Source organism: Hemiscyllium ocellatum, chromosome 19, assembly GCF_020745735.1.
Source record: "Hemiscyllium ocellatum isolate sHemOce1 chromosome 19, sHemOce1.pat.X.cur, whole genome shotgun sequence".
Classification (NCBI taxonomy): domain Eukaryota; kingdom Metazoa; phylum Chordata; class Chondrichthyes; order Orectolobiformes; family Hemiscylliidae; genus Hemiscyllium; species Hemiscyllium ocellatum.
Window position 1 is genome coordinate 59,494,867 of NC_083419.1, and position 576,716 is coordinate 60,071,582.

Here is a 576,716-nt window from a genome sequence, read left to right on the forward strand (position 1 = left end):
TCCCTACTCTATTATCCTCCATTTACCCTGTCTAATGCACCTAACCTATGCACCCCTGAACACAATGGGCAATTTAGCACGACTAATTCATCTAACCTGCACATCTTTGGATTGTGGGTGGAAACTGGAGCACCCAGAGGAAACTCACACAGATACAGGGAGAATGAGCAAACTCCACTCAGACAGTTGTCCGAGGCTGGAATCAAACCCAGATCCCTGGCACGGTGAGGCAACATTGGTAACCATTGAGTCATCGATAATTAATTCTTAGCTGACTTGGACCTGTGTAGTAAATGCCACCCAATTGCGCAATCTTGTCTAAAATTAAATCATTTGTTCCAAGCAGTATATATGTGGCTGACTAGGGTCAGTATTGATGGTAGGCTACCTAGCCCTTTGAATTTGTTCTGCCAGTTCTGGTTCTGATCCAGTTAGTGATGAGCAGCTGGAGTAATGTCAACCACTGTACAGTTGTAAGTATAAAATGTAGTCATCGGTTGTTGGAGCACGCTTAAAGCAATAGAAAATGACTTGCTCATTAGCAGCCTAATTCAAATTCTCAAGTTATTTTTGCCCTTTCAGCAATTTGTTCGACATTTGTCCTAATTCAGTCTCCCTCATCTGTGATTATACCATCTAATTTAAGATAGAGTAAAGCCAATTTAGCTGCTATGTGATAGCTCTGTGCATAGAACCAGAACTGACTTCTGGCGAAATGATTGACTGCCAGTAAAGCAATGTCTTGGCCTCTCCTCTGTCTTGAATTGTCTAATCCCCCTTATTCACCTCCCCATGGAGATTAACTAAATTAGGATAACACAAAATAGCACACATTGTGCAGTCTGTTGGAAGAAGAATGCAGTGAATTATATGGTTTTGTTTGTTTTGTAATCTATTTTAATTTTAAATCCTTGATTAGAATTTTCTTAGACACTGATTATAAAAGAGGTTGCTTTTAGTGCTATCTGAATATTTAAAATCCATTCTGATAATTTAGGTGATGCTGGCAAGGCTGACATTTATCACCCACTCTTTGCCTCCTCAAAAGGAAACTATGTATTTTTGATGCATTTCTTGCAGCTTGTTCAGTAGCTTTAGTGTTAATAGCTAACCAGTTGGCATTTTCATCTAACAGATTTTTTCATCTAACAGACAACAGTTCTCCAGTTGGTCATGGGCTGAACACAATTGGAACATGTAGAATGCAGGCTGGAATTATACAATAAACTGACAGATTTGAAGTCACACTTAACAATTTGCAAGTGAACAATTGAAAGAGGAATAACAGTTGTGCAGCATGATTCTGAATTATTCCCCCTCCCTAATGAAAATCAGGGGATAAGAAAACCAAGATCTACACAAGTTGAGAGTGTAGTGCTGGAAAAGTATAGCAGGTCAGGTAGCATCTGAGGAGCAGGAGAATCAACGTTTCGGGCATATGCACGAAACGTCAATTCTCCTGCTCTTTGGAGGCTATCTGACCTGCTGTGCTTTTTCAGCATTACACTCTTGACTCTAATCTCCAGCATCTGCAGTCCTCACTTTCTCCAAGATCTACGCAAGTGTGTTTGTAGCCACCTTCAATGCCAGACCGTTTCAAAAACTGTCTTGGAGAGCATAGTTATCCCAGACTAAAATAAAGTGAATACCATTTTATAAAAAACCATTTTATAAAAGCCAGAGACGCATTCCCTGAATTAGGAGATCTCTTTTCAGGATTTCCACAATTTCCTTTGTCTGAATTTGGAGCTAGTATTTCAATAGGAATACACCAGTATCTGGATGGTCTAATTGAAAGCAACTTTTTTCAAGTAGTAGAAAATGCAAAACTCCAGGTGCTGGAGATCTGAAACAAAAACAGAACTTGTTGAAAAAACTCAACAAGTCTGGCAGTAGCTGTGACGAGAAAACAGAGCTAATATTTAGAGTCCAGTAATGTAGAAGGGTTTAGGATTCCAGCTGATGTTACTCTTGGACAAGTCAGATCCCAGACTGTTTCTTTTGCCTCTTGGTTTGAGCAAGGTGGTGTTTCACTAACATAGAGGCAATACCACAGATTTGGAGGAAAAAAAATAAAGAAAAATCTTCATCTACCTATTGCACCGTCAGCTACCTTCCCCCAGCCCCACCTCACTCCATCCCATTTAATCTCTCTACGTCCCTTGACTCACAAGTCTCGTTCCTGATGAAGGGCTTATGCCTGGAACATCAATTCTCCTACTCCTCGGATGCTGCCTGATCTGCTGTGCTTTTCCAGCACCACACTCTCGACTAACTTTATATCATACAAGTTTAAAGATTTCAAATCGCACTGCAAAATCCAATCCAATGAATCCCAAAAATGTTCCTTTTCACATACACAAACCAGTGGTCATGTTATATTCTCCCTACCATTCTACTGATGTCAATCTGTGAATGGAAACGAAGAAATTCAGCTGTAGTTATTGGGTGGAGCAGATGCTAATTCCCTAGAGTCCTAATAATAATTGTGGCTGACTAGAGCTGTTTGTAATTATTGCCATTATTGCCATTGAGCAATAAACCTTAGTGAGGGCATCGCTGATTGTCTCAGCATACGTTATCCAGCCTCAACTGCCCTTGAGAAGGTGCTAGTGAGCTGTTGTCTTGAATCACTGAGGATCGCTCATGGTAAAAGATGAAATAAATGATGGCAGGGAGTGAAAGTGATGGCTTCAGTCTGATTGATAGTCAAAGTAAATGATTTGTTCAAAATTTGACTTTGTACTTGCAATCTGGCATTACAGCAATAATTGTACATTTGGTACCGCATTTGAGCTGGGAATCCTATATGCATGAGGGAGTTGATCAAATTGCATCCTCAAACTTCAAATTGTGGTCTTCATAATAGGAGCAGTTAATATTGAGTCCAGATAAAGTTCTTTGTAACAATGGTAACAATAAGTTGCCAACATAAGTGGTGAGAACACTTTTATCACTTGCTAAAATATCACAGGCAATGTACAACCCAATCAATGTATTGAATGGTTCCTAGCCTGCCAATGGTTGTCTGCCTGTCCATCCATCTGTCCAGTCTTTTTTTTGTGTGTATTGTGGGATGGAGTGAAGGGGATGCTGCTTAGATGGATGAAAAAACCTTGCGGCGAGGCGGGGAGTAAATGAGAAAAGATAAGGTTAATTTTGTCCACATTAATGTGGCTACATGAGACTTGTTCTTGTTCGAACCATTTCTCATCAACATGTCATAACTCTTGGGGCTTGAATTGATTTGAATTAACCAGTGTGTCAATGCTCCACAGAGTATTGGTATTTAATGATGTAAATGAACACTGTAATTCAACATGTCCCATCAAGTACTCCACTAATAACAATGGAGCTGTATCTCATTGATATGAAAGTCAACATAATGTAGAATCAACTATGAGCCAAATGGATTAGACAAGGAGGTGGAATTTAATAAGTGGCACATTGTTTCAGATGGCAGAACAGGGATGGGTAGTATTTCCACTTTGTTAGATTCAGGACTTGGCACTGATTCAATCCATCTTAAAGTTTAAAGAGTGAGCAGAGGGTATGAGAAATATATGCAGTAGTGTGTAGGAGGGGGCAGTTTTCTGGTTTAGGATACCGGTCTTCAGATCACGGTTCGGTAGAATTTCCTGAGTTCTTCTGTGTATCCCATCTCACCCCTCCTTTCAAACTCACTCCTCTTCCTTATTGATCTTAATTGTTCTGGGACATCCTCTCACGATCAAGCCCATAACACATCACTTGGGAGATGTGTAAAAGGATTCAACTGGATCCATAATTCAGCTATACACCCTTGTAGATATTTCTCTCAGCAATCAGGAGATGCTCATCCTAAGCAATAGCAAGAAAAGGCCCCTGGGTTGACCAAGGTAGACTGGATGGAGAGCTCTGAGAATGTTAATAATCATGAGGTCGACCTAAGATGCCAGGAAAAGATGAATGACCTCCTTTGAAGGACCAGAGTAAGTGGCATCAATGCATGAGATTGTCTCATGTGGGCACTAGGGCTTGTACTTGAGTGTTCAGCTGAATATGTTTTCACTACTTTTCCATGAGTGCATGATATTCCATCCTTTGAGACTGGATTTGTCAGATACCTAAGTACAGCTGCATGCCTCATGGTTGGCTGTCATTTGGATGTGAGGACTGTTAGACATTGTGTGAGACTGCTGTGTTTTGTGACCAATCTTTATGTAATATTCATGTTGCTACCTTTGGATGGCGAGGAATTTGATTCTTTAAGCTCCTCTCAACTGATCACAGTTGGTTTTCTTTTTCTGGCTATCACACTTCAATTAAAATTTAGTTAAGTCACCCAAAGTGAAGGAGCCAATTCTAAACTTGATTTGTTACAACTGGGGTTGGAGAACTGATCTGGTAATTTAAGCCCCACAACCTCATGAGTCACACAATTCATTTCATGTAAATATTTTGATTTACTTATCAAAATGACCAATATCTGCTCTCCAGAACAAGAGACTTCACCAGTATCTTTAGCTAGCTCCAGAATAGTTTGTTCAGCTTTAAAATAAACATAGTTTTTAAGAACAAGTGGCAAAACTGATTAACATCTATGTGCTTATCCACAATTAGAGCCAAAATCCCTTTTTGATCCTGAAATACAATAGCACCTTTACGTAGATGATTTTAAAGGGGCAAAAGGAAAACACCCTTATTAGTCAATGACCTGACTTCTTTGAGTCCACTGGGCTTCTTGTTAACAATCAAACTGCTAACAAGTGTTAACTAATGGAAGATCTTCGAGAAAAGCTTCAGTTCGGATGAAAACTAAGCTGACTTTAAATCTTTAAATAGTGGTCACCCTATCTTGACTACTTTCTAAATCTCAAGAAACCTGAGATGTGGGCAGTTTCAGGTCCTTGAGTATTTCAACCATGAGAAGGATAGACAGGCTTGCAGCTTTCATTATACTTAGGGGTTTTCTTCCTTCTGATTCACTGGTTTTGTTTTTGAAAGAGGAGCTGAAAATGTGTTGCTGGAAAAGCGCAGCAGGTCAGGCGGCATCCAAGGAGCAGGAGATTTGACGTTTCGGGCATAAGCCCTTCATCAGGGCCTGATGAAAGGCTTATGCCCAAAACGTTGAATCTCCCCTGTTCCTTGGATGCTGCCTGACCTGCTGTGCTTTTCCAGCAACACATTTTCAGCTCTGATCTCCAGCATCTGCAGTCCTCACTTTCTCCTTTTTGAAAGAGGAACCAAGTTCACTGTCAACAGAGTCCTACAGTCTCTTCCAAATCTCTTTTCTAGCAGTCAAGTATAATAAATCGCATTGCTTATCCTCCTAAAATCGCTGGCTCAAAGTAACTTGAGTTTTTATAATCAACAGATTAAAGTGTAGGCCTAATGAAACTGTGCTCCCTTCTCCCTTCATTTTAGCTGTTCGGTGCAGAAAGTGTCTTAAGTATTCCAATGCCTTCCATTTAATGGCCCAACTGAATAGGAGGGTGGGTGGGTAAAAAAATAAATGTAGTTACTGACAAATCCTGGGAAAAAGAACAATAAAACATGAACCACACAGGTATTTAGTTTGAAAAGTGAGATGAGGGTGCCTACTATAATCAAAATCATACAAGTAAATATGGTTTAAAACCCTTTTTAGAATCCTAGAGCTGAATGAAACCTGAGTCCTGTTGTTTCCTCAGCAGCAGTGGCATTTATAGAATCCTGAGTTCTCAAAGAATAGTTGTTTTCTCAAGTTGCTTTCTCACAAGGCACTTATTCCAAGTGACAATGAGATACAGGGAGAGAGAGAGCAACCCTTGCAGATTCTGTTGTTAAGACTCCATTTTTCCTTCTCCCTCTGTTCTTCCAAGCTGGCTGCTGAATTATAGCTAATCTGTATATTCCCAAGTCCAGCTCCATTTTCCTTTTCCAAGCCAAATGCTCTGCTTTTCATCTTCAATGTGAATGTATTGTGCAAAAGTGAATGAAACAACAGGAGATGTCAATGTCAAGAAATTCATTTTGTTGTCTGGTTTCACTGTTTGGATGATATTATAACTTTTTTTGTGCAGTATAAGCCCTTTGGCCCTGGATTTTGTGCCAACCTGTGGTGGAACCAATCTGAAGCCCATTTAACACGTATTCCATTTTCATCCATATGTTTACCCAATAACCATTTAAATGCCCTTAAAGTTGGCAAGTGTATTACTGTTACAGGCAGTGCATTCCAAACCCCTATTACCCTTTGAGTAAAGAAACCTTCCTCTGACATCTGTCCTATATCTATGACTCCTCAATTTAAAGCTATGTTCCCTCATGCTAGCCATCACCCTCTGAGGAGAAAGGGTGAACAGGGAGAACCTATCTAACCCTCTGACTATCTTGTGTGTCTCAATTAAGTCATCTCTAAACCTTCTCTCTCATGAAAACAGCCTCAAGCCCCTCAGCCTTTCCTCATTAGACCTTCCCTCCATACCAGGCAACATTCGAGTAAATCTCATCTGAACCCTTTTCAAAGCTTCCACATCCTTCCTATAATGTGGTGACCAGAACTGTACGCAATACTCCAAGTACGGCCGCACCAGAATTTTGTACAGCTGCAGCATGACCTCATGGCTCCAAAACTCAATTCCTCAACCAATAAAAGCTAACACACCTTATGTCTTCTTAACAACCCTATCAACCTGGGTGGCAACTTTCAAGGATCTATGTATATGCACACTGGAACCTTTCTGCTCATCTACACTACTAAGAATCTTATCATTAGCCCAGTACTCCGCATTCCTGTTGCTCTTTCCAAAGTGAATCACCTCATTTTTTCACATTAAATTCCATTTGCCACCTCACTGTCTAGTTCTGCAGCTTATCTATGTCCCTCTGTAACCTACAACATCATTGAGCAGCATCCACCAATCTTAGTGTCATTCGCATATTTACTAACCCATCCTTCTTTGCCATCATATAGGTCATTTATAAGAATGACAAACAGCAGTGGACCCAGAACAGATCCTTGCGGTACACCCCTGGAGCTGAACTCCAGGATGAACACTTCCCAGCAACCACCACCCTGTCTTCTTTCCACTAGCCAACTTCTGAGCCACTACCCTCATCCACCTGTTTGGTCACCATCTCAAAGAACTCAGTAAGGTTTGTGAGGCAAAACCTACCCTTCACAAAACCATGTTGACTAGCCCTAATCAACTTATTCCTCTCTAGATGATTATAAATCCTATCTCTTATAACCTTTTTCAAAACTTTACACACAACTGAACAATGGGACAACATTTGCTATCCTCCAGTTTTCTGGCACTATTTCTGTAGACAATGACAAGATAAAGATCAAAGCCAAAGGCTCTGCAATCTCCTCCCTGGCTTCCCAGAAAATCATAAGATAAATCCCATTTGGCCCAGGGGACTTAGCTATTTCCACACTTTCCAGATTGCTAGCACCACCTCCTTGCAAAATCAATCCTGTCTAGTTTAGTAGTCTGTATCTCAGTATTCTCCTCAACAACATTGTCTTTTTCAGTGTGAGTACTGGCAAAATGATGGAATTGTATAATAATGATTTTCAAATGTGTATGCACATTTTAGATATTTGCCAGTTTGAGACAGAAGAACTTGCAAGCTCTGTGGAATCTCCATTTGTAAGTCGAATCAAGAAGATAGAGATTTTGTCCAATAGAGCCAATTGATCTTCCTTACTAGAAGTCATATACTTATATTATTGGAGCAGCTTCTGTGATCTCAGCAATGGAATGAAGTACATAAGTTCGGGTTAGTTCTCTCAGGTAACAGTCTTCAATCCTGAGTGTGTGGGACAGATGTTAACTCTCCAGCTATTCTAGATGGCAGGGAACACAGAGTTAGCTATTTGGGGATAGAGGCTGGTTAAAAACTCCCTTGGCAGACAAATCTTATCCCGATTTGAGGGTTAAATGGTCATGTTTGCTCTTGAGTCTTGGGGGCATTTTGTACGTAAAATGGATTGTCTTTGGTCTCTTTTGGCATGTCTCTCAATGGTCCTTTCATCCATTAGAAGCTGATGTACTTTCATGTCCTCTTGCTGAGGCTTATCCCATTGTGTATTGCTCATGCAAGGGCATTGCATGGCCATTACGTAAAGCACACAGTAAACCACGAATATGCATAAATTCCCATAAGATGTATATTGATCGCTCTTTTAGACTTGTCAGTCATACAGCACAGAAACAAACCCTTCAGTCCAAACAATCCATGATGAACATAATCCCAAACCAGTCCAACTGGCCTGCTCCAGAGAAGCATATTTTCAACACACCTATAATTTGTTTGGCAGCATCCAAGGAACAGGAGATTCGACGTTTCAGGCATAAGCCCTTCTTCAGGAATCCTTCTTCTGACGTATGCCTGAAACGTCGAATCTCCTGTTCCTTGGATGCTGCCTGACCTGCTGCGCTTTTCCAGCAACACATTTTCAGCTCTAATCTCCAGCATCTGCAGACCTCACTTTCTCCTCTATAATTTGTTTGGATCTGGTGGAAGTGTGGTCTTCTGAAGATGTCTCACTGGTGTCAGAACCAGGTTCAGAGGGATTATCTCCTGTCAGTCAGGTCCCATTGGTCAACTTGGACAGGGGCCTTGCAAAACTCAGGAAATCGCAACTTTTGAAAAATGCTCAAGTCATAATGTGACACTTGAGCTTTCTGGAAAATGAAGACTGATTACAGGCTTAAGGGTTCAAGCCTAATCCAGGGACTGGAGCAGCACGTAATCCAGCAAAATTTTCCAATATTGGAAACAACAAGCCTGTCCATTGTCTCAGGTGAACATCAGATCACGTGGCACATTTAACAGCAGGGGAGATGTTATGGTGTCCTGGATAATTGTCCATGAACCAACAAGACTAAAATCTGGTCATTGATCTAATCGCAAATTGGGATATCTTACAAATTCACTCATGCTTTTAGCATCACTACAACAATGGCTCCGTTCTCAAAAGTTGTTGCATAAGACATTTGAGCACATATCCTGGGTTTTTGAAAAGTGCTTTATAATTGTAATTCTTTGCTCATATCCGATGTTGCTTTATAGCTGAAAGCATTTCCCCGTGCTGTTGAAAGTAATTGGGAGTCGGTGGGATGGTGAACAAATAAAGAACACTCAGCCACCATAGCAGGAAAAGGGAAAGCCAATCAATCACCTTTCCTTCATGTTCCACAATTCAGAAGGCTTCAAAGTGAAGGTCTTTGCCAAGATTATGAAATTGAATATTTAGTGTTTGCTTTTTAGGGGAATTCCGAAAGGTTATCGCCTGGCACTTATCTGATAAGTGCTGCTTGCTTAAGCTCACACATATTTGAAAGATTGGGACTAGTATCAGTTTGACATTTCTGTCAGGACTGGGATTTTAACACCACATGAATCTGACAAATGCCACTGCTGTCATCTGCTCGGTTTTAATTATACCTGATCGAGTCTCCCAACAGCTGCAAGCAGGCAACTTAATTAGCTGGTGTTAAGGCTGATACCTAAAACCTTCGTCAAGCTGCATAATCCCTAAAAGCTTGATAGCATTTAATTGACATTTCCACCCGGACTATAGACCAGTAATGAGAATTAACTGATGAATTTCTGGGGATCTACATGTCGGGTCAACATTTATCTGCCATGTCTCACAGAGGCATTTAGACACTAAAGCTCTTTATTTGAAGGGGGGAGAAACACTTCCCTAAATGAAAGATGAACAGCAGCAATGTGGATATTTAGAAGTTATTTCTGAATGAAATGCGAATGTGAATCACAAATCATAGTGTAGTCAGAATTGATGTAAATATCATTATCTGTAAAGTTTTAATATCACATCAGATTGCCTACTCTATACTTCTGCTCGGCAAATTGCCCAATTACTCAAGACTAGTCATGATTCCAAATGAAACTGCTGCTAGATTATATATCAGCAAGCCTTACAAAGGTTTATCTACAAGCTGTTAACAGTATTTTCAGCTCTGAAGTATTCACGACAGTTCAATAGTGTGCTTCCAATGTCAATTATCTTCCCTCTAAGAAATCACTGATTCCTTGCTCGAGCTTGCACAAGTGGCCGTTCTTCATGTCTGACTACCTTCAAGCTATCCCAGATAACAGGTTTGACAAGATCTGACACTGCCTTCATCTGAGAGGCACTTCTGTTGTGTCCAGACCAAGCCCATGTTCTTTCCTAATCAAAGGCATCAACTATCCATTGACACACCACACCAAGACATACAATGTGATGGCATATGATGCTCATCTACTTATTGAAAACCAAAGTTTTCTTGAAATGACATATTTCACTGTCAACATAAGTAAAATTTTGTTTTCTGCATGAAATTAAGTCCATCTGTTTTAATGAATTAGTACATAAACTGCTGATTGGATTACATGTGGAATCTCATTAGTCTATATTCGACTCATGCATAGGAAGGAGTCAGCTGGTAACCTTTCGAATAGTGTATGCATTCTGATTTATCAAACTGCCTTTGGAGCTCGGTCTTCAATTTCTCTTCTCACCATCTGACTCAACTTGTGCATTTCACCTCTGCTTTCTGCCCCCACCACTGCAAATATCACACCCCCACCACTGCAAACATCACACCCCCACCACTCCAAACATCACACCCCCACCACTGCAAACATCACGCCCCCACCACTGCAAACATCACGCCCCCACGACTGCAAACATCACGCCCCACGACTGCAAACATCACGTCCCATTCAGAAAGCAATTCTTGAAAAGATAAATGACAAGCTCTCTTTAATTTTAAATTGCCAAGTTCGTATTAACTTCATATGGATCAAGTAACAGATTATGATATTATGAATTAATCATTATGTAATCAAATTAGGAATATATGAAGTGCAAAACTAAGTCTCCTTGCTTAATCTGAGAATGTGCAAGGCTGAGTTTTGTCCATTGAAAGCTTCAATTTCAAAATTTTGAACTTTATGATGTTTGTCAATGGTTAACAATCAGAAATGGTGTATCAATTTAAATGGCTATCTTGATTTGTCTCTTCAAATCTCCCAGATTCTAAGACTTAAAATGTAGCTTTTATTGACGGAAAAGGTAATCTAAAAGACAGTGTAAGAATACATCAATGCTTTGATCAATACGGCATGATATTTAATGCAATTTCCATATTGAAGAATAAATAGAGCTCTTATACAATGTGCCAATGTTAAATTTCTGACAAGACAAGATCCAGTTGTTTGACATAATTGACAAGCTTTTCTCTCATTTCAATTTTCAATGTAAGAGCTAACTTTTCACTTCATCTATTATCAAATGGCAATTTGGGCAGCTTGGGATTTTGACAGCTTCTGATTCACTTAGAACTCGTGTGTTAAACTTTTTAGTAAATTGATTGTGATAATGAAGCAGTCTAATTCTTTTATTAACATGTAGTTAAAGACAGTAAGAGTTTATCAGATTGCAATCCTCTGAAGAAGTTTTAAAGGCATTTTTATACTGACTGACTGTCACTGGCAGCAGATACATGATAGTCACAAACAGCAAGGAATTCCCCTTTTCCATACCTGCAAGCTGTATTCCAGATTCCCAAGTTTAGCTTCAGTGCAAAGAGCCTTCAGATGCATTAGTCTTTGCACTGATGTATTAGTCTTGCATAGCATAAAGTAGATATGAAGAACTGAAAAGACTCTTGAGGCAAAACTGCCTCTATCATCTTGGACTTGAAATGGGTCTGCATTTACATTGAAATTTGTAGTATCAATGCAGTTAGTGTTAATGCACATAGGAGTAAACCGCATACCATAATTCTAGGAATGTTGATTCGAGTTGATAGTAAGGTGGTACCTCTCTGGTTCTGTTTGTCTTCCAGTAGCGCAGAAAACTTGAAGAAAAGGGACAGTGATATTTAAACATTGTTGGCTTCCATTTGAAGGATCCTTTCCTAGAAACTAAACACCAAAGTATAAATGTCTTTGCAGTTGCATTTGGTTTGAACTGACACGTTTGTCTGAGCTAGGTTGAAATGTCTATTTTTGAGTATACTGACTATGACTGTATTCACTGTCACATTTTGCAATTCTAGAGTCACAGTATTAGTATCATTGAACTGTAATAAAATTTTCACTGATTTTAATGGTCATTGTTTGAAGTAGTCATTCAGAAAGCTCTTGTCCTCTTAAAATTGATAGTTCTAATATATTTGCTCATGCCACAGCTAGATTCTACCCTTGCCCCCTCCCCCATCTCATAACATTCTCTGGAGTCATAAATCATTTTGAAGGTAAGGAATTAACAAGCATTTCCTGTGCAATACTCAGACAATGCTTTCCACAGTATCCACTTCTTAAAAAAAAATGAATTACCAGTCTGATGCCACTGATACAAATTCTTTATTTGCATTTATGTATGGTTGAGATGAGAACTAAATATTGTTGGATGAACCCAACAAAACTCTTGTTTGCTGCAGCCTAATCTGAGAATTGAACCTGGGGTTTTAAGATAACTTTGGTCAGCATTGAGCATGTTTTCAAACCTTTATTATATCTATGGATCTGATAAAACTTTTACTTTGTTCTTTTTTCCTTTGCTCCCTGCGGTGACTGTAATCTAGGATGCACAGCAAGTCCTTGACCTCATCCTTCATGTGTGCCTAGATATCGAACATCAATAGGCTACAATTCTACAGTGAAGGTTGGTCAAGTACAATCCTAGTCTCATTTTAGACGAAATATAATTTCAAAGCAAGAATTGTTGGCAGATGGCAAGTTTGAGCTTTTTGTGTAAGGGCAATTTGTGTCTCCTATCTGCTCATCCTCTCATACTTTTTCAATGGAAAACTAATTTATATCTCATGTGGGTTTAATGATGTTCAATGCACCAATTTAGTTATTTACATTAAGCAGAATGGGCCATAGGCTTACCTCAAATCATTTTCAAACATAGAAATTAAATTTTTTTGGAAAATAAGAACTGGCAATACTGCGATAAAACCTTCTGGATCAGTCTTTCATGTGGCACCTTGTCAAATGCCTTCTGGAATGCTAGACACAACAATTCAAAGGATCTCCATTGTCTACCTTGCTGGTGAGATCCTCAGTCCAGCAAGTTTATCAAACATGATTCGCCTTTTGTGAAACCGTGCTGACACTGGTGAATGGAGACAGAACACTGGCTTAGTGTCTCTGCCATTTGAGTCTCCCATTATTACCTCACCATTTGTCCTCTAAAGTGCCAAAATTTACTTTGACTATTCTCTTCCTAATTGAGCCAGGTTGGGTAACTCTATCCGAAAGCCTGCATATTGATTCTGTTCTTCTTATGGAGGTCCCCAAAATTAGCCAAATGAATGCCACAGGACTTTAACTCGTGAAATGCTCTCAACTCAAACCAGCGTTTAGAAAAACCCATGTTGTGTGCTCCTAAGACAGCTGCTCAAACTGTGTATTCGCAGAAATGCAATTTGCTTGGATCCATGTCTAAATTCTGAGCCAGCATGCCACCAAAGATGCTAAAAAGGTTGCTTGAATTGCAGATCATTGCCTGCACTCTTCTGCTCCTGACAGCAACTGCTTGAAATTAGATTTACATAGTTTGTCTCAGAGTGCACTCAGTCCGAGCACTTGACCTTAGGATGGGTTGTTTGCTACCATCTGAGTTCAGAATAATAGTTTGTTTTCTTTCTCTACTTCAAGGATTTGTTATACACAATGGCCTCATTCCAATGGTGAAGAAGATGCATATGTGAGTCTGATTGGTGATTAAAACCCACTGCACCGATTAACAAAAAAGCATGTTGCCTCTGGAAAATTCAATGCTAAAAATGTAGTAGAGCCACTATTGATTGCAGACAGTAGTCTTTAAAATAATAGTTCTCCTGAGGCCAGTTAAGCTGTTCAATATCAACAGGAAGATATTTGGTGATGCGAGCAGGAAAAAGATTTTACAATAATGTTTACTCTGCAGTCTGTTTCTTCAAATATAAGCAATAATTTATTTTTTTCATCTTCACAATAACCACATTTACCTGACTACAGCATCGATTCCGCTAGAGTACGAGTCACTCATCCACCTACACTTTACTTGGACAATACACTTTTTTTAATTTACAGTCTCATTGTACAATACATGGCTGAACAAATGTGAAAGTTAAAAGCTTGGATGTTAATAGTTTATGCTCCACTTGGCAGCAGAGAAAGTAAAGTTATGCAAAATGCTAGCACCGCAATGCATGTGGACAAGTATGCAAAGCTATTGGAATTTGGCATTATAATTATAGTTTTAATAACACAAACATACATTACAAAAGAAACCTGGATAATGATTAATGGACTTGTAAGAAAGTCAGACTCTTAACTTACATGGGCATAATATCATGTGAAATATGGCTCTTTGTTTTACAAATAACAGGACTGAAGATCATGGGGAAGATGACAGGAAGTTGCAACCTACAGACAAAGGTACCACAAATCGTAATACATTTTGTAAAAGTGATCGGTAACTGCTCGTAAAAACCGTAATCAGATTAGAAGCAGTTCTTAGATAGGAAAAAAGTGACATGCCACATTTAACGAGGCAATTGTATTCTACCACAAATCGGTAGTGTCCTTTATTATTTTGTTTTAAAAAAAGTCCCTTTCACACAGTAGTAACTGACAGGAAGGAATTGTAGATTCTTGTGCCATCTGGGGACTTGGCACCATGTGTCATGAGTTCTTGGATTGTCATCCAGTTGTCAAAGATTTTCTTGTTGCGCTTCCTCATCATTTTTCTGTGGCTCAGTTCGATAATGTTGACCTCCTTTTTGCCCTCACCGCCGCTCTGGGGGTTTTCCCTGAGGCACTCCAGACGGCTGCGCATCATGAACTCTCTGCGCCGCCGTTGTTCCTTGGCCCGCACGACATGTTGCTTGCGCTCCTCCTTGCTCCAGTAGCGGCCTGTCTTCATCTCACTCACGGCGTCGTCATCTGTGGTCATGCCACAGCGCTCCTCCTTGATCTTCATGGCACGCTCCTTGAGCAGGCGGTCACGCACTGGGCGCTTGGTGATGTAGCGAGTACCATCACTGCGGATCTTGACCTTCCACTCGGCCTTGGAGTCCGCTGTGGCCTTATGGGCATCCTTGCACATGCTCACCAGACTCAGCTGGCTGTTGGCATACTCGACCGCTGACTTTTGCTGGATGAGCTGCATGTAGCTTTGGTAGTGCCGCGCATGCGCAGGGATGTTGACATGTCGGTAGGGCGAGCTATGATAGGCTGACAGGTAGGGCACGTGCTCACCACCCTCGCCAGATTTGCTCCCCTCTGTCACATGTTCCGTGTCGTCACCAGGCACGGCTGTTTCCGGTGTCTCTGAGGAGCTGCTGACGGTGGGGCTGGCCTCCGCACTGATGCGCCTGGGTGACGGCGATGACGGTGAGGCCACAGCAGCAGCCTGGACAGCTTCGATGGAGCTCCTCAGGTTCTTTTTGTTGGTGATGCTGACAATTCGCTGCAGTGAGCCGTCAGGCGAGCGGTCCACAGTCAGGGGGGTGCTGCGGCAGCTCTCAGCTGTGTTGTAGGCACTGGAGCTGTCCTTGTCTGACTTCTCTGGGTGCTCCATGATGTCGGCCAGTTTCTTCCCCCTGGGCGAGTCGATGCTGGTGTTGTAGTTCCCGAATCCACTGCCGTGGATCGACCACACGTCGCCGTATTCCTCCCTCACCGTCTGCAGCTGGTGGGCCTGCATGATGTTCTGGCACTCCAACTCGATGTTCCTTAGCTCCTCGTTGAGCATCTCCAGCTCCCGGTCCACCACCTCTTGCTGCCTCCTGCCACACTGGATTGTGCTGGTGGAGTAGTAGAGATCAAACTGGCTTCGATTGCTCATCTTGCACTTGAGCTCCAGGAGCTCCTTGAACCGCTCGCATTCTTCATCCTGGGTGCCCACAAAGTCAGAGTCATTATATTCCCCCGAGATGAAGCTCTCGTTGCACTGGATCTCACTGCTGCCCAGGGTATCCTGGCTGTAGCCCAGGTCCCCCTGACTTTGCAGCGAGGTGCTGTTCTGCTCCTCTCCAAGGATCTCCTGTTCCGAACTCTCATCATTCCTCACACTGTCGTCTGTGCGGCCGAGCCCGCTGTCCTTCTCGTGGTTATTCGAAGAGGTAGTTGCAGTATCTGTCGTCCCACCATCTTCTTCATGTTTTTTCTGTATTGATTGAAAATAAGTTAGTTCAGATGCAGAATGGCCTGATAATCAGGTTGTATAACATTTTAAATCAAAATCATACTCTCAAAATCCCAAACAAATTAGCATACTGTGAGATCAACAGTGTAGAACAATGGTTGTCAACTATTTACAATCTATATCAATGAATTTGATGCAGGGATAGAGACCACTCTAGGGAGATTTACATCTGTCACTAAAATAGATGGGAAATTAAAATGTGACCGGAAAGTTTAGGTGATTGAGTCAAATTTGGCAGATGAAGCTGAAGTGGGTAAGTGTGAGATTATCCATTTAGGTTGTAAGAATACAAAGGCACTGTATTATCTTAATGCACAGAAATTTCAGGGTGTTTTGGATGAGAAGGATCTGGGTATCTTGTGCATGAATCACAAACTAGTGAGCAGGCAATAAAGACAAATTCAAGTTTGGCATTTATTGCTCATGGAAATAGAGAACAGTCACTGTAACTGTATAAGACACTGGTCACACTCATCCTGGAATATTGTGTACACTTTTGGTCCATTTACTTGAGGAGGAATGTATAATGTTGGGGGTAGTTCAGAGGAGGCTGACTAGATTGGTCTCATGAGGAGGGGTTTGTCTTGTGAAGAGATTCCGTAGTTTAGGCCTATACTCTCTCGAGTTTAGAAGAATGACATCAAATGGAGGTTTTCCAAAAATGTATGCTAAAGGATATGTGTAAAGTAAACCGAAGCTATTCCCTTGGGGCAAAGATGAGTTTTAGGATAAGGAGCAGCAAATTTAAAACAGATAAGGAGAAATCACTTCTCTCAAAGGATCCAAAAATCTGTGAAATTCACTAATCAGAATTAATGGATGCTGGGTCATTGAGAAAAATGAGGAAAGAGACACACAGATTGTTAATTAACAATGAGTTGAAGGATTATGGAGAGTGGGCAAAAAAAGTGGGGTCGAGTCTGAGAAGAGATCAGCCATGATTGTATCAAATGGTAGAAGCAGGTTTGAGTGGCTGGAATGCCTACTCCAGCTCCAAGTTCTTATTAGTTCTTATTGAAAACTACAATTGTTAGAAGGCTTAGCATGGTTAATGCAGGCAGGGCGGCCCCTTGTGGGTGAGTTTATGAGCAGAGGGAATAATATCAGAGCAAAGAGTCACCCATTTAAAACAAAAGAGGAATTCTTTGCCTCAAGAGAGTGCAGAATTCTTCACTGCAGAGGGCTTTCAATGCTGAATCATTTCTTTGTTTGAAAGTTGAGTGACAGATTCTTACTCGGGAAGAAATCAAGTGTTATGGGGATGAAGCAGGAAAGAGAAGTCGAAGTTCGTCAGATGTGCCAAGATCTTATTGAGTAGCAATGAAGACTTGATGGGCAAAATGCCTACTTTTGCTCCAAAGCCTGTTCAAGTGCTTGCTAAATGTAGCAGATGTTGATAACTTGGGAGCATTACGCATCTGCCTTGTACACCATATTTCCTTGAAGCAGCAACCTCAAGAGTATTTGCATTAATACAGTAGTTCATCACACATCAAAGAACCCTAATGCCATTCAAAGTTAATGCTGAACCTGTCCATTCCTCTGTCTGATCATAAATCCTTTCAATGGTTGGACGTCTGTCCCCTGGTAACAGAATCTTCTGCAACTGCAAACATTTCATCAGAAAAATTTTCATGTTCTCAATTACATTTGTGGCCTGAGAATGGTATGCATCTTTATCTACTAGCTGTGACAGCCAAAGTTTTTGGATAAATTTTAACAATGAGGAAGACTTGAATAGGGTAAAGGTGGACAAGTGAAAGAGGCATCTATTTGGGAGATGGAATTTTTCCAATGGAAGTAAGAAGGATGCAGAATAAATGAAAGAAACAAGTAAACCTTTCAAGGAAACAGTAAACTTTTAAAAAAGGAGCAGCAGAGAGAAATCTTATATCTGGATCAGTGGTGCTGGAAGAGCACAGCAGTTCAGGCAGCATCCGAGGAGCAGCGAAATCGATGTTTCGGGCAAAAGCCCTTCATCAGGCTTTATTCCTGATGAAGGGCTTTTGCCCGAAACATCAATTTTACTGCTCCTTGGATGCTGCCTGAACTGCTGTGCTCTTCCAGCACCACTAATCCAGAATCTGGTTTCCAGCATCTGCAGTCATTTTTTTTACCTGGAGAGAAAGCTTGTGCTGTCTGTACATAAGTCTTAACAGCAAACTGAAGAATAGGTAAGACCGTAATGTAATCTCAGGATAATTGATTTCATCAATGCAAAAATGAAGCAACAATGAATCATTAATGTCATTCAGTTATTCCAGGCCTATTCTGAGAAGATATTAATGTAGGTGCAGGGATTTACTGGAAAGGTACTTGTACTTGTGATGAGGGGCTTCAGTTAAGTGAAGACAGCAGGAAAGTTGGCAACAGAAACAGAAATTGCTGGAAAGACTGAGCAGGTCTGGCAGCATCTGTGGAGAGAAAGCAGAGTTAATGGTTTGGGTCCACTGACCCTTCATCAGAACAAAATGTTGGAATTGGAATGGTTTTCCTTAAATCAGGGAAGGTTAGTGGGAAATTTACTGAAGACAAAACAGCTGTGGAATGATCAAATGATGATCATATGATTCTCAGAGAAGTGAATTGGTTTTAGCTGACTGAAGAGCTTTACTAATGCTCAGGTCAAATAGGGATCACTGCCAGATAGAAAAATCCAGTGCCAGTTAGAAGTGAGACCATTGAGATGTATGGAATATGAGAACAATTGTGGACATCAGATTACTGGCTTCCTGGTTTATTCTCAATATGGTCTCAATTTAGATTCTTTACACAGTGGGTTGAGTGTTCATGGAATGCCCTGCCAGTAGCAGTGGTGAACTCTCCTTCTTTATGGTCATTTAAGCGGGCATTGGATAGGCATTTGGAAGTTATTGGGCTAGTGTAGGTTAGGTAGGATTTGGTCGGCGCAACATCGAGGGCCGAAGGGCCTGTACTGCGCTGTATCTTTCTATGTTCTATGTTCTATGGTCGAGTTTGGCACCAATCCGAACAACATAATGACAAGCAATGGATGAATTAATTCCATTTGATAGTCCAGTGTATGGCAACTATTAGCTAATGGTAGTGGGTAATCTGCTATCTACAGGACTATTCCTTGCTTGAGCACCCTTGTCTATTAGAGGTTGAAAAGCTTAAATCAAAGTCTTGCTGCTGATATGTTAGGAAATTGGAGGAAGGTCTTAACAAATTAAGTGTGGCAGTCTCAAGCTGGATATTAAGAACTGGACTCCTGACATTCACCTCTAACACAGACACAAATTCAGAGTCCAAAAGGGGCTGGGCAGTAAATACAATGCCACATTGAAGCGTGGATGACTCCCGAGTTATGGATGGAAGAATACAGAATGGGGTGACTCTAGTTAGTATGGGTAAAGGGTGGGAGCATTGAGACTGTATTTGTTCCTTTCCCAGAATGGACAATAGGCTGAAAGGTTTGTATCTGTACTGTAACTCTTCCATGATTCCACAAATCAGTGCAGAAACAAAATACATTCCAGGTGAGGTAAACAAATTTGACAACGAACGAAAAAGGTTAGAGAATTCTCAATGAAAAAGCACAAGTATGGCAGGACTGTGTTGATTGATTTTCTTTATTTCTAACAGCTTTGTGTCAATAAGCTGCTTTTTAATAAAGTGGTTCTGAAGGGCAAAATATGCGAATGTCACTTAGTGCAGTGCAAATATTTTCCATTAGCAAGTATCAGATGAGAATCTGTTAAGCTGTCATGAATTTTACCTGCTCAAGTGTGGTAGCTGTGAACTGCATTGCCTGATTGTGTTGCTGTTCCAACATATCCATATGAAGCTCGTCAAGAAATTCATTCCGGTCATCATCAAGCCATCCTTCATCCAACTGGCAGAAACGGGAAAGAAACAGGGTGTTACAAAAAAGGGCATGAGGGCACGCTCCAGTCACATAATACTGACTCTCTACCATGAAACAATCTTACATTGCTGTCCCGTGCACTGTAACAAGTGCCATAAATGCATTGCATGATGAAACCTGCAGATTCAACTGTTCCTCTGGTGTATTCGAGCTGCCACCAAAATCATTGACAACCCCCCCCCCACACTTTCTAAACCTCGAGATTTGCACTTATATCGCTTTCCGTAACTCTAGACATTGCACAAGCAATGTGCAGATATTGCAAAATGAAAGGATGCACTAAGTGTAGTTTAACATTCTAGCTCATCATTGCAAATCCCAATGGAATCCGACATTATACTTCATTCTAAGTACCAATTCAGGTGAATAATGGACTCATTTAGGACCATGGGATTCTCATATTTAAAAAGAAATCCTGCAAAGGATACAGGTGGAGACATAAAATACACCAAGAATCATAGAATCCCTACAGTGTGGAAACAGACCCTTCGGCCTAACAAATCCATAGCGCCCTCCAAAGAGTAACCCACTCAGATCCATTCACCTATCCTATTATCCTATATTTACCCCTGACTAATGCACCTAATCTGTACATCACGCAAAACTATGGGCAATTTGGCATGGTTAACCCACCTAACCCTGCACATCTTTGGATTGTGGGAGGAAACCAGAGCACCTGGCGGAAACTCACGCAGACATAGAAAGAATGTGAATACTCCACACAGACAGTCGGAATTGAACCCGGGTCCCTGGCACTGTGAAGCAGCAGTGCTGGCCACTGAGCCACCGAACTTTCACTCAAAATCTCACTGAAGCCAACGATGATGTATTCTCTCACTTTCATTCTGACATAACAATATAATTTGGCAGCTGCGTCAGAAATTCAGATGACCTAATGGAGACCTCTTTCGATACTTCCAAATTCGAGATTATATACAGAAGAAGACTACGTTATTAGATAGTCTTTATAAATCAGATAGAGAATGTAATGTCCTACGACCAGTGGGGGTATCCTCCGTCAGCACTATTTATCATTTACAACATGAAGAAGTATCGGGAGATATGGACAATCTGCTTAAAACATGGGATCAGGATTTGGGACTAGAAATATCTATAGAAATGTGGAATGATATTTGGGAAAATGCTAGAAGAATTACTATCTGTAACAGAACCCAGGCTATCCAGCTGAAGATACTTCATAGGGCCCATATAGCACCGGCTCGATTGGCAAAATTTAAGGCAGGAGCATCTCCAATGTGTCCCAAATGCAAAATAGAGTTGGGCACTCTTGTACATTGTCTATGGACTTATCATAAGATCCGTAGATATTGGACTAAAGTAGCAAGTACCTTGACAGAAATTTTAGGAACGGAAATTAGAGTGGACTCTATATCTCTCCTTTTGGGCTTTTCGAACTTTCCCTCCCTGGATGTGCATGGGAAGAGACTATTTTCTATTCTCTCTTTTTGTGCAAGGAAAAATATTTTGGTGAACTGGGTGGCTGAGTGCCCCCCTGGACTTTCAAATTGACACAGATTAATTATGGAATGTATTCCCCTTTACTTCCTTACAAATATGGTGCACTGAAAGACTGAATTATTTTATAAAATATGGCAGCCCTTCTTGAATTACATAAATGCAGATATTTCGGCCATCCTAACAAGGGCTTTTATTTAATGGAGATTACAAACCTGGCTGCTCTGGGGTCCCTTAGGAGAGGAATCCCGAACGAATACGGGTTTTATTACATTTGATGTTAATACATTCCGAGCATGTAAGAGACTTAAGTATACACTCTGGTTAGTTGTAGGTTAGATTAGTAGAAAGTTGAGTTTTGTTTTTTTTCTATTTCGGTATTTTTTTCTTTTGTTAAATTTTGACTATTGTATATTTGATTTAATTGTATATCAATGTTTGTATTTGAGAGTTTTGTTTATTTTTGTAAACTTGTAAAAATGTTAAATTTCTAATAAAAATATCTTAAAAAAAAGAAAAAAAAACAATATAATTTGGCAATCGCTGCAAATGTCACTGCTGGTCTTGATGGTGATCCTACCACGTTTCAAACTACTCGCAGACTCATCACATTGACGAAAATTTGACAGACGCCTATCCTTGACCACATGCAGGAGTCGTCAACACGACTCTTCTAGTGTCACCTTGATTCCAACTGTCCACATTGGTTGTTCTCTCTTGCTGTCCATAGCCAATCTAATAAAAACCTGGGTTCATGCATTAGTACCACTTCAATCTCTGCGGTACACTGTCCGATTGTAATCCAAGTGGACATGTAAAAATGTAGTGCTGAATGTTAACGCCTCCACAATGCCTAACCCGCAGCCGATACTCGGCTGAAAAACACGTCATCAAGCCCAGTTAACTGAAGTCTCCTTTCTGATAACTCATGGCGTCACAATGACCTGCTATGTTCACTTCAATGTCAAATGTGAAAGATGTCTCTTGTCGGGAAACTCTCCACGACCATTCCAACATGTGAAAAACTCCATCCACACAGCAAACTAATTTGTTCTCAATGCGATACTTGCCTGAATCTCTGGTCTGGCAACCAGCAACAGAATGTTCCTGCTTTCCTCGCTGGACAGTAAGGCCACGGCCTCCTCCCGATCTTGAACATCCTTCCCATTTATCTGCGAGAAACAAACAAATCATCAAGACTAAAAGGCAGCTGTTGCTCTCACACTGTTGACGGTTGACATTGGACAATGCAAATGACAACTCATCTCGATTAAGAATTCACATAGCTTTCCACTTTGTGACCAAAGTAACTGACACCAATCGATTAGGAACTCTCTGCACAGCATTGCTATCAAAAGACAAAGGAATCCTGACGTCAAAAGAAGCCTTAATGTTCATCAATGCCTAACATGTGCTCCATCGACTGACAGATACCCACCAACTCCAATCACTGACACATGACATGTGCCGTTCACCTCCCTTCCCATTAGAGGTAATGGATGCGTACGTCGCAGATTACACTGCTGCAATTGGCACCAGCCAACCCCAACTTGGACGGGGAAGGAGGCTGTGAAGAAACGTAATGCTGCCTGGTCTCATGACAGCAGCTGCATCGCTAACAGACCCACGACTACTTCACACTGTTGACACCGAACCACAACGTACTTGTTTGGGTTAAAACACAAACGTTGTTTGGACAAAGGCTCACTCACAATGCACCTTATCATTACGCAGGAAGAAACAACTTGTTAAATAAAATTTGAAACACTAGAACTTTTTCAAAACAGTTCCCAAAATGTAATTCACGCAAAAACTGAGGAGGTTAGCTTGTTAATACTTACATATCAGTACTTCCAAATATCAGTAGCGACAAAAGTGGTGAAGCTTCTTCAATGTACCAGACCCACCAGAACAGTGGACTGTCTTCCTATGCTCCTGCTTACCAAAACAAGATATGTCCCCATATACTCCTGCAATTTCATTAACAGCAGGTCAAAGTATTATCAAATTTAGCCCAGATTCAATTAGAAAGCTTGCCCCGCATTAAGGCAGCCCTTGAATCTCCAATACACCTGACTGGATGTCATACAGTTGTCACTGATTTAATGCCTTTATGCTCTGCTGAATTCACTCAAATGACTGCCCGACATGTAGGAGTGCCTTAAAACCAGTCACTCCCACATTACCAGCAAGACATGACTGCTTCTACTCGGTGTACGCAAAGTGGTCTTGACAGGAAACCTAACCTCTTTATTTCTCGCCTGAATTGATATTGTGCACATATATACCCTTTAACTTTTCCAAATTGTAAACAAACAAAAATAATCCTTCACTAACACTACAATTGTATACTTTTGTTCACAGTTTGCGCTACTCTCCCCAATAAACCCACTCCACCCACCCCCCACCCCCAAACCCCTGGTATCTTCCCCTGCAACCTAATAGATGCAAAACCTGCAGGCATACCACCTGCATCACCTCTATCCAGAGCCCCAAACAGTCCTTCCAGGTGAGACAGAGGTACACCTGCCTCTCCTCCCACCTAATTTACTGTATCCGGTGCTCCCACTGAGGTCTTCTCTACATCAGGGAGACCAAATGTAAACTCAGAGCACATTTCCTGAAGCATTTCAGCCAGGCCTGCAGGGGCCAACCTGATCTCCCAGTCACTGCCCATTTTAATTCCTCTTCCCATTCCCTCTCTGACAAGACCATCCGCGGCCTCCTCCATTGCCGCAGTGAATCAGACCACAAATTGGAGTAACAACACTTCATCTTCCACCTGGACAGCCTACAGACTGAAGGAGTCAACATTGAGATCTCCAATTTCAAGTAACTTCCCTTCCCATCCCCTGATTCTCTTTCCAGCCCCTCTTCTTCCTTCCATTCCTCTGATGGATCCTTCCTTCCAGCTACCAAGCTGATTCATTCCTCCCATCGACCAACCAGATGGAACCCTCTGCCTGTGTTCACCTATCCCTACTTCACTACCCCTCTGCCCCAATCCCCCCCCCCCCCACCACCACCTCTCCCTCGGCTTAATCTGCAGCTCCCCTTATATCCACCCCCAGTCCTGAAGAAGGGCTATACTGGAAACATTGACTTCTCCACCTCCAGATGCTGCCTGGCTTGCTGTGTTCTTCCAGCCCCCTGCTTGTCTACTTTGGATTCCACCATCTGTAGATTCTTTGTCTCTGAGTTATGAAATGAAGACAATATTTGCATCACCCCAGATCGAGTACACAAACAACATAAACCAAAAGCTACGATGACACCAACTCTCCTGTAACGTTGAAGCTCAAGTGTGTCTACAACTGCACCAACATGTTGTTTGAAAAACTGATCTACCTGCCAAATGCAATTCTCCTATTCCATCTAATCGTAAATAAATCACGCAATGAGCCAAGAAACTGACTATATACTTTCAGTTCAGGCTGAAATACAACTGTGAGCTGTATTCCCGATAACATTGAGAACTTTCAAAATCAATCTCAAATTTTACCACCCTTCGCAGTCATGTGACTCAAACAAACACACAAAGATTTCCACCAAATCCATAAAAAAATCACTTTCTCCGTTTTAAAACACGATTGCGACTAATTTCGCAGTTCCAAAGAGTCTGTCCGCAATCGTCACTTCAAATATTGCACAATCACTTCACTTGATACAAATTATACACTTCTGCTGATATAGTCACCATTACTGAACCAATTGGGAGGAAGGCTCTCAAATAAAATATCACACCCAATGGCAGGAAGAGACATTAGGCCAACTGCCGACCTCATTACAGAGATGCACATATTAACAATCTTTTTTTTAAAATGACATACATTTACAAATGGAATTTCACAGATTGAGGCCTCGATGAGCAGATGAAGAATGGACCACGTATTGCTCTCTGATGTCATGCAAGAATGAACAGAGGTTTGATTTTAAGAAATGTTGCAGATCTGAGTATTTTGGCTGAACATTTTACACATTGTGATACAAGATGTTATCGCCTTGAATTTGCCCATATCTCTCTTTGTATCACTGACATTCCCACCAGCACTACTATTCCATCCCCAAACACCAGACAGACATTGTTGGTGACTTTTTAACTACTCATTTTTTCCAATAAATGAGGAGCTTCAATGTCTAGACTCAAATGATCTGCATTATTGAGAAATCAACACACATTTCCCGAGTAAAATTGGAGAACATTACTGACAATAAACAACTCGTCGCTTTCAGTTTCACTTCTACATCCAGGCCTTTTGCCTTTGCAGTTGTAGTGATAATTTTTCAACTCCACTGTATATATGTGGGAAAGCATTTCCCTATTCCTGAAAGTCCAAAACCTAATTTGAAGTTTGCTCCACTCCACTCTGAATTCCCCCACCATGGGAAAACACACCTCTCTGCATCCACTGTTGGACTATAACCTGGTGTTGTGTGATTTTTAACTATGTCAGGTGTAGACAGGATAGATTGAGTGAATCCTCAGAAGAGTATTAAGGCAGTAGGAGTATACTTAAGAAAGAAATCAGGAGGGGAAAAAGGGGACATGAGATAGCTTTGGCAAATAGAATTAAGAAGAATCCAAAGGGGTTTTACAAATATATTAAGGAGAAAAGGGTAACTAGGAAGAGAATAGGGCCCTCAAAGATCAGCAAGGTGGCCTTCGTGTGGAGCCGCAGGAGATGGGTCAGATACTAAATGAGCATTTGGCATCAGTACTTACTATGGAAAGGGACATGGCAGATATAGAATGTAGGGAATTGGATGGTGACATCTTGAAAAATATCCATGTTGCAGAGGAGGAAGTGCTGGATGTCTTGAAATGCATAATAATGGATATGTCCAGAAGACCTGAACAGGTGTACCCTAGAACTCTGTGGGAATCTAGAGAAGTGATTGCTCGGTCTATTACTGAGATATGTGTATCATCAAGAGTCACAAGTGAGATGCCGGAAGACTGGAGGTTGGCTAATGTAGTGCCACTGTTTAAGAAGAATGGTAAGAACAAGCCAGGGAACTATAGACCAGTGAGCCTGACATTGTTGGTGAACAAGTGTTTGGAGGGAATCCTGAAGGACAGGATGTAAATGTATTTGGAAAGGCAAGGACTGATTAGGAATAGTCAACATGGCTTTATGCAATGGGAAATCATGTCTCACAAACTTGGTTGAGTTTTTTGAAGAAGTAACAAAGAGGATTGACGAGGGCAGAGCGGTAGATGTGATCTATATGGACTTTAGTAAGGCATTCGACAAAGTTCCCCATGGGAGGCTGATGAGCAAGGTTAGATCTCATGGAATACAGGAAGAACTCATCATTTGGTTACAGGACTGGCTCAAAGGTAGAAGACAGAGAATGGTGGTGGAGGGTTGTTTTTCAGACTGGAGGCCTGTGACCAGCGGAGTGCCACAAGGATCGGTGCTGTGTCTACTACTTTTCATCATTTATATAATTTAGTATATAATTTAGATAAATGTGAGGTTCTGCATTTTGGGAAAGCAAATCTCAGCAGGACTTATACATTTAATGATAAGGTTCTCAGGAGTGTTGCTGAACAAAAAGACCTTGGAGTGCAAGTTCATAACTCTTTGAAAGTGGAGTCACAGGTCGAAAGGATAGTGAAAAGGGTATTTGGTATGCTTTCCTTTATTGGTCAGAGTATACAGTACAGGAGTTGGGAGGTCATGTTGTGGCTATACAGGACATTGGTTAGGCCACTGTTGGAAAATTGCGTGCAATTCTGGTCTCCTTCCTATCAGAAAGATGTTGTGAAACTTGAAAGGGTTCAGAAAAGATTTACAAGGATGTTGCCAGGGTTAGAGGAGTTGAGATATAGGGGGAGGTTGAATAGGCTAGGGCTGTTTTTCCTGGAGTGTCAGAGGCTGAGCGCTGACTTTATAGAGGTTTATAAAATCATGAGAGGCACGGATTGGATAAATAGACAAAGTCTTTTCCTTGGGGTCAGGAGGTCCAGAACTAGAGGGCGTAGGTTTCGAGTGAGAGGGGAAAGATATAAATGAGACCTAAGAGGCAACTGTTTCACACAGAGGGTGGTATGTGTATGGAATGAGCTGCCAGAGGAAGTGGTGGAGGCTGGTACAATTGCAACATTTAAAAGGCATCTGGATGGTATATGAACGGGAAGGGTTTGAAGGGATATGGGCCTGGTGCTGGCAGGTGGGACTGGATTGAGTTGGGATATCTGGTCGGCATGGACAAGTTGGACGGAAGGGTCTGTTTCCATGCTGTACATCTCTATGACTCTAATAGAAACTCCTGGCAAGCCAAAGGAACGTCTCAATGAATTCTATGGATTGCATGTTTTGAATGTATTTTGTAACTTTATTTCTTACTGTTTGCAAAAATACAGTTCTGTTTCATAAAATGGAATTAAACTTGTAACAGGCAAAGCCATGAGTTGATAGTTAATTGCTCTTTACATGTAATTAAAATGTACTTATTTCTGATAACCACCCTCATCCCCAGCTTCAGAGGTGTGGAATTATGTGAGCAATTTCTGTAGACGTGATTCCATCACACAGGTGATTCAGGAATGCTATGGGTTTAGATCACGTTCTTACTTTTTGCTGTGATCCCAAAGTAGCAGGACGCGATGATCACTTCACTTTCCCAACTATGTTGTGACATCCCTAACGACAATACTCACAATGCCTTTGTTGAACAAAAATCTCTCATCCCCTGTGTCACATCAGTATAAGTGCTCAGCATCTTCAAAGATCTTTGCATCCTTTGCTGATGCCTAGCCAGCACAGATGTTGGTATAACCTCTTAGCAACAGTACACTTACACCATGATAGAGAACACTCAGGAGGCCAAATATTTTCTTGACACTTTCATCAACTGCTTCTACCTACTTTACATACTGCTCTGCATAAGATCCAGATTCTCCTTAACGTCACTCCACTTTGTAAACCCAACTATCGTTATACAGTACTTCAAAATACAGTGACAACTTTCTTCTACCACATGCCACTTCGTCAGCCTTGTGCTATGCTTCTCAATTCTGCAACTGTTCTCCTCGTTCCTTGTTACATTTTCATATTTTGTTACCACCAGGTTCAATGGCATAGGATACACTGTGCTCTGGTCCTGACATGGTATTCATCAGCAGTAGACAGTGGGGATAAAGTACCTCATTCCAAGTACACCTTGTCAAGTTCTGAAACCAGTTGCATGCATAAAATTGACCAAATGGCCAGGACACATTAGGAAATGCACATTTTCAGGTTTGAAAGGATAGATATACATAACTGGCAATCTTACAAATGTTGTGAGTAAAATGGTTCATAAAAGAATGAACACCCAATGATTCCCACTCCAATAAAGCAGCTATTACGTGACAACTGTTTCTAGTTATTTTGAACATTTCATTTTGGTACAGGTTCATGTTATTTAGGAGGATCCAATCTGATGGTTGCTATAGTGATTACAGCCTGAGCTACTCGCCTCGACATTGTAAAGCACCAGCTGTGGGATTGTATTTAATGCACAAAACTAGGAGACATCCCGATGGAATTAAAGCGACCCTGGACTTATCGCTCACGTGCAGCATTGCATTCAGTTGTATATGTCAGGGATGACCCTCAAAGGCAGTCACTTGCTCGCTGATCTCTCTCTTTTAGGGTCACTCACGTTATGGTCAGCCTTTCTTCCTCAGTCTCACCCACAGGGGCTGTGCGATTTCCCTCACACCAACGTTTCCACCTAGACTTACTTGAACGATCCGATCGCCCTCTCTTATACGCCCATCTTTCGCCGCGATGCTGTTTGGGTCGACCTGGAGAAATCAAAGAAATGATTAAGGTTAAGCGAATGAGCAGAGAATTTAACAAAGGATTAAAAGCAGCCATCTAAAGCAAGCAATCGAAGATGAATGCAGTTAGATTAAATTCCCTACAGTATGCAAACAGGCCCTTCGGCCCAACAAGTCCACACCAACCCTCTGAAGAGTAACCCACCCAAATCCACTCCCCTACCCTGTATTTACTCCTGGATAATGCACCTAACACTATGGGCAATTTCGCATGGCCAATTCATCTGACCTGATTGTGGGAGGAAACCGGAGCACCCCAAGGAAACCCACACAGACACGGGGAGAATGTGCAATTCCACACAGACAGTCGCCCAGGGTGGGAATCAAACCCGGGTCCCTGGCACTGTGAGGCAGCAGGGCTAACCACTGAGCCACCGTGCCACCCAGTTATTGATTCTGATTTGACGGCAGAATAAGTTCAGGGGACCAAACGATTAATTTGTGTGCTGACAATCAACAAATTTATACGTTTCATGGCCATTTCTGCAAAACTCAAGTTTGATCTAGTATCTCTCAGTTGCAATCTGTTCCCTCAGAAACTATACTTTAAATGCATGTACCCCAAATTCGAATCCATGTTTCCTAAATCAGGAAAGAAACATCCAAAGCACTTGGACATGCCAATAGAATAGGGACTCTAATTTGAGTGATGCAAAGACTGACTTAAAGGAAGGTTGGATATAAAGCACAAGTCAATGGTGTTGGAAAATACAGCAAGACATTCCAGACCATGAGGGAAACAATAAATGCACAGTGATAACAGAGGGCAAGAAGCTCTCAGCCAGTCACATTGCATAGCGATTACTAGATACTGATTTCGGGTACACACGATTACAATATAGTTTCTGAGGGGACTGTGATTGCAACTGAGAGATACTAGATCGAACTTGAATTTTGCAGAAATGGTACTGAAATGTATTGCGCAGTTCCTCGACCAATAAAGGCAAACATGTCAAATGCCTTCTTCATTACCCTATCTTTTTTTTGATTGTCAGTACACAAATTCATCGTTTGATGCTTCTTCTCAAATTGGCATTAAGACCCAAAAGCCAGAAACATTTTTCACATAATGGGACCCATATCAAAAGGATCAAGATCAGCAAGTGGATTTATCAAGATCCATTCGAGAAGGGAGGGAGTGTGGTCCGGGAGTACACTTCAATGGAATTTTCCACTGTTCCCAGAATAAACCAAGTGAGAAACTCTGATGTTTGCCTTGACACAGCTGAAGAGGTCTCGTTGCTGGTAGGTCTCAGAGCAGGATGCTTAATAGCCCGGTACCATGTGGCTGACCAAATTGCGTAATAGTCTGAGATGTAAAACGGAGGAGAGGATTTGAGACAAAAGAGGAAAATGGCAGAGACTTTTGACAAGGTACAAAGATTCGTTGTGGAGCATGCCAGAACACAGATCATAGAACTGTGCAGCACAGAAATGGGCCCTTCCATCAACGTTGTTGTGCTGAACATGATGCCAAATTAGACTAATCCCTTCTGCCTGCCCTTCATTCATATCCTTTCATTCCTTGTATATACATGCATTTATCCAGAAGTCCCTTAAACGTCCGTATTGTATCTGCCTTCACCACCACTCCTGGCAGAGCATTCCAGATTTGCCCCTCACATCTCCCCTTGAACTTACCCCCTTGCATCTTAAATGCATAACTGTTAGTTTTAGACATTTCAACTCTTGGAAACAGATTCCGACTGTCAACCCAATCTATGCATCTCATCATTTTAGAGACTCCTATCAAGTCTCCCCATAGCCTCTGCTGCTCCAGAGTAAACGACCTGAATTTTTCTAGCGTTTCCTTTAATCCAAGCAGCATCCTGATAAACTTCTTCTGAGCCCTGTTCAAACCCTCCATGCCTGGCCTGTAATGTGGCACCCAGAACTGAACATAAAGCTGTAAGTATGGCCTGACCAAAGCTTTACAAAGCTGCAACATTACTCTTATGCTCAGTTCCTCGATCAATATAGGCAAGCATGCTGAATGCCTTCTTCATCACCCTATCTTTTTCTGTGGCTACTTTCAGGGAGTTATGGATTTAGACCCCAAAATCCTTCAGTATATTCATGTTTATCAGGGTCCTGCCATTAACTGTATACTTTTCCTTAACATTTCATCTCCCAATGTGCAGCACGTCACACTTAGCTGGATTAAACTGTATCTGTCACTTCTCTTCTGGTGTCTACAACTGATCTATACCCTGCTGTATCCTTTGGCAATCTTGTACACAATCCATAACTCCATCGATCTTTGTCTCATCTGCAAACTTACTGACCCAACTGTGTATGTGTGCATCCAAGTCATTTATATACAGCAATATTGCAAACAGCAGACATTCTAATACAGACCCCTGGGACACCGCTAGTCACAGACCTCTGACCAGACTTACCTACATTAGTGCTCTTCAAGAGATCGAACACCACTTCTTTCTTAATCTCAAAGTACCCTAGCGCATTACTGTGTTTCACACTAATCTCACTATCCTGGGTGAACACTGATACAATGTAACTTATTTAGGATTCCACTCATATCCTCTCCTTTATCTTTGAGTGGAGTGTCCTACCTTCTCCCTAATTATCTTCTTGTTTTTGATGTATGTATAGAATGCCTTGGGATTCTCTTTAAACCTACAAGCCAAGGTCAATTCATGGGTCCTTCTTGCTCTCCTAAATCCCTGCTTGAGCTCTTTGCTGCTTTCTTTATATTCCTCACAGGCTCTGATTTATGTTTGCTTCTTTTTTCCTTTTGACTAAATTTTCAATCTCCCTTGTTGTCCAAGGATGCTTCGCCTTGCTATCCTTGGCCTTCTTCCTCACTGGAATGTGCTGGCCCTGAACTCTGTTCAGAATTTTAAATGATTCCCAAGTGTCAAATGTGGACTTCTCTGATAATAGCTCCTCTCAATTAACTCTTCCTACCTCTTACCTAATACTGATGTAATTTACTCTCCCGCAAGGTCCTGAGGTACCCTTATTCGTAGCCATCTTAAAAATTAAGGCATTGTGATCACTGTTTCCAAAATGCTCTCCCAATGAAAGGTCAGTCACCCGGTGAGGCTCATTATCCAATACAAGGTCTCGTAGAGTACGGTTACCAATAATTCAATAGAATTTGGGCCCATTTAAAATAATATTTTCTTACATCTGGTGATTGTTTTGTGTGCATGGTTTTGGGTATGGGCTGGACTTCGTCATGACTCATGTCCAAACCTAGCAAAATCTCAACAGTCATCAGTACCCTTCATCACCATGTCTTGACCGAGTGTCATTTTGACTAACTTTTCTTGGACAATTATTTTGATTGCAAACGTTGTGTACACATTGAGTTTGTACACAGGGAAACCTTGCTTCACAATCTACAGCAAGTGTCACTTACTGCTGCAATGTTCAGCTCCAGATGATCCACTGGAAACTGCTATCCAAAAGACACTAATAGCAAAGTTCATATTTTCCAGTCCGATAAATGATCGATGGCCTGACCTCGGTCTTAACTGAAAATGTGTTGCTGGTCAAAGCACAGCAGGCCAGGCAGCATCTCAGGAATAGACTGTTAAAGATAGGCAGAGAATGGACAAGACTCCGAACGTATAATTGTAACTCCTAACTAAATTATCAGGATGTAATGTTGATCTCCGGGATAGAGATCGATGACATGTCTGTTCTCCAAAAGGCCTGAACCTTAAATCGCAACATTTCCACTTCATGCGCTATTTACTTAGTCTTCTGTTTACGCTGATCAGGGACAGAAAGTTATTCAGTTCTTCCACTACTGTTCCATGCAAAATGTAACCGGGCAAAAATTCAACACGGTTCAGCAGAGAACTATACGTTTTATATGCCTTTGTTCTTTGTCAATTGCACTCAGTAGAAGCAGCTGATAAGGAATTATAAGAAAGGGTCCGAGCATTTACATGATTGGATGAAGCTGTGGCAATCATAGTTGCTCCCGTCTGACACTAGTTCTGGTTAGTGTGCGTTGCACAGTTTGGTATCCTCAATCAAAAGTCACCATGGTGCAGAGTTGAGTGATAAGCCTGCCACTCCTATCTATCACCCTTGGCACTACCTTCGCCTATTTGTTTCTCTCGCTCGACTTTGGATTCCTATTCCAACAAATTAGGTCTCCAAAATGTTCCTCTTTTGTTTCTCAGTTGTGATGGGCTTTTTACGTATTGTTGCCAAACGGTTTCAGCAATTTTGTGATGTAATGATTGCGATGTTGAATCAGTTTCGCTACATTCTAGATCTTCAGGACGTCATTAACTGTGTGTCTAATCTGGTTAGAGGCAGTTGGCTTTGAGCTGGCACACACTCGGTGAAATAAATCCTGTTTCGTAATTTTGACAATGAGAACCACTTGAAGTGTGGCTTAATGGCTCCTTGATCACTTCAAAAAATAAAAGATCAAGAATATGATTCTGCTATGTTTTGCCTCTGCATGTCTCAGTGTTTCATGAGACACTGCCTGTGGCTTAGTTTGGTCTATGTTTTAGAATAATCCACCTCCCAGACTAGAAATTCTCAGTTAAAAATCACACAACATCATGTTATAGTATAACAGGTTTATTTGGAAGCACTGGCTGGCAGAGTGGCGCTCCAAAATAAACCCATTGGACTATAACCTGGAGTTGTATGATTTTAAATTTTGTCCAACCCCGCCCCTCCACATCATAGGAATTCTCAGGTAATTTTCAACAAGACGCAGTGATCGGTGATCTGGCGATACATCACTATGCAAAGTCATGACTTGTCAGGAACACCGCTCCTTCTGCCAGGAAAAACCTTTTGGACTGTACCCCAGGGTGGGCCCAGGGCAGGGCGACTTCCCTTCCGTACTTGTCTGTGCCTCCGCCTGAAGCGCCCTTCCCTTACATCCGTCAAGGTAGACCCCATCTTGCTGGTTACCAGTTCCCTGCTTTTAGCTCTCTCTCTCTTTCTCACATTCCCCTTCTAGCGAGCGGGGAGGGGGAGGGGCCCTTTCATTTCTTTTGGCTTTTCCCCAAAGGAACCAAATACAAGATTTGAAAATCACTTGCTGACCCAGTGACCATTAAGGTTTGGAATGCACTGCCCAGAACTGTTGGGCAGTCAAGTTCAATCGAAGTGCTCAAAAGGACATTTGATAGAAACAACATAGTAGGTAATGGGCAAACTGGGAATATGGTCAGAATGCAGAGCCAACGGAGCAAATGGCTTTCTATTGTGTTACAGGTATGGTAATTCTGTGCTATGGTGACTTCGATGATCCTTTGCTTTTGGAATGGATGAACTGACACAATTAGCTCCCATTGAAAAATGAATGCGTTTGCCAAACAGGTCGATCCAATGTTGCCCCTAAATTTTATAGAGTCATAATAACTTTGTCCATCAGCAGCAATACACTGTTCCTTCAGTTAACCAAAGAGTTAACAGCACAGCACTACACCGACTTGAGAAGTGCAAACATTACCTTGTGGAAATGACTGTTCAGTACCAGACATTTGCCAGGGATAGCTCTCCAATTGTATTCAAGTGTCCTACACCTTTTGTACCCCTTTATACCCAAGCCTCCTACATTAATTCCATTTTAGATGCCTTAGTCGCTACCCAAAATCATACAAATCTTGGCACAGATGTTTGACTGTAGGCAATTACAGATGCATAGCAACAAGCCCAACTGAATAGTTTTGATTTCAACTGTCCAGTGCTGCTGACACTCCTCCATCAGAGCTGAAGGAACGAGTTGTTGAAACTTCCAGTGCAGCAAGCATAATTTCAACTACACATCTCAACAGTTTCCTGACAACTGAGAAATCGAACAGGTAACCCTTCCTAAAATGTGTCTGCATTGAAAATGGCAGAGAGCGCATCGCAGAGAGAGAGAGAACGGCCCACCTCAAAGTATACACTGCAATTATCTGATGAACTTGGCAATGAACCTCTAGCTGCGCTGACAATAACATTTCCTTGATGAATGCAATGCCTTCACTCTTTCCCACACCCCTGTAAGCAATCTTTCAATTAAGAAGCCAGAGTCCTGACTGATGAAAGCATTGGTGTAAAGAAACGGCATGTGTAGAAAGTACATGTGATTTCTGTCATTTAATTTCCCTTCGCTCTGACAATGTTCAGTAATTAAGATCTACCATTAAAACATTTGCTTAAAATAAACAGGCTGTAATAATCATATTATCCGGGCGATGCGATTTACCACAGCAATTACAAGTGACAACGCTTGGCACACTGCCAAGCCTCGACAGTCAATTTCATGACAGGCTGGCGCTTCCTTCCAAAGGAGCTTACCTCGCTCACGTAGATCCCACTGTCGTCTTCATCGTCATCAGTTCGGTAGCAGACAGTAAGGCCTAGCTTCTCCTGGCTGCTTATGCGGCACAGCTCAACCTCCTGAAAGAACACACACATTACTGGCCGTTAGTTACCTGTTCTGTTTCTCTCACCCTTACTGCCTTACACTATGCCTTGAGCCATTTGGCCTGTTTCCAAAAACACCAAGAATTTCACTCTCCTGAGACACTTGCCTCCCATTCAGCTGGCCTGACCAGTGTGTAAACACGTCATGTGTGCTGGTCATTGCAAAATATTTTCCCACAAAATCCTGTCTTGTGTAAAGGACGCTTGCAATGACTGGAGCTAACCAATTCCCGTCATGTACTTTTGAGACAGTGATTAACAAAATATGTGTTCAGTTCCAAGGGGAAGTCCTGATTTAGCACACAACTGTTTCTGGAAACAGTGACAGCAATGTCTTCAAACTGGAAAAGTTTAATTCAGAGGTCTAGTCATTATAGAAGGCGACTTGAGACAAAGGCAGGTTTGTCCTCCCCACGTCAGTTAGCTCGAAAGCAAAAGAGGAGATCCACAATGGACAGTAAAAACTAAATTACACCACTGAATACGAAGATGCCAGACAGGGAGGAAACAGCACCTTACATGGCTTAAGCTGAAGGACAGCAAGAGGGGAGTGGAGACACAATGTCCACATCTACAAGGTACGGGAGCATGTTCATACCAAAGACCAGCATCTTCAAGACAATGACCACCAGGAACTCCTCTGTGATATTTCCAGGAGTGCCGAATGCAAATAGAGCCTATCACTGGGACATGATAGGAAGTAGTCAACCATCAGTTTCGGGGACATCCAGACTGCAATGCAGCTAGGTTCTCCAGCTCAGGAAACAAACTGGGACAAAGGAGATAAACAAATGCTGCTTGTAGATCTTCTCTCACATTGTTTCCTGGCAGGCATGGAGCTGCATTTCTTTTGCCATGACAGTGAGCATTGGCACACTGACTCATCAATAAAACCGCAGCGTCTGAACCCAACGCTGCCTTTACCCTGAGGAGGGATCACTGCCAATTAAGTGCAGGAAACCTGATTAATTTCATCTCCCTTTCCCAGTACAACTTCATCACTACCTCTATTATAGGCCAGGCCCAAAAATACATTCTGGAGAAACTATGAGCGGATGATCCCAACACTGTCCAGTACGATTATTTCTGCAATGTTCAGCTCTGTATGACAACATTTCACATTGTTAAAAAGTGGAGGCGTGGGGGCTGAGTAAAGAGTCAAGAAAGCTGAATTGAAGAGCTGACGAGAAGGAGAAAAATCAGTGGCAGTTATAAAGAAAGGAATAAAAGAGAACAAAATAAGCTGGAGATGAAACACAGAAATAGATACATCGACATTCTCTATTACTCAATCCAGCTTGGTTAGAGAGCCTACTACATGGTACTGTGACCTTTGAAACTGGATATTGTTTTTTTAAACAACCAGAAAATCTCTTTTTCCACATCTGTGATGTGCACAACCATTGTGCAATAGCTAAACTGTAGTGAGTTACTATTCCTCACTTTTCAGCAAAGGAATTCGACCAAGTGAATGACTACATTTCCACAAACTCTCAATCCTTTTGCTGGATATATAATACAAACACAAGACCTACAGTCTTCAACGACGCAGTCAGCAACGGAAACCTCAAGCGATCGGCAGAGACCATGAGATGGTAGTTGAGCTGAGCCCAAGGCAACAAACGTGTGCGAGATAACTTATAGTTCCTGTCAGCAGACACACTATTATTGTCCAGGTATTTGCCAATCTATACAATACCACAGTGAGTTTCTGTTTAATGGAGACTTTATGAGTAGTGGCATATGCAATCCTTTTTGGTCTGCACTGTCTCAATTCAAAATTCTTTTATTTATATTAGCAACGGCAATCTATCAGAGAATTAAAGAAAGTAAGCTTCATCGCAGGGAAAGTTTGGCTAAATTATTTTGGACATTCATATCTTAGCCAGCCTGCCACCTTGTGACTAGTCACACACAGGTTCCATTTACACAAATTTGACCATGAGGAGAGCTGGATGGAAAGATGTAATTTGGTTTCTTGAGCCTGCAGCGCCATTTGACTAAATCAAGACTGAACTGAAGTTCAACTCCATGTAACTTTTATTAACTATGTTTATGACGTCGGCTGTTTTTGCAATAGCATTTGTTTTCCAGAAGATTAAACAGTGTGCCAGGGCAGTCTAGTTCGAGACAAAACAAAGTGCAGATGCTGGAATCCAAGGTAGACAAGCAGGAGACTGTAAGAACACAGCAACCCAGTCATCATCAGGAGGTGAAGTCAACCTGAGTCCTAAAGAAGGGTCACAACGGAAACGTTGACTTCTCCACCTCCTGATGCTGGCTGGCTTGCTGTGTTCTTCCAGTCTCCTGCTTGTCTACCACGGTAGGCTAGTTGACCACAAGACTATCACAGCCAAGCTGCATCCTACCCTTGGCTGACAGAACCCCACAAAAATTGTCTTTCAAAGCAGGAATGACAAGTTGTGCATTTGCCTCCAAAGCCCAAGATGCATTGGATGCAAAGTGTTTAATGTTGCCTTTCACCGCAAGCTTCGTGTTTCAGTTGTCGCTTCCAGATCATTTAATGTGGAGTACTTCACATAAACTATTGTCGTTTTATACAGTGACTCAGGAATTGAAAAGAAAACCAAACAGAAAAGATGTAATTTATGCACAGAATCATAGAACCACAACAGCACAGGAGGCCATTTCGCAAATTGTGTCTGCCCTGCCTCTTTATGGGTGACTCAGTAAACCCGACCCTGCTTCCACCTTTCCCACAGAGCCCTTCAAATGTCCTCTCTTCAGGCATTTATGAATTTTTCTTTTGAAAGCCATGATTGATTCTGCCTCCACCACATTGTCTGAATATGAATTTCAGATCTTAACCCCACATCTTTTTTTAAAAATTTAAAAAAAAAATAGAATCTCTCCTTGTCCTGAGAAGGTCATCACCCCTACACTTCCTCCACAGGCAGAGATGTTGGACTTTGGCTCTTAAATCAAGTGCACTTTCTATTGCAAAGTGTGATGCTTAGCCAGAGTCCTAGCTCCCAGTCTGTACTGAAGTAGTTCACCTTAGCCTAAATGAAAATGGAGCTTTGAGTGGGGGAAAGGAGGAGTGGGTGAATCAGCATGTAGGACAGTGGCATCTGAGACAATATTACAACTGCTCTCAGAGTTCTTCCTCTGTGGGGAAGTGATGATGCCTACTTGTTAATTCAGTGACCTCTGCTGGACAGACATGCTTGAAGACAGTGAAAGAACATTCCAGATACGCTTTCTGTTACATGCTGCGATCAATATTTCATCTCCTTGTGCAATCATGGTGAATCATACCAAAAAGTGTTATGGACCAGACCCTTCAATATATTTGAAAAAGATAGCCTAGCCCCTTTTGTCTTCTTATATAAAGGTTGACATGAAGTGGCGCTTTCCAGATGTGATATGATTGGCCAAACAGCTCAACGTTAAGAAAAACACAATTTGTTTGAACATTGTAGGCAAACTATAAACAGAAGAAAGAGACATTTAGAATAACTTAACTTGAAAATTTAACCAATAAACAGATATACTAACTATTACTTATCAACTATGCCAATACCTTAATCCAATCTTTTAAACATACCCCTTGACAAAAAAGTAAATTGAGACACAGGTTTAGAGAATAAGACCATACGCCATAGGAGTGGAAGGCCATTCGGCCCATTGAGTCCACTCCGCCATTCAATCATGGCTGATGGGCATTTCAACCCCACTTACCCGCATTCTCCCCGTAGCCCTTCATTCCTTGTGAAATTAAGAATTTATCAATCTCTGCCTTGAAGACATGGCTGTGTCCACGGGTCCTAGTCTCCTCGCCTAACGAAACAATTTCGTAGCATCCACCCTTTCCAAGCCACGTATAACCTTGTAAGTTTCTATTAAATCCCCTTAATTTTCTAAACTCCAATGAATACAATCCCAGGATCCTCAGCCGTTCCTCGTATGTTAGACCTACCATTCCAGGGATCATCCGTGTGAATCTCCGCTGGACACGCTCCAGTGCCAGTATGTCCTTCCTGAGGTGTGGGGACCAAAACTGGACACAGTACTCCAAATGGGGCCTAACCAGAGCTTTATAAAGTCTCAGTAGCACAACGGTGCTTTTACATTCCAACCCTCGAGATAAATGACAACATTGCATTCACTTTCTTAATCACGGATTCAACCTGCATGTTTACCTTTAGAGAATCCTCAACGAGCACTTCCAGATCCCTTTATACTTTGGCTTTACGAATTTTCTCACTGTTTAGAAAGTAGTCTACGCTTTTATTCTTTTTTCCAAAGTGCAAGACCTCGCATTTGCTCACATCGAATTCCATCAGCCATTTCCTGAACCACTCTCCCAAACTGTCTAGATCCATCTGCAGCCACCCCACTTCCTCAGTACTACCTGCCTGTCCACCTAACTTCGTATCTTCGGCAAACTTGCCCCCCGTCCCTTCATCCAGATCATTAATATATAATGTGAACAGCTGCAGTCCCAACACTGAACCCTGTGGGACACCGCTCGTCACCGGCTGCCATTCCGAAAAAGAACCTTTTATCCCAACTCTCTGCCTTCTGTTAGACAGCCAATCCTCAATCCATACCAGTAGCTCACCTCAAACACCCATGGGCCCTCACCTTGCTCAGCAGCCTCCCTTATCAAAGGTCTTTTGGAAGTCTAGATAGATCACATCCACTGGGTTTCTCTGGTCGAATCTACTTGTCACCTCTTCAAAGAATTCCAACAGGTTTGTCAGACACGATCTCCCCTTACTAAATCCATGTTGACTTGTTCTAATAAGATTGGAGGGATATGGGCCTGATGCTGGCAGATGGAACTAGATTGGGTTCGGATAACTGATCGGCATGGACAAGATGGACCGAAGAGTCTGTTTCCATGCTCTACATCTCTATGACTCTATGACATTCCCACATGCAGGGGGAATTGAAGAGTGTAGTGCTGGAAAAGCACAGCTGGTCAGGCAGCATCTGAGGAGCAGGAGAGTCAACGTTTCGGGCATAAGCTCTTCATCAGGAATGAGGCTTATGGGCCAAGGGGTCTAAGAGATAAATGGGAGGGGGTTAGGATTGGGGCTGGGGCTGGGGGATGGAGGAATGTAGCTTGGAATGCGATAGGTAGATGAAGGTGGGAGTGATGGTGATAGGTCAGAATGGAAGGTGGAGAAATAGGTGGGAAGGAAGATAGACAGGTACACCGTTCAAGAGAGCGGTGCTGAGTTGGGAGGTTGGGACTGGGATAAGGTGGTAGGAGGGGAAATCCGGAAACTGGTAAAATGCATATTGATCCTGTGTGGTTGAAGTGTTCCCAGATGGAAGATGAGGCATTCTTTCTTCAGGCATGCAGTTCTCCAATCCGGGAGGGAAAAATTAGCAAGAGAAAATCCAGAGAGTGTAGCATCCACTGAAGCTCCGACTGTTGAGACCCCAACAGCTTCTGATGCTACTTGAAAAAAACACCCAGAAATCTGGATCTGAGAGAGTTGGCCACACCCATTCAGGCTATTTAAAAAAAGGCCTCACAAGTTAGGCGGCACGGTGGCATAGTGGTTAGCACTGCTGCCTCACAGCGCCAGGGACCTGGGTTCAATTCCCACCTCAGGCGACTGACTGTGTGGAGTTTGCACGTTCTCCCCGTGTCTGCGTGGGTTTCCTCCGGGTGCTCCGGTTTCCTCCCACAGTCACAAAGATGTGCAGGCCAGGTGAATTGGCTATGCTAAATTGCCTGTAGTGTTAGGTAAGGGGTATATGTAGGGGTATGGGTGGGTTGCGCTTCGGCGGGTCGGTGTGGACTTGTTGGGCCGAAGGGCCTGTTTCCACACTGTAAGTAATCTAATCTAAAAAAAAGTTGTTTACACAAGTGGCCTGCAATCGCCAGTGTGGTGCCTCTGCCTCACAATCTCTCTTAAATATAAAGGACAAAATAACCTTTTAAACGGACAGTATCATCACAATAGGCACCAAACTCCTTTCCTATCCAAATAGCCCTATCTGCAGATTTTAGGCTCAGTTATGTATTTGCTGTGTTTGAACATGGGCATTAACTGAGCATATGATCAGATTCAGACATGATGCTGCTTTGGGTGGATTGTCTAAAGATACAAAATCAGAAATTGCTGGAAAAACTAATTGGATCTGGCAGCATTTGGGGAGAGAAAGCACAGTTTGCATTTAAGTTCAGTGACTCTTCTTCAGATTTCTGATTGTGTGTCTGACTTCCACGATCCCACACTTCTTAGCCTAAAGATACATACTGCCAACTCACCCAAGAGAACAGCTAACAAGTCTGCATTTATAAAGCCTCGTTAATGTCCTCGAAGATCTTAAGTATTTTACAGACAACTGACTACTTTATAACTTTCATTACTCGTGCAAAGTAGGTTAATAACAATGCCTTCTTGTGGAGATGTCACGTTTCTGTGGAACTACTGTATACGGACTTTGCATACATCTTTAGGACTGAAGGAATTGGGAAAGATTTGCAATGATTTAAATATTTGTTTTGCGAACTAGTTTCCAAAGCTATGTGACCATTTTTTCCAGTGTTTTGAGGGTGCTTCTTTTTAGGTAAATCTCTTCGAAATACATTTTTAGTTTGAATCAATCGAAGAAAGTGTGTCTAACCTGCCAGCCATAACTGTATTACAGTCTCCACACATTCTCTGCCTGTTGATGGTTGTTCAAGGAGATGATGATTCTAGGCAGTTCTTTTCATCATACAAGCTGCCCCACATCACAGTACTCTGGTCCTTCAGCCAATGATGGATGTGTCTAGAATTGTAATTAAAGTTGGGCTTTCCCTTCCTTATTAGACGGTGTGAAACGACAGAAACTTATCTGGAAATCACCAAGTCATTACAATCCCGACTCTGTCCATGGAGCGAGAAAACAAATTTGAATATAAATCAGCTGTAAGCAGAGGTATCCATTTAATTTGACATGTTGAAGATTGTGTTGACATGCAGAAAAGCAAACAAAGAATGAATGCGCAGCATTGCTGAATTGATCCAGCCAAGGACAGACAGACAAGGTAGAAGGGAAAGCTCCTCTTCACAATGTCATGGTGCATGATGCAGGGAACATCATTCCCTGTAATTAGTAGAGGGCAAATGGAAGCAAATAGATGGGCTAAGGACAAAGAACAGAGACTTAAAGGAAATGAAATAAATGAAAGAGGGAGAGTAGTAGGGATGGAAATTAAATACAAGGCAAGGACAAACAGCACAGGAGATGGGAAGGGGAATTAATTAAGAAAGACAAAATTAAAAAATGAGAAATGTAAAGGGAGTAATGAAGTGAAAAGAGAGAGAAATGAGATAGAAGAAAAAGGGAACAGGGAGAGAAAAGATAAACAGAAGCAGTATAAAGTGATGAAAGAGAAAGGAGATGAGAAAGGAAGAATAAAAGAGATAAGATAAGAAAGGAAAAAGAGAAAATGACTACACGTTGACCAACATCTTGAAACAATACAATACATCACGCTGTCAGTAAGGCACAGAGTCTGAGGAGTAATGGAATGCTGTTGTAATCTCAAACAGGCCCCCCGAGTTTTAATTTTCTCAAGGCACTAAGCAAAAGTGAAACACAAAAGAAATCCTGAGGGCCCTTCCGACAATCTCATTCCATCCTCATTCCCTGGTACAGAGCTGAAACATGCTGGGCATTTCTGACTCTTAAATCTTTCCTTAACAAGTGCTGAAAAGAAATAAATTTGAAGCGCCCTGACATATTTGTTCTTGCGTCTTGCCTGTCACTTGCATCTTTTTTTTCCCCTTCTCCACCATATCATGCTGGTGATACATTTTGTGAAGGCTGTGGTTGGGGGGAGGGGGGTGGGGAAGGGTCTAGAGTGCTGAGAAACACAGACTTAAATTGGAAAATTCATTACCAGTGACAACTATGGATGACAACCATCACAGGTGCATTGAATGTCAGCATTTTGCACAGAGCCATTGTAAACACAGGCATCATTTACAGAGCACCAACATTCCAGCTCACAATGCAGGCCCTATTTTAGCTGCTTTGCACCAGAGGAGTGTTTTTCAGCTCAGCTTTGCAGAGACAGTAAATTTATGTTTTTTGTTTTAATTTTCTCCTTTTATTTGTGCCAAATATATCACTGACTATTAATTTGTCTGCTTCCTCTAATCTCCACATAGCACCGGGGTACCCTGATAATGATCTGACGCTATTCATTAGAAAGCTGGTTTAGCTTCATGTGTAATCAAACACCAAGGCCTGAAGACTAAATGAAAACAATTTATTTAAAAATCCCATTTCTGCTTTTACTTCAAGGAATTCAGAACAGACCATTTGTCACTGATGAAACATTTCAGATTCATTCTAAAAAAATGTCAATATGTGCCGTTGCTCTGGGGAAGAAACAGGAACTTGCAGTACATTAGGTAATCCCTCTCCCATCACACCTTCCCAAGTACATTTCACTTCAGTCTTTGCTTTTCTAATGTATTAATCTCTGTCGCCCAAAACTGCAGCCACTCTCTTACACACTTCTCTTCTTTCTTCGCTATGCCAAAACCATGTCTCTTAATCATGCTCCAAACTCCTTTGCTTCTTTCCTTGCTCAGTCTCCAAACTTTCAAAATCCAAACTGGATGGCACCTGTCTACTACTTCCTAATTTACCTGTGTTCTTCTCGGTGCTGGTGGGGTGTGACATTATGAAGGCATTATATCTAAGCCCCTTGGTGAAAAGGTAAGACCAAACCTTTCCCTCATTCATAGACTGTCGTTAACAAAATGCACAATGTCTTTATACTTCACTTACAAATTGGTCGATGACCACAAGCTGTTCAGCTCCTAAAGCTCTCAGAACCCTAACATTGCACAACTGCAGTTTATTCACTTTTAAATGATAATGATCTGAGTGACCGTGGCTGAAGTTTTACAGAAAAATGTACCACAAAACTGTAAATGTCACTGATTATTTTCCTTAAACCCTCACCCCATCCTTTTCAGGAACATTGCAGCTACCTGTAAGCTATAAAATGGTGGAACCAAATGGTGTGATATGAGTCGGTCAATACCTTTCTACAATCCTTCTTCCCATCTTTCCCAAAGATGGCAACTTAATGCAGTGCTGCAGACTTCAGGAGAATGGCACAGTCAGGGTACATTGCTGCAGACTGCATGAGAACAAATCAGCCTCTATATGTGCTATAGACACCAGAACACTCAGCCAGGGTACAATGCTACAGACACCAGAAGAATACGGTGATACCCCACACAACAAGAGGATCGCTTTGTATCTTAGCCCAAGCTTTTGCAGTGAGCATTGCTGAACTAATACCCATCATAGCAATGTATCTACACAAACGTTACAAAGTAACTGGATGGTGATTAGGAACACAGACCTTGTTGATATTTGGTTTCTTATCAGACACCCCCACTGTAATCCTGGGTGACAGCAAGCTGACTCAGCACATCAGTGACTGAACCTGGGAATGTAAGCGAGGAAGCCACATTGCATGACATCCAATCACACCACTGTGAAACAACAATTATGGTCTTCATTCACATTTACTGGAAAAATAATGGGGGATATTTTTAAAAGGTAAGGAACTTTTTATTGAGATAATCTGCCACCTTTATAACGAAAAACAAATCGTTGTTGAGAACATCTTTCAATATCCTCCCCTTGACTCGTCCAACCCATGCACCACTGAGGAATGTCAGGAACAAGAAGGCTTCTTGAAAGCAATGCAGTCTAATGTCCAGCGTTTTAAAAAGTTCTAAACCGTTTTGGATTCAGTTAGTTTCTTCTTGATTATTTTTGACCAAAAATAATTCCTCTAAAATGATAAAACCCGCAAGTAAATAACCTTCATGTGTACTCAACAATAAACTTTCAAAAAGGAACTGAATGTACGTTTAAAAAATGATAAATGTCAGGACTGTGGAACAAGAATGGGGAATGGGATTAATTCAGTAGCTCTTCCTAAAATCGAACAAGTGCAATGCCTTCCTTCTGTGATACATGTTGTTTTAAACTACATCTTTAATTTTACGTCACCTATCATTTTGTTTCAGTCAGTCCTAACCTGCTTGGTAGCACTTGCAACCTGATATTTGGTTTGAGCCTGATAATTCAACTAGTGCTCATACCATAAAGATTTCATACAAGGAGGGAGGAGCAGAAATATTTGATGTCTGGAAGCAGTTTGGAGTGGCCTTTTATGTTAGTAAGTATTTATCATTCCTTGTAAAAAGGAGTACCTTGTAAAAAGGAGTACCTTGTGCTATCATCATGGCTCATCAATATATTGCAAGGTTGGAAAGTATAATAGCCCTTATCTGGGGCCTGCACTACAAAGTAAACAGTCATACTTGATTCAGCTAGCGACTGTCTTGTTCTTCTTCAATATTTACTGGATTCTGACAAGTCAAGTCGTTATACTAAACAAATCACTTCTGCTCCAGCTCATGCTGCTGTGTGGTTCACAATTGTTATTACAAAGAACTAGATGGATGGAGAAGAGCTATACAATACAAAGCAAGATTTACTGGTGGCGACTAGAGTTTCCCATCTCACTGCTTTTGGTTAAAAACAAACAGTAAGCAGGTCTCTCTCTCACCCTCAATGCAGTGGGTATATCTGCTAGAAACGCTGTGAAGTAGATTCAGTGCTTATCTCATCAGGAACGTTACTTGGTCTTGAAAGGTTGGAGGTGGAAGCATGTGAATTGACAGGCAGAACATGCATCAACTGCTTCTTCCAAAGAGCTCAGATGGTGACAGAACCTCAGCCTACACACTGCTAACTGGCCAAAAAAATCAAAGCTTCTTAAAGAATTACAACTTTTTCGCCACTAGCAGATCACCTCTTCTAAAGTCTCTAAAACAAACGAGCTCTATTCTTAAATCTCAAGAATGCAAATGGATTTAAGTTTTGACACTAGACACCCGTTAACCTTTAATAAGGCTGTGAAAGAAACAGCACCTTCAGCAGGTTAAAAAAAGGGGAAAATGAAATCTATATGGTTTCCCCTGGAGCATTGGTTGCTGAGGTGTGACCTTGTAGAAGTTTATAAAATTATGAGGGGCACAAATAGGGTAAATAGACAAGGCTTTTTTCCCTGGGGCAGGGGAGTCCAGAACTAGAGGGCATAAGGTTTAGGGCGAGAAGGGAAAGATTTAAATGGACCTAAGTGGCAACTTCTTCACGCAGACAGTGGTGCATGAATGGAATGAGCTGCTAGAGGAAGAGACTAGTACAATTACAATATTTAAAAGGCATCTGGATGGGTACATGAATAGGAAAGGTTTAGAGGGATATGGGCTAAGTGCTGGCTATTGGGACAAGATTGGTTTCGGATATCTGGTTGAGATGGACGAATTGGACTGAAGGGTCTGTTTCTGTGCTGTACATCTTTACGACTCGATGGCTGAATGTACAAATGTTAGGTTAGAGAACAAAAACTGATGTTAAACATTTTTAAACATCTCAGTACAATTTAAAAACTTCAACTCCAAACTCCCCCAATCTGATCACCACCCCAATTGGCTATTGTAATCGATATAAGAATGGTTGGCCTTCAAAACTATTGACTAAAATGATGACAAATGTTCAACACCAAATGTTGAAATTTGGAAATTAAATTCAGTTGGATAGAATGGGACAGAAGTGACAACTGTTCTCAGGATCTCCGTACAGAATGATAACTCTTAAAAGGAAATTTGTACTTCCAGTTAATAGCTGAGCAAATATCACATTAAACTTTTACGCTTTAAGACATTTAATGGAACAACAGTCTACAAACATTTGACAAAGCATTATTATGTGGACAGATTCCAGCCTCGGGTGACAATCTCTGTGGAGTTTGCTCATTCCCCTAGTGTCTGCGTGGGTTTTCTCTGGGTGCTCCAGTTTCCTCCCACAGTCCAAAGATGTGCAGGTTAGGTGAATTGGCCATGCTAAATTGCCCATAGTGTTCAGGGACGTGTAGGCTAAGTGCATTAGTTAGGATAAACGTAAAGAATTAGGATAAGGGAATACGTCTAGGTGGGATACTCTTCAGAGGGTCAGTGTGGATTTGTTGGACCAAATGCTGTTTCCACACTATAGAGATTCTATGAAATATCCCAGCGAGCTTAACTCCCTTTCATCATGAAACTAAAGAAACAGTTCAAAGCATTCTCAGCACTTTTCTGGAAAGTTCTCACTCTTCCCTGTTAAAGCACAAACTGCTGCCCTTGTCTCAGAGTGTAAATATTTTGTACCTTCTTCCCAGTAAAACAATGAGTCTTTGTTTGATTTCAAACAATGAAACCACCCAGGCTGCTATCACGCCAACTTCAAAACGCCACTCCTTACCTCCCTTTGGTTTACTGCAAATTGAAAGACACAGTGCCAAACGTTCAGAGTTTACGAACCTCTTCGTTGGAACACTAGTCAGCCATCTATTTGAAATATATGCCCAGGTGGGTCACACAAAGAAAAACTGCTCTTTCTAATTTATCACACAGCACCCTGTCATCATCCCTGCAAAATGTTCAATGCAGATATTACATTTCTTGAACAGTCATGTGTGACTGCACTCTCACAAAACATGTTGAAGTGCCACGGTAGGCTTTTCCATCTTCCACAACTGCACAGCTATCCATCTTGCTCACCTTTCTGCCTGTTGGGAATACTGCTTTTCTGCATGCTCAACATCTTTGAGATTGAGGGCAAAAGATGAGCAGATGAATTAACAGTTGGCAATGGAATGCACCCTATTTTGGCAAGCATTTCTGGCAAACAAATTTGCTTACTGACAATCATTAATTATATGAATGCCCCAGAAATAATGTCAATGCAGTATTTTCAGCCCCATGAAAGATGACTGACATTAGTAAAAGTTGAACCTCTGTAAATGAACTGGAGATAAGTCTGTCTTTATTTACCAAAAAAATACAATTTCCAAGTTGTCACATTGAAAAAGGACAACAATAAATCTGCTCACTTGTAATTTGTTGTGAGAACACAATAATTTCATTTCCTTTTTCTGTCGGTTTAAGGCCGCTTTTGTTGTGCGATCAACTATTGTATAATGTTTTATTCCCTTATTTGAAGAGCTACTGTCTGAAAAACGACATTTTTCTATTTAAGTCTCATGTCAAACACTCTTTATTCTAGTCAGGAGGTTTTGCCTTGGGCTGCAAAATCACAGCCGATATTAAATTAATGACTGTGATGGTGTGATTAGTGGAGATTACAAGCTATTGAATAGAAGTCAAAGCGACATTCAGTTCTCCTTTAATACCCGGGCTTTTCATTATTAGGAACTAATAAGATGACTGGCTTGTCATGTGAAAGTCTACTTTAACATACGATCTGATAACTTGTTTCAAATTTCAAAATTTCTCACAGCTTGTATTAAAAATATCCCCTAGCAAACACAGGTGGCAGGAAAGCTTGTCAAATTGCACTTTGCTACTCTCACAGGCTGGTATTGACACAACTACAAGAATTAAAACTAGTGGGTTTTGCAAGTTGGCGTTTTCTTGTAATTTCTTTTCTGCGTGTAGAGTGGAATTTATAGAGGCAGTCCAAACAATCACAAACACCTTATGGAATTTGGCTCATTTCATAATGATTTACATTTTCCCGATAAAGCATCCCATTTGGCTCAGAGAGCAAGACTGCAGAAAGATGTCGAAAACACTGTTTGAGCCTCATTAAAAGTAGTTAAAAAGCACTTAGAGACGGAGCCAACAATCCTGTCAGTTTTGTTTCTCTATCCAAACGGATTGCTGCCTTACCTCATACTCCAGCTCGTCGGCTCGATCCCCATCATGTGCCAAGTTGGGAAGGTAATCGCTGGCTTCATAGTAATCATGGGCCATGGGATGGAGAGAGTGACAGCTGTGAGGGAAGATACAAAAACTCAAATGAGAGCCTGAAGTGGCTAAAATCACCTTCTTCCTAAAATCATTCTACTCCTGACAGACAGTGTGCAGAGTTCTGCTCCCTTCTGAAACTTACACTAAAGGAATCATGGAACACAAAAGACACCCACTTGGCCCATCGTACCTGTGTTGGCTTTTCAAAAAGAGCAATCAATAAGTCCCACTTTCCCAATTCTTTCCTTTATGGTCCTGCATAATATTCTTGCTCAGGAATGATACATTGAAAAATAGAAACTGAAGTGCAGTCATCAGAACAAGTGTCAGCTAATATCATACCTCTATATCTCATAGCACTGGAGTGTGGTGTGCCAAAATAATTCCAATCACATCCTCGCATGACTGCTACCAAGAATAAAAGACTTGCACCTTTTACATCCCAAAAGAGTTTCGCAACCCATCAAGTGGTTTGGAAGAGAAGTTGCTCCTGTGATGCACAGAAACAGTGCTGGCCATCTGTGCACAGCAAGATCCCACAAACAGAAATCAAACAGATGACCAAATAATCTTTCTTTTCTTTTTGACGGTTTTCCCAGACAATTAACTGTTTGTCACGATGCTGCGAGGATTTCTCTTTGTACAATACTAAGCGTTTTGGCATCCATCTGACAGGTCCTTGACTCCAAGTCTCACCAATAATTGGCTCTGCTAATAGGGTAACACTCCTTCAGGACTGAACTGAAGTATCAATAATGTGTTCAAGTTCCTAAGTGGAGATTGAAACCTTGACTTTCTGACTCGAGGGGTGAAGAATGGTATTTGCCAGGACTCCTTTTAGAACTGTGACACCAGAAGCATTGCCACTTTCACAAAATGACAGGATGTGACATTCCTGCAGCATGTGCGGGTGGAACAACTTTTACCCCAAGCTTGGAAACATGGGCAGAGAAGGAATGGATTAATTCGGCTAGATCTCCGACCACTCCGGTGCAGCAAATGTAATTTTTACATTAATTTTTTTACAGAACCATTCATCACTGTTAATGTTGAAAAATTGAATTTATGTACAAAATCCTCTTGCAAAAATAAGATTGCAAATGCTTTGCATTTAAATAAACAGCTTACATTTTCAAGAGTGTACAGGATTATTTCCACTCAAACATATTAGAGCAATTTAAATCGACAACAGCACCTTCTGCAATAGTTTGAAGTGCATGAATGGCTGACCCATCTGCGTTTACAACTCAGCCGTCAATTGTGTCTCCAGTTCATTCATTACAAATCCAATGACGTGGAAAAGGGGAAGCAAGAAATGGACAATTTAAAAAAAATACACTGCTACATAAAAGCAGTCCCAGTAATCTCCATCTCAGGGACTGGGTGCTCAACTTTTGTTCAGGTCCTCCTCTCCCTCAGTACCATTTTTCCTGATCCTTTCCCCAATTTGATTCTATAGTCTCTCCATTACAGAGCCTCAATCGCATAAACTGCATTCACCTAGCTGGAGGAATTACTGTGATTCCATATCAGGATTATTTTTCCTGGTATATTGGAGAGGGGGATTGTCAAGCTATTTGGCGTTTTATCCTCCCTCCCCATTATATCCTTTTTGGCTTCCGACACACAAACAGAAGCAAAATATCACAATTGTTAGAAATCACGCATATGATGGAAACACTCAGCAGGTCAGACACAGCATCTATTAAAGGGACGCAGGGTTCAATTTGGGGCAATACCTAACCCCCGATAATGGGGTCTATTTGGGATGGGTGAGTCAAAAGGTCCCAAATCCTCGACCAGTCCGTATGGACAGAGGTTAAGGTGGCAAGAACAGCGGGCATTCAACCAGCTCACAAGACTCGTGCCATTAATCAGCAGCTTTTAACAGAGGCTGGCCCTTCACTTTTATGGAGCTTTTATTCGTAACTCATGCTGGTTCAGTTTCAAGCGCCACAGAAACCAGGCAGGCAAAAGGATAGTGAGTGAAGCTGTCCATGGGCTGACTCTCTCCCAAAAGTTTTCAATGTCGTCTCCCATAAGTGGACTCTCTCTTCCCTGTGAGCTCCCACTACTTCCCTGTCCTTATCAGTTGGGAAACCGGTAGAAAAGGAAAATGGAGACCCACTCTTTTGGACTGGTCATCCCTAATTCCATCCCTCAGTTTGTGCTTGTTGGTTTAAGTCAGACCATTCAATAACGTGAGTCCCTTCTCGTGTTATTGAGGTTTCTAAACTCCCTCTTCTTGTGGTGCCAGGCTTTCGACTGCAGCTCAACCTGAGCCAAGAAGATGGGGAGCAAGGAGTGTTCACTTTCAAACCATGAGGAACTACTGCTGCAATGTTAGCTTGAATGTTAACTCAGGAATATCATTATGCAAATCAGTGCCAACACTTCAGAGATGCCACTGAACAATTGTCCCTACTCATTAACTAAGGGAAGGACATACTGAGGGACAGCACACACATATTTGGACGGTGGTGGGGGATGACAGGACCTGCCCAATTCTATTAGTGTGAGAGGCAAATTTCTTCTGAGCTCTGGCCTCAGATACATGAAGGTGATGAGCAGTTCGTTGAGCTCTGATGCTTGGCTTGTTCATCCAAGAGGACACAGATGGAGAAATTGGGATGAGGATAAAGCCACAGAGAAACATATTTTATTTGGACGGGAAGGAAAAAGTTGTAAATTGGAGAGCACGCATTCTGGGCACAGTGAGTGTCTGGTTATGGGATGTTTGCAAGGCCAGGAGAACACATATAAAACAACTTTTAGTGGCCCTGGTGTGAGTTTACTCCACTTGGTGGGGGTTAAACAATTCAAGAATTCTCAACAGGGAGAATGCATATTTCCAACCCTGTTTCAGATATAAACAATATACAATAAACAACCAATACAACTTTGAAAACCGCTCCTAAAAATTGCTTAGCTTAGGGCTAAACAGTCTGAAGACCATGTAGGAATGCGGTTCAAATATGGTAACAGCAGATCCTCTAACTGAAACGCAGGGATGAAGCACTGTCGGGTTTAAAGGAATTTTGGTTCTGGAGGCAAAATCAGGTGCCAAAATATGACCGGCATCGGCAAAGAGACAAGGATGAAGTGTTGACTTTCTGCTTAAAGGCATGATAATGGTAATTTGGGAGTCCAGAAGTTCAGTAAGGAGAAAAACACTGTGGAAGATTTTTCACTTTAGCACATCAGGACAATTGGCAACAATACTAATGTCAAGAGAAAACACCATTAACACATGTAAAGGTAATGTGCAGATTGCTAGAGAGGTTGCTATGGAGAATACACCAATTAGATGATAACTGATCCTTAACTTCAATCCTTTGTTCATTGTTTAGTCTGATTGATCAAGGCAGTGCACTGAGAAATGAAACAGAGATTGGCTGTCACATATTTTGTTGGGTTGAACAGGGACAGTATTTGTAAAATCAATTCTGGCTGCAAAGAATCATAAGAGTTATAGAGATGTACAGCATGGAAACAGACCCTTCGGTCCAACCCATCCATGCCAATCAGATAGCCCAACTCAATCTAGTCCCACCTGCCCGCACCCAGCCCATATCCCTCCAAACTCTTCCTATTCATATACCCATCCAAATGCCACTTAAATGTTGCAATTGTACCAGCCTCCACCACTTCCTTTGGCAGCTCATTCGATACACGTACCACCCTCTGCATGAAAAAGTTGCCCTGTGGGTCTCTTTTATATCCTTCCCCTCTCACCATAAACCTATGCCCTCCAGTTCTGGACTTCCCCACCCCAGGGAAAAGACTTTGTCTATTTATCCTATCCATGCCCCTCATAATGTTGTAAACCTCTATAAGGTCACCCTCAGCCTCTGACGCTCCAGGGAAAACTGCCCCAGCCTGTTCAACCTTTCCCTGTAGCTCAAATCCTCCAACCCTGGCAACATCCTTGCAAATCTTTTCTGAACCCTTTCAAGTTTCACAACATCTTTCCGATAGGAAGGAAGCAGAATTGCATGCAATATTTCAACAGTGGCCTAACCAATGTCCTTTACAGTCTCAACATGACCTCCCAACTCATGTACTCAGTACTCTGACCAATAAAGAAAAGCATACCAAATGCCTTCTTCACTATCCTATCTACCTGCGACTCCACTTTCAAGCAACTATGAACCTGCACTCCAAGGCCTCTTTGTTCAGCAACACTCCCGAGGACCTTACCATTAAGTGTATAAGTCCTGCTAAGATTTGCTTTCCCAAAATACAGCACCTCACATTTATCTGAATTAAACTCCATCTGCCACTTCTCAGCCCATTGGCCCATCTGATCCAGATCCTGTTGTAATCTGAGGTAACCCTCTTCGCTGTCCACTACACCTCCAATTTTGGTGTCATCTGCAAACTTACTAACTGTACCTCTTATGCTCACATCTAAATCATTTATGTAAATGACAAAAAGTAGTGGACCCAGCATTGATCCTTGTGGCATTCCACTGGTCACAGGCCTCCAGTCTGAAAAACAACTCTCCACCACCACCCTCTGTCTTCTACCTTTGAGCTAGTTCTGTATCCAAAAGCGAGTACTCTGTGAGATCTAACCTTGCTAATCAGTCTCCCATGGGGAACCTTGTTGAATGCCTTACTAAATTCCACATAGATCACATCTACCGTTCTGTCCTCATCAATCCTCTTTGTTACTTCCTCAAAAAACTCAATCAATCAAAGAACAAGACCCTGTGTATTAAAATATTTAGGGATGCCTGGCATTTCCAGTGTACCACATTTGCACATTCGTATAGATACATCTATTAATACATAGGGTCCTGTTCTTTGCAGACAGAAAGACCATTTGCAAGCAGTCCATCTGGTTCAGCTGAAGAAAACAGGTGACAGTCATCTCTGGTTCATCTCGCAGGTGAACACCTTTACCAGGGTCAACCTTTCTTGTTTAAAATTTAAATGAAGATTGGCAGTTGAGTGCCTGTTGCAATGTGGTGATGCCGCAAATGGAATCTACTTGCTAACCAATCAGCACTCTCCTCTTGTACAGTGTTAACATGGTTTCTTCATTGGCATACTTACAAATTGTCCTGTTCAGTGTGAGCTGAGAAGCTCCAACAAAAGTCTATTTCTGTGGTGAATATAACATCGAAAAGAAAAAAGTTGCTTTCTAAATGGTGGTACTAAAATAGAATCTGTTGCATATAATTCAGATGCAGTTACAAATTAATTATATTGGAAACAAATTATAAATATCTTTAATCAACTTGTTCAGATATGTTAGGGCACATCTGTGGAGCATTGGGACTTGAACAGAAAACTCCTGGCTCAGATGGAGACACTTTACCATTAGGTTACAATAGACCATGTGAAACCATGTTCACAAAGTTAAATATACAGAGTTACCCAAACTTCTTAAGACATTTGATAAGGTGCAACAAATAAGTAATGAAAATGAAGGCACATATTAATAGGATGCTCAGAAATGACCCGGTGATAGAAAGCAAACAGCGTGAGTAAACTGGTGCTTTTCACATCAGTACAAACTGAGTGGTGACACTGCCCACAGATCCATACTAGGGCATCCCTGGCTTCCTTTCTTCTTATAATAAAGGATATTGTAGAATCCCTACAATGTGGGAAGAGGCCATTTGGCCCAACAAGTCCACACTGACCCTCCAAAGAGTAGCCAACCTATTCCCCTACCCTGTCACTCTACATTTACCCCTTAGTAATGCACCTAACCCACTCTATGGGCAATTCAGCATGATGAATTAATCTAATCTGCACATATTTGGTTTGTGAGAGGAAACCTGGGAAGAATGTGCAAACTCCACACAGACAGTTGCTCAAGCTGGAATCGAACCTAAGTCCCTGACGCTGTGAGGCAGTTTTGTTAACCCTGAGTCATGTGCTGCCCCTGAACAGACAGCTACGTCCAAGATTGAAGTTTGCTAATGACATTAAATTAGAGGGCATGACTGACTGAGAGGGGCAGGGATTGCAAGAAGAGGCGGACAAGTAAAAGGTGGACTGGACAGGTAACAGCAACAAATGGATGAGTGCTTGAAGAAAAAGAGAATTACATGGCAGAGTGAGGGGGTGGTGGTGAAGACTGAGAAGTAAAATACTACAAATGGAATGAGTATTCCTTGAAATTCCAAGCATTTAACTGATTGAAATTAGAGAGCTGAAAAGCAGATAATATTTAAGACCATAAGACACAGGAGCAGAAATTAGGCCATTCAGCCCATCCACTCTGCTCTGCCATTTAATCATGACTGATAAGTTTCTCAAAACCCAATTCTCCCGCTTTCTCCCCATAATCCTTGATCCCCATCTATTTCCGTTTTAAATACACTCAAGGATGGACCTCCACAATATCCTGTGGCAGTGAATTCCATAGATTCACCACACTCTGGCTGAAGAAGTTTCTCCTCATCTCTATTCTTTACTACCTTTACTCTAAGGCTGTGATCTCCAGCCCTAGTCTCTCCTACCGATAGAAACATCTCCCAACATCCACTCTGCCAGGCAATTCAGTATTCTGTAAGCTTCAATTTGACACCCCCCAATCCTTCTAAACGCCATCGATTAGACCCAGAGTCCTCAAAGTTTCCTCATGTCTTAAGGAACTTACAAACAATACTGAAAATTGGTCTGACCAGAGCCTTATAGAACTTCAGTAGTACGTTCCTACATTTACATTCATGTTCTCTCAAAATAAACACCATCATTGCATTTGCCTTCCTAACTACTGACTCAGCCTACAAATTTACCTTGAGAGAATCCTGGATTAGAACTCCCAAGTCTCTTGACACTTCAGACTTCTGAATTTTCTCCCCATTTAGAAAATAGTCCATACTTTTATTCTTCTTATCAAAGTGCAAGATCTCTCACATTCTCAAGTTGTATTCCATTTGCCACTTCTTTGGCCACTCTCCTAACTTATCCAAATCCTTCTGCAGCCTCCTCACCTCTTCAATGCTACCTGCTCCCCTACTGATCTTTGTATTGTCTGCAAACTTAGCCAGAATGCCCTCAGTTCCTTCTCCTAGATTGTTAATGTACAAAGTGAAAAGCTGCGGTCCCAACACTAACCCTTGTGGAACACCACTTGTCACCAGCTGCCATCCTGAGAAAAAGCCTTTTACCCCTACTCTCTGCTTTCTTCAGACAGCCAAGCTTCTATCCATGCTAGCACCTTGCCTTTAACACTATGGGCCCTTAGCAGGCTTCTGTGAGGCACCTTGTTAAAGGCCTTCTTGAAGTCCAGGTAGATTACATCCATTGTCTCTCCTTGGTCAAACCTACTTGTTACTATCTCCAAGAATTCCAGCAGATTTGTCAGGCATGACCTCCCCTAGATGAAACCATGTTGACTTTGCTCTATTTTATCGTATGCTTCCAAGTATTCAGAAATCTCATCCTTCACAATTTTACCCATAACCGAGGTTAGTCTAATTGGCCTATAACTTTCCGCCTTTTGCCTTACTCCCTTTTTAAACAGTGGCATCACATTAATGACTTAAAGAAATAATAGGTCCAAGGAAGGGCAAAATGGACCATGTCTTCAGGGACAACGGGATTAAAAACAACCGAAATTATACTTGTATCTCAATTAGCTAGGTTCAATGTCAGATGTGTGTTTGGGTACTCTGTTAAAAGATGCCATTGAAAAGGTGATTTGGCAATGGTGACTAAGTATCAGAGATCATAATTATAATGAAATGGGTGACAAGTCAAACCATGGCAAAAGACAAGTTTAAAGTTAATCCAATTGAGCTTTTGAAAGTCTGAAGGTTCGTGACAAGGGACATAGTGAAAGCCTCAGGACATGTAGGTTAGGTGCTTCAGCCATGGAAAATGCAGGGTTACAAGAATAAGGTCAAGGGATGAGTCTGCATGGGATTTCTTCAGAGGGTTGGTGTGGACTTGTTGGACAAAATGCCTTGGTTCCACACTGTGAGGATTCTATATAAAAAAATTGATAATTGCTGATGAGTCAGTAATAGGAGGGACAGATTGAAAATTATCAGAGGACATAGGGGGTGTTGAAAGTAAAGGTTTTCACACAAATGAACATGGAACAGTTTACAACAACGAACTATTGGAGCACAAACTAAGTTTAACGTAACTGACAGAATAACAGGTCTGGATACCCAAATGAAAAATACATCTGAACAATGGGCAGGAAATGGAATTAGAGTGGGCAGCTCCAGTAGGGAGTCCAGCATTGGCAATGGGTGAATGGTTGCCTTCAATGATGTAATTGTCAGACCACATAAGACCAAACAGAACTTTCATCCTTGAAATACTAGTTAAAGTAAACAAATACAATGATTGCAACAATCAAGAGAGTGAGAAAGGTTGTGTTCTACCTGTCTGATAATAGATACGGGCAGATGTCAGGTACTGGAGGCGAAGACGACCTCAACTTGGAGAGAGCCATGATGTGCTCAAAAGTAATTTCTGTCTGTGTGCCAGCATCCACAAGTGGAACTTCCTGGGAACTGCCATGATTCTTTGTGACGGGGGCCCGACGCAGAACCTGTACGACAATTGGGTCCTTGGCATTTCGGAAAGCTTCCACAGCCTCCTCGTGTGTGGCTTTTGAGAGATCCTTCCCATTGACCTGCAAAAGCAGAATGCACCGTGAGATCATCCTCTCCAGGAACATGTGAGGTGCTCACGCACTGCTGTAGACTATGACAAGTTCTTTCACTTTGTTCAGAACAGAATGAGTGCACAAAGCCTACAATATAAATGGGAAGTCTATTCAGAACTTCGGTACTGAGACAATGGGATGGAATGGGTAGGGGTGGGAGGGAAGTGGGGGGGGGGGGGGGAAGAGGCAGAGAGAGAGAGAGAGAGGAGGGGGGGAGAAGTGGGGGAGGGGGTGAGAGAGAGTGAGAATGACAGGGTGAGAGGGAAAGGGGACGGAGAAAAGGTATTTTACCACCCAATGAGAGATAGGAAAGTGCGTTTAAAAAAATCTCCATTTACCACACCCATGATAGTCTCCTCCAACTATTTTTATGGCAACAAGTTGCAGCGCTGACTACATTTAAGTTTTGAAATATACCATGCTCACTCCATAATGTCAGATTCTGATTTTGACAGGTGTCATCTGGGAGAAGAGTTTGGGCAACTTAGCAGCAAAAGGGAGGAGGGAGTTGGCAGCTCAACAAGTCTCTTTGACAACCTTTCTTGTGAGCTCAGAGAAGCAACTTCCATATCTCAATCAAAAGCCATTGCTTTAAAAAGGTTTACATGTGGAAGAGAGAGACTAGCACTTTGAAAAGCTAGACTGAGTAACAGCTTAGACAAATTCACTTAAGTAGTATGCAATATGGCTGTAGTAATGCCATATATTGCAAACATTGGGAATCTTGATCTTTAAATGGGTGAGCTAAAATGTATTGTTTGAATGTTAAGATCAAAGCAGCAAGATAATTACAGGATAGCAAGTAGGTGGCAGCAGGTTTGTTACACATGTTTAATCTCATTACATTTCTCTGCCACAGAATATGCTTACAGTTTTGTTTCTCTCTTCTTTCAAACATGTTGAACTAGACTTCTATTCTGTGCCCTCATTGATTGGCCATTCTCTGAGGTTAAATCTACAGCTAGTGTTGATTAGCTATTTAAATCATAGTCCTCCACATTGTTACCCCTCCAAAACTTTCTTCAGCCCGACAATCCACAGAGAACTCTGCACTCTGTCAACTCTCATCGTCTACGCATCCTCCCAAATCTTTCGGTATTAGAAGAGGGATTGAATTCAAGGGTCGTGAGGTGATGTTGCAGCTGTACAGGACCTTGGTAAGGCCACATTTGGAGTGCTGTGTGCAGTTCTGGTCGCCTCACTTTAGGAAAGATGTGGAATCTTTGGAGAGGGTGCAGAGGAGATTTACCAGGATGTTGCCTGGAATGGAGAATAGGTCTTATGAGGATAGGTTGAGAGTGCTAGGCTTTTTCTCATTGGAACACTGAAGGATGAGGAGTGACTTGATAGAGGTTTATAAGATGATCAGGGGAATAGATAGAGTAGACAGTCAGAGACTTTTCCCCGGGTACAACAGAGTGTTACAAGGGGACATAAATTTAAGGTGAAGGGTGGAAGGTTTGGGGGGATGTCAGGGGTAGGTTCTTTACCCAGAGAGTGGTGGGGGCATGGAATGCGCTGCCTATGGGAGTGACAGAGTCAGAATCATTGGTGACCTTTAAGCGGCAATTGGATAGGTACATGAATAGGTGCTTAAGCTAGGACAAATGTTCGGCACAACATCGTGGGCCGAAGGGACTGTTCTGTGCTGTATTGTTCTATGATGTGGCTAGCTACCTTGACCCAAATTTACTCCACTGACCATTTCACCTGTCTTTAAAGTTGAACATTTGTACTGTGCATTTATGTCAAATTTTATCTGATGATGCTCTGGTGAAATATCTTGGGATACTTCTCTACTTGAATGGCACTATATAAATGCAAGTTGCTTTTGCTTTAGTAGAAAGCGTCCTTGTCAGATCCAATCCTATCTTGATCCATCAGCCATGAGTCAGAAAGAAACAATGGATGACAAACAAACTTAGGATTGATGACAGGGTTCCACCTTTATTGGCCAGGCATCCCAATAATACCTTGGGTAAGCGAACTCAACAGAAAATGTGGATGCAACCTGGGGCTTTGCAAGTATTCATGGACTCAAGCCAGTCTCGTCAGAGCACCTCACTACCAGCCCATTGCAGGATTTTGAAGTTGCGCCTTTAAACACAATTCGTGCTGAGATTCTGCTTATCTGAGCAGTGCTGTGGCTTGTATTCCAGGAACTAAATGACAGTGAATTACACTTCACTATGGCAATAAGAAAAAATACTGCTACACTTACGTTCTTATGTCAAGATATCCCACTGTGATTTGCAGGTAACGAGGTGCTTTTTTGAAGTACTCATTATGGTAATTATGCAGCAAGATCCTACAAACAGTACTGGGAGAATCACAATATTGTTTTTCAAGGTGTCATTTCAGGGATAAGGGTTGGTCAGGAAGAACTCTTCTGAATAGGACAGAGATCTTTCATATCCATACGAGGAAGAAAAGGCCTCTTGGTTTAATGTCTCATCTGAAAATCAGCATTTTGTATTTCACTCATTCATTCATGGGATGAGGGCATCGTTGGCTAGGCCAGCATTTACTGCTCATCCCCAATTACCCAGATCAACTACTTTGCTGTGGGTCTGGAGTCACATGTAGTCAAGACCAGGTAAGGATGGCAGACTTGTTCCCTGAAGGACATGAGAGTAATGAGTGGGTTTCTCTGACAATGTACAATGGATTCGAGGTCATCATTACACTCTAAACGTCGGATATTTTATTCAATTCAAATTCCACCATCTGCTGTTGTCCGGGTCCCGAGAACATCACCTCAGTCTTTGGATTAACAGTCCAGTGATAACACCTGCAACAGTGCTAGACTCCCTCAGTCCAAGTAAACTGAAGTACCATCTTGGATTGTGTAATCATTTTATGGAGAGGGGAATGGAAACATAAACAACTTCTGACTGTGGTGAGAGCTCCTGACGAACCTCTGAACATGGTTGCTGCAAACGCTGCCATTCTTACAATCATATCAAACGGTCAAGCGGCTGACAAGAAAACTCCCGCAAGAAACAGGAACCACACTCTATTAGACCGATAGCAGGATGTTAGGATAATTGTAGTGTGCCAGATGGGTTGATGAATCTACACACATGCCATGAATAATAAAACCTATAGGTTTACAGATGTACACCGTATTACTTCCATCCTTGATGTATCTTCTATGTAATGGCTCTTTCTCCTTTTTGATTTCCTGGTAAATATGTGCCAGATGTTGGGAACTGAGCTCCCATCTGAAGTGTAACTAGCTGAAACGTATTTTTGGAATTGAGCCACATCAGTATTAAATACAAATGAGGAAGATATTGCCATTCCCCATTCACTGGGTGATTTGCGCAGAGAATTTGTAGCTGGGAAAATAGACCATCTGAGGGAGGACATTAACCGTTTGGAAGCTGCGTGGGCAAATTGCAATTTGGAAGTAATAGACTGCAAACTGGCTGCTTTCCACCACAATCAGCATTATAGGCTGAGTCTTGTGTCTTGTCAAAACAATTTTATTATGCATGCCAAGATACAAAGCAGACAACTATTATATAGAAGAAGCACAAAAGCTCATTGTATCAAGCACAGAGTGAATAACACAAAGTGCTGATTATGTGATTGTAAAATAGGTTATTTTCCCTTGGGCTTTACTTTCCCTGACTATAAGAAACAGATTCACCAATGGGTCTGCATGAGGCACTGAACATATCCCAGAGCTTTCCACTACGACAGTTATGCATGGCAGAGATTTCACAAATTAGAGTCATACAGCACTGAAACAAACCCTTTGGTCCAACTTGTCAGCACCAACCTCACATCACAATCTGACCTAACCCATTTGCCAGCATTTAGCCCATATCTCCCTAAACCCTTTCCTGTCATGCAACCACCTTTTAAATGCTGTAATTGTACCCAACTCCACCACTTCCCCTAGCAACTCAATACACACACCACCCTCTGTGTGAAAACGTTACCCCCTCAGGCCCATTTTAAGTCTTCCTGTCCCATCTTTGGATTTCCCCATCCTAGGAAAAAGGTATTGGCTGTTAACCCCATCTATGCTCCTCATGATTTTATACACCTCTGTAAGATCACTCCTCTGCCTCCGGTGCTCCAGGGAAAATACTCCCAGCCTATTCAGCCTCTCCCTATAGCTCAAACCCTCCAATCCCAGCAACATTCTTGTAAATCTTTATTGCTTCCTCTCAAGTTTAACAATATCCTTGCTACAGACGGGTGCCGAGAATTGTATGCAGTTTTCTAAATGTGACCTCACCAATATCCACTACACCGGCAACAACGTCCAAACTCAATGTTCTGACTAATGAAGACAAGCACGCCAAATGCCTTCTTCACTACTCTGTCTCCCAGCGAGTCCATTTTTTCGGAACTAGGCTACTGCACCCCGAGGTCTCTATATTTGGCAACACTCCACAAGGCTGTACCATTTACTGTATAAGTCCTGGCTTGGTTGGATTCAGTAAAATGTAACACCTCACATTTTACTAAATTAAACTCCATCTGCCATTCCTCGGCCCTTTGGCCCATTTGATTAAGGTCCAGTTGTATTCTGAGGTGAACTTCTTCACTGTCCACAACAGCACCTATTTTGGTGCCATCTGCAAGCTTACTAACCATGCCTCCTATATTCATATCCAAATAATTTATATTAATGGCAAAGACAGTGGATCCAGCACTGATCCTTGAGGCATACCACTGATCATAGGCTGTCAGTCTCAAAAGGAACCCTCTGCCACCAGCCTCTATCTCCTGCCACTTCCAAGTCAATTTTGTATCTGATTGACAAGCCCTCCCACAATCTCATGTAATCTAACCTTAAGAACCAGTCCACTGAGTGGAACCTTGTTGAACACTTTACTGAAGTCCATATAGATAACATCTACCACGCTGCCTTCATCAATCTTTTTAGTAACATGCCTGCATTTTTTTGAAGAGGTGACAGAGACATAATTTCCCACACACAAAGTCTTGTTGACTATCTCTAATCAGATGGTGTCTTTCCAAATACATGTATATTCTGCACCTCAGAATCCCTTCCAATTACTTACCCATTGCTGATGTAAGGCTCATTCATTATAGTTTCTTGGCTTTTCCTTACAGCCTTTTTAAAATAATGGCACAGAATTAGCCGTCTTCCATTGTTCCAGTATCTCCCATGGCTGTTGATGATGTAAGTATCTCAGCAATGGGCCCAACGATCTTTTCCCTAGCTTCCCACAAAGTTCTGGGAAAGCACCTGACCAGCCACCACCACCTCTTTAGTAATATAACCTCCTTTCATGACATTTCCATTTATTTCCCCAAGTTCCCTAGCCTCTATGTCCTTCTCCACAGTAAATACAGATGCAAAATTTTCATTTATATCTCATCCATCTCCTGTGCTTCCACAAACTGGCAACCACTTGATCTTTAAGAAGCCTTATTTTCTCCTTAGTTATTCTTTTGCCCTTAATGTATTTATAAAATCTAATTGGAATCACCTGAATTCTATTTGCCAAAGCTATCCCATGTCCCCTTTTTGCCCACCTGATTTCCCTCCTACTGCCTTTATACTCTTCTAGGGATTCACTCAATCTCAGCTGACATATGCCTTCTTCTTTTTCTTGATCAGAGCCTCAATTTCTCTGGTGATCCAGCATTCCCTACCTCTGCCAGGCTTGGCCTTTGCATTTACAGGAATATATTGTCTCTGAACTTCCGTTATTCCAACTGTCCCTTAACCTACAAATAACCTCCCCCAATCAACGTTGGAAAGTTCCCTGTCTGACATTGTCAAATTGGCCTGACTCCAATTTAGAATTTTAACTTTTTTGATCAATTCTATCCTTTTCATCACTGTTTTATGATTTATGATCACTTGCCCCAAAGTGCTCCCCCTACTGACACCTGTCATTTGCCTTGCTTTATTGCCCAACAGAAGGTTAAGTATTGCTCAATTTCTTGTGGATACATCCACATCTTGAATTGGAAAGTTTTCTTGTACAGACTTCGCAATGTACATTACAATGCTTTTGATTCAGTTCCTTCAAATAGCAAGTTCTGCAGCTGGCCTGAAATCAGATTACATTGGACCTGGTATTGAGCATGATAGCGTCATTTAGATGTATCTATACAGATACACGAATGGCAGGGTGCAGAGGGATGCAGACCCTTAGAAAATACGCAACAGGTTTAGATAGAGGATCTGGAGGGCTGGAGAGCCTGTTCCTGTTCTGTAATTTTCTTTGTTCTTTGAGCAACAAGACACAATTAATTGATAATCTGTTCGTGAAGGGATGTGTAAATATCAGTAGTCATACCATAACTGATTTTTATATTAAGTCTAAGAGAGAGGGCTGTGGTTCTATGGCTCTTCTTTAAAGTTGAAATAAGGGGAAACAAGGGGAATGAAGAGAGCCTAAAAGCAGACCTGGCTGAAGTGAACATGCAAATTATGTTAAAGGAGCGGTTAATAGAGAAAGAATGGCAGACAGTTAAGGGGATATTTCAGAATTTACAGAATAGGCTTTCCAACAATTAAGAAAACTTTCTAAGGATGGACCCAGATGCAGGTACAGGAAAGAATTAGGAAGGACCACATGGAGTACGTTGCACAATAACGGTCATCTTACTTATGGAAGGATATAAATACACTGGACGTTTTTCAGAGAAGGTTTAATAGTCTAATACATAGAATGGTGAAATTATAAGGACAGGTGACACTTTCAACTGGTGGAATTTGTAAGATTAAGAGGTAGATCTCTTGTGGTGCATTGACAGTCTCCCTACCTCTGAGCCAGGAGACCGAAATTCAAGCCCACCTGCTTCAGATGTGTGTAATAACATCTTTAAACAGGTTGATTAGAAAATATGAGGTGGGCAAGAGGTGACTTGATTATAACATAAGATCTTAAGGGGTCTTCTCTTGGTAGATGTGAAGAGGATATTTCCTCTTTTAGGAGAATCTTGGACTAGGGGTTACTTTTTTGAGATTGGGGGTGCCTAATGAAAGCAGATGAGGTGATTTTTTTTCTGAGCATCATGAGTCTTGGCAAACTTCTTTCTCAAAAGATTGTGGAAGCAGAGACCTTGAATATTTTAAAGCAAGTGATAGAAGATGAGAGGACAGGCAGGCATGAGGATTTGAGTCCCAATCAGATCAACCATAAATCTTGTGAAATGATGGAGTAGGCTCAATGGGCTGAATGAACTACTCCTACTCCTAGTCTTCTCAAGATTTGTAGCTCAGGTTGAGGTTCTGGATGTAGATTTGCTCATTGAGCTGGAACGTTCATTTTCAGACGTTTTGTCACCATACAAGGTAACATCTTCAGTGAGCTTCCAGATGAAGCACTGCTGAGATTCCTGCTTTCTATTTATATGTCTGAATATTTATTTGACTCAAAGAAAACCAAACGTATAAATAGAAAGCAGGAATCAGCAGCAGTGTTTCATTCAGACGCTCACTGAAGATGTTACCTAGTATGGTGACGAAATGTCTGAAAATGAACTTTCCAGTTCAGCGAGCAAACCTACATCCAGATGCTAATTCATATGTTTGTATGCCCCACCATCAATGAAGAACCTTCAAAAAGACAAAAATCAGCAAAGTTTAGCAGAATAAAGTAAACACTAACTTGAAGAATAGTCGTACAATCTATTTGAGCTCATTGTAGATCACAGCTGAACACGTTCAAACAGCCAGATTGATCCAGGTGACTGGATTGATACAGCAGATATGTTGCCAGGTGCCAGAAGTTAACATAATCAAGAGCCCAATTTCAATGTCAGATCCTTTTGTCCTTCATAGGAGAATTATTAGTTCACGTGACAAAGATAATGTAAAGGAAGATGGAAACTTCCAATGCAATGAGGATTTGAACACATCTAGTTCACTAGGATGACATTATCTTCCCCCCCCTCCGCCACAAGTAAGATGAAGTTAAAACTTGACATACTTCAATACAGGTGTACCAGCAGGTTGAGAGTAAAGATTTGCTTGGAAAAAAAAGATGAGCCACATGTTGTTCCATGGGAGAGAGATTAACACCCACAGATCGCAGACATGGGCAAATAAAATAATTTACCTGGTCTGAGAAGTCAAGATACTGCCAAGAAGAAAACATCAAGGTACCAGAGCAACCAGCTTCCACAATGGACATTCAGGAGATTAGAATTTCCACCCCCAACACTTTGGGGTAACAATACAATTAGGAGGAAAGAGTTCCACTGCAGAGGAGATGTTGGAGATTTAAGGATAATGTATTGAACAAACTATTGAGCTTAGCAGAAATGAAAATGAAAGACCCTCCTCTGTAGGACTGATTTACAGGCAACTGAATCAAAAGCAATAATCCTCCAGCAAAAGATCAATCTTCCAAATCTGAAGAAAATTAGTCCTGGAAGAATTGTGAAACCTGAATTTGTGAAGCCTGAGACTTCTGGAGTAGTGATCAATGTAAAAGTTGTTACATTGTTGTTATGTAGTCTAATATATAAATGTTGACAATGCTGGAAAATAAAAATTGGCGGGAAATGTCATACAAATTAATCAACATGAAAGGATTAATATTGGAGACTACAATCAGCTCCATCCATCATAGAGCGTTATGTAGGGAAAAGAAGCGTCTAGCTTGAGATCCCAATGAGGTTCACAGATGACAGCCCTGGTGCCTGATAGCATTAGTGATCATGTGTTACTGGAAAAGGGCTTATGCCCGAAACGTCGATTCTCCTGCTCTTTGGATGCTGCCTGACCTGCTGCGCTTTTCCAGCAACACATTTTCAGCTCTGATCTCCAGCTTCTGCAGTCCTCACTTTCTCCTCCAGCATTAGTGATCATGCCTAACTAGCCAATGTAAAGAGTACTGTCTGCTCTTGTCCAACAAATTGCATCTTCTCATCAAGACTTCTTCTTACTAAGACTCGCCAATGCTTCAACATCCACCTCTCCACACCAGCTCTTAAAGGGAGTAGAGTTACTGGTTAGTGCACTACTTTTAACTATTTCTTGATAAACAGTTGGTTCTGCAGCACGAATGATATGGTCTTTTTTAAAACTGACACTCCACTGCTTTATGGTCACTTTCAGAAAAAGATTTCTGGAATGGGAGAACAAAGGTGTCAGTATCTCCAATAAATTTCACAGCAGAATATCTTGTAGAAAGTAGTAAATTATGTTCTAGTAGAGAATAAAAGCATGATGTAAAATAATCTAAATATTCAAGATACATCCATGTTGATATCATAGTGGGCATGAATTACCATACATTGGACAAAAACATGTCCAGGAAAGAACTACAACACTTTTCTTTGTAAGCTTTTTGTTGGTGTTTTCTATTTTCCTTCAAAGTGTGATATTTTAAAATATTTCACCCGCCACTGGCCCAGATTCTAATTGATTCTATTCTGCTCTTCATATTTGTTTGACTCACTTGGTTACAGTCTTGCTTTGGATTTGGAGAGTTTGAGGTTGAAATCTCTCTGAAACATGAACATGTAATCGATGTTGATAGGTTTCTGCAATATTGAGGTGGTGTTGTACGTGACATGTTCTGGATGGGGTTTTAAAGTACTTGCTCAAATACTTTAAGATCCCAAAGCAATATTGAAGTGAGGACAGGGGGTTCACCCAGATCTTGGTCAAAATGTAATCTTTTAATTGATGCCAGTAAATGAGTTCTTCATCTTACTTACACAATTGTTGCATTTTGTGTTGAAAAGGCTATAGTTGTAAATTTCAGAAACTGAACTGTGAAAGGCACAGTATAAATCCAAATGACATATTGTTAATCTTTGATGAGATTTTACACCTTAGGGAATCACACTGTATTTTTCATGAAATTATTCCTGAACTTTGCTTTGAAACAATAGATTCTGATCATTTGTTTTCAAAACTCTTTGATGAAACAAGTTTGTCTTTCTCTATTCTCTCAGGATATGAACATTTCTGGCAAGGTTGCTGTCACTGCCAATATTACCTGACCCAAATGCCTGAAGTAGATGATAATGGGTCATTTCTTTGAACCATATCACCTTCTTTAATGATGGTTCTCCCATTATAATAGCAGGGAGGGACTATGACAATAATATGGGGTTTGAGCCACACTGCACAAAACGATTCGCACAATTTTGTATCTTTGGAAAAATCACTAGGAAATTATTGACACAACTGACTGCCAAGTGAGCCATATAAATATTACAGATTATCTAGTGTCGAAGGCCCAGGAACGACAAGCCTACAATTGGATTTCCTCATTTTGTCCCGACCTGTTAGACCAACAGTGGCATGATGGAAAAGTGTTACACTGAGCCACACAGAACAGAAAGATCCTTTGCTACTCAGCATGCATTGATTTAAATTTGGTTTACTACCCCTTGGATGGAAAAACAAAAATCAACACTGGGCCCAAGTTTTATTCCTGCTTGGTCACTTCCACTGTATTACATCAGATTACTGCAGCACAGAAACTGACCTCAGGCCTGCTGGTCTACATCAATGGTTATGCTCCACATTACTAGATTACATTAGATTACTTACAGTGTGGAAACAGGCCCTTCAGCCCATTAAGTCCACACCAACCCTCTGAAGAGCAACCCACCCAGACCCATTCCCCTACATTTACCACTTCACCTGACACTACGAGCAATTTAGCACGGCCAGTTCACCTAACCTGCACATTTTTGGATTGTGGGAGGAAACCGGAGCACTCGGAAAAAACCCATGCAGACACGGGCCGTGAGACTGAGAATATTCTCTGAGTTAAGACATCATGGGAAGTTTTCCAAGTCAGAACTTGGTGAAATGGCAGGGCTTGTGACAGACTGGGAATCCAATTGTTACTGGCTTTTTAACAGAACCACTGTTACCAACGTCTCACTTTTCGTTTTCCTGACCGATCAGAAAGGGAGGGGACATTGCACGACACACTGACTCATTCAAAACGAAAGATTTCTAACAACAGGGATTCATCATCATCAAAACTTCTCAGACCTGAGGGTGCAGGAAATTCAGGAAATCGGGTGGAAGGCTAAGAGATTGCAGTGAGCTGATCTTGTCCAAGGTAAGGAAGAACATGATGAGCAGATCTGGATGAGAAAGGTCAAAGAATACAGGAGGAGTATCGTTCCTCCCAACAGCACAGAGAGTGCATGAGGAGAATGCAGGACCTCAGGAGTTTAAGAATGGGAAGTGATATCAGGTGCTGAGACACAGAACTCCTCGGAGCAGCAGTAATCAGCCATCTTCTCACATCGTCTTCTGAACAACTAACAGTGACACTCATTCTTAAGTCTGTGCCCATTAAAGACACATCCCAAAAAACCCTCCAAAAAAAAAGATGATGCACTTCCCACCTTTCCTCATGAGTCACTTTCGTAGCTCATAAGTCTCCACATCAAGATGCTTCAAATACAACATATCACTTGGGAGAGTAGCAAATGCAAAAGGTAATTTGCACACAGCAAGATCCCACAATCAGCAAGGCAGCCAACCAGATTTTCGGATCAATGCTGGCAAGGAGGAGTAGAAGGATCCTTTATCAAATTGGAATGTGGGATCTCCACCGTCCACTTCAAAATTTCTGTAATCAGAATTTGTGACTGACTTTGTGACCTGGCCAAAGGCTGCCGCTTGTTACAAGTGCTGAATTCCCTCATTTCTCACCCCTCAGTCCAGTACCAAAATGCTTCCTGAGATTAGGCACACAAGTCCCAATCTTCTTACTCAAAAGTCAAATTCACCACCGATGGTGAAAAGTCGGATCCTCTCATTACCTGGGCTTGATTCCACACTGAGCAGTTCCTGCACTAATGGATACACTGCACAAATTCGTAAAAGCTCAATTTAATTCTTCCTCTGCGTCTCATGTTCTGGCAGTTTTATCACTGATGCTCCCTCACTCATTAGCATTTTCGGGTTTACCACATCTTGGTTAATAACCTTTGTAATTTGCTGCATTCATTTCTCCCACAGTAAATTACCTGACAATAAGGAATAGAACAAGTCGGCCCCCAAGGCAGCAATCAACAGAATGGCAATAGCTGTTGCAATTCTTATGCGTTCAAAGTCTTTAGTGATTTCAAAAAGCACTGCCCTATCAAATTTGTGTGCTAATGTTAATATTGTTCATCTCTTTCAAAAACATACATTAAATAAAAAGCAAAATATAACTTGTGCTCCATTTCATTTCCTCACGGCTTCCTCTTGTGAAATGAACCTTCACTCCATACATCCTCGAAATCTCTTCCTTGACTCATCCTCCTTGTTGCAGCTTTCACACCTTCAAAAGCTCTCAAACCCACCTCGATCTCCTATTGACCTCCCCTAAATGCCACTATTTTCAATACTCACCCTCATTATCTCTGATCCTTAAATATCTCAGCATGCTGCACTGCATCAAAACCACAACAAGACAAGCCATATTGAAAGTTAGGTCATGCTCTCTTTCTCACTGGTTCCCCACACACTTTAACTTATTTGCACTCGCATATCCATGGTACTCATCCTTAACATAATGTTCAGTTTTAATGGTGGAGGTGTGCTTGTTATAGGACATGATGGATAAGACAAACCCTTATGCCAGCGACAAGATCATCCCTTTCTTCCATAAACATTACACATCAGCATTCTTGAAGTTGGATACCCACACCTTTCTTTTTTTTTGCCCTCCTTCTAATGTTTCTATGCCCTTCTTATAATGTGGAGACCAAAACTACTCAATTGTCCAAGTATTGTCTGATCATGATACTAAACAAGTTCAACCAGACCCTTTTGGATTCCAATTACATAATTCTGGACACTATGTTCTTGACAACCTGCTTTGTTATTTGAAATGATTTGTTAATCTGTACACTACACCACTTTACAGTTCTGCAAAAGATCTCTGAGTGGAGATGAAGCAAACGATTGGGAAGCACTTTCTGAATGGGTGGAAGAATCAGATTCAACACTGCCTTTCAGAAGGAATTGTATAAATACGGTTATAAAAAAAGCAGGGCTGAGAGGATACTTTTCACAGTTGCCAGCTGTGTTTCTCAAGGTTGGGAAACTTTGCAACTTCAGGGATGCAACTTCTTGTGAGCCATGCAGAACACAAGTGCTCTACCCAGCCATTGGCCCTCATCCCTTAGGCCATCTATTCATGGTCTTTCACTCAATCCTGCTGGGCTCCATGATATTCAAAATCTCGCTCTAACTCTAGTTCCTTCTCTTACTGTCAGGTTTCCCTTTCCCACCTCAGCACATAACTGCAACCTGCAACAAGCACCAATTTCAGGCTCCATACCATTAGCTGGCTGCTGCTCCTGTAGATCTAAAAGTGGAAGAGCACAATTAAGACACCCTACCATTAAACCTGGCAGGATGCCCATGCCGCCAGCCTTCACTCCTTGGGAATTAAGTGTGTGAGCTAAGTAGCAGCAGACCACAGGCACATTTCATGCAAGGAGGATGAAAAATTCTCTGATTCAGCTCAACTTGCCGATTTAAGCCCAAACTCATTCTAACCTTTTTCTGACGATGAATAGGTCTTTGTCTTTTACAGATGCAATAGAAGACAATAAAAAATAATTTTATTGCACTACTGATAAAGACAGTTCAACTCTTGTTGAAACAATACACTAAAAGGATATTAAGAAGCAGCGTTTGTTTTAATTTCTCAACCAAATTTTGTCAAATGGTACAAGGGTTTCCATTACAGCTAACAAGGCTGTTCAATATATATTAATCCGTCCCTGCGTAGTGCTTGCAGCACCAGTGTTGAAACAACTGAAATGCTGAGCTTATTTGCTCTGCACACAGAAACAGAAATAAAATTGGTTAGTATTATACTCTTTGAAGACATTCCACAGCACATCAAGGTTCTGCTTTTCACTTTAGGCTTGTCTGATCTGTTTCTTTTTACTGATAAAATGTTAAAATGATCGACATTGCATGGATAAAAAGATGGTTTTAAAATACCTGGCATGAGAAACTATCAGAACAGAATCTATGGAATGAGGATTACAGCAACATGGGGTGCATGCACTACAAATGTCAACCCAGAAAATTGCAATTACTTCAAACAAAGTGATGGTGACTGCTCAAAACAGCCCTGTATCTAGTCAATGATCAGAATGACAGATTTTGGGTTTTATAACAGGGCTGTTTCACGATTTCTAACCTGTGATTCAGCTTCTGAGATACAGATGCTTTTTGTTAAACAAACGAAATACCATGGCTTCAACTATCACATTTGACAGCAAACAAAACAGAGTGCAAAGGGACATCCACAAATAGTGCAGTCATTCTGAAACGTCTTTCTGACTTTGGCCACATTTTGAAGCTTGTCATGCTCCCTTGGTGTGTAGGGAGGGGAGGAGAAGTTCTCCTGTGAGAGCAGGATAGATTAGATTATTTTACCTACAGTGTGGAAACAGGCCCTTCGGCCCAACAAGTCCACATCGACCCACCGAAGCGCAACCCACCCATACCCCTACACTTACCCCTTCGCCTAACACTACGGGCAATTTAGCATGGCCAATTCATCTAACCTGCACATCTTTGAACTGTGGGAGGAAACCGGAGCACCCGGAGGAAATCCACGCAGACACAGGGAGAATGTGCAAACTCCACACAGTCAGTCGCCTGAGGCAGGAATTGAACCCAGGTCTCTGGCGCTGTGAGGCAGCAGTGCTAACCACTGTGCCACCGTGCCGCTCATGGCTGGTGGGGGATGAGCCATGGCTGTTTCAGAACTCGTGACTTTTCACTTGGGGTTCTCAGTTCTCATCTGCTAGACAGAGGTGAAACAAAAGTAGCACAAGTTTGACAAAATTAGATTCTAAGAAGGGAGGTGAACACTTAAGAGACACAACAAAAAGACACACAACCCCAGCAAATTACAATGGATGTACTCAGTGCTAATCAACGGCATTTCTGAATTTACCTAGTAACAAAGAGAAGGAGGAGGTCTACTGTTTAAAGAATGATTACCACAACGAACAAGGTCACAACTTTTGACAATGCTAACAGCAAGCAATTAACTTAACAGAAGCTTTTACACTGTATTTATCATATCTCAGTGGAGCATCATGCTGTAAATCAAGCTGCTCTATTCCTGGAGTGGTCACAAATATTTTAGCTTTTATAAAACTTCACAAAATTCCACAACTTACCTTTTGATCCACAATGACAGAAAGCATGGCTCAGGTTTCTGTCTTGAACAGGAATTAATATGTATTTGTAATAAATGGACTCTAGCTGCAGGTAGACAATTATGTACTGTTGGCATATAACCCTACTAGTTAAAGCTCTAACCTCCTTCTAAATGGCCACCTATATACACATACAGACATAAAAACAAAACATGGATGTTATGGATGGAGAGAAAGACTAGGAAGGCAGTTCAATTGTCTATGTTCATTGACATAATTCTTTTGGCTTGTCATGTACTCAATTTTCCTTCTCCAATTACTTTCACTTGCTTGCAGGAGTAACTGGTTCATTCTTCTAAAGTCTCTGATTGGCTAAAGGTCACAGCTTACAACAATGGATCAGGGAAAATACAGTGGCGTGCTTCAGGTTTGAGGGTTTTTAAATAAACTTTACAGGGAAGCAGCTGTCCTTTCCTTTTGAATGTCTGACTGGTTCCCATCTAGCTGAACAGGTTGGTGGTGTAATATTTTGGTCAGAAGCAATCACATTGTTGTTGGCAGGTAGAAGTACTTACCATTGACAAGTGGTCACCATTCACCAGACCAATCAGCTACTTCTCACTAGCTGAATCTCTCTCTCTCTCTCTCTCTCGCACGCGCACACACACACACCTTAACTCATCTGTTCCCCCCCCCGCTTGAACAGTTGTATAAGCATTTATAATGACTGTCAGTCTTTTAAACAGTGCATTAATCGTTTTCACAATTCTTGATTTTTAAAAACAATCTTTCTACCCATTTCAAATCACAAGCAAACTACAGAAAAATCAAAAATATCTTTACATGTTAAACTTTGACTGGACTGTTGCAAAGAGCAGGATGATTCCCTTTAGTCACATTTAATCATTCTATTGTCAGTCTACAACCTGGCACAAACACAAGCCAAGGTGCAGAGCTTGTGTCTTTGATCAGAAACTCTGTGCAACCAACCATGTGGGGTATTCCAGGGTGATTGAGAGTGGGACCAGAAGCAGAAGTTTGTATTTTGACCAAGTGCAGAGAGAACTCAGTCAATGTGAAAAGCTGGTTGGCTAATGCGCCATTTTCACAATTCCCAACTGATCTTTATTGTTCCTTTCAATCTTCTGATAGCTTACAATCTTCTTGCCACTGAAATCTGAATTACTTTGGAGAGCAAGTATTTGTTTCCATTCTCAATGAAGTCATGACATTTTTGAATAATTAACAGTCCAGGAGTTTGATTTCAACACATTTCTGAAATGCCTTGACACAAGCTGGATCTCTCATAACAAAGTTAAAAAATCTCTATTTTCTCTTCATCACTATTCCAGTTTTTCAGAGAAACACTTTGTTTTGGTTATTTTCTGGTGTGGAATTTCTTAGCTTTTCATGTACTCTCTGCCTCAGGCTCCATATGGACCTGCTGACTATTTAACGTCAGATCCCACTAATTATTAGGTTGATTGTAAAAGTATTACACTGGATGAAAAGGAAAAAGTTGAATGAACAGTATCTTTCATCCATTCATGGTACTTGACAGCAAACAGACAAAATGTGACACTCAAGGAGATGTTGTGGTTCTGCTCGCCGAGCTGGAAGTTTTTGCTGCAAACGTTTCGTTCCCTGGCTAGGGAACATCAACTGATGATGTTCCCTAGCCAGGGAACGAAACGTTTGCAGCAAAAACTTCCAGCTCGGCGAGCAGAACCACAACAACGGATACCCGAGCTACAAATCTTCAATCAGATAACTGATGATGTTCCCTAGCCAGGGAACGAAACGTTTGCAGCAAAAACTTCCAGCTCGGCGAGCAGAACCACAACAACGGATACCCGAGCTACAAATCTTCAATCAGATTTTAAACTCAAGGAGATATTAAGAGATGGAACCAACTGCGTGGTTAAAGAATGATATTTTAAGGAGAGACTTACAAGAGGAGAGTGTGGAAGGGTAGTGGGTTTTAGGAAGGACTCAGACAACTGAAGGCATGGCCAACAACAGAGGGACAAAAGACAACAGGGGTCCACAAGTATGGGGGGAAAGCAGAGTTTTCAAATGATTTCATCTGGAGATGTTTATAAGGGAACTGCGAGACCATGAACACATTTTAAACTGGAGATTCTTTTTAGAGCAGGAGCCCAGTTTGATATGTGAACATAGCGTCACAGTGAGTGGGACTTAAAACATATGATAGGTGGATGATGGAAATTTGGCTCACAGAGTTGGAGGTAACAATAACAGGAAGAAGGGTAAAAGCACAATTTCTGGGTGCACTTTTATTTTAATAGCGTGACCTTTTTCTTAAAAAAAAATCCAAACTTTAAATTGCTCGGTGATTGAGCATTTAGAGGCACAATTTCAAAATCCTTTTCATGCAGCACCGCAAACAATTTCAGAATGCTCAAAATCAACCTGAGCACCCAGGTAACTTCGGGCAATATCAGGTAGGGCTGTTCAATTGGGAAAGAAGAGGAAGGTGCAATATTCATAAAAGATGCAAATGCAACACCAGAAAAAGTGGTTTTCTGTGACAATGAAGGAGAACAGAATGAGTACGAACTACAGCGGTCATAAAGATCTAATAAGAACTGCTACTGTGTTCACTTTAATAACGTTGGGATAGGCATAACAATTGATTACACAAAAGCACAAAATGAAAACGAAATGGTTATAATGGGGGATTTTATCTGATTCTTTCATAGGATGTGGGAGTCACTGGTTAGGGCATCATTTATTGCCCATCTCTCATTACCTTGAAAAAGGTGCTGATGAGCTGCCTTCTTGAACTATTGCAATCCTTGGAGTTCAGAGACACTCAGTGTTGTTGGAAAGGATTTTGAATGGGTCACTGAAGGAACAGTAATATAGTTGAGAGTTGGGATGGCATGTGATTTGAAGGGAAACTGGTAGGTGATGGTACTCCCATGCAGATACTGGCCTTGGTGGTAATGATCATGTGCTTGGAAAGTGCTTCCTAAGGAGCCTTAGTGAATTGTTGCAGTGCCTCTTGTAGATGGTACAGGCTACCACTCTGTATTGTGTGGAGTTTCTAGAGTGTAGTTGAAACTGTATTTATCCAGGCGTGTAAAGTGTTCCATTGCATTCCTGATATGTGCCTTATAGATGGTGCTGTAACATGCGATCTTTACACAGGCACAGCAGATCACCTCAACTGGTAAAGGCAATGATTTTTGACAGCAGGTTCATGAAAGTTTGCAAAAGGAACAAGGTACAATCCTAAACTCAGGGTAACAATCCAGAATGATTTAAGAATCTTATAAAGGAGCAAATTATGATCATAAAACAACTGAGGTAGATATCGGGGATGAGAAAGGACATCACAACATGAGGATCTGAATTTGAAATTCTAAACAAGTTGGCTAGAGACAACTGGACTACCCAATTAACTTAGTGAGAAATATTTACAAAAAATAAAATCTCTACTTGTGCAGTTAAAAATGCAATGGCCAACAAATGAGATCAGATAAAGTAACATAGTCTTGTTGCTATCATTTTGGTGGTTATGGCTGATATCTGGGACTGAGTTTCTCCCATTGCGCCAGTGGTATCATTGATTAAATTTTTAAGGGCAGCCGCCAGTTTCTGTATTTCCACCCCTGCCCTTGTAGTGCTGTAGTTTGGAAGTAGTGTCCACAGCAGATGATCTCCTTCGGGGACCCCTCTGGTCTTACGATTCAGCCTAATCAAACTCCCTGATGCTTCAGCCCAATACCGGTATTGTGCAATTCCAGTTCCCCAAATTAATATCAGCGCCCAATAGAACATCAACATTTTCTCAACATTGTTAAAAAGCAGATACAAAATCAAGAGCTTTTTTTGTTTTATGCACATTGCAATTCATGCAGAATAAAAGCTTCACTTTCATTTCTCCCTTTACCAATGCTGAAGTGCTGCACTACCAAGCAATTGTGGATTGTAATCCCGTTCACAGCAGAACCATACCAAGGGTACAGCCAAAAATGACACCAAGTGGACTATCAAGTATTAAATGGCTCTTCTGAAGAGCAATCCAACTAATCCAACCTTCTGTCCTTCACAACAATATTCTTCCTTCAAGAATTTAATCGATTTACCTTCTGAAATCTGCAACTGAATCTCTTTCCCCACTCTGCCAGGCAGTGCAATCTAAATCCCAGCCACTCAATACGTAAAAACATTTTCCTGAGGTGACTCTGGATCTTGGCCAATCATCCTTATTTTGCATTCTCCAGTTATCCCATTTAGCTGTTAGAAACCATCTCTCTTCACTATCATTGCTCCATCCGAATTCTTCCTGATTTTACACAGCAAGTTGTTAAACCTTCCCTGCTCTCAGCAGAACCCCCCCAAATTCTCCCTTTAACGCAAAGGACAGTCATCACTCAGACCAGGAAACATGCTGGCAACATCTCCTGTACACCCAATGGAACCTTGATATCCTCCCTGAAGCTCTCTGCACTAAGTCACCCATACTGATCACTAGTGATTTTTCACACTGGTTCAGCATAATTTAATGACTTTTGTGCTCTGTTCCTCAATTTGCACAATTTCAGGATTCAGCATGCCTAATTAATTGCGTGATTAATTTATTCTGTCAACTTCAAAGGTTTGTACACAAATTCCAGAGCTTGAGTTGCACCTCCTTCAGAATTATTCTCTTTATCCTCATTCTTCTTAGTAACATATCACCTCATTTCCTTATATGGAATGTCAACTGTGACATTACTGCCCAATGCCCAGTCATTCCTTGTTCTCTTGAAGCCTATTATTGCCTTTCCTACAATTTACCACAATTCCAAAGTTTGTACCCTCTCTAAGTTTCAAAACTTATGCCCTGTGAAACCAAACAAGGGAAGTATGTCAAAAATAGCAGCATACTGGATACCGAACCCAGGGGGAAATGCAATGTATACTTCCCTCCAGTCAGAAAATCTGACATTTTCCTCAACCAGGCTAACCTTTTTCAAAATCCCCAAGCTAATTCTTTGTCCAAGCTACAACTGCCCTTTTATTTCATAGGCTTCCATTTTGCTTGCAAATCTAGAAGCAGTAATCCCAAAATGTCCCATTCCAATACCAATATATTCAAATTTTATTCCATTCACGCAACATCCCAATTTAACTCTAGGTTTTAATGCTATACCAGATCTAGCTTTTACTTCATTCAAAGTGATTATATTTCAGTGAAAACGGGTGATGAATTGGCATAGATTACTTCTGATTTGCAACAAGATTCCAGATATTATGAGATGGGAGCAACTTCTATTGTTGCAATGAATGGGGCATTGCTACAAACCTGGCTAATTCTTAACCGTGCTCTGCTTCATCCCTCTCACACCAGCAGCTCAATACCACAAACCGCAGTTTTGATGCCTGAAACGCCTGTGTTCAATTTGCAAGGTCAATTTCAAAATCTGACCTGATGATCTCCACCTCAACAAAGAATATATAGTCTAAATCACTGTTGACAATCAAATAAATTCTTTGAATTGACTCTGACATTTGTTGGTCTTTGCTAGTGACATGGAACTGCAGATTAGAGATCAAACAGCCAGGGGAATTAGGCACTCTTCCAAATCTCAAGTGTGCCAACTGGTACTGTGACTTTAACTGCTCATTTGCCAGTTATGATGTCTGTGCTGCTCTCTGCATTCTTTTAGGGGCTGACGAGAGTTACAACAGTTTCTCAGCTTCCTCAATTCTTTTATTTCTATTGCAATATTCAACACTGAAGGCAGTGTGCTGAAGTTACACTTTACTCTGTCAAACTCCCGACAGACCTTCACTTTTTGAAAAAAAAGGTTAACTTTTCTACAGCTTCTTGAGCGGCTATAGGTGTCTCTAACATGAGGTCATGAGCCTATGTAATCTTCTGTTTCAGAACTATTCAGTGAGGCTTTTGCGATAGTGTCTCTAACTTTTGTTTCTAACTTCTAGCAAATGGGAAAATGCACACTCTATTCAGAGTCTTTGTGAAGTTGTCTGAACACAGCTAGCAATGAGTGAAACATCCACAAGATATCAGATTTTTGACCATCATTCAGTGACTTCTAGTGCATGGTAGATATTGCTGGAGGATCAGACTGGATTACGTTGTGTTCAGTGAGCACACTGCCTAATGTCCACCCACTATCACCTTAACAGCATCCTTCACTCAAGGTACCAAAGTTCTCATCGGTCTCAGATAGGAGGCCATATATGTGTGCCACTTTTAGAATCCCCAGATCCTGATAATTAGACAATCAACCTCGCATTGAGTCTTTTCCATAACAGAGCTCCAAACTATTAGCTTATCTTCTTAGTACTTTGTACCAACTTTTCCTGATTTTCATGAAATGCCTGGGTCTTTCAGACATTTTCTAATCAACCTATTTGTAGCTGCTATTACATGCTTTAGGGTGCCGGCAGAACTTGAACCTGGACTTCCTGAATCAGAGCTTGGGACACTGTCACTGTGCTACAAGAGCTCTAAAACCCACTGCTCCTGGTATTCACAGTCAGTCTCCTATTCAAGCACTAACCATGCCCGAGTCCACATAGCTTTAAAATCAGATCTTTTCCAACTGGTAATGGCAGGCTATCTCTTTGGAGAACTCAGTCACAGAGTCATACAGCACAGAAACAGATCCTTTGGTCCAATTCATCCATGCTGACCAGGTTTCCCAAACAAAACTAGTCCCATTTGCCTGCATTTAGCTCATATAAACCTTTCCGATTCATGTACCTGCCCAAATGTCTTTTAAATGTTGTAACTGTATTGTTATCTAACACTTCCTCTGGCAGTTTTATCCACATATGAACAATTCTGTGTGAAACAGTTGCCCCTGAGGTCCCTTTTAAATATTTCTCCTCTCAATTTAAAAATATGCCCTCTAGTTTTGAAGTCCCCGACCCTAGGGAAAACATCTTTGCTATTCACCTTAACTATGTCCCTCATTCTAGAAAGGTCACACCTCAATCTTCCATGCACCAGTGAAAAAAAAATACAGCCTATCCAACCTCTCCTTTTAACTCAAACCCTTCAGTCTCAGCAACATCCAGGTAAATCTCTTCTGAATCCTTTCCAATTCAACACAATGCTTCCTACAGCAGAGCAACCAGAACTGTACAGAATACTCCAGAAGCAGCCTCACCAATGTTCTGCACAATGTCAGCATGACATCCTAACTCCTATGCTCAATGGTGTGAGCAGTGAGGGCAAGTGTGCTGAACTCCTTAACCACCCTGTTTACCTGTGACACAACTTTCAAATAACTATGTACCTGAAACCCTTGAGTCTCTGGACTCCCCAATACTCATGTATATATTGGCATGTGAGTTTCGCCGTCAGAAAGTGAACACTACATTGACAAACCTATTCAGAAGCCAGCGAAAGCAGCCTTTGTGTCAGGCAGCATGTTGACAGTATAACTGGTTCTGCAGTTCTGCGTCTGTTCACACATGGCACCGATAATAAAAACTAGGCTGTGTGGTAACATTGTGCTCCCAGACAAATTCCCTTTCATTTTTGTGCTGGCTGGGCAATCAGTTAAACACTGGAACCCTGACCTTGGGCAACCCCTGAAAGCCACAGCATGAGCTGCAATCTCAGGATACCTCAAGGTAAAGACTGGTGAAACAAATGGGATTCAATAACAATTCCTTAATTTAGAAAAAAAATTGGAACAATAACCATGAAATAATAATCTCAGGGGAAATTTAAAAATGGGCCTGCCAGGAAATGGAATGGGGGTCCAACGAAAGGGCGCTGAGGTGAAGCACTAAGTACAAGAGGTCAACAAAGGGTTTCAACATGGAATGACACATTCTATCAGTCAATGTTAACCTCGGACACCTTTCAGATTAAATTCTACGAGCCCCCAGTTTATGAAGTTTAAAAAAATGGCATTTCACACCATAAATAGCCACTTCTATGAATCATTGGCAGAGGGTTGGGGGTGGGGATGGATATAAAATAATTTCACATAAAGGAGCCAATTTTAAATAGATCCAATAACTCTTAAAACACTACAGCCATCTGTCATCATGCCATTGACGCCATCCAGAATTAACCTCTGCCTTGCCAAGCAAGGCCAAATAAAGTACACCTGCGCTTACCACTCACTGTAAGTGAGAAAGATTCTGTTACTGGATGTATGATTTAAATCATGTTGTTTTTGGCAGCAGGAGACAATTTGAGCTCAATGTCATGTTTCACACATTGCCCCAGATCAGTGCAGTAGTGCATGCACAATATCAAGTTGTTATGGATTCAGAGGATCACAGGCAGTGGAACAGAACATCAGAAATCAATGTGATACTGAGAGAAAAAACAGATCTCTTCAGGTCACAGTGATGACACACACACATGCACATGCACGCGCCTGTCAGATCCACATGGTAGTGCCTAATGCAACAAGCAACTTAAGATCAATGAAATGACAGCAAGCGCCACAATCTAAACAAGGTGTTTATGTCCAGCACATTAACTTTGCTTATCACTAGAAAAGATGAAACAGGCAGAACATAAAATGATCTCTACTATTGTCACTCAGAAGAAAACTTCTTCCAGAGATTTTTACCAACTCAACTTTGGTCTCCATACAGTGAGCTGAAATTGTCCACTGCTCCAAGCGCTATCAATGAGTTTTGAAAAAGCATCACACTTGCCTACACTTGTGTTAAGAGGGTAAAGGGGGAACGACACATGGAGAGACTAAAGAGGAGGAGCAAGGTCAGCCTGGAAACACACATAGTAGGTGCCATTCTATTCTCACAAATTCATTCAGTCATGTTACCTTTATATCTGTGCAGGTGCATAGGATATTTTGGACTACCAAGATGCTGACTTACAATAATTCATTAATATTCTAAATAATGATTAGCCTTCATCAAGTCGGAAGACCATAAGATAGAGGAGAAATAAGCCATTCTGCCCATCAGGTCTGCTCTGCCATTCAACGAGATCATGAGATCCGAGAATCCTCAACTCTGCTTCCTGCCTTTTCTTGATAACCCTGGATCAGTTACAGAGTCATAGAGATGTACAGCAGGGAAAGAGACCCTTCGGTCCAACCTGTCCATGCTGACCAGATATTACAACCCAATCTAGTCCCACCTGCCAGCACCTAATCCATATCCCTCCAGACCTTCCTATTCATATACCCATCCAGATGCCTTTTAAATGTTGCAATTGTACCAGTCTCCTCCACTTCCTCTGGCAGCTCATTCCCTACACGTAGCACCCTCTGCGTGAAAAGGTTGCCCCTTAGATCTCTTTTATATCATTTCCCTCTCACCCTAAACCTATGCCCTCTAGTTCTGGACTCCCCCATACCAGGGAAAATACTTTGTTTATTTATCCTATCCATGCCCCTCATGATTTTATAAACCGTATAACCTCAGCCTCCGACACTCCAGGGAAAACAATTCAGCATCTCCCTATAGCTCAAATCCGCCAAACCTGGCAACATCCTTGTAAATTTTTTTTTAACCCTTTGCTGATTAAAAAAATGTCTCAGCACAAGGACTCCTAAATCCTTTTGCTGTAGTCTTCTACAGCCTTTCTCTATTTAAATAATATTCAGCTACTTTATGATGTGCCTGCCAAAGCTCACAACCTTTCATTCCATCTTGTATTCCATCTTCCAAGTTGTTCCCAACTCACTAAGCTGTCTACATTCCTCTGCAGATTTTGAGCCATCCTCACCACTTGTCTTCCCATCTGTTTTTGTATCATCCATAAACTTGGCAATAGTCCACTCATTTTCCTCATTCAAGTTATTAATATATATTACAAATTGTGGTGCCAGCACTAATCCACTATTTACAGGTGCCATCTTGAAAATGTCTCCCTTACGCCAACTTCTCAGACTTTGGTGTTGGTGGTACCATATTAGCATGGATAGAGGATTTACTAATTAACAAAAGACATTTACCTTATTAAGCAGTCTATAGTGTGGTTCCTTATCAAATGCTTTCTGGAAATCCAAATATATTACATTCACTGGCTCTCCTCTATTTATCACGCTCCCTCCTCAAAGAATACTCACTGATTTGTCAGGCATATTTACCTTTCATAAAGTCAAACTGACTATGATTATATTATGTATAAAATGCTCTCTCTAACATCTTTCTCATAAACAAAAACATTTTCCAAATAACAGACATTAAGGTAACAGGCCTACACTCACCTGTTTTGTTATTAATCATCTTTCATTTTCGAATAAAGTTGCTACACTGGCAATTCTCCAATTCTCTGACATTTTCTGGAATCTAAGCATTCTTTAAAGATTACTATCAATGCACTCACCATCACTTGCTACTTCTTTTAATATCCTAAGATGTATCTAATTATCCTCTGGCAGCTCATTCCATACATAGACGGCTGCATGAAAAAAATAGCCCCTTAGGTCTGTTTTATATCTTTCCCCTCTCACCCTAAACCTATGCCCTCTAGTTCTGGACTCCCCAACCCCAAGGAAAAGACTTTGTCTATTTATCCTACCCATGCCCCTCATAATTTTGTAAACCTCTATAAGATCATCCCTCAGCCTCCGACGCTCCAGGAAAAACAGCCCCAGCCTGTTCAGCCTCTTCCTGTAGCTCAAATTTTCCAACCCTGGCAACATCCTTGTAAATCTTTTCTGAACCCTTTCAAGTTTCACAACATCTTTGCAGAATTACATTTTATTTTGCTCAAAACTGCATGAATCCGTGTAAAACTGCAGAGGATTTGTCAATCTTACATAGCATTGGGACACAGACTTCACACCTATAGTTTAAAGACCTGAGATTTTATTTTTTTTAAATTCACTCTCGGGATGTGGGCCCCTCAAATTTCCCAAATGGCAGTCAAAAGTTCATCACATTGCTGTAAATCTGGATTCACACGTAGGCCAAACCAGATAAGCAGGCTAAGATTTCCTTCCCTAAAGGACATTAGTGAACAGTTAGTTGGGTGTCATCAACTATTTTCTTAAATGTCAGCATTGTCCCTCAACCAGCTTTACTGCTAATCTCTTTTCCTTGTCCACTCCAGCTCACTCTACCTTCATTCTTTTGCTGTTACCCCTACGTAAGTTTCTGATCCAAAACTCCATCTCTCAAAATGAATGCTACATTCCACCTTGTTATGGTTACTGTTCCCTAGGGGACCTTTTACTTTGAGATAAAGTCACTCAAGATTAACAAATTGCCTTATTTACATGTCCTTGTTATCGAATTTATTCTCTTTCCTTGATTGTAGCTCATACTGAATCTATCAGCAGGAAGCATGGGAAAGCACCAGCCTGTGACTAAAGAAGCAGCTTTTCACCATCACCTTCCATTCTACCTTTAGGGACATTTCTCTGATCGGTCACTTCTGTGAGTGAGGTTTCATGCATGTTTTTGGTGTGGATTTTCCTATAGTCCAATGCATTTTCAGTGCTCATTTAATCTTAAGAAACCAGGTGCTTAGAATTAAAATAAAACCAAATGTTGCAGGTCTGGCAGCATCTATGCAGAGAGAGAGAGAGAGAGGGAGAGGGAGAGAGAGAGAGAGAGTTAATGTTCAGAGTCTGAAATGAATTCTGTTTTCATTTCAGCATTCTTGCATCTGCAGTATTTTATATTTATTTTTGTATTTAGTTTGCTTCATTGCATAGCTTTGTTAAGTTGTAGCAACACTTTTAGTGATGGATGTACCTCTAGTCAAAGATGCTTTTGTTCATCGACATTATTTTGGCCTGCTTATTATTACTGTACTTTCCAAGTAATAACTTCATGTTGTTCCTAACTAAATTTACGATGTCTTCTGCTTTATTTATTCATTCTACAAACTAAAGGTCCTCCTGTAATTTATTTCAGAATTCTGCAGAATTGACTATCCACCCAATTTGGTGTCACCACAAATTTCGATATGATATTTTTGATTCCCAAGTCATTTTTTATTTAGTGATCTTGAGGTGGGGGTATGAACTGCGTTGAATCGCTGCAGTCCACTGTGGTACAGACACACCCAAAGGCCTGTTTGGAAATGATTTCCAGGAGTTTAACCCCACAACAGTGGAGGAATGGCAATATGGTCTCAAGTCACTAAGATGTGTGGATTGGAGAGGATCTTCAAAATTGTGAACACAGGTCAGCTCAGCACTGATCTTCACGGAATACCACTTCTCACCTTTTGCCATTCTGAAAAATAAAAAAATCCTTCATTCCCACTCTTCATGCTTTCTCTTGAAGCCAAACAGCAATTAATTCTGTCTCTTGTCCCTTGACTCTGGATTTCTGTGTGCTAATCATCAAACTTTTACAGAGCACTACTGCCCTGTTTGAGATTCCTTTGATAACCAAAATTCCCAAAAAAAAATCACATGTAGGCCATTTATTGCCTGTGTTCACAAGTTCTCACATGTGTTATATCTGCCTGTATTCCTGATGAAGGGCTTATGCCCGAAACGTCGAATTTCCTGTTCCTTGGATGCTGCCTGACCTGCTGCGCTTTTCCAGCAACACATTTTCAGCTCACAAAGTAACGGCACTTCTACAGCAATTGTTGGCTAACACACCATTTGGAACATCTTGAGAATGGTCTCAGGCCCAAGATAAAGATAAATTCTTTTTTGAACTGATGCACAAGTCTGACTGTTGTCACTAGATTTTGTCCATGTTTTCTAGCAATGAGAAAATAACAGCCTTAGTCAACAGTGTTAATCCAACAGGTTAAAAGTTTCTGGCACTCATTCCTGAGAATTCTTCACCATCAGTAAAGTGAGGAACTGATGCAGAAAAGAAACTCAGCAACTGTTTTTTTTTTGAAGATTTTCATTCATAGTAACAATACTATGTAAATCCTCCAGGTATCAATACTACTCTCTCTATATAAAATACAAAAATAAAACTACCAAATTTCAGCAAACTGTCCATGGTTCCCATTTCTGATGGTATTCCAACTTTCCCAAATGGAGGTTACATCGAGGGCAAGTGAGACCAGCTTCCAGTTGGTCTTAGCAGTCTGTTCATCCAATTGCTCGTGTCCCAGAGGTCAATTTCTGTTTGTGGAACATCACCTCAGCAGCAAATCAGTGGTATGTAATGAAATCGAAGAGATTGTTGCAAATTATCAGGCTTTATGTCCTGTTTTCTCTTTTAATGTTGTCCAGGTATATATCCCCAACTTGAGATATGCAATGGTAGACAACATTGAGCTGAACAATTAAGTGAATGACATGAGTTTGCAAGGCTGCTATCAAAGATCTTCAGACTGTTAACCTATATTCAACACTCTCTACATTCCTGGCAGTGAATCCCTACCAACAAGGTCAAAGAGTCATATAGCATCCATGGTCAATATTTCATGGAAGAAGTGAAGATAGGATGGCAAGACTTGATGAGTACAGGAGCTGTATTCCACCAGGTAGGATGCGGACTGGTCAACTCTTGGATAGATGGCTGCATCAAGGAAGTGGGAGAGCTCAGGACAGAGCCAAGAGAAATTCTGGAAAGAAGGTGAAAGGCCTGAAAACATGGGGAAGACAAAGATCAACAATGATACAAAGCTGATAGATACCATAATGTGCCCACAGACCTCCAGATAAGAATGGATATTTGATGTGTCAGTAAGTTACAGATGTGGAAGGTGAATGTAGAGACAAAATTGATGGTATAGAGTAATATATAAATTTACACAAGACTCAGTGAATATTATTGTGCCTCGATGCAAGCGTTAGGGATATTATTGCACACCGGAGGCCAATTCTGTGACCCAAGGGCAAATATTTTATCATCAACAACCAGAAAACAGAGATAAACAAACTGCTGGCTCAAAGCGCAGAATTCCAATGAACCGATTCAGCTTTCAGTCAGTCTCCTAAAACAGAATTTCTAATGCAAGGCGCATCATTTAAATGTATAATCCCGATTTCAAAACATTTCCTAATTATTACCAGTTTCAAAGCTCACTGCGCTGAGCACTGCCAATTCAGCCCAAGGGCAGTAGGCCGTGTCCCAGATCCTAATCCTTTGCACATTGGTGCTTTCACATAAAATAAAATTCTAACCCTTGTATGTTTCACAGTAAGAGTCAGAGTTGCTTCTATTTAAATTCACTGACAGGATGACTGATTTGCTGAGGATAAAATGGGCTGTTGGTCAGGGTGGGGATGAGGCTGTGGGGGAAGGGGGAAAATGAGAATACTTTTCATCCGGTGTAGAGATGCGTGGCTTCTGAATGGCAGTGCGTGTAATATGGTTTCAATCCCCATGATGAAGCTGACTCTGTAACCGACCAGCAACAAAGTTTATACTGAAACAGCTCTGTGAGTGGAAGCAAAGACTATATTACACGGATGACTACTGCTAAATGTCCTATTTATAATCCTCATGCTACATTCTGCAAAAATATGTTGATGGACGGATTTTTTTTGTTGTTATTTGCTGGACTCTAAGACTGTGCACAGAAAGGCCTGAGGAACTCACATCAGAACTTTGAAAGCTTTCATGTTTCTTTTAAAAATCCATTTTCACAGTTCCACAACCACAACAATATTACAATTCCTGGACAAGTATATCATTTCTCCCCCCACAAACTGTTAATCATAATTCAACTCTTTTGCAACAGACACTTGTTAGTACTTGAACGTGGATTATCTTCAACCTTCCCCAGAATTCTACTAACGGAAATCTTTTTTGTCAAGTACCATAACATTCTCTCTGAAAGCCACATTCTGTTTTTTTTCCTTATTGTTTAAAGCAGTGAATAATGCAAGTAGCCGTCGTTCATCTACAGTGGTCCTAATAAGCAAATATTCAAGTGTAATCGATTATATGATACTGTTCTTAATATGAGTCCAAGCAGTCCACGTACAAAAGAGAAAGATGGGTTAATGAGAAATTTTCAACAATTGTTTGTACACAGCATCTTCATCTGAAGTCCAAAGGTGCTTCTAACAGGAATATAATTGAATTATTGTTGAAACCAAGCCAAGGGAGAAAAAAATCGCCATAGTTAACAATGACCAAAGGTTGGTAGAAGATAAATTTCTAAAGGACTTTCAAGGAAGATGGATAGATAGAGATAGTGAGGGGGAAGATTAATGATGCTTTAGGGATGTGGCCCTAAATAGCTGAAGGCATAATCCCCAATGACGGAGGAAGTGAAGCAAGGTGGAGAGTGGGAGGTGGGGAAGTTGTATTGGGATGCATTACAGACCAGGGCTAGAGAAATTGAGAATTCTCAGAGTAGGAGAGATGGTAATCAAGATTATTGATGCAGGATAGTGGGCGGGTCAGTGAAGATGTGAAAAGGATGAGAATTTTGAAATTCAAGAGTTTGGGGAATCAGGAAAAATCATTTCACTGAGGAAGTGCAGGAATGTTGAGTGAATGGAACTTGTGCAAGTCTTGTTATGAGAAGAGGTTGATGGGCACAAACACGATTTTGAACAGCGTGTGGGTTACAAAGGGAGTACACTTGGGCCATATGTCAAGTGGTGGAAATAGACAGTCTTTACAAAGGACAGCAGCATCAGAATTGAGAATTCGAGTCGCACTTAAAAATGAATGTCTCTTTCTGATTTGCCTTTCAGTTTTGCCAAAATTAAAGCTGTTGAAAGTACTTGCGTTTTTTTCCCCCAGAACGAACACACCAAAGCAGATCATTCAAAATACCTGTCACATTTCCCATATTAAAAATGACTTCACTTCCAAAGAACTTAATTTGTTTTCTGAACTATTCGGAATGCCCAGACATCAAGGAGGGCATTACTTTGCACAGAACTGCAGCAAGATAATCAGTCACACTACTTCAAGTAATTGCATGCAAAACATTTTGGAATAGCACTATATAAATGAAAACACTACTTCATACTCTCTTTCATTTGCTTCCTCAAAAAAGCTTCCAGAATTAAATTATAGCTTGGACATCTGGTGTAATTAAGAACTACTTCTGTGCTGATAAAGATAATTTATTTCACATTAGAAAAATAACCAGAAAAATATGACAGCCAAGCATCAGACAGATTTGCTTGAAGTCTTCAATTAGAAACATTTTTTCCGAGCCTACTTAATTGCTAAAACTTAATTAGATGCAACATGAAAATCAATGAAACACTCAAGAGCTTTGTTTATTTTAAGTGCATATCCTGGTAACGGTAGAGCTTTTGAGGCTGTTTAATTGACATTACAAAATTTGCTCAGCTACATATATGGTCAGTAGTGGAAGAGCTTAACATGTTTAATGGGAATTTTATCCAGACAGTTTTCTGGGTGACAGTAAAAATAACATGACATTGAAAACAATCTCCACCAGTTGTCGCTTCATCTGGAATGTTTCGGCCCACAGTCCCCCAACTTGAGAGGAGGCCAGTTCACAGAAAAGACAGGTTTCATATTTATACAGTGGGATGACATGAAGTCATGGAAGACAAAAGTGCTCTACCATCAATGGAGTTACTTGTAAGGTCAGAAACATAGCAACCAATTTGCACACAGCACAGTTTAAGGAATGGAGGAGGTTTTAATAACTTGAAACTGCAAAGAAAGTAATCAGAATGTTTTCATGTTCCACATATTGATCTCGTTAGTGACAAACCCCAGGTCCTGATATTAACCTTCTCTTTGGAGCAGATGAACGTGTTGACTGCCGGAAGATTGCAGTTTTTCAGCGTAAGCCCTTCTTCCATTGGGTCAGTGCAGCCTATTAATCTTAATTTCAGGTCTGTATGGAACATCCCTTGAGAAAATGAGACTGGGCACGAAGTCTGCTATGTCTCAAAAAATGGATACCTATTACTATCCACTGTCAGCCTTGACCATGGTTCGTCCAGGTACATGACCCACTTTGTTCTAGGCATCTCTGATGCTCCCTGAAATCACACTTTCGTTATGGTTCTGCATGAATAAGTGGTCACTCCAATAAGCGAGAGTACGACTGAGCAATGAGACAATATCAGGTGCAAAGGAAGGAACTTTACTGCTAAGATATGGTTTAGTTTTTTCGAAAACATCAAAATTCTCAACTTTGTTACTTTCCCCATGAAGTAATAAATGCTCCAAGAGTCGCAGAAGCAATGTAAACAGTGCTCCAGTTAGCAGACAGTCCCAAATGCTTGCCACTTGCAGTTGATGTTCTTACTGCAAACACTCTCAGTGTGGTCAAATGTTGTTTGCCAACATCTGTCAGTTGTACAACAGTAGGATAAAGAGTATTGGAAATAAAGGTCACAGAAATAAACAAACAGAGTGCTGTTAGTCTTGAGGATAGGTGGACAGTTGGCAAGTGCAACAGTGAATACGTGGAACATGAAAACATTCTGATTATTTTCTTTGCAGTGTCAAAACATCCTCCATTCCTTAAACTGTCGATCCTGGCAGTGAGTGGTGTTAACCATTTGACAATTGGGGCATGATGCTGCATTTGCCCCCATGGCTAGCCATTACCCGTACTTTTAAACTCTGACTAGCTGTGGTTGGATAACAAGCAGGGGCTGGAGTCTGGAATAATCTTCCCTTCCTTATTTCGGGTGTTCTGGGTTTAGATGCAGCATCCTATCTGATCTGACAGTAAATCTAGGGTAACAGCAGCTTTCATACACAGCAACTGAACTGGCAACTCATGGGGAAAGCTGACTGTGTAGGCCAGGGGAGACATAATGCCCATGTTAGGTGGGTGCACTCATCAGCAATTTAAATAGTTTTGCAAAATAGTTGCCCTTTCTTCTTTCATGACTGCGGTAAGAATTTATTGCTCATTCCCTTTGAACCAAGTGTTTTGCTTAGGTCATGTCAGAGGGCAGTTCAGAGCCAAACACATTGATGCAGGTTAGGAGTCACGTGGCTGGACTATGTAAGGCTGACAGATTCAAACACAGAGAATGCTGGATAAACTGCACAGGTTTGGGCAGCATCTGTGAAGACAGAAACAGGGTTAACATTTCAAGTCTGGTATGAGTGGATGAAGCTGAGGTGACTTCCTGCCTCAAAGAGAAATAGTGAATCAGACTTATTAAAAAAAAATCAACAATCAATAATAGCTTCACGGTCACCATTACTGAAACTAGCTTTAGATTCCAGATTTATATTCAGAAGTAAATTGAATTTAAATTCCACCAGCTGTTGTGGATGGTTTTTGGACCTGTAAAAGGCAGAATTGTTGCTTGTACTCTGCCTGAGGGGACAGCTCAATGAGTTAAATGATTGATTGCTGTGCTTCACGTGGAAGTCTGGGTGTCCACCCCCACCCTAGATTGAGATGAAGAGCTAAATGGCTTGCATTCTCATAAACTGGAGTGCTGTTGGGAAAATCTGACAAGCTGGGCTGCTGCCACACTATGTTAAGCCACACAAATAGACAACCATGCTCAAACGTACTGCATTAAGACCCTGAAGGAGTGAGGGTGTGTTTGGCATCGTGGATAGAACATACATCAATTTAAAAAAAGACTTCCAAACATTTTGTGATGCTGCATTCCCAAACATAGACTTCCATTTCCTTTGGTTGGCTCACACTGAACAAAGCATCAAAGTCTCTACAAATTCATCTGGTTGGAATATCTTTACTATTGCAGAGAAAGCCAACAGTGCAATGCTGAAAACAAAACTCTCTTGCAGGAATGTATAGAACTAGAGTAAATGTTGACAGGATATTTCCCCTTCTGGAAGAGTCTAAGACCAGGGCTCATAATCTCAGAATGAAGAGATGCCAATTTAAGACGGAGATGTGAACAGCCTAATCCTAAACCTATTTCTTATGAACTCAGTCTAAAGTGTACTTCAAACTCTGAACCTGCATTTCTGTCTCTCTTTGTTCTTGATTGACCTGTAAATGCAATATACAACAAGGCAGATGCAGCTGGGATGGTCCGCTGAACTCACCCCAGGCTCTATGTTTCTATCTCAATAGGAATCTAGTGTCTCCTCATCTCTTCCAATTTCCCATCCAAAAACAGCATCCAACTTCTTTGCTAAAGTTCCTTTCCTGCCTTGGCCACCCTGCAAATGGGCCATGGGCAATCAGACACTTCAAAGGGTTAAACACTGTTGGAATAGTGAAAGAAAAACTTTACAATCAAACAAATTTTGCTCAAGAGTACAGTAACTTATTTACAAGTGGGTTTTACATTAGTTGCCAAGGCTCTAAAATTGAAATAAGGATGATGGCAGGCCTCATGAATCTATTAAGCCAGAAGACAAAATCCCCTGTGAGACTGAGATTCTTAAGTGGCTTCACTTTAAGTATTTTACACTAAGTCAATGTGAATTCAATCTCATGTTGGGTATTCCTTCCTCAAAGGGAAGAATCAATCCAGAGCAAACATCACTCTACATAGGCATTTCAATATCTCTAAATCTCCTCTTACTTTTTAGTATCGTATTCACACATAAAAAGTTACATTCATTGTGATAGATGAATATGTCTTGTTGTTGATGTCTCCCCAAGTCCAGCACAATAGTGTAAATGTCGAGTTGTGGGTCGCTACATTGATTCATGAGGTCTTGAAGTTCAAAAAGGCGAGCGACAACGAACAATAGTCTGTCGAGCAGCAACATACAATTCGCAACAAAGAACTGCTTAACTTCATACTGATAACCTCCCTTATTCTTCCTGTCCTCTTCTGACTGTACATTTAATCTCATTTTGCAAGGCGACAATATTTAGCCTTGCTTGTATTGAATGTTGCTTCCTTGCTGATGAATGAAAATGGCATGAGCAGGAATTCAGAGGCTGGCTGTTTCCTGGCAGCAATTCTTTGCATGTTTTCTTACTGGGATCTGCTTTACACGCATTGGTGATTGAGCCTGTCTATTTTTGGATGCTGTCCATGGCAGAAAGCAAAAGCACAACTTTCAAAAGAAAGTAACTATTTGATAAGAGTTCCTGAATTCTTGTCATTTGTTTTTCATCTTCTGTGAAATCCAAAACAAGGACAGGAGAAAATGAACACACTGGGAGCTGTGGTAGCCGTGACTTAATATTTCCATATAGCCAAATGAAAGTGGATTTTAAACAGATAATTTTAAATGATCAGAGGATGAATGATGTTCAACTCTATGTCAGGACTACTCATGACTGAGGTGTGTTGATCACTCTGGCTTGCTGGTGTCTGGACACAGTCACAGTAGTTCACCAGCTGCAGGATGAGAATTTGGAGGAAGCAAATGTGCATTTCCACAGCATGTAGTCGAAAAAAAGATGTGCCAAAACCACCTCCTGATGCCATGTTGCAGTGGAAGTTATACTGTGGTCAAAGGGTTCAAATAGCAGAAGCCAACCAATTTAAAACCCAGGGGGAAACATTAAGAGGGAACTAATTAGTGCAGAAAAACTGTCTTAACACATAACTAAGTTGAAGAGGCAAATCTATCTCCTCTGAAAGGAAAGACTGGAATGATTGTTGAGCTGATGGCTCGATGGGATTGATTTCATACTGACAAGCTTTCCCTGAGCGAAGAGCCTGTGAAAATGATGACTTTACACTGACCTTTCTTCCTGCAGGCTTGCATGGAACGTGCACAGCAGGTACCACTGAATGCAACATTCATCAGGCATTAGATTTTATTGGGTAGGCTATGAGTGATGTGATTGATAAATATTAGAACCATGACCATACCGATTGGCTCGTAGATCCAAGAGAACCTCAAGACAATATTTATAACTAAGCCTTGCTTATTCCAAATGTTATTTATTTTACATTTCCAAATGTTAAATCATTCCCATCTTCTGCTGAACAGTGTTATTTCAGCCTCTCTCGTCCATCATCACTCCCAATTACTCAATGACAGGGAAGAGTAAAATCAGAAAATTATGCCACAAGTGTTGGAAAGTCTGTTAGATGGTGAAAAATGTAATAGGACTGTGTCGTGGTTGTACTCCTACTGTTGGATTGGGAGGCCCAAGTTCAGTCCCACCTGTTCCAGCTATGTATAATAACATCTCTGAACAGGTTGATGAGAAAAGTAGGTATAAGATCTGATTGTACATTAATCACAGGTTGAAGAGGTGCCATCTGAGGCTGGGGAGGTATTTTGCCATGTTATAGGTTGACCAGATTGCCAGGAGCTGATGGCACCAATCTAAACCAAGGAGGGAAACTTTTTTCATTTCATCACATCATGGGGCCTGGGCAGAGGGAACTGAGGAAAGGGGACAGTTTTCAGACATCGCCATACCACTGTGCCACTGACTGCTTGAGACTGGAGCAATTGAAGACAGTGACTAATGTTGAACATAAACTAACTGCGAGAGAAAATATTGGTCTCGTTGGGGGGGGGGGGAGAAGAGTCTTCAGCGGCTATGAACCATACCCACTGGACAAGTTCAGAGGATCAAGTACCAATCGGCTAGTTCAATACTTTACTGTAGGCTGTCCGTGTTATCCAGAGCCCTGCCACTCAACACCTAGTGAATCGCAGAACTTTGCTGAAGGCTATACAGCCCATAGGAGCTGCACTGGTGAAAAGGTGAGTGCTTTTGTTTTTGGTTGGGTGGGGGGCTGCCAGCATGAGGAAGGGATGGAGGTATGTTCAGAGGGTGGGGAAGCAAAGGCAGTTGGGGTGGGCTTTCTGCTCCTTACCCGTGGCCTCAAACTACTCTCAGTGTGACAACTCGGCATGTAGGCCGCACTGGTTTCTCTGTTGGGAAGCTGGCATTTTTCATACCTATTAGGAAAGCAGGTAATGGGCAGATGATAGGGCTCTGATGAAGCCCCTTAAACAAACATCAACTGATTACTTGAGGGTCTGAATTAGAGTTAGGTCAGGAAATTTACCCAGGGATTTCCTGCCCAGCATTTGAGTGCAGGGCAAGCAGCAAAGGGGAAGAATATTACGTCAGTGCCAGTCTGCTCAGTTATTTGCCTATTCCATTGGGAAGGACAATATCAGCCCACAAGTCTTAGTTAAAACTCAAATATACAGACATTTTAAAACTGGGCATTGGTCTTCTTTATTTGCTGAGCAAGGAATAATTATCTCCAGTACAGATCCTGGTAGATCACATTGAGAAGAATCCAGACTCATTGCTCTTCTTCACCTGACCCTGTAGTTCTTAAGTGAGGTGCCCTCAGGACATAGGTAGGTGCTGCAATTTGGAATGCAAATTTGGGCCCTATTATGTAACAGAGGCCAGAGTGTGTTTTCACCTAGGTCTGAATGGGGAAGCTAGCAGGACTTAACCATCAGTTGACTTAAAAACGCAGAAGCAACAAAATGAACAGCATTTAATTAAGGGGCCAGGACGAGCAGGAGCACAATAATTTGGGGTCTCCCTTGTCCTGGATTCCCCGTCTTCTTCCGACACCCCTTTGCCACCCATGTGCTGATGGCAAGCCTTCATTTGATGCCAGTAAGTAAGCCTGTCTATCTTCAGCTGGCCACAGCTAACTTGCTATCTCAATTTCAGCTTCATAACCACTTCCCTGATTCCTTGACTGCCACAGAGAGATCAACACTTTACCAATCTTATCATGTGTGTGTTCAGTGATGGAGCATTCACAACTCTAAGGTATGCCAAAGGTTCACAATCTTTTGAATGAAGAAATTTGTCCTCATCTCAGTGTGAAATGATTAGACCCTTATTCTGAGGCTATGCCTCAGCATTGATGATTTCCCAGCCAGTGGAAACAAGCTCTCACTGTCAACCTCACCTGTTGCTCAGTGGAGACAAGATAGGAAATCAGTTCTGACTGTGAGAAATGATGCAGCAGCCTGGGGCAGCACGGTGGCTCAGCGTTAGCAATGTTGCCTCAGAGCACCAGGGACCAAGGTTCTATTCCAGTCTCAGGCTATGTGAAGTTTGTGTATTCTCCCCATGTCTTTGTGGATTTCCTCCAGGTGCTCCAGTTTCCTCCCACAGTCCAAAGATGTGCAGGTTAGGTGGACTGGCCATTGGAAATGCTGAGTTACAGGATAGGGGGTTGGGTCTGGGTGGAATGCTGTTCGGAGGGTTCGGGTGAACTCAACAAGCCAAATGGCCTGCTTCCACACTGTGGGGATTCTAGGACTCGGCAGGGTATGTTATCTACTCCACTTTCTACATTCTCATACATATTTCTTATTTTCTCTCTACTCTTCCAAGATGCTGGCTGCATCACTGACAGTTATATCCATCCATCTTTTTAGAATTGCACTGTGAGATCACCTCTCATTCTTCTAAACTCTGGAACGCAGAGGCCTAATTTATTTAGCCCTCATCCCAAAGACCCGTAATGCAATAAATCCTCTTTTGGACATGGAGATCAAAATCGCAAACAATACCATTTGATTTAAAACTTTAAAATTCACCCTTATAAAATCATAAATAACTGGCACTTCAGCTAGCATTTTGAATTGCAATGTAATGACTGTTGGCAGATTGAAGACAACAGACAATTTGATAAAAGAGCAAAACTATTATCTAAAGATGCTGTGATTGCAACACAACATTGAAGGTTACTCATACTTTTATTAATAAAGGTCAGACAAAACATTCTCCCTTTGGCAGGGACACAGCCTATAGATAAGCTGGAAACTGTTACTCTTCGATTGTGACAGCACTTCAATATGAAAAAGATCTATACTGTGACCACTGGCCCATCTTTTAGTCACTCAGAGGGTATTAAGTGTTTCATACTGAAGACTCATTGAAGGCAACGTGATGCCATGGAATTGGTCATCCAAGAGATCTGTACCATATGAGGCTTGTTTAGGAGACAAAATAGAGCTTTATCAGATGCTTTATTCTGCCACCATTATATATATATATATATATATTATACACACACACAGTAACAATGAAGTTAAAAACCAAACAACACCAGTTTATAGTCCAACATGTTTATATGGAAATCCTGGCTTTCAGAGCTCTGCTCCTTCATCAGGTAACTATCTAGTACTTCCAAATAAACCTGTTGGACTATAACGTAATGTTGTGTGATTTTTAACTTTGTCTTCCCAGTCCAACACCGGCACTTCCACATTATGACATTAAGAATGACCTTGTATATACAATTTGCCTACTCCTTATACATAGTCTCAATTTTAAACATTTAAGTGTAATTTATCAGCAACTACAACATGACATTTAATAACTGAGGCAGTGGCCTGAATATTCCACACAACCATCAACAGATTGCCAATTTGAATTTTCGTGACATGACCCTGCTTGAGTTGGGAAAGGACAAGATCCATTGTCCCTTTTCCAGCATTAGCTGCTGTACAGCGAGTTTCAAGGTCCAGCTCGAATGTTAGTGAATGGATGGGCGGATAAGTATACTGGAGCTGAGGTGGACAAGGTGCAAAAATGGGTGAGCATGACGTGGGCAAGTGGATGATCTTCAAACCCAATGCTCAGTTATTTCATTTGACAAGCATTATAAATCATTGACCAAAATATATTTGGCCAGGTCAGGTTGAACAGGTAGTCAGATCAGGAATGTGTAATAGCAATCATAGCATCCCAATAGTGTGGAAGCAGGCCATTCAGCCCATTGAGTCCACACCAAATCTCAGAAGAGCAACACACTCAGACTCAACCTCTACTTCCTATCCCCATAACCCTGCATTTCACATGGCTAATCCACCTAACCTAAGACATTCCAATACACAACAAAATTTCGCATGGCCAATACAGCTAACCTGCACATTTTGGGCTGTGGTAAGAATCCGGAGCAACCCCTCTTTCCAGCTTTCTCCTCATAACCTTTGATCCACTTGGCAATTAAGAACTTATCTGTTTTAAAATGTACTCAATGACCTGGCCTCCTCCTGTGACAATTAGTTCCACAGATTCACCACGCTCTGGTTGAAGAAGTTTCTCCTTATCTGCATTCTAATGGGTCTTCCCTTTACTCAAAGGCTGTGCATCTCTCCTGCCAATGGAAACATCTTCCTAATGTCCACTCTATCCAAGCTGTTCAATATTCTGTAAGTTTCAGTTAGATCCCCCGTCATTTTTCCAAACTCCACCAAGTATAGTCCCAGAGACTACAAATATTCCTCATACGTTAAGCCTGTAGGTCCCATTCTACCAAGTTTGTGGGGGGCCTGAGCCAGAATCAGTACCCAGGTCTTTGATTTCTGTCCCTGCCCTTAGTCCCAACATACATGCCTGTAGTTTCTGACAATTTACAGACGAGTAGATTTGGCCCACAGCATTACATTTGGCATTAACTTGTAATCACCAGTATGAAATACAGTGTTTATGTTTCAATGAAATTCTTTTTGGTACTTTGTCCAATCCCTTTATAATTAAACTTCTGCAATGTGCACGTAAGAGAAAGAACTTTATTTAGCCCCTCTCACAACTATAGGATGTCAATGTTTTATAACTAATTAATTGCAACAGTTAAAATCTCAGAAACATGGCAGTCAATTTGTGCATAGGTTGGGTAATTTATTGAATGAGGCCTGCATGATAATCCAGAGAATATAACTCCTTGACAATTATATCTGAGTTAACAAAGAATGAAAACTGGGAACAAAAAACAGAGCATTCGGAGAGTCTAATTGGCTCTCTACAGTATTTTAGGGATGGAAATTTACCATCCTCACCTAGTCTGACCTACATGTGACTACCGTCCTCAAGCAATTTGATTAACTCTGAACAGGCAGTAGTCTTCAAGATAATTAGTGACTGGTGATTAACATTGCTTTTTCCAGCTACACCAACAGTTAGAAAATGAAATGAAAATAAACAATGAAAACAAAATTGGCACTCTTCTATTTCAACAATCTGTACTCTCCCCATCTCTGATTCAAGAACACAACTTGACATTATGACTGTTCAGAGCTGAAAATGTGTTGCTAGAAAAGCACAGCAGGTCAGGCAGCATCCAAAGAGCATGAGCCCTTCTTCAGGAATGGCTCCTGCTCGTTGGATGCTGCCTGAGCTGCTGCGCTTTTCCAGCAACACATTTTCAGCTCTGATCTCCATCATCTGCAGTCCTCACTTTCTCCCCATTATGACTGTTCATATAATATATAAAAAATAACAAGGTACTTAGTCACACAACGTGCCGACCAGACATCCCAACATGATATGTCTCATTTACCAGCATTTGGTTCATACTCCTCTAAACCCCTCCTACTCATGTGCCCATCCAGATGCCTTTTAAACGTTGTAATTGCACCAACCTCCACCACTTCCTCTGGCAGCTCATTCTATAGATGCACCACCCTTAAGAACAATTTAGGATTGTTGTCAATATCCACCGCTTTGCTTCCTGGCCCAAAGCAGAGTACGATCTGGGATAATGCCATATGCGAATAGGCCACTCAGGCCAGACCCCCCACTCCTTGAGATCATGGCCAATCTACAAGTGAGACCCATGTGAGGGACATGGGTCTTTGCCCCATATTTACCTTTGTTCACTTGCAATGAGATCCTCCTTCACATATGCATGATGTCATCACAATCCACATGCAATTTTAACATGAGGCCTGAGTGAAGAAACTCAACCAAGGTAAAAGTTAAGCACGCCCACCAGAAGTTGAAAAGTTTAAATGCTTTCCTTATGTGGCCAGGATCAAGAGGAGCATTTATTCAAGCCCTATTGTAAGCCTACGTTTCCTTGGGCCCATTCGCAAATCAGAATCCTCAGAAACACACAAGGGTTCATGCAGTTTTCTGCAATTCAGTTTGGGTTAGAAATAGATCTGCAGACCACTAACATGATAGAGGCTGTTATAACCAGCGAGGAGGGGGACTTTTAAACCCCTTGGACCAGATGCAACAAATTAAGTTTTTCTTAGCCTCTATTTGCACTTAATTTACATTGTCACTAGATCAGAATGAAGGAGCCAACTGAAGGTTTCCTCAAATTGGAAAAAAAAGGAGGAATTCTATTGCCTACTAACCAAGAAAAAAAAGAGAAATGTACCATCAACCCAGCTATAATGCTCAGAAAGTAAAGAGTGGCTGGTCAGAAAACCAATATCAAGATTGGTAATTTAAGAAGTTCTTGAAGTCCTCAACTCGTTATACGTGAACCTGAGACCACCGTTGTTTAGTCAATGTCTTGCTCCCCAAGTAACTGAGACAATCTAGAAACCTTCAGCTCTCAGTGAATGGATGCTTCTCTGACTTGTCTTCTCACCTGTGCTGGTTGAGATGTTCAGAAGGAAACAGAGAGAGAACCTTCCAGTACGTGCCATTACCGATCCATTTTCTTTCTCTCATACTCTGCTAATCTGGCAAGCATCTACTGAAATATGGTTCATTTGTATATTCCCACATCCAGCTCCATTATCTTTCCAAGCTTGATACCACAGGCAAATATTTTATGAACAGTTTGTACAATTTTTCATACAAGTGTAAACTAAAAGAGGTCACAGGGGTTTCTTGATGCCCGATGGTTCTAGTGTCTTTATATAAAATGGTAAGTTCAGGTCAAACAATTTTGTTTTTTCCCCCAGACTGAGACAAGTTCAGAAAATAAATCTGCAGTCAGGTGTTTGCTGCAGTAATCTATGTTCTTGTTTCTATTGCTTTTATAACCAACAGTCCACATAGTTCTCAGGTATTAAAACAAGTGATGGAAGTTAAAAATTGATTATCTATATTTTACCACTATTGTGACAACTTAGATTAGATTCCCTACAGTGAGGAAACAGGCCCTTTCGCCCAACAAGTCCACATTGACCCTCCAAAGAGTAACCCACCTTGTCCTATTTCTCTCTGACTAATGCACCTAACACTACGTTGGCAATTTCTCATGGCCAATTCACCTGACCTGCAGGTCTTTGGATTGTGGGAGGAAACCGGAGCACCCGGAGGAAACCCATGCAGACGCAGGGAGAATGTGCAAACTCCACACAGATAGTCACCCAAGGCTGGAATTGCACCTGGGACCTTGGTGCTATGAGGCAGCAGTGCTGACCACTGAGCCACCATGCCACCCTGCTAACCACTGAGCTAGCATGTGAAATCAATCCAGATCTGATTACTTCAGCGAGTGAGATTCGAACTCACCTCACTCACCTTACAGAGATTGCCTAGAATTCAAATTGGAACCTTTGTCCCTTTCATTTTTCATTTTGTTGCAGCTTATCTCTGCTTTGCCAGCTCTCCTGTCCTGAAATTACTCGCACCCCAGCGATTGGCAGGCATTTAATAATGTGCCCAATTTCTGCCCCTTCCTTTAACAGTCATTGTAAATATGTCAGATAATATTGCTAAGTATTCCTTATCTTTTTCATGTGCCAGCCATCTGTGTTTGGGCACCAGTCTGCAAGTCTCTATTTGAAAATTAAATACAGCACATATGGGGCTCCTCCTGTTGCCAGCCTCACTCTGACTGCAAAACCCAACCTGCAAGTAACTCTGGGTAAGGAGAAATCCTCAGGAGTGCAGGAATTTTTCTTCCTGGTACAAAATAGAATGTAGGAATTAATTACACGAGTAGGTGCTGTGCTAGAACTGGAACTGGAAGCAGAGGTCAAGGATGGGATAAGATTGACAGTCACTTTGACTAAATGGAGTGGTCAAGTCAGCAATTTCGAGGGAAACAAAAGACCAAGAGGGAAGGTACTGTGTTGCAGAGGGAGGAAGGCGTTCTCATGCTTTGGAGGGCATTAAACACATGGCTTGGCTGGTGGTGAGAAGGCTCTACCTGTGAGATCATTTATGCACGCCCGGACTCTCAGCCGCACCGCACGCTGCCCTCGAAGCGGCTGCGGGGGGGGGAACGAGACTGTCACACACCTCCTTCTGGAATGTGCCTATGCAGAGGAAGTCTGGAGAGGATGCAGTGGTATTTGTCGAGGTTCGTCCCGAGCAGCGCCGTGACGCGGGATTCCGTGCTCTACAGCCTGTTCCCTGGGACGCACACCGAGACAAACATCAACTGTGCCTGAAGGATCATCAACTCGGTGAAGGACGCTCTCTGGGCGGTCCGAAACCTGTTGATCTTCCAGCTGAAGGAGTTGACCCCGACTGAGTGTTGCAGACTGGCACATTCCAAGGTCCAGGACTACGTGTTGAGGGACGTGCTGAAGCTTGGGGCAGCTGCCGCCAAGGCGTGGTGGGGAAAGACCACCGTTTAACATCTGCCTGTCTAAAGAAGAACACGGGGCCCATGCAGTCATTTGGGCTCTGCTGACACCTCAGCTCAATATATGGGCATATGAGCGAGAAATGCACAGACCTGTATGTAATAATGATAATTCTGAGCTGTGTATGTAAATGTGGAAATATGCATGGCATTACCTAATGTACAGTCCATCAAATTATTTTATGAATATTTAACGAATAAAGTATATTTTTGAAATTAAAAAAAATGCTTTGGAGGGCATTAAAAGGGAAGTAATGTGGAATGCTCACATGAATTAGGAGTAGAGAGATGGTAGAGGGAAGTGCTACTTGAACTGGTAGAAGGGTATGGGGGTTTTGATAAAAATACCATTGAGAGTCAACAATATTGAAGGAGGAGAGCAAGAAACTTCTCTGTAATAGTGATGAGCAGCAGGGCAGATAGAAGTTGAGCCTGAACCAGTGACAGATGGTTAGGGGCTGACTGCTTGGAGAAAACATGGGGAGTTTGTTTTCTGTAAGAAAATAAAACTCAAATTTCCTTTTGTTTTTTTTCCCTTCTATCAACCACCCCTAGATATTCTCTCCATTGTTTAAGGTAGTTAATCAGTGCATATTGTCAATATAAAAATTTTGCATCCAGTCCAATGTGGAGAAAGCTGACACTTATACCTGATGGATAGTGGCCCTGACTGACCTTGTATTCAGTAGAACTAGCTTTAATTTGCTATTTTACATTTAGAAAGAACTTGAATTTTTATAATAACTTTCAAACCATACGGTTAACCAAATCATTTTGCTGTGAATTTGAAGTGTAGTCACTCCTTGCTGGAAATTTTCATGAAATACTCACAAATGCTAGTGAAGGGAGGTCTGTAGTAGGATAAATAATGATCAGGGTATCAGGGATAACTCACGTGCTCTTCTGTGAACAGTACCCTAGATTGTTTATCAAAGAGCTGTACAAACCAACAGGGCCTTACTTTAAGATGTTATGGAAAAGACAACACCTCCAACAAGATTCCCTCTGTACCACACGAGCACAAAGTCTAGAATATCAAACTGGATTGAGTGCCAAAATCCTGCAGTGGGACTTGAACCTGTCTGTTTCTGACAAAGAGATTTTATTCCTGATGAAGGGCTTTTGTCCGAAACGTCGATTTCGCTGCACTTTGGATGCTGCCTGAACTGCTATGCTCTTCCAGCACCACTAATCCAGAATCCTGTTTCTGACAAAGAGCTACTACTGACCCAATGCTGGCACTAATTTTGGCTATCCAAAAGATCTTGACTGACAAATGGAGTTGAATTTGCATGTATAACTGATATGGAAAATAAGCAGCACTCTTGAAACAAATTTGGCTGGTGGCTAGGCTTATGAAATGATTTGGGTTTTCTCTGTTGCCTCTGAGTCAAATCGACATCGTAGTGGTGTAGAACTATTCTATGCTTTTTCATTTCAAAAAGGAGGCTCCGTGAAGGAACAAACAGTTTGACCCACATTAATTTGGATGAGTAAAATTGCTAGGCTCCCCTTACAATAACTCGTAGAATGGTCAGTGTTACTAGGCTTTAAAAAGTAAGCATTGTCCCAGAACAGAAATGGATGGTCTTTGGATGCCACTGAGCTATCTTACTGGGTCAGAGTACATGGTGCGTTCTGTTCCACCCAATATTATGCATGCCTGATGTAGCTTTTTATCATGATTGGCAAACAGCTTGCCTAAATTTTGAAAATTAACAATTAGACCAGGAATTGATAACAAAAGAAAGCGAGTTGCTTTATACAACACCTCATCAAATATTGGACATAGCAAAGTGATGAGAGAACTATCAGCTCCAAACCTATGATAATAAAACTCTAAGTCAAGTTATAGCACAAAAGAAAACTGAAAATGTACAATAAAGGGTTTGCACTGAACTGAGATGTATGGCATTTTCATCTTCAACATATCGCATATGGGGGGGGGGGGGGGGGGGGGGGAGAGAGAGAGAGGAGGAGAGACTATCATTACATCACTGATTCCGTACTCAGGGAACAAAAACATGAGCCTGCACAAGTCCTCATTTCTTATTGCATTCTTGGGTTAAGAAATTAACTTGAGGGAAATAAAATCAGGGTCAGTCTCCCTCCTTCCTCCAACAGCACCACCCCCACTTCCCCACCTCCAGCTGAACATTACAGCAGTTATTAATTTGCTTTGAGATGTACAGAGTTCATGAAGGCTGCTACACAAGCCCAATTCTCATTTTCTTCATACTTGCACTGATCATAACTGGGTCCCTTGGCATTCCTCAGCCTCAAATGGCAGCTGACTGAAGGAATGAATCCTGGAGCAATTCATGGATCTTTCACTTCCATCAATAGCAGAAACTCACTGGGCACTGAGAAAAGATCTTGACAGAATGCTTGTAAATGAAGCTGTTACGTTCGAGTGGTCAACCTGAAGGCCAAGACTATCTGGCAGTTTGGGAGGGTGCAGCATCAGTTTATAATGGTCTAATATTTCTCAATGTAACGGAATGTCTTCTTTACTCTCACGTGTAACATATGCGCTTCTGCAGTTCTGTAGGTGACTCTAAATCATTGCTTTCCTCCATGTGGATATTGCAATGACTTAATGAGGTGTGACTGTCCACAAAACTAATGATCCTACTCCTTGCAACCAAAGTATTTCATTGGATGTACATAGGGACAAATAATGACTTCCCTCAGTCGAAGATTCAGTTCATGAGCCTTTAATGTAACTATTAACATGCACATGCACCTTTTGCAAAACTGGTGTCAACAATAATTTCTGCATTGGGAGGCACAGATGATTAAAAAGTGAGTTTTTGTTCAGCAGTTAACATGAGAGTCCAGTGTGAAAACAGTTATGATAAAAATAACAGTCCTTTCCTCCCCATAGCAGACTTGGAACATGTGCACCTTGCCATATATTAAAGACTCAGGCATGCAGCTGATGTGTAATATTCCTACACAGGACAAAATCAGATCCAAGACACATTATTGCAATACATTTCTATAATGTTTGCGGATTAATTGAAGAAAAAAAATCAGAAAACAATTCTCAACCATATATTGAGTAAATCTCATCAACTAAAATTTAATACAGTTACAGCTTTGCACATTGCTAAATTATTTTTTGAGCGATCCAGTCTTCAAAATATCGTTGATTGCTGGATTCAACAAATAGAATCACCTTTCAAGTAACACAATGTCAGAAAGAATGGTATGGTTCTCTGACCTAGTCCTCTCCCATTGTAGCCTTACATTTTTAATGCAACTGACTGACTTTGGGAGTTCCCCTGCTTCCGCTATTTATTGACAGCAAATGATCTGGTATTCAGACCCTCACTTGCATGAATACCCATGTTTTCTACATCATATCGTACACCAACATCTGTTGGTTTCCCCTGTCCCAAAGAACCGATTACAATTCTTGTCCTCGGGTTTTGTTATGACGATGATTTCCATCTGACACTATACCTTTTGACATGTACCAAAACTGATCAGCATTTTGTTTTCCATGCCCATCCTTTACTGTGGAAAGCTACCCTTACGTAAACTGATACACCTTATTAATTTGCTCCTTCAGGATCTCTGTTTTGTGGCTTTGTCACATGCCACAAAAATGCACAAGACAAACTGCCTTGGCTGCATTCTTGTACTTTCCTCCCTTCCAAACTAAGCTGCTTCTTTCCTGACACTTTGCCACTCTCCCTTGCCCAGCTTCTATCCATCCTAATTTAAACTGCTCTGAGATCTCTCTTGGGAGAAAGGGAGTATAGAAATAGTTCTTGAATTACTGATCACAGAGAGATGGTTTACTGTGCTTACTGTAGAGAAAAGCATGAAGACTTGGGAAATGGGGCAAGTTAGTGGTGATATCTTGGGGACAATCCATATCACAGTAGAGGAGATATTGGATGCAGTAGAATGTACAAAGGTGGATAAGTCTCCTGGTCCTGATCAGATATATCCAGGAACACTGCAAGAGGCTCGAGAAGAAATTGTGGAGCCCCTGGCTGATATGTTTGTGTCAAGGAAGACTGCAGGGTAGTGAATGCTGTGCCCTTATTCAAGAAGGGATGCAAAGAGAAACCTAGGAACTATAGACCAATAAGCCTAACATCTGTGGGAGATAAATTACTTGAGAAGATTCTGAGAGATAAGAAATACATGCATTTGGAAAGACAGGGTTTGATTAGGAATAATCAGCATGGCTTTGTGCGTGTGAGATCATGCCTCACAAATTTGTTACAGTTCATTGGTGAAGTGGCCAGGAAGGTTGATGAGGGCAGGATAGAAGACAGGGTATATATTTGAATTGCAGTAAGACCTTTGATAAGGTTCCACATGGTAGGCTGCTCTGAAAGGTTAGATCGAGGGGGAGCTGGCAATTTCGATACACAGTTGGCTTGATGGTAGGAAGCAGAGGGTAATAGTGGAAGGTTGCTTGTCAGGCTGGAGGCCTGTGACTAGTGGAGTGCCTCAGGGGTCGGTTCTGGGCCCGTTGCTGTTTGTTATCTATATCAACGATTTAGGGCAGTGACTCAGTGGTCAGCAATGCAGTCTCACAGCGCCATGGATCCTGGTTTGTTTTCAGCCTCAATGTCTGTGTGGAGTTTGCACATTCTCCCAGTGTCTGCGTGGATTTCCTCCGGGTGCTCTGCTTTCCTCCCACAATCCAAAGGTGTGTAGGCTAGGTGCATTAGTCAGGGGTAAATGTAGAGTAATAGGGTCAGGAAATGGGTCTGGGTGGGTTACTCTTCGGAGGGTTGGCATGGACTTGTTGGACCAAATGTCCTGTTTCCACACTTTAGGGATTCTATGATGATAATGAGATGAGAATGTACAAAGTACGATTAGTGAGTTGTAGATGACACTAAAATAGGAGGTATCGTGGATAGTGAGGAAGGTTATCAGAAATTGCAGCAGGACCTTGATCAGCTGAGGAAGTGGGCCTGGAAACGGCAAATGAAATTTAATATAGATAAGTGCGAGTGTTGCATTTTGAAAAGTCAAAACAAGGTAAAAATCACACAACAACAGGTTATTAGTCCAACAGGTTTAATTGGAAGCACTAGTTTTTGGAGCGCTGCTCCTTCAGCAGAGCAGCGCTCCGAAAGCGAGTGCTTCCAATTAAACCTGTCGGACTATAACCTGGTGTTGTGTGATTTTTAACTTTGTCCACCCCAGTCCAACACCGGCATCTCCAAATCAAAGAGCGTCATGGTGAATGGTAAGGCCTTAAGGAGTGTAGTGGAACACAGAGACCTTGGGGTTTAGGTGCACAGTTCTCTGAAAGTGGAGTCACAAGTAGCTAGGCAGTGAAGAAGGCTTTTGGCACACTGGCCTTCAACAGTCAGGGCACTGAGTACAATAGTTAGGAAGTTATGTTGAAATTGTATAGGATGTTGGTGAGGCCGCAATACTTGGAAGTATTGTTTTGGTCACCTTGCAACAGGAAGGATATTATTAAACTGGAAAGAGTGCATAAGAAATTTACAGGGAATTTTGCCAGGATTCAATGGCCTGAGTTACAGGGAAAGGTTAGGCAAACTAGGACTTTTTTCTTCGGAGCGTAGGAGACTGAGAAAGGGATCTTATAGAAATGTATAAGATCATGAGAGGCATGGATAGGGTGAATGCGCTCAGTCTTTTTCCCAGGGTTGGGGAATCAAGGACTAGAGGGCATCAGTTTAAGGTTAGAGGGGAACCTGAGGGGCAACGTTTTTACACGAGGGTGGTACGCATATGGAATGAACTGCCAGTGGAAGTGATTGAGGCAGGTACATTAACAACATTTAAAAGGCATTTGGGCAAATACATGGATAAAAAAGGTTTAGAAGGATATGGGCCAAGTGTAGGGAAATGGGGTTAACGGTGATGGACATTTTGGTTGGCATGGACCAGTTTGGGCCAACGGGCCTGTGTCCGTACTGTAGGCCTCTATGACTCTATTTACCCTGAGCCATTTCTTATAAAATACTGTCCTGTGTGTTAAGAGCCTCAGGTAACTATTGGTCCCATTACTGGATCCAAAGAATGTCCTCTGAAACTAACATACGTTGAACCGACGGCTGAATAATTTGCAGATTCTTTCAAAACAGTTACTTTAGTTATACAGGCTGTTCGGCTATATCGCGCGTTTCATTAACATGAAATTGCTATAACCAATTGACGAATTGGGAGACACTGTTTCTATAGCACAAACTTTTGAAGAGTGCATTAGTTATAACGCGATTCCGGCCCTATAAGTTTAAATAGTGCTGCTATTATGCGATTTTCTTATATTGCACAATTGCATGAGAACAGAACTACCACGTTATAGTGGAACTGACTGTGCAACATATGCAATAGTAAAGGTCCTTCACAAGAGCACAACCAAACAAAAATTGACACAACAGCAAATAGGACATAGCAACATCAGGACAGGCAATCAAAGATTTGGGCAAAGACATGGGTTTGAAGGGTGTCAAAGGAGGAGCTTTTGTTGGGGAGTCACAGATATTCAGAACTGAGGCAGCTCGAGAAAGAGCTGCCCATGTTGGAGGCTGAAAGACTGAGCAAAAAGCCAGAGTCAGAGGGACACTGAGATCTCCATGTCGTATAGGAGCAGGTGACATCCATGAATGACGTAGACATGAGGAGGAGAATTTTAAAACCAAGTTGTTGTGTGGGACTGAGGACCAATATAGCTCAGTGAGCAAAGGGCTGATGAGTAAATGAGAAGTTTTCCATGGCAACAAGTTAGTTTGGAGTCAGTGTCCATGGGCCTATTCTGTCCTTCACACTGATGAAAGCAATCTGATTCGAATGGCAGAATCACTAAGCTGGAAAGAACACTTGTTATTCTGCAGTATGGATCTCAGATGTAATGTAGGTGCTCTGTCATTGAGTTACTGAAATCTTATTTGGCAGAGGGAGAATTAGGCTGGAATGCTCCATTTGCTGAAATCCCAATGACAATAAAGTGCTGTGGCAATCAGCAGTGCAGATACAGTTCGAAATACAAGAACAACGAGAATAAACAGCTACTTACTCTGAGAGACCACTGACACTACCAGTACCGTCAAGCAACTGAGTAAAAGTTCTTACCTGAAAGGGAAAATAAAACTCATGAATATGAGCTTGTTCAACAAAAGTAACTTAAAACATCAGCAAAGTGAAAGCAAGAGCTGTCAGAAGAGAGATTGCATGTTGTAAAAAGGCTTTTAACCTCAAGGTACAAACCACTGCTGAGTTATCTACGTTTAAGCCAAAAACATTCATAATGTGTCATCTTCAGGCAGTCAACATCAAAATTATACTTACACAGGATTGGCATGTGAACAAACTTTAAGTCCTTTCTTACCCAAACAATAACCATATGCAGAGTGGAAGTACATTTAGATTGTTTTCACTGCTTACATTGCTAACCCTCCGGCATTGAAGAAGCTTTCCACTAAAACCAGTCTATGTCTTTTCATAGCTACACCTGAGGTCAGTCACCTGCTGGATGACAGTGAATTTGCCAATTGGTTTTAAACAGATAAGTCCTACTATATGAAACAAAACTCTGAAAATGGAGCTGATTTAGCAGCTGCTGTCAACAATCATTATACTCCACAGTAAAAGTGAAACTGGTTAAATTTTGGATTACAGCAAATCCTACAAGCTCAAATGAAGAAAGCTAATGCGCTATGATCAGATTATCTCTGAACCTGTGTTACAGTCCTTCAGAGATGAGAGGGGACAGGGATAAGTGCGTGATACACAACAGGAAAGATCCAACAACTGTTTGATATTAACTTTACAGCAGGTAGGTTGTTCCCATTACATTGGGAAATGGAGCACCTAATTGGTTCACAGCAAGGTTACACAACAACGTGATAGTTTGACTTAGTGATGGTGGTTGGTAGTAAACATTAACCAGGATGCTGGGGGATGTTACGTACCAGACTAGATCCCCTCAAAATATTTGATGAAGGTAGCCCAGACCCTAGCCTTTTTTTATTTTAAAGGCAAACATAAAGTGCTGTGTTCCAGATGCAATTCGACCAGTCAAATTACTTAATGTTAAGCAAAACATAACTTATTGAAATGCTATTGTTAAAATACAACCAAAGAAAAAAAGAACTTAGAATATCTTAACTCTACTGGAAAACTTAACATTAATTGTTCCAGTACAGTAATATCCCACAAACAAACTTCATGGCAAAAAGGCAAAGTCGGGAATCAGATTTTTCTCTCACACAATACAGCAGCAGAGAGAGAGAAAGAAAACATATCAAGCAAAAACAGTGAGGAGCAGCCAGGAGACATTTTCTGCAGTTTCCAACCCTTTTAAGATTCTAGTAGCAACTGCTGCTGAATCTCAAAGCTTAAAAAAGATAAAAACACAGAAATCCTGGTCTTAGAGAGCTGGCCGCACCCATCCAGGCTGCTTCTATTGTTCCAACTTTAAACAAAACCCCAAGGCCTCCCAAGCTATTTACTTTATGGGCCTTCACTAGCCAGCTCATCACAACTGCCTTAAGGCCTCTCTTCTAAAAACAAACCAGGACAAACTACACCTCTTAAAGCCACTGCATCGTCACAAGGGATCTTCACTCCTGTTCTTCAATAGTGTGACATGTTATTTTCTTTCCAACCAAGAGTATGCACAGATGTGGTATTACTGTGACTTATCAGGAAGCCAGCATTTCTGACTGTGCAGCACTCCCTCAGTACTGTACCTTAGTATGAATCTAGATTTTTTTATTCAAGAACCACAAGAAAGTCTCTATTCTAACCATCTAACCATTTTCCTCTGTAGAAGCAAAATATAAATTACAGACACCTCTTGAAGCCAACAAAGGTCTTCTAATCTTCTCTATTTACGTCTGAAATAGAGAGAAATATTAAAATAGTTGCTAAATAAAGGGAACCATCACAGTGTGGAACTAAAATGCAAAAATCTTACATTCTTAACCATGCCAGAGGATTCAAAACATCAAAATCAAAGAGGCTATAGGCTAATTCAGCTCCTACATAGCCAGCAATTCATTATTTACACATCTGACAGACCATTTTTTCCCACTCTGGAGGTCATCATATTTCACCAGGCTGCTTCATATTTTTCATCAATTATTTCTAATATCTCCTCTTCAGCTTATCAATCTTCAACAAATAGCGAAACTGAGCCAAGAAAGATTGGATAAAAAAGAAAGGCTATTTTTCCCCTCTCATGTCAGTCAATCTATCACAACACAAATCTTCCTCCCATCTGTAAGATTCCAGATTACTGACCCAGTGACATATTGTGGAATGAAAACGGATATAATCCGCTGCACTTTGAGTGGACATCAAACAACGCACACACCATGAACAGTTTTAACAGTGTTATTACTGAATGCACATGGGCATGATCCAATTCTCTGCATCTCTCAAAGTCAGATGCATGCTTGCATCAGCTACAGCAAGATCCCAAATTCTTCCTCAGCAAAGTTTTTCTTATGTCCTATTCTAGCTATCAGGAAACCAGAAGTATCTGGATTTCATAAAGGCTTTCGTCACCTAGGACATCTTCAAGTGCTTCATGGAAGATAAATTACTTTTTGAACTGAAGTCACTGTGATTGGAAGCCCAGCAGCCATTACTAATTTGTGGATAGTATCTGGTCTTTACTGCACTGTGCACACGACCAATCTGTTTTTAGCAATGTTAGCAGGGAGATAAATATTTGCCTGTCACCAGGGAATTTCTGCTGCTCTTCTTTGAAAGTGGCACAGAGCCTTTTATATGAGAAGGCAAATGATGCAGTTATGAGTAAAGAAAATTTGACATTACAGAGCATTGAACTTCCGACTGTCTGTTCATTCGACACCCCTAACCAGTGCTCTGGTTATTTTTAAATACAAATACACAGTGCCAATTGTGACGCAGTGGTGTCACTCTTTGCCCACTGCTGCCAGACTTCAGTTGTGTCAGGGTTATTGAATATAACATTAGTTTCCCAAGAGCAAGGAGTAAGCAAGTGTTTAATATAGCTGGAGCAAGAGAGGATGGCAAGTTTGTATTGCTCAGGGAATGGTGCATTGCCCTTGGTTACAGTATTAAAGTAGCAGGATTGCAAAAGCACCTGGTCACTGCCTACGAGTGACTCCCTTCCTTCATTCAATGTCGTAAATTTTGTTCAGCTTGCACCTAGTTGCTGCCCAGTATGGATTATACCACCTCAATGTCAACAGTTACTTCTTAGTAACCTATTAGTTACTTTACTAATATGCTGCTCTAGTGTGCACAGCATTTTATCATTACACAAAAGCAAACAGGAGAAACCTACTTAGAGCCTCAAACCAGACTTGTGCCCTTCAGTGGGATGATGGCTAATCTATAACCCAAGTCCATATAGACCCCTCTTTACTTCATATCATTTAATAATTTGGTGAACAGTGCTCCACTGATATCAGATTTAAAATGAACCTAACATTCACTGTCATTTGCAGAAGAGAATTCAAAACTTCAACTGCTCTTTAAAGAACATATAGGACCGTTGACTAAGAGCCGGATAACTTTTTAAGTCAGCAGACCCAAATGGACTCACTACCCTCTTTCAAGTGCAGGAAATGCATGTTTGAAGTTTCTGGCACTAATTTTAAGACCACCCTCCCAGGTACAAAAGACCCAACTAGTGGAAACAGTGACCAAGATTTAATGCTCTCTGCATTATGTGTGGGGGAACAGGCATTTTCAGCATTGACTGAGCCCTGCCTGTACCAGCAAGACAGCCCACCGGATCAAGTACAAAACAGACCTTCCTGAGCTGTCCAGCAGGCACTTAGCCTATCAGCCTTACTACTGCAAATACCACTCCACCAGGAACTGGAGTGTGTAACCGAGGCCAATATTGTACAGCCACAATGAATTGCATCAACAGGAAAGTGAGTACGTTCTTTTGAAATATCACACTAATGCATGATGTTATACGCCCTATACATTACTTATCAGTTGTATGTACCAAAGATAGCTGACATGTGTTTGGGGTGGGATGCTGCCACCAAACCTTTTTACTCCTCTTTGTAACAGCTTTAGTGGTTGAGACAGTCTGTGAAGGGGAGCCTAACAAAACAATTACAAAGTCAACAAATAATTACAGAAGAATATAGAATCTAAGACTCTATCAAATTGGCAGAGGGAGCGAAAAAACACTAATCAAGTCTTAACAAGGAGGCGGCACCTGGCTCAACACAATGCAGTTTATTGCATGTGAGCAACAGAGACCATTTACATTGTCCAGTTGGTCTTTTTAATTATGTCCATCAGAAGCCAGAGATGACATGCCTATTTCCATCAGGAAATCCTGCTCAACTCCCTCCTCTTCATATAAAGACTGTGACACATTATCGGATTGGGTGGAGCTTCAACTCTTTCAGACTATTACCTTATCCAATATTAGGTAGCCCAGGACTTACTTTGTGGATGTGGGACCAACTGCACAGTTGCATGCAGGGGAAGCGTAGCCACAGAATTTAAAACAATTTCCTGCACAGAAATGGACTGTTAGGTCAAAGTGGGCACTTGTGTTCCACTTGAACCTCTTCCCATCAAGTCTTTCTTCTTTCCTTGTGTTATTCATGTCAATCACTCATACGTGGTGAGAAGTTGCACTCTCAACTCTCTCGGGATAAGGACGCTTTCCCTTTGTTATGATTTGGAGATGCCGGTGTTGGACTGGGGTGTACAAAGTTAAAAATCACACAACATCACATTATAGTCCAACAGGTTTAATTGGAAGCACACTAGCTTTCGGATTGGACTATAACCTGGTGTTACGTGATTTTTAACTTTCCCTTTGTTGTTTATTTCATAATACAAATGACCGATGTAAATAAATAAAACAAATAAAAATCAGCAAGAAAAGATGCTGACAGGGTTAAAAAAAACCTGAAGTGCAGTGTAAATCCCACATAACAGCTTTACGAACAGACTCGCATTGTACCATCTAACAAAGACAACATTACCTTTAATCTTACTGAGGGCCTGCTGCACTAATGACCATAATGAAACATTCTTGGTACGAAAGCCTATTCATTTATTTTCATTCCTGGTGAGTGTCTTCCGAGACTAGCCCTGCAATCATGGCTATTTACTATTTAAGTTCCAGCCAAATTTATGGCCTCAGTGAAAAATTGATGTGACCCTAGAAGCAGAACCCTATTGTCTGTCACACCCTAACTGACTCATTACATGTACATCAATCTTTAATCAGCAATTAAACAATCAGTTATATGTAAAAGATAGCTGCAAATACTGCACTTGAATGCAGCCCAGGCAATATATCTTGATAAAGAGAAAAAGGGATCAATTAGATGTGCATGTATCCTACAGCCTGGTTCAGCTAAAGGTTACGAAAGGAAATAAATAAAAAGTTTGAAATGAGTTCAGATGATGCTTGTGAGAGTGTTTTTCTTTTCCACCTGGTGTGAAGGTTAATGCGATGGGAAAGCTGCAAAATGGACGGCAGGCATACAAGCTTCAGCTGATGAAGCAGGCATCCAGAGTGAGTGTAACATGCTGCAAAGCTGCTTTTTCTCCAATTAGAGCCTTCTGCCACCAGCCCCCTACAGGTACTTTAATTGGCGAGTGGAGCAGGCAGGCAGGCACCAGCTCTGCAATCATTAACAGGTAGTTTGCTGTCATTTAAGGTGTTTCGTCTCGTCGATTATCTCTGAGCCAGTCCTATCATGCACGAAGTATCGGCTCTTTCCCGAAGGCAAAAGGGTGCCCGTAGGGGATTCACTGGATTAGGGATGCCAGAAAGGAGGATGACAGGATTTCACTTTAGTCCCATGTACATGCAAGGAAAAGAGAGAAAGAAAGAGAAAAAGTTAAGAAAAGAAATAATTTTATTAACATAGCATCTTCCAAACCATTAGATTACCCAAAGTGTTTTAAAGCCAGTGGATGACTGAAAGCGTCAACGATGGATGTTATGTCATAAAGTTGCAGCAATCGGCTGAAGATACAGGTCTCTCTGTCATTATAGTCAGGTTTGGAGAGACTGAATCAGTTGTCAGGATAAGAAGCTGGTCTTTCGATTCAGAATCAGTGCTATACAAGTGCTTTCTGTGAAAGCTGTAGAAATATCAGCCAATACATTAACAGATGACAGGACCTCAAATCCAAAATATACACACGAAAACATTCACTAGAAAAAAGTTCTAAGAAGACATTGCAGCCAATCTGGCTGGTCCAAAAAGATGGATAACTTTGAAATACATATTCCCTCAAACATCAAAACAATCCCACATTAAACTTGTTGACAATCTGCCTCTTGTCCTGGTCTACGTGGTTTTCCAATTATCCTACCCAATTACCTTCATTGCAATTTTACTGTAATCTGTGGGTCATTTGACTCCAGCTCAGTTCAAGTGTGAAAGGTGCATGAATACTCTTTAAGAGACTTAGAATAAGCTGTTCAAATGTAAAGGGGATTGATTCAGAAGAAAACCACCAACAGAAACTTATTTCCTTTGTGATAATTCTTGAACAAACACATTGTTTTTCTTGAACAAACAAATCATTTCTTTAGGAGGAGCTAAACCAAATTCTTCAACTTTAAACTATGTGGAGCACAATGACTAAGCAATCATCATCATAATATTTCCAAATAATACAGGCACTGGCTGCACAGAGACAGGAAAGATGATGTAAATTACACCAAGAAAAACTGTGACTAACTATCTGAAGTGCATTACAGTTCATCGAACACTGGCCTTGTTGGCTCATGTCCTGAGTTCACCAAATTGTCAGATTAATGCAGACAGTTTGCTCCATAGGCAGTTCTAATAAGCTTTGATTGCTGATGTGTTTGTAACATTAGAGCCTGACCAAATGGTCACAACAATTGACTGGCAGGTGGACGCTTGTGTTCTTTGAGACAACCCGTACTCTATAATGAGATTAGGAAATACTGATGAGCCTGCAGCGTCTGCTCACATGACAACTTGCTGTTATCACAATGCAGGTAATAATCTTAGGCAGCTCGTCAGACCATTGCTGCCACTCCATAATAATAAGAGTAAAATAAAACTGCAACACTTGATTCATGGCACACATTACAGAAGAGGAGGCTTCAACAGCACACTAAAAACTTGTTCATAAAACCAGTGACAACAAAGGCATTTACACATAAAATTAACTTTAAACACATGTACACCTTTCCCAGGCTGTGTCCCCTATCTGCATTATAGTACAAATTAACACTGTGGAACATACTGATGATCATCATCTGTACACCAGTATCACAGTTAATACATTACCAGCTTGCCAGCCAGGTGCAACAATGGTCTTAAAATTCTTATGTGCGGAACACTAAAGCTGCAATGGGAAGTCATTATAAATGTAGCTGTTTGACACTTGGTTAATGAGAACTCCAGAGCTCCGACTCAGTAAACGGTTCTCTGCAGGGAACCTTAAGAAAAAAGGGATGGAACATGGAAGATTATAATGACAATACTGTTACCATAGCAACAATGACTGTGCAACGCAAACTGTGATCAAACAAGTTGAGTATTAGTCTAAATTCAATTAAGGCAAGGGATAAATGGTCTTCCGGGCCAGTTTCTAATCATCATGGTAGACCCTTCACCAAGATTGTTCCTCAATTAGAGACCTCAGGTGGGTACAGTACCATTCGCCATCAGAGACTCCCTGGTGGCACTGCTGACTACAGAAGAGTTGGTACCCTCTGACTGGTCAGCAGCTCTCAACAGGCAGGATGTCCACTCCTCAATCCTGTGATGTGGTGCAAAATGTAGTAAATGTACCCACAGAAGTGCGATGCAGGGTCTTGCTGGCAGATGAGAACCTTATACAAGATTCTGCTTAATGACTTTGGTCTCGTCTCTCCTCATGCTTCCCTGCCAACACCAATATCTCCACATACATTCGGGACACCACCCACATCCTCCATCTCCTTCAAGAGTTCCATTTCTCTGGCGCCCAATGCCTCATCTTCACCATCCAGTCCCTATACACCTCCATCCGCCATGACTAGGGCCTCCAAGCCCTCCGTTTCATCCTCTCCTGACATCCCCACCAGTACCCTTCCACTGACACTGTAATTCATTTGGCTGAACTGGTCCTCACTCTCAACAACTTCCCTTCGAATCCTCCCAATTCCTTCAGACGAAAGGGGGAGCCATGGACACCTGCATGGGCTCCAGCTATGCTGGTCTCTTTGTCAGCTACATGGAACAATCTATCTCCCACAGTTACATTGGCATCACTCCCCACCTTTTCCTCTACCACACTGATGACTGCATTGGTGGCACCTCGGGCTCCCACAAGGAGGTTGAACAGTTCATCAACTTAACCAACATACTCCACCCTGACTTTAAATTCATCTGGACCATCTCTGACACCTCTCCCCTCTTCCTGGAACTCTCCATCTTCATCAACCGTGACTGACTCAACACTGACATTTTCTACAAAGCCACAGACTCTCACAGCTACCTGGATTACACCTCCTCCCATTCTGCCACCTGCTAAAATGTTATCCCGCACTCCCAATTCCTTCACCTCTGCCGTATCTGCTCCCAGGAGACCAGTTTCACCACAGAACACACCAGATGGCTTCCTTCTCTAAAGACCGCAGATTCCCCTCCCACATAGATGATGATGCCCTCCAGCGCATCTTATCCACTTCCCGCACCTCTGCCCTCGAACCCACCCCTCCAATTGCAACAAGGACAGAACGCCCCCCACACACACACCCCCCGTCCTCACCTTCCACCCCACCAACCTCCACATAAATTATGTCATCCTCCGCTATTTCTATCACCTACAAATGGACCCCACCTCTAGAGATATATTTCCCTCCCCACCCCTATCCACTTTCTGGAAAGATCGTTCCCTCCGCGACTACCTCATCAGGTCCATGACCCCAAATACCCACCCTCCCTTCCTGGCACCTTGCCCTTTCATTGTAGGAATTGCAAAACCTGTACCCACATTTCTGCCCCTCACCTCCATCCAAGGGCCCCAAAGGAGTCTTCCACATCCATTAAAGTTTCACCTGCACTTCCATGCGTCATTTATTGTATCCATTGCTTCCGATGCAGTCTCCTCTACATTGGGGACACAGGATACCTACTCGCAAAGCACTTCAGAGAACATCTCTGGGACATCCGCACCAACCAACCCCACCACCCCGTGGCCGAACACTTCAACTTCCCCTCCCACTCTGCCAAGGATATGCAGGTCCTGGGCTTCCTTCATTGCCACTCCCTTACCACACAATGCCTGGAGGAAGAACGCCTCATTTTCCGCCTGGGGACCCTCCAACACCAGGCATCAATATGGATTTCATCAGTTTCCTCATTTCCCCTCCCCTACCTTACCTCGGTTCCAACCTTCCAGCTCAGCATCGTCCTCATGACCTGTCTCATCTGTCCATCTTCCTTCCCACCTATCTGCACCACCCTCCTGTGACCTTTATCTTCACCTTCATCCATCTATTGCACTCTCAGCTACCTTACCCGCCCTCCCCAGCCCCACCCCTCTCCCATTTATCTCTCCACCCCCTAGGCTCCCAGCCTCATTCCTGATGAAGAGCCTTTGCCCAAAATGTTGATTTTCTCGCTCCTCAGATGCTGCCAGATCTGCTATGCATTTCCAGCACCACACTTGTAACACCAGTATCCACCCTGTCAACCAAAGGATGACCATGTCCCTGCTCAAGATGGTTACAAATGGACAGCTGATTGCGCAGAAGAGGTGAAAAATGTTTTCAGTTGAATTAACGAGAAAAACGGTACAGAATCTCAAGTAAACACTGTGAGCATTACGTGTTCAACTTTGGAATTATCTCCATCCTTGGACAGGGTGAAAATAGTCTGAAATTAATTTTTTCTTGAAACTCATCTGGACACAGGGGGATCAAAATTGAAAGACTTTTAATCTCATATCTCAGTCCTACATAAGCAATTATAATCATAACATTACAATACCTTGCAGTATAGGAGCAGTGTTCCAAAAACCTAGACTGATTCACCCAAAGACTAAAACTGACAGGCAATTCGTCACTTTTGTCAGAAAAGATTGATTCACGCCTACCTTGAAGAGCATGCCATCCCTCCAGATCTCATTGGACCTGGAACGCAAAATATCAACGATGAAACTTTAGATGGAAGTACTAATCCTCAGCCATTTTGCAGGAAAAAGGTGTTTGGTGTCAGGATGTGAATTCAAATCCTATTTCAGACACTCAAACACAGCTATCAGGTGACACTCCAGAGCAGCACTGAGGAAGTGTTAAAAGTGCAAGCTTTTAGGTGTGACATTCACCTTCTCAAGTGGGCATGGCAGATCACATCAGATTATTTGAAGAAGACGGGATTCATCCCCAGTGGGCCATTTATCCCATAACCACCAACAGTACAAAAACAGAGTTTGTGAGATGTTGCCACATTTCCAACATGTCAATAGTTTAGATTAGATTAGATTAGATTACTTACAGTGTGGAAACAGGCCCTTCGGCCCAACAAGTCCATACCGACCCGCCGAAGCGCAAACCACCCATACCCCTACATATACCCCTTACCTAACACTACGGGCAATTTAGCATGGCCAATTCACCTGACCTGCACATGTTTGGACTGTGGGAGGAAACCGGAGCACCCGGAGGAAACCCACGCAGACACGGGAAAAACGTGCAAACTCCACACAGTCAGTCGCCTGAGGCGGGAATTGAACCCAGGTCCCTGGCGCTGTGAGGCAGCAGTGCTAACCACTGTGCCACTGTGCCACCCTAAGTGACTATACTTCAACAGTACTTAACTGGCTGTAAGGTGCTTTGGAAAATCCTGCAAAAAAAAGTGACGTATGATTTTCCATTGAGAACAGGTACCAATTCTATACGTAACAATTGGACTACATAATTAATTCATCCATGAGAGAGAATATTTAAATATTTCACTTATGAAACTCTCCTGTTCTTGTGCTTGATCCGATCAGTTCCTCTCAGAATCGATTCTTGGATTTCCCATTACAGTGGTAGAAGTCTACCTCTTTTTGAAGATGAAACAAACTAAATTTACACTAACTTGTGTAATGTACACACCCATGCACAGATATCCCAGTCTTAACAATATGATGTATAAAATATGAACTCTGCATCTCAACGACATAAGTTCTGTATAACTGGCATTATCTCAAACATGTCTCTCAAATCCTCTCAAACTGTTGCTGTGAACTGAACTGTGGACCACAGAGATGCATTTTGCCAAATTAACTGCAAAACTTTTGATCAAAGTCTGACAAACAATGAAAAGAAGTAAGTGTCATTATAATAGACAACCACACAACGCACTTCAATGACTGACGCTAATTAGAATTAGAATTCTGACAAAATTAGAATTCCTAGAATGTGGAAGTAGGTCCTTCGGCAACAAGTCCATACCAACCCTCCAAAGAGCAACCCACCCAAATCCATTCCTCATTACACTACACTTACCCCCCAACTAATGCACCTAAGCTGCACATCCTTGAACATTATGGGCCATTTAGCATGGCCAATTCACTTAATCTGCACATCTTTGAACTGTGGGAGGAAACCAGAGCACCATGCAGACACGGGGAGAACGTGTAAGCTCCACATAGACAGTCGCTCGAGGTTGGGATTGAACCTGGAACCCTTGTGCTGTGAGGTAGCAGTGTTAATCACTGACCAACTGTGCCACCCTGTGTGAAAAAGTTGCCCTTTAGGTCTCTTTTGTATCTTTCCCCTCTCACCCTAATCTTATGCCCTCTAGGTCTGGACTCCCCCACCCCAGGGAAAAGACTTTGTCTATTTATTCTATCCATGCCCCTCATGATTTGATACACCTCTGCAAGGTCACCCCTCAGCTTCCGACGCTCCAGGGACAACAGCCCTAGCTTAATCAACCTGTCCCTACAGTTTAAATTCTCCAACCCTGGCAACATCCTTGTATATCTTTTCTGAACCCTTTCAAGTTTCACGATATCTTTCCGATAGGAAGGAGACCAGAATTGCACGCAATATTCCAACAGTGGCCTAACCAATTTCCTGTACAGCCATAACATGACCTCCCAACTCCTGTACTCAATACTCTGACCAATAAAGGAAAGCATACCAAATGCCTTCTTCACTATCCTATCTACCTGCGACTCCACTTTCAAGGAGTTATGAACTTGCACTCCAAGGTCTCATTGTTCAGCAACACTCCCTAGGACCTTACCATTAAGTGTACAAGTCCTGCTAATATTTGCTTTCCCAAAATGCAGAACCTCACATTTATCTAAATTAAACTCCATCTGCCACTTCTCAGCCCGTTGGCCCATCTGATCAAGATCCTGTTGTAATCTGAGGTAACCTTCTTCGCTGTTCACGACATCTCCAATTTTGGTGTCATCTGCAAACTTACTAACGATACTTTTAATGCTCACATCCAAATCATTTATATAAATGCTGAAAAGTAGTGGACACAGCACTGATCTTTTTGGCATCCACGGGTCACAGGCCTCCAATCTGAAAAACAACCCCCCACCACCATCCTCTGTCTTCTACCTTTGAGCAGTTCTGTATCCAAATGGCGAGTTCTCCCTGTATTCCATGAGATCTAACCTTGCTCACCAGTCTCCCATTGGGAACCTTGTTGAATGCCTTACTGAAGTCCATATAGATCAGCCATGATCATATTGAATGGTGGTGCAGGCTCGAAGGGCAGAATGGCCTACTCCTGCACCTATCGTCTATTGCCTACCACTCTGCCCTCATCAATCCTCTTTGTTACTTCTTCAAAACACTCAATCAAGTTTATGAGACATGATTTCCCATGCATAGAGCCATGCTGACTATCCCTAATCAGTCCCTGCCTTTCCAAATATATGTATATCCTGTCCCTCAGGATTCCCTGCAACAATTTGCCCACCACCGACATCAGGCTGGCTGGTCTGTAGTTTCTTGTTCTTACCAGCCTTCTTAAAAAATGGCACCACGTTAGCCAACCTCCAGTCTTCTGGCACCTCACTTGTGACTATCAATGATACAACTATCTCAGCAAGAGGCCCAGCAATCACTTTCCTAGATTCCCACAGAGTTCTAGGGTACACCTGATCAGATCCTCTGGATATATCCACTATTTCAAAACATCCAGCACTTCCTCCTCTGCAATATGGACATTTTGCAAGATGTCACCATCTATTTCCCTACATTCTAGATCTTCCATGTCCTTTTCCACAGGAAATACTGATGCAAAATACTTGTTTATTATCTGCTCCATTTCCTGTGGCTCCACACAAAGACCGCCTTGCTGATTTTTGAGTGGCCCTATTCTCTCCCCAGTTACCCTTTTCACCTTAATATATTTGTAAAAACCCTTTAGATTCTCCTTAATCTTATTTGCCAAAGCGCTCTCATGTCCCCTTTTTGCCCTCCTGATTTCCCTCTTAAGTATGCTCCTACTGCCTTTATACTCTTCTAAGGATTCACTTGTTCGATCCTCTACACCTGACATATGCTTCCTTCTTTTCCTTAACCAAACCCTCAATTTCTGTCATCTAGCATTCCCTATACTTACCAGACTTTCCTTTCACCCTAACAGGAATATACTTTCTCTGGACTCTCATTACCTCATTTCTGAAGGCTTCCCATTTTCCAACCGTTTCTTTACCTGTGAACATGTGCGCCCAATCAGCTTTTGAAAGTTCCGACCTAATACCGTCAAAATTGGCCTTCCTTCAAGTTAGAACTTCAACTCAGATCTGGTCTATCCTTTTCCATCACTATTTTGAACTAGTAGAATTAGGGTCTCTGGCCCCAAAGTGCTCCCCCACTGACAGCTCAGTCACATGCCCTGCCTTATTTCCCAAGAGTAGGTCAAGTTTTGCACCTTCTCGAGTAGGTATATCCACATACTGAATCAGGCAATTTTCTTGTTGTTAACTTCAATCCAAATTGCTCCAGAGATCTCTTTTATATTACTGAACTTTCCTGGCCATTCATTCCTACGTAAGCATTAATAACCACAACTTTTCCTTGCAGTATAGAAGGAATGATCCAAGAGACTAGACTGATTCACCCAGAGACTAAAAATGACAATCAAATTGTCAGTTTTGTCAGAAAAGATTGATTCACTCCTGTCTTTGAGACAGCTGGAGAGAAGGAGGGCAATCCTTCATCCTTAAGACTCCAGTACAACGGTGACATGGTTATTCCTCAATATCAAAGTGATCCTACACACATTATGCCAAATTGTTTATGTATTTCACCTTCTTAGGTCAACTAAAAATGATTGTGTCTTGCCAATGATGCACGCAACCAATCAGTGAATTCAAAGATGCGTAGAGGTCATGCTTGGTTACTATTATGAGCATTCAGGATCACAGTTGCATTATTGCAGTGATCCCCATGGTTCTTCCTCCTCTCAGTTCCCACCAAACACAAAGATACCAACTGATTGGAGATATTAAAGTGATTTCAAACTATCAATTCTGTTGGATTCAGATCCTTTATAGAGCCATATAGATTGAAAAGATTGTTTATCCTGTTCATACCAAATTAAATAGAAGACATGAAGACCTGGATTAAGCAAGGATGCAATAATAAGAAAGCTATTTCTCTTGGCAATCCTCGGCAAGGACAGATCCAGCTTCATGGTGGTGCATTTCACACTCTAATATCCTTTCAACGTGTAGTGTCCTGGCTCATATCAACTCAGACATTGTTCCAGAGTGCACTCATCAACTGTATTCCACAAAAGAAGTCAACTCTTTTTACAGAGAAAAACAAAGGACATTTTTTTAAAAACGAAAAAGCTTGTAAACAGCACATATTCCCTATCATTTTTCCGATGGATTCTTAAGGTTTGGACCCAGGACTAGCCAGACTTCTTTGCGAACTGCCTAACACAGATTCTGTAGAAGTCTGTTTATCTCAGTACATTGTTTGAGATGTTTCAGCTAAATGCAATACCAAACAAAGCATTCTGGTTACTGCTTATCTCACTACCAGTAAAAGGTCTCTTGTCAGCTCTCAAGGGCAGGCGAACATTTCCAAAATAGGTGTGCAGTTAAGACCGCAGGGAGAAGGGCTTTCTTGTGGTGAAATGCAAATGTCTGCATTTATCGAGCCAGCATTGTTGGTGAATTCATTGTGTTCCTTATCATCTGTTTCCAAAAACCCACTGCCTCTGTGGCAAGCTCAGGAGGTGTGTCGATAGCAGCATTAGACACTGTCAAATGTGTCCTTATCAGCCAGAGCAGAGTGCACTGGGAATGACCTATGGAGTGATGTGCATCCTCCACTGTCATCCAAGCTTATTGTACACACTCGGCTTTGTTCCAATTCATGGTCAGTCCCTGGCAGCAAATGCCCTTAGCTGGTGGGTATTTTCCCACGGACAGATTGGGAGTTGCAGCTGATGAGGCATGGTGTTCTCGTGGGCTTTACAACCTTTCCATTCCATCGTTCCACAGCCTGTCACAAACCATTCCATATCAGGAAGCCTCAAAATGTCAACACTGATATTAAAAGCCGACATCTAAATGAGCTAGGATGACTAATGATGGGAAACAAGAGAGCCGGATGATGGAAAGAAGAGTAAAACAGAATTTAAAGTTGCAGGGGAGACCTCACTGCTGTCTGAATGCCAGTCAGTGATGACTGTGTGGCTATGCAGATCAGCACTAATTAAATTAATCAAAGAGCACATTTCCTTTAATTCCTCCTCTCGCATCAAAGGTCATATTAATTAGAGGGTAGTTAAAATCTACCCTATCCCAGGAAAACAAAGGACTCATTACCACAGTTAATTGGGAAGGAATAGTGTGAACTGCTCTTATGTGCAAGCTACAGAGCTCTCCTGTACAAGGTGAAAAGGTTATTCATTCATTCTGCAGGCTGGAGCTGTCGATGGGTCTAGGTTGATGTCATTAGATGCTACAAAGTGGCTTTGTTGTTTTCTTTGCGTCTGCAATCCACTGATTTAGAACATACCTGCACTTTGAAAGAATAGCTGGCTGAATCAGTTCCAGCAGCGGAAAATTACAGAGGGAAAAAAGGTAATAACTGCAGCCAGACACAGCAAAAATGGAAATTGTACTGTGGTACACACAGGTGATTTTAGGCAGCCCGGAATGTGACAGGGGCAGAAATTCATTGACGTACTCATGAAACATGCCACGAGGTTGTTTCACTAAAATTGAGAAGCCAGTTTAATCTATTTGAAAATGTTATTGTTGCTGTCTCCTGGTGAAATTTTGAAGAATGCATTGTGAGAATTGTCATGAATGACCAAACAACTTCCAATTCCACTCACAGCTCACACACAAAGGACACCCCGTCAATAGCAGCACAACTTTTATGCGCCCCCTCTCTCTTTACACCCGCACTGTCTTACATTCTCTTCATTTCACTTTCTGCAAACAGCTCTGTTGAAGTGAAATTGCGGTAGGTGGCTCAAACTACTGACAGTGCCCCTCCAGCTAAAAGACATGCACAGCATTATACTTTACACCAGACATTTTTGACTCAATAGCTGAAATTAATTTGAAGTTTAAATTGAAATTAGCAAAAACTGTTGAGGAGGATAGATGGTGGCATGGTTAGTGGAAAAATTGAGGAAAGCTTTCTGAGAAAAAAAATCAACTACACTGAAAGGCGCAGTGATTAGTGACCTTTGAATGTTAATCACTTTGATGTGGATGCAAAAACCCTTTTGAAGCTGAATTTATCACTCCACTAAGATGTAATGAAGTGGAACTAAGATCACGATCACTCTCTCTCTCACACACACACACACACACACACCTGATCTAGAAGATAGACGTTAGCTGATTGTGAAAATTGCACTCAAGCAGTTGTGAAAAAAAAGGATTGCTTTCCCCAGACAGTCTTTAATTGGTCATGGAGCTTTCTTCAAATAATGTCAACTTAACGAGCTGTCTGCTTTCTCCAGAGAAAGACTGAAGTTCACTGATAGCATTCACAGCTAAATGAAGTTCAAATGCAGTTTTGTAGTTTCACTCTGCTATCTGGTAGTAACCAATGCCATTAATTCAACAGCAGAGTTTTAAAGTCAGCTAGGCGAGGCTGTCCAGTTCATGCATTGGTCATTTGCTGCATTTCATCCACTGAGCTCTCACCAGCTTGGGGGAGGCAAATGGCTCAACACTACACAGCCTCCCTCAGTGCACAAAATTTAAAATCACACAACACCAGGTTATAGTCCAACAGGTTTATTTGGAAGTACCTGTACGAGCTTTTAGAGTGCTGCTCCTTCATCAGGTAACTTTGAAAGCTAGTACTTCCAAATAAACCTGTTGGACTATTACCTGGTATTATGTGATTTTTAACTTTGCCCAATCTAGTTTGATACCAGCAGCTCCTTCAGTGGGGTTCAGCATGACCTTTAATGAACTTGCAACTCTGGACCTATTCCAGTTTCACATAATCTCCTACCTACAGCCACCCTTTCTCCATCATCCTGTCCCTGGCCACTCAACATATCTATCTTCATTTTTTGTGCTTCCATTGACGAAGCAAAAGAGACAGACAGCAAGTTGGCAGGAACATAACAGGTTTTGAAAATGTGTTGCTGGTTAAAGCACCGCAGGTCAGGCAGCATCCAAGGAAGGAAATTCGACGTTTCGGGCCAGAGCCTTTCATCAGGAATGAGGGTCATTCCTGATGAAGGGCTCTGGCCCGAAACGTCGAATTTCCTGGTCCTTGGATGCTGCATGACTTGCTGTGCTTTAACCAGCAACACATTTTCAGCTCTGATCTCCAGCATCTGCAGACCTCACTTTTTACTACTACATAACAGGTTTTGTCAAACAACCTGTTCTCCCACCTCCACTTTTCACACATCAAGTTCAAATTGGGAAAGTAACACTTTACAAACAAATCCCCTCAGGTTTTGATAACTGAATTGTTTGTAGAAGTATGGAGAAGATTAACATTTTACTTCTCAGAGATCCAGGGGCAATCTGGGACTACACAGAATAAACAAACATAAAGTAGCATCACAGTACAAGGTCCCATGCAGGCCAAGAGCCTCTGAGCATTACTCTGACCTATTTGAATTGCTCTTGCATGCAGATCCCCAAGCAATCAGTGGGTGCAAATGATCATAATGGTTTCCTGGCTGGTGACTCAACCTTCAATCAATGGAAGAATCACAAACCAAGTGGATACCATTATGTAGCAGTTATGTTTCTAGATTCAGAAAAAAAGTAAAAGCACTACAATGTTTAAAATGTGATCAAAATCTGCATATAAAGCAGCTTATAGACTGTTATAAAATTCAAGAGATTCACAAATATATTTTAGAGAAGGAATTGAGGGTATAGAATTTTGACTGAATAGTTTGACAATTATTTCAATGTGCACCATAGATCCACACTGACTTACTGACAGACAAAATCAGAACTGGAATAATGGAATTCATAAAGAGAGATGTATACCTCTCACCCACCACATTACACACACAAGAAAGTGTCTCACTCTCACCCATCCCCAATTAGTGCATCAACAGTTAAATTCATGGCAAATTTTACAATCACATTTCTCTCAGTTACTGAACACAAATTCATTGTCTTTTAGGGAGATGTATCAAGTTGGGTGAAAAATAGCCATTGTGGCTGCGTCAGATTTTTGTTTTTCGTGACTGGGAAGAAATCTATTAGCAGGAGCTTGGTGAGCATGACTTTTTCTTAAACCTTCATTCTTTCAGTAATTGAGAAACAAAACAATTAATCAAAGCAGAAAACAAATTGCAAGATGTTCAGTGCAACCATAAAGCTGCTATTCTGCACATGCAGTCATTTAGAAGTACAGGTCACACAACATGGGCTAAGATTGCTTGTTTCCTCAAGTACACTGGGAATTTTAAAACCAATGTGTTTTGACATTTGCCCTGTGGTAGACATGCCTAGTTCATGAAAGAAATACAGACCTAACAAAAACAGCATCCTTAGGGCACACTTCACAAACTCCCACCCTCTAGACCAGTAAGTATCAACAGTGACCATTGATAGAAAGCATGAGAATGCTGTATGTGGACAGAACTGTTTAAATAAATGACAGGCCCTTACATTTAACAGAGAAATTGAACTGTGGCTATGAATGGCATAATAACATTTCTGCTATCATTTCCATTTACCTTCACAACATTATGTCAAACATACCACAGCAGGATAAAAACGATCCAATAAATGAAGGCAGATAAAGAAAAAAACGAATGTGGATAAATATCGCTTGGCTATCCATTGTGGCCCAGGAAGAAAATACAATTTGTACTGTGTAACCTAATATTTCTTTGGTGTGAGCTGGTGCCTTTGGTTAAAATAACAGTCTTGCTTTCAAGACTAGTCTTACTGATGTATGCATTGCCAGGGTTTAGCTTTGAACAGACTTAAGACAAAGGAAGACAGATGAAATATTGAGAGGTCTGGGTCCCTTCTCTAAAGAAAGATACACTCGCATAGGAGTGAGAAGGCTCACTAGGCTGCTACCAGATGCAGAGGGTCTGTCTTATAGAGAAGTTGAGTAGGTTGGCTCTGGACCCATTGGAATTTAAAAGAATGAGAGGCTTAAGCAGAAGAGTACTCTTAAAGTGTTCATAAGCAATGTGGTACAGATAAATTAGTCAATCAAATTGGCATATATGAAAGAGTGCCCTCCTACTGTATGATTGTTATCACTTGGAAAAATGTGTCAAACAATGTCTGATTAAATAACACCTTTTAACTGGAACCATTTCACATCATTTGCACCAAGAAATGCCCATTTCTTATTGGCCTGTCAATGAGCTCTGAGAATTTTGATCATCGTAATGGAATAACCAAAGGTCAGTGGTTCCATAAAGTATAGTCTGAGCTCCCTGCAACAGCATCAACACAGGAAATTTACAAAATGTGTTCAAACATTTTTTAGAATGAATTCCTTTGTTACTACGTAGACTGTATTCTGACACTACTATCTGTTTAAGGGGACAGAGTCATCATATTGGCAAAGGGCCATTATTGCCATAAATTAACTGCCAAATTGTACAGACATAGAATCATACAGCATGGAAACAGATCTTTCAGTCCAACCAGTCCATGCTGACCATAATCCCAAACTAAACTAGTTCCACCTGTCTGCCCTTGGCCCACATCCCTCCAAATATTTCTTATTCATGTACTTATCCAAATGACTTTTAAACCTAACAGTACCACATCCACCATTTTCTGTGGAAGTTCATTCCACACACAAACATGTAAAAAAAAATTCCCTTTTTAAAAATTTTTTCTCCTCTCACCTTAACAATATGCCCCCAGTCTTGAAAGCCCCCCACCCTAGGGAAAAGACACCTGCAATTCACCTCATCTAGATCCCTCATGATTTTATAAACTTCAAACCCCTCAAACTCCTACGGTCCAGTGTAAAAAGTCCCAGTCTACTTCTCCAAGAATTGCCTGGTCTGTATCTCAGCAGATTTGGTGAACAGATTTTTAATCTTAGCATTGTTCAAGTAAAGTAAATGTGTGTATTGCTGGAGGTTTTCAATGATTGATAACCAGGGCTTCAGTAATACATACTTTGCTGTGCAGTCATAGTAAAACCATCTGCTGGACACTAACCACACTGTCAGTTGTGTTAATCTGCCTTTTACAATCTTAACTAAAATCAATTGCTCAGATTTTGATCTTGGTTCAGTGCAGGATGGATCAATCAATGGAATTCGCCACAACATAATCCCAGATGCACAGTTTCGCATTTACCAATCATAGAATCCCTACAGTATGGAAATAGGGCCTCTGGCCCAACAAGTCCACACCAACCCTCCAAACAGTATCCCACCCAAACCAATTCCACATTATTCTACATTTACTTCCTGACTAATGCACCTGACCAACACATCCCTGAACACTATGGGCAATTCAGCATGGCCAATTCACCTAACCTGCACATCTTTCGACTGTTGGAGGAAATCAGAGCACCCAGAGGGTGCCCACGCAGACACAGGGAGAATATGCAAACTCCACACAGTCACACAAACCTGGAATTGAACCCTGGTCCCCGGTGCTATGAGGCGGCAGTGCTAACCACTGAGCTACTGTGTTCAGCATTCAGGCTTGGCATTCTAGGACTCCAGGGGTGCACTACAAATCTTACAATTCTATCTCTAGTTCACAATTGCAAGACTTTCATTTACACCATTCAGTCAATTACTTTTCATTTAATACATGTACACAGGCAAAAGACAACACTTCCCCGAATTTGTTCACAATCCTGACACAGGTTCAATTATTAGAACTTTAATTCTTTCACCATTGGCAGGATATACTACCTCAATTTCTGCCCAGGCTGACCCTAACAGGGACCTAGTTTCTTTCCCTCCAGCATTTATTAAAGGCGTGACTACTTTGATTAGGACAAAGCATCAAATACTTCTGAGAGTATCTGGCCAGCATTTTCCAATTTTCCCTTGTTGAAGAGATTCCCTGAGGCATATATCAACCTGAATCTTTTCAAAAAAGGCACACAGTTCCATCTTTATTTAGGCTGTGTTTGGAGCAAATGATGAGAGAGAAAAAGAAAAGCCAGCAACTTTCTAGGACCTACAGAAATGAGCGAATACTGGGAATAACTTAGGGAAAATGGCAGCTACACACAGAAAACCAATCTGGATATTAAAAGAACACATGGATTAAATGCCACTTGCTCGGATTGCAGTCTTCCATAATTTTCCGTTTTTAGTTTGGGTTTCTGCCAGTTTTTCTTCTGTCCAAATCCACGTCCAAGCGGCTGTGCAGTGTGCCAACTTAGCCAACAGCAAACCCTTATCAGCCTTCCTTTGAGGGGGTGGGAAAGAGGGGTCAGCATTCTCCATTAAGTGTTGTATAGAGATAGCTCTTTGGGCTGTGAAATAGGACATTTAGACTATTAACACAATCTGTGGTCCATACATTAGCTGAAATCCCATTCAGAACTACATTCATCATGAATGCCACCGTCTAATTGACATATTGAAAAGGAGAAAACAAATCTTGGTCCTAACAAAGATTGATGGAACAATAATTAAAAGATAATGTTTCACAAATAAAGCAAATGACAGGGTTAAATCTGAAAGCAATTTAAAAATCAAAATATATGTGCATATTCTTCAAGTTCTTAGCTCCAATATAATCATTCAAAAATAAAATTTGGGGATTTTGGACTTCTGAACTAAGAACAAGATTCTGCAAATACTGGCAGCATGGGTGGAGAAAGGAACAGAGGTAACAGAATTTCATGTCAATAATCTTCCATCAGAGCTCATTGACATTCTGATTAAAAAAAGATCATTGACCTGAAACATTAGCTTGGTTTCGGTTTCCAGCTGCATAGTCTGAAATTACAGTCGGGCATATTTCATCCCAGATTCTTTTGAAACACAGCCAAAATTTAGGAACAATTTACTGACTTCTAATTTAAGCTTCATTTCCAAAGTACACTTTCACAGCATTTTGCCAAAATACATTATGTGATCAAAATTGACATTATATAAAATATACACTATCTCCCAAAACCACATTTGCGATAATAATTAATATTTGCAAGATTCTCCAGGAGGCAAACTATCAGATGGGTTTTGTTAAGTTTCCAGTCCTTTGACATATTATGGCTAAAAGGTATTAGATGGTGGCCTTTTCCCATAGTGCCTTAGTGATGGCTGCCCTGAGTTTCGGTGTGTCCTTTAGCAATCCTGCACTTTGCAACATGCTAGTCTGCAACACTGGCACTGGAAGGACACCAATCCAAGCTAAGCAATGAGTTTTTTATTGACAGCCTTCCAGTTGCAGTTGAAGTTTACTTCTGTGCACCCCTGGAAACAGCTTGAAACCCACAGTCCTCTGTCACAGAACTGCTCGGGATGAACAGCAACAAAAACTATTTCTCATTGCAAGCTTTCTTTGGAAACCTTTAACCCAGGAAGAGGTGAATAGTTTCAGCTGTACCATAATCCCCTCAAGGGTAACAAGCACATGGGGTGAGGCAACACAGGAATGATCTAATGGGAGAGCCCCTTTGAGCACCAACCAGGCCACATCTTGGTGCTTGCTCAAACTTACCTCTAAATTGCCAGCAATGGTAAATGCATGGATTTCCTTAAGGCTGAGACCTTAGAAAGGGACAGCTTCAGGTTAATTGCTGAACATCACATGATATTATCCAGAACAATGCCTCAAGAGACTTAAATGGGCAGTGAGAATACTCTGATGATTAAATGATTAAAAATAGATGTGAATGTGGAACAAATAAAAGCCAGCTGATCAGGCTGATGATGGAAGAATCTTGCTATCCCATTGCTACAACTAATTTGGCTGTTTTTGGTGAATAATCACAGATTTTAAGGCAGTTTATTCCCTTGGAGTGAGTGAAGACGTGAGCATTTAGCTGGCTCAATATCAAATTGAAAGAAAAAAGACTGAAATTACTTTCCTTGAAATCGTGAAGAAGCACTGGCAGAGACTGGATGAGATGCCTAAACAGTCAGAGGAGGAAAAACAGATATAAGGGTATCAAGAAGCTGGTGGCATGTGAAGAATAAAGACGTGAAAGTGAAATACACACACACACACACGCAATCTTTGACCACTCTCACTGGTGATTTCAGATAGTTTAACTGCACAGAACATGGTGTGAATTAATACTTTTGAGACAGTTAGTTGATGTTTCACAGACCAATCACAGACTTGGAATTTTATAAACTAAATGCTAAATTATTCACAGGCCAATTATTGTGAATGTAACTTTTTATAGACCAATCAGTGCTGATTTTACATTTAAGAGACATAAATCCAATATTTTATAGAGTTAGTTTTAATCTTTCACAGACCAATCATTGTAAGTTTAATCTTTTATGGACCAGTCTGCACATTAAACTCTTTTCAGGCAGACCAGAGTCCTGTAAATCTTAAAAGTTATTTCGATTCTAAAGCGAACTCGCAGCATCATCATCTATTCCCAGCTGTTTGAAACGTGAAGCACCTCATTCAAACAAAATAGAATCAGATAGTTAGATGGATGGGTACAGTCAGTGTGTGTAGTCCAAAGTAACAAAACATTCCCCGTGACACAGATGGAAAATAGACAAGTCATGCAACTGCCACACAATTTTGCAGCCAAGTATAGGCTGTTCAGCAGGTCATTCAATCAGTTTGTCTGCTGTGTCCCTGTTTATTTTATACTTTTTTTCTGTTGTTTAGCTTTGCTGGATTTACATGGTTTGTTTCTCATATAAATAGCAGCATTTTTATTACAGAATTGCATCAGTTACCTCAGACAAACTATCATGTTCTCAAGATCATGGATGGATAAGGGAGGTCACATCACTGCATGATACATGTAGTTCATAAATCATGGCAGCAGCTGGGGAGAATGGAGAGTGCGAGAGAAAAAGGCATGATTAGCCTTTTCATTTATTGATTGGGAGCCGGCAAAATTTTGATTGGCAGGTCAGTTTAAAAGACTCAGCTCAGTGTTTCTGCACAATAGCCACTTTGGTTATTCAAAGCAGACAAGGAGATATTTCTCACTGGTGACAGTGAGTTCTGGAGCTATTTTAAGAAGCAAAAGAAATCTCCTCACCTGTATATTCTATATGTTCTAAGCTCATGCACCTAATCCATTGAACCTCAAGCAGACAAAACAAAAATTTGTGCACTACCACATCTCTACACCCTTGAGCGTTTGCCTCAAACAAGGTGCTTTACATGATGTGACAAGGTTTATGTTAATCGCCTGTAACACAAGACAACAGTAAGTGTGTAGATGACTGCATACCCAAGAAGTTAATTTAAACGTTCCCCAACTGGAAACCATGGATGAACCGGGAAATCCACTCCTGACTGAACTCCAAGTCTGAGGCGTTCAAGTTGGGTGACACTGGCCTGTAAAGGAAATCCTTCGTAATGCCATCAGGGATGCCAAGAATAATAATAAACTAAGCTCAAGACCCAGACTAACCATTTGTGGCAAGGCTCACACGACATAACAGACCACAAAGCAAAAGAGAATTGCATGGAACAGTACATCCCGACCCAATGAGTTCAATACCTTCTGTGCTCACTTTGAACAGAAGGTTGGTAAAACAATATCACCTGACTCATCAGCTTCAGTCATTGCTGCATGCGTTATGTCAGTTAAGGGTGAATCCACGCAAAGTAACTGGCCCAGATGGAGTCTCGGGTTGCGCACTCAGATCCTGTGCGGACCAGCTGGTGGGAGTATTTGCAGACATCTTCAACCTCTCCTTATGACAAACTGAAGTCTCCATCTGTTTCAAGATGGCCAGCGTCATCCCAGTTCCAAAGGAAAATCATGCAGCGTGCCTCAATGACGAGCATCAGTGGCTATGACATCCATAATTATGAAATTCTTCGAGAAGTTGGCCATGGCTCACATCAACTCCAGCCTCCTTTATCTTTATCCTTTGCAATTCATTGGTGTGACTGGTCCACAGCAGACGCCATCTCCCTGGCCCTACGCTCAGCCCTGGACACCTATGGGGCAGAAGCGGGTACTGCAGATGCTGGAGATTGGAATCAAGATTAGAGTGGTGCTGGAAAAGCCTAGCAGGTCAGGCAGCATCCGAGGAGCAGGAAAATTGAGGTATCCAGGATTTCGCTTGAAACGTATGTCAGGCTCCTATTTACTGACTACAGACCCCCCCCCCCACCATAATTCAAAAGAAACTTATCTCCAAGCTCTGGGATCAAAGTCTCTGCTCCCTTCCTGACCAACAGATAGATAAGGAAAGGCGACAACACCTCCTCCATGATAATCCTCAACCATGATTCCCCGTAAGTCAGTATACTTAGCCCCCAACTATACACCTCATACATATGATTTGGAGACACTGGTGTTGGACTGGGTTGTACAAAGTTAAAAATCACACAACACAGGTTATAGTCCAATAGGTTTATTTGGAAGCACTAGCTTTCGGAGCGCTGCTTCTTCATCCACCTGAAGAAGCGTGATTCATGCTCTGAAAACTAGTGTTTCCGAATACACCTGTTGGACTATAACCTGGTGTTGTGAGATTTTTAACCTTACATATACATGATGGTGTGGCCTAATTCCACACCAACTTCATTTACAAGTTTGCTGACGACACCACTGTTGAAGTTTGGATCTCAAACAACAACAAAACGGAGTACGGAAGGAGATAGGGTGGTTAGCAGAATGGTGTAAAGACAACAATCTCTCCATTAAATGTCAACGAAACAAAGGAGCTGGTCAGTGACTTCACGAAGCGGAGTTGAGGGCACACCTGTCTGCATCATTAGTAGATAGTCAAGAGCTTCAAATTCCTTGGAAGGATGCTCACCATCAATCTGTCCTAGTTCACCCACATCAGCGCAATGGTCAAGAAAGCACAACAATGTTTATACTTCCTCAGGAGGTTAAGGAAATTCAACATGTCCATAAAGACTCTTTTTTTTAGATGCACCATAGAAAGCACCCTGTCTGGATGCATCACAGTGTGGTATGGAAACTACTCTTCCCAAAACCAAACGAAAGCACAGAGTTGTGAACAATCCAGTCCATCACTCAAACCAGCCTCCTATCCACTGACTGCATTTACACTTCCCGCTGCCTCAGGAAAGCAACCAACATAATCAAAGACCGTGCCCACCCGTTTTTACTCTCTCCTACATTTTTCCATCAGGCAGAGGATATAAAGGTTTGTATAATGTACAAACAGATTCAAGAACAGCTTCTTCCCCTATGTTATTAGACTTTTGAATGGACTCTTTAATATTAATGTTGATCACTCTCTGCACATTCTCAGCAGCTGTAACACAGTATCTTGCACTCTGCTCTATTACCCAAATGCACTTGAATCTGTTTGTAAAGCATGTAAGATAATACTTTTCACTGTACATCAGTACATATGACAGTAATAACTCAAATCAAATCAAACGGGGCATGGCTGTCATAATGTTGAAGAACTGATGATTATTATGTACAGATATTACATCGCTCTGGTACAAGCTTCCAGTGGAGTGCCATGCTTCAAGTGATCTCAGATAAGATGAAGTACGAGATCTTTGTGCTCTCAGTTCACACGTTATGATACAGCAATGATATCATGTGTAGGTTTCTTGAAAGCATACTGTGTGTGAAACATAACATGACATATAGGTAGTAGATTCTGGATCAGTGGTGCTGGAAGAGCACAGCAGTTCAGGCAGCATCCAACGAGCAGCGAAATCGACGTTTCGGGCAAAAGCCCTTCATCAGGAATAAAGGTAGTAGGTCATATGTAAAGTGTAAATGAACATTCCCACCAATTTGCACTGATCTCAAGCAGTTGGCATGAACTGATCTGAATTTTCTGATACAGTTTATATCACATGCCAATGTTACAAAGAACTACCCCTTCTAAACGAGAAGACCATCTAAATTTTAACAAGACAAAAGCAAGAAATAAAACAGTCACACTCAATTCATGAGTTGGATTCCAAAGAGTGACGTGCTGCAAATGGAGCTTTCACCACAGGCTTAAAAGCAAAGTCTTTAAATATACATCCTTTAGCATATTCTCTGCATAATTGCTGAAGAAGACTATTCATCACTGATGATTCTTAGTTGCCCTCAAGATGGTCATAGAGTCACACAGTCAGAGATGTACAGCATGGAACCAGAACCTTCGGTCCAACTTGTTCATGCCAACCAGATATCCCAACTCAATCTAGTCCCATCTGCCAGTACCTGGCCCACATCCAAACCCTTGCTATTCACATACCCATCCAGATGCCTTTTAAATGTTGCAATTGTACTAGCCTCCACCACTTCATCTGGCAGCCCATTCCATACACGTACCACCCTCTACGTGAAACAGTTGCCCCTTAGGTCTCTTTTATATCTTTCCCCTCTTACCCTAAACCTATGCCTTCTAGTTCTGGACCTCCCCCCACCCCGGGGGAAAAGACATTGTCTATTTACCTTATCCATGCCCCTCATGACTTTATAAACCCCTATAAGGTCACCCCTCAGCCTCCGACGCTCCAGGGAAAACAGCCCTGGCTTATTCAACCTCTCCCTTTAGCTGAAATCCTCCAACCCTGGCAACATCCTTGTAAATCCTTTCTGAACCCTTTCAAGTTTCACAACATCTTTCCGATAGGAAGGAGACCAAAATTGCACGCGGTATTCCAACAGTGGCCTAATCAATGTCTCGTACAGCCACAACATGACCTGCCAACTCCTGTACTCAATTCTCTGACCAATAAAGGAAAGCATACAAATGCCTTCTTCACTATCCTATCTATCTGCGACTCCACTTTTAAGGAGCTATGAACCTGCACTCAAGGTCTCTGTTTAGCAACACTCCCTCGGACCTTACCATTAGGTGTATAAGTCCTGCTAAGATTTGCTTTCCTAAAATGTAGCAACTCGCATTTATCGGAATTAAACTCCATCTGCCACTTCTCAGCCCATTGGCCCATCTGATCGAGATCCTGTTGTAATCTGAGGTAATCCTCTTTGCTGTCTACTATGCCTCTAATTTTTGCGTCATCTGCAAACTTACTAACTGTACTTCTTTTGCTCACATCCAAATCATTTAGAGAAATGATGAAAAGTAGTGGATCCAAAACCGATCCTTGTGGACTCCACTGGTCACAGGCCTCCAGTCTGAAAAACATCCCTCCACCACCACCACTACTGTCTGTCTTCTACCTTTGAGCCAGTTCTGTATCTAAATGGCTAGTTCTCCCTGTATTCCATGAGATCTAATCTTGCTAACCAGTCTCCCATTTGAAACCTCGTCGAATGCCTTACAGAGGTCCATATAGATCACATCTACCGCTCTGCCCTCATCAATCCTCTTTATATTTCTTCAAAATACTTCCTCAGTAAGCTTCATTTAAGGCAGGTTGTCTGATCATTATCACCTTTATAATGTCTAAGGTCATGAAAGATGCAATACTAATGCATGTCTTATCATACTTAAAGTTGGTAAACTAATTTGCCAGGGATCAGCCACTAGAATGCAATCTTAAGCGGGAGAAAGCCTCCGGTACTCTGAGGACTAGGACAGAGAAATGGTACTTGAGTGAAAATCTTTCCAATATTCAAGGGATAAGACAGGCCAAACATGGATACATAAACGCACACAATGGAATAAATAAGATTGGCGAATTGGGCAATATGACAAAGTCAGTAACATTTCAGTACAAAATCGGTTAAAAAAAAGCAGGAAAGCAGTAGTAATTGTCATGCTTAATTTTCACACTGTACAGAAGCATTCAGTGGTATTCTCTAGGATCTGATATCAGAATTATTGCTTTTGTTTGATTTGTATCCTAAACAACATAAACTTGGGGATACAGGACTTAATGTCAAGGACTGCATGTAACATTTCCAAGTGTAAACAATGTACAGACTTCAGAAAGACAACAATACTAAGGAAATGTACAACCATCTGGCAGATGAAATTTAAAGCAGCAAAGTGTGACATTTTGGTTGGTGGAATGCAGAGAGGCAATACAAAAATCAACAGGATAAACCTAATGGGGCTGCAGGAACAAAGTCAGCCAAGAGTACCTACAAATCACTGAAAGTGGCAGGCGAATTTGAGGAAACTTTAAAACAGCATTTTGGACGACTGACTTCATTAACAGAGGTGTATTTTTCCAAAAGAAAGTTAAGTTCAGTTTGTATAAAAAAAAACACTGGTTAGGTTTTAGTTGGAACATTGTTTATTTTTGTGAACTACCTTTTTAAAAGAATACCAGTCAGGCTTGCAGTGTGGCTCTTTTGCATGTGCTGGTAGCTGCAATATTAATACACAGGGCTCTGCTCTTTGTGGGCAGAAAGGATACATACATGTCCTGTGCATGTTTCAACTCAAATAAGTGATAGCCATGGGCTGGCTCATTTTTCAGGAGAATGCATTCACCATAGTCAAGCTGCCTGGTTTAAATATCTGAACAGAGTTTGGCAGTTAAGGATCAGACATCATCAAACTAGAGCATTCTCCAAGGAAATGCCTCCAACAATCAGGGTTCACTTGACAACCAATCAATACTCTCAAAATATAGATAATATTTTCCATTTGATATTTCATGAATTATTCTGATGAGAAAGAACTAGACAAAATGAGCCTTTTCCCAAGGATACAAAAGTTAAGCAATTTGGTTGGAGGAGTGGGTGGAAATGGAATTTGGCAGATTCTGACAAAGAATTCCTTTCAGGAAGTTAAAATGTTCCATATCTGTACAGAATGAAAATCTACCCTCCAAATCATATTTCAATCCATCCAACCTCAGGTGATTTAAAAACTCCACAAGGTAGCTAGTCACAGGATCACATTTACAAATTCCTTTATGATGAGATTTTTACTGCAACCCAAAGAGACACTGGACACTTTGAGGCAGTCAACCACCCCTCGGATATCATTTTTTAGTAGATTATAGAACAGAGCATTTGGACAATACTACATATAGTCATTGCTTATTCTGCCCGTGCAGCTCTTTCAGAGAACCATCCAGTAGTCCCACATGCCTACTTTTTATGCAATAGCCCTACAAATATTACCTGTTGATGTGTTTTGAATTCCTTTTTTGAAAGGTGCAATCTAATTTGTCTCCATTATGCTTATGAGAACATAATGGAATGAAAACTCATTGGCCCATTTGCCAAATAACTTAAATCCATGTCCTCTATAAAATATCATCCATCGCTTTGAATGTCTCTATTCAATCTGCCTTGATCCTTCTGTGTCCCAAAGATAAAAATTTCAATGTCTCTCCACACAAGGTCTCACCATTGGTACCATTTTAGCCATTGAACACCATCATCACTTAAATATCATTCCTGAAGTGCTTTGTCTTGGGTAAAATGCTCCAACTGAAGCTGAACTGATTTAGAAAGGTTTAGAATAGCTTCCTTGCTTCAATGTGAATGACAGTGCTTGCAGCTCACTCAAAGAGCGTGTCAACTTGACGATGGCGCTGCGCTGCAGAAAGAGGAAAATCAAAACTAATTTGCCTCACAAACCCTGCTTCAGTTCCTTCTTCTAACAGAAGCAATGCATTTGCCTGTTTGCAAACACAAGTGTCAATCAGACTGACATCTGGACCCATAACATCAGGCTCAAACAGCCATTCATTCATTCATCTACATCATAGGCACACAATCTCAGAGGTTTGAATGATTGACAGTTTGTCTTTTACTGACAATTCTCCAGGTCTTAATCAGAGTTTCTCTCATATAATTAATAACAGAAAACACATTTTGACAGAGGGGAACCTGCACAATTGACTTCAACCCTGATGACAGTGTTTGAAAGATCTGAAATAAAACCTTGCAGCAGCTAACTCCATGAATGCCAAAGTTTATTTTTCCCCAGTTAGTGAGCAGTATTGTAGGATTACAGGCAATAAAAAGGGGAATTGTGGTGAAGAAATAGTGAAAAGGAGATGAGTTATCAGGACATGACCACACAAAGAAATTTCTTTTAACAAGTGGCACACATCAGTATGGATTTTTTTTTAAAAAGGGAATCATTTGTGATTTGATGGATATGTTTGCGTTCTCCAACTGCCAAGGAGGCAACTTCCAGAAGTCCGCATCTTCATTCCTTCTTTGCACAAACCCCATCTGCCCACAGCCTCTACCCTTTTTCAAGCTCCTCTAACTTATTTTCCAGTGCATCAATTGCACAGAATTCCATCCTACTTGTCAAAACCATTGAAGACCTTTTCTCCCCATCTTAACTGAAAAATGCTCTCCATTCATGCAGAGGGTTGTGCATGTATGGAATGAGCTGCCCGAGGAAGTAGCGGAGGCTTGAATAGCTCCAACATTTAAAAGGCATCTGGATGGGTGTTATGAATAGGAAGGTTTTAGAGGGATATGAGCCAGGTGCTGGCAAATGGGACCAGATTATTTTCGGATATCTGGTCGACATGGACAAGTTGGACCAAAGAGTCTGTTTCCATGCTGTATATCTCTATGACTCTATGAACCCCTGGTCTCAATGACTGCATTGATTCTTCAGTCCAGGATCACTGTACTTCCACATCTACGATCAACCTTTCAGCCAAAGTGTTCACAGAGCCTTGCTGCTTCTTTATTACCACCAATCCCCATCTTTCATGAGGCCAGAATTGATGGGATGTTGAATTATAAAACGATTGCATGGCTGAAGCAGGCTACATAGTTAGTTTGGGGCAACGACATGGTGCAATTACAACTCAAGGATGAGACTATCAGATTTGAGGTTGTATTTGACCTAGATTCAACATAGCACACCAGTAAAAAGGTGAGAGATGTTTTGAAAGTTAGGATATGGATAGAAGGTTTTCAAGAAGAAGACAGCTATAATTCTTAGGGCTAAAGGGATCAAATAAAATGGAGGGAAAGCAGAAACAAATAGGACACTGAGTTGGGTGACCTGCCCTGATTAGACTGAATGGCTGAACAGGTTCCAAGGGCTGAATGGTCTATTTTTGTTCCTCATTTCTCTGTTTAGCAGTTTTTCAGATAAACAGTTAAAAATCACACAACACCAGGTTACAGTCAAACAGGTTTAATTGGAAGTACACTAGCTTTCGGAGCGACACTCCTTCATCAGGTGATGAAGGAACGGTGCTCCGAAAGGTAGTGTGCTTCCAATTAAACCTGTTGGACTGTAACCTGGTGTTGTGTGATTTTTAACTGTGTACACCCCAGTCCAACAACGGCATCTCCAAATCATTTGAGATAAACTGAGGCTTATGGAGAGTATAACACTTTGAATATTTTTTATAAATAAAAACACAACCACAAAGTGTTTGCAACAGGTTCAGCCAAGCTTTGAACGTGGGCAAGGGGCCTGCTGTGCAACTTATGCAACCACAATAACTTCACACATCTTTAATGGACATTCTTGAAATCACAATGCCTGGTTCATTCTTCAGAGTCAGAAGGTTGTGGGCTCAAGTCCTATTCTCCAGAGATATGAACACCCCAATGCAGTACTGAAGAAGTGCACTCTTTAGATGAGTGGTCTGCCCTTCCAAATAGTAGAAAGGATTCCTTGGTAATATTAAGAGAGATCCTTCCCGGTGTCTGGGACAATTTTTATTTACAACACCACAAATATCACAAAAAAATCTGCTTTAATTAAAACATTTTTCTTTCTGAAATATGGCCCTACACAAATACACTGCCAGTGTGTATTACTGAATTACAACAATGTACAACTGCACTTCAAATGTACTGAGTTGGCTATGGAAAGTTGTGTGGCAATGAAAAGTGTTATATAAATGCTATCTTTCTTTCTCTTTTGCTGTTTAAGATTGGGCTAAATTTGGCAGGCTCAGCCACATTTCAGCAGGCAAAACAAGAAAAAAAAGGGCCAAATCAAACAGGTGTCATTTTCACCTCACTGACAAGGTAAATACTGGCACAAGCATATCTTTACCAAGGAGATAGAGTGTGGACTGGAAGAAACAAGGCGAGAGAGAGGCAAAGGGGTCACATTCAAAAATAAGACATTCAACAGAAAAGATCAATGACTTAAATCCATAGTCCCAGTCTCACAAAGAATCAATGCCTCTAGTAAAGTGAAAGAAAAAATGTTGCAGAAAGTTAACAGGCTAAAGAAAAAGACGACTTTAACAGGATGAGTTGCAAACACTTGCAGTTTGAATAGACACGTTAATCACTGTGACTGAATGGGAGACATGCAGTACCCTCTTCTGCTTCCTCCAGTTTTCCAATCAATGGCCATGTGGAGGACAGAAACAGGAAAATACCCAAACAGAAAGGGAGTTGGCTACTTTTAAATCTAGATCTTTGAGACAGTTGTTTGCCTGAATATACTGACAGGGGAAAACAAACACTGAAGTGCAGACTCGTTTAATAAGTTCCAATTTTTCCCTTACATGAATTTCCAAGGTCAGGTGAAGTGGCCATGCTAAAGTGTCCACAGTGTTAGGTGCACTAGTCAGAGGGAAATGGGTCTGCATGTGTTACACTTTAGAGGGTCGGTGTGAACTTGTTGGGCCAAATGGCCCGTTTCCACACTGTAGGGAATCCTTTGGTATCACTTGGTATGGTTCAACTTGCCTCGAGTGCAGAGTGGTCCCCACCCAACCCAACCCCTGGCTGCTCACAAATGCCATGATGGAAGCTGGTATCAGACCACTGGATTCAACATATGATTATGGCAGGCTGACCAGCTAACATGCAATGAAGGCTGGCATTCAGGGCAGCTTACGGGTCACTTTGTCCACAAGCTGCAGATAGACTCTCAAAGGCGTTAGGGAAGGAATTCCAGGATTTTGACTCAGTGATGTAAAGGAACAGCAATATATTTCCAAGTCGGGGGGGGGTGTGAGTGGATTGGAGGAGAACTTGCAGAAGGGGTATTCCTATATATCTGGTGCCCTTGTCCTTCCAGATGGAAGTGGTTAAGAGTTTGGAAGGTAAAGCATAAGGAAGTTTGTGAATTTCTGCGGTGCATCTTGTAGATTTTTAAAATTCATTTGTGGAACTTGGGTGTCGCTGGCTGGCCAGCATTGATAGCCCATCCCTATTTGCCCTTGAGAAGGTGGTGGTGAGTTGCCTTCTTGAATTGCTGCAGTCCACTGGCTAGCAATTGATACAACTGAGTCGCCTGATAGGCCATTTCTGAGGGCAGTTGAGTGTCAACCACTTTGCTGTGGCGCTGGAGTCACATGTAGGCCAGACCAGGTAAGGATGGCAGATTTCCTTCCCTAAAGGACATTAATGAACCAGGCGGGTTTTTCCAACAATTGACAATATTTCATGGTTATCTATCGGCTCTTAATTCCAGATTTTTTAAAAACTGAATTCAAATTCCATCATTTGCCGTGGTGGGATTCGAACCCAGGTCCCAGAATATTATTCTGGATTTCTGGATTAATAGTTGAACGATAATACCACGATGGTATGCACTGCTGTTACTCAGTGTCGTTGGTGGAAGGAATGGATGCTTATAGATGTGGTGCCAATCAAGTGGGTTGCTTTGTCCTGGATGATGTCAAGCTTCTTCAGTGTTATTGGAACTGCATTTATCCAGGCAAGTGGAAAGTATTCCGTCACAGTCCAGATTTGTCTTGTAAATGGTGGACAGGCTTTGGGGAGTCAGATGGTGAGTTACTCAGCACAGTACTGTACCTCCTTGCCTCTGACCTGTCCCTGTAACCACTATGTTTATGTGGTGAGTCCAGTTGGGTTTCTGGTCAATGGTAACCCCAGGAATGTTGAAAGTAGGGGGGTTTCGTTGATGGTAACATTACTGAATGTCAAGGAGACAATGGTTAGATCGGAGATAAGCATTTGTATGCTGAAAATGTTACTTGCCACTTGCTAGCACGAACCTGGATTTTACCCAGATCTTGTTGCATTTTGAACATGGACTACTTCAGTATTGGATAAGTCATAAATGATGTTGAACATTGTGTGATCATTGGGATATATCTCCACTTCTGACCTTATGATAGAGGGATTGATTGATGAAGCAGCTGAAGGTGGTTAGCAAGGACAATACCCTGAAGAACTCCTGCAGAGTTGTCCTCGACCGGAGATGATTGACCTCCATCAACCACCATCTTTCTATGAGCCAAGTAGGACTCCAATCAGTAGAGACTTTGCTCCCTGATACTCCCTGATTCTAGTTTTAAGAGGGCTCCTTGATGCTACACTCGGTCAAATGTGGCCTTGATGTCAAGATCTGTCACTTTCACCTTCCCTCTGGAATACAGCTCTTTTGTCAATGTTTGAACCAAGGCTTTAGTGAGGTCAGGAGTTTAGTGGCCGTGGCAGAACCCAAACTGGGTTAAATTACTGTGTTGCCTCAATATCACATCTGGCTCTTTCTTACACTATTTGAGAGCCCAGGAGAGAAAGTTGATAGAGAGGGAGGTGGCAGTCAAATTGCAGTGTGGATTACAGAGAGAGTAGTCTCAGCAGCTACCATAACCATCGTAAGGATTTCACCTCTTCCATGTGACATTGGTGCCTGATGACTGCCAGGAACATTCAATTCAAAAACATGAGACTGGAGCCATTAACTCTTACTTCTCTCTGCTTGGATGCTGTCTGGCCGCCTAAATGGCTCCAGAATTTTGTTTTAAAATCAATATTTTGGCTTGGACCCTTCCGCTTTGTGCTATCATCGAGTGGTTGTACCTCACTGGGTGGAATAAACAACATATGCATCGCGCAGGCTATACAAACATCAGGCGCAAGAAAAGCTTTCTCCTTAGCAACGCAAGAAGAAGACCTGAGAAAATCAGCACGCCTCGTTAATTTGTACTTCAGACGTTTTTCCTGCAATAATTCCTTTGCAATAGCTTCTCTTACACAGATTAATCTCCTCCCGAGTCCTTTTATGGTGATTAAAGAGAGAGTTTCCTTGCATTAAAAAAAACATTAATACACAGAATCATTGTTTATAAAACGTCTAAATGAGGTTCTGCTCACTACACGTTCACGACAAGGGGAGAGGCAAGTCCCAGACAGCAGTCAGGAACTGGGCAATACAAATACCAGCTGTCAGCTGCCCTTTCGAACTGCTGCACGCTAACATACAGACAACTTCACACCTTGGACAACATCGAAAGCCTGCTTCCTGCACCAGCTCACACGAAACAAAACCTATTTTCTTCAGTGTAGCATAGAAACTGTCATTAGCTGGCGCGCCTCAAGTAAAATGCAACAGGAATTTACAAATGTTACTATTTGCACAGAATCCATTGGAATAATATACCGCCGGTTCAATACAATCCTGTGCTTTTGGTAAAGAGTCTCACTCCAAGTATCGCCCCCTTTGGAATTATACACGATATTCAGTGGGGTTCCATAGAAAGTGATGAATGAAACTTAAAGACGTCCATTCTATACTTTATGCGTTTGCATTGAGACTAATTTCACTCAAAAAAAACACACCAGTCTCTTTTTAAACCTCACTGTCAGTTTACATCTTTAGATCCAAGTGTGTCGACGATCGAAGGCATTACCACTGGGAAGAAGCCCAGGGTGTAAAGAAGGGATCTCAGCCTCTATTGCCACATGGAATGGATACGCGTTTACTCCTCAATATTTGCCTTTTGGGCCATTTTCTCCACCCCTTCCAAAAAAAGGAAACTTCAGCAACTTTTCAGGACTGATACAGTGACCAGTATTTGTGGGGAGGCAGTCACGCTCCCTATGGGTTAGGTTTCAACACAATATTTTACCTGAAGGAATGTATAACCCCAGGTAGCGGAAAGAGACGGGGTTTCGTGTCACGGGTGAGGGGGTTGGGGCGCTGTGGTAGTGCCCTTATCTCTGGGACTGGGGTCCGGGTTCAACTTCTCCAGACAGGGTCTGGCTGAGAGCAACCTGTTCATCAGTCGCTGGATTCAGGAAAGTTTCTGAAACCAAGTTCCTTTTCTGGACCCCCTCAGCAGCTCAGGCCCCTTCACTGAGCGCCGTTCACTCCAACAACAACAAATTGTATTCCTTATAGAGCGCCTGGAGTTCAAAATGTACACGGGCGCGACAGAATGTGCAGACTGAATTTTCCCTTTACATCTCTCGCACTTATTCATATATCAGGATGTATGAATTTTTCAAAAGATGCCTTTAAATGACCATCGCCTGCTTCATATTGATTCTGAAGTTTAAACAAAACGGTTCAGAGTTGGTCTGGTGTTAACACAGAGGTTTCAAGACAGACAACTTTATGACATCCCCACGCTTTACTCTAACCCACTTTCTCTCCCCCTCTCCATCAACATGTCTTTCTCTCATTATTACAACATCCAAAGAGCAGGAGAATCGACGTTTCGGGCATGAGCCCTTCTTCAGGAATCATCAGAAACGTCGAATCTCCTGCTCTTTGGATGCTGCCTGACCTACTGCGCTTTTTCAGCAACACATTTTCTGCTCTGATCTCCATCACCTGCAGTCCTCACTTTCTCCTCTTCTTATTATACAACTGGTACTGGGCACAGACACTCTTGGGCTTATGCCCGAAACGTCGAAATTCCTGTTCCTTGGATGCTGCCTGACCGGCTGCGCTTTTCTAGCAACACATTTTCAGCACAATCTTAGAAAGGGACATCGAGCAAGTTCCACATTCTCACACTTTCTCATCAACTGATGGGAAGTTCGGAAGCTCTCATCTTTCTGTTCTAGGCTTTCCTTCACAGGGCTACGTTTTCTCGCTAACTACTCCTGTGAATCCCCTTTCACTGTTTTCAACTTTCTCCCTCTCCACAACGTTAAGACCCAGGTAGTCATTCACCTGTCATAATTCCAGAGTGCCCAACTATACAGAATTAAGAAAAAAAAAGCGTCGATTCAAACTTGCCCGAAGCAGAGCTCGGAGAGCTGTGGGAGTGTCAACAAAAAAAACAGCGCTCGATCCGAACTCTGCAAGAATTCCTCCGTCAGTCAGAGATGGATTTGAAAACAAGCTGCACGAGAGTGAGAGCGTTCCTCTTCCACAGTGAGTCGATTCTGGGTGATAGAATTAGATGCACCGAATCCACATGTTTCAAAAGTCGAAGTAAGTGTTCAAAAGGAGGAACCGAGCATCTCAGGGAGACCCGCTGCCTGAGTTCAGCCTGAGCTCCACAGGGCTGCGAACTCACCTGAGAAACTTCATACAGGAGTCTGTAGTGTTCGTCTCTCTTCTGCAAAGTGCACAAACTGCAGCCCATTCTGAGTCAGCGGCCACCACGTTGCCCAAAGCTGAGGGAGGGGAGAGGGGAAACTCTAGACCCTGTCTGTTGTCTCATCAGTCAGAAGAAACAGGCATTTGGATGGGGAGTGTGTGTGTGTTTGTCTGTGTGTGGGAAGAGGTTGGGAGAGGAGAGGGGGAAGGAATGAGCATGAAGGATTCGTCCTCGTTTCCTTCTCAGTATCTCTCTCAACAGTTTTTGATTCAGTTCAAAGCAACACACACACTCCCCCTGCCTCTGCCTCGGTGCACATGACTACACAGATTCCAGCTCATGCATATGGATGAGGGCTTCATTGATTATTTATAACACGTCCTGATCGTGGGGAAAGAGAACCTTTCAGCTCAATGACAGATGAAGATTCGCTAATTGGGAAGCAAATATATTGGTGTACAAATTCAAATCGCAGCATCCACACCGCCTCCCCACAAGCATCATTTTTGGTCGCTGCAACTGTATTATGAAATGCTGCTCAAACAAAAAAAAATCGTGAAACTGAGCAAGGCACGTTTTCAAAAGTGAGCCAAGTCTATTCTAAGAATTTACACACGTTAAAATGCATGCAAAGTCCCACATGTCACAACCCGCGGGTTAAGTCAGTTTTGGGAATTCCTGCCAGGAATTGGGTCACAGTAAAAGCTGTAAACGTCTTACTTTTTTTAAAAAGCATGTCTACAAAAATTCACTGGCTGTGAGCATCAAAAAGCCTAGCGAAAAAGGGATGGGTAAATTGTGCGAGCACCGTTTTTCTCTCCTGGTGTCTATGCAAAGGTTTTTTTTTAATGTTAAAAGTGACTCCGTGATGTTTTCTTAATTGCCCTTAATCACGTCCAAATTGGTTTCACGTCTAGTGACACCTACCCACCGCAAAATACCAAAAGAGGCAAGTACATCCAGGATCATCTGTTGCCCTCACCCTGAGATATAATTATCCCGTTTCCTGGGTCTCCCCTTCATCTCCCTGAACTGTCTTGAAGCGAGCCGAAAGATGATTTACGTGGAAACATAATCATTTGACATGTCCTGTGACGAGCCGAGCTTTGCCGGCTCTCTGCCAATGACACTGTCCCCAGTGAAGTTTTACAAATTGCAGATGATACGGATTAAAGTTGATCCACTTGGCAGCCTCTGTCAGTGTGCCATTTACACTCCAGGCCAACTCCACAGTGTTGTTCAGACTGTGAATATAAGCTGCCTCTCTTCTGCAAGGTTGTGGCCAGTGTTCCTGGCTGTCATAGCTTTCTGTGAGCTCAGCCAGTACAAAGCATAAAGCACCTTCCTCACTGAAGTGAGGGTGGGCAAATCATGGTAAAAGGGGAGCAGGATAAGCACAAAGTGTGTCGGGGGGCGGTGGGATTCAATGAAGGGCCAACTGCAGCATTACACGCATTGGAGAATTGCAGGGTGAAGTGCACAGTAACATTGGAAGGGGAGACCAAGTGGGAATGTCACATGTGGATTGGGCAGAAAGGAAGAATATGGCCAGTGAAACAGGAATGAGTGCCCACTGGAGGCCAAGGAAGAATCGAGTATTGTGCCACTGGGAGAAGTTGTCCCACTTGGAAGTGGGGGGGCCTGTGACAGGGTGGTCCCTGGAAGAGAAAGTGAAGCAACTGATTGAAAAGGGACAGTTCAGTTAGAATGCAGTTTGAGTGAACATTAGGTATATCTCCTGCTTCAGGGACACTGCTTGACGTCTACATCACACCTGCTACTTTTTGAGTTGTCAGGTCTCTGGGAAATAAGCCATTTTTTAAAAAAATGAATCGAATAGTCTGTTGTTGATTTTTGTTGGATGACAAGAACAAATGCTCTGACTAATGTGACCATGATAAAACGATAATACATCTGTACAAGTCTTCCACCTATATACCGTAGATAAGACACCAAGATATCCTGATGTCTTTTACAACAAATTAAGTACTTTTGAAGGAAATAATTATTTTAATGTTGGAAAGAGGACACTTAACTCATGGGAGAAAGTGAGGACTGCAGAAGCTGGAGAGTCAGAGTCAAAAAATGTGGTGCTGGAAAAACACAGCTGGTCAGGCAGCATCCGAGAAGAAGGAGAATCGATGTTTCAAGCATTAGGTCTTCTCATGTACATTAAGGTTCACAATAAGCAATGTGGGAATCACCAGGAAATCTGTAACAGGATAAATTTTGACAAGAACACCCTGCTTCTCTTTTACATACATCTGACAGGGAACTCAGGGTTTCAGGTACATCATTGCATGAAAATCAGCACCTCAGTGTGCAGCACTCCCTCAGATTTCATTTACTCGTGGGATGTGGGTGTTGCTAACTGGTCAGCGTTTATTGCCCATGTCTGGTTGCCCTTGAGAAGGTGGTGGTGAGCTGCCTTCTTCAACGTCTGCAGTCCACATGCCGTAGATTGACCAACAATGTCTTTAGGGAGGAAATTCCAGGATTTTGACATTGGAGGAATAACAAGCGAGAGTGATAAATGGCTCTAAGGGGAACTTGCAATCAGTTGGAATAGCAGCATAAATCTTGTGCCCACAGTGGGATTTGAACCCACAAGATTTCGGTTTGTAGCATTTTGGTAATTATATTTAAAGAACAAATAGCACACAAATATTTTAAATCCAAATAGTGGATGACAAATTACTTGTTTCCCAACTTTTTGTACTTTGTAACCTTGGTTACATTGGAGTTGATGGTATGGATCTAGTGGAATTATACATCATATATGAAAGTGCTTCAATCAGTCAAGACAATAATGTGTGCAAGCCAATCTAAAAGTTGGTAATTTGGTAACTTTTAACAAGTACTTCAAACTACTGATAACGTTCCACAATCTTTCCTCTTAATTCAGATAACAATGGGTGCAGGAAGCTTTATACATGTAGTAATTTGCAGTGACAGGAAGTCAATTAGCTTCAAACTGTAGATTTTGAAGTCAATTGTAGATATGGAAAGTCCCCAGCACCTGCAGACATTTACACAGCAGATGTCAATTCACTTAACCACCACATAAGAAGCTGCTTTTATTTTCCTCCTTTTTCCTTAGGCTGCTTGCCTCTTCACCCCATTTCAATTTCACTTTGTACTTGATACTTTCTTTGGCTGTTATGTGATTTTGGAAGGCTGTCTCCTAGCAATGGAGATGGTTCATTAAAAAGTGACTGAAAACACTGCTCCCAGGTTCTGAAACTGCGAAATGAGAGAGTTGAATGTGAGTGGCACCTTTTCTGACAGATCAAATGTATAATTGCCCCCCTGTGCCATCAGGGGACTGCATCATGGAAGGACCTATTGGAGCCCTCTGTCCCATTTAATATTGTTGGCAGGTGTTCTCTAAGCCATATGGCCCAGGATGCCCCAAGTTTATTTCATGGTGTATGGGAAGACACCTGTGGAAGTAACTGAAACAAACATTTGTGCTCCCAAGTTGGACCCTTTGATGGAGTGGGCAGATGGGATCAAGCAGTATCCCACTCGAAATTACTCTCCAGCCACTCGTGTGGAGAATCCATGGCCAGATCTACGGATTTTGGGACTCCACATGAAAACTGCAGGCCTGGACATTATCACAGGATCACAACACTCCCTGGATGGTGTGGAACTTTCAGACAGTTACCAAGGAAGAAGGAACTGAGGATCTATTAAAGTGAGCTTGTTTGGAGCAGGAGTTAATCTGTACTGGAATATAGGCATTACCTTAGTCTGATCTAGCTACCCTCAATCTCATTCTTTTATTATCCATACCTGCTTAACATCTGCCAGGCACTAGGTAAGCAGCTGCTGTCATCTGGAGATGCCCGATGCCAACCTCACCTTTAGTCCAATTAGGGAAGTTGGATTGTAAACTAATATCTCCAGAGCACTTGGTCACGACACAGGCTCGTGACCTGGAAGTTATCCCAGTGTCAGGTTCCTGAACCTACTTAGTAAATCTGGCCCTGGCCAGCCAGATGTTGGCTGGGGATAGGAATGGCCTCATTTCTCCTTATCCCATGGTTTAATAGAGAGTATTCATATGCTTCACAAACAGGGGAGGTAACTGAAAAACACTTGGAACTGTTATAACTGAGTATAGATTTGGCATCTGAGGAAAATACAGAGAATTCTAACTTCTCCCTGCAGTTTGATTTTTACAGACAGTATTTCTGGAGATGTGTTTCCTTCTAAATAAAGCAAAAATCCCCAAATTCCACCTATGGGATCACACTTTGTGATTTACAAACACAACTACTCGTTTCTTTTTTTAGTCTCTCCGTACAATTTGCTATGATTGCTGCTGCACTCCTTCTCTGTCCAGCACTCTACTTCTCCAAAACGGAGACTGAATAGAATTAGATGGTCTGCCTAATGAAATTCAATGGTGCTCTATTTCAGATAGAAGATAACCAGTGTTCTCCTCGCCCTCTTCCCTTGGGGTTCAGTGAGTTTATCGCATGGGTAATTGACCATTCAAAGTTGAAAGACCCCAAGCCTGACCTTTTCTGAGTTATACAATCCCAGTCAACAGTGGGGGAGGGAGAGATCTTCAATGTACCCGAGTTTGAGAAAGGGGAGAAAAAACTGTTATATGGAATTCTTACTTGTGATTGCTACACAGCCTTTGCTCAGTTTCACCTCAGAGTCACAAGGTTAACAATGTCAAATCCTATTTCAGAGACCTGAATGTATGATCTCAGTTGACAGTGCACTGCAGTATTGAGAGAATGCTGCATGGTCAGAACTGCCATTTTTCAATATGTGAGGTTAAATTGAGACCCCCATCTCTCTTCAAAATTTGAAGAGAATGAGTCTGCTTGAAAATGATGAGGGGAGTTATCCGTGGTAGCATGGGCAATATTTATCCCTCAAATCATATCAAAAAAACGGGTAGTCATGTATTGCATTGTTGTTTGGTGTGGAAATTTCATAATCACAGAAGCCTTCTAGTGCAGAAAGAGAGTATTCAACTCATCATTCTACACAAACCCTTCAAATGAGCATCATTACTTAATGCCATTGTTTCTTCTCCAATTTCTTGCACATTATTTTTATATAATGCCCTCCTGATTGCCTCAAATGATCCTGCCTCCACACTACTCTTACAAGTAGAGCATTCTATATCCTAACTACTCAAAATGAAAACATTTTTTCCCTCACATCACCCTTGCTTCCTTTGAAAATTGCTTCAAATCTGTGCCCTCTTGTTCTTGTTCCTTTTACAAATGGGAAACAGCTTCTCCCTAACTACTCTATCCAGCACCCCCTCCCCTCTTTCATGATTCTGAAAACAACTATTAGATTGCCTCTTGGTCTTCTCTTCAAGGTAGGCAGTCCTAACTTCTTCTATCTATTCTAATAACTGAAATATCTCATCCCTGGGATTGGTTTCTTTCCAACAGTGACACTGTTTCTAAAGTACTTATGTGGCTGTAAGAAGATTTTTGGGATATCCTTAGATTCTCTTCCATTTATGTATTGCCACCTGAGGTTTAATCCAACAGTTAGTGAAGATGTAACATTGATACTAATAGGTCATCAGCTTCATTGCACGCTGTGGGTTGCTGTTGCAAAACGGCTGAACCGAATTTACTTGTCATCAAAGTACAGCAGCTTAGTTGAACATCCTGTCCCCAGCTGTAGAACATGCTATAGATGTTGTATGCTTGTCAGCTTTCATCTTGTTCAATGATACCACAATAACGTAAGTGACAGAAAATACTGAAATAGTGCATGTTAATTCTGATTCCAATCATTTCATGAAAGCTCATCACAAACAGGACTGACAGTTTTCGCCATCACTTCAGGTTGAGTCCATTCATGTCTAAAATGTGCAATCTATCACCGTTGGTGGCTAATTTCTACAAATGTCATACTTTATGAGATCTGCTCTGGTAAGTTTAAGGTTGGCATTCAAATAATTCTTCCTCAGTGACTGGGTATCACCAAGTGTGCAAACTTGCAAGATGAAGGTTCAATTATCAGCCCTCCATTGCCACAAGTATCCTTTTCTACCTGGACAGATGAGAGTGCATTGCACCAGGAAGAAAATGGAAATGTTTAGCTAAAATATGCTCTGAGGTAAGTTACCACATCAGAGCAGGAACAACACGGACTGTCCCATCAGAGAAACTGGCATTCATTAACAGTGAAGAATTTGAATCTCTTCTGTACTTTTCATGAGATTGTGTGTCACTGATGTTGGGGGTGTCAGGAGGAGGATCACTGAGAAATCCATGAGATCTGCCTTGACTTTTGTTGCTCTAACTTAGTACAGCCAAGTTTATTGCTTGTTCAAAATTTTGAAAACTTGCAGCTTTATTTATGTACCTGAGATTTCCCACTGCGCAAACATTAAAAAAGAATAGTCGCTATCTTAACTTTGGTGGTCTGGTCCAGGATAATATCAATTGTTAAGAGTGCTTATTTGAAATTTGACAAATTATTGCATTTGTCCTGATGAACACAAGACAAAAAGATTTGGCAACTTGTCAGTTTTTACTCCAAAAATGTTCAAGCTCTGTACTAGGGATAAACTGATTCAGCGAGTAGGAATACATTCCACAATCAACTTCTAGATTTCAAAATATAGTTGGTTCTGCTATAACGTATGTTTCTTCAACGTGAAGAATTTAAACCATTATTTGTAGAAAATGAACTTTCCTTACGCGTATTGGTTATAATGCGATTCTGGCCCCATTAGTTTAAATAGCGTAGCTATTGCACGATTTTCTTATAACTCAAGATCACATGAGAACAGAACTATCGCGTTATATCAGAACCGACTGTATGTATATTTGCAACAATTCATCTTGAAAGGGACAGGGCAATTGCAGTACCAATGCCCTGTAAAAAAAAACATGATTTCTGACTCACTTTGAGGAACATTGGTAGACAAGGTGTGAAAACAGGTTCCAACGAGACGCCTCAATGTCTGTATAATGGCACTACGTGTAGTAGCGAGGGTTACTATGCCCCAACCAAGTTTTGGTTTAGAACTGGGCATTTCAGCTTACAAATTACAACGTCTGTCCTTTGAATATCACTGTTGTGCAAACTTGCTAACGGTAGCTGGCAGTGGTAGGTTATGGTACCACATCCCACTTCAGAGAGTGGAGCATTTATAATAGGCTGCCACTCCACTTCAATGCTGAGGGGAATGCTGCACTGCAGAGATGCTATCTTTTTAATACCGTGCAAAACCAAGCCTCATCTCTTTGAGGTGAGCTTGGATTATCTCAAAAAGCAAAATTCTGAGGAATAGGGATATTCTTCCCAGTGTTCCTGGTCTCTCTCAAATACCACTGTTTGATGTTGCGTGAAGTGATAGCCTAGTGGTATTATCACTGGATTATTAATTCAGAGACCCAGTTAATGTTTGAAACTAGAATTAGGGGAATAGCCTCAAAATAAGAGTGAGAGGATTTAGGAGTTGATGAGCCACCTCTTCACCCAAAGCTATGGTGCAATAGCTGCGCCATTCTCTGCCCAGTAAAGCAGCTGAGGCTACCTCATTGAATGCTTTTAAGGCAAAGGTTGATAATTTTTTCAACAGTAATTCAGAGTTATGGTGAACGTTCAGGTAAGTGGAGCTGAGTCCACAAAAACATCAGCCATGATCTAACTGAATGGTCCAGCAGGGTCCGGAGGCCAGATGGCCTTCTCCTGCTCCAATTTCTTATTTTGCAAGAAGGTGAAAAGTAATTTGGCAGTGACTATACTTCATAAGTATATAATTGGTTGTGGTACACTTTGGAAAGTCCTTAAGCCATGAACACTGCTAGATATATGCAAGTCTTTCTCTCAAGTGACAGACTCTGCATTTATAAATCAGCAGAACTTGCCTCTCTTCTCACTGGAAACTGTGTTTCTGCACAACGAGATGTCAGCATTGAGTCACTTGGATTTTCCTGCTGGTGAAAGGGATTCTGAAGTCAAGCCACTGGCCTCCTGCTATGTTATCAAGCAAATGATAATGTCAAACACTGCTGCACCTGCTTTCAAACAGACTGTCAGGTTTAAAAAAAAACTATCATGTGCCCTGACTGGCCCTGTCTTTGGTTACCTTACCTTCTGTGCAGTATTAAAAATCGTGTTATTGGATCTGACTCTTCCTCACGACAGGCTGCTATCACATTGCTGAGCCAGCTGTCTGAGGGACACACAGGTCTGGATGCTGGTGACCCCACCCATTGTTCTGGGAAAGACCAAGTCCCAACACACTGCACTGTCAGGGAGAGAGGAGTCAGCACCAGCTGTTACATCATTGTACAGGTACTTTAAAGATTACAACACAATACTGCACTGGGTTGGCACTGAGAATTCTGGACTCTAAACGCTGTCTCATAACAATACTCACACAGGCCTATTGCAAACCACAGGAGACAGCAATTCGATTCTGAGGTCTAAATGAAATTAATCTTATGTCACCAATGAAACTGTCATTAACTAGACTTTTGATTGAAATGAACGATGATATTGTTCAGATGAACTGCGAGAAACAGCCATGTGGGTTCAACTCTATTTCATTACTCCCTGCTCCATTGATTCTTATTGGGTTCTGATTTTCAAGATCTCAAAATGAAAATCAGGCAGAACTGGTGAACCTGTTTCTCAGAGAATTGCATATTGGTCTCCTCTCCATTTCTTTCTGCACTAGTCCTGTTTTCTTTCACATTGATAGCTGGGATGACTTCCTTCCCAGGTACTAAGATTCCACTCTGTGGCTGGAAGGCATGGCTAGTCAATTCTGGCTTTTCAGGCCGATCATATTCAGAGTCAAGCTTCTTATACCTTTCCCCTTTACTGCCCTATCCTCCCCAGCCATCAGCCATTTACTCATTTGCTCATTTGCTTAGGTGATATACACATGGTCGTGCCAACGCAGAAGTGTCAACAAAGGAAATGAAACAGAGGAACATTACTCTGACAGGAAGGTCGAAGTCTGTTAATCCAATGATAACCAAATTGGTGAGGTGATTCCAGTTTCAACTAGTAGCATTGGCACAGCACTGAATTTTGTGACACAACATTATTTTTGTTCTTTCAGAGCTGACAAGATTTGAAGGACAAAATGGCCTCCTTTTAAGCTGGATCATTCTAGTCTACGATTCCATCACTGTCACAACATATTGCTGCATTATAGCCACTGATGCCAATCACTGAATTTGGTTTTGATTAGCCAATTATCTGATGCTCGCTGTAGTTGCATGAATCCTAATGAAGCTACAATCTCACTTTTCCTAATGGGCTACTTTAATCCAGAAAGATTGAGTCTAGGTTCTTGATAGAGCCAAGACTAAGAATGCTTCGAGTGAGTAAAGGATATCTGCAGTTTAAATAGCTAAAACAATATAACCTGCCAGCTAGGTAGTTATTCTACTGCCAATTCATTCCATTCAGGCAGAATTTTAGCATCAATTCCCACCCTCCTCTTCCCCATTCCATGGCTGAGTCCAACTGGCCAATGTTGCCTCGGTTTACTGTTCAGGTTGATGATACCTGTGCTCTCTTGCTCCCATTGTCAGAGCAGCTGGGAGTCGTCTCCATGTCAAATACAACTGAGCCAGGATTCCTGCATTCAGTGACCCTGATTGGTTGCATCAGCCTAGTTATTGTGATGATCTTCACAGTAACAGCAGCCATACTTGCCAGGATTATGAATTAGAAAATGAAGGTTATAATGAATGGCAATTTGGGTGAAATGTCAGAGCTAATGGTACTGGTGGAAGCCAGTCCCTTTCATAAGATGCCAGAGGATACATGGACTTTGTTCTTGATTCACTGACACCTACAGTTATAAGGAGAAAGTGAGGACTGCAGATGCTGGAGACCAGAGTTGAGAAGTGTGGCACTGGAAAAACACAGCAGACCAGGCAGCATCCGAGGAGCAGGATATTCAGCAATTCCCCATCAGGCGAGGAAAAGGGCAGCTTTGGTAATTAGCTATTTTAATCCACAGTTGTATCGCCTAAGAGGGATAAAGGTGTCAGTTTGGACAGGCCTGTTTCCACAATGTAGGGAAACATAAAAATAATAAATAATAAAGAAATAGAAGATGGCTACAGAACCAAGCACCACTGGGAAATGCAAATCAAACAAAGAAAAAATTTAAAAATGGAAAAATTAGAAATAAAAACAGAAAATACTCGGGGAGATGGAAGAGGCCAGTTAGAGAAGAGGAAAAATAAAGCTGAATATTTGGCTCTTAGATGTTCTCACTCCCATAAGGTGCTTATCCCTAAATGCTCTTATATTTCAGCTTCTAATGGGCTTTTCCATGCATTTTCTGCTTCACTGCAAACCTAATTCAATGAGAGACTTGCAGGACGTGCAACTTCCAATCCAGTTCTAGCCTGACGCAAAGCAGAGACTTTTCTTGTAAACTCAAGGCAGACCACCAACATATGCAATAGATCAAGACTTCCCCACACAAACTAATTCAATAGGCATATGCCAAAAATGGAAACATCAACTGCTTTGTAACATATTCAGTTTATCACACAGGAAAATTTGTTGCTTACTCTGGTAAGAAAACAAAGTCAATCTTTATTACTGTGATATCGCTATGACATTTTTTAATTTCCTTGGTTCTACCTTTGACAGAATTTGTCAACAAAATATAGTCATAAATATACCTTGCAACATAGTAATATTAGGAATAGCAGTGAACCATTCAGCCCCACAAGACTGCTCTGCCCTTCAATTAGACGATGGCAGAAACATACCAAACTCAATTTTTATGCCAATGTTTCATTTTCCTTAGAAATCCTATTGTGTGGAAGCAGACCATTCAGCCCATCAAGTTCACACCAGCCTTCTGAACAGAATCACATCCAGGCCCACCCCACCACCCAATCCCTACAACCCTGCATTTCCCATGGTTAATTCACCGAGCTTGCACATCCCTGAAAACCAGAGGCAATTTAGGACTGCCAATCCACCTAACCCACACATCTTTGGACTCTCGGAGAACACCCATGCAGACACGGGGAGAATGTGCAAAGTCAACCAAGGCTGAAATCGAACCTGGCTCCCTGGTTCTGTGAGGCAGCAGTGCCTTGATGTCTTATCAGCAAAAAGAAAAATCAATCTCAGTCTTGGATGTTCCAAACTGCACGCCTTGTCAGTGCTAGTCTGGTGGAACATTCTGGGACTGCAGCCTTATCAGTGCTAGTCTGGTGGAACATTCTGGGACCATGAGTGAGATGTAACTATGACTAACCGTGATCCTAATTAAATACCAGTATAGATTTAACAGATCCGTTTATGTTCAGGTTGAGAGGTGACTTAATAGAGACATACAAGATGATCAGAGGGTTAGATAGGATGGACAGTTAGAGCCTTTTTCCTTGGAGGGTGATGGCTAGCACGAGGGGACGTAGCTGTAAATTGAGGGGTGATAGATATTGGACAGATGTCAGAGGTAGGTTCTTCACTCAGACAGTAGTAGGGGGGTGGAATGCCCTGCCTGCAACAGTACTAGAGCCGCCAACTTTAAGGGCATTTAAATAATCATTGGATAAACATAAACATGATAATTGAATAGTGTAGGTTAGATGGGCTTCAGTTTGGTTTAACGGGTCAGCACAACATCGAGGGCTAAAGGACCTATACTGCGCTGTAATGTTCTATATTGTGAAGAAATTTAACCCAAAAGGTTTTAAGTTGTATTATCTTATCATGTTATAAGTTGGGACACCTGGACATATAGAAGACACTTCTAGAGAATGAGGGACATCATGTTCAGATTTCATGAACCTGTAGATGCTTGGCAGCTTTTAAACCACGGGATGAACTTTCTCTGACCTCGGCATCCTTTCGGATGGAGATACTCAATGTCAGAAATCAGAGCCACATTCTGTGGTTAACACGAGGTTTGGAGCTGAAAATTGTTAACTTGATTGATTGGCACCACATCCAGAAACATCCTCTCCCTCCGCCACCGATGCTCAGAAGCAAGTGTGTACAATCTTGTAGAAATTCACCATGTTCCACAGACAGCATTTTCCATAAACACGCCCACTTCCATCTAGAAGGACTAGGGCATAGATACATGGGGACACCACCACCTGCAGGTTCCCCTCCAAGCCATTCACCATTCTAATGTGGACATACATAGCCATTCCTTTAGTTTCGCTGGGTTTAAATTATGGAATTCCCTCCCTAATGGCATTGGTGACCAACCTGTAGTAAGTGGACTGCAGTGGTTCAAGAAGGCAGCTCACCACGAACTTCTCAAGGGTAACTAGGGAAGCGTCAATAGAATGATGGTACAATCAGCGACGCCAACAACTCACAAATGAATAATAAACAAACAAATGACTTCTGTACTCAAATTCTGAAATCTTGAGCATTTTACTCATTCTACCATTCGCACTGGCTGTTGCACATTTACCCACACAGGCCATAGCCTCTGGAATTCCTTCACTATATCTTTCACATTTCTTTGCTCCTTTAAAGCATTTCTTAAAACCTGTCTCTTCAACAAATGTTTAGTCACTAGACTGAACGTCTGCTTCTGTGGCTTAATGTTGAATTTTATTTGTGAAACACCTTAAAACAGTCTACTATGTTGTATGGACAGTCTATTATGTTGAATGCACAGTCTATTATTTTGAATGTGCAATATAATTGCAGGTTATTATTAAAAGGTTTGACAAATTAAATCAAATTTGAGTTTAGGTCATGACCATACCCTTATGGGAAATGCACACGACCAAAAAGGAGTTACACTATCTTGTTCATGCCCCAAATAGAGGTCATTGTGTAGAATATAGGTGCAGAATCCTCCATGCATCCATTACGGAAAAATGAATGGAAGACAATCTGGGAACATAGGCCATTCAGTCCCTGATCTATCCTGTGGCTGACTTATTCAGCTTATTCCACCTTAAAAGGTGACCTCACATTGCTTGTAATTGTTGCAAAACCAAATTAATGAGAATTACCTTCTTGTTGTGGTTCTACATTGAACATCCTCCACAATACTGCCAAAAATATTGCTCCACGTGTTCAACATCATTTGTTTGATATCTGCCATAAATTGGTCATTCACCAGATTCCTACCATGTTATCTTTCAAGAGAAGCCAATAAACAGACTCAGAGACAAGAAAACTGTAGATGCTGTAATCCAAAGTAGACAAACAGGAGGCTGGAAGCCAGGCAACATCAGGAGGTGGAAAAGTCAACGTTTTCCCTCTCGAAATCCTTCATCAGGATTAGAGAAGGAAAGGCAGCTCAGAAATAAATAGAGGGATGGGGGTGTGGTGGAGACGAGGTAGGTAGGATTGCGATAGATGGATGCAGGTCGGGAATTATTGTGATAGGTCAGAGGGAAGGATGGAGTGGGTAGATGGGAAGGAAGATGGACAGGTAAGGTCAGATCAAGGAGTGGGGGGGAAGGAGAGTAAGGGCTGGACATGGAATGAGGTTGGGTGTGGGGGAATAGTGAAGCTAGTGAGGCAGGAGATGGATTTGGAAAGAAGAGGCTGGAAAGGTTATTTGAAATTAACTCAATATTAAGCCCTCCAGGCTGTAGGCTGCTCAGCCAGAAGATGAGGTATTGTTCCTCCAATTTGCGGTCTGATTCACGACGGCAATGGAGGAGGCTGAAGATGGATATGTCATAGGGGGAGTCAGAGGGGGAATTGAAGGGGGTGGTGACTGGGAGATCAGGCTAACCGTTCAAGGCCTGGTGACAATGCTCGGTGAAACAGTCATCCTATACTTGCTCACACTGATGTAGAGAGGACCAGATTGGGATCACCAGATGCAGTAGACTTGGTTGGAGGAGATGTAGGTGACTGTCTGTCTCACCTGGAAGGACTGTTTGATGTCCGGAATGGAGGTGAGGGAGATGATGTACGGTCAGGTGTTGCATCGTTTTTGGTTACACGGGAAGGTGCCGGGGTGGATTGGAGGGGTTGGTGGGGAGTGTGGTGTGAACCAAGGAGTAGCAAAGGGAACGGTTCTTGCGGAAGGCACAACCTACCATGGCCCACGAAACCACCATCTCCCACATCATCCATGACCTCATCGCCTTTGGTGATCTTCCCCCTTCCACTGCCTTCACCCCTTACAGTTCCCTAGCCCCACACTCCCCGATTCTACCTGCTACATAAGATCCACAAGTTCAACTACTCTGGCCAACCCATAGTCTCTACATGCTCCTGCCCCACTGAACTCACTTAATTCTACCTTGACTCCATCCTCTCTCCTTTAGTCCAGGTGTTTCCCACCTACATCCGGGACACAAACAATGTACTTCATCTCCTCGGAAACTTCCAGTTCCCTGACCTTCAGCGCTTCATCTTCATTATGGACTTGCAGTTCTTATACACATCCAAACTCCACAGTGACAGCCTCCAGGCCCTCAGCTTTTCCCTCTCCAACAAATCCATCCAGTCCCACATCCCCACCAATACCTCCTCCACCTTGCCGAATTACTCCTCACCCTCAATAACTTGTCCTTCAATTCTTCCCACTTTTTCCAAAGTTAGGGGTTAGGTATGGGCACTTGCATGTGCCCTAGCTACAACTTTCTCTTTGTTGGTCATGTCAAACAGTCCCTCTTCAGTACATACACTGGTACTGTGCCCCACCTCTTCTGCTGTTACATCGATGACTGCATCGGTGCTGCATCCTGCACCCAGGCTGAACTGAACCAGTTCATGACTTTGCTAACAATTTGCACCCTGTCTTTAAATTCACTTGGTCCACCTCAGACACATCTCTCCCCTTTCCACCTCCGGTGACAGTTTATGGACTGATAGTTACGATAATCCACAGACTTCCATAGCCATCTGGTCTACACCTCCTCCCATCCTCTCTCCTGCAAAATCTCCATCTGATTTTTTCAATTCCTCTGTCTCTGTTGCATATGTTTTTACGAGGAGATGTTTCACTCCCTCGCATGCAAGATGCCCTCCCATTTACAACTTTCTTCCGCTGCAATACCACTCTGACCATCCTGACAACCCTCCACTACTCTAAACGTCCCCTCACCAAACATAAGATAGGGTCCCCCTTGTCCTCACTTTTCACCCCACTAGTCTCCGCATCCAAATGTATCATCCTCAAACACCTATGCCAACATCCAATTAGGGCCTACCACCCAGAACATCTTTTCCCTCCTCACCCCTCTTTGTCTTCTACAAAAACCGTTCATTTTGCCACTCCTTGGTTTGTGCCACACACCCCCCAACCCCTCCAGCACCTTCCCATGTAACAAAAAAATATGCAACACCAGCCTGTGCAACACCTCCCTTACCTCCACCCAGGGTACCAGTGTCCTTCCAGGTGAGAAAGAGGATCACCTGCATCTCCTCCAACCTTCTGGTGCTCCCAATTTGGTCTTCTCAATGTTGGTGAGACCAAACGTAGGCTAGGTGACCATTTCACCGAGCTTTTTTGCTGAGCCCTAAATGGCCAGCCTGATCTCCCAGACTCTGCCCATTTTAATTCACTCTCTCACTCCCCCTCCGACATGTCCAACCTCAGTCTCTTCCACAGCTGCAGTGAACCAGATCGTAAATGGGAGGAACAACACCTTATCATCCCCGGGCAGCCTATAGGCCAGAGGACTTAACAGTGAGTTCTCCAATTTCAAATAACCTTTCCACCTATCTCCCAGCTCCCTGTCCATCCCACCTCACTGTCTCCCTAACCCCCTCATCCCATGTCCAACCCTGACTCTCCTTCCCACATCCTTGACCTGATCTTATCTGTCCATCTTCCTTTCCAGCTATCCGCTCCACCCTTCCCACTGACCTATCACAATAATCACTGACGTGCATCCACCTATCGTACTATCGTGCTATCGTACCTACCTTTCCCCAGCCCACCCTTCCCTCTATTTATTTCTGAGCTCCTTTGCCCGTCCCCAATCCTGATGAAAGGTCTCGTTCCGAAACGTTGCCTTCTCCACCTCCTGATGCTGCCTGACTTGCTGTGTTCTCCCAGCCTCCTGTTTGTCTACAATTTGAGCCTTTTTATTGTAATATGGACAGACATCAAGAGTAACTTAATTGGAAAGAGTTACTGAAAGTTTGAACACTACTCCAAAATGGACAGAAGAGAAAATGTTAGGTTAAGTCAGGAAAACAACACACAATATTGGGATTTTACAAGATTGTTTTCTCTTTTGTATTCAGGGTTCATTTAAATTGGAGCACCTCACTTGAATCCACTTTCCAATCTCCAAATTCTAAGTGAAATCAATTCAACTGCTGCAATCCATTTTTGGTTTTGTTTTGGTCTCATAGATTTTAGTCAGAGTCACAGAGGCCTACAACATGGCCCAACCCGACCATGCCGACTAAAATGTTCATCGACACGAACCCCATTTTGCCTATATCCTTCTAACATTTCCTATCCATGTATTTGTCCAAATGCCTTTTAAATGTTGTTGATGAACCCTCTACTAACCACTTCTACAAGGATCTCATTTCACATGAGTACCACCTGTGTAAGGATCCTTTTTATTCTTCCCCCTTTAACTACACTGGTGCCCTCTAGTCCTCAATTCCCCAACCCTGGAAATACGACTGAGTGCAGTCACCCTATCCATACCTATCATGATCTTATTCACTTCTATAAGACCCTGCCCTCAGTCTCCTACGCTCTAATGAGAAAAGTCCTAGCTTGTCCAACCTCTCCTTATATCTAAGAGCATTGACACCTGGCAAAATCCTTGTAAATTTCTTCTGCACTCTTTCCAGTTTAATAACATCCTTCCTATAGCAAGGTGACCAAAACTGAACACAATATTCCAATTGCAGACTCACCAGTGTCCGATACAACTGCAACATAGCTTTACAACTTCTATACTTCCATCAGTGTGCCAAAAGCCTTCGTCACTGCCCTGTCTACCTGTGACTCCACTTTCAGAGAAGTGTATATGAACTCCCAGGTTTCTCTGTTCCACTACACTCCCTAAGGCCCTATCATTTTCCATGAAACTCCTACCTTGATTTACTTTCCAAAATGCAAGACCTCACACATACCTATATAAAACTACATTCGCCATTTCTTGGCCCACCAGCTGATCAAAGTTCTGCTCCAAGTTCTGATAACCTTTCTCACTTTCCATGATACCACATTTTAGTGTAAGCTGTAAATTTACTAATCATGCTTTGTACACTCTTATCCAAATATTTGATCTAGATGACAAACAGCAATGGGTCCTGCATCGACCTCTGAGGCTCTCCACTAGTCACAGGCCTCCAGTCCGACAAGCATCCTTCCACTACTACCCTTTGCTTCCTACAATGAAGCCAACTGTGTATTCAATTTGCCAGTTCCGCCGGATCCCATGTGATCTAACCTTCCAGAGCAGCCTACAATGTGGAACCTTACCAAAAGGCCTTACGAAATCCATACAGATTGCATCTATTGACTGCCCTCGTCAACCTTCCTGGTCATTTCATCAAAGAACTCGAACAAATTTGTGAGGTATGATCTCCCACAAACAAAGCCATGCTGACCATTCCTAATTCTGTCTTTTCATCTCCTATTACATACTTTTTCTTTTTCCTTCCTTCCCTACACTACTGCATATGGCAGTAGTGCTTGTATTCCCAGCACCAATTTGTATGTGCAAGACACAGTGAAAACACCAAGTGTAAAGAACTTTCTTGATATTCCACCACCAGGAAAAACAGCAATTTTTGTTTAATTTGTTTTGCTTCAATTGCAGGAATTATGTTGGAAATATTCCAATAACAATCAATAATGCTTCAACTTGGAACGAGAAGTTTAATTATTTGTATTTGTAATTAGATAGAGGATGGCTGGAGGAACAACTTTCGGTGCCCAAGGTCTGGTATTAAAATGCAGCAGCTTTGAAGGATGCTCATCAGATATCATCCCACAGAATGCCGTCATCTCATTCCAATATCTACTTGTTTCTTACAGGAGTCTTGTTCTGGTCTCTGCCAATCTCCCTTGGCAACATGTTCAGGCTAATGAATGTCCATAATGAGCAAAATAAGGATGCAATTGCAGACCAAGGATATCCCCAACATATATTGTTTACTTAATTATTTCATATTTCTACACGAGCTAAAGCAAGCCTTAAAGTCTTATGAATTATCAGGCTAACCCAGACATATTTAAATTCTTCTCTACCTTGAACCTTACCAATTATTTTCCTGTTTTAAGTTTTACAGCTACACTGTGTTGAAATACGTTCATCTTATGTTTCAATGAAACAGCCCAGTGTCTATGCAAAATCTGTATGTGTGGACATGGTGTGCTTGAAGAATTCCCATGCAGAGGATCCGTTGCACCATGACGAGTTATGATCGCTTTCTGCCCGAATGCAAGTGTGTTACTGATGTGCTATTAGTCGTATCATATTGCATTTATTTCAGGACCAGTCATTTTTCATGTTTTAAACATATCTTGGAATGAGCTTGGTGTGTGATTCTCCACTCCTCTTCTTGATGTTTATAATCTTATTGTCTTAAATGGACACATTGCCATTGGGACAACATACACACTTTGAAAGTTGCTTCGGTCTGTTCACAAATACTAATTTTCACATGAATTTATCACCTACAGTTTGGACATTAAAGAGATATCTGCGGAAATCTGCGGGAGACAGATTTTGCAAATCTGCATGTGATCATATAGTTGGAATCACAGGCGTTCAAGAAGAGGCTCAATTCTTGGAAAAGGTTATTTTATAGTTCAATTCAGATGTACCGTATCGCTGGGAGAAAATGGTGAAGGATAGGGTCAATGAACAGGTCACAATTACTCCTAGCGCAAAGACCAGTTTTCAACCTTCCGCACCTCTCCAAGCACGACCTTTGACTTACTGCAGTCCCCTCTTGTTCCAGCCATCTCTCTCCCACTCAGACAAAATCCGACCCAATTGTTACTGGAATTACCATGGGAGTAATCTTTCTCCAACAAAAAGTACTTAAAACAAAATGTGTAAAGCTTGTCAACTTTTCTCAGTGTAGCATCCTGTCCATACAATACTGCGTAGCTACACAATAGACAACATCCAAACATTTGATCAGGCCTTCACTATCTAAAGATATATCCCAAACAGGTATTGGGAAGGGAAGGGAAGTGAAGGAGAGAGAGCGAGAATGAGAGCAAGAGAGATTGATAGAGAGCAGAGGAAGAAAGGGACGCAGCCATGGGGAGAGAGGTTGTTGTTGGAAAAACAGAGAGAGGGTGGGGGAGTGGTGGGAGAGACATGGTGTGAGCAGGAAGAGATTTGAGGGAAGGGGATGGAAGAGACATGGGTGGAGAGAATGGAGTGAGGGGGGACGGAGAGAGCAGAAGAGAAAGAAAGGCGGAAAACAGGAAAGAGGGAGAGTGAAAAAAGAGGCGGGGAGACAGAAAAAAAGAAAAGAAAGAAGGGGGGCACAAGACACGGGTGAGAGAGACGGGGCAGAGTGTCGGAGGGGAGAGTGAGAGTGAAAGAGAGAGTGTGAGAGAATAAGAGTGAGAGAGAGAGAGAGAGAGAGAGAAGGCAAAGTAAAAAGCTTGGAAAAAGAGGCAGTGAAATATGGAAAAGCGATCTATGTAGGCTGTTCCAGAAAATAGGACTGAAAATGTTGCCAAAAATAAAGGTGCAAAAGAGATGTAGGAATGATGGGGAGGCTGAATAGCTCTCAGAGGAACCGAAAGTTCAAGTGAGTCATAGAGTCTCACAGTTTTTTATGTGCATGGTAGATCAAGGGTGTGAAGGATTGAGACACATTTTAAATTAGTGAAGATAGAGGTGATGCACTGTAATTTGGGGATGGTTGCTTTTTTTGAAATGAGTATTACATGCTGTCATGACAAAACACCCTACATTTTCTAAGTAGAGCTGATGATGCTTATCTTTTGTTTTGTCATAAGTACAATACAGCAAAAGGTAGATCCTTACCAAATGGTAAAACATCCTTTTTTTTCCTTTTTCTTACAAATGTAAAAAAGATACTATGTAACAACATATCCATTTTTAAATGTATATCAAATCCCATTCTTCCTTGGATAACAGGGTTAAATCACCCTTATATTCACAAATAAATTCCTCATATAAACTGAAAATACCAAACTGATTTTAATGTTGAATGCTTTGCACGTTAGCATGATAATTATGCAGGGTAATTTTCAGGCTCAGGAGAACTGCATTAATCCACACAGTATACAACACAGCATTCAAAAGATTAAGACAACCATCTTAAAAACAAAGGCAGCAACTCTTCTATCATTCAATTATTAATTGGGTCTCACAGATATCACTGTTCAAATGGGAGTCTCACTGATTTGCATTCGGAGGACTCTTGTCATTCTATCAGATTCTACTCCAAAACCTAACTGTTGAATGCATTTTGTTTTCATGTACTTGTGATGAAAGACAGCTGCTGACCTGAAATAATAAGTGAATCATTTTAATGAAGTGATCTACCTCCCACTATCTGGGACAAATCTGTCAATTTTCAGAATTGTCAAAATGAATGAAATTGTGAACAGTACCTGACATGTGCAGTCTACTTTTTTTTTGCATGGTAAATCAGCATGTCACTAAATTGATAGACATATTGGGACTAGACACTGCCGTTGCCATGGTACGCAACTTCTCAAATGTGGCTCCTTACAAAACCCACGTTTTAAAAACATTTCAGCTCATTCCCAACACATTGAAATTTCAGGTGTATCAGGATGCTGGATATAATGGACCTACATCCAAGATCCCCTGACAGACATTTGTTCCTCAACTTAATTAGTCGTTAGTGGCGGTGATGCCATTCGACAGCAACCTGTCATTCAGCAGTCAGCCCAGGATTGCCGAGATTGTATGCAACATTCCTGGGCTGGCAATTTAGCAACTTTTGAGTTTCAACAAGAAAGCACATGCTTGACTCAAAGGGCATCTCTTAACTTTGCAACTCCATGATACAATTTTAGATGACTTGGACTCAAACCCTGCTGCTAATAATCAATGAAAAATGACTTCGGCAACTGGGCCGATGAGTTATGCTCCCACCCACGAACAAAGCAGTTTTCACAAGGTCAAAGACATCAGGCCTGTGTACCATTGAAATAATTATATCCATGTAGAATTAGGATTCATTTCAATTTATATTGGAATACACAGCAACCAAAACATATAAATGCTGTGCCAATTTCCAAATAAGATTCCATTGTTAATATGTGCTCATCTACAAATAAAAGGATGCCAGTCCCACAGAATGGAATGCGTGTTTCCCTTTAAACATGAGTTGGGGTGTTGTGGGAGTGTCCCTTCAGACTGATGCAATTGTCATAGAACCAATATTGGCCTGAGATGGAGGCCAGTGGAATCACAACCTCCTCAAGAACAGCCAGGAACTCTATCCGCACTACTGATGAGAAATAGTCGCACCTTCAACAGGAACCAAACATCCATTGGCAACAACTAGAACTACCAACATCTGTGAGACCAACAGCATAATCTCACATAGCAACGGTCAGTGTGGTCAATCTAGATATTTTAAAATCAATATTATTACACATCTCTGAGCAGATGGGACTTGAACCTGGGCCTCCTGGCTCAGAGGTAGGAACACTACCACTGCATCATAAGAGCTTTCAAGTGTGCTCAATCTAAACCATCCTGTTAACTGTGCATTTCATTAACAGGTCCAGGTTTAAATTGCCTCGGTTAAAGCCCTTTGAAAGCAGCAAATTTAAAATGTTATAGTAGATTCATGATGATGAACATGTTGGAATTTCTGGCTTTATTAAAGAAAACAAACCTTGATAGCCAAGTCCCTGACAAGAAAGTCTTTGCACTCCACAACATGGCTTGGCTAAACAGATCATATTGACTGAAATATCCAGTGTATGTCTGCTATTGTTGTAGTGTTGTACAGTTAACTTCAGCACAAGCCGATTGTGTCTCTGCCTGTTGCACTGGTCAATTCACTAGGCAGCACTTTCATCCATGTGAGAGGTTGAGATTGAATTGTAGAACTGCTGAGTGGTACATTGGCAGAGGTGTTGGCCTCTGACCTTTCTGGTGTCCAGAAACCGTTTACTGAACGTGTGACTATTCTGCACATTGGCACAGGACTGAAGAAGACCGGCATGCCCCAGCTGCTTGGCCTCAGACTCCAAAATGTCTGTTGCCAAGGCCCCTCTTCGTTAACTTGAAAGCGCTGATACAGTCATCCCCTACTGGTTCCCTTGCCCCTTCATTCCATACATTTGGAATCATTCAGCCCATCATGGATGTGCTGGCTTATTAAATGAGCATCGTTACCTTTGTGTAATGTAATTAAACCAAAAATATTTTCTAATTTTCCCATCTATCTTTCAGACTGCACTTTGGCTGTAGAATCTATGTCTGTTAAACAGTTGTCACTTTCTGCTGATCTCAATGAAAGTGTTCCAAGAAGGTTTCTGTTCCTTATTCAAACTGTGAACATTTCCAATTTCTTCAGCATCTCCGGATAACTCAGGCACCTCATTCCAGCTGGAAATTTAATTGGTCTATGCTGCCTCTTCTCCAGTACCTAGCTGTTATTCACATATTAGTTATTTTAATCAATATGCTCTGGCATCTTATGAAATGCATCACGGACAGGTGGGACTTGTACCCAACCTTCTTAATCCAGAGAGAGGGGCACTACTGCTGTGCGACAAAGAGTCCTCATTCACATAATGTGGGATTCTGGTTGCTGTGTTAAGTGGGATTGGAACTCAATTGCTTCCTAAACACTCTTATTCTCACTGTCTGGTGTTAATTGTAAAGTGGATAGTCATTGAAAATTCACTTGTGCTGCTATAATTAGGAACAGAGTGAAGATGTGGTTGTTGGGTTTGATGCTACATGCTTGCAATGTGTAATACTGTAAAATAAGTTATAAAACTGTGAAAAGATGGTTCTGGCTCTATCCTTTACCACCTGGCTACGGAGAGCAAAACCTTCACCTTGTACTGATGAGATGAGAGACTTGATCAGAACTGTTGGCAAGAATCAGTCAATCCCAAATGAACTGCTTAGGTCACTTGCGTCATTCAGAAATGGGAATTCAGATCACCTTAACTTCCAGTCACTGGCTCCTCCCTAACTTGTATTAATGCTTGGGGAAGGAGGTAGATTACAACTTTGGGACCTTTTGATGTCCCCGAATTAGTTAGACAAAATCAAAATCAATATATGTTCAGCATTCTATTTTCTGTTATTGATAAAGTGCAGTCATCAAAATCCAAAGCACACTGTAGCACATGACAGGTAGGTGTTGTTGAAATTATTCAGCTACCCAAAGAAATGAAATTGGAGCTTGGAAAGTGTGATGTGAAATGTGCAACTTAAGGGAGGTGAGCAAGTGAGTCATAGAAACCCTACAGTGTGGAAGAAAGCCATTTGGCCAATTGACTCTATTCCAACCCTCCAAAACACATCCTACTCATACCTACCCTATCCCTGTAACCCTGCATTTTCCCATGCCTAATCCACCTAGCCTGCTCATCCCTGAATGCTTTGGGTGAATTAGCATGGTCAATCTACCTAATCTGCACATCTTTGGACTGTGGGAGGAAACCGGATCACCCAGAGGAAGCCCACGCATTCATGGGGAGAATGTCTGTGTGGAATTTATACAGTTGTCTGAGACTGGAATCGAATCCGGGTCCCTGGGTCTGTGAGGCAGCAGTGTTAACCATTGAGTTACTGTGCATGGTGAGAGTTAAAATTCAGAACAAATAGATTGACAGCATTAACACACATTAAGCAAAGCAAGCAAAAATACTTTCTTCAATAATGATTCCATCTCATCTCCAACTGCCACCATTTCCAGTCTTACTCAAGAGTACCAAGTTTTATACTTGCAAGCAACTGTGGAGAAAATGTCACTCCTCACCTTGTCTTTAATAATTTGAGACATATTGCAACAGCAGGCAGTTAATTGACATGGTATGTTGAAAACAAAATTACCTCATTTATTTGAACATTGTCAATAAGTAAATTCCATCAATATTGATTTAAGGTGAGTTTGATCAACAATCTTTCTGATTAAGATCACACCTAGATGCTGAAAATAGCTGCTTTAAACATTAATCACCACTTAAGGAAGCAAAGTGAAAAACACTTCCAAAAGCTCATTTGCAATAATGCAGGGTTTTACTTTCCCTTCCCCCTTAGCACTTGAGGTTCCAGAAGCCAGCTATTCAGTCCGCACTGCAGAAATCAATCAGTTCCGTCTCCTGTCAGATTGTTGCCTGTCATGAATTGCACAGCTAACACAAAGTGGAAGATAAACTGTGAACAGCACAGTAGAAGCTCACCAAAAAACAGCTTTAGAAATCTCTTCTATGTTATAACGTTTCTTTTTTTTTGTATCCCTCCTCTGTCTGTTAGCTGAGAGTCAAGGTTTCCTCCCACAGTCCAAAAACATGCAGGTCAGGTGAATTGGCCATGCTAACTTGCCCAAAGTGTCAGGTGCATTAGTCAGCGGGAAATGGGTCTGGGTGAGTTACTCTTCGGAGGTCGGTATGGACTTGTTGGACCGAAGGGACTGTTTCCACACTGTAGGGAATGTAATCTAATCAAAAATGAATTGTCTCACAGACAATTCTCCATTTCAGGGAATACTGTTAACTCTGATTTCTCTCTGCACACGATGCCAGAACTGCTCAGCTTTTTCAGCAACTTCTATTTTTCATATAAATTCTACAGCGTGGAAACAGATCACTAGGCCCAATAAGTCCACACAACCCTCCGAAGAGAAACCCACCCTGACCATAAAGTCAAGTATTAGAAATGTGAAGTACAGAACCTAAGCTGATACAATGCAGCACTGTACTATGCTGTAAGAGATGGTCTTACATGTTAAACAAAGGCCCTGTCTACCCAATCTGATGATTGTTATACTTTCCAATGTACTACTTAAAGAGCAGGCAACTGCCCCCTGTATCCTAGCCAATATCAATTCATCACATATTATAGTCAATCAATATAGTTTGTGGAATCTTGCTCCGTAAAATTGGCTACCACATTTCCTACAGTGTTGTGAATGCATCAACAAATTTTAAAAGGCTGTAAAACATTTGGGACATCTTGAGTTTGTCAAAGGTGCTATATAAATGTAAGACTTAACACAAGGTCAGAGTCGCTGATCTTCTGAAGTTGCAGTCATCAGTGGTCTTGTTAATGGCAGTGGTTTATCAATCTGAGGGCTCATACACATTATCGATTTTTGTGCTCAGTGTGCTGAGGCAGCAGTAGGTGAGCCAATAGACCTCTCAGCTTTGTGATGGTGGGAGAGAACCAAGTTTAAGCCAGGATTGACATGAATGGCAATTTATTAATGTTTGATGAAATGAGACTGGGCTCCACCGTGACACCACCTCCCTTTACTAATTACAGTCACTACCATGAAGAATGCGCAAAGTCCCCAGTGAAATTAAAAGCTCAAGTGTTGGTACTTTCAGGACAGGAGAGGAGAAAAGGAACAGTGGGCAAAACAAGCCAAACCAAAAAGTGACAAATGGTACGGACGATGAAATGAAACATGGCACTTAACAATCATGTAACAAAATTATTGAGGGAAATATAAATAATATTTGTTAAGACACTGCTAACTAATGTTGGTGAGACCAGAAATTGTGTATAAGGAAGGAAGGAGCTCCTTGCGTTAGCGTGAACTATTGAAACAATGTTACTCACTTGAGAATGAGCGTTCAGGCCATGATCCTGAAGAACTTCAGTTTGACCTCAGGTTTAAGGGCAACAAAGGTCAAATAGCCATCTCATTTCATTTGCTAATCTTCCCTATTCTTGCAATACTCACAATTAAACACACAAGGAAAACGTCAGTTTCCCATTCAGGGAAAAAAATAAAGATCCAGTTTACATCAGAAGCAATGAGCGGTAACAGAATCTTGATTTAATGTGTCATTTCATTTAATGTTCAAGGAGACATCTGCCGTGAATGGAGGTTATACAAACAGCATTGGATAGTGACTGCGAAGCAGGAAGAGAAGATGCACATCAGGCAAAGGATGGAAACCTGGAAATACAAACTAAATTAACTGCACTCCATCAGTGCAGCAAGTCCTTGTTCCTGACATTTCCATATATGACAAACACTTTTTGCTTTTTGTACCAAGCAGAAAGAATGAAGGGGCACTGCAATACATCAAAACCTCATTCAGTAGTGCAACCTTGTAACATCATATAACCGAGGATTCGTTTTTATGGAAACAAGGCATAATTCTTTGGAACACCAATGTGCCCTAATTTGCTCAGGTCTGCCATGACACAAAGTACAGAAGTACAAAAGCCAGTGTACTCAGTCATGGCAGCAGTTTCCCTGACTTCTCTACAAGTTGTCTCCAAGGAAATATATTGATTTCCTAATTATTACGAACACAAAATTATTTAATGACAAATGATAGAGTGGTAGATTCTTCAAGTATTTTCCCAAATGGGCTCACTAGCCCCTCTGTAGTTGCCATAGCAATTTGACAGATCCCACGACAAAGAACTCTTTCCAATGGTTCGCACACGATAAAAGAACACTTCCTTGTCAGTAGTAAATTTAACGTAAGGGTTAATTCTATGAGACAGGAAGCAGAATGTCCCTAATTCAAATTGTTTGACGCTAAATTCACTTAGGAAGCCTCACAGCAGTCAAAGAACAGGGTCATAACCAGAGTCTCCATTTTGTAATTAAAAAGCAAATGTGTTTCTGCTCTTCTCTGGACACTGTACTGTTAAGTGAGGCTGTGTTAAGCTACAGTAGATACATTAATAGACTCAACATTACACTGCCCATTGGGAATGAGAGGCTCTGCATCACAACACACAACTGATTAAATGACCAAGGACAATGTGTGCAGCTTTCAGTCCAAACAGTACATAGCTCAAAGGTTACAGCAGCAGCACACACTCACCAGAACCATCAACACACTCTGGACTTCATAACGTGTCAGCCATAACTCAAGTCTCCCACCACCCCACCTCAGATTCAATTAATTCTGCCTACAGAGGGCAAAACCCAAGCTGAGGCTCAACCGCAGCAGTGAGGGAGTGCAGCATGGCTGGAGGTGATATTGTCCCGTGAAGATATTCAACTAACACACTGTTAACCCTTTCAGCTGTGAGATCTACATTCATACTACAAATAAAAGTAAAGGTATTTTCCTGGAGTCTTGGCCAAAAATCAAACTTCATCAGTATCTTCAGAACAGACTGTGATCTTTCGCTCATTTCTGCTGGTGGAAGCTTGCTGCACGCAAATGGGTTAGCAATTCCTACATACTACATTTCTAAAATACTTAATTGGCTGTAATGTGATGTAAAACATCATGCATTCATGAAAGATGCTCTACAGAATTGTATATTTTTAATTTTTCTTCCCATATTGGCAAATTAGCTCTAATAACAAGCCTTCACTCTCTGTAAACTCTATAGTTATTTTTTAAACAAAAGCTAACTCCATTTCTCCCCATTATTTCAGGAAGGTCTCCGCCCACCCTGTTTGTGACATTGCTCTCAGAATGGCAGGCACCAACACACTGAGACTGAACCTGCCTCTATTTGACAGAAAATCTCGGCACAAAGCGAATGCTCAGGCTGTTCCAAAACATGTGCACTGAAAGAAAGACTATAATATTAAATTTGCATGAATATCTTGCCAAAACTAAGGTCCTAATCTGCAAATGTCAAAACAAAACGTGAATGGCACACAAAAGTCAATTTAATCAACTGTGCCACTCTTCAGGAACTGAAGTGTGACACTGTTTACAAAGTCATCTGGGATCATGTGCCCTGGTTGAACAATAGACTAATTTTTCAACTACACAACATGCATGATTTCGACTTCCAATCGGCATCACTATAGATTAATATCAGCCACATCAAATTCTTTAGTAACAGATTCAACTATCAAACCTTTTCACACAAATTTTAAAAAGCCCATTATAAAGCAAGTTGCCAATCCTTGCAATAGAACAGTGCTAAATCAGTTTGTGAAAGGGTTAAACATGTAAACCGATGAGGCAAAAGTGAGGATTGCAGATGCTGGGAACCAGAGTTTAGATCAGAGTGGCGCTGGAAAAGCATAGCAGGTCAAGCAGCATCCGAGGAGCAGGAAAATCGACGTTTCGGGCAAAAGGCCTGATGATTCCTGATTAAGGGCTTTTGCCCGAAACGTCGATTTTCCTGCTCCTCGGATGCTGCTTGACCTGCTGTGCTTTTCCAGCACCACTCTAACGTAAACCGATTCGGCAAGTTTGATTGATTGCCTCCTTTTATTAAAAAAAACTTTCTAAAAATGATGAATGTATGTTTCTTGTATCTATTGTTTGTTCTGCATCTGTTGCAGGGAGGTCAGTATTATAACTAATTGTTATATTAAGTGAGAAACACACAGGTTAGACTGTGCAGTAGGGACTTTAACAACGGACATTAGCCTCCGCATTCAAGACAGAAAAGTAGACCAATGGCTACCTGTGTTTGTGTTCAGGTGATGTTGAGCAGATTAGGTCATTGACCTAAAGCCCAGAGAAGTACGTTAGTGGCTTTTAACTGAAGTTAGGCATACTTGCTCATTGCTTAACCAGATGTTTATGCACGTATGTTAAGAACAGAAGCCCTTTCTCAGTATAATTGAAGATGAGAAACGTAGAACTGACAGAAAAATCAAAACTACAACAAATAAGGGATTAGAATTCCTGCTTGGCAAAATAGCAATGTTAACTTGTGCTGGAGGTGTTCTGGGATCTTCTCCCACTCCCTGAATAGAGCTTTGCTGTATGCACATCTTTACATATGTACAGGTCATTCTGCTATAACGCGCGTTTCGTTAACACAAATTCATTATAACGCAATTGATGAATTTTTTAAATTTTTTAGATTAGACTTTAGATTAGACTTACAGTGTGGAAACAGGCCCTTCGGCCCAACAAGTCCACACCGACCCGCCGAAGCGCAACCCACCCATACCTTTACATTTATCCCTTACCTAACACTACGGGCAATTTAGCTTGGCCAATTCACCTGACCCGCACATCTTTGGACTGTGGGAGGAAACCGGAGCACCCGGAGGAAACCCACGCAGACACGGGGAGAACGTGCAAACTCCACACAGTCAGTCGCCTGAGTCGGGAATTGAACCCGGGTCTACAGGCGCTGTGAGGCAGCAGTGCTAACCACTGTGCCACCGTGCCGCCCACTAATTGTGGATGCTGTTTCTATACAGTGAAAGTTTAAAGCGTTATTGGTTAAAACTGGAGTCCAGCCCCAATTTGTTTAAATGGTGCTGCTATTACACGATTTTCTCATAACGCAAGATTGTACAAGAATGGAACTACCGCATTATAGCAGAACTGACTGTATTAACAATTAATGTATTCATTTTTAAATGGTTTAACACTTGCAAGCAAAGGAACACTGCATTAAGTATTGGCACAGAAACTTTCCCAATTGAAGTGCCATCTGTAACAAAATGAAACAAGATTGATTTCTCCCCCAGGGACGTTAAAAGGACAATAAGCTCCTCATTTTCAACACTTTTGCAAAGGTTTTCCCTGTCCTTCCTTCCTTATGACATCTACTCTAGTTGGACTGGACAGCTTTTTCCATTCTTTTCACATCTCACCCAAGTGCTGACTAATGAAACCAATGAAAAATCTGAGGAGGAGGATTGGGAGTCAAGCTCTACTTTTGGATTATGTACTTATTGTGTGTCTAACTGAATTGTGAGCAAAAGCAAGAACCCTGACAGAATAAAGTCCCAGGTGGACAAAGAAAATGACACTGCTTCTAACCCACTTGGTTTACTATCAAACCAAAAATTAACTTTTGTCCAGAAGAAACAATGACATGTTTTTTTTCTCTCTCCACAGATGCTGCTGGACCTACTGAGTTTCTCCAGCACTTTTTTTTGTTAGATTTCCAGCATCCACAGTTCTTTGTTTTATATTGCTACAATTAACTTGATCATTTAGCTGTTCCGTTAGCTTTGATAATCATTATTACACATAAAATTGAACTAAGTGTGAGTTTGGTGCAGGTGAGGTGGGGGAATTATTAATTAGAGAGAGGTAAATGACTGAGCATGAAATTAGAAGAAGGAGTTTCTTTTCTCTGGAATATTTAATGGGTAATGTACTCAGGGTAAATAAAAAATGAAAGCAAACTAATGAGTAATACAAAAATAGACTGTGAAAACTTCTTTACATATGTGATAAGCAAAGGATTAGAAAAAGCAAACAGAGACAAAGGAATTTTTATTGCGTATAAGGAATGGCAAAGAAATTAAATAAATACTTTGTATCTGTTTTTATGGAAGAAAATCTTAAAATAATTTACAGATGAATGAGAACTAACGATCTAGCAAAAAAATAGTGTCAGCAAAATTAATACAATTGAGTAGTCCTACTAAGGATTTCAAACTAAGGAATACAGTTACAGAATAAGAGAGCACTCATTCACAGAGATGCAAAAGAATGTATTCTTCCAGCGGGTAGTGAATATCTGGAATTCTCCAATCCAGAGAGCTGTGGAGGCTAACCGCTGAAAGTATTTAAAGAGGATGTAGATAGATTTTTTTTGAAATCTCGGAGTTGATGGCTATGCTGTGTTGGCATGAAAAAGGATTTGAGCCCTGTGGAAAATCAGCCATAATGGCGGAGCACGCTTGAGGGGTTGAAGAACCTACTCCAGTTCCTATTTCTTGGGTCTGAATGACATATAAAATGCGCTTGCTCAGGAGTCACGGAAAGTGCGCGCACAACTAGATAGGCAAATTGGTCGATACTGAAAGAGAATTTGAGTACAGGTGTAAGTAAGCCTTGTAATTATGTAAACCTTTGGCAAGATCGCACCAAGAGTATTGTGGACAGCTCGTTTCTTTACCCTTGGAAGGATATATTTTCCAAAGGAGGGGGGCTGAAGGTTTATCAGACTGATATTGTGCTATCCTACTGGATCAGTATTCTCTAGCATTTACAAGAATGAGGATTGACTTCATAGGGGTACACAAAATATCGACAATGTTGATCGGGATAGATGCAGGAAGGTGGTTTCCCCTAGCTGGAACCTAGCACCTGGAATCAAGAGATCAGCATAAAGCCATTTAGGATTGAGACAAGGGGAAATTTCTTCACTCAAAGGGCAGGGAATATTTGGAACTCTCCTTCAGAAGGTTGTGAAGGTGCAGTCTTTGCATATGTTCAAGATGGATGGATAATATCGAAACTTTGAAGATATGAAGGAATATAGAGGCAGTGTGAAAAAATAGCAGAGGTAGAAGATTAGCTAAATCTAGTTTAACAGGGCAGCAGGCTCAGATGTCAAAAAGGTCTACTCTTGTGCTTGTTTCCTATGTTCCAATGTTCAATACTTCGGCTGAAACAGCAAATGATATTGGTGGGAAGTTGCTGTTAACTGTATATTAAAATGGGCTTTTGAATAGAATGGGTCAGTTTAAAAGCTGATATAGATTTAAAAGAACTCACAGAGATATATCTTTACTGATGACGGGCTACAGTCATCACTCTTGTAACTAAGGCAACCATTCAAAGTTTGTGAGAAGATTTGTAGCTCGGGTGCTCGTTGTTGTGGTTCTGTTCGCCGAGCTGGGAGTTTTTGTTGCAAACGTTTCGTCCCCTTTCTAGGTGACAACCTCAGTGCTTGGGAGCCTCCTGTGAAGCGCTTCTGTGCTGATTCCTCCGGCATTTATACTGGTTTGAATCTGCCGCTTCCGGTTGTCAGTTGCTGTCTGCTGCAGGGTCTAGGTTGATGTGTCTGTTGATAGAATTTGTGGATGAGTGCCATTACACTCATCCACAAATTCTATCAACAGACACATCGACCTAGAACCTATATACCGGCCACTGCAGCGGACAGCAACTGACAACCGGAAGCGACAGATTCAAACCACTATAAATGCCGGAGGAATCAGCACAGAAGCGCTTCACAGGAGGCTCCCAAGCACTGAGGATGTCACCTAGAAAGGGGACGAAACGTTTGCAACAAAAACTCCCAGCTATGCGAACAGAACCACAACAATAAGGCAACCATCTCAGCCATGGTAGGGAGATGTAAACATAGGAATGATAATAAGCCATTCAGCCCATTGAGCCTGCCCCACCATTCTAGATTATGGCCACTATTTCTACAATGCCACCTTCCCAGAAACCTGTCGATTTTGATAATAAACCTGTTCAACGATTGAGCTTCCACAGATAAATTTCCAGAGAAAGTGAGGACTGCAGATGCTGGAGACCTGCTGCGCTTTTCCAGCAACACATTTTTCAGTAAATTTCCAGAGACTCAGTAACCTCTGAACTGGATCTGCTGAAGATAGCTAAGTAGACAAAGAACAGTGTCGGAATGTGGCGTTACTTTTATAAGAACTGCTAAGAATTGCAAATGGGGAAGTAACATTGCAATGTAAAGACAAATGGATGAGCATATCTGCACTGCACAGATGGCCCTAGTTGTGCTGGTTGCAATGTGACCCTGACTACTGTGCCATTGGGCATCCACACTTATTGGACACAAGCCTTCACTGTGAGCCTAATTATCCGTGATTATCAAGATAAACTGTGTGCCAAATGTATATTCTGAAAGTGGTTCCACACACGGAGACATCAATGCTCAGATTATCTGTACCTTGTGTTTTTCTTTAAAACAGCTATGTAAGGGAATTCATGACAAAATATTTCACAATAGTTCTACTATCCAAATGCTTTTGCAATTATACAGCTTATAACACATTCAGGTCTAAACTACACAAGCAAACCACTGATCTTAATAAGCTGAGTCTCCATTCCAGCTGTGCTGTGCACTTGATTGATCCTTACACTCAAATTACACCATTAAAAAAAATCCCAATTATATTTTAATGAGGATGCGCACAATCACTTGTATATTTGTGAACAGGAGGAAGTGAGAGTAGGAGCATGTAAAGGTTAAGTGTCATTCCTCCTGGCATTCTCCGAACTTAAATAAAATAAATACAGGCATTATCTAGACTCTAATCCCCATGGTGACTGAAGTCCATACGGTAAAACAAAATGAAAATTTTAAAGGAAAGTAACAGCTTTGTCAGCAGATTAAAGCCTCTCTGATTCCGTCGCATTGTCCTACAGAATTGATTGCTTCCAGAGCTCAGAATGGAAGAAGCTGCAGAACAGAATTATGTGGTTGTGTACCATAGCTGGATTTGTCCCATATTTATTATGCCTAAAATAACAATAGATTTCATTTGTACAGCACCTTTAATGTGCAAAACAATCTCAATGGAGTCCTGTCTTGTGGGCTCACAAACATCTGTGGATCTGAATACTGATAGCATATGGACCTAAAATCGGTTAAGCTCATTACAAAAAGGTCCAAATAACCCATTTAACTGTCTGAACATGGTTGCAGTATTATCTCCCTATCCTTAAGCCTCTCACATAAAAATTAACCAGAATAAGACAAGGTTGGCAGTGTTCTGCTTTAATTCTCCTTGGTAAGATGCTCTCAGACTGATTTGTCGTGTTCTAACAGTAATGTAGCACATGTACAGTTGGATGAGGTGAAATAATCACCATGTTTCCCCCTTTTCTTCTCCTGAAGGCACTGACTCCCTGCTGGAAGTGTTTCCATTGTTTACGCAATGTACCATGGGGTCATTACAGCCTGGCCTTGCACTTCCAGCAGAGAATGCTAGACAGCAACCAGTAAACCTACCATGACTTGCGTCTTCCAAGCCCATTATGTGCAGAGATCACAAAAAGCTAGCATCTAAGTTCAGCAGGCAACAAGGAAGGCAAAAAGAATTATTTCAAAGGCAATGGAGTATAAAATTAGGGAAGTCTTGCTAAACCAATACATTACTTAGATCACACTCAGAATATTGTAAACAATTTTGGTCCCCTTGACTAGGGAGATTAGATTAGATTACTTACAGTGTGGAAACAGGCCCTTCGGCCCAACAAGTCCACACCGACCCGCCGAAGCGCAACCCACCCATACCCCTAAATTTACCCCTAACCTAACACTACGGGCAATTTAGCATGGCCAATTCACCTGACCCGCACATCTTTGGACTGTGGGAGGAAACCGGAGCACCCGGAGGAAACCCACGCAGACACGGGGAGAACGTGCAAACTCCACACAGTCAGTCGCCTGAGTCGGGAATTGAACCCGGGTTTCAGGCGCTGTGAGACAGCAGTGCTAACCACTGTGCCACCGTGTACTGGATTTGGAGCCAGTTCAGAAAAGGTTCATTAGGATGATTCTGGGTATGGAGGGATATCTGCCTCTCATTCAAAATCACTAAAAAGAGATGATCAAGTCATGATCAAATTGATATTTGTTGGGGTTTCTCATAAGCAACATAGCTGTGTTTTTTCAAAATTGATGGACACAGTAATTCACTGGCTATGTTAAATGTTAAATGCATTTCGAAATGCAAGTTTTTAAAAAGCAGGGTCATCTCAGTGCCAATGACATTGGGACCTACATGCAAGTTTGGTGAGATGCAGGAATCTATGTCAAGAAACAGAGACAGAAGCAGACTCAAGTTAGATGTATTCAAGGAAATGCCAGAAAAAAAACAAGGGTGTAAGGAGTGAATGCACTACTGAGGTCAAACAGCCTATTCTGGTTTCTGTGCTGTATATTCTAATGGACCATAACAGCAGAACACCGTTTTACAATTCACAATGACTTAGATGAGGGGAGCAAAGGCACCGATAGCTGAATTCACAGACAACACAAAGGTAGGTGTGAAAGTCTTTTATAAGACGACAGAAAGAATTTGCAAATGGATACAGACAACGTAATTGGGCAAAAATCTGGCAAATAGAATATAATGTTGGAAAACGTGAAGTTGCTCATTTTGGCAGGAAGAATTAAAAGGAGAGTATCAAATAAACAGAGACAAGTGCTGTCTTCCAAGTTGCAGAGGGATTTAGGTATTCTGGTGTATGAGCTACAAAAGGTTAGTACTGTGTACAGTAACAGCAAGTCATCATGGAGGTTAGTGGGATGCTTTCCTTTATTATGAGTGGAATCGAGAGGAAATGTTAGGATGTTATGCTTCAGTTAAACAGGGCATTGAGTACAACATATTTCAAATTCCATGTGCAGTTTTGGCCTCTTTATTTTATCAAGTGTGCAAATATACTTGGGGTGGGTTTATGAGATTGATACCTGGAACATGAGAGTTGATTCAAGAGGCTAAGTTATAGAGGCTGAACTTTCTAACCACTGGAGTTTAGAAAAGCTAGAGGTGACTTTAGTTTAAAAGTATAAGATCCTGCATGGCCTTGACAAGGTGGATGTGGAAAGGATGCTTTGTTTTGAGAGTCAATCCAGAAAAAGGGTGCGCAGCTTCAAAATTAGGGGTCACCCTTCAGGACAGAGATGAGAAAAACATTTCTTTCCTCTGAAGATTTTGGAACTTAGGAGTGAAGGCAGGATCATTGAATGTTTTGAAGATAGAGGTGAATGGATTCTCATTTGGCAGAGGAATTAAGGGGATAGCAGAGACAGAAGGGAAAGTGGAATTAGAAACAAACAGATTAGCTGCGATCTAATTGAATCGTGGAGCACAATCATTAGTCCAAAGTTCCACTTTTGTTTCTATTTTACAAATCACATTTGCAAACTTAGGCTGGTTTAAAGGATCCATCTGTCATATAATGCTTTGAAGGGGTTAATAGCAGTGATGTGTTGGCTCCACCCATTCTATTGGTGTCACACAGTGTGTGTGGAGACAAAGGAATTCTGCTTTAGCTTTTACAAGGAGATGCATCTGCACCAACTCCCTAAAGCCCAAGTAATAATGCCTGACAAAATGTAGTTGTATCTATTGCTATTATGTAATGAACCTCCTTGTTATCTTAGAACAATACCTCTTCCATAGGTACTCCATAGCAATTTATCCTCTACCAGTAAAAAGACCCAAGACAAAGGATGATTAGTAGTAGTAAGTGTCCTCAAGTTACTCTTATATATTATCACCTAATGTTGAAGATGGAATAGCACAAGGTAAGAGGAGCAGTCATCTGGAAAGAGCTCATCACCATTGAATGTTGCATGATTAGTCAGCCAACATGGGGAACGGACATCAGACTATGGCCCAGCAAGGGTCAGAGGACTAACAGAATGGCTACTGTTCTTGCTGAGATTGAACTGCAAAAAAACTCTGGCTCGCAATTTCATATCGGTCAGACAGTCTGACGACGGCACAGGGACAGCAATTCATTAAGAAAAGCTCCAGCTCTATAATGACGATGGCTGACCTCTACTACGAGACACCAGGTCTCTCAGGCCATGGGCTATTGTTCTCCAAACTGACAGGCCGTGCGGGGCTCCACTCGGGTGCTGTTCCCTCATGAAAAAGCAGTAAATCACCGCCATGTGGGATTCAGCTATTGCTGTAAAACTGCTTCTTTCAATGAAAAAGTCATTAGCTGAAGTTCAAAAAGCAAGTACAGCACATAGCAGAATTTTAACCTGGGTAGTTAGATTTAATTTGGCACTGCCTGCTTGGCTTTGATTAAAATCACTGTCGGCAAGAATAACAGTGAGAGCTAGATTCATCAGCTTTCAAACACTGTTCAGACCGCACATTTAACCATAACCATGGCGTGAATAACTACATTAAACTGCTTGTGGTAAGAAGGGGAACGGTTCCCCTTTTTACCACAAGCAAGGCTATTTAGTCAAGGGGGTGAAGACTAAGTTAACTAAGTTTGCTTGCAAGCAAGGAAATAAAATTTTGTTGATCAAATGGTTTCTGCTTGCATCACAGTGAACATCCATTCGATTACCTCTTGTAAATCAAGGAGCCTTCTTGATTATCTACTCTACATGCACTTTTTTTTGCGACAGAACATAAAAATCCCTCTCATCCTCAGAATTCAGTGGTCCCTCTCAATTCCAGTCATACTCTGGTGACTGGGCATTATGATTCATGGTCATGAACAATATCGAAGTCACCTTTGAGGCTGTCATGTCTGCCTTTAAAAACAGACCCATACCTCCATCGAAAACTTGTCATTGCTTAAATTTTCACCAATATTTTTGTTGTCCTCATTTAATCCAACCTCCTGCGCTTTGGCTTGAGGAACCCAGCTTAAATTAACCCCAACTCATTCAGAACTTTTGAGTTTTCAATCCTGTTGATTCCCAAACCCCCAGTTTGACTGTTATTTCAATTACTGCTGGCTGCCAGTGAGCTGATTGCAAAATCAAAATTGTAATCTTCAATTTCCCCTAAAGTCTTGCTCCTGGCTGCCATCTTGCACGTGTTCCCGAATAATCATCACCCACTCCTCCAGTGCTGGCAAATTCTGAAGTGCACACCGCTTTCTTCTGTCTTCTTGTGCAAGAGACTACTATTTTGCCAATGCATCTTAACCTTTAGCTGGTCCTTGAAACCTAATCTTTTGAATTGTGCCTCTGCTCATCTCTCCTGGTCAAAGACAAATCACAGTTGGAAAATTGTTGGATTTACTCTGCAGACATCATTTGTTACAACTTTATAAACCTCAGACTAAGGGAACTTGTGTTTCAGAAACTACTTTCATATCTTGGAGAATCCCTCCTTATGATTTAATTTAGTGGAATCACTTAAGTCTTCAGATTTAAAAATTCATGTGTTGAAGTCCAACTAGAGAGATTTGAGTGTATTATCAAAAGGAAGATTAAGTGCAGTCCTGTGTGAAGGCAACACTGTCAAAGGTGCAACCTTTTTGGATGAGATATTAAACCAAGACTGGGCTGCACAGTCACAAAGGGTACCGTGCCTGAGCTAGACAAGAGCAGTAGTGTTCTCCCCGATGTTCTGTCATTTTTCATCCTTTAACACATCACCAAAACAAAACAGATTATTGGTTTGTTGCTCGAGATGGCGCTTCCTACACCACCACAGTGAATACACTTCATTGGCTGTAAAGCACTTTGGGATATGCTGAAATTGTGAAGGCCACCTTAAAATCACTCACTTCTTCTTTGTTGGTGAACTGTAGGGTTGTATCCTGGCTGTGTGTCTTTAAGTGGCAGGAGAGAGTTCTATTGCTGTGGAAAAGTTGGAAGTGGAGAGAAATGATTCCAAAATTCTTGGGCAGGTGATTTGGCTCAGGGAAGGAGGAAATACACGTTATTGTTTCTGGGACAGTGCTGAAACTCAACCTGCACATCAACCTACACATCGTGCAGTATTCTCTTGACATTTCGTACATGCTCCTTTACATAAGTACTCAGCATTTGTCAACTCAGCAGTGGTGCCACCCTGGGAATAGGGAGAGAATTTCAATTGCGCCCACACCTCCACACTCACTTCCCTCCAAGACCCCAAGGGATCCTTCCATATCCGCCACAAGTTCACCTGTACCTCCACACACATCATCTATTGCATCCGCTGCACCCGATGTGGCCTCCTCTATATTGATGAGACAGGCCGCTTACTTGCGGAACGCTTCAGAGAACACCTCCGGGCCGCCCGGACCAACCAACCCAATCACCCCGTGGCTCAACACTTTAACTCTCCCTCCCACTCCACCGAGGACATGCAGGTCCTTGGACTCCTCCACCGGCAGAACATAACAACACGACGGCTGGAGGAGGAGCGCCTCATCTTCTGCCTGGGAACCCTCCAATCACAAGGTATGAATTCAGATTTCTCCAGTTTCCTCATTTCCCCTCCCCCCACCTTGTCTCAGTCAGTTCCCTCAACTCAGCACCGCCCTCCTAACCTGCAATCCTCTTCCTGACCTCTCCGCCCCTACCCCACTCCGGCCTATCACCCTCACCTTGACCTCCTTCCACCTATCCCACCTCCATCGTCCCTCCTCCCTACCTTTTATCTTAGCCTGCTTGGCTACTCTCTCTCATTCCTGATGAAGGGCTTATGCTCGAAACGTCGAATTCTCTATTCCTGAGATGCTGCCTGGCCTGCTGTGCTTTGACCAGCAACACATTTGCAGCTGCGATCTCCAGCATCTGCAGACCTCATTTTTTACTCAGAGAATTTCAATGTTTGCATGACTGAAATCAAACAGTTCCCCTGTGGGCTTCCAAAACTTGTGCTCCCAGCACAGATCATACAACTGCATTATTCTGAGACTGGACATGACACAAAACAGAATTCTAGGGTATTCCCTAGCATTGCAAAGTCCCTGCAACCAATAAGTGACCTGCTGTCTAATTCTGCAAAGATATCAATGTGAGAACTTCAATGGGATTTCAATGTCTCAATCTATGGATGTGAGAATATGTTATACCCTCATAATGCTTGCACCTCCTCTGGGCAGGGAATGGGTTGATAGAGAGAACCCCAGATGGCTCCAGGTTTTGTCATCTCTCTGTGTCCTTAGCCACTTCCCTGCCACACCAAACAGGCATTGTGCCATACATAAACCTCTGCAACAGTCTGGGTCCAAACATCAAAATATGCATCTTAAGCTGAGCTGACTGAGAACAAGCTCAGTTTACACTGGAAAGTTTCCATATACAACTCAGATCCAGTTTTAATCTCTGGTGTGTGCACTACCTCTGGGTTTAGCTCTTGACAGGCCGGGAGTATCAGGTTTAAATCTAACACTTGCTCTGGTGCCCAAGGCAAGGCAGGAGAGAGATTACTGTAATCTAATTCAAAGCTGGCTGCTTTGGAGTTTGAGCTGAGGAAAAGCATTGACATTTGGGCACATCCACTTTAGTCTGACCAGGGATGCTTCACTTAAGAAGTGACAGCTGTCTACCCAACAGATATAAAGTGGCAGCTGTGGTGTAAATGGGACTTGATATGTCATACTTAGGACTAAGTGATTCTTCTAAAGTGAACTGTTGTGTCGAGCTGACCAGAACAGATCAGGCCCTTTGCAAAGTGAACAGCAGCTCCTCAATTCTGACCACTGTCTGCTTTTGATGGTATCTATCATTTAGCCATTTGGATGCAATCCTGTATACACATAGTGGTGTGCACACATCATGTTCGTGTGTACATATATACGCTGGTATATAGAAGTGTGCACATGCATGTAAACGCAGACACCAGAAAGGAGGTATGTGCAGATTATACATATGCATAGATGCTTGAAAAATCCACGCACTAGACCATATAAGCACATAAATGCTCATGCGTGTGCAGACACTGGCATGTGTGCACATCTTTACCTCTGCATTCTAGTGTACAGGTGCATGCATGTGTATCCCAGGGTTTTGGTGTGCTCCAGTGTGTGCGTGTGCATGCACTCGGGTGTGTTTATATATTTGGTCTATGTCTGCGCATGTGCATGTGTGGTGAAGTGGTACTGTCACTGGACTGGAAATCCAGAACAGCAGGCTGACATTGAGGGTACAGTTTTGAATACCATCACGGCAGTTGGTGAAATTTGAGTCTTATAAAATACCTGAAATAAAGAAATCACCAAACAGTGGCCATGTAATCTCCGAATTCTCACAAAAAGATTTGTGCATGTGTGCATGCACATGTATGCTGTATAAGTGTCTGGTGTGCGTTTCTGTGTATGTATTTCTCAATGGCTGCCCAATCACAGCAGCGTAAAAGATTTGTTGTGTTATGTGCCTGCGTTGAGTGGTCAGTGAAGTATATGCAGGCCAACGGCCTATTAACTCTCACTGCCGCACTCAGTAATGCAGGGCACTGGGGCGCAGTTCAGAAGGATGCCCGATAGTCAAACAATTGGAACCAGCAGGGATTTGAGTGCTTTGAGAGCAGATAGATAGGGACAACAAATACTCCTGCATATGGACAACCCATATGCAGCAACCAGAGTTAAAAATCCAGATTATAGGCATACCCTTTCTCTTAATCACTGCGGAACACAATGTATTAACAGCCACTGCGAAAACTGATGTTAGAATATTACTGCTGATCACTTTAACATGTTATGTTAGTAAAATACCACTGTAGTTTGCACTGATCAATTGGATTGTCTTTTATTTTCTGACAGTCTTTTATTTTCTGACAAAGAAAATATTTCACTCTATTTCGTGAAACAAAAAGCAATTGTCTTTCTCCCTAGAACTGTTTGCCTCAGTGATGGAATAATCCGTTAGAACTGCTTGCATTATTAATGGGCATGTTGAGTAGCTAGTTGCGGTACTGAATTGTCTACAGTGTCACTGCTTCAGTCCCTGGTCTGTGCTGAATTAGTTACAATTCAACTAGTGCTTCTTGCTTACAAAGGTGAAGGAAGTATAAAGTGTGACAACATTTTCATTGCTATTTACATCTGATCACTCTGTAGAGGACAGTACTCTTAAATATTGGACCGTACTAGACTCAGCTTTAATACTTTCCAAGGGGTGATGTACTTAATATTAGGGGCATGTTTGAAGAGGTAACTGAGGGCGGGCAGTGGAAATGGGCCCTGGCAAAAATCAGCATGATAAAAGATAGGGATAGGGGAATGTGTCTGGGTGGGATACTCTTCAAAGGGTTGGTGTGGGCTTGTTGGCCTGTTTCCACACTGTAGGGAATCTAATTCTTAAAAAAAAGGGAGAAAATTGTTGGAGGGAGAAAAATGGAAACAAGCTTCCAAAACAATTTCAGTTATTTCAAACAAATACTATATAATCATCATCCGTGCCTCTAGATTTCAGTTTTCCAACACATCATTGGCTGACTCCTCCACCCTACTTCAGTATAATTGAAATCATCCAAGACTATGCTGCCTGTATCTTAACTTGCACAATCCCCACTCCCTATCAATCCTGTGCTCAATAGCCCACAATGACACACTGTCAAGCATTTTCTTGATCTTACAATTCTCAGTCTTGTTTGCAAGTCCCACCATGGCCTTGTCCCGACCCTGTCTCCGCAAGCTACTAGAGTATCCCTGATCTCAAAATATCTGTACCCCTCCAATTCTGGCCTCTTGTACTCTCATGATTTTGATCTCTCTTATATCTTCAGTTGACAAGGCCCTAAACTCTGGCATTCTCTACCCACACTTCTCTGGTCCACTTTCTTCCTTTCAAACATTCCTTCAAACCTCTGCATCTGACCAACTACAGGTTACCTGACCTAATATCCTCTTGTGTGGTCTGTTGCCATGCTTTGTTTTACCATGCTCTTGTTAAGTGCCTGGGGGTGGGTATTATTATCTTAAAGGTGCTATGTAAACATATATTGCCGCTTGCTTATGCAGAGGCTATTAACATCCGTAACAAGTTGTAATGGCTTGTACCAGAGCAGACAACAGCTAAGTTTATAATGGCTGCCGAGGACATGTGTAAGTTTGTCATTGGCAATGAATAATCAAAACTCCAAACACGTGAAAAATACACAGTTTCACTTATATGCCAAGATATTCAATGATAAAAAACATCCAACAATACTTTTTGCTTTCATTCTTATACATTCAGCAAATGTGCAGTGTGCTCTTTATAAACTCAATGGTGAGAAGGAGGAATGTTGCAGTCAGAACAAAAGACATTTCTGCATGTGTCACAAGTGGGACCAGTAGCTAGGTACTTGAAATAATTTGATAACTTATAACTTCGATTATGGTTTCCAGTACCAGTACTACAAGTAAAATTAGTGTCCTTACTTGGAGTGCAATCTACACTGGCTTTGACGTTTTGTGTGTATATGTGTCAACGGGGGAATGTGAAACATATGTAAATGTGAAAATGTGTGAATGTGAGACTGCACATGTTGACAAGACCTTGACAATGCAATGATCTCTTTCTACATAGTAACAGGCTTCAATAGGTTTCAATAAACGCAAAATACTGCAGATGCTCGGGTTCACAAACACAAACAGAAAGTGCTGGAGAAACTTGTGTTGAGGAACAGAATTAACGCTACATTTCAACAAGTTTGTGAGGTGCATCACTGTGCAGTTTTTACCTGGCCTAATACTTAATTGTTAAAAATGATCTGCTCCCATACAAATCAACATTTTGGCCAATCGTATTCAATAGAGCCACAAGGCATAGGGATATAGATCAGTCATTTTCATGAGCTACCTATTTTCTCCACTCACACGCTGGCTGAGAAACACTAAAGGAATCCTCCACTGTTGCTGCTGCAAGACATACCTTTATGTAGGCCAGTAAAGAACAAAGGAAGATAATTTTTCTCCTCAGCTTTTGAGTTCATCTCATCTATTCAAGCTCACAACTTCTAAGATCTGCCTGCAGCAGACACAAAGTATATATGAGCACAAGGTGACCTTGCTCATTAAATGGAGAGACAATTTTAGTTACAAACTTGGCTTTAGGATCGAGCTAATAGTTTCTTGAGGTATGCATAGTTTTGGAAACGAGTCTGAATTAAATCAAAGATACCTCATCCACATGTGGTTGTTAATGCAAGGCCATGTCCAGTTGGGCAAATAGAGAAAATCTCAGCCCAACCCAATGATGTTAAATGAGTCAATATTCACTGTCAACCAAACAGCCACCCAAGAGCCAGCAGTGGGACCTGTTTGTTTACTTCCTGTCTCTGGAGTCATGAAGTGGTGATGAGGCAAGACCTAATGCTCTGCTCGAGAGAGTCTCACAGTTATACTAACCTGCTTTCTTGATAATAACCACTAGAATCTCACACTCACTCCCAGATGGCTGGAAAATGGCTCCAGGTGGAAATTTACAAAACAAAGTTGTACCTTGCATTTTGGAATGGCTCAGCATAGTAGAAAACCAGATATCTAGATTTGCTATTGACAAGAAGTTTAATGACAATATAAGCAATGTAGATGAGAACTCAAAATTGCAAAGAAACATCATTACATTAAGTGAGTAGAAAAACTGTGAAAGGTAGATTACAACTGAGTTAACAGCGAGATTCTTCATTTTTTTTAGATTACCTACAGTGTGCAAACAGGCCCTTCGGCCCAACAAGTCCACACCGCCCCACCAAAGTGCAACCCACCCATACCCCTACATTTACCCCATATCTAATATGGCCAATTCACCTGACCCGCACATCTTTGGACTGTGGGAGGAAACCGGAGCACCCGGAGGAAACGGAGACACGGGGAGAACATGCAAACTCCACACAGTCTGTCGCCTGAGGCGGGAATTGAACCCGGGTCTCTGGCGCTGTGAGGCAGCAATGCTAACCACTGTGCCACCGTGCCGCCCACAGGAATTGAAAAAGGGTAGATTCAATCATCTTTAAGCAGTATTATTGGAAATTGCTTTGGGGATGAGATGGACTATGTGAATTAACTGTCAGAAGGGGAACATTTAGGGCACAGTGATCATAGTATCATAAGGTTCAGGTTAGTTCTGAAATAAGACAAAGAACATTTCACATTGAGAATAATTAACTGGAGGAAACCCAACTTCAATAAGATGGCAATTGATCTGGCTGGGTAAATTGGAGACCAAGCTGTGCAGGGAGAACATTAACTCAAAAGTGGGCTGCCTTTAAGGAAGATAAGATTCAAGTGCAATCACTGCACATTCCCATGCAGGGGAAATGGAGGGCAAATAAACCCAGAACTTCCTGGATGATGAAACAGACTAAAATGAAGGTGATGATGATAAAGTGGGTTTATGACAGATGGCAGGTTGAAAATTCCATTGAGAACCAGCTGGATAAAGAAGGCTGAGAGAAAATTAAAATAAAGCAAATAAGAAAGCAAAGGGAAGTCACCAGGAGAGATAGGCAGCTAATATAAAAGAGAATTGAAAATTCTTCAATAGGCATATAAACAATAGGAGTGTGGAAGCCCTATAAACAGTTCGAGTGGGGCTGATTAGGGACCAAAAACAGCGATTTATGCAAGGAAATAGGACACATAGCTAAAGTATTAAAATAATTATTTGCTTCTTTCTTGACTATAAAGCGAAGCTATTAGTACTTAAAAGTGGTAAGGCATCAAGACTGAATGAGATACATCCAAGATTAGAAAAAGAAGTATGATAAAAATTGCAAAGGTATGGGCCATAACTTTTGTTCTTCTTTAGCTTGTGGTGGTGCCAAATGATTGTAGAGTGAAGCATTTGCAATGCTCTAAAAAACAAAGGTGGAAAGATAAGCCCAGACACTGCATTAGAGTCAGTTTCACTTTAGTTGTAGGGAAGCTTTCAAAACAATAATTTTAATAGTCACTTGGGCAAATACAGGTTAATGAAGGAATGTGAGTCTGGATTTGTTACGGGAATTGCTACAAATTTTTGATGTGGTTGCATTTGGAAAGGGTATTGCTGTTAATATGGTGTGCAGGAATTACAGAAGACATTTGATACAAAGCTGCACAAAAGACTTGAGAACAAAATTATAGTTTATGGAATAAAAAGGCCATTAACAACATTAATATAGATTTAACTGAGTGACAAATTGCAAAGAGTTATCACAAAGAGTTTTTTTGAATGCACGTTTAAGGAATTCTGAAAGGCTTGGTATGAGGAACACTGCTCTTCCTGATAAGAAAATAATGACTTAGTGTGCAGGGCAAAACTTAGATGTATGTAGGCTTTGAGGTATGTAGGGAAGAGGTATTGGAAATTCTGGAAAGGGTGAAAATAGATAAGTCCCCTGGGCCTGATGGCATTTATCCTAGGATTCTCTGGGAAGCAAGGGAGGAGATTGCAGAGCCATTGGCTTTGATTTTTATGTCCTCGTTGTCTACAGGAATAGTGCCAGAAGACTGGAGGATAGCAAATGTGGTTCCCTTGTTCAAGAAGGGGAGTAGGGATAACTATAGGCCGGTGAGTCTCACTTCTGTTGTGGGCAAAGTCTTAGAGAGAATTGTAAATGATAGGATTTATGAACATCTGGATAGGAATAACGTGATCAAGGATAGTCAGCATGGTTTTGTGAAGGGCAGGTTGTGCCTCACAAACCTTATTGAATTCTTTGAGAAGGTGACTAAGGAGGTGGATGAGGGTAAAGCGATAGATGTGGTGTGTATGGATTTTAGTAAGGCGTTTGATAAGGTTCCCCATGGTAGGCTACTGCAAAAAATACGTGGATTAGGAATTGGCTGGCTGGAAGAAGACAGAGGGTAGTAGTTGATGGTAAAGATTCATCCTGGAGTGCAGTTACTAGCGGTGCTCCGCAAGGATCTATTTTGGGACCATTGCTGTTTGTCATTTTTATAAATGACCTGGAGGAGGGGCTTGAAGGCTGGGTGAGCAAGTTTGCGGATGGTACGAAAGTCGGTGGAGTTGTTGACGGTGAGGAAGGATGTGGCAGGTTACAGCGGGATATAGATAAGCTGCAGAGCTGGGCAGAAAAGTGGCAAATGGAGTTCAATGTAGCTAAGTGTGAAGTGATTCACTTTGGTAAGAGTAACAAGAAGATGGAGTACTGGGCTAATGGTCGGATACTTGGTAGTGTGGATGAGCAGATGGATCTTGGTGTCCATGTACACAGATCTCTGAAAGTTGCCACCCAGGTAAATAGTGCTGTGAGGAAGGCATATGACGTACTGGCTTTTACTGGTAGATGAATTGAGTTCCAGAGTCCTGAGGTCATGTTGCAGTTGTATAAGACTCTGGTGCGGCCGCATCTGGAGTATTGTGTACAGTTTTGGTTGCCATACTATAGTAAGGATGTGGAGGCACTGGAACGGGTGCAGAGGGGGTTTACCAGGATGTTGCCTGGTATGGTAGGAAGATTGTATGAGGAAAGGCTGAGGCACTTGGGGCTGTTTTCATTGAAGAAAAGAAGGTTTGGGGTGACTTGATAGAGGTGTACAAGATGATTAGGGGTTTAGATAGGGTTGACAATGAGAACCTTTTTCCACATATGGAGTCAGCTATTACGATGGGGCATAGCTTTAAATTAAGGGGAGGTAGGTATAGGACAGATGTTAGGGGTAGATTCTTTACTCAGCGAGTCGTGAGTCCATGGAATGCCCTGCCAGTAGCAGTGGTGGACTCTCCCTCTTTATGGGCACTTAAATGGGCATTGAATAGGCATATGGAGGATAGTGGGCTAGTATAGGTTAGGTGGGCTTGGGGTCGGCGCAACATCGAGGGCCAAAGGGCCTGTACTGCACTGTATTTTTCTATGTTCTATGTTCAATGTCATGTGAACTATGAGGAAGACAGTGCAGAATTTCGAAAGAACATAGGCAACGCACCTGGGGTACTGTGTACAATTTCCCATGAGGAGGGATATAGTTGCACTGTTCAGAGGAGGTTCAAAGCATTGATTTGAGAGATGAGGAGTTGGTCTTATCAGGAGAAATTGAGCAGTTTAGATCTCGTCTCTCTGGAGTTTAGAAGAATAACAGGAGGTCTAATCAAGGTACTGACAAAGTAGTAGCAGAAAGGATGTTTCCTCATGTGGGGCAATCCAGAACAAGAGATTAGAGCTTTAAGATAAAGGGTAGTAAATTTAAAACAGAGGCATAGAGAAATTACTTCTCTCAAGCATGGTGAATCTGGAACTCACAACTCCCCTGGGACATTGAGTAAAGTTGAGGAGTTAGACAGATTTTTAGTAATAGGTTCAAGGGTTGTGGATTATGGGCAGGAAGGTAGAATTGGGCCCGAGGTGAGATCAGCCATGATCGTATCAAGTGGGAGAACTGGCTTGAGGGGGCTGAATAGTAGATGGGCTCTTGCTCCTAGTTCTTTTGTAAGTAGTTTGAACAATCAAGGAGCAGGTGAAATTCAATTGACAGCAGAGTGAAGATTCATTTTGGTGGGTGAACATGGAGAGTCAATAAAAAAAAGTACATTTCTGAAGAGGGTACAGAAACAGAGAGACCTGGGTGTGTATGTGTGTAAACTGAAATTTAAAAGACAAGTTGAGGTAGTAGTTAATAAAGCATTAAGTATCCTTTACGAAAAAATGGCATAGAGTACAAACTCACACTAAATCTACTAAGCACACTAATTCAGATTAAACTGGAGTACTGCATCTACTTCTGGACACCACTTTAGGAAGGACGTGAGTGTGTACAGAAAGGATTCTCAAGAATGGTCTAGACTTGAGAAACCTGAGATATGTAGTCAGAGAAGTTTCACCCTTGGATGACTGACTGTGTGGAGTTTGCATGTTCTTCTTGAGTCTGCACAGGTTTCCTATGGGTGCTCCAATTTCCTCCCGTAGTCCAAAGATACACAGATTAGGTGGATTGTCCATAGTGTCCAGGAATGAGTAGGTTAGGTGGATTATCAATGGGAAATCCAGGGTTACAAGGATAGGGTAGAGGAGTGTGTCTGGGTGGGATACTCTTTGGAGGGTTGGTATGGACTTCATTGGCCAACTGGTCTGCTTTCTCACTGTAGGAATTCTATGATTCTAAGTTGGCACTATTTTTCTTTGATAAGCGAAGGCTGAAAGGAGATTTGATAGAGGAGTTCAAAATCATGAATGGTGTGGAGAGAGCGGAGAAGAAAAATGCTGTGGAGGAGAGACAAAGGACCAGAAGGCACAGAATTACAATAATTCACAGCAGCATTATGGTACAGGGAGGAGGCCTTTCAGCTCATACTTGCACGGATTCTCCAATTGAGTATTATGACTCAGTGCCCATCTCCAGCCTTTTCCCTATACTCCTCTCATGAATTAATCGTTGTCCTCATCAATGCTTCAAGTGAGCCTGCCTCCACCATATTTCCTGCTCTGCATTCCAGACCCAAATCATTCAACGCAAGATTTAAAAAAACTTGTTTGCATCTTGCATTTGCTTCTTTTACAAATCCCTACCTTGATCCTTTTATGAGCAGCAACAGTCTCTCTCTATCTGGTCTATCCAGCAACCTTCTAATGATTTTGAAACCTTGATTATATCTCCTCTGAAACCTCTTCTCTTCAAGGACAAGTGTCCAGAACTCTCCAACCTAGCCTCATAACTAAGTAATAAGTGAAAGTAGCAGCAACGATGACCTAGTGGTATTATTGTTAGACTGTTAATCCAGAGATCCAGACGATGTTCTGGGGACCTGGATTCGAAGGAGAAAGTGAGGATTGCAGATGCTGGAGATCAGAGCTGAAAATGTGTTGCTGGAAAAGCGCAGCAGGTCAGGCAGCATCCAAGGAGCAAGAGAATCGACATTTCGGGCATGAGCCCTTCTTCAGGAATTCCTGAAGAAGGGCTCATGCCTGAAACATCGATTCTCCTGCTCCTTGGATGCTGCCTGACCTGCTGCACTTTTCCAGCAACACATTTTCGAACCTGGATTCGAAGCCCACCACGGCAGATGGTAGAACTTGAATTCAATTTTAAAAATCTGGAATTATGAGTCTAATGATGACCATGAATCCATTGTCGATGGTCAGAAAAAACCATCTGGTTCACTCATGTCCTTGAGGGAAGGGAACTGCCACCCTTACCTGGTCTAGCATACATGTGACTCCAGATTCACAGCAATTGGGTTGACTCTTACCTAACCTCTGGGCAATTAGAGGTGGGAAATAAATGCTGCCTAGCCAGCGATGCCCTCACCCATGAATGAATAATTTTTATAAAAAGGCAGCATGAGGAAATGTTTTTTCACAGAGCAAGTGGTTATGCTCAGGAATGCTCTGTCTGAGACTGTGGGGGAGGCAGGTTCATTTGAAGCTTTCGGGAATGAACCGGATTCTCGGAAAAGGAAAAATGCACAGGGCTACTGGAAAAAGGGCTGAAGAATAGCAATAAATTAATAATACCTTCTAAGTAATGGGCTGTGACCAGCTAAGATCATTACAGAGTCAATGGAGTTTGGGATCCTCACATACATAGGATATACAGCACAGAAACAGGCCATTTGATCAAAGCAGTCTATGTCAGAGCTTATTCTCCACTTGGGTCTTCTCAAAGATTTCTCAACAAAACGAGGGAATTCTTCACCTGGCATTCTAGAAATGTGGACCTCTTTACCACATAAAACAGTGGATGTTCCCCAATTAACAATTTTTAATCTGATATTGACACATTTCTGTGGACAACAGTTTACAGGGATATGGTATCAAGGCTGACGAATGTAGTTAAGATGCAGATCAACCATGATCTTGCTGAATCGTAAAAGAGGTTCACAGGGCTGAATGGTTTATTCCTGTCCCTTTGTTCCTATCTATACTATCTTTCACAGCCACAGGATGTTCCAAAGTGCTTTATTGTGAAGTGCAGAAACTGCTGCAATGTAGGAAATGTGGCAGACAACCTGCGCACCCGCAATCAACAATGCAATAACAAGCAGAAACTGTGTTCTGGTTGAGCGCTAAGTTCTGTGCACTGCGCCAACAGATCTCCCTGTTGTCCTTTGAATAGGGCTGCGGGATCTATTCCTTGTTCGTTTGCATATCTTCACTCTGACTTGCTTTAAACGTTAACACCTCTGACAATACACCACTACTTCAATGCTGCACTGGGGTTGTCACCCTACATCTAGGGTGTAGGGATCAAACCAGCAACAGACTATCTCAAGGTGACAGTGCTAGCACTGGGCCATTGCCAACAACAAACAGGCAGAGGAATAAGAACTCTCAGGGAATCTTTATACTGTACTTCAAAGCCATTGTCTAAATGAAAGATGGGTGGGTATTAAGATTAATCTAACCAGATGCTACTGTTCTCAACTGACTCCAGCTCTTTTGAAGTCAGCTTCAATTTAATTACAAACAATTTACCAACCACATTAAATACCTGCAGGCAGTAGGGAAGGTGACAGGCAGGATTGTGGGGGTAGGGCTTGTGTGTGGCTGATAAACACAAATCACTCTATTGACCAATATTGCAAGGTAGGTACAATTGCTCACTTGGGGTTTCCCAGAATGGCTGGGTGAGTTTTAGGAACAGAAGGAGAAAGCAAAGCACATCAAAGTGCAATTGCAGATAATTTGCAAATTCCAATACTAGTTGATGCATGTCACAAGAGGAAGCAATTCGAGCAAAGAAATTTCATTTTTATCCATTGAACTGCAGATAATAGGTTTAATACCCAAATCAATGGGGGAAGAATGGGAAAGGAACATTAAAACTGGGTAGGAGAAAGTGAGGTTTGCAGATGCTGGAGATCAGAGCTGAAAATGTGTTGCTGGAAAAGCGCAGCAGGTCAGGCAGCATCCAAGGAACAGGAGTTTCGACATTTCGGACATAAGCCTGAAGAAGGGCTTATGCCCGAAACGTCGAATCTCCTGTTCCTTGGATGCTGCCTGACCTGCTGCGATTAAAACTGGGTAGGCAAACGTAACTACAGCATCGTCAATTTATTTAATCTAATTAGAGGGGCTGCAATTACTCACAAATATCTCAGCGTCTCTGGCAAAGACCGCCAACGGTATCTTCATGTTAGTGCTTTAGAGAGAAGATGTAGGAAGACACAGAATCTATTCAAACCGTGAGACACAGACTGAGAAGGAGACATGTTAGAACTGTCAAGTAAAAAAAGCTGTAGTCCCAGAGGACCATAAGGCAGCTCTCTCATTAAAAAGAGAGAGACGACTGGTGGTGGTTCAATCGGAGAGTCATCATGCTACAAGCAAGGGTGATATTGAGAAGATGGTAGCCTCAGCTGGGATGGACATCAAACCTTGCTGTTGGTATCACCCTGCATCACAATCACTGTGAAGTATCAATTGCAAAGTTATGATGAGGGACACCACTTTTTTGGCTGTGATTCAGAGGTTTCTTGGGCAACATCTCCATTTAAATGATAGTCACAGCTTCTGAGCTGAGAGTTAAACACGTAATCTAAATGACACTTGACTGCACTTCAGAAGGGGTGCTGCACTGTCAAAAGGACCAACTTTCAGAGGATTAATTAAACTTAAATGCAATTACTCATTCAGGTGGATATTCTGGTCACTGCATTATGGAAGGACGTGGAAGCATTGCAAAGGGTATTCAGGAGATTTATGAGGATGTTGCCTGGTATGGAGGGAAGGTCTTATGAGGAAAGGCTGAGGGACTTGAGGCTGTTTTTGTTACAGAAAAGAAGGTTGAGGGGTGACTTAATTGAGACATACAAGATAATCAGAGGGTTATCTGGGTTGACAGTGAGAGCCTTTTTCCTCAGATGGTGATGGCTAGCACAAGGGAATACAGCTATAAATTAAGGGTGTCCAGGATAAGCCATGGAAAATAGAGTTAGAGGAATACGGTAGGTGTGATGCTCTTCAGAGGGTCACTGTGAACTCGATGAGATCAGTGGTCTGCTTCCACACTGTAGGGATTCTATAATTCTAAAAATGTTTTCAAACTACAGTTCATCGTCACTGTGTGACAGGAGAAAAACTGTGTTTTCTTTACGTTGTTTCCACAAAAGTCAATCACAGAATATTAATAAAGTAACAGCACCACATTGCCTAACATGTCCCACATTCAAAGCCTAGTCTGTGATTCGTCAGCATTTATCAAGTCAGTGATGAACAGTGCAGTCAACACCCTGAGGAACCTTCAGTCAAAATTTCGATCAAGTAACTCCTGATATTTAGTCAGTATGCAAAGAACTGCAGATGCTGGAGATTGGAAACAAACAGAAACAAAAATTGCTGGAGAAACTCAACAGGCCTGGCAGCATATCTGGAGAGAAAAATAGACTTAACGTTTCAAGTCAAATGATCCTTTGTCAGAAGTATGATATTCCCTTATGGTCCTCATACTCTATGTTAGACGGCAGTCAAAATCGCCAGGCGAGAAGATTGATCCAGGCTGGCTCTTGATACATTTGCAACTAAACTTGTGTTAGATTGTGTGCACAAATATTAAAACACATGCTAAGAAATATCAGCGAATCAATAGTAATTGGTCACCATTTTATGTTGCCCACATACAGTTAACCTGCTGGAGTAAGGCCTCAGATTCCAGTGAATTCACTTTGAATTTTAATACCTCTTTCCATACATATTGACCCAGAAAATTGGAAGGTCTTAAATTCATGCTGCGACGACATGAGGAGTAAAATACCTTTTGGAAAAATAACAATGAAACTTAATGCCTGTGTATCACTGGAGTCTTGAATTGAAATAAGTTGCATGTCTTTTCATTTAGTGCCTGATTTTTTTAAAACCTAAAAGCATAAAACATGTAGGTTCCCCTTGACTGTTATCTATTCTGTGGGTCTGTGTGGACTGGAATTTTCTCATAATCCTGAATGATATGGATTCATCTCACTGCTCATATACAGCGTTGAGATTAAATGAATCTGCAGCATTGACTTCTTGACGAAAGATTTAAAATGTAATAATAAAAAAAAAGGCTCACTGTGTCTCAAATACTATCCTCTGGTGTCAAACTCCACCTGGTCCGCTCGATAAATGTATAATATCTTTGTTGAGCTTTTGCCACAGCTTTAATTGGCGGGAATATATGTTTCCAAGCCAATTGTAAGGATACAATTCACTAGTTGTTTTCTTTTTCACGGAAGGCACATCATGACTGCATGTCTCTAGAAAAGGCCTATTTGTCACTTGTGAATTAGTTTTTTGAGACAAAATATCCCTTTCAGATAGGAGAGCAACTATTTGAAAGAAATCAAGAATTTACATTGATATACATCCTTCTCAAGCCTTGGCATTCTAAAACTTCAGAGCCAACAGGATAATTTAGTTAAAGATCACACAACACCAGGTTATAGTCCAACAGGTTTAAATGGAAGCACACTAGCTTTCGGAGCGACGCTCCTTCATCTGACTGTCACCTGATGAAGGAGCGTCGCTCCGAAAGCTAGTGTGCTTCCAATTAAACCTGTTGGATTATAACTTGGTGTTGTGTGATTTTTAACTTCGTACACCCCAGTCCAACACCGGCATCTCCAAATCTAGATAGTTTAGAGTTAGGACACTTATTGTCATGGAGGCAAACAACTACAAATTTGTACAGATAGTGCTGCAGGCAGCGTTCAAGTAAATGATCAGTGGGATTTGTTGATAGATAAGAGTGGTGGGCCTGTGGAATTCATTGCCACGGAGTGCAGTGGAGGCCGGGACACTAAATATCTTCAAGGCCGAGATTGATAGATTCTTGTTGTCTCGAGGAATTAAGGACTATGGGGAGAACGCTGGTAAGTGGAGTTGAAATGCCCATCAGCCATGATTGAATGGCGGAGTGGATTCAATGGACCGAATGGCCTTACTTCCACTCCTATGTCTTATGGTCTTAAGCAGTGGCTTAACCTGGTATAGGTAAAGCTACCATAGTCTTACCAGACCATATAGGTTGCTGAATTATTACAGAGAGACTGGTGGTTGTTTAACTCAAGGGTCAGCAGGTTTCAGACAAGACAAGAATTTGAGAAGGAGAATCCTTCATGGTAATCTCAGCCAGTGCAGGATTTAAACCCATGCTGTTGGCACACCTCTGCATCACAAACTATCCATCCAGTGAACATAGCGAACCAACCCATGACTCCATTTTATTCAAATAGTCTCACAGGATCTTTTAGAGTTATAGAGTCATACAGAACAGAATCAGACCCTTCGGCCCCACTCTTCCAAGTGAATCAGATATCCTAAGCTAATGTACTCCCATTTGCCAGCATTTGGCCTATGTCCCTCTAAATCCTCCTGGTTCATAGACCCATTCAGATGCTTTTTAAATGTCATAATTATACCCACCTCCACCACTTCTTCAGACAGCTCATCTCCCTCTGCGCGAAAAAGTTACCCCTCTGGTCTTGTATTAAATCGTTCCCCTTTCACCTTAAACCTGTCCTCTCCAGTTTTGGACTCCCCTACCCAGGGGAAAAGATTTTGGATATTCAGCCTATCCTTGCCCCTCACGATTTTATAAGGTCACCCCTCAGCCTCCAAAACTCCAGGGAAAAAAATCCCCAGCCTATTCAGCCTCTCCCTATAACTCAAACCCTCCAGTCTCGGTAACACCCTTATAAATCTTTTCTGCAACCTCTCAAGTTTAGCAACATCCTTCTTGTAGAAAGGTGAATAGAATTGTACACAGTATTCCAAAAACTAGCCTCACCAATATCCTGTACAGCTGCAACAGGACATTCCAACTCCAGTGTTCAGTGTTCTGTCCAATGAAAGCAAGCGTGGCAAATGCCTTCTTCACCACCCCATCTACCTGCAATTTCAAGGAATTATGGACTTGCACCCCTAAGTCTCTTTGCTTGGCAACACTTCCCAATGCCTTACCATTAAGGAGATAAGTCCTGCCTTGGTTTGCCTGACCAAAATGCAACACTTCACATTGATCTAAATTATATTTTATATACCACTCCTCAGCCCATTGGACCATCTGATCAAGGTCGTGTTATACTCAGATAACCTTCTTCACTGTCCCCTACACCACCAATTTTGGTGTTACACAAAAATTTATAGACCATACCTCTTATTTCATATCCAAAAAATTTATAGAAATGATTAAACTCAGCGAACCCAGCACCAATACCTGCAGCACAGCACTGGTCACAGGCCTTCAGTTTGAAATGCAGCCCTCCGACACCACTCTCTGTCTCCTACCTTCAAGCCAATTTTGCATCTAATTGACAAGCTTCCCCAGATCACCTTACTAACCAGTCTACCTTGCGGGACCTTGTCAACACTTTGCTGAAATCCATGTAGACAAGATCTACTGCTCTGCCTTCATCAATCTTCTTTGTCACCTCTTCAAAAACTGAATCAAGTTAGTTACGAGATACGATTCCTCATGCACAAAGCAATGTTGACTATCACTAATCAGATGCTCCCTTTCCAAATGCATGTATGTTGCTCAGAATCCCATCCAACAATTTGCTCACAACTGATGTAAGGCTCAACAGCCTATAGTTCCCTGCCTTTCCGCATAGACTTTCTCTTTGAACATAGAACATTGCAGCACAGTGCATGCTCTTCAGCCCTTGATGTTGCACCGACGTGAAACCAATCTGAAGCCCATCTAACGTATATTCCATTTTCATCCATATGTTTATCCAATGACCATTTAAATGCCCTTAAAGTTGGTGAGGCTACTACTGTTCCAGGCAGGGCGTTCCACGCCCCTACTACTCTGTAAGTAAAGAAACTACCTCTGACATCTGACACTACGGGTCATTTAGCATGGTTAATCCACCTAACCTACACATGGAAATGTAGATCACACTGGGACACGGAGAGAATATGAAAGCTCCACAAAAGCTGCCGAGGGTGACATTGATCCTGGGTCCCTAACATTCAGAGACTAGTGCTGACCACTGAGTCATCATGCTGCCCTCACAGTTGCATCACAGTAAACTACTATAAGCCACTTGTTCAAAATTATCTGCAAACCGATAGCTTTTATTCTCCAACAAGATATTAGAAGATCTGCATAAGAATAAAGAGTGTTGCTAAACAAAGAGATCTTGGAGTGCAGGTTCATAGTTCCTTGAAAGTAGAGCTGCAGGTAGATAGGGCAGTGAAGGCGGCATTTGGTATGCTTTCCTTTATTGGTCAGCATTTTGAGTATAGTAGTTGGGAGGTTGCGGCTATACAGGACATTTGTTAGGCTACTTTTGGAATATTGCATGCAATTCTGATCTCCTTCCTATCCAAAGGAGTTGTGAAACTTGAAAGGGTTCAGAAAAGATTTACAAGGGTGTTGTCAGGTTTGGAGGATTTGAGCTATATGGAGAGGCTGAATAGGCTGGGGCTGTTTTCCCTGGAGCGTCAGAGGCTGAGAGGTAACCTTATGTAGACTTATAAGATCATGAGGGCATGGATACGATAAATAGATAAAGTCTTTTCCCTGTGGTCGGGGAGTCCAGAAACAGAGGGCATAGGTTTAGGGTGAGAGGGGAAAGATATAAAAGGGACCTAAGGGACAACTTTTTCACACAAAAAGTTGTACGTGTATGGAATGAGATGCCAGACGAAGTAGTGGAGGCTGGTATAAATGCAGTATTTAAAAGGCATCTGGATGGGTATATGGGAAGGATTTAGAAGGATATAGGCCAAGTGCTGGCAAATGGGATTAGATTATGTTAGGATACCTGGTTGGTGTGGACGAATTCGACTGAAGGGGCTATAGCCGTACTGAACATGCCTATAGAACCCACTTAACCATTGTCATTTGTCCTAAAGTGGGATTTTCTTTCTTCATGAGACAATTATGGTTTTGGGGGAAGGAGGGGTGGGGTGGGGTGGGGGGGGGCAGGTTTGTGGGAATTGTTCTTCTTGATTTGTGTAGAGAACTCTTGTGACTTGTTGAATTGTAACTGTGCCATGTCCTTGGCCTGTCATTACGTCTGTGACCGAGGCAGACTGATGGCTGCAATATCTCACCTGCTAACCAGCCCAGAGTCAGGGTGGCAGGCAGCGGCAATCCCATAGCCACTCCAACTTCAAGTGCCAGTTCGCAGATGGACCATGCTGGGTAATGGGGTCCTGGAGAGAAGAGGGGACCCAAGACAGGGGCAGTCACTGCAATGGACAGAGGGTATTTTGTTTGGGGAGGGGGGGGTGAAATGGGAAGGTGTGATGCAAGATAAAAGAATGAAAGTGGAATAAAAATTGACAGTTGTGGGGTCGGGAAGGAGCGCCCAGACTGGGAAAAAGGTATAACAGTGATGCGACACCGGCGCGCGCGCACACACACACACACACACACACACACACACACACACACCAACCCAACTCTAAGCAAACAACCCTAGCCTATGTAACCTATTGTCAAAATTTGAGTTGGCATTATTCTGATAAATCTTGACCATCATCCCTGATCTTAAAGCAACAAGTTTAAGATTTTCTAATTACTTGTGTTTGTACAGTAGAACAGAGTTAGGTAAAATTCTTTGAGAAAAAAACAGACTGCATTTCAATTTTAGCAACCATTTAGGATTCCAGTAACTTTTCTCACTCAAAACTGCTGGGATTAATTAATGCCCAATATAAAGCAATCTTGCGATTGTGAAAAACTAGACAAGTTAGGTTACAATCTTGTGAAATGAAGTAGCAAGAAATTAATCAGCAGCCATCAGAGAGCAACAGCCGGCAATTAGTTCAAACCAATCTCACCCTCTCTAACTGAGAAAGTTGAGTTGCTGCTTATTGCAAAGTGGCAGCAGTGAAATAATCTGTTCCTTACTCTGTGGCGTACTGCGATCAGCTGTTAAACTTAGATCGTCCAGTGCCACTTCACTGTAGCCACCACCCGCAGCTCATACCCCACCATCTTAACTCTGACTCACTCTCTTTGACTCTTCTCTCTTTCTTTCTGTATCCTGTTTACATCTGCTTTTCACCAACATATCTCCCTGTGGCTCGACTCCTCTGTTCCTTATCAAAGAGTCATACAGCATGGAAATAGGCTCTTCAGTCCAACTCGTCCATGTGCACCAGGTTTCCCCAAAACTAGTTCCATTTGCCTATGTTTGGCATATAACTCTCTAAACTTTCCCTATTCGTGCACCTGTCCAAATAGGTCTTTTAAATGTTATAACTATCCCTGCCTCCACCATTTCCTTTGGCAGTTCATCCCACATACAAACCACCCTCTGTGTGAAAGAGTTTCCTCTCAGGTCCCTTTCAAACTTTTCTCCTCTCACTTTTATCCTATGCCCTTGAGTTTTGGACTCCCCTACCCTGAGGAAAAGACCTTTGCTATTCACCTTACCTTTGCCCCTTATGATTATGTAGACCTATAGAACATCACCCTCAATCTCCTCCACTTCTGATCCATTGCTGTGGGTCTAGGGTCACATCTAGACCAGACAGCAGTTTTCTTCCTTAGTTAGCGAATAAGATGGGTAATTTTTATCTGTGACAATGGTCCCATTATTAAACTTAATTCCAGATTTTTATTCAATTCAAATTCTACCATCTGCCATGGTGGAGTTCAAATGTGGGTCCTCAGAATATTACCTGGGTGTCTGGATTAATAACACGAATAAGCCATTGCCTCCTCCTCTGATTAGGTGAGGTTTTATTCAGCTTTTTAATCGAACCTGAAAACAGGAATTGTAGATGAACTTCAAGACAAATTTACAGAAAAAATACACAGTAATCCAGCTCCTTTACCTAATGCCTAATGTATTTACTGATGGAATGCATGTTTGCGGTGGGGGAGTGAAAAACCCCACATTGGAGAGTCAATATTAATGTCAAGTGCTGCAAGGTGAGCTTTGATAGATAGATAGAGTAAAAGGTTTAGTTATTATGTCCCAACCATGTGACTCTGCTCAAAGTATACTGAAGGAACACAGCCAGCCGGAGACCCCAGCCTCCAAACCCCAACTTGTCACCTCCGCCAATGTTTCACAGCCATTTGTTGCAGTGCCTCGCATTAATATCCATGATTAACCCTTCTAAAATAGATGGAATTCAATTTCCTCAATTCTTCCACCTCACATCTTATACTTACTGTCAGTACAATTACAGTGGTTAAGTGTCCTTTACAAACTAGTTACTTGCTTACAAGAGAAAACAGAAGTTCTGCCAAACCACCCTGCTTGTTGAACAGAGAGCTGGTATATAGACCTGCAGCCATCTGAGAGGTATCGACATGGTCAAAGGAATGCACACAATTCAGTCAAGGTCGTGTGATATTGCTCAACGACCTGGACAGCATTTGGAATCTGAGGAGAGACAGCATGTTGCAGTAAGATCCCTCGGCAATGTATTTCAAATCCCAGTAAACTTTATAGTGTCTGCGATTTTCTTCACCATGCTCTGTTTGCATGCATCCATACTATATTTATATTAAAAGGCAAATAAACTGCAGCTTACACAGCCTTTAAATGGATGAATACATGTGTTCAAACATCAACTGGTCATTGCATTCTTTGACATGTTTTGCTTCCTGTTTTAGAGACATTAACTGCAGCAGATTAAGTAAACTAAAGACTCCTAATAAATGAACAATACGATGCTATTTCAGGAAGAAACTAACATTACATATTTCCAATATTTTATTAACTGTAATTACATTTTTTTTCATAGTTCACTTGCAAGCAATAATAAAAATTAAACGTACTAACTGAAATTATGTGGCATATTTTAGTCAAAAGAGAATGATGAGATAAGATGTATCCTGCTGTTCAGACAAGTTAGCCACTAATGGAGCTCCCCAAAAGTAGGAATCGCTGCAAGGTTTCAGCCAAATTAATCACTGGAAGACAGACATGATGCTGGACTAGCTGTGAAGCTCTGAGATGGGAAAAGGGGAATGACTGGTTCTTCCAGCTCCCACCTACTGTTTATTGGTCCTTCCTCAAGAACCATCCTCAAGAAATGAGACAAGATTGACTGCAGCAATTACACAGGGGTATTCCTGCTGTTCATCACAGTGAAGATCATTGCAAGTGCCCTCCTCAAATGTCTCCCCAAGTGGCTGCTCTCAGAGTGGATTCGGCCCATCAACTGGACATGATCCTCACAGCAAGACAAACCCAAGTGCAGGGAGCAACAGTAAGCTATGTGCACAACCATCTTTGGTCCCATAAAGGTTTCTGACCCTCAATTATCCTCCTCCAATGAGGTTGCTTCAAATTACTATCCTCCACCTTCTGCGACATGATGACATGCAAACCAATGATTCCAAGACACACCCAATGTGCCATTGGACAATAGGGATCAAATCTTAAAACTTGGGAGCCTCCTTTCAGCGAAAACAGACTCTGACAATCAAACTGAACATGGCCCCCATTGTGCCTGTGCAGCCTTCAGCCATCTGATGAACAAGAGTATTTCATGACAAAGACCTCAAACTCGATACCCATCTCATGATGTACTGGGCAGCAGTGTTAGTAGCCTCCTGTGTGCCCCAATGATACAGCAGGTAATCTCAAACTGCTTAAGAAATATCATCGATGATGCCTTCTGCAAATCCTCTGGCAGAATAGGTACTACAATATCAGTATCCTCTCTCAGGCAAACATCCCCAGCATCAAGGAGCTGGTGACGATCAGTCAGTTGAGTTGGATGGACCACATCATCCAAGTGCCTGACATAAGACTCCTAAAACAAACTCTCTTGTTTGAGCTTCATCACAGCAAACAGTTATCAGATGCAAAGGAAATACTTCAGGTTGTTATCAAAGCCTTCCTGAGAAAATGCAACATCCTCACTGGAAATCTCTTGCCCAAAACCACCCAAATTGGAGAAGCAGCATCCACAAAGGTACCAGCTATTTTCAGTGTCTCTCACAGGCCCAGGGGAGGCCAAGGGCGAACAGAGAGGAAGCATACACAAACCCAAACATCCCACCCATTCTACACATTCACCCTCAACTGCCCATGTTCCAATATCCCCTGCCCCACCGGTGGATCCAGCATTGCATTATTTAATCATCTCAGAACCCACAACACCAGAGTGGGAGGAGGTCATTCTCAGTCTATAGAGTCTGCATAAGAAGGAGAAGCAGCTGTTGACAGTGCATGATGATGCTGGATAAAAAGCCAAAGTTAAAACTTGCATTTTTATAGCACTTTTGAGAAGTTCTAGGAATTCTATAGTGCTACTTAGCCAAACTTTGAAGTGTAGGTGTTGTTTTAATGTAAAAACACAGGCAGTCCGTTGATCTGCATCAAGCTTCCATAAACAATATAATAATGAACAGCTCATGTGCTTTCAATACTGATGCTATCTAGGGGCTTAACATAGTTAGGAATCTTTCACAGGGTCATGGCACCTTTTCTTCCAACTGGTAAGCAGGCAGGACATTGGTTAAAAGTCTCAACCACATGAGGACAGGATTCAGCTCTGATGTGTCTTGAGATGCTGGTGCTCATGAAAGACACTATATAAAATGCAAGCCTAACTGACCCTTTGTCAAAGCTTTAACAAAGGGTCAGTTAGACTCGAAACGTCAGCTCTTTTCTCTCCTTACAGATGCTGCCAGACCTGCTGAGATTTTTCAGCATTTTCTCTTTTGGTTTCAGATTCCAGCATCCGCAGTAATTTGCTTTTATTTTTGTCAGATGACTCTGCAGTTTAGCATCTTAGAAATTTTTTATTACGGTAAAGCCACTACAAAACTGTTGAGCTACTTAAACTTTATATAAGAAAAAGTGATTCTCAGATTCCAAACTGATTGCATCCATTCAGTGAAAGATTACTCAAATATATGACAATGTTGGATTTTTCCCAAAGTTCAATTTCGAGCAAACTCTTAACAAGATTATTCTGACAACAATTAAGAGACATTAATAATGATCGATTTGAACATTTCCACAGCCACCTAGGAAACTCTGAATTGCTTGCATACAAATTTCCCACTGACGCACAGCTTTAGAATATAATTAATGGGGTCAAAAAAAGCAAGGAAAAATGAGCAATGCATCTTAAATATCATTGCTTATACTCTCAAAAAAATACTCCTGTATTTTCACTGATTCACCGCACTGATTCCTTCCTGTTCTGAAGTGGAAATCATTTGTTTACCATTCAGTTCATTCTTGTTGCAATTTATTAACTCTGCTGGTCCCTTCTAATCCAGCTGACAATCACCAGGGTCTTATAAAATAGGATCAATTAAGCAGAAAAGTAACATTACATTAAACAGTGATAAAATCGTGGAAATCTGATGTAAGAATGATTTTGCTTATTACAGGCACAAAATATAATTTGTTCACTGCCCAGCTTAGATTTGATTACTTCCAAAATGCACAAAAATCAGTCTCCTGTGTCCACCCAGTGCTTAATATTTATATTCTGTCATATATTACTGCTGATAATGTGATGTCTGTGAATAGATTGGAATTTTGTAGCTTTCTTTATCAAGATGAATTGATCTGTCGATAGCAAATGGCTCACAGGCATTAATACGCTCCTTCTGTATAGGAGTGCAGAATTTTCTTTGAGTCTTCAATTGAAATAAAAGTTGTGCTCACTGATAGTAACAGAAGGCTGCAGGGTGGCTATTCCAGTTGCCCATTAGCAGGCTCTTAAAAGCTTGCTTTACTTCCAGAAATTAGTCAGCATGCTACAATGGCCGCATGGATCATAAACTTTCAGTCAATACAAGTCAGGAGACTTGCAGCCTAAAGGGGGAGAGAAAAAAAATACCTTACTGCCATCTCTCAGTTGTCCAATGACAGTATCTGATAACCTAGGGAGCAGCTGTTTGAAGCAGAACTTTATCTTGGCCTCTTTCCATCTACAGTCGCACAGTGTCCCATAGTAGCAATTTGCTCATTGGCCTATTACTTTCAATAGCTATTCCAGTAATTGGCTATTTCACACTTGTAAGGGTTGAACTGGCAGAGAGCAAAGGCCATGCAACCAGCCTGTCAGAGCCCGACAATCCGGTCGTTCATCAAATTATCAACTTTCAGCGAGACCGAGTGAATCCCGAGCATGGCTCGTTTGTCAAATTTTATTACATTTCTTGTGTGCTTTATCAAAACTCATCCAAAAAAGCAGCAACAACAACAAAAAGAGCATCCCGAGGAACACCTCAGAATTTTGCATGTAACATCCAATCGGCCTGGCACGGGAGATACATCTGATCTCAGGATCTCTGGGTTTCTTTTTAAGCTGTTGTTAAAATTATGCAGACACCAACTGTCATTCAGTCATCTTTGCCAACAATACCCAGCCCTCCACTTAGAACGGTGTCCCATGGAATGGAACTAATCATGTTTTTTTCAAGACAAACAGGTAGTTGTTATACGCTTCCTTTGATAATTATTAAAAAGATGTTCTTTTTGTTTCTGACATGCTTGTGGACTACCAAGCCAATACAAATCAACTACTGATTGTGTACCTTATGGCATTTTTAATGCTCAAGATGTTGCCTTCAAGACTGATGTGTCTATGTAACACTGAACCAGGGTTTGCAAATTTCTCAAACAGAATCTTTGTTTTGATTCTGACTCAATTTTTATTAAAAAAAAACACAACTTCAAACCAAGTTTGACAGAGATTTAACTGCCCCTTGTTTGTAGAATGAAGTGCTTTTGACTGCCAAGTGAAGGTGGCAGTATAACTTAAGTCTAAATTAAAGCCAAGCAGTGGGAGGTGAGTTGGATTGTCCAATCAGTTCCAATACCTTTGGCAATTTGTAATGCTGGTTCTTTAAATGACGTAAGGAAATGGACAGTCCTGCTTTTGCAGTATCAGGGCTTTATGCATGTGATGAAGTCAACATCCAAAGAATAATGGACAAGATAAGAGGTCTGGCCTGCAAAGAAACTTGGTTGTCGCTGGGGAAGCTTTGCTTCACTGTGCTATCTGGATGTTTTATTCTGGAGGCCATCACACCAAGAAACAAAAAGACTTCCCATTTCAGTTATCCAATGTGTGCACTGAATGCTCATGGATCAAGTCAAACTTGGTTAAGGTTAGTGTATCAGGCTCGAACCATTAAGCGTGTTTGTCACTCCAGCGCCTTCTGTTTTTATTACAGATCTTCAGCAGCCACAGTAGTCTGCTTTTATTTGAGGGTTAAGGTCAAGTCCTAATAAAATTGAGCCACACCCCTACTTTCAAAGTAGCTACACCACAACAATTAGGCACCAATGTGACATACTTCTCGTGCAATGATGTCTGTAGTGTTGGACACAAGAGTGAGGTGCAGGTTTGCGTTGGTTTCACGAGCTCAAAAACATCCGGCCATCGAACATTTTAAGGTCAACATTCACTTGATTTGAGGTAGCTCAATCTCTCTTCTTCAGTCTGCAGATTCAGCCTATAAGTGGACTAACTCTCAAGCCAGAAGGTGCATGCTGATGGACTTTTGGACAGGCTAGGAGAGTGTCCAATGAAATACAATGTGAGGAAATATGAGATTATGTACTTTGGTAGGTAGGAAGAATAGAGGCATAGACTATTTTCTAAATGGGAAAGGCTTCGGAAATCTGAAGCACAAACAGGCCTAGTCCAGGACTCCTTTAAGGTTAGCATGCAGGTTCAGTTGGCAGTTGGGAAGATAAATGCAATGTTTGCTTTCATTTTAAGAGGGCTGGAATACAACAGCAGAGGAGTACTCCTGAGGCTGCTTAAGGCTCTGATTAGACCTCATATGGAATATTGTGAACAGTTTTGAGCCCAGTATCTAAGGATGGAAGTGCTGGCATTGAAGGGGCTGAGAGGTGGTTTGCGAGAATAATGCTGGGGATGAAGGGCTTGTCATATGAACAGCAGTTGAGGACTCTGGGCCTGTATTTGATAGAGTTTAGAAGGATGATGGGGGAGGGATCTGATTGAAATTTACAGAATACTGAGAGGCCTGGATAGAGTGGACGTGGAGAAGATGTTTGCATTAGTGGTAGTGACTAGGACCAGAGGCATAGCTTCAGAGTGAAGTGAATACTCTTTCCAAATGAAATGAGGAGGAATTTCTTCAGCTAGAGGGTGGTTCATCTGTGGAACTCATTCCTGCAGCAAGACTGTGGAGACCAAGTCGCTCAGTATCTTTAAGTCTGAGAAAGATAGGTTATTGTTTAGTAAGGTGGTCAAGGGATAAGGGAGAACACATGAGAATGAGAAACACATGAGCCATGATTGAATGACAGAGCAAACTTGATGGGCTGAATGGGTTAAATCTGCTCCTATATCTACATCAAATTCTGAGTTGCAAGCTGGAGTAGGCCATTCAGCCCATTGTGCCTGCTCTGCCATTCGCTAAGATCATGACCGATTTGATTTCAAGCTCATCTCCATATTCCAACCTCTAATCCCTTTGCTTACCAAGAATCTATCTATTTATGTCCTCTGCCCGCATTCTGCCTCTATCACCTCTTGAGGAAAATTATTCTGAAAATTCTCAACCCCCAAAAAAAATAAATTCCTTATTTGTGTCTTAAATGAATGGCCCCTAATGTTTCTACAGTGAACTCTTGTTCTGAATTCCTGGAGTCCAAGGAAACATCCTTTCCATATCTATCTTGTCAAATCCCCTCAGGATCTTGCATGAATTAAGCCATCTCTCAATGACTCTAAACTGTAGTGTCCATCAGCTTTTCCTTATCAGGCGATCTGCCTATTCCAGATATTAGTCTATTAAACTTTCTCTTGACAGCATGTAATGCATTTGGAAATATCTTGGCTCCACCTCTTCATCCTTGGGTCAGTCTGAATACAATTTGGGAATTAGTGCCACGTTAAATATAGATTTATGCTTCAGCCCACTGTTCATAAGACATAGGAACAGAATTAGGCCAATTGGCCCATCAAGTTTGCTTTGCCATTTGATAATGGCTGAGATGCTCCTCACCCCCATTATCCTGCCTTCTCTCCATATCCCTTCAACCCGTTGCCAATTAAAAATCTTTCTAACTCCTTCTTAAATGTACTCACTGTTCTAACATCCACCACACTTTGGGGAATTTAATTCCACAGATTCATAATCCTTTGGGAGAAGTAATTTCTCCTCAACTCTTATTTAAATTTACTACCCCTTATCCTAAGATTATGACCTCTCATCCTAGAATGCACCACAAGAGGAAGCATCCGCTCCATGGGATTTTTTATCCACACGTTTTTCTCATCTTGAATACCTCAATTTGATCTCCTCTCATTCTTCTAAATTCAAGAGTATAGGCTTAAACTGTTCAATCTCTCTTCATATGACAAACCCCTCATCACTGGGATAAATCTTGTAAACCTCCTCTGAATAGCCTCCAATGCCACTACATCTTTCCTCAAATAAGGAGATCAAAACTGTGCACAATACTCCAAGTGCGTTCTCACCAATACCTTATATAGTTGGAAGAGTACTTTCTTAATTTTGCATTCTATTCCTTTAGCTATGAAAGCCAACATTCCATTTGCTTTCATTATTACCTGCTGTACCTGCATGCTAGCTTTCTGTGACACATGAACAAATACACCCAGATCCCTCTGCACCAGAGCACTCTGAAGTCTCACCTTCCCATTTTTTTGACCCAAATGCATGAACCGTATTTATCCACGTTAATCTCCATCTGCTACATTTGGCCCACTCTCCTAACCTATCTACATCCATTTGTAATGTTCTTATTTCCTCATTGCAATTTAATGCTTCGACTATTTTAGTGTTGTCCACAAATTTGGCTATTGAACCTTCTATCCCTGTATCCAAGCCGTTAATATAGATTGTAAATAGCTGGAGTCCAAGGACCAAACCCTGTGGCACCTCACTAGTCTCATCTTGCCATCCAGAAAAAAAACATTTCTCCCGATTCAGAATGTTAAAATAGCATGGGATATAAGATCCCATAAGTTGGAGACACTGTAGTTCTCTCAGCCGAAATCATTTTTTAGATCTGGTCGCTTTACTGTTCAGGAAAAGTCAATGTACCACTTTGCCATTTCACTGAGAAATATCTTAAAATACACCACTGACTTTAAATTAATGTGCATTGACTGCGCCGATTTAGATCACAACAGGAGCTATGTTGCAAGGTCTCACTGATAAGAGCAGCAGTTCCTGTGTTTGAAGGCACCGATGAAGAAAGAAATATTGGTTGAGCTGGCAAGAGAACACCTGGCTATTTGTTTGTATGTACCAAGGGATCCTGAGTAACTATTAGAGACAGTAGGAAACAGCCAGAGAACCTTCCATCCTAAGGAGGTGATACATACATTTCACATGCAGCCTTTGCTAATCATGAGCAGACAGGACTTGGATTATCTTCAATCTCTTCTTGTGCCTCATGTGGTTTTTGTCAGAACATTAAGTTGTAGGTTTTTAAACCATCTATTTTGTGCTTCATTTCAAAGCCATTTTGGCTCCAGTGTGAGCAGCAACAGCTGGGTGCAGCTTGGTTTGGGAAATTGTGCCCTTGAAGAAAAGCTCAAGGTGGAGGCTTCTATTTGAAGTTCCTGCCAAAAAAAAGGCAATTTTGTCCGCATTCTCCTATCGTCACCGATGAGGCCAAAATTCACTTGTTTCTTCCTGTTGGCCTATTTGGCTTCGTTGACAAGTTAAGCAGTGTGGTAATTTATCATTTGGTAACTGGCCTCAGGGCATGGGAGCACCGTGCCAGTTGTTTTGCCTCGAAAAAGTAGAGAACTAGTCTACCCTCGAATGTTGTGGGCGGGGGGATGTCTGCCAAGGTACAGTCCCAGGGGAACAACATCCAAGAGGATACACAAAACAATCAAACAACAATGACTCTTCACGAAACTGTCCCACTTGTGAGAAACTCAAGAGAAATTCATTCACTGGTTGAATAAATTAAGTGCCACTGGAACATATCAAATTGTAATACATCACTGAGTAATCTGTCAAGCCCAAAGCATTAAAGCCCTGTCTGCTGCCTTCATCCATTATTTATAGACTGCCCTCATTGGCAATAGATTGTAATTAAGTTGGAGTGAGTGAGTAAATTGACAAACCTCAGTCGCTCTTGCTATTACACGCTTGGCCATATTTACCAACTTAAACGTGACACCTCTTTCAAAGCAGTAACCATTGCCTAAGACACCACAGGCATGAAACAACATTTTCCATTTTCTTCCTGACATAACTGGACAGAAATAATTTGCAGGAGGGGGCTACAGTCCCTGGGCAGAGTCACATCCAATAGATTAATAAGCAACTGGACTAATGGACCCAACATAACATATCTATTCTGAAGCTGTCGGAAGAGTGTGAAGGGCAATCAGAAGGTTTGACTTTAGTATTGCATGCATTAATGATCCAGCAAGCCGTGGTTCAGCTGCTGCCAGAAAGAAACCAATCTCTTTCCATTAATGCTTTATGACTATTGCTTTACACAGCTTTTTGAATGGGACTCTTTTCAGAAAGAAATAAGAGACAGAGAATAGGAGCCATTAAGCTTGAAGTTCCATTTACTCAAAAAAAAATATCAACAGGGCTCTATTAACAAGGTGAAACATACCACATTGCAATGAAATATTCAAAATAATACCGTGAATGAAAACTTAATTGTAATTATGGAGTATAAACTAGAATAAAACATAATTGTACATTAATGTAAGCTTAATTCGAAGTATAGTTAAGGAAGTACCAGCTCTTGATCTGTGCAGTAAGTGGTACTTGAGTATAATGAGATGACCTTTATTCAGGATTATAACTGGGATTTTTCTGGCTTGCTTCCTGAGGCAAATAGACTGCCCGTTTGGCACTCTGTAATGTCGAGGCAGGCTGTGCTTATGCAATAAAGCTGTTGATTAAAGAGTTCAGCCAGTGGTCTCCTCAGCCGAGAGTGTCTGTGTGAACAAAGGCTATGTCACTTAAGTGCTTTGTGAGCAGAAGGACGTGGATGGTGGAACAGAACAAGCAAACATCAAACAGCTGCATTTATATAGCACCTCTCAATCTCAGAATACCCCCAAAAAACTTAAAACTGATGAATTCCTTTATAAGTGCAGTCACTATTGTACAGTTATTGACTTTTAATACAGAAGGATTTGAGTATTGGTGTGTGGTGAGACCACACCTTCCCATGATGAGACCACACATGGAATACTGCACATAGCTTTGGTTTCCTTGCTTACGGAAAGGTACACTTGCCATAAAGGTAGTGCATCAAACATTCATCAACTTAGCTGACCTACAAAGAACGATTAAATAGACCGAGCCTATATTCTCTGGAGTGAATGACAGATCTCATTCAAATGCAAAATGTTTACAGGGCTTATCAAGAAATATGTTTCCCCTATCTAGGAGGGTGTGGAATCAAGGAACATGATCTCAAAATACGGGGCAGGTTATTTAGCACTGAGATCAGAAGGAATTTTTTTACTCATAGGATGGTGATTCTTTGGAATTTCCTGTCGAAAGGGTTATGGAGGCTCATTCATTGAGAATGTTCAAGACTGAGATCAGTAGGTTTCTACACATCAAAAACATAAACAGAAACGGAGGTTAACGAAAGAAAATGATGGTGAAGCATAAGATCAGTCATGATGTCACTCAAAGGGTTGAATAGCCCATTCTTACTTCCTTTTCTATTCTGAAATACAGCAGCCACAGAACAGGCCTAGACATAGCACTGAGATAATAACCAGCTGAACCTTTTTTGCTAAAATGATTTGTTTAAGGGTCAATGTTGACCAGGAATCTGAAAGAATTTCCTTGTTCTTCTTTGAAACATTTTGATGCAATATTACAACTGAGGGGGCAGCGAGGGCCTCACTTTACTTCTTCATCTGAAGGTGCTACCTTTAATATTGCAGTACCCACTTAATAGTGTTGGCTTAGTATAGTGTTGGTTCAACCTTACGGTCAGGTCTGAAGTGAGTCATGAATCCACAATGTTGTGACTCAGAGGGAGAGTGTTATCACTGAGCCACATTCAACACAAGAAAGTGGTCATCCTCTTACAGTTAGTGACAGATCACAATCTCCTGCAGTGAAATCATGGTCACAGTCTTTTAAGGACATTTCCAGTGATCTCTGGAATTTCTCTTGATGCAACAAGGCACAAGGAGAAAAAGACTATCCAAACATTTGCAACAGTGAAGCTATTTGCATGTTGGCATTCCCCTTGTAAGTTTGCTGCAAGATCACTGGAGCCGCCAGGGAATTAGGGCAACAGATCTGCCCAGTCGCACACTGCATTTAGTGGGGAAACTGGGAGGATCCCCAAGCAATTTCAGAGCCATAATGTCAACAAATTAAATACAGGGTTCACATCAGCACTGTGGAATGATCAAATGTGCTTTATTTTCGGTAAGAAAGAGAACTGTTGACATTTCCCACCGTACATTTTGACCAGCTCTGAAGTAGCAACAGGACATATTAAAACAGAGAAAAGGAAATCAACGTAAATGGTGGGAACAATGAAAGACCAGCTGAAAGGCAAGTGAAGAATATTCATGCCACTTGGGGATTATCTGCAGCTAACAGTACAGACATAGCTTGCCTCGGAACTATGTTATTTTTTGACATGAGACACAAGGTTTGCCAAATTTAAAAAAAAACTATGATTGATCCAATGGCAACAGTGCTGGTCATCAATACTGGTAATAGTACAGGCTGCTCTGAACAGTTGTCACCGTCACTCCCACCCCAAGGAAATCTGAAACTCTTCAAATATTCTGCTCTTTTTCCACGTGTTTCAATTGGACCCCAGGACAGCTTCCCAATTTACAATCGTCCCAGAGAGGATAGCTCATTCAGTTCAGTTTGCACAGGAGGAGGGGTGAATTAGTTCCGCTTGGTTATTTGGCCACTCCTTGGTTAGCTTGAAAAGATAATCACCCCTGCATTTTCTTTTGGTTACATTTCCCTCTCTATTTAAATTTTGCCTGATACTCGACAGGTAGGACATTCCATGTGTCTCACACAGGACTTTGTTAGATAGTCACTGAATTTATATTTGCAGTTATTCCTTGGGTGGAGCAGACCTCTTTGGAGTTAAAAGTTAACAAAATGTTAATTTCAGGTTTCTGATCCGTCATCATGACACGTGCCAGAAATAAATGTTAGGAATCCAGAAAAGACTTCCAACATTGATGTACAAATATAAAAATTTGGGAAATGATTCATTGGTTGAAAAGTTCTCAGAAAAAGACCCACAGACACAGTAAGTACAGAAAATTTAAGTTAGACATCACAGTCAAACTTATCAGATATGCAGGAGAATACCTGAATTTGTGGTTTATTGGTTTGAAATATCAGCTATCATTTATGCACACTGTCATGCCAAATAACCAATACAAAAGATCCAATCCCTCGGCATTTATAGCGACGCACAATAATGTCTAAATTGATCGGGCCAAAATGAAGGAAGATTCTATCAAACTGGCCCTCTATTTCCAGTCAAGCTTGTCATACTGTTCATGTATGCTCACGAGAAGTGGCATAATTTAAACAAACAAAAATGTTATCTGCAAACAAGAGGAATACATTCAAGTTTTGCACCTTACTTGAATTTCCAGTATCTTCGGCAGCCAATAGTTCACTGTTATGGTTTCCATGGCAACCATCATAGTCAGTTAGATTTGATCAGCCAACACTTTAATCCTGTTGTATAAATTGTTGAGATGATTTGAATTTTGGAATTCTTGCATTTTTTTTGGATGAAAGCAAGATAAGACTTCACCTGTTCTTCTTTTGAGCAATTATATCCTTTAGGTGGGATTAAAGGCAAAAATGGAGTAGAATCGTCATATGACTTACAAAGACATAACAATCTAAATCTTTTACTTTACAAATAACTTATAAATTCTTTCTGCAAATGGTTTAAAAAGGATTACTTCTCCAGAGGTCTCTTCCAACCCAAGAGGAGAAATTCAAGTGATGTAGCTTTCCTGCGGACATTATGCTTTCCTTGAACCAAATCTTGACATCACACAGTTCATCCTCTGCTGATATTGTTAATTGCACATAGCAGAGTAATCTTTTTGAACTAAGTACTTCTTCTTTCACATCTCTCCATTCATATAATCCCACAATTTCATCTTGCAGAGACAGCAGTTTGAAGAATCTGGGAGGTAGCTCCAAATCCAATCCCCAAACACAGTGCATGAAATAAAGTTATAGAGTTATATAGCATATAAACAGACCCATTGGTTCCACAAGTCCATGCTGACAATAATCCCAAACTAAAAACTAAAAGTCCCACCTGCTTGTGCTGAGCCCATATCCCTCCACACCTTTCTTATTCAAGTATTTATCGAACTGTCTTTTAAATGTTGTAACTGTTCCCACATCTACACTTGATCTGGCAGTTCATTACACACGCAAACTACACTTTGCATAAAAAAAGCCCCTCGCATCTTTGTTAAATCTTTCTCCTCTCACCTTAGAAATATGACCCCTTTGTCTTGAAATGTCCAACCCTGGGGAAAAGATACCTGCCATTTACCTTATATATACCTATCATGACTGTATTAATTCCTATAAGGTCAGCTATCTGTAAGAATAATAGGGTGGTTATAGTAAGGGATTTTAACTTTCCAAACATACACTGGGACTGCCATAGTGTTTAAGCTTTAGATGGAGAGGAATTTCTAAAGTGTGTACAAGACAATTTTTTGATTCAGTATGTAGATGTACCTACTAGAGAAGGTGCAAAACTTGACCTACTCTTGGGAAGTAAGGCAGGGCGGGTGACTGAGGTGTTAGTGGGGGAGCACTTTGGAGCAAGCGACCATAATTCTATTAGATTTAAAATAATGATGGAAAAGGATAGACCAGATCTAAAAGTTGAATTTCTAAATTGGAGAAAGGCCAGTGTTGATGGTATTAGGCAAGAATTTTCGAAAGCTGATTGGGGGGGCAGATGTTGGCAGGTAAAGGGACGGCCAGAAAATGGGAAGTCTCCAGAAATGAGATAACTAAAATCCAGAGAAGGTATATTCCTGTTAGGGTGAAAGGAAAGGCTGATAGGAATAGGGAATGCTGGATGACTAAAGAAATTGAGGGTTTGGTTAAGAAAAAGAAGGAAGCATATGTCAGGTATAGACAGGATAGATCGAGTGAATCCTTAGAAGAATATAAAAGCAGTACAGTACATTTAAGAGGGAAATCAGGAGGGCAAAAAGGGGACATGAGATAGCTTTGGCAAATAGAATTAAGGAGAATCCAAAGAGTTTTTCAAATACATTAAGGACAAAAGAGTAACTAGGGAGAGAATAGGGCCCCTCAAACATCAGAGTTGAAAAATGTTGAATAAGCTCTTCTTTCCTGAAGAAGGGATTATGCCCGAAACGTCGATTCTCCTGTTCCTCGGATGCTGCCTGGCCCGCTGTGTTTTTCCAGCACCACATTTTTCAACTCTGGTCGCCAGCATCTGCAGCCCTCACTTTTCCCCCTCAAAGATCAGCAAGGCTGCCTTTGTGTGGAGCTGGAGAAAATGGGGGAGATACTAAATGAGTATTTTGCATCAGTATTTAATGTGGAAAAGGATATGGAAGATATAGACTGTAGGGAAATAGATAGCGACGTCTTGCAAAATGCCCACATTACAGAGGAGGAAGTGCTGGATATCTTGGAACGGGTAAAGGTGGATAAATCCCCAGGACTGAATCAGGTGTACCCTAGAATTCTGTGGGAAGCTACAGAAGTAATTGCTGGGCCTCTTGCTGAGACGATCATCGATAGTCACAGCTGAGGTCCCAAACGACTGCAGGTTGGCTAACGTGGTGCCACTGATTAAAAAAAGGTGGTAAGGGCAAGCCAGGGAACTATAAACCAGTGAGCCTGACATTGGTGGTGGGCAAGTTGTTGGAGGGAATCCTGAGGAACAGGATTTACATATATTTGGAAAGCTGAAAATGTGTTGCTGGTCAAAGCACAGCAGGCCAGGCAGCATCTCAGGAATAGGGAATTTGACGTTTCGAGCATAAGCCCTTCATCAGGAATCAAAATCATTCCTGATGAAGGGCTTATGCTCGAAACGTCGAATTCCCTATTCCTGAGATGCTGCCTGGCCTGCTGTGCTTTGACCAGCAACACATTTTCAGCTGTGATCTCCAGCATCTGCAGACCTCATTTTTTACTCATGTATTTGGAAAGGCAAGGACTGATTAGGGATAGTCAACATGGCTTTGTGTGTGGGAAATCATGTCTCACAAACTTGATTGAGTTTTTTGAGGAAGTAACAAAGAGGATTGATGAGGGCAGAGCTGTAGATGCGATCTATATGGACTTCAGTAAGGTGTTCGACAAGGTTCCCCATGGGAGACTCATTAGTAAGTTTAGATATCACGGAATACCGGGAGAACTAGCCATTTGGATACAGAAGTGGCTCAAAGGTAGAAGACAGAGTGGTGGTGGTGGAGGGTTATTTTTCAGACTGGAGGCCTGTGACCAGTGGAGTGCCACAAGGATCGGTGCAAGGACCTCTTACTTTTTGTCATTTACATAAATGATTTGGATGTGAGCATAAGAGGTACAGTTAGTGAGTCTGCAGATGACACCAAAATTGGAGGTGTAGCGGACAGCGAAGAGGATTACCTCAGATTACAACAGGATCTTGAACAGATGGGCCAATGGGCTGAGAAATGGCAGATGGAGTTTAATTCAGATAAATGCGTGGTGCTGCATTTTGGGAAAGCAAATCTTAACAGGACTTATACACTTAATGTTAAGGCCGAGTGAGTGTTGCTGAACAAAGCGACCTTGGTTAAAAGCTCCTTGAAAGTGGAGTCGCAGATAGATAGGATAGTGAAGAAGGCGTTTGGTATGCTTTCCTTTCCTGGTCAGAGTATTGAGTACAGGAGTTGGGGCGTCATGTTGCGGCTGTACAGGACACTGTTGGAATATTGCGTGCAATTCTGGTCTTCTTCCTATTGGAAAGATGTTGTGCAACTTGAAAGGGGTCAGAAACGATTTACAAGGATGTTGCCAGGGTTGGAGGATTTGAGGTCTAGGGAGAAGCTGAACAGGCTGGGGCTGTTTTCCTTGAAGTATCAGAGGCTGAGGTTTATAAAATTATGAGGGGCAGGGATAAGGTAAATAGGCAAAGTCTTTTCTCTGGGGTTGTGAAGTTCAGAACTAGAGGGCATAGGTTTAGGGTAAGAGGGGAAATATATAAAAGAGACCTAAGAGGCAACTTTTTCACACAGAGGGTGGTACGTGTATGGAATGAGCTGCCAGAGGAAGTGGTGGAGGCTGGTACAATTGCAACATTTAAGAGGCATTTGGATGGATATATGAATAGGCAGGGTTTGGAGGCATATGGGCCGGGTGCTGGCAGGTGGGACTAGATTGGATTGGGATACCTGGTCGGCATGGACGGGTGGGACCAAAAGGTCTGTTTACATGCTGTACATCTCTAAGGTCACCCCACAACTTGCTAATGATAGACTAGCACCTTATTACTATTGAGCCAGGTCAAATGTGTCAATTGTGAAGTTGGCTTCATTACTTTACACCTCTGAGAACATGAATGATGATGTCAGTTCTCACTCACTTTGAAAACACTGCAGCATTTCTAAAGTAAAGATGTAGGATTTGCATAACATTGTTAAGGATTGAGAAGCAATCTGGACTACTGTTGCTGAAAGGTGCTGCTGAAGGATGTTCCAGGTTCAATTCTGTCAAATTTTCTGGATTCTTATCTGGCTATTAACCTCTTTCAGGAGATCATATGGTCAGAGGTGGATATTGCAATCCATTTTTTACATTATACAAGTCATTTAAGCAGTCACAATTATGTGGGTCATAGTCTTTGCATGTCTGTTAGTCTGTATTATTCCATATCTTCACATCTGGAACTTTCTCAGATGACTCCATTATGTTTAAATCATTAAATTCAATTTACTGCTGACATAAAAGAAGCCCCAAACCCACTTCAAGTATCATGTTATAGAGGGCTCTAGCTGGTAGTTTTATTTTAAATCCCTTTTTGGTGCCCATTTTAACTAAAATACAATTTTGCAGGCACAGATTTGGAGTTTATTGTCATCTTCGGATTTTTTTATTGCAGTGTGCTGAGCAGGCCTGTAAGTTTTATCAGTTAAAACCCCAAACCAGAAGCCCCTGATTATCTATATGAAAGGATAATAATTTAAGTAGTCTCACAGGCACTCCAAGAACCTTTTCAAAATCTTAAGTGGATGTCAACTACCCATCTTCTGGGTTTTATTTTCAAGAGTTTCAACATTCAAAAGCCTGTTTTATGATCAAATTATTTGCCAAATGTGTCAGCTGTCTGTGATCCTTTCACAATTAGAGGATTAAGCCAGAGATATAATGCCGACTGTAGCTGCAGCCAGGCTCACAGCTGGTAGTAGGGCCAACAAATGGCTTCATCTATCTTATGTCACGCCGTGTAGCTGGTGCAATGAGAATCGGGTCTCAGTACAATTAAAATCTACATCATTTGTGATCAAGGTGATGAAAGGTTCTGACGCTCTCACTGTGCTGGTCTCACTTACTTTTTAATGCAACAAGAAAAACATGCCATCCTTTTAACCTCAACATGCTGCTAATGTACTTTCTAAAAACTACCATATACATTAAAGGCTGTAAATCAAAGGCAACAACTCAATAAAGACTATATTCTTCCCTTCATCTGATGCATTTTCCACATGAGCACAGTTTTAAGTGTTCTGAATTTGTCTCAGGTATAAACTATTTTTGATCTTTTTCAAACAGTCTTATCTAACTAATATTAAAAATCATACAACACCAGGTTATAGTCCAACAGGTTTATTTGGAAGTACTAGCTTTCAGAGCACTCAAAAAGCATACAATTTGCAGGCAGTCAATCAATCTATGTAACATTTTATGAATTCCTACTTTGGAAATAGAACCAGTCTGACTCATGATTGGGGTACAGACTCCAACCTCGTACCTTTAATGCACTGTAAAACCTAAAGTTATCTCAAGAATGTGACTTAAAAGTAGTTCTGGATACATATTAATGAATCAAAACCTGCAACCCATTCTAAAAGATGAAAGACTTAACTGCAATCTAGGTTTGTTCAATATATCATTTCAGTTACACTGTAATCTTTTGCTATAAATCCTGTGTCTTATGGGCCTGCTCCACAGCTACTCGATGAAGGAGCAGCACTCAGAAAGCTAGTACTTCCAAATAAACGTGTTGGACTACAACCTGGTGTTGTGAGATTTTTAAACTTTGTCCACCCCAGTTCAACACCAGCACCTCCACATCATAGCTAACTAATCTTAGCAATCAGAGCAGGAAATCGACTTTTTGCCCAAGTTGTAAAGGATAGAAAACAATTTGTATTTTTAAACAGTTTCATTAATCTGAATTCATACCAACATCTCTGTGTTGTTGCTACCAAACGTTCCCTAAGTGATCCTGGTTCCTAAGGGCATGTAATGACTTATCTTCAGTTTTACATCCCATTCTCAGTTTGAATTCTCTTTACTCCAAGGACAAAGTCATATTGTCCATCTGATTTAGAAGGTGGGATTGTACATTTAAAATCTGTTGATACCTCCATAAATTATGGAGTTCATGAGCCAAGTGGATGCTATCCAACATGTTACTTGATACATGCCTGAAGTGCAGTGATCCACAAGGTTACAGACCATGAGTTGGAGAGTGGGATTAGGCTTGGTAGCTCCGTTATAATCAGTTTAGACAAAATGGCCTCAATGGCCTCCCATTGCATCATACATATTCCATTCTGCTATAACACCATGAGCTATGTGTATATAAACCTCATTGAAAGCACTCCCATTCCATGAAAGATTGAGCCAAGAAAAGATCAGCTTGGGATATTCTCGGCAAAACTGTTTCATTGCAGTGTTTTGGTCTGAGATTGATTTCCTTCAAAATTATGTTAACTGGGAATAAAATAGACATCCTTTCAGCAACATGCACTACTTTGCTCTTTCTCAATGTGACCCAGTTACTCACCAGCCAGAAATCTATAATGCTCACACCACAAATCAACAGTGTCTTAAAAATGGCCATTAAGTATTCCATTTTTAGAACTAACATAAGATCAAGTTTTTGTTTTCTTTCAAAACAAGTCAAAATGTTTTAGCTCTAAAATCAGTAACATCAATCAAACTGCTGCACTTGTACACCTTTCTCCTTAGTTAATCCCTTGAGTTGAAGAATGTCTTGCTTCCACTTTAGTTTGATGGTCTCTCACATGGCTGATAAGTCAAATAAACAATCAGCAGACTCTGCTACACATGGGTTAGGATGATGCTTGTGCACAACCCTCAATGCCTCAACTTTACTTCTGCACACTCGGTGAAGACGCTCCATGTGTTTAGTGCCTCGATTGTGATCAGTCACCAACTATAAACTCCCAGAGTTCAGCAGTGATGTTCAGTTTCTTCAGGGATGTTTTGAGTTTATCCCTCAAAAGGGGGTCCTTCTAAGAACCACCTGGTATGAATGATTTTCAGTCCCTCGAGGAATCTGCCAACAGACTAAGTCCTGCCCAGTGGAGCTGACTTTAAGTAACTAGTGAGGACTAGGATCTCAAGTGTGAGGCCACGCTCATGGTTTACTGTGCTGCAATGTACCTTGTGCTCTCGTATAATCAGGAGATCGGGATAACCTACAGTGGGTGCCTCAAAAATCCAAAGTAGTAGCATCAGTGGCACCTTCTCAAGATCCACCAAATCCATTGAAAGCAAGTTAGTTTAATAGCAGCATTCTCTCCCAAACCAACATACATATTTATGGTAATGATACTGACAGCCTCATTAATTCCACTCCTTTTTCCGACCTAAACTTTGATAACTAATGGCAATTGGTTCATCCCGTAACAGCCACATTGATACATTTCATGATGTCTCTCAACAGGAAGAACAACAAGACAGTAGATAGCATAAAAACCAGCCAAGCCACTCCATGAGTCAGATGATCCAACACAGCCCTGTTGTAGAAAGGCCCAGAAAGATACTGGGATTGGGTTGGAGAGTCTCAGATGACCTGCCAGCAATAATGCTTTCACCCAATCTGAACACGGTCGAAAGCATAACAAAGAGTGAGGGAACTCCCTGTGCCATGCATGCCTAAACTTCCATTTATCACAGTCAGCTGGCAAGAATAGGAATTGGGATCTGCCAACTAGCAACGATGCCACTGAACTAACAAAGTTCATAAGCATCAATGCTGGGATGGTTTTCATAAGTAAATATACCCGCCCCATCCTCCCTATTTTCTGAAAGCTTCTCCAATTCTACAGGCCTCCAGCACAATGGTGCTTTTCTAATTCTACAGGCCTCCAGCACAATGGTGCTTTTCTAATTCTACAGGCCTCCAGCACAATGGCGCTTCTCTAATTCTACAGGCCTCCAGCACAATGGCGCTTCTCTAATTCTACAGGCCTCCAGCACAATGGTGCTTCTCTAATTCGGCCTCCTCTGTATTAGGATGTTAAGCTCATCATATTTGGCAGCCTTGCTTTCAGTTGCTTACGCCTAATACCTGAAATTTTTCCATGTATCTCTCCATGTCATTCCCTCTCATGCCTTGAAGTTTGCCTCTTAGAGGAAACTTTTGGTTACCCTTCCTAATACCTCATGTGGGTTGGACCAACTGCTGCTTTTGTTTTATCTAATCATCCTTGAGAAGCACTTAGAATGTTTTACTGTCAAAAGGTGCTGTAGAAATATAACACAATATTGCTACTGTGTACTTAGATACCCTTAATATAATGCCCATGAAACGTATCGTTTCAAGAAGTGACCACATTCCTACAAAATTAACCTGATGCTCGCAAAGTAAAAGAGTATTCACGAGTTAACATTAAAAATTCCTAATGACGCCGTCCTCCCATTTCAAACAGATTAACTTTATAGATATAGATTCTGCAGCATGTCTTACTTGCATGCAGGTGACTTCTACTTGCAAAGATTTCCATGGGTACAACAGGTTGTCAATCATCATCAAGGTTATAAAGATATGTTTTTCTTTCAAGCGCAATCCAAACCAAAGGACTTGAGCCATGGTCATAGTTTGTGGTATGTCCTTGTCTTTTCTCACACTAATTTTAAGTTTGAAATGGGAGCTGTTAGACAAGTACTTTTCAAGTTCCTCCCATTTTACCGAAGATGGGGAAACTTGGCCCTACAAGAGCCTTAATTAACAGGTACCAGTGTTGTTAGGGATCCATGTCAGAATTTAATGAGCAGAAAATACGGCCTGATTGTATAAATTTTGTATTAATATATAATTGTATTAATTTTCAATGTTTTGTGCCACCACTTATGTTGAAGCATCAGTTTGTGTAAAATTAATTGGCTTCGGCTGCCCTCAAATAAGCCTCTCCACAAGTTTTATTTAGTTTAGAACATGCTAAAACTTGGCAGTTAAATGGAAGCCATCCAAGAACACAAATTATATGAGAGGGATTTTAATTACAGCTAAGCATCTGCTTGAATGAGAAAATTGCAGGATATTAAGGAGTGCAATATCCCCTAACCTCCTTTCCCCCCACTCCCCCCCATCATTTGTGGAAAGAGATTTAAACTCAATTTGTCAGACCGAAATTAAATATGAATTAGGTCAATCCCAATTACAACACAATAAAGTCACACCCAGTAGAGAGCCAAAGGACTGCTGAAAGCCATCAGTATAGTTCCCGACTGAGAAAACATCATAAACTTTACTTGTACTGTGCACAATCTTCAAAACCCAGATGAATGCAATTATTACTCCCATCTAGCAGAACTGGGATCGTTAGTTAAAATAATTGCCACTGCTAAATATCTTCAGGCTATTTTCATTTGCATTGGCAGCACACACTTGCAACTTATTTGCATTTCCTTTTCTTTTTGGGTTAATCCTTCAGGATGCACAATATATTAAAAAAATGCTGTCAATATTAAAAGACAATATAATTGCTACTGTAAGCTGAACTCAGCCGAACGTGTAAAATCATCCTTGATATGGCGAAATCACTGGTTCTTCAGGTGGGGGGAGAGGATAGAAATCTGCTGCAATAACCAAGGTCTTCAGAAATCCATCTGTCTCACAGTTATTATGGGCCCAACAGGCATGAATTCAGCATTAGGAATGTTTGTCTTCAGGCTTAAGTTTCTTTTGTTTTACAGTAGTGCCTCGACATACAAACGACCCCGCTCACAAACAAATCGGTTTACGAACAGGAGTGTACCTAAAATTTTGCTTCAACATACGTACAAAATTCAAGGTACGATTGAAGGTATGAACGCAAAATGCCCGTGTGTGACCACGTGGTTTCATTGTTCTGCTTTGCTACATGCTTGTTTAACGCAAAAGCTCTCGGGGCCCCGCGTGATCTCATTCAGTTCATCTTTGGCGTGTGTGCGCTGTGAACATCGCTCGTTGCTACATCCAAGCATTCTTACGCTATTCAAACAATGGGAAAAACTGATTCAGTTCGCGAACTTTTCGGTTCACGAACTGGGTCCCGGAACGGATTAAGTTTGTAAGTCGAGGGGCTACTGTATTTATTTATAGAAGGAAGGGTGAGAAAAGAAACCTACTTGAGGAAATCAATACAAAATAATACGTGTTGACTGCGAGAAGGAGAAATAGGGTTGGGTTGACCATTGAAATAAATATAGTCACTTCTCGCCACATCAGCAATCAAGTGCTACACAAGAGGGTACTTTCCCAACTTGCCAACAATTAATTTCCTTAAGTGATCAATTATTGGTCACTTAAGGGCCTCAACTCACCACCTCTTCTGCAGGTGGGAGAAGGGGATAATTGCCTGTTCATAAAACTATATGACCTGCCCAACCAAACTGAGGCAATGGAAGATACTGACAGTGGGCAAGTACATGACCTTCGAAAGCCGTTCCTGTGTCCTTGCCTTTGATTGCTTCCTGATCCCTCTCCTTCCACAAGCCTCAGCCTGCATGGGGAGAGGAAAAACCTAGCTGCTTGTGGCTATATCCCTCAAGCAGTGTGCCTTCTCTGGTGGACTTGAGGATCCAGAGACCAACAACTTCTGAATGGCCAGCAGGTTCCAGCAGCCCAGGTAGCCAGTGCTAAGGTCTGCGAGGCATTCACCCTTATCATCTTGGCAATGCTTAATTAATTCATTGATAGACGATCAGGTGAGTGATCTCGCTGGTGAGGGTGGCACATTAGTTGCCACCTGAAACACTCGCCCCACACTTAGACAAAAGTATAGGGACACATTGCACCCAATATTCTTGACATTCTTCGAGATGTGCCAAAGTATGTTCTTGGCATTCACAGCTTTTCACTTCTTTTTTGAAAATCTTCTCATATGCCCTGATCAATCTTCTCTCTAAATGGTCTATGATTCCATTGTGTTTGGCCACCCAGCATCCACCGGGCCCTTACCCAACTAGCCAGTTGTTGAGCTAATTCTGAGAATGTCAGAAAGCTCTCAATGACAGATATCACAATCTGTCTCTGGTTTTCAGTAAGGATGATAATACACAATTAACCCATGACACTTCACAATGTAGGAATACTGTGCACTAGCTTAAATGCTAGGGGTTTGCTGATCAATACTAAGCTCAATGCTAAGCAGCTGCATGCCACAGAACGCATCTATGTTCACAATAAGGCGAGACATTTGCAAGATTCCCTAGTGTGCTGACAGCCAGTGAACACCCTTTAGAGGCAATATGAATTTTGGCTGCAGCAGGCAGTGTAATCATTTTAGAAAATGCCTTTGAACAGATCAGGGAAGAGATATCTCCATCCAGCGAGGAAGGAGAGGTGAGGTGCTACTCCCCCTAAGTGCCAGGAGGTCCCTTGGACAGACAATGAAAAGACAGGCTAGGTAAATCGCCATTAGGATCAATGAAACAACCTAGCCCCAAGGACCTGGTTACTGGGCCAGCAAAGTATTTGACCATGGTCAAGGTGACTATGCCCCATTTTGTTAGAAGTAAACCACAAGCTTCACAAACAGTTCCATTCACCAGCTCTTGGTTTGTTGGTTAAAAAAAAGTCTCTTTCAAGCATCACTCATGCCTGAAATGAAAAGCTTCACTTCACCCTCCCATACTGAGCACTTGGCTGGCAACCCCTCATTTATGGTGCTGGAGTCCCTTGCCAAAGTGAAAAACAAAATAATGATAATAGGGTAGTGCAGAGCCATGAGACACAGGTATATAAAAAAAACTGAAGGGATGTGTGAAAGGAACTGAAAGCTCTTTCTTTAATCAAGGGCTCTGTTCTGTGAAAGAGATCCCTCAGTTTCTGACTGACATCAGTGTTACTTGGTGCTCGCACCAGCTCCAAATCTGGTGCTGTAAATCAAGGAACAATCAGTGTCGCAGGATTGAAGAGATAATGGTCTCAGACTTGACCTCAAATTCTATGAGTATGTACAAAAGCTGTGTGTGATAAACCCACAGGCAGTGATAATTTCTGATTCAGTGCCTTTTCTCTCCACACCCTTCATCTGAATTGCATCAGGGTACGAGTAAATGATGCACCTTTCACCTCTATTATTTACTCCAGCTATTAGAGATTCCAGTGTCAACTATTAAACAACTGGTCTCAAATCAATTTAGTCACTTTCAAGGGGGATGTGGGCAAAACAGCGTGCGCTTAAATTTCCAGCTGTCAATTAATTCCATACATTCTGACTCATCAAACATTCACCACCATTCCCAGGATATCTATTGTATTGAGAACTGTGAATGAAGCCTTCTTGAAATTATGATCAAAAACTACTTATGTGCTGCTGCTAAAGTGCACTGAAGGTTGGAAGCCAATTTTTTCCACATTCTGGTTTAGTATGGTTGAAGTTTGGATCTGTGGATACATGAGTGAAAAACGCCCAGCAGAGTTACAATGGCCAAAAAAACAAAAAAACTTTTCAGCAGGAATTTCTGAATGCCAGTCATGCTCGCTGCGATGACGGCAGTAGGATCTTCAGAATGTGAGAGAACTCAATACAGCTTTGGCCATCATGCACAGCAGTATCTGCTTTCAAGTGATTTCATGGTGGATTTCAGCACCACGACACATTGGGATAAATTGTCAGCAGTTTGCTTCCAAAATGTAGTTGCATGTCTCATGTGCAGAATTATTGACAACTTGAGCTCAGGGACCAATTTGGTCACTTACGTGGTTGCAACGTGATACAGATTTCTATACACAGATCTTCATCCCTGTTCAAAGCAAGGGATGAAAGGACAATCTCGGGGTGAGGTGAAGTTGGAGACTTGTGAAGAGCACAGACAAGATGGGTTGAATGGTGTATTTCTGTTATTTCCAGGTAATTCTACACACTTTTATTATCTCATTTAAGAGGTCATACTCAATGTACTCCAATCAGCTCATTTCTGTTAAACAGATCCAAGCCAGATGGCAAAATTGGAAACAAGGTACATTTTCCTGGGTTGTCGGTCTACCCACAGGATCTTGGCCTCCTTATTATGACTCCCAGCAGTCCCCTTTTCACACTCTTTTGTGCAGTAACCTGACTCAAAAACAGTTTGTGAATCAATATTTATTAACCTTAGGTGTATAATTGTCACGACATTAACAATTTCTCTCATGCTGACATTTCTGTCTCTCGAAAAACAAGCAGTAGTTGGGTTATTTCCAAGGTTTGACAGACATGTGGTTGAATTCCTCAAATCCAATGATGGGCTATGGTTACACGACAGTGAAACAGTGCCTGTGGACCTGTTCCCCAGCAGGCATATGTGCCTTTAAGAAAGGGGTTTGGTAGAAAAAGATGGAAACAATAGAAAGTGGCTTTGAGTCACTCCTTAAATTGGAACTTGTTTTTCCCTGAAGTTTTTGCTGCAGTACATTAATTCCTCCTGTCACAGCCCACCAATTTAAGCATCTACATTGGTGCACTATGGTAGCATGTACTATAGAAACTCACCAAGATTTCTTCACGACGGCTTCCTGAACCATCCAGAAAGTCAAGATCAACAAATGTAACCATTCCTTCATTACCAGCGGATCAAAGCACCAGCCAACTACAGTTAAGGAATACACCTGTGCTGTGAAGAACAGGAAAATGTTTCTGGTATACCCAAACTCCAGATTGACGCTCTGCCCTCTATATCCCTAGAGACAAGAAACTTAGAGTCGATGAATAAAAGCTAGAATTGAAAGTTAGTCTCAGTGACCGCAAAACTATCAGTGATCTGCAAGTCTCATCTGGTTCATTAATGCTCTCTACGGAAAGAAATCTGCTATTTTGATCTGGTCTGGTCTATATGAAACGCCAAGCTACAACAATGTGGTTGATTCTTAAATGTCCTTTGAAACAGTTATGCTGGAGGATCAGTTCAAAAACAATTAGGATGGGCAGTGACACCCATATCCCATCAAAGAGCAAAGAAGAGATGCAATAATTGATCAGCAATGAGAACAAAGCAGTGTTAGAGACAGCTGTGTCACATTAAAGCTGACAGTAGTTTAATATTATTGGACCCTGTTCTATCACTTTATGTTATCATGAAGCAATTTCTTAGCTCAGGAACACAGAGAAGATTTCTCTTTGTCTCATGCAACACAACATGCTGTCACATTTATTGATGTAGCTGCTTGCTGGCCTTCTGAGATGATCATCGAAAAACGAACCAAGATTCAGACTATCCTCAATCACTACAGTCTCAGAACAGTATGTTGTCCTATCAATCACCTCTTCATTATAAATCATTTCCCTGTAGGGATATTGCATTCTCCAAATGGATCAGGCAAATCAGGAATTTGAGGTTGGAAGTGGAAAGTGGCATTATCAACTGGAACTAGATTCTACTTTGATATTAAAATGGTATAACCTTCAACGTTAACTCGGTTTCTTCCACAGATGCTGCCAGACCTGCTGAGCTTTTCCAGCAACTTCTGTTTTTGGTATTAATCAGATGAAGGAATCCTGTGGCAAAAACTTACAGTCTCTGTAGAAATCTCATGAACAGGAGCTCAGGTTACAAAAATGGCATCTTCTAAGCAAAACAACGTACCATCATAATCAAACTCTAAATATCTGTCAGCTCGCAAAACAAGGGTGCTAGACACACAAGTTTTAGGTAACTGCATTTTATTCTAAGAGAATATGTCAAACATAGATATTATTTAAAATATAACTTTGACCTCTCTGAGCAGTTGTGCACCAGTCAGAATCTAAACATCATAAATCAAATCTAGGAGAAAGTAAAGACTTAATGAAAGCTTAATAAGGTATGCATCTCTTCACAATACCCCAGCTGTTTTTATGCTTTTCACTGATCAGGGCTGCTATTTCTAAACATGTGAATAATGGACCAGCCATTGTGCCTATCCTAGTTTGTCACACTGCATTATATTCTTGCATCTTTGGAAGGACACAGCAAGAAGCTCCAATTTCATTTTCCCGAGCCTCATAAAGGTGCGGGATAGCGGCATAGGAGAGCACATCATGCTCACAAGAGGAACAACAGTGCAGCAAAGGACTGTGCTTTCACTGAGCCCCTCCTGACAACACCAAGCACTCCCACGTTAAAGGGGTGGCACAGGTCAGTGCAAGGCTGGGCATCCCCTGCAATGCTCTGAAATAGAGCATGACCCCAACCTCCAAAAAAAACAGCCCCCCTGCTGCGCCAGTGTGACATTCCCATTCTCCATGGTCTCTCTTCTGTGACCAAATCAATGGTACATTTGCAGAGCCTCTACAATGCCTTGAATGTATTGAAATATTTGTATTACTTATTCAGCAAAGGCATCATACCAGGACCTGAAAGCTCTTAAAAATATAGGAGCACTAATTTTGCTTTCAACTGATTTGCTTTTGCTCTGTTTTGCTTAAATGAACTCTATTATTACCATTTGATCACAAATTTTTGGTGATTAAGGAAGCTATCTTATTCCATCCCATTCTAGTATTCCTTCAGTGATAGGTACGTTCTCTGCATTCGCCACTTTAAAATTTAATAGATATCCCCAACTCACAGGGGTATCTTCTCTTTTAACCTGGTCAAGTACACACGCTCTGATTAGAGTGTCCCTGAATTTCTTAAACTAGTGTCAGTTGTCCTGAAAGCTTGCAGTGTTGTAAGGTGTGTTTCCCTTTATTTTTCTCTTTACGCCTCAAACTGCTACATCAATCATGGGTTCAGTTTCATAGGGTCCAGGCTGCTCTCTGCTACCTCAGCCATGACACTGCTCTTGAAATTGAACTTTGACCTGTGAGCAGTCACATGCTATTCAACAACTGGATCTGGGTTTGTTTGCACTTTAACCGATGGCCGCACACAGTGATACACACATATTTTCCAAAAGATGTCACCAGTTTGGCCAGCTGGAGGCAATGGAGACCTCAGCTGAGCTTCCCTTCTCTAATCCAGGGACAGTGAGGCCAGTTGTAAATCTTTAGTCACTTACAGCTCAGATTACCATCTTAGATCAAATTTCAATTTTGTTTTTAAGAAGCTCCCATGAAGCACTTTGAATGTTTCCTACATTAAAGGCACTGCATAAAGGCAAGTTATGTAACACTTCTGGTGCTACCCCATCCAAGATCAATTTAGCAGCACATACTAAGCATTGAGATTGTGGTTGATAAGAATCATGGTGGCACAGTGGTTAGCACTGCTGCCTCACAGCGCCAGAGACCCGGGTTCAGTTCCCACCTCAGGTGATTGACTATGTGGAGTTTGCACATTCTCCGTGTCTGCGTAGGTTTCCTCCTGGTGCTCCGGTTTCCTCCCACAGTCCAAAAATGTGCAGGTTAGGTCAATTGGCTGTGCTAAGTTGCCCGTAGTGTTAGGTGAAGGGGTAAATGTAGGGGAATGGGTCTGGGTGGGCTGCGCTTTGGCGGGTCGGTGTAGGCTTGTTGGGCTGAAGGGCCTGTTTCCGCACTGTAAGTAATCTAATCTAATTAGTATGAAACGTTCATCCTTTACTTAGCTAAAGTTTCCCAAATCAAAACTACAACACTACACGGGTCTTTCTCAAAACAGGGAGAGAAACATCTGAGCATGGTAACTCCATCTATCCCAAATTACCCACAAGGACTGAGTCCAGGTGTGCCAGGTGATAAAGCAGGAGTCTGGCACATCTCTAATGGTGTACTCTGTGAAAATGGATGGTACATTTGCCTCAGGTATGACTTGCATGATGTGTCAAAAAGTGTGGTGCTGGAAAAGCACAGCCAGTCAGGCAGCATCCAAGGAGCAAGAGAGTCAATGTTTCAAGCTCTTCATCAGGAATGGGAGGGGTGTGGCCCAAGACAGCTCAGAGATAAACCAGAGATGGGTGGGGCTGGGAGGAAGGTAGCCTGGAATGTGATAGGTAGTTGAAGATGGGAGTGAAAATGATAGATCAGAGAGGAGGGTAAAGCGGATAGGTGGGAAGGAAGATGGACAGGTAGGACAGTTCAAGAGGACAGTGCTGAGTTGGAGAGTTGGATCTGGGATAAGGTGGGGGGAGGGGAAATGAGGAAACTCGTAAATTCAACATTGATCCGTGAGGTTGGAGGGTCCCAAGGCAGAAGAGGCCCAGGACTTGCATGTCCTTGGCAGAGTGGGAGGGGGAGTTAAAGTGTTGGCCACATGGTGGTGGGGTTACATAGTGCATTTGTGTTGAGATGTTCTCTGAAACATTCTGCAAGTTGGCGACGTGTTTCCCCAATGCAGAGGAGACCACATCGAGAGCAACAGACACAGTAGATGTCATGTGTGGAAGTACAGGCAAATCTCTGCTGGATGTGAAAGGATCATTTGGGACCTTGGATGGAGGTGTGGAGCAGGTTTTGCATCTCTTGTGGCAAGGGAGGGTGCCAGGAGTGGAGGGTGGATTGGTGGGAGGCATGGACCTAATAAGGGAGATGGGAGGAAATGGTCTCTCTTGAATGCAGAGGGGAGGGAAATATACCTCTGGAGGTGCAGTCTATTTGTAGGTGGTGGAAATGGTGGAAGATGATGCATTGTCTCCGGAGGTTGGTGGGTGAAAGGTGAGGACCGGGGTAGTTCTATCCCTGTTGAGGCTGATGGGGTGGGGTTCTAGGGCAGGATCACCGCCTCCGTGATCGCCGCTAGAAACACTGCCGCCGAAATCACTGCAAAGACTACTTGGCACATAACTTCTGCCACTGTAGTTGTCCCCACCTCATCCACTTCCGCCCCAACCAACATCACTCTCTGGAACACCACTGATGAACATGTAGCTGCTGCCGAAGACATCGCGAACATCACTTCCACCCCCTGCAGATGCCACCAAATGCATCCCATGGTGTGTGTCACTTCCATTGGTAACATCACCCACGATACGATGACCACATCCACTCTGCAGACATTCTCCGCCCCCATTCCCAGCTCCAGCTATACACCAGGTCCTAGCTCCCAACCCTGCCATGTTTTTACAATCTCCCCAGATGTCTCCCTCACTGAGGATGAATGATCAGTCCTCAGCAAAGGCCTCATCTTCATCCCACTAAGCTCCCGAATAAACAAATACAACTTTTCCTTTGCTGTGTTTTCTTTCCATCAGGACTCCTACCCACCCTCCGAGGACCCCTTCTCCTGCCTCAAACCTACTCCATCCACTTGGACACCCCGTGCTGGTCTGTTATCTGCTCTCGATCACTTCATCTCCAACTGTTGCTGTGACATTGACCGTCTCAAGCTGTCCACCCCTCTCACCCTTGCAACACACAGCCCTCCACTCCAACCCCAACCTCACCACCAAACCAGTTGTCGGGGGGGGGGTGCAGTGGTAGTCTGGCACACTGACCTCCACGCCACTGAATCCGGATCACGGACAGTTCCTCCTACTGCCCACTCGATCACAACCTCACCTCCCATCACCAAACTATCATCTCCCTAACCATCCACAACCTCATCACCTCAGGGGATCTCCCATCCACAGTCTCCAACCTCAGAGTTCAGGAATCCCACACCGCCCGGTTCTACCTCCTACCCAAAATTCACAAACTAACTGTCCCAGTCAACTCATCATCTCCGCTTGCTCCTGCCCCATCGAACTTACCTCTGAAAACCTTGATGCCATCCTGTCCTCCATGGTCCAGGATCTCCCTACATACATTCGAGACACCATCCATACCCTCCACCTTCTCCATGACTTTCGGTTACCCGGCCCCCAATGCCTCATCTTCACCATGGACATCCAGTCCCTATTCACATCCATACGCCATTACGAAGGCCTCCAAGCCCTCCATTTCTTCCTTTCCTGCCGACCCAATCAGTACCCTTCAATCGACACACTCATTCAATTGACTGAACTGGTCCTCACCCTCAATAATTTCTCCTTCAAATCCTCCCACTTCCTCCAGACCAAAAGGGGTAGCCATGGGTACCTGCAATGGGCCCCAGCTCTGCCTACCTCTTCGTCGAGTTTGTGGAATAGTCCATCTTCCACAGCTACACCGGCACAATTCCCCACATTTCCCTCTGCTATATCGATGACTGTATTGGTGCCACTTCGTGCTCCCATGAGAAGGTTAAACAGTTCATCAACTTCATGAACATCTTCTATCCTGACCTCAAGTTCATCTGGACCATCTCAGACACGTCCCTCCCCTTCCTGGACCTCTCCATCTCCATTTCCAGCGACTCAACTCAAATCAGAAATCTATTTTAAACCCCCTGACTCCCACAGCTACCTGGACTACGCCTTCTCCCACACCCCCCTCCTGTAAAATCGCTATCGCTTACTTCCAATTCTTCCGCATTTGCTCCCAGGAGGACCAATTCCACCACAGAACATCACAGATGGCCTCCTTCTTCAAGAATCATAATATCCCACTCCCTACCCCAACGTGGTCAACGATGCTCTCCAGCACAACTTCTCCACTACCTGCACCTCCGCTTTTGAACTCTACCCCTCCATTGTAACAAGGACAGAACCACCCTGGTCGTCCCCTTCCACCCCACCAACTTCCAGACACATTGCATCATCCACTGCCATTTCTGCCACCTACAAACAGACCCAACCACGAGGGATATATTTCCCTCCCCAACCCTAGCTGCATTCTGCGACTCCCTTGTTAGGTGCATGCCCCCCACCAATCCACCCTCCATTCTCGGCACCTTCTCTTGCTACCGCAAGTGATGTAAAACCTGCGCCCACACTTCCACCCCCTCACCTCTGTCCAAGGACCCAAAGGATGTTCCCACATCCAGAGATTTTCCTGCACCTCGATGTGGTCTCCTCTACATTGGGGAGGCAGGACGCCAGCTTGCAGAACGTTTCAGAGAACATCTCTGGGACATATGCACTAAACAACCTCACCGCCCTGTGGCCGAACCCTTCAAGGACTCTGCCAAGGACATGCAAGTCTTTAGCCTCCTTCACCACCAAATTCTAACCACCTGACGCCTGGAGGAAGAATGTCTCATCTTCTGCCTTGGGACACTTAACCACATGGGATCAATGTCAATGACTTGACCAGGTGATACGTAAATAGTATTCGCCTCCTTATCGCTGACGGATGGCAGAAATGCTCTGTATTTCTGAGTGAGAAATGCTTACTTCAAACTGAGGGGATATCGCGGGATTGGTCTTTGGGAGCAAAGCTGTTGGCAACCCAGGGAGGTCCAAAGCAATAATGTCGACATGCTCCACTGAACCACAGTCTCCTTGGTAAATAAGTTATTACTTTAATGTTGCCAGGGTTGGACAATTTGAGCGATCAGGAGAGGTTGAATAGGCTAGGGAGTGTCGGAGGCTGAGGGGTGACCTTATAGAGGTTTATAAAAAAATCATGAGGGGCATGGATAGGATAAATAGACAAAGTTTTTTCTCTGGGGTGGGGGAGTCCAGAACTAGCGGGCATAGGTTTAGGGTGAGAAGGGAAAGATATAAAGGAGACCGTCGGGCAACTTTTTCACACAGAGGGTGGTATGTGTATGGAATGAGCTACCAGAGGAAGTGGTGGAGGCTGGTACAATTGTAACATTTAAAAGGCATCTGGATGGATATATGAATAGGAAGGGTTTGGAGGAATATGGGCCGGGTGCTGGCAGGTGGGACTAGATTGAGTTGGGATATTAGATTAGATTACTTACAGTGTGGAAACAGGCCCTTCGGCCCAACAAGTCCACACCGACCCGCCAAAGTGCAACCCACCCATACCCCTACATTTACCCCTTATCTAACACTACGGGCAATTTAGCATGGCCAATTCACCTGACCCGCATATCTTTGGACTGTGGGAGGAAACTGGAGCACCCGGAGGAAACCCACGCAGGCACAGGGAGAACGTGCAAACTCCACACAGTCAGTCGCCTGAGAATCTGATCAGCATGAACAAGTTGGACCGGAGGGTCTGTTTCCGTGCTGTACTCCTCTATGACTCTATAAATACGAATGTTAGCAGCAGGGATAGAGTCAGCAAAGCTATAAACTGCTTTGTATAAATGCACAGAGAGAAATGAAAATGTACCAGTAAATACTTTGATCTTTGTTGAATTGAGTGGGGCTTCCACTCTCATTCTGGTGAAAAGAATACTGACAAAGCCAAGCCCTGACTCCAGACAAAACGTCTGAGTAAACAGCGTTACTTTATTAAAGAACTAGCAATTATGAATAATAGTGCCTGACAATTGCACTCTCCTCTTTACATTACAGAAGCAGGGAGTATTGTGTCAACATTGAGACAACCATATGCACTGCAACTACTCACGACAACAGATTTGTCAAAACATAACTGCATCAGCTTGGGAGACACAAACTGAAATGCAACAGGGCACCTCAAATGACAGGTGACGGTGTAACATTAGGCACCCCACATTATCAGGCCTTTCATCATTCACAGTTAGGACAGCATTTTTCTCCCCCTCTTTCTTGCCAATAGAATGTCAAGCACTCTGCTGTTTCATACCCCCATGCTATTCTGACATGTGACAGCTTAGAATGAATCAGCGCAGACTCTAGCCTTGGAGTTTGTGGTGGGTGTATGGTCGGACGAGGTTGGAGTGGGGTAGAGTTGAGGTTGGCATGGAGTGGGGTGCTGTTGGAGGAGAGACAGGGGGTTGGCAGGAGGTACAAGTACAAAAGTCGAGCTCACTCTCCATCTTGTGAGACATCCAGAACGGGATACAGTTGTTCGGCACATCAGTGATGAGCTGATATCTGCAACCTCCTCAACCCTGCTGAGACACAGGGCAAGGGTTCTCACTGCAGCCTCAATTGAGATTAGCCAACAGGGCACAAACGAGGAGGTATCAGGCCAAGCGGCTCCTGACCTGCACATACTCAGATATAGGCAAGTTACACAGGGGTCACTGCTCGGGCTGCCAGCTCAATTTCAAAGAAGGAGCCCTCATCTCCTGTCATTCCGAATCAGACATATGGCTTCCTCTTCACGAGACTTTTTATTACAATTCATCCCCCAAAACCAGTAGCAGTAGCAAGAGGTAGGTGGGCCAAATGGCCTATTTCTGTGCCATACTTTACGTAATACAAAGCAATTCTTTGGGGGCTCTGGTGGCACAGTGACAGTGCATCTACCTCAGAGCCAGGAGGCCTGGGTTCAAGTCCCACCTGCTCCAGAAGAGAGTAATAAAAAGTGACAGGTTGATTTGAAACATCAACAAAATACTCTTCAATATGTAGCAATAAGCAACAAATCACTCTAATGCAGGCAGAAGGGAATGCCGCAACATGATTGAAATTTGTACAGGACTTCATTTACAATTTTTAAAAGCCTATCCTTTTGTGGAATGGAGCAACTGCAGACTATAGAAGGACTGTAATGTTTATTTTTTAAACTAAATTTCTTTATTTTCCGAATTTATACAATGCAGAAATTTAATGTAGAATTTTTAGCTTTTTTCTTTATTTCTCTACTTTTGTACATAATTTATTTTAGTCCCTAAGATTTGTAACTAGGTTCTTTGTACCTAAGATGGCACTATGTGCAACACTGTGCACGTTTCATTATATTCCTGTACTTTTGTCCTTAAGTACTTGTGGTAATAAACATAATTTTAATTTTGGGAGAACTTGTTCAAGGGTACATTTTGTGATGATCACTCCACATATCAGGAATGCACATTGAAAATTTCCCTGCCTTGGAAATTTGATGGATGGGAAATCTTGTCGGATTGTGTGTAGACCTCCTGCACCGAAGTTCCCATTTTGGGATCCCAGATCCGTGGCTCCCGGCCAACTGTGTGTCGTCTGTAGCTCACAAGCCACAGTATAAAATGATTTCCCTACAGATTGCATTTTCTGATAGCAAAGGGGCAAGTATAATTGGGAAGATAAATGAAGTCAGAAGAAGTGCCCACCGAGAAAATTAGCTTGGTGGGGTGTGGGAGGAGGCAGTGAGGTGGAGGGGGGAGGTTGGATGATGAAAAGACTGTTTGTCACGGTAAAGCTGGATGTTCAATAGAAAATGGCTGCTGCCCAGGTGATAAATGGTTAGGCCCTTTGATTGGAGCTTCTGCCCAACCCCTTCCCTTAACAACCTTCATTCCTCTCCAAATCAACTTCAAATGAAGGTTATTAGTTATATTAACCAGCCGAGGTAGCACACAGTTTCACACAGGGGTCAAGAGGGTGTTGGGTAAGAGAGGTGGGACAAGAATTTGTCAAGACTAATTTGTCTAATGTGGGGTAACAAAGGGAGTGGGCTTGTGCTGTGAATTAATCAATCACAGACTAACTGTCCTGATGTCTGAGATGAGCACAGATCTGATACAGCCCTTTAGTCCGCACAGCCAGCTTATCTTCCACAAGTAGGAAAAGCTTCCATCTCTCTACCATATTATACCAGTTATACTGAGATATCTTAAAGAACTCAGCCAATGTGGTCAGAAGGAGCTTTCGTAGAGCCTTGTAACATAAATACAAGGATCAGCTGTCACAGTTTATTCAAACAATATCATCCATGAAGAATTTATATCTGTTATATAGGCAATGCCTTCATTTTTATGTCACATATTGACAATTTAATTTGCAGTAACACAAAATCATTGCTGCCTTACACAGAGATTATAAGCAGCTCTCCATATTTAATATCGAGAAGCAAAAACACATTGCAAGATTGTTGCAAATAAAAATAAAATTTCAATGATTCTATTGCTTCCAATATCTGCTTAGTGAACCTGTACTGCTTGCATAAAGGAGGAATATTTCTGTTAAATTATTTAATCTCGCTTGGTAAGTCTACATAAAGTGTGAAATGTCAGAACTGTGCAGATCCGTCCAACTTTGAAAAACAAACATGCAGGAATACTCATATGCACAATTTAGACACTTCATTTTAGATTTTAGTATTTAACTCAAGTGGTCAACATTAATGTATTTGTTAAGCTTTGTTTTGAACAGACCCTTCTGGCTGGACTAGTCATGGCTAATATCAGTTGCAATGATAATGACTGAACGTAACATGCATAATTTTTTGGAAAAACACTCACCCAGGCTCAAACCTGCACGCAGAAGCTGGTCATGAAAATCACAAACGTACACAACTACCATTTCGTATAGCTCAATACCAAGCCTAACCTGGTCTAGCACCTTTTTCCAAATGGACCACTGAGTGAAAGCTTCAATTCTAAATCAGTACGAAGACCTACACATAACTTAAGCTGAAACCTCATTGTAGTACTGAAGCAGTGCTGCACTGTCAAAGATGCCATCTTGCAGATCAGACATTAAATCAAGGCCCTAGTTGCCCTATTGGGTGAAGATAAACTTCCCACACCAAAAGAAGATATTAGGTAGATAAATTTATATTTAACAATGCTTGGAGGATTAAACTTTGAAATCTTGTGGGAATTGGATTTGTTTTGAGATTTATGGAAATACCTGGATAGCTTCTTTAAAATGTGACAAATAAAAGTTAATTGTGGACATTGGAGACTTTCTTTAAACATGGTTTCCTGTAAAACACATGACTGGTGATAACTGCATGTTTTGCTTTCGAACCCTGCTGTTTTGAAAAGTGACCAAAGTTGGAGGGAAACCAGCTCAGGACAAGCTGCACTGAAGGGAAACCTGCTCTGAAGAATCCAAATTAGAGGAAAGCTTGCTAAGTACAAGCTGTCCAGCTGATCTTTATAAGTTTTCAAAGAAAGACACTCTTGTTGAGCTCACGTTTAACCTATATTATCTTTGAAAGAATGACTGAAAAGCATCTCAAGATCGTATATCCTGAATGAGCTGTGTCTACATGACTTCAGAGCCAACAAGGTGGGATAAGTGACTTGATCATTCACTCTAACCAGAACATGACAGTAACAGAAAGCTGACCACTCTACCATTTATCAGTTGGCCTTCAATTTTGACAATTGAAAATTGAAATTATTTTTCCCCAGTAATATAATTTCTGCAGAAAATACTTTTTTTTCTGTTTCCATGAAGAGGGAGAGACAATTTGTTTTTCAGCAATATTTAGTCTTAAGCTTATTTTTACGATAATGATTTTATCTTTATTGAATAAGTTTTGTTTTGATGATAAATCCATAATTGCACTTGTACAGGAATCTGACTGATTAAATCTTGTTGTGTAAAACTTGACACGGACAAGGTATTTATCTGGTCATTTTGATAACTGGAAAAGGTACTTATATTTTACATTGACACGTGTGGAGTCCTGGGATTTGAGCAAGTTATCTTAACTTGATCTTACTGTATGCAAAGAAGGGAAGAGAATCCTAGCTAATAATCCTTGCACAACCAACATTACTAAATAGATGACCTAAACAATTGTTGTCAATGACTATTTCAAAGATATTTTATTAGCTGTAAAATGCATTGAGGCACCCTAAAATTGGGAAGGGTGATATACAAATCAATGCTATGTATTTCCTTAATAGAGCAGAACCTATTTGATCTGAATGGTTTGGCATTATCTACTTCCACCACATAAGTTATCAACAAATCTTTGTCCTTTCCTTGTTAAATTGTGTCTTATATTTCAGATAAAATTGAGTCGAAGGCAGTTTTTTTGAGCTGTCCTTTAGACAGCTAACTCATATTTCTTTGCAACAGTCTACTTATAGCAGTGTAGAATTTGAATAGCTGACCCATAAAATGCAAAAGCTTCAGCCTTTTCAGTTTGTTCTCAAAAGGTATGTGTATTGGAGCAGACAGATCAGGTACTAGGATTAGCCTCAATTCTCTTGCTAGAGATAAGCAAACCACAATCTACACCTGATTGCTACCTGACCGTGATGTGTGTTGTGGTTGAATAGCCTGCAGGCACTCACTACCAAGACTCAAACACAAGCTTTACTATTTTGAACGATTGGAGGTGCCAGTGTTAGACTGGGTGGACAAAGTTAAAAATCACACACCAGGTTTATAGTCCAACAGGTTTATTTGGAAGCCAGTACTTTCAAATAAACCCGTTCGACTTTAACTTGGTGTTGTGGGATTTTAATTTGAATGAGGAATTGGATTGCACTATTCTGGATAAACTGGACTGCAGCCTTGGTCAGGACTTTCAGCAGAGGAAAATGCAGATTAACAAAGAAAAAATGTATTAAAGCTTCTGAAGAGATGACAACTGATTTCTCAATTTTTTCACTCTTCTTTGACCAAATAGATTTAAAGTGCCATGACCTTCACAGAGTCAGGAAAGTGATGTTGAAGTAGAATTATCAGTAAATACACTCAACAAGGCTCATCGGAGTTTCACTCAGAACACAAATAATTACTTATTTTAACACTATTCTCAGTTTTGATTCCCTTTCTAATACATTGCCAGCAATGTGCCATTCATATATTGGTACACAAGTATTATGGATTTATGCTGATATTTGAGATGCTATTCTTTCTGCCACTAATATTGACACAGGGTCCAGACTTTCACTCAACAGATCTTTGCATGTTGAAAAGGTCAGGTTTCTTGACTTTCAACAACTCAGCTTTGATGAGATCTTTGGTGCCAAAGTCCTTTTAAATTATATCCTCAGCAATGTGCTTCTCTCCACAGAACAGAGATGGCAGACAGAAGCATTAGCTGCAGCTCAGATGGAAGTGTTCTTTTACCTCTGTGTCAGAACTTGATGGGCTCAAACCTCACTCCAAAAAAAAGTGCATAATTCAGGCTGGCACTGCGCACAGTATGAGGAAAATGGGCACAGTCAAAGGTACAATCATTCGGGTAAGAATAACAGACAGAACCTCTGTTGTAATTGTTTAACTAATGCACTATTTATTTAAGATGAACAAATTCTGCCACTGCCCTGAGTTATATTCCTCAACTCACTCCACCCAAACAAAGTGTGAGATCATCTATTTCCATGTGGTTTGTGGGATCTTGCTGGGTACTTCTTGGCTAGAAAATAAGCCACAACCATTCTCTGGCTTATTTCTCAGGGCAATACCTTTATCAATCATAGACAACTTGCCTTATTTAAGATTTAAATAAGTCTGGGTAGTTAATGGTCAGTCATCATTAACTGGTGAATTCTTTGTGGTGATGACTCTATCAAACAGTATGCACCTCCTATACTGTATTGCTTCTAATGCTCTTTTTTTCCATGTGAAATCTTTTTTCTATGTGAAATCTGCCTGAGGTTTCAGAAGTTTAAAATCACACAACTCCAGGTTATAGTCCAGCAGGTTTATTTGGAAGTATAAGCTTTCTGAGCGCTGCTCCTTCGTCAGGTAGCAGTGGAACAAAATCATAGAACACAGAATTTATAGCAAAAGATCATAGTGTCATACAACTGATGCGATATATTGAACAAACTTAGATTGCTGTTAAGTTTTTCATCTTTTAGAAAGGGTTGCAGGTTTCGATTCATTAATATGTCAATCCCAGATCTTCTTTCAAGTCACATTCCCAAGGTAACTTAGGGTTTTATGAAAAAAAAGTGACATCTCAGTTCAGACAATGCATTAAAGATGTGAGGTTAGAGTCTGTATTTATTCCAATTTTGAGTCAGACTAGTTTTATTTCCACTACTTTTATTATATAGTAGGAATTTATAAAATGTCACATAGATTAAAAAAAATCAACTGCCCACAGATTGTTCACAAAGCGCACAAACTAGAATGTATCTGCAAATACAATTCTGAAAAGGCAAATTCACCCCCTAGACTTACATATGTGCGTGTGGGAGAATGGGAGACAGTGAGAGTTTGCGTGTTAGAGAGAGGGAGAAAGTGTGATTGTGTGCGCGCATGCATGTGAGAGTGTACGTGGGCGTGCTTGGTAGTATGTGTGCATGAGTGCGATGGAGTATATGCGTATAGCTGTGTGTGGGGAGTGTGAGTGTGCATGAGAGAGGGTCTGTTTAAGTAAGGAAGAGTGTTTGTGTGTGTGCGTGTCCGTATGAACAAGGGTCTGCATAAGTGTGAGTGTGTAAGTGTGTCTGTGAGAGAGTGTATAGTGTGGTGGGGTCACCTGTAGTGTGACTTGAACCCAAGATCCTGGTTGAGGCCATCCTCATGGGTACCGAACTTGGCCATCAGCCTCTGTTAGTCACTCTGCGTTGTTGCGTATACCCAAGTCCACCTTTGAGGACAGTCATCCAAAGATCCGAGGCCGAATGTCCCTGACCATTTTCAGAAGTGTTCAATGTCTGGGCCTCATCAGTCACGCTTTCTTCATTCAATCGTTAGGTGTCTTAAAGCTAGGAATCACCTACTAATTAGTTCCTGTTCCAGTTGCATTGTGTTCCAGTCATTGTCAGCTTTTTGAGCACTCCCGCTGCTTAGGAGTGGCCTTTGCACTTTGGCTTTTTAAAAAGATAAATATTCAGGGAAGGCTGAAAATTAATATAAAAACTTTGTTCCATTGTGTGCACATGTCAGTGGGACAGAGCTGCCACCCTGTAACGAGAGTAAGATCACTGGGCTTATCTTTAAAAGTTTTATTTTGTTCCCAAACAATGTGTAGATGCATGTAGACAGTAACAGAGGTTCTGAGAGTTATCAGCATGCTGCACAGCTGAATACTATTCATTAAGCATAGAGTGAGGGATTGGTTGAGTGGCAGATTTTGCCAGCTAGATTGGTGATAAGGAACAGGCTTGTGGGCGAAACATCCTCCTCTCGAGCGATGTGTATTGTTCCATCCTTCAGCTGTGGCAGCAGGAGAGAAGGCTGATTTACTGATAACCAGTCCAACTGAGCAGTGTTTCTAAACAAGCAGATATCTGACCCGAGCCACTATCAGTTCATCAGTATTTAGTCGGATGCAAATCAATGGGCCTCTGTCATTTTTACAACTATTGAATAATTGGCACTAACACTACAGCCGCTGCTGCAAATATTCAATGTTCAATATGGGGTTTTACAAGGCTTAATTAAAAGCAATAAAAAAAAAATCACTGCAATAAGATTACAGTATTAAAACCTTGGCATTATAATTCAGGGATGAAAGGAGTTATGTGCTGTAATCATATTAAACCACATAAAATCAAACTCTCGTCTCCATTGAAGTCGTTTTAAAAAATAATAATGAGACGGGGAGAAACCCACAAAACAAACACAGTTGCTGGAGTTCTTATTTTAACTCATTAGCAGCTCCAAGTCAAGGCATAATTTGGACAGCTGGCAGAGAGCCAATTAGGAATCCAATTGTCAGCAACGAGAAAGGGACAGGTACAGATCATGACTTTGGGTTCCAATCTTCAACACCGAGCGAAGGCAATTAAAGCAGCACAGTTTCAAATTTAAATGTCAGCAACTTAGATATTCTTGAGGCAAGGCCAATGGCGACACTGTTTCTCCACACAGAGTTGGAAGTCTGCCTTCAAGCTCTGTAAAACTGACACGTCTGCACTTACCCCACAGTTTGCAACACCACTACCACATGATTGCACAGAACACACACTTCCCGGGCTTGGCTTCACAGGGAAAGAACACAAGAAGAATAAGAGATAGGAGCAGGGTTGACCATCCAGCTGGGTTTACACCCCAGTCAGACAGACAATCTCTCACACTCGCACGCATATATACACGCACGCATATATACACGCACGCGCAAAGCAACAAGACTTGTTGCTTTGGTCTGCAAACTAAAACTCAAAAAAATGTTCATATCACCAAATTGGTCCAAGCACCACCTATTAAACTCAAACATGAAGCCATAAAGGGGGCTTCACATAGTCTATGGATGGAGAGTGGACTGTCCAGTAAAAAAGTCCAATGGAGACAGATATATCATCTCTGACTACTGACGCTTCTTGTAATTGCACTTAATTAGTAATTGTTAACCATTCAATAAGAACTGCTATCAGGCACTACATGATATCCTGTTGTGTAATGCTGCTTGTAACTTCTTTCCTGTGCTCACAATGTAACACACTTCAAGCCAACGAATTCATGTTGAATTCCAGCTACTAATCTTTGTGCACTGGTCGCTGCAAGTAGTAATATCTAAGTGAGCATTAACACTGACAGAACAACATCCAACACAAGCAATGACATTTTCCCATCCTTCTCTCAAGGTTACACAACACTCACATGGACAGGAACAGGCATGCCTACATTTTCTGAGCCTGACAGAACAGATGTACTTTGCACATTGCGACACAACCTACAGCCTCCAGTACCACAGCGAATAATAAGGATCACAGCAGGTGTCTGCAATGCCCCTTTCTCAACTGCCAAGTTCACCCTCACAGGTCAGTGAGCTCCCCACAACAGCCATACTTGCTATCAAGCAGCTATTGTTGTCATATCTGTGAATCCCAGTCTTCAAAGACAGTTCCACAGCAGTCCAGCAATTCGTAGTGCAGCAGATTACTTGAAAAGCTGCCACACCATGCGAAATGAGCTTTCTGTTCTGTCTCAGGATGACAGTATCCTTTCTATCCATTCCCACCTCATGACTGCCTTTTTGGTTGCATCTGAGCTATGACCCAGAACCTGCCGTCCATGCCAAGATGTTGCATTCCAAAGTCAGACCTTTACTACCTGGAGCTTATCCAGGATGTTGTGCAAAACCATCTGCAGTCTCCCCGAGTAAGAGTCAGTAGTCGTCCATAGGCATGCTGCAGCCACTGAAATAGCACGGCATAGCAGCAGCAGAGCAGGTAAAGACATCTGCAAGGTATCACGATGAGGAGTGTTCAGGAGGCCGGGGAGAAGTGTTTGTTTTTGGCACAAAGATGCTGTGGCAAAGTTTTTGTCAGTGGTTTTCATTACAGGATTGTGGCCAAGGGGAAGCCGTGATGGCTATGGAGCCCAGTTTTGGGGTCAACGAATTAAATTGCTCTTGTTGCAGTTGAAAACAAAGGTGAGAAAGAAGCTGCAGGTGTGGAAGAGTACAGTTCCAGCTCAGTACTGTTAATTAGTGAAGAGACTGCGATGCAAATAAGGATCCAGCTGGCAACTTGTATAACGCCTCAAACACTGGCAAGCAGGCCAGGGGGAGATTTCAGATGTGTATTAACACAATCCGAAGAACGTGACAGTAAGTTGTGACATTTTCAACATCAACTAAGTAGTAACAACTTAGCTTTCAAAGCAACACGGATTTTGGAAACTATATCCAATTAACTTGCAAAACTGAAAATTAACTGAGATTTCTTTCTAGCTCACCAAACCAAAAAAATGTTAGAAAGCATCATCAATTGCACACTGAATTCTTATAATGGGCTCAAAACCCATTTAGAGAGCATGCAGGGAAGACATTCATAGTATGATCTTTCTACTTTGAAAAACAATGTAACAGAATAGATTATTTAACCCCTGAGACTCTCCACACTTTGATTAAGTTAAAAATCACACAATACCAGGTTATAGTCCAACAGGTTTATTTGGAAGCACTACTCCTTCATCAGGTAGATGTGGAACAGGATCAGAAGACACATAATTTACAGCAAAAGATTATAGTGTCATGCAAGTGAAATGATATATTGAACAAACCTAGATTGCTGTTAAGTCTTTCATCTTTTAGAATGAGTTGCAGGTTTTGGTTCATTAATATGTAAATATATTATTTCACTGGACTGTTGGAATTACTGGCTTTCAGATGAGAAATTAAACCAAGATTTCTGGGTCTGTAGATTGTGAAGGAACAAAGATGGCCTTTAATAGAGTGATATGTACTTCTTGTCAGATGTGGGAGTTTAAAGAGAGTTTAAGAGTTACTGCGGATTATATCTGCCATAAATGCTGTTGGCTGCAAATCTTATCAGATTGAATGGATCGGTTGGAGAGATAGTTAGAAGCAATGAAGAATTTGCAACAGCAACAGTATGTGATGGATGGCAGTTATAGGAAGGGGGGAAAGTCTCAGATACAGTCACATAGATGGGTTAACTCCAGGAAGGGTAAGAGAGCTAGGCTGCTAGTGCAGGAGTCTTTTGTGGATATACCCATTTCAAACAGGTATGCTGTTTTGGAAAACATAGGGGGTGATGGATTCTCTGGGGAACAAGCACGAACATCCAAGTTTCTGGTATTGAGACTGGCTCTAATGCAACGAAGGGTATGTCAGGTTCCAAGAGATCAATTGTGTTAGGGGATTCTCTCGTCCGAGGTATAGACTGATGTTTCTGTGGCCTGCAGCAAAAAAGCAGAATGGTGTGTTACTTCCCTGGTGCCAGAATCAAGGATGTCTCAGAGAGGGTGCAGAATGTTCTTGTGAGGGAATGGGGCCAGCAAGAAGTCATTGTCCATATTGGAACCAACGACAGAGGAAGGGAAAAGGTTGAGATTCTGAAGGGAGATTACAGGGAGTTAGGCAGAAATTTAAAACAGCGGTCCTCGAGAGTAGTAATATTTGGATAACTCCCGGTACTCCGAGCTAGTGAGGATAGGAATGAGAGGATAGAGCAGATGAATGCATGAATGAGGAGCTGGTGTATGGGAGAAGGATTCACATTTTTGGATCATTGGAGTCTCTTTTGGGGTAGAAGTGGCCTGTACAAGAAGGACGGATTGCACCTAAATTGGAAGGAGACTAATATACTGGCAGGGAAATTTGCTAGAGCTGCTCGGGAGGATTTAAAATAGTAAGGTGGTGGTGGTGGTGGTGGCGGGAGGAGGCAGATGAACGCAGGGCAAGGTTAGGAACATGGGAGTGGGATATCATAGCAATTCCAGAAATATGGCTCAGGGATGGGCAGGACTGGCAGCTTAATGTTCCAGGATACAAATGCTACAGGAAGGATAGAAAGGGAGGCAAGGGAGGCAATGGGGGGAGGGGGGTTGTGGCATTTTTGATAAGGGACAGCTGAGTTGAGGGACGATATTCCTGGAAATACATCCAGGGAAGTTATTTGGGTGGAACTGAGAAATAAGAAAGGGATGATCACCTTATTGGGATTGTATTATAGACCCCCCGAATAGTCAGAGGGAAATTGAGAAACAAACTTGTAAAGAGATCTTAGCTATCTGTAAGAATAATAGGGTGGTTACCGTTGGGGATTTTAACTTTCCAAACATCAACTGGGACTGCCATAGTGTTAAGGGTTTAGATGGACAGGAATTTGTTAAGTGTGTACAAGAAAATTTTCTGATTCAATATGTGGATGTACCGACTAGAGAAGGTGCAAAACTTGATCTACTCTTGGGAAATAAGGCAGGGCAGGTGACTGAGGTGTCACTTTGGGGCCAGCGATCATAATTATATTAGATTTAAAATAATGATGGAAAAGAATAGACCAGACCTAAAAGTTGAAGTTCTAAATTGGAGGAAGGCGAATTTTGACGGTATGAGGCAAGAACTTTCGAAAGCTGACTGGGGGCAGATGTTCGCAGGTAAAGGAATGGCTGGAAAATGGGAAGCCTTCAGAAATGAGATGACGAGAATCCAAAGAAAGTAAATTCCTGTCAGGGTGAAAGGAAAGGCTGGTAGGTATAGGGAATGCTGGGTGACTAAAGAAATTGAGGGTTTGGTTAAGAAAAAGAAGGAAGCATATGTCAGGTATAGACAGGATAGATCGAGTGAATCCTTAGAAGAGTATAAAGAAAGTAGGAGTATACTTAAGAGGGAAATCAGGAGGGCAAAAAGGGGACATGAGATAGCTTTGGCAAATAGAATTAAGGAGAATCCAAAGAGCTTTTACAAATACATTAAGGACAAAAGGGTAACTAGGAAGAGAATAGGGCCCCTCAAAGGAGAGCAAGGCGGCCTTTGTGTGGAGCCACAGAAAATGGGGGATATACTAAATTAGTATTTTGCATCAGTATTTACTGTGGAAAAGGATATGGAAGATATAGACTGTAGGGAAATAGATGGTGACATCTTGCAAAATGTCCAGATTACAGAGGAGGAAGTGCTGGATGTCTTGAAACACATAAGGGTGGATAAATCCCCTGGACCCGATCAGGTATACCCTAGAACTCTGTGGGAAGCTAGAGAAGTGATTGCTGGGCCTCTTGCCGAGATATTTGTATCATCGATAGTCACAGGTGAGGTGCCGGAAGACTGGAGGTTGGCTAACGTGGTGCCACTGTTTAAGAAGAGTGGTAAGAACAAGCCAAGGAACTATAGACCAGTGAGCCTGACATCGGTGGTGGGCAAGTTGTTGGAGGGAATCCTAAGGAACAGGATGTACATGTATTTGGAAAGGCAAGGACTGATTAGGGATAATCAACATGGCTTTGTCCGTGGGAAATCATGTCTCACAAACTTGATTGAGTTTTTTGAGGAAGTAACAAAGAGGATTGATGAGGGCAGAGCCGTAGATGCGATCTATATGAACTTCAGTAAGGCATTCGACAAGGTTCCCCATGGGAGACTGATTAGCAAGGTTAGATCTCACAGAATACAGGGAGAACTAGCCATTTGGAACAGAACTGGCTCAAAGGTAGAAAACAGAGGGTGGGTGGTGGAGGGTCATTTTTCAGACTGGAGGCCTGTGACCAGTGGAGTGCCACAAGGATCAGTGCTGGGTCCTCTACTTTTTGTGATTTACATAAATGATTTGGATGCGAGCATAAGAGGTACAGTGACTAAGTTTGCAGGTAACACCAAAATTGGAGGTGTAGTGGACAGCGAAGAGGGTTACCTCCGATTACAACAGGATCTTGACCAGATGGGCCAATGGGCTGAGAAGTGGCAGATGGAGTTTAATTCAGATCAATATGAAGTGCTACATTTTGGGAAAGCAAATTTTAACAGGACTTATATACTTAATGGTAAGGTCGTAGGGAGTGTTGCTGAACAAAGAGACCTTGGAGTACAGATTCATAGCTCCTTGAAACTGGAGTCGCAGGTAGATAGGATATTGAAGGCGGCATTTGGTATGCTTTCGTTTATTGGTCAGAGTATTGAGAACAGGAGTTGGGAGGTCATGTTGCGGCTGTACAGGATATTGGTTGAGCCACTATTGGAATACTGCATGCAATTCTGGTCTCCTTCCTATCGGAAAGATGTTGTGAAACTTGAAAGGGTTCAGAAAAGATTTACAAGGATGTTGCCAGGGTTGGAGGATTTGAGCTATAAGGAGAGGATGAAAAGGCTGGGGCTGTTTTCCCTGGAGTGTCGGAGGCTGAGGGGTTACCTTATAGAAGTTTACAAAATTATGAGGGGCATGGATAGGGTAAACAGACAAAGTCTTTTCCCTGGGGTTGGGGAGTCCAGAAGTAGAAGGTATAGGTTTAAGGTGAGAGAGGAAAGATATAAAAGAGACCTAAGGTGCAACTTGTTCACGCAGAGGGTAGTACGTGTATGGAATGAGCTGCCAGAAGAAGTGGTGGAGGCTGGTACAATTGCAACATTTAAGAGGCATTTGGATGGGTATATGAATAGGAAGGGTTTGGAGGGATATGGGCCGGGTGCTGACAGGTGGGACTAGGTTGGGTTGGAATATCTGGTCGGCATGGATGGGTTGGACTGAAGGGTCTGTTTCCATGCTGTACATCTCTATGACTCTGCCTGCTCAAGTGGATGCAAAAGATCTCATGGCTGTATTTTGAAGAACAACAAGTGAGTTATTTCTAGTATCCTTCTTCTGATCATTATCTCATTGCTGTTAGTTGGAGCTTGCTGAGTAGCAATTGGCTGTCACGTTTCCCACGTTATGACAGTGACTATACTTCAATAAGTACTTTATTGGGTGTAAAGGGCTTGGAGTTATCTTGTAGCCATGAAAAGTATTGCAATATATATTGTATACCTGTCTTTTGAAAGCTACAATTATCCCTTCATCCTTAACATCTTATACAATCCTCCATGTGAAAATATGATTCCTGACTTTTCCTCCTAGACACTAGTCTCTGTAAAGTTCTTTCTTTCTTGATTTCACCACAGAGAAAATAGTTCCCTGCAACCACCCTCTCAAATCTGTTTCACATTTAAACTACCTTTTCGGTAACCTCCATCTTCTATCTGAAGAAATGCAGGTCAGGTTCAACTGATCTACAGCAAATAAATGGCGGATGGTAACAAAACTCAAGTTGACATGCTCTTTTTGTTACTGCCGAAAATGGGGAGCAGGCATAAACAGTAAAGAAACAATAAAAGAATAGGGACAACATACATTTGATCTATCAACTTTTCAGCAACACAAATTGGCTGATTGCCCTCATTCTTAAAAAAAAGTATTGGAAGAGGCACGTGACACATATTACATTGCTCACTACACCCTTGGTGTACAGTGATATCAATCAGGCCACTAAGTAGTAATTGCAGAAATCTTAGCAACTGTTAGATATACTTGGAAAATAGTTCAGGTTTTCTCAATGATTGAGGGCACAGTTAGTGTATGTCCCATGCTGAACGAGTGTGGAACATTGGCTGATCCCCACCACAACTATGTTGGTCTCAGTATTCTGTGGAAGAGTTCTTGATCCTTGTCAAAGTAAGGGTCTTAAAGAGGTTCAGAGTGTGTTATGGGAGAAATAAATGTGCCTTTAGAGAGCGCCCTTTTCATGGCTTCAGGATGCCCCCAAGTTGTTTACAACCAACAACATGCAGATCTTCTCATTTATGTTCAAAAGACAGCCGCCAATTTATACAAGAAAAATCCAACAAATAGAATGGCGCTTTCATTAAAAAAGCAATTGAGGCATAAATGCTGTTCCGGATACCCAGGAGAAGGTGGCAGACAGGCCTTAGTTTATTAACTAATCCAAGAGACACACGTTCAACAGTCAGTTCAGAGCTGCACTAGATTTTAAGGGATAGAATTCTAGATACTTGTGGGCGGCACGGTGGCACAGTGGTTAGCACTGCTGCCTCACAGCGCCTGAGACCCGGGTTCAATTCCCAACTCAGACAACTGACTGTGTGGAGTTTGCACGTTCTCCCCGTGTCTGCGTAGGTTTCCTCCGGGTGCTCCGGTTTCCTCCCACAGTCCAAAGATGTGCGGGTCAGGTGAATTGGCCATGCTAAATTACCCGTAGCATTAGATAATGGGTTAAATGTAGGGGTATGGGTGGGTTGCGCTTCGGCGGGTCGGTGTGGACTTGTTGGGCCAAAGGTCCTGTTTCCACACTGTAAGTAATCTAATCTAATCTAATACTTGTGGCTTAGGGAACTGAAGGCAAATCTGTCAATGATGGGGTTAAACACGTTTGCGTTTCAATCTGAGGAGCACTCACAATCTAGTTGTTTCTGCTTCAACCCTTCCACCTATGGGTGCTGCAAGGGTTAAATTGGCTGGATGGTTTGATTGGCTTACTCCTGTAATTATGCCCAGATCAAAATGACTTCAATTTTCTTACATGAAATTAGCTTAGAGTATCTGTTTTTAACAATTAATTGTACTGTAAGATTGGCCTTAAGCATTCTTCAATGCAAAAGTTAAAAATCACACAACACCAGGTTATAATCCAACAGGTTTAATTGGAAGCACACTAGCTTTTGAAGTGATGCTCCTTCATCAGGTGATTGCGTCGCTCCGAAAGCTACTGTGCTTCCAATTAAACCTGTTGGACTATAACCTGGTGTTGTGTGATTTTTAACTTTGTACACCCCAGTCCAACACTGGCATCTCCAAATCATCAATGCAAAAGGAGTGCAAGGTGGGAATCTATAACAGATCAAGCACAGCACGGCGACTCAACACTCGAATGAGAGTGCTCCCCCTCACAATGAGAATCAACACGTCACTGTTAAAGTCTGCTGTGAACCAGGGAGCTATTAGCGGCAGCATTAGAGCTGATTGCTGAGTTATCAGTGAGCTCATAATTGCCCAACATATTATATTTCAAATGGACTTCTTCACACCAGCACAATTAAGGTCCTGCTGGAATTTCACAACGCAACTCCCTGCTGCAAAAAACACCAACTCCCCAACTATTGAGTATTTCTAAACATGCAGCAGCTTTATTGTGTCTGCAGCTCTATTGTGTCTGCAGCTCCAGTTAAGTGGAGTAAAATACTTGGAATTTGCAGAGAAGCAAATTTTCCCCACTTGTGAAAAACATATTGTATTTTACCCTCTTCTCCATTCCCTTAGTTGTGACCTTTGTCTGGCATTATGTTATACAGCAATCTTTTCCAATCCCTGAAGACTTGTAAATCACTAATTTAGTGGCCAATCTGCTTGCTGTAGCACATGTTTTCCCAATGGATTTACATTCAAAACATTTTTTTCCTTCCTTTCTCATAGAATGGACCAATGATTGCACTTTCAGACCCCAGTCAGAAGGTTGAGCACTTAGGCCCTGCTCAAGGAATTGAGCTACCTAGGAAAATATCACTGAAAGTGCCTGAAGAGAAGTAAGTCTGTCTATTCAAAAAATAATATTGAATGAAGAGTAGAGTCCTCTTGCATTTAGGGTCAATGTTCCTTCTTCAACCAATAACACTAATTGATGCTCATGGGATCTTGGTCACAAAATGACAGCTGCATATGCCTATGTAACAGTTAATGCCAAAGCCTTAATTACATAACAAGCATTTTTGAAAGCCTTAAGATTTATGGAAATGGGTTATGCAAGTTAAATTTCTTTTCATTTTCTATTGAAGGTGTTGACTCAGTGATGGACTATTATTCAACAGGTACCATAGAGGTTCTCCATTATTGTGCCCTCCAGCCTCAATTGCAACAGTGGTGACATTCAACAGTACCTCACTGCCTGGGAGGTACATTGAGATTTCCCAATATTCTGAGACCACAAATGCAAATCCATTCTTTCTTTAGTCATAACCGTTCTCCATGTCCAAGCTCTCTGAAGGATGTCAAGCTGCTGTTCATTTGCCACAATTATTAGCAGGGACAACAGACATAGAAGCAGAAGATACAGAAGCTTGAACACATGTACCAACAGATTCAAGAACAGCTTCTTCCATGCTGTTATGAGACTTGTAAATTGACCTCTCCAACTTCAAATAATGTTGATCTTGCTTATGCACCTCCTGTGCACTGTGACCTTGTATATCTCACTCTGTCTAAGCACGCTATGATCTGTATGCCCTTGTTTGCTGTGATATGCTTGTACTGCTCGCAAAACAAAACTTTTCACTGTACTTAGGTACACGCAACTACAATAAATCAAATCAATGAGAAACCTTGCATGTCTGAAAACTCAATTGGTTAGGAAACAGTTATGTTTTACTTCCATGATGCATAAATGATGCAAGACAGGGAGTCATATTCAACCTTAGGAAATAATCCATTTGAAGACATGCAAGTGGGGTTTTAGCATTAAGCTCACAACAAGTCCAGTGATAAGAAGTAGAACAGCAGCCACTGGGGATTTATGAACATAATTAGATTAAGATAATGTCCAACTGTAACCCAAATCTGGTTATATTCACACTTCACCCAATCCAGTTCACTGTTTGCATTCTAACTTGCAGATGATGATTGACATCAAATGGTTGTTCAAAGTTATAAGGACGGAGGGATTGCTAAGAGCAAGTAATCTTCCGTTAACGAGGCCATAAGCAATACATTTATCATGCAGGAGAACTGATGCTGATAGGTGTAAAAACTGGTGACCCAGCCAAACAGCTGACTTCACTTCCCACAGAAGTCAACAGGTTGTAAATCGGGCCATGAGCAGCAGCCATCAGTGTTCTACTCAACGAGTGAGGTTAATATTACCAAAGGCAATTTTGTCCAAGCCTCTGTTATGAAAAAAAACACAGCAAAACTGGATCAGCAGAATTGAAAAAATGTGTTGCTGGAAAAGCGCAGTTAATGCCAAAGCCTTAATTACATAACAAGCATTTTAGGATATATGGAAATCGGTTAGCAAGTTAAATTTCTTTCCATTTTCAGGCTGCATCCAAAGAGCAGAAGAATCGACATTTTGGGCATGAGCCCTTCTTCAGCAGAATTGTCAAGTCTAACATGATAACTAGCATCACACAGGAAAGCAAATGGCTCCTCATGATCAGTTTGACATTTCTTTGTCCCATTCAACATATACACATAAGCTGCTGTTTGCTTCAAAATGAAGCAAATTTGTTGTGTGTGCCCTAGTTTCATTTCTATTTCTTCATTCTGAAGTTAACTTGCTTTGTCTCTCACTTTTTAATGGGTTGCCTCAGCTTGTAGGTTAACACTGACCAGTTCTTAAATATATCAAGAACTCAGCACCACCTTCCTCACCTGCAATCTTCTTTCTGACCTCTCTGCCCTCACCCCCATTCCGACCTATCACCCTCACCTTAACCTCCTTCCACCTATCGCATTTCCGACACCCCTCCTCCCTACCTTTTAACTTAGCCAGCTTGGCACACTTTCCTCATTCCTGAAGAAGGGCTCATGCCTGAAACGTCGATTCTCCTGCTCCTTGGATGCTGCCTGACCTGCTGTGCTTTTCCAGCAACACATTTTCAGCTCAGTTATAGATTTACAGACCAGGTAGCACTTGTCACCTGTTGGTTAAACACGTTGCAGAGACTAAATGTAGGTTAGAATAATCCCATCAAAAGACAATGCAGTGATCACACAAACTTTCCATTTATTCCAATCAGATGCTGGTGATGAAAGTTCAAGACTGTTCTTAACGTGAATTTTCACAGTTTCAAGCATATAGTACAGACGAGGCCCTTCAGCCCATTAAATCTGTACAGCCAAAAATACACTACCACCTAAACTATTCCCACTTTCCAGCACTTGGTCCACAGGCTTGAATGTTATGACACTTCAAGTTCTCACCAAATATTCTGTTAAAGGTTATTAGGTTTCCCACCTCAACTAGCTTCCCAGACAATGTGTTCCGGACCTCCACTATTCTCCAGGTGAAAAAAGCTTTTCCTCAATCCTCTCCGAACCTCCTGCCTTTCACTTTATCATTATACCCTTCTGTTGTGGTACCTTCTCAATGATGTGTGTATTCAGCAAAATACGAGGGAATACTCTGCTTTATCAGAAACTCAAATCTTTATATGAAAACACAAATGCAAATGGGTCACATAGGCAGGACTTTTAAGCAGTGAGGCTAAGTCAAGATGACCCACAAATGCAGTCACAAATGTATTCAAGACAGCATGATGAGTCTTTCACAGAACAGAATGCTTACAGTGTGGAAAGAGGCCATTTGGCCCATTGAGTCCACACCAATCTTCCAAAGAGCATCCCACACAGACCCAGTGCTCCTACCCTATTTTCATAACCCCACATTTCCCATGATTAATCCACCGAGCCAGCTCACCCTGGACACTATAGGCCAGTCACCATGGCCAATTCACCCAACCTGCACATCGTTGAATTGTAGTGAGAAAACCAGAGCATCTGGCGGAAACTCACACAAACAGAGGGAGAATGTGCAAACTCCACACAGACAATCGCCCAAGATTGGAATCAAATCTAGATCCCTGGCACTGAGGCAGCAGTGCTAACCACTGAGCCACTATGCCACACGTAACTTTTTTTTAAGAGGAAAGTGCAATCGTGCTATGTTTGAGAGTTGCTGGAATTCATCCTGATCTATAAAGTTTGCAAATCTGCTCACTGTCATTCTAATTTGGTGCATCATCATATGCCTGAAACCACCAAGGAAGTTAGTACTCTTGGTGTTGGGGAGGGAGTGACATATTAAAAAGTGATTGAAGATTGGCTGGTTAGCTAGCAGACCACAGTATGCTCAGATGAGAAGTCACTGGATTCAAAATGTTAACTCTGTTCTTCTCTCCACAGATGTTGCCAGATCTACTGAGCTTCTCCAGAATTTCCTGTTTTCCCTTCAGACCTTTAGTTCAATGTTTTATTTTCATGCATAGACAGACTTTTACCTGATTGGTAGGATGTGATAAATAAGGATCTTCAAGGGTCTGTAAGAGGCAGTATGATTGTCGAAGACCATTCACGTGTAAATAAAGGGTGGCTTGATGATGGGATACTGACCTCTGTTGAACTATTTCAAGTGGAGTGGAGGCGTATTGGCTTGCATTTAAGATGACAAAATAAATGGGAAAAAAATATATTTTGACAAGCCAATAATGTGGATGCAAGCTGAAATTGATTGTTTGAGTGAGTGAGCAAAATCTGGTAGTGCATAATGTGGGAAAATGTGAAGTTGTTCACTTTGACAGGAAGAATTTATATAAAAGCAATATTATTTAAAAGGAGAATGACTGCAAAATTCTGAGGTGTAGAGGATCGAAATGTTCCAGTGAATGAATCACAAAAGATTCACATGCAGGTATTGCAAGTCATTAAGATGATGAATGGAATGTTCTGCTTTATTATAAGTGGAATGGAACTGAAAAGAAACCATGTTATGCTTCTGTTGTACAGCGCATCTCAATACAATTTCTGTCTCACTGTTTAAAGAAGAATGTAAAAACACTGGAGATGGTTCGGGGAGCTTTTTACCAGATTGATATCTGGATTGAGTGGGTTGTCTTAGAAGAGTGAGCGGTAACTTGACTCAAGTGCATAATATCCCTCAACAGGAAATACAAGATGGAAGATTAGAACTCAGGAACATTATATAAAAGAGTTAGTGATCATTCTGTTGGACAGAGATGAGGAGAACCATTTTTTTTTTACCTTGCAGAGGGTTCAGAAGCTTTGGAACACTGCTTCAGAAAACAGTGAAGGTGGGGGTAATTGAAGTTTTTTTATGAGAATGTCATGAAATTCTTCAGTGGACAAGTGTCATAAAATTTGAACTAGATAATGTTGTGATGACGGCCCAGTATAATAGCAGCAGTGGGGAGGAGTAAGTGCCGCTTGCTGGGTCCACCATTGCAATTGCTGGATAGAGTAGTGTGAATGGCAAACTAAACTGATTCTGCTTTACTGATGCATCTGATGTCAAAGACTGATGTTCAAAGATATAATGGCACTTTGTTCCACTGTGCCCACAGGCTGTGAAGTATTTGCCCTGACCAGAAAATATTATTCCAACACCATTGCAGATTAATTGCATATTCAGCCATGTATAAGATCAGCCTGTCTCTCTGCCTCTTCACTGACTTATCAAGAATTACAAGGGTTTAATTTACCACCTGGTTGCTTTTAGCAGATTTTCTCACTTCATGGGTTTTCTTCTTCAATATTTCACCCAGATATTAAAATACCTGTCAGCAAAATGGTAATATGCCTTTTCTCCTTTGAAATAGGTCAGAAATCACACAACACCAGATTATAGTCCTACTGTTTATTTGAAATCACAAGCTTTCAGAGCACTGCTCCTTCTTCACCTGACAAAGAGCAGCACGCCGAAAGCTTGACTTCAAATAGACCGATTGGACTATAAGCTGATACCATGTGACTTCTGACCTTGTCTGCCCCCATTCAAGACTGGCACCTCCACATCCTTTGAAATAAGTGAACATTATCAAATGCAGTACAGTGTGGTCAAACAGCTCCAGCATCTCACTCACTTGCCACATATACATTTAAAAAACCCATATGATTTTCAATTAGCTATCTGCTCTGCTATCTGCATTGGAAAGCCCAATGCAGGCCAGCCCTCTCCTCATGGAGCAGATTGGCTTTTGAAAGCCTCAAGTCACATGCAGCCCTGCAGGAGAACTCATGTAATTGTTGATGAACAAGCAGATTCAGTTGCGGGAATTCCAGATGGAATTTGCTGTTGTCTTGAGAGAACTTTACTGCATTAGCCAAACCCTGGTACTTGTACATACAGAAACAATGCAACAGGTTCAAGTATTAACTTTCACTATTGATTCTGTAAATCAAGAGCGCAATTGTTTTCCACATGCACTTAGATTCTAATGTTTATAGCATCTGCAATTAAGCATCACAATAACAGGGATACTGCAGTAATTAATCGTCATGACACATCGGACATACCCAGGGCAACAAATGTAACAGAAACCTATGCCATGTGGTAAAATGCTTCATGAACACAAAATTCAATTCTACCAAACAGACAGAACTGATGTGAATAATCCTTGGCATAGGTCAGCCTTCATAGCTGGGGTCATCCCAAATGAAATGCCTCCCAAAGAACCAATACTACAAATATGTCACCATAAGCTCTTGAAACTTATCCCTGTGGTTTGAGAGGCACTGGCAAGACTGTATTCATTTCCTAACTGCCTATCCTTCATTGGTGCTACGGGTAAGCCCAATCATTTGGGACTGGATCACATGTGGAACAGATTGGATTAGGATGAAGTTCCACATTCTGAAATCAATTTCCTTGTCTGAAGCACATGTTGAACTTCATTCTTAACACATGGGGACACTGGCAGGACAATATATTCTACTTGTTTCTCAGTACCTGGGGCAGTTCAAAGTTTCTTCTCTTTTTAGAATAACTCTTAGATATGAGGGCTGTTGGCCAGGCTGACTAATAGACAGCACAGAGCTTAATTCTTGAACAGCTGGCATGTTGAAAGCAGTTCAATAATACCATTAGGAAGAGGGCAGTTGAAGATTTATAAAAGGTTATCGTCATTTATTTCCTGGTGCTCACAAATAATTACAGAGTCATAGAACTGTATAACATGGAAATAGACCTTTCGGTCCAGCTCATCCATGCCAACCAAGTTTCCCAAACTAAGTCCCATTTGCCTGCATTTGGCCAATAGCCCTCTAAACCTTTAGCCCTCTAAACCTTTCCTACTCATGTATCTGTCCAAATGCCTTTTAAATCTTGTAACTGTACCTGCACCTATCATTCCACATGCATCCCACCTTGTGTGGAAAAAGTTGCCGATCAGGTCCCTTTCTCCTCTCACCTTAAACCCATGCCCTCTAATTTTGAACTCCTCTATTGAGGGAAAAGACTTTTACTATTCATCTTTTCTATGCCTTTCATGATTTTATAAACCTCTATAAAGGTCATCTCTGAACCTCCTACACGCCACTGAAAAAAGTCCCAACTAAATCAACGTCTCCTTGTACATCAAACCATCCAGTCCAGGCCTCTTATCACTAGACAACCTAGTGGTTTTGCTCAACCACAATTGGCAGAGAAGATCCAGTTGATCCTAACCCAGCAGAAGATAATGGTGACAAATCTACCTTAAAGTGACTAGAAGTCTTGCTAGATTAACCACATGACACCATCAGGGTGTCAATTCATGAAAGATTTGAATTCAGTTGCATCATTGCAGCACAAGAGGTAATTAATCAGATGGAAGGATGGTTGTAACATCTGTGGTGGGAAAGTCCATGTTTGATCTTCCCACATTCCACCATTAACATCTATTGAACGGCCTAATCATGCTGCTTCGAGTTCCAACTCGAGTGTATCGAATTTGGTTGCCAAACTTGGTGGTAATTGAACACAGAAGGCCCACAATGCCAATCCAGTACCATCATCAATAGCATGTTGTATCCAAAAGTTGACTACACTCAAATTAGCTGGTTTGAAACAGCATCGCAGTTAGACATAAATGCTTCAAGAATTAATTTTGGAGTCAGAGGGTTAGGACCAAACTATGTTTTCTTCCAGTGCCAGAAAGCAAAGTTTCCACCTAAATCTGAAGTGTTAATATATATCAGAGCACAATGCCAGTAACAGTATGGGTCCTGAGGGTATTTTGACAAGATTCATAGAGTGCAGAATAGGCCCTTCAGCCCATCAAGTCTGCACCGAGGTGAAAAGGATTAGTTGGTCCTTGGAGATGCCAAAGTGGGGTTGCTGAGCATATAAGTGTTTTGTTGCTTGGCATACACCATTTCCTCAAGATATCATGGTTATTTCTTTCTGGATAAATAAGTAATCAGATGTACACTTGATAGTTTGATGTCTGGTTTTCATGTGATGCGTCTTGTGATGGCCCTATACACTGTCAAGGAGCCAAATTTCCCTCTGCACAAAATCATCAATTTCTCTCAAGAACCCACAGAACATAAATTTCTGAGTGATCAATTTCACTGCTAAGTCGATAAAAGTATTCTTTTCTCTATTCTTGTTACAAAACTGGAATGCCACTCACTAAACTTTCTTCATTTGCTGACTCAGGGATCCAACTGTCAACAAGGAAAAGTCCAGTTCTTGACAAAAAAGAACTGGTCTGAGAAACTATCAGACCAGTTAGTCAAACTCACTAGCACCTCTGCAGAAAAATCATAAACTTGGCATTTGCTGTTGTTTTTAAATTAGAAATACCATTCAGAGGAAATTGTTAACACCTTTATAATGTCATGTGAGTAGAGGGACTACTGTTGATATTGAAGATACTGCAAAGATGATTCAATCATTTCAATTTGCTCCAAGTTGCTTAGTGGACAAGTGACCCTCTCCCATAATATCTTACTTAAGGATAACGTGCAATTAGGATAATTAGAAAATATCATTTTGATCATACAGCTCATTCCGCTATAACACACATTTCGTTAATGCGAATTTGCTATAACATGATTGACGAATTGAGGACACTGTTTCTAAAGCACGAACTTTTACAGCATGTACTGGTTATAACATAATTCCAGCTTCAACAGTTTAAATGGTGCAGCTATTCCGCGATTTTCTTATAACATGGAGTTGCACGAGAACAGAACTATCGCATTCGAGCAGAGATGATTGTAATTAGCAGAGGGGAACACTTGGAATGAGAACCTAGCCATCATCATTCTAGGAATGCTCTACCTGCTTAAGCATATTGTGTGAATAGTTGATAAAGATTCTTATTCACCAATACAAGGACTCCCTAGTCTCTTTATCTACAACCTCAGGAGGAGCTTAGTAGAAAGCAGAGAAGCAAGCTTTTTGTCTGACAGTGTAATTTCATATTGCACTCCCTGGCAACCACTTGTTACACATGAATAAATGCAACATTGTTCAAGAGCAGTCTAACTTGTAACAGGGAAATAAAAATTCAGAAAAGCTTTACTGTGGGAAATGAGGCTTTCATCTCGGATTAGCAGTAAACCATTGGCAGTAGGCCTTTCAGCCCCTTGAGCCTATTCCACCATTTGTGGTTGATCTGTACCTAGCATTGATCACCTGTAAGGCAGAGTTAGAGTGTAATTCTCAATCTACCTCACCCGTAACAGTCTGAAGCTCAGCTTTATCCTGGTGTCAGGTAAGGTACCTGTGAAGCCGCATAGTTCACATCGTACTTTACTGTCTCATCCACCGGCTGGGGAGAAAAACAAACAAGAGAACATGACCCAATCTCTTCCAAATGTCAATCTTCAACTGCCCTTTGCTTTTTTTGAGTAATTGTTCCAAATGTTTGCCTTAACAGTGAGGGACAGCATAGGAAACCCACTACTACCATGTGTCGTGCCTCACCTGTCTTTCGAATGTCTAGACAACTGAAGGTAGCAAGTATTAACAAAACAATAAGCTCAAATGGTTTCTTGAATGTTATTTCTCTGTGTAACTAGTTCATGGACCCAATACAATTCCAATGCAGCAATTTTGATGAGCAACAGTAGAAAACTATTCCTAATACCTTTCACTGCTGTTCATTTTGATTTCTCAAAGTAATAAGAGTATGAGAGACTACATTTTAAAAGGTGGGAAAGAGAATTAGGGTTGAGCAGCAGAGGGAGAAGAGACAGAGAGCACAGTACGGGAGTGGCAAGGGAAGGAGAGGTGAGAAAGAGAGGGATGAGAGAGAAAGAGAGAAATAAACAGAAGGGGAGAGTGGGAAAGAGAAGGGGAGGGATGATGGGGAAGGTGTTATGAACCAGAACAGATCCCTCAAAGGATTTTAAGAAAGTAACCTTTTTCTTATTTTAAAGGCAAATGTTAAGTGCCTTGGCCAGGTAAAATGCAACTGGTCAAACTACTCAACATTAAGCAAAGCACAATTTATTCAAACACTGTAGCTAAAATACAACTAAAGAAAGAGGAATTTAGAATAAATTAACTCTACTGGAAAACTTAACAGAACAACAGATACAATAACTATTACTAGTTAACTGTCCCAATATAGTAACATCCCAGAAACACATACCATGGCAAAAAGGCAAATTCAGAAAATAGATTTGTCTCACAGGTAACCCAGCAGCAGAGAGAAAGCCCAGCTTCTAGCTGTAACCAAGAGACAGAAAAGATAGCTTCTACTTCCTCAAAATTCCAACAGCTTCTGCTGAATCTAAAAGCCAGAAACCCTGATCTGTAACAGCTGTCCACACCCATTCAGACTGCTTCTACCCCTCAAACTTAAAAGAAAACCCAAAAGCCTCACAAGCTGTTTATTTTACTGGCTTTCCAATTAGACAGCTCTGTATCTCTGTCTTAAAACCTCTCTCTAAGGAAAAGCAAGGACAAAGTAACCTCTTAAAGTCACAGCATCATCGCAAGGGAGACAGTGTGTGTGCACATGCAGTGAGAGAGCAAGTTGAGAGAGAGGAAGAGAGAACGAGAGACAGAGTGAGATAAACAAATCTCAAAGCAAATTGCACCATTTATGTGAAAAAATGAAACAGAGTCATTTCAGACATCACAGGTGTTGGTCACCCCTGCCCTTCTATAATTTGTACAAGGTAAGGGTTCCATGATCAAGGTTAGGAACCATCACCAATGCTGTAACCAGCAAATTTCCAATGCTATTGGTGACACAGGTGGAACTGAAGGTCATGGCTGCTTCCAGACAGAGGATCCATCGGGAAGAGGATCCTTACAAATGAAGATCACTCAGATTGACCTTGTGAATTCTTTTCCTCAGTCATATTGCTGATATAAATCAAAAGTGGATGGTACTGCAAGCAGCTGGAGAGGAAAGCGCAAGGTTGTGAGGTGTAGAAAAATGAACAGGGAGATCATGACCACATCAGGAACAAGAGGCAGGTCAGAAAGGTGGCCCTTGATGCTATCAGAGGAATGAAGCACGGAAAAAAGGACTGATGAATCGTGGACATCCCTGACCAGAAGAGAGGAGAGGGAAGGGGTATCAAATAAATTAATATGAATGAGAAAGTGAAATGGAAAATCTGGACAATTAGTTTAAGTTGAGAGAGTCAGGCGTAGGATGCAGATTCAATCATGAAAATCTAGCTTGGATATTAGTTTAAGTTTCTATGTCACATTCGGAGTGATCAACGTATTGAATGGACTCCCAGACAATACACCACATGCAAAAACCATGGAATAATTTCAGAATATTTCTGCTGGTATGATAGGTCTCAGGGATATTGCTGAAAGGACAAACAAAAAAGGGCAAATGGCTGTCCTCATCTGTAATTAGCTTATCATTTTGTGTCATCTCCTGGCATTGTCTGCCCAGCTGTTCGTACAGGTATAATCTTGTCTCACTTTGGTTCTCACGTGACCTCAATAAAGTGCTATGCCAGTAACTTCCAGCCTAATAACCACCACAAAAATCATCTTGTGTAGGATTTTCAACATCAAAATGTACCCAAATGCTCTTTGCAGACACACATTCAGACAGAAGCTGACAGGGAATTGAAGGCAAATGTTAAGTGCCTTATTCCAGGTGCAATGTAACTGGTCAAACTACTTAACATTAAGCAAAGCAAAGACTGGTGTGCACTTCAATACTTGGACAGATATATTTTGCCAATTTTCTTGGTTCTGCCAAAACTGCCAGAAACGTTTTGACTCCTGAAGGGTCATGCTATCATGCTAAAATATATACATCCTCCATGAAGCCCAGTGATGCTAAGGTTGATCAGAGCACTCCAACTCCTATGATAACTCGGATCAAAATTGAGTCTTTTGTAACTGCATAGTTCAGGACTGAACTAGGAACTGCATTCGCATTTCTTGTTACTTTACTAAGAAGCTCAAGAGTGGAAGTCTTGGCTCTCACAAACTGCCTAAGTCTCTGTGAATTCCCAGTACTTCCCCCAACAAGAAATGACACTGAGCCAGACTAATAGTCATTATCTCTGCAAAATAAGTTATAGGTTATCTTGAGAGTTTATTCTGGCTTCCCTCTTGACTCACTCTTGCTCAAACAAGGTTAGATCTTTTAGTAAAGTCCTGTTCAGCTGAGTCTAATTATTTGCTGACTTGGCTGGTTAAAGGTTCCTATTTGACATCACTGCTTATGCAGCCACTGCTAAAATCTGTACATAGAAGTATCTGTATGAGAGATCTTAACTGGACTGAAAGAGCAACATACACACTTAAACCTCTTTATTTGAATTACTCAACTCATCTCCCTGTTTAGACAGGGATATAGATGCATTGACATTGCTAATCTCCCTATCTGCACAGGGATACACACATTCTTTCTTTACTAATCCTGCTTTCAAAATACGTACTTTGAAATGACAGTGTAATTTCACGGAGTTAAATTTGGATCACCTGAATCTCCCCTTCTGATGCAGCTTGTCAGTCATTCCTCTTGGCATAATGGGAAATCTAACATTGAAGGATACTCACGAAAAGCCAAAGTTTCAGACTGGTGACTCCAGGACAGCTGAACCAGTGCACATTGCACATATAACCAGAGCAGAGGTTGGGCGAACTCCAGTGTGAAATCACAAGCCATCAGTTGACATGGAGATCTCTCAAACCCTGTGAGCATGGCTAAACCTGCTATCGACTGGAGATTCAGTGATGCAGATACAGCAAGTGGAAAACTGTTGCCGAAAGTGGACATTGGAAAGGAAACTCTACTATCAAGTTTGTTAACCGTTCTGAAGCACAGATTCACAAACTGGCATTCTCTCCAGCACGTAAGTGAATGAGAGCTACTGACTATTCCAACTAAGAATCTGTGCTAATACGGTTCAAGGCAGTTCAAGAGGAGAACCTTTGACTTATCACAATTTTTCAGTCTCGATAGCAGAAAACACACATACTGACATGAAATTGGGATTGTCAGTGCCTTTTTCTTGGATGCTAATCAACTTTTAAATGCTACAAAGGTCATGGAATGATGGTATTGTTGCTGGACGGCTAATGCACAGACCAGGTTTGGCAGATGCTCAAGTCTGAAAGCAATAAATATTTGGAAATGAAGAGTTAACAGTGACCATGACGTCATTGTCATTTGTTATCAAAACCCATCTGGTTCACTAATTTCCTTTTGGAAAGTAAACAGTTATCTGAGTGAAATCAGCCTATTCCTGACCAATGCAATGTGATTGACTCTCAACTGCCCTTTGAAATAGCCTGGTAATATGCTGAGTTGTATCAATTGTTAGAACACCTCAAGGTAAGAATTAAACCAGTGGACTACCTAGCATTAACCAAGGTAAACATAACGTTACCAACCCAGCAAAGTCCTCCTTTCTCAAAATTGGGAGAGCTTTCTCACAGACTGGTCAAGCAACAGTCTTACACAGTCAAATTCACAGAATGACACCTCACAAATCACATCCAAGATACTACATTCACTATCACTATCTGGCAATGTCCTGTTCCACTGGCAGGACAAATCCAGCAGAAGGGGCAGCACAACAGTATACGGTCAGGAAGGAATTGTCCTGTGAGTTTACAACATTTACTCCAGACCCCATGAAGTCTCAAGGTCTCAAAAACAGGCAAGGAAATCTCCAGCTGATTAGCACGCATAGTCCTGTCTTTGCTCCCATCCCACTCGTCAGCTGACAATTCTGTATTCCTTGATGTTGAAGATCAGTTGGAGGAAGCACTGAGGGTGGAAAGGCTGTAGAATCGACACCGAATGGAAGACTTCAATGTCTACCAACAAGTGTATCTCGGCAGCAGCACTGGTGACAGAACTGGCCAAGTCCTAAAGGACACTGCTGCTAGACTCAAGTCTGTGACAAGTGGTGAAGGAACCAACAAGAGTGAAAAACAAACTGACCTCATCCTGCCTGCCGCAAATGCATCTGTCCTTGACAGTATTGTTAAAGGTGACGACTGCAGCTGCACTGTCCTTGTGGAGGCCATGTCCTGTCCTCGTGTGGAAGAATAAGCTCCATTATACGATGAAGCACTATCACCATGCTAAATGTGATCCACTTAGAGTAGTTTAATAACTCAAAGCTGGGCATCCATGAAGCACTGTGGACCATTAGCAGCAACAAACCCACACTCCAACAAGCTATAACAACATGGCAGAGCCATCAATGACACCATGGACCTGTCAGAGAATGAGGCTGCCACAAGTATCTACTCTATGATCTCCCTTTCTTTACCCTGCCTGTCAGTCACTCATTCTATTCTTGCTTGCAAAATGAGGTATCAATCTGGTGAAGCTATCAAACAGGACTACTTGCAAGCCAAACAGCATTAGCAGCAAGTGACAGATGGAGCCAAGTGATTCCACAACCAACAGTTCTCCCATATCTCCCATGAATGGTGATGGGTAATTAAACAACTCATTAGAGGAGGCAGTTCCACAAGTATTGCCACCCTCAATATATGGCAACACAGGACATCAGTTCAAAAGATAAGGCTAGAGCATTTATAGCAATCCTTAGCCAGAAGTGTCAAGTGGATGATCCATCTCAGCCTCCTCCAGCAGTCCGCAGCACTACCAATGCCAGTCTTCAGCCAATTTGACTCTCTCTCTGTGATATCAAGCATTGTTTGGAGGCACTGGACACTGTAAAAGCGATGGTCTGTGACAACATTCCGACATTAGAACTGAAGATTTGTGTTCCAGAACTTGCTGCTCCTCTAGCCAAGCTGTTCTATCTACCCAACAATATAGAGAATTGCCCAGATATATCCTGTGCACAAAAGCAGGGCAGATCTACCAGAGCCATTTACTATCCCATTAGTCTACTATAAATTAGCAGTCAAGTGATGGAAGGTGCCATCAACAGTGCTATCAAGCAACACTTGCTCAGCAATAGCCTGCTCACTGATGCCAAGTTTGGGCTCTGCTGAAGCAGACTCACTTTATTGTGGCGTTTGCTACTAACATTGGCCCCCTCTGATGCATTCAGCGCAAAATCAAATCAAATCAATTAGCTAATTATCATACAAATCAACAGGCAGCAGAGAGTTGGCGTACCATCTACATCGCAATCAATGGGTATGGAACAATCACACGTCGTGGTTGTGTGTCAGGCTAACTAACTTAGTCCCCATTGACTTTACTTATCTCCTTGTTCGCAGAAATGTACACAAATTGACTTATGCATCTTCCTATTTACACAGGAATATGCAGCATTGGAATTACTCATCGCCCTATTTACACAGTGACAGACACACATTGACTTTATTCATCTCCTTGTTTACATGGCTGTAATTAGATTTATTCTTAATTATTACACACTGACTAAACAGAGTGAATTGAAGATCAGATATTACCAATCTTTGTTTCAAATTCGATCTAAACCTATTTGACTCCAAAGGTGCCCTTAACTACAAGTGACGCTGTTTGACCTAGTTTCTCACAAGGGCAGCACTTTGGCTTAGTGGCTAGCACTGCTGCCTCACAACACCAGGGACACAGGTTTGATTCCACAATCGGGCAATTATCTGTGTGAACCTTGCATATTCTCCCTGTGACTGTGTGGGTTTCCTCCAGTTTCCTCCCACAGTCCAAAGGTGTGCCAGTAGGTGGACTAGCCATGCTAAACTGCCCAGAGTGTCCACGAATGTGTAGAATGTGGGAAATGTATTAATTACAACACATTTTTGCCAGAAGGGGCACGTATGAACTTGAGCAATAAGAACATCAGATGAGGAGTAGGCCATCCTGCCCCATTTAATTAATCATGGCTGATCAAAGACACCAATGCCTTTTATTTATCCTAACCCCATACCCCTGCACTCTACTGGCAATCAGGCCTCTGCGGGAAAGAATTCCAAAGATCCGCAACCCTCAGAGTAAAATTAAGTGGTATTCTTCTTATTTATAATTGTGCTGCCTTACCTTCGACTCCAAATCTCAGGAAAACATCCTACCCACATCCACCCTGTCTATCCCTTCAAGTGTAGGGTTCAATGAGATCATACCACATTGTTTGAAACTCTAGTGAAACAGGTGCAGTCTGTCCAAAGTTGCACAGAGGTTAGCCGCACCATCCTGGGAACAAGCCTGGTGAATCTTTGTTGCATTCTCTTTGTGGCAACATTTTCACTGTGATAAGGAAACCAAAACTGCACACAGTACTCCAGATGCTGTCTGAACAAGCTCCACAATCTCCAATACAATTGAAGTAAGATTTCACAACTCCTGTTCTCAAATCCTTTTGCATGAAAAAGTAACATTCCATCAGCCTTCCCAATAGCTCGCCACACCTGCATGACAGCCTTCAATAATTTATGGACAAGAAGATGAAGGTCTGTTTGTACATCAACACTTTCCAACTTCTTACCATTTAAGAAATACTCTGAACATCTATTTCTCCTACCAAAAGGTGAAGAATTTCATGCTTTTCCACATTATATTCCATCTGCCCATTCATGCAGCCTAACCAAATCCTTCTGAAGCTGCTTTACACCTTCCTCCAAAACATATGCACTTAGCTTTGTATCATCTGCAATTTTGGAAATTTTATACTTGCACCCCACCTCCAAATCATTGATAGATGTTGCGAAGGGCTGGTGCACAGGCACTGCTCCTTGCAGTGTCTCGCTTGTTACAATCTGCAAATCAGAAAAAGACACACTTACTCCTACACCATAAAGGTTACATTAGCTCAAAAGTAGTTAACTACATTAACTCTAGGTGAGAGACTATTTCTCAAATCTCCAAACAGATAATAACTAGCTCTATGCTGCATGGCTGTAGAACTGACGAACAACAAAAATGACCAACATGCAAATGACATGCTCCTCCCGTTAACCTTTGGAGTTAACCTTTTTAGGTTTAATACGTCTCCATAAAATGTATAATGGAAAACAATAGGGGTGGCACAGTGGCTCAGTGGTTAGCACTGCTGCCTCACAGCACTAGGGACCGGGTTCGTTTCCAGCCTTGGGTGATTGTGTGGAGTTTGCATATTCTCCCAGAGTCTGCATAGGTTTCTGCAGGGTGCTCGGTTTCCTCTCGCAATCCAAAAATGTGTAGGTTAGGTGAATTGGCCATGCTAAATTGCCCATAGTGTTCAGGGATATGGTCGGTTAGGTGCATTACACAGGGGTAAATATAGAATAATAGGGTAGGGAAAGGGGTTCGGGTCAGATACTCTTTGGAGGGTCAGTGTGGACTTGTTGGGCCAAATGGCCTGTTTATCACACTGTAGGGATTCTATGATTCAATGAATTGAGGTGCTAAAAATAATAGTCTTTTGATTTTGTACAGAAACCTTGCGAGTCATAAGGAGTGGTGAAGCAAGTGCTGCCGGGAAAGGTGAGTTTTCCTGCATTAAAAGGGACTTACCTCGGGAGTCAGGCCTTCATTTGCTGAGAGGTGCGAGGGAGGAGCAAAGGACTTCTGGGAAGTCATATTTGTGTGGTTGTGTTACCCGAAACACTACTCGGGTAGTGTCTCCCACCCATCCTCCTCCTCTAACCAAAAAGAAAGTTGTGTGTGTCAGATTGGTAAGGTAAACAGTTTATTTTTTATTCCTTATTTTTTTAACAATCTCTTTGGGAATTTAGAATCATAGGAATGGCAGTGAGGGCAGTTGAATGTTCCTCCTGCAGAATGTGGAAGGTAAGGGTCACCACTAGTGTCCCTGCTGACTTAATCTGCGGGAAGTGCACCCAACTCCAGCTCCTCGAAAACCGCGTTAGGGAACTGGAGCTGGAGGAACTTCAGATCATTCGGGAGGCAGAGGGGGTAATTGAGAGGAATTACAGGGAGGTAGTCACTCCTCAGGTACAAGAAAAAGGCAGATGGGTTACAGCCAGGGGACGGAAAGGGAACTGGCAGGCAGTGCAGGGATCCCCTGTGGTCATTCCCCTCAACAATAATTATACCGTATTGGATACTGTTGGGAGGGATGACTTACCAGGGGAAAGCAGTGGGGCACAATGCTCTGGTACACAGTCTGTCTCTACTGCTCAGAAGGAATGGGGAAGAGGAGCAGAGCAGTAGTCATTGGGGATTCCATAGTTAGGGGGACAGATAGGAGGTTCTGTGGGGACGAGAGAGACTCACGGTTGGTGTGTTGCCTCCCAGATGCCAGGCTCGTGATGTCTCTGATCATGTTTTTGGGATCCTTAAGGGGGAGGGGGAGCAGCCCCAAGTCGTGGTTCATATAGGCACCAGCGACATAGGTAGGAAGAGAGATAGGGATTTAAGGCAGAAATTCAGGGGGCTAGGATGGAAGCTTAGAGTTAGGACGAACAGAGTTGTTGTCTCTGGTTTGTTGCCCGTGCCACGTGCTAGTGAGGTGAGGAATAAGGAGAGAGAGGAGTTGAACACATGGCTATAGGGATGGTGCAGGAGGGAGGATTTTGGATTCTTGGATAATTGGGGCTCTTTCTGGGGTAGGTGGGACCTCTAAAAGCAGGATAGTTTTCATCTGAACCAGAGGGGTACCAATATCCTGGGAGGGAAATTCACTAAGGCTATTGGGGTGGGTTTAAACTCATCCAGCAGGGGGCTGGGAACCAAAATTGTAGTTCGAGTATAGAAAAGGTTGAGAGTAGAGAGGTCCAAAATCAAGTTTCAGGGATGCAAGATGGCACTGGCAAGCAAGAAGTTGGTTTGAAGTGTGTCAACCTCAATGCCAGGAGCATCCGGAATAAAGTGGATGAACTTACAGCATGGGTTGGTACCTGGGACTTCGATGTTGTGGCCATTTTGGAGACATGGATAGAGCAGGTTGTGGCAGGTTCCAGCATTTAGATATTTCAGTAAGAACAGAGAAGATTGTAAAAGAGGGGGAGGTGTGGCATTGTAGGTCAAGGACAGTATTGCAGTTGCAGAAAGGATGTTAGGGGACTTGTCAACTGAGGTAGTATGGGCTGAGGTTAGAAACAGGAAAGGAGAGGTCACCCTGTTGGGAGTTTTCTATAGTTCTCCGAATAGTTCCAGAGATGTAGAGGAAAGGATAGCAAAGATGATTCTTGATAGGAGTGAGAGAGACAGAGTAGTTGTTATGGGGGACTTCAACTTTCCAAATATTGACTGGGAACACTATAGTACAATTACTATAGATGGGTCAATTTCTGTCCAGTGTGTGCAGGAGGGATTCCTGACACAGTATGTAGACAGGCCAACCAGGGATGAAACCACATTAGATTTGGTACTGTGTAACGAGCCTGGCCAGGTGTTAGACTTGGAAGTAGGTGAGCACTTTGGTGATAGCGATCACAATTCTGTTATGTTTACTTTAGTGATAGAAAGGGATAGGTGTATACCACTGGCCAAAAATTACAGCTGGGGGAAAGGCAATTACGATGCGGTTAGGCAAGATGTAGAAAGCATAGGATGGGGAAGGAAACTGCAGGTGATGGGCACATTAGAAATGTGGAGTTATTCAAGGAAAAGCTCCTGAGTGTCCTAGATAAGTATGTACCTGTCAGGTAGGGAGGAAGCTGTAGAGCACGGAAGCCATGGTTTACGAAGGAAGTGGAATCTCTGGTCAAGCGGAAGAAGGCGGTTTATGTTAGGATGAGAAGTGAAGGCTCGGTTAGGGTGCTTGAGTGTTACAAGGTAGCCAGGAAAGACCTAAAGAGAGAGCTCAGAAGAGCCAGGAAAAGCCAGGAGGAGACATGAGAAGTTGTTGGCGAATAGGATCAGGGTAAACCCAAAGGCTTTCTATAGGTATTTAAGGAATAAAAGAATGATGAGAGTAAGATTAGGGCCAATCAAGGATAGTAGTGGGAAGTTGAGTGTGGAGTCAGAGTAGATATGGGAAGCACTAAATGAATATTTTTCGACAGTATTCACTCTAGAAAACGACAATGCTTTCCAGGAGAATAGTGAAATACATGCTACTAGACTTGGTGGGATTGAGGTTCACAAGGAAGAGTTATTAGAAATCCTGCAGAGTGTGAAAATAGATAAGTCCCGTGGGCCGGATAGGATTTATCCTAGGATCCTCTGAGAAGCCAGGGAGGAGAATGCCGAGTCTTTGGCATTGATCTTTAAATCGTCATTGTCTACAGGAATAGTGCCAGAAGACTGGGGGATAGCAAATGTGGTTCCTCTGTTCAAGAAAGGGAGTAGAGACAACCCAGGCAATTATAAACCAGTGAGCCTTACTTCAGTTGTTGGTAAAGTGTTGGAAAAGGTTATGAGAGATAGGATTTATAATCATCTAGAAAAGAATAATTTGATTAGGGACAGTCAGCACGGTTTTGTGAAGGGTAGGTTGTGCCTCACAGACCTTATTGAGTTCTTTGGAAAGGTGATCAAACAGGTAGATGAGAGTAAACCGGTTGATGTGGTGTATATGGATTTCAGCAAAGCATTCGATAAGGTTCCCCACAGTAGGCTATTGTACAAAATGCAGAGGAATGGGATTGTGGGAGATACAGCAGTTTGGATCAGTAATTGGCTTGCTGAAAGAAAACAGAGGGTGGTGGTTGATGGGAAATGTTCATCCTGGAGTCCAGTTACTAGTGGTGTACCGCAAGGGTCAGTGTTGGGTCCACTGCTGTTTGTCATTTTTATAAATGACCTGGATGAGGGCATGGAAGGGTGGGTTAGTAAATTCGCAGATGATACTAAGATCGGTGGAGTTATGGATAGTGACGAAGGATGTTGTAGGTTACAGAGAGACATAGATAAACTGTAGAGCTGGGCTGAGAGGTGGCAAATGGAGTTTAATGCGGACAAGTGTGAGGTGATTCACTTTGGCCGGATTAACCAGAATGCAAAGTATTGGGTTAATGGTAAGATTCCTGGTAGTGTAGATACGCAGAGAGATCTTGGTGTCCAGCTACACAGATCCTTGAAAGTTGCCACCCAGGCTGACAGGATTGTTAAGAAGGCCTACAGTGTTATAGCTTTTATTAATAGAGGGATCGAGTTCCAGAACCATGAAGTTATGCTACAGCTGTACAAAACTCTGGTGCGGCTGCACTTGGAGTATTGGGTACAGTTCTGGTCACCACATCATAAGAAGGATGTGGAAGCTTTAGAAATTTACTAGGATGTTGCCTGGTATGGAGGGAAGGTCTTACGAGGAAAGGCTGAGGGACTTCAGGCTGTTTTCATTGGAGAGAAGAAGGTTGATAGGAGACATAATAGAGACATATAAGATAATCAGAAGGTTAGACAGGGTGGACAGGGAGACCCTTTTTCCAAGTATGGTGATGGCGAGCATGAGGGGGCATAGCTTTAAATTGAGGGGTGATAGATGTAGGACAGATGTCAGAGGTAGTTTCTTTACTCAGAGAGTAGTAAGGGTATGGAATGCTTTGCCTGTAATGGTAGTAGATTTGCCAACTTTAAGTGCATTTAAGTCGTTATCGGACAAATATATGGACGTACATGGAAATAGTGTAGGTTAGATGGGCTTCAGATTGGTATGACTAGTCAGCGCAACATCGAGGGCCGAAGGGCCTGTACTGTGCTGTAATGTTCTATGTACTAAAGAGAATCTCACTAAAGCAGTTTGTAACCACATCTTTCATCTTCCTGGCACTTTCAATAATTTCTGCACAGATATGCTAATTCCCTCTGCTCCCTCAGTAGCCTAGACATTGAGAGTAATCCAGAGCTTACAATCATTGAGGTCATGTTTAGCAGTCTCCTACCTAGCTCCTAAAATCTTTCCAGCAGGACCTCATGCTTCTTCCGACTTATGCCACCCTCAGCGATGTGGATCTTTATTCTGGTTGTTCATCCTGTGTTGTTTCTAGTGACATTCTCAACTCTGGTACCAGGGAGGCAACATACCAACCTGGAACCAGGGCAAAGAATCATCTGTCTGCTCACAATCTACAGAATGCCCATTATTCTTCCTGCCTTTGTACAGTTGAGCCACCCACAAGGCTGTGGATTTGGCGCCAGCACAACTCCCAGGAGGAACTATCACCCTCACCAATATTGAGTGCTGAATCCTGTTTGAAGAGCAAGTTGGACTCAATAGATCCCTGTACTGTTGCCTCATCCTCCCACACACTCATAAGCTGCAGCATGACCCATCCAGAAAGATGCTGGCACAAAGCGCAAAGTTTACCAACGCATCACTGTCCCACTTAAAGTTCAAAACCTGGATCTTTTGTTCCTCCAGCCGATGACACTTGCTGCATATGAAGCTGCTCCAGACAAGTATCCTGGAATTTCTATGTGAAACTTAAACTGGCATTCTGCAGCAAATAGAGAATGCCAGTTCTCCATTTATCGCTTTTAAAATTATTAACCCCTTCAATAAGTTAAAACTTTTAAAATAAAATGTCCCATTCAACAATAAGTTACTCATCTGAGGCTGGTGATTTCAACTGTTTTTATTATCACTTGTCTGAAGACTTGTGCTCTTCAACTCTGGGCTCTTTGACTCAATCAGTTTATTTTCAGTTCTTAACCTACCTTCGAAATGTGAACCTGCAAACTCAGCTTCCCTGGGTCAGAATTGTACCCCATGGCTTTAGTCCTGTACTGAGGGAATACTCTATGAATGCTCAGAGCGGATGTTAAACCTGACCTCCGTCTGCCCTTCAGGTGGGTAGTAGATCCTGTGGCTCTACTTTAAGAAAAATATAGTGTTAATGCTATTAATTAAATGCTTAATTGTATTCAGGCAGTGGGCATTCACTGGAGATTCACTAGTGCTCCTGCGATAGGAGACTTTGAAATTGTGGCTGTTCAGTTCAGAGCGGCGAGTGTGTTACTCTATAAATACAAGATAATAGGAGGTACATAAGGTTTAAGCTACAGTTCTCTATGTTGTAATCTAAGATAGAACAAAGGGGAGTGCTTGCCAGTTTTTATTACTGAACAAACACCACTGAAACATGTTTCTTGACTACTTGTTTCATTGCTGGTACAAGAGTAATGACACTTTTAAAATGTTTCATTAGCTCAGAAGGGCTTAAGGACTTGAGGGCACTTTATAAATCCAAGCTTTTCCTTTAAAACAGTATTTTTGAGCCTGTTTTGAGCTATTTCCATTGCTGGGAAAGATCCATATCAGTAAATCATTACATGTAGTTGTCAGAATAACACTATCCCCTCTTGACTGTCACTTTAGTTATTCTTATACTACCTTGAGGTTGTGTTGACACATTTGACACTAAAAATAATTATTTATTATTGAAGACAATAGGCCCATCTCGCTATAATCCATAGTCAACCCTTCTGCATGTCATCCACTGAAGGATATGCAATTCAGGAAAGAATTCAGCATTAATTCACACTTGATGAGGGCGTCATAACCTACAATCCCCAATCTCACTCATGGTGATCTGAAGGCATCATTACAGCTTTGGAGGAATTGAGCACGACACCATTTTGTGGCAATTACAGAGTGCCCACCACATTATATGTCCCTATGCCCGGCATTACTTATTCATTGTTGATGAATGTTTGGTAAATGCAATGGAAGAAACAAGTTTCTGCAATTTAATGCACATTGTCTAAATGAAGCAGTGCCCTGATATAAATGAAGGGACAGATCGAGGGGGTTCAGCACTGACTCCAGACACAACAATCAGTTGTGTACTGCATTGTTGGCGATGCTGTCATCTCGAGGAGTGGCCAAAGTCATGCTCCAGCATCCAAAGTTCCCTAATCGCTATTGTGGGAGGAATAGGGGAGTTCACTCCCGACGTCTTGGAAAATAATTACTGCTCACTAAATGATTATCTGGTTCTTACCTAATCACCATTAGCGGGAGATTGCTATGCACAGATTGGTTGCCAAGTTTCCGTCATGAGAACGACGACCTCACCGTGAAATGCAAGACTTTATTTCAAACATGGTCTCCCAAACCAGCTTTGAAGTTTTGCTGTCTTAGTACTGACGTTTGTCTGCGAAGTGGTGGCTTTTTAAAATTTTGTTTTGCGAAGATCGTTTTCAGACCAGTGACTGACCAGAAATATCGAACAACCACCACCACCACCACCCAGACTCTGTAGTTTGGGTGGTGTTTGTGCCATGATGGGTGCACCTGTTGGTGTGGAAGATAGCGGCGATTGGCGGTTGGCCGGGCTCGCGCTGCAGCGTGGCCACACACAGGTCCCGCAGCGACACGCGCTTCCCGCTCAAACTGCCAACGGTCAAACTCTGCCCCGCACCTGGGATAAACACTATCTACTGTCAGGCCCGACTATTTCATATTAACTCGGAACGCTTTGACGAGTTTACTGGAATGGGGCAAGTCGGGGCCGTTTTGCTTTGCCCCGATTGCTAGCTTCGTTCCTGTAGCGAAATGTCGTTCATGGTCTTACATATGTGCTGGTGAAGTTCCGGTCTGGCAGCACTGGTGGAGGGAGAAACGGTTAACGTTTTGAGTCTACTGACTCTTCAAAAGCCCGTGAGTAGAATCTCGCTCATTTTAATTCAGCTTTTATTCCCCAACAGAAAATGTGTCCTCCTGCCACTGTTTAGAATAGAATCTGTACAGTGTGGAAACAGGCCATTTGGCCCAACAAGTCCACAACGACCCTCCGAAGAGTTAACCACCCAGACCCATTCCTCTACCCTATTACTCTACATTTACCCCTGACTAACGCACCTAACATACACATCCCTGAACACTATGGGCAATTTAGCCAATTCACCTAACCTGCACATCTTTGGACAGTGGGAGGAAAGCGGAGCACCTGGCAGAAACCCCACAGACACAGGGAGAACGTGCAAACTTCACACAGTGACTGAGTGGTTAGCACTGCTGCCTCACAACGCCAGGACCCAGGTTCAATTCCAGCTTCGGGCGACTGTATGGAATTTGCACATTCTCCCAGTGTCTGCGAGAGTTTCCTTTGGTGCTCTGGTTTCCTACCACAATCCAAACATGTGCAGGTCAGGGGTAAATGGGTGGACTTGTTGGCCGAAGGGCCTGTTTCCATACTGTAGGGAATCTAAACTGATCCACACAATCGCCTAAGGCTGAAAACAAACTGTGCCAGTCTCTGTTGCTTCCCCACCCTTCCTCTGTGACTTCTGTATTGCCGTTATGATGAATATTTTACATACATGTGCAGGGGTTTATTAACATAATGCTGGAAATGCTTAGCAAATTTGCAATCGTGTAGTGGAGAGAGAAATAGTTAACCGATGATCTTTGATGGTAACATCAATATTGTCTTTTGTCCTGCCTAGGGAGCTAGAAAACTTCTTTTGGGGATAAGGGTTGGAATTTGCTGGCACAGTAGCACTGTTACCGCGTTCAGTTCTGCTCTCCTTGCTATAAGAAGGAAGTTGTGAAGCTTGAAAGGGTTCAGAAAAGATGTACAAGTATGTTGCCAGGGCTGGAGGTTTTGAGCTACAAAGAGAGGCTGAATAGGCTGGGGCTACTTTCCCTGGAGTGTCAGAGAATGAGTGTGACCTTATAGGTTTATAGAATGAGGGGCATAGACAGAGTGAATAGCCAAGATCTTTTCCCCAGGGTAGGGGAGTGCAAAACTAGAATGCATAGGCTTAAGGTGAGAGTGGAAAGATTTAAAAAAGGATCTAAGGGGCAACTTTTTCATACAGAGAGTGGTGCATGTGTGGGATGAGCTGCCAGAGGAAGTGGTGGAGGCTGGTACAATGACATTATATAAAAGGCAACTGGATGGGTATATGATTTGAAAGAGTTGAGGGGGATATGGTCTAAACACTGACAAATGGAACTAGATTAATTTAGGATGTCTTTTGACATGGATGAGTTGCACCGAAGGGTCTGTTTGCATGCTGTACTGCTCTATGACTCTAATTAAACACTCAAAAATGACACATTCAGTATTGAACTGATTCATCCATAATTTATTAGCTTACAAAATGAAACTGTTAATAAGGCGTTCGGCTGCTGTTATCTCACAGACATGACGTTTCTTTACATGGGTCCAACTTGCTCAGAACTCAAGACACTGCAGTCAGCTGATATCCTTATGCTTGTCTTCAGCTGACAGAACCCCTATGTTAGCAAGTCTGACTCTGTGGGGTTTCCAACAACTGTAAGCCTGGATGTACCAGATCAGAGATACAACATGTATCTGAAGTCTGTGTCAGCCCTCAAACTGGCAGTGCTGTGAAGTATTTACTGGCGCCGTCTGTTACATAGCTTCAATAGCTTTTCATTCAACATTCAAAGCAACAACCAAGGGAGCAATCACCAGTAGTAAATCTTCTCCCAAAGCACTGATCAGACCATTTAGCATATTTAGCCCCTTAAAATGCATCTAACTAGTTTGATTTTTGCGAGGCAAGCACTATCAAACCTCAGAGGTATAAAAGTGCCTTTGTACCTGAATAAAGACTGAAATGGATTCTTAATAACCAATTCTGCTCCATGTATTAATGCACACAGTGATTAAGAATTTCAAACTTATAGTCACAATATCTCACTGGCTTACTGAACTGGATATAAACAATCAAGTTCGCACACACTCAGATCTCTTGTGGAGGAATTTATCAATTCCTTCTTTACATTGAAGTGATTGTTTGAGGACTTGAATTCAGAGATTTGGAGTGCTGTAGTTGAATTAAAATGGCTTTGATTCCCAAGTGAACTTCTTTCAGCTAAGAGTGAACTGGGAATTTCCATTGCAGCAGGTTTTGCTTCACCATATTGCCCAAGAACACTGTTTCAACTGACTGACAAGGGACATACAATTAACAACCTTTTTAAGAGTGCACCCGAGATAATTGGGAGGGAGTATAACATTGGTTACAAGAACAATATCTGAACTTTTTGCATTGTGAAGAGAGATGATACAAATGAGGCCTGTCTTCTCTGGAATTTACAAGGTGAAGGGGTGATTTGATTGAAGTCTTCATGGTAATAACAGGAAAAGGTTAGATAAAAGTAAACTATTTCCACTGGTTGGGTTTTGAGAACCAGGGAACATAGTCTAAAAATTATGGCCAGATCATTCAGCAGATACGTTAAGAAGCACTTTACACACAGTGTTGTGGAGGTTTGAAACTCTTCTCCACCAATAGCAACTGATACTGGATCAGTTGTTAATTTTAAATCGGCGACAGATTAATTTTTGTCAAGCAGAAGTATTGGACTTAAATCACAGATCAGCCATGATCTCACTGAATGGTGGAACAGGCTCGAGGGGACTGAACCTGCTCCTATGTGGACATTGTTGGCCCCTTGCCTACAGAAGACCATAAAATCTAAATACAGAGTGCAGCAGAGGTTCACCAGGATGGAAGGAGTATCTGATGAGAAATTCAGGGAACTGGACTAAAATATATTAGGTCATCACATTGAAATGTGGAAATCTCAAAGCATGGTGAGGGGAGAGATTTGAAGAAGTGGAACAAAAAAATTGGGCACTGAGGCAAGCAAAAGCCACAACTGCAATTCATTTGTAATAACAGCCCCTCACGCCATTGAGAGGCCCTGTTTTCTAGTTCTCCTCCTTCACACAATTCAAAATTTGATCCAGAATCCACAGCCATTTGACGGGTTACAGAATTATTTTATTCCCTGCCCCTTTCCAGATCTTATGTTCTGATCTTCCTATTTCTCTCAAACAGCTTTTCATTCTGAAAACGCTGATTACAGAACATTGCCACAATCTCGGATTATAATACCTTTGTGTTAAGTCAGAGGAAGGTAGGCACAATCTTTCTCATTTATTACGATGATTTTGTACTTTTGAAGCTCTGTAAATATTTCTTTATTTTTCTAATTCATTTTTCCCCTAAGAATTTGTACTCAAGAATCTGTACCGAGGTTTGTTTGCAATCAAGTTGGTGCCCCAAAAGACAACTTGTAAACTTTTCACTACTTATGTGAGTATCTGTGACAATAAGGCCAATGCAATTCAATGAGGCTGACTGCCAGATATATGTCAGGCTACCATAACGATACCAATAACATCAATCTCCAGACAATGTTGACCATGAGGATATTAAATGAAGCAGGTGCCATAAACATTAAAGCTCACATAAAGAAATGAGCCTGAGCTCTCAATCCTGCTCTCTATCCCATACTCCTGCGACAGTGGATAGGTAGATATGGGCATCTGCTTAGCTAACTGGCTGAAAAGTCCATTAACAGCTCAATGCTGATTAGAGGAAAGTGGCCAAAAGCTAAAACCAAGTCAGAAATATAAAGAAACATCAATAGTTGAGAAACATGGGTACCTTCCTTCAGATAACATAAAATTCTCCGAGATAACAATGGCAGACAGCACGTTTAGCATCCTGACTTAAGCCTGTAGCCGATAAGCAATATATTGACCTTTCACCAAAGTAATGCCAGAAGCAGAAAGTACATCACTGTATTTGATATGAAAGCTTTGTTTGCTCAGACAGCTACTGTCTGTAGAAATCAGTTGTGACTGTCAGCCTTGGGCCTGTGAGGATTTCTATAGTATTTACACTAGTTGGAGACACTCTATGCCGTCCGTTTGAAGAACTGTAGGGAACTTGAAGAACATAAATCACCAGATAATTCAATTTTTGATAGTTTCAATTTACAAATACCTCACATCCTTATGGTGACAGTATCTCATTTTGTTCTCTCTGCAGCAATAAAAAAAAGCGATGATACTGCCACTTGAAAATCAAAGTTTGCATAAAATGTACTTGAACAGGATGACTACAAATCCCGCTCTTGACTCATACAGAGCACCATGTACTTGGAGGATATATGAAGCAGTCAGTCAATACATACTGCAATTACCATGCACGGACATGCATTAGATCATCTGTGGCACTGTAATTATTGCTGTGATATCAGTTTTCAAAGTTCAGATATGGGTCATGACTAAGGTTTAAACAATATATAGATTAGTCACTAATCAATTAACAGCTATATGGTCAATAACTGACCTCTTCACTGCATCATCCTTCACAAGTGATCCTACCAAGCGGCATTGTTACTGGTAACACAAAATGCTTATATTACAGTTTGACTGCCGACAGATCTTTAGAAACATGGTGAAATTGGGTCAGACAAACAGTATTTGGGGGTGGAAAAATAATAGCTTACTGTCCTCCTACCTCAAGCTCAGAACTTAAACCCAACTCATACTGGTGACACTCAACTCTTAAGCAGCTGACTCTTATCACTAGTGCCTTCTTCCAAGGCAAACGAGTGAGATTCAGGAGGGTAGAAAGGTGAGCAATATGCTGTACTCAGCAACCAAAACGGGGATAAAGGAAGCTCATATGCACACGGTTGACCATGTTTACAAATCGAAATCCATGCACAAACAAGAGCAACTAGTGATGGTGGAAAATGCTGACCGTGGCATCTTCCTTGGATGAGGTCAGTCAGAGATAAGAGCGAAAGATTGCTGACAAGTCAGCTTAACAGCATGCTTTTTATAGACGACCATTCTGTCCGCTCCATCACGTACCGTCCTGTCCAAGGATGAGAGGATGAAGCCAGAATTGACCTGCCACCCACTGACAAACCAGAGCTGACCAATTTAAATCAAAGTGTTTTGACAAGAATTATGTCTTCAAGGCACAATGATGAGTGGGAGGTGAGAATTAAACCAAGGCTTGTTACATCAGATGGCTGACAGATCCAGAGATAATACCCTTGGAGGATTTCTTCTTATAGATCATTTCTAACAGGCCTGTGTTTGAAAGACTTGCATTATTCTCAGATAAACAACTTGTTAAGTTGCCTTACTGGAATTTATTTGCCTGTTTCCTCTGAGAAACTGGGATCATTGGTGATGGTGAGTCAGAGAACTGAGGGCAAGCTGTTTGTATGGACTTGTTCTCCCTTTCCACAATTATATTTCCTGCTGGGAGTATAGCATGCTGGAATCAGTCTATAATAATTCCATTAATATGGACTCAGTTTGCTAATTTAGTTATGGCTGTAAGCTGGAGGATCAGTTTTGGCAAAGGGGACCAAGAGCCTCACCATACTCCATGTGGGCAAGTCCGCTCTGGCAGTCAACGTCCAAACCACAGATGGAGGCAGAAAAATGAGGTTTTCGTAAAGGGAACAATCATAGATTATAAAGCAATGACGTTTTACCGTGGATAAGGGTGACAGCCCCGATCGACAGCTGCACAAGTATCATGATGTATGACATGTCGAGGACAAGACAGTTGGTAGTTTGAAAGTGCAGTTGAGTGATAAATGCAGGATGAAGGGCAGAGCAGGGAGGACAGAGGCCAAAAGGTCAGATGCATCACTTGACAACTGCTGCAACTGAGAACACGTTTTAGGAAAAAGCACATATGCTTCCACACCATGAAGCACAGAACCAAGCACTACTATTACCGCTCATAGATTTGACAATCTGCTAACTCAGCACTGAACACAGACACTAAACTTCCTCGAAAACAATGCATGCTCTTCACTTTACAAATCTGTAAACATTCCAGTCAAACAGCACATGCAGCCTGATCAAAATGCACAACAAACAACCAGGTTTAAAAACCCAGCTCAAGAACCAATGGAGTGCTGGGATTTCTTGTCATTGGTAAGCTCCATGTGCAGGACAAGCAGGTCAGTGAACTGGTCTAGGGTGCGATAGTCTTCCATCCAATCTTGCTCAATGAGTTGCACTGTCACGTCCAAGTCTGGAGATCATGGGTTCAGATCCCAATCCAAAGTAATCCAGAGTGAAACTCGAGTGTGATCCTGAAGGACTGATTTGGAAATGCCGGTGTTGGACTGGGGTGTACAAAGTTAAAAATCACACAACACCAGGTTATGGTCCAACAGGTTTAATTGGAAGCACTAGCTTTCGGAGCGCCGTTCCTTCATCGGGTGGTTGTGGAGGACACAATTGTAAGACACAGAATTTACAGCAAAAGTTTACAGTGTTATGTAACTGAAATTATACATTGAAAAATACCTTGATTGTCTGTTGTTTCTTTCATCTGTTCGAATATCATGATAGTTTCACTTCTTTCATGTGTAAATCACAAAACTTGTTTTTTAAAAGTTGCATTCTCAGGTTAACTATAACAATTGGTGTTAGCTAGACAATATGTTGAAGGTGGCTAACAGTTAACCTGAGAATGCAACTTTTAAAAAAAAGTTTTGTGATTTACACATGAAAGAAGTGAAACTATCATGGTATTTGAACAGATGAAGGACTCCACAAACAATCAAGGTATTTTTCAATGTATAATTCCAGTTACATCACACTGTAAACTTTTTGCTGTAAATTCTGTGTCTTACAATTGTGTCCTCCACAACTACCTGACGAAGGAGCAGTGCTCCGAAAGCTAGTGCTTCCAATTAAGCCTGTTGGACTCTAATCTGGCGTTGTGTGACTTTTAATCCTGAAAAAGTGTTGCACTGTTACTGGTGCTGTCTTACTTAGAATCATAGAATCTCTATAGTATGGAAACAGGACATTTGGCTCATCAATCCACCCCCAACCCTTTGAAAAGCTTCCAAACCAGAAACACACTCCTTTCCTATCCCCGTAACCTTGCAATCCTTGTGGCTAACCTATTGAGCCTGCGCATCCTTGGACACTATGAGCAATATAGCATGAGCAGTCCACCTATTGTGCACAGCTTTGGACTGTGAGGAAACCAGAGCACCCAGAGAAAGCCCACACAGACACGGGGAGAAAGTACAAATTTCTCACAGACAGTTTCCTGAGGTTGGAATCAAGCCCAGTGCTAACTACTGAGCCACTGTGCTGTTGTCTTCCAGATGAAATGTTAAACGGTGTAATCCTAATGCTGTTTCTGGGAGCTTGCTGTGCATAAACCGGCACTGCGTTTCTGACATTGTAACAGCGACAGCACTTGAAAAGTGGCTTTGCAATGACCTGAATTCATGGAAGGCAGCCCCTTCTCAAGGGCAAATTAGAAGGAATAGGAGCAGCAGTAAGCCATTTGGCCCAACAAGCCTGCTCTGCATTTGGTGAGAGTCAGGAGTGTTGACCTTGCCAACAATACTCACATCCCGCAAATGGATATCAAAAATATACAAGCAGTTTATTTCTTTGCACAGTTAATCTGTCAGCAGCACAACATTACAACAGCTTGCCCATCCTGCAGCTGCTTCTCAACCTTCAGTCATCATAGAAGTAATCATACCTGGACATATTAGAAAAAGCTTTCAAAAGGTTTCTCATTTTAAGCTTCGAAGGCCAGGGAAAAGTGGACGAGTTGCTGTAAATAACCAAGTCATGGTGCCAGGGACATGAGTTAATCAATGTCAGCAGTGAAATTCTCTTGGTTCTGAACTGGTGAACATATAAAGACTTTTATTTTTCCCTATTACTGTGCTTTACTATATGACGTTCTGCCTATCCAATTCATTTTGTACCCATTTGATCAAATGGTTTTGAAGTAGAATGGGCACTACGGTCTTTGGTCTCTTTTTACACATCACAGGGACCTCTTCCAGCTGGCTAAAATCTTCCTGACCTCTGTGACAAAACTGACCCTCCTTTCTTGTGAGAGTCTCCCAATCCCCAAAATACCATCTGTTCACTTTCCATCACAGATCTGCCTTCATCTGCCAACCGTGATCTCTTAATTTGTTTCTAAGCTCATCATCAGGCCTGTTGAATGTTCTCTGCTTGCTTTTTCGAATTCTTTCTATTCTTTGATTTTGTTTACAATTGCAATTTTGTACCTTGCTATTCTAATAAAAAGTGTGTGTGTGTCACACTCACTGTAAACACGTGTACACACACACACAACAAAATTAAAGATGTGAACTTCGTTAACATACTCAATATACTCATGTTCTCATTTGGTGACGGCACTTATGTCGGACAGTGAGTAAAAACACACATAGTTATATAATCATAACTGTAATTCATTAGCAGTTGCTTTTTTTAACCTTGATTTTACATCTGGGATTTTCCTTACCTTTCTGTTCTGCCTTTTCCATCAATTCTCCCCCAGCTGTTTGTAATATATTCATTCTACTTCCATTTTTAACCCCTCCTCCCCGCCCCCCCCACCCCCCAATTCCAGGAAGAATCCTGCATGCATATTATCAAAGGTGAGGGCAATGGCAAAATGGGAGGTGATGGGGGAGTGGAACGTATAAGTGGCTTCACAGTCCTGTCCTTATCTGGAATCCACTTATCTAAGCGAGAGATTGGGTCAGTTTAGCCTTCCCTCACCACAGAGGGCAACACCATTGCTTTGGCCAAGATCAGCCAAGTGATGGAGTACATTTCAAATAACACCTTAACACCCAGGTACGGGGAGAAAGGGATAGGATGGATCTTGAAGTCATTAATGATTGAATGCATTGTCAATCAGACAGACAGCCAACAAAATATATACGGCTGAGAAAACAAATTCGACTGACCCTACTTTGGTGGGTTGTAACAAAGTATGGACAGATGAAGTGCAATGTCCAATATAAGCGCAAATCCCTTAGTGCCCACTGTTGCAGTGAGACATGTCAACAAACTAACAGTAAAGAGCAAGGAACATAAATAGATTTTGCTGAAAAATCTCAGCAGGTCTAGCAGAGAAATCAATAATGAGTAAGGATTGGCTTTGCAAACTGTGGTTGGAGTGTGTTTTCCAAAGGTGACTAAGAAGCTTAATCAGCAATTGCGGAGATACAATATTTCTTAAGAGTTACAAAGACGATCAGTACAGAAGCATTTGGTAGGATCAGGCCTCATAAAACCGTATATTGTAAGACTCGTTTAATTCCACATGTTCTCAAACTCTAAGACGAAGAGCAGCTGAAGAAGCCACAGAGAAACTCAACAAAATTAATCATAGTGATTGGGTAACCCCAATTATTTAGATATAAGTTGGAAAAAATCATAACTATGTGGCTACTACAAAGTTACAGTCAACCCAGCTGGGGATGATGAGTAGTATCCTTCACTGAGCTTCCAAGAAATCTATGTGGTGTTACCAGAAGCCAAGATTTTCACAACAATGGGCTTTACCTTACACTTAGGCAATAATTGCCAAGTCAATTGTATCTCAATATAAACACAAGAGGTTTAACCCTTCACAAAGCTGACCTAAACATTCTTTAAAAACCTTCTATGTTTGAATGGTTTAGATTCAAGGAATGCCCATTGCTTGTACAATCAGGATATGTTGATCATGATCAATAGAGGAAGAGAATCTTCTAGTGTTGGTTGAAGTGATAAAGCTTAATAGTCACCATGTGAAGTTGAAAATGAACCAAACGTGTAATCTAAGGCCTGAAAGTCAATGGGAAGGGGCTATTACAACTGAACAACTATAGTTAACGACCCAAAAACAAAAGATGCATCTGAGCCCAGATGCTTTCCAGGCATGGGTCAATATAATCAATATCCTGTCTGAGCTTTCACAGTGTTAGCTCCGCCACGTGTTGTTGAAGAAAGGTATGAGTAGGAATTATGTAGAGCACAATGATGCTGATGATACATGGAAGAGAAGCTTGACCAGTAGTGCACAACACAAATCTTAATCTGAAGCTAGCATGTGATGCCTCAAAACATATTGTTGAAGTAGTGATTAGACATGTCACTGATAACAGTCAAGAGAAGCCATAACACTTGTGTCATACACATTCACTTAACTTTGTGCAGGTAAAAAGGCAAACACTTGGAATAATCTTCAGAATGAATGAAAAAGTGTCACCAGCTCTTTTTGTGTAACAAATCCTTGCTCATGCCAGGTCATTAACTCCCTAGAAGTTAATTTACGACAAGCTCTGCAATACCACTGACATCAACATCAAGGGTGCAGTAGTGGCTGTATTTCTCTCATAGTAAAAGTAAAAATTTGCCATTGTCTGACTGGACCACACTGGAGCTTTCTCATTGGAGAGGGGAGGAATTGAAGAGGAAAGGCCTTCATGGTAACCTCAGCCAGTGCAGGAATTGAACCCACGCAGTTACTGTTATTCTACATTGTAAACTAGCCATCCAGCCAACTCAGCTAACTGAAAGTATACTGCAGCAATAACATTGTAAGCTTCAATTTGAAAGAGAACAAAATCACTGGGTCACTGACGCATTTGCTGCATGAGGACTCAGACACAGACTGTGGTGGTGCAGTCTTCACTGCAAATCAAATCACAACGAAACCCAAAGGTTCAGTCAAAAAGCATATGTGGACTGACATTGAATAGGTAGACTGAATTGACCAGTGTGTCAATGAGGGAGTGAAACCATTCACAATGAACTGCCATGCCATCTGGACTGCGTCAAGGGAGGTCACAAAGTGGTGGCACTGAATTCTTTGAGAGAGATGATTCTTGAAAACTCCATCCTGATTCAATCTGTATGTTCAGTTTGTCATGTACTGCGAGAGAGTGCATTAGTTGACCCAGTCTAGACGGTGATCTATCAAAACTATAGAAATAAGTCACACAAAAAAAACCCTTTACAGGTATGGACTAACCACTTGGCAAAAGCAAAGAGATCATTTGGCTTCAATGAAAGAGAAAATAATCTGTCCTTGGTACTCATTGATAGGCACTCAAAGTGGATTAAAGGAAAATCCAAGCATCAAAACAATTGACACATAATGGTCTACTTTTGCAGCCAGTTTTTACCTGAAATGCCCGTCTCAAAACTGGCCCTCAATTTGCTACAACTCCGTTCCAATTTGTTAGGAAGTAATGAAAATGGTCTCAATCCTCCTGACTTTCCGGCATCAAATGGAGTGGCCAAAAGTTCTCTTAGGGTTAAGTAAAACTCCAAAGCCGTGTTTCAGACAGATAGTAGAAACTATATGAAACAGTGGTGGGCTAATTTCCTATTCAAGTATAGAAATGCTCATACTTCATGACACTGCATAAACCTACAGAGTTTTGATAAGGAGAGAGTTGATTTGTTTTAAAAAGGGTCACATGTGAATCAGGATTTACAATCATAGAGTCATACAGCACAATTCAGATCTTTCAGTCCAACCAGTCCATGCCTGCCATATCCCAGCAAACATTTCTTATTCATGTACTTGTCCAAATGTTAGCATGTTTTTAAATGTTGTAACTGGTCCCGCATCCACCACTTCCTCAGGACGTTCATTCCACACACGAGTCACGCTGTATTAAAAAAAGTGCCCCCATGTCCTTTTTAAACCTTTCTCCTGTCACTTTACAAAATGCACTCTACTCTTGAAATCCCCAACCTAATGGAAAAACCTACAATGCACCTAATCCATGCCCCTCATGCTTTAATATACTTGTATAAGGTCAACCTTCAATCTCCTACCCTCTGGGAGAAAAAAATCCCAACCTATCCAGCATCTCCTCATAACTCAAATCCACCAGTTCCAGCAACATCCTGGTAAATTTCTCTGAACCCTTTCCTAGAACAGTTTATCAAAATATAGTATTATACAAACAAACATGAGGGAACACAGCTTTAGACAAGTTGCTGCTCCAATCTCCCCTCATAAGTCACACAAGTGAGAAGTGGGAATAGCACCCTAAATGTGTAGAACAAAAAATTACTTGGCTGAAAGCTGTGCAACGTTCATGTCCATCACTGATCTTGGAAGGAATTAATCCAAAAATGAGTATAATCCACTTGATCACAAACTCAAGCCAGAGTTCAAACCAGTTTAGAGTTCAAACCAGTTTAGATTTCAATGTCTGATGAACCAAGTACTGAGAACACTGGCCTGAGACTAAACAGAACAAAATATGACTCCACACGAAAATCTGTTGGGGGCTCAGAAGGCCTAGTAAACGAATAATTAAACTTGATTTGCAGGCACAGTTCAAACAAAAAATGCCACTTGCAGTCATTTTAAATCAACCTGTTTTAGACATGCAGTGATACACCTCAGGGGCAGGAGGACCTGAACCTGGATTTTCTACCTCACCTCTAAAGTACCTCTACAAGACCCCTGCTATACACCACTTGCCAAGTACGCATGTTCATAGAGATTTTCCTTTACTTGCACTTCATATTGAAATTGCATAAATAATAAAAATAGAAACAAGGTTATTGAAGACAAACAAAAATACTTACAAAAGGAAGAAGCAGTGTAATGTGTTCAGATACTAAATGTTCATGTGCTACGGCATAATATCATCTGTGGATTGGCCATAATTAATGTTGGGTTTCTTTCTTAAAAGAACCTTATATGTAACTATCCTCAGCTAATAATTCAAAGAAATGGGTTCAGAGTTTCAAATCAGTTTGAAGTGAAAGTTTCCATCGTGAAAGTGACCATTACACTGAAGGGTTATCCGTCTTGAGGGTGACCAGAAAAAGATTCACTCCACACTGATGTGATATTTAGGAAGGACACAGTCCTGTGACTACACACACAAAATTGGGCTCTGCTGCCTAATTCACAGGGGACTGACCCAGGATCATCATAAAGGATTTACTGAACTAACCCTCAGATCCGTGTCCGACATGCTGAGCAATGCCCAGTCCCTAAGCTCCACTTAGTTCAAAAGCAAAACTGCACATCATTTGGAACGAAGTGATAAATCATTTTCTGGATAATGTGACACTTGAACATTTAACTCAGGTTGCAACTGCTTAAAAAAAGGACAGAAAGCTAGATTAATGTTAAGTTTTGAATAGCTTTTTCCTGAACATCTCGTTACACTGCAGAAGTCGATCATTTTTAGTGTCTTCGACTTAGCACCAGAAATGACACTTTCCTGTCACTACTTCAATTTCATTTCTACTGACAGAGCATTTACAAGGGAATAACATTTGTATAAAAACGTAATAAGTCGTGACAACATTTCTATAACATTGGCTACATGCATGAAAATCACAAGCGTTATGCAAATAGTCTCTAGTTATCTGCACATAAAACCCTAATCCCATTAGTTTAAAATCCAGACACATTAATTCACATTCAATAGACCCACCATTTTTGGAAAAAAGTTTAATTTTGCCTCAGGGAACTTTTTAAGTTTGCATCTCTTTTATCTTATTTCTTCCTTGCATCTTTCTCAGCTGACTCACAACCAGGGTCAAAGCAAGATAGATATACCTCCTCCAGCTCTGTCCTTGGAACACTCAGCAGCAGGTAAGCAGGAAGTTCTGATCAGGATACTTTTGGTTTTGAAACCTTGAATGAGCCAGAGTTGGTTTATAATGCACTCAGCTGTGAACTGCACTGTCTTACAAGATGGCAGAAACAAATTTAATACTGTTAAAAAAAGGGTAATGAATGTATACTTCAAAAGGAATAATTTGCGAGGCGGTGGGGCTGTTAGATTTGTTGAATTGCTCTGATTAAAGCCAGCATGGAGACAAAGGAGCACAGTAAAGTCCAAAATGCCGTTATACTGTGGAGGAGAATGTAATGGTTAGGAGAGGATGAGGCTGGGAAGCAGTGTTTTGTGTGAGGAAATTTGGAACGGATGCCAAGAACTTCTTCATACAAAGACTTAATATGGGGAATGGTCTTCTGGTTAGAGTCACAAAGGCAGTAATTTCTCTCCAGTTTAGAAATGTTTATATGTTGCATTTGGGGCAACTGTTGGATCTCTGCCTGAATTGGGATGGGTTAATCAGTTTCCACATTGATGCATACATTGTGAGAGGGGTTTGTGCTGAAACTCAGTGGTGCTTCTAGCTGTTCCTATCATAACTTAGGATAGGAGGGGTTTGTCACCATACTCCGAAACAAAGCCAGAAGCTGATACCATACAGTCCTTAGGGCATTGGCACATCCATCCTATCCCAGCACCCTGTACAGCAATCCAGCCAGTTCCATTCCTCTTTTCCCCTTCCAAACCCCCCCCCCCCCCTCCCATGTACAGCCAGGACTGTGCTGAGGAATACACAAAGCTTGGGGCAGCTGCAGCCAAGGTGCAGTGGGGAATGTCCACTGTCTGAGTTCTTCCTGCTGAAGTTAAATGAGGGCCGTGAAGTTATCAGACCCACCTAGTGCCTCAATGCATATAAATATATCAGTGTGTGTGTAAGAGATGCCTTTGGTTTGTTGTTGGGATGTAGTCAAACTCAAATGTTTGTTTATTTTCTTGATATGCTATTGTACAGAATCAAATTGCATTTGCGACAATGTACATATACAAAAACATTTTCATAATAAAGTATATTTTTGAAATAAGAGAAATTCCATCCCTCATGTACATATTATATCAACAGGTGGGGATTAAATAAAGAACGAACAATGCTAAGGTTCCGACCTTCTTGCAGAGTTTCCTTCCAGAGCACCAGGTGTAACCATCATCAGGAGGTCAGACTCAGATTCCCCACATTCTGAGTTCCCATGCTTCATATCTCCCTGTTCAAAATTGATGGACTAGATCAAAAAAATGCACCTCCTAAGGAACTGTCAACTATAAAGCCCAGTAATCTTACGAACTATGACTACTTTTGAACATTTGAGGCAAAAATACAATTTGGGATGAAGAAGGGGATGGAACGTGGGAAGGAGGGAAGAGCAGTGGCTACAATATGTGGATGTAAGTTTGCTCGCTGAGCTGGAAGGTTTGTTTTCAGATGTTTCATCACCATGCTAGGTAACATCTTCAGTGAGCCTCCGAATGAAGCACTGGTGGTGTAGCCCATTTTCTATTTATATGTTTGAGTTTCCCAGGGTTGATGATGCCATTTCCTGTGGTGACATCATTTTTAAGGTGATGTAATTTCCAGTTCTTTTTCTCAGGGGGTGGTAAATGGGATCCAAGTCAATCTGTTTGTTGATACAGTTCTGGTTGGATAAAGTTCGATAAGGTGCCATACAAAGGATTATTGCTTACAGAAGAGGTCACGATGTTGAGGGTCTTATATGAACATGGATAGACGATGTTGAGGGTCTTATATGAACATGGATAGAGGATTGGGAAACCAAAAACAAAACAGGATGAATGAATTACTTTAAAGTTGACAAACTCTAACTAAAGAAATTCCAGGGATTAGTACTGGGTCCTCAACTATTTGCAATCTATACTAATTATTTGCTGCCGGGACTGACTGGGAACCAAATTTGCAGCTGATACAAAGATACATAGAAAAGTCAGTTTTGAGAAGGGACTGCAAAGGATAGCAATATGTTTGCTGACTCAATTAATCTTTGGAAGATGGAGAATACATGGGAAATTGTGACAAGGATTGTCCACTTTGGCAGGAAGAACTGAAAAGGGGAACGTTATTTAAATGGACAGAGGATGCAGAATGAAGCAATATAGAGTGAACAGAATGTCCTTGTACATGAATAACAAAAAGCTAACATACAGGTACAGCAAGTGATTAGGAAGGCAAAATAGAATGTTAACCTTAATTGCAAGAGGGATAGAACAAAAAAAAGCAAAGTCTGTCACAACTGTACAGGGCATTAGTAAGGTCTCTTCTCGTGCACTGTGTGCAGTTTTGGTCTCTTTATTTAAGGATATACCCACAATACAAGCAGGTCAAAGAACATTTACAAGTCAGAGTACTGATTCCATAGATGAAGGGACTGTCTTATGAGAGAAAGTTGAACAGGATTGAACTTATATTCAGAGTTCATCAAAGCGAGAGATAAAGCACAAAAGGTTTGAGGGGAGCTTGACAAGGGAGATGAAGAAATCAAGGTTAATTTCTTGAGAGACTCTGTAATTTGAGGCAGTGTTTAAACGTAAAAAGGTCTCCCAGTTAAGACTAAGATCACAAAGAATGTATTCCCTGTAACTAGTGCTTTGAATTCTCTTCACAGATCAATAGACTGAATGGCCTACTTTCCTTTCTTTTGATCTTATGAGGGGTTTGGTACCTTGGGTGTGAATATTTCAGCTGGCTGCACTTACTGTCACATCTGCAGTCCCTTCCAATTCTACAATCACTGAGCTTACTGCACTCTCCAACTGGTCTCTTCTATATTCTCAGTTTTCTTAAACCTGCCATGATTTCATCCCTGTAGACCTCAAGTTTCTGAATACTCTCCTAAAACCATCTTGTCTTTGTGTCCTTCTTTCTTTCTTTAAGATGCTACTTAAAAATAGCTACCTCTGACTATGTCTTTAATATCCTATTCCAATCTCTCTTAAGTCTTAGTGCTCAATTTTCGCTGATCATGTTCCTATGACTCTTCAAAAGATTCTGTGTTGATGCAAATGGCTGTTTATGATCCATTAAACTCATAACAATTACACTGAGTTTTGCGAGGGGGGGTGTCAAGAATTGCAAAAATTCAATTTATATCAAAGAAAGTAAAAACCATTTTGCACAAATGTCAGATACTGAAAACCAAAGTTAAGAAAAATTCCTGTTTGCACATTAGTGTTCAGAGAAATTGGGGAAAGCATTGTCCATGGGATTGTTCTGTGAACAGGATGCATCAATTTAAACATGAGCATGACTTCGCAAAGTGAAAATAACTTAATGGAGGCCTCCCTCCATGTTACTGTGTAGTCAGCGATCAGAAAAGACTCTCAATGTGGAAAAGCACATCACCACATACTGAATAAACCAAACAAGTCATACATGGTCGTATTTACAAAACTCCTCACTAGGTGGTTTTTTTATGTCTCCACCCAATAAATGTTGCCTCCAACACGGACAGTGACATGGGAGGAACAACCTGAACCAAACAAAATTTGCAGGATTACTACTTGAAACATTGTTATTCATTTGTAGACCACTTGCTCAGATTGCTCACTGCTGAATAATAAAGAGTGAATAGAGGAAGAAATACCAAAGAAAACTTGATAAGGCAGGTGAAATATCCCAAGATTATTTAGGCTAACGAAACACTGAAAAATGAAAGGTGGAACATTTTGTTTGATATTGTATCATCAGTAGATGTAAAAAAAATTCTTCTCTAATTCACTCAAGGTAAGCTCGTTTTCAGCTTCTTCATTTTGAGCGAGATGCTACATTGTTCATTGACATGTGATACAGAGTCATGCACAGAAACAGTGTTGCAAATGATTGAGAGGCTTAGTAAGAATGGTTCCAATTCTCCCTGATCAACTGCTTGGATTAAGAAATAGAACAGATTCTTTCAAATGGTGCCGGGGATATTGGACTCCAAATAGGTGGAGAAACTGGAGTTGTACTCCCAGAGAAGTTTAAGGGGAGATTTAACAGAAAGGCAGCTGCACATTGCACCAAATATGATGAACATATGTTCAGCTGCAGGTCACCACTATTGAAGTAGTTTTATTTAGGGAGGGCAGCAGAGAGGCAGTATAGCGAAATACTTGGATCTCACTGTATGCCATATTGTCTAAGCAAGTGAACAAACGTTCATAATATCTGAAATTTAACAGATTGGCTTCTAAGTATGTAACACAAATAAAACATGCAGAATTAATGATGATGTCAGAATGATGTGCATGTAAAACATTTTTTCCTCAACTCTAATATGTTTTAACAAAAATATCGTTTATCACTCGAAACAATGGAAAGAACCACTTTATTCTTCCTTCCAACTTACTCTCAATTAACCTGTCGGGCATATTTCTGTTTCTATCTGGATATCTCTTTCCATTTCCATTACTGTACTCTCAACATCACTGACTGTGTCAAATCTGAACTTTGACTTTGGCTACAAATTCAATTTAATGGAACTGTGACAATGATTGATTTGACTGACTCAAAGACCTTGACTCTCATGACTCGTCTGGCAGACTCTATAATAACAACAAACTTTTGTTTCTTTGGCAACTTGCACTTTCTTTCTGCTAACTCCTTCGGTTGTTCGGAGAATTTGAATTGTAGGTCTCTCCTTTGCTCTCCAAGATTTCTTCCTTTAAACAAACATTCAACCGACTCACCAATCCTCAATGGAAATGCAAATACACTTCATCTCTTTGCAACATCTCTCAACACATAGTTCTCTTCATCATGACCTTCTGACTAACTTTTAGTTTCATGGTTCATATGTCCACACTAATCCTCATTTTGTCTTGGCTTTACTCTTACATTGCAATTGACATCAGGCCAGAAGAATGTCAGAACCCTAACTCATAAGGTTAGTGATTTCTTTACCTTGTGTCAAAGAGAATCATGGTTTGTATAATCAAGTTGTCACAAAGAAAATACTTGTCCAAAAGCAAAAATCAGCTGGAAAGTTGGATGGAGAAATGGCAAATGGAGTTTAATCCAGACGAGTGCAAGGTTATGCATTTTAAGAGGTCAAATGCAAGAGGAAAGTATACTGTAAAATGTTTGGAGCATTGAAATGCAGAGACATATTGGGGTCCAAGTCCAGAGCTCTCTACAATTGGCAACACAAGTGGATAAGGAAAAAGAGGCTTATGGCATGGTCGAGGTACTGAGTCCAAGAGTTAGCAAGTCATGCTGCAACTGAATAAGACTTTGGTCAGGCCACATTTGGAGTATTGTGCACAGTTCTGGTAGTTGCACTACAGGAAGGATGTGGAGGCTTTGAAGAGGGTGCAGAAGAGATTTACCAGAATATCACCTGGACGGAGTGTAGCAGCCAAAACGAGACATTGGATAATTCTGGATAATCTTCACTAGAGTGTTGGGAGGTTGAAGGGCGACCCGATAAAAATGTATAAAATTATGAGAGGCATGGACAGGGTAGATAATCGGAGTCTCCTCCCAGGATGGAAATGCCAAATACAAGGGGGCATAGGTTTAAGGTGAGAGGGGGAAAGTTTTGTTTTACTCAGAGGGTAGTGGGTACCTATAACATGCTGCTGGGGAGATGGTAGGAGCAGATAGGATAGCAAAGTTTAAGAGGTATTTAGAAATGTACATGAACAGGCAAAGGATAGATGGACATGGACCATGTCCAGGCAAATGGGATTAGATTAGAATTGCATTATGGTAGGCACAGGCATGGTGGTAGGCTGAAGGGCTCGTTCCTGTGCTGTACTGTTGTATGCACTAAAAGATCGGTTCACAATCTGTACAATTCTTTCTGCACCACCATTTGATACTGAACAATGTCATGGTGTTAGAGTATTACTCAGAAATCTATCAACTCTTGGACACTGACCATAGATGATTATCTGGCACCAACACCCAGAGAACCCAACTCCTCAAAACCTGCATAGGTTTGGCACTTGCAAAATTGGGCTCAGACTCAACACATATCCACTTGCTTTAGCTATTGGCCAAAATAAAGGGTTCTTTCCTTTCTCCTTTAAAGGGATCAACAGATATTATTGCTGTGGTTTTTTTTTTCTGTGTTTGGAAATGAAATCAAAGAAACCATGGTTGGATCATTTCTCATTCTGGAAAAAAAACTTCACAATATTAAATCAACACTTCAACATCTTCAACTCTCTTTGGATACCAAAAATAGTTTCTTGTTACTGCTTTAACATACTATCCCTGTGTGCTCTTGATGAAGTTCTTCCTACAATCCCTCTCCAAATCTTGGTGAAATAAAGACTATTCAACCTCAGAGGTGACAGCTTTGATCTATATCCAGTTCATTTGTGTGTGTGAAATACTCCTGGAATTTCTCATCATCACACACTTTACGTCACCCATTCATAACTGAGCACCCGGCCCCATAATTGTGTGAATTGTCCCCTGATTTCTTTAGCAGACACTGAAATGTCATTCGCGTATGCAGTCATTCACGGGTAGCTCAATAGTTAGAAATGAATTAGTCTTCATGGGAAATCTTGAAAGAAGATCTGCATTTGTATGATCTGCTGACTAATGACATTTAATCTCATACTGATGGAACATCAAAATCAACATCCCATCTCTGATGCTGCTGCTAGGAATACCATTTCCTTCTTGGAGCCGACCTTGGTTAAAAGACTTAGTGATCAGTTACCTAAGGGAACTTCCGACCATCTATGTACTGAACTCAGTAACACAATACACGATTGGTAGTGCCTCTTTCTCAACCTGCTAATGATTTTGCATCGACAGTGCATTAAGATGCTAAGCTACAGGCTTCTTTGCACCACTTCTATTCATTAGTATCACAATACACCTAACCCCTGTGACAAGGAGTCTTTCATAAAGATAATTTTTCTCTGAGATCATAGTGGGTCAAAACAGCATCACGACCTGTTCAGGAACAAATTACTGCAGATGCTGGAATCTGTAGTGAAAACAACAAATGACAGAGTTCACAGTGGGTCAGACAGCATCCATGGAGAGGGAGCAAGCTAACATTTCGAGTCTAGATGACTGTTCATCAGAGCTGGAAACATGGCTGTGAAAGCGAGATTTGGCAAAAACCTTGTCAAGCACCAGTGGTGAAATGGAGATTAACGAAGATGTACATGGTGAAAGAATCAACTGGAATTCCTGTTGTGGGGAAGAGCAAAACTTCTTCAGGGTCGGTGTTCCTCAAAGAGACGTGACAGTCGATTAAACAAAATGTAGGAATAAGTTATTGCAGATGCTGGAAACTGTACTGAAAACAACAAATACTAGAGATCACAGCAGGTCAGACAGCATCCATGTAGAGAGAAAGCCAATGTTTTGAGTCTAGATGACTCTTCATCAGAACTAGCTCTTCATCATGTATTAGCTAAGTTGGAGATGAAATTCAAGTAAGAGAACTTTCATAGGAATTGTTGTATATGTTCTTCCTTATTCTTTGGCCTCTGCTTTCAAAGTTCTCTCAACATTCTCCTGCATGGGTGAATAACATCACCATCTATGTGATGACTCAGGTGTAATGCACGTGACCAACAAAGTGACTTGTGCATTTTATCTTTGATCTCTTCCTTTTGACATCATCTAAAACTCCCCTCAATCTTTCTAATTAGCAGTAAAATAAGAGCTTGAATGTCATCTAAGCAGCAAACATCGTTCATCCCTGAGGCACTCTCGCTCTTGTCAGTCAACTCTAAATGCGAATACCAAACCTTGCTTATTGAATGCTATTACATTGGCTACGTGAGAGAATAAATCTGCACTTGTAGGCAGTGTCTAAGTAGTTCGACTTTGGTCTTTTGAGGCCTGATTTTATCATTTGATCCTCCTTGCTCAAAGAAGTTCTCTTAGCATTTGCTCAATGTCAGACATACCCCTTATTAATCCTTGTTGTAAATAATGCAACCTAGTTTAACTGCATCCTCTAAAGTCAATCCCATCTCCTCAGGGAGACTTCCAACTGTCCTGGGTCGACTAGTAGCTAGTCATAGCATTAGGGTGGTTGGGATAATCTATTCTAATATGATCTAACATTGTAATACTGATAGTGGAAATAACTACGCAGCTTCACACTGTTATTATATACAGGAATGTGATCCAAAACTTTCTTGTCCTGTCTGTTCAAGACAGCAGACGCTTTTGCAACTATATCAAGAATGAAAAATGTCATCAGTTCAAAGTTTGTGAGAAGATTTGTAGCTCGGGTGCTCATTCACAGGAGGCTTCCAAGCATTGAGGATATCACCTAGACAGGGGATGAAATGTCTGCAACACAAATTCCCAGCTCAGCGAACAGAGCCACAACAATGTCATCAGTCTCTGAATTTCATTTTTACTGTTGGCAATGGAATCAAGCCGTAAGCACCTTTACTCTCAACTTCAATGTACCATTTTCCTTGCTCTCTGACTGTGGAAAATTGGCTTCCTGCTCAATATCAAAGGTTCTCTTTCCTACATCTATCATACAGGAGTTTGAGGATTTCCAGACTCCTAAACGAGTTTGACATCTACTGCAACATCATTGATGTGACTGTGATCTGGACCTTTGACACGAATTGCAGCATTGCTGGTCTGCATTCCTCCTTCATGACATCTAGCTACTGCTGCAAGATATTTCTGCAGCTGGTACTTCATTCTATTATGAGATGTTGCCAATAATCCTTCTTGTAATTCTAGTCAATGGGACTTAGTAATATTAGTGGTGAAGGATTAACTGCAGCAAAAGAGGCATGACCTTAAGCAACAAGCAGGCATACAAGATAACAGGTTACATTTGCTCAGACTATGGAATACACTCTATCGTAGATTCTGATATTGTTGGGATTACGTAAATATGTTTATCGACTGTGGAAAGCTGGAAGATATTGAATGATTTGGGCATGTTCTGGCTTGAACAGGATTTTATTTTAAAATAGAGTGAGAAAGAAATTAGGGCTTCTTGAAAATGAGGTCAACAATATAATGTGGGCTGTGGTCTACCTGCTAATTGCAGAGAATGATGTAACTTTGGAAAAACAGCCATGCAAAGCTCTTTGGGAGATAAGAAATTGAGCTTATTGCTCTTAATTGCTAGAAAACCTGGCATTGAAGAGACAAAGGGACCTACATGTTAACAGTTATCTAGCAATTACTTCTGATATTTATGTTCTATAAAACCTACAAAGTTAGAAGGAAGAATGGCCCCAAAGCTTGTACTAAAGCTGCAAGTCTCTCTCTGTCTCTCCCTGCCTTGGTTGAAGTAATTGGAAACTTGATAATGTTTCCAAGTCCCAGTATTGTGACTATCTGTAAACGCCGGGAAGCTGAACCATGACCACTTTCTAAACTCTTCGAAACGCTTGGATTTCCATCCAATCCAAAGCTTGCTTGGAAAATCTTTCATCTATGTTTGGCTGTCAATAAATTCAATTGAGTCAACACGAAATCAGTAGACTATGACAATTCATCAAATTCCATCTTTTTTTCAGATCATTGACCAATAATAACAATAATTGAGTGTTTGTCAGTTCCAAAACATTAACTGCACTAAGTCTTTGCTATCTTTTGCATTGTAAGGGTATGCATGTGTTGGAATTTAAAGGACATTGTTTGAAATTTGGATTATAGGTCAGAAGTTAACCGTTTTGTCACTTGCTTTTAGAAAAGAGTTTTGTTTTGCAATAAATGGATTATTTTGGAACTAAATTCCCCTGGCCTCTGGAACTGCTTGGACGCCATTAGCCATGCAGCTGGTGCAGCTGCCAGCCCCAAGCTAATTCAAGAAACCTTGAGAAAGTCTACTTCATTCGGAATACCCTTACACAAGTGAAATAATTGTACATTACAGTGATGGAAACAAATATTTATACTAATGATGCAATGTGTGATAGACCTTGATTATCACTGCATTCCTCCTATCAATATCAAAACCATATCCAGGCTAATTGAAGTTCACGGCATTAGCATGACAGGTAAGAACATAAGACTGAAACAAGTACAACAGAAAACTAGAAATGACAAACTCCTCCCAGAGACCAACACATACATGACATATGAGTGCAGGTTCATAGCTCCTTGAAAGTAGAGTCAGAGGTAGATAGGATAGTGAAGAAAGCTTTTGGTATGCTTTCCTTTATTGGTCAGAATATTGAGTAGAGGACTTGGGGGGGTCATGTTGTGGTTGTACAGGACATTGGTTAGGCCACTGTTGGAATATTGCGTACAATTCTTGTCTCCTTCCTATCGGAAAGATGTTGTGAAACTTGAAAGGGTTCAGAAAAGATTTACAAGGATGTTGCCAGCGTTGGAGGATTTGAGCTATAGGGAGAGGCTGAACAGGCTGGGGCTGTTTTCCCTGGAGCGTCGGAGGCTGAGGGTGACCTTATAGAGGTTCACAAAATTATGAGGGGCATGAATAGGATAAATAGACAAAGTCTTTTCCCTGGGGTGGGGGAGTCCAGAATTAGAGGGCATAGGTTTAGGGTGAGAGGCGAAAGAAATAAATGAGACCTAAGAGGCAACTTTTCACACAGAGGGTGGTACATGGATGGAATCAGCTGCAAGAGGAAGTGGTGGAGGCTGGTACAATTGCAACATTTAAGAGGCATTTAGATGGGTATATGAATAGGAAGGGTTTGGAGGGATATGGGCCAGGTGTTGGCTGGTGGGTTCTAGATTGGGCTGGGATATCTGGTCAGCATGGACAGGTTGGACCAAAGGGTCTGTTTCCATGCTGTAGATCTCTATGACACTATATGACCGACCTCCCAACACTTTGACTGGGAATGGGAGCATTTATATAGTTGGTGGCTTCCATGACAATGGTAGTGTCTAAATTTCAACTCTGCCATTGTGAGCTGTACATGGTGAAATAGGGCTGAGTCATCATGGCTTCATCGAGGGAAAGTTATGCCTGACAAATCCATTGGAATAGTGTGAGGAGTTAACAAGCTAGCTAGACAAAGATAGCCAGTCGAAGTGATCAGTTTTGAGTATAGTAAGCAGTTTGGGACCCCTAAGGAAGGCTGTGCTGATCTTGGAGGGCGTTCAGTGGAGGTTTACCACAATGATTTTTGGGATGAAGAGTCTGTCACACGAGGAGCGGTTGAGAACTCTGTGTCTGTACTCTACGGGGTTTAGAAGGATCTCATTTAAACTTACAGATTACACAGTGGCCTGGAGCAAGTCAATGTGGAGAAGATGTTTCCCTAATAGGGGAGACTAGAACTCAAAGGATCACATTTCTGACTATAATAACAGTGTGTAGCAGCATAGTTATTTCTACCAACAGTATTGCAATGCTGGGTCATATTAGAATAGATTGTCCTGAAGAAATAATAATAACTAATAATAACAACAACAACATAACTTAATAACATTCTTAATATTTTTTAAACAAGACCTTTTTCAAAATCAAAGAGTTTCAATCCTTTCCAATATTTTAATTTCTCAAATGAAAAGTAAAAGAAAATTCTATCCCATACTTGTCACCACCTTTTTGATGTGGACCGCACAAAGCCAAGCCAACACAGGTAGATAGCTCTCATTCAACCAACTTTACTTAGATCTCCACAGCAGAGAGGGAGCAGCAGAGGTAGTCCAACAAAATGCTCAGATCTTACAATGTGCTACAGGTATTGAAAATCATGAAGGGTTTTAGTAGAGCAAATTAGGAGGAACAGTTTTTAGTGACAGAAGGGCTGACTCCCAGAGGACACAAATATAAGGTAATTAGCTAGAAAGCCCAAGGGAGAAATGAGGAGTTTTTAAAATTATGGAGAGAATTTCAAAGGTCTGGAGCGCACTCCAAAAAGACTAGGAGAAACAGATATTGCAGTAACTTTGAAAGGGGATTGGATCCTTATTTGAAGGGGACATATATTTTGGGTAGAATTGAACTACCTGGATAAAGCTTTATCTCAAAGCCAGTGCAGGCACAAGGGATCAAAAGGCCTCATGCTGCTCTGTATCAATTTACGAAGGCAAGAAAGGAAATAAAGTATTTACATTTGTATAATTCTTTTTGAGACATCAGCTAATGATTGAAGGGTGGACCCTTTTGTTTGCCTGACTTTAGAGAAAGGATGGTGGCATTGGTTGTTGGTGTCATGTGAGGTAAGGGGAGAGCTTCTTAAAATTGCTACACTCTAAAAATAGCTCTCAAGTCTGGCCAAGAAAGCACTACTACTTGTCAAAAACAGATCAAACACTAAGCATTCCCAGGCTGTATGCTGGTGAAATTGGTGAATTTTACACCGTTCCTTCTTAAAATGAAGAAAAACATATTCAGCTTGAGGCTGAAGTGTTAAGTGCCAGACAATGTGTCATTTAAGGTGTTTGGAGGTCTGACGTATTGCCAGAATGTGAGCTGCGCATCACAAACCCTGTAATGGAGATAGCAAAGGGAGAAATATGGATTCTGTGTGTTAAAGGTCTACAATAGACTGTATGAGGGCTAAAAACAAAAAGAGGTTTATTATCTACTTATATTGTCCTTACAGCTTCTTTAGAGCAATTTGGAACTAAGAATTCAGAGACGTAACCACTAGAAACCGAAACAGACTGGACACTGAAACAGAAAGCAAACGCGGTTACTGCCATCTCCTGGTGACAGATGATACAAAAACATCCACACAATCACGGTCTCCACGTCAACTCAAGGTGAACAGTCCTAAAATAAACAGCCAACAGAACTTGTTGATTCTGGCAAATCAGTTTTCAGCAGATGAGGGTTATTTCTGGATCGAAATTCAAGAACTTGTATCTTTCCTCCAAGCAGTGTTCACTTGTGAGAGCTGCCTAGCTGAGAGAATTATTTTCTGCCTTTAAGTGATACTAAAAGCTAAGCGATCGGATGTTTCTGTCAGGAGAGATAAAGAGCTTTTTACTCAGCTCATTACTGGCTTGTAGGGGCTTCATAACTCTTGAACAGAAACATACAAGCACGGCTGCACTTGCAATTAGAATTAAGTTTACCAACCCCAGGCATTTCAAAATATGAAAATAGGGTGACGAGATATCTGAGAATTATTACCACTGGTTATCTGACTAGCAGACTGCCTTCATACATCACCCCGGAAATCCCAAATTACTGGAAGTACTTTGGACATTATCCAGGATCTTATGGCATCAGCCGACTCAAGACCTCAGGAGAAAAAAAGTAGTCAGGAGACACCAACAAACTACTATGATTTATTACACAGCAGAAGTAATGCATTCTGCTTTACAAGTCTCCTGGCAGTCAAGGGGAGCAACTGCATCTATTAGCAACATGCTGCCCCATGTAAATCTCTATTATTCATAAGGCGACCATTTGACCACTGCAGTGTTAATAAATTATGAAAACTGCATATTCCATTCTCATTTAAAACATGCAACTCGACATGCGGTCATACATCATGGGTGTGCACAGCAATTACGGGACAAGGAATTGTGTCACTTCCACAGAAAGCCATTTGTTTGGATATGACACCGATGCTTCTGATTAACAAAACAAAATGGACCAAGTGATAGCAAGGCATCAAAATAAAAAAAAACACATTGCTTTCTGATATCCTACTTTGCTAAATTGCAGGAACATAAGAAGAGAAGCCTCCTGGTCTCCTTTATAACCAAAATGTGAGATTCAGATCCAATAAACACAATGACTGATCACTCATTTCATATCATAGAGTCAGAGTTTTTACAGCGTGGAAAGAGACTCTTTGGCCCATCATTTCATGCTTGTCATCAAACATATATCTATTCTAAATTGCCTTTAACTGACATTCGGACAGCAGCTTTTTGAAATTACATCCTGACAACCCATCTCTGTGACCAAGCTTGTACCTAAGTGACTTAGAAGGCTCAGTGTCTGCCTTTGTTTTGTAATGCTCCTGTGAAACCAGGTGTGATACTCTATATGATTCATGATGCAATAAAAACATAGGTTTTTGTTGTTGTATGCAACTTTGCAACATTTGGCCCGTTGCTTTGGATGTTGTGGCATTCAAGCGTTCACTGAAATGTCTTGAGGGTTCCTTTGTTTACCATCCTTTTGGAAATTAAGTTGCACATACCTACAGAAAAGTTTGTCCCTATCTACCTTGTCTTCATGTACCTCAGTCAAGACCCCCTTCAGCCTTCTCTGCTCCAAGGAAAAAAAACTTAGATTAACTTGTTTCTCCCCATAGCTGAATCATTCTAACCCAGACACCCTCTTGAGAGCAATCACAACATTCCTATAGAACTTGCACACTGTGGAGCTTCTAATTCTGCTCTGCTTTTGTAATCATTCTAAACAATCAATCAAATATGCACAGAGCTACTAGATTTCACAAGAAAATGTCAAATATTATTTTGCTTTAACTGTCTTATTTTAAGGAAAAGCACCAGCTCAAGGTTCAAACACAAAACTTCAGTTGTTCATTGGCACTTAATGAATATGGCACTTAGCCATAGAGTCATACAGCAGGGAAACAGACCCTCCAGTCCATCCAGTTCATGTCGACCATAATCTCAAATTAAATTCATCCCACCTGCCTGTGCTTGGTTCATCTGTCTCCAGACATCTCTTATTCATGTACTTATCCAAATGTCTTTTAAGTGTTGTAACTGTACCCGTATCCACCAATTCCTGTAGTTTATTCCACATACAAACCACTCTCTGTATAAAAACATTGCCCCTCATGTCTTTTTTAAAATCTTTTTCCTCACACCTTAAACCTACGCCCTCTAGTGTTGAATTCCCCTACCCTGGGGAAAATACCTTGACTATTCACCTTATCTATGCCCCTCATGATTTCATAAAACTCTATAAGGTCACCACTCAACCTCCTATGCTCCAGTGAAAAAAAGTGCCAGCCTATTCAGCCTCTCCTTATGACTCAAACTTCTGCATCTAACAACAAAAAGTTATGTTTATCTAGCACCTATAGTAAAATAAAACATTGCAAGGCATTTCACAGAAGCATTACAAAACAAAGGCAGACACCGAGCATTATAGGTCACTTGGATAAAAACTTGGTTACAGAGTTGGATTCTCAGGATGTCACTTCAAGAAGAATAGCAAGCTGATTTCCGATTGTCAGTTAAAGGCCGTTTAGTTTAGGACTTGGAGGAGAATGAGGGAGAGCAGAGAGACTGGTGGTCCCTCCCTTGCAATAGCCTTTGCAATACACAAAGCACAAAAAGCTCCCAAAATATTTTTCTAGGCTGAAGTATGAAATTTGAATGATGTTAGGTTTGCTCTCTTTTATAAATGCAATAACTCATTTTATAAACCAGCAATGTTAAGTTTGGAACCAAATAAATCACGTATTTAAATTAGGAGTTTTTTTAGTTAGATTAGTTTTTACTGTGTTACTGTAGGGGTTTACTTGAAGTTACTACAGACTCTTGCTAGTGGTCTCAATACAATGCTGAAGCAACTTTAAAGTGCTAGGTCCTGAATCAAGGAGCTTCTGCCATCTGCTGGTAAAACTGGAGCATCAAACTGAATTCAGCCTTCTTCAAATAGCCTTTTCCTGATAACATGTTGCCAGTAATGGGTGGATCATTCAAAGTCATTCCTTTCTTTCATGTGCTTTCTTGATTTTTAATTAAAAGTGAAGTCAAAATAAACTAGCTGTGTGACTAGACAGACATATGTACGTTGGATCCTTCCACTCAAAGATCCACTGGTGTGGTCTACCAGTTTCCAATGAATACCATGATGCTGACTGAAAGTTTCTTTCACACCAGGGAATGGAATTTCACAGTATTCATTTGCAAACATGGATGTGGAAGTGGCAATATTGCTCACTGAAGTCAACTCACAACGGACAGTGCCAACATGACCTTGCACCTGATGTTAATGCAATTCACGATTCATTAAATCCAGTAATTTATTGTAGCATCTAGCACACCGGACTTAATTGTAGATCGATTGATTTTGCTCCATTTGCTTGCACTTAACTGATTCATTGATTTTGTACTGTTGTTTTAATGTAGCTGATTTACTCAAAAAGGAGAATAGACTCACTTTAGGTAGTTCAGCTCTTCAGCAAGATGGGAGTCAATTGTCGCGACTGTATCTTTTCAAAACCAATTATCTTCCTGACTTAATTGTGCTGTTATTAGACACAGGTTTCCAGTGCCTGACCCTACAAGTCATTAGAAGCAGGACTGTGAACCAGAAATTACTTAGGAAAGAAGGTTGGCTTTGACCACAACAGCTGGCCAGAGTAACTTGACTGTCCACAATGGGAGCTTGGCTTCACCAAGGTCTTGACACAGAGGGAGTGGAAAAGGCTGAAGATAAAAGTAAAGCTCAAGAAGGCAGACACCACCTCATCTATCATGCACTGACCAACACACTACAGGTCTTGGAATTTTATGTTAAAATGCAGTTTCTGCCTTATACTGTTAATGGTTCACAAAGGAGAATCTGTCCATCATTTCCAGGGGTTCATGAGGGAGGTGAGTACACAAATGATAGGGAGCTGTTGCAGATGGGTGCTGGTCTGGAGCAGTGTGCAGTGCAATGTGGGCTGGCTGACTGTCAGTGAGGTGCACTGAGAACAGCACAGAGTTTGTCAGGTCGACCTACAATTACTAAAGGCCAGTGATGGAGAGTAGCTGGGCTCAGGCTGCTCAAGAAAGAGAGGAAAATTTTGTTTGAAAAATTACTTGCAAGTGTATTAAATAGTGTTATCAATAGACAATAACAGTCATGGATGGCTGGGGTGTATCACATGATTATTAAGCCATCCAAAAAAACGATGCCTTATACACTGCTTTCTGAGCCAATCCTCCAGGGAAGGATTCTTGCTGCCCATACCCAGACTCATTCATATGTGACACACCAACTTAGCTGTCTCTTAACTGCCCTCCAAAGGTTAAGCCTGTTACCAGGAATAAAGAAACTATTTTTGCAAGGGGTATACATGCCAACTTTTTACTTAACGTCTGCACTCTAAGAACTTTTCTTTTAAATGTTCAAGTGAAAGCAACCAGACTGTCAGCTGTTTGATCGTAGAATACATTATTATCCAACCCCATATTGCTGTTGGTCACTTCTTTACAGCTGAGACTTGTATGTCAAATATTACAAAAATTAATGTTTAGACACAGCACCTAGTCATTGAGTCATACAGCATGGAAACAGCCCTTTTGGCCCATGTTGACCAGGTTTCCCAAACTGAACTAGTCTCATTTGCCTCCACTTGGCACATATGGCTCTAAACCTTTCCTATTTATGTACCTGTGCATACGTCTTTCAAATCTTGTATTTGTACCTGTCTCTACCATTTCCTCTGGCAGGTCATTCCATAAACACACCACCCACTGCATGAAAAAGTTGTCACTTGGGTCCCTTTTAAATCTTTACTCTCACCTGTGGGTGGCACATTGGCTCAGTGGTTAGCACAGCACCGGGAATGCAGGTTTGATTCCACCCATGGATGACTGTGTGGTGTTTACACATTCTCCCTGTGTCTGCGTGGGTTTTCTTCGGGTGTTCCAGTTTCCTCCCACAGTCCAAAGATGTGCAGGTTTGGTGGATTGGCCATGCTAAATTGCTCAAGGATGTGCAGACTAGGTGGGTTAGCCATGGAAAATGCCGGGTGAGAGAGATTGGATTGGGGGATGGTGCTGGATGGGGTGCCCTTCTGAGGGTCAGTGTGGACTCGATAGGCCAAATGCCCTGCTTCCACAAATTTTAATTGGTGAAAGGTTATGGGGGTAAGGCAGGAAAATGGGAGTGATTAACATATCAGCCATAATCAAGTGGTGAAGCAGACTCAATGGGTCGAATGGCCTAATTCTGCTCCTATATCTTATGAATTTGATTTAATATTGGCACATGTACTGTGATGCAGTGAAAAGTATTGTTCTGCTAACCAGACAAATCATACCACACATACATACATCAGAATAATAGGACAGAATGCAGAATATAATGTTACAGCTACAGGGAAGGTGCTGAGAAAGTTCAACCGTAATATATAGTATGTCTGTTCACAGGTCTGATAACAGCAAGAAAGAAGCTGTTCTTAAATATGTTAGTATTTGTTTTCAAAGTTTTGTATCTACTGCCCAATGGAAGAGGGTGGAAGAGAGTATAATCAGGCTGGGAGGGGTCTTTGAGAGGTTGGCTGCTTTCCTGCGACAGCAGGAATTGGAGACAATGAATAGAAGGTTGGTTTTCATGAAGGACTGGGCTACATTCACAACTCTAATTTCTTGCAGTCTTGGGCAGAGCAGTTACCATGTCAAACTGTGATACATCTGCTTTCTACAGTGCATCAATAAAAATTGATAAGGGTCATTATGGACAGCCAAATTTCCTTAGCCTTCTGTGGAAGTAGAAGCATTAGGTCTTGACTGTAACATAAATGTGGATGGACGAGGACGGATTGTTAGTGATATTTACTCCGAGGAACTTGAAGCTCTTGACCACCTCCACCTCCACCTCAGCACCATCGAAACAGATAGGAGCATGCCCTCCACTCTAAAGTCAATGACCAGCTCCTTAATTTTGCTTACATTGAGGAAGAGCTTGTTGTGTTTACACTAAGCTTTTTGCAAGGTTTGTGAAGGTTTGTAGCTCAGGTTGAGGTTTAGGGTGTAGGTTTGCTCGCTGAGCTATAGATTTTTACATTCAGACGTTTCATTACTGGCTAGGTAACATCATCAGTGGTGACCTCCAAGTGAAGCGAAGCTGTTGTCTCCTGCTTTCTATTTATATGTTTGTCCTGGATAGGGTTCCTGGGGTTTGTGGTGATGTCATTTCCTGTTCATTTTCTGAGGGGTTGATAGATGGTATCTAGATCTATGTGTTTCTTTATGGCGTTGTGGTTGGAGTGCCAGGCCTCTAGGAATTCTCTGGCATGTCTTTGCTTAGCCTGTCCCAGGATAGATGTGTTGTTCCCAGTCGAAATGGTGGTTTTTTTCATCCGTGTGTAGGGCTACGAAGGAGAGAGGGTCGTGTCTCTTTGAGGCTACCTGGTGTTCGTGTATCCTGGTGGCTAACTATCTTCCTGTTTGTCCTCTGTGACATTTTTCCCGATTTGATAGGATTTGAATCCAATGTGAAATACAACAGCTTCCTTTCTCTCCTGCTATCACCACCCATCAGGCAAGACATGTTTGTGGAGCTGAGGCTCTTTTTTATTTGGGCAGCATTACGTGGAGAAGGAATGAAATTAATCCCACCATATACACATGCCATGATTTTCCTCAATGAGATAGGTAATCTGGAATCCCAAATCAGAATGCAGTAGCTTGATGTGTGTTTGGGAAGGCTGCGTAAGTTTTCCTGTTTGATGTGTGCAGGGTAGATTGCCATCTGCACCTGCTTGCTGAAAGCTGGACAGATTTGTGTACAGAACGTGCTTGGTTTCCATCCTGTATAACATCCTTACCTCAACATGAGGGCAGGGATTGATCCCGACATGCTTGAAGCACAACATCCAAGAAAGTTCTTCAAACTAACATGTTAAACACAGACGAGGGCTCGCAGTTAATTGGAAAGCTGCATAAATGTAGCAATATGTATAATCAGTGGTTCAGCTCTGGAACTATACACATATACATACATAGAGCTGTGCTCTGAATGGATTCCCCATCTGGTGACATCTTCTAAAAAGATATTGCCATTCTAGGCCTGTAGCTAGATCCGAAGTACTATGCATACTACTCACTGATCCAGTCTCCACCTGACACTTTCCTATTCCTTCTCAGCTTCCTGTTAAACCTTCCACATGAACAAAAGCTTTCTCAAACTCATGGTCAGATGATGACTGGTGCCCCACCCCATTTCAACATTGTGTTTGTCGAGTTCTGTGAGTTCATGCATTCTTGCATACAGTTTATTAGCTGTATTCTGGGATTTTATTTTTCCAAAATGCTGGTTTTCTGGATCCGGAAGTCTGAAGGATCACAGTGTCTATACTGACTCTTTGGAAAACCAGTCCAATCTGGTCTTTCCCTGCAGCTCTATACTTTATTATTCCCCTCCGAAAACTTTTCAGGTCCACTAAAAGAAATGCAGAGATATTCCTCAAGTCTGGATTATGCTCCTTCCTCCAAGCATCGGGTGCGGAGATCTTCATCCACTTTTTGATGACCTCTATTCAGAAGAACTCCTGGCCACTGGCTAGCCTGCCACATTCTAACTCCTTTTACTTCAATTCTCTGCTACCCATGTCCTTATTGACAGCGAGTTCTGTTCACCCATCATTTCCCTTCTCGTTGACCTCATGACCAAGCCAAATCTTTATTTGAAAAGTCTCTGATGTGTTTTCAAGCTCATTTATGGTCTCATCATACCCTGTTTCTGTGATCTCGTAGTCTCTCAGCCCTTTGAAAAATCTGTGTTCCTCCAGTACTAGTTTCTTGAGCATCATCAATTATAACTGTTCCACGGACCATCAATTCTCTTGCTCTGGGATTGCCTCCCTAAATCCTTCCATCTCTTTCCTCTTTTCTTATGTTTCTCTGTGCTTACCTCTTTGGCAATTGTTCATCCACTGTCCCCAGTACAGCTTTATGCAGCTTGGTTTTAAAAGTTTTGCTTTATAAAACAAGTGTGAACTGTGGATCTGAAGGAGGGTCACTGGACTCCATCATAGAGTCATAGATTTGTACAGCATAGAAACAAGTCCTTCGCTCCAATTCACCCACGCCCATCAGATATCCTAAATTAATCTAGTCCCGTTTGCCAGCATTTGACCCATATCCCTCTGAACCCCTCCTATTCATATACACATCTAGATAGCTTTTGAATGTTGTAATTGTACCAGCCTCCAACTCTTCCTGTGGTTGCTCATTCCACCACCCTCCGCATGCCCCTCAGGTTCCTTATATACCTTTCCCCTCTCACATTAAGCTATGCTCTGTAGTTTTAGACTTTTCTACTCTGGAAAAAGAGCTTGGCTATTCACCCTTTGCATGCACTTCTTGATTGTATAAACCTCTATAAGGTCACCTCGCAGTCTCCGATGCTCTAGGGAAAATAGCCCTAGACTATTCAGCCTCTTCCTGTAGCTCAAGCCCTCCAATCCTGGCAACATCCTTGTCAATCTTTTCTGAACCCTTTCAAGTTTAACAACATCTTTCCTGTAGTGAACACAGTGCTCCAGTAGTGGCCTAACCTTGAAACATTAACTCTGTTTCTCTCTCTCCAATGTGCTGCCAGAACTGCTGAGTATCTGTTTTTGTTTGTGAAATACTTGGGTTGCTTTCTTATGTTCAAGTTGCTACACAAACACAAGTTGTTGCTGGTGTTGTATGGGACAAACTTTACGGACATGAAAACCAGAGTGGAACCAACAATTTTTTTTGCGGCCAATGTAATATATATTTGTGCCAAGGCACTAATTCCCAAAGTGAAACTTTATCTTCTGGCAGAAGTTTGTATCTAGTGTGGATATTTGATTCATTGCTGCTATCAGTCACCCCATATGGACAAAGGACGACCAGTTAAAGCTGATAAATGTTTCGTCTCCAGTATTGGTGACAACAGAAGGGTAGATTTTCTGATAGGGAGATTAGCAGGCACACTACCTTTTTATCAACTGCTATGTAAAGAAAACGCAAAACAATTTGTTTATAAATGTTGACAATAAAAAATCGAGACCAATCACCAATCCAGTTAAAATTCCAGAGATCAAGACGTCAACAGGGACCAATCGTTTCAAAGCAGATGAACTGGGATTAGAAGAGAGAAATTTAAGTTAATATTTCAAATGGAGTCCCTTTCTTCAAATTGAAATTGGATGACAGACAAGACTCATGGTAAATATTTGGGCTTCGAAATTCCAGAGTGCTTTATTCATCTCTTCCCACAACTTTGTCAGGTCCGTTAAAGGAACAGATTTGTCTTGTGCTGCCAAGAAGTGGCAGGCTGCTGTTCAAATGTGAGCACCTTACAGTTCTTGCCAGTTGGAGTCTCCACCTAAATAGCAGGAAGATGATTCAGGGTCAAGGGCCAAATAGCAGTGCTCTCTAGCATTAAAATAGGCAGAGGTCATTTTGTTTAAGGTGACCTCAAAGAGACTTGGAATGGTCAATAAATGCCAGCCTGACCTGTTAAGGACTATTACCATTTAAAAAGAAGTCCGGATACCTCATTTTAACCACTGGAATAATGTTATATTATCTAGACATTTCTAAAAGAAGAACAAAAGAAAATCGCCACTATTAACTTGATAATATGGATTTTAATGATGTACATTACCCAATCTGGTTCATTTCCCAGGTCCTCCAAGAATTTTCTTCATTAATCTGCAAGTTATTTCCTTCTATAGGGTCATCTATAAGGATGCCACAACCCTCTTGAGAATTCACTTTAACCCTGCTATTCTCAGAAGTACCCTCCCAAGAGATGCCTCAATCTCTTGTTCTGGTTACTTTTCTAACACTTCAAAACATGTCTGCTGATTGCTTTCTTCTGCAACTAGACAGTATGCAGTTTCTCGAACAATCTTCAAAGGTGGTAATGTTCCAACTTCTGGTCAAACTTGAGATTAAGCCTCACCCACTCTCCATGCAATCAATAATGAAGATAATGTTTTACTCTGTTTACAATGCAGGTCTGTCTAATCGTCATTCATTTTGGCTATTATTTCTGTGAACAGAAAACCACGTGGTCCAAACTGCAACTTAAAATCTCTCACAGCAAACAAAGGGCTTCCCACCAATCTCCACTATGGCATAGCCTACACTTGGCTTGGTTTTTAAGTGAATTATCCATCAGTTACAATTTCTCTAACGCCGTAAGCCCACTTTGCTGTTTTACAGCTGACTCAAATAGGCAATCAAATGGGTAACTTTATGAACTGCAGTTTCTTTAGTTGTTCTGGCAATAACTAAAAAGGTACCTTACCTGCACAACAGAACTAAACATTACTTCTAACAGTAACATGAACGAGATATTCACAATACAATGACATCATATCCTGACAATGAATCACAAGTTTGCACAATAGCTAAAAATATACACTTCCTTCGACAATTAGACCAGGAAAATGTAGATTTCCTTACATATTGTCTAAATATGACCCCAAAGATGTTTGACCTAGTGTCAGAACTTAGCTTTGTCAGATTTGTCTGTCAGACATGTCCAGTCTAGTAACACATTTCACTCACCAATGTAGCATGTCCTCCAACCAAACTTGCACAATATCATGAATGTTATCACATTCTAGCATCTCTGAACTGTCTGGGACAAGCTGTGGTCAAGTTTTTCTTTCCCCCCAAGGATGTTCCATGTCTGCAGCTGTGTGCAGCTAGAGAAGGGAAGAAATCTTTCTGGGTGATGAGAATCTTAGATTTTGGTCTGCTCAGGCCGATAAACAAACCCTGTCACTGCGGACCAGACATCAAGGGTAGAATCTTTCCTGAGTCTTTCTTTAAATATTTAAAACCAAATGTTGCAAAATCCAGTTATCCTTTTCTCGTTCATTTCAAGATGACGACGAAACAATGATCATAAAGTGTCATTCAGGGAGGGCTGACTGTTTCAGAAGCAGGGGGAGGCCTGGCATTAATGAGTTATTGCACATTTCACAGCATACACATCCAATAACAAAGAGAAAGAAAATAAACTTGGGCATTCATACAGCACCTTTCATAACAACAGGAAATCTCAATGTGCTTTACAATCAATTAAATGCTTTGGAGGATTGTCACTACTTTACTAAGAAACACAGCAGCCAATCAGCAGGTACCAAGCTCTCACACCCAGCATTGACAACTGGCTGGGAGGGTGAGCTGTGAGGAGGACACAGAAATGCTTCAGTCTGATTTGGAAAGTTGAGTGAGTGATCAAATACATGGCAGATGAAGAATAATGTGGATAAATGTGAGGTTATTCATTTTGTTAGCAAAAATAGGGAGGCAGACTGTTACAATGGAAGATTTGAGTTATAAACAGAGGCTGCAAAGGCCGAGACATTTTTCACTAGAGCGTAGGAGGTTGACAGGCGACCTACAGAATTTTATAAAATCATGTGAGGTCTACCTAAGGTGAATGGTATGTTTTTTTTCTAGGGTGGGGGGTGTCAAGACTGGGGGAGCATGTTTTTAAGGGGAGAGGAGAGATTTAAAACAACACATGAGAGGCAATTATTTTTTACACATAAGGGTCTTCTCGCATGTGGAATGAACTTCCTGAGGAAGTGGTGGATGTGGGCACAATTACAACATTTAAAAGACATTTGGATAAATAGATGAATAGGAAAGATTTGGAGGGATATGGAGCAGGACCAGGCAGATGGGACTAATTTAGGTTAGGATTATGTTTGGTATTGACTGGTTGGGCCAAAAGGTCAGTTTCTATGCTGTGTGACTCTGTGACTGTGATAGATGGGAAAGGCAGAGGGATAACAAGATCTGGACGTCCAGGTACACCAGTTGCTGAACACAATCATGCAGATACAACAGGCGGTGAAGCAAATGTGTATGTTGGCCTTCATAGCGAGCTGGTTCAAGTACAGCATTGGGGATGTCTTCCTGGAATTGTGCAGGAGAAAGTGAGGACTTTAGATGCTGGAGTTCAGAGTTGAAAAGTGTGGTGCTGGAAAAGCACAGCGGGTCAGGCAGCATCCAAGGAGCAGGAGAGTCAACTTTTTGGGCATATGCCCTTCAACATTCATAACTAAGGGCATATGCCGTAACATTGACTCTCCTGCTCCTCAGATGCTGACTGACTTGCTGTGTTTTTCTAGTGCCATACTTTTTGATGACTACAATTGTAGTGCCTCGATGTGAACACATTCGGAGTATAGTGTGCAGTTGTTGGTCTCCTTATCTGAGGAAAGATTTTCTGTCTACGGATGGAGTGCAATGAAGGTTGGCCAGCTTGATTCAATGGATGGCAGGGCTGATGTAAGAAGAAAGACTGAATCAATTAGGCTACATTCACGGGCATTTAGAAGAATGAAGGGGAATCTCTTAGAAACTTTAAAGAAATTTGTACAGGAGGTGGGGGGGGCATTGGGATACTCTTCAAAGAGTTGGAGCAGACTTGATAGGCCAAATTTCCTCTTTCTGCACTATGATAAGATGTGAACAGACCGACCTGATCCCAGATTGTGATCATGGAGACAGAAGGAGTTGGGAAATGGGGAATGGAGTTTGTGGCAGGGACCAAAAGTTATGGCTTCACTCTTCCCAATAACCAATGGATGGAAATTTCTATTCATTGCTCATTGAATGTAAGGTAAAGAGTCTGATAATTTTGCAACAGAAAGAGACTGGGAGTTGAGGAAGGGTCAGATGTCATTAGGGTTTTTACAAATGCAGTGCAGCCTAGAGGTAGCATGTAGGTGAAAAACAGGACAGGGTGACAGCAGGGATAGATCCTTGGGAGACAGCAGATGTGATAGTGTGGAATTAGGAAGAGAAGCCATTGCAAGTGATTCTTTGGTTATGATTAGCGAGATCAAAATGAAAGCAGCAATTCAGTAAATAAATAAATCTAAGGCTTTGATTTGACGGATAACTGTTGGCCAGAATGCCAGAGAACGATCCCAATTGCTTTCAAACAGTTCCATGAGATTATATCTGCTTACTCAACGGGCAAATGCAGCATAAAACTTTCATCTGAAAGATGATCTGTCAGACAGTGCAACATCCCTGCAACACTGCAGAGGAAGCCTCCCCAAAACTGTGTCATCAAATCCCCAGAGTGGACTTGAACCTGTAGTCTTCTGACATGAAGCAAGAGTTTTATGCACTGAACCAAATGATGACCTCCTCCTGTGCTACCATTGTTCAACTTCCACAGACAATTATTAAACAAGGATGGGTGGTGATAGAACGTGAAGGCTAGAGAATTACTACAGCTCACAAAAGACATAGGTCAGGGATCAGTGCGCAAGCAGGGAGCCAGAGGGACCAAAGGTTGTGCTAAGTTTTATGGGGGTGTGGGGACTGAGGTAGACAGATGACTGGTTTATCTTCAAACTTGGGTCTATAAGATCGCCGGTTCATCACAGAATATCCAGAGTTCAAGAACAAGACAAAAGGCTTTTTGTGAAGATGATGCCAGAATTCAACAATTTTGAGGGCCAGAGTTCAGAGGGATTCCTGACCCGGCGTCTACATTCCACAAGACAGCCAAACAGCAAAAAGGAGCAAGAGTACTGAAGCGTAAATGAAGTCTCCTCTGCTTCCTTTGAAGTCGTACACCCAGGAACCTCCCTGTCCCTGCGACACAAACTGATAGTTTTTAAAGAAAAAAGCACTTTGAAGTCTCTCAAGTTGAAAATGCGAATCGCTTTATTAACTTTTATGAATTTCAGTCATGACCAGGATTATTGATGTTAATTTCAATGGCGTGCTACTGAGGTGATTTCCTTGCTTGATCTTGCAGTTGTCACTATGGAAACAAAGCCAGGACCTGTACCCAGCGAAAACAAATTAACTTGCAATTTTCAATGTGCACTTTTACTATTTCTTCCCCTCTGATCACCTCCTCCTCTTCCTCCTTATCAAATGCAACAACCCCTGGAGGCCTGTGACTAAATGTACAATGGATCCAGTCAGTCTTGAGCCCCACAGGCAAGTGTACTTGTAATTATGCCAATAGGTACCAGGCAAAGAGTCAACATTGCATTGGGCAATGGAAACATGCTGGTAAAGTAATGACTGACACCGCCTGTAAAGGAGGCTTTCAGCGTCACTTTGCTGAGAAGGGCCTCATTAATCTTACAGTGAGCCAGTTGACAGCTGAGTGACAGGGACAAATTTTCTGCTGAAAGATGTTGTGCACGAACAGAAACCTGGCTCAGGGCCATGGAGTCACAACTGGCCAGCCAAGCCCACGACGCATTAAAAAGCATTTCATCAGTCGAGCTGTGGCACTCACATGAGTGAGCAGGAGACTTTTGCTGGAGGGCCAATGTGGAGATCAGCCCGCACAACAGAGGCAATGGTGCTGAGGTTTTCCTCTGCTAAAGATTAGGAACAGGGGTTTGGGTTTCTGCTGTGCGTTCTTTTTAAATAAGCATGGCTTTAAAATATTCCTTACCCACCGTATTTATTAGTTAATGAGGATGCCTGTGATGCCATGTTCATGTTATTGCAAGCAAATTATTCTGTTTCATCATCAAGTCGACAATAAATTGCGCATATTTTCTTTTTGCATGGTGCAGCACTCAATACCAAAGGAGCTCCCACTGACAAATGCAAGACGTATACAGAGGAACTTCAATTATACATGCAGTATTCCAATAGTGACCTAACCAATGCCCTGAACAGCCACAATGTGACCTCCCAACTCATATATTCAGTGTACTGACCAATAAAGACAAGCATTCCAAATGCCTTCTTCACTATCCTATCTACCTGTGACTCCACTTTCAAGGAACTATGAACCTGCATGCCAATGTCTCTTTGTTCAGTAACACTCCCCAGGACCTTACCATTGAATGGTTAAATCCTGCCTTTTCAAAATGCAGCACATCACATTTATCTAAATTGAACTCCATCTGCCACTCCTCAGCCCATTGGCCCAACTGATCAAGATCTCCCTGTCCTCTGAGCTAGCCTTCTTCGCTGTCCATACATCTCCAATTTTGGTGTAATCTCCAAACTTGCTTTCCATACCTCCTATGTTCACATCCAAATTATTTATACAAGCAACGAAAAACAGTGAATCCACCAATCCTTGTGGCATACTATTGGTCACAGGCCTCCAATCTGAAAATCAACCTTCCACCACCACCCTCTGTCTTCTACCTTCATGCCAGTTCTATATCCAAATAAGTAGTTCTCCTTGTATTCCACATGATTTAACCTCACTAACCAATCTACCAGGAGAAAGTGAGGACTGCAGATGCTGGAGATCAGAGCTGAAAATGTGTTGCTGGAAAAGCGCAGCAGGTCAGGCAGCATCCAAGGAGCAGGAGAATCAATGTTTCGAGCATGAGCCCTTCTTCAGCAACACATTTTCAGCAGTAACCAATCTACCATCAGTAACCGAGTTGAAGACCTCACTGAGGTCCATACAGATCATGTCCACCGCGATGCCCTCATCAATCCTCTTCATTACTTCTTCAATAAAAACTCAATCAAGTTAGTGAAACATGATTTCCAATGTACTAAGCCATGTTGACTATCCTTAATCAGTTCTTGCTTTTCTAAATACATGTAAATCCTGTCCTCTCAGGATTCCCTCCAACAATTTGCCCACCAACGATGTTAAACTCACTGGTCTATATTTCCCTGGCTTTTCAATAGACAATAGGCCATTCTGCCCTTCGAGTCTGCACCACTATTCAATATGATCATGGCTAATCATTCTTAATCAGTATCCTGTTCCTGCCTTATCTCCATAACCCTTGATTCCACTATCCTTGAGAGCTCTATCCAACTCTTTCTTAAATGAATCCAGAGACTGTGCCTTCACTGCCCTCTGGGGCAGAGCATTCCACACAGCCACCACTCTCTGGGTGAAGAACTTTCTCCTCATCTCTGTCTTCAATGGTCTACCCCATATTTTTAAGCAGTGTTCTCTGGTTCAGCACTCACCCATCAGTGGAAACATGTTTCCTGCCTCCTGTTTTCTTACCAATGGCACTTCAACCCTAAAATCCAACAGCAGGGTACAGTACGAATGAGAAAACCTCCAACTTCTGCTTCTCTTGAAGAGTTTGAACCTGCCATGAGTTTTAGAAAGCTGTAAACTGCAGCAGTGACCATGCTTGCAGCCTATCAATTCTTGCTGTCACTAAAACATTTTGTTAGACAAGTGTGGAATCTCGTTTACACATGCAGATAAATATCTAAAGAGTGTCCAGAAACGTTGGTCATAAACACTGAACAAAATGTTACATCGTAAGTTCAGAACGAGCCGACTGACATGGTCTTTACAGAGTTCCGATTGATCCTTCTTCTCCTCCCTCTCCCTCCTCATGTTATGACCTTTATCCTTGACAGAACAAAGTTTCTGCTCAGAATCCTACCAACAAAGAACATCCCAGTCATACCTGACATCCACACCCTCATCTATATAAGTACATTTGCTGGTCGCTGGTTAACGTTAACGATCAACACTTCTTAACCTGGGATGCTCTTTTTCCTACCCTGCCATCAGTATACTCTCAGAACCGGGGAATGCAAATAAGGTTCAAACCTCATCACGATTCCTCACTGGACAAGCTTCCCTGCAAGTTTAGGTAGTGGGGGGAGCTGTGGCTTCATGAGAAACTTGTGAACACATTAATCTCCATCAGAATGTGAGTAAAGTTTTTTTTAATCAGAAGCCTAGATCTAGTTGACAGATTTTTCTCTAACAAGTTAAAAATGTTTGATTTTTAAACAGAGAAAAAACTGGAAAGACTGCTCCCTTTCTGCTTATTTGGGTCAAATTTAATTGACACAAAAAACACTTCTGCCTGCAGGCTATGTCTGCCCTCTCCTGGCACTTTGAAGCCATCACAATGAAGCTGCAGCTGGAGGACATATGTGCACACAAACAAACTGCATCAAGAATGTAATTAATACAACTTGAATTCCTGTAATACACAAACAGAAACAAATCGGTGGTACATCTCACGTCTGATCTTTTGGAAAGTTAAAAAGCGAACAACAGCAAATCACACAGGACAGAACCACACAAACCAGCAAGTCTCTGAACGCCTCTCAATCTGTGTGAAAGTTTCCCATCTCAGTCATGGTTCTAAGACACAAGACATCTAGTGGGTGGCATGGTGGCACAGTGGTTAGCACTACTGCCTCATAGAGCTAGGAACCAGGTTCGATTCCAGCCTTGAGAGAGTGTCTGTGTGGAGTCTGCCTGTTCTCCTTGTATCTGCATGGATTTCCTCTAGGTGCTCCAATTATTTCCCCCCACAGTTCAAGGATGTAGAAGCAAGGTGAATTGGCCATGCTAAATTGCCCCATAGTATTCAGGGATGTGCAGGCTAGGTGGATTAGCCATGGGAAATGCAGGGTTACGGGGATGGGGTGAGTCTGGGTGTGATGCTGTGTGGGCCGAGTGGCCTGCTTCCATGAATTCTATGATCTACAATTTTGTTCATTTCTGTTGAAACACACCAGTCCTGGCATTAGGTGAGGGTGTGGGAAGTCTGGATGCCATTCACAGTCAATTTCCCCACTGAGATCCACTGCCTGGATTCACATGCCCAGACGTTTTGATAGCTTGAGACACAGCAAAGCCCTGGCATCTGAGCCTACTGGAAGTTAACCACTCTTCACAAGATGAATGGAATAAAGTGGAGGAAAATAAACTATTTTGGTCTTGCAGTCCTGAAGCTGTGCAATGATCAGATAACTTGAGACTGATGGTATTTTGTTTAAAAAAAACCTGACAAGAGAGAGATCACCATCAGTCATTTGTAAGCCATGTTAGACAGTATAATTCAATCTTGCATAGCAGTTTACAAACTCAAGTTCTCCTTTGCTGTACTATGGATACTTTTATCAATATCAGGGGCCAATGTTTGTCAATCATGGAATGAGGTGTGTTTAAAACAAATCTTTGCCTTCCACTACTTATTAAGAATGAGACTTATCCCCTGAAAGGAAGCATCTTCATAGAATACCAAATTGCATTTCTGTAGCACATTTTTAGATTACACAGTTGTGTTATCAAATAAACCTTGATGATGTATCCTATAAAGGAGCTATTAAGACGGTGTCAGAGATTCAGGCCTTGGCACAGCCAATAATGGAGGTGAAAAAAATCGAGGATGTGAAAAGACCAGAATTGCTGAATTCTCCCAGGGATGTCAATGGTTAGACAGATTGGGAGGGTCAGACAGCAATGTGGGCGGTGGGGGTAAGGCTGAATTATACTTGTCCATGTTCCATTGTCTGCTCTCAAGACCCTACAATTGGCCTCAGTTCCCTGTGTTAAGGGCTGTACATTTAGGTAGAGCTTCCAACAAAGTCTTTATCGAATGAGTCACACACATTGGAAGTAACAGTTTAAATGGCTGGCAACAATACAAATTGGCTTCACAGTGATGCCCTGGTTAATGAAGAGCCTGGCATAGGAGAGTTACCTGGCAAATAGCCTCAATAAGAAGTTGAAATTGTCTATGAAATCAGAAAATCTCCACAACATTAAATGTAAAAGGAAAAGTTTTCTTGTGCTGGTGTTATTGCAGAGGAAGGTAGAGAGTAAAACATGAGATTATGCATGGTGAGACATTTTAGACATGAGGGTTATTGAAAGCGGTGCTGCATATATAAAAGACATGACTCAGCCTGTCGTGCTTGAGCCAATTCTCCAAATGAGCATCCCTTGTCACTGCCCCAGACATATCTAGTTTTCTATTTTAAATTCAAATTCCTTGATCAAAACTATTCTGGGTTCTGCCTTGATCAGCTGGTCATTCCACGTCCAAATCAATCTCTGTATAAAAACGAATTGCAAACTCTCTTTCTTGCTTTTAGCTGTCCGAAGTCAAGTCAAACATTGAGTTTTCAAATGTGAAAGCTTCCCTGATTGTGGTTTCAGTTCAGGTCAATGTTCACATTCCCTGTGAATATCCCTTGTGTCAGCCCTTCAGGAAAAACTGGCTTCATGCAATTCCCTGGGTCATGGACTGCTGTGTCCAGGAAGCCTCCCCCAGGGCATTTAGTGACAATAACCACAGAGTCTCAATCGTTTATAATGCAGCCTGAACACTTTGCAGCTGAGTTCCTCTATCCCTCTGGGGTAAGATGCTTCTCAGTTGACAGTGTCCCTTGAGGGGACATAATCCCAAAATTCATTCAGCCACCTGGATGGTGCACTGCTCAGGTTACAAAGAAATACATGACCAAGTGCACAAAGTCATTTCCCAGAGTTCATTTTTAAAATATTTTCATACATAAATATAGCTGCACATTCGCTTATATATAATATACAGGTTACACACATCAAAAAGGAGAGGCCAAAAACTGGGATAAAGGAGAAGTAGCTATTCAGCTTTAGAAGGTCCAACATAGTGCTTCAAGAATGTGTAATTCATCATCGCCCAACCTTTTCGCACCAGGGGCCACACACAATTTTATTCTTACTCAAGATCTACGAAATGTTTGGAAAAGTAAGATTTGGTATGCTATTAAACATGAATTTCACAATAAAAATTGAGGTAAGAAGAATGAACAAAAAAAATCAAAGCAGATAAGTTGATAATTTGTTAAAAAGAGTACTAAAGATGACAATTAAAAAACGTGCCAAGCAGCTTTTCACTTAAGAGGCAGAGCTATAGTGAGGCATTTGAAGCCCCAAGTTCTGATCACAAAATCATGGAATCCCTACAGTGTGGAAACAGACCATTCAGCCCACATCAACCTTCTGAACAGCATCCCATCTAGACCCATGCCCCCCCAAACCTGGAACATTGCATTTCCCATGGCCAATCCTCCAAACCTGCACATCTTTGGACAGTGGGAGGAAACCTGTGCAGACACAGGGAGAATGTGCAAATTCCACATAGACAGTCACCTGAAGCTAGAATTGAACCTAGATTCCTTATGCTGTGAGGCGGCAGTGCTAACCACTGAGCCACTGTGCCCACATCCATAGCAGATGAAAAATGACCATGGCCAAATTAAGCAGTAAAGGTTATTGATTAATTTGATTTGATTTTCACATGTCCTCAAGTGCAAAAGTTTATAATGTCACCTGTAACTGTTCTTTGCATCCACCTCTGCACTTGGCTTTGGCGGAATTCAAGAATACGGAATGGAAACAGGTTGCTTTTCAGTTTGAGATTTCCAGCCAGGTGTGTGAATGGGTTTGTAGAGAGTGGCAGAATGCCTGTGTTCAGTTTACTCCTAGTTTTGAGAGTTCAGAAACACTCCCTCACACTATCACTTCTCACTTACAACCCCTGAGAACTCCACTCTATCATCTTGACTGCACTCCTTTTGGTGCCAGTAAGTGCCTGGGAGGGCGGGAGTCTTGTCTTCCCCTTTTTCACTCACCCAGCAGCATAGGGTCTCTCCCCAGCACCTTCCCAGAAAGAATGTGGCCTCTCCCCTTCCCCCATAGATGACTCACTGCTCCTCTGGTGTCAGGACTCAGGCTGAACTAAGACATTCACTTTTTCCAATTAGAGTGTTTCTCTCTCAACTTGCTGCTGATAGGTTCATGTTGAGTGATCAACAGCAAATGTGGGATAGAAACGGCCTGTGATTGGATAAGCAGCTCCTCACAGATCTCTCTCTTCTACTTGTCTATATCGGTTCTTTGGGCTGTCTGTCGAAGCTGGGACTAAATCAATTTTTAAGTGATGTTTAATTAAAATCAATTTTAATTTTTATGGTACTAAAGTATACTTTCTACAATCCTTCTCCAATGCCCAGAGAATTCCAAGCTGCAACCCTTCATATTCTGTGTTGTTACACAAGTCACCAATAGCATAATCTCCTGACTTCGAAAATGATCCACAAAAGGGCCAAAAAGGCCTTGACTGCAACTTTCTCTTCTACAGAGAGGGCTGAGTTTGAGAGGAGAAAGTCACTCATTCCTAGAGGCTCTTCATTTCCATGAGTGACCCTCAATTACCATCATTCAAAGCAATGGGAGGACACTTGAACGAAGAAATGAGCACTCATACTTTTGGATCACAGTGCAAGGTCAGAAAAGAAGGTAAATTCTTGATTGCACAATGTGTTGAGTACACATCATGACATCATGATTTGCATGACTGCTTAGATCCCTAACATTAGGCAACACAGCCTTTTATTACCAAATAAGTATATGGTTGCATGCAGCACTGACCATATTAGTAACAGCACACGTTGCTCCATGCTCACAGTGACAGGAAGCATCACAGCTTGCTTCCATTAGTTAACAATTTAAGGTTGAAAGCAGGAATATCTAATGTACTACAGAAAAGAAGTTCAGAGAAAACATATTCTGAATTTACTTGCAAGGAGCAGGGATAACAGTCTCTCACAGCAATTGGCTCAATTTTCAAATGTGCACACACTTAACTCCTCCTAATAGTGACAACTCTTGTTGCAATCCACTTCCTTGAGTTGCTGCCAATCTTCCATTGCCCCTTCGCCCTGACATAACTGCTAGCCTGTGCGCGAAAACCGAGATAAAAAAAGATCATTTCCATCCTGTCCTCAATAGGCATGCATCCCAGCAGAGCTGAATGGATAGCAATCAGCAGATACCCGAAAGGCCATAGCCCTCCCTCACTCAACATTGAAGCCAGAGGCAATATTCCAACTGATCAGATCAAAGCATTCAGTGAATTCTGTATTTCTCTACTGGGAGGTCCAATGGAATTTGTCTAAAATTGTTGGTTGGGCAAGGAAGCCTGAACACCATCTTGATTCTTATTTACAATCTCCAAGAGCTGTCTCCATTTATCCCACTTCTTATCTCCCCAACAACTGTTAGCCCTGTAAAGCCCATATCCATCCAAGACTAAATATTAATATCCAATCTCAAGGAAACTTATCCAATATCTCTTTCAGATATGGTACAAGAAACCGTTCAATGAATTCCTTTGCCTTTTAACCTCAATTTGTGCCACCTCTCTTTTTCCATTGTCAATTTCTTTTTTTTTAAAAGAATACCACTTGATTGGTTTTATAGCACAGGAACATTCTGAGTTAGTGAAAGATGCAATATAACGAAGGCCAAGACTACAATCACTTCTCCCCTGTACACTGCTCTTTTCTTTCTACTTTGCCATAATAGCAGTACTCTGTGTTCTTCATCTGCATTCTTGCTAAATTGAATTTGTTCCCAGGACACTCCAAACGACAGAACTCTTTGCCTTCCTTGGTCAGTCTGTCTTCCTGCAAGTTGCAGACTTTGAAACTCCAAATTTGAACATTGTCAGAACAAGAAAATGTAATTTACCTGATAATCTTAGATGTTCCGCAACATCACCATGCTCCAAGTTTAAACTCCAACTTAATATTTCACTTGAAAAAGAAAATGGCTCAAAGATAATCTAATTTTGCGTTTTTCCAAATTGATCAGTCTTTCAAGTACCAGTGAAATTTTCAAGAACTTTTGGGGTCACGTCCTCTACGGAAGCAATCGACATCATGGAGCTCCAATTAAGTTCCAACAGCTGGGCACCCTCTTTATAGAAGCCCTGCATATATTGACCCCACCTCCATCTTCCATTTCTCACTGAGGGGCTAAAACACCTTCCAAGTTGCAAAATGTGATTGGAGTGGGAGCAAGTTTGGAGAGCACTATGTTAGAATTTGAAACATGCTCTCTGAGAAAGCTTCAAATGTTGGGTTCAAAGAGGATTGGATAAATATTTAGAAGGGGAAGCAATTGCAAGGACATGGGCAAACAGCAGGCAACTGAATTGCTCTTCTGAAGACCAAACACGGATTTGAAGGGCCAAGTGACCTATTTCTGTGTAGTATCATTTAATGTTTATATGACATGTTGATGGGCCTTCCGGCTTTTATTTTCTCCTAACATTTTCTGATTTTTTCAACCAGACAGCCAAATTTAAATCTCAGAACTTCTGCTGACAATTGTAAGCCATGTGAACATTTGTCCAATAGTTTTTAATTGAAAATGTTTGTTCAATTATTGACTAACCACTGATATCCACTCTCCTCTGGCACTCACTGAGCATTTGAATGATTTAAAAGTTACAAACATAGTTCATTGCTAGCTCTTCAACATATCTTAAACAGAATGATTTAGCATGTGTTCTGCCATGTCCTTAACAGCCATGTCACTGAATGGGAATAATGACCTAACAATCTTGATAGGGGTCATCTGGCTAGACTGACAACAGCAGGAGACTGACAGCATAATGTGTCCAAAGGCAGGATGGCCACTGAGCTTAGCTTGAGTTTGCGCAATGATTCAGTGTCCACACAGCCATCATGTTAAATTACCCAGAGGTCTGAGGGCTTCATACTAATTGTCTATTTGGCAAATTGATTTGAATGTCGTAAATTGTCCCGAGTTTTTAAAAAAATGTAAATGTAGTGCTGCTGGCAAGGCCAGCAATTACAGTCCACTGCTATCTCGCCCAAGTGACTTCTTTAGCCATTTCAGGAGGGTTACGATCAATCACAAAATAGAACGCTGAGATCAGGATGGGTGAGGACAGCTCGTATTTGTGTCGTGGCCATTGCAGAGACTTGGTTGAGAGAGGGACAGGACTGGCCGTTCAATGTTCCAGGGTTTTGTTGTTTTAGACAAGATATAGAGGAAGGTAAAAGAAGTGGAGGAGTTGCATAACTAACCAGGGAGAATATTACATCTGCACTCTGAGAGGACATACTAGAGGGCTCATCCACTGAGGCAATATGGGTAGAGCTCAAAAATAAGATGGGTGCAGTCACTCTGATGCGATTATACTTAGGCCCCCTAACAGCCATCAAAAGATTGAGGAGCAAATATGTAGGCAGACTATGGAAAGATGCAATAAAAACAGAGTTGTCACAATGGGTGACTTTAACTTCCACATTATTGACTGGGACTCCATAATAGCAAGAGACTTAGGTGGGGCAGAATTTATTAGTTGCCAACTAATGTAGATGGTCCAACTACAGGAGGGTTCATACTGGGCCCTGTATGTGCTAAAAAGCCTGGCCTTTCAGTAGGAAAGCATTCTGGAAACAGTGATCACAACTCAAGTCTTAAGATAGCTACGAACAAGGATAAGTCAGGACCTTGTGGTAAGGTACTGAACTGAGGGGGGGAGGGGGGGGTTGCAAAGTATATCAGTATTAGGAAGGAACTAGTATTAGGAAGTATTAATTGGGAGGAGCTGTTATCAGGCAAGTCTATTTTGACATGTGAGGATCGTTTAATGACCTAGTTAGAGTTCAGGACCATCATGTTCCAGTAAGGAGGAAGGACAAGGATGATAAGGTCAGGAACCCTTGGATAATGAGGGAGATTGTGAATTTAGTCAAAAGGAGAAAAGCAGCATATGTAAGGTTTAGGAAGCTAAAAGCTGACAGGGCCGGTAAGGAATAAAAAGAAAGTACGCAAGTAGAGAATTAGAAGAACAAGAAGGGCCCATGAAATGACCTTGGCAAGTTGGGTTATAGAAAATCCCAACATACATTAAATATAAGCGGACAGCTAGGGAGAAGATAGGGCCACTCAAGGATAAAGGACGGAACCTTTGCTTGAAGGCAGAGGATGTGGGTAAGATCCTAAATGAGTACTTTGTATTGGTATTCACGCAGGAGAAGGATATGGGGGATAGTGAGATTTTGTGTGGAGCAAGCTAATATGCCAGGGCATTTTGAGATCAAGAAAGAAGTGGTGTTGGATCTCTTGAAAAGCATTCAGGTGTATAGGTCCCTAGGGCCTGTAGTACTTACCCCAGGTTACCGACAGATGTGAGAGAAGAGATTGCTGGGGTCTTGATTGAGATCTTTGTATCCTCCCCAGCCACTGGAGACATCCCAGAGGACCGGCGAGTAGCTAATGTTGAATGGAAATCCAGGAAACTATAGAGTATTGAGTTTTGCATCAGTGGTTGGGAAGGTATCGGAGAGAATTTTTAGAGATGGGATTTATGCACATTTGGAAAAACATGGCCTAATTAGGGACAGTGAGCATGGCATTGTGCAGGGGAGGTCACATCTTACTATGTTGATTGAATTTTTCAAGGTGGTGACAAAGGTGATCAATGAGGGTAGAGCAGTGGATGTTGTTTACATAGGTTTTAGTAAGGTTTTCAAAACGTTCCCTCATGGTGGGCTCATCCAGAAGATTAAGATGCATGGGATCCTGGCTGCTTGAATTCAGAACTGACTTGCCCACAGAAGATAGGGAGTATTCGTGGAAGGGTGGAGATCCGGGACTGGTGGTGTTCCACAGGGATCTATACTGGGACCTCTGTTGTTTCCGATAAATATTAATGACCTAGATGAAAACGTAGATGGGTGGGTTAGTAAGTTTGTAGACAATACGAAGATTTGTGGAGTTGTGGATAGTGTACAAGATTGTCAAAGGATACAGCGGGATATAGATCACTTGCAGATAGTGGCGGACAAATGGTAGATGGAGCTTCATCTGGGTAGGTGTGAGATCCTGCACTTTGGGGGATCAAATGTTAAGGAAAAGTACACAGTTAATGGCAGGACCCTGAATAGCGTTGATGTACAGGGGGATCTTGTGGTTTAAGTCCACAGCTCCCTAAAATGGCCAGACAAGTAGATAGGGTGGTAAAGAAGGTATATGGCATGCTTGCCTTTATATGGTAAATTAGGACAAAGTCAATATGATTTTATCAAGGAGAGCTCTTGCCTGACAAACCTGCTAGAATTCTTTGAGGAATAAACGAGCAGATTAGACCAAGGAGAGCCAATGGATGTTATCTACCTGGACTTCAAGAATGCAGTTAACAAGGTGCCGCTCAGGAGGCGACTGAGTAAGATAAGGGCCCATGGGGTCAGGGGCAAGGTGCTAACATGGATAGAAGCTTGGCTGTCTGGCAGAAAGTAGAGAGTGGGGATAAAAAGGTCCTTCTCAATATGGCAATCATTAACAACTGGTATTCCACAAGGATCAGTGTTGGGACCACAGCTTTTCGCTTTATTCATTAACGATCTAGATGAAGGAACGGAGAGCATTCTGGCTAATAATTGCAGACGATACAAAGATAGATAGAAGGAAAGGTAGCATTGAGGAGGCAGGGTTGCTGCAGAAGGATTTGGAAAGGTTAGGAGAGTGGGCAAAGAAGTGGCAGATAGAGTACAATGTGGGAAATTGCGAGGTCATGCGCTTTGGTAGAAAAACAGAAGACTAATTTCTAATTGGGAGGAAATTCAGAAGTCTAAAGTGCAAAGTGACTTGGGAGTTCTAGTCCAGGATTCTCTCAAGGTAAACTTGCAGGTTAAGTCAGTAGTTAGGAAGGCAAATGCAATGATGGCATTTATTTCAAGAGGACTTGAATATAAAAGCAGGGAGATACTTCTGAGGCTCTAGAAGGCTGTGGTCAGACCATATTTGAAGTACTGTGCACAGTTTGAGCCCTATATCTCAGGAAGGATGTACTGGCCCTGGAGCATGGTCAGAGGAGGTTCACGAGAATAGTCCCAGGAATGAACAGCTTAACATATGAGGACGCTGGGTCTATACTCGATGGAGTTTAGACGGATGAGGAGGAGGGGTGGGGGGGAATCTAATTGAAACTTACAGAATACTGAATGGCTTGGACAGAATAGATATTGGGAAGATGTTTCCATTGGTAGGAGAGACTAGGACCTGAGATCACAGCCTTAGAACGGAGATAAAGAGAAACGTCTTCAGCCACAGAGTGGTGAATCTGTGGAATTCATTGTCACGGAAGGCTGTGGAGGCCAAGTCATTGAGTTATTTAAGACGGAGATGTATAGGTTCTTGAGTGTCAATGGGATCAAGGGTTACAGGTAGAAAGCAGGAGAATGGGGATGAGAAACTTATCAGCCATGATTGAATGGTGGTGCAGATTCGCTGGGCTGAATGGCCTAATTTCAGCTCCTATGTCTTATGGTCTTATATGATAAGGGTATCTAAGAGACGTTTAGATAAGCATATGAATTTGTAAGGAAGACAGCGATATGGATCATCGAGTCAGAGAGGGGACCATGGGCAGGAAAAAGGGATAAGTTTCATTTGGCTTCATGTTCAGCACAACATCTTGGGCCGAAGGGCCCGTTCCTGTGCTGTGTTCTACTTTCTTTCCTCCAGGAAATCAGTGAGAGACTATGTTCTCATGAAGTGCACTCTTTGTCATGGTGGAAGATATCAGAAGGTGGGTATCTGTCAATCCTTAACATTTATGCCCTTTCCTACTTGTTACCCAAAATGGCTCAGGCATGGTAGAGAATGTTCCGGCTTATTGGATCATGTCTGGTCCAGGTCAGTGACATCAGTTTCTCTAAATACATTTTGTCTTTTTTGCTTTTCGTTTTCACTGGAGCAGTGTCAGCAGGGCGGTGATTGCAGCATCAGTGGTATGGATCAGGACTGCTGATGGCAGTAGACACAGGACCTGGGTTCCTGGCAGGGGGTGGGCCCAGAGCTGGAATTCCTGACGATGGGCGTGCCCAGAGTGGGGACCACTGGTGGCAGAGGTGACCAGACCGGGGACCCCTGGCAGAGGGGGTGCCTAGAGTAGGAACTCTTGGCAGCGATGGTGTCCAGAGCAGGGACCCCTGGCAGCAGTGGTGCCCGGAGCCTGGGCCCATAATGACAACAGTGCCAGGAGCAGGGATTCCATTCCTATGCCATTCCTCATCTTTTCCCGCTTTAAATGCAACCATCCTATTCTCTCCTGCTTCTCTATATGAATGTGAAATCCATCATTTCCCACCATTCCCTAAACAAAGATATTTCTAGTTGTGTTGATTACTGACTGTTTTGTGTTCATGAACCCAGCACCAGACTGCCACAAACCAGGCATCTTGCCACCACCCCTTCCAATACAAGTGAAAACCTCCATTCTGAAGTCTCACTGATTAGATATTTTCACTAAAATCAAAGGACAGTGTTGCTGGTGAGGCCATCATTTGCAAATGACATTGTCCTGCAAAGATTGTCACAAAGGCCCAATATCTAGAAGTAGAATACGTGAGAGGGGATATTGGGAATGGTTCTCTTTAGCAATGTGAAAGGCTAACAAAATTTAATTTATTAAGAACCAGAGCAAGCGCAAACTATCAAGCACATTTGGCACCCAGGTTACAATGCCCACCTTCAAGGCTATTGTCAGAATAGACTGTTCACCACTGTGTTTACGCAAAAACACAACCCTAGTGAGACTTTTGAGTGTTCAGAGTGCCCAATCAATCCGTTTGCAACAGATTTCAAACAACCTCCTACATTGGAGGACCACCGTTTCCTTTAATTCTCAGGAAAATCTGTGACAATAGTGAGGTAAAGACACCAAAGGTGAGCTTCAAAAGAATGTAGAGTAGAGAGAGATTAGCTGTTATTTTTCATTTCTACTATATACAATTGATACAGTAAAAAAAAGAGTCAGCATTCCTTCAGGACCAAGGTGCTACATGGACAGCACAAACTACACGATCATACACAGGGCGGCATAAAGTGCATAAGAAGTGCAAAACACGCAGTGTAATAAAGGAACGATGATTAATTGACATTGTTCTACCAGCAATTCAGAGTCATGCAAAGAATTTCAGATGGGAAAGAGTCCAATCATACTGTGTTAAGGAGCCTGATGGCCTGGGGGAAGAAACTGTTGCACAGGCTGGCCAAATTCTCTGGTATTTTCGGCAAGATGGCCGGAGGGAGAAGAGTTTTAGTGAGGGACATGTGGGGTCTTCCACAATGCTCTTAGCCTTTCAGAATCAGCGTGTGGTGTAAATGTCTGTGATGGAGGGAAAGGAAACCCCGATGATCTTCTCAGCTATCCTCACTATCCGTTGTAGGGTTTTACGATCCTGATCCAAAAGACTGATGCTCAGGGGCCCTGGAATGCAAGAGGGTTGTCCACTGCCTAAAGCAATGGTATAGAATACAAGTCCAGCAAATAATCCAAGCATATCAAAAGGTTAGAATACAGAACAATTTCAAGTAACAGATGAGAAGGCCAAGGTGCAATAGAGAATCATCACTCTGTAATTTTATATGGACAATTTCAAAATCCCACATAGCCTACAAGCATTTTGAACAGCAGTTGTTTCTGCAGGAGGGCCTAACCTCATGTCTAAAGTCAATTTACAGAATATTTACATCATTCAGTGTGAGTTCTGATGCCAGATCCAACTGTAGCTCATCACTATACATCAAAACAAGCTCTAGAATTGTCAGCAGGGATAGGAGGGGTTAAGATTATATTTAAGTTGGAGCAGGGCCCAAATCTGAATGTGGTTTTAATTTTGTTCCTTCTCACTGTATTTTCTTTTATTAAAACTGGCCAGTACTGTTTGGTCTAACTTCACATTTATCATTAAAAATTACAAAAATTAAGCAACAGAGATTTATTTTTAGGTTAATCCCCTTCATCCATGATTTGATATACCTTGGTAGTTAATACAATATAAAACAAAGAAAAGCCCACTGTTGGGACAGATAGTTGGCATAAAATCATTGATATAGCAATATACCAAGGCCTACAGTCACCATTTGCCTTGCTGTCAATTCCCAAACTCAGTAAAGCAATCAGTAGAAAGCTGAAATGCAAACTATCAGTCCTGCTGTAGGGAAGGGTGATTGAAAACAGTTAGCTCTGCTATGTCTGCTGGTACTCAAGACATAGAGCTGCATTTGGAAAGGAGCTGATTGCCTGCCTATCATCAGGCACTGAGGGATGCAAGTGTCAGCTTAGTTGTGCAGTGGCACTCTTAACTCAGTTAGCAGGTTCGAGGCCAACATTGGAGACTCCACCATTCAACATGAGTAACTGGTCTACACCAACAGTACTGAAATGGGCAGTGGCAAATCAGAAGCCCAATTTACAATTCACCCAACATACTTTCCTTCTTGGCATAAATTTCTTTCACGTCCATCATCTAGATTGATGCTTGATGGAATATTGAGGGAGAGCTGCATTATCAGAGGGGCCAGCTTGTGAATGGGATGTCACATCTGTCCATTCAGGAGGCTATAAAAGATCCTCTGGCAACACTTAAATAGGTCAAAGTTTCTCCCTCACCCTATATCCACAAATATCAGTCAACTGGAAAAGCACCTTGCCACAGACTGTAGGAGCTTGCTCCAGAGAAATGGATGTGCTTACAACAAGTGACTGCATTACCTAACTCCAGAGGAACATCAATTATCCGAATATCGATTATCTGAATTTCGGCTTATCCAAAGAAGATTTCAAAGTCCAGCAAAAACATTACATCAAAGAAGAAAGTGTATTCAATTTACCTGTACTGAAGAACATGTGAAAACACTCGCAAAAACAAAGAAACGCAAGCAGCTCAATCACCAGTGACTGGATATTTTTTAGGTAAGGGTTAGTTACACAGCCCTTTGCAAAAGTTAAGTGTTTTACAGTATTCCTATCACTTTACCAGGCTGTTCATGGGAAAAAAATGACCAAGAATGTAAACACACATGCAAGGCAGTGCTTCTGTCTTTATACCACGAAACTGAGTTCCCAGAAACCGACAACTGCTCTTGCAATCGTTGAAGCTGTTCAGGACCTTGTTTAATGCTGGGATTTCATATACAGTAATGATGTGATGGTAAGGGTTAAGTCCTTCTCGTATAACCTGTAATTTTTAGAATGCAATGACTAGTTCATTTAAATAGCAGACTCATTAAAATTATAGATTTAAACAAATTCTCCAGTGGAGTACAGCATTAGATCAGTATGGCTTCCCTTGTTTAAGGTAAAATCGATTACCCGAATAATCAATTATCTGAATGAAAAAGTGCCCACCCATCTTGTTCGGATAATAGAGGTTCCTCTGTAATCAATTGGTTGTAAAGGAATTTGGCACATTGACGTTTGTTGGTGGGTATGAAAAGCTGTATGAACCCCAGGGTAGTCGGGGGGACAAACTGAAGATGCTTGGAGAATAAGAACTCATGCTAATATCAGGTTGATACCCAGTAAAGTGCAAGATAGTAACCTAGCAATGACTTATCTGAGAGGATCTAGGTTAACATTCCAACGAAGGAATGTTGCACTGTCAAAGGTGTCATCGGTTCGGTGAGATGTTAAACCTTAGCCTCACCTGTCCTCTCTCAGTGTTTCTTAAAAAGTATTCTAATGGCATTCTTTCAAAGAACTGGAGAATTTTCCCTCAGATTCCAGCTGATAATCATTCCTGAAGCAACACAATTTAAATCAGCTTGACGGAAGAGTACATGATCCTGAACAAACTTGACAAGGTTAATATGGAAAGGATGTTTCCTCTTGTTGGTTCGTTCTGAACCAGGGAGAGGAAAACACTTTAAAAATTAAGCATCATCCTTTTGTGGCACAAAGGAGGAGAACATGCTTTCTCCCAGAGAGTTGTTTGACTTTGGAACTCCATGCCTCAGAAGGCAGGGACATTAAAAAAATTTTGAAGGCAGAGGTAGATTACTCTCTTGCTTCTCAACAATCTAAGGTTTTTATTCGGCGGTGGGAAGTAGGGATGTAGAATCCAAAATGCAAACAGATCATATTGAAGGGTGAAGCAGACTCGAAGGGCTGAATGGTCTACTCCTGTATCATAGCATTTCTTTCTGAGATGTTGGTATGCACAGGCTGGCTGCTGAGTTTCCGACATTGTAACCACTTCAGCACTTCAAAATGCTTCATTGGATGCAAAGCTTTTCAGAATGTCCTGTGGTCACGAAAGGACTAAATGCATGCCAAGTTCTTTCAGCTTTTAAACATGAAAAATTCCAATCGCGCTGACTTCAGAGATACATAGAAATCATTAAGCGAGAACATTTGAAAATTATTCATATTAAGAAGATCTGGTAGAGTCATAACCTGTCATTATTTAAACATGAAAGCTACCTTACTGTGTTAAACAATCTTTGTGAGATATACATGATTCTTTCAATTATTTGACAATGACAGAAGCCATGATTTCTTTTTGTGCATGTGTGTAATTCTGCTTCATAAAATCTTGATATAGTCTGTCCCTTAGGGAAGGCACTTGGGAAAATCGTTAACTGCCAACATTGTACACCTCTGTTAGTTCCAGCACTAAGTCCACTCTGGATCTGCAATGTGCTGGTCACTTCAAATCAGTGTCTCCTAATGTCTCAGTGAAAGTGGAGCTGTGCTGAAAGTGATTTGAAACAAATGTGTGGAAGCAGCTGTATCGTTGCAGTTGCATTCAACATATGTTTCATATCAATTTGTAACCCTGACATCCCAGCATCACTTCCTGTCCTGTTTATCTGCTGGATATGTTAACTCCAAGTGCAGAGCTGGAAGGCTGCACAATGGGACTTGGTTCAAGTGCTTCATTTTCACATTTTCCATCAAGCACTGTTGTAAGCCAAGTGCGTATTTAATAGTGCCAGCTCAGTCTATAGAGTCACAGAGATGTACAGCATGGAAACAGACCCTTTGGTCCAACTCGTCCATGCCGACCAGATATCTCAACTAAATCTAGTCCCACCTGCGAGCACCTGGCCCATATCCCTCCAAACCCTTCCATATACCCATCCAAATGCCTTTTAAATGTTGCAATTCTACCAGTCTCCACCACTTCCTCTGGCAGCTCATTCCATGCATGCACCTCTATGTGAAAAAGTTGCCCCTTAGGTCTCTTTTATATCTTTCCCCTCTCACCTTTAGCCTATGTCCTCTAGTTTCAGACTTCCCCACCCCAGGGAAAAGACGTTGTCTATTTATCCTATCCATGCCCCTCATGATTTTGTAAATCTCTATAAGGTCATCCCTCAGCCTCTGACACTGCAGGGAAAACAGCTCCAGCCTGTTCAGCCTCTCCCTGTAGCTCAAATCTTCCAACCCTGGCAATATCCTTGTAAATCTTTTCTGAACCCTTTCAAGTTTCACAACTCACAAAACACCGGCTAGTTTGTGACATGGTAAGAAAAAGCCTCAAATATCTAAGAAACCTTGACAAAATCAAATTTTTCAAATCACGAGAGGACAGAGGTCTTGATCATGTACAGTACTTCCATGAACTTCAGGGAAGAATTTGCATCTCATCACCCCTGGCATGTTTTTTGGGGAATAAACTCCATTGTTGGGGTGGGCTAGACAAATTAAGGATCACAATCTCTAACATGAAGGGAAAGTACTGTGGATGCTGGAAATCTACAAGAAGAACAAGAAAGGCTGGAGAAACTCAGCAGGTCTGGCAACATCTGTGGAGAAAGAAACTGAGTTAGATGTTTCAAATCCAATATGACTCTTCTTCAGAAGACAGAGTTAAAACATAGAGTCATAGAATCCCTACAGTGCGGAAACAGGCCCTTCGGCCCAAAAAGACACACCAACTCTCTGGAGAGTATCCCACCCAAATCTGTTCCTCCATTACTCTACATTTACCCCTGATTAATGCACCTAATCTACACATCGCTGAACACAATGGGACAATTTAGCATGGCCAGTTTGCCTAACCTGCACATCTTTGGATTGGGGGAGGAAAGCGGAGCACCCGGAGAAAACCCACGCGGACACGGGGAGAATGTGCAAACTCCACACAGACAGTTGCTTGAGGCTGGAATCTACATTAACTCAGTTTCTCTCCGTACAGATGCTGCCAGGTGAGTGGACTTTCTCCAGCATTATTGTGTGTTTGTGTTTATGATCTCTCATGTCCAATTGTCCCAAAATTCCACTTTCTGGTCACCCTGTTATCAGAAGAATATTATTAAGCTAGGGAGGGTTCAGAAGAAATTTATCAGGATGTTGGCAGGTATGGAAGGCTTGAGTTATAAAGAAAGGCTGGATAAGTTGGGACTGTTCTCCACTGGAGCATTAGGAGGTTGAGATGTGACTTTATTGAGGTTTATAAAATCATGATGGGTGTAGATAGGGTTAATGGTGGGTGTCTTCCCTAGGGTGGGGGATTTCCAGACGAGGAGGCATATTTTTTGAGGTGAGAGGAGAGAGATTTTAAAAAGACATGAGGGACAATTTTTTTTTAAACAGAGTAGAGTTTGCGTGTGGAATTAACTTACTGATGAATTGATGGATGTGGGCACAGTTGCAACGTTTAAAAGAAACTTAGGTAAGTACATGAATAGAAAAAGTTTGGAGAGATATGGGCCTGGAGCAGGCAAGTGGAATTAATTTAGTTTGAGATAATGCTCGGCATGGACTGGTTGGTCCGAAGGGTCTGTTTCCATGCTGTATGACTCTATGGTTGCTAAATTAGAAGTTCAAAAAGGGCCCACCCAAAGTAGGCAGTGGATGCCTTCCTTATACGTATGAGGTTCCTCACTGCTGTCTCAAGCTCAGTTTGTACCCCATTCACTGTGTTCCTAGATTGCATGTGGCTACGGCTGTGGACACTGAAGTAAAGTCTACTTTAGAACAGTTTTGTGCATCAGGGAGCCTGGGTTACACAGGAATGTTGCAGGCCAGGATTAGGGTCAGTTAAGGTTCCCTTTGCCTGCTGTTTGACAGGAAGAAATGTAAAGAAAAATACAACCACTGCAGTAACATGGTGATCTTGGGTAGGGATCCTGTTGGGAAGTGGTGAAACCCAATCATGAAAACTGGGAGTAGAATCGATAGGAAACCTGTCACAGAGACATCACGACTAACAGATTTGAACAGCTGATGTGAAAATGATTCAGAAGCAAAATCACCAGTTGTGTTTTTTTTTGAACACCAAAGTAATATGACACTAGTTGCAAGACCAACTACCCACTGAGGTAAATGAACTTTTGGAACAGCTTTTCTCAAATTTGAGCTGTGCCCAAAAATCCCCCACAGGAGTTGGCTTCAACATTTATTACCTGAATCACTTCATCAGAAATCGGTACCATAAAATCTCATATTATTGCTTTGATAGAAAAGGTGATGTGAGCTTGGCTTCTCAGCTCCCGTCATGAAACCCTTGATCTCTGCCGGAGGAACAGAAATAACCAATCCTCCAACTCCTCGTAGACGTGAGGGGAATTGGCGAGAGAAAGAGATTGAGTGGTGTTGGGAGCACAAGCCAATGGATGCAGTTGGTGGGGTGAAGCTGAGAAGGAAGCTGTTGCTAATGACTCCTTTATCATGTCACCAGAGACCTGTTCTGTACATTGAAACCATGAGCCTACTGATGAGTGCTGAGAAAATGTAAGTTGGAAATCAGCCTATTGGAAGGCAGTGAGATGGAGAAAGGGTGACATTGACTTGGTCAATTTAAGTGCCCATCCATCCAGTTTTCACCAGTTAAAGGGATAACATCTACAAGGATAGTTAATGCTAACATGAGTGTGGGAGAGAAATACAGATAATATTCATCTCAATATAAGACAAACTTCCATAATATCGAACTACTGTAGAAAAATAGGACAGATCAGAATCGCCTGGGACTGGTCACTTCCTAAAAAGCTGCAAGCCATCTTTGCAAGATCCATTCTGATCTCCTTCCTATTGGAAAGATGTTGTGAAACGTGAAAGGGTTCAGAAAAGATTTACAAGGATGTTGCCAGGGTTATAGGATTTGAGCTATAAGGAGAGGCTGAATAGGCTAGGGCTGTTTTCCTTGGAGTGTCAGAGGCTGAGGGATGACCTTATAGAGGTTTATAAAATCATAAGGGGCATAGATAGGATAAATAGACAAAGTCTTTTCCCTGGGGTGGGGGAGTCCAGAACAAGAGGGCATAGGTTTAGGGTGAGAGGAGCAAGATATAAGAGAGACCTAAGGGGCAACCTTTTCACGCAGAGGTCTATGGAATGAGCTGCCAGAGGAAGTTGTGAAGGCTAGTACAATTGTAACATTTAAAAGGCATCTGGATGGGTATTTGAATAGGAAGGGTTTGGAGGGATATTGTCCAGGTGCTGGCAGGTGGGATTAGATTGGGTTGGGATATCAGGTCGGCATGGACAGGTTGGATCTAAGGGTCTGTATCTGTGCTGTACATCTCCATGACTATATGATTCTATGTGCTCAACTTCCAACTGCTAGTGTGTTGGTTGATTATTCCATGCCTCATCCTACCAAGCTGTAAATTAGCTGTCAAAGAACCTGAACGTAAAAAAAACCCCAAGCCATAACCTTCTCGTAATGTCTATTCAACAGATTGATCCCTACTACTTGTAGTCCAAGTTTGCAGAAAGACGATTAAGCTTCAAATTGCTACTCATATAATATTTAGTCACTATGTGGAACAGCAGACTTAAATCAGCAGTTATATTTACTGCCTGGGGAGAATGGCCTCAATGTACAAATATGGGTGAAATGTTAATTTCGATTTGCTGATTATTTTCAGTCCCTAATGCTCTGCATAGAAAATCCTATGGATATCTTCCATGGTAAGAATATATTAACCCAGAAAAATAACAATGTGACACAATGATACTACAAAATATACAGAGAGTGGTTCATGTGTGGAATTAACTTCCTGACATCTGAATAAGTACATGAATAGGAAAGGTTTGGAGGGATATGGGCCAGGAGCAGGTCGGTGGGACTAGTTTAGTTTGGGATTATGTTCGGCATGGACTGGTTGGACCGAAGTCTCTGTTTCCGTGCTATATGACTCTATGATAATGTCAGAGAAATTCTTCACCTGCGATTTGTCAAAGTGGAACGACTGATGAACGTATGAACGTTCTGGTATGAACGTGCTTCCAGCAAGGGGATTTACCTGATGTGGTAATGCTTACGTTACCTCTCATTGTACGAGAAACTGGACTTGACATCATGGTATTAAAGAATCCAGTAAACATTTATTACAGCTAACTGTAATGTGCAAATATTACATTCCTTGGACACACAAATGTCTGAGCTAATATTATGCTATTTGACGACAATAGTGTGTCATGCTTCGGAATGTCTGCGATAAGGTGGAGTATAAGATCTTTCAACCCTTAAATCATGTACAACGATGAGATTATGAGGAGGTTGGTTAAAGGTAGACAGCAAACTGACCATGAGACATATCACAGGTCCAGTGGATTTATGAAACGGCAAGGGCCAGTGGAAGATAGGGAGAGATTATACATTTATTAACAACCTTTCACAACCTTTCAGTTCTGAAGTGCACTCACTGTTGCCATTTGGAAAAATGCAGCAGCCATGCTGTGCACAGTGCAATCCCACAAAAGGCATTGAAATGCATGACAAGTCAATCGGTTTTTGTGATGTTGGTTGAGGGATCAATACTAAATAGGAATCCAGGTGAAATGTCCTGCACTTCCTCAAATAATACCATGGGTGTTTTTAGGCCCAGGAGACAGGACAGCTGAAGCCTTAACTTCAAGTGTCAAGAATGCCATCAGTAGAGGTATTCCTTACACCTGGCTCATTGCTTAGCTTTGTTTGACATTGTAATGTCTAAGTTTATTTACATTCACCCCGACTCCATCCGTTCCAATAAAAAAATAAATATTACAAGTTACAAACCCACACCCCATAACCATTCAGTCAACACAGAAACACGACTGCTTGTGTCTCGATCATTATTCACATTAATTGCACATTTTCTCAACCTGGTGTCGAGATGCCATGCAGAACATTACAAAATAGCTTGCACACCCTCTAGCGTATGCCAAGGTTTGGTTGCTGTCACATTCCGAAGAAATGTTTACACATAATTAGAATCTCAATTACCAGGTTGAAGTATCTGCTAAATTGCTCTATTACAAGACCTGATGAGCAGATAATTATTATTTATCTGAGAAAAGAATCCAACTTACTGTGTGCACTTGTTTTTCTAACCTCAAAGACAATTTACAAATTCTTACAGCTGATAGCATTGTACTCTGCCCATCCATTCGATTAACATAGAAAGGTTTTGTTTTGAAAAGCAATGCCACATTGAAGTAACAGCTCAAAGATTTTTCTGTCCTCAGACTGATTCTACAGGACAATGCAAAACTGATAACAGATAAAGAAGTGGAGGTCTACAGCTCAACAACAGGCCCTTCAACCCATCAAGTCTGTGTTGGTCAAGAACGAGTACCTTAGTATTCTAATATATGCCTTGGCGTGGTTAGTGCCCATCTAAATACTCCTGTAATATTACGAAGGTTTCTGTCTCTAACATCCTTCCAGGTAATACATTCCATAGTCCCAGCACTCTCTGGATAAAACATGGTTTCCTCTCATCCCATCTGTACTTCCTGCCATTACCTTAAATCTATGCTCTCCCCCACCCCGGTCATTCATCCGTCCAGCAAAGAGGAACAAGTTTCTTCCAGCGTACTATATCTGTTCCTCTCAATTTCATGCCTCACAAGCATGTTCCACCTCAGTCTCTTGTGCTCCAAGGAAAAGAACCATGGTCTGTCCAATTCTTCTTCAAAACTAAACACCTCAAGTCCAGGAAACATTTTAGTAAATCTCCTCTACACGATGGTTTGGGGGATTTCAGGGTGACTGACTATATTGAGGTGAGACATGCATTTGGAGACGCAACAACTGATTAGGGATAGTCATCATTGTATTGTGTGAGGGAAATGGTGTCTCACAAACTTGATCGAGTTTTTTGAGGAAGTGACCAGAAAGATTGATGAGGGCAGAGGAGGAGATGTTGTTTGCATGGACTTCAGTAAAGCCTTTTACATGGTTACCAATCAGGCTATCATGCAGAAAGTTAGGTCACATGGGATTCACAGTAAGCTTAACAATTGAATTCAAAATTAGCCTGACAATAGGAGACAGAGGGTAGGGGGGTGTGGTTTCAGCATGGAGGCCTGTGACCATAAGACATAGGAGTGTAAGTAAGGCCATTCGGCCCATCGAGTCCACTCCGCCATTCAATCATGGCTGATGGGCATTTCAACTCCACTTACTAGCGTTCTCCCCGTAGCCCTTAATTCCTCGAGACAACAAGAATCTATCAATCTCTGCCTCATAGACATCTAGCGTCCCCGCCTCCACTGCACTCAGTGGCAATGAATTCCACAAGCCCACCACCTTCTGGCTGAAGAAATGTCTCCGCATTTCTGTTCTGAATTGACCCCCTCTAATTCTAAGGCTGTGTCCACGGGTCCTAGTCTCTTTGCCTAACGGAAACAATTTCCTAGCGTCCACCCTTTCCAAGCCATGTATTATCTTGTACGTCTCGATTAAGTCTCCCCTTAATCTTCTAAACTCCAATGTATACAATCCCAGGATCCTCAGCCGTTCCTCATATGTTAGACTTACCATTCCAGGGATCATCGGTGTGAATCTCCGCTGGACACGTTCCAGTGCCAGTATGTCCTTCCTGAGGTGTGGGGACCAAAACTGGACACAGTACTCCAAATGGGGCCTAACCAGAGCTTTATAAAGTCTCAGTAGCACATCTCTGCTTTTATATTCCAACCCTCTTGAGATAAGTGACAACATTGCATTCACTTTCTTAATCACGGACCAGTGGCATTCCGCACAGATTGGTACTGGGTCCACTTTTGTTTGTCATTTATATAAACAAATTGGATAATAATATAGAAGGCATGCTTAATAGGGTTTGTTCACGACACAAAATTGGTAGTATAGTGGACAGTGAAGGCTATCTAAAATTACGAAGAGATTTTGATAATGTGGTCAATGGGCTAAAGAGCAGAATATGGAGTATAATTTGGATAAATGTGTGGTATTGCATTTTGGGAAAACAAACAAGGGCAGGACCTATACTAGATAAAAACAATGACTGCAGATGCTTGGATTAGAGTGGTTTCTGGAAAAGCACAGCAGTTCAGGCAGCATTCGGGGAGCAGGAAAATTGATGTTTTGGGCAAAAGCCCTTTATCAGGAAACGCTTTTACCCGAAACGCCGATTTTCCTGCTCCTCGGATGCTGCCTGAACTGCTGTGCTTTTCCAGCACCACTCTAATCCAGGATCTATACTATTAATGGTAGGGCTCTGGGTGGTATTGTAGAACACAGACCCCTACCAGTTCCAATACATAATTCTTTGAAATGTGCATCATAGGTAGACAGGGTGGTTAAGAACCTCGGATTCTGCCTGAACTGCTGTGCTTTTCCAGCACGACTGTAATCTAGACTCTGGTTTCCAGCATCTGCAGACATTGTTTTTACCTGGGTGGTTAAGAAGCCTTTTAGCATGCTTGCCTTTATTGCTCTGACCTTTGAGTATAGGAGTTGAGTTGAGTTTGTCAAGGATGTGGCCACTTCAAGAGCACTGTGTACAGTTCCGGTCGCCGGAATACAGGCAGGATATTATTAAACTGGAGAGAGTTCAGAAAGAATTTACCAGGACGTTGCCAGAAATGGAGGGTTTGAGTTATAATAGGCTGGACAGGCTGAGACTTTTTTCACTGGAGAGTAGGAGGTTGAGGAGTGACCTTATGAAGATTTATAAAATCATGAGGGGGCAAGGATCTTTTCCCTAGGATGGGGGTGTTCAAAACTAGGAGGGTATTTTTTAAGGTGAAAGGAGGAAGTTTTTTAAAAAGGGGCTACTCTTTTTTACACAAAGTGCGGTTCGTCTGTGGAATCAACTTCCAGAGGAATTGGTAGATGTAGGTACAGTTACAACATTTAAAAGACATTTTTTATAATAGAAAAGGTTTGCAGGGATATGGGCCAAACACAGGCAGGTGGGATTATTTTAGTTTGAGATTATATTCAGCATGGACTGGTTGAACTGGAGGCTTTGTTTCCATGCTGTATGAATTGAAGACTTATGTCAAAGTTGAAGTTTTTGTCTTTTTCAGAAAGCAAACCTGGAAACCACAATGCACAATTTTACCAGCAGCCTCATTGTATGTGATTAGGAGACATGGTAAAAGGTGGAAGCCATTATCATAGTACACGGTTTAAAAACAGCAGAACCTCTTGCCTATGTGCTATCTTCATTCCTCCCCTCAACCACAGCTGTTTGTTATCTCAACGCAACAGAATAGCATGCCAAGATATTTGCGGATAGGATACATTCCACACAACAGTTGTGAACTGGACAAGCAGCTGATGATCATCTCTCTTGGGCTCTTGTGACAGGTAGCCACAAGTCAGCAGCACTCTTCTCTCAGAGTTACTGCAAGGACAGATTGTTATTCCAGTTAGTTTTGATGATCAAATGTCTAATATAAAATGCAGCATTATCACGACCATATTTTCAAAAGAAACTATAGGACTTGAAAACCAAGTTGTGTAATGTAATAGTGAGTGCTATGTGCAAGTAATTAAGAAAGCCACTGGAATATCAGACTTTATTAATAAAATGATTGAATATTTAAGTGGACATGCATAGCATTAATGAAATCACATCTGGAATATCTTATATTGTTTTGGTCCCCATATTAAGGGAATGATGTAAATGCATTGGAGCCAGTGTATAGGAGGTTTCTGAGATTAATATTAAGAATGAACAGGTTCTCTTATGAGGAAAGGCTGAACAGGCTAGGCTCACTTTCATTGGAGTGAAGAGTGAGCAACAACTTGATCGAATTGTTTAAGATCCTGAATGATTTTGACTCAGTATTTTGAAGTCAATTAATTGCTGTAACATGAGCATAGGACACAGCAGCAGAACTAGGCCATTATACCCATTGAGTCTGTTCTGTCATTTCTGAGATCACAGTTGATCCGACACTGTTCAGTGTTCCAGCTGTGGTCTGACAAGTACCTTGCTGAGTTTGAACAATATCACCTTCTTTTTATTCTCCATTCCCTTTGAAGTAAAAAGTTAAAAATCACAAAACACCAGGTTATAGTCCAACAGGTTTAATTGGAAGCACACTAGCTTTCATAGCGACGCTTCTTCATCAGGTGATAGTGGAGGGCTCAATCGTGTGTTCCTCACTCAATTTAGGTACTTGTTTTTCTTGATTCATGAATGAGTCTCCCAAACCCTTCTGTGCTGCAATGTTATGCAGTCTTCTGCCATTTAAACATTCAACTCTCTAACCTTCTTGCAAAGTGCATAACTCACATTTTCTGACATTATATTCCATCTGCTATTTTTTTTGCCCACTTGCTTAACCAGCCTACAACATGTGCAGATTCTTTGTGCATTCTGAGCTGTCTGAACATATTCATGGCAGTCATAAGATTTTGTTTAAATTCAAACTTCCAGCAGTCAAAATGCTGGCACAACTCACGTCCTGTGAAAACTGCCACATGGTTACCTCAGATCAGCAAGACTCATGACGGAATTACAGGTCTGCTGTAATGCTTGTACTGAATCTGTGCTTTTAGACAAGGTACCTCTGAAACAGTTGAAACAACTACACTTGTACCATTTTTACAATGTGATAAAAGCAGCCCAAAGTGCATCCTAAGACAACAAAACTGACAACAACCTACAGAGAAGCTACAAAGACAGGTGACCCAAGTTTGCCTCAGGAGGGAGATTATAAGGAGTTCCTTAAAGGTGGAGGGAGGCAAGGAGTTTCAGAGGGAATCCCAGAGGTCAAGACCCAGACAGCTGAAGGCATGGCCAGCAATACTGCTGTGAAGAAAATGGCAGATGCACAAGTCTAGAATTGAAGGAATGCAAAGTTTTCCATTAATAGAGCTAAATATGACATCAAACTGAGCAGAGGTGAAGCCTAATATCTGCTTCAAGCTTTCTATTACATTGCAATGCATCAGCAGGTTACAGAAAGTTTCAGTGTTCATTATGAAGCCTACAGCTTCCATTTATTTTATTTTGTTGAGACTTTTCTTTCCCTTGAACTGCTCTGCCGACATAAGATATGCTAATTTTTTAAAAATACCTAGGCACTAAGATTAGTTCAAAGAAAGAATGTGCCTGGGATGTGGAAGCGCCAGTGTTGGACTGGGGTGGACAAAGTCAAAAGTCACACAACACCAGGTTATAGTCCAACAGGCTTCAAATAAACCTGTTGGACTATAACCCTGTCATGTCATTTTTGTCCCTGGCCTTTTAAACAGAATTTGAACTGGCTACTCCTTTAATTGCCTTTGCTTCCCCCAAGCACCACCTTGGCTAGTTAGAGAATTGCTTCTCCCCTTAGAAAGTCACACATTTAACAGGTTCAAGTATGGCTCAGTAGGTAGCACTCTGGCCTCTCAGTCAGAAGGTTGTGGGATTAAGTCCCAGGTGATCTTAGAGTCAGATAAAAGGTCAACATCAAGGGCCTGTACTGTGCTGTATTGTTCTATGTGAGAGAGTTGATTGCAAAAAAATGAAGCAACGCTCCCAGAAAAATTCTGAAAGCATACCGCACTACCTTCTTGGGAATCAGAAACACCCCATGTCCCATGGTACTTTTTCAAGTCCCGACAACATGATTAGATTAGATTACTTGCAGTGTGGAAACAGGATCTTCGGCCCAACAAGTCTACACCGACCCACCGAAGCACAATCCACCCAGACCGATTCCCCTACACCTAACACTACGGACAATTTAGCATGGCCAACTCACCAAACCCGCACATTGTTGGACTGTGGGAGGAAACCGGAGCACCCGGAGGAAACCCATGCGGACACGGGGAGAATGTACAAACTCCACACAGTCAGTCGCCTGAGGCGGGAATTGAATCCAGGCCTCTGGCAGTGTGAGGCAGCAGTGCTAACTGTGCCACCGTTTCTCTAAAACAAATGATTTGATCAATGCTACACTTTTGGGATTTCTACGCATCAGTTAACTCCTTTGCTCCTGGTATTGCAACAGTGACTAAATGAAAAAAGTGCCCCAGCGGTTCAAAGATCCTGAGGTCTTAGAATGCCTTACATCAAAGTCCACCTTTCTTTATTTTCTGATGCACATGGTGCACAGAATAAAAGGAGCACATGAGAGAATCTCACAGTATCAATACTTGCCTGCACCAGAGGGTCAGCCTTGGCCAGTCATTGTGCATTATCACTGGTGATTGGTGCAGCGCCAGATGTCACCCTCCGTGGTTGCCTGTTTGGGAGCAGTCTCATATGGTGTCAGTGGGGACCTGCTCACAGAGAAAATGGATAGATTTCAAAGAGCTGTGGCTTTGAAGAAATTTTGGCTCCTTTATCAGTGGCCAGCCGTCTTTCGTAACTGTCCAACTACATCTGGGACAGTTTCCCTAAGATCGTTGGACATTTGCAGCTGTCAGACATCCAACAGCAACAGAGAACTTCCTCCTCAACTCGTCAGCATGTTTAAGACGAAATTTCCTTCTAATTCAGTACAAAATAAACACTTGCTAAGCTCATTGGGCTAATACTTTCCGTCTTCCAGTAATAGCTTCCATTATATGGCTTATGTCCTTCTTTCACATATGCAGGCTTCTTCCAACGAGAGAAAATGCATTAAGTTCCAACAGATAAGAATCTAATATTCATCTCACACAATTACATTTTAGCATTTCAGAGCAAACTCAAAATTCAATACACTCCTTCTGAGAATCTCTAAATCTGAATGCATCCCATTTAAGATTGACCTACTCTAACAAAATGACCCTTGGGACAGTCTGATACAGGATTAGAAGAAATACCGGGTCAAAGCACCAGGATGAATACAATCGATATGAAGAAAAACGTATAGCTGCCTTTTTCGCACACTTCCAAACATTTGCCAAAATAATGATAGCTTCAAGGTTTGGTTTCACTAAGAGGACAGCTACTGCTGACTGAATGGACAATTATTGAAAAGGTCTAATTGACGACGAGACCTGACAGATACTCACTGCACACGCAGCACTTGTGTCAGAACCTGCTTCCCATGGATTCGTCCTCTCTGTCGCCAACAAAAGTACACAATACAAAGCCAACCTAAGTATTTGTTCACTGCAGATCCATCAACTGAAGCAAATGGAAGGATGATGAGGATGAAGCTAGTTTTAAAAAGAAACAGTAGGATCTGTTGTGGTGATCTAATTCACTTATGCAATTTGCTCTTCTTTATGATTTTTGTTGGATATTCCAAATTGCACCCCATGTCCCAATGGTCTTTCTTCCATTCATGTCCTGGAGACAATTAGACAAGCCACCAAGAATCTTCTGGTATCAAACCCAAACTGGCCATTTTCTATACACTACTGAGCTATTGGTTGGCTTAGTAGCAACCCTCTCCTAACAATATTAGATTTTCTACAGGTTCTCCATTTCCTCCCACTGTCCAAACATGTGCAGGTTGGGTAGATTGGCCATGTTGAATTGTCCCATAGTATTCAGGGATGTGTAGGCTAGGTGGATTAGCCTGGTAAATGTGGGCTTACGGGGATATGATAGAGGGCTGGGTCTGGGTCTGGTTGGGATTCCTTCAGAGAGTTGATGCTGACTCGATAGGCCGTATGGCCTCTTTTTGCATTGTAGGGATTCTATGATTCTATTGCATTGTCACACAGTCTTCAGTAAATATTCACCACAACTTCAAGCTGGGATTACTGGCCTTACAAGGAACGAGCAGTCTTATTGTTCTCGTTTTCTTCAGCTTGCCTGATGAAAGCCGAATTGCAGTACATTGCACACCAGGCTTGATAGTACCAGTTCCTCCTCAGTCAGAAAGTTCTGGGTTCAAGTCTCACTGCAGCAATTATGCACATGGTTTACATTGGTACTGCAGTACTGAGGGAGTGTTGCATTGTTGATGCTGTCAGTTTTAGCTAAACTTAAATTAAATCTGCTCTCTCCAGAGGGTGTATAAGGTCTATTAAAATTGAAAATTATTACTTGATCTTTCATCCTTTTCCAGGGGAACGGGGCCCACGGGCAGCATTGGCTGAAATCAGCAAAGCCAGCTCATGTCATCAGAGGACCTGTGACTTAGGTCTTATAGAGTCATAGATTTATACTGCACGGAAACCTTCAGCCCAACTTGTCCATGTCAATCAGATATCCTAAACTGACCTAGTCCCATTTGCCAGTATTTGGCCCATATCTCTCTAAACTCTTCCTATTCATATACCCAACCAGACATCTTTTAAATGTTGTAATTGTACCAGCCTCCACCACTTCCTCTGGCAGCTCATTCCATGCATGCACCTCTGTCTGCGTGAAAACGTTACCCCGCTGACTCTCTGAAATCTTACCCACTTAACTTAAACCTATGCCCTCTAGTTTTGGACTCTCCCACCCCAGGGAAAAAAGGCCTTGGCTCTTACCCCTACATGCGCCCCTCATGATTTAATAAACTTCTATAATGTCATCCCTCAGCCTCCAACACTCCAGGGAGAAAAGCCCCAGCCAATTCAGCCTCTCCCCAAAGCTCAATGTATGAGAGTCAATACCACACTGGGCAGTGACTTCACCCACTATGTCACCAAAGAAACAGGATAATATTGGAAACGGAAATCTGTTGCAATTTTAGGTTTAGTTACCACTAAAATGCCAACCAACAAAGAAAACTTGGTTTCACGAGCCCAAGTGGAATGAAAAATGTAGCAACAGCAATTTTTTTGTGCTTAAAAAGTGGAATCTAGACCAATTGCAACACTGATCAATCTGAGGCTCAAATCGTCCATCCTCTTGGGAATGTATTAATTTATCACATGAAAACTGAATCATCAACATCTTTACAGCCATACAGAGTCATACAGCATTGAAACAGACCCTTCAGTCCAATTTGTCCACGCTGACCAGTTTCCCAAACTAAACTAGCCTCATTTACTTGAATTTGGCAAATAAATGCCTCTAAACCCTTCCTTTGCATATCCTTGTCCAAATTTTTTTTTAAATGTTGCAACTCTACTTTTTGTTTCAGTATTATTTTGATGCACAACATTCAAGGTGTAGATATCTGTCTGCAGAATAGTCACTGCACTTCAACCAATTACCGAAGCTATGTTACTTAAGTTCCTTTGAAATTTTGCCAAATTACAAATTGTTATTACACATTAACGATCTGTGGTGAGAATAAGGCAGAATTGGAGAAAGCCTTCAAAGCTTCAAAACAAACCAACACCCCCTTGATGACAAGCAACGTTGCAAAATGTTAAGTGGCTTATGATCCAGGTTTCTTAAAGCGTGAGTTTCTCAATGCTATAAGCACTGAGCTCAGGAATCGGTCATAATGTACTATTAGCGGGCATATAAATGAGATGTGGTTGTAAATATAAAAATGACATTTAGAATCATAGAATCCCTACAGTGTGGAAGCAGGCCATTTGGCCCATTGAGTCATACAGGCCCTGCAAACAGCATCCTACCCAGACCAATCCCCGACCCTATTCCTGTAACCCTGCATTTCCCATGACTATACCACCTAGCCTGCACATCCCTGGACACAACGGGCAACTTAGCATGGCCCAATCCACCTAACCTCACTGCTTTGGACTGTGCTATGAAACCAGAGGAAAACCACACAGACAGAGAGAGAATGTAGAAACTCCACACAGACAGTTGCCTGGGGATGGAATTGAACCTGGTGCTATGATGAAGCAGTGCGAGCCTCTTTGGGGGCTTAATGTGAGGATGAATTATATCTAGTTCATAACAATATCGATATCCAACATCAGCACATTCATTACCTGAACATTCTAAGTCCTATTTAGTTTAACGTTAGCATATGGTGCATTCAGTTAAACTTCAGTATTTCACACACAAGTACATTTTTAATAAAAGGCAGTCTGTTGGCAGATTAATACCACAACTTCTGTGTAGAATAGATGGACTGTTCAATATGGAAAGGAGTGCTTGTGTGAAGAAGATTACGGTAAAAGAGCAATGGTAAGGAAATACGAGTTTAATTTTAGATCAAAGAATGACAGCTGTGCACTAAGATGGCGGCTTGTTTTCGTCTTGCCCACACTGCACTCCGTAAGCTTCGTCTCTCCTCTACTTGTTGGGATTCTCTCAAAATCTCAGTCATACTTCATTCAAAAGCACACAAATGTAAAGCAACCAATCCCCATAACCTGGGTCTAGCTTTTCACAACGTTATGTCTGATTTGATACCTACTTTGCAGATAGTTTTCTGCTTTTTGTATAAAGGAGTCACATTTACCATCTTCCAGTCCTATGGGACTTTCCCAGAATTAAGGGAAAATTGAAATGTACTAACGATTTTACCCAAAGATGAAGCCCATCAGGACCCCGGCAGTTTGCAGCCTGCAGCTCCAGCAATTTACTCAGTGCCAATTCTCTGGTGATTGTAATTTTCCTGAGTTACTCCCTACTCTTCATGTCTTGATTTTTTTACTGTCTCTACAATTTTACTGGTACCCTCTAATAATGGAGACCACTGCAAAATACCTGTTCAATTCACCCACCACCCCATTATCTTCCATTATTAATTCTCCAAAATCACTTTCTTTATGATTAACACTCACAGCATTATCTTTTGTAAAGATTATTTAGAGAAACTCACTTTTTTTTCACATATCTGGTTAAGTTTCTCTCGTACTCCAATTTTTCCCTTGTTTCCTTACAAAAATCATTCTTTGCTTGCTTTTTTAAACATTCTTACATGCCACTAGTCTTTGGACACTTATATACTTTATGTTTTAGTTTGATATTCTCTTGAACCATTCTACATAATCAAAGATGGTAGGTCCAACCCTCAGAATTTTTTTTTACTCATTGGAATATCTTCTCCTTCGAACATTTTCTTCAACTGTCCCCTAAATTTACTCCTCTCCAGAATTACTTCCTTCCTCCAGAACACACATCCTTTTTCTAAAATTCAACAACAGTGCTTTTTAAAAAAAAGCTTCACAACAGATCTCACATGTCAGAAGCCCAAACATCAGTCAGAGATGTTAGCACAAATTCTAAGAATTGACTCTTCAGTGCATATTGATGAGCTGCTACAATATTAAAGATATCAGAAGTCAAACATGATGTCAGATAGAGAATTGATCTGCTTCCTTAGGTAGTCTATACTATACCATGAAGCTGCTGAGAACCAAACAGAAGACTGATCCTCAAATTCTGATCAATATTTATGACGCACAACAGGTAATCTGGTCTTTATTAGCTTGCTGGTAGCGGGTCCCAATTGTCTTACTTTTACTCTTACTGAAGCAAAATGCTACAGGTCCTAGAAGTTAGAAATTAAAACAGAAAATGCTGCAATACTCAAGAGGTTTAAGTATTGATCTGAAACACTAACTGGGTCTTCCTCTCTCAACTGGTGCTGACTGAACTGTTGTGTATTTTCTGTGTTTTTTCTTTAGCTCTCTAAAGGGCCTCATGAACTGTTGAGCACTGTAGGATGTCATGAAAAATGCTGTATTAATGCAAGTTCTGCCCCTCTATCTTTCTCTCTAATTTGGTGCTATCCTCTCTTCCTGTCAATGACAAGACATTCCGTGTGCATCCCTTGTCATCATTTTGCAAGGAATTACGTGTTGTCACTCTGATGGCCCTTCATCTAGTTCCAGGTCAGAGAACCCCCTTTAGCAAACAAAAATATAAAAATGACAATTTTGAAGATCTCTTCACCTGTAGGGCATTCCACTCCTTAATATGTGGTCTGCCATGGTTCAGGCACTGACACACTCACCTCCACTTTACAAAGTTTTTGGTTCACGTCTCACTCCGAAGCTTTGATCCAAGACTCAAAGCAGCCCCCCTAGTGTAGCACCGAAAGAGAAGTCTCACCTCAGCTGGTTGGAGAAGATGTCACAGCACTTTTTAGAATTAGAATCCCTACAGTGTGGAAACAGGCCCTACTGCCCATCAAGTCCATACTGATCTCCGAAGAGTAATCCACCCAGACCCATTCCCCAAACCTATTACTCTACATTTACCCTTGACTAATGCACCTAACCTACACACCCCTGAACATAATGGGCATCTTAGCATGGCCAATTCACGTAACCTGCACATCTTTGGGTTGTGGAAGAGAACTAGCACCCAGAGGAAACCCACACAGACATGGGGAAAATATGCAAACTCCACACAATCGCCTGAGACTGGAATTGAACCCAGGTCCCTGGCGCTGTGTGGCAGCAGTGCTAATCACTGAGCCACTGTGCTGCTATTCTGAAGACATTATCCCCAGTGATCTGCCCTGGCCAATGAGCTATGTTACGAGGAAAAACAGATTATCTGGGCATTATCACAGTGCCTTTTATGTGTGAGCTGCCATACTGCCCATTAACACCTCGACACCAAAATACACAAAGCCTTGTTTTAACCAGCACCTTAATAACTTACACTCTTGATAAACTTGTAAAAAATACATAGCACAAAAGGATATTATTAAATTGGAGAGGTTGAAAAAGGATTTACCAGAGTATTGCCGGAAATGGAGGGTTTGCGATATAAAAATAGACTGGAAAGATTGTGAATTTTTCACTGGAGCATAGGACGTTGCGCTTACTGAGCTTTATAAAATCATGACAGGAAATAGATGAGGTGAATGACAAAAATTGTTTCCCTATGGTGGGGGAGTTCAAAACCAGGGGGCATATTTTTAAGGTGAGAGGTGAAAGATTCAAAAAGGACATGAGGGGAACCTTTTGTTTTACAAAGGGAGTGGTTTATGCATGGGATGAGCTTCCAGAGAAAGTGGTGAATGCTGGTACAGTTACAACGTTTAAAAGACATTTGGATAAGTTCATGAATACGAAAGTGTTTAGAGGGATATGGGCCAAGCGCAGGCAGGTGGGTTTAGTTTAGTTTGGGAACATAGTCAACGTGGACTAGTTGGACAAAGGTTCTGTTTCTGTGCTATATGACTCTAAGACTCTACTGCGATGTGTGAGTATTTATCCTGGAAACTAAGTATAATAGTGATGTGTGTACAACCTTGCATTACATTTATATTACTTACTGTGTATTTTTACATTGCTTTTTTGAAGGATCTTGTGTCTCAAAGCTTCACTTGGTCAGGCTTTACTGTTATAATGCATATCTCTTGATTGTCTGGAATATTTGCTCAACTGGCACACTCCTGGTCCCATAGGTGCCTCTTCAATAAAACAAAATTGCTGTACTTACTTGAATGTAAAGTTTTTCATTTTCATTCACAAGATTTTGGGCATCACTGGTTAAGCCAGCATTAATTTCCCATTCATACTTGCCCACAGGGCAGTTAAGAGTCGGCTTCATTATTTTGGTCGGGAGGTACATGTCGGCCAGACCATCTAAGGATGGCAGTTTCTCCCCTAGAGATTATTAGTGAACCAGGTGAAGTTGTCTAAACATTAGCCATGGTTTCATTCCAGATTTTGATGCTTGGTTTCAAAATTCCACTGTCTGTCATGGCAGGATTTGAACCCAGATTTCCAGAACATGACCTACACCCCTGGATTAATTGTCCAGTAGCAATACCACTAAGCAATCACTCCCCTTGTGTGCTTTGAGATTTCAATTAAACCCAAGAAGCACTTGACAAATGCAAGCCTCAGTATTATTCTGAACACGTTTCTCATGATTTTGGAACTCCATCTAAGCATGTTGTGTTGGCAAACGCATTTCATTGGCACTGCCCTGATGAGCATGAGCTGCCTCAAGATCTCAGACCCCTTCCTCATATCCTCAGCATTGTCTCACGAGCTGTAGAATCACGAATAAATATTGTCCCTTTGATTACTAGTATTGAAGAGTCTTGACTCCATGTTATCATGTCTACAAGGAAAACAACATAATTTCTTCAATGAAGCATTCTCCTATTCTGGGCAGAGATCGGCTAACTCGGCTGGGTTGCAACACAGAGTGAGACCAACAACTGCGGGTTCAATTCCTGCATTGGCTAATGTTACCATGAAGGACGCTCCTTCTAAACCCTACTGTTGCCAGAAGCATGGTGACCCTCAGGTTAAGCTACCATCAATTGGCTCTCTCTAATGAGAGAGCAGCCCCTATGGCAACTGTACCTCTTACTTTACAAAGCCTTCAGCATCATGTCAGCCTTGGCTTATTCAAAAATATCTCAGAATCAAAAGGTTAAAGGTTTAAGTCTCACTCGAAAGCACATCATGTAAACTCACATTCACTGCAGTGCTGAAGAAGTGTTGTACTGTCAAACATTTGGAATATGCCCTCTCAGCGTGAAGTGAAAGATGCCAATATTCCAAAGAACAGGCTACACCCCAGGTGCCTAGCAGATATTTAGTCCTCAACGAAACATGACAGAGAGATTATTTGATCATTATCACAGTGCTGAGCTTGCTGTCATGTTTCCAACATGAAACCAAAAATTACACTTCAGAGATATTCCATTCAGACGTCCTGTGAAATCTACAGGAAATGGCCATTCAACCCATCATGTCTGCACTAGCTCAGAGAATGTGCAATGCACCTATCTGTCATTCTCTAGCCTTCTCCACAGTATCCTGCATATAATTTATCTTCAGACAATGACTATTAAGAGCACATAGCAAAATGCATTTTAATTCAAATGTATCAAGATACTACTGGGGATGAGTAGAGAGATGGTCAAGATGAAAGCAGAGAAGACTGAATTCCAATCCACTTTGTCTCAAATATATTGCTCAGAAAAACATACTAGCGACAATGCACTCCTCCGAAATGGATTCGATCCTTCCTTTCTGAATTTGTAGATCTCTCCATAGCAGTCGGATAAAAATAAAACTGATCATAACAGAAAAGCAACTTAACAGTGAGCGCCCATCAATTAACAGAGTTGGGTGAGGGGAATAAATCAATTTTGTAAAGCAAACATACACTCTGATTTCTGAATGACAACTGCCTGTGACTCCAGAAACATTCAGACTAATAGGAAGCAAAAATTAATCACTACCGCAACTGAACAATTCAGCATCAAATGTCTGCCAGTTACAAAGAACCATATTTCAATTATGTTTGTCTAACCTGCTGTCCTCACTCAGAATAGGCCCCAGAGTTCAATGTATAAAGTAGTCTGAACTTTAAAGTTGATCTGCAACTAGTGACAAGCTTGCATCATCTTCTCTCCCTGCATATCCACTCCAATTACATTCATATTTACTGACTCTGCCAGCCACTGAGATTTCATATTGCTGTCTTTGATGAAAGCAGCAGCCTGGCTCCATCTGTTATGGGGTTAAGTGACCTTCTGTTATTTCAGTAGATTCAATGATCTAGAAAATCTAACCTCCCCCAGCTATGCTTTTTGGATCATAATCCGGGCACACCCAATGCAAGTAATAAGCCAACTCATTTTAGAGCAAACGCAGTTGAAAGTTGTCATTTTTCTGAGCTTCATTGACATTAACTGAGCAAGCTCACCTTAAGCCGATACTTCCGACCAGAGAATTGATCATTCTATTTCAGAGCTCCCTTTGGTTGCCAACTTGAATAGGAACATAGGAATGCACAAATTGTGGTAGGACATTCAGCCCAGCCCATGCCTGCCCCACCTTCAATCTGATCATGGCAGATCATGCTTGACAACAGTACAGTTTATCTTTGATAGATTTATGGGACAACATTTCCTCACTTAAAACTGATTATATAAAGTTCAGCACTAAATCAATGATATTAGATATTAAAGGCATAAGGGATATGGGGGACAGTGAAGGAAAATACCCCTGAAGTAGAATATTAGTCATAATCTAATTAAATGATGGAACAGGCTTGATGGTTCAAATGGCTAAATCCTGCTCATATTTTGTGCAGTGTTATATTCCTAGGATACCCTTTGACTCCAACAAAATGGTGTGGAAATTTCTCACGATCTTCACGAGCAACCTCATGATGATTTCCTTCCCACCTGGAGGAAACCTAGGGCTAACTTTCTCCTTTCATTGCTGCACAACGTAAAACAAAATAGCCAGGAATTCCCCAAGTGATGTGCAATTAAGTGAGTCTTGGAGAATACCTTTCGTCTATTCGATGCTGACGAAAGAAAAGTCTCAACTTTTCATCCACGGTCCCCAAACACAAAGGCCCAGTGAGTGAGTCAACCACAGTCTGCCAAACTGCTGAATGGGTCTGGGCCTGGGCAAAGTAGTCAACATCAAAGTGTCTTTGTGGTTCCCTTCCTCTGCCCAGAGATACATCTCTACTGCCCAGCAGTGATTTGATATGAAAAGCTGATTTAGGGGATGTCCAGTTCAAATGCAGTAGTTTCTAACGAGGCATCCAGCTGTAAATGAGTGCCTTTTTATTTTGATGTCAGCTAGTCAGATAAATTGAATGAAGGAACACAAAAAAAGCATCAGGAAAACCTCAAAGCATTTCCCATGCAATGAGATAATTGATTATGGAGTCTGTCTTTGAGATGACGTTCAGTAGGACATAGTTAAGAACACTCCAATATTCCTCAGCATGCAACCTCATCTTTTACAATCCAAACAAGCCACTGAAATAAGCCAATGGGGCCTTACCACCTAAAAACCACATAATTATCGTGAAACCTGCAATTTGTATTGTACTGGTGGCTTAGTTTCCACAGGGCACTATGTCAAATTGCAGACCCAGGTTTCAACGGAGTTGGGTAGGGGAGAGCTCACAGTGGGAGTGGGGTGAGGATGATTAAGGTTTCTCTCTAATTGTCAGGCTCAGTAAACACAGACATCTCCTTATCAGTGTAATCAAACTAAGTAGCAAGAAAGCCTTTTGTAGTTTTGTAGATGCCTGTTTTCTTCAGGAAAATACACGTCCAGCATTACATCTTTTTTGAATTACCCAGAACTATGATGCACATTAGTTCCCTGGTTCATTCTCCATGGTTACACCTTGACTTAATCAGAGGAGATTTTCCTACCAATTACCATTCTTCTTTCATACAGGATAAATTCTTGCTCCCTTTGAAATGTGGCACTCTTGCATCTCTCCTGATGAGTATTACATGAAGAGTTTTGACTGCATGACTTTTGTTCCCTTCCAAAAATAATTAAGTTCTGTAATACCAAGCGACTATCATAATGTAAATCTGTTTGAGAATATGATTGACACAGGCAGCGTTGCATTTTCTTACCCATCTCTAGTACTGAGGTCATTAGAAAGCAACAACAATGTGGGACTGGAATTGCCTACAAGTTAGACTGAATAAGGCCAGCAGATCCCATTCCAAGATTATTAATGAGCTTGTTTGGTTTTACAACAGCTCAGGGTTTTCATACTGTGATGAAAGGTGTGTGATATATATAACAATTCAGAGTTTTGATTTCAAAGTAGGATATGGGTGATGGATTTTATGAAAAAATTGTTTCACTCAAAAATACATAGATCCTTCAGAAACACTGACATAATCCAGAATGCTTCTAAAAGCAGGTGAATGCAAACCCTTGGAGTGTTACTGGAAAATTGTTACTACTGTGCTTGATTATGAGAGGTGGAGTAAATGTGGAAGGTTTGTACCTTTGTATCTAAGGGGGCGCTGTAAAATAGCAACTGTAAATTTTTCACTGAATTCATTTGTGTACTTGTAACAATAAAGCTAATTCAATTCAGTTCATTCAGGCTACTTAATTGCTTTCAATTCAGAATAACCAAGGATTGATTTTAGTTTAGAAAACCCAGGGATTAAAGGCTTGTGGAGCAGACTTGACAAAGGTTAAAGCCAATGTATCATTTCATCTCCTCAAAAAGGGCTTTTCAGTGTTGTTCAGTGAATAAATTACCACATAAGTAGTCCAGTGTATGCAACTTCCAGACCAGTGGGGTTCGGTTAGAAATCACTAGATTATCAGAAGCTGAGAAAGTCTAGCCACTTAGCTTTGTGGGTACTCATGCAAGAAGACCATACAATTCATGGGAAAGAAATTAGTATGAATTAGTAGAACTTAAAAAATTTAATGAGGCGTTGCAATTTCTCTGGACTTGAATTACTGTAATGTGATGATATTGGGAAATAAGTTGAAACTTTTGTTTTGCTGTGTAAAGACTTCTCTAAACTATCTTCTACATCTAGCTAGCCTGATGTTTGCCTCATAATCACACTCTATTTGATTTTAAAGAGACTTGACAGCCTTGTGTGACTATTTCTCAGTGATTGATCACTACCTTACCTAAAATAAAACTTAAGCTATCATTTAGCAAGTCAGGTTTCATATGGGATTCGCAACAGCCCAGAAGCACAATCAGCTGGGATCAGAATAATATGCAGTTTTTTAAATTATCAAATCAGTTTTACAACATTCTGCAGTGGCGTATGAACTTCCAAGCTGTCTAACACTATCAGATTACTGTACCCTAAGGCTACACATGATGTAGGTCAACTGAACAAGTGTCTTTTAGCTGTTGCTAGTAGGGTAAGAATGTGAATTTCATAAGCATTTATGGACAGGTCGGTTTTTCAAAATCATTCAGCCACAAGTTTAATGAAAAGGAATTGGGAGAAGCTTGAAAGTGGTATCATAGGTAGACAGGATGGTGAAGGCAAGCATAGCCTTCATCAGTCATAGCATTGAGTATGGGAGTGGGGCATCATGTTATCGCCATACAAAACATTGGTAAGGCCACATTTGCAGTACTGTGTACAATTCTGGTCACCCTGCTATAGGAAGGATGTTATTAAACTGGAAAGGATGCAAAAAAGATTTACAAGGATGTTGACTGTGACTGAAGGCTTTAAGTAACTTAAGGGGAGGCTGGATAATTTGGCACTTTTTCCCTTGGAGTGTGGGAGGCTGATGGAGGTTTATAAAATCATGAGGAGCATGAACTAGGTGAATAGCCAAGGTCTTTTCCTCAGGGTAGGGGAGTCCTAGACTAGAGGGCACAGGTTGAGATGAGAGGGGAAAGATTTAAAAGGGACCAAAGTGGCAATTGTTTCTCGCAGTGTGAGATGCATATATGGAACAAGCTTCCATAGGAAGTTGTAGAGGCAGGTATAATTACAGCTGTGAAAAGACATTTGACAGGTACAATAATATAGGAAAGGTTTAGAGGGATGTGGGCAAAATGCAGGCAAAAGGGTCTAATTAAGTTTAGGAAAGCTGGTTTGCCTGGATGCATTGGGCCGAAGGGCCTGTTTCTGTGCTGTATGACTCTATAATTCTGTAACCCAGAGGTACACCTTAGTGTCACTGGTGTCATTGTGCTACATTGCCATGATATAATGTATACAGCTCAACATGCATTCAAACTGCCTAAGAGTAATGACAACACTAACATATATCCTTTGCCAACATTTGATTTTAATAGTAGAAAAGTGTAGATTCTAAAATTTCTAGTTTACTAAGCAGCCACCAGATACATGGATTAAGGTCAATCTCCCACCTACACCCTTGTGACTTAAAGCTGCTAGCTCACCTCAAAAAGCGTCTCCCCCACCCACCTCTGCCAGTGCTCCATTCACAGCCTCTGTCATTGACCCTGCCTCAGGCTATGCAATGCTCATGATTCACACCTGCATTGCTCTCTTCATTTCACAGAGCTTCACTGTTTAGTAAACTTCCAAACTGCAACTGAGGCGTTTGACCCAGAGAGCATCACATCCCCACTTTCTCACGAACCCTTTACCTTCAAGTTTGAAATAAAAACAATTGCCTTTGTGTCAGAGACCACTGACCTCGTACTGCCATCCATTTTGATCACCGTCAGCACAGCGACAAAGGAGCTGGGATCAGAACTAAACAGTTCCTCAGCAGTCACTGTGATTCATCATGACCAATTAGATGGATGTATACTTCAGTCTGGTGACATAGTGCCAGGGCTCACGCTACCCCTCAGCAACAAATTACATTGATGAAGCATTTTCCTCACAGCAGGATATCCTGGGGGGTGCAATACATGCCCCTTCACTTCCTCCCTGCTCACTATCCAAGGGCCTGAACAGTCTTTCCAAGTGAAGCAGCGTTTCACCTTACCATCTCCAGTCTTGCATATTGTATTCGCTGCACCCAATGTGGCCTACTCTACATTGGAGAAACCAGATGCATACTGGGTGACCACTTTACAGAACACCTCAGGCCCATTTGCAAGCATGACCCCAATTTTCCCTTAGACGGTCATTTTAACAGGGCCCTGCCCACATGTCCGCTGTCTGTCCTTGACATGCTGCAGTGTTTCAGTAATTCACAGCGCTAACTGGAAGGGCAACATCCCATCTTCCTTCCCACCTATCCACTTCACCTTTCCCACTGAGCTGAGCTATCCCAATAACCCCCTACCTGCGTCCACCTATCACTATCCCACCTGCCTTTCCCCAGCCCGCTCCCAACCCCCCATATTTATTTCTGAGCTTCATTTCTCCTCGCCAGTCCTGATGAAGGGTCTTGACCCAAAACATCAACTTTGCCACCTCATGATGCTGCCTGACTTGCTGCGTTCTTCCAGCCTTCTCTTGTCTACTTTGGGTTGCAGCATCTGCAGGTTTTTTTGTTTCTAACTGTCTTCAAACATCAATCACCTGATGAAGGAGCGTCGCTCCGAAAGCTAGTGTGCTTCCAATTAAACTTGTTGGACTATAACCTGGTGTTGTGTGATTTCTAACTTTGTACACCCCAGTCCAACACCGGCATCTCCAAATCATGTCTTCAAACTAGGCAGTTTACAACCTTCTGGGCTCAACATTGAGTTCAATACCTTCAAACTGTGAACCCATTCCTTCCCTTAATTTCAGCTTTGGTTGTTACATTCTCTGTCACACTCTCTACCCTCCCCCATTCAAAAAGGATCGTCTGTTCTGTCCAGTCTGGCTGTTAAGACACACTATTGTTCTGCCATCCTCACATTCTGATGACTTAATCTGATCTAGAGTAGTTTTTTTTCACTATTTCAATTCTATAACAACACTTAACATATCTGTACCTAGTTACCCTGTATCTATATGGGTGTGTGGGTGTGTGTGTGTGTGTGCATGTGTGCGCGTGGTGTCGACAATACAAACTTCTCAGTGCACTCATTCTATAGCTATAATGTTCTTTCTCTGCCAGCACTCAAACCTCTCCCCCGACTATTGGACAAATGTTGCCCCCTCCGCACTTTACGTCAGCTCTGATGAAGAGTCATCTAGACTTGCTCTCTCTCCATGGATGGTGCCTGACCTGCTGTGATCACCAGCATTGGTTGTTTTCAGTACAGATTCCAGCATCTGCAGTAATGTGCTCCTACCCGGAGGCTTTTCAGCGGATCAACTTTACACCAAGCTGCAGCTTAAGTTATTAGGACAAGCGAGCTAAGATTTGATCAAACCTTTGGATTTCAATTGAGTATTTCAGAGGAAAGATGAGCAGGAGAGGAATGTAGAGGATGATTAAGAGAAGAGAATTGAAGTTCTCAAAGGCAGTAGGAAAACAGGCACAAACTCGTGGGACTAGAGAGAATGACCAATTCAAAGAATCAAGTATCTCAGTTCTAAAGAGGGTCACTAGACTCGAAGTGTTAACTGTGTTTCTCTCTGCAGCCAGACCTCCTCGGCTTCTCCTGAAATTTCTGTTTTTTCTTTCAAGTTTAATTGCTCGTCGGTGTTAAAAGATTCACGAATCCAAAATACCAACATTCTCACATTGCGCACCAAAGCTAAAAGTTTACTCTGGGTTCTAATTATTCTAAAAGGAGGGATTTAAACTGCTCTCTACCCCACTGTTCAATTTCACAGCCCCAACAAAGATAAGATCAGAAACTTCTAGGACCTCCTCGAGCCAGGCTCAAGGTCACTGCACCAAAAATTGACAGATGGGCACAAACAGCCAAATGACTGACTTGCAAATTGTGCTGAGGGTGGCAGTAAAATTAGTTGACACCTGAGACTGGATAGTAGAATAGGTTTGTCAGCTGAGAGCAAATGCAAGACACAATTTCATTTGTGTTGAGAGATTTCCTGCACAATGTTTCCCACTTTCATGTTATCATAAACCTTTGTATTAGGTAACAGACATATCGACACAAAGACAACAGACATGAGTTTATGTCGTACTTTTCACATCCACCAGACATCTTAAAGTGCTTTGCAGGTTAGGAAGCACTTTTGAAGTGTAGTCAATGTTGTACTTTGGAGAAAAATCATAATCTATTTATGAACAGCAAGCTCTCACAAACAAGGATTGATATCGACAAAATAATTTTGTTATGGTGATGGTGGGCTAATTGTTGGCGTTTGAAACAGTGTTATCTCTCCTTCTCCGCTCTTAAATTGCACCAGAGAGCCAAGGGGGCTGCGTGTTAAATTCTTATACAAAAGGAGCACTCGGGAGAAAGTGAGGACTGCAGATGCTGGAGATCAGAGTCAAGAGTGTGATGCTGGAAAAGCACAGCAGGTCAGGCAGCATCCGACGAGCAGAAGAATCGACGTTCCGGGCAAAAGCCCTTCATCAGGAATGAAGGAACATTCAATCTACTGAAGGGTCAGTCTCGACTGACAGTCATGTAGATGTCCTAGGGCAGCACTGCAACACGAATAAATTTGGCATTTGGCAGAATAAAAACTGGGGTTTAAAAAAGCTAACATTCGTGCCACACAAATGCCAGGCAACGACCATCTCTGATAGTGTATGCAATCTAGAAGATTCACTGCAGATTTTCACCGAAGATCCTCAGATAGCATCTTCCAAACCCATAACTACTTCCAACTAGAAGGACAAGGTGGCAGCAGACATATGGGAACACCACCACCTGCAAGCTCCCCTCGAAGTCCTTCATCATTCCTGTTTCTTCACTGTTGCTGGGTCAAAATACTGGAATTCCCTCCCTTAGAGGATTGTGGGTCAACCTACAGTACATGGACTGCAGCAGTTCAAGAAGACAGCTCAACACCACCTTCTCAAGCTAACTAGAGACAGGCAATAAATGCTGGCCCAGCGAGCAATGCCGTTGTCCTAAAAGTGAATAAAGAAAAGAATGAATTTAAATTCTAATGTAGCTGAGCACAGAGTTCCTTTGTCTCTGGATAAGGATATGAGAGAAAGCCAGGAGTGAAACTAAGGTCATGTTGGCTGGACAACCTGATCAGGGTTCATCTTATTGCTGGCTTCTCATGGTTAGCAGTGACACAGAGCTGTGTTCTCAGAACCTACTGCCAGGTCAAGCTGAAACATGGAAGCAGACTGTGGGGGAAGTTAAATTAATCAATGACTATCCTCACCTACTGGGGAAAAAACAGAACTGTCTGAAATACCAGATTCTCAAACAAAAGTTCAGTGGTGTGTGGTAACTTAAGCAAATGTTCCAGGATTCTCTCATCTTTTATCTTGAATGCTTTTTTGTGACTGGTTGCTCTGTGGTTAAATGCCAGATGCTCTAATTTCACTAGTGTACTGTCTTTCGGTTTTGGCTTTTGTTGACACAATAAACGACGCTCCAAATGGTTCAGCTTATGCACCACAGGAACATGTCCCAGGGTTAGTTGGGTTTGGCAGCTCCCAACATTTGTTGCTGTTTACTTTGCCCTGGACAGGAGAGATGTTCATCTCCCACAAGCTTGCAAACTGTGCAATGTAGCAAGAGCTAAGTCAGGTATGTCTCCAGCTACACATACTCCAGGGAGGGCACAAAAAAGCTACTCCTTCAAAATGATGAGGATTAACAGTTCACTAGCACAACAACCTTGCATTACAGCACTGAGAGAGGCAACAGAGCATCCAGCAAGGTCTGCTGCAAGACAGAAAAGTAGCAAAGGAGAAAGTGAGGTCTGCAGATGCTGGAGATCAGAGCTGAAAATGTGTTGCTGGAAAAGCGCAACAGGTCAGGCAGCATCAAAGGAACAGGAGATTCGATGTTTCGGGCATTCCTGAAGAAGGGCTTATGCCCGAAATGTCGAATCTCCTGTTCCTTGGATGCTGCCTGACCTGCTGCGCTTTTCCAGCAACACATTTTCAGAAAAGTAGCAAAGGCAAACATTCATTGTGAAATGATGCAAATGTAGCAAAACAAGATGATGTTTTGAGGCCACCAGAAGCAGATCCATGATATAAATTTGGACATTACTGAACTCAATCTGGTTATGCTTCTCAGAGATATATCTTGACATTGGCAAAGTGCCCACAGAACATTCCTTTAAATCCCAATGACTTGCCAACTCTCAGCAATCACTTGATACTCCACATGACTTGGCTCCCAGTCCTATACTTCAAAAAACAACTTAGGTTTTTAGTATGTGTATTTACTGTTGAGGCCACTTTTACAAAACATTTGGAGGGTTCAAGAATGTATTTATGCATGTTCTGTCAGTAGTTGCTGTGAATGCAGATGAAAGATTTTGCATAGGTGCAGCATTGAGACCAGAACAAAAAGTGCCTCAGAGTTTTTCACACGATGATTTATGTTTGGCGTGCAATAATATTGACATCGCAGTACAGACAAAGTACGCATTGGACTGTGAGCTGCTAGCTCAGGTATAGGTATTCCTTGTTATCATATCACATTGAAATGAATTGATATGGACATCAATTCCAAGTCCAGCTACTTCAGCGCAAGTTCTGTCCAAGTTTGTCAATTTGCCACACCCAACATCACAACGCTTCTTGCAGAGCTTTCAGTATCAGAAACAAATGCTCCAGCAGCCATGCTACTTCCTTCAAGGCCAGTCATCAGAAGCATATGCTTTCCAGACAAAAACCATATGGAAATAGCTGACATGAAACACAATGTTCAGCACTCGCTGGGTCCACTGCTTTTCGTCATTTTATATAAATGATTGGGTGTGAACATAGGAGGTATAGTTAATATGTTTGCAGATGACATCAAAATTGGAGGTGTGGTAGACAGCGAAGAGGGTTACCTCAGATTACAACGGGATCTTGGTCAGATGTGCCAATGGGAGGAGAGGTGGCAGATGCAGCTCAATTTTGATAAATGTGAGGTACCACATTTTGGAAAAACAAATCAAGGCAGAACTTATACACTTCATGGTAAGGTCCTGGGGAGTGTTGCTGAACAAAGAGACCTTGGAGTGCAGATTCACAGATCCTTGAAAGTAGAGTCGCAGGTAGATAGGAGAGTGAAGGCGGCGTTTGGTATGCTATCCTTTATTGGTCAGAACATTGAGTATAGGAGTTGGGAGGTCATTTTACGATTGTGTTGGACATTGGTTAGGCCACTTGGAATATTGTGTGCAGTTCTGGTCTCCTTCCTTTCAGAAAGATGTTGTGAAACTTGAAAGGGTTCAGAAACGATTTACAATGATGTTGCCAAGGTTGGAGCATTTGAGCTATCGGGCAGCGACTGAGTAGGCTGGGGTTGTCTTGCCTGGACCGTTGGAGGCTGAAGGGTGACCTTACAGAGATTTATAAGATCATGAGGGGCCTTGATAAGGTAAATAGACAAGATCTTTTCCCTGGGGTGGGGGAGTCTAGAACAAGAGGGCATAGGTTTAGGGTGAGAGAGGAAAGATATAAAAGGGACCTAAGGGGTAACTTTTTCACACAGTAGGCGGTGCATGTTTGGAATGAGCTGCCAGAGGAAGTTGTGGAGGCTGGTACAATTACAATATTTAACGTGACACGGTGGCTCAGTGGTGAGCACTGCTGCCTCACAGCGCCAGGGACCCGGGTTCAATCCCAGCCATGGGCGACTGTCCATGTGGAGTTTGCACATTCTCCCCATGTCAGAGTGGGTTTCCTCCGGGTGCTCCGGTTTCCAAAGATGTGCAGGTTAGGTGAATTTGCCATGCTAAATTTTCCATAGTGTACAAGGATGTATAGGTTAGGTGCATTAGTCAGGGGTAAATATAGAGTAATGTCTTTGGGTAGGAGATTCTTTGAAGGGTTGGTGTGGACTTGTTGGGCTGAAGGACCTGTTTTCACACTGTAGGGATTCTAAGATTCTAAGAACACTTTGCATCTGGATGGGTATATGAATAGGAAGTGTTTAGAGGGATGTGGGCCAAGTGCTGGCAAATGGGCCTAGATTTGGTGCGGATATCTGGTCAGCATGGATGAGTTGGACCGAAGGGTCTGTTTCCATCCTGTACATCTCTATGACAATTCCAGTCATCACTCCAGTGTTGAATTCTGTCAAGGAGATATGGTGACAACAGGGCAGGCAGCTGGCATGGCATCAGCACCATTTCTGAACAGCTAAATTTGATACCTTGTGGATCTACCCATGCCCACCCCTCTGGGAGCTGCAGAGAGTCAGTACGAACCGCAATACAGTAAGTGGAGCCTGCCTGCAATTGGAATGATCAGGGTGGGCACGATGCCAAGACTCACCAGTAGTGAGCACTTGGATCGGTTCCCCTGGCAGTGCATGTTTATAGGGCGAGATGGAAGGTTCACAAAAAGCAGCCTCTGCATCCCTGGGGCAGAGAAGGGTCAAGAGGTTTCGCACCCATTGGTAATTATTAGAACGTGGCTCAAAAACAACTTTAAATAGGCACGTGGAAGGGCTTGGGGATTGAGGGTAAATAGGCTGGTGCTTTTTTTTTTCACCCCCTGGAGTGTCGCAGGTGAGTGGTGATCTTTTTGAGGTTTATAAAATCATGAGGAGCATGGATAGGGTAAATGGATTTGGTATTTTCCACCAGAGTAGGGGAGTGCAAAGAGGGCATAGGTTTAGGGTGAGGGGGAAAGATTAAAAAGAGACCTTAGGGGCAACTTTTTCACACAGAGGGTGGTATGTGTATGGCATGAACTGCCAGAGGAAGGGTGAAGGTGGGTACAATTACAAGGCATCTGGATGTGTATATGATTAGGAAGGATTTAGTGGGATATGGGTCAAATGCTGGCATTAGGACTAGGTCAGTTTGGGATAGCCAGTCAGCATAGACAAGTTGGACTGAAGGGCCTGTTTCCATGCTGTATAAATCTGACTTCATGGTACCTCTGGTTCCACACTGACAGAAGCCAGCTTGCAAGATGCACAAGGCAATAGGGCAAGAAAAACAGAGTCACAGGGCTGAGGTAGTTTATTTTTAAAAAAAGCAGTCCACCAGCCAAATCCCCTTTTCACCTGACCCAGCCATAAATTTCAGATCTGATCCAAATTAATGAGCTCAGTATAAATAGGCCTGTAATGTCATCACTAGAGTGATGCAAGTGAGCGATAAGAGTCGGCAGCTATTTATTCACGCCATTTGCAGATCACAAAAGATATCCAGTGCTGACAAGGTATTTCAAGCATCTATTCAAGACAGAAGCAATGATGCAGAGAGCTAGCCAGGTCGGCAGTAGCTATGGTTTGACACATAACCCCTACACACTTTCTTTTCATACCACTTTTTTTTTTTAACAGCATCAGAAACCTCACAGATCAACGTGGCAGAAATGGTTTGTTTTTAACCTTTGATTTTCCACAAGACCTTTATCTTCAGGAAGAATTACCTGACATCTCAACTTTCCTCTCATTGACTGCCGTTTACACGTTAAAGCTGAAAAATGTGTTGCTGGAAAAGTGCAGCAGGTCAGGCAGCATCCAAGGAGCAGGAGAATCGACGGACGTTTCAGGCATAAGCCCTTCTTCAGGAATGAGGAAGGTGTGCCAAACAGGCTAAGATAAAAAGTAGGGAGGAGGGACTTGGGGGAGGGGCGTTGGGAATGCAATAGGTGGAAGGAGGTGAAGATGAGGGTGATAGGCCGGAGAGGGGGTGGGGGCGGAGAGATCGGGAAGAAGATTGCAGCTCAAGAAGGCGGTGCTGAGTCCAAGTGTTGGGACTGAGATAAGGTGGGGGGAGGGGAAATGAGGAAGCTGGAGAAATCTGCATTCATCCCTTGTGGTTGGAGGGTTCCTAGGCAGAAGATGAGGCGCTCTTCCTCCAGCCGTCGTGTTGCCATGGTGTGGCGATGGAGGAGGCCAAGGACCTGCATGTCCTTGGTGGAGTGGGAGGGGGAGTTAAAGTGTTGGTTGGTGCGGGTGTCCCAGAGGTGTTCTCTGAAACGTTCCTGTCTCCCCAATGTAGAGGAGGCCACATCGGGTGCAGCGGATGCAGTAAATGATGTGTGTGGAGTTGCAGGTGAATTTGTGATGGATATGGAAGGACCCCTTGGGGCCTTGGAGGGAAGTAAAGGGGGAGGTGTGGGCACAAGTTTTGCATTACTTGCAGTTTCAGGGGAAGGTGCCGGGAGTGGAGGTTGGGTTGGTGGGGGATGTGGACCTGACGAGGGAGTCGCGGAGGGAGTGGTCTTTCCGGAACGCTGATAGGAGAGGGGAGGGAAATATATCCCTGGCGGTGGGATCTATTTGGAGGTGGCGGAAATGACGACGGATGATACGATGTATCTGGAGGTTGGTGGGGTGGCAGGTGAGGACCAGTGGGGTTCTGTCCTGGTGGCGATTGGAGGGGCGGGGCTCAAGGGCGGGGGAGCGGGAAGTGGAGGAGATGCAGTGGAGAGCATCGTCAACCACGTCTGAGGGGAAATTGCGGTCTTTGAGGAAGGAGGCCATCTGGGTTGTTCAGTATTGGAAGTGGTCCTCCTGGGAGCAGATGCGGTGGAGACGAAGGAATTGGGAATATGGGATGGTGTTTTTACAGGGGGCAGGGTGGGAGGAGGTGTAGTCCAGGTAGCTGTGGGAGTTGGTCGGTTTATAGTAAATGTCGTGTTGAGTTGGTCGCCTGAGATAGAAATGGAGAGGTCTAGGAAGGGGAGGGAGGAGTCTGAGACGGTCCAGGTAAATTTGAGGTCGGGGTAGAAGATGTTAGTAAAGTAGATGAACTGTTCAACCTCCTTGTGGGAGCACGAGGTAGCGCTGATACAGTCATCGATGTAGCGGAGGAAAAGGTGGGGGCTGGTGCCAGTTTAGCTGCAGAAGATGGACTGTTCCACATATCTGACAAAGAGGCAGGCATAGCTGGGGCCCATGCGGGTGCCCATGGCTACTCCTTTGGTTTGGAGGAAGTGAGAGGATTGGAAAGAGAAGTTGTTCAGAGTGAGGACCAGTTCAGTCAGTCGAAGGAGAGTGTCAGTGGAAGGGTACTGATTGGGTCGGCAGGAAAGGAAGAAGCGGAGGGCTTTGAGGCCTTCATGATGGGGGGATGGAGGTGTATAGGGACTGGATGTCCATGGTGAAGATAAGGCTTTGGGGGCCGGGGAAGCGAAAATCATGGAGGTGGTGGAGGGTATGGGTGGTGTCCCGAATGTAGGTGGGGATTTCTTGGACTAAGGGGTCAGGACCGTGTCGAGGTATGCAGAGATGAGTTCTGTCGGGCAGGAGCAGGCTGAGACAATGGGTCGGCCGGGGCAGTCAGGTTTGTGGATTTTCGGCAGAAGGTAGAAACGGACGGTGCGGGATTGTGGGACTATGAGGTTGGAAGCAGTGGATGGGAGATCCCCTGAGGTGCTGGGGTTATGGATGGTCTGGGAGATGATGGTTTGGTGGTGGGAGGTGGGGTCATGGTCAAGGGGGCAGTAGGAGGAGGTGTCCGCGAGATGGTGTTTAGCCTCAGCAATGTAAAGATCTGTGCGCCAAACTACCACTGCGCCTCCCTTGTCTGCTGGTTTGATAGTGAGGTGGGGGTTGGAGCAGAGGGAGTGGAGGGCTGCACATTGCGAGGGTGAGAAGTTGGAGTGGGTCAGAGGGGTGGACACGTTGAGGCGGTTAATGATGCGGCGGCAATTGGCTATGAAGAGATCAAGGGTGGCTAAGAGGCCAGAACGAGGTGTCCAGGTAGATGTGGTGTATTGGAGGCAGGAGAAGGGGTCGTCAGAGGGTGGGCGAGAACATTAAACACTGGCTGCACTGATATTTCACTAAATTTGCCACCACACGGAGAGGTAAATTGGACCCATCCCACTATGCTGAGGAAGCTCCAAAGGTGCTTTCTACTTTTGGACGTGTCATGTGGATGGATGAGGGGTGAGCTTAGAGCTATGCTACCACTCCAGAGAATGGAGACAAGTCTTCTCATCAGCCTGCTTCCTCTATCCTTGAAATAACTGCACAGAGGCTGGTATCCTGACACCAAGTCACCATTTATTTACCTGCGCATAGTACACTGACTGTGACCAGCCAGCTCGGAGTCAGTTTGCTCAACTGAGAAAATTCTAAATCCCCCTTTTTAAATTTTTTTTATTTTGAATCCAGTGTGTGTGTGTGTATATATATATATATATATATATATATTTCCTCTAATAAACCCTCACACTCCTGCCAAACAGTGGGAGTGCTTATTTTACCCAGCTTATTTCACCACGTCATAGAGAAACAGATGCTTCGGTCCAATTTGTCCATGCCGACCAATCTAGTCCCACCTACCAGCGCACCGCCCATATCCCTCCAAACCTTTCCTATTCATACACCCATCCATATGCTTTTTAAATGTTGTAGTTGTACCAGCCTCCACCACTTCCTCTGGCATTCCATACTCGTACCACCCTCTTTTATATCTTTCCCCTCTCACCCTAAACCTATGCCCTCTAGTTCTGGACACCCCACCCCAGGGAAAAGACTTTGTCTATTTATCCTATCCATGCCCCTCATAATTTTGTAAACCTCAGCCTCCGATGCTCCAGGGAAAACAACCCCAGCCTGTTCAGCCTCTCTGTATAGCTCAAATCCTCCAACTCTGGCAACATCCTTGTAAATCTTTTCTGAATCCTTTCAAGTTTCGCAACATATTTCCAATAGGAAGGAGACCACAATTGCATGCAATATTCCAACAGTGGCCTAACAATGTCCTGTACAGCAGCAACATGACCTCCAAACTCCTGTACTCAATACTCTGACCAATAAAAGAAAGCATACCAAACACTTTCTTCAATATCCTATCTAGCTGCAACTCCACTTTGAAGGAGCTATGAACCTGCACTCCAAGGTCTCTTTGTTCAGCAACATTCCCTAGGACTTTACCATTAAGTGTATAAGTCCTGCTAAGATTTGCTTTCCCAAAATGCACCATCTCACATTTATCTAAATTAAACTCCATCTGCGACTTCTCAGCCCATTGACCCATCTTATCAAGATCCTATTGTAATCTGAGGTAACCTTCTTCACTGTCCACTACACCTCCAATTTCGGTGTCATCTGCAAACTTACTAACTATACCCCTTATAATCACATCAAAATCATTTATGTAAGTGATGAAAAGTAGTGGACCAAGCACTGATCCTTGTGGCACTCCACTGGGCACAGACTTCCAGTCTTAAAAAACAACTCCCCCACCTCCACTCTCTGTCTTCTATCTTTGAGCCAGTTCTGTATCCAAAGAGCGAGTTCTTCCTGTATTCCATGAGATCTAACCTTGCTCACCAGCCTCCCCAGGGAATCTTCTCGAAGGTCTTACTGAAGTCCATACAAATCACATCTACTGCTCTACCCTCATCAATCCTCGTTGTTACTGCTTCAAAAAACTCAATCAAGTTTGAGAGACATGATTTCCCACACATAAAGCCATGTTGACTAACCCTAATTAGTCCTTGCCTTTCCTAATACATGTACATCCTGTCCCTCAGGATTCCCTCCAACAACTTGCCCACCACCGACGTCAGGCTCACAGGTCTATAGTTTCCTGGCTTATCCTTACCATTTTTCTTAAATAATGGTACTACATTAGCCAACCTTCAGTCTTCTGGCACTCATCTGTGACTACTGATGATACAAATATCTCAGCAAGAGGCCCAGCAATCACTTCTCTAGCTTCCCACAGAGTTCTAAGATATACCTGATCAGGTCCTGGGGATTTCTTCACTTTTATTTGTTTCAAAACATCCAACACTTCCTCCTCTGTAATATGGACATTTTTTAAGATGTCACCATCTATTTCCCTACATTCTATATCTTCCATGTCCTTTTCCACAGTAAATACTGATGCAAAATGCTCATTTAATATCTTCCCCATCTCCTATGGCTCCACACAAAGCCGCATTGCTGATCTTTGAGGGGCCCTATTCTTTCCCTAGTTACCTTTTTTGGTCCTTAATGTATTTGTAAAAACCCTTTGGATTCTCCTTAAATCTATTTGCCAAAGCTATCTCATGTCCCCTTTTTGCTCCTTTAGTCATCCAGCATTCCCTGTACCTACCAGCCTTTCCTTTCACCCGAACAGGAATATATTTCTCTGGATTCTCGTTATCTCATTTCTGAAGGATTCCCATGTTTCAGCTGTCCCTTTACCTGCGATCATCTGCATCCAATCAGCTTTTGAAAGTTCTTGCCTAATACCGTCAAAATTGACCTTCCTCCAACTTAGAACTTCAATTTTTACATCTGGTTTATCCTTTTCCATTACTATTCTAAATTATGTTCGCTGGCCCCAATCACGTGCGTGCAGGTGTAGGATACAGTGAAGAAACGAGTGCAGAAAACCTTATTCATATTGCACCAGCAGGAACAAAGGAAACATGCAGATAGGCAGTGACAAGCAGAGCCCTTCTTGACAAAGGGGAGGGCAGGGATTAAATCAAAATGGAATTGCAGGGGGAAATAAAACACTTCACACCCTGCGGTGATCCCAGTTTTTTTTTGTTTTTGTTTGGTTGGGGCAGTTCTATGGGGTTCTTAGCTGATGTATTTTTTGAATCAGAGATGTTCATACACACCACTGGAGCAGGTGGGACTTGAATACAGGCCTCTCAATCCAGGGTAGGGACATTATCACTGTGCCACAAGAGCGCCATTAATCCTCTGTTTCTTTTTCTTTTTTTTCATTTTTTTTATTCTCCCCTTGTTATATTTTCCGATCAGGGCTTCCTGACTGGCCTAGGTTAACAACCCCAATCAAGGATCCCGTAGTCAACTAGGTCCACCTGGTTCTAATCACTACTGTCCTCCCACACTGAATTGTGGTTCACAAGATATAATCCCCTCCATGGCCATTTGACTCAAACAAAAATATTGCACAAATGGTGTGCGGGGGAGGACTGAAGTCTCAGGGGTTTGGAATGAGGCTGACTCATGTTTTCAGAGCCAGAGACAAAAGTTGTATATTTATATTATACACATACCCAGCATGGATTGGAATATTAGTGGAATCTCTTCAGGAGTATGCATTAAATAAATTGTAAATGATGTTGTTCCCAATGTTGTAAGAGTGTCTGGATTAGAATTGCACTCTTGTCTAATGAGAAAGGCAAAAGCAAGCTTCGTGTCTTCACTTAACCTCTATCAGAAGGCGGCCTACAATATAGGTGAGCTTTGTGGGCTATGGTCAGGCAGAAGGATGTCCTTTTGTTAATTCACTGTGCCCATTTTAAATCTCCCATCCTCTACTGCCTTTCACCCCAATCATCCTAGGATCAGACTCTTCCCCTGCTCTGCCCTCGTCCTTCTCCAGCCCTCTGAGCCAACACCCCATTAGGGAATATTAGGACTTGCCAGCCTGACCCCAGTGAAATCCTCTCACACTGATTTCAATGTCCAGCTCCAGCAATGAGGTCTAATGTGGATCACCTGCAGTTCCAGTAGTGACCACTGCTCCCACCTGGCGCTACTGGGACTACTGATTCCTGACGAAGAGCTTTTGCCCGAAACGTCGATTTTCCAGCTCCTCGGATGCTGCCTGATTTGCTGTGCTTTTCCGGTACCAATCTAATCTAGACTCTGTTCTGAAGTTCAGTCAACAATTGTCTGTTTGACATGGGACTTCCTGCCTGTGGAATCTCTTGGTGGTAAAACAATAACTGTACTTCCTATGGATGAGCTCCCTATTGATTCTGCAGCTACTCTGTCCTGTAAAGAACAGCAGATGCTCCTTGCCTACAAAACCTGACAGCCTAAATTCCTGTCTTTCTATTTATGATATGGAACTCCCTGCGTTAACAAAACTTGTCACATCACAATTGCCCATTCTCCCCCCTGAGAAGATACTACAGAACCATAACATGGGAGAAGATATAGAAAGCGGTTGATGAGCTTGCTTTGGCAGTTTCCATATGGTTATCAACATTAGAGTTATTGATGGAGATGTAAGACTTAGGGCAGAATGTAGAGCATCAGGATGGGATCTCATCTGCTTTTGACACCCCAGTTTGAAATTCAGCTTCACTGGTTCTTGACTTGAAATGAAATAATGCACCTTCTTTGTTTTAAATTTGTTGTCACATTTATTCTTGTGTGTGTGTGTGGTGGGGGGGGGGGGGGGGGGGGGGGGCAGGGTCTCCTGTAGTGGTATTGTCACTACCTTTGAGTTAGGAGACCCAGATTCAGGTCCCACCTGCTCCAGTGCTGTGCAACAATATCTCTGAACAAGTGGATAGTAAGTATGAGTTTATTCGTGCAATTTAGCTGCATGGTGCCATTGTAGGAAATAATCTTGCTTGAGTTGAAAATGTATTGGTGTTATCAAAACCAAGTGACAGACTTCGATGGAACTAACTCCAGGTTTATACTATCACTTAGTGCCAAGACAGAAAGCGCCAGGGTTGCAGAATTTGAAAGCATCCATTCCCAGAGTTTACAAGAGGGCTTCCTCCAGGCAGACAGTCGAGCAATAAACTGTGACTGACAAGACACTGGAATTTTTGTTCCCATAGAAACCCAACTAATCAACTTTGATCTTTCCTACGCTCAAAACGTTTTGGAGAGTTCATTATTTTTCATGGAAAGAAGCCAGTTTATTTTTCATGCAAACTGTAGGGAAAGACCTACGCTAGATACAACAGTTGCTGACCCCATCACTTTATTTTGCTTACCAACGAGGTGCCCTTGACAAATCATATTACATACTCAAACAGGTATGTCTGTAATGATCCATGAACTACTTCACCTTCGGAATGAAGCCATGCTACAGTAGGCAGAACTAGACAATGCATAAAAGTAGTTAGACAGAAGGGAGCCCTCCTCCATCACAAACACTTCCGACCTGTAAGCCTGAAAAATTTGCTGTCACATTTTTGCCACACTTCTGTCAATTTTTCACTTCACACATTCTTATGTTTATAGATGGAAATTAATATAAAATTTCCACACAACAGTCATACCCATTGACTGGAGTGGCAGGCTTCCCAGCTTGCATTTCCATCCAACCCAAGCTTTGACCAACACTTCCTCCAAAATCTTAGTTGTTCCATTATACATAATACAAAACCAAACTATTAGGTAACAAAAAGCTTCAGTTTTACCAGAGAAATGACAGGCAATGTTTTGCAAAATGCAAAGTTAAAGAAAAGTCACCAAGTTTAGTGGAAGACTTTGGAGAACAAACTAAAAGCTTGGTCTAAGAGGCAACTTTCATAAGATTAGGGACAAATTCATGATTTGTGTATCTAGGAATGAATTCAAGCCAGTGAAACCTGGTATAATGTTTGCTTGATCTCTCTCCTTGTTTCTTGTGAAGGTTACACTCAATCCGAACTTCCCACATACAATTTTACCCCAGGTTAGTTTTACAGATTCAAACAGGCTGTTTCAAGATTTGCAAAGGTTTCCTCATAAAGTTAAGATTGAAAACTGCAGTGGTCCAGTGTCAACAATGAAACAGTATGCCATGCTGACACAATCACTCTTTTCCTGATTTGTTTAGGGGATTGGTAATTTTAGAAAAATCCTATCCAGTTGAACTGGAACAATGTATAGATAAATTCTATGAAAAACATGTCACAGTAATCCAATCACAGATTCTAGCTCAAAAAGGAACATGCAGTGTTTCAAAGTCATTTCAAAGACTTTGTTGATTATAGGCAGATTAGATGATGAGAATGGTTAATAAGCTCCTATTTTGAACTCTGTCATTGGATTCAGTCTGGCTGGCTCCTTAATCTATTACTACTGCTGTCTAGCCTATTGTCTGTTCTAAGGACACTCAGTTCTGACAGTTCCACATAAATGTCACAGACATATTATGTTTGTGTAGCTTGACATCACGACTGCAATTAACATTCCAGAAACTCCACTCAAAACTGTGCGTCATTTTGTTTGAAAAAGAAAGTGTTCAAATCACATGACAGTCCATCGTGAAATCTTGGATCTTGTTACCTTCTTTCAGAATTCTGTAAACTGCTAAAATAAAATTATTCTCATCTGTCTCAGGTTGAGAGATACAGTGGCGGTGTTTTCATCTTCTAATTACCTTACACATTTAGTCTTGCATGTCTGAGTCTTTGGATTAAGTTTGAAATCAAAATAGAATGAATATTGAAAAGCTCTGAACTCGAATTTAAAATTCAGATGACTGACCTCAATCAGGATTTACTGAGGAATCCCCACTAGTATTGAGGGATTATATATAAAAATACATGTATAGATGGTAATTATCTAACTAAACTAAGGACAACCGGATTCGCCTCCCTTTCCTTCCCCAACCATACGAACCTTACAATAGAGACAGACAGCATGCAGTAAATCACACCTTGAGGCAATTCTATGTTGACAGTTTGTGCGTCTGAAACTCAGATCAGATTAGACAGTCAAAGCACAATTGATGCAATGTATAAACCCCAGGCCAAATATGTCAGACGATTAACAGTAGTGTGGATCCATACATCTGTGAATCGGGGATTTGCACAACAGTTCCCTTCCACATTTCTTGTTGCTAAACCCCAAAGAATGGAGACTACTAGTTGAAAGCAATAAATTGGTATTTGCCTGATAAAAAGCTCACTGTTAACAAGTTTAAACAAAGGTGTATCCCTAATATCGTAAAACCTTCAAGTTCTCAATCAACACTAAAGCTAAGTTACTTAAGCCTTATGCACACACTCACTTTAAAATAGCTATTATTGGGACATACATAAAATAAATTGTCCTGTGTGTCACTTATAAAACATGACGAGATTTCCTCCCTGTAACAACTGAAATGGCCTAGTATTTATATCACAGCTGATGGGTGTAACTTGGCTTGACACAAAGGTCAGCCATGTGATAATTACTTTGCAATCTATCAGCTAATATTTTTAAAGTATAACCATTTACAAATTAGTAAAGGATGATCTGTACGCAAGATAAATAACTGCTTCTGTCGGGCCATTGAATAGATCTTACTACTTGGCTACTTCAAGATGTGTTGACCCATCCATTTTCAAAAACAGTTGACAAAGACAGCATGTCAACCCCCTCACATTGGCCTAAAACCCCAAAATGTTTCATATACCTAGAGTAAACTTCAACCCTAATTTTTTCAGAGATCAAAGCCCAACAATTTCAGAACTAAATATTATCCAGGAGAGGTATTAATGATGTAATATAATTGCAGACCTAAAGAAAATGAATATTTTTCAATAGATGCTTCAAACACTCATATGTTATTTAGTGTGGGTGAAATGCATACTGTTGTAACATTATAGGTAAGGTTTTCTAATTAGTGTGAATTCTCAGTGCTGTTGGCTTTTTTAATTTCATTCTATTGAGCTGATCTTATTCTGAATTTTACTTTGACATCTCAAACACATAGCACAACCTTCTTGAAAATATTACCTGTATAAAATTCAGCACTGTGGATTTTAGCTTAAAACATTAATATAAAAATTCACCGAATGTATGTGGACATACAGTAGGTATCCTGATCGAAAACAGCAATCTTTAGAGACATGTTGTTCAAAATCGACAGCTGGCAGCACATTTATGATGATTATTTTAATCTCAGGGTTTCTGTGTTATTCATAAACCACTCAATTTGAGCTGTAATTACTCCTGGCATCAATGCCACTCTAATGAACCATGATTTGTCATGATCTGTCCATGTAATTTGTATTAACTTCTGTTAAGTCTTGTTCAGATTTTATTGATCTTCCTTCCTAAAGGCTTGTGCATGGGTCATAGCTGTTAACAACTAACAGCCCCCTCTCACAATAATACAGCAACTGTAGCTGAGAGTCCAGTTAGTATTGGTAGCTGTACACATACATAATCCATCAATAGGCTGTGAAATTGAAGCCCAATCTGGCTCTTGGGTGGATGCATGATATTCTGAACTGCTACTGTGAAGAGGAGCACAAGAGTAGACTGGTCAATATGACCTGCTCACCACGAGAGCAGATTAACATGCAGCTGACTGTGGTGCAAATATCTGCCTCATTCTTAGTATTACAACAATCGATCACATTTTCAAATACACCTCGTTGGTTCTAATGCGTGTTGGACGGTTCCTCTATACAACATGTTGAATGAACCATGACACAGATGTCCCAGAATACTAAAACAGTCATAGAATCCCTACAGTGCAGAAGCAGCCCATTCAACCCATCAAGTCAATACTGCCCCTTAAAACAGTATCCCACCCAGACACAACCCACTATCCTTTGCCTGTAACCCTGCATTTCCCATGACTAATCCAACTAGTCTGCACATCCCTGGACACTATGGGCAATTTAGCATGGCCAGTCCACTTAATCTGCACATCATTGGACTGTGGGAGGAAATTGGAGCACCCAGAGGAAACCGTTACAGACACTGGGAGAATGTGCAATCTCCACATAGACAGTCGCCCAAGGGTGGAATTGAACCTGGGTCCCTGGTGCTATGAAGCAGCAGTGCTAACCACTGAGCCACCACGCTGCCAAATCCAGGATCAAACTCATAGGCTGTACTAATAAGGTTTATGGAGAACACAAAGCATTTCATATGTACAAATAGCACCATCTTGACAAAGAGTGGCCTTGGTCTTACTGCAACTGGTGTGTGAGAGAATAGTTTTTATCCAGCATTACAGAGAGTAGGATCCTGCATAAGATCTCTTCTCCATTTGAAATGCCAGCTGACTCACATTAGGGAAACCAATGGAAGCTTCTTAAAGACCGGTACCCCCAAGTATCTAACCTGCTAAGTTGAGCATCCAGGAGGCATTCTTGGACTGGGCTGAACATGAGGGCTCTACAGTATTTCAACTGCATTAAAGGCACAGGTACCACTCTGGAAAGGTGCCAGAGGATTCTACAAGACACAACATCTAGAAATAGTTGTTATTCAGATAACATTGGAACAGTGCAGATTTGATGAGTCCAGGAATCAAGGAATGGCGCCGGCTGGTCATATGTTGCTTCACCGCTCACTCATACATTGTAATTTATCATATGTAACCGCATCAAGTTAATTATCCCAATGATCCAGGCTGAAGGTATCTGGGGTGGTGTTTGCGACTGATAAAGTGAATGATTCTGTGCGCTTCGAGGTGTAGGGTTTGTTGGAACCACAGTCACGCCCAGGACTCTCCAGAAACAAACAATGCTTAAAAATACTAGAAACAATGCAGAAGAAATTTACAAAAATGTTGCCTGGACTCAACAATCTGAGTTATAGGGAGAGATTGGACAAGTTAGGACTTTTTTTCTTTAGAGCTTAAGAGACTAAAGGGACCTTGTAGAGGTATATAAGATCACGAGAGGTATGGATAGGGTGAATGCACTCAGTTTTTTTCCCAGAGTTGGGAAATCGAGGACTGGAGGGAATCAGTTTAAGGTTAGAGGAGCAAGAATAAAAGGGAAGCTGAGGGACAACTTTTTTTATACAGAGGGTGGTATACATATGGAATAAGCTGGCAATGGAAATGATTGAGGTGGGTACATTGACAGCATTTGAAAAACATTTGGACAAATACATGGATCGGAAAGGATTAGAAGGACATGGGCCAAGTGCAGGAAATGAGGTTAGCATGGATAGACATTTTGGTCAGCACGGATCAGTTTGGGACAAAGGGTCTGTCTTTGTGCTGGAGGACTCTATGACTCTATTTTTTGGTGTGGGGGGGCGGTGGTGACACATTGGAAAGGCTAGCCTTGAACTCTTGGGATTCCTTCAGCTCACCATGGCCCATACCCCAACCTGTTCAGCAGTGCATGCTCATTTTGATTGACAGCTATAAAATGGGGGGAGCTTTTCAAATTGTGTCTCTTTCCTATCTTGTAAATAAGCAACATGGACACATGGGCAAGTGGCAGCCAGCTTTCTTCCTAAACTTGTGCTACCAAAGATCTGCATTGTGCAGGCTTAGTTGGAAACTTTTTCAAACTGTTATGGGACAAAGGTTCCAGTCCGAAGCAACGCTAACAAAATATGCCCTAACATATATGTATGCATACACAATTGAGTTAAAAATAAAGCACATCCATTGAAAACAGAGATAGGGCAAAATTTCTTCTCATGTGTCTCATGAAGGACATGTGTCTTTGAACACACTTCCTGAAAACGTTAAAAATCACACAACAACAGATTATAGCCGAACAGGTTTATTTGAAAGTAAAAGCTTTCGGAGCGTTGCTCCTTCATCAGGTGGCTCCACATCATGTCTTCCTGAAAATGCAGCAGAAGCAGAGACACTGATTACGTTTTTGGCAGAGATGGACAGACGATTGGTAAACAAGAGGGTGAAAGGTTATTGAGGTTTAGTGGGAATGTGGATTCGAAGTTACAGTCTGGTCAGCCGTAAACTTTATAAAGAACGGGAGCAGGCTCCTGGGACTGAATGACTTGCATTTGTATCTGTGAGGGGAAGTTAGAAGCAGCCTACATCCTTTTCTCAGTCACTTTACATTTAGCAGTGTTGGCTCACTGCCCCTTGGCAGATTCCCTAAGACTATTAACATTTCTCTCCCTTCCTCACCTTACTCCCCAGCATTTTCTGTCCTTTACTGATATCGGCTCCTAAATCCACATCGAGCCACTATCTGGCAATGAGCAGTTAAGTGCTGCACAATATCCAGTAGGAATGATCCAGCATGACATCTCAAGTTGCAAGTTCACTATTCCCGCTCTCAATGCCTATTCCCAACAATTTATCCTTATGCTCACGTCATTAGTCGCAGGAGCACAGCTCAATGCTGTTATATGAAACTAAAAGTACCTTCAACTGCAGTAACCCTAGGCTAGACAGCTCACCAGCAAGTCAAATCATCTTCAGCAGAAAATCCAAAGCAACAGAACCAGAAAGACTTAATTGAAAGGAGTTCATTTCAGAACTAAATATCACTGATCATTATCTGCAGCAATGTGAGATCTGTACTCTTGCAATTAAATTGTAAAAGATGTTACTGCACATAACGTTTTCCAGAAAAAGGTGAGCGAGGACATCTTACTTGGAGCCCTGTAGACTTAGGCTCCAGTTCCATGTCACCTGACCTCATTCCTTTTCTACATTCTAGACAGTAAAGGTACAAATCTCCTCACTCTACATAAGCTAAAGTCAGTATTTCCTCCAAGTGTGTCTTCTACTCGGTTTTTGCCATTTCATAAAATGTATTACATGCAGCTTAACAGGTTAAGCCAACACAGATCTAAGGTTATGGCCTGGATTGTGCACATCATTCTCAGAACCCAACAATCTTTGAGGTTTTCTTGTTGTTATGGCAAGTTGCATAAGGTCCCATGAGTCCAGGATTGGATTTAGGAGAGGCCCTGCACTGCTAGAAGACAAGAGCTTACAAGGGTTACAATCCACTGAAGAATGCAAGGCATGCATTTTGGTTGCCACTGTGTCTTATTGATTTGCCCCAGAGCTACAAACAACTGCAAACACTGACTAACGGTTTGGTTGGAATCCATGTTACGAGATTTAGCAGCTCAGTTCAGCAGCCAAATTACAAGATAGCTTTGCAGGGGAGTGGTAATAAAATGATAGTCCCTGTGGGAATTATATCATTCAGTGACAGAGCAAGCATTTAGCTTAGTGTTAGTGCACTGTCTGGTTTAATTCATAATTTGCCAGTGATTATGTTTGCAAACTTTAAAGTCAAGTTTAGAAGAATTATTCCTTCTTCCTATATTTTATGGGAAATTTTAAGGTCCAGATGATTAATTATTCTGTTCTAAGAGTTAACTATTACTGCGCAAAATAGCATTTTAATCTTTTGTTGTTAGACACACCAAAATTGACTGCATTTGTAAAAGTTTCTCGGAAACACTTTCCTGTGCTTTGTACACAACTAATTATTTTAAAGCACTCTCGTCCGTCTTTACAAGACTGGAAATACTGCACATAGCAAGATCCTTGCACTCACAGTAAGGGCATAAATTACAGCTCAACACCATGTACCAGAACCTTGGTGTGGGAGGACACGTGTTATGACAGCAATTTGAAGGTGCAACCAAGAGTAAGGTTATGGACCAAGCTGGACAGAATTATTCTACGGACTTTTTATAGACTAAACTGCCTATTGATGAGTTAATATATTTCATAATTTCTTTTTGGCAAAGTTTGCATACAATCCCCACTGCATTGCATGTTACATGATCAATTGCTTGTCCAAAGCTAACAGTGCATTGAAATACCCCATAATCGAGCACTGAAATTTCATCAATATTTGCATTCAAGCGTGAACATATTTCTCTGCACAAGGCACAAGAACATTATGTGATCCACAGGTACTGTCATCCAGTATCTTTCCCAAATGTTGAAGCTTGATACAAGCCTAGACAAAATACCAGCATGATTATTCTACCATGGGGAACATCACACTCCACACCCCCTTGACTACATGTGCCTTCTTTCTCCTGGGCATGACTGAATAATTATCAGGAACAACAACACAGACAGATTTTTCCTTTTCTTATCCAAGGACTGGACTCCAACAACAAACTTTGTGGAGACTGGGGATTGAACCTGGCAGGATCTGAGTGAATTGGTGCAAGACAGGGTGGCTCAATCACAAACCGCACAATTATCATTTGAAAGCTTTTTTTAAAAATTACTTTATGATTTAAGCAGTTAAGCAGGACTGTAAGTAGATGCCTCCTTGGAAGATGCCAATCCCATCCATTACACATGGTTCACATGCTTTAAAAGACTTTCTCAAGCTTGTGGGGGAATGCTTGCTCACCTTCACTTTTCTCACATCACCACTCCCTCAGTCAAAATCTGCTGAGTAAAAATAGAAGTTCCTGACAGCTTGTCTTCAGATAAAGGTCAGGAAGCTTATTAAGCCATTGTAAAGGCGAGAAAAGAAGCCAAATATAAAACTGTACAAGTCACAGGTTTTATAAAAGCTTAAGTAACCTAATAAATCCTTGCATCCAGCACAGTATCATTGCCAAGTTGCTCTAGTAAACATATTTCAATGACTTTTTCTCTTTGTCATTTATGGATCTGAACCACATGTAATTGGCATCACTTGGAAATCTTTCAATACTTGTCTAAGAAAAGCTTTGCTGATATAAGAGCAGGTGAGAAGCAGAAAGATTTACAGTAGAAATGTCAGTCTGTCAAGGGCCATACATTAATTGAGCCATCCATTGAAAGAACTGTCAGCCAGTGGAAGTTGCTAGCATAGTGTTGCAGAGTTCTGACAATGGTGTTCCCAAGAAATGAATTCATTACTTCAGAGAGGCTTTCAAGTATGGGTGCTTTATTTTCCTTTTTTTTATTGCCCTTCAAGCTGTTCCTTTTTCCTCTTGCTCTGAAGTGATTCCTTGCTGTGGTAGAATTCTCTTTTCTGCCAAGTGCTGTCACCCATGTGTATGGGAGTGTTTCAATTACAATTTCACCCACAAACCTTAGGGGCACATGTTGACAGGGCATGTAGCTGTTGGAGACATCATAGTCGAGTGTCACGTGACTGCTCACAAGCCAAGGGTCAATGGATAATGATCAGTCATGGGAACATCTACTCCATTCGCTCAGCTAATCGAAGGGCACCAAACCCATGACAATACAACTGTCTTTCAGCCTAGGAACTGGGCAACTTCTTCATGTTTTAACTGAAAACAGTTCAGTTATCACAAAATCCCTCATTTTAGTTTGATTGCAAAGGTAGGGATAAAAAGCCAACAGCTTGGATTTTTCAAAATAACCCCAGTGTTATTTTTCACACTTATGTTAAAAAGGCAAATTAGATTTATGACTTGTCTCCCTATGCTGATTTATTTGGAAAATTTTGAAATACTTTGTGTAGGCATTTGCTAATAAGGTTTGAAAATCATTGAGACAACAATTATTGTGAACATTATAATGACACAGGTTAGCCACTCAGGATCTGAGCACATAACCAAGACCAATATTTCTGTATAGTATACGGTGAAAAAACTGTTTTTTGGGCAATCTCCAAATGGTCCATTAAATGGGTGCAGATTGCAAGACACTATTTTGAAGAGGAGGCCTCCTGGACAACATTCATCCCACAGCTAACGCTTCTACAATCAAATTAAGGGAACGATCATTCTGTTGCTCTCTGAGGAACCTGACTGGGAGCAAAACTGCTGCTGCTCACTTACAAAACATCAGCTAACATGGCAGAATTGGTGCACATCCTGCGAATTACTTTGGGACACATTGGAGGTGCAAAAGACACTATGCAAACGCTTGTCCTTTATTCTTTTTGTTCTCCATCTTGTGGGTTTGAGCTGACAATTTATTTGTATGCATATTCTATGCAATGTCACCAAATTAAAATACGGCTGCTTGAGGTCAGAATTAGCAGTAACCTGTTGACCTAGGGGTGCATATCAAGCACCCAAAGCAAGAACTCAGTCGACAGCAAATACTGGAAGTTAAGGTATCGGGAGCTTCCCTTTGAAACTGTGGCTGGCAGGTTCTGTCTATTCCAAACTGTGCAGACTGCAGGTCATGTTCTTTGCATTAGTTCTGGTCACACTGCAGTCAGAACTCATAGAATAGAATCCCTACAGTGTGGAAACAGGCCTTTTGGCCCAACAAATCCACACCAATTCTCCGAAGAGTAACCCACCCAGACCCAGTCCCCTGCCCTATTACTCTACATTTACCCCTGACTAATGCATCTAACCTACACATCGCTGAATACTATTCGGCAATTTAGCAGAATCCGCCTAACCTGCACATCTTTGGATTGTGGGAGAAAACTGGAGCACCTGGAGGAAACTCATTGCAGACACGGGGAGAATGTGCAAACTCCACACAGACAGTCGCCTGAGGCTAGGAATGAACCAGGGTCCTTGGTGCTGTGAGGCAACCGTGCTAGCCTATGAGCCACCATGCTGTCCATATCAATAGAACCTTTTCAACAAAGCATCCTCTACTAAAAAGAGGGGGGATTCTGCCTGGACCCTTTGTGACATATTTTTCTCGTGCAGGTGATCCTCTACACTAAGCCCACCTCTGTTGTCTTTAAATTTCCATTTACATAATATGTTTGTTGAAATTCTTAAGCCAGTTATGGAGATAAGACTCTGAAACCCAGGTCTGACTCAGAAGGGGATACTTTAGATGATGCTATTAACAAACAGACTCAGTAAATTTGCTGAACTTTCTCCATCAGAAGCTGAAGGCAACGAATTTGACTATTTACTAGCATTTCAAGGTATGCTAGTAAAATTAATTTATTCAATGTGTTAATTGTAAAAGAAATTGCGGGGGCTCTATCAAAATTTTTAACTCCTTTCTGGCTACGGGGAAACACGCCAGAAGACTGAAGGACAGCTAACATGGCTCCACCTTTTAAAGAGGTGTGGTAGAGATGAGGCAGGAAATTATAGACCGGGTGAATCTTATGTCATGGGGAAACTATTGGAGAAAATTCTGAATGAGCACATTAATACCCACTTGGGAAGGCATGAGGTAATTAGGGATAGTCAGCATGGCTTTGTCAGAGGGAGATCATGCCTAAAGAATCTGTTAGAAGTTTTTTGAAAATGTGATCAAGTGTGTGGATGGGGGAGTTTAGTTAATGTAGCTTATGTGGATTTTAGAGAAGCTTTTAACCAGGTCCCACACAAGAAAACTGATTGAGAAGGTTAAAGCACATGGAAGTGAGGGAAACTTGGCAAGATGGATCAGAAACTGCCTTTGTAATAGAACACAAAGGGTAGTGGTAGATAACTGTTGAAGTGACTGGAGGCCGCTGTCCCACCGTGTACCACAAGGATCAATAATGGGACCGTTAGTGTTTATTATGTACACAAAGTGTGTGTGTGTACATAAAGCGTTAATACCAAGGAAGATATAGACGGGTTTGTCAGATGGGCAGACCAGTAGCAGATGGTATTTAACCCTGATAAGTACAAGGAGATGCGCTTTGCGAGAAGAAACAAAATGAGGAAGTATTTAATGAATGACAAGATTGAGTAGTTTAATGGAATATGGGGATCTTGGGGTAATTACTCACAAATCCCTGAAGTCAGAAGAACACGTGAATAGTTAAGGCGGCAAATGAGACACTTGCTTTCCTGACTCATGGCAGACAGTATAAGGGCAAGGAGGTCATATTGGAATTGTACAGAGCTTTGGTCAAGCCACAACTGGAGTACTGTCTGCAGTTCTGGTCACCTCACTACAGGAAGGATGTGATAGCTCTTGAGGGGATACAGAGTAAGTTCACCTGGATATTACCTGGAATGGAGAAATTGAGCTATAAGGAGAGAGGCTTGGATTGTTTTCTTTGGAGAAGACTGAGGGGGAACATGATTGAGGTGTATAAGATTATGAGGCGTATAGACAGGTTGAATAGAGAGCAACTATCCCCCTTGGTTGAGGGGCTAATCATGGGAGGGCATAGTTTTAGGGGTGGGGCAGGAGATTCAGAGGGAATTTGTGAAAAATAACATTTTCACTCAGCAGGAGATGGGAATCTGGAATGCGCTGCCTGGGGAGGTAGTGGAGAGTGGAAACCTTACGACCTTTAAAAATAATTTGGATTAGCACACTTTTGGTGGTAGTTATGAGATTGCAGACTCATTAGGCCAAGAGCTTTTCTTGCACTGTTTGAATCTATAACTAATGTACAACCATGAATAAGACTCACTACGTGGTTCAATTATGACTCATAGAAATAGTGTGCATTCACACACAAGGCCCTGTCTTTTGTGCACAGAACATGTATATAGATTTCACCTCTTAAGGTCAACATAGGTTTGAAGGACAGCCATCCCCCAGTGCATTGCCTGCCTGTACCAATCAGTTCACCTACCTTACAATACCCCTGTCTCTTGTGGTACAAAATGTTGATCCCTTTGTGATTTGGTATTTGTGTGATTCAGTCCCGATGAACACACAACGAAAAGCCATGACAGCAGTGTCTCTTTGAAAAGCAAGACCCAATACTAGCCATGACAGCAAGGTGAATGCTCTTCTCTGAATAACACCATGAGTTCTTTTACCTCCGTTCAAATGGACATGCAACCTAACAACAGCATGAGCATCAGTATACAATAGAAAGGAAAGTAGTAAATTAAATTGCCACTGCTTACATTCAGTGCTGCCAGGAATGCCATCTTGTTTGATTTCTCACGATGCATCATTGGCGGAGATTAGAAACACGTTTATGACAGTTTTCTACAGTTTTGAATTAGAAAAAAGGAACTACTAATTTGGTTACGAAAAAACATTCTCTCTTTTGGCCTGAGGGTGCTGGTAACAATTTTGCTTGCATGGTTTGACCCAATCTCGCTGGATGACTAAATGGCAGCAAGGTCAAGCTTCCCCCACTCCTAAGTAGTTTATTGCTAAAGGGTTCGAGAATTGCAGATGTGGCATTCTCCATTACTCAAGTTGGGGAGTGTGCTGGCAGAGCCTGAAAGCTGTAGCTCTTCAGTGCTGGCTCCTTAGCCTCTGGATGCTTTTGTCAATCGAAAATCTAGGAGGCAGGCAACAGCCAGAAGCTAATTCAGCAACTTATCCACTGCAATAACCTCCTTGCAGCAAAAGGAAAGAATTCAATGCAGACTTCCAAAACAAAGCCCCACTGAGCCTCGAAAGTAGACCGACAAACTGAATGCATTGTTTAGGGAACCGGCCAAGATAAATATTCAGTGATATTCCCACTTGGAGGAAAACTTGGGCATTTATTCATGAAAAGAAAAGTAACGGTTTTAATATGTAATGGTAACGAATTGGAGTATTTAGTAAGTGAGTGAATTGAGATAATTTTGCTTACAAAATCAATTTTCAGCAACTACAATTAGGCTTTTTATTTTGCTGAGTTTAGTGCAATGGAATGCTTCTGTTCCAAAAAGTTATATTGGCTCAAATGAAGGGAGGAGAGAGATGGAATGGGAGGGGAAAAAAGGTAGAAATTGAACTGACCACAGCACTGTCACACAACCTTATAGTTTGTCACGGTGTAATGTAACCAGCACTTTGTACAATCCCACCAAAATGTTATAATTTTTTTCACAATAGTTGGAGGTGAGTGAGTCTCTCATTTAAATTGTATGCATGTCAGAGAAAAAAAAAACTTGAAATCAAGAGCAGACAAAGGGACAGTCAATTCCCAGGAGGACTGCACCCATGATTTGGATAAGGAGAGTTCTGAATACAACATCATGCATTTACATCTGATACATTAACATGTGGCTTTTTGGGGAGAAAGAGGTTGCCAGACAATGAATTGACAATGTTTCCATGTTTGCAAGTTTTGCTACCCACCATAAAAGCCCTACTCCTAAGCTTTTTGAAATGGTCTGCTATCCAATAACTGTAGATTTTTTCAAAACGATTCTTATTCTGAAACTGCTGTTCTATCATAAAAAGCTTCAAAGATGTGCAGGTTAATATGCTCGGTCCGTGTGGTCATTCAAGAAGGATTGCTCAATAAACAAAAGCCTGCACTTGTACAGCATGTGGCATCTGAGTAAGGCAGTGCTTCACAAGTGGGCACAGCAATAGCTGTAATTCATTGAAGTTCAGTCACAACACTGTTTAGGATGGAGATTACCTTCAAGGCAGATACTTCTCCAGCAAGGAAGTCCCCACAATTCACACATATTCCAGGCTGCCGTTTCTGTGGTGTACGGCTTGAAAATAACCTTTTGATGCAAAGTGGAACGTTCTCCCAATAGAACCAAGACTGACGTGAGATTATTTCAGGCCTGTGTCCTCCTTGCTGAAGAAATATGTGCTTTTAAAGTAATCTCCATCATAAATATAGTATTCCAACTGAACTTCAGTGAATTATTGCTCTGGCAAATAAATGCAACTTCATTGAAAAGTCCTCCTGTCCAATTTTGACAGTGTGAAGAGAGTAAAGGACAGAAACGAAAATCACACATTCAAGCGAATGAGACAAATTCAAAGATACAGGAAAATTAATGAGCTAAATAAAATCACAAAATAGGATATTTATGAAAATTGATCAGAATAGGAATAGTAATTTCAATTTTTTTTCAACCTTAAAGATTAGAAGTGGGATTCATTATTGGAATTGACAGAATTTGTTTTAGAGTCACTTGTGGGATGTAGGCATCTCTGGCATGCTTTGTAGCCCAGCCCTAGTAGTCCTGAGTTTGGTCATGGTGAGCTGCCTCCTTGAACCACTACAGTGCACATTATACAAACTAATTTCATTTTCAACGGTTTGTGTCAGTACGGGAAACATTTCAAGCTACATATCAGCCCTGAAATATATTTTGCCCTTTAGATATATAAAGGGCAAAAGAGAGGCAAACGTGGACATTGGGTCGCTAGAAAATGACACAGGAGAGATAGTAGTGGGGAACAAAGAAATGGCTGAGAAACTGAATAATTACTTTATGTTAGTCTTTACAGTGCAAGACACAAGTAATATCCCAAAAATACAAGGAAGCGAGGGGGCAGAGCTGAGTATGGTGGCCATCACCAAGGAGAAGGTGCTAGAAAAACTGAATGGCCTGAAGGTGGATAAATCACCTGGACCAGATGGACTGCACCCCAGACTTTTAAGGGAGATGGCTGAAGAGACAGTGGAGGCGTTTGTGGTGATCTTTCAGGAATCATTAGAATCAGGGAGGGTCCCAGAGGACTGAAAAATCACTAAAGTGACACCCCTGTTTAGAAAGGGAGTAAGGCAGAAGTCAGAAAATTACAGACCAATTAGCTCGGTTGAGTGTAAGATCCTGGAATTCATGCTGAAGGATGAGATTTTGGAATATTTGGAAGTGTATGGTAAGAGTGAGCGTGGTTTCATCAAGGGGAGGTCATACCTGACAAATCTGCTAGAATTCTTTGAGGAAGTAACAAGCAGGTTATACAAAGGAGACTCAATGAATGCTATCTACGTGGACTTCAAGAAAGCCTTGACAAGGTGCTGCACAAAAGGCTACTGAATAAGATAAGGGCCCATAGTTTTAGAAGCAAGGTGCTAGTATGGATAGAAACTTGGGTGTCTGGCAGAAAGCAGAGAGTGGGGATAAAAGGGTCTTTCTCAGGGTGGAAGCCAGTGACAAATGGTGCTCCACAAGGGTCAGTGTTGGGACCATAACTTTTCACTTTATACATTAAGATCTAGGTGAAGGAACTGAGGGCATTCTGGCTAAATTTGCAGATGATACAATGAAAGGGAGAGGAATAGATAGCATTGAGGAGGTAGAGATGCTGCAGGACGATTTGGAGAGGTTAGGAGAGTTAGCAGAAGAAGTGGCAAATGGAGTACAACGTGGGAAAGTGTGAGGTCTTTGGTCAGAAAAGTAGGGGTATGGACTATTTTCTAAATGGGGAGAAGATTCAGAAGTCTGAAGTACAAAGAGACTTGTGAGTTCTAGTCCAGGATTCCTTCAAGGTAAACTTGCAGGTTGAGTCAGTAGTTAGGAAGGCAAATGCAATGATAGCATTTATTTCAAGAGGACTTGAGTATAAAAGCAGGGAGGCACCTCTGAGGCTCTAGAAGGTTCTGTTCAGACCACATTTGGAGTATTTTGCAGCGTTTTGGACCCTATATCTCAGGAAGGATGTACTGGCCTGAGACCGTGTTCAGAGGAAGTTCATGAGAATAGTCCCAGGAAAGAAAAGCTTAACATATTAGGAATGTTTGAGGACTCTGGATCTCTATTTGATGAAGTTTAGAAGGATGAGGGGGATCTAATTGAAAAATACAGAATACTAAATGGCCTGGACAGAGTAGATGTTGGGAAGATGTTTCCATTGGTAGGACAGACTAGGACCCAATGGCACAGCCTTAGACTAAAGGGAAGAAACTTCTTCAGCCAGAGAGTGGTGAATTTGTGGAATTTATTTCCACAGAAGGCTATGGAGAAGTCATTGAGTATATTTAAGACTGAGATAGAATGGTTCTTGAGTATCAGGGGGACCAAGGGTTGCGGGGTAAAAGTGGGAGAATGGGATTGAGAAATGTATCAGTTATGATTGAACAGCGGAGCAAGCCTGATGGGCTGAATGGCCTAATTTCTGCTCCTATGTCTTGTGGTCTTAAACGCTTCAGCAATCTTCCAATTGATGTTACTTCATCAAAAACATGAGGAAAAAAACTTAATTCTTGGAAACACTTTTGGGGAACTAACCTCGTGGGATGAACCCAAAACCAATGGCAGAAATCATGAGCCAACATTTTAAAAAAAACCTCCAATCTCACATCAGAATCAGATTAGAGTCTGGATTTCTATTTCAATTTATTTGAATTTGAACTGAGGTTATCTCTGAAGTTTCTACCATAACACCGTAATTGTCTATTGACTGTTAACATGGATGAAATCGAAACACATGATTTACATTTTGCCAATTTTCTCTGACCCAAATCACCTCTATTTTCATAGAAGACGGCCGAGGTGTTTAAAACTGATTAACAAAGAGACATGTTGGCATTAAACCGGCTAGTTGGGGCACGACAGCACCACAGATAGATATCAATGCATCTATCTGATTCTGTTTCACAAAAGGACAGCTGATGCTATCACCTTAACAAGACAGGCATTTGTCTGCATTTTTACTTCTCGATAAGCGAGGCAAGTAACACCAAGTTGCTGAAGAAGCGGTGAGCCAGTGGAGTTTCTTCGATGATCCACTGACATGCATCGACAAGGAACGGCTGAGAGCATGTGCCCAGCAAGAGCAAACAGTGGTAGATTCAGAGATCGTTCAGCTTGATGACAATCGCAGGGGCTGCTCCAGTCTTCACAATTCAAACACTGGGAAAAGCTGCATTCCAAGTACTGCATTCAAATTCTTCAAAGAGAAATGGAATTCAGAAGAGAACGTGAGAGAGGGAGTGAGAAAGAATGTGAGAGAGAAAGAGAGAGAGAGACAGAGAGAGACAGAGAGAGACAGAGAGAGACAGAGATAGAAAGTGAGTAATCTTAATCAGTGCCAACAGAATGGATACCCTTCCCTCAGCCTCTCTCTTTTGAACAACTGCTGTTTCTTGCAAGCCATATACTGAACACCACTGAAGCACATGTTAACATATGGACGATAAGATAGAGGAGCAGAAGTAGGCCATTCAGCCCATCAAGTCTATTCTGTCATTCAATGAGATATTGACTAATCTAAAGTTAAAAATCACACAACACCAGGTTATAGTCCAACAGGTTTAATTGGAAGCATTACCTTTCGAAGCATTGCTCCTTCATCAGGTGAAGGAACGGCACTTCGAAAGCTGGTGCTTCCAATTAAACCTGTTGGACTATAACCTGGTGTTGTGTGATTTTTAACTTTGTACATCCCAGTCCAACACCGTCTTCTCCAAATCTTGGCTAATCTAATAAGCCTCAACTCCATTTTCCTGCCTTTTCCCCATGACCCTTGATTCCCTTTCTGATCAAAAATCTGTCTCTCTCAGCATTGGATACACTTCATGGCACAGCCTCGACAGCACTGTGTGGTAAAGAATTCCACAGTTTCACAATTGCCTGAGAGAAAAAAAAATTCTCGTCTGTGTTTAAGATGCAACCTTTTCCCAAAGGGCAGGCCAGTTTATAGTGTTTGAAAAGTTCAGGTTTAATTCTGGTGACTTGCATCCCATGATCCTGTCCTCTACCATTAAGTCATAGAGATGTACAGCATGGAAACAGTCCCTTCGGTCCAAACTATCCATGTCGACCAGATATCCCAACCTATCTTCTTCAGGACTTGAGGATATAAAACCATGTTGGCATTCCAGCAGGCAGCAGGCACAGTCAGAGGTGCCATCCTTCCAATTGTCTGAAGCTGGGATCATGAAAGCGGTTTTGTAAGATGATGCTACTTTACTCACTTTATTTTCCAACCCTCCTCCTTTCTTCCAGTGAACTGCTTTGGCCAGCATGTTGGCTTTTCCCCAAGAAGAGCCATGAGGCAAAGGTTTCTGCACTCTTAGCCCACTGAGTGGTTCTGTACCAACATCGCAGCCGAGTGGTCTGTACTAACACTGCAGCTGAGTGGTTCCATACCAATACTGCAACTGAGTTGTTCCATATCAATGTTGCAGCGGAGTGGTTGAGTGGTTCTGTACCAATACCGCAGCTGAATGGTTCTATACCAGTGCTGCAGCTGAGTCAGGTAGTTGTAAGCCTGCACAAAATTGGAGATCTGCTTAAAGTCAATGCCCCGGAGAGAATATGTCAACCTCAAGGACGTATTCATCACAAAACAATCTTTTTATACTGCTCTTCACCCGGTGCAAAGTGAAATGTGGTAAATATTTGATTGCTTTGCAAGAGATGTCTCTGCACCAGCAAGAGAAAAGCAATTTCTCCTTTGCTTTAATGCTGCTATCTGAACGTTTCTGGGTCCTGTGCTAACAGAGCACCTCCAATAGAATTATGCATCAGGATAGAAACTGTGTTGTAAAATGTGTGCACAAAATAACTAACCTCAGAGGAGGCGGTAACGTGAAATGTGGTCTTTATTTGGAAAGCCACCAATATCTCACGATGTCCAAGCATGATTCCACCAGTCATCACAGTAGAGTTAGTCCTGGCTCAGTGGGAGCACTTGGTGCCAGAGACAAATAGACCTTTGCAGAGTGAGAGCTGCACTGTCAGCAATGGCACTTTTCAGTCGAGACATTAAACCAGATTTCATCTGCCCTCTCAGCTGGATGCAACAGACCTCATGGCACTCTGGCAGTGTGATTTCTCGCTTATGTAGTGGCCAGTTGTTAAGCCCTCAAGCAACAACACTAACACTGACTATCTGATTATCACATTGCTGTTTGTGGGGACCTTGCTGTGCACAGAATGGTTCCAATGTGAAACCATTGATCGCAGTAAGTATGTCAGCATGTTCCAACACTACGTAAAACTTCACTGACAGAATTTTATTAATCTCACTAAATTTGCCACAACCACTTTCAAGTGACTCTCCCTGAGGATTTCTTTATTGTCCCACAGTTTCAGCCTCCCAATGCATCAGGAATTTGACTGAAAATAATTACAGGCTATCGATAGAATACAATTTTGTTTCCCAGTTGCATGAGATTTCCCAGTTGTTGGGGGGAGATGAGAATGGTAAACACTGGCTTGTGTCAGTGGACTGCACTATACGGAGAGAACAAGCTAGCCTGCAACTTGCAGACAGCAGCACCATTTCTATTGGTGTAGTACCGAACCTTCCAGAAGCACCAGTTCAACCACCTCTTCAAAAAGCACGGGCAACATCACCATAAGAGCCAGAACCAGGGAATTCCTGGCAATGGCAGGACCACTGTGCTGATCACTTAAGTCAGCACCCTGTGCTCAAAGATCTGTATTGGTTTTCACTCCGCCAAGACCTCAACTTTACAATTCACATCCTCATCTTCAAATTCCTCCAAGATCCTACATAACTCCATTATGGTAACCACCTCCAGCATTAAAGCCTCCAAAAAGGCTGTGTTTCTCTAACACCCACCCATTTCCTTGACTGCACCACTAGTGTCTATTCCTTCATGTGCCTCAGAATAACCTTATAAATTCCATTTGAACCCTCTTCAAGACTTTGTAAGATCTTGCCCTTTGAGCAGCTGTCACAATATTTCCTCCTTGACTTTGCGTTGTGTGGGATTACGCTCCTGGAAGCAGCTGAGGCCATCTTACTACGTTATTCTTGGCTCAGTTCCTGACTTTCTCCACAAAGTCACAAGATTGCAAATTCAGATCCCATGCCAGGACTTGAATAAGACCATCAAGGTCGATGCTTCAGTACGATACTGAAGGAGTGCTACGCTATCAAAGGTGCTGTCTTCCAAATCAGATAGTAAATCAAGATCCCATCCTCATGCTTCAGGATCCAATTTCAAAGAAGAGCCCTCAATGTCCTATCAGAAATGTATCCATCTATTTATCAACAACTTACAAGAGCAGATTATTCAATCATTATTGCTCTTTGTAAGAACTTGCTATGTGCAAATTGGTTGTTGCATTACATATATAATGTGACTGAATTTCAAAAGTACACAATTGGCTACAACCACGGAGTTGTTACAAGTGGTCATGGAAAACACAAGACAAAGCTAATTGTTTCTAATTTTCGTACAGGCCACAATATACAGGGCAACAATTGTCTCCCTTAATTATGAGCATTTTAGTTTTCAACTGAAGAAATCTTGTCCTGAGCATCTGAAAGATTTTCTTCTTGCGCAAACCAGTCTACGTTTATCCACGACAGGAATTGATGTGCTCCAAGTGAATTTCATTGGATCTTTTCAAAGTTCAAGCAGAGACCGCTCCCCCCACCAACTCCTTATTCAGTAAAATCAGAAAGGCCAACCAATCGGTCGGGCTGCTCCACAACAAACAACTTATCACTTTCATGAAAGTGTTGTAGCCTGTTACATTAAACAAAGTACCACACGCTAAACTCTGTTCACAACTACTAGGTCACGACCCTCATAAAAGATGCTGCGAGCTATTGAGAACTCTCCTGTTAATTGATTCACTGTTAGTTCTGGCTAAATTGCCCATTTAACCCCATGTCCCCTCAGAATGAAAAGGTAATCACTGAACCAAGAACAATCATTTCACCTTCTTTCCAATTGCTAGACCTTGCTCTTTAATTAACTTAATTAGTGTCAGGACAAACACCTCTCCTTCTCCTACAGTTTCTCAACCCTTTTCACTTGCCCAGTAATTAATTAACTCATGTCGGCATTTGGTAATTGCACCCTAATTACAAAATTATTTTGCGTATACACACACACAAATACTCTCAATGGTTCTCAGCAAATATTAAGATTGACTTATTGCTTTTCCTCATCTGGCAAAAATAAATGCTGATGAAGCGGAGTTCACTTTCCACTGTGTGGTTACAGAAAGCCACTGATGGAAGACATGTCACAAGGCTCTTGCTTATAACAGGCCAAATACTGCATAGTTTTGATTCAACCTCACCTGACTGGTGGGAGAATAACGTTTTTTTTTGTGGGGTTTTTTTTGGATCATGCCATTAAACAAACGGTCCACTCAGAACACCAAGAATTAGCAGATGCTGCAAATCCCAGAAAGCAAGCATTGTGCACAAAATTCCTCACCATGCCCCACAGACAAACGACAGGGGTGAAATGAGGACAGGAGTCACAACTGCTAAACGGAAGTGCTGGTCAAAGCGTGGAAAGAGAAATGTGCTCAAACGTATAAACACAATCCTAAGTGCGGTTATTCTTTTGTGCTTGATGTGAGGTACACTTCTAAGTTGAACTCAGAGTACTTCTGCTTGGTCATCTCAAAAAGGGAATTAAATTCATCAGACATCTCTCCTGTGGAGACTGCTGTTTCCGAACAGGGCAAATGAATTCACCAAGAGCCAGATCATAACACTTTGGCCGACATAATGTCCTGTCAGGAACCCATCAAAAATATTGCTCTTCCTGACAGACATTGCACAGATGGCGGCAATTCAGTTTAACCTATCCACACAGTTTTTATGCCTCATTTGCATCCCACCATGTTCACTCATCTATCAGTATTAACCCTTGATTTCTTTCTCACGCACATCTCCCCATAAATGCTCACCTTAATTATTCTGTGCAATTCAGGACAATTCTCACCACTCCAAAGATTTCAGTAAATGTCTTCCAAATTCCATCTTTCATCGTTTAATGGCCATTTTGTATCAACAGCCTTTCTCTCATCTTGATATCCACTTGGAAACATTCGTGAATAAATATCAAAATATTCATTATTTTGTGCATCTCTGTTTGATGACTCATCAAACTGCTCTCTTCAAGAGAAAAAAATATAACCAAGTCTGTTCATTTTTTCCTGACAAGAGCCATCACGCATTCCTGGTATCATGCTCATCAATTCGTTTCACATCCTCTCCAGAGCGTCTGTATCTTTTTAACAATATGGCACAGCAAAGACCTAGTTCTTCATTTTTTTTGAAATTGTGGACTGAAATGAAAAAAGAATGCTTTTGAAGATCAGGGATTTACAACAATGGCTGAATGTCTTGAAAGGAAGGAGTCTGACATCAACAATGGGTAAGCTGTTGGAAGGGATTCTGACAGACAGGAATTATGTGCATTTGGAAAGGCAAGGACTGATTAGGGATAGTCAACATGGCTTTGTGCATGGGAAATCATGCCTCACTAACTTGATTTTGAGTTTTTTGAAGAGGTGACCAAGAAGATAAATGAAGGCAGAGTGGTAGACATTATCTACATGGACTGTAACGAGGCCTTAGACAAGGATTGGTATGGTAGACTGATTACTAAGGCTAGATCATATGGGATCCAGGGATGGATAGCCAATTGGACACAAAATTGGCTTGATGGCAGAAGACAGAGGGTGGTGGTAAAGGATTGTTATTTGGACTAAATGCCTGTGAACAGTGGTGTGCCATAATGATCAATTCTGGATCTACTGTTGATTGTCATTTATATAAACTATTTGATTATGAATACAGGAGGTACAATTAGTAAGCTTGCAGAGTCTGAGGGGTGGCAACTTAACATCCCAACTCCTATACTCAATGCACTTACCAGTTAAGGCAAGCGTCCCAAAAACTTTCTTCACCACTCTGTCTACCTGCAACTCCACTTTCAAGCAACTATGCACATGCACTCCTCGGCCTCTTGGTTCAGGAACACTCCCCAGGACCCTACCATTACATGTGCACATCTTGCCCTGATTTGTCATTTCAAAATGCAGCAGCTCACATTTACCTAAATTAAACACTATCTGCTACTCCTCAGCCCATCGACCCATCTGCTCAAGGTCCTGTTGAACTCGGAGGTCACCTTTTTCACTGCCCACTACACCATCAATTTTAGTGTCATCTGTAAACTTATTAAACATGCCTCCTATATTGACATCCAAATTATTAATACAAATGACAAAAAGCAGTGGATCCAACACCAATCCCATCCCAACAGATTTTGAGAACAAAGACTATTTGGGAACACACTCTTTGCTGTATATTTTCCCCTGTTTATTGGCTGTGAGACAAAGGGGAACTTTGTGAGGTGTTTACAGTGTCAATTTGTAAAGTACAAGTTAGTTAATTTAGTTGTTTACCTGTAGCTGGAGCCTAATGACCCATAACAAACAGTGATTTCTTGATAAGTACAGAAACCTGGCCCATGCTTTCTGTGGACCTGGTCCGAAAAATCAGGTAGTCTGGGGATTTTGCTGATTCCTTTTAAAAAAATATTAACCTTTGTGACGATTCCGGAAATAGTGGGGTTTGATTTCCAGCGCACTACTCCAGTGACCAGAACTGTACACAGTCCTTCAAGTGTGGTCTAACCTCGGTTCAATGCAAGTTTAGCAAAACGTCTCAACTTTTAACTTTCCTCCCTCTGAAAATAAACTTCAGTGTTTAGTTTGCTTTGGTTGTGGCCTTACTGACCTTGGTTGCTACTTCTAGTGATTTGTGTACTTGCCTCCCAGATCCCTTGACTCCTCCACCCTATTTAGATTTTCATTTTCCAAGTTCTGGAACTGCCTTGTTTTGCTTAACGAAACGCAGCACCTCAATATCTATTACTGCGTCCATTTGTATGAACATTCTGCAAGTTGATTCGAATAAAACAGCATTTGTTGTAGTCCTGAGTATTGGCTATCACCAGCAATTTAATGCAATCTACAGTTCTTGGATTTCACTGTCTAAAACATTAATATAAATTGTGTTCGAGATTGGGTCCTATTCAGTGCTGAGAACAATGTTCCATGTTCTGCCACACTAAATAGCGACTGACTTTCAGTTTGCTACCATGCAACTAGCTAGAACTGTCCATTCTGCTCCTTGTCATCTGATTCCACGTGAACTGAGAATATTCAGTTGTATATCATGTGACAATTCTCTATAAATGACCCTTATAGTTGTTTTCTGTTTTTCATATAATTCATCATACGCCAATAGCTTTGTCCAATTTATTTTCCCCAAACTTTCTGCAATGAACTCTGCAAATTAGTTTTACTTTTATCTGTTACCCTGACTTTTGTTATGCTGATGAACTTTCTCAATTATAACCGGAGGCGTATTGGTCCAGATCATCTAATCTTAATGACAGTAAACACTGAGACATTCAGCACCATGGAGGGTCATGACAGCGATGGCTGCTAGTTTATACTCAAACCAGAACATGCAGGATGGCGGATGTGGCTCTTTAGGAGCCCTCGCTGAAGGTCCCTATTGGCACGGGCTGTTGGCCCTGCACGCAGACTGGTTTCTTCTTATCTGTAGTATACACTATACAGTTGGTTTTGATGGAGTAAAGACTGCTGAGGAGTGCAGTTGAAAGTGCAGGGTTGTACTGCTGAAGCACAACAGTCCAAAGAATCAAAGAAGATAGGAGCAACAGTGGGCCATTCAGCCACTTGAGACTGCTTCACCACCATTATACTCATTACTGCTCATTGAGCTAATACCTAGATCCCACTTAACTCCCATATCTCTCAATCCCTTTAGCCACAACAGTCATATCTATTACCTTCTTGAAAACACTGTTCTAACCACTTCCTGTAGCAAATTCCTCAGACTCTGGATGAAGAAATTTCTCACCTCAGTCCTGAAAGCTCTACCCATTATGCTTAAACTTTGACCCCTGGTTCTGAACATGCCCCACCATTGGGAACATTCCCCATGCATCTAATTTGTCTAATCTGGTGAGAATGTTCTGGTTTCTGTGAGATCCTCCCCCACCCCCAATTCTTCTAAACTCCAGTGAACATAATCCTAACCAACTCCATCTCTCCTCATACGTCAATCCTGGTTTGGTAAACTTTCACTGCACTCCCTCTTCAGCAAGAACATCCTGCCTCACCTAGGAAATATAGGTGTGTGGCCTTATCAGTGCCCTGTACAACTGCAGAACGCCATCCTTGATCCTGTACTCAAATCCTTTCATTATGAAGGCCAATATACAGCGTGTCTCTACTGTCTGTTGAACCTGCACATTTTATTTTCTGTGACTAGTGAACTTGTTCGACACTCCCTTCTCAATTTAAAGCCACTCAAATAATCATCCTTATAGACGTGGCCTTAAAATAAGCAACCTCACCCATACCACCCTCGACACTGCATATTCACTCTGTCACTCCTGAGGCTGCTCACCACCCAGGATTCACAATGCTGCTTACTCGCTGCATCACTCTTGATACTGCTCCCCATCAGCCTCCAAACATTGTGGACACTGCTCATCAAACTCTGCACCAACAACGCTGCTCACCCATTCTCCTTCAGACCTAGCCATCTTGCTCCTACTCTGAAATGCCTCAGTCAGGCTGCTCCTCAGATGCAGTCAGGAATTTTGTGACTGGGTTTGGGGAAGCTAACAAAGACAGAGTTCACCTAAACACCGACGCCAGATTATGAGGGGCACATCTTCCACTCGTGGCCAAGGAGGGAGTGCGGCTTTTCTGCTTTACCCCAGCTCACCACAGGGATGAAACCAGAACAGGGACAGAAAATTCCCAAACACCGCTACATAAAAAGGCACGGGTGTGGTTTTAAACAGAGGCAGCAGCATGGACTTTAACTATGCCACTAACTGGAACTCGGTCACCATTGTACTGCTGCCTAGACACTGCCTTGCTGTGCAATCTGTTACCTGCTTGCTCCTTGTTGCTAAATGCAACAGCCTATTCTCCCTTACCAATGAGATGAGAAAGCTTATGGTCATGGTTATGCTTGCCATTGCTTTCAGGTGACAGCTGACCAGGAATCCATGCCACTGTTACCGTCTCCTATTGGTGCATGTTGGAATGGTTCACACATTGTTACCTGACCTGCTTTGTTATGCGGCAGACACACCTTCCATTGCTACTAAGGGCTGGAGAGAGACTCAAACCTGGACATTCACAATAAAGCATCTTAATCTCGATCAACAAGCTTTTCCAAATGTTTCGTGTTTAATTCCTACTCCTAATTTTTGTGTCCCACATTTCAGGAACCCATACTAAGAATTTGAATTAGTTTTGTTGTCACATCTACTCAAATGACTACCATGTAAAGTTCACAAGTCTCCACTTACTGCGCCATCTTAGGGACCGAGGTATCTAGATACAGATTCTGATATACAAATTCTTAAGGAAAATATTAGAAAAATAAAGAAATAAAAAGTCCAGCAAAAAATGAGAAAAATCAAGCAGTAAGAGTTCAGAATAATCGTCATTCCAACCCAGACTGCACTGGGCATCACTCAAGGCCTGGAGTCAAGTCCACGCTGAGGCCATAAGTTTGACCATAACCTACTCTCCACAAAATAATGCTGCTTCCAATTCCTCAACTTTAGAATGGTCATTGTACACATCAATACAGAGGCAGTTTAACTCATTTTCCTTAGAAATTCTTCTCTCTCTATTTTTAAACCATTTTTTTGGTCATTCCTTTCTTATAATATCATGTTTCCCTAACCACTTATAGCCTCGCCTAGTTTCGTCTGCCTTATAGTTTCCTTTGATTTTTTTTTGTCATATTTGAGGAGGATTTATTTTTGTACACTTTGACTGTAACTTATCCTGAACACCTCAATGGGCGAGGGAGCTGATCTAGCAAATAATTAAAACATGGAGATCAGAGAAGTCCCAAACTTGACTATGAGCCGATACTGATACAGTAAAAAGGTACAAATTTATTGGCCTCACTCTGGATTTGAGAGGAAATGTCGACAGAGACTTAACTTCCAAATGTAAATCAGTTACCCTCATTGTGCGCAATGGAGTGAGTCAGATGTTATTCAATTGTGACACACTGTTTGGTTGCAAACGAATAGTGGGCATTCAGAGGGAGGAAAGTTAAAACAACACAGAAACTCAATTTTAGAGGTCTTCCTGGTCATTCTGCCCAGACTGATCACAGGGTGATAACTAAGGGACAAGACACATTGCTTTTACGTACGTAAACTCACTTTATTACACACCAAACAGCAAGAATATGTTTATTTTGCATTCTGGGCTGGATAAGGAATTTAAACAAAACATTCTCCAACTGAGCTGTCAATACTCAGTTAGGGTCTGGACAAATGAAGAATATTAATAAGCAGGAATCAGAGATTCAAGGGCATGAATTAATGTGGACTCAAAGGATAGTACTGCACTATGCCAAGGACAGGCAGCAGCAAATCAGGACTTGTCACAGCACTTTTTTTATTCATCTGTCCCAGATGCAGTGCTCAAGCTCCACTTAATCTTCAAAACGTGCAGAGAGAGCTCTTCATCAGGCCAAATATTATCTGATCAAGAAACACATCCTTGCAAAGCTCTGAGAATTTGTTGCCATTTAAAAGCAGAGAGAGCAAGGAGTGAACACTGCATGCGAGACTGTTTCAAGTGCTCTGGAATCTTTATTCCACCTGGCACCACATCCTGCAGCACAACGCAGTAAGAGAAATGACTTGAATAGTCTCTCAACTGTTCCAACAATGAAGTATCAGAGAAGCTCACAGGCGCACGGAGGCATAGATCAATAGAAGAACTGGGGAAGGTGATGCTGCAGGATTTTAGCGATCTCCCGAGGAGCCTGCAAGCTGTAGAAGAGTTGTTCAATGGTTCCCCACCATGGGCTTCATCGGGATGGCATTAAATGCCACCGAACTGCCACTAAACCCACCCTAGTGGAAGGGCACCTGACGCAGTCCAACATGTGCAAATAATACTCTGCGAGTTTGTGGAATGGTAGGCTGTGTATGCTGCAGCATAAATTTAGGAATGGGAATCAAATTGTCTTACAACCTGCACAGCCTACAATTCAAAGGCCCATAGTAATCCAAAGAGGAATACATAGAGTTAACCCAATCAAGATTAAGACTGTAATATAAGGTGCTGTTGTTTTCAGACTGTTCCAACTTCTTTTAGTGTGCTCGGTTATTTGGGTTCATACAGTTGTAGAGATGTACAGCACAGAAACAGACCTTCGGTCCAAGCCGTCCATGCCTACCAGATATCCCAACTCAATCTAGTCCCACCTGCCAGCACCCAGCCCATATCCCTCCAAATCCTTCCTATTCATATATCCATCCAGATACTTTTTAAATGTAAAGTGGGGGTTCACGTGCTCAGTTTTGGTGATTAAATGAGTCTCTTCCACCTGAGGCCAAGCGTAATGCTTTCCTTTCCCAGCAAGAGTGCTTTGGCAGCGAGCGACAAGATGAGAACGGGATGGTATCTGGTCAACAGAAACACTACCAATCTGATCATTTCAAAGCAAGCTGGCCCTAAATAAAGGAGCGGGAAGCGAAGGACAAAAACCAAAGATGGGGGCCATTCACAAAGACTAAAATCTATCAGTGGATGAGACCAAGGAAACTCGGTGCAAGGGGCAAACCAGATAAAATCAATCAATAATTTCGAAGGCCCTTCTCTAAAATCAACACAAAAAGTGCAATTATTCTAAAACCTTAGTGACTTGAAGACCTCCTAAGCATTCCTCAACAGTCTGCCCCAATAAATTGAGCTGAAGAGATGAAAGACTATGAAAGCATTCCCTCAGTGAACATAACATGACCAATAGTTAAAAATCACACAACACCAGGTTACAGTCCAACAAGTTTAGTTGGAGGTACTAGCTTTCGGAATGTTGATTCTTTATCTGGTGCCTTCTGGGATCTCAGAAGATGACAAAATATTTGTTAACTGCAAGCATTGTTGTACTGCAAGCAGGGGGATGCAACAAGCAATTGGACACAGCATAATTCCACAAGCAGCAGTGAGTTAACAATTTGTGTTTGATTTTTGTTTGTCCTATTGGTAGGAGTTCCTGACGAAGGGCTTACGCCCGAAACATCAATTCTCTTGCTCCTCGGATGCTGCCTGACCCGCTGTGCATTTCCAGCACCACAATCTCCACTACTGATGGGAGTGGTACTGGTTAGGACACTGGAGGGCAAAAATAAAACACTCCAATCTTTTTCCATCACCCAACCCATTCAGCACCTTCACCCATTACACCACAGCGTCAGTCAGAATTATATGCTCCTGCGGCTTGAACACGCAGCCTTCAGGTTTACAGTGGCACAACTGAGCTATGGGTTACCCAACTTGCACTGATGGTGTAGTGGAGCCCCACATGTCAGGGATAGCTTGGAAGAAAACCCCAGCATGGCATTTTTCCAGGTATCTACAGCAAAGGTGCTCATCGGATGATTTCACAGGAAAACCAGAGGGGCTGGGAACTATATTTTCTAAAGAAATTTCTTGATGTTTAATTTTGCGCAAATTGAAATCTGTGCAAGTAGTCCAAGTTTATGGAAATTGGTTTTTAAAACGTTAAATTCAATCTTCCTAGCATATTGTTTACCCACAGCTGAGACACCAAAATCATATGGGCAAACAAAAGAATTCACTCTCCTTCTTTATAGAGCGCTGAATTCCCTGGATGCATACATAATGTGCATGAATGCTTCACAAAGGGGGAGATGGGGCGCAGCTTGCCCAGAGACACATTTGCAATGTATGAATGTTAAACGTGTCCCAGAGCAACTCTGCATTGCCTCAGCACCTGACTGTAATCACAAGATCTCACTCCATTCTATTTCTCCATTGTTGTGCCACACTGTGCTTCAATTTCTCGTGTTTTAAGATTTCTGGACTGTGGCTGAAGCCGGATTTCCTAAAGCAATGCAGAGCAATGTTTTGTAGCAGAAAAATAATCATCACGATTGCATATCATTAACATTATATTCAAGCATTTCACAATCACCTGTACATCCACAGTCAAGAAGCAGTATTTGCATTGTGCTTTCCACTTTAAGTGTAGGTGCATTCCAGAGTTGCATGTCAACAAAAAAGAAAGTGATGGAAGATAACCAAGGAACAGGACAAAGGGATGGACCAAAAAATATCTGTGTTTCTTCCTATATGAGACAGGGATTGGTTAACTCAGTTCGCTGGTTTGTGATGCAGCATGATGCCAACAGTGTGGGTGCAATTCCTGCACTGGCTGGCGTTACCATAAAGAACACCCTTTCTCAACCTCTCCCCTCATCTGAGGGATGGTGGCCCTCAGGTTAAACCACCACCAGTCATCTCTCTAATGGGAGAGCAGCTCTGTAGTCTGGTAAGTCTATTGTGACTTTAGCCTCACATATGGCAACTTCTGGTTGGTATTCATTGTGGCTCAGTGTTTGCATTCTGTCTGAAATCAGAGGTCATGAGTTTTAATTACACCTATCAAATCCAGGATGATATTCCAGTCATTATTGAGCTTGGTGCTGCACTGTTTGAGATGCTGTGTTTTGGATGAGACATGAAACCTGTTCACTCAGAAAAGATCCCATGGTGTTATTAAGATTATCAGAGAGCGTGCTCAGTTGTCTGGTCGGTATATATCTCTCTTAATCACAAGAACAGATTTTGTTTTCATTTTTACAGAATCCCTATAGTGTTGAAACAGGCCACTTGATCCAATAAGTCCACACCAACCCTCCAAAGAATAATCCACCCAGACCCATTCCCCTACCCTATTACTATATATTTACCCCTGACTAATGCACCTTACCTACACATCCCTGAATACTATGGGCAATTTAGCATGGCCAATTCACCCAACCTGCACATCTTTAGATTGTGGGAGAAAACCAGAGCACCCAGAGGAAACTCACACAGACACGAGGTGAATGTGCAAACTCCACACGCCCTTAGTATCTTATCTGACACTACAACAAACACAGTGGCTCAGTGTTTACCACAGCTGCCTCATGATGCCAGGGAGTCAGGCTCGATTCCAGCCTTGGGTATCTGTCTATGCGTAGTTGGCATGTTCTCCCCATCTCTATGTGGGTTTCCACCCACAGTCCAAAGATGTACAGATTAAGTGGATTGGACATGCTAAGTTGCCCATTGTCTCCAGGGATGTACAGGCTAGGTGGATTAGCTATGGGGAACACACGGTTACAGGGATAAGGGGGTGGGTCTGGGTGGGATGCTGTTCAGAGGTGTGAACATGATGGGTCGAATGGCCTGATTCCACACTATAGGGATTCTATGATACAACTAGTTGTAAAGTTATCCTAAAGTCAGCAAAAGCATCCTAACTGCAAGCCTTTCGTAGATGTGAAGATTTATTTTCCCAAATGAGTGCTTGCCTCTTGCAAAGGCACTGCTTTGCTAGAATAGTGGCTCCTGTGAACTGGAGTAGGTGGGGCATAAATGATTCATGTTGTAGATGGCAGGCGATCAGACAGCATTTGTGGGCATGAGGAGGCCCAGCAGAAATGCGGCAATTGTGGTCACTGGAAGATTAACCAGGCTGGTGGCGAGGAGATCATACTGTCTGTTGACTGAACAGAGTTGTGGTATTTGTGGGAAGGAGCAAAAGGGCAGGATGGTGACGCCAGTGGGGAAGAGGCGACCACATGCACACAAATGACTTGAGCTTTTGCCGTGTAGTTAGCTCTGTCACCACAAATTATCCCTTGCAGAAAGCACTTTCAAAATATTTCTTTTCTCTGCCAAATTCCTTAAGAAGCAGAACCGAACAGAGGGGACAGGGAGACAAGACAGATTACAGGAGACTTCTCTTCCTCCTTTCCCCTGTCTCATATGTTGAATGAATGCCTCTTGCAATATTATTTGGGAATAATAATGTGCAAATGTATGTATCACACAACCAAATTGCCATTACACATTATAATTTGTTAATGGCTGTGATTCTCATTTTGTTTGTTGCCCACTTTGCACACAATTATCACGGTATTTTGAGATACTCATAGCATTCTTTCCATAGAATCACACATTTTGGCTTTTCCCTAGCTGCTGAGTTTTGACCGTCTCAAATAGGTAATATTGTTTGATAGCCTTCCTTCCCAGCAGGTTCCTTCTCTTACCATGAAGGCCACTTCAAACAGAGGATCAGAAGTGAGTTGCTTTATCTGGAGCTACAGTGGGACCAACTTGGCTGCTTAAACTGGACTCCCATTTCCTTCAGCAGTTATCATATCTGGTTGTGAAGGTGTTTGGGTACGCTTGCCTTTATTGGTCAGTACATTGAGTATAGGAGTGAGGAGGTCAAGTTGCAGCTGTACAGGACAATGATTAGGCCACTTTTGGAATACTGTGTTCAATTCTGGTCTCTCTGCTATTGGAAAGATGTTGTTAAACTTGAAAGGGTTCAGAAAAGATTAACAAGGATGTTGCCAGGATTGGAGGATTTCAGCCAGAGACTGGAGAGACAGGGGCTGTTTTCCCTGGAGTGTCAGAGGCTGAGGGGTGACCTAATAAAAGTTTATAAAACCTTGAGGGGTATGGATAGAGTGAATAGACAAGTTCTTTTCCCCAGGGTAGGGGTGTCCAAAACTAGAGGACATAGGTTTAGGGTGAGACGGGTAAGATTTTAAAAGAGCCTAAGGGGAAACTTTTTCATGCAGAGTGTGTATGCAATGAGCTGCCAGAGGAAGTGGTGGAGGCTGTTAAAACTACAGCATTTAAAAGGCATCTGGATGGGTATATGAATAGGAAGGATTTACAGGGATATGGGCCAACTGCTGGCCAACGGGACTAGGTTAGATTAGGATATCTGGTCAGCATGGACAAGTTGGATCGAAGGGTCTGATTCCATGCTATACATTTTCATAACTTTATCATACATGCTTGACAACATGCAACTAAATCATGCTCACAGCCAAAGGAGTTCTCCAATTGGCTTCTCAATACCCCTCTTTTTGCAACCAGGTCACAAAGTCCATTTAGGGCTGACAGAAAGGCCGACCCTTGTATCACATGTCCCAGTGAGAATGAAAGAATGAAAAGGGCATTTCAACCTGGCAAAGATAGGTTCTAAAGAAGATCTTATTGAGTTGAAGAAAACATTTATGCCCATCACAACCGCCTTCTCAAGGGCACTTAGGGACGGGAAACAAACATTGGCAAAACCGGCAAACCAAGTTGCATCAGTGCATTAGAAGAATGACCATAACTGCTATCGAAAACTCAAATCCAGAATATTATCTTAACCTAACTTGTGAAAGTATAACAGGTTCGAAATAATAGAGGAGAAGATTAGTCCTGTTATTGATGGCAAAGGAATGTTCATGTCAGTTAGGGAAAGCAGTAACCCTGCAAGCATTAATAAACAAATTAAAATGCCAGAATAGAGACACATTTGCGTGACCTGGTTGGATGACCTGAGTGATTTTGCAGCTTTACACTCTTATTGGTACATGTTCGCTTAAATATATTTTATTTTCTCAGTCACAAAACGAGATATTGTAGAGTCAACTGGGGTGACCTTTCAGGTAGCTGGAAGTTTTCATTTTGTGAATTACAGGCTTACTGCTTAAGTATAAGTCACTGTAAGTAGGAAAATGTCCCAGAGTGCAGCACTCAGGAGACAGAATGTACGCAAGTATTCCAATCTTATTTAACTTCTTATTAAGTATTAACATTGATCGACATTTCCATTTTGCAATGTTGTTTGCTTAGACACAAAATTCGTCTTGATCAAACTAGAGAGAAAACATACGCACACTTAACAGTCTCAACCACCACAATACTTCTTTTCCACAATCAGAATCATAAAGAGGTGGTTGTCTCTTTCTAAATAAGTGACCTGCCAAGCCAGCATTAAAACAACCGAGAAACAAGTGACAACACAGATCTGGAAACTAAATACTGGTGGTAGGAAATCCATCAGAGTTCTTGTGGTTGAGGCTCAAATGATAGACATCTCAAGAGATAACAACTAGAGAGGACGAGGAACAGCACTGAGGCTTCAGATATCAGTTCTAGCTGTAGTAGGATGTCAGAAGGAGATGACCTCAAGATGCAGAACCACAAGGCTTGAGGATACTCTGAGATGATACTGAACTTCTCTGGGAACACAAGCCGCAGAGGGCACAGCAAGAAACACCATGAGCACAAATTACAAAGCTGGCTAGACTGGAAAGGAAAGACAAGATGAACGATGAAGGAGCTGAGAATGAGAGAGGGAAGGAGCAGGCGGGCGAGAGAGAGAGACAGAGAGAGAGAGGCGGAGGGAGTGAGGGAGAAGTGATAAAGCTGAAAACTGAATGATATAACAAGGTGCACATTTTCTTGTAATTAAAAAATTTAGGAACTAAAGCACAACAGCCTTTCAACAAACACACTAAGCTACAGACAGCTTATCACCTTAAATTACAAATCTTCACTTCAAACAATTTGCCTGAAATTCAAGCGCAGTTTGACCAAATTGAACTTGCTTAGTTATGGTTGACTTCTCAAACTCTGATTAACTGCATTTTTAGTTTACTGAGCAAGATCCTGCTCAAAAACATCCTATCCCCAGAGTGTTACCTATGGCTTGTACAAGCAGACAGCAAAAGAAGAAAACATAGAGTTGAATTGTCTGGGAGCGTTTCTCCCTGACTGCAAGTTTCTGTTGGTGGAGGTGACCTACCCTTTCGGCCTCTCTCGAGCAAAAGCAATTCCTCACTGTGCAGCCTTTTTCCAGCAGAGGGATCACAGAGTCAAATGCAGCCAAGTGTTGCAGGAGCAGGAAGATGAGAAGCTGGGCAAACACAATTCATGTGCTTTATGAATCGCATTTTGCTCTCTGTTTCTCATAGGTTTATGAGCTTGAATGCTTGAAAGAGACGACCCAGTGACTTTGGTGCCTGCAGAGAAATTTTCAAGGTAGGTCACCTGAACAAACCGTAAATAATAGTGTGAACCACAGACAGCTGGTTATCTACACGTGAAAGGGTTTATCGCTGTCTTACATGAATGGGTCTCAATAAGACCAGCATGACAATATTTACAGCACTGAATGAAAGGGTCTGACTCACACACCTGCCCATCCACCATGCAAAGGATAGATTACCTTCTGTTCATTCATTCTCACACACCTGCCTTCCCATTTTCTTCCTCTTGGCAAATATCTCCCTTTCTTTCCTTCCAACCCTGCATCCCCCCCTTCCTCCAGAGTCCCTGCCCCACACCACACCCTTCAAGAACCAACATCACTCCACAACAGGACTGTTCTTTGACTCAAAATAACTTTCAAGGCACTGGCAGAATTAAGGCAAGTGACATTGCAGAAAAGAAGACTGTTTCAGACAAAGAAGACAAACTAGGGACCTTAGCAGTTTACTGCCATGTCACACTAAGTTTAAAGGTGTGATTAATGTACTTCCTTGTGGGGTTGCGTATTTCTTACCCTGGGATGACTAAGCCAGTATTAAATAATCCAGCAGCTAGCCTTTTGTTCTCGCTTATTCGTACCGCTACCAATACATGTTCTAGTTTATTTTCACATGCTGAATCAGAGGTTGTTACAGAAGCAGGGTCACTGATTTCTACGCATAGGTTAATTTGTGATGAGGTCAAAACAACACCTAAAAAAAGGCAATCAAGTTCAGTATCAATGTTACATTCTAATTGAAATATTTCCATGTTAAAATGTTGCACAGTCTGAGGTGAAAACTTGAAATCGCAGGAGTGTGAGAGAAAGTGTGTGTGTGTGTGTGTGTGTGTGTGTGTGTGAGAGAGAGAGAAAGGTGGAGGAGGGGAGTAGAGAGAGGGGGGGGAGAGGGAGAGGGAGCAAGACAGAGCGAGAGAGAGAGACAGAGGGAGAGAAAGAAAGGGGGGTGGGAAAGAGAGGAAGTAGGAGAGGGAGAAGGAGTGGATGTGTGTGTGCGAGAGAGGGGGGGGGGGAGGGGGAGAGACAGAGAGTGAGAGAGTGAGACAGAGTGTGGGAGAACGTGAGGGAGAGCACGGGATAGTATGTGTGAGAGACTGAGTGAATGAGAGAAAGAAAGATAAGTGAGAGAGAGAGAGACACAGAGAGAGAAAGAGAGAGAGGGAGAGAGAGAGAGAGAGAGGGAGAACATGCAAGAGAGAGAAAGAGAGATGTTTCTTATATTTGGTATTACCCTGCCTTGTGTATTGTTTATTCAAAATTGACCACTGTCCTAGGCAGGGGAAAAGACAAAGTTAGAGATAAACAGTAATGCTTGGACTGGCCAGACATTTTTAAAAAGCAGACAAAATGAGTGGGACTAGGACGTGTCATTCGACACGTTTAGTGGTTTTTTCCCTGTGTCATGTGACCTGGCCAACTGTCAAATCACTTTCCAAACAGTACGTAGGAACCCAGATTGCATGTCTGAAGTCTAGACGTGACTCCAGCTCAGTTCTTTGTTATTTTGAATTTGGGGCCATCCTTGACAACACCAGCTATGAAATTCCACAGAACTGGATGCTAGACATTTGTAATCCACTTGCAACCTTTCAGAAGCTTGACAAACATTGCAATTGTAAAAGGTCAAGTGACCCTCTGAGTCCATTTTGAGCTCAGCCCAAGGTTCAAAAATGTAATTCTTTATAACAGTTTTCAAAAAGTAATGACGTTATAACTGCATGGACTAAAATGTTCTGGGCTATCTCTGCTGCTCCCCACAACCGTAATGCTTTGTTTATTACAATAGATACCAGAGGACCCAAAAGATGAAAAAATATTAAAAACACAAGCCAATTCAAGAAAAAAGAAACCTTACAAGTTCCTCTCCAATTCACCAGGTGATTTGACATAGTCCAGCAGATCATTCTGTCCCTGATTAGTACATCAACATCTTATAGCACCTACCTTTTCTGCAAAACAACCTTGACTGGTTCAAAAGACTTCAGGCTATTGATGAGTTGAACTGAGAGAAATTGTTCACTGTAACGTTGGGTATAGCAATAAGGGGACCTGGGTTGAGGCTAAAAAGTGACAAGTTGGAAAAGAAGCAACTGATATGGCTTTTTCCACAGCACCTTCCAATGCTGCAAAGCCTACCACCTGTAAGTCCTCATCCAAACTCCACGCCATCTTGACTTAGAACTGTATGGTGATTCCTTTTTTAGCACAAGATTAAAATTCTGAGACTCCCTCCTTAACATCGTGGGTGTACCTACGCCATAAAGACAGCAGCAGAATCATACCACCTTCTCAACAATAATAAACACTGGCTTTGCCAGTGTCATTTGGATCCTAGGGACGGACACACACACACACACACACACACACACACACACACACACAGACTTAACGATTTCATACACGGGAACGGCATATATTTAGATTACCCTGCACAAGAAGGTGATTAAGTCTAATAATATCTGCTTGAGAGATAGGAACAGCAAGATGGGAGCAGAATTCCTCTTCCAAGTTCTGTAATTAGCCTGCATAATTGTGTTTGTGATCAGCAGATGCCCTATTGAGACATATGGTCATCATTCATGTGTGCACCTTGACAGTGGGACTATCTGACAGGGATATTGTAGCACATGCCCTTCAGTCCTCACAGATGCACACTTTCAGTTTCTGTAGCTGAATAGTATATAGAAGTGGGAACAATGGCTAATTTTCTCTTCCATAACCCAAGAGGCCTGTACTCAATTATAGTGGCCCCAGCTGAGATCAGTTATTGTAATAACCTTTTCCGGTCACTGTGACAGGATGATTATTTTGCCGTCGAATAGATAGCTTTATGCTTTAGATACAGTACGACCCTGGTGCCATAAGCACAAAAGGAGGATATTTATCTCAACGGAAAGTCAAAGCATAGATACAAGGGCTTGAGGAGGAAGAATTGAAAGGAAAGATAAATGAACCATCTGCAATACAAGTGGGCACGGTGCAACATTAGTTGTTAATGTATACTGTCCAGAGCCAGATCCTTACCCAGCAACTCCAAGTAACATCACCTTGGGGAAGGGTCAAAGCCAATGTCACAAAGGTTGCAAACAGTGGAAAAGATAAAAGGCAGCAAAGGAGGAGCAAGTACTTTTCCTGATAGAAACAATTCATAACAAAATATAGAGTGAAACACTTTGGAGGTAAAAGCAAGGGAAACACAATAAATCTTCAATGGCAGACTTCTTCAATCAAGTTGAGCAGCTGATCAAACAGAAGCTTTGGCTCTGGATATGGACGGACAGAACAAGTGCAAAGGAGCAAAAGTTGAACTTTCACAAGGTCTCCGTATGCGCAGGGTGTGCCATTTTGGGCATTGTATTGGAAAAGGAGGTAAAAGTGATGCAAATGAATGAAAATGCATAAAGATGTTACCAATAGCGAGAGGTCACAGTTGTATATACAGATGTGAAAAATCAGGCTTTTTCAACAATTGATAAATAGTTAAAGGGTGACTAAATGGTCAATTCTGGTACATTGTTTTTACAGTTACTTGGCTTGATGCAAAAAAAGTGGGGAGATTGCAAAATCTTTAATCACAGAAAATGGATGAAGATTCTAAAGGGAATGAAGGGTGATGGATGTGCTCCTAAATAAAATAATCTGAATACAGAACATCAGCTGAGGTGTCACCAAGCATCTTCCCTTCAAATTAGATTTGATTTGCAAACTGAAAGGTGGTGTCTTTATTAAAACAAGAAAAGGTACAATATTGAGGGGAATTAAATAGAGCTGTATCAAATCTGAAACAAAAATCCTAATTTAAGAGGGTAATATCTTTCTCATTTTGCTTCTTAAAGTTAAGGTTTAGAAAGATGAAGATAATTTTAAAATGTCAATTGATGTTCGCCTTAAAAGGTCCCTCTCTCGTTGGATTAGATGGGAAGTGACAGGCACTTTGACTGCATTGTGACAAGGCATTTGAAATGGAACAATTATTAAAAAGTCAGAATCCACTTCAGGACAAACCTAATGGCATTTGCCCCTCTTGTAAATGTCAACCTAATTACTGTACAATTTGAAAATCCCAATCTAAATACTGAAAACAATATGGGAAATGACTCTGTTCAAAGTGTTCATGAAAATGATTCTGCGTTCATACGGCCAGAGTACCGAGACTGTTGAGCAGTAGCTTTGTATCATGTCTGTGACCTACTCAGGAGCTCAGCAGGAGATTTTAAGACCATTGTCCTGCGGCCTGGGGAACACATGGTTGGTTGTTCTAAGTAGGTATCAGGAACTAGTGGATTTCTCAATCTCTCGGCTTCCAGCAGCCATTATGTTGGCCCTTCGCTGAGGAGCCTCCTCCATCTAACCATAAACTATCATAGCTCACGGGATTTAATTAATAAAATGTATTAGCAACGAAAGGTCACCTAAATTGATTTGAGCTATACCACACCTGGTCCAAGCTCAAGTCAATGCAATGTAGTGACTGGAGTAGGGCTACGCGTCATAGCCTTGACATGCTCAGTAGTTTCCAAATTGTACTGTCATTTCAAAATCCTAATCTGCAAAAGGGAGGTCGACAGCCTGGTGGTATTATCACTGGACTATTAACGTAGGAACCCTGATAGTATTGAGGGGACCTGGGTTCAAATCCTGCCATGGTATATGGAGCAATTTGAATTCATTAGGTTAAAAAAACCCCGATATTTAAGAGTCTAATGATGATCAGGAATGCATTGTTGATTGTCGGAAAAACCCATCTGGTTTAAGGAATCTGCCATCCTTACCAGGTCTGGCCTACATGTGACTCTACACCCATTGGACTCTTAACTGCCGGATAAGCAATACATGCTGGCCTAGCCAGTGACACCCACTTCCCATGAATGAACATTACAAAACCTCAAAGTCAACCACTGTTAAAGCAACTACACATAGGAGAAGGGTAATTCTCTAAATTCTTTTTGCCAATGGGAAGTCTCACCTCTCATCTATACATTCTAGTGCTTGGTTTTGTATCAATGAACATTAACAGAAATAATTACGGGGAGATGAGCCTGAGATTTCCTGTAGGGATGATGAGAAGGGATCCGCACTAAATTGGGAGTTTTGTTTTTTTTTGGGGGGGGAGGGGTTGCATTGCAAAAATTGCATACTTTACTGTTTACAGAGCTGCAAATGACTGTTGAGAGAAGGTCCACGCTTGTGTAGGCGAGGTGGGTTAGCCATGGGAAGTGCAGGGGTACAGGGAGAGAGTAGGGGTGTGGGTGGGGATAGGATGCTGTTTGGAGGGTGTGGCCTGCTTCCACACTGTTGGGATTCTAGGATTCTCAGACTTTACATCAGTTGAATTGTTAATGTGATGGAGGGGTCTCAGTTCCAATCTTCTAATTGATGCTCAGTTTCTCCAAAGGGTTTTAATTGTTGGATGATGGGGTTCACTCATCTTCTTACCAGCATTAGTTTCCAGATTTTTAGGTTGGAAAAATTAGTTTAATGGGAAAGTCACTTGAAAGTTGCTGATTTTAACCTTTCTGACGTCCAGGGAAAATGTTCTCTTAAAAGAGCTCCATTGGCTCACAAAGCACTCCCACTGCCATAAGATCCCAAAGATAAGATCCACACATCCATGTGATATCCCCTATTGCTTACTGGAACACACCACACTCTACAAACTGACCAAAGTGCAGCTCTCTTTGGTGGGATAATGGACAGAGAAGGTTAACCAAGAGTACAATGGGATCTTGATTAGCTGGGTAAACAGGCAGGGGAGTGATGGTGGATGAAGTTCAATTTAGATAAATGTGGGGTGTTTCATTTTGGCAAGGCAGACAAGGCTGGGACTGACACAGTTAATGGTAAGGCCCTAAGGTGTTTTGTCGAACAGAGTACATGGATCCTTCAAAGTGGCATCACAGGGTAGTGAAAGCGGCTATTGGTTGGTACACTTAGCTACATCGGTCAGATGAGTACAGGAGTTGGGATGTCATGCTGCAGGTTTACAGGAGATTGGCAAGGCCTTACTGTATACAGTTCTTGTCGCCCAGCTATGGAAACATATTAGTAAATTGGAAAGTGTGTAGAAAAGATTTACAGGGATGTTACCGCACTGCAGGGTTTGAGATTTTAGGAGATGCTGGAATAGGCTGGGACTTTTTTTCTCCTGGAGTGTAGGAGGTTAAGGGGTGACCTTTTAGAGGTTTATAAAATCATGAAGGGCACAGATGAGGTGAACTGCAAAGGCCTTTCCCACCCAGGGTAGGGAAGTTCAAAACTAGAGGGCATATCTTTAAGTTGAGGGGGAAACATTTAAAAGGGACCTGAGGGGCAATGTTTTCCACACATAGGGTGATTCATGTGTGAAATTAACTGTTAGAGGTAATGGTAGATGCAGGTATGAATACAACATTTAAAAGACACTTGGACAGTCACAAAAATGGAAAGGGCCAAACGCAGACAAATGGGACTAGTTTAGTTTGGGAAACCTGGTTGGCATGGACGATTTGGACTCAAAGGTTGTTTCTGTGCTATACGACTCTAAGAACCCCCCCCCCTTCAGCTTGGCATAATCAGTTGCAGTCCAGTAACTAATCCAAGCAAAGTGCCATGTTGTCACCCATCCATGGGAAATCTGGATAACCCTCAACTGCCAGCGAAGACTTCTTCCATGGGTGGAACGTGAGCAACAGTGCCCATGGGGACTGTGTCCATCCATGTCACACCATGGCCCACACACTGAACCTCTCACTGAGATTGTCAGACTTGCATCATAACCATTCACCACATCAGCTCGAGCTACTGAAAATGTTGTTAACCTTCACAAAGTATAACAGCTTCCCCATGCATTAAAATAAATACTACAATAATTCCTGAAGAGTTTGCTCCACTGAACAGCAGGAAATTTGAGGCTGTTATCTCACAGGGTCTGAAGAAAAAAAATCACGTAACAGTCTCTGTTCTTAAATTGCTCTGTGGTTCTGATTGGAAAAGTGGAAGGAGACAGAAAGTCAGACAGAGTGACAAAATCTTTCCTCATTGAGTTGCTTTTTAATTTTCTTCTGTAATAAAAGACAATTACTTTGAAAGTTCAACTTAATATCTTATCCGAAAGACAGCTCTTACAACAGTGGAGCATTCCTTCGGTCCCGCACTCGATTGTCAGCAGAAATTTTATGGTTCGGTATCTGCGGCGGGGCTGAAATTCACAAACTCATGACCCCAAAGTATGAGTTTATCTCTTAGCTTTGGCTAATTCCCAGAAGCTGTACAGAAGATTCTACACCCAAGACAAGCACTCCAAGGCACATTACAATAACTTATATAGTTATAGCAATTATTACTGTCCCACCTCTGCCACATTTCAAGTGTTATACTGAAATATTGGCAAAAGAATCAATAGACAATAGACAATTGGTGCAGGAGTAGGCCATTCAGCCCTTTGAGCCAGCACCACCAATCATTATGATCATGGCTGATCATCCACAATCAATATCCTGTTCCTGCCTTATCACCATAACCCTTGATTCCATTCTCTTTAAGAGCTCTATTCATCTCTTTCTTGAAAGTATCCAGAGACTTGGCCTCCACTGCCTTCTGGGGCAGAGCATTCCATATATCCACCACGCTCAAAGATATAAAATAAATGAATACCCTCTTCAGAACGGAGTACTAAATGCAGGATATCTGCACTCTTTTATTTGACATTTTATGAACTTGATTCAGAGTTTATTAACAGTCCCAGCTTCCTGCCCAGCATCTGCATGAACTCACACAGTATTTAATTAGCAGCGTTTCAGACAATGTAGTCTGAAAGAAATATGCATCCACACTTGAACCGGAAAACAATCACGCGTTACACAGTATAGTAGTCAAGTACTGCATCCACTAACTCGCTCTAAACCATTCAGGATGTACTGAGCTTTCTGTGCTCTTCATGCTCGCCTACAGAAAAAGTGGGGAAAAAAAGAGTTAAAGGAATGAGGCCAACTACTGAGGAGTCCAAGGTATCAGAGCCAAAATGGCTACATCCTCTTCTTTCACATCCAAATCCATCCCGAATGCAGTTAACAGCTGGAGCCTTTTTATATAATTCCCACATGAATCTAAGCTTTATTAATAGCAACTGGATTTTGTACCTTAAAAAAATGATATATCTACTCTTTATAGTGCCCAGTGCAATAATACTGATGTTGCAGATCATTTGCACTGTGCATGTGGAACTTGTCATTTATTAAAACAATCCCACTCAATTTTCAGAATCCTGTGAGGCTTCTGACTGAGAGCATTGGCCGATTCTGCATTTGGGAGACCATTCTATTTGTGGTCAACAATTCAGTCAGGAGCTTTACACAACTGCACAATGAACTTCATAACTCAGTCTCTTCATCACAGCAGATCCTCGAAGCTCCGAGCTACAACAGCAGCCATGCAGCAGTCAACTTGAAGCAGAGATCAGGAGTGGGTCAACAACTTGATGGGTGAGGTTAGTAATTTAAGAAGCAGAGGAATAGTGTTTGCACTGAATTAATCTGGAGACCCAATTTTCACTTTGTTTAAGAATACCATTTACACTCTGCGTTGCCGTTACCTTGATTAACATTATTACTATCTTTAGAGGATTTGAGTACAGGTGTGGTGAAATTTTGCTTCAGTTGTATAGAGCTTGGTGAGATCGCATTTAGAGTCTGTGTGTGCAGTTTTGATCTCGATTTCAAGAAAGATATTATTGTCATAACAGGAGTGCAATGGCGTTTCATCATACTTGTTCGCGGGATTGAAGGGCTCTCTCTGAAGATAACAAGGGCAAACTGGGCCTCCATTCTTCGGAGTTTCAAAGAAAATGAGGTGATCTCATTAAAACTTACAAACTACTTATGAAGGATAGATAGGGTAAATGCTGGTAGGTTGTTCCCCCAGGTTGGAGTCCAGCATAGGAACAGATCTTTCTGTTCAACTCGTCCACGCTGACCAGTTTTCCCACACTATATGATGCCCATTTACCTGAACTTGTCCAGGCTAACTCTGCTGTATGGGGGGGGATAGAAGATCTATTCACAAAATGTGTACAAACATCACCGCAAGTTGCAACTTCCCAACTGGATTCCCAACCTTCCCTATTCATGCACCTGTCCAGATATCTTTTATATGTTGTAACAGTATCTGTGTCTATCACTTCCTCTGGCAGTTCATTCCACACACGAACCACCCTCTGTGAGAAAAAGTTGTTCCTTGGGTCCCTTTTAAATCTTTCCCCTCTCACCCTAAACCTGGTTTTGAACTCCCTCACTCTCCAGAAAAAACCTTCACAATTCATTGTATTTATGCCCCTCGTGATTTCATAAACCTCTGTAATTCCTAACTAATCTCCTAATTTTAAATCTTAGCCTCTCCTTATTACTCAAACCCTCCAGTTCCGGTAACATCCTTATGAATCTTTTCTGCACTCTTTCCAATTTAATGACATCCTTCCTATCAAAGGATGACCAGAACTGTGCTCCAAAAGAGGCCTCACCAATCTCCTGGACAGCTGCAACATGACATCCCAACTCAACATTCTGACCAAAGAAGACAAGCTTGTCAAACTCCTTCTTCACCATCCTGTCTACCTGTGACACCACTTTCAAGGAACTATGTACCTGAACCCCTAGGTCTCTCTGTTCGACTACACTCCCCAGGGCCCTACCATTAAGTGTATAAGTCCTGCCCTGGTTTATCTTCTAAAACTGCAACACCTCGCATTTATCCAAATTAAACTCCATCTGCCAACCCTCTGCCTATAGGTGCAGATAATAAGGTCCTGTTGTACTCCCTTCACTGTCCATTGCCCCTCCAATTTTGGTGTCATCCGCCACCTTACTAACCATGCCTCCTATATTCTTGCCCAAACTGTTTATATAAATAACAAACAACAGTGGACCCAGTTGTGAAGGCTCAGTGTTTGCATGTCTTGAAGTTAGAGATTAATTGATCACCAGAGGTTTCTGATCACCAGTGACCAACAGGATTACAGGGATCGGGTTGGTAAGTACTTGATCAGCCACGAAAATACTGAATGTTGGGGCAAACTCGATGGACTGAATGGACTTCTCCTGTTATAACTTGTTCTTATATCAGTAAACACGTTTTTTAATTTATAAAGTGGGCTTTGGCATGAACAAGTGCATTTTTTTCCACCTACTGAAATCAAGGAGATCATGTGGCAGTGATAATAGCCCAGTATATTAGAAACATAGGAACAAAGCAAATAGGTGCAGGAGTAGGCCATTTGGCCCTTCGATCCTGCACCACCATTCGATACTATCATGGCTCATCATCCAATCTCAGTGTCCCATTCCCTCCCCTGCCCCATATCCCTTGATCCCTTTAGATTAGATTAGAGCTGCAATTGAAGATAAGGAATCTACATCCCTCCAATGCATCGACAAACATTTACCCAGAACTTGTCCAGGCTAACTCTGCTGTATGGTGGGGATAGAAGATCTATTCACAAAATGTGTGCAAACATCACTGCAAGTTGCAACTTCGCAACTGGATTCAATCTGTGGCAGTTTTCACCATGCACCTAGGTTTATGTTATCTTTCTCCTGTGGTGGATTATCAGGTGGGAGAGCAGTCTTCAGTTTAAACCCACAAGCACTGCATTGATCCAGGCATGTGTGCTGATGATGGGATAAACAGGGTGTTCTCAGAATAATCGGCCAACATTTGACAAAACCAAAATCCATTTTTCCTATGACGCTGTTCAAGAAATGATGAATCAAACCAGTGTAATCAAATAGACCCAAGCTAATCCAAATGCAATCACCCTACAGCAAAAAGTCTGCTTCAACATGAGCTCTCAGCATTAAGAGAGTTAAAAGTCAATGTGATGTTTAAAGAGAGGCCTCTTGGCAATCTTCGCTGAAATTATATTTAATCCTGTTGTGAAATGACATTCAAGATCATGATCAATTGTCAAGTCAACAGTACTTCTCATCAGCCACTTGACCTGACTGAAATCAGTGGTCGCTGTGTTTCCCCATGTGAATGCAAAGAGTCACGCAAGCGATTTGAGGAGATAAGTGACTTTAACGCTGCTCATTCTGATTGGATCAGAGGACAACCGCTTCTGAGAGTCAGCTCCGACACGTATCTGCTATCCTGATAGACCCTTGTGCCCGGGGACAGCAGGGTCTATCAGAAGGACAAAGGACCAGTCTTAATATGCAAAAGAAGGCCTATGTAGACCCTACATGAACACATCAAGAGCACAGAAAAACACAGATAGAAATTTGGCAAAAATTCTAATGATTAGCCAAACATTCAAATCCAAATACTGAAAGAGTCAGAGTGAAGCAGCAACAGCTGTACATTGGGATAAGCATACACCTACAGCTCAATGTTGTACACCATGTCACAGATCCAACAACAACTCGCTTTTACGTAGCGCCTTTAATGTTGGAATATTCCAAGGCACCTGGTAGGAATATAAACAGACCAAAAATGACACCAAGCTAAAGACAGACACATTAAGAGAAAGGACAGTCAATGAGTGATACTTAAAGTGGGGATGGATGAGAAAAGGTGGAGAGGTTGAAGGAGGAGATTCCAGACTTTAGGAGTTAGATGGCTAAAGTATGACTGCCTATGTTGGGTAAAGGTTTCAGGCAATGTACAAGCGACTAGAATTCAAAGGAATGCAGAGTCCTCCAATGTTTGTAAGGCCCTAAGGCTGAAGGAGCTTACAAATCAGAGATAGTGAGGGGCGAGGCCACAGGTGAATTGGAAGACAAGGATGAGAAGTTTTGAATTGATTTCCCAAGTAAAAATACAGCTGAAGGGAGTAGAATCATAGCTAGAGAGAGAGACACACACACTGACAGATAGACTTTACAAAAGGCTTTTGAAGCTATAGAGGGATGAAGTCAAGCAAAGGTAATACCAGGAGGGCAGGCAGACCAGAAGAAGGCTTTAGTGACAAATGATGAGGTGAGGGAGAGTGAAAGCACACGTCAGACCAAACAATGTCAGTTTAATTAAAAGTCAGGCCAAGTATGGCCATGGACTGATATAGAATTGGAATGCAAAGTATCAAACTTAAAAATGTATCGCATAATTGGGTCTCAAATGATCAACGAACAGGAAATAAGACAATATAAAACGTATCAAATAAATTAGAGAGGCCTCCTTTGGATTGAATTAGATTCATGCTGTTTGGTCAAATTCTCCTCTCATCCCTAACTACATTGCACAATTTATTCCAGAACAATTGCAGAATGGATTAAGTCAAAGAGTGACTTGTAAAGTTTTCATGATTCCCTCACACTGGAGTTAACACAATTAAAGAGCTCATTTCCCAACCAGAGGATAAGTTATTAGACATACATTGGCCTTTAATGTATCAGTTAGCATCTAATGTAAATCTACAATGCACTCGGGGATCTATTGTCAGATTCACCTTGTTTAAAAAGGATACAACCAAATTAAGAAGGAACATCTTCACCCAGAGGGTTGTGAATCAGTGGAATTCCCTGCCCAGTGAAGTAGTTGAGGCTTCCTCATTGAATGGTTTTAAAGCTAAGATAGATAATTGTTTGAACAGTAATGGAATTAAGGGTTACGGTGAGCAAGCAAGTAGGTGGAGCTGACTCCATGAAAAGATCAGTCTTGATCTTATTGAATGGTGGGGCAGGCTCGAAGGGTGAGATAGTCCACTCCTGCTCCTAGCTCTTATATTCTTATAATCCTCCTCTTCATGTTGTAGTGATGCAAGGGTTGGGGACTTTACCTAATATTATGGTCACTGTCAGCTTACATTTTTAAACAATAGGCTCACAGGCAGTCTCTCTAATTTATTTAAAATAAAACAAAACAACTGTGGATGTTGGGAGATCTAAACCAAACAAAAAACAAATTGCTGGAGAAACCCAGCAAGTCTGGCAGCATCAGAAAACAGAATCTTTGCTTTGAGTTCACTGACTCTTCTTCAGAGCTGGAGTTCTGCTGCCAGACCCCTCCCAAGTTCCTCCAGCAATTTCTGTTCCTGTTTGTCTCTGATTTACTCACTGTGTGCAATCAGTTTGTTTCAGTGCACGGTCCCTTACAGACTACAGTGTGGCAATGTGCGTGTGTATCGTTAACAGAAAGTTGCTTGTTCGAGGCCCGTTTGTTCCCTGCTCAGCACACTTTTAATTGTAGCTGAGAGAGAAAACATTGCCCACGAGTCAGCTCCTTTCAGTCAACAAATAGGAAAGGCAATAAAGCATGCTTCAAGAATTAGTGGCCGATTACAAACTAAACATGGCTTTGGCGCTTTACACTACAGTACACCACCTGTATTCCATAGTCATTTAACACAATTGGCATTATCTTGGCACTATAAGGATGCCACACTTAAGGAAGCATGAATGGTATGTAAAGCAGGAACACTGTGTTTCTAACAAGTCAGGGAGAATGTGGGTTTGAATCAGTCTGGAAACTAATGAAGCTCCACTTGCATGAATGGAAGTCAGACAGGCCTCTCTCATGAAGGTTCACATGATTTATAACTTGTTTTACTGTTTTTTAAAATACTGTACAGTGACAACTGCTGTACTGAGGAACAGTGACCCTAATGTGCCAGTAAATTTACAGTGTACACACAATGCCTGTGTCTTGCTGCATTCATCGTCTGAGAATATGGAGTTTACATCAACCAGATAATTTGAAGAGAATTAGCTGATTAAGGAAAGCCATTATGGAGACCAAAAGCGCCCAGGGCAGATTGTCTTTGCATTGCACCAGCTAATCGAAGCGGTTGGGAAGGCAAGAACAACTTTCTCACAACACATGTCTGCTGTCTCTTCTGTCTTTGTAAAGTTGTGTTCTTCCTCTTCCTCAGAGTACCAATGAATACTCTATTCATTACTTCTTTAGTGCGTTAAAACACTGGAATTGAGGCATGTGTTCCACAGAGCCAAAATCTTTCTTAATTCCTTTTGAGCCATTCAGTGTAATGTGCTCAGTCTACTGTTAAGCTAAGCCTCACAAGAGCCATTCACAGCTGGGTTTACTGTTAATCATTCAAACCAGTTTCTGTCAGCGTCCACTTCAAAGAGCCAGTCTAAATGCACCAGCCAGACTACCTTCCTGAAGGGTTTAAATTTGTCTATTCACTATACACATTACAAACTTAGCAACCTCTGCTTGACATCTCCTTTTATCTTTCGCTGTATGTTTTCCAATGTCTTTTGAAGTTTTAACACTTGCACCAGTTCTCTTTCCCGCGTGTGGTAATGCCACACACAACCCCCGTAAGGTCGTTGGATCCCAGCTATTAATGATAGGAGCGCTGGAGAGGCGCTTAATTCCATTTTAGCAGTTCCAGATCACTATTGCCTGCTTCGTGTGCATATTCTGAAAGAGCGCACGAACACTAATCTCCTCTTTCTGACCACAGCAACCACATGGGATTGCAAAGACCCAGGAAAATAGCACCATCTTTCAAACACTGCTCCATTGTCAGATTATATTCACATAGGGTGGAGATGTCAGGAAGAGTAGGAGGCTGCTGGGGCCCTCAGGTTAGCAATGCCATTCAACTGAAGCATAGCTGATTTACATCTCAACCCTACCTTAGCTGCATACAACAACTTACATTTATACAAAGCTTTCATTATAATAATATGCCCCAAAGCAGTGCACAGAAGCATATAAAACAAAATGTGACACCTAATTTAGACTAGTGAGGGAATTGTGAACTCGGGGACCCTCAATTAAAACCAACGTGAAGGAATTTCTTCTCCCAGACGATCGTGAATGTGTGGAATTCTCTACCAAGGAATCATGGAGGTGACATCACACAGCATTTAAAGAGGAAATAGACAGATTGGCGAAAGAGCGGGGAAGTTGAAGGCTATGAGGAGTTGAGGCCTGGGGCAGATCATCTACAATCTGTTTTGAACAGCAAGGCAGCCTTTTGGGGCCAAATCATAGAATCCCAACAATGTGGAAGCCACTTGGCCTATCGAGACTACATCAACCTCTGAAGAGCATCCCATCCAAACCCAGCCCTCTACCCTGTAACCCTCCATTACTCATGGTTAATCCATCTGGCCTGGACACTATGGGCAATTCAGAATGGCCAATCCATCTAGCCTGCACATCTTTGGATTGCTCCTCCTCTGAATTTTTATGTCCTGATGCTCTTAAGCTATACACGATGATATTGAGAGAGCCAAAAGATGAGTCTTAGAGACAAGTGTAGTGTCGTGAAGGAGAGCAATGTTGAGAGGCACAAAGTCCAGGATGGGAATTTCAGCTTCTCAGGCTTTGGTACCAGAGTCACCAATTGAATATAGGAGTTGAGAGGTCATGCTGTGGCTGTACAGGACATTGGTTCAGCCACTTTTGGAGAATTGCATGCAATTCTGGTCTCTCTCCTATAGGAAGGATGCTGTAAAATTAGAAAGAGTTCAAAAAAGATTTATGAGGATGGTACCAGAGTTGGAAGGTTTAAGCGACAGGGAGAGGCTGAGGCTGTTTTCCCTGAAGCTGAGGGGTGACCTTACAGAGATTTATAAAATTGTGAGGGGCATGGATAGAGTAAATAGATATGGTCTATTCCTCAGGTTACGAGAGTTCAAGACTAGAGGGCAGAGGTTTAAAGTGAGAGGGGAAAGATATAAAAGGGACCTAAGGGGCAACTTTTTCACATAGAGGATGGTATATGTATGGAATGAACTGCCAGAGGAAGTGGTGGAGGCTGGTATGATTACAACATTTAAAGGCATCTGGATGAGTCTAGAGGGATATGGGTCAAATGCTGGCAAATGGGACTAGATTTATATAGGATATCTCGTCGGCATGGACGAATTGGACCGAAGGATCTGCTTCCATGATGACTCTACGATGCTGGAGTGATATTGGGGATAGTGAGAGGCCAAACTTAGAGATGCATAGCTATCAGTGAAATGCAAGACGACTAGAGGGAGGGAACGGTTTGGCATTGCAGAGATACTGAAGTGAGGATGAGAACTGTAAAATCTAGGCGTTGTTTGAATGAGAGCCAACATAAATCAGTGACCTCGGGTGAGATAGGTGATGCAATTTAAATTACAAACCATGGAATTTCAATGGCCTCATATTTCTGCAGGGTAGAACCTGGGGGAGCAGCCAAGAGCTACAAGAATCAATATTAGAGACAGAGAGGCATGACTGAGGTTCCACCAGCAGAAGACACACACCAGCTTCTTGTAAACAGAGTCCAGCTTTGTATAGAGCTAGGACTACCACGTGTCTAATCAGCTTCTCCTTTCTTCAATAACTGATTGAAAAATGATTGATTATTGATACAAATCATGCCACAGATCAAGATGTTGATGAGGAAGTGATCCATGCCTCGGAGTTTGATTATTAATTAACAGGGCAAAGGCTACACTGTAAAGGGGGGAGGAGCTGGTCTTAAGTGATGATATGATCAAGCACTCAGAAATCAACTCAAAGTCACCAAAGATTGCCAAGAGACCGATCTGGTCTCAGCCTGGTGTCAGTGAGAAGGATGGGGAGTTTGGAGCATGGGATGAAACTAAATCTTACAGTCTTCCAAATATTTCACTGCAGGAAATTTCTGCTCTTCCAGTATCGGATGTCAGATAAGCAGCCTGATAAATGAGTTACACTGGAAGAGTCAATAGAGGAGTGATGACAAGGTAAAGCCGGATGCCATGAGCATTCATGTGCAGCAGAGGGGCAGCACACAGATAAAAAATAGGAGGGTTCAACAGTTTGATCACAGAGGGAGGGGGACAGCAGAGGTAACAATGCGGAAGCTGGAAGAGGAACCTTTGCAAGTGGCTACAATTAGATAAATAAAAATGGAGTGATAAGGGTGCAGCTCCACACAACGGGCAATCATGGAGAGGCACTGAAGGAAGATGATGCAGTGAAACTATGTCAGAGTCTGCAAACAAACAGGATAAGGACGCACAGTTTACCTTTGTCACACAGCATTTGTGATTTGGATACTCAGTGCAGCGGTAAAGCAGCATCCTCACTGGAGGACTTCAAACGTGAGGTTCTGGCAAAGATGGATATGGATTTAGGAGATAGCATTACTTGAGGATTGACAGGTGGCACGGTGGCTCAGTGGTTAGCGCTGCTGCCTCAGAGCGCTAGGGACCCGGATTCAATTCCAGCCTTGGGCGACTGTCTGCATGGAGTTTGCACATTCGCCACAGATGCTCCGGTTTCCTCCCACAGTTCAAAGCTGTGCAGGTTAGGGAGGATTGGCCATGCTAAACTGCCCATAGTGTCCAGGGCTGTGCAGGCACGATGAATTAGCCATGGGAAATGCACTGTTTCAGGAATAGAGTAGGATGCTTTTCAGATGGTCAGTGCCGACGTGATGGGCCAAATGGCCTGTTTCCACACCGTAGGGATTCTATGATTCTGAGAGAAAAGGGAAGTTGAGATTGGGTTGGCAATCTTCAATGACAGTGGGATCAACATTTTGTGCTTTGGAGATGGCGTAGATGATGAAAGCTTTCAAAAGGAGAAAGTGAAAGTAGCTGAAGGGTTGTGTTCTGAAGAAGATTCATACCAGACTCAAAACATAAACGAAATTTCTCCCTCCACAGATGGTGCCAGACTGGCTGAGTTTCTCTTGCACTTCTCTCACATTTCCAGCACCCACAGTATTTTGCTTTTACCTGAAGGGAGAGAATTGTTAACAATATTGGTTGACAGGGGAGTAGGAGGGAAGCATGGGTAATCAACCATTTACTGCAAGTAAGAGTGAGCAAGTCAGGGGTGGGAGTCATTTACAAGGTGCATGAGGGGAGATAGGAAAGAAACTAGTGAGCTCAAGACAAGGATAGAGGGAAACTTGACAGCAGGATTGGCCTGGTGGACTGATGGAAGCCTGGGAAACTGTAGAGGTAACCGATTAATTGATTTCAGTGTGAAATAAAAAAATCGATGAGCTCTTTGCAATTATTGCTGGAGATGAGGCAGAAGGGTCAGATTTTAAGAAGCGCTTTACAGTAGGTGAAAGAAGCTGGGAGTTTTCTTTATCTAACAAGATGATTCCTTAATAAACATAGCAAACAAAACTCCACTAATCTCAGTCTTAAAGACTCCAACCATCATCAGGAACCATGGCTTTGTCGAGGACAATGAGTCCAGTCAGCAGTGAGACTCATTCATGTTTTATGTCAAGAGCCAGACTCCCAAACACTCACGTGTCCTCGGTCAAGCACATGTTACACACCAACTCAATTTGTTTTTTTTTGTTTTTCCCATCATCCCAACTTCTCCATCCCTCCTTCTGAATCCTGCCTATAGTAACATCGCAGAGCAACAACTGAAGAGTCGATATCCAGGGGGCCGCAGGTGAACAGGAAGCTGAGTTGCAATCAGGACAAAAATTGTCTAAAAATCAATCAACTTAGTGTTTGGTTTAACCTTGAGGTACAGAAGTGATATAGAAGCAAGGGGAATATGTTTCTGAAACAGTATTATCCATTCTCCTGAGCTGAGTTGCCAATGGGAGCTCAACCTCTTAAGGAATTAAAGACCAACCCCTTGTGATTTAGGACAGTCAGTCCCTTGTCAACATATAGTTTGCCAGAATAAAACTTGTGTGACTCCTGAATGAAATATTACTGAAATGAAATGGAATAATTACACAACTTGCAAAAAGGGGACAATGCCCTATTTATGCTGTCAAAGTTTTCATACTGACTGCCTCGTCAAATTTCACTGACTTAAAGCACATTTTCAAGGGGCCTCTTTTTAAAAAAAATGCCTGAGAACAGGACAATCTTGGAGCTGACTGAATTTCCAGCAGTATAACTGAGAACGACATTGCTCAAGCTATTAAAAGGAGGATCTCTCTCCTCCTGCCAAACGTTGGTTTCAGATTCACACTGGCACAAAAGCAGCTGTACAACCTTCGAGTCAGGTTGGAGAGCAGAGGCCCTGATGTGACAGAAGGAAAGCAGGATTCCAACCTTCAGGGGCTACTGCAGATCCATGTACACTTCAGCAAGACAAAACAGAACCGCAGCGCATTGCAAAATTCTCTGAAGTTTGTTAGGGACCAGGCCGGGCCCCCTCAAACATTTCAGGAAAGTAGCCCAGACTCTAATTTGGCTAGTTGTTTTAAGCAGGTACAGTACGGATATTCCAGGAGGGATGCAGTTGAATCAAAACAGAATCTATTCCAAAGATTACCAAATGAAACACAAACAAAAAAGAGAGCAGAACACAGAATAACTTAGTCTATCCAAAAACCCAATAGATCATCCCCACTTAATGATGATGTTCCAAATACTTGCAACAATCCCCATAAACACTTCTTGGTACGGAAGGTAAAATCAAACTCAGGGTCTTACAGGAGAGATGTCAGAGAGCCATCATGGACTTGCTCCTTTGGGGTCCAGCAGCTTTTTCCAACTATACAGCAAAAAAAAAAACAAACCAGACAAAAGCTGAGCTGGGAGAACTGGCCAATCCCCTTTCATTGTACAAATATTCCTTTTTCAAAACCTTGAAAGCCTGTTTCCTGAGGCAGTATCCGTTAGCTATAATCAAACCAGCCCAAAAACCCTTCAACCCCAGACTTTTCGGAATCTGTGTCTTTTACAACCTCTCTAATAAAAAAAACAAGGACAACATCACCTTTAAAAGGAGCAGCATCATCACTGGAAAGTTTGAGTTTGTGAAAAAACTTCCTCAGCTGCACCAACATTTAATCGATTGAAAATATGGTGAGGGACAATTTTCCAACTAGCCTGCAATTCTTCCATTACTGGCAGCAGTGTAATTTACAGGAGACAGTTTAACGCTGCCCTGGCAGCTACCGGCATACTCTAGAAATGCTTTGAGGGAGACTGGTTCCCCAACATAACCATAGCACAAGAACAAGAGGACAGAGAAATTAAAGATTTGATTTTGCAAGAGGCATTACAGAACACAAGAGCTGACTGCAGTTACAGAGTCCTCCTCATGTTAAGTCTAAAATTGGGAAGGCAATCAGGCTCTGGGCAATAACATCTCTGAAATAAAAACCATGTGGATGGGCGATTCGATTTAAGTCAGGAGAAAACCTTCAAACCTTCCAAATTCCATTCTTGGAAAATTATTGAGCAACAAGCTCATATTCTTCGGTTCAAAATGGAAATTTCAGTCACAAGCTACAAAGTAGCTATGTCTCAACTTAACCCACTGTCCATTTGTTTCTCTTAACCATTCACCTTCCTTTTACGGAGTACCCAACCTGAAATTAATTATTCCTGTATCCATAAGGGCCAAAGAGAATTTAAAATATTACATTTTTACTATCAATATTACTCAGTGCAGCTTCCACTCAGTGCCACAACAGATATTCTGAAGAGTTTGAAGAAGGGTTCCAGCATCCGCAGTTCTTTCAGTTCTTTTCCTTAAAGAGTATGTTTTGTCAAAGTCGGATCCATTTTAAACCAGAATAAGTACTCCCTTCAAATGAGTCAAGCATGTTAGAACTGTGGGCAACAGAGTAGCTCAGTGGTTAGCACTGCTGCCTCGCAGCGCCAGGAACCCGGGTTCAATTCCAGCCTTGGGTAACTGTCTGTGTGGAGTTTGCACATTCTCCCTGTGTCTGTGTGGGTTTCCTCCCACAGTCCAAAGACGTGCAGATGAGGTGGATTGGTCATGGGAAATGCAGGGTTACAGGGATGGAGGTTGGGGGATGGAATGGGACTGGGTGGGATGGTCTTCGGAGGATTGGTGTGGAGTGCATGGGCCAAAGAGTCTGGTTCCACACTGTAGGAATGGCCAAACTCCTTCAAAAAAATGAGTAGGTTACCTGACCCTGGTCCCAGCCCCTTTGAATGTGGAAGTGGGTAAGTATGGTTCCTGTTTTTGCAGTTTCATCTTTGACCCAACCCTAAATTCAGCTCTTGCAAAAAAAAAGTCTGAGTTCAACAGTGCACCACCAGTCAATGACAAGAATGAATTCATCAAATTGGCCAATACAGTATTCAACGATACAGAATTAAACTCTATCCCTTGCCAATGTCTACCCCCTCAAAACATATTTTTGAAATCGTAAAAGGATGCCCTAATCCCAAAGTGGCGGGTTGCTAAACTATGTCAGGAAGGCCATCTCAAAAAAGATTAACTTAAACAAAACAAGCTCAAGCTCAGTCCAACAACCTTGTTTTATGTTTCACAGTGAGTAGTCTCTGTCTTTTCTCATGGTAAATCCAAGTCCCAAAGTTATACAAGCCTTACACTCACTCACTCGCTGACTACAGTCAGACAGGAGACTGCTGGCAAACTACTACAGCCAAAACTCAACAAGGAAACTCATTGAAATACAGCCAGGCTGTAAATAATGTGGTCTTTAAAATGTTCAGCTAGAAACAGCTTGGTGAATATCGTGAAGACAATACTTGGAGGTGGGAAGGGGTGAATCAGATACTTGACAAAGAAATGACAGTTCTTAATAACATGAATGGGAGAGTTATTTTACGATCATGCATTTTCCCGAGTTTGAGAGTAGTGCTCCTTAATTCCAGGCACCCCTGGATTCCCACTCCATTAAGGACAGTGGACAGACTGTAACAGCTAGACAGTCAAGGGTAGGTCCTCCAGGGACTAGCAGCCTGCCACAGTTCCTGAATTGAACACTTTATTTTGAAAGCTTTCGAAGAAATAAAAAATACAAATCAGCCCTCAGGTCAGCATTGTTGGGGTCAGCTGAAAGGTTTTCCTCTCCGGGACAATTTTTGGTTGGACCACAATTCAGGAGGGCTTGTAGGCCTGCCTATTTCAAACCCTGCATCTCTGTGCCTGCCTCGAGGGAATTAAACTCCCTCCCATCAGGAAACTGGAGGCCGCCCAAATCAGCTGCCTTAGAGCGCCCTTAGCAGGAGTATTTTAATGAGTCTGAGTGACTAACTACACCAACGGGATGGCCTCTGCAAAAATGGATGGGAATCAGGAAGCAGGGGTGGGTGGTGGGAACTGCTCTGACATCTAAAAGATTGGAGTCCCTTTTCAAGGCAACTTTCTGATCTGGTTTTCAACCCTTTGGCATTTTCTTCCCTCAGTTCTTCAGGGATGAAGAGTTTCTTTACACTAAAATAATCAACCAAGAATCTTACGAGGTGGGCAGATGCTGTAAGTTCTGATTCTTACACTGTGGATTGACAGCTATCATTCTGGAATTATCCTCAGGTGCTCTAATATATCTGCTCATAGGCTGGTTTTTAATATTGATTTAAAGTGTACCTGTTTATCAACAATATTGCACTCCCAAATCTAGACTGACTTGTCCATTTTGTTTGTTGATCATCTGTCTCATCTACAATCTTGTCTTCCCTCATTTCATTCTGATTTGAATCACGCCTTCCAGCTCCATTTCTTTCTCCACTAGAGAACATCTCACACTTGCTGCAGAAAATCTCTTCAAAGCAGCTCCATCTTTAGCAATCCTTTAAATGTTTCACTCTCCCTCATACCGCATTAGTACATTAGAATAGAAAGGGGTGCCAAAGTAGAGTGAAAGATGTTTGAGAGTTTCTGGTCCAAAATTAAAGGCGGTGTAATGGTACACAGCAAATGATGTTATTTCAGATGCTGGAACGCAGTACAGGGTCAGACTCAAGTGGAGAGCTGCTCAAACTCCCAGCACACTGAGATCCAACAGTCTGGAAGCTGTTTTTGCAGAATGCAAGTTTGGCTTTCTCTTGGCAGCACTGGAAGCACAGCTGTGCTGACATACTGCCTCCCACAAACACAACATGGAACTGAAGTGAATAAAAATCCATCTTCCTTGATCCATCACGATTCTTCTGGTGGCAGGATCTCGAACTAGGGGCTCACCATTTAAAAATAACATGTTGCCCGTTATGCAAGACAGAGATGAGGAGGGCTTTTTACCTCACAAAGGGCGGTAGCCATTTGGAATGCTCTTTCACAAAAAGTAGATGTAGCAGAGTCCTTGAATCCTGGTCATGACATAAGTAGATAAACCCTTGCTAGGAAAGGGTGAAAGGTTACTCAGGAATAAGCACAAATGTGGAGTAATCAAATCATTCCTGGTCTAACTGAACAACAAGTAGGCTTCGGCAACATTGGAAAACATGGAAAATAGATGCAGGAGTAAACTATTCGGCCCCTCAAGCCTGCACCACGATTAATGGGAATCATTGCTGATCACGCAGTCTCAATATCCCATTCCCGTGTTCTCTTCATACCCTTTGATCCCTTTAGCCGCAAGGGCCACGCTCAACTCCCTTTTGAACTGCTCCCAACAGCTTCCTGTGGGAGAGAGTTCCACAGCTTCACAACTCTGAGTGAAGTAGTTCTTCCTTATCTCAGTCCTGAATGGCTTACCCCTTATTCTTAGACTGCGACCCCCAGGTCTGGACTTCCTCAACATCAGGAACACTCTTCCCACATCTAGCCTGATCAGTCTCATCAGGATTTTATATGTTTCTATGAGATCCTCCCCTCATTCTTGTAAATTCCAGCAACTACAAGCCCAGTATTTCTTCATATGTTAGTCCTGCCATACCAAGAATCAGTCTGATGATTCATTGGACTCCCTTAATGAGAAAAATGTCCATGTCCTTCCTCAGGGTAGGACACTAAAACTGCACACAATACTCAAGTTGTGATCTCATTAACTGGTGTTAGATATCCCTACCGTGATGCCATTAGCTTTTCTCCCCTTTTCCTAAATTACCACCATTTAAATAATTATCTGCCTTCCTGGTTTTGCCACTGAAGTGGTTAACCTCACACTTATCCACATTATATTGAATTTGCCAAGTATTTGCCCACTCAGCCAGTCTGTCCAAGTCACCCTGCAGTCTCTTAGAATCTTCCTCACAGCCCACACTGCCACCCAACTTAGTGTCATCTGCAAATTTGGAGATATTGCATTCAACTCCTTTGTCCAAACCATTAATGATCTATATCTGCTCATATTTTGTGTGTAAGTTTGTTACATAAAGCTAGGAGGGAAAGTAATTTTCAAGGGGAGGACACAATGTGCAAGTGGATATGGTTGTTATAAATAAGCAGGCAAGGTGGAATGTAAGATGGCAAAATGCAAGGCATTTGGTAGAAGGGAGGGAAAGAACAGAACAGTAATTTCTCAACAATACTAAACTAATGTGGATGTTCAGAGGGATTCGGATGACCTTGCATAAGAAATAGAAAATTACTTAGCAAGCAATTAGGAAAGCAAATGGAAGGTTAGCCTTTATTGGCAAAGATATTGCACATCAATAAAGGAAGCCTTGTTGCAATCAGGCAGAATCCAGTGAGACCACGTCCATTGTACAACGTACAGAGTTGGTCTCTTTGCCCGAGGAAGGTTCACAAGACTGATTCCTGGGGCAAACAGCTATCTTTCCAAGACAGCTCAAGAAAAATTGGCCAAGGTTCCCAAAGGGTTTGAAGAACAAGAAGCAATCGCATTGAAATAGAGATTTGAGAGAAGTGACAAGGTCGATGCTGTCAAGCTTTTCCTGGTCAGAATGAATATAACAAGGGGATCGATAGAATCAGGGTAAGAGGATAGCTATTGCAGACCTAGAAATTTCTTCATTCAGACTGCTCTGAAATTTGAGAATTCTCAACTCCACAAGCTGTGAATGTTCAGTGAGTGAATATAATCAAGGCTGAGAGACATTTTCTTTCACTTAAAGGAATCAAAAGATATTGGGATCACGACAAAAATTAAGTTGAAATTGATGATTAGCTGTGATCGTATGAATTGTGGAGCAAGCTGGAAGGAGCCTGTTCCTTACTCCAGCTCTTGCTACTTTGGTGCAGTTGATGGCTGAGTTTTCAGCTAATGGTGTGACTGAGAATGTCTCTCTCTCTAGTTCCTTGCAAAGACTCCCAAAGCTTCTTAATATTAACCAAGCATCTGGTTACATCTCTTGAACTTTGCACAATGCTTAGCATATGTTTTGCAATTTCCTTTATAAAGCACCTTTGAATGTTTTCTCCATTAGTGGCCATTAGTTGTTGTTGCTATGTCCTCCATTATTGCATTTGGCAGTGTAATATTCCACATGAGTGAAATTGTTAATGGGTGTAGGAGTCTTACCTCTGATCTATTAGTTAATGCTGAAAATCTCCCCAGGCATTAGCTCAGCTTGTTAGTGTAATAAGGATTGATACAAACATTTGAAGCTCTTTTTAACAAAAAAAGTGCCAGAGTGCTGACTGAAATACAGCTGCTGTTGGGAAAGTGGATTTGGAGTGCTACAGAACATAATGATGCAGGAAGCCCTCAAAATTCCAATGGAAATATGGTATCAAACATCTCTTTTACATCAGGGATTACGCAAGATTGGTATCAAACTCAGTGGACTGGAAATCATACCATCTTCCACCCAAAATCAGAGGGATCATGGCTAAAGCCAAGACAGTGCCACTCGCCACCACCTGAGTGCCTCAAGGTGGCTGCCAGTCACATGATCGCTGCCCACCTAATGCAAATGAGAAGTGAGCTCTCACCTGACAACACTTCTTGATGCTGTCGATTCTCTGTTAATCTTGGAAGGAAACTGTAAGGGGTGGAAAAGGACGTGATGGGCCTGAGAGCATTGATGACATGTCTCCTGCAGTTAATTTGGTGGAGTGTGCAGAGTAATTATCTGTCCAGCAAATATGGATCCTCAATGTCAAGTGAAGGAAACATCACCTTTGGCCTTTCTTCATTGCCTCTGACTAGTAAATGGCTTCTACACCCAGTTGCAGCCTTGCTACAACTCCCTCTGCTTCATCCTCGTGGGAATCCAGAGGAAACCCCGCCAGAAACCAAGATAGAAGTGTTGAGCTTGCAATGGGAGGATGTTCTGATCAGCCACAAGGTCCCCGTGACGAGACAAATACAGCCTCCTCTCCCTGAATGGCCCCTTTCTTCCTCCATCAAACCACACATCCAGCACACCCACTAACATCACCGTGGGAAGGGAAGAAGTAGCAGTTTGAATTCAATTGTGGGCAGCAGTCTGGTTTAAAACCAAGATTGTGGATGGGGTGCTTTCAAATAAAACAGCAGGCATTGCAAGGCCATATTCCCGGTGATATAACAGATTGGGTTGGCAAATTCAGCACTCTGACAGATTACATCCTAATTCAAAACAGCTGAGAATAAATCACAAAGTTGCAGCTGCAGCAACAAAAGAGATCAAGTTACTATAATTCCAAATGAGCCATTGGACTAACGGGATATAATGTGTCATCTGTTACGACAAACCCTAGGAATTGATGAGATCAGTTTGATTCAGGGGGAATTTGTAAAGCCAACTCATTTAAAAATATACACCAGGGCCCTCCTATCGTGCAGTGGTAGTGAACCCACCCCTGGACCTAGAGGATTAAGTTCAAGTCATACCTGCTCCAGAGGTGTGTAATAACATCTCTGAACAGGCGGATTAGAAAATAGATTAAATTATAAAAGAAGTACAAAAAAAACCTAAAAACATATTAAAGGGCCTTTGTCTACAATCAAACAGCATGGAAATAAACCCTCCAATCCAATCAGTCCATGTCAACCATGTTCCCAAACTGAAATAGTCCCAAATGCCTGCACTTGGCCCATATCCATCCAAATCAGTCCAGTTCATGAATTTATCCAAACGTTGTAGCCGTATCTGCAAACAGCACTTTCTCTGTGGCACCATGGTGGCAGCCTGGGTTCAAGTCCCACCTGCTCCATATCAACTCTGAACAGGTCAATACAAATACTTAGGAACACACTCTTTTCACATTGCATGGCACCCCACCAAACACTCTACCTTCCCCTTCACTGATAGCCACTGACTCAGGCCCTGAAACTGTGGAGTGTTCATCGAGGGACAAGATGCCAATCCTTGGGACTCAGGATGGAGTCACAATTTCAGGGCTCCCGTGTTTCCTGCTGGATTCGATCCCCTAAATCATAGGAGGGGGAGATCAGCTGGTTAACAGATTGCTCCTGGCGGATACACTGCACTATCAAGAGAGTGTTGGGAGATTGGCAGCATTCAAAAAAAAGGGAGATCTGACTAAATCAGAAAGGTCAATAGACAGGCAAGTCAAAGATATGAAAGAAATGCAGACCAGAGTATCAGGCTATCTGGACTGATGTGCTAAGATCAAAGAATGTAATGTGAATTCCAAGATTTTGCATCTTCCTTTTTGTAGAAATTCGTAAAGATTTATGGATAATGTCAAAGACATCGGATCCCTGAAAAAATGCGAGGTGATAATTGTTTGGCACTGCAAGTTGTGAAAAAAAAGCTAAACTTTCACTTTGCAAAATTGATAAATCTCATTAAGAACGGAAATATACATAGGTTGGAATTTATTTTGCACAAGCTTAATTAAATGCATTGTAAATAACTTTGGATAGAACTAGTATTATTTTGGATAGAACTAATATTATTACCATACTCTTCCAGTCGCATTGCCTACACAAGACTTCGGCCATTATACGCAGAGACAACATTAACTTAAAAGCATCACACAGAACTGGTAAGGCACGCCTTCAGGATGTTGGGACAGAGACATAATTGAGTCTGGCAAGATATATATTTCACCTCGTAATGTATACCCTGCCAGGGTGGGAGCTGAACAGACAACACCAGATCCAAAAAGATGATGGGATTAGCCAAAAAAGACCTGTCATAGTACAGTTAGAGGATGATCATCAAGAGCTGGTCTACAGCAGAAGAGATTCTGATTGACAGAGACTGGTCTTACTACCTATTGTCCCATTAGGAACCCAAGTCTAAGCCCTCCAAAGCCCAGCCTCATTGAGTTCAAGATTGTTTTGAAAGGACAATTGAACTTTCATTCTCACTTAACAGAAATTTGGGACACAATTGTTTGTTTTTTTCCTCAAAGAATCCTACTCAACTTTTTTGGATCAGGAAAAGCGAGCAATTACCCCTCCAAGTACGACACAGTCAATCTTTCAAACTACAAATCCAATACTAATTCAACTCAAACTCGAAATTAGTCTGAACATATCATGGCTAATCATCTATTCCAACTTAATTTTTGTGCGCAATATGACTGGAGATCTGAGCAGACCCTAACAACGCACCTCAAAAGAACACAAAAAGTTTCAAATCACTTTCATTTCTACAGACCCAGAAAATAAAAAGAAAAATTTGTAAACACAAAACAAATTAAAAAGAGTCATAAGTGGTCCATCGCTGCATGGTTGCAACAACGAAACTGAGGTAAGATTTTTGATGATGGTTCAGATTTTCTTGTTTGCTACATTGCTTTGTTACTCAATGTGGAGCAAGTATTTAGATATCCAAGCATAACTGTTAGTGGATATTCAAAGCTTGATCTCCATTGGCTAAATGCTGTGTCATACGAACACATTCCCATCCATCATGACACACATTTAGTTCAAAAGCTGCACATTAACTCAAGTAAAAGAAGTGATCATCATTGTACATTTATAGAGTGCCTTTTGACAAATAATATGTCCCTATTTAATGCGGCATTAATAATTTTGTTCTTCACTGATCCACATAATGAATATTAGCTGGCCAATGATTTAGTCAGAGGTAGGTATTTGGAAGTGTCTTAAAGGAGGAGCAAGAGATTTAATGAGGGAATTCCAGTTTAAGGCTGAGGTACACACCTATCAATGGTGGGACAAAGAATATACAAATCACAGTCAGCAGATGAACTTATTTAGTTGAAAGATACTACTCAGAATTAAGCAACTCCAAAATGGCTCCTCATTGATGTTTAAGAATTCTGAACAAGCTACCTTCAGATGCACTATACCGCGGTGCCAACTTCCCAAATGACTCTCATTTCAAGGCCTCATCCAGTAATCTTCACCTGCTCGTCAGTTTGAAGGATGACTCTCTATACGCAGCAATCCCAATATTTGTTGGAGACAGAGGGTCACCCCCACATTTATCACAAGGTTTATGCAGAGTTAAGATCTGTTCCTTTCAGTGGTGCAGAATGGTCAAGAGGAAGAACAAACAGTGAAGAAATTATTTGATGGCGTTTTTCAAGTCCTGGATTCCATCTGGAAGCTCACAAGATAGAAGCTCAGTGTGAGCAGGCAAAGTGAAGCCTGATCTCTGTAGATCTCAGATATTACAGCATAGCACTCCATAATCTCTGGCAACAAGAGCTGAGAAAGAGTACAGACAGACAGAGGAATTCACCCTGCACCTCCTGTTATCTGCTTGGAGTCCTAGACTGACACAACTGATTAGCTGTAGAGCAATACAGAAGGCAGGAGAGATGAGAAGACAAAATAAATGCAAATCATCAACATGCCTTATACAAAAGACACTTAAAGAGCTTACAAAAAGGGATTAACAAAAGAAAATCACTGAAGTGGCCATGGAATTCAGCAGCTGGGTGGAGCGAGAAATCCAAATTCAATGCAAATACAGCAACATGTCTCAGCAAAGTTATTCAGATTATATGATACAAGTTTAAAAAGGAGAGGTTTATTCAGTAATAACTGCCTATTCCAAGTAGCTCTGTTCCTGATGAAGGGCTTTTGCCTGAAATGTCGATTTTCCTGCTCCTCGGATGCTGTCTGACCTGCTGTGCTTTTCCAGCACCACTCTAATCTAGACTCTGCTGTCCTTGTTTGTACCCCATTCCAAATAGTCAGCTGAGCTCAGAGCCATGGATGCTTCTGTAATGCAGATTCCAGAATATTGCATGTTGCATGATGCATAATACCACTAGGAGAACAGCAGGTTTGATTTATTGATAAAGTAAGTGCGATGACATACGAGTGGTTTGACATTTAATGGTTACTTGGCTGTGGTCAATATGGTATTAAGCAACTGGGGACTGGTATTTAGCAAAACAGGACTGGCAGAATGAGCCAACATCAGCTAAGGCTGTTGAAGACGCCTAATTCTGTTCATATCATGTAGCAGTATCTTCTCATCTGTCCAGCTTATGATGATGCTAGGACTAGATTTCATGTCTGATGTGAAATTCAGTCAACATACAGCATTCCCATTTCTGAAGCCTCAGCCCTAGCAACTATCAGCTACTCCCGAAACTGTGCAAGAACATCTGGTATCAGGAATCTAACTAGTTTCACATGCTTTCTGAGAAATGCATGGATCTTTGAAGTGTGATACATGGCATGTGATTTTTCTTTTCCCCAGCCAATAATTCCAACAGTAAAATTCCATCAACTATAAATCACCTCAATGTCTTCTCAGCTCGAACCTTCTTTCTCTGGGGAATATTATGCCTCAGGGTTTCTCAACAGAAAACAAACTATGTTCATTTGACAAACCATTTGCACCTTCCTCTTTCTGTTCCAAGTGAATTTGGTAAAACAATGTCCCTTGCTCACGGTCAATGGGAACCAATACTAGATGGATAACCTACCATATGGACCGCAGTGATTCTAGGTGATGACCCACCACCACTTTCTACAGGGCAATTAGGCAATAAATGGGAGTAAGTGCTGGCTTAACCAGCATCACGCACATTCCATGATAAGAGTTTTTGTTTGAAAACTGGCACCGGGGTCCTCACTAACACAAACTAAGACTGAAGCAGAATGATCCACGTTGGATTCATGGCTGTTTGGCAGTAACTTGGCATGGATATCCTTCATTGAAGTAACATCAGAGTAGTGTTTATGTTACTGGATCAGTAAACCAGGAAACACGGCTTCAAATCCCATGACAGCAGTTTGGGTTTTAAAACAAAAATAATTTTAAAAAATTGTTGGTGCACTACAAATCATCAGGAAGCCATCAATTATTTTGTGAAAACGAAGTGGACCTCCATTGGAGAAAATGTGTCATTTTATGTCATCTAGATCACATGTCGTTGACTTTTATTTTGGTTCTTGACATGGCCAGGTGAATAAAGTCTGGACAATGAGGTGGACATTGCTGTTGATGACCACATCCCAAATGAAAATCTGTTTTCAAACTTCCTGATCATTCAGAGTTGAAAAACGATTGCACTATACACTGCTGCCAGGCCTTGACCACAACAAATGACTCAAACTGTCCCATTTGCCTTAGAGTCTAAACATGTTCATCTGAAAAACGTTTCTTGGCAGAAAGACATGAGATTCCTTTGGCTGCTCTCTCTGCAGAGATGCTAAATCATCGAGACAAATGGGTTTACACCCGGACAAAAGGAGGGGCCAAGGAATGTCATACAGAGGTGCTAAGTGGTTGCCCGCTGATAGCGGTGACAGTAGCTTCTGTCATTCGGTATTATGGAAAGTTAAAGCAGTAATCCTGCAGCAGCTACACAAGATAAGGAAGAATGCAAATGAAAGGTAAACACAAGAAAACTGGATTCGGAGAAGTGGGTGTGGGGAACTCACTTAATGGAATTTAGAGTTTAAATGTTAGTCAAACAATACAAGAATGTATTGTTGCTGGCCATAGAATTTATGTTAAGCTTCACCATTTTTACTCAAATCAAAACAGGCACTCAGAATGCTCAAACAGAGCATTTTATATGCACTTTTATCTGCTCAAATAGAGTGCAGTCAACAGATGTGGACAACTTCAGAGCGAAGACAAAATGTTTTTCACTCTGCACTTCTTTGGCAAGCCTTCCAACTCCGTACATCATTTCCAGACTCTACACTCTTTTGACTTTGGCATCTGGGGTGCAGTAATTATTTACATGCACTTGGTCAAGGAACAAAATCTGAAGGGCCTCCAGCAGAGTGTGTCATATAGCAGCCATGACACTCAGTACAGTAACTAGCAGGCCTTCAGATAACGAGCCATTAGAGTCAAATCCAGGTCAAGTCACATTTAACTTGTTTACAAAGAGACATTGACTCAACCCTAGCATCCATTTTATCACGTCAATAAAGAAAACAGCCTGCATTACTGCTCAGCACCTGGCTACTGATGTAATGTTTCTTGAACTGTAGTACAGATGGTGTCAAGCAACGATGTTACCTTTCACCTAGGGATTACACTGTGCAATCACAGAACACACTTTTATGCGGCTCTGTTGTCCTCAGTTTTAATGGATGCATTAACTCATTTAGTTCAAGAGGGTTAAAGCCTCCAGTAAAATAGCAGGCAAATATACCAGGCCTTCACGCACTGATACCGGTTCAGGATAATTTTAAAGACACTAGTTACGTGGTCACATATCACACCACAGTGATGCTGTGAGAATATCAGCGATAGCTGAAAATCTTTAAAGAAACAGCAATGCTTGTCAAAAAAATATTCAAGAGCCAGAGGAAGTGGTGGAGGCTGGTACAACTGCAACATTTAAAAGACATTTGGATGGGTATATGAATAGGAAGGATTTGGAGGGATATGGGCCGGGTGCTGGCAGATGGAACTAGATTGGGTTGGGATATCTGGTCGGCATGAACGGGTTGGACTGAAGGGTCTATTTCCATGCTATACATCTCTATGACTCTATTCCAATCCAGCAAGTAACACTTTCTGGAAACCATTGCTACAATTGTTAAAGCTATTGTAAAAGGTCATTTTTCTGGATGACTAAGTATGAATCTATGAAGTAGCAAGGTCAAGGGAGAAGCGGATTGCACAAATCAAAGACAATTATTGAACTTGCCTTGGAATAAATCAACTTTGCAGCTTGATTTGTTGCATTCTTGCTTTTGTAGAGGTCTAGCAATGATTTGTGCCCATTGGTAAACTATAAGCCAACTCATCTGATATGAACCAGCTTGATTTAACACTGCCATAGCACAGAATCAGAAACCTTAGTGTGGAAACAGGCCATTACAGTCCATCGAGTCCACACCGACCCAGACCTATTCCATCCCTGTAATTCCTCATTTCCCAAAGCTAATCCCCCAAGCCTGCACATCCCTGGACACAATAGGCAATTTAGCATGGCCAATCCATCTAACTTGCACATCTTTGGACTATGGGAGAAATGTGCATTTCTTGGTCAGTGGGAAAGTGAGGTCCCAAGGGATGTGGTAAGAACCAATCATCAAGTTGATGATGGTGAAGTGATTTATGACCTTGTCCCTGGGAAGTCTGAGTTGTTCCCCACGGGTCCTGTTATTATTCTTGCTAAGGACTCTCTCTCTCTCTCTCTCTCTCTCACATACACACACACACACACACAGGAAATGAATAAAATACTTATTCATCTCCAGTGGTATTGTTTGTGAGAAATGAAAGCTGTTCAATATGAAGTGAATCTCCTTTTGGCAAGAACATTGGATGTTCAAAACAAGACAATTAATATGTAAGAATTGACCTGTCCAATCTCCTTCCTTCAACCTCACCATTGGTTGGCACATTTCAAAATCCCTCATCAAACCCCTCCCACTCATCCTTTAAGAATCTCCTTGAAACCTATTTGTGACTCAAATCGTCATTAGCTCGATATGTTTTCACTTCAGAGCCCCACGGACATATTTCTATGTTAGAGACTCTGTACAGAATTATCGAATCTCTATTGTGTTGGAAGTTGGCAATTTGACCCACCAGGTCCATACTGCCCTTCCAAAGAGCATCCCACCCAGACCCACGCCCTACCCTATCCCTGTAACCCTGCATTTCCCATAGTTAATCCACCTAACCTGCACACCAGGACACTATGGGCAATTTAGCATGGCCGATCCAACCAACTTGCACATCTTTGGACTATGGGAGGAAATCAAAGCACCCAGAGGAAACCCATGCAGACATGGGGAGAATGTACAAACTTCATACAGGCAGCCAGTCACAGCTGGAATTGAATCCAGGTCCCTGGCACTGAGAGGCAACATTGTTAACCACTGAGCCACTATGCTGCCCGTGGTATGTGTGTTTTATTTCTACATTACAGGGAGAAAGTGAGGACTGCAGATGCTGGAAATCAGAGTCGAGAGTGTGGTGCTGAAAAAGCACAGCTGGTCAGGCAGCATCTGAGCAGAAGAATTGACCGTTGAGTACAAGCCCTTCATCAGGAGACTGAGTGGCTGTGCTTTTCCAGCATTGCACTCTTCGACATATATACGTTACACACCAACACAAAACAGAGTGACAGGGGCATCAGGAATTTTGTCAAGTGGTCAGTCATTTGATAGGATTAATAGTGAAAATTTGGAGAATGCAGAATATTTGGAGAAGAGGCAAGAGTACTGAAGGGTCAGTAAGAGTGATAGTGAAATGAAAGGTTAGGAATGTCCATGGATTTGGGATCAAGAGTATTTTAGAATGGGGTAGTGAGCATTTGTTTGGGGACTGAGGCAAATACTCATTTGGAACTTGAGAACATATTTACAAAGAAGAGCGAGTTAAATACAATCAAGGTAGGAGGATAAACAGCAGTGCAGGGGAATGGGAACAATTGGCACAGGAAAATAACAGGTCAAAACACTTTTGATCAAAAAAACTTCCTTACCAATTGGAGCACAGCAACAATACAGGTATGATTACTTGATTTCTTTTACACTTATCGCTAACAAAACACACAATGGCATCCCACACTGGAGAAACTTTTAAAAATTCAGTTTGTTCATTTTGCAAAATGAAGAATTGCTTAACGACAAGATGTTGCTCTGCCTGGCTACTTTTCCGAGTTGATGCTGTCAGTCCAAACTACAACATTCTCTGCTGTTCAATGTGAATATTTGCTGAACAGTTCATTCTGGGATTTGACTTCACCTGGGTACAGCTCCAAAGAAAACTCAAAATTCTTTCCATATCACAACCACTACCTGATATATTCTCCTAGTTTGCAGGCAACCCACTTCCACACTGCTGAACAATTGGAAATTTTCATAGCTTATGCCATTTCCCCGAAATCAAAAGAGTGCAGGGTGCCAGGTTAAAAACACCCACTTTAAATCCTGGCTTTTGATATAAATTAAGTTCTTCATAGATTCAACATTAAAAAGAATGACCCAAATATGTGTAAGTAAAATTTATAACAGTTAAGGCTAATTACCCTATCTTTAAAAAAAAACATATTTTACTCCGTACTCTCCATGCAATGAGCATAAAAAGAGCGGAAAGAATAAAATATTTGAAACACATGTTTAGCTCTTAGTTTGGCTATTTTTTGTGCAATTACTGATTGATTCTCCAGACCTTGAGTGAGGATTGATTGCTTTTACAAGTCTTTGGCAGTTATGCATTTGTCAGCTTCTGTTACTCGGCCGTTTTTTATTCTTTAAATTGCAGTAGGAAGGGTATGCAAGTCTTTGCCGTGTTAGGAACATGACATTTCGACCTCTGCAAAAGTATTACTCCCAGATTTTCAGACAATGTTTGTCATATCTGACAAGAAATGCACATCATCAGACTACTTTAATATGAGAACGGACAGACAGACAGAGAGAGATCGAGACACAAAGAGACCAAGAGGTGGAGAGTGAGTGAGTAAGTGAGAGTGTGTGTGCGTGTGCGTGTGTGTATCTAAGAGAGACTCAGACAAAGAAAGGGAGAGAGAGAGATTTGACAATAATCTTTTTCTCATGTCCATCAGTAGCTGTTTAACCAGTAGTCAATTTACTTTTTAACATCAGTAAATACTAAAATGATTTGAACGTCCTTTTCTCTGCAACCTCCAGAAGCATCAATGCCTTGTTGAGACACAGTTCAAGGCTTATGCTCCAAATGGTGCAAACCAGGTGTGAACCTGGTGACCATTAACAGCCATTTCTCTGTGAAAGCATCCCATCCGTACCTAAACATAGCCTTGCCTGACATCACAACTCACACAGCATAGCACAAATGTCTGAACAATTAGCAAGATTAGTGGGTCTAACAGAGTTTCAACTCACATACCAGGAGCCCCTTTTTCCAACCATTCCTGGCTCAGACTGAGGACTGACTTCGTCTTGTTCAGGCTGTCACTGGATAAGCTGGTGATAAGCCATGCTGGTGAGGTTATGGACATGGGGAACAGGCCTGGTGGAAGCTTGTATTGATATCAACTCCACCAGCCCATATTGGCAAAAGCTCCCACAACTCCTGAAAACTAGTGGTGATATTCCAACCATAAATTATTTTGCGAGATTCCTCCAATTTCTTACACTGATGGAGTAATGCCTGCCTTGGAATCAGAATTCAGTTCAGATCACTCCCAGTCGTCAGAGATTCTCAAATACATGTACACCAGTTCAATTTCATTGGAAAAAAATCTGAGGATTTTCCAACACAGTGTAATTCATAATGCAACTCACATCTGGGGTTAACCAGACTCTTCAAGGAAAATTATAATTAGAATCAAATAAGGATTATGTGGACAGTGTTTTCTATATTAGACAGATGACAGCATCTTCCCACGAATTCAAATTTATCTTCCGTACAATGCTTACAAAGAAAAGACTATTTCTTGTTGAAATACCAAGTCTATTATTCTTGTTGATACATTCGCTGTCTCTGGCATCAGGTGTGACAGAATAGGATGAAAATGAAATCCTATAACTTTGGAATGTGTTGAGCAAATATGTTGATTTGAATGGTCAGTTCCTGTTCTATAAATTCTGTACAGTAATTATTGAAGTAATTCAGCTTCATGTATGTCATGTAGTGCCAATTAAAGCTCTTGCCCCACTTTTAATGTTCAGTACTTAACCCTCCCTCTGACTACACAAAAGTACAAAAATAGCAGTCCTTCAAGCCTGTCAATATTCTCATGGCTGATGTAGACCCTAACTTAACTCTTTATCTCTCAACTCATTCAGGATGCAAAAATATACCATTATTCACACCTTCAATATCCATTCACCTCTGCAGAAAGGAAAATGAGCGGAGGGACGACAGCACAGTGGGGAAAAGTCATTAGAAATGTTTGTTCTGCTTCCCTCTCTGAGCCACTATTGGCACAGACTAACTGGGCTGAAATCGCTTGTTTCCTTTTAATCTCCATGTAACTCTTGGGCAAAAAGATGGGTAATCCATTCCCAGAGGCATTAACAGGTGAAGCTGGCCACAACGGTAGTGGAATTGGTGATGAAGGTCAAGATTAGAGTGGTGCTGCCTGACATGCTGTGCTTTTCTAGCACCACTCTAATCTTGACTCTGATCTCCAGCATCTGCAGTCCTCACTTTAGTGATGGTGATGAAACCCGCTCATCCTTGCGCACACTTGCTTGGTGGTGCTCTCTTGTGGCTCACCACAGTTGGGAAGAATCAAGTCCTCGCTGTGACATTGTGGGACTCAGCGGAGTCACATCAACGACAACAGTTCACTACCAAAACGAGATTAGTATGCTCCCTCGTCTTCTCCTGAAGGTACAGGCATGCCCCAAGTGAAGTTACCACTTGAAAGTCTGGCAAATGCTAGTAATGCTGAGAATTAGACTCAATCATGTTTTTACTCTACACATTACTTGTGGCTCAGTATTGCATCCTGTAGGGTCTTTAACCACAGGGCCATTGGATAGCATGCTTAAATAGATTAAAATGAAAGGTTGTGACTCATTTTACACCCAACAACTCTGTGCCCAACAGAACCAAATGCTTGACATCAACTATCTAGCGCTAAACAATCAGTCTGCTCCATAGATACAACCAACAGAAGCTGCATGGATGAGCAATGATGGGGTAAAGTCGAAGGGGATTGAAATTAATAGTAGCTCAACTCTTTGCAGCCGGCATTAGGGGTCACAGCTGGCCAGCAGCTGCAAGACTGAAAATTCCACTGACAAAACACAACAAGCTAAGACCCTTCAACATCTCCAAGGGGGAATTCCTTCTGGGAATACAGCTGAGCTCCTGCTTCCTGCCAGCATAAGAACACAACATCTCCTTAATACATTGCGGAGCACTGATTCTGTCAAGTATTTGTACAGTTATGTTGGAATTTTTTCCACCCATAACTTCCGAGTACCATTTCTCATTAGCTGCCTCTGTGCTTCAAGCAGACTTCTGCAGGAACACGGCAATGAGTTTGAAAGAAGCTGCTGTTGGATTAACAGTGGATCAGTGTACAGGCGACAATCAGAGTAAAATGGGATTCAGATAGTTTTCAGTTAATACTTCATTGTAGGAAGTCCATAATCTAGGCAGAAAGTCCTGTTTAATCAAGGTTGTTCCACACTACAAACTCCAAAAGCTCACTGAAATAGGGAATAAACAGAGTTCTGGCTCAGTATCTTAGTCTGAAGGAATTACTTCGGTTCTTTAGCTTCCAGCCTCACACATTATTCTTAATGTGTGTTATTACACTGGTGTCCAAGACCAACATTGGCAGAAATACATAGCTATATTGATAGTTTGAGTAAATGGACAGCAACAATGTGGGAGCCAAATCGGTTCTAATGTATGTGCAATTCTGAGGAAGGCTTTAGTTAATCTGCCAATGTCAAAACCAGAAAGGAATATTCTCCTACTCGCCTCACATTCTAACAAATCAAACTTCAGAAAGAAAATAATGGCAACAGCCTCTCCCCACCTCAGCACTTCCACTTATTCTGACATGCAGTATATTTATCACAAGGGTAACATCCAGAACGAATCCAAACAGAGCAGCCTTTCATGTCAGTAGCCTAGCAACACCAGATGGATGGTTTATGATGACATCATTAGTTTAGTAGTGGTGAATGGCCAATGGTGACATCACATCTATTAATCACAAGAATTATGAATCATGGCAAATTCAAAAAAGGCAGCCATTCAAATCAACGGCTGAGTGACTTGGAATGGCTTCTTAGGGTAGTGTCAGCTAAGCAAGAAGTCTCATCATGGTCTGCTGCTTGCCCACCCAGTGAATTCCCCCATCATGCACCCCTTCCCCACATCGTCCATCTTCCTGTAGATCTCCCAGTCAGGAAAATTACATCTTTATCAAAACAATACAACTTACCGTATCAGCAGGTTTATAAAGGCCCCAATGTACATGTATTAGCTAATGCCGAGGTTTAAAGGAAAGAGAAGCATGTACATAATTCTCCTTCAAACTAAGTTTATTTGTGTCTCTAAGGGGCAAGGTCTATACAGTACAAGGGGAGAGAGGAACTGTACCCAACAAATGAAAATATTCGGGAATTTCTTCACCAAACTTCAAGCGTGGATATTTTCTTCCAGACACGTATCCACAAAGGCTGCACTTGCTGACATCAAACAGCATGGTGGTACCTTAGAAATACTGTTACAAATCCCAATAACAATACTATGTTAATGAGACATATCTCAACGTCACTGAAATAAACTGTCGAATTAAGTATAATTTGAATTTGGAATTTACAGAATCAGCTTAATATTGGGCACATTCAAAATAATCAACAGGACATCAGTCACAAAAAACCATTTTGATGCAAACTGAATAAACGGGTATGTTGTGACAACAGAAATGACACAGACAAAGTAAGAAGCAAAGCACAACTTTTCACGGTTAATAACAGCCTTAATATTGTTTTCATATGAGCACTGCAAGGCTGGCAAACAGATCCTTACATTAAAAGAAAATGTGTGATCTATATCCTCTCTACCTAGTTAAACAGAGTTCTGCATGACACATGTCATCATAAGTCATCATTGTAAGTAATCTGATGAGACAAAGTAAGCCAATCAACTCTGGCATGTACAACACAAGATATTCCCCCCACAAAATATAGAGACAGTGAGTTTCAATCAGGACCAAAGCTACACCATTCCCCAGGTAATTCAAAGCTGCTCAAGGTCTCTACAGAAGCAGAAAAGAGAGGGAAAAAACAATCTTTCACACACATTTGGTTTACCAATTCAACGCAAGCATTTCTACATATCCTTTAGCAAATGGAGTAGTAATGGTTAAGAAGAGTCAAGTGAGGATGATGCAAACCACATACAGAGCAAGATGATGTCCTGGGAGCACAATTTGACAAAAAAGGTCCCAGAGGCAATCAAAATGCTTTTGAGGAATAACAAATTGCCTACTGCATCAAAACACTGTGAAATGGCTGTTCAAATAAAAATAAATTGCTTTGAACTGGTTTACCTCAGGGCCACAACAGTCACAGCCCAACCAAGAGAACTGCTATCCCAACATTACTGAAGCCTGGCTCTCACCTGGCCTTCACAAGCAGTGTTATGCAATGGCAATTGGCAACGTGAAAAGCAATTCAATTCTGATGTTGCCACAACCGCTGCACAGCCTCCCCTTTTCCCTAAACCACAGGGGGCATTGATGCCAATGGCAGAAATCCTGCTTGAAATCAGGGAACTGGGCAGAGGGCAGGCAACAAAGCTGCAGTCTCCCCTGGTCTGCATAACCATTACTTGCTGGAATCGCTGCCAGTTAGACAAAATCTCAACCGAACAAATCTTTACTACGGATTCACTCAAATACTAAAGTGTTGTGTACGTCCAGCTCAAGAGAGATGACATGGAAGCACACTGTCTCCTTTAGAGGAAAAATGGAATGCATTCAGCCATGAAAGGGAAAGAGCAGGCATTGATTCATGTTGCCACACCTCCTCCTGCCTTACCTCAATGATCCTGTCATGAACTTCCAGTCCATCTGCTCTGTCAGCAGGCCCTTTCTCCATAACTTTGGAAACATAAATTCCTTCACTTGGAGAATCTTCCTCACTTTCCTATAAAGCAAGACAGAAAGAAATTCAGCATGGATTTGGGAATAAGGCAACTCCCAAGCAGAACAAATTACATTATTGCCTTGGTATCTAGGTTAGAAAGGGAATTGGGGAGGTGTCTCAGTTAAAACTTTAGAATTCCAGGGTACCATTAAAGCTTGCTTTGCAAGATTCAGTCACTAATTTTAACATGAAAATTCCCTTATTGGGTTATTTTAGATGGGTGTCCGCAGTTCAGCGGTAGTCACACCCAGAGCCACAGGTCAGGAGGTCAACATTTGTGGGATCTTGCAGTGTGCACAATGATTACCACATTTTCTATAATCCAGAGAGAGAGAGAGAGAGAGAGAAAGGCAACAGAGAGAGAAAAAGGCAACAGAGAGCAAGGCAGAGAGAGACAGATAGAGAGGGAGGGAGAGAGAAAGAGAAAGAGAAAGGCAATACAGAGTAGGAGACAGAGATTAAGGCAAGAAAAAGAGAGAGAGATCAAGGCAACAGAGAGAGGTGTGTGAGAGAGAGAGAGAGAGACAGAGACACACACAGTGAGTAAGGAGATGGAGAGAGTGTAATTCAATTTAGATTTAGATTAGATTACTTACAGTGTGGAAACAGGCCCTTCGGCCCAACAAGCCCACACCGACCCGCTGAAGCGCAACCCACCCATACCCCTACACCGAACACTACGGGCAATTTAGCATGGCCAATTCACCTAACCTGCACATGTTTGGACAGTGGGAGGAAACCGGAGCACCCGCAGGAAACCCACGCAGACACGGGGAGAATGTGCAAACTCCACACAGTCAGTTGTCTGAGGCAGGAATTGAATCTGGGTCTCTGGTGCTGTGAGGCAGCAGTGCTAACCACTGTGCCACCGTGCCACCCCAGTGTTGTGGTTCTGTTCGCCGAGCTGGAAATTTGTGATGCAGATGTTTCGTCCCCTGTCTAGGTGACATCCTCAGTGCTTGGGAGCCTCCTATGAGACGCTTCTCTGATGTTTCCTCCGGCATTGATAGTGGTTTGTATCTGCCGCTTCCGGTTGTCAGTTCCAGCTGTCCATTGCAGTGGCCGGTATATTGGGTCAAGGTCGGTGTGCTTATTGATTGAATCTATGGATGAGTGCCATGCCTCTAGGAATTCAATTGCTAAGGGGAGCTTTGGGATATCCTGAGATTGTGAAAAGTGTTTCCTAAATAGCTTTTCTATTTCTAGACACCTAGATTTCTAAAATTCTAAACACCTGGGTAATAAAGAACCTGAGAATAGATATGGAATGTCAGCCATGGCTTCACGGGTTTAAGACACTTGGCAGCAGAAATCGAAGCTGGTACTGCAATTCAGGACGTCAGTTACTTCCCCTCCCCATATCCTGACCAATACTATTCCTCAAATAATAATCACACAATACAGATTAACTGGTTATATTGTCATATCACTGTTGGTGGGAGAAAGTTGCTGTGCATCCTACATCACAATTGCCACGTTACAAAAGAGCTTAATTGGCTATGTGTTTGGCGGCAGCGTGTTGTTGCTCGCAGTACTGTATCATGAGAGTCTTTCGTTTTTGTCTTCAGATTGTCAAAATCCACAAAATTATTGTTGAAAATGTATGAATAATTTTTAAGGCTCTATTAGGCCTCTGGCATAATCAACCAGTAAAATGAATTTGCTAACAGTATTTGCTTGTTCCTCACAAGAATAATTACTAATATGTGGTAACTAGGTCAGGACATTAGAGCCCAATTAATGTGCAGTAATTATTTTTCAGACCTTTTTTTGTTTAGTGCATCCAAGCTGTTCTTAAACTGCAACACATCACATACGAGAACAAAGATGGAAAAGCAGCAGTTTAAAATAGCAAGCTCCTGAAACACACACCCAGCAACTAAAAATAGAGTAAAACATGCCTTCCTTTTCAGTCATGTAGCATTCTAGACCATGCATTTTGCCCAACAAGTCCACATCAACCCTCTGAAGAGTAACCCACCCAGACCCATTAACCTACCCCTGACTAATGTACCTAACTTACACATCCCTGAATGCTATGGGCAATTTAGCCTAGCCAATTCACTTAACCTGCATATTTTTGGATTGTGGGAGGAAACCGGAGCACCCAGAGGAAACCCACACAGACACGGGGAGAATGTGCAAACTCCACACAGTCACCAGAGGCTGCAATTAAACCCAGGTCCCTGGCACTGTGAAGCAGCAGTGCTAACCACTGAGCCACCACACCACCCTTCTCAGATTGCTACTTTCCAATAGAAGTGGTAAGGCAGGTCTATTCCATAACCCAGCTCACAAATAAAACAAATTCCAATCGTAGAGAATTAAATTCTTCACAGTTCACCTTACCAATAGATGAAAATTAAATACAATCAGATTTGATCTAAACATAATCAACTCTTCTGATGACACGGAGGAAACTGAGCAAGATGATCACTCTGGGTCCCATGTCCTCGATTTGCCCTCAGTAATAAAGATTTAGTCCAGGGGTGGGGAACCTGCGGCCTCAAGGTCGCATGTGGCCTTCTAGGCCATTGTATATGGCCTTTTGAATGCATCCAAATTTTTGATTGAGCTCTCAGAAGATGACATTTTAAAGTCTTTATTTGATGCTAAGAAAGATCCGACTGAAATATGGAAAAATGCAATAGAATACTCATGCCTTCGGCAACATGCACGAAAAATGCTTTCTTGCTTTTCAACCACTTATTGCTGCGAATCTACATTCTCCTATTTAACCAAAATCAAGACCCCCTTAAGGTCACAAATGACGGATACCCGTCTAGACGATCAGCTAAAACTGCAGACCTCCATGCTTCAACCAAATATTCAAATGCTTTCCTACAAAAGGCAGTCATAACAAAATCATTAAAAGGTTAGTTAACTTTAAAATTAACATATTTTTCATTTTTTTTAGTTAGTACATAATAGTTAGATTTTTACAAAATAATGTGAATTTTGAAGAATATATAATTGAAGTTTCTTGGATGCGGCCTTATTAGATTATAACTAACATAATGCGCCTTCCAACATGAAAAGGTTCCCCATCCCTGATTTAGTCTATTGCCCAAGTTTAATTCCCCATGTAGCCGAGACACAGCTCAGGGTAAAGATGTTTGAGGGTAATGCTTTCAGGTAGAAGTCAATAATTTTTTGAATTAACCCACTTCTAAACTGGTTGTTTATTTGAACTTCCACTTGAGTATTTCTTAATTTTCAGCAATTCATACCTTAACCCCCATCCCCTTTGCTATTTTTGTGGGGAGCTTGGTCATTGGGGAAAGCTGTGCCAAGGCTGCCTGGGCTGCATCCCCTTCTCAGGTGCCCATGACCAAGTCTAAACTGTAGTACTTGAGCCTTAATGCAATCTGTGGAGATTTTATCTTTCCTAATATACCATAGCAATGATCCTCATTCTAGGGACAATGGCTTCCTCTGTCTTCAGTTGGGAGTGGATTTTGGATCGTGCTCCTCATCATTTACTTGGCCTAGGGCAAACGCATTTATTGATCTATCCATTCACTTGATGAGACGATCACTGTTAAGACCAACATTTCATGGCCATCCCTCATACTCTTGAGAAAAAGGGAAGGTGAGTTGCCATGAAACCCATGAGCAAAGCACACACCCATAATGCTGTTGAGAGTAAACTTGCAGGAAACATTAAAAACACGTGAAGAGAAAAAGATTAGTAAAGGCAAATGCAGGGTCCTTACAGTCATAGAATACCAAATGTGGAAGCAGGCCATTCGGTCCATCAAGTCCATACCAACACTCCAAAGAACATCCCACCCAGGTCAATCCCCCTTAGCCTATCCCCATCACCCCACATTTCCCATGGCTAATCCACCTAGTTTGCACATGGCCGGACATTATGGGCAACTTAACATGACCAATCCAACTAACCTGCTCATCTTTGGGCTGTGGGAAGAAACCATAGCACGTGGAGGAAACTCATGCAAACACGGGGAGAATGTACACACAGTCACTGGGGCTCGAATTGAACCGAAGCAGCTACGCACAAAGAATTTGATACTGTCTTCACAGAAGAGGACAGAAAAATACTCTCTCAGAAATAGGAGGGCACCAAGCGTCTCATGAGAGGGTGAAATTAAAGGGAATAATTAGTAAGAAAATGGCGCTTAGGAAATTAATGAGGTTACAGGCTAACAAATCACCAGGCCCTAATAATCTACATTGCAAAGTACAAAAGGAAGTTGCCCTGAAAATACGAGATGTATTTCCAGACTTGCACAGACTAGAGTATGAAGAGTTTTTAATAGAAACTTACAAGATAATGCATGGCTTGGAAAGGGTGGACGCTAGGAAATTGTTTCCGTTAGGCGAGGAGACTAGGACCCGTGGACACAGCCTTAGAATTAGAGGGGGTCAATTCAGAACAGAAATGCGGAGACATTTCTTCACCAGAGTGTGGTAGGCCTGTGGAATTCATTGCCGCAGAGTGCAGTGGAAGCCAGGACGCTAAATGTCTTCAAGGCAGAGATTGATACATTCTTGATGTCACAAGGAATTAAGGGCTTCGGGTAGAATGTTGGTAAGTGGAGTTGAAATGCCCATCAGCGATGATTGAATCTCGGAGTGGACTCGATGGGCCGAATAGCCTTACTTCCGCTCCTATGTCTTATGGTCTTATAGAGTAGATTCTACAGATTGGAGAGAGAGAAATGTACTCTGCTATTTCAACAGGGAGGGAAAGAGAAAAGGAGAGAATTGCAGACTGGTTAGCTTAACATTGGTAGTGAGGAAAAATGCTCATTATTATAAAAGATGTGACATCAGAACATTTGGAAAACACTTAACAGTATTAGACAAAGCTACCATGAGTTTATGAAAGACAAATCATGCTTAACAAATCCCCTGGAGATTTTTGAGGATCTAACTTGTAGAGTAGTTAAGGGAAACTCAGTGGATATTGTGTGTTTGGTTTTGCAGAAGGCTTTTGATAAGGTTCATCTTCGGAGATTAGTGGGCAAAGTTAAAGCACATGGGTAATATTCATTGAGAATTGGTTTGACAGACAGGGTATTTGAATGAATGGGTATTTGAAGTTCTACCTTTTGGCATGACAAGCAGAAAGGAGATTATTTAACCAGGATATATTGGGAAGGGTGAATGTTGGAGATATCTGGGCGTGCTTGTACTGTCGATGAAAATAGACAGGCAGGTGCATCAAGCAATTAGGAAGGCAAGTGGCATATTGGCCTTCATTGCAAGAGAACTAGAACTCAGAAGGAGAGATATCTTACTTTAGTTATACAGGACTGTGATGGGACCACACCTGGTGTGTCACATGCAGTTTCATCTTCGTATCCAAGAGAGAATATACTTGCCATTGAGAGAGTGCAGCAGAAATTCATTACCTGATGACAAAACTGTCTGGGAGGAGAGACTGGCTTAGTTGGGTGCATATTCACCAGAATTTAGAACAATGAGATTCAGATTTCAATCTGATTGAAACAAATAGAATTCTAAGAGTTGGATAGATACAGGGAAGAGGTTCTACCTGATTGACAAGTTTAGAACCAGGGAACATTGTTTCAGGTTGTGGGGTATCCAATTTAGGACTGAGATGAGGAAATATTTCTTCACTCAAAAGGTAATGAATCTCAGGAATTCTCCACCACAGAAGGCTATGGAGGCCAAATCACTGATAGCGTTCAGGAAAGACAGAGAGATTTTTAGATATTAAAAACATCAAGGGGTATAGGGAGAAAGCAGAAATATGGCATTGAGATAGGGGACCAGTCAATATGAATCACAGAGCAAGTTCAATAAGGTCAAATGGCCTCCTCCTGTGTCCAGTTTTTCTATCAGGAAAGGAGCTCCATATTTTTGAGATGATAATAGTTATGGAATATTGATAGAATTCCAAGGCAGGATGGTGCGGGGCTCAGCGGGACACTCACAAATAGCGAGGTTCCCAATTTCTTACTCCCCTTAACCTTGTAGCCAGCAGATGTCACAATTTCAGTCAGTACTATCAAAGTCGCAATGGTGTCACTGTGTGCCAATGGTGGAGGAAGTGAATGTTTATTGCTGTGTATCCAGTGCCAATCAAGCAGCTGCTTTGATCTGTACAGTATTGAATTCCAAGAGTTGTTGGAGCTACTCACATCCAAGAAAGAAGAGAATTCCATCACACTCCTGACTTGCAACTCAAAAAGGCTCCTGGGCATGCCTTTTAGACTTGGTGTGAATAGGGCCAGTATTCTACTTCCAGACATTACACAAATTATCCATGGCCTTTGGGAAGCTCCAGGCAGGACATGTATTTTGGGTTGTTTATTTAATTTGATCTCTTTTTTTCTCCTGTAGCAAACATTGCTAACAAAGATGAGCCTGTGACAGTCTCCAATCCAAACATTCATGATGCAACCAACTGTAAACTGGAGCAGTACAAGGTCTGGACACCCAGTCTAGGCATCTACTTGATACCAACCCATAATAGCAGATTACCATATTATACCCAAACATTATCTACAGACATGGGCTCAGTTTCTGTAATTATAACGATGACACCCAGCTTTACCAGTCCGTTTCAACCTTTCTTTGACCTTCTCCAATTGACTACGCTGCCTAGCAGACTCTTCGGTCCAACTGGTCCATGCCAACCAGATATCCTAAATTAACTTAGTCTCACTTGCCCACATTTGGCCCATATCCCTCTAAACCTTTCCTATTCATATACCCATCCAGATGCCTTTCAAATGTTATAATTGTCCCAGCCTCCACCACCTCCTCTGGCAGCTTATTCCATAAACGTACCACCCTCTGTGTGAAAAAGTTGCCCCTCAGGTCCCTTTGAAATTTATCCACTCTCACCTTAAACCTATGCTTTCAAGTTTTGGATTCCTCCACTCTGGGGAAAAGACTTTGGTTATTTCTCCACTTGGAAGAAATCAATCCATCTCATTCTGTTGGCCCATTGTAATTTTCACGCTTAATTTCATCCTCTCTCTGGCAGCTCACTTGGCTCTATGTTTTTATTTTTGGTTTTATCCAAGTTTTCATCGTCGAGCTGTCACTGAGCCCACCGTCCCCTGCATACCGTCACACCAGCCCTCACCTCAGAGGAAATCAGGCCTAGAAGCAGGACAAAGTCAGACAGTGGGCATGGCGGCTCAGTGGTTAGCACTGCTGCCTCAGAGCACTAGGGACCCAGGTTCAATTCTAGCCTCGGGTGACTGTCTGTGTTGAGTTTGCACATTCTTCCTGTGTCTGCATGGGTTTCCTCTGGGTGCTCCAGTTTCCTCCCACAATCCAAAGATATGCAGGTTAGTTGAATTGGCCATGCCAAATTGCCCATAGTGTTTAGGGTTAGGTTCATTAGTCAGGGAAAGGGTAGGATACACTTTAAAGGATTGGTGTAGACTTGTTGGGCCGAAGGGCCTGTTTCCACACAGTAGGGATTCTAACTCTAAAATCTTTCGACACTTTGGGCCATTCAAGCTAAAGTCTCAACTTCACTTTCTTGTCTGACCCACCCATAACCTTTGACTCCATTGTCAAAATCTCACTCAGTCTCATATTTTAGCAACTCAACCAGGCCATCATTGTCCCCGTCAGATCCCCCAAATCCCGCCTATACAAACTCTGGCCCTTGTTAAGAACTGCTCACTGATCATTTCAGTCCTCTCAAACGTTCACTGCAACTTTCCTCTACTCTGGTGGTTCCCACTCCGTCTTCTAATGTACTGACCCGCAGATTTTTCTCACTCCCAATGCATTTGAACAGAAAAATGGATTGCGATTTTACGCACAAGCTACCTTATTTCTAACTGTAGTTAGTACATTCTTACAGTACTAGTCATGTCCAGGAACCTGGATAGGAGAAGTAATCTTTGACCGATATATTAATTTAACCACATATATGGCTACACCGATTTACTTAGGGCTATTTGATTTGATCAGGCTATTTCTGAGAAGGAGAGAGAGAGATTTTGCAATGGTAAGAAAATTGGGGTCAAGACTCCACTTAAAGCTGTGCTATATCTCTTCCAAGCAAATCTATTTGTAAAGTTAAACTCAATTACCCTTTTACCCTGTAATCACAGAATCAGCAAACTACTGTAATCTCAGTCTTTCTGAGCCGTTTTAGGAGCTTTCACTGCATTTATTATTATTGCTGTCACCTCAAAGTGAATTTTGCTTTTTAGAAAAGGCCAGCAGTCTGAACTTCGACAGGGTGCCTGTATCTTTGTGGAAACGGCAGAATCACAAACAAGTTGGCACAGAATGAGGTCACTCAGCCCAAATGTGTCTGTACCAGCTTTCGAAATGAACATCAAAGTCTTTTCCTCATGTCCATACACCTTGTTTCTACTTAAATATCATCCAACAAGCTTTAAAATACATCAACACAACCTGGCTCCATTACATTTCCAAAGTTAAAAATCACACAACACCAGGTTATAGTCCAACAGGTTTATTTGGAAGTACTAGCTTGTGGAGCACTGCTCCTTTATCAGGTAACTAGTAGAGCAGAATCATAAGACAGAATTTATAGCAAAAGATCACAGTGTCATGCAATTAAAATGGTATATTGGACAAATCTAGATTGCTGTTCCGCCTTGACTACATTTCGAGGCAGTGCCTTCTGGACCCAAAACACTCGACATGTGAAAAAGACTTTTCTCACCTCACCTCTCACTTACTTGTTTTGTAAACCAGTTGAAATTTGTGCCCACTGAAGCTTGAATGTCATCGAGAAACTCCTGCAAGTTCGTTAAACATGACTGCCCTTGTAGAAACCTAGAAACTGCCTTTCCCTAATTAACCCAGTTACTTCCATGCGATTCCTAAATCTATCTCGAAGTTGTTTCTATAAGCTTCCCTGCCGCTCAAGTAAAACTAACCCGGCCTGTAATTTCTGGGATTATCTTTCTGACCTTTACTTTGAATTTGGGTTTGATGTTTGCAATTGTTCGGTTTTCTGGAATCTGCCCAGAGTCCAGGAAAGAATGAAAGATTATGGCCAGTCTTCTGCAAATTCCTTCAATATCTGCTCTCAGTGCCTTGTCAACTTCAAGTACCCACATCCTGTCCAACAGCCCTTCCCTGTCAATTCTGAACCCTTCCCATAATACAGTCTCCTCTTCCGTCACATGGGCATAGGTGGCATCTGCCTCAACAGTAAAGACAGATGCAAAATACTTGTTTAGTTTTTAGCTGTGCCCTATCTCAAGATGCAAATATAGAAATATTGCAACACAGTACAGTAGAGGTTTATACCCTCACATATTAACTTTGAGATTGGTCCATTAGGGAGAAGTGAGGTTTGGAAATGTTCTCGAAAGATGAGCCTATGGACATGAAACATTAATGCTGTTTTCTCTCCACGGATGTAGCCAGACCTGCTGAGATTTTCCAGCAATTTGTGTTTTTGCTTGGTTTTGAAATGGATTCCAATCAGTAGACACAGATTCCCAAAACAAAAATCTTTCTTAACTATTTAATCATTCCTTTAAATTAAAAAAAGAGATCATGCAGACAGAAGATACATCGTGTGGAGGTGCCAGTGTTGGACTGGAGTGGAAAAAGTTAAAAATCACATGTCGCTGTGTTATGGTCCAACAGGTTTATCTGAAACCGCAGGCTTTCGGAGTGCCCACTCCTTCCTCAGGCAGCTAGTGAGAGAGAATACATCAGACACAGAATTTGTAGCAAAAGATCAATGGGTTGTACAATTTATGCGAATGTATTGAACAAACCCAGAAGGCTACTAATTCTTTAATCAGTTGGAACAGAGTTGCAGGTTTCGATTGACTAACGTGTAAATCCCTGCCCCAAGACATCTTCAGGTTTAATCAGAATAAAGGTGGCACCTTCAGAGTTCTCAATTCCACATTAGACCTTACTTGAATGGCACATCAAGTTGTCCTGGTTTGTAGTAATGTAGAAGAACAAGTGAGTGGTCTCCAAATAGGGCTGCATCAGGAAACAGTAATCACAACATAACTCAGCTCACCACAAGGAAAGAAGAGAAAAAGAATAAAAGTCAAGACAAAAGCCACTTGGAATAGCAAATTTTAGCTCGACTTAAAAAATTAACTGTCTAGACTAAACTCAGAAAAAGTAGCCAACAGAATTGTAGATCTCCTTCTAAGATGAACATCAAAGCCTGCAGGTGAGCCGATTTGTCCCATTTTGTCAACTGGCCGAATGCAATGCATACAGCAAAGTCTATGGACACCAAGAACATCCAAGATGTAACCTTGGAGATGTATGCTTTAAAATGAACTGCACCTCCCGCAAATTATTCCATTTGTAGCAAACTATCCAGCAATGGAGAGAATCATCCACATTATGTCCTTGGTCTCTAAGTCACAGGACAGATTGAATCCAATTAAATATTACTTCATCAGTCTGCTCTTAATCAACACAAGTCCTCAACAGTGCTGTCAAGCAGCAGTTATTCACCAATATTTTGCTCCCTGATGCTAGCTGGATAACGTCAGAACTCAGTAAAATTGCTTCCCAACATTGGAAGGGGGAGGGGGGGGGGGGGGGGGGTGAAGGATAGAAAGAGAGCTGAATTTGAGATTTGAGTGACTGCCCTTGACAGCAGCATTTGACAAATAAGGCATCAAATCGTCTCAGCAGAATGTAGCACGAAGACTCTTCAGTGAATACAGTCACACGGGGCTTGAAGACTGGCCTTCACTAAATATTTTAAGCTCAGAACACTGCTGCAGGCGCTCCTCTGGGAGAGTTGGAACACCAACGATCTTCAGTTTTCATCAATGCCCATTCCTTGTCCAAGATTGGGCACAGAGTGACGATGGGATCATGTTCAACTCCATTCGCAAATCCTGAGATAATGAGGTCATGCTTGCCTACCTGCAGCAAAACCTAAACAACCTCCAGGCTTGGGCTGAAAAATGTCAAGTAATTGCCCCAGTCCTTCAAGATGTCAGTTTTTCCTGACAAATTTCCTACAAATAAAACATTCTAAATTTCCAAATCTTTGTGTGACGAGCTTCTGCATTCTCAATTCCTTCAAAGGTTTCAAACTGCACAATTATGGAATCTCCATTAAGAAAATTGCTATCACTAGAAACTTTTCACAATTATAACAAGAGAAAATAGGACTGAACAAATAGCTGCGCTAAAAAATTAAAATTCAGTGTTTTACTAATAAATGAGTGCTACTGTCGGAGAATTGTCATGGTGGAGTTATGACCAACAGTAGAGAGGGAGGAAGGAAGTGGAGTAGAAAAAGGTACAGCAGGTAATCAGGAAGGCAAATGGAATGGTGGCCCTTATTTCAAGGGGTTTGGCATATAAGAGTAGAGGGGTCTTACTGCAACTGGACACGATGCTGGTGAGACCACATGAGAGTAATGTAATCAGTTTTGGCCCCCTGGTTATGAAAGGTCATCATTTCCTTGGAGGCTGTTCAGAGAAGGTACACGAGGATGACCCCTGGAATGGAGGGACTCTCTTAGGAACAAAGTTTAGCTGCTACTCATTGGAATTTCAAAGAATGAGAGGTGGTCACATTGAAATCTATGGAGTTCTTCAGGGGCTTGACAGGGTAAATACTGAGAGGATGCTTCTCCTTGTGGGACTGTCTAGAACCAGAGGGTTGAGTCCCTTTGGAACTCCTTGCCACAGAGAGTCGTGGGGGCAGATTTCTTGACAATTGGGGAAGCAAGGGAAAGGGCAGTAAAGTGGATGCTGGAAATGCCAAATCAACCATAAGCCTATTGAATGATGGAGGAGTCAGATGACCTACTCCTGTTTCTATTCCTTATGGCCTTATAATGTAAAAATTAGCATTTGAATTTATTGATTAGCATTATGGGATACAAAATGAAGCACAGCGACATAACAAAGACACATCCCTCCCTGATGCGCTCAACACTTCCTATGCTCGGTTTGAGCAGAATGCCAGTGGCGCAGTGCCACCTGCCCCAACAAATGTCTTCCTGGGAGTCAACCCAAGAAAAGCGACAGGCCTGGATGGTATCATCAGCCAAGCACTCAGATCCTGTGCAGACCAGCTGGCAGAGGTATTCACTGACATCTTCAACCTCTCGCTCCTCCAATCCAAAATCCCCACCTGCTTCAAGAAGGCCACCATCATCCCCACACCTAAGAAAGCACGTGCAACGTCCCTTAATGACTACCACCCAGTGGCTCTGACCTCCATAATCATGAAGTGTTTCAAAAGGCTGATCATGGCCCACATCAATTCCAGGCTCCCGGCCAGGCTACCCTGCACTCATCCCTAGAACAACTGAACAACAAAGACACCTACACCAGACTCCTACTCATTGACTACAGCTTCACCTTCAACAACAGTATCCCCTCCAGACTGATCTCAAAGCTCCCAGATCCAGGTCTTGGCTCCGCTCTCTATAACTGGATGCTCAGCTTTCTGACCCACAGACCACCATCAGTGATGACTGCACCTCCTCCACAATATCACTCAATATTGGAGCTTCCTAAAGGATGCTTTTGAAGCCCCCTACTGTACTCCCCGTAACCCCACAACTGTGCATCCAAATTCAAAATGAACATCATCTACAAGTTTGTTGTGGGTAGGATGGATATCAAACAATGAAGAGTCAGAATACAGAAAGGAGAGAGGGCTTGGTGGCATGGTGCAATGGTAATAACCTCTCAATGTTGACAAAATTAAAGAACTGATCATTGACTTCAGAAAGAAAGGAGGGGAACACGTCCCCAGCTACATCAATGAAGTGGAGGTTGAGAGGGTTGACAGCATCAAGTTCCTAAGAGTGATGACATTCAACAACCTGTCCTGGACTTCTCACGTAGATGCAATGGTCAAGAAGGCACAACAATGCCTCCTTTTCCTCAGGCAACTCAGGAAATTCAGCATGTCCACAAGGACCCTCATCAAATTCTACAGATGCACCATAGAAAGCACACTGTCCAGGCACATAATGTCCTGGTACAGCAACTGCTCTGCCCAGGATGGTAAGAAACTGCAGAAGGTAGTGCACACAGCCCAGACTATCATGGAAGCCAACCTCCCATTCATGGACTCCATCTACATAGCTCATTGCAGCGGAAAGGCTGGCAACATCATCAAAGACCCATCACACCCGGATCATGCTTTCCTACAACCTCTTCCATCAGGCAGAAGATACAGAAGGTTCAGCGCATGCAGCAACAGGTTCAGGAGCAGTTTCTCCCCTGCTGTTATTAGGCTGATGAATGGACTCGCTAACTTCAGAGAATGCTGATCTTGCTAATGTTGATCTTATACGTGCAATGTAATCTGTGTGCCTCTGTCTAAGTTTTCTTTTCACCCTTTGATCTGTCTGTACTGCTCGTAAACAAAGCTTTCCACTGTACTTAGGTATGCGTGACAATAAATCTAATCAAATCATTATAAAAGCACAGTTACTAAGGTCTTATTCAGGCTGAAGTTTTTGCAGAGGTCAGTTTGCATAAAACTGATCTCATAGGTTTGGCCTCGGAGATTTGAACAGATAATCCAGGCTGAGATCCCAAAGCAGCACAGACTGTGAACCTCTGAAGCTACTGTATTTTGGATGCTAATCAGAAGCCCCTTCAGCAATCCCAGGCAAAACTAAAAAGATCCCAATGCATTCTTTTGAAGAAATGCAAGAAATTGGTCTTTGTCCATTGGCTGTACAGCACTTTGGGGCATTAGATGCCGTGCAGGATGCTCCACGAATGGGGAGGAGACTTCCTTTTGAGAATATAAGAACTGCAGTGCACTGCCTAAAAAGGGTGGTGGATGCACATTTGAATTCATTCCTCCCCCCAATAAGGGTAATTGGATACAGACTTGAACAATAGATGAATTGCAGGGCTAGTTGGAGACTAAAGCAAAATACCATTTATGTTGGAAACCCAAAAAGAAACTGAAAATGCTCAACAGGACAAGCAACAACTATGGAGGGAGAAACAGGATCAACATTTTAGGTTGATGACCCATTGGTTAGAGCCTCCAAGCAGCCTGTATAGAAATGCCAGGCCAAATGGCCTCCATCTGTGCTGTATGACTCTAACTGATAATAATTCCCATTCAAAGATAGTCATGAGGGAATTTGCAAAAGATACACCAGATGTTTGGGCTGAAATATTTCAAAACTCCGATAATAAGGTCAGGATGTTGAAAATTGGCAAGTACGAACCATGTTTCTTAAAATGGAAAACCAGATTATTTGGGAAATATCTGGCCAATAATCCTTTTTTCAATCACTGAGACGCAATTAGCACCTATCACACAAGGTGAAATTATCAAGAACAGGTAGAAGAATAAATTAATCATGGTCCTTCAACACATGTTGGAGTCCTCAAAGGGGTAAGAGGCATGTGTCTTAGTGTCTTTCTTCCTGGGCATCACTGTGTTCTAATATGGCTGAATATATACTCCTAGTTCATGTCAAAGGCCACAATCCTCAAACGGTGCTCAAAAGCACATCAGGATTATTGTCTCCAAATTTTGCCCTCTTTTTCAGTTGGCTTTGCTCAGTAGCTTCCAAGATGTCCCTGACCCTTGGGAACAAAGGTGCTCTTCTGTTACCCGTTGAGGGAAGCCTATTGAAAACACGGATTGCAGGGTCAACATTTCAGCATTATTTTGAAACACACATTCGATGATCTAAATACTTGGTGATTTTATTTTCTAAATGATTAAATACAATCAATCATTCTCATCAGTTGAATATTGCAACAACCAAGACAAGGAATTAAACTAGTTATCAGATTATCATTCATAGCTTCTTGACATTATACAGAAACAGCAACTTGGATCTATTCAGTCTAAATTTCACTCTTTTGACAGTGCAAAGATGAAAAGGGTTTTAAGTCGCTAACTTGAAAAACAAATGACATGCATTAAAAAGAAACATTGTGAACAATGTGAGATTCGACATTGCCACTGGGTTAAAGTTATAATTGTGGTGAGCAGGCAATCCACCCATAAACTTCCATCATAACTATACTCACTATAAGATTTAATGGGTGAGTCAAATGGCAGAATTCTGACATCAGTCTACCATGTTAGATGCAATCACTGCAGTCGATCTGTGTGCTGTAGATCTTTCCCAAAGCTGCTCTGTGTCCTTTAGTGTCTAATTTACGAGCCAACAATCTATTGAATTGTGAATGGCAACAAAATTTGGCCATACCGATGTCATTCTAACCACACTGTACCACAAGAAAGAAAAAATGTAGTGCTGACACACTAAAAGATTAATTTCTGTTTTGCTGTTGATTTCAGGCTCCCGTCCTCTTCCTGTCCTCTGTATCATGACACAACTGACTGATGCTTTTGTACGAATATAGACATTGAAGGTAACTCAAGTACTTGGGACATCTCAACCAAGCTCCAGCCCATATAGTGTGAAAGCAGGTCATTCGCCCATCGAGTCCACACCAAGCCTCCAAAGAACATCTCACCCAGACTCATTTCCCCCCCCCTCAACTTATTCTCTGTAACCCTACATTTCCCTTGTCTAATCCATCTAAGCTACACATATCCCTAGGCACTACGGGCAATTTCTCATGGCCAATCAAGGAAATATATGCAGACACAAGGAGAATGTACAAACTCCACACACACTGTTGCCCGAGGATGGAATCGAACCTGGATCCCTGGTGCCATGAGGCAGGAGTGCTAACCACTGAGCCACCCTGCCGTGCCACATCCACAATGATCAGAAGCATAAATCATGACCAGCTCCTCCCTTCATAGTTCAAGGTCACAGATAACCACTGAAACCACTGTGTACTGTCAATGCAACAAACCCATTCAGCTAAATTTCTTGGACAAAACAGGTATGGCAAAATTTACAAAACATTCAGCAGAGGTGAAGACAATTTCAAAAATACAACATCAGTCCAGTAATCTTTGATAAGGAGAATGGGGATGCTTGAGGTTCTGCGTGCAACACTTAGTTTGATGAAACCTTTAGGCCTGAGTTTGACAAACAAAACACTTGTCCTTTTTATTAAACCTAAGCTTTCTCCAATATTGAGTGATATAAACTACTGAAACTATTTACTGAGGGCATATTCTGTGTTTGCCTCTATTTCATGCATAACATAGAGAATGATCTATTCTATATATAAATACACACTTATTATAATGTACCTTTTGGAAGGCAGCCAAATAGCATAACAATGAAGAGAGTGGTAGAGACATGAGTAAGAGTGCTTTTAAATTTAGACATCGTAACCTTCTACACTGAAATCCATGCCAGAGTTATAGATAGTGACTTTCTCCAAATATGATAGACATTAAAAATGACAGTCACAATGGGATATTGAGGAACAACATTGGTCTAAATGGCTTTTAGAGCAAGAAGTCATTTTGATGTTAAAGTGTGAACTACAAACTGACATCTATAGGATCATTAAGGATCCAAGTAATGATTAAACTTTCGACTAGTGAGCATTAAAGAGGCACCACAATGTTTTGGTGTCTAGTGCTTCAGCTAATGTCTCAACATAAAAATGACTAGTTGTTCAGGTATAAGTAAGTTATTGCTCGAGGTGTTTGGATACTATTTCAAGGCACGCACAGCGTAAACTGTTGACTAGCTGCTAGAGTTTTAAAGACAATGTTTGAGGCACTTTGGGAGACTTTTCAGGCAGTTTGTCAAGACTGTACAAAAATTACCAACACGTTCACAAGAAATTCACTGAAAACCGCATCTACTCCACCTTACTGGTCAGTATTCAATTGTAGCAATCTTTCTAGGGGTTCACTTCAGACAAGGAATGGGAAGGTGAGATAGGGCAAGGGTGAGCAGCACGTGCAGAGAAGGAGAGGAAAGATGGGAGAACAAGATGGACTCCTAGCTCCTTCCCATTCCTTAGTCCCTCTGGATTGCCACCATCAGGTGCTATTTCGAAAAACTGCACCCACTTCCACCGCCCATGTGCCATTCTGAACATGGGTCAGTCAGTATATTTCATTCCTTCCAGATCACAAGAATAAATGCATGGAGGGTATGTACATCTGTCCACAAGAATTGCTAAAGATCAGCACTTAACTGCTGAACCTGCACATGTCTTGTTTTCGTACCTCCAAGCCACATTTGTACTGGTAAGTAGCAATTGAACTCAAATGGTCTGCTAAAATCACACTTATTAAACACAGAATTGACTGATCACTTGCTTCATCCCTCTTCAAACATCAGAAAATTTCTTAATTTTGTTCATGTTTCAAGTAAACTGCTGCAGAGGACCTAAATCCTCACAGGAAACAAAGTAATTTAAGACTCTACTCTTTTAATATGCATTGGCAAAATAATTCTAGATAACTTAAATAATTCGAATTTAGAGGTCTTTGTTTTCAAACTTTGGCTGATCTGACCTGGTTATAGATCTCCTCATCAATGGGTGACTTGTCCAGAGATTACAGCCAGCATATGGCAAGTGCTCAACATACATCAGAGATGGAGAATGCTTTGACCTCTATTACCTCCATACCACAATTAAAGTGGCCACTGCGGACAGGCATGACCTGTCATATAGGACATCTGCAACGTTGTTGCTTACTGCATATGATTAGCAAGCCACTCTCAGTCTGATCAATTCTTCAGACATGAGACTCAGCCTGTCCTTAAATATTACCAAAGTCCATGTCAACCTAAACCTGGCCAGGATAAAAATCCCACATCTCATCAACATTGAAGGGGAAACTCTGGATCATGTTAAGTGGTGAAGAATAGTAATAGAGGAAACATAGAACTGACTTGGACAAAGCAAGGTCCCACAAACAGCAATGTGACAATGACCAGATGAATTATCCTAGTTATCTTGGTTAAGGGATAAATATTTTCCATCACATTAACATTGATTCCTTCAACTTACATCAAAGCAGCACCGTGGAACCTTTACCTCCACATTGATTAACATCTCAACCGTACAATTTTCTAACTCAGAGATAAACTGCTGCCAACAGAGACATAGCTGATGTTGGCACAAGCTCTCACATTAGGAGAGATTTTAAGATGTGGTAAACCACAATTATGAAAAAATGACTTCAAGGCATTTGATCAATTTAATTATTACTACTAACACAAATCATATTCTTTCCCCTTTCACCCAGTTAATTAAACAGATTTCCTACAGTGTTATTGATGGTTAGTCATGCATTAACACAAAATAGCAGGCAGTAACAGGACAAGCACTAATCTGCTTCAAGCTGTGTTTAATATGGGCTAGCTTCTGAAATGAGTTAGACTTGGGCATATATCTTGCAAACCAAACTGAGCAGCTGCAGACAGATTCCAGCAACTCAAATCTTCGGGGTGAGACAATTAACTATTGCGTTGTCTGCCTGTGGAACTATTCTGAAGGCAAAGGAGTTAACCTCATTCTCCTGACATTATACCCCTCAGCTAACATAGAAATTCAGTTCACGGCCCATTGTGGGAGCTTGCTGTGCACATGCATGCACTATTTCCTGCATTCCACTTTGGAAGTACTTCATTGGTTGTAACAGAGCTGAAAATGTGTTGCTGGAAAAGCGCAGCAGGTCAGGCAGCATCCAAGGAACAGGAGATTCGACGCTTCGGGCATAAGCTCTTCCTCAGGGCTTATGCCTGAAGCGTCGATTCTGCTGTTCCTTGGATGCTGCCTGACCTGCTGCGCTTTTCCAGCAACACATTTTCAGCTCTGATCTCCAGCATCTGCAGACCTCACTTTCTCCTCCTTCATTGGTTGTAACACAACTTGGGATAGCCTAAGGTCACCAAAGGTGCTGTGAAAGTTCAAAGCCTTTTTATCTATGTATAGTGCCATATTCAGGTGCAAAAGAGTGGAAACCTTGTTTCTAGATATCTTCTAAGTAAGCATTAATCTGCCTCAAACAGACCAGAAGCACTGGACTCCTGTTAGTGTCCAACAATACAAAGAAAAGGTGCAACTTACTGATTTTTTTTCTAAAGCGCCAAGAATACTTAGCAGTAAAAGAAACCAGCAAAACAAAACATAGCCCTCTTTGTCACTGACCTTTTGGTTTAATCTGATCATCTGAGAAAAAAAAATGTTATTTCTATAGTACTTTTCATGATGACCAGATATCCCATAGCACATGAAGCTCTACTTGAAAGTAGATCACTGTCAAAATGTAGGATTTTTATATTGCCTTCCACAATATCAACACAGCCTAAATCAAGCCAAATCAAACATGCACCACATTGCCCAAATTACAATGACTGGATAATGTATTTCAATCATGTTGTTTGAGGGACAGAGCACCATTTCTACTTTGACTTCTGGTGAAGAATCTGTCCCAGCCGCCTGAGACAGCAGACAAAGCTTCAGTTTAATGTCTTATCCACAAGACAGCATGCCTAAGAAACAGTACTCCCCCTGTACGCTGCTGGAGTGAGAAGTTAGATTTTACAGTCAAGCTCAAAGATCGCACTGGTGAATGGAACAGCTCAGGCAATGCTCAGAGATTGCTCGCATCCCATTTACAGTTCTTAAATACAAAAGACAATTAGTAAATGGCTGATGAAGCCAGACTGAACATCAGAAAAGGTTATAGATATTTTTAATCTACAGTCCAGACACACATCTGGAGCAGATGGAACTTAAACTCAGAGGTAGGGACTTGACTAATGTGCCACAGAGCCCCAAGGTTATATAAATCAGCTTTCACTTCTCAGTGATATTCATTGGGTATTAATCCTGGAGATAATGAACAAGTGTCAATTATATACAAAAAAGGGAGCTTCAACGTTAACAGTAAACTTTGAAGCAACAAGTCACCTTCAAAACCATTCTATCTGCAGTTCATTAGGTTTGGCACCAAGACTTTTAGCTGGCAGTGTATGACACAACCAGACTTTGGACCATTTTCCTACAGAAAACAATAATCAAAGTCCCAACCAGCAAATAAATATAATGATTTTTTTTAGAAGATTTGTAGCTCAGGTTGAAGTTCTGGATGTAGTTTTGCTCACTGAGCTGCAAGGTTCATTGAAAACCAACCTTCCTGCTTAGCAAGCAAATCTACATCCATATTATGATTTTTACCGAAGGTAACTGAAACAATGGGGACTTAAAAATAAACATAAAATGGGAACTGGTCAAGGTAGCAACTACACTGAGAGAAACAGAGTTCACATTTCAGATCCAGCAAGAGAGAAAGAGTTGACATTTTCAGATCTATGGCATTTGAAGGTCACGGCCCAGAAATGTTAACTCAGCTTTCCTCCTCTCATCATCGTCGCCTCACCTGTTGATTATTTCCAGCATTTGTTGTTTTTATTCCAGATTTCCAGCATCCATGATATTTTGCTTTAATAACAGGGGAACAGTTGGGTGCTCACAAGAGGTTTTGGTGCTAGGCAAGGTAGTCTCAAACCAGGATCTCAGAAATGCCTCCCTAACTCCTGAGAGAACCCCGGGATGAAATAGCTGAAGCAAACACAGCATTGTAGGAATGTAGATGCATTCACATGTCCTGACAGTCTGCACTGCGTAGGAATCTCCCTCCAGTCTATTTATTCTACACATACTAACTTGAAAAGCTTGCGCTTTCCTACAGCTGGTGGTTTCCCTTCCAGGATGCATTTGATTTTCTCAATTTAAAAACTAGATAATTTCTACAGCGAAACCAAATAATAATTAGAGTGTTCAGAGCTTAAAGCATTTCATTCTGTCACTGAAGGGCAAGTTAAAAAGCATTTGAATTAGGAAGCACTCCAATGCTTCACCCACTAGAGACACAAACAAGTCTAAGGGTGAAGTAAATGTGTTCACCCTCTGCATTAGACCATTAGATCATTCCTAATCCAACATTATATTTGGCTTACTATCACATCTAATGACCTTTCTGAAGACAGGTTTGAGAAAAGTACAGTTTGCCCATTGCAACGTCTGGTACATGAACAGTACTTACATGACATGTAATCTTATTCAACTAACCCCAACCTTTCTCCCTTTACTACCAGTGTTAGGTGAATTAGTTGAAATTATTAATTTAACCCACACTCAATATCTATTCCACATGGACTTTCTCAACCATTTTTTATTGTTAATCGTGAGTGCCTTCTAATGTGCAGAAATCATTTGGAAACCAGTGTTAACAGACCCTGGTTATCCCTGCCTTTCCAAGATGGTAGACTCGATTCCTTATCTGTGAAGGACAAAGTAATCTAACTGTGAACTCAAACCCTTAATCCAGCTTCTTGAAATTGCCAAGTCCCAAGTAAGGTTAAACTGAAGTAACTCTTCTCCCTCTCCAGCTCATAAATCATCGTGGCCAAGAAGCTAAGGCAAACTCCATTTTCTCTTCTTCAAGCACTACTCTGGAATCTTTTATGATTATCCAAGATGACAGGTGACATTATCTGTAAATGAATTGTTTAGCTGTATGTAGATGGTGGCCATTAATTGGGGATTCGCCCGCGGCCCTATCTATTAAAAGGTTCAGAATAAAAATGCGGTAGATGGGTGAAGAGCCAATGCCTATAGTGCCTAATGCTGTAAATAAATACAGAAGGAGTAAATGCTGGCTCCAGCATGATCCATCACCAACTAACTTTCTTGAGGAGGTGGAAGTACAGCACGATAGAGTTAAGGTGAGAACTAGATCAGGCATGAACGGCACAGCAAGCTACGTAGATTGGATGCCCTGTTCCTCTTTCTCATGATCTTGGCACATGGTAGAAGAGACCAAATGCCTGAAAGATGAAAATTGGAAGTTCAGAAATGAATTATTTTAGATTGGAAACTCATATCTGAGCAGTACTTGTGAAAAATGACAGGAAGCAGGTATGAACTGTTGAGAGGAATGATTACAGTCCACTGCTCCCAGAGTTGCAACCATATGGTCAATGGAAGAATGAAGTGGATATTTGGACAGGAGTTACAAAAAAAGTAACAGGTTGTGCCTTGCTCTTTCCCACAAGCAGTGGGATCAGAAGGAAAGTAGTTTGTGAGCTCAATTCCTGTCAGTTGGACAGTGAGGAAGGATTATGCCAGTTGTGCAGAGCTTTTGTGTAAAATTTACAAAAAGGATGTCCAAGACGCACCTAAGAGGCACGGAAAGACTCCCACCTTAATTGTTATTTTTCAGGAAGTGTACAAATATATCCAGTTCAGCAAAGTGGGAAAAGAAAGGTCCATTGCAATGGCAGAAATTCTAGATAGCAGAAAGAGATGATGTTTTCACAAGATGAGACTGGCTTCCTGAAATGCCCATAATATTCAAGGCTATAATTATGGTTTAAGTAGTACAATTGTAATTGTCTCTATGGTACTGACAAATAGTTGCAATGTAGGGATTCTATAAATGGTCCCAGTGGAAAGAACTGACAAGGGAGGCTGGTCGTGGCATCCTGCTGGAGGAGGTGGACATGATGACTAATGATCCTCTGGATGTGGATGCTGGTGGGATGGGAGATGAGGACAAGGGAGACCCTACTCCTATTGCAGGAGGGAAAAGGGAAGAAGGCTGAAATGCAGGAGATGGGTCGGACACAACTGAGGACCCTGTCAACCACAGTGCTGGCGAATCCTCGGTTGAGGAAGGTGAACATTTTGGAGGCCCCCTGGTCAAAGGTGGCATCATTGGAACAGAGGCGACAGAGATGGAAGAACTGGGAGAATGGAATGGAGTCTTTATTGGAAGCAGTTTGTGAGGACATATGGTCAAGATACTGTGGGAGTTGGGAGTAGTTATCATAAACGTCACCATGAGCTCAACCCAAAGAACAAAGTAGAAGTAATTGCAACCATCTTCAGCCAGAAACATTGAGTGGATCATCCGTCGCCACCTCTTCCTCAAGGAGACCTCAAGCATTAGCATTTTGCATCTTCATCCAATCTGATTCATCGCATGTGATATCAAAAAATGGCTAAACACAGTGCATGCAGTAAAGATGTACATTATGGAAATTTTACTGAAGAGGTCATATTGCGGCTGTACAGGACATTGGTTAGGCCACTGTTGGAATATTGTGTGCAATTCTGGTCTTCTTCCTATCGGAAAGATGTTGTGAAACTTGAAATGGTTCAGAAAAAATTTACAAGAATGTTGCCAGGGTTAGAGGATTTGAGCTATAGGGAGAGGCTGAACAGGCTGGGACTGTTTTCACTGGAGCATCGGAGGCTGAGAGGTAACCTTATAGAGGTTTACAAAATTGAGGGGCATGGATAGGGTAAATAGGCAAAGTCTTTTCCCTGGGGTCAGGGAGTCCAGAACTAGAGGGCATAGGTTTACGGTGAGAGGGGAAAGATATAAAAGAGACCTAAAGGGCAACTTTTTCATGCAGAGGGTGGTACACATATGGAATGAGCTGCCAGAGGAAGTGGTGGAGGCTGGTACAATTGCAACATTTAAGAAGCATTTGGATGGGTATATGAATTGGAAGGGTTTGGAGGGATATGGGCCAGGTGCTGGCAGGTGGGACAACATTGGGTTGGGATATCTGGTCGGCATGGACGGGTTAAACCGAAGAGTCTGTTTCCATGCTGTACATCTCTGACTCTATGTGTTCTCCGGAACGAGCTACACCCTGAGCCAAGATGCCCCACTGAAGCAGATAAACTGGCATCAACCCGACAATGTGGAAAATCACCCAGCTATGTCCCTGTTGATAAAAAAATAGGACAAAGTTTCATTGAGTCAGCTACTGTCCTATCAACCTACATTCAATCAGCAAAATGACAGAAGCGGCTCTCAACAACGCTGTCATGAAGCACAACGCTGCAATAATCAGCTCACTGATATTCGGTTTGGCTTCCACCAGGAATCCTCATTTCCAGATTTCATTACAGCCTTGGTCAAAACATGGGCAAAAGGTTTGAATTCCAGAAGTGAGGAGAGAATGACTGCTCTTAATGCCAATGCAGAATTTGCCTGAGCATGGCATCAAGGAGTCCCAGGAGAACTGTGGTCTTTGAAAACTGGTGGGGACAAATCTCCATGGTTGGAGTTATGCTCAGCACAAACTCCACCACTGTACACTTTCTCTTCATGTCTACTGTAAACAGATAATCTTTGAAAAACTTGAACAGTGGTGCATTTTCCCAACTGCAGTCTACCATCAGCAACGTCCAAACTGAATTATAATAAAATCTAATGGCTAATTGAGACTTTTGACATGTAATGAATATTATAAATATTGACCAATTTTAAATAAAGTGAGTAATATACAGTATTGGATGGAGTACAAAGTACTTCAATAAACAGTACAAATAAATTGTTGAAACCAAAATGTCTGTTACATCAATTCTACACAAGTTGCTAGATATAGCCAGCTGCAAGTGAGGTCAGTGCAAATATGGAGGACTCTATAATAGGTCTGCCATTAGATATTTACAATTTAAGACTCCAGACTCCTAAAGGATCGGCCATCATCTGTTATATCGACTGTACAACATTACAGCAAACATCTGAGACATTCCTTATGATTCATCTGAAATGTACACGGTGCCAGACAGTTTCTCAGAAATCTTCACATTGTGCAGAAATAATAAACGATGGATGAAAAGATCAAAGTTAGAAACAAGGAACACTGAAATCCCTTCAAAAACTTACCGGATTGGGTCTTCCGCCAATAATGTTAAATCCAAGTGTGTCATTTTCTCGATGTAAAACTATAGTTAACGATTTTGTTTCGCCATTTTCCTTTTTGGAAGGAAAACAGGAAATTAGAAGCATTGAAAAAAACACAAACTGTAAATATCTCAGACTGGACTAAAGCATCACAACAGCATAAGGTACAGTTGAGAGTGTTAAAGAGGCTGCCTGTCTCATTTCTCCACATTTGCCAGTAATTGACCAAAATGTTTTGCCCTCATTACCCTACCAGTAAGCCTTGGTTCAGGGAAAGGTGTCTCACCTCTAAGTCAGAATCTTGCAAGTTCAAATCCCACTCTAAAGAATTTAACATAAAATCCAGACTGTCAGTATTGCTTTGCAATGTCAAAATATAGCATTATCAGTAGTGACATTCTTTAGTTGAGACATGAAACAACTATTTTTAAGGATGGAGAAGTTTACACCTGCGAGGTAGTGTATGTCCAACATTACTAAAACTGAACCCATCGTAATTATTTATTTAATTGCTGTCTGCATGAATCATCTGCTGAAGTTCCTAAAGTACAACAGTGACTACACTTGAGAATAACTTAGAGCCAGGCCTCCAGTCTGAAAAAACAACCCTCCACCACCACCCTTTGTCTTCTACCTTCGAGCCAGTTCTGTATCCTATTTATCTCATTTATCTCTCCACCCTTCAGGCTCTCTGCCTGTACTCCTGATGAAGGGCTTTTGCCCGAAACGTCGATTTTCCTGCTCCTCGGATGCTGCCTGAACTGCTGTGCTTTTCCAACACCACTCTAATCTAGACTCTGGTTTCCAGTATCTGCAGTCATTGTTTTTACCCAGTTCTGTATCCAAATGGCTAATTCTCCCTGCATTTCATGAGATCTAACCTTACAAACCAGTCTCCCATGGGGAATCTTGTTGAACACCTTACTGAAGTCTATATCGATCATGTCCACAGCTCTGTCCTTATCAATCCTCTTTGTTACTTCTTCAAAAAACTCAATCAGGTTTGTGAGACATGATTTCCCATGCACAAAGCCATGTTGACTATCCCTAATCAGTCCTTGCCTTTCCAAACACATGTACATCCTGTATCTCAGGATGCCCTCCAACAACTTGCCCACCACCGATGTCGGGCTCATAGGTCTATAGTTCCCTGGCTTGTCCTTACCACCCTTCTTAAGCAGTGGCACCACGTTTTCCAACCTCCAGTCTTCTGGCACCTCACCTGTGACTATCGATGATATAAAAATCTCAGCAAGGGGCCCAGCAACCACTTCCCTAGCTTCCCAGAGTTCTGGGGTACACTTGATCAGGTCCTGGGGATTTAATTGGCTGTAAAGTCCTTTGCCATGTCCTGAAGTCACAGAAGGTGCTACATAAATGCAGTTTGTTTCTTGTAGACAGAAGAGTTTCCTAGCATTCGAAAATTAGCATTTACCACCTATACCCATGAATAGCAGCTTAATTTAAAATAGTTACTGCAACGATTTTAGTGGCAACACACCACAAAGGTCAATGCGTCTTACAGCTCTTTGTAACCAGAGTCAGCAGCCTAAAGTAATGTTGGCCTCCCAAAAAACATGCCTTGCTTCTGTCTCAACTCTGTGGTACACTGAACACTGAATGGTCTGTTCAGCATAGGTACATCAGGCAAAATTGGAAAACTTGGAACCACAACACTTAACCCAGAACCAGCACCCACAGCCTTTGGGGAAGAGCGATTTCTGATTTCCAACACCCTCTTTTCCTTTGGATTTCGGGACACAGTATTGTGGCACAGGGAAGATGTGGACAAGTGGAAATGGATCTGGAGCATTAACCAAACCCACCTGGCCCTGTCTGATTGCTTCAAGGAAAGTGTTAAAACCAAATGAACTCAGTGTTTGGGTACAAGTTTCATTATCACATTTTACTCAACTTCATGCCAAAGGCAGGTATGAATTCAATGGAAAGTACAGCTCAATGTTGTGATAAGAGTTCAACGCCTGTTAAACCCTGCCATTGTACTTCCAGTGCAACTCATTCAAAAATATCGTTTAGCTAATAATCTGAACACAGCGTCAGTAGTTAAGAGAACACCGTCTGAAAGAAAGAACACAGTTCTTGCTGCTTTCCCACCCAACCCTGATCAGGGGAGCATTGTCAACTTGACAAGTGGTTCCAATGGGGAAGATATTGTAGTCAAATCCTGCAGAAGTTCACAAATTTCCCACAACACTAGGTTATAGTCCAACAAGGTTATTTGGAAGCACTAATATTCGGAGTGCTGCTCCTTTATCAGGTGGTTGTCGAGTATAAGATCATAAAACCACTAAAATTATAGGCTATAAATTCAGTGTCCTTTTATTTTATACTCTAGAACTATCTGATGAAGTAGCAGTGCTCTGAAAGCTAGTATTTTCTAATACAGAGGAACCTCTATTATCAGAATTTCGGATTATCCGGCAAAATCACCAAGATGCTCAACTAAACTATATTATCCGGCATTCGATTATGCGGAATTCGATTAACCGAACGAAATACTTCCCACCCGGGTCCTCTGGATAATTCAGGTTCCGCTGTAAACCTGTTGAACAATAACCTGGTGTTGTGTGATTTTTAACTTAGTCCACCCCAGTCCAACACTGGCAACCCCACATCACAAATTTCCCTGCTGCTTCGCTATCCTTATACCTATTTTAACTTTGCTCGAACTGAGCTGATGACCACCTTCAAGATTTTTCCTTATTGTCAGTCGCTGTTAATTGTCATCCAACAGCCTGTGAGCAGAATTGACATTTTCGAAGACTGAAGAAGTTAGCAGCTCAAAGACAGAACGATGATGGGACAGTTACAGCAAGACTCCTTATAACAAACGCACAAGGAATCCAAACTCTACGCCTCAGCACACATTCGTTTTCATCTGCCCTTCTGTGAAACACTATACTTTTTTATGCGATTTTGAGCCTGAAGGGTAAGTGAATCAGAAAACATCCCAACCAAATTTGTACTTTTATAAAATACACAACTGTAAATACAACTCAAACAAACGATAGTTCAAACACTGCAAACTGCAGCCCAGGGCAGAACTCTCAGCACTAAATGAAAGGTTTGGCAACAACACAATAGATAGTTGAAGGGTGGCCTTGTAATCCCCGATTCTAAATCTTAAATCACTGCAGGGTTCCCGCAAGCAGCTGTATTTAGAAGTGGAGTTAAACACGAGGGCACCCCGTTCCTTCACACACCACAAATAAGGTCTGCCTGAGTGAAGAGGAATTTCAAAGATCAGGTGATGGGATTACAGGATATTTTCAACTTGTCAACCAACTGGGCTTTGCATCTTCTTTGAAAATTCTCATTGTATTCCAATCAGCTCTAATCGGAATTAATAGAAATGTTACACACAGAGTCGGAGACAGATATTTCTTACACTTTCCCATCATTCATTCCCATTATTTTGATTCCCCCCATTGTATTCCCAGTGGAATCTGACAAGCATTGCTTTAACCAACACATCGGTGACTGAATGACTGACCAGGTTATTGACTGCAAATATTAGCTGGAGACAGTAGTGAAACTAATATGCAAAAGGTAGTTACTCTGTAAACATTTGCAAAAACACAAAAGACAGTAGCTGCTAACTCAACTCCTCCTCAATCATGGAACAATTTTCTCCTCATTACCTTCTCTCTCCTCACTCCCCAGTCATCTTATCTCCTTGTTCCCATCCTCGTTCCTATATTCACCACTTCCGCTACCCGCCACATTACTTGGCACATCCCACATCCCTTTCCATTCATCATCTTTCCCCCCCTCAACCCCATCAACTGCCCCTCCACTCAGCAGTCTATGCCCTATCAATTCTCCTCCCTGTAACATCTCTCCCCTTTACTCCACATGTTGCTTCAACCCTCCACTAACCTTCCCCCACCACCACCCCCCACCCCCCCATTTCCAGCTCACTCCCCATGTCCTTCTAACCCTACCTTTCACCACTTCCCCTCTCTGAATCCTCATTTCCCCCATGCTACCCACTCCAACCGCAACCTCTCCTGACTAAACACCTCTGCTCCCTCCAAAACTTCCTTCATGTCTACCTTTCACTCCAAGTTGTTCCTTTCAAATTCCACATCACCCTCCCTTCTCACCTCCTCTCCAAATCCTCCTCTCCCTTACATGTCTATACTCACCAACATAAACTATCTCATTCCACCCACACCCTTTCTTACCTCTCCTCTCCCCAGTCCTACCTCCCTTCTAAATGCCCGATTTCCCCACTCCCATTCCTCTCCACTCTTTGCCCAACCCCATTTCTTTCCTCAATTTCTCCCCTTTCCGACTCCGATTTCTCCCCATTTCCCCCTCCATGCTTACTCTTCCCATTTCCCCCTATTCCTTCCAATTTCCCCTTCCTCTCCATACACTCATTGCCCCTAGCCCCTGCTCTCTCCAACTGTGCCCTCCCCTCCCATGTCCCCTCATTCTCCCATTATCTTCCTTCCAAACCTTATCCTTCTGCCAAGCTCGGCCTGCTGTCTATTCCCGCTCCTCTCCGGCTCCCTTTTCACCTTCCCATTGCTTTTCTCTCACCCCCTCCCATTACCCCCACCAATACTCTCCAACTTACTCCCCAATGCCCCCACATTGGCTCCTCAGTTATCCCTCCCATTGGCCTGTCCGCCTCCATGCACCATCAAGTGCTCACCATGTTCCTGCTTCAGTTAGTGCCACATGTCCCCTCCTCAAATACTATTCCATGTCCATCATTCTCCACAATGTTCCTCCTCAGTTTCTGCCCCATGTCCCTTCAGTTGCCTCCTCCTCAGTTACTGCTCCATACCCGCTCAGTTGCCCCCAGTTACTGCTCCGTACCCTCTCAGTTGCCCCCCAGTTACTGCACTGAACCCTCTCAGTTGCCCCCAGTTACTGCCCTGTACCCTCTCAGTTGCCCCGTAGTTACTGCTCCGTACCCTCAGTTGCCCCCAGTTACTGCTCCGTACCCTCTCAGTTGCCCCCAGTTACTGCCCTGTACCCTCTCAGTTGCCCCGTAGTTACTGCTCCGTACCCTCTCAGTTGCCCCAGTTACTGCACCGTACCCTCTCAGTTGCCCCAGTTACTGCACCGTACCCTCTCAGTTGCCCCCCAGTTACTGCACCGTACCCTCTCAGTTGCCCCCAGTTACTGCACCGTACCCTCTCAGTTGCCCCCCAGTTACTGCTCCGTACCCTCAGTTGCCCCCAGTTACTGCTCCGTACCCTCTCAGTTGCCCCCCAGTTACTGCCCTGTACCCTCTCAGTTGCCCCCAGTTACTGCTCTGTACCCTCTCAGTTGCCTCCAGTTGTCCCCTCAGATTCTCCCATAATCTCTCAATTGCCCCTCCTCAGTTCCTCCACATCCCCTTCATTTGGCCCTCCTCAGTTGCCCCAGCCCAGTTGCCCTCTATCCCCCTCAGTTGCCCCCTACCCTTGTCCAGTTGCCCCAGCTCAGTTGCCCTCTATCCCCCTCAGTTGCCCCAGCACTTGCCCAGTTGCCCCCTGCCCTTGCCCAGTTGCCCTCTATCCCCCTCAGTTGCCCCAGCACTTGCCCAGTTGCCCTTTATTCCCTCAGTTGCCCCCTGTCCTTGCCCAGTTGCCCTCTATCCCTCTCAGTTGCCCCAGACCTTGCCCAGTTGTCCTCTGCCCTTGTCCAGTTGCCCTCTATCCCCTCAGTTGCCCCCTGCCCTTGTCCAGTTGCCCTTGCCCAGTTGCCCTCTATCCCCCTCAGTTGCTCCCTGCCCTTGCCCGGTTGCCCCTGCCCTTGCCCAGTTGCACTCTATCCCCCTCAGTTGTCCTTGCCCAGTTGCCCTTTATCCCCTCAGTTGCCCCCTGCCCTTGCCTAGTTGCCCTCTATCCCCCTCAGTTGCCCCCTGCCCTTGCCCAGTTGCCCTCTATCCCCCTCAGTTGCCCCCTGCTCTTGCCCAGTTGCCCTGACTGGCTGGAGGTCTCACCCTGCAGCAGGCGGCGATGTTCCTGCTGATGCTGCTGATGTGCACCATGTACTGGTTGAACTTCTTCTGGTAGCGGAGGGCCGTGAGCTGCACCTCGCTCTGCAGCGCCGAGACCTGGGCGAGCAGCGCCTGCTCCCGGTGGCCGGCGCGGACCGCCTGCTTCTTGAGCTCCCGGGCCAGGCCGGCCGCCCTCCGCTGCAGTGAGCCCACCCGGGAGCGGAGAGCCGCCACGCAGCAGTGAGTGAGGCCGGCGGCGGCGGCGGCTGGACTCAGTTCCCGGTGCAGCAGCACCAGCCCGCAGCCCTGCTCGCAGATGCCCACCGGGCGGCACTCGCAGCTCTCCCGCATGTGGTGGTCCATGTCCTTCAGGTTGAGCACCTCCTGGCAGCCTGCGTGCCGGCACCTCGCCGGGCTGTAGTCACACATCTCCACATGCTCGGCCAGCTTCTGCAAGCTCACCACCTTCCCACAGCCCCGGGACCTGTAGTCGCACTTGATGTCCAGCTTGGAGATGAGGTTTCGCAGAGCCAGGACGTGGTTGAGCTCCTTGGTGGACATCCTCCGGCACTGGACAGGGCACACGCCTTTCTGCACCACCCAGGGCAGCACACAACTCGCGCAGAAGACATGACCGCACGGTGTGGTCAAGGGGTCCTCCAACACCTTGTGGCACAAGTTACACTTTAGATCGGGGTCAACCTCCTCGTTGAAACGATCCAGCTCAAACCCCATCTCCGTGTGTGTGTGTGTGTGCCTCTCTCAAATCAAGTCTTAAGGACAGTGAAGTTGTCTCATTGGCAGCCAGTGAGCTCTGGGAAGAAGGGGTGGAAAATAAGTGACTGCTAACTAAGTTGCAGAACTCCAGACTGGAGTCTCCCAGTCCGGCTGGACTGTATGTATGTGTGTGTGTGTTTGTGCGCGCTGCCAGTATCAGTAAGAACAGCTGTAATCCACAAGCCCTCCCGCCGTATTCCACCTAAAACTGCCCTCCCCTGAAATCAGGTCCGGCTTAGGAATCTGAAAAAGAGAGAGAGAGAAAGATCGATTACTCAAATGTTTCGTTGTGTACAACAATCACACTTACAGCAGCCATTAACAGCTTTACAAAAGGACGACACCCTCACAGTCATCACCCCATCCCAAACTTCACACCCCCCCTCCACTCCCTTCCACTTCCAGTATCACCCTTTCCCCAGCCTCATGCATTTCTGACCTCTCCCCTCCCCCCCGCAAATTCCTAACATTGTAAAATGTTTGCCTCTCTCTCTGTCCTCTTTCCTTCCCTGTTCTGTATTTTTGACATTTTATTCAAAATACCCAGCACCCAATTGGGCATCAGATGACCAAAGGAAGATCACAACCGAGCTGATCCCTGCCCTAATCATACAAGATTTAATGCCACTCAATGCCGGATTAGTCAGTCTAAACCATGTCAGTGTCCGGATGCTCGAGAAAGGCTCTAGATTCCCATCTAATTCTCCTGTTGGAAGTGTCTTTGTGAACTGGTTAGGTGTAACCACAGATGAGTGATGCCACCAGCAGTTGAACAGGTGGCCAACCTCACTGGCAGCTCAGACACAGAGAATGGCTTATTTGGAAATGTGTCAATGAAAGATATGGCACTGGCAAAGCACAGCAGGCTGATCTGCATCCGAGGAGCAGGAAAGTCAGCGTTTCCGGCATAAGCCCTTCATCAAGAATGTAGAGAGGGAAAAGGGGCTGAGAGATAGATCGAGGGGTGGGAGTGGGGCTGGTGGGAAAGTAGGTGGGAAGGCAATAGGTGGATGTAGGTGGGTGGGGTGGGTAGGTTAATGAGGAGGGTGGAGTGGATACATGAGAAGGAAGATGGATAGGTTGGCGTGTATGGAGTGAGCTGCCAGAGGAAGTGGTGGAGGTTGGTACAATTACAACATCTAAAAGGCATCTGTTTGGGTACATGAATAGGAAGGGTTGAGAGGGATGTGGGCCAAATGCTGGCAAATGGGACTAGATTAGGTGAGCATATCTGGTCGGTATGGACGAGTTGGACCGAAGGGTCTGCCTCCGTGCTGTATATCTCTATGACTCTCTCTCGATGACAGGTGAACGTACAATGCTGCAGAATTACACTCCAACAAGGAGAAAGCCAAGCACTCCTGCAGTCAAAGGGAATCACCCTGGGGGAGGTGGGGACCAGTACTGGATATTAACAAATTAAAAAAAGTTAAATCAGAAATAGCTGTAACCCACTACAATGGAGCTTCAGTAGTGAGTTCAAGAGAAAGTTCAATATAAAATCAACAAAACGCAAAGTTTTGTTCGGTGACTCGCCAATGAGCTCCTTCCAGCCAGTTCCTTACACCTTAAGTCTTTCCTAATTCTTGAGCTAGTTTTTGTCAGACACTTGTTAGACATCAGCTGGAGTATTGTCCATAGTAAGCGCCACAAGCACGTGACTGCATTGGAGTGAGTGCAGGAGCAATCTACAAGGTGGCTGAGAGAACTGATAGAGGTTTTCAAACTAATGTGTGGACTGGGTACGGTAGGTCAGGAGAAAGTCTTCCCACTCATACGAGGAACAAGATCGAGAAGGCATAGATTTAAAACGATCTGCACAAGAAGCGAGGAGAGTGGGAGGAGAGCCCTTCTCACTCAGCGAGCTGTTAGCATATGGAATGCAGTGTCAGAAAGTGTGGTGGAGGCAGGTTCATTAGAGGACATTGGATGATCATTCAGATCAAAAATACTGTGCAAGGTTATGGGCAAAGGCAGGAGACTGGTTCAAGGGAAATCATTCCCCTTTTAAGAGCAATGCAGGTCCAATGGGATGAGTGGCTTCTTTTCACAGTAGCAAATCTGTGATTCTGTCAGGTATAGTCAGTGTAACAAGCTGTGGCATGGGAAGGAATCGGAATCCCATAAATGCACATCCGATTCTGTTTGGAAACTCCAGGCCCCTTTCTGCTGGAAAAACATGAACATTGAATTTCAGAATGATCAACATTCTCGGAGTTCCCATTGACCAGAAACTGAACTGGACTGGATTAGGCACATTAATATATTGTGGCAAAAAGAACAAAAAGCAAAAACATGGGAATTCCATCATGAATAATTCACTTCTGGACTCCCCAGAGCCCATCTACCATCTGTAATGTACAGATCAGGAGTTTGATGAAACACTTCCCAATTGCCTGGGTGGATGTGGCTGCAGCAACTCTCAGGAAGCTTGACATCATCCAGCACTTGCTTGATTAGCACTCTATCCCACAGCTTTAATATTCACTGACAAAAACAAATGCTGGAAATCACAGCAGGTCAGGCAGCATCCATGAAAAGACAGCAAGCTAAAATGTTTTGAGTCTAGATGACTCTTCATCAGACTCTGATGAAGAATCATCTAGATTTTAAACATTTTAGCTTGCTGTCCATCTACGGATGCTGCCTGACCCACTGTGATCTCCAGAATTCGTTGTTTCAGTAGAGATTCCAGTATCTGTATTAATTCACTCCTACCTTTAATATTTACTCCATCCACCACTAAACACACAGTAGTGGCTGGATGTAACATCTACATGATGCACTGCAGTAACATATCACAACTCCCTTGAAAGCACCTTTTAAAATCACAATATCCATCACGGACAAAGTCGACGGCAGCAGAGACTTGGGAACACCACCATCATTATAAATTCCCTTCCAAGCCATTTACATTCCTGACAGGGAATTATACCATCATTCCTTAATCAATGTCCTGGAACTTCCTCCCAAAGAGCATTGGAAAGGTAAAGTTTACACCACAAAGTTAACAGCAGTGCAAGAATGTGTCTCAGGAATGGGGTGGTGGGATGGCAGGATGGCAGGATGGCTCAATGTTGGGGGGGTGTGGGGGGAAGGGGGCACTTGCTGGGTGCGACATGGTGGCTCAGTGGTTAGCACTGCTGCCTCACAGCGCCAGGGACTCAGGTTCGATTTCAGCCTCGGATAACTGTCTGTGTGGAGTTTGCACATTCTCACTGTGTCTGCGTGGGCTTCTTCCGGGTACTGTGGTTTCCTCCCACAGTCCAAAGATGTGCAGGTCAGCTGAATTGGCCAGAGCTAAATTGCTCATCGTGTTAGGTGCATTAGTCAGAGGGAAATGGGTTTGGGTGGGTTACACTTCAGAGGGTCGGTGTGGATTTGTTGGGCCGAAGGGCCTGTTTCCACACGGTAGGGTATCTAATCTAATCTAATCACTTTAAGAACAACAGAGTTTGGGCAATAAATGTTGATCTACCTGCCATCATGGAAATTAAAAACTAAAGCACCACACAAAATCCTAGAGTGACGAATTATCGATCATGAAATGATCTGAGTGACTGGAAACAGGGAGTAATGGTCAATGGATGTTTTTCCCGTTGAAGGAAGGTTTGTTATGGAGTTGCCCAAAGGTCAGTATTGGGACCCTTTCTGGTTTTGAGATAAAACAGATGACCCGGATCTGAGTTTAGAGAACACAGTTTCACATTTTGCGGATAATACAATAATTGAAAGCATTGAAACTTCGAGGATGATAATGCAGAACTTCAAAATGACAGACAGGCTAGCGCAATGGGCAACAGATGAAACAGAATAGAAAGAAGCATGAATCCATTTTGGTCAGAAGAGCATGGGAAAACGGTATAAAATAAAAGGTTCAGCTCTAAAGAGAATGCAAAATCGGAGGTTCCTGGGTATGTTTTTGCATAATTAAGCTGAGTTAGCAGTTTCTGTAAAGGTTTCAGGAAGAGACATCAACAAAAGAAAATAGCTTTGCATAAATGTAGAAATTTGCCAAAAAGAAGCTGAACAAGGAGCTTTAATGGACAAATAGAGGATAACCCGTTACTAAAGGGTAAGGGTCAGTAGGGTTTTTGTTGGAGTAAAAGGTTTGAATCTCTTGTTTGTAGTAAGGCCATTTCAAATAGCTCTTGTACAGTTTCTGCATAACGCACCATTAAATTCTTTTCTTGTTTGTACATTGGCAGTCTATTCTGAATATTCTGAGTGACTGACCACCTTATTAAACAAAAAGCAAAAATAAAACACAAGGTTTATCAAATTAGGCCTCACTCTAGGGTCTGACTTGTCCAGTGTTACCTATCAGTTGGTAAAAGGCAAACGAATTGTTATCTGAAAAGGAACAATCAGCAGTGTTATATGGTGAGGGTGTGGGAATGACATGAGAATTGCTCATTTGCAGAGTTGGTACAAACATGATGGGCAGAAAGGCCTCCTTCTATTCTGCAACAATTCCACACACACGATCATGAGCTTTACAAATGGGAGCAAAGAGTGCGAAGCAAGGAAGTGATGATAAATCTGCATTAATATTGAAACAAACCAGAATGTTGGAGAAACTCAGCAGGTCATGGAGCATCTAGAGCGAAACAGAGTTTAAGTTTTGAATCCAAATATGACTCTTCTCCAGATATAAAGTATCATTTGGCCTCAACTGGAGTATTGTGCACTGTTTTGGACATCACAGAGTGGTAGGGAGGGTATAATGGTTTTCGACAGGGAGTGGAAAAGATTTCAAAACTGGTTCCAGGTTGAGGAACTTCAGTTAACTGGATAGATTCGAGAAGGTGAGGCTGATAGTCAAGAAGAGAAGATGGAGCAGAGATATGATAGAAACAGAAGAGGTCTAGAAAGGGAGACTTTAAAAATGTCTATTTCCCAAATTACTTCAAGTGGTTTAAGATTTGTAATGTGTGTATGTTTGGTGAGGCAGCAATAACAAAAACTAGACTTAGCTTGGCGTCTTTTAAGAACTCGTCTGTGCAAAAAACAAAGCAGATCTTCACACACATCTGTAAGGCAGTGATTGATGCCATTAAATACTGTTTTCTTTTTCTTTAACTTTTCTAATGCCAACGAAGCAGTCCTCGCTGGTATAACAACTGAGCTGTGATGAGCTATGATAGTTAGGAGAGTGCTTGATAATGAAACTCGATGGATATACAGGACCACATTGACTTGAAGGCAGTCAGAGTCTAACATCAGCTGTAAAAACACTGCATGAAAATAATCTGGACTTTCCAAACACAGGGCACATATGGAGATATAGATATTAAAATTATGAGGAGATAAAATATTTTGTATATGCTGTAACTGAGTTACTCAGGGTAAAGTGCTGCTTCTACAGTTCACCATGGTCACAGCTGTAATTCTAACTGAAGCACCTTTTTAAACACAAAACTCTGGAATGTCAATAGACTTGAGTAAACGAGTTTGCAGCCCCCAAAAATCATTCTGCATTACAGTCTATTATAAAGAGCCACAGAATGTGAAAAATCTGCGTAAGCACTTCATGTGTATATTTTAAACATCTCAAAGAAATCATTTATCAAAACACGCTCACTTTGACATTGACACAGTGTACAATAAAGAGACAGGCAGCAGAATCTGGGACAAAGCAATGGTTCCACTCTGATGTGAAGTGATATCTGTGCACTGGGGCGGAAGAGGAAACTTTGTGGCTGAAGTTCTGATCTACTTACAAGCCCACCCTGGGATTTGTGTCTATAGTAATTAGGGGATTATGGAAAAACTCTATTGCATTGTTAACACAATAACCTATAATGCACAGCTAATTATTGTCAAGGGACTGAAAATCTCCTAGTCCTGTCCTTTTGGAAACAAAATGGGACAGTTACGTCCATACTTAGCTTTAACTGCTGCAGCCCCATTTATTTATTTTTGAAATTTGGCACTCACTGCCTGCGATATTCCTTCCACTTCCCTGGATTTGTGCCTGTGCAAGTCTGGCAGACGGATCTTTGGAAAGGTTTTAATGATTAAATAAATGAGTTATCAGCAGAAAAAGTTCCAATGAAAATCTAATGCAGACATTTTAACTTAGGATTCGGTCGTACAGGACATTTTGCTGTATCTCAGACAATTTGTATACATTATTCAAAATATGAATTTTCAAAACTGTCACGATGCCAGAAATTGTTAATGAGAACAACAGTCACTTGAATAATTTCTGGACTTAAAATCATTATTGACAAACTTGTTTGTATATACTGAATCAAATGGACCAAGTAGAATGAGTATGTGCTCTTACTTTATGTGCTCTTACATGTGCTACAGTAACCTCAGTGTAATTTGATGAAGGAAGCTAGTGCAAGCAGAAGGCCATCCAGGCTCTCCTCTCATTGTTGTTAAGTAATGCCTGCTGGGAAGTGTTGGTACAGTAATGCGGAGATGGAACTTGCCCTAATAGCCTCCACATTCATATGGCCTACCAAGACTCCCAGAGGCTTACACTAAAATTCTCATGTGGTGCAGGACAACTGACAGCACCCATCTATCCCATCACTTTCAAGAGAGATGGTGAGGGGAGAAATTTATGCAAGTCATAAACTGATTATGTGTGTCAACCTTAGTTGAATTGGAAGTGACTCTCTTGCGCCAGACATCCTAAGGGAAGCATTCAGTGCTGTTTCAGAGGTATGTTGCTGCAGAGGTACATTACACATTCAAAACTGAAGCTCAGCTGATCTATTTTCTTGCCATTTGAGGGATATATATGGCTCTCACTACATGACAACAGAGATCAAGTTTCAAATGGTGTGAGATTGCGGAGCTCTGGGATTCAGATAGATCTGGGTGACCACGTGCATGAATTACAAAAGAATACTGTGCAGGCACAGCAAGTAATTAGGAAAGCTAATAAGTCAATCATCACAGGGGACCTGAACACTAAGTGGTGTTAGGTATCGGAGAGAAAATGGTAGTACTTGCGCAGGTGGACTGGAGAAAATAATGGACCCTCTTCCTGCAGCACTGGGCATCCCAGGTGGCTGAGACTGCACTGACCTGGGAAGCAAGTTCAAACAAGGCTGGTTTCATGGCTCTTCCACTGCTCTTTGGAAAGAGGATGTCTCTCCTCTGCACTGTACAATCCACCAGGAACTCCACATCTCTGCCTGCAAAGTGGAATGCCAAATTTCCCCCATCTGCAATGTCCAACGCAAATGTCTGGAGCCGTGCAGGGCAACAATGGACTGACAGTGCTCATCAAAGGTGGCACCAGTGCCAGGGATGCCAAGTAGTCCCAGGATGTCTCAGCACTGGTCAGTTTTTCTGGTTACAGTGATCGTTAGGATGGGATTGACGTTGAACAGGAGGAATGTCATTGGGCAGTGTAGGCAGTTTATAAGACAGTGAGAAACTTCACTCAGCTCAAGGTGCAAAACTCCAAAAACTCTCACCAAGGTGGCACTCAGCCAGACAAACCGAAGATTCAGCCCGATATTCCTTGAGTATTACTATTATTAAATATAGTTTGTCTGTTATATTATTGAAAAGCACTGTTTGTGTCAAAGTATAGTACTTCCCTTCTCTTACACTTTGTAGTTTTGGATTAATTTAATTCCACAGTTGATAAAGAATGGGAAAACAAACTCTGCCATAAATTCAAGGCTGTTGAGTTTTTCATAGAAATACTCAAATTTACAGTGAAATAGACCATCTAAGCTTTGTGGTGTGTATACTTCACATAAACCTCTCATCCTTCTTTATCTAATCCAATTAGTCCCATTTCTTGCCTTGTGTTTATCTAGTTTCTCCTTAAATTCATCTCTGATATTTGTCTTTTCACACACACAGACCCAGTGGCTCTCATACATTAATGCTGAATCTTTGATTCTTTTAAGAGAAGATTATGACAGTAAAATGATATTGCTGGCTTAAAAAGTGCACTTATATGGAACATTTTGTGAACTCTAAATAGCTGACACTCATTTAAGTACTTGTCAAGTGTAGTGGCTACGATAACCTTGGAAATTCAGCAGCAATTTTACCAACAAGATCCCAATAAACAGTAATATGATATTGGCTAGACAACCTGTTTATGCAGAGTTAGTTGCTCGAGGGATACCCATTGGCCATGACACAGAGAAAACTGCCAACGGTCCAAAATGAAATAATGTCTCAAGTTCTTGATAGGCAGTCAGAGCCCATGCCTAAGCATCTCATCTGAAAGAAATCACCACCAAGAGTGACCCAAATCTCTCAGTAATGCACTGAAATATCAGTGATGGTTCTACATTGACTTGTACAACCCTATTTCTCAGAGGTTGAAATCTTGCCATTGAGTCGCAGTTGACAAGAGGATATTTGCGCTAATCATTTTGAATGATTTACTTTGCAGTATGATTTTGATTAAAGGCATAATTGGTATATACCTTTCAGATGGTTTGCATTGATGATACTTATTTTGTTCTCAGCAATGTTCTCTTTTCCCTTTTTCCAGGGCAATGGTTTCATGCAATGGTTGTTTCTAATAATAATTATTACTTCTATAATGGGAAAAAGAGCAGGTGAGAGCAACTCACGGCCTAGGATACATGGTTATGGCTGGTCACCTGTATTGCAAGACACTCAGACAGCTGCTGTGTGACTGGTAGTATCTTGTTGATGTAGCCTTCTCATACATACTCACTGAATAGTGATCAAGAGGAATACCCTTCCTCACTCAAAAATGACCTGCAGTATATAACAAGTTTAGCAGAGTAAAATAATCCAAGATGCTTCAGTTAAAGATTATCCTGCTTTTAAAATGTTCATACTTATTTTCAAACTCTTGTGAGGACTCACCAATCCCACCCACCCCACCCACCCCCTATAATCTCTCGTGCCCCACAACCATCTGAGATATCAGTATCATCAAAAGCTGGTCTCTTAAACATCCCAGATTTAATCACTTCAACATTCGAGAATGTTCTGCAGCAGAATGGTTTCTCAGCTTTGGAACTGCCTCCCAAAACTTCTCTGCATCTCTGAATCTATCATGATATTTGTTAAGACCACCTCTTTGAACAGACCGTTGCGCATCACCCTGACAACCCCCATTCTGTGGCTTGGCTTCTAATTTTGCTTCAGAGTGCTCCTGTGAGGCACCTTTACATTAAAGACTCTACAAAATATAAACTACCATCAAATTTATTTAGCATTGGAAGAGTAAAATTTGGAATATTTGGAATTGGAATTTTACCTCCCAGATTGATCAATGAAGAACTAATGGTTTGCATTAAAAGATGAGAGCAACGATGGATCAAAACCTGATGAATTTTACCACAGACGCAGCAGCCAAAAAGCTGTAGGTATAAACTAGGGAAGTCTTGATTCATATAGTGAAGTTAAAAAAAACAGAAGAGACCCTGTAACAAAAACAAGCCACTTGGCCCACTTATACTATACCTTCCACAAACAATGGAGTCCATTCCACACAATCCATCTCCCAAGCATTGTAAAGCAAATTCCAAGGTTTATCTTTGGTTAGGAAGAAACCTTTAATCCACAGCCAAGCTATAAACAAAACAAGCTGTTTTAAATACCTCAAATATTACAAAACCACTGATGTTATCACGTTTGATTTAATCATCATCATCATCAGGGAAATCATTCAGATAAAGGAAATGAGTGAGGAGGTGTCACCACAAAAAAGGTGTGTGTCTGTAAATAGACCACTCATGATGCAGGTTGGAGCATGTCAAACCTATTCGAGGTTACTGGTATATTCACTGGCAAAAGAAACTGCGGGACAGTTGAGTTGGAACAATCTTAATCAATACTAGCTACTCACCAGATCAGACATCCAAATCCAAACCTAATTCATTGCCCAGGAGGAAACCCCAGTAAAAAATTTGTCAATGTCAGTTTAATCCTACTTGTTCTGTGTGCCTCAGAACAATGTTCATTCCCAAGTTTTGTTAATTCTTTTCTACTCGATTTCCTGTCTGTTAAGTGAGGAATACAGAGGAACCTCGATTATCTGAGTGACACAGGCAGGAGTATTTTGTTGGGATAGTTGAATGCCGGATAATACAGTTTAGCCAAGCATCAGGACCTTGTGACCTTGTCCGGATAATTCAAAATTCGAATAATCGAATGCTGGATAATTGAGGTTCCTCTGTATGTATCAGACATGGTCACAGAATCTGTAACGTCAAAATTCACTTGCACAGGACATGGATGTACACTGTAAACTCTTTGCTTTTAATCTTTTAAGACAGAACAATTGTTTTAGATCATTGTGCATCCTTGGCTACCACATGGTAGTAGATGCTATTTTCAGTATATAGAGTCATAGAGATGTACAGCATGGAAACAGACCCTTCGGTCCAACCTGTCCATGTCGACCAGATATCCCAACCCAATCTAGTCCACCTGCCAGCACTCAGCCCATATCCCTCCAAACCCTTCCTATTCATATACCCATCTAGATGTCTTTTGAATGTTGTAATGGTACTAGCCTCCACCACTTCCTCTGGCAGCTCATTCCATACACATAACATACACTGTGTGAAAAAGTTGCCCCTTAGGTCTCTTTCATATCGCTCCCTCTCACCCTTACCCTATGCACTCTACTTCTGGACTCCCCCACCCAGGGAAAAAATTTTGTCTATTTATCCTATCATTGCCTCTCATGATTTTATAAACCTCTATAAGGTCATCCCTCAGCCTCCGACACTCCTGGGAAAACGGCCCCAGCCTGTTCAGCCTCTCCCTACAGCTCAAATCCTCCAAACCCGGCAACATCCTCATAATTTTTTTCTGAACCCCGTCAAGTTTCACAACATCATTCCAATAGGAAGGAGACCAGACTTGCGCGCAATATTCCAACAGTGGCCTCACCAATGTCCTGTACAACCGCAACATGACCTCCCAACTCCTGGACTCAATACTCTGACCAATAAAGGAAAACCTACCAAATGCCTTCTTCACTATCCTATCTACCTGTGACTCCACTTTCAAGGAGCTATGAACCTGCACTACAAGGTCTCTTTGTTCAGCAACACTCCCTAGGAACTTACCATTAAGTGTATAATTCTTGCTAAGGTTTCCTTTCCCAAAATGCAGCATCTCGCATTTATCTGAATTAAACTCCATCTGCCACTTCTCAGCCCATTGGCCCATTGATCAAGATCCAGTTGTAATCTGAGGTAACCTTCTTCGCTATCCACTACACCTCCAATTTTGGTGTCATGTTTGAGATATATTCACCTGCATTAAGTGTGAGATTAGATAGGTGCATTTGCTACTGGAGTTAATAAATTAGAATATATCAGTGTAGCTGGATCAATGCATGTGATCTGACAACGAGTATACTTGGAAAAGATTGGGTTAAAAGTGGTTGCTCACATAACCTGGCTCTTGGTGCCATTAAACAGGCCAGCTTCCCCTCCCCATTGACCAAGAGCAAATTTGTGACAACACCATGCCTCTGGTGACCCATGGAGTGTTAAGAGAGCAGGATTCCAGTATTGTTCTGTGCTTCTGCTCAGCAACACAACAAGACCTGTCGTCTCAATTGTAGAGTGATTTTACCTCACAAACCAAGTTAAAACACAACATCTATTTGTCTTAAAGTTTGTTTTTCTGTGCCTGGGGTGAAGTGCTTGATCTCTACTTGGCCCGGCACTTTGGAATTCTCTCCCTTCTTGCCTGTGTTTTGTTATATTCCTCCCCACGTTAAACAGCCTCCTCAAAACTTGACTGTTTTTTGAACAAGCCTCAAATCACTGCCACAGTGTTAGGGTCTCGACACTGGATACTTACTCAGGCTCAGCATTACCCAGCACAGATTTACTTCAGTGAAATTCTGAAACATATCCCCTTCATCCCGATTTCTAGGTAAACTATTGTTTGGCACAAGCTTTGTGACTGGGAATCCTTATTCTGTACACTGGGTAGGGAATATCACCTCATAAAATCACAGACTCTCCATAGTAGAGAAGCAGGCCATTAAGCCCATCTAGTCCACACTGACTCTCCCAATAGCATCTCACCCAACCCTGCATTTCCCATGGCTAAGCTAACTAACCAGAAGAACTATGGGCAATTTACCACAGCCAATTCACCTGACCTGCACATATTCGGACTGTGGAAGGAAACCTGAACACCCCGAGGAAACCCACGCAGACACAAGGAGAATGTGCGAACTCCACACAGACAGTCACCTGAGGCTGGAATCGAGCCTGGGTCCCTGGCTCTGTGAGGCAGCAGTGCTAACTACTAAGCCACTTATGTCACCATATAAATTAACCCCTCTTCATAAAAGGCAAATTGTATAAAGCACTGTATCATATAAGGCAGAACTTTAGATTATCATTAAATTAAATTACAGTTTTTTCAACTGAATAAATACACTTCTTTTGTCAGTAATAGCAATTAATTTCCCAACAATACTTAATTGTAGAAGATAATAGGCACCTTAGGAACTATAAACATAACCTTATCTTCTCCAAGTGAGTTTCTGAGCTTAGTTGCTTCAAACCTAAATATAGATAGCTACTTTCCTTGGCTGTGGAAACACAGACGAGTATGTAAGTGTGAGTGAATGAGAGAAGAGAGACAGAGCATGAGTGACAGACAGAGTATGAGATACAGAATGTCAGACAGAGGCATAACAGTAGATAGTTGAGAGGCAACACAAGCAAAATTCAACTTTTCCACAGACACCATCTCTCCTGCCCCTCCACACCCTCAGTCCCCATTTGGTGCATGATCAGCCCCTCTCTGAAGCACCCTGAGAGTTTCCCAAGTTCCAAAACCTTTGCTGCTTTGTCTTTGTGCTTGGTGTTATTAATTGCTCGCAGTCGTAAAGATTGAAATCAGGAGCAGTCTGTGTGCGGTATCGAAATGAAGGCCTGATCTCATCAGTCTGCGGTGCAGTGTTCTTCAGAATGACCCTCAAGCAAGATGTTGGTCTGAAATGTGGCCCTCAATTAAAAAAAACACAAAGTTAGCAGAATTGAGTTAAAATAATACAGACAGCATTCATTGAAAAATACATTCCTGTAATATAAATAATAAACCAACTGTGTTTTATCACTGTCTTCATGACATTCGCTGCAGTGTGTATCTTGGTATGAAATGCTTTGAGCACATAGTTAGGTGAAGATAAACTGCAACAATAGTTTCTAAGCGCAAGATACTTGAGAGACTCAGGTTTCATCCCCTCCGTCTCCCAACTCTTAGGATGAGCAACACAAAGCTGCTTTGAACAAATTGTAAATAAAACTGGCTGAATAAACAATCCTGTGAGTACTCTTCAATATAATTCAATTTGATCTGATTTTCATTTCGAAAGGTTCTCCAGATAAGAAATTAAGACTCTTCGCCTCCCAAGGACAGCACCAGAGCATTAAAATCCTCTTCAAGCCTCTGTGAACAAAGGCACCAACACAGACAGTGCAGACAGCATGGAGGTGACTTCAGAAGCTGGGAGGTGACTCGTCTCCAATGGTCAATCACGTTTATCCAGCAAAATTGTTCAGAAGTCTTTGTATTAACCATGGCACTTTGTTGCATTTCTGAAATGCATCAAAGCTCAAATACTTTGCAGTTAAAAAGTCGATGTACTCTTACCAGACCAAAGGGCTATTCTCTCATGAGAGAGACATAGAGTCATAAAGATGTACAGCATGGAAACAGACCCTTAGGTCCAACCCGTCCATGGCTGCTGGCAGTTTAACCTGAGGGTTTCGCTCTGCATTGCACACCAGCCACTCAGCCAACTGAGCTAACCGACCCCATATTGCAGTGCACTTGCTGTTGTTGCACAAGGAAATACGGTGATCATTTTAGACACAGTGTGATCCCACAAGCAGCAGGATTAATGACAAGATGAATTTCTCAAATTGTAGAGATAGGAATGTTGCCGAGGATAGCAGGATCACATCTCTGTTGTACTTCACATCAGCTTTCAGGGTGGAGAAGATCTCATTGTAAGGATGGCAGCTCCATAATTCAATGCTCCCAAGGTACAGGATGGAATTTGAGTAATCAACCATACAATCAGAACTCAAAGCTGCAATTTGGTTCTATAATTTTAAAACATTGTGTTTAGGAAAACTTAATAAACGAAAGGAGCTTGGAAATGTTCTCATGTGCATTTTGGTTAACCATATAAGTGCAGACATTTTCGTAAAGAATTTGGGAGGGGACTATATCCTGCTTATACATGCACATCAACATAACCGCTAAATGATCAATGCAATCCAAGGCTTTCTCTGTTGTTACCCAGTCACTTATTTTAATTGTAATATAAGTGGGTTTTACTCTCTGATATGATATCCAAGTATTAGCCTTTGTGATGTACATACCATTGTGATATGTGACCACATTAAAAATTGAAATCCTGCTTCTGTTGATTGTCATGAATATCAAAATACCGACACTAAAAAAAACTGGATGATTCATCCAACATGTGTAGGACGTATTCATACCAAAACTCTGTTCCCAAAATTCAAAGAGGGCCAATCGGAGAATAGGAGATACAAATTATATTTAATGTAGAAAACTCTGTCAAAGAAGAAGCAATTTCAGTGTTCCAGTGAAGTATTAAAAATGATGATGCCAAGCCAAAAAGGTAAGGAAAAATGTAATTAAAGGAGAGGATTTAATAGAGATTCTTAAAGAGGAAAGGAGAGGGATTTGAGGAGGAACAGTTCAGAGAGGGTATTCCAGAATATGGGAGTCCAAATAGCTGCCAATGGTAGGACAAAGGGAGGTGGAATACACCAGAATCCAGAGCCAAATTAAAAATGAATTTATTAGTTTTGAGATGTTTCAGAGGTGACTGATATGATTCAAGAAAAGATTCAAGGTGTGAGAATTTTAAATTTGAAAATGTGAGTCAGCAAGGACAAGTTCGCAAGTGAGTGACATCTTGGATAGGATATGGGCAGCACAACGTTAGGTCAGCTGAACTTTAATAGAGGTTGAAGTTGTGAATCCCTGTGGAAGACACTGGAGTAATCGAAGCTGACAAAGACGAGAGTGAGAGTTTCATCAGCAGATGGGCCTAACGTTACGAGTGAGCAGTGTTCGCATGATAAGGAGGGAACTTTGAGATGAACAGTACATTGATTTATTCACAGGTTCTGCTGAAGGCTGCACAGGAGAAAATTAAATTGAAGTTGTGACCAGTCTGATTCAGACTGAATCAATCACAGAAGGAGAAGTTTGGTCACTGGCAATAGTGTGGAGTTTGAGATGGGAGGCAATTATGACAGTTTTAATCTTACCAATGATCAGCTGAGGAAAGACTGTATGCTAGACAAGCAGAAATTAATAAGCCAGAGAAGTGGTGGAGATACTATGGTATAGAATAAGACTGAACTTCACAAGGCAGGCTGCCAGGTCTCAAGGGGACCATTTGCAAGCGTTTAGCTTTTGTGAACCAGCTATCAATATGACATCAGAGCAAGGTTATGTGCATGTTCAAGTCTCATTAATCTCTGGGCTCAAACTCCATGAACCTAGCTCACCAAGGGTTTCTGACCTGAGAAAGAGTAAATTTTAATTCTGTCAATCTGTTTCCATCCAAACTTACATCCTCAAAGTGTGAAAGGTTAGTCTGTCTACATTTGGGGTCACAGGGTTATCAGAAAACGCAGACCTTCAGTTTTTGGAATACATTGACATAAGTGGTTATTTCTGACCTCCCCACCTCCATTATATCCCACTCACCCCTCCATTTCCCTATCCATTCTTCACCACCACCACCCCCACCAACACGACTTCCATGTTTTCAAGCTGTACAGCCACTTGTATGATTTATCTGAATAATGCAGCAGGCTCCAGTTTACACCCTGCGTTTGGGGTTATTCACAGAATCGTAAAATCCCTAGGATGGGGAAAGAGGCCATTCAGCCCATTGAGTCTGCACTGACCCTCCAAAGAGCACACACCCAGACTCAGCCCCCTACCCTATCCCCATAACCTGCACACCTTTGGACTGCTGGAGGAAACCGGAGCACCCAGAGTAAACCTTGCAGACACGGGGAGAACGCCTGTATGGAGTTGCACGGTCATCCAAAGCTGGAATCGAACCCAAGTCCATGGCGTGGTGAGGCAACAGTGATAACCACTGAGCCACCGTGCCAGCCACCATTTGATTCACTGCAATCCTTAAAATGTAAAAAGCAAAGACAGCAATTATAATCTGTTAATTATTGGAATAAAGCAAGTCAATTTTTTTTCTGATGTAATGGGTTACTATAGTATGACTCTGTTCTTGAGGAGATAGAGAAGTCTGGGTGATTGCAGGGTTAACTATATTCTGTCTTGTACGTGACTCCCATTTTCTGGATGGCTTAAAGCAAGGGAACTAAATTCTGTCTCCACATGAATACCAACTGAAGCAAAGGAACTTTACTGAACAAAACCAACTGCTTGCAATGTGAAAATGATGCAGAGTTGAAGGCACATTGACCTTCAACAGAGACTAAGGCCCCTTCGTTTTTATGGCAGGGCGGATCTATTGCAACGGTTGGCTGTACAAAGACAGACTTCCAGGATCACAGAGACTGGGGGCAGAAAGATATAACAATGTTCATAACATTGGACAGAATCTTGTTGAGGGGTCAAGTGTCTCAAAATGCCAGCTAAAGAACCAGCGAGACACCCACAGTGCTTTATCCGGGGCCAGCCTGCTGAACCACAGGCCAACCAGTAGGTGGCGAGGTCACCGGCCTCCCCTTGGAATCGAAACTCCCTCCCACAAGCCCTGCTCAGGTATAGCTGCTGGCTAATCAGAGGCAGTGGCTCTTTCCCTCAGCTGCACCACTGAGGTAACTGTAGCTGCTGACAGATTTGCATCCCTCCTGAGCCCCATGATGATGGTAAGTGATAGTCGGGTGTGGGAGTGGGGTGCTCTGAAACAAGGTGAGAAGAATAGCTTCCAATGGACATCCCCAGATTTGATGTCCGGCCCCTTGATTTCCTTGACGTGGGATTTCCTTTGATTGAGGAGCAAACCCTGACCCCATTGTGATAAATTGCTCACAAAATTGCACTTTATTGTGTCAAGTTGGTGAGATGTGTAGATAATGAGTGAAATTGGCTTTGGGCACGCATACAATGGGCACAGCTAGAATATTGGCAGTGATCACTGAGGAAATCCCATAAGATTGCATCCATGTGAATGAATGGCATTTGCCAAGGAAAAGCTCTGAATGATGGTTCCTAATACACCATCAGAGTTAACCTGTAGCTGGGCTAATCCAGTAATGGCAAACTGAGACCCTCTGTGTAAAGGCCCAAATGAGAGTGGGACGGGATAGTGATCATGGGGTTTCCTCCTCACAGCTGGTGATAGTGCAACCACCCCATCCAACAAATGCCCATCCTGCTGCCCATTTTGCCAGCTCTGGCAGAATATTCTACCCATCAGGTTAATTGTGGTACCGCAGCCATCTCTCCCACCAGAAGTAAATAACTGAATGAAGATTACCGTATATACTCATCTAATAGTCGGGCTCATGTAAAAGTCAATCCCTTATTTTTGGCCAAAGAATCTAGAATTTTCCATATGTCACAAGTGAAGGTCGACACTAGCTCTTCACAGATAACAGATCAACATTTGTGAATCAATGTGATCCTGTAAAGAAATGTTGCAATGAGGAAATTTTTTTTTAGTTAGTTTGTTATATTAAAAAATTAAACAACAATAGATGAAAGAAAATGGAGGGAAATCAAAGAATTTGGTGCAAAAAGTTTAAGACACATCAGGTCAAAGTCAGGTGACAACCACCTTTTGTGGGTTTTTCTTTGTTTATTTAGAGATCAATTGGGCATCTGCTAATGATGTGGTATTTTGTACTGTAGCACAAATTTCAGCCCCTCAAAAATAGTATCCATGTAATAGTTGACGCCATTGTTTTAATTTTAAAAATAGTCCAAAATATTCGACGTTACACGAGTAGCAACAGGACATCGTTATTTTCAAATATAATGACCTTTCTATAAAATGGAAGACTGCAGAGACACCTACTTTCCAACTGTTCTTTTAAATTGGGGCATCTCATCATTGAACCGTGCTCATGTCATGGAGAAGCAACGTACAGATTTTATGAGTGAGTAACCATATTCAATTAACAATCATACAGAAACCAAACATTGGCTTGGGTCCAAAAGTAACTGGCTTGCAATGACTGTCAGAGTCAGTCTATGATTATTTCCTGACCTCATAATTTCCAAAGCTGTTATGTACTTTTCCTACAAGAACTGCACATTATCTGCTTTAGATAGGTGCCCCTACAGAGTCGTGAGTGTGGTGCTGGAAAAGCACAGCAGGTCAGGTAGCATCTGAGGCACAGGAGATTCAGTGTTTCAGGCATTAGCCCTTCAAGAGCCCCTACAAAGTCTATGCTGATACTTAAGTATAGATTTCCTCCCTGTTCATTGACTGTAGGATTAAGCCTTGTACAACAATTATCTACTGAAAAACCAAGTGTGCTCCCTCTTCTCTTCATTTATCTTTAGCAGTGAAATGCCCATACTTAAAATTGTGTTAAGCTGAAATGTGCATACCTGCCTCTAAAAGCCCAGTCCCTCTGATAGCTTTACCCCTCCATGGAAACTTGTCATTAGAGTAGTTAATTGCTGAAATAAAATCCACCTACTTGACTGGTAATTCAAACTGTTTGTCCCTGGTGCTCAAAAGCGTCAATGTCATATCATCTACAAGGTGCACTGCAGAAATTCGCCAAGGCTCCTTGGCCAATACCTTCCAAACCCATGACTGCTACCATCCAGATTGACAAGGGCAGCAGATATACGGGAACACCACCTCCTGTAAGTTCCCCTCCAAGCCACTCACCATCCTGACTTGGAAATATTGCCATTCTTGTAGTGTCGCTGGGTCAAAATCCTGGAACTCCCTTCCAAATGGACAGCAGCAGTTCAGAAGGAAACTGACCACCACCTTCTCAAGGGCAGCTAGGAATGGACAATAAAATGCTGGCTCAGCCAATGACATCCACATTCCCTAAAGTTCTTGTAGGAAAAATACATAACAGCTTTGGAAATTGTAAGGTCAAGAAATAATCATAGACTGACTCTGACAGTCATTGTAAACCAATTGTTTTTGGATCTAAGCCAATGTTTGGTTTCTGTGTGATTGCTAATTGAATATGGTGCCTTTTTTTGGAAAATTATAATAAACAATCTATTCAAAATTAAATTAAAACATGGCGTCACATTGTTACACCTCACTGGATCTTTAATGCATGCAGTATGCAAAGAAATATTGATTTAGGCAGTTAAATGGGCACTGTTTTTATGGGTATTTGAGAGAACACATTCCAAGTCATCGGCTCTTGAGTTTCTTGATAAGAATTCTCCAAGATCTTCTTCATGTGGTCAAAATGCAATGCCCCTTTAATATTGAAGATTGGATTGCTACAGTAACAGGTAGAAATATCTGAAATTATCAGACTGGAGCTAATTGAATGACTGCACATACCATGGGTAATAAATTTTGGAGTTAATAATTACAAAGTGCATACCCAAACTTTAATGTACAAACCTGCAAATTTTATTCAATAATATATTTGACTTTTCTACAGCCTTGTCATGTTATATAATAATATAAATATACCTCAGTAATAACCGTTCTTAAGTGTCGTGGAGTCAAAATCCTGGTACTTGCTTTCTAACAGCATTTCAGGTAAATCTACAGCACACGGACTGCAGTGGTTCAAGAAGGCAGCTCATCATCACCTTCTCAAGGGCAAGTCGGAGAGGGGAATAAATGATGGTCTGCCTTATAATGCCCACTTCCCCTGAATGAATTAAATTTAGGAGTTGAATTGATAATGTTTCTCCATTGCAGAGCTCCAGTGTAGCTTGCTCTTAAAGAAAATGTCTAACCCAAGAGAGAATTCCCTGTGCTGGCTGTTAAAGTTATGGATTTAAAATGTTTGTTATCTTTCCTGACTACTGGTTACTTTGTGATTCCAGCTAAAATCACTGAAACCAAAGTTGACTGTTTGTTCAGCTCAGCATCACTTGTGGAATCTTGATATGTGGAAACTAGGCTCCTGCATCTGCCAACATGACACTCAGGTAATTCATCAACTCAAGCTGTTATGATCTGGAGGACTTCACAGGTTTATGCTAACAACTGGGTTTAAGATTGATATGCTACAGTTGTGCATACTGGAAAGTATGTATATAGATGAATACATAGAGCTCTGTTCTTTGTAAACAGAAAGAATATAAACCTTCCAAGTTGACAAAATGGGTGTAATCCATTCCTCAAGGCAACATCTTGACCAGTCAATCTGTTCATTTAAATCTAAAGCCTAGCAGTTAACTGTCAGTCATCATCTAACTGCTGCATTCTTCATGGCAATACTTCTGCTAGTCAGAGTCCATTTTCAACCAACAATATAGGTCTTTTCGTGCAATATTAAATGATGTTACCCTTCATATTGATGTCTTTGCAAATATCCTGTTGAGTGCAAGATGAAAATCCTCAACAAAATATGTGAATTTTTCTTAAAGCAATACTCAGATTGTGCAGTACCAAAAAAAGCTCAGTGATAAATAGTCATCCACTGGATCCTTTTCAGTCAACGTTTGAGGTGGTATCATCCCATATATGTCCAAGGTGATCCCACCATCCTTTGGAAGGACATTATCTTCTGCTCATCTTCCAAAATCAGGGGAACCATCTTGTTTTACCATATACTTTCATTGAGGATTAACAAAAGTCACTCCTGCATTTAAGCTGAATAAACTTGAAATGGAACAAAATTGAAAATGTCTTCTTAGAAGCAGTTGTGACTTGCCCAAAATGTTTGAATTGAATAGTGCAAGACCAGGTGAGATGTGCGAGTTTTGGCGAAAATGAACCAGTCACTTTAAATGTCACTTTAGTCTTTAGACCATCGGATTTATTGTGGAGGTTACATCTGTCCAATATTGCTCCCTTGGGAAATTTCTATACATGACACAACATGAATAACGAGAGTCTGACAAGCAATCCTTCTCTGGATTGCCCTTCATAATCCTCGCTTCAACTTTTCTTGACTATTTTACTTCATTTAAGGTCAACATTACTCTGAACTTTCCTCCTTTCAACTTTCAAACATGATGGGTTCCATCCAGTCTATGTTGAAGACTCCTAGTCTAACTCATTGTTTTCAAAAGCTTCCAACTTTTTTCACATCCTCTTTTGTGGGTGGCACGGTGGCACAGTGGTTAGCACTGCTGTCTCACAGCACCTGGGACCTGGGTTCAATTCCCAACTCAGGCGACTGACTATGTGGAGTTTGCACGTTCTCCCCGTGTCTGCGTGGGTTTCCTCCAGGTGCTCCGGTTTCCTCCCACAGTCCAAAGATGTGCAGGTTGGGTGAATTGGCCATGCTAAATTGCCTGTAGTGTTAGGTGGGGGGTAAGGGTGGGTTGCGGGTCAGTGTGGACTTGTTGGGCTGAAGGGCCTGTTTCCACACTGTAAGTAATCTAATCTATGGCCTTCTGTTATTCTGAGACAGACTTCAGATTTTCATAACTCAACTCAAACTGAAAAGTACAATTGAAGTCTTCTTGTTAGCATTTTGTTTGACCTTATTTTTTTCTTACAAAGAAAACAAAATCACAGTATCAAAAATTAGCAAAACAGGTTTAAAACCTCAATGTCAATTCCAGGTCCAAAAGGAAAGTCTGAGTTTGAAGGGCTGCTCAAATCTACATATGAAGAGTAGTGTTTGCAGAGTGGAACAGTAATTGTGATTGTAATCATATTGTCTCAAATAAAACACATGTACATTCCTCAGTTATAACGCTGAGGACAGGAAAACCACAAGATGCCTCATGCCGCTAATTAACAATATGCTACTAGCATGTTAGAATTAGCAACTAATTTTCAGGCAACATTCCTAACAGCTGCCGGTTAAAGGCCAGTCAGCTTGAAGGCTGCTACTCTGACATCTGACTTTGGCAGATTCCAGACTACAGGAAGAAATGTAGAAGGGCGAGGAGTTGTTGAAGTGATCCTGTTTCTAAAAGGGAAGATGTACAGTGGCTTGGAGACCTGTCAAAAGCAGCAGAGCACAGATAAACGAGGCCCAGAAATCAGCTAAATAACTGGTCACTTTCAACAAAGATCAGCTAGGCTTTAGAGCTGCAAAACCAAGACATAGGCTGAAGGACTGCAAAGCTGTCTAGGAAGAATTAAACTGAACTGTAGGGGAAAGCAATATTTGGACGTAAATTTGAAAGGAAGCTTTTTTTTTACAGAAGAGGAAAGAGAAAATAAATGTGACGTGGCCAAACATGTTTCCAGATTGTACATAGAATTAGCACCACAGTCTATTAAATGATTGCTTTGGTACCCTACCTTAACCATTTGATTTTAATAATTATGGGAATTTACTCACCGGTTATTGCAATTATTAGAAATATTTATGATTGTGGGAAATAATGGAGAAAATATTCCTCCATTGAAGCCTTCCACAGATATTTTAAATTTTGTAAAGAAAGTAATGGCAGAACAAAATTTGTATTTAAAGGCTGTAAATGTTTACATAAGAACTGAAGAGTTAGTGTTGGAAAGCTGCATGAATCATGGATAGGATAAATAGACAACATCTTTTCCCTGGAGTGGGGGAGTCCAGGACTAGATGGCAGAGGTTTAGGGTGAGAGGGGAAAGATATAAAAGGGATCTAACAGGCAACTTTTTCACACAGAGGGTGGTACAGGTATGCAATGAGCTGTCAGAGGAAGTGGTGGAGGCTGGTACAATTACAGCATTTAAAAGGCATTTGGATGGGTATATGAATAGGAAGGGTTTGGAGGGATATTGGCCGGGTGCTGGCAGGTGGGACTAGATTGGGTTGGGATATCTGGTCGGCATGGACGGGTTGGATCGAAGGGTTTGTTTCCGTGCTGTACATCTCTATGACACTATGACTCGGCTCAGTGACTCAGTAAAGACACATTGTACAAAAACTTAATTCAATATTTCCACAACCAGAAATAATTAAGCTTTTATTTAAGCTCCCTCATTTGGTATCTTGTTTATATTCTAATACTTCTAAGTTATCCTAATGACCAGATTCACTGGTGTGCTTCCCTACTTCTCTCTCCTGAAGCCTTTGATACCACCAGATCAGATGCTCTGCTGTTACTGGGACTTTGCTTTACATGAAAGTCTTACCAGAGTATGAGAGTAAATGAGGCTGAGTTTTAATCAGTCTTCTTAATGGTTCAGGTAAGCAACAACAATTTACATTGTATCTTTAATGTAATTAAGCAGAGAGATCTCGGTGTCCATGTGCATACATCCCTGAAAGTTGCCACCGAGGTTGATAGGATTGTTAAGAAGGCATACGGTGTGTTAGCTTTTAATGGTGGCGGGATTGAATCTTGGAACCATGATGTCATGCTGCAGCTGTACAAAACTCTGGCGCAGCCACACTTGGAGTATTGCATACTGTTCTGGTCGCTGCATGATAGGAAGGACATGGAAGCTTTGGAAATGGTGCTGAGCAGATTTACCAGGATGTTGCCTGGTATGAAGGGAAGGTCTTACAAGGAAAGACTGAGGGACTTGGGGCTGTTTTTGTTAGAGAGAAAAAGGTTGGGAGTTGACTTAATAGAGACATACAAGATGATCAGAGGATTAAGATAGGGTGGGCAGTGAGAGCCTTTTTCCTCAGATAGTGATGGATGCCATGAGGAGACATTGCTTTAAATTGAGAGGTGATAGATATAGGGCATCACCCTGTCTCACTAGTATCCTCACATACAGATACAGGAAGGACACCACATCCATCATAGGACAAGCCAAACAGAGACATGCACAAGAATTCCTAGAAGCATGGCACTCCAACTGGAACTCTATCAACAAACACTTTGACTTGGATCCCATTTACCACCCGCTGAGAAAAAGAACAGGAAATGACATCACCAACCTAAGGAAACCCAAACATATAAATAGAAAGCAGGAATCACCAGCAGTGCTTCATCTGGAGGCTCACTGATGATGTTACCTAGTATAGTGACGAAACATTTGAAAATGAACCTTCCAGCTCAGTGAGCAAACTACATCCAGAACCTCAACCTGAGCTACAAATCTTTTCAAAACTCGCTAAGATATACGACAGATGTCAGAGGTAGGTTCTTCACTCAGAGAGTAGGTAAGGGCTTGGAACGCCCTGCCTGCAACAGTTGTAGACTCGCGAACATTAGGGGCATTTAAATAGTCATTGGATGAACATATGGATGATAATGGAATAGTGATAGTCATTGGATAAACATGTGGATGATAATGGAATAGTGTGGGCTTCTCAAGGAGCAGAGAAAATTTGGCATGATGGCGAATAACGTTGTCAACTTTTATAGATGTGCCATCGAGAGCATTCTGTCTGGATGTATCACTACCATTCAAGATCGGAGACAGTTACAGAGAGTAGCGAACTCAGCCCGGCTTTTCACTGTGTCCCAGTACACGTGATAATAAATTCAATTCAATTCAGATTAATTTCACAGATCGGTGCAACATCGAGGGCTGAACGGCCTGTGCTGCGCTGTAATGCTCCATGTACTGTGTAATTAAACGTCCCAATTTGATCATTTCAGTGGCACTTCATTGACATCAGCCCTTTCCTCCTAGATTTTCAATCATGCATTAATATTTTCAAGCTGCAGTGGTGGAACATGAACACTTATTCTCTGGATTATTAGTCTAGTATGATATTAACTACATTTATAATAATTTGGTAGACGTGCATTCATAGAAAGTTCTCCAGAGCCTTTTAAGCCATAGCAATATAGATGTAAGCAGCCAGCATAAGGCAAAGACAAAACAGAGTGGAGGAGTTGAGAGGGGATAAGTAGTTTGGTCTGGAGGGTTCTCAAAAAAACATAATTTTAGTGCATCTCATTTTGGAACAGTGGAGTCATAGAATCATAGAGATGCACAGCACAGAAACAGACCCATTGGTCCAACTCATCCATGCCGACCAGATATCCTAATGTGATCTAGATCCATTTGCCAGCACCCGGCCCATATCCCTCTAAACCCTTCCTATTCATGTACCCATCCAGATGCCTTTTAAATGTTGTAATTGTACCAGCCACCACCACTTGCTGTGGCAGCTCATTCCATACACATACCACCCTCTGTGTGAAAAGGTTGTCCATTAGATCCCTTTGTAATTTTCCTCCTGTCATCCTAAATCTATGCCCTCTAGTCTGGATTCCAACCCCCCGGAGAAAACCGCTATAAGAACACCTCTCAGCCTCCGATGCTGCAGGGGAAACAGCCCCAGCCTTCTCACTCTCTCCCTATCGTTCACATCCTCCAACCCTGGCAACATCTTTGTAAATTTTTTCTGAACTTTTTCAAGTTTCACAACATCCTTCCAATTGGAGGGAGACCAGAACTGCACACGAAGCCTCCACAAGTAAACTCCTGTACATGGAGTACATGACCAGGCTGTTGTACTGCCTCAGTAAAGCAGGCTTCCTTTTTCCAGAATGACTAAACTGGAGGGGCATGCCTTCCACTGGTTTATTTTGCCTATGGAGTGCAGGCTGACAGAGGCATGCCAACACGTTCAGAGTCAGCTGCACTTCCATTGTGTAACAGCAGCCTGAGACACACGTCTCCCCAGCCTTTTGCTGTAACAAAGCCAACTCGCCGTCCGCAATGAACGGCTGCACTTTATAGAGTTGCCAACTTTGTTAAAATGTGTTCCGCGATCCACACAGCTTTTCAAACAGAAGCAAGCCTTTGCGAGCGCTTCAGCAAATCTATGCCAATGAAGATAACCATGTTTTTAAAACAAAGAGCAGCAAATGAATTGGGGGATGACATGGCTGGATGAAAACAAGCTGATAATTCTCTTGTCTGATTAGCACCAGCATCTCTCTACGCTTGGGTGGTAAGAAAATCAGCTAAGGCATGTAAATATTGGCCCTATCTCCAAACAAGGCAGGAGAAAGAAACTGTTCAAAGCTGGAATGTGAAATTGAATAAACTTAAATGCAATGAGAGCAAGGAACAATTATTTCATTTTTCACAGCCTTAAAGGGGAGCATCTAAAAGGAAACAAGCTGCAAACACCAGTTATTGTCATTCAATACAATACAATTTCTGTGCATAGTTTGCAAAATATTGTGAGGTTAATTTAGTGATCTGCTGACTGAATATGTGATTCAGAGAAAAGAACTCCTACAGTGTGGAAGCAGGCTATTTGGCCCATCATGCCCACACCACCCCTCTGTACAGTATCCCGCTCAGACCTACCCCTATCCCTGTAACTCTACATTTCCTGTGGTCAATCCACCAAACCTGTACACACTAGACTGTGGGAGAAAACCATAGCACACTCACGCAGAGAATGTGTAAATGCCACACAGACTGTCATCCAAGGATGGAATTGAACCCAGGTCCCTGGAGCTGTGAGACAGCAGTGCTAACCACTGAGTCACCACACCACCCCAATCTGTTCCTGGGCACTTAGCTCAACTCCATTGATCGCAGTGCAAGCTGGAGGGGATCTGATTCTCCTCTGGTTGTAAATCAAAGATAAAATTGATTGTGCAGCCATTTAAAGAGCAGGACTAACTTTAGGTGACACTACAGAACACTTATTTCACTAGAGAAAGGCAGATCGAGACTCCCAACGCAACTCTGACACAGCTAGCTCAGTGAAAGCCAGAGCTACTGAATCCTTCCTGAGTACTCTACACTTAAAACTCCAGTACACACTGAGCACAAAGCTAGTGTAAAACTGATCTGTAAATGGTTTCTGGGCAATGAAACCTACTCTGCCCTCTTTCTGACTCCAACCCCACAGCAATGTGGTTTCTGTTTTTATTGGGGCATGTCTATTTCCCATCCCTAACTGCCCAGTTGAGAGTCAACCACATTCTTATGGGTCTGGAGTCACATGTAGGTCAGACTGGGTAAGGATGGCAGATTTCCTTCCTTATAGGACATTAGTAAACCAGCTGGGCTTGCAGGGCTTATGCCCGAAACATCAACTTTCTTGCTCCTCCAATGCTGCGCCTTTCCAGTGCCACACTTTTTGACTCCGATCTCCAGCACCTGCAATGCTCACTTTCTCCCAAATGGGCTTTTTCTGACAATTGGCAATGGTATCATGATCATCCTTACACTCTAATTTTCATTGAAATTAGATTTCACCATCTGCTACAGCAGGATTCGAACCTCAGTCCTCAAGGCATTACCTTGGTCTCTGGATCAATAGGTGAGTGATAATACCACTAGGCTATCACATTACCCCCCAACTACTGTAAACTACTTTTATAACTGGCTCAGGGAGTCACTCAATTAGCATCAGAAGGCCCAGCGTCACTTTTCGGCAATTCAGATAGACAAAAAATGCTGAGCCCGTTGGTGATGCCCTCATCCCATAATAAATCTGAAATTGGCCTCAAGGAAACCATGCTCGACAAGTATTTAAATATTTCTATGATACTGTTACTTAAAAGTGGATGGCAGAGAGGGAAGAGGAGAACAAGTCACTTGATGGTATAACCTTTTCTGGAGTGTTTACAACATCAGTTATTACTCAACACCACTGTGTAACGTCTGCCTGCTTAAAGAAGAACAGGGGACCCATGCAGTCATTTGGGCTTTGCTGACACCTCAGCTAAAAATGTAATCGTACAGACCTGTAAATAGGAATGATTACTTTGTTTCGGTATGCAAAGAAATGGAATGTTTACATATGTATGGCATGTCCAACTGTACAGACCATCAAATTATTTTATGAATAAAGTATATTTTTGAAATTAAAAAAATCTCTACTGTGAGCTGAAGAAGATTGGAGATTATGGTCAGTGTATAAGTGCCCAGGAAGAATTGAGTGGTCTGGGTTTGCACTGAGCATGCTATGCCACAGTTATGTTGGAAGTCTCAATCAGGACTTGCTCATGCCCTTACAGGTGGTCTGTAGGAAGTGGAGTTGTGAGGTGTTGGTGCTCCTTGTGAAGTACCAATAAGCTGCTCTGGGTTTCACAGAGTTAGACAATTTTAATACTTCAACAAACAGCTTACACCAATCAGTTTGATTCATTTTCACTGAGGCCAAAATGCCCAGAACAAAATCTGAGTAGAAGTGCACCTAATATAATAACATTAACATATCCTGAATTGAACAACAGTTTATGCAAGGGGGCAGTGTTGGTGTCACGATCTCTCAACCAGAGGTTCAAGTCCCACTTCAGGACTAAATAGTCATGAGGGGTTACATTCATGACATGGTCAAGCAGGTTGATTATCAACTTCTCCAATGCACTTAATGTAAGGTTGGGAATTTCTTGGTCAGACATACTACAGAAGCAATGGAAACCACTATAGTACTTGGAGCAAGCAGAAACATGGACCAATTCAATGGCAGTCCATGATCAACAATGGCTTCTTAGAGCAAGGTATCTCAGCAGAGAGAAAGGTGATGTCAATAATCCTCAAAATAATCTGAGTTAAAGGAGCTTCATGTCTGTATTCAGTTTAATAACAGAAATGGACTCTTTTTAAACATGACCAAATGTACTTTGCAAACAACCTATTAACAGAAGCTATTGGAGCAAGATGTTTCATTTTATGATTTATTAAAGTAAAAACAAATGACAACAAACCAATCTGCCACGCCAATATTCAATCTGAGTTTACCATTGCTGACATATTTGGGGATGAGTCATTGAATTGAATTCAGAAATTAAACCTGTCAACTAAAATCAGAAAGCCAAAAGTTAGTATCAAAGTGATCATGAAGTTGTTCCATTGTTGATTAATCCCACTGGCTCACAAATGCCCTTTTTAAGGAAGGGATCTCACTGCACTTACCCAGATGGCCTGATATAAATCTCCAGTCACACAAACTATTTGACTGTCAAAATCTCACTTGGCCCCTTTGAGTTGATTCACTGGACAGTGAGCAAGTGATATTTAATTAGTGGGTCACTCGTTAATAACATATTTCCAGAGAAGATCAACAGACATCCATGAAAAATGCACGAATTGCTCTTATTGTCCAGGGCTTCTGTACTTCTAATTAATTTTGTGAACTCTCTCAAAAGTTTTAGATATTTTTCATTCAAGTATCAGTATATTCTGTGTTATAGGAGAAAGTGAGGACTGCAAATGCTGGAGATCAGAGCTAAAAATGTGTTGCCCTTCTTCCTGAAGAAGGGCTCATGCCCAAAACGTCGATTCTCCTGCTTTTTGGATGCTGCCTGACCTGCTGCGTTTTTTCAGCAACACATTTTTAGCTCTATTCTGTGTTATAAACAATTTGATAAAAAATGGGTCCTATCAGCAGTGATCAGGAATCAAACATCCTGTCTTAACTGTGGCTTCCTGCCTTTCTTTGCTGAAATGAAAAGTTAATCATAAGTGAGAATTTCTCACTGTTCGGGTTCACAATGATCTACGAAGCCTTAAACACAACCGATCACTCAAATTTTCCAAAGCTTCCATTCCTTTCCTTAGCAAGTGAACTTTTCACACCAAAACTACAGTTTGTAATTTAACATAGATAAGAAACTTTAAATATTTTATACTGAATTAAAATTAGCTTGAAAGATATTCTTGACCTTCTAAATGTGTTTGTTTCATTTAAAATTTTCATCAGTCTTAAAAGTCTATCTTTAGTTATTACAATTTTCCTGCCTCATTTCATTTTCATGGAAAACAAAAATAATTATTCTTTGCTGGCAAATAATTAAAATTTGAAAATAATCATTGTTAATAGAACAAGTATCAACCTCACGGAGACTTTTCTCGCATGTTGTGAAATTTTCTCCAAACTTTCTCATTTCCCCAAGAATAATTTTACAAAAACATAAGCTAATGATGGGAAACTTTGCTTGATTTATACTTTCAAATCAAGAATGCACTTACTACTCGAACCGTACCAGTAATTTATTTATCCAGCCGCGGTGGGCAAGGCACATTATGTGAAACAAATTTTGGAAGCTTATTTAAGCAAATACTTTTCAGATAAGCTAAATGTCCTGTTTGACACTGGAGGTCTGGTCTGAACTAACTGAACAGCCGTACCTGGTTTAAAACATTGACTCTGAATGAATTGCTGTAAAGTCAGGATATACAGAACATTTAAAGTAATTCAGGGCCATAAGACCATAAGAACTATAAATAGGAGGAGGCTATTCAGTCCCTCAAGCCTGTTCTGCCATTCAATAGGATCTTGGCTGATATGACATTCTTCATATCTATTTTCCTGTATTTTCCCTGCAACCCTTGATTCTTCGACTGATTAAGAATTTATATATCTCAGCCTCAACACAAAGACTCTGCCTCCACAACTTTGTGGCAAGGAGTTTCAAAGAGTCTCAAATATCAGAGAGGAAAGTCTTCCCTCAGAGAAGAAATTCCATCCTCATCTCAGTCTTAAATGGATATCGCTGGTGATAACGCTGTGACTGTAAGAGGTTATTTTCTCCTAGTTTTTTTTACGAGAGGGATTGAACGAGAGGTACCGAGCTGGCTAATGAAGACCTCTTGAGTAAACACCTTGGGAGGCCTTGGGTTTTATTTTACAACAGTCTAAATTGAATGTGGCCAGCTCTCACAGATCAGGATTTCTGGGTTTTGGTTTGTCAATAACACCAGAAAGCTGGTGGGGTCTCAACAGAGCAGGAAGCTTCAGTAAATGTCTTCTAGCTGTCATTCTCTCTGGATCTTCTCTTGACGCTTTTTTCCTCCTGGATTGGAGAATTGCATGTGAGAATCTGTGTCTGAATTTACCTTTTTGCCAAGGGGTGTGTTGATGGGATGTTACTCTATTGGTTCAGTTAATTAGTAATGGTTACTGATCTATTATTCGGTTAATTTTCCGCCAGAGTTAAGTTATTCTAAATTCCTCTTTCTTTGGGTGTATTTGGCTTAATGTCAAGTAGTTTGACCAGTCGCATTGCATCTGGAACACAGCACATTACATTTGTGTTAAAAATAAAAAAAATGTTAAGGTCTAGGCTACCTTCTTAAAATATCTTTTCGCAGGGGGTCTTGTCTGGTCCATAACAGCCTTAATTCGGAGACTATGCTGTCTGGTCCTAGACCCTTCCATGAGAGGAAACATTCTCAGGATTTACCCTGTCAAGCCCCTTCAGAATCCTCTATATTTCAATAGATCACCTCTCATTCTTCTAAACTCTGCAATGTGTAGCGTGTCAATCTATCTACCCCTTGCTCAAAAGACCATCTCTCCATACCATGTATTATCCTAGTGAACCTTGTCTGAACTGTCTCCAATGAAATTATATTTTTCCTTCAATGATGAGACCAAAATTGCTCACAGTACTCCAAACGTGGTCTCACGATCACCTTGTACAGTTGCAAGGAGATTTCCCTATTCATACGTTCCAACCCCTTTGAATTAAGGGCCAATATTCCATTAGCATTCTGTATTGTCTGTTGCACCTGGGTGCTAGCTTTCTGTGTCTCGTACACAAGTACCACACCGTCCCTTTATCTTGCAGCTTTCTACAGTTCTTTTATTTAAATAATATTCCACTTGTTTTTTACTTCTCTCCCAAAATGAATATCTTCATATTTTCCCTCATTATACTGCACTGGCCACTTACATAATCTATCAAAATCTCTCTGGAGAAAAGAACCAGTTTTACAATGTTGCATATGTTGAGAAAGCTCTCTCCCCTTCCCTTCCTCTGACATTTATTGAACATCTACTGGAGAGATTGGGTTTAATGAATATACAAACAAGCGTCTGAGGTAAGATGTGATCTACCTGCGGTCTAGGGAAAGATGTTGTGAAACTTGAAAGGGTTCAGAAAAGATTTAGAAGGCTGTTGCCAGGGTTGGAGGATTTGAGCTATAGAGAGAGGCTGAACAGGCTGGGGTTGTTTTCCCTGGAGCGTCAGAGGCTGAGGGGTGACCATATAGAGGTTTACAAAATTATGAGGGGCATGGATAGGGTAAGTCGGCAAAGTCTTTTCCCTGGGGTCGGGGAGTCCAGAACTAGAAGGCATAGGTTTAGGGTGAGAGGAGAAAGATACAAAAGTGACCTAAGGGGCAATTTTTTCACACAGAGGGTGGTGCGTGTATGGAATGAGCTGCCAGAGGAAGTGGCGGAGGCTGGTACAATTGCAACATTTAAGAGGCATTTGGATGGGTATATGAATAGGAAGGGTTTGGAGGGATATGGGCCGGGTGCTGGCAGGTGGGACTAGATTGGGTTGGGATATCTGGTCGGCATGGGCAGGTTGGACCGAAGGGTCTGTTTCCATGCTGTACATCTCTATGACTCTTTGTCAAATTCCACAATAATTTGCTTTTTTACACTTGGGCATGGAAGGTGGACATTGGAAGCAAGAAATGTTTATTGTACAGCAATGTTTATCATGATCATGAATATTGTTTAAAACTGGAGGACTGGTCTGAACAACCTGAAGAGACAAACTTACTTTAAAACATTTACTCTATCCTGGTGTAGATTGTCAAATATTGACCAGTATGCTAGAATTTTAAAAGTTCAGGAATAAAATTGAGTGCAGATGTAAAGGGGGATATTCGAATTACCATGTTTAATTCAAATCATTAGAGATGTGGTCTCTTTTCAGAATAAAACCAAAAAACAATAAAACCAAACATATAAACAATATGTAGTTGTGATGCTGATGTCCAGTATTTATAGAAACAATAAGATTGCAAATTTGGCATGTTTGCTCAGTGGTTAGCACTACTGCCTCACAGTGCCAGGGACCCAGGATCAATTCCAGCCTCAGGTGACTGTCTGTGTGGAGTTTGCATGTTCTCCCCATATCTGCATGGGTTCCCTTTAAGTGCTCTGGTTTCCTTCCATGGTCCAAAAATGTGCAGATTAGGTGAATTGACCATGATAATTTGCCCGTAGGGTTAGGTGCATTAGTCAGGGGTAAATATGGGGAATAAGTCTGGGTGGGTTACTGTTTAGAGGGTTGGTGTGGACTAGTTGGGCTGAAGGGTCTGTTTCCACATTGTATGGAATCTAATCTATTCATTTCAAATGAACTATTTAATGAAAGGTCTATAGGTATGTATCATTTTTGGGATTTAAAAATACAAGCAGATGGAGGTTGATTACTAATGTGAAGGATTTTCTTTTTAAAATGTGTGAGTCCTTCTCAAAGAGAGATTACATCCAGCATTTGTCATAAAGCTGGTGATGACAGACTTCTGTGGTGCCAATGGAAAGATGCTTACGTTGCTGGATTGACAAAGGTTAGGCTAAACAGCTAAGGCTTTTTGTTAGAATTTAGAATGAGCAGGTTTTTTTAAATACATTTTGGTCAGAAGGTACCAGTATTGAGTTTAGAAGTAAGTTCAGTTTCTCCCCTCAAAGGATTCAGGGCAGTTCCAGGAACTAGTCACATCTTCAGAAGGGCTTAGTTCGTGAAACTTCCAAACCAACGGAGTTTGGTTAAAAATCTGCATATTCTTAAAACTGAGAAAATTTAGGCTCTTAGATTTGTGCAATACTTACTTCAGCTGATCTGAAAAGACTCATCAAGTTGTCTCTATAGTCTGTGACAAAGAAACTGACAGGATTTAGTTGAGTAGGACTCTAAACAATTGTGATGAGGATGTAATTTCTCAGGACCTGAGTCTATGCAAAGGATTTGTTTTGCTATATGAGGTAAGATCATTTTAACTACCTTCACTCTTCAGAGAACTAGTTTGTCATTCCTTCTTCCAAGTAATATAACCTCGATCTGTTGTTGAAAAAAATCTGAAGCCTTGTGTGAATATGTTTGTGGCTAACTATGACATTAATGCATTAAACAGAAAGAAAATATGTATACTTATTAAGCCAGATTTAATTCTGGGATCTGATTTATCCAATAGTCCCATCAACTATAGTGATAACAATTGAAATATTATGTGCACAATCCTTTAATCAAAATGCTCGGGACCAGCTGGCTTTTGGAACTCAGAATTGTTCGAATTTCAGAATTAGTGACAGTTTGATGGTAAAATTTTTAAATATCTTACCGGAGGAGAAGACTGAGCAAAATGGGCCTTGAGACAAAATTGATGCCTGTCAATGCTAGGCCACGCTCCCCCACATCACATCTGAGTGACACGCAGCGAGTGAGTATGGAGTTGGGTAGACTGCACGCCAAACAACCTTGTTAATGAGAAAAAAAACTTCACAAAAAAACCTTCAGACCTTGGAGCTTTTCGGATTTTGGGATTTCGGATACTGTCTACTTGTACTGTCAAAACTGAACTTGAAATAATTACCCATTTATGTTCCTGATAATAAATTTACACTACAAAGTTTCACACCCTTCATGAATCACCAAATTCACTGGACACACCAATACAGGAATTCCACAAACGTTCTCTTCATCACAGGTCATGCACTTGTCTTCTGCAAATGATATGTAACACTTGGGTCTGATTGGGTGACACTTAGTGTTCATTTAGGATGGAGCGGTACATGTAAAAACCAACTGGTGTTGGTCTTAGTCACGCTCATAACACAACATATTCCTAAGTAACACGTTCCAAATGTAGGCCTAATCTCTCATCCCATCTAGACCTGATTGTAATGTGAATAAAATCAAAACGTTGCTCCATATTCTTTGGTTTCTGATTCAGTGGTTCTCAACTAGTGTACCTCCACAAGGTGAAAAGTTTGCAAAATGTTCGAGAAGCAGTACCACTTTACCTGTGTGTCAAAGCTGTACCTATGCTCCACACCTCCTCTGGACTCGGGGTGTTTATTAGCGAAGATGGTGTCTGCTGACACCAGGCTCTCCTATTCGTCGCATATGTTCAAAGCTCCAGAGCTGTAGACTTTCAATATCTTGCTTGTGGTGTGAAAAATGTGTATGCCATGGAATTGTTTGTCTCACTAAAGTGTACCTTGATACTGAAAAGATTGCTGTGTTATAGTCATTTGTTCATTCAGTAGAAGTTCCTTGCAGATGGGGATGACTTTCTTCAACACGCAAGAGCAAGATGAGTCTGTAGGTGGCTGTACAGACCAATGTGTCTACTATAAGGCTCTGTTAAACTTGGACAGAAGGTGGTCGTGAGAAGGCCGTAGGTCTCTTTTCGCTGTTTTGGCCTGACTTCTGTTTTTTTTCCAGACGGCAAGTCGTCTCAAGGTGCTCGGTGCTTTGCAGGATACTTCGCCTCCACTTTGGACGGTCTGGGGCCAGTGTTTCCCAGGTGTCTGTGGGAATGCCGCACTTTGCCAATGAGGCTTTGACGGTGCTCCTGTCCACCTGGGGCTTGCTTTCTTTTTTGGAGCTGGGAGTACAGCACCTGCTCGGGGAGTCTTGTGTCAGTAATGTGGACGACGTGCCCAGCCCCATCGCAGCCAATCAAGGGGTGGGGGGGTCAGTGCCTCGATGCTGGGGATGTTGGCTTGGTTGAGTACCCCGGTATTGGTGCGGCTTTCTTCCCAGCGCATTCGCAGGATCTTGTGCAGGCAGCATTGGTAGTACTGCTACAGTGCCTTGAGGTCCCTGCTGTAGATACTCCACGTCTTAGAGCCATACAGGAGGGCAGAAACCACCACACTCTGTAAACCATGAGCTTGGTGTTGAATTTGATGTTGTTGTTCTCGAACACCCTTTTCCTCAGGCAGCTGAAGGCTGCATTAGCACACTGGGGACAATGCTGGATCTCTTCATCAAGGGCTGCTTTGGCCGACAGGACACTTCAGAGGTATTGGAAGTGGTCAACGTTCTCTAAGGCCTCCCCGTGGACCTTGATGATTGGAGGTTCGGTCCACAATGCCAGACCAGGTTGGTGGACGATTTTCGTCTTGCAGACGCTCTCATTTGTCTCTGTAAAGGCATTGCAAGGAGTACATCCTCTGAGATGAAATGATTCAAACTTCACTGTCTTCAAGCCAAAACCAAACTTACCCGAACCAAATTCATCGAGGCATATGATGCTTGCGTATCTGCAATCTCAGAGGATGTAATGGAGTGCAGAACTGCTCTTTGCTGCCCTCTCTGTTCGAGAAGTGTAAATGGCGATAGCTCAATAATGGCTGCCAATAGCTGGGCATATGTTTGTGCATTATACAACAGACCGATGGCAAAAGTGAGTCTAAGGTGGAGTTTCTGTTCATATTTGATCTGAGAAATGAACAATTATACATTTCTGGAACTCCTAAAAGTTGTTTTGAGGGAAGTTTTTGCCATTTGAAGATCGCGCTTAGTACATACCACATTCAGGTAGTCAGCACACTTATATAAAACGGTCTGAAGGAATTCTTGTGGAAGAGTGGTAGTATCCTGACTCTTAAGCCAGAAACTTGAGTTCAAGCCCCACACCTACTTCAGAGGTGTGTCAGAACACATTGAATTAAGTTGATTCAAATTATCTATAAAATGGTATTATGATGTATTTGATGACAATGGAGAATTCAACCATTCTCAGGGCTAGCAAATAATGAATGTTCCACATGCAATTGAAAACAAGATAGGAGTGGAACATGAAATAAATATTTTCTTCACAGTGATGATGCCCAATGTTTTCAATGCACTGTTGCCTGTGAGCCACCAGTGTAATGGACACTTACGAAATTAATCAGATGCTAGACTCATACTATGGCACAACTAAGATTGAGAGCACACTGGAAGCCACGTTCTATGAAAGCATATAAAATTGCCCAAGGCAACTGTTGCAGGTCACATTCATGAATGAAAAAAGAAAACTCATCACTGTGGGCATGGTGCAATTTCAGAAACCAAACTTAGGGACATGTTCATAGATTGCCGAGACATTAACAGGGTCCAGGCCAGATTTTTGAGTAAAGGCAAGAAGCTGACAGGCTACTGACAAGCTCAGGCCCATGGAAATGGGGGGAGAAAGATCACTGCAGATTGCAAGGGAGTCATTTCTTGAGCTGGCAAGGGCAATTATTTAGAAGGATCCAGGAGATCACATCAAGTTCACAATTTCAGACTCAGAAATTTCAGTGCTGCTCTTGCCATCAGTAGTATCAGGATGAAATAAATTCTCCCTGAGGGGAACGGATTGGCTTAAGAAGATTTAGTTAAACTAGGCTGAGTTATTTGCAGTAGGGACCAGAATAGTTATGTCTGACATTGACGATGTACTCGAACAAAGTGGTCTTCGATAGGAGGACCAGATGATAATTAGATATTAGTATGTATATTGAAAAATCATGTAAACTTCACATGTTCTGTGAAGCCTTGTTCATGTCTCAACTCTGAGTTACCTGTACATACACAAAAGACATGCCTGAGTCTGTGAGAGAAGTTACAGAAGAAATGTGCTACAATTAAAGCTCAGTAAAGTGTTTAACAATGTAAAAGCTAACTAGGTTTAAGAGTGTATTGCAGTATTATGTCACATATAAAACTGAACAGTGTTCAAATCAAGTCTGTGTCCCATGGGGTTTAAGAGTGCTTATTCCATGAATGTTTAGAGAATCATTATTAGAGGAATTTCCTTAAGAGTATGCAGAAAGAATCAATATGATGATTGGTTAAATGAGGACTGCAAAGGGACATGCCAGGATCAGCACCAGGCGGTGCCAAAAGTGAGGCAGCAAGCCAGTGAATGTACAATGGCAAAGAAAAATTCAACAGCTCAGTGGAGGAGGCCAAAAAGCATACCCAGCCTCAGTGATAAGTGAGACTAGCACATCAGGGTAAAGTATAAGGCTGAAGAATCAATCTTCAGCTAGATGTGATATGTGGACAATCCATCTCAACCTTCTGAGATCCTCAGCATTGAATATGCTAGGGTCCAGCTAATTCAATTCACTGCACATGATATCAAGAAACAGCACTGGGTATGAGTCATTCTGCTACGAAGCACGTATCATTAACGCAAATTCACTATAATGCGATTGATAATTTGAGAATACTGTTTCTATAGTGTAAACGTTTACAGCATGTGTTGGCTATAATGCGATTCTGGCCCCAGTAGTTTAAATGGTGCTGTGATTTTCTTATAACACAGGATTGCATGAGAACAGAACTATCGCATTACAGCAGAACTGCAAAGTACCCTGACGACACTCTAGTGCTGGTACTGAAGAACTAGCTCACGAATTAGCAGCCAAGATGTTGCAGTACAATTTCAACACTGGCATCTACATTGCAATTTGCAAAATTGCCCAGGAACGTCCCATACACAATAAAGAGGACAAATCCAATCTGGCCTTTTACAACTACATTAGTCTCCTGTCAATCATCAATAATGTCACAGAAAGTGTTGCTGACAGTGTTATCAAGAAATAGTCTGCGCTAGGATTATTGTTCCTAGAGGAATCCACTCAGGAATGGATCTCACCACAGACTTGGTCCAAACATGGAAAAAAGATCCAAAGTCAGTGGGAGAAGTGAGAGGTACTGCCCTTGACACCAAGATAGGATGATGACAGTGTTCAGACCATACACAACTCCCCCTCTTATACTAATGTAGTCTGTGTTCAAATCCAGCAAGAGCTGGACAATACTCAGGCTTGGGTTCAGAATGGACAAGTACAATTCGTGCCACATAATTGCCACAAATGACCACCTTCAATTAGAGAATCTGACCATTGCCCCTTGATATTTAATAGCAAAACCAGCAGCAAATCCTTCACTGTCAACAGTCCAGACCAGAATATAAACTATGATGGTTATAAGCAAAAAACAGAAATTGCTGGAAAAGCTCAGCAGGTCTGGCAGCATCTGTGGAGAGAAATCAGAGTTAATGTTTCAGGTCCAGTGACCCTTCCTCAGAACACATGGTTTTTGATGATGGCTCAAAGAATGGTTCAGTGGCTAGGAATCCTTCAAAGAAGAACTCCGTAATGTCTTTCTAACAGCTACAAGAAACAAATTAGGAATATGATGGAATACTCTTACCTGGACCAGTGTAGCTCCCACAAAACTAAAAAGCTTGACACTGTCCAGGACAAGGCAGCCCGTGTGACTGGCACCCCATCCAACATGTAGTGCCTCTAACACCAACACACAGTAGCAGCCAGTATGTACTCTCCACAGGAGTACCTCTGCAGAAATTCACAAAAGCACTTTGCAAAAACATGGCCTCTGCCAACCTTGGAGAGTAAAAGGCAGCAGTTACAAGGGAGCATCCCCACCAGCAAGTTCCACTCGAAGACAAACACCATTCAGACTTAAAGCTATTATGGCCATTCACTCAATGTTGCTGTGTGAACATCCCTACACTGTTAGTGATTTTAAGAAGATTTGTAGCTCAGGTCGATGAAGGTTTGTTTTCAGACATTTCGTCACCATGACTAGGTAACTAGCAGAAGAATTCCTAGAGGCCAGGCATTCTAACTGGAACTCCATCAATGAACACATTGATTTAGTCCAATCTACTTTCCCTTGAAAAAAAAAGAACCAGAAATGACATCACCCACCTTAAGAAACCAAGATCTAATAAATAGAGAGGCGGGACATACCGACCAGTGCTTCACCGGAGACTCACTGATGATGTTACCTAGTCATGGTGACGAAACGTCTGAAAACAAATCTTCCAGCTCAGTGAGCTAACTTACATATGTCCCTACACTGTCTCACCAATAACACTGTGGATGTACCAAGTCGACAGGAATTACAGTGGTTTAAGAAGCCAGTACACCACCATATTCAAGAGCTAGTGGCTAATAAATGTTTCCCTGCATCATATGTGAATAATTTTTTAAAAAAATGAAAGCAGTGGCATAAATCTATTTTGGGTATGCGAAGGAGATAGAGAGACATTGCGAAGAGTTGGTGAAAATTTGTGAAGTGTGTATCAGAATGAGAAATGATTCAGCCAAGGTTCCTTTCATTTCATGGTCAAACATAAGAAAAGTGGAAACAAGTTAGTGCTAAATTCTTTGAAATGGAAGGGAAAGAATACCCTTGTCTGTAGATATTGAAAATGCTTGAATGTTGAACAATACCCCAAATGATAAACCGTTGAGCTATGAGATGATTTGGAGATGCCGGTGTTGGACTAGGGTGTACAAAGCTAAAAATCACACAACACCAGGTTATAGTCCGACAGGTTTAATTGGAAGCACACTAGCTTTCGGACTGACGCTCTTTCATCTATCACCTGATGAAGGAGCGTCGCTCCGAAAGCTAATGCGCTTCTAATTAAACCTGTTGGACTATAACCTGGTGTTGTGTGATTTTTAACTTTAAGGTTATGAGAAGTTGTTTTGCAAATGACAACTTGCTAAAGGTGTTAGTGTCAGATTTATGTCCACAGTTTATGTCAGAAGAGTTCATGTGACAGTTGAGTCAAACTCACTCTAGCACCACCATATTGCTCAGCACTGTATAATGCTGCCGACAGCAGGGTACAGATCCTGAACAGGTCTTGTTCGAGGTATTTGCTTGATGATGATTTCTCTGGTCCAAACCAGAAATCATATAAATGTCAATTTTGGCGAATTTCATGGAGGGTTTCTGTTGTGGTTCTGTTCGCCGAGCTGGGAATTTGTGTTGCAGACATTTCGTCCCCTGTCTAGGTGACATCCTCAGTGCTTGGGAGCCTCCTGTGAAGCGCTTCTGTGATCTTTCCTCCGGCATTTGTAGTGGTTTGAATCTGCCGCTTCCAGTTGTCAGTTCCAGCTGTCTGCTGCTGTGGCCGATATATTGGGTCCAGGTCGATGTGCTTATTGATTGAATCTGTGGATGAGTGCCATGTCTCTAGGAATTCCCTGGCTGTTCTCTGTTTGGCTCATCCTATAATAGTAGTGTTGTCCCAGTTGAATTCATGTTGCTTGTCATCTGTGATTACTTCTGCTTCACAGAGATGACAATCTTCAATCTGCAATGATCAATGAAATGCTGATGATAGCCTGTGACTGGGTTTTGTATCCCACAGAGGTGGGCACGACAATGCTTTTCACATGCAGAGAGCTATTTTTACAGTAGACTTCAATCTGCACTATGAAAGTACCTGATAGATACCATTTCCCCTTGTTAGACACAATTGCCCACATCAATCACAAGCACAGCACATGTGCTCAGACACAATATATTTAAAATGGAGATAAAGTGGTCCTTGAGTATCAAGGAGATCAATGGTTATGGGAGAAAGCGAGAGAACAGGATTGAAAAACGTATCGGCCTTGACTGAATCTTGGAGCAGACTCAATGGGCTGAATGGCCTAATTTCTGCTCCTATCACTTATGGTCTTACGGTTTAACTTGGAGACACCTACTTCATATGTGCTCACAGCCACTTTCCATTTCGAGTGTACATTTAGGTCTCAAGTGAGTATAGAAGGTAACACTTGCACAGTGAGTCGTATGCTCAGCCTGTTAATAGGGCCTCGCTGTCATCTTCTGTGTTGGGGAGTGTGAATAAAATTAGTTCAAGAATGAATGCTTGTTGTGAAAGACATGGAGAGATTTTCCTCAATTCAGTATTCAACATGTACCAAAAGTATCTACCTTGCAATTTCCAATTTTCTTCCTGCTACACAGGTAGAATTTTCCAAATGCCCTTTGTATGAGAACTGATTTTCACTGCTGAATGACTGAGCTCTAATTTTGGGATCATTTCCCCTCATTCTTGATATTGCCAGAGGAAATTTGTGTCTATCAAATCCTTTTACCGTGACAAAAATTGATCAGATTATCCCTCAATCTCCTCCACAGAGGAAAGCAAGATATGTTAATGCAAGCTTAATCTTTGTGGGTTAACCTCCCAAGCCCCAGCATCATGGAGTACTTCTGCACTTGTCAGCTCTCCATGGTCAATATTTCCTCCTGAAAAATAAGTGTTCAGAATCATATGCAATGTTCCATATAAAATGGAACAGAATTCCCATCCAAATTCTGGTCTATTGAGAGTCAGGGCAGCATTCAATGACTTCTTATACATCTTTTCTGTCTTTCAATGGATTTGTTTATTAGAATCTTACATCTCCTTGCTCGTCCATGGTCTCTAGTTTCTCACCATTAAGAAAACACTTGGATTTATCTTCCTAATGTTCAAACTGGATTCTCCTAACTTCCCTGTGTTGAATGGTTTCCAACTTCTCAAAACAGAAGTGGGGAAATTTACAAGAAAGCATATTTCTTTGACTTCAGTGTACAAAAGACACAGCCTAAACATTCAAATAAGAATGAAACCAAGCTAGTTCTACATATTATATAGTCCTGAATACATCTCCTGCCCCACCAGGGGCCCAAACATCTCTGACCATTGCCACACAACTGAAGATGCCCACTGGTCCACCTGCATTTTGGTAAATCAGACCATAAGACCTTGCTTCTTCTTACAAGCAGAATCTGAAGCGTGAGGTACAGAAAGGCATACAGTGCTGGTCTGAGGTATTGGACGAGCTCCTATGTGACTGCTAGGTGGACTGATCCATATTGAAGAACTCAGTGGCCAACCTAAATTCTCTGAAAGTGGTTTCACAGGTAGACAGGGCAGTGAGGAAGGTTTTAGCACACTGGCCTTCATCAGTCAGAGCACTGTGTATAGAAGTTATGTTCTGGTTATACAGGATGTTGGTGAGGCCCAACTTGGGAGTACTCTATTGTGTTCAGTTGTGGTCAGCTTGCGATAGGAAGGATGTTATTAAACTGGAAAGAATTTACAAGGATGTTGCCATGACTCAATGGTCTGAGATATAGGGGAAGGTTGGACAAGCTAGGATATTTTTCTTTAGAGTGTAGGAGACTGAATGGGGATTTTTAGAAACTTGTATAAGATCATGCGAGGCATGAATAGGGTGAATGAACTGTCTTTGTCCCAGGGTTGGCGAACCGAGGACTAGAGGGCATCAGTTTAAGGTTAGAGGTGAAAGAATAAAAGGGAACCTGAGGGGCAACGTTTTTATACAGTGGGTGGTACGATATGGAATGAGCTGCCAAGCGGAAGTGGTTGAGGCGGGTACATTAACAACATTTAAAAGGCATTTGGACAATTATGTGAATAGGAAAGGTTTAGAAGGATATAGAACAAATGCAGGGAGATGGGGTTAGTGTGGATGGACATTTTGGTTGGCATGGACCAGGTTGGGCCAAAGGGCCTCTCTCCATGCTATAGGACTCTACAGTCTATGACACTAAATGAGTCCAGGTGAAAGTGAGGACTGCAGATGCTGGAGATCAGAGTCAAGATTGGAGTGGTGGTGGAAAAACACAGTAGGTCAGGCAGCAACCAAGGAGCAGGAAAATCAATGCTTCGGGCAGGAGCCCTTCATCAGGAATGAGTGTGCCAATTCAATCACAGAATTCATCAGTTAAGTGTGTGGAGGACTGTGTGCCAAACAAGTTAATCCAAGTGTTCCCCAACCAGAAACCTTGGATGAACCGGTAAACGTACCCTCCACTGAAGTTCAGGTCAGTATGTGCGAGTCAGGTGACTCTTACCTGTACATGAAATCTAGGTATGATCCTTGCTAAATCGACAGGGATGCTAAGAGACAATACCAGGCTAAACCAGAGTCCTAGACCAACTAGTAGGGCACACGTCGACTGTAGTACTGCTTATGCAATGTAAACAGTATACAAAACAAAGTTGAGGAGAATCATTGACACCAATACATCCCTTCCCAAGGAGCTCAATGCATTCTTTGCTTAATTCAAACAAACACTCAGTGAAATGATGTCACCTGCACCGACAGCCTTGGGCTGTACCCACTGTCATTGTCACAGATGTCAGATTAGCCTCCTTGAGAGTGAGCCCATGGATGGAATTGTTGGCTGTACACCCAGATCCTCCCAACCTGATTGTGTTCTCTCCCATTGGATAGAAGACACAAAAGTTTGAAAACACACACCAACGGCTTTTTCCCCTGTGACTTTTGACCAGACATAACGCTTGTTCTTTCTCTGTAGCCGCACTCTGTTCTATTACCCTTATGTAGTTATGCAAGGTATAAGGATAACATGCAAAACTACTTTTTATTGCATCTCAGTACATGTGACAATAAATCAAATCAAATATGCAGAGATTTATATATGCGTGTGTGTAAGTATGGAACAATTATTATTTGCTTTGATTCCTTTTTTACTCCAGCAATCACTGTCCTGGGGAGATCAGTGTTTAAATAACATCTCCCTTTGCAACAGTGCTCAATGCAGGCATTGCCAATGGCAACCTTCTAGCATTCCAAATAGATCATTAAGATAATGGTGTCTTTGCACTTGACCTAATTTCGAACTGACAGTAAATTACTGCAATCAGCTGGTTAGCAGATATTGAATTGCTTCGACAATTCCTTTTCAGTCAGGATACAATGAACTTTTTATTTTGAAACACACTTCTGTATAAGATTATTGACCGTCATGGGAAATAACAGCGTTCTTCCTGTGGACCTTTCCAGGACATCTCAGAATCACATGCTCTCCATGTGCCATCTTGACCCACTTTAAAATATTGATCAGATCAACACAACAGTGTGCATTTTTAAAATAAGGCTTGATACTTAGAAATAAAATGTTACTCAATGTTTTTCAAGGGCATTTGTGAAAAGATGAATTTCCCATTGCTGTGCTTTTATCTACAGCTGTGGTACTTCAACTTGCCAATGCAGCAAATTGATCAATACATCTGCAGCTGTCAACATCTGGAAAACATTTTCTGCACCATATTATGATATACTTTTGGATCGAGTTTAAAGAATGAAATTTTATTTCACAGCAATTCAAACTAAAATGGAATTTGGAGCAATTCTGCTGATTGTTAAAAAGAGGTGATTTCTCTTTCCCTAGCCCTTATCCCACCTCATATCAAACTCTATTTCAAATATGAGAACTGAAATTAACCCTGTCTGACTGCACTGAAAGAGTTCTAATATGGCCATATTTTCTCTAAGGAATAGGAACAAAATTGCAACTTATTTATTGTCAAACGTTTTGAAGGACAATGTGTTCCCATCATGTTCAAGCTGTGATGTCACCTTTTCTCCGAGTGCATGGACTCAGAGATCTTTCATGTATAATTTTATACTCGCATCCATGAGTTTGGTTTTATGACAGACTGTTTGAGGGAAGGTAATGTCATCAATCTTCAAACTTGCATTTCTTTGTAACACTACTTACTACTTCTTAAGGCTAACTACTACATGACATTCAGACATGGACTGGGCTCTAATCTCACTATTACATTACTTCAAGGCTCCTCCATAAACCTGACTGCTTAATACTACTCAATCTACACACTCTGACGAACATGTTTCTAACATCGCATGGTTTGACTTCAAACTTTTGCCAAGTTCTGTGTGTTTCTCTCCCATCTTAATTCTGCCCAAACTGTGCTATTTAGTCACAGTGAGGAACAGCTCTGTTGCATTCACAGGATTGCACCAGGGTTATAAAGCACATATACAACCTAAATTACTACCAAAATTGTTCTGAGACTTCTCTTACCATATATGAGCTTGAATTCCTGTCCTGTGTGTCTGCACACATATCCTCCATTCTTCTGACATTCTTTAACTCTCATTTTCTCCAATGATGGACACTAATTCAATCACTGTGCTTGTGTTCTCCACAACTTCATTCCTGAGATCCATCCAGTTAATTCTCTCCCACTCTCGTTCAAATTCCTTTCTCTTCAGCTCTGTTTGACATAGCCTCCTGCTTTAATTCACATTTTTTCACTTCCTCATTCCGACACAGAAGCTATTATTTTGCCCTCTAATTTCTTCTGGATGTCTGAGATTTCAAACAGTTACACCTTTGCACATAAATGCCCAGGCTTCATCAAATGTATATCTCAAAATGTACCACTTACTGCAGACTGATCTATGGTTTGACACTTTTGCTGTGACATTATGGATAATTAAGTATCCATGCACATAAATTTAGAGTTCTTACATTGATTCAAAATAGCGTATGATACAATATTCTCCCGATGCATTACGTTTAAAACTCTTCATGGATGTGGGTAACATTCTTGATTTCTAAAACATTTTCATGATTCATTATTTAAAAAGTAAAAGAGTGATCTGGCAGGAAGGACATTGTATGGGGAGGCAATGGCCTGGTGGTATTATCACTGAACCGTTAATCCAAAACTCCAGGTAATCATAGAATCTGGATGTAGGTTTGCTCGCTGAGCTCGAAGCCTCTGGATGAAGCACTGGTGGTGTAGCCTGCTTTCTATTTAGGTGTTTGAGTTTCCTTTGGTTGATGATGCCATTCCCTGCGGTGATGTCATTTCCTGTTCTTTTTCTCAGGGGCTGGGAAATGGGATCCAAGTCAATGTGTTTATTGATGGAGTTTCGGTTGGAATGCCATGCTTTTCATGTGTGTATCTGTTTGGCTTGTCCTAGGATGGATGTGTTGTCCCAGTCGAAGTGATGTCCTTCCTCATCCCTATATAAGAACACTAGTGAGAATGGCTCATGTCTTTTTGTGGCTAGTTTTTGATGTTCATGTATCCTAGTGGCTAGTTTTCTGCCTGTTTGTCCAATGTAGTGTTTGTTACAGTTCTTGTAAGGTATTTTGTAAATTATATTAGTTTTGCTTGTTGTCTGTATAGGGTCTTCCAAATTCATTAGCTACTCCTTTAGTGTGTTGGTGGGTTTGTGGGCTACCATGATGCCAAAGGGTTTGAGTAGTCTGGCAGTCATTTCCGAGATATCTTTGATGTAGGGGACAGTGGCTAGGGTTTCTGGATGTGTTTTGTCTGCTTGTTTGGGTGTGTTGCTGAGAAGTCAGCAGGCTGTGTTTATTGGGTACCTGTTCTTTTTTAATGCACAATATGGATGATTTTCCTCTGCTCTTCATAGTTCCTCTGCGCTGCAGTGTGTGGTGGCTCAAGACACAGAGAGTCACCTGAGGTTGGAATCAAAACTGTGTCCCTGGCGCTGAGAGGCAGCAGTGCTAACCACTGAGCTACCATGCCATCCATAAATGTTCCGGGAACCTGGGTTCAAATCCTGCCACGACGAATGGTGGAATTTGAATTCAATAAAAAATCACAAATTCATTGTTGATTGTCATAAAAAACTCATTTGGTTCCATAATGCCATTTAAGAAGGGAAACTGGCCATCCTTACCTGGTCTGGCCTACACATGACCCCCAATCCACTGCAGTATGGTTGACTCTTAACTGCCCTCTGGGCAATTAGGGATGGGCAATAAATACTGGTCTCATCCTGCGTATGAATAAAAAACTCATTTATTCTTAGGTAGTTTCTTAGGTTTGAGGGTGACTTCCTTCTGGTGTTGTAGTCTGGAAGTGACTAAACAGCTCAGTGCAGGATCTGTGCAGCCTATAATAGGCAGAAAAGTGGGTTTGGGCAGGATGCCAAGTTTTTGAATAATCCTTCCTGTTTGCCTTCGGCCTCTGTCTGCACCTGTTGAACATGCCCAAAATGTTTGGCACCATTGCAGCATCTTGGGGAAGAGATTCCCATTGGGTTGGATATTGTACTTTTCTCAGAGTGCCTTCAGGGTTGTCTGTAGAGCATTTTCTCTGCCCTCCTGGTAACCTCTTGTTGTGATGAAGTTCGGAGTAGGGATTTTATTTTGGAAGTCTTGTGTCAGGACTGCAGATGACACACCATATTGGCCATGACTAGTTCCTCTATACTGGGGATGTTGGTCTAAGTGAGAATACTCATACTGGAGGACCCAACCTGTTAATGGAATTGCAGGATTTGGCAGAGGCATCGCTGATGATATTTCTCCAGGGATATTATATATGTCTGCTATATATTGTCCATGTCTATGATACACACAGGGGAGCTGTTAGCATTACTGCCCTGTAAACCATGAGTGTGCTGTCACATTTGAGGTCTTTATCACCAAACTCTCTGTTTCTCATCAGCCAAAGGATGCTCTCGCTACCAGACATGATGAATTTAGTTGTTGATGTTTACCCTCACATTGCCAAGTTTTGCAAAATTGATCCACCATTGTCCAGTGTCCTTGATAGTTGGTTGAGGAGGGGATTGTGGCATTGTACAGTGGGAGCAGCCAAATAGAGAACCTTTACCTTTTCGATGTTTAACTTTAAATCCTTCCTCTCAAATCATTATGGACCAGACCAGACCCCTTCAAAATATTTTAAGAAGGTAGCTCAGATACTAACTTTTCTTATTTTCAAGGCAAATGTGTAATGTTGTGTTCCAGATGCAATGTGACTCATCAAATTACATGACATTAAGCAAAGCATCTTCATTTAAACACTGTAGTTAAAATACAACCAAAGAAAGAAGGATTTAGAATAATCTAACCTTTTTGGGAAAGTTGATAGAACAATAGATTCAGTCATTATTACCAATTAACTCTTCCAGTATAATAACATCCCATAAACACACCCCTTGGCAATAAAGGAAAGTTCAGGCATAGATTGTCACATGCAGTTCTCCAAACCAGGAGAAAAGAAAAATGCTAAGGGAAAATTCAGAGACAGTAGCAGCCAGGAGACCCACGGTGAAGCTTCCAAATCTGTTCAGAACCCAGTAGCTTCTGAAGATACTGAAAGAAATACCAAAACACAAAAATCTTAATTTGTGAGAGGTCGAAGTGACAGCACCATCACAATATGGCTCCGTGAGTGCACATACAGTAAAAGGACAAGTTCCACTTGTACGTGTGTGCACACAAGCATTGCTCAATGACAGAGGTTGGGTGCTCCCGGTTCCAGATTGGAAGCGATGCAGGTCAAACAGTTTCCCGCTCATTCTGGAGAAGGCCCATCCTACTGAAATGTTTCACAGATATGGAATAGACTGTTGCAGCAGAGAAGATAGAGAAATGCGTTGGTGTGATGCCAGAACCTTGTACCCCAGTGCAATAATCACTGCAGTTACTTTCTCTGACCACTTACTCTGTAACAGCTCCACAAGCAATCAATTTACATGGAGTTATCCGAAGCCAACCTAATAGAATTTTATTGAACTCACCTGAAATAACAAAGCAGACCGTTGGAAAGAATTTTCAAAGAGTAATTTATTTGTTTAATACAGCATTAAACAGAAAAGCCAGGGTCGTTAACTAGTTCAACTTTGAAGATGAAGAAATCTAGGTCAAGGAACACTCAAACAATATTCTATGAGCTTGCATTTCTGCTGCTACATCAGTGTTGTGAGGCAGTGTTGGATTTGCACAAGTATAAATGTTAAGAGAGTGTAACTTGAGAGTTCTGAGTGCACTCAGAAGCTGTCTCTTTTTGGTTTCTATCCCAAAACCATTGCTGTTGTGCTTTATTTTGGAAATGTACCATTTCAACTCCATGCAGAGTATTCCTTTGTCACTGATATCAAACAGTTCTCTACAGTCAACACTATGACTGAGGTAAAAACAAGGACTGCAGATACTGGAAACCAGAGTCTAGATTAGAGAGGTACTGGAAAAGCACAGCAGTTCAGGCAGCATTCGAGGAGCAGGAAAATCGACGTTTCGGGCAAAAGCCCTTCATCAGGAATAGAGGCAGAGTGCCTGCAGGGTGGAGAGATAAATGAGAGGAGAAAGTAGCATAGAGTACAATAGGTGAATTGCAGTGAGTGAGGGGCTCCCTGAGATTCTTGTAGAGAGCGGAGAAACGCTTCTTCAAGGCAGGCATCCTTGCAAGAGGATTCGGAGTAGGGTTAAAATCAACGAGGTAAAAACAATTATTGCAGATGCTGGAAACTCAGCTAGTTGCTTGTTACGCATCTTAACTAGAAGTCAAACCTTTGTTAAAGAATACTGCAGTCCTGTGTTATGACTGGAAATCTCCACGTTTCCAGTACTGTGTCTTGGTGTCGCATCTTGGAATTTGTGAGAGAAGGGTAAAGAAACTGAACAAAGCAACATTCCAAGAGATCAACACCACAGTTCCTGGTAGGATTATTCAAAGATAGGGCATAACCAAAATGTGGGCTTGTCAATCATTCCGAACATGATCACACAGCAGTTATGACAACACTTTTCAACTGCATTAAATATGAACCGTTTAGCTCATGATTAAAACGTGCTTAACTCTGTGTTGCCCATTCTCATTAGTGCCACCCAGCAAGCACATCATCTTTTTAAATGATAAATCTGATGGAGGCATTCCGGTTGTGATCCAGGAGTTAAATTTTAGCATATCCATGCGTCAACGCAAAACATGTGGGCCTGTTGTAGTTTAGATAGATCTAATAGGAAGAATAAAAAAGTTTTGTTAATGTTCTAACTTACACTCATTGCTGTTCAACTACTCGCAGACCTAAGCTGGCTCCCAGCCAGGCAACGTCTTGATTGTAAAATTTTCATGTTTTGAAGTCCTCCACCATGGTCCCTTCCCTCCGTCTTTCAGTAATTTCTTTCAGCTCCACAACCTTTCAAAAATAACTGCATTTACCTACTACACCCTCTGAGGTGTTGTGCAATGGCTTTAGGACATTAGGCATGATGATGTCATTAGGCGTAAAGAGAGATTGTGTGGTGTAGTGAAGGGTGGAGAGAGAGGGGTGCTAAGTTAAGAAAGCAGTGGGAGAAACACATAGAAAACTAGGCAGAAGCTAGAGTCTACCTCTGTGTGTGTTAGAACGCATGCAGAGGTACAGGTGGAGTAGTTGACTTGCATTGGGTGTAGAATTCATGTAAGAGTCTTGCATAAATTTAACAGTAAGGTATATCTTTGAAAACCACGTATTATTGTATTTAGTCTGTTTATTACATAAACAGCTTTAGAATGAAATCCAAGGCCAAAGACAGTTCTTGATCATACCTTCTCCTCAAGCAGTGTTCAACTCAAACTCTTGCATACGGGCACAAACCCACACAAAGGACCACGCGTCCCAGTTGTAATCAATCCACTAAAATAAAACAAAGAGATGTGAATGCTGGGGGTCTGGTTCTTTTTCCCAGACAGGAGTATAACTCTGGAATAGGCCAATGGTCCAAACTGTGGGTGTTACTCACTGAGCTTCCTCAAGTGAGAGCTGGACCCATTTCCTGGTTGGAATGGAGATCATCTCTGATATAAGGTCGATGGTACAGAGAACTCAGGGTCCTAGGATATTCTCCGAGAATGGATCGGATTAAATAGATGGATCATAGAGGAATTTCCCAGACTTGTTTCTTTCACCAAATTAATTGGACTTTTGGCGTCTCCTGGCAGACCCTGGGGTGAAGAATAATGTGCTACACAAGGAATTTCAATTACGGGTGATGAGATTATAATCTTTACCAATATGTATTATTTGTATAGCTTGAGTCATAACTGAGACGTGGCTTCAAGTGGAAAGGGCCTAGGAAATGAATATTCAAGGCTATACATTCTATCGTAAGGACAGACTGATGGACAGAGGGGGTGGGGTGGCCCTGTTGGTAAGGGATGATATTCAGTCCCTTGCGCTGGGGAACCTAGAATCAGGGGATGTAGAGTCAGTATGGATAGAGCAGAGAAATTCTAAGGATAGAAAGACCCTCTTGGAAGTTATCTACAGGCCCCCAAACAGTGGTATGGATGTAGGGTGTAAGTTGAATAAGGAGCTGAAATTGGCCTGTCGCAAAGATGTTATTACAGTTGTTATGGGGGATTTCAACATGCAGGTAGACTGGGAGAATCAGGATGGTGTTGAACCTCAAGACAGGGACTTTGTGGAGTGCCTCCGAGATGGATTCTTAGTACAGCTGGTGCTGGAGCCTACCAGGGAGAAGGCAATTCTGGATCTGGTATTGTGCAATGAACCAGAATTGGTCAGGGACCTCGAAGTGAAGGAGCCATTGGGAAGTAGTGACCATAATACAATAAGCTTCAATTTGCAATTTGAAAGGGAGAGGGTACAATCGGTAGTGACAATATTTCAGTTGAATAAAGGGAACTATGGAGCTATGAGGGAGGAGCTGACCAAAGTTCAATGGTGCAATACCTTAGCAGGGATGACAGTGGAGGAACAATGGCAGATATTTCTGGATATAATGCAGAAGATGCAGGATCAGTTCATTCCAAAAAGAAAGAAAGACCCTAGGAGGAGGCAGGGGTGGCCGTGGCTGACGAGGGAAGTTAAGAAACATATAAAGTCAAAAGACAAAAAGTATAACATAGCAAAGATGTGTGGGAAAACGGAGGACTGGGAAGCTTTTAAGGAACAACAGAGGATTACTAAGAAGGAAATACGCAGAGAAAAAAATGAGGTACGAAGGTAAACTGACCAAAAATATAAAGGAGGATAATAAAAGCTTATTTAGGTATGTGAAAGGGAAAAAAATGGTTAAGACTAAGGATAGCTGGTTGTGTTGTTTCGTGGCTAGTTGGTGTTCATGGATGAGGATCGTTAGCTATCTTCCTGTTTGTCCTATGTGGTGTTTTGTGCAGTCCTTGCATGGGATTTTGTACAGGAGGCTCCCAAGCACTGAGGATGTCACCTAGAAAGGGGACGAAACGTCTGCAACACAAATTCCCAGCTCGGAGAACAGAACCACAACAACGAGCACCCGAGCTACAAATCTTCTCCCAAACTTTGAAGATCTGGGTGTTCTTGTAGACCAGTCAATGAAGGTAAGTATGCAGGTACAGCAGCTCGTGAAGAAAGCTAATAGCATGCTGGCCTTCATAACAAGAGGGATTGAGTATAGAAGCAAAGAGGTTCTTCTGCAGCTGTACAGGGCCCTGGTGAGACCGTACCTGGAATATTGTGTGCAGTTCTGGTCTCCAAATTTGAGGAAAGACATTCTGGCTATTGAGGGAGTGCAACGTAGGTTCATGAAGTCAATTCCTGGAATAGCGGGACTACCTTATGTTGAAAGACTGGAGCAACTGGGCTTGTATACATTTGAGTTTAGAAGACTGAGAGGGGATCTGATTGAGACATGTAAGATTATTAAAGGATTGGACACTCTGGAGGCAGGAAACATGTTTCCGCTGATGGGTGAGTCCCGAACCAGAGGACCCAGCTTATAAATAAGGTGTAGGCCATTTAGGACAGAGATGAGGAGAAATGTCTTCACCCAGAGAGTGGTGGCTGTGTGGAATGCTCTGCCCCAGAAGGCAGTGGAGGCCCAGTCTCTGGATTCGTTTAAGAAAGAGTTGGATAGAGCTCTCAAGGATAGTGGAATCAAGGGTTATGGAGATAAGGCAGGAACAGGATACTGATTGAGGATGATCAACCATGATCATAATGAATGGTGGTGCAGGCTTGAAGGGCAGAATGGCCTACACCTGCACCTATTGTCTATTGTCTATTGATACCCTACAATGCAATCTGTTGAATTCTACAATTGTGCAGGGTGAGTGGAAGGATATGTGAAAGGACGTGTTTCTGGAACGTTTTTCATACACCAAAACATGACATTCTTTAAAGCACTTAAAAAATAATGTGAATGTTCAGCCATAGATGTAGCACCATTCAGGCTAGCTCCTCACAGTCAGCTATAACATTCGTTAGGCTTTTATGTTTACTCATACAAGCTTATCAATCTTACTCCAAGACTGGTCAATGGATGCAAGTTATATTTATTTGAGTATTTGGTGCAGGATGGTCCAGAAACTATTGTCACAGTGATACTATAATGTACACTTATTCCACTACAGACTGAGAACAGGGGATCATCACATGTTCTACATCCTGGTACTTGCTCAGTGTTCTGACACAAAGATAGACAGCCAAATCAAATCAGCCTCCCTCCCTGTGTATTCATAACAGAGTAAAACTAACACCTTCAAAGACTCTCAAAATTGACCCCTAACCAGACTATTTTGAATGACTGATCCCAGATTCTGCATCAATTCTTGTCACCTGTATGCAGCTTAAATGAAGGATTTAGCAATTCATGAACAAAATGGTAATGTTGGCAAAGCAAAATTAGACAACAATGTAATCTAGTTTACGTTTATGGTTAAACCCAGTAACTTTTGTTTTCAACCCCATTCACACAAAAGACAAACAGACAAATAAAGTTAAAGGATAAATAATAAAAAATAACAAAACTGGCCAGATTACACAAGGTTTTTTTTAATGTGTTGTTCCACAAGCATATATCATAGTTTCACATCACATCACAGTTCCTTGGTTGATTTTCATCAGGTGTGGATCAGGATTACCTTTAAACACTTACAAGGATGTTGCTGGGGTTTGAGGGTTTGAGCTCAAGGGAGAGGCTGAACAGGCTGGGGCTATTTTCCCTGGAGCGTCGGAGGCGGAGGGGTGATCATATAGAGGTTTATAAAATCATGAAGGGCATGGATAGCGTAAATAGGCCTGGTCTTTTCCCCAGACTCAGGGAGTCCAGAACTAGAGGGCGTAGGTTTAGGGTGGGAGGGGAAAACTTTCAAAGGGACCTAAGGGGCAACTTTTTCACACAGAGCGTGGTGCCTGAATGGAATGAGCTGCCAGAGGAAGTAGTAGATGCTGGTATAATTGTGACATTTAAAAGGCATTTGGATGGGTATATGAGTAGGAAAGGGTGAGAGAGATATGGGCCAAGTGCTGGCAAATGGAACTAGATTAATTGAGAAAATCTGGTTGGCATGGATGAGTTGGACCTAAGGGTCTGTTTCTGTGCTGTACATCTTTATGACTCTGACTCAGACTGAGGGGTGGCATGGTGGCTCAGTGGTTAGCACTGTTGTCTCACAGCACCAGGGACCCGGGTTCAATTTCAGCCTCGGGTGACTGTCTGTGTGAAGTTTGCACATTCTCCCCCTGTCTGTGTGGGTTTGCTCTGGTTTCTTCCCACAATCCAAAGATGTGCAGGTTAGGTGAATTGGCCATGTTAAATTGCCCATAGTGTTCAGGGGTGTGTAACCTAGGTGCATTACGCAGGGGTAAATTTTGAGTAATAGGGTGGAGGAATGGGTCTGGGTGGGTTACTCTTCTGAGGGGTAGTGTGGGTTTGTTGGGCCGAAGAACCTATTTCCACACTGTGGGGATTCTATTTTTAAAAAGCCAGTAACACTTAGTGATGGATTTCTATTCTCTGAACTTTCAATAGTTGATAATGAGAGGTTAGGTCAGGAACTTTCAAATCTTCATGTTGTAGCATCAACAGCTAAACTCCTTCATACAGCCCTGTCAGACTGACTGTTTCCTCCATGAGGTCTCTGTTACCATTCAACATTACTGTATGCTGGACCATATGGTCTTTCTCAGACTTGCTTGGACCAACTCCCAGGTACAGACCACATTAATGGCCAATATCTGCTATCTGTTTAAACATACAGCTTGACCCCCAGTGTCAAAGTGTCTGCAGAGCCTTTTTGCTCAAGATTCAACCTGCAATTAAATTTTAGGCCTGGCTTCACAAACAAAAAATAACTTGTCTGTTCTCTCTTCTTTCTTTGTTAACACAAGCTACTGTCCAAAGGTCATTTTCAGCTCACAGTTTTCAGTTCAGAGCTCCAACCAAAACTGATAAAAGAATAAAATTTAGAAATGGAGAATCAGTGAGGGTTTTACATCAGATGCAAATTCTTCTTAAAGTGATATGATAATAATGTAAAACTGTACAGCAAATATCACAAATGTAATTTAGCAACTTGCATTATGTGATCTTAGTTAAACTAACTAAAGCAAACTGTGCAGTTCCCTAATTCAAATGTTTTTACACCTACTTTAAGTATCACAGTTTCATCTATTTCTCTAAATTAAAATTTAGTGAAAAATGCAACTATTTTTTCCAACAGAGCTGAGCTACAATAATAACTACTTGGACCATCTTCTATGTTTATACATCAAAAAAAAATCCATAGGAAGAGATTAATCTTTCTGCAACAATTATTTCTGAAACAGTACCTAGCTTAATAAAAGATTCAGTTTTAACCTGGGTGGGGGTGGGGTCCAGATACTTAATCAGAACCTCCATCCCAACTTGAAAAAGCACACTGGTTCTCCAGGATTTGCTAATCTTTTACTTACTTTTATAAAGAGCTTTTAATTGTCATCGCCTTTACACTGATGGAAAGCAGGAGGGAAGAGAAAGGCAAGGAAAGCAGCAAGGTCTGACCTGCTCCTCAGTATCAGATACTGTTGACAACTATTAAAAGGAAATCTGGGTTTTGCCAACGTATGTTTGGAAAGCACTGGAGTGTTAAAAATACTACATATCTACTGAAATACTTTCTGAATACTTTATACCATAAGTAATTTACACACTGCAAATAGCGATGTGATAATGACCAATCATTAGGAGCAGGTGGAAATGGGGAGCCTGAAAGACAAACAGATCAGTCATAATCTTATTGAAAGGAGATGCAGGCTCTAGGGGCCTACTTATGCTCCTAATTTCTGATCTTTTCTGTAATGCTGTTTGAGGAATAATTATTGGCAGGTCACTGGAAAAAAAGCTTCACTTCTTCTTCGGAATAGTGCTACGGAATCTTTTGCTTGCAACTGATGGGGAAACAAAGCATCAGAGCCAACATCACATCCAAATAGTACCAATGTGGTCCTGAGGGAGTGCCAATCTTCATATTTGTGTTCGAGTATTGGAAGGGGATGAGAATCCAAAACTTATGATTTCAGAAGCGCACTTCTAATTGGACCACATTTGATCATTATACCATGCAGTGTAAAGGGTTAAGTATACCTACAGCTATAATGATAATGACTGAACATGTACATAGGACCTTTGCTTTAATGGTTTCAGATTACATGGACCTGGGATTTGAGTGTGTTGGCTCCCACATACGTCTTTACCTGCCCAATCTTGAACATAACAATCACTGATGTTCATTGGTCTGTTTTCAGACCACTTTCTGTCAACAACTCAAACATGATCATGCTCTGTGGTGACCAGACCCACAGAACTGAAGGCCACCTCTGCAATCCAACCGCAGGGCAAGGGCTGAGAGGGGAAAGCCTGAAGGGAACTCCAGCAGCAAGTGGAGTCAGTCAATTTCAAGGCTAACCCAGCCACTGGACTGGTTCCAGCAACTGACACAGTAGGAGAAAGGGATTTAGAGAGCATTGAATTCAATCCTAACTGACCCTAGAGGTTCTTGGACTGATAAAGGGCCCCAGACAAGCTGAGCTATGGATGGAACCAAGCACGAGAATGTAGAATCAAAGCATGCCAAGGCAGCAACAGTAAGGTGCGTGGCACAGATGCCAACCAGGATCTCATAAACTGCCAGTGAAAATGCTCAAACTGTCTCACACACCCTGCTGAAAATTATTAATGGAGCAATGGTTCTTCCTTTCCATTAGTTACAAAATTACAAATTCCTGTTAACCACAGTGAAGACAGTCCAACATAACAAGATATTTCTGTTGGGGTAATGGAAGATAATGATTGTCAATGCTGCACTGCTAAAAGATAAAGTAGTCACAGTCCTGGAGGACTCACAGGGCTGATGTCTCATTACAGAGAGATGACTGGTGGTGGATTTAACCTGAGGATGACCTCATACTGACCTTAGTATGCTGAGATTTGCAATGACATTACATTGCACTGTAAAACCAGCTGTCCAGGCTACTGAGCTAAATGAACCCCTCAGCACAGTCAATGGGCATCACACACATTTCACATTGAACACAGAATGGTGACTGCCAGATGGCCTTCAGTGGCTAGGAAAGATTTAACCTGCAGCCTACATCTTTCAGTATTCTCCGTCCAGATGGAATTAACCTCAAGGTAATGACCAGTTTTAAGTCACATTAAGGCACAAAGGGGAAACAAAAGTGAAAATACTATTATTCATAATAAGCCATGTTCACTGCTGGTTCAGAAAAGCAAGAGGCAGCAGTCCTGAAGGAACTGACAGTGGAGTTTAAACAATAAATTCCGAAACTCCCTAAAGACCTGGAGAAAGTAAACACTGTGTCCAACTTCAAGCTGAAAATAGATGCCAAACCCACCTTGCCTGTTCATACTGAGGGATGTCTCCTGCCCATTTCAAACAAGGGCACAAACAGACAGGGCATTGTATTAACTGATGCCAGCTTTTAAACTGAATGGATACATTACAAGTTTTATTGACTGACTCAAATTTGAACAAGGCAGAGCAATGACAGATACTTTAAATGGCATCTTTAGATAAGAGGTTTGATAAACCTCTATTAAGCTGGATGCAGACAGACCTTTGGCAATTTCCCCTAGATAAGGAGTTCCAATTACTGACCACTTTCATATCATTCTGCTGGACATGATTGTTTTAATTGGCGATGACACATAGTCTGGTTGGTCATGTATAGTTCAGAATGGACCTCCAGGGTTCCCAGCACATTCATCTCCAAGTATTAATGGATTTCATTCCCACTGGGATACCATATGATTGTTGTGGTTCTGTTCGCCGAGCTGGGAATTTGTGTTGCAGACGTTTTGTCTCCTGTCTAGGTGACATCCTCAGTGCTTGGGAGCCTCCTGTGAAGCGCTTCTGTGATGTTTCCTCCGGCATTTGTAGTGATATCACCTATATCACCAGCTGGAGGAAAGATCACAGAAGCGCTTCACAGGAGGCTCCCAAGCACTGAGGATGTCACCTAGACAGGGGACGAAACGTCTGCAACACAAATTCCCAGCTCGGCGAACAGAACCACAACAATGAGCACCCGAGCTACAAATCTTCTCCCAAACTTTGAACACCTACAGGCGAGAGACGCTAAGACAAACCAGGAAATGGGAATCCTGTGCCAACCGCCTAAGCGCCACAAACAAACAACTCCGGTTCCTGCATATCACTATAAATGCCGGAGGAAACATCACAGAAGCGCTTCACAGGAGGCTCCCAAGCACTGAGGATGTCACCTAGACAGGGGACGAAACATCTGCAACACAAATTCCCAGCTCGGCGAACAGAACCACAACAATGAGCACCCGAGCTACAAATCTTCTCACAAACTTTGAACCATATGAATGATATTCTTATCCATTGGCACTAAACTCCCAACATATTGATAGGGTATGCTGAGTTTTGAACATTTCCAGGACACTTGGTTGAAACTCAATGATTAAGGTGAATTGTCAAAGCCAAGGGGAAAAAAAAACCTTTGGGTCACGTTGTCCATGCAACAGTGATCTTGGCCAACTCACTGAAACACGTGCCACAGGGCAGCACAGTGGCTCACTGGTTAGCACTGCTGCCTCACAGTGCCAGGGACAGAGGGTTTGATTCCAGCCTCAGGTGACTATCTGCATGAAGTTTGCACATTTTCACCGTGTCTGCGTGGGTTTCCTCTGGGTGCTCCAATTTCCTCCCAAACTTCAAAGATGTGCAAGTTAGGTGAATTGGCCATGCTAAATTGCTCATTGTATTCAGGGATGTGTAGGTGAGGTGCATTAGGGGAAATGTAGAGTAACAGGGTAGGGGAATGGGTCTGGATGGGATACTCTTCGGAGGGTCGGTGGGGTCTGGTTGGGCCAAATGGCTTGTTTCCACACTATGGGGATTCTATGAAGATGAATTTTCACCAACCAGCAACATTATAGAAATTCAACTGTTTCTGAAAATGATGAAGCTGGTGCAAAAATTCTAACCTTGGGTCGTCCAACTAAACTTTATTGGAAGACTGTGAAAGCATTGGAGAGAGTGTAGAAGCGATTTACGAAAATACTTCCAGGGATGATGGACTTCAGTTATGAGGATAGATCAAGAGAAGTTGGGACTGTTCTCCTTGGAGAAAAGGCAGCTAAGAGGAAACCTGTCAGAGGCTTTCAAAATCCTGAGTGGGCTGAATCTTGGAGGAACTGTTGGGCGAAGTTCACAGCACAGAATCAGATAAGGTAATCGTTGTTTTAAGTCTGTCCAAGAGAAAGGCTGCAAGAATGAGTATAGTGGATTCTTTCTTGATTGTATGTTTTTGGAGATAAGTCTCTTGATTAAACTTAAAATATAAGCCATAGCTATTAATTTAACCTGGGGCAGTGATTGTAGAGGAATAAAACGGTGTTATTTTCTGGGTCTGTAGATTGTGAAGGAGCAAAAATGGCCTTTGCAGTGATATGCATGTGAGAAACAAAGCTCACTCACTTCAATAATTTCAATCCGAGACAAAATCTGAAGTAATCAGTATGTTTATTATACGCTTGCAAGCGTGGTGACTAAAGTAGACACCCAGAGTTTACCAAGTACATATCTTATATAGGATTCACTACTCCAAACCCAGTGCCCATTACTTCTGTTTATCTCTTACCTTATCCAGCCTTGTACATAACAAAGTACAAGTTTTACTTGGCCATTTCACCACATCCTGCTGTGGCCCATTGTTAGGTATATCCTCCTTCACTATTATCTATTTCCCCCACCTGTGACATTTCCTCCCTGTCCCCAACCATATTGATCCTTATCACCTTTTAATTGTTTTTTTTTTGTTTTGCAGAAGTGGGAAACAGATGCTTATAACTACTGCTTGTACAAGCTATTCTGGCTTAACCTACATCCTTACAGCACCTTATCTATTTGTCTGTAACATCTACCATTGTTTGCAGGCACATTTCATTCTTGTATGCACATTTTAGCTAATACAAAAACAATTATATATTTCCTTCACATAGTTTTCATTCTTGTTGACTCAGCTCTTGCTTGAAAAAATTATACACTGGTGTGAGTTCATTTACCTTGCATAAGTAATTATGATTGCAGAAGTAGTACTACTTTACCTATATCCCACATGTACTTCTTGTCAGATGTGGGAGTTTAAAGAGAGTTTAAGGGTTACTGCGAATTATATCTGCCATAAATGCTGTTGGATGCGAATCTTATCAGATTGAATGAATCGGTTGGAGAGACAGATAGAAGCAATGAGGAATTTGCAACAGCAACAGTATGTGATGGATGGCAGTTAAACGAAGTAGGGGAAGTCTCAGATACAGTCACATAGATGGGTTAACTCCAGGAAGGGCGAGAGAGGTTGGCACCTAGGGCAGGAGTCTTTTGTGGATATACCCATTTCAAACAAGTATGCTGTTTTGGAAAATGTAGGGGGTGATGGATTCTCAGGGGAACATAGCGCGAACAGTCAAGTTTCTGGTATTGAGACTGGCTCTAATGCAACAAGGGGTATGTCGGCTTCCAAGAGATCAGTTGTGTTAGGGGATGCTGTAGTCAGAGGACAGACAGACATTTCTGTGGCGAGCAGAGAAAACACAGAATGGTGTGTTGTTTCCCTGGTGCCAGGATCAAGGATGTCTCAGAGAGGGTGCAGAATGTTTTCACGTGGGAGAGGGACCAGCAAGAGGTCATTATCCACATTGGAACCAACGATATAGGAAGGGAAAAGGTTGAGATTCTGAAGGGAGATTACATAGAGTTAGGCAGAAATTTAAAAAGGAGGTCCTCAAGGGTAGTAATATCTGGATTACTCCCAGTCCTACGAGCTAGTGAGGGCAGGAATAAGAGGATAGAGCAGATGAATGCGTGGTTCAGGAGCTGGTGTATGGGAGAAGGATTCACATTTTTGGATCATTGGAATCTCTTTTGGGGTAGAAGTGACCTGCACAAGAAGGACAGATTGCACCTAAATTGGAAGGGGACTAATATACTGGCAGGGAAATTTGCTAGAACTGGTTGGGAGGATTTAAACTAGTAAGGTGGGGGAGGGGGGGGGGAGGTGTGTGACCCAGGGAGATAGTGAGGAAAGAGATCGATCTGAGATGGGTACAGCTGAGAACAGAAGTGAGTCAAACATTCAGGGCAGGTAAGGACAAAGTAGGACTAATAAATTAAACTGCATTTATTTCAATGCAAGGGGCCTAACAGGGAAGGCAGATGAACTCAGGGCATGGTTAGGAACATGGGACTGGGATATCATAGCAATTACAGAAACATGGCTCAGGGATGGGCAGGACTGGCAGCTTAATGTTCCAGGATACAAATGCTACAGGAAGGATAGAAAGGGAGGCAAGAGAGGAGGGGGAGTGGCACTTTTGATGAGGGATAGCATTACAGCTGTGCTGAGGGAGGACATTCCCGGAAATACATCTACAGAAGTTATTTGGGTGGAACTGAGAAATAAGAAAGGGATGATCACCTTATTGGGATTGTATTATAGATCCCCCAATAATTAGAGGGAAATTGAGAAACAAACTTGCAAGGAGATCTCAGCTGTCTGGAACAATAATAGGGTAGTTATGGTAGGGGATTTTAACTTTCCAAACATGGACGGGACTGCCATAGTGTTAAAGGTTTAGATGGAGGGGAATTTCTTAAGTGTGTACGGGACTATTTTATAATTCAGTGTGTGGATGTACCTACTAGACAACGTGCAAAACTTGACCTACTCTTGGGAAATAAGACAGGGCAGATGACTGAGGTGTCAGTGGGGGAGCAGTTTGAGGCCAGTGACCATATTTCTATTAGTTTTAAAATAGTGATGGAAAAGGAGAGACCAGATCTAAAAGTTAAAGTTCTAAATTGGAGAAAGGCCAATTTTGACGGTATTAGGCAAGAACTTTTGAAAGCTGATTGGAGGCAGATGTTCGCAGGTAAAGGGACGCCTGGAAAATGGGAAGCCTTCAGAAATGAGATAACAAGAATCCAGAGAAAGTATATTCCTGTTAGATTGAAAGGGAAGGCTGGTAGGTATAGGGAATGCTGGATGACTAAAGAAATTGAGGGTTTGGTTAAGAAAAAGAAGGAAGTATATGTCAGGTGTAGACAGGATAGATTGAGTGAATCCTTAGAAGAGTATAAAGAAAGTAGGGGTATACTTAAGAGGGAAATCAGGAGGGCAAAACGGGGACATGAGATAGCTTTGGCAAATAGAATTAAGGAGAATCCAAAGGGTTTTTACAAATATATTAAGGACAAAAGGGTAACTAGGGAGAGAATAGGGCCCCTCAAAGGTCAGCAAGGCGGCCTTTGTGTGGAGCCACAGAAAATGGGGGAGATACTAACTGAATATTTGGCATCAGTATTTACTGTGGAAAAGGATATGGAAGATATAGACTGTAGGGAAATAGATGATGACATCTTGCAAAATGTCCAGATTACAGAAGAGGAAGTGCTGGATGTCTTGAAATGGTTAAAGGTGGATAAATCCCCAGGACCTGATCAGGTGTACCTGAGAACTCTATGGGAAGCTACAGAAGTGATTGCTGGGCCTCTTGCTGAGATATTTGTATCATCGATAGTCACAGGTGAGGTGCCGGAAGACTGGAGGTTGGCAAACGTGGTGCCACTGTTTAAGAAGGGCAGTAAAGACAAGCTAGGGAACTATAGACCAGTGAGCCTGACCTTGGTGGTGGGCATTTGTTGGAGGGAATCCTGAGGGACAGGATGTATATATATATTTGGAAAGGCAAGAACTGATTAGGGATAATCAACATGGCTTTGTGCGTGGGAAATCATGTCTCACAAACTTGATTGAGTTTTTTGAAGAAGTAACAAAAAAGATTGATGAGGGCAGAGCGGTAGACGTGATCTATATGGACTTCAGTAAGGCATTCGACAAGGTTAGATCTCATGGAATACATGGAATACAGGGAGAGCTAGCCACTTGGATACAGAACTGGTTCAAAGGTAGAAGACAGAGGGTGGTGGTGGAGGGTTGTTTTTCAGACTGGAGGCCTGTGACCAGTGGAGTGCCACAAGGATCGGTACTGGGTCCACTACTTTTTGTCATTTACATAAATGATTTGGATGCAAGCATAAGAGGTACAATTAGTCAGTTTGCAGATGACACCAAAATTGGAGGTGTAGTGGACAATGAAGAGGGTTACCTCAGATTACAACAGGATCTGGACCAGATGGGCCATTGGGCTGAGAAGTAGCAGATAGAGTTTAATTCAGATAAATGCGAGGTGCTGCATTTTGGGAAAGCAAATCTTAGCAGGACTTATATACTTAATGGTAAGGTCCTCGGGAGTGTTGCTGAACAAAGAGATCTTGGAGTGCAAGTTCATAGCTCCTTGAAAGTGGAGTTGTAGGTAGATAGGATAGTGAAGATGGCGTTTGGTATGCTTTCCTTTATTGGTCAGAGTATTGAGTACAGGAGTTGGAAGGTCATGTTGTGGCTGTACAGGACATTGGTTAGGCCACTGATGGAATATTGCATGCAATTCTGGTCTCCTTCCTATCGGAAAGATGTTGTGAAATTTGAAAGGGTTCAGAAAAGATTTACAAGGATGTTGCCAGGGTTGGAGGATCTGAGCTACAGGGAGAGGCTGAAAAGGCTGGGGCTGTTTTCCCTGGGGCGTTGGAGGCTGAGGGGTGACCTTATAGAGGTTTATAAAATTATGAGCGGCGTGGATAGGATAAATAGACAAAGTCTTTTCCCTGGGGTGGGGGAGTCCAGAACTAGAGAGCATAGGTTTAGGTGAGAGGGGAAAGATATAAAAGAGACCTAAGGGACAACTTTTTCACACAGAGGGTAGTACGTGTATGGAATGAGCTGCCAGAGGATGTGGTGGAGGCTGTTAAAATTGCAACATTTAAGAGGCATTTGGATGTGTATATGAATAGGAAGGGTTTGGAGGGATATGGGCCGGATGCTGGCAGGTGGAACTAGATTGGGTTGGGATATCAGGTCGGCATGGATGGGTTGGACCGAAGAGTCTGTTTCCATGCTATACATCTCTATGACTCTATGAATCAAGTACAGTAGCGCCTCGACATACGAATGACCCGTTCACGAACAAATCGGTTTACAAACAGGACTGTACGTAAAATTTTGCTTCAATGTATGTATGAAATTCAAGGTACGAACGAAGGTACGAATGCAAAAAACCACATGGTTTCATTGTTCTGCTTTGCTATGCACTTGTTGAACGCAAAAGCTCTCGGGCCCCGCGTGATCTCATTCAGTTTGCCTTTGGCGCGTGCGCTGTGAACAGCCGTCCAAGCATTCTTACACTATCCGAACAATGGGAAAAATTGATTCAGTTCGCGAACTGTTTGGTTCGTAAGTTTGTAAGTTGAGGCACGACTGTACATAGGGAGAAACGGTCCCTGCTGAGAAAAAGGAACAAGAGGGCATAGACTTAAAGCGATCTGCAAAAGAAGCCAAATGAAGTAAGGACAAACGTTTTCACCTGGCAAATAGCTAGAGTCTGGAATAGATTACCTGGAAGTGTGAAGGAGGCATATTCAATGGAGGTATTCAAGAGGGTATTGGATGATTATTTGGATAAATTAATGTACAAGGGTATGGGGCAAAAGCAGGAGAATGGCACAGGCTAATGGAACAAATGACTTCCCCCTGCACCGTGACAATTCTGTGATTCTGTCAAATGACCCTCTGAAGGTAACTCTTGAAACAATCACTGATGTGGGGTTGGACTGAGCAACAACAATACTCCTTTCACTGAATCAAACACCACTTAATGTCATTTGAAGACCTGACAAATTATCTTACCGGCCAACCAACAATAAGAGTGGCACAGTCACTCGGATGTTTCCTTTCTTCCTGGTGGTGGAAATTGAATTAAGATTTGTGCACCTTGTGTCTCTCACTGTGTCTCACACCTGCATACACACAACATGGTGCTGGGGAAAATAAAAGAACTACCGCAGTTAGGTGGTAGTGTAGGGGTAATAGAGTAGAACAGGAAGATTCTGTGGTTTTGTGAAGTCCATGGACCATGTTTTTTGGGTGTGGGCACTAACACTACCTTTTTGATTTTCTTAAAAACCTTCTTAAAAAAAAGAGTGGCACAGTAGCTCAGTGGTGAGAACTGTTGCCTCTCAATGCAGGGAACCAAGGTTCGACCTTAACCTCAGGTGACTGCCTGTGTAGAGTTTGCACATTCTCCCTGTGTCTTCATGGGTTTTTTCCTGGTTTCCTCTCACAGTCCAAAGTCGTGCAGGTTAGGTGGATTGGCTGTGCTACGTTGCCCATTGTGTCTAGGGATACATGGGTTAGATCGATTAGTTATGGGAAATGCAGGGTTAGAGTAAGAGCATGGGTTTGGGAGGGATGGTCATCAGAGGGTCGGTACAGGCTTGATGGACTGAATAGCCTGCTTCTGCAGTGGATGATTTATCCACAGGTCTGGAAGTGGTCTTACTTCAGATTCAACACTATAAGGTCGGGCTCCGACTAATACAGACAAAGACTGGCCATGTTGAAAAAGGTAGGCTTGCCTCATCTTGGCCATGTGAGAAATTCTCCAACTACGCCTTCGGCCTTTTGGTTAAAGTTGAAACTGACCACAGGCGGTTAGTGACCTGATTGAGGTGCAAGAATCGCAAAAAGGAACTGCCTCAGAATTGAAATGTTTTGATTGTAACTGAAGCATTACGATAGAGTTACAGACTATGTGCAAGGGAAACATCAGACAGCTGCTGACACTCCATCCAAGCACACACCGACCACCCAAAGAAGTCAAATGAGAAACCTATTCATGAGATTGAATAATTTGCAGGCTTTACCACTCATTATTCATCAGCCACAGGAAAGAAGGGCAGGAATTACATAAGGTTCAATTACTTGGGGAGAAGTGTCTGGAAATTTGCCCATTGTGTTTTGATGACTGACCAGGAGTGTGCCCAGTAACCTATCCAGCAGCTCTACTCCAGTGATGTCAAGTTGGTCTTATTGAATTTTTGGTCTGTAGTCAGATGATGGTGTGTCTCTCTCTGGACACTGGGGGCAGCTGGAGATTTCCAAGTGATGAGCCAGGGCTAGTCCTGGGGCCAGGGATCTCGTGTTCCCTTGAGGATACGATCTCCAACACAGTCACAGCTGCCCAATGTTCCCTTAGCTGTGTAATTGCACCTCAAAAGCTTTTTGAAGACAATATTTTTTGTCAATGGAATGAAAGATGTAGTTAGCTCTGACAATGAGAAATGGTTTGCTATTAAATGCTTCACAATCCTTTGTGTCCTTATGTGGACTTGTTCACATGACAAGCTTGCCAAAGTACCCATAATTCAGTGAAGCTGAAAGCAGGATTAAATGCCAAAAAATGCTAGAGATACAATGAATATCTTTATTTTAGCCCAATCTGAAGATTGCTTCACTGCATTGCAGACTGCCTTTACCCTAAGCCAGCAAACTGACCTCCCTTCCATTCATCTTCACTACTGCCAAATGTCACAACACAAACACAAGAACATGAACAAGCACAAGAGAAAGAAGGATGTTATAGTCCAACAGAGACATAGGGTTCATGAACTGCCCTTATTGAAAGAATGAACTCAGGTGTGGCTCAGGGTTTAGCAGGCAATGTACTTTGATGCTCCAACCGCTGAGATCATACCTTGTCCAAACACCAAATGGCACTATCTGAAGCAAAATGAATACCCTGATTTCATTCGTACAGCCAGTGCATACAACTATCCTCAGAACAAAACCGTGAATCTGAGGTCACTAATAGCAAAAACAGAGGATGGAGACCCTGAGAGAATGAATTTGTATTGTACAGATCCTTCACAATCTCAAAAAAAACAGAACTTTGTAGTCATTCTGGGAGATCAGTGAAACCACAACGTAGACTTTCACTGGAAAACAGAAACTTTGGTGCAGGGAATGGAGTAAAGAGAAGGGGATACAGAGAAGTGGAACGTGTGGAAATGATGTGTAAAGAAAAAGTGCAGATGATGACTTGGCGGGGGGGGTTGGCAGTGGAGAAGTGCAGGGGAAGATGCAGAATAAAGGGTTAACTTCATCTTTTACTCTAATAACATTTCCTTACCTGCATTCTCAAGATCTACACCGTGCTGTTAGATCATGTGAAACTTGGGACCCAAATCTGTATGTTGCCTGAGATGTCCTCTCTTGCTAGTTATAGCTAATGCTCACTGATAAGTGTATGAACACGCTTCTGTCTAAAGTGATTTTAAAGCATCACAGACACCTAAACTCACCTTTCTGTGTTTCTAAGAAGGAAACAGCAGTTTTGGGATGCATGTAGTTGTTTAGATTTGTTGCTTTTGTGGATGCTAAAAACCTCATGGAAGAGTAATTTATACCACCAGAGGCCATTCAGCCAATACAGTCCATACTGTTTCTCTGTACATTCAGTCCCACTCCCCACCTTGATCCCCATAGCCCTACAGATTTATATCCTTCAAGTGCCTATACAATGCATTGTTTCTGCTTTCATTGCTTGCTGCATGAAAAACTTTCCTTGTCCACTCCAAATCATTGGATTGATTCTGGTAAGACTCCTCTGCATCCTCTAAAGGATTTGACTTCCTTCCTAAAGTGTGACAACCAAAACCAGGCACAATATTCTCATCGTGGAACTTGATAAACATTGAGCATAACTTCTGGACGTGCATAGTTATGTTCATTCATCATCCAAATTATGACATTTTGGGTGCTTTGTTGGGGCAATAAAAACAAACTAGTGTGAATACATTCAGGGAATATTTGCAAGTGTGGAATGATTTGAATAACAATTCAAGAAAGTAGCAGTAGTGTTGTGACATGCAAGCAATATCACCCTGTGTTGTACAGGTCACATGGCCTGTCAATATGGTTGATGACTGGAGGATGAACAATGGAGGTTTGAACAATGGAGGGTGAATTGGAGGTCCAGTCTTATTACTGGCATTCAACAACAAGGGCGAAAGCGCAACCGATGAAATCCTAGAAAACCAAAACGCAACAACGAGTATTTGTTATTTAAAGTCCAAAGTCTGGAATCTGAAGATAATTTTCTACTAATTAAAACATAATTTTCAACAAATGAAAGAGGAATGAGGCATTATTAAAAGGCAGAATGTGTTGAATTTTAATCCAAGTGTAAGAGCAGCCAAGAATGCAAATGTTTCTTATTTCTGAGGGATGGGGTTTGGGATAAAAAGTCATCAATAAACATAGAACACAGCTGCTGATGAGCACAACATTTTAATCCAAATGTTGTAACATATCAAGAAAATAGTTCTGTCAGTTGCTTCTAAGAGCAGGTACGAGATAGTGTTTGATATGAACCACCATTTGGAGTGCCTCATCCCGTCCACAGAATCTCTTAACTGCCACTACTGTGGGAAATGTATTTTGAACTATAACCAAATACTCTTTTCTTCAACTGAACATAGCACGTATATTTCAATCACTTCAATATAGCATTAACTAAAAACAGGTTTCCCCATTTCATCCCATTGAAAGCAGGAATGGGATCACGCTGAATTATTATTGCAGGAACAGCCTCTTTGAACATCAAAATCTGTAGGTTATTAAAATTCTGTGCGTGGCAAGCTTCCTGTCTATGTTCCTGTCAACAACTTATATAAATGACTTGGTTGAAGGGACAGAAGGCTACATTTGCTGGTAACACAAAGATAGGTAGGAAAGCAAGTATGAAGACGACAGAAAGGAGATGGCAAAGGAATATAGCTAAGCAAGTTAGCAAAGACAGGATAATGTGTGAAAATGTGAAATGATCCATTTTGGCAGGAAGAATAAAACAGAAGCAGATTAGCTAAATTGTGGGGGATTTCAGAGCTCTGGGTGTCCTGGAGTCTGAATTACAAAAGGTTAGTATTAGGAAAGTATTAGTATTAGAATATTATTGTTTATTGTGATGGGGGGATTGAATACCAAAATTGGGCGGTGATACAATATCATTGAGACTGTCACCTTCTTTAAGAAAGGGTGCAAATAAGTTGGAAACATTTCAGACAAGGTTTAGGACTAATATCTGGAATGGGCAGGTTGTCTGCTGACAAAAGGTTTGACAGGCTCAGCTTGAGTACGCTGGAGTTTAACACATGAACAGATGACCTGACTGAAATGTAAATCATCAAAAGTCTTGATACATTGACTGTGGAAAGGATAGGTTCCTGATTGTTGGGTGATTTCTGCTCTTTGTTTTAGATTCTTCACACTCCTCAGACAGCGCCTTCCAAACTACAACCACTTCCATCTCAGAGGACAAGGGCAGCAGACGCAGTGGGAACAACACCACCTGCAAGTTCCCCTTCAAGCCACTCCCTATTCTGACTTGGAAATATATCACCATTCCTTCAGTATCACTAGGTCAAAATCCTGGAATTCCCTCTCTTAACAGCATCATGAGTCTATCCATAGCACATGGACAGCAATTGTTCAAGTCAAGGACAAATAGAGATGGGCAATAAATGCTGGCCCACATTTCATGAGTGAATATGTTAAAAAATAATACGATACTTAAGACATTAGGTGAGCTTTTCTTTTACCTCACAGAGTCATGCAATTTTGGAACTCTCACTCAAGAGTCAGTGGAAGCAGTATCTTTGAACAATTTTAAGGAAGAGGTGATACATTCTTGATAAGCAAAGGGGTGAAAGGTTATGGAAATATGGTGTAATCAGGTCATTCCATGTTATTGAATGGTGGAGCAGGCTCGAAAGGTTGATTGGCCTACATTTGTTTCTGTTTCATTTGTAATTTTTAGCCTTGCTTCTACAGTGTGGAAACAGGCCATTATGCACAACGAATCCACATCAACCCTCTGAAGACCATCCCACCCAGACCCACTCCCCCACCGTACCACTTTACATTTCCCCTGAATGAAACACCTAACCTCCACATCCCTGATCACTATGGACAATTTAACATGGCCAATTCACCTAACCTGCACATCTTTGGACTGTGGACAGAAACCAGAGCATCCAGAGGAAACCCATGCAAACACAAGGAGAATGTGCAATCCTCACACTGACAGTCACACAAGGCTGGAATGGAACCCCAGCTCCTTGCACTGGGAGGCAGGAGTACTAGCCACTGAGCCACCATACCACCCAATCACTTCTTCAGAGCAGTTCAATCAGGTTGGCCAGCCATAGCTTATTCTAGAAACCCATGCAACTCTACTAATATGTGACTGGAATAGGGAAATACAAAAGGATCACAGAACAGTCCTTATTTAAGATCATTGCGATGAGTCAAAATGGAGAGATTTTTAAAAGGCAAACACACTGTTGTATTGCTGAAATTGTCATATGAAACAGGCCAGTTGACTGTTCTCTACCTGGTAGCAGACCATATATCCATTTATATAACAGTTCTAAACCTGCACTCGCATTTTTAGCATTAACAACTACAATTTTCTGAGGAAAAGTTATCATTTATTTTAGCATTTATTGAATTGAGATTGTAAACAATGACACAGAGCCATAAATATCTTTGTGCTTGGCAATCTTCATAGAAAAGAAACTGTTCTTTTCAGACGTGAAATAGGAGACTGACCAGTCTCACTTTAGGAGACAGTTATACTTTCAACATGATCTATATGGATTCTGCCAGAAAGTAGAGCATTGATAATCCCATTCAACAAAATTTTCATTTCCATTATTACGGACAAGACCAGACCTCCTCAAAACACATTAAGGAGATAGCATCGACTCTAACATTTTCTTACTTTAAGGGCAAGCGGCAAGAGTTTTGTTCCAGATGCAATTCGATTGTTTAAACTACCAGATTTGCAGCAAATCACACTTTATTCATTCACTCTATATAAAATACAACAAATTAAAGAAGAAATGGAAATATGTTATCTCTATTGGCAAATTTAACAGAATAATAAGTTATTCAATTACTAAATAGTAACTGTTCCAAACTAATAACATCCAATCAACACACCCTTGGCAAAAGGCAAATTCAGTAAAATAGATTGTCTCACATGCTCTCCTCACCGCAGGCAGAACGACATCCAGAGAAAACTCAGAAAGAGAGAGAGAGAGAGAGAAAGAGAGAGAGAGAGAAAGAGACAAAGAGAGAGAGGAGGAGGAGAGAGAGAGAGAGAGATTAATAGGGAGAGATTTACTGCAGCTTCTATCCAACCTCAAAACCCAGCAACAACTACTGAAAAACTAAACAGTTAAAAATCCTGGTTCTGAGGGAGTTTGCCCCATCCACTCAGGCTGCTTCTATTGTTCCTGCTTTAAAAAAACAACCTAAAGCCTCATAAGCTGTTTACTTCATTGGATACAAATAGACAGCTCTTTACCTCTATGTTAAAACTTTCCTTCAAAAGGAACAACAGAACAAATTACATCTCTTAAAGCCATAGTATTGTCCCACCATGTCCAAGTAAAACCTTTTTTTCCTCTACTCCACCTTTAATGGGTAGCAGGTACAGATGGAAGTTCAGCTAATTCAGCTTTAACAAGTTAGTCATTTGTGCATAGATACGTATGCATTAGGAGCAGGAATAGGCATTACAGCTCTGTGAGCATTGAGCAAGAAAGATTATCCATTTATGTCTTCTCCAGTTTCCAGTTAGCCAGGTCATCTTCTATCTATTCAAATACATAACTCCCTGAGCTTCCATGGGCTTCAATTTTCCACAATATCCTTTGATGTATCACCATGTCAAGAGCCTTCTAGAAATCCAAGTACATGCAGCAGTTCCCCTTTATCCATAGCATGTTACTTCCTCAAAGAAATCCAATAAACTGGTTAAACATGATTTGCTTTTCGCAATATCATGCTGATACTTTCTGATGACCTTTAACTTGTACTCTCGAGATCCAAGATGGCGGCGACTCAGCAAGTCTGAGTTTACAGAGCTCTTCCCAAAACCTGGGTAAAGTGAGTTACTCACTCCCACCACACTTACCAAACCACCCAAAAAAATTTTCTAACCTTAATTAGCTGCTTACTATTATATTTAAGCAGTTTAATATTAAGTGGATAATGAGTAAACCAAAGGGATCCCGCAGCTCTCAGAAAACAAAGACCCCTCCCCCACCCTCCTCTCCTCCTCCGGCTGCAGCTGATGTAAAAACAGGCCTTGAAGAGATGATTGCCAGGCTGGAAACGACACTCGTCAATTTCATCGCAGAATCCAGACAGAGATGGAATGCATTCGAAGAAAAGCTACAAAAGCACAGCCAGGCTATTGAGGAATTACAGGGCCGAGTGAAGGGGGCGGAGCTAAAGGCCACAACCTCCGAGGCTGCAGCACAAACAGCTGCAGAACAGGTGCGAGCTCTGGAGCAGAGAGTCAGGGCCTTTGAAATCTACATGGATGACCTGGATAATAGAAATCGGAGAAAGAATATCCGTCTTCTGGGCCTCCCTGAACAAGAAGAGAAGGGACAGTTAGTAGTATTTCTGGAGCGATGGCTGCCCGAGCTTTTAAACCTGGGGGCTGAAACTGATCGGGTAAGGGTGGAGTGGGCCTACCGGGTCGCAGCACGCGGATCTGGCCCAAACCAGCGCCCACGCCCGGTCCTGTTCCGGCTGCAGAGTTATAGGGAGAAGCAGATACTCCTGGATGCCTCCAGAAAGCTTGGAAAGGATCCTAAAGCCATGATCCATGAAGGATCCAAGATTATGTTATTTCAGGACTTCTCCCCGGCTCTGGCACGAAGGAGGTAGGCGTTTGATGAGGTGAAGAAATGTCTAAGGAACGTAAATATTCAATACACCTTACGCTACCCAGCGACGTTATGCTTTAACCATGAAGGATCCGAGTATAATTTTAGATCACCAGAAGAGGCTAAGGAACTTTTAGACTCGTTTAAATAAATCGTAAGAGACAATTTATGTTGGCTTGCCTCTTCCACACTCCGTGGGGAGAAGTGGATACTTTACTCTACTTTACTTTTGCTTCTGGGAGCAGGGTTGTTTTCCCTTGCTATTTTATGTTATTATACTTAACTGTAATTTGTTGGAGTTGTAATTTTATAGTTATGTGTGTTTGTACGTGGCATTGATGCTATCAGATATACTCAGGTATGGGTGGGGAGGGGTGGGGGTGGGGCGCTCACTGTTAACTCTAGCTCGGTATTATATCTAAATCTTATTAAGGAGCGCCCGGGTCAAGGGTGGGACACTGTTTGGGAGAGGATATGGTGGACATTTAGAAAGGAAGTAAGACCCCCTGAGAACAAGGGGGAGGATCTCCATTCAAACATGTTTTTTTTTGTTCTTATTGTTTGGAAATAGTTTCCTTTTTATTATACTGTTATGAGTGTATTAGAGAACATTTTCTCTTGTTTGAAGGATGTAAGTGACTCAATTATACACTCTGGATAATTGTGGATTAGATTAGTAGTTAACTGAGTTTCATTGTTTTTCTTTCTTCTTTAGTATCATTCCTTTGAATTTTGATGATTATATATTTAAGATCTATTTTTATATTAATGTTTGTGCTTGAGAGTTCTGTATTTTTGTAAATTTGTCAAAATATTAAATTTCTAATAAAAATATCTTTAAAAAAAAACTTGTACTCTCTACTCTTCCTGTTATGGTTTGTTTTTTATTTCCTTTATAAATACCTTTTCCTCTTTCCTGGTCTCTTCTCTTTGATTTGTCACATCCTCTCAAATTTGATCCCTTGCTCCACGTTAAAATCGTTGTTATTTGGGGACATCAGTTGTACATCACAGTCAAAACTATCTAGTCATCATTTACCCCTTGTCACAGAGGGGTGACCAGTCAATGGCAACTTTGAGATCAAATGCAATAGCCTTCACTTTCCATCCCAAAATGCAACAGCACCACAAACTGGGAACTTCGAGGACAGTAAGCCCAAGGCAGTGCTTTCACTGGAAAGAAATACCTCCACAGAGGCTGGTATCCCATCACCAACTCCACTTTTATTTACACGTGGCAAGTCCTCAACATTAGTCCAACTCCCTCAGAGCCTGACCTGTTTTATGATCTCCTGGTTATATCTGTCAGCTAGGACTCCTTCAGTGAAACAGGCTAGTAGCCCTAAATAAGGGACCTTGTACCCAGAGAATTTCGGGAGAAATTCACTCTCTTCTTCTGACATCAAAGGCATCAATGCGATGTGATCTGCTGTGTCCATCTCAGATTCTGAGGCATCTTCAATGCTTGACAGAGAGGGAGAACCCAAATTTTCAGACAGCCTTTCCTAATGTTCTGAGGAGTGGGCCACATTTTGCTGCTGCACCGTTTGCGAGTTCATAGCTTTCATATGGTCCATCACTCTCACCTGAACTTTATACATCACTGGCCTTGCATCAACTATGCCCCTTCCCCAAGAAGGGCTGTTCCCATGGTTCCTACACCAAATTTTACCCCCAGGCGGCACAGTGGCTCAGTGTTTAGCACTGCTGCTTCGCAGTGCCAGGGACCTGGGTTCGACTCCAGCTTTGGGCGACTGTTTGCGCAGAATTTGCACATTCTCCCCCATGTCTATACAGGTTTGCTCCGGTTTCCTCCCACAGTCCAAAGATGTGCAATTAAGGTGAATTGGTCGTGCTAAATTGCCCATAGTGATAGGTGCATGAGTAGGGAAATGGGTTTGGGTGGATTACTTTTTGGAGGGTCGGTGTGGACTTGTTGGGCTGAAGGGCCTATTTCTGCAGTGTAGGGAATCTAATCAAAGTAAACTGTTTTTCTCGCTTGGCAGAGTCGGGCATCTGGTACTGACATTCCTCATGCTGTTTTACCCTCACCCCCAAGTACACATGGCTCATTTCCACCTTGGTGAAGGACAGATCCCCTGCCAGCTTTATGTATAAATGCTTTTAACATCCCCACAAAGGCAAACCGACCTGTCAGGCTTTACAATCAGTGCCACTGGAGCTGTCTCTTTGACTAAACTGGTTTGATAATTCCAACATTTTCTAGCCTTCAGATTTATGCCTTGACGTTTTGCCTGTAGGGCAAATAGCACTGACTGTGCCTTGTGGAATCATGGAATTGCTTCCTGGTCAACACACAAGGTGGCCTTGGCTCCTCTAGTAGTCCTGAGACCTTCCTGGAAGTCTTCTAGGTATTTAATTAGGACTTCGCTCAGGCAGCCACTTTCTAATCAAAAAAATGTCGAGTCGATCTGGGTGAATTTCTCCCGATTAAGCTTGCAGTTAGGGCCTTTCATAAAGAGATTAGAACCAAAATTATACTCTTAGTCAGTAAAGGTTTATGATCTGTCTAGTTGATGTCTTGCGCAAACTTAAGGGTGCTCTCCAGAGTGAATTTTGGTAAAGATTGGTTCTGTAATCACCAAAATAGCTGTGCCAGATTCAACCTCCATTAGAACTGGGTGACCATTTAACCAGACATTTATTTTGATTTGTTCTGATTTGGATGATGCTCAGCAATTTTACTGTTTCAAACCAGATGTAGGTGGACCTTCCAGGGTTGCACTCTCCTGGATACCGGTCCCCGGGTTCTCTTACTCAATTTAGATCTAGATGGACTCCTTTGCTGTCTCAAGTCAACTACAATGGCTTGTGGGCCTGGATCTTGAAGATAATGTTAGCCATTTGGCCGAGGCATGGTTTTGTTTCAGGGTTTTGCTGTGGGCTCACCTAGAGTCCTTCACTCAAGTGGTGTTCCCCAAGCTCAGTCAGATTGGTGAGGGTGTCCACTTTCATTGCATTACCCAGCAACTCATATTCTTGACTTGCTGCATTTTCCAATGATAAAGCCAGTTGTACTGCCTGTTTGAAGCCAAGTTGGGCTTCAGCCAGTTGGCACTTGTGCACAGTTACATCATTAATCTCACATAACAAATAATCTCTCAGCAACTCATAAAGTCATAAAGTGATAATTCAAATTCTCATGCCTCTGTCAGTCATCTTAACTGGGTCAAAATCCTGATACAGATTCCCTGGTTCTCAAATTGTCGAGTCAAAGCCAATAGTGCCTCAGGATTAGAGAAGACTTGAGGTTGCGATATTCCTTAACTAAATCCTTCAACTCTTGAAAGTTTTAGTATCTGGTGTCTCAGGAAAAGTTAGGCTCCTAATAACCGAAAAAGCTATGGGTCCACAAGCTGTCAGGAGAGTTACTCATTGCTTTTCAATTGCTCCAATGTCATTTTCCCTGAACAAAATAACAACATTCTTTCCACATACTGGACCCAGGCTTTGATGGCAAGCTGGAATAAATCAAGATTCTCACAATTCCCAAATTCCCCATTTCAAAGATGACTGTTGCAAGCAGGTTTCTTCAGGAACATGTTTTACGCTCGTTGTCATTGAAAAGGCCCCACAGGAGCCGGTATCCCGTCACCAAGTCACTCTTTATTTACACATGCAAAGTCTTTGACACAGCTCCAGCTCCCTCAGAGCCAGCTCGCAGAATGTCAGATCGTCTGACCCTTCTCTTTTTATCTGTCAGTCAGGGCTCCCTAATATGGTCCAATCAATATTTGATGAGGTCCACCTGGCTGACTCTGCTACAATCATTACCTCAGGACATGGATGTCACCAGCCATCCACCAAATGCACTTGAGAATAGAAACATTGAGTCTCTGTGAAATTTGCAGTTTGTGTGGTATGGGTACACTCATGTTATGTTGGGAGTTCCAGGATTTTGACAGTAGCTGCATGGTTGGCCCAGTTAAGTTTGCAAAGAGGAAAATTCCAGAAGCAGAAAGCTATGAAAATCATGAGTTTAAGGAACCTGTGTTAACTAAAAGGTGAGCTGTGTTGTAGTTTGGTTAAGGGTTTCAGGAGTAGATATTAACAAAATAGAATAGAATCGAGTGGAACAAGAAATTTGTCAAGAAGAAACTGATTACAGATATGCCAAAAGGATAATGAGGTTTAGTATAGAAGCAAGATAATATTTCACGCAAGGTTCAGTACCTGTAAGATTGTTGTTGAGGATAAAGTATTGAATCACTCTGTTACTTGTAATAGGGATTTTTCAAACAATTCTGCTTTGGTGTAATGAAGGTAGTCTTTTTCTTTTTCTGTGATGGGTTTTTATATTGTTTCACTAAAGCCACCTCTTGTCAATATGCTGTGACCTTTGTTTGATTTGTTTATGGGAGGGGGAGTATCACTGCCTATGTCAGCATTTATTGCCCATCCCTAATTGCCAAAGGGCAGATAAAGGTCAACCACGTTCCAGGGAGTTCGGAGTCATATACACAGAGTAGGTAAATAGGACAGATTTCCTGATGTAAAGGACATTAGTGAACCAGATGGGTATTTTAAAACAGCACATGGTCTTCATTAGACTTCACTAATATTCCGGATTTTATTGAAATTGCATTTCACCATCTGCTGCTGTGTGATTTGATTCTCTGGAATAGTACTCTGGGTTCTGAATTACTACCACAGTGACATTACCACTACACCACCACTTTCCTATAAACTGACAACAAAAAATGAACTGCATAGTCTATCAAGCCAGGTTTCACTCTGGGATCTGACATGATTTGCATTACAGTCAGTTGGGATTACAACAAGCATTAACTAGAATCCTTTAAATGAAACATTATGAATAGGCAAATATTAATTTCATTGTTCAAACTATACATCAGAAAGGACCACCCTATGATGTCAACGTTGACTATAAATCTGGCACCACAAGTGGCTGATCGTTAGAAATGCATCCTTAGAGCACAGCACTATGTTCAAGCCGTAAAACCAAATTCAAATAGTTCGTCTGTGACTTAGCTTGGGATTTGGAAGGAGAAAGTGCATTTAGGTTTGGTTTTAATTATACAAAAGTATTTTCTTAATTTAAGCCTACGTAGCTTGCAGAGAGTGCTTTGGCGTTTATTCCATCGGAATGTTTCTAATCACCTCAAAGCTGGGTCTCTCTCATTCTCCCCCTGCCAACATCCACAACGCCTTTGCTTGTGCCTTTACCCACAACTAGGACTGGTATCCTTCTCATTTCTGCCCTTGCCAAGTTCCACTGGATTCCAGTGTTCCAGTTTGAAGATGCACGTCTTCATATCTGAATCTCTCCATTTCTCACCCCTATTATTGACATGATTACTCCCAGGCAAGTGACCTTGGAGTGTAATGGAATGTGGCAGTGCAGTAAGAAGCCATTTGGCCCATTGAATCTGCACCAGTCATCAACTACCTATTTGTCCTAATCCCATTTCCTAGCTCTTCCCAATCCTTGTAAATAGACTAGCCTATTTAGCTCAGAGTGTCCCATTCCTCAATCAATATGTATTCCTTCAGATACAGTATCCCTTACCCCTCTGGGTAGGGATTACAGGAGGTTACTGAGGCCATTTTCAAAGCACTATGCCTAGTTCTGGTTGCCCTGCTATGGGAAGGACATGGCTAAATTGGAGAGAGCTTAAAAAAAGTATTTATGAAGATGCTGCTGGAATTGGAGGGTTGACTTATAAGGAGAGGCTGAATAGACTGAACATTTCTCCCTGGAGTGTAGGAGGCTGAGGAGCGACCTTATAGAGGTTTATAAAATCATGAGAGGTATAGATAAGGTGACTAGCAAAGGTGTTTTGCCCAGGGTAGTGGAGTACAAAATTAGAGGACACAATTTTAAGCTGAGAGGAGAAAGATTTGAAAGGGACCTGAGTGGCAACCTTTTCATACAGAGGGTGGTTCATGTGTGAAATGAACTGCCCGAGGAATTGGTAGATGCAGGTATAGTTACAACATTTAAGAAACTTTTGGACAGGTACATGAATAGGAAAAGTTGAGGGATATGGGTCAAATGCAGGCAGATGGAAATTTGGCCAGCATGGATGAGTTGGACTGAAGGATCTATTTCCATGCTATATGACTCTACCAATTTCCTCAGTCCTATTTGCACTGTCAGTATATGTTTAGGAGACATGCCCATGTTGTTATCACTGTATAGATGGCATACAATGCCAGGGAATGAAAAATGCCTTACCCACTTTACATGAATCACATGAAGCATGATAGAAAGTAGGTTCCTTTGTTGTGATTTAATCGTCTAATATTAGTCTAGGCACTTCTGTGTCTAAGGAATGCACTGTTTGTACATAGCAGTTAGTTAGAATAAGTATCTACTTGATTCTTCAATAGCAATGATATCTATGCCCAATTTCTTATATATACATTGCTGTATTAGGTAAATCTTTGTGTTGGAGGCAAATTCACACCAAGTAATAGCAGTGGTTGTCTAGAAAAGACTCCAATTTCTTTGGAGATATCCCAACCCAATCTAGTCTCACATGACAGCACCTGGCCCATGTCCCTCCAAACCCTTCCTATTAGTATACCCATCTAGATGCCTTTTGAATGTTGCAGTTGTACCAGCCTCCACCACTTCCTCTGGCAGCTCATTCCATACACGTACCACCCTCTGAGTGAAAAAGTTGTCCCTTAGGTCTCTTTTATATCTTTCCCCTCTCACCCTAAACCCATGCCCTCAAGTTCTGGACTCCCCCACCCCAGGGAAAATACTTTTGTCTATTTATCCTATCCATGCCCCTCATGATTTTATAAAGCTCTGTGAGGTCATCTCTCAGCCTCCGATGCTCCAGGAAAAACAACCCCAGCCTATTCAACCTCTCCCTATAGCTCAAATCCTCCAACCCTGGCAACATCCTTGTAAATCTTTTCTGAACCCTTTCAAGTTTCACGACATCCTTCCTATAGGAAGGAGACTAGAATTGCACACAATATTCCAACAGAACAGCTGCCACAAAATATATGTTCTTAAAAAAAGAAGCAGCTTGAAAATCCAAACTGATGTGAAATCAGGGGAAGATGGTTTTAAAGTATTAAGTCGAACAATTTTTAGGCAGTATCATGGAAACCAGAAACTTCATTATGAAGTGGCCATCCATTGATATATTGATTGAATTACTACTGTTCAAATCTACATGTGCAGCTCTTTTTTTTCACAAATTAAGCAATTGATAATTCTGAGAAGAGAGGTGTGAGGATCTTGTTTGTTATTGGCAAGAAGAGGCTCCATAAAATAAATAGGCCTGTCCTTTCTTGGATGATCAGAAAGATCTGGGGAAGATCTGGAAGGTTCACAAAGACAAGTTCAAGGGAAACTTTAACTTTTAGAATAACAGATCTATAACTTATGTCATACAGACAGCAAACCCACAGATCTGCTAACCAGTTTATATAACCTTTTTTTTTAAGAAGAGGAACTATCAGCAAGGTTCCTTTAGATAGTCATTGCCTGTAGACTAATTAAAACATTTAGGAAGGCTCTTTTGGGCAAGAAAAACAGCAAATCCACTGATAAGTGTTTGATGGGGTATAAATAGGAAGCCATAGTGGCAGAGCAACAACAATTCGATGGTTGAGATGGAGCACTGCAATTAGAAAAGTTCACCAAACCAACAAAATCTGTAGCAGACACAGTTTATTATCTTACCCAAAAGTTTCCAAGCTTTTCTCAATGTTTCTAAAGTATGAGGTACCAAGGAACATTGTGCATGGACATCCAGTTCTAAGACCAAGGCAGATCCCAGCACAAAACAAAAGTGACCAACAAGATGGCACAATGCAACACTGGCAGCAAGGAAAGTTACAAGAAGGTGGACAAATGCAAACACATCACGATTCAGTGTCAACCAAACCGATGGCAAGTTTCAAAAGATGATGGAACTTTCCATATTATTAGCCTCACACCACGTCAATGCTGAAAAGACAGGGGAACACATACTAAAAGTTAAAGCCAACACTGGAGCTGGTGGTAACATATATGCCCTGAAAGACATGACATAAACTACAGGAGATTGTGTAACAGTCTACAGACACTGACACAAGCCCACCACAGTGTCAATACACAGGTTCTTCATCTTCCTCAGATAACAGGAGCAACACTACCAGTGTGCACAGATCTCATTCTAGTCACAATTCATGGGATTCAAACCAAGTCAACTGTGGTGGCAAAGTCCACATATCATGCAATTGTATCTGTCAACCATCTCAAACCCAATGGATTTGATGTGATTAGCAATTTTAAGTCTGGTACAGTACTATATCTGAAGGATGATACAGATCCGTCCAATGGCTAACGAAGGAAATTCAACAAATCAGAAGAAACATCAAGCAGAACTTAATAAGACGGAGCAAATGGTACAATTTGAAAAATCAACCATCACACAGATTGATGTAGACCCATCACATGCATCCTAAATAAATACGTAATTGTATGTCAAGATCCAGTACTTCAACATGTTATTTACAATGTCTTCACATATAATGCAAACACTAAAAGAAGTGAATCCTAAATTTTAATGGAGCAAGATTCTTTTCCCAAGTAGGTATGAGCATAGATACTGGTTTGTCCATTTTGCAGAAAATTCCCAACAACTCACAATATTTAGGTAGCCATTTGGATAGTACAGTACATGTTTCCAACGGTTATACCATTTGGGCTTTCAGTTGACCATGACCTACTTCAACAGCACAAGGATAGGATTATTGCCAATGTACTTGGCTGTGTTTGTTGAGCTGACAATACTGGGGTCATTGGCAAGACAGAGGCATAACATGACCTGAATCTTCACCTTCTGATGACAGCAATAACATGAGAAGGTGAGACTTTAAAAGCAGGAAGTGCTGGGTCAATTTTGTCCCAATATTTTCCTGACAATTACATTGAGGAAAAGTGAATCTATACTGTTTATTCCATTGGTGGCTCTGCTCAACCTATTTAACCAATTAGATGACTAATAAAACCACAATTAGAATCTTTAATGCATCACCTAAAGTCATTAACAAAAGTATCCTGGGGAGGTGGCAAGGGAAGCTTGGTAATGCCCCTACCTCTGGACCAGGTGGTTCAAATCCTCACTGCTCCAGAGGTGTATCATAACATAGCTGAATAGGTCAATGAAAAATGTTTAGAAAACTACCTTTGATTCAGTGGTGGAAAAACACAAGTTCTGATCACTTGCCTCAGATGATAGTACAGTAATGCACTGCCCAGAGTCAGACAATCACTTTGAGTAAGTGCACATCAAGAAGATTAGGCAACAACACAGTTCCTGAACTTGTGAAACAAGTCATGGAATGCAACCAGTCGGGAATGAATAATGCAGGATTCCACATTTAGATACTCACCAGCTGTGTGTGATTCATTTTAATGGCAGTGGAGAGAATTTGCCTCAGGGAATAAGTGGGCTTGTTAAAATCCATGTTGAACCAAAAGGCCAAAATGGCTTTTCCGTAAGCTTTTCCATGTTTTCTTATTTAAATATACAATAAAATGAGTTGCATTAATACACACTCCTCCAAAACATTCCAATATGTCTCCCGTACGATGACCAAAAGTCCAAATAAAAGGCAGACAGAATCTTGGTTTAGCCTCCTCACTTTAGAGAAACCAAAACTAATGATAGGAAATGCTGAAAAATCCTCAGCCTGTATGGCGGCATCAATGGAGAGACAAACTGAGCTAACATTTCAGGTCAGTGAACTTACACACAAAAAAAAACCTGATTCCTACAACACTGAAGTGAAGTCTTAGCCTAGAATTACCTGCTAGGTTCGGGGCAGATGCCATGACTTTCACTGTCTTGTGGGTCAGCGTACTATTGTGAACTTACCCCCAAATTTCTTGGACCTAATTAAATACATGGCACAACCAACAGCTACTGGTTAAGTCCAGGAGAGAATACATCAGAATTTGGTGGAAAACCTTTGTTCAATGCAAATGAAGGTTGTTTTTATTTCTAAAATTCACTTGTGGGACGTAGACATTGTTTGTTGGCCAGCATTTATTACCTGTCCTCATCCGTCCTTGAGAAGGTAGGGGTGAGCTGCCTTTTTGAACTGCTGCTGTAAATAGACCCACAGTGTCCTTGGGGAGGGAATTCCAGGATTTTTACCCAGTGACTGTGAAGGAATGACGATATATTTCCATGTCAGAATGGTGAATGGCTTGAAAGTGTACTTGCAGGTAGTGGCACTTCCATGTATCTGCTGCTCTTATCCTTCCAAAGAAAAGTAGTTGTGGGTTTTGGAAGCTGCTGTCGAAGGGTCTTTGCTGATTTTCCGCCATGCATCCATCAAATTGGGATTGCAAGTGGAAAGCATTATAAGTAGATTGCATTACAAGTAGTAGTTAGAATGCATGAAACTTATAGCAAACCAGCAGAACACCTGAGAAATCAGATAAATACATAACGAGCAAAACAAAAAGACAGATATCTTGATCAGGTGAGATGATGTCAGGTGGGAAAATCTGTTGGTTTGAAAAAAACACACTTTTAAATTTAAGACATTTTCATGGGATAATAATAAAACAAAAATTAAGCAAAAAGGTCTCATTGTAATCACTGTCAAGGTGATTCTGTAACATGTCTTGCATAGACCTCTTCAATATTTCTGACAAAAACTAGCATCACTCAATTGTTTCAGTACAAATTTTACAGAGAATCTGATCCGATTCGTGTTTAGTACAAATATGTTAATCCTCCTTGGAATATTTTGCTGTTCTGTATTTCACTTATTCATTGAATCTGGTGCTTCTGAATACTCTCAGTTTTACTTACATTAGTCACTTGGCAAGATAATTTGGGCTACGAGTCAACTTTGTATTATTACCAGAAATAGTCTCTTGCAAATTGTTTACAGATAGTCTTAGGGAACACAGTTCGGAACCCAGCCAAATCTCCATGCATCGCTGTTAATATAATTGCTTTCTCAGAGTTCCAGATAACTGCCAGGACCTTATGGTCTTAAAGGCCATTTTAAAGCACTGACTTCATCCAATAATTCCCTCCATTACCACTGTTAGATTAACTCACCTTTAATTGATTATTCTTCACCCATTTCTTGCATAAGGGGAGGACAACATTCTCCACACTCTGGGTAGAGTTTCAATAATAATGATGCACTGCAGATTATTAACTTAAGACCTGCCATATTGCGTCCCTCCCTTCGTGAGGACCCTACGTCATTTTGGTCAGGGACCGTAGATATTTAATTATTGGAGTTCCTTCATTACAGATGTTTTACAAACTTCTCTATGCACTGTAGATCCCTGGGACACAATAGATTTGGTCATTGTTGAAGAAGTCATGGAAAATATCAGCTATCTCCCATAAATTATAAATAATTCTTTCTTGTTTGCTAAAAAGGAAACACACACATTTCATATCAGAGTTCCAACAGTTGGTCCATTTCTAATAGAGTTAAAAATGTGTTCTTTGGCCCCTCACTGTGATTGGAATGTTTACTAATTAAAGTTATGCTTGGCTGACTCTAGTCTGACTCCCCCCTGTCTTCATTACTTGGAGCTTCATCTGACATTGTATGAATGATACAAATTGATCCTATCACCCCATTCAGTCCTTTTGCTTTTAAAGAATCTAGCCCCTGAATCCTCACAACTGAGCTCACATAATTTCCCAATTACATATTTTCTCAGATTGAATTTTATCAGTCTTATGGTTTAAAGGGCTGTTTTATCACTGATTTAACTATCTAAGGATGCAACATCTCTCAGCAACTGCAACATGATGTCAATCCAAATCAATGGGAAAACAGAAGTAAAATTTATATATAGACTCTCAAGGCGCCAAGACTCATATCTTTAGGAAGCCAAAGCCAGTCTTTTATTTTGAGCCAGCTTCTTTGGATGTGTAGTTTGCGTGGGTTCTGACTTCCTCTTCTCATGATCCCACTGAGTAGAGATGAGACCTTCAGCTGTGATTCACCAATGGCATTCAGCTAAGGTAATATGGATTAAGAGGTGGGGGTAGCTTTAAGAATGCAGCAAAATCATTTAAATATAGCTTGCAGACTTCAAGCATTATCCCTCCATTAGCGTCCTGCACAAACATGTCAAACTTACTAGCAAAGACCATTTGTTAAACTCAATAATTTGCACCATTACATCTCATGGTGGATGATCCCCAAGTGCCACTTTAAGAAAACAGCATCTGCTAATCTCATCCTTCCACTTCTTCATCTGACTCTTTTTTCATGGAATTTTCATTATACAGTCCTGTTGTACTGCACGCCTGGCAGCAATAACACACTATGAACCTGGCACTAGTCATGCTACATAGTAATGTTTGGCACTAATTCTATTTCTTACCTCCAAAGAAAATGATTTTGTGACTTTTTCACTCTGGCTTTTGCCTTGTGAAGCCCACCTTTCCTTTAAGGTTTGACAGCTGATTTTTCCATCCATTTGAAAGAGCTGGCTGTCTCAAAATCTGTTCCATTAGTTCTTACTGCACAGTACTGCATACTCTAACCAGGGACATCTAAGAAAATTAGTTTCTGCAAATACATTTGAGGGTACTCCTATGAAGCATGGCACATGAATCCTTAACACAGTGATCAGAATGTCATCAATAAACACATCGATTTAGATCCCATCTTTTGAAAAAAAAACCAGAAATGACATCACCTACCTTAAAAAAAACTAAGACCTATAAATAGAGAGGTGGGAAATACTACCTGCGCTTTACCAGAGACTCTCACTGATGATGTTACCTTGTCATAGTGACGAAACGTCTGAAAACAAACCTTCCAGCTCAGAGAGCTAACTTATACTTATTTCACACTTCATTATGAAATGTCACACCCCATTTCTCTTATAATTTTTACTATTGGTCTATGTCCTCATGAAACATCATGTTATCTATCTGGATTAACCCAAGCAAGGGCTTCATTTTGTGAAAACTTGAAAATTATTTCAGATCAGTACTGTGTATTCTATGACTCCAATTGTGTGAACAAATTTTATTATGTGGTCCTTTGCCTAACACATTTTGAAAGCCCATACAAGTCTTGCCAACTCTCGGTCACTTCAAAGAGAAACCTTGGGCTGCAAATACAAAGTTCCTTGATAGTGGCATCACCGATAGACAGGGTGGCATGGCATCCTTGGTCAGAGCACTGAGTACAGGAGTTGGAAGGTCATGTTATGGCTGTACAAGACATTGATAAGGCCACATTTGGAATGCCCTAAGTACAATTCTGATCTCCCTGCTAATGGAAGAATGTTATTTCACTGGAATATGTGCAAAAAGCATTTACAAGGATGTCACTGAGACTTGAAAGTTTGAGTTATAAGGAGATGCTTGATAGGCTGGAGACGATTTTTCCTCCTGGAGTGTAGGAAGTTGAGGAGTGACCATATAGATGTTTATAAAAGCATGAGAGTGATAGATAAGCTGAATAGCCAAGGTTTTTTTTCTCCAAGGTAGGGGAGTCCAAAACCAGAGGTCATGGGTTTAAGCTGAGCAGGGAAATGTTTAAAAGAGAGCAGAAGGACAACCTCTTTACACAGAGGGTGGTGTGTAATAGAGTCATAGAGATGTATAGCACGGAAACAGACCCTTCGGTCATGAGTTGCCAGAGGAAGTGGTTGAAGCAAGTAAAGTTACAACATTTAGAAGTGCATGGGTGCACATATAGGAAAGGTTTAGAGGGATATGGGCCAAAGGCAGGCAAATGGGACTAGTTCAGTTTAGGAAACCTTGTCAGCGCTGATGACTCTATAATTTAATCGGGTTAGTCAAGCACACTCCCTTCACCAAATCCATTCCAGTTTTCATTGATTTGCTCATACTTTTCCAAGTGACGCAGGTTATTGTCTCTGAAGTGTTCGCTAACAGACACAATGACTTCTATTTTTTGCATTTATTCATCTTGTTTAAAATTAAGGGAGTAATAAAGTGAAAGGTAGAGGTGTGATAGTCCCAGAAGATCATGGGGCTTGCTCTCGCATTTGAGTGAGATGATTGGTTTAACCCAAGGGTCATCAGGCCTCAGGGGAGGGACATGGTTGAGAAGGCAGCACCTTCATGGTAGCCTCAGCCTGTGTGGGAATTGAACACTCTGCATTGCAAACGAACCACCCAGCCCATGAAACTAAACAATCCCCTATGTTTTGTTTTTGCTTCAGTCTCAGGATGTGGGCATCACTGACTAGGCCAGCATTTATTGCTTATCCCTAGTTGCCCTCAAATGTGCCTGCTGCTACTTCTGACATATTCTCCTGCACTCTCCACTGAACCAGGGGTGATGTCCTGGCTTGATAGTCAAAGTAGAAAGGACTTATCCTTTCCCACAATTGACCTGATGACAAGAGGTTTCATGCAGTCCAGAGTCAGTGTCACTCCAAAGACAGCTCCATCATGCAAGTATAACAATGTCCTCCCCCCCGCGCCCCCCCGCCACTCTGCTTCATTTATCCACCAGTGGGAGTATTTGCTGTCATCCATTCTTCTGGCAATACTCCCATTAACACTGGGAGATAATGGATGAAAATCTTAACAATTCCCACCTTTAGATCTCTCTGTAACCTCAGATCCCAATGGAATCTTTTAAGTTTTGTTTATTTTGAGGACTGCCAAATTCCTTCTACTTCTTCATTTGTACTTTACCAACAAACATCATTTCCTCCTTTTTCACTCCTGCATTTAATCTATCTTTGCAAGAGAAGATGCTGCCAAATTATTTAATACCACCACAATGATGCCTACTGCCAACTGGATACCCACTTCATGGTCCACAATTTGCCCTACCCTCACTTTGTCTACTTCCTTTTATAAATCATACAAAGGCACACGCGGGTATGCCCCGTGAGGAAAATCTGGATGATTAGTAAATGTGGAAATGCTTGTGAAGAAGCACATTAAAGTTAAAACAAAATGAGAGAGAGAGTCTCAAACCCATTTCTAACGATTTTTGAACCATTACTTTTTAATATCACAAGAATTATGTCAAAACATCTTTGATCCAATTATTTGTTCAAACATTCTGGAATTCATCCTGCGCTATAGTGTCTCCTTGTGCACCCACATATTTTTATGCTTCAAATCTGTATTTACTCTTGTTTAAATGCAATGGATTCAACTACTCAAAAATTATTATCAAAAATGGTAAGGTCTTACAGAGTGTTGCTGAACAAAGAGACCTTGGAATGCAGGTTCATAGCTTCTTGAAAGTGGAGTCGCAGATAGATAGGATAGTGAAGAAGGTGTTTGGTATGCTTTCTTTTATTGGTCAGAGTATTGAGTACAGGAGTTGGGAGGTCATGATGTGGCTGTACAGGACATTGGTTAGGCCACTGCTGGAATATTGCATGCAGTTCTGGTCTCCTTCCTATCGGAAAGATATTGTGAAACTTGAAAGGGTTCAGAAAAGATTTAAAAGGATGTTGCCAGGGTTGGAGGATTTGAGCTAAAGGGAGAAGCTGAAAAGGCTGGGGCTGTTTTCCCTGGGGTGTTGGAGGCTGAGGGGTGACCTTATAGAGGTTTACAAAATTATGACGGGCATGGATGGGGTAAATAGGCAAAGTCTTTTCTCCAGAACTAGAGGACATAGGTTTAGGGTGAGATGGGAAAGATATAAAAAAGACCTAAGGGGCAACTTTTTCACGCAGAGGGTGGTACGAGCATGGAATGAGCTGCCAGACGAAGTGGTGGAGGCTGGTACAATTGCAACATTTAGGAGGCATTTGGATTGGTATATGAATAGGAAGGTTTGGAGGGATATGGGCCAGGTGCTGGCAGGTGGGACTAGATTGGGTTGGGATATCTGGTCGGCATGGTTGGGTTGGACCGAAAGGTCTGTTTCCATGCTGTACATCTCCATGACTCTATGACTCTGTTAACAACATTTCCTCAACCTCAAAGACAAGACTGGGACTTTCAGTTCACAGATTCCACATCAGTTTATGGAGAACGAGTATTGATTTAAGCCTCTCTATTGTCATTCAAACATCATGTTAAAGACATTCACAACCTGAACAATGGACAAACCAGATATTGATACTTTTTTTGACCAATACACAATGCTCAACATTCTTCAAAAATCTTCTGATAATGAGCAAGCCCTTGGGACCACATAGGTAGACAATATGACAAAGGTGGGCTAAAAATGATGAGTATTGTCATGGTTGGAGGTTTTGAGCTATAGGGGAAGTTGAGTAGGTTGGGTCTGTTTTCTCTGCAGCGTCGGAGGCTGAGGGGCGACCTTATAGAGGTTTATAAATCATGAGGGGCATGGTTAGGATAAATAGGCAAAATCTTTTCCCTGGGCTAAGGGAGTCCAGTACTAGGAGGGCATAGGTTGAGGGTGAGAGGAGCAAGATATAAACAAGGCCTAAGGGGCAACGTTTTCACACAGAGGGTGATACGTGGGTGGAATTAGCTGCCAGAGGAAGTGGTGGAGGCAAGTACAATTGCAACATTTAAAAGGCATCTGGATGGCTATATGAATAGGAAGGGTTTAGAGGGATATGGGCCGGATGCTGGCAGGTGGGACTAGATTGGGTTGGGATATCTGGTCGGAATGGATGATTTCGATTGAAGAGTCTGTCTCCATGCTCTACATTTCTATGACTCTATGAGTCTATTATTCACACGACATGAATATGAGGCAAGAGCCTTCATGAATCGTAGAAAGCTCAGTCATCTCTCCCGTCTTTAATGGGCATCAGCTCCATCAGCAGCAATATGCTGGGGTCAGTGTTGACCAGAAGTTTAATTGGACTAGCCTTGTGCTCCATGAGCGAGGCAAGGGCTGGCTACTCTAATGAATGTTTCCCATCCTAGTCACTCAGTTTCTCCACCATGGACAACAGTCAAGCCTGAAGGAAGAATAATACTCTCACCTCTCCTAGAAATGGTGAGACTGTACATTCTGAAGAACATTTAAACTTCGTTTAATTCATGCCCCTAACATTGGACTCATTCAATTAGGGGGACAGATAGTATCCTTTGCAAGCCGGATCGGGAGTCTCGCATGGTGCGGTGCCAGGGTGCGGGACATCTCCGACCGGCTTGAAAGGATATTGGAGGGGGAGGGGGAGGATCCAGTTGTTGTGGTCCATGTTGGGACTAACAACATAGGCAAAGCTAGGGTGGAGGACCTGTTTGGGGATTATCAAGCACTAGGAAGGAAATTGAAGTACAGGTCCGGATTACTGCCCGTGCCACATGCCAATTGGCATAGGGATAAGAAAATTAGGGAAATAAACACGTGGCTAAGGGATTGGTGTGGGAAAGAGGGATTCCACTTCATGGGGCATTGACATCTGTTTTGGAACCGGCGGGATCTGTACCATTGGAACGGTCTCCA

General features: G+C 41.8%; 1 protein-coding gene across 2 annotated transcripts; it reads right to left on the reverse strand.

Annotated features, from left to right (window-relative positions):
• Positions 1–13,931: 13,931 nt before the first annotated feature.
• Positions 13,932–486,402, reverse strand: pdzrn4 (PDZ domain containing ring finger 4). Of its 2 annotated transcripts, XM_060839982.1 has the most exons (10): positions 485,515–486,402; positions 479,532–479,621; positions 454,886–454,993; positions 58,004–58,257; positions 49,563–49,665; positions 35,683–35,784; positions 29,293–29,355; positions 22,628–22,729; positions 19,932–20,048; positions 13,932–16,153 (listed from the first exon to the last, which is right to left on the reverse strand). In XM_060839982.1, exons 1-10 carry the CDS (start codon positions 486,244–486,246, stop codon positions 14,600–14,602), a joined length of 3,225 nt encoding a protein of 1,074 aa, XP_060695965.1. In that variant the 5' UTR covers positions 486,247–486,402; the 3' UTR covers positions 13,932–14,599. The 2 variants fall into 2 exon arrangements, with proteins under 2 accessions (XP_060695965.1, XP_060695966.1); XM_060839983.1 differs by lacking the exon at positions 454,886–454,993.
• Positions 486,403–576,716: the final 90,314 nt, after the last annotated feature.

Coding starts and splice junctions, on each gene's coding strand:
- pdzrn4 (XM_060839982.1), bottom strand. CDS start 486,246: ATGGGGTTTGAGCTGGATCGTTTCAACGAGGAGGTTGACCCCGATCTA. Junction 479,622..485,514: donor ACATCGCCGCCTGCTGCAGG/GTGAGACCTCCA, acceptor CCTTCCAAAAAG/GAAAATGGCGAAACAAAATC. Junction 22,730..29,292: donor AGGGCGATCGGATCGTTCAA/GTAAGTCTAGGT, acceptor TGTTTCTCGCAG/ATAAATGGGAAGGATGTTCA.